The 447,490-nt window shown below is 40.1% G+C and overlaps 12 protein-coding genes and 2 long non-coding RNA genes across 33 annotated transcripts; 2 read left to right on the top strand and 12 right to left on the bottom strand.

The window, feature by feature from the left end:
• Nucleotides 1-1,860: 1,860 nt before the first annotated feature.
• On the bottom strand, nucleotides 1,861-61,502 carry pam (peptidylglycine alpha-amidating monooxygenase). 3 transcript variants are annotated; one of them, XM_051412269.1, is made up of 27 exons: nucleotides 61,265-61,502; nucleotides 58,646-58,804; nucleotides 58,432-58,562; nucleotides 55,589-55,712; nucleotides 54,690-54,747; nucleotides 53,939-54,026; nucleotides 52,466-52,557; nucleotides 51,937-52,020; nucleotides 50,248-50,296; nucleotides 49,975-50,042; nucleotides 48,477-48,557; nucleotides 48,315-48,391; nucleotides 45,699-45,802; nucleotides 36,753-36,946; nucleotides 36,538-36,594; nucleotides 28,291-28,560; nucleotides 20,996-21,125; nucleotides 20,021-20,137; nucleotides 19,786-19,858; nucleotides 19,066-19,276; nucleotides 17,127-17,330; nucleotides 16,928-17,043; nucleotides 15,796-15,892; nucleotides 15,588-15,638; nucleotides 9,983-10,231; nucleotides 9,590-9,649; nucleotides 1,861-6,843 (listed from the first exon to the last, which is right to left on the bottom strand). In XM_051412269.1, the coding sequence occupies exons 3-27, from the start codon at nucleotides 58,524-58,526 to the stop codon at nucleotides 6,665-6,667; spliced, it is 2,928 nt and encodes a 975-aa protein (XP_051268229.1). In that variant the 5' UTR covers nucleotides 58,527-58,562; nucleotides 58,646-58,804; nucleotides 61,265-61,502; the 3' UTR covers nucleotides 1,861-6,664. The 3 variants fall into 3 exon arrangements, with proteins under 3 accessions (XP_051268229.1, XP_051268230.1, XP_051268231.1); XM_051412270.1 differs by lacking the exon at nucleotides 58,646-58,804; XM_051412271.1 differs by lacking the exons at nucleotides 28,291-28,560; nucleotides 61,265-61,502 and having other exon boundaries at nucleotides 58,646-61,250.
• On the bottom strand, nucleotides 40,034-44,693 carry LOC127370395 (uncharacterized). The gene is made up of 2 exons (XR_007886226.1): nucleotides 41,224-44,693; nucleotides 40,034-41,097 (listed from the first exon to the last, which is right to left on the bottom strand). It is a non-coding gene; the product is annotated as an uncharacterized LOC127370395 (long non-coding RNA).
• Nucleotides 61,503-61,547: 45 nt separating the features above from the next.
• Nucleotides 61,548-68,098, top strand: pomk (protein O-mannose kinase). Of its 2 annotated transcripts, none has more exons than XM_051412362.1 (3): nucleotides 61,548-61,686; nucleotides 65,593-65,874; nucleotides 67,233-68,098. In XM_051412362.1, the coding sequence occupies exons 2-3, from the start codon at nucleotides 65,593-65,595 to the stop codon at nucleotides 68,001-68,003; spliced, it is 1,053 nt and encodes a 350-aa protein (XP_051268322.1). In that variant the 5' UTR covers nucleotides 61,548-61,686; the 3' UTR covers nucleotides 68,004-68,098. The 2 variants fall into 2 exon arrangements, with proteins under 2 accessions (XP_051268322.1, XP_051268323.1); XM_051412363.1 differs by lacking the exon at nucleotides 61,548-61,686 and adding an exon at nucleotides 63,984-65,406.
• Nucleotides 68,099-92,494: 24,396 nt separating this feature from the next.
• On the bottom strand, nucleotides 92,495-100,865 carry LOC127370320 (thyrotropin receptor-like). Its single transcript, XM_051412290.1, has 11 exons — nucleotides 100,702-100,865; nucleotides 100,555-100,626; nucleotides 99,404-99,478; nucleotides 98,242-98,316; nucleotides 98,013-98,087; nucleotides 97,832-97,909; nucleotides 96,913-96,981; nucleotides 96,544-96,621; nucleotides 96,157-96,345; nucleotides 93,976-95,044; nucleotides 92,495-93,898 (listed from the first exon to the last, which is right to left on the bottom strand). Exons 1-11 carry the CDS (start codon nucleotides 100,863-100,865, stop codon nucleotides 93,635-93,637), a joined length of 2,208 nt encoding a protein of 735 aa, XP_051268250.1. The 3' UTR covers nucleotides 92,495-93,634.
• A 2,595-nt stretch (nucleotides 100,866-103,460) lies between these two features.
• nrg1 (neuregulin 1) lies at nucleotides 103,461-159,393 on the bottom strand. 9 transcript variants are annotated; one of them, XR_007886196.1, is made up of 10 exons: nucleotides 158,990-159,393; nucleotides 157,889-158,889; nucleotides 153,802-153,940; nucleotides 148,646-148,713; nucleotides 140,648-140,750; nucleotides 139,027-139,180; nucleotides 138,815-138,936; nucleotides 133,799-133,978; nucleotides 133,535-133,709; nucleotides 114,894-114,955 (listed from the first exon to the last, which is right to left on the bottom strand). XR_007886196.1 is itself a non-coding variant. In XM_051412297.1 (9 exons), exons 2-8 carry the CDS (start codon nucleotides 158,586-158,588, stop codon nucleotides 114,763-114,765), a joined length of 1,479 nt encoding a protein of 492 aa, XP_051268257.1. In that variant the 5' UTR covers nucleotides 158,589-158,889; nucleotides 158,990-159,392; the 3' UTR covers nucleotides 105,558-105,697; nucleotide 114,762. The 9 variants fall into 9 exon arrangements, 7 of the variants coding, with proteins under 7 accessions (XP_051268251.1, XP_051268252.1, XP_051268254.1 ...); XM_051412297.1 differs by lacking the exons at nucleotides 133,535-133,709; nucleotides 133,799-133,978 and adding an exon at nucleotides 105,558-105,697 and having other exon boundaries at nucleotides 114,762-114,955; nucleotides 158,990-159,392; XM_051412296.1 differs by lacking the exons at nucleotides 133,535-133,709; nucleotides 133,799-133,978 and adding an exon at nucleotides 105,561-105,697 and having other exon boundaries at nucleotides 114,755-114,955; nucleotides 158,990-159,391.
• An 11,057-nt stretch (nucleotides 159,394-170,450) lies between these two features.
• On the bottom strand, nucleotides 170,451-197,744 carry slc38a9 (solute carrier family 38 member 9). The gene is made up of 15 exons (XM_051412310.1): nucleotides 197,428-197,744; nucleotides 194,864-194,993; nucleotides 191,469-191,598; nucleotides 190,098-190,216; nucleotides 189,935-189,998; nucleotides 189,657-189,750; nucleotides 179,306-179,476; nucleotides 178,356-178,415; nucleotides 177,432-177,641; nucleotides 176,405-176,512; nucleotides 175,774-175,880; nucleotides 175,322-175,435; nucleotides 173,968-174,116; nucleotides 173,130-173,219; nucleotides 170,451-171,976 (listed from the first exon to the last, which is right to left on the bottom strand). Exons 2-15 carry the CDS (start codon nucleotides 194,959-194,961, stop codon nucleotides 171,811-171,813), a joined length of 1,680 nt encoding a protein of 559 aa, XP_051268270.1. The 5' UTR covers nucleotides 194,962-194,993; nucleotides 197,428-197,744; the 3' UTR covers nucleotides 170,451-171,810.
• Nucleotides 197,745-205,117: 7,373 nt separating this feature from the next.
• purg (purine-rich element binding protein G) lies at nucleotides 205,118-216,731 on the bottom strand. The gene has a single exon (XM_051412365.1). The coding sequence runs from the start codon at nucleotides 216,422-216,424 to the stop codon at nucleotides 215,396-215,398; it is 1,029 nt and encodes a 342-aa protein (XP_051268325.1). The 5' UTR covers nucleotides 216,425-216,731; the 3' UTR covers nucleotides 205,118-215,395.
• A 3,724-nt stretch (nucleotides 216,732-220,455) lies between these two features.
• Nucleotides 220,456-264,908, bottom strand: LOC127370318 (interleukin-6 receptor subunit beta-like). 2 transcript variants are annotated; one of them, XM_051412285.1, is made up of 15 exons: nucleotides 264,744-264,908; nucleotides 264,147-264,228; nucleotides 260,886-261,033; nucleotides 259,685-259,836; nucleotides 250,024-250,178; nucleotides 249,353-249,512; nucleotides 249,105-249,184; nucleotides 243,806-244,070; nucleotides 243,487-243,678; nucleotides 232,119-232,220; nucleotides 231,155-231,301; nucleotides 230,899-231,039; nucleotides 229,737-229,833; nucleotides 229,271-229,352; nucleotides 220,456-224,646 (listed from the first exon to the last, which is right to left on the bottom strand). In XM_051412285.1, the coding sequence occupies exons 2-15, from the start codon at nucleotides 264,214-264,216 to the stop codon at nucleotides 224,065-224,067; spliced, it is 2,373 nt and encodes a 790-aa protein (XP_051268245.1). In that variant the 5' UTR covers nucleotides 264,217-264,228; nucleotides 264,744-264,908; the 3' UTR covers nucleotides 220,456-224,064. The 2 variants fall into 2 exon arrangements, with proteins under 2 accessions (XP_051268245.1, XP_051268246.1); XM_051412286.1 differs by lacking the exons at nucleotides 264,147-264,228; nucleotides 264,744-264,908 and adding an exon at nucleotides 260,155-260,290 and having other exon boundaries at nucleotides 260,886-261,031.
• On the top strand, nucleotides 245,757-301,609 carry LOC127370389 (uncharacterized). The gene is made up of 2 exons (XR_007886216.1): nucleotides 245,757-246,480; nucleotides 301,289-301,609. It is a non-coding gene; the product is annotated as an uncharacterized LOC127370389 (long non-coding RNA).
• On the bottom strand, nucleotides 274,419-311,228 carry il6st (interleukin 6 cytokine family signal transduce). 3 transcript variants are annotated; one of them, XM_051412278.1, is made up of 16 exons: nucleotides 311,079-311,228; nucleotides 310,506-310,587; nucleotides 307,532-307,843; nucleotides 307,074-307,221; nucleotides 289,839-289,990; nucleotides 287,701-287,855; nucleotides 286,801-286,960; nucleotides 286,258-286,337; nucleotides 284,677-284,941; nucleotides 284,035-284,202; nucleotides 283,206-283,307; nucleotides 281,984-282,130; nucleotides 281,722-281,862; nucleotides 279,463-279,559; nucleotides 279,007-279,088; nucleotides 274,419-276,276 (listed from the first exon to the last, which is right to left on the bottom strand). In XM_051412278.1, the coding sequence occupies exons 2-16, from the start codon at nucleotides 310,573-310,575 to the stop codon at nucleotides 275,653-275,655; spliced, it is 2,703 nt and encodes a 900-aa protein (XP_051268238.1). In that variant the 5' UTR covers nucleotides 310,576-310,587; nucleotides 311,079-311,228; the 3' UTR covers nucleotides 274,419-275,652. The 3 variants fall into 3 exon arrangements, with proteins under 3 accessions (XP_051268238.1, XP_051268237.1, XP_051268239.1); XM_051412277.1 differs by having other exon boundaries at nucleotides 310,948-311,210; XM_051412279.1 differs by lacking the exon at nucleotides 307,532-307,843 and having other exon boundaries at nucleotides 310,948-311,207.
• Nucleotides 311,229-314,624: 3,396 nt separating this feature from the next.
• On the bottom strand, nucleotides 314,625-337,555 carry tpm2 (tropomyosin 2 (beta)). Of its 4 annotated transcripts, none has more exons than XM_051412380.1 (9): nucleotides 337,292-337,555; nucleotides 332,511-332,636; nucleotides 328,390-328,523; nucleotides 327,697-327,814; nucleotides 326,818-326,888; nucleotides 326,032-326,107; nucleotides 322,104-322,166; nucleotides 321,928-321,997; nucleotides 314,625-316,298 (listed from the first exon to the last, which is right to left on the bottom strand). In XM_051412380.1, the coding sequence occupies exons 1-9, from the start codon at nucleotides 337,403-337,405 to the stop codon at nucleotides 316,216-316,218; spliced, it is 855 nt and encodes a 284-aa protein (XP_051268340.1). In that variant the 5' UTR covers nucleotides 337,406-337,555; the 3' UTR covers nucleotides 314,625-316,215. The 4 variants fall into 4 exon arrangements, with proteins under 4 accessions (XP_051268340.1, XP_051268338.1, XP_051268339.1 ...); XM_051412378.1 differs by lacking the exon at nucleotides 326,032-326,107 and adding an exon at nucleotides 323,174-323,249 and having other exon boundaries at nucleotides 337,292-337,552; XM_051412379.1 differs by lacking the exon at nucleotides 314,625-316,298 and adding an exon at nucleotides 318,147-318,524 and having other exon boundaries at nucleotides 337,292-337,553.
• A 3,183-nt stretch (nucleotides 337,556-340,738) lies between these two features.
• On the bottom strand, nucleotides 340,739-428,005 carry tln1 (talin 1). Its single transcript, XM_051412241.1, has 57 exons — nucleotides 427,837-428,005; nucleotides 410,675-410,748; nucleotides 407,288-407,450; nucleotides 405,973-406,070; nucleotides 405,028-405,157; nucleotides 404,672-404,824; nucleotides 403,720-403,862; nucleotides 394,875-395,002; nucleotides 394,677-394,737; nucleotides 394,325-394,429; nucleotides 393,508-393,663; nucleotides 392,417-392,518; nucleotides 391,782-391,858; nucleotides 391,127-391,307; nucleotides 390,094-390,207; nucleotides 389,877-389,985; nucleotides 389,408-389,616; nucleotides 389,231-389,329; nucleotides 387,146-387,313; nucleotides 386,708-387,002; nucleotides 386,054-386,220; nucleotides 385,735-385,863; nucleotides 385,532-385,645; nucleotides 385,143-385,256; nucleotides 383,347-383,481; nucleotides 383,087-383,215; nucleotides 382,819-382,921; nucleotides 381,484-381,692; nucleotides 381,015-381,134; nucleotides 380,256-380,453; nucleotides 379,427-379,566; nucleotides 379,248-379,341; nucleotides 378,953-379,042; nucleotides 378,111-378,233; nucleotides 377,722-377,865; nucleotides 377,432-377,593; nucleotides 376,796-376,936; nucleotides 376,422-376,603; nucleotides 375,161-375,293; nucleotides 373,936-374,037; nucleotides 373,593-373,763; nucleotides 369,064-369,312; nucleotides 367,307-367,426; nucleotides 367,032-367,178; nucleotides 366,600-366,766; nucleotides 364,637-364,820; nucleotides 363,487-363,612; nucleotides 362,704-362,820; nucleotides 362,259-362,444; nucleotides 358,421-358,528; nucleotides 354,967-355,072; nucleotides 351,518-351,642; nucleotides 351,151-351,276; nucleotides 349,915-349,977; nucleotides 349,650-349,832; nucleotides 344,198-344,323; nucleotides 340,739-342,242 (listed from the first exon to the last, which is right to left on the bottom strand). Exons 3-57 carry the CDS (start codon nucleotides 407,415-407,417, stop codon nucleotides 342,108-342,110), a joined length of 7,626 nt encoding a protein of 2,541 aa, XP_051268201.1. The 5' UTR covers nucleotides 407,418-407,450; nucleotides 410,675-410,748; nucleotides 427,837-428,005; the 3' UTR covers nucleotides 340,739-342,107.
• On the bottom strand, nucleotides 395,011-403,710 carry LOC127370323 (E3 SUMO-protein ligase ZBED1-like). The gene is made up of 2 exons (XM_051412298.1): nucleotides 398,399-403,710; nucleotides 395,011-397,917 (listed from the first exon to the last, which is right to left on the bottom strand). Exons 1-2 carry the CDS (start codon nucleotides 399,273-399,275, stop codon nucleotides 396,899-396,901), a joined length of 1,896 nt encoding a protein of 631 aa, XP_051268258.1. The 5' UTR covers nucleotides 399,276-403,710; the 3' UTR covers nucleotides 395,011-396,898.
• Nucleotides 428,006-432,274: 4,269 nt separating the features above from the next.
• On the bottom strand, nucleotides 432,275-445,666 carry hmgcs1 (3-hydroxy-3-methylglutaryl-CoA synthase 1 (soluble)). 3 transcript variants are annotated; one of them, XM_051412323.1, is made up of 10 exons: nucleotides 445,498-445,665; nucleotides 443,511-443,959; nucleotides 443,308-443,433; nucleotides 442,619-442,783; nucleotides 439,988-440,156; nucleotides 439,551-439,721; nucleotides 439,162-439,268; nucleotides 438,911-439,036; nucleotides 437,356-437,513; nucleotides 432,275-435,158 (listed from the first exon to the last, which is right to left on the bottom strand). In XM_051412323.1, the coding sequence occupies exons 2-10, from the start codon at nucleotides 443,956-443,958 to the stop codon at nucleotides 435,081-435,083; spliced, it is 1,548 nt and encodes a 515-aa protein (XP_051268283.1). In that variant the 5' UTR covers nucleotide 443,959; nucleotides 445,498-445,665; the 3' UTR covers nucleotides 432,275-435,080. The 3 variants fall into 3 exon arrangements, with proteins under 3 accessions (XP_051268283.1, XP_051268284.1, XP_051268285.1); XM_051412324.1 differs by lacking the exon at nucleotides 432,275-435,158 and adding an exon at nucleotides 437,029-437,277 and having other exon boundaries at nucleotides 445,498-445,666; XM_051412325.1 differs by lacking the exon at nucleotides 432,275-435,158 and adding an exon at nucleotides 437,029-437,274 and having other exon boundaries at nucleotides 445,498-445,666.
• Nucleotides 445,667-447,490: the final 1,824 nt, after the last annotated feature.

Raw genomic sequence — 447,490 nt, 5'->3', positions numbered from 1 at the left:
AATTTACACTATATAATAAGCACAATGTAGTTTACTGAGCTTGTAATAAACCATTTAAATTATTAAATGTATTTAAGTGGAAATTCTTGTCTGGGTTAGGCTTGGGCCCAAAACTGCTTCCATGGTTTGGGCTACTTGTGGTTCCTATAGTCTCAAAAAGTAGAACAGGAACCAGAGACTTTAGCTACCAAGCTCCTCTCCTGTGGAACCAGCTTCCAGTTGTGGTTCGGGAGGCAGACACCCTCACCACATTTAAGAGTAGGCTTAAGACATTCCTCTTTGATAAAGCTTATAGTTAGGGCTGGCTCAGGTGAGTCCTGAACCATCCCTTAGTTATGCTGCTCTAGGCCAAGACTATCAGGGGATTTCCCATGATGCAGTGAGCTCCTCTTTTCCCCTCTTTCTGCACACATTCATGTTCCATTAATGCACGTTACTAACTTCACTTCTTCCCCAGAGTTCTTGTGCTTTCTCGTCTCGCAAGTTCTCATGGATCCTGGTGGAACCTCCTGCCATGGTCCTGCTTGACTCCCATTACTAATATCACTGATATTATTGTTATTTTTATTATTACTACAGATACTATTATTACTATAATCACTGCTCATTGTCCCCCATCATTGTTGTCGTCGTCGTCATCGACGACATCATCTTCTTCATGGTCATCATTATCAGTCACTACTATTAGTAAATGGTAAATGGACCTGTACTTGTATAGCGCCTTTCTAGTCTTCCAACCACTCAAAGCGCTTTTACACTACGTGCCACATTCACCCTTTCACACACATTCACTCAGTGATGGCAAAGTCCATTGAACAGAAAATAACAATCATACACACTCACACACCAATGCACGGCATCAGGAGCAATTTGGGGTTCAGTATCTTGCTCAAGGCATGTGGCACCAGGAGCCGGGGATCGAACCCACAACCTTCTAATTAAGGAACGACCCGCTCTGCCTCCGAGCCACAGCCGCCCCGAGTTGTAGTAGTAGTTAGTGTAGTTGTTGCTACTGTTGTTGCTGTGCACCTTTGTCTCTGTCTCTCTCTCTCACCCCAACTGGTCGAGGCAGACGACCACCCACCTAGAGCGGAGGGATCTGTCCTAGGTTTCTGCCTCTTAAAAGGAAGTTTTTCCTTGCCGCCGTCGCCAAGTGCTTGCTCATGGTGGGAATTGCCGGGTCTCTGTAAATAATGTTATAAGGAGTTTGGTCTAGACCTGCTGTATTTGAAAAGTGTCCTGACTCCTAACTACAAAAAGTACAAGGAGGCATAGTATTGGTGCTTATGTTTAAGAGACTGTGATGTCTACATGACAATGAGTCTATGTGTATGTATTGTAATACCTGTTCTGAATTTATACAATCTTGCCACTGACCCATATTATAAGAAAACCAACATCTAAACTAATAAAACCTAAATTAAAACATAACATTTTAAAACAATAAAGCAGATAAGTGAATATCAATAATATGCAAACTGATTTACACCTAACAACATTTCCAACACTGTAAGACTGCACATCTAGAAACTGTAATCCTGACCTTATGCTATCTGGATCAGAATGATCCTATCTGAAAATTATTTGAAAAACTAGGAAAAAAACCTACAAAATCTCTTTTATCTGGAGTAGCAAACAAAGGGAACACACAATATGGCTAATTCTGATCTAACTTAAAGGTTTTGAAATACTGGGCCCTGGAGGACAAAGATCCAGATCCAAAACATCTTGAATAATGCCCAAAAAGCTAGAGGAGAAAGAGAGAGGATAGACACAGTTGTGCTTGTGGGACAGCAAATAAATCAGAGGGAAGAGTATTCTTGTTGGAAGGGCTGACAGTTAAGGCGGAAAGATTAGTCATTTTGATGCTCTGCAAACACTTTATTACACAAATAACATAGTTACTGAAAATAGTACTCTTGCAGCAAAACCAGAGTGTCACAATAAATATCAGATAGCCCACATGTGACTGCAACATCGGAAATGCAATTTCTATGGCATGCCATTAAGAAAATCATTCATTCAATAATTTACTACAACTGAGGATGTGGACAGAAACTGATGAAAAGAATCCAAGAATAGAGTAAATTTAAGAATAGGGAGTGAATGAATGATTAAGCAAAGGAAATGAAACTGAATATTCTGATCTGTTGCACCAGATTTCACAAACTAGCTTTTACTGACAACCTATGACCAGTGTTGTAGGTTTGAGTGAACACATTTCCTACCAGATTCTCAGCTTTCCACTAATTCTAGTCATAAATTACTAATTGATCAAATCAGATGTAATAATTTCCAATTCTAAAGTTACAGTAGGTAACTTTTATAAAAATAACTGCCATATTTTCTGACACTTTTACTATATCCTGACAGTAGTATGAGACAGATAATTTGAGAAACAATTTCCTCTGGCTACCCCCGGTGCTCCTAATGGCATTAGCTCATTTCCAGGAGACTCATGATCAATCTTCAAGCCACCAACCCAAAGCTTGTGTATTTGACAACCTGAGAATGAAACTCAACTATCGAATTTCTTTTTTGGCTCTGATTGGCTGTTTTCATTCAGCCTTGCTGGTTTCTTGCAAATACCATTAGGAGCAAAAGGAACCAGATCTTTTCTCAAATTACCTGTCATGTACTACTGCCAGCAAATATGACAAACACTTATTCTTTATACAACTTACCTACTGCAGCTTTAAGTAAAATCTCAAACAATGTCCTGTAAGAACAGAAATGATGAGCACGAAGTGAGGAATGTTAGGGAATTGAGGAATTATTGACATTTAATGTTGCTTTGATCTTGCTTATCCAGGTGCTAGGTTAGTTATACATTTTTCTCCAAAACTTAATGCTAGTGCTTTTATACTGTGTAGCTCCTGCCACTGTCTAATACGATACATGATACAGTTGCTTTTAATTTGTGGGTTGACCTTGTTTAACAGTGCATTGTGGCATTAAAAGTGTGATGGACTTGTGAACCTTGTGCACAGGTATAGCAGATAGATATACCTGTGCACAAAGTTGACAATCAACAAAAAAACAGAACTGGATTAGGCTGCTGAAACAGATCCATTCAAATGCAGAGATGCACTTGTGGATGGCCTAATGAATTAAAACATTTAAAAGGACCATAGCAACTATTTTGCATGTTTTAGCATGTTTGCTTCAAATTATAAACTTTAAATCATAGCTAACCAACAATACTGCTGAGTAGAAATTTGAATGTAGAAATTTGAATTAATTTTTTTTGCAGTTCCAGGTATCCATTGGTTTCCATTCATTTCCATATGATATGCCCCCCATAATCCAACACAGTGAACATAAAATATATATAACATGCAATTGTCAGTATTGTAGAGCTGAAGCAATCAGTCAAATAATCGATTTCAATTAAATTGAAATAAATTACTCATATTATTTTAGCTAAAATGATTCACTGGTTCCAACTTCTCAGATGTTAATATTTACAATTTTTTTTGTTAATTGTGATCATCATTAGTATCTTTGGGTTTGGACTATTGCTCTGACAAAAAAAACCATTAACCCAAACTGATCAAGTAGTCGAGTAACTGCAAGATTAATCAATGATAAAAATAACTGCTAGTTGCAGCCCTACAATATTAGGTGAAAAAGTGCAGACTTTTTAAATGTTAACTGCTCAAGTGAGGTTTGAGAGTACAGCAGTAAAATGAACAGTAAAATAGAGAGCAAAAATACAAAGTGTATATGATTTGTATGTTAGGAGCGGATGGGGTTCCTTTAAGTTACAACATGTAAGGTGTACGTAGCAACCGTTTCTCAATTCAAGCAGTTTCTTTTTATTGTTAGTGAGTTTGGTGCAATAACAGTTTCAGTGCTTGAGACTTGGCTGTTGGATTGGCATTGTGTATATATACACACACGCAGAAGCACACACACATAAAAATATACCTATATGTAATAATATCCATTTTCCATTGACCTGAAAGAGAAATCAATATAGTACAAGCTCTACTAGCAGCAGCTGTTTTTGTCATGATTTATAATGGCAGATGCTGAAGAAAAGCAAAACACAGATGTAAAAAGGCACAAAATTACAAGTGAAATGTTACTCATCTGAAACATGGACCAAATAAGTATGTTCAAATAATGATGTCTGTAGCTTTATCAAGTAAGGATGTAGTTTTCCATTAAAACTAAGCTGTATATACTGTATATAATATCAGTGCTGTTATACTATTCATTTTTAAAATTGAAAAATTTCAATAACTAATCCTGCTGAAATGAAATGTCATGAAGTCAGTCCAGTTCTGATTCAACAGACTCAAAATACCAAACAGCAAAACAACTCAAACCAACCACTTGACAGGTGGGTTTTTAGGGTCCTATTTTAATAGAGAAAGCACGGTGACCAACACAAAGCGGTAATTATGGCAAGACTGTGTGGGCGTCTCCAAGCTCACCTGCTGATTTGGTTCATGTATGTGCAGTTGGACAAAGTGCAAAACCCAATCACAATGCTGGTCCCATTGTTTTGAAACAAGTGAGGTATGATAACAATAGCTCAACCAATTGTGATTGCTCTCCCAGGAAATTATATTATTTACTTATTATAAACGGTCACATCATATTCTAAGAAATGCCTCCTACTAGCGCTACTTATGGCATTTGCAAGTCTCTACCAGGCCTGAATGAACAACCAATCAGAGCTGAGAAAGATAGAAAGACGCTTTGGGTTGGAAGCTAGAAGATAGGTGATCAGTGTCAGCACATGGCGACCTGGGAATGAGACGTGACAATCAACTAACTTTTTGGCTCTGATTGGTTGTTTTTTGCGTTCAGGCCTGGTGGATTCTTGCAAATTCCATTAGGGGCACTAGGAGGAGCCAGAGGAACCAGATTTTTTCACAGGTTATGAGTCTCATGTACTACTGTCAGGATATAGTGTAAGTTTCAGTAAATATGATAAGTTCATTTTCAAAAATTGTTGATGTATGTGGAGATCAAGATAAACATAGTGTTGTGGTGGCACTGTGCTATGGTACAGCACAATCAGAGGCAATAGCAACATATTTGTAATGTTGCTTTCAGATGGATGCAGGGATTTAATGGACTGAATGAGGTTTTCATACAGTATGAAGCAGCTATGCTTAACAGATACTGCCCATAGCAAAAGTGGTTTGGTCTTAATGTGGTTAAAATACCTGAAAGTAACACTTGATGGAACGTTGGTAAATCAATCATCTATAAACAAATATGGTTCATTATTCCCACATAGCAAAATTGCTCAGGCCCAGTGACAGCCAGTAGCCACATCTTGCCTTCGTCTTTCAGAAGTTTTTTTTTGCAATGGTTTACAAGTGTTGATTGTTCAGTGTTTACTGGCTAAATGTAATCATTTAACTATATGACTACACACGGACAAGAGGGGGCATGAAGGAATGAAATGAGAGGAGATCAGAAGAGGGGAGGAGAGGAGATTAGAGAGATTGTCGGAAAATTCTCATTTTAGTTTTGGCATGATGTGAAAAATAAAAATGGGTTTATAATACTATCAATTGGGCCGAATATGGCAAGTGTGTGTTCTGTAAATAATGTATTATATTAATGGAGTGGCTTAGTTAAGGTTTAGACAAAGCTGAAACTTGTCTGGTCCAACGTAGTTAGCTTAATATAGGAGATAAGTGGCTACCAGATCTGGCCCACATATGGACTGTAATTCCTGGGTCAAGTGTAAGTGGACTGTGTAGGCTGTCACTGAGCCAGACCAATTTTGCTATGTGTGAATAATGACCCATATTTATTTATAGATTTGATGTTGATTTACCAACATTCCATCCAGTTGCTTTCAGATATTTTAACCACAACTAAAAGTAGCTAAAGTATTTTTTTATGCCAAATGAAATGCATCAACTTGAGTTCAATTACGACATTCTCTCCCAGTTTTTAATTTGCTACTCCTAGAATACCAAGGACTCTCTCTGCATTTCCACCAGTTTGCACCTCTCCTCCCACTTGTGCAATGAGCAAACAGATGTGCAAAGTGAATGTCCTGGTCAGACAACACCAAACTGTGGAGCTTGACATGTGGGTTTTTAGGGTCCTATTTTAATGGAGAAAGCACGGTGACCAACACAAAACGGTAATTGTGGCAAGACTGTGTGGGCGTCTCCAAGCTCACCTGACACTAAGTGTCGTAAAAAAACAAGACGCTATGAGTACAAATGAATAACAAATGTCAACTGACTGTGAAATACTTGAAATTCCTGATCTAAATAAATCATTATTTGAAGTTGGGTTTCCTATGAAACCATGGAAACTGCATGAATAGGAGGTAAAATTTCCTCAGCCCATTGGTAGATTTGTTCTTGTGAATCTGATAGCAGGAACTTCAAACATTTGTCCTGGGGAGTGTGCTAATGATTTCACTAAATGCAATTTCAATGCATTTTCACAAAGTCTGATTTGGGAAAAACAAACCCTCTATGGTAATGTGTAACCAAGGCTGTATCAAGACCACGGGCAAATTAAATTAAGGTTAAATAAATGCTAGGTTATTCTATATACAGCACATTTTTAAATATATAAACAATAAGATTGGCAACTAACACAGCAGTTACACACATGATGAATAACATACATCTTGGCAATGTAAGCCGAAGGTTGGTGGCTGGTCCCAGAGCATCTAAGAGGAGGATTGAGGAGGCGGCAGAGCGGAGTACTCCTCGTTCTCGGAGTCGCTGCTGTCCTCGTCGTTCCTCTCCTGGTCACTACCTTCAGTACTCAGCTGGTCAAAGCCCTGACGACTGTAACCCTTATGGGTCGCAAAGAAGTTCCCCAGGTTCAGACTGCCCACTGTTTTACCTTGCCAGAGAGAAACACAGAGGGAAAAATAACGTGTCACTAACATCTTGTATAAGACAAATGTTTTCGTGTCAATGACGCTACAGTGGGTGATTAAAATTGCCCAGAAGATCATTGGTACTCAGCCACCAAGCATTATTGATATTGGTGAGGCGAAGCACACACCCCAGCCACAGCCTGTTCACCCTGCTGCCACCAGCATCAAAGCGTCTTTCCAGGAGGAGCCAAAGGAACCCGATTATCTGTCTCTTTTGTACTACTGTCACAAAATAGTGAAAATTTCAGCAAATATGACAAAAACATATTATAAAAGTTATTGCAGCTTTAATACATTTTTATTTAGTTTTACAAGTAGCACACACGGACATATATCTGAATTTCATTATACAAGCCTGCAGTGTACATTAATGCTTAAAAAGATATCAACCTGGCCATATAATAGTATTTACATTTGAAAATTCATATTGACCCTATGTAAAATTATGGTCCGTTTGAAAATTACTCCTATTTTGTGCAATGCTCAATGATCACATGAGGGGGTCATGTGATCCGTTCTGTGGATATACTGTGTCTCACTGAATGGTTTAGGTCCTATATTCTTATCAGATCTCCTGACCCTAGTGCACCTTGCTTCCTTTTTCACCAAATTAGCTCTGGTTCTTCGAACCGGTTCCGTTAAAGAACTTGGAGCCTTGGTGATATCTAGCGAACCAGCCTGCGTTTCCACCAGTTTTGAGTGGTACCATAGTAATTGGATGCATCAACACAACCTGTAGAATATGACACGCACACTTTCCCAAGGAAAACCTGCTATTGTTCAGGTTCCGAACCAATTTAGTTTTGGTAGAAATGCTCTGAATGGTTCAAAAATAGATGATTGAACCGGAATCGAGCCAGTTCCCTATTAGTGGAAAATAAGCGTGGAGAAAATGCCTTTTATAAGCTGCTTAAATGTGGAACAAACTGCCTGAAGAACTAAGACTTGCCTGAAGAACTAAGACCTGAAACAATCCTACCGTTGCTTTTAATTAATCTTTAATCAATGAAATTAGCTGGTTAATTGTTTTATTGTTTTTATTCTTGGTGCATATGTTTATGTTTGTAAAATCATTAGAGTAAAGTTCTCACTGAGGAAACAACACTCTCAAGATTATTTCACTTGTTTGCTTTTATCATTTGTTTCTTGTTTTGTTTCTGCTTTTGCCCAACTCTGTAAAGTGGTCTGGGTTGCCTTGGGTATAAAATGTGCTATTAGTGTGCGCATGCGCCTATCGTGCCTGTTGCAGTTGCTCCCATTTGATTAAGGGACCAGTGTGTAGGAGATTGGAACCAACCAATTTAAAATTTTCAAGTGATTATACACTAATGAAAATATACCTATGAATATTATATTCCATTTCTGCCAATAGACCCTGCTATATCTTACACACTGGACCTATAAAAAAATTAAACCACCCACCCCACTGGTGTAAGAATTATTCAGACCATAATAACTTCCAATAAAAGCAGGGTCCCAAATTGACGCAGGTCTCCTTTCTAAGCCTACTGTGACTACACATTTTGACAAATAAACGCAGGTCTCCAATAAAAGCCTGGTGTGGATTTATTAGAAATTATCTGAATGTATAAAACCTCTTTAAACCCACCAGGTCACCTGCTTGTGCAAGTTTTAAGACGTCTAGATTGCCTACACAAATATAAATGTTTAAACTTTTGTCAATATTGACATGCTTCACATTATTAGATCACTCCACAATTAAATCGTTCAGTTCATTTTACGGAAACTATAAGGATCAAAGTATAATTCATTCAGACTTACCAGCATGGTAAACAAGAGAAACAGTAAAAAAAAAAACTTGTTCATAAAGTCTGTACGGTCTCCCTTATTTTTATTCCCTTAGTCCGTAAGGGTCCAATCTAAAGAATCAAAGTTAATCCAAGAGAAACAGCACAGCAGAGAATATTTCCATCTGTGCTGTGCAAGAGTTTTGTGCTAAAAGAATTAAACGCCTGTCCCAAATAGATGTCTGTCCCCAATAAAGGCAGGGGGAGTTCAGTGATTAAAGCAAATAAACGTGCGGACTATTATATTAGTTTTATGGTAGTAGAATAGAGTAAAATTTCATTTAGAGGGCAGCTGTGGCTCAGAGGTGATTAATTATTCCACTAATCGGAAGGTTGGCGGTTTGATCCCCGGCTCCTCTCGCTGCATGTCGAAGTGTCCTTGAGCAAGACACTGACCCCCACATTGCTCCCGATGCTGTGCATCGGTGTATGAATGTGTATGAATGATTAGTTTCCATTCTGGTGAGCAGTTGGCACCTTGCGTTGCAGCCATCAGTGCATGAATGTGTGTGAATGGGGTGTACAGCGCACTGAGTGGTCGAAAGACTAGAAAGGCGCTATATAAGTACAGTCCATTTACCATTTAAAAGTAATACATACAGCTAACTTTAATTACATGACTTACTGTGTTTTGTTTGCACTATTTGTCATGGTATTGGATTTCTTCAGAATCGCTTTAAGTATTATCAGCAAATGCATACAAGTATCGAAGGCATTGACTTCATCTCACTCATTATGTTAAATGATCTTACAATATTCTGCATCTGTGTCAGAATCAGGTTATTAACAAGAGAGAGGGTGATGAGAATATTGGTCAGATCAAAGACAGGATACTATGGGTAAAAAGCTGAATATATATATTTTTTTTATGTCTAACACCTATGTAATGTTAATGACTTACCTCTTATTTTTCCCAAGATTCCTCCCACAGTGGTGGGTTCAGTTTTTACATCACATTGATCTGCAAACAAACAATATTCAACAATATTTAGCTGAAGGCTGACCAAATATCAAATCATCATATTGTAAACCTGTGCGACCATCTAGTACTGCAGCTGCTCCCTGAGCCTTCCATTCTGAACTAAAAGTCTGGTACCACTGTTGTTGGACATGACAAGATGGATTCTTGCCAGGTCCAACCACATGAGGAACAATCGGTCAATACTCACTGTACATATGGACCTGGGTGTCCTTTATCAAATCTAGGTGTACGGTCTATTTATTTCTGGTGTTCTTTCATATCAGCTTTGAACTTTCTTCAGTACACAGCCCATTGCCTTATTTTCATACATACTGTTTTTCCACCAGCAGATGAAGACTCCTATGGAGATAACCAGCAGCAGAGGGATGAGCAGCAGGGTGGTGATAATGGCCGGGAGTACACCCTGCTCTCTGTTTGGCCTTGCTGCACTTTTGTTCTTCTCCTTTTCTGCCTCTTCCTGTAGTTGAGGCTGTTCAGCCACAATTTGCTTCTCTTGGATGGCCGCTGTCTTCGTCATGTTGTGCTCCGGCCTCACCTTGGTTTGAACAATCGTCTCCATTTCTACACACAGAGAGAAAAGTAATAAGGTTTCCACATGATTTTTGGGGGGGTTTCTCACGGCCACATAACAGGTCTGCCCAAACCAAGAGAATAACTTAAAGCAGCATTTTCACAATGTGATTTATTTCGGTCTCTGCAGATAAAACCCCAATCTTGTTTTTTTTAAAGTCAAATATAAGAATACTTCTTTTGGCGTCTGACTTTCATAATTACACTGGAGTAACAGAAAGCTAAGAAAAGCAAAGCTAAGTTGGAACACTCAAAACTGGGAGGGCGTTCATGAAAATAAGAGGTTTAAGAAGCCAGTTTATTAACAGATGGACTTGTTGCTGAAAGTAGCTAACTGCCGGCAACAGTAAAGTTAGATGACGTTAGCTAGTTAGCTTGTGCAGCTAACATTATTAGCTAACTTAGCCCGGGGTGACAGGAGCCAAACCTGTCCAAAAAACCTACCTCGGCACTTTATTCCCTGTCGTCAAACTGTCCTCTGTCGACAAGTCCCTCCCTAGCTGCTGCAGTTTTTTTGTTTTTTTTTTTACTTTAATTTTTTCTTCAATCAATCAATAAAAACATGTACAAAAATACAAAGACACAAGGGGGGTAAACACTACTTTGTTTATTTTGTCCATCTTACAGTATATAGCTCCGTTTTAATTTGTAGACTGTAGGTAATTTGTTCCATTGATCGAATTTCTTCTACAATGTCCAGCCATTGGCTCAGTCCAGGTGGGTCAGTTCTCAGCCAACTTCTTGTAATGGCCTTCTTAGCCGCAAGAGATAGGATCTTGAACAGGTATATGTCTTCTTTATCTATTACATCGTCTGGTATCAGTTCTAGATATATATGCCGGGGATCATTAGAAATATTATATCCAAAAATTTCACCCATGGCTCTCAGAACCCCCTCCCAAAATGACCATATTTTCATACATGACCAAAATATATGAGAGAGGTTGGCACTCTCTTCCTCTCTCTTACTCTCTTCCTCTCTCTTTCTGCACTCATTCATGTCCCATTAATGCATGTTACTAACTCCACTTCTTCCCCGGAGTTCTTGTGCTTTCTCGTCTCGCAGGTTCTCATGGATCCTGGTGGAGCCTCCTGCCATGGTCCTGCTTGACTGCCATTGCCAATACTGTTGTTGCTGTGCACCTGTCTGTCTGTCTCTCGCTCCCTCTCTCTGCCTCTCTCTCTCTCTCTCTCTCTCTCACCCCAACTGGTCGAGACAGACGACCACCCACCTAGAGCCGGAGGATCTGTCCTAGGTTTCTGCCTTTTAACAGGCAGTTTTTCCTTGCCCTTGTCGCCAAGTGCTTGCTCATGGTGGTACTGTTGGGTCTCTGTAATTAATGTTAAAGAGTTCGGTCTAGACCTGCTCTATTTGAAAAGTGTCCTGAGATAACTTCTGTTATGAATTGGCGCTATACAAATAAAATTGAATTGAATTGAATTGAATTCAGTTGCCCACATTGTGTCCAACAGTATTGTTGTTGACCTAATTTTTTCTTTTTAATTTTTGGTGTAATAAAAAAACGTTAAATTTCTCCAACCAAACTCCCTCCATCTTTTAGAGCTTGTTGATGTATGTTGGGTCTTAAATATGGACTGCCAATCACTCACAGACAACTCAATGTTAAATTATTTTTCCCATTTCACTTTTATATACACTGTATCTCTTCCCTGTTGCTTCAATAAACCTTTGTACTGTTTGGTAAATGGTAAATGGTAAATGGACATGTACTTGTATAGCGCCTTTCTAGTCTTCCGACCACTCAAAGCGCTTTTACACTACGTGCCACATTCACCCTTTCACACACACACAGTGATGGCAAAGTCCATCGAACAGAAACTAACATTCATACACATTCACACACCGATGCATGGCATCGGGAGCAATTTGGGGTTCAGTATCTTGCTCAAGGATACTTCGACATGTGGCACCAGGAGCTGGGGGTCGAACCCACAACCTTCTGATTTAGGAACGACCCGCTCTGCCTCTGAGCCACAGCCGCCCATTTAGAAACAATTCTTGAAGGAATTTGCTTATACGCACCTGTCAGCACCTCAATCACATAATTCCCTTCCAATGAGATTTCCTTCTTAATTTCTGTCTCGCAAAAGTGTCTTAATTGAAGATATCTGTACAAATCTCCATTTTCCAATCCAAACTCATTTTTAAGTTGTCTAAATGATTTAAGATGATGCTTATCTACAAGTGTACATATAGCTGTTATTCCTTTGTCTCTCCACTTTTCAAAGGTCTTGTCTAACGTTCCTGGTCTGAACCTGGAGGTGTGAGAAGGCCAGATCAACAGCTTATAGTCTCCTGTTAACTTATATTTTTTAACCACATCATACCATATTTCAAATGTTTCTCCCATAATCGAATTTTCACCCTTAAGAAGATCCATATGATCTTTTCCACTTAACCTTGACTGCGGAGGGGCCCGACCCAGGCTCATCTCAATGTCCTTCCATCTGGCTTGATAACTCGAAAAGCACCAATATACTACCTATCTTAATTGTGCAGCATAGTAATATTCTCTAAAGCTTGGCAAAGCCAATCCTCCATTTTCTTTGTCTAGCTGAAGGGTCTTGAGTCTTATCCTAGGCCTGGCTCCCACCCAGATGAACCTGGAAATTAACTTATCCTGAGCTGAGAATTATGAATCTGGTACTCTAACTGGGAGCGATAGAAAAAGATAGAACAACCTAGGCAAGAGGTTCATCTGATCACCTCAATTCTTGAGCTGAAATACATTACTAGTGTTGACCATTTTGCCACATCTCTTTGAATTTTATCGTTTATTAGTTTGCAATTTGTCTCGTAAATTCTGTCAAATTCCTGAGTTATTATCACTCCTAGGTATTTTATTGACTTAGCATTCCAATTTAAATTATATCTCTTCCTGATTTCTTTATTTGGCTTGTAATTGAAAGTTAAAACCTGAGTTTTTGACATATTCAATTTGTAGCCCGACCTCAATCCATATTCTTCCATTATCTTTACTAATTCAGTAAACGTTGTATTCGGGTCTTGAAGGAAGGTAATTATATCGTCAGCAAATAGACCTATTTTGTGTTCATCTCTTGCTATCGTGAATCCTGTCAACTTGTCCTCTTGTCTAATTATTTGAGCAAGTGGCTCTATGAAAATCGCGAAGAGGGCGGGGCTAGCACAACAACCTTGTCGTGTCCCTCTGTACAATTTAAAAGTGTCTGTCAGGTGTCCATTGATTTTAACTCTGGCTGATGGGTGAGTATACAGTCCCTTTATACATTCAATGAATTTATCATTGAATCCCATCCTCTCTACTACTTTATACAAAAAATCCCAGCTGACCCTATCAAACACTTTTTCAGCGTCTAAGCTGATCAGGGCAGCGCTTATATGGTGTTTATTGACATGGTCTATAATATGAAGGGTGCGCCTGATGTTATCCTGTGTTTGGCGTCCTTTTACAAAGCCTGTCTGGTCTTCATGTTTTTCCCCTCTTTGGGAATGACAGAAATCACAGCATCCCTCCAGGATGGTGGGACTATAGCCTTCTCAAGTGTCCAATTAAATGATTCCAATAGTACCGGGGCAAGGACTTCTTTTAATTTTTTGTACCATTCTTTTGGATTGCCGTCGCTCCCAGGACTCTTATTAGTCGCCAGTCTACCTATGGCTTTATCCAATTTGTCTCTTGTAATAGGGGCAGTCAGATATCTATTTTGCTCTGAGCCTATTTAGGGGAGGTCCAGTGAAATCAGGAATTGTTTTATTTTCTCTTCGTCAACCTTCTCAGGCTGTGAATACAAGGTCTCCTAGTAGTTTTTAAAGATTTTATGAATTTCTTCTGGATTGTATTTTAATGTATTTGATAAAGGGTCCCTAATTTTATGAATTTAATTCGTTATTTGTTGCGTCCGAAGACGCCTCGCTAATATACGTGTTGGCCTTGGGCCTGATTCATAGAAGGTTTGCTTTTTGAATCTCAATTTATTTTCTATTTCATCATTAATTAAGTTTTCTATTTCTTTCCTTATATCTTTAATCTGATTCCCTATTGTGTCCGTATTGTCATTCTTGGGTTGTTGTTTCTCTAGTTTCTTCAATTCCTTCTCTAATTGATCATATTTTGATCTCCGGATTTTCCTTAGATGAGCTGTACTTGATATTAGCTTCCCTCTCATAACTGCTTTGACTGTGTCCCAGATAATAGTTGGGTCGACCTGGTCATCCTTATTATCATTTATACATTCACCAATTAGCTGCTGCTGTTTTTATAGGTCATATGTGAATATGAGGAAGCAATTACAGCTCTGATTTCAATTTCATGTGGACTTTAAAGACAAGGCCTGATTGTAAAGACTATGGAATAAACTACAAACTTATGGGCCTGTGACCAGGTAGTTAAACCATAAGACGTGTAAGAAACTCATTAAATTTACAGGCACAATCAAGGCACAGCCAACAGCTAAGGTCAACCTTAATGGTTTTACAAATATTTTTAGCATGACATATGAAAGTTAACTGAGAGTCTAAAATCATCCCCAAATCACTGATAAGCCATAACATTATGACCACTGACAGGTGAAGTGAATAACACTGCTCAGATTGCAGAAAAAGTTAATGCTGGTTCTGACAGAAAGGTGTCAGAACACAGTGCATCGGAGTTTGTTGTGTATGGGGCTGCATAACATTATGACCACCACCCTGTTGGCTGATTGGCTGATTAGAATTAAAGGTGAGCTCATTGAACATGTAACATTGTTCAATGAGCTCACATTTAATTCTAACATGGTGATCCATGTACAAAGACTGGGTCGTTGCTGCAGTGGCTATAAGTTTGAATCCGATCTGTGGCGCTTAGCCGTGTATCATCCCCTCTCTCTCTCACTCCCCCTATTCTGTTTATTTTCAGCTGTCTTATCCAATAAAGGATAGCTACAGGTTGTCTAGAAACATGTCAGTGACTGGTTTTGTTCTGGTGTTGTACTTGGGTCTGAGAAGTCTATTCAACAACTACAGTACAAACAACCGGCTATGCACTGCCTCAGTACAAAATTAGGACACTGAGTGAGACAAGTGTAATATTATTACATTATTACTGTATAGTGTATAATCTATTATACTATAATACAGTAAATATGTATTACTATATATTTTAAGATCTGAAAAATTATGCAATCCTTGACTCAAAACCGTGATATAATCCAGTTTTGTGATCTGTGGTACCTCTTGCCTTCATGTGCGTCACGTGCTGCAGGTGTGTGTTGCCTTGTGGTGTCAGCAAATATGAACGTCAGGAGCAACAGGCTCAGCATAACAAAAATACAGTCTGAAACAGTAAAAATCAATAACACTCACCTTCAAGTTCTTGAACCTCGATTCCTGCTTTCTTCACTGAGCGATGTAACTCTGGAACATTAAGATGAAAAAAAATTAAGGTATATTTAACAGCAAACTTAAATTACAGGTGGAAAATTCATCTACAAAGCCACAACAAAACACATTTCTGTATTCTGAATCAGAATTTCAGTTAAAGCACACACAAATTAAGATTATCATAGCTTACTCTCAGAGGTAAATTTGAAGACTGATTTGTTGCCTGCATCTCCAACAAAAACGCTGCCATCCCTGGTTGCAACTATGTCGTGAGGCATTTTAAAATCCTACAAATAAAGCAAGATACAGCTCAATGCAAAAGTACAGGCAAGAAATATGATTCTACACCATCATAAAAAACTGCTTTCCAATTAATTAGAATGGTCTGGGTACAGAACATGAAATTGGTAACTGGAATAAAGACAAGTCTACAAGCAATATACTGATGGACAGAGTGGATAAATTGTTGTGCAACCTTGATAATATGTCAGTGGATACAAAAACTGAGGAAGTGTGATAAAAAGTGTGAAGATTACATCCCCTAAAAAGTTCAAAAAGCAGAGAGAGATTCCAAAAAACACAAAGGCGGTGTGGTTTAATATCAAATACAAATAGGAGTTTACTAAACTAGAAATTCAGTAGGGTATCTTAACACTTAAAATCTGAAAAGCTGCTGAAATATTTCTTTGACAAGATCTTATGTTATCCCTGATGATTGGGTGATTGGTTTAATCTACCGATCTATAAGAAAAACTGTGACTACAGGGATTGAAATAATTAAAGAGGCTTCACACTTTTGAGCTGTTTGGGTGAAGCACAAACTTACTGAGAATGCAAGCTTATCTTATCAAGGTTCTGGATAATCATATCCTTAAGCAGAATGAATTACTCTACAACACAGGCCTTTGTTTGTTTTTGTTTTTTGGGGAGCTTTTATTGCCTTTATGATAGTGACAGCTGAAGACAGACAGGAAAGGGGGACGGAGAGAGAAGGGATGACACGCAGCAAAGGGCCGTAGGTTGGATTCGAACCCTGGGCCGCTGCAGCAAGGAGCCAGCCTCGGTACATGGGATGCCAGCTCTACCAACTGAGCTAACTGGGCGCCCCGCCTTTGTCACTTTTACTCCGAGTTCCCCATATGACTGTTTTGGTTGTGGGTCGCCACAAATGCATAACACTTTATGGCACTAGCCCATTTTTCCATTACAGCACACAGTTTACAACAGTTTTTTTCCTTCTATCTTAAACATTATTGTGGCCACAGCTCATAGGTTACCACATATGGATGAGTGACAAAGAGAGAGAGAGTATGTGTTTTTACCTTTTTTTCTGGGCTGAAGGTCTCCAAAATATCCTTGGTGGAATAATCTATTACAAAACCTTTGAGTGGAGCTGAGCGATATGGAGAGTCCCCATTTACTGCAAAGATCAAGCCATCTTCATGCACACACACAAAGATAATTGTTAAACACTTACGATTGCACACCGTAGAAGAGAATCAGCAAAGTTAGTACACTCACCTCCGGCAGGGCTGAAAGTGACTGCAAACACTTCCCCTCCAAACTCCTCTTTCTTTATTTCCTTGACAAACTCTCCAGTTGCCGCTATGAAGCACTGGATACGTCCGTTCTCCCTGTCAGCCACACAAACTTCCTGTCTGCCGGGAAGGAACACCAGGCTGTGGGGTATCAGGAACGGTATCCTCCTTCTCCTGTCTGACGAGCCTTCAGTCAGAAAAATAACATACGATGGCTGAATATGTGAACATTGTGTTTACTGGTGAATTGGTAGCAGTGATCTGAAACTGCCTGAATTATTGCTAACAACACAATAAAAAACGTAAATTTGGAGATGGAAATCAGCTTTGAGTAACAACACTGGAAATCACAAATTGGTCTAACTAAAATCCCAATTTATGGTAGTACTCTATTTAAGACGCTAAGTGAAAAAGTAGTAGTATTTTTTGATTTATAGCATGTGTAACCCAGATAACATAATGGCTTACTCTGTAATAGATAGTAGTTGTCCATCCTATTGTAAATGCACAGATACGATTCGATCTGTGACCTTTCTGTCAAGAACCCTGAGCCATTCCAATGCTGACTTTGTTTTTTGGTGCAGTCCCTTCCCTTTGTTATTCATTCATTCATTGCATGCACTGTAACCTGTTGCTAGAAGACGCAGAGATGGCCAAACAAAACTTGCCTCCTCAAACCTTGAAGAACTGGAACTGGAGCCTCGCACCTTTATTGAAGGAGTTTGTGTTGTGAATGAAATCTCACTTCAGGAATTGTGGAACAATATGCTATGCTAATGCTAAACAAACCATTTCAAATGACTTTATGGTTCAATATAGTGTCTTCACTATCAACAGTAATTATTACAACCGACAATGTGCCGCAGCAGGGGAATATGACGGACTTGCTGGTGAATACTGGTGAGCCATGATGGTTGCATGCAAATGGAGAGGAAAATGCTCATGATTTAACCCCACACCTGTTTGTCTAACCAGGTCAGGTTTCTCTGGAGCAACTAACTGGAAGGCGAGATAGAGGAAGGAACCCCCACAGGAACGCTAACTAGAAAGAAGAAACCGCCCCATTGTACCTTTTTGAACCTTTTTGTACCATAACTAGGGTTGCAAAGGGGGGGACATTTTCCGGTAAATTTCCAGAAACTTTCCGGAAACTTTTCATGGAAGTATAAGCTGGGGACTTCCAAAACATTCCAATTTGGAAACTTTCATGGGAATTAATGGAAATTATGGGAATTAATGGGAAATTATGGGAATTAATGGGAATTTAAGATTATCCTGCAAGATGTTTCCTTTCAACTACATGTAAGTTCCCTGTTATAGACTAACAGTATTATAACAAACAATATTAAAAATATCAAGTTTATTCCCATTAATTCCCGTTTATTCCCATGGAAAGTTTCCAACTTTGAAAATTCCCAGAATTTTGCAACCCTAACCATTACCCTAAAATGTTTCATGCCTTTTGGCTGGACACCAGCAGAGTGGGGTCAGTGCATTGACAGAATATATAATGGACAGAGTCAGTGAAGTGAAGCCAATGAAATTGTCACAGTGCATCCTATGTAATGGCAGCAGCAGAGGGAACTCCATTGGCTGCAATAAAAGACGAATAGCATACAGTCTTATGGAGAAATTAGCCTACTTCTCACTTGATTTATTTTCTCAGTAAACCGTTTTCAAATGACTTTATGGTCTCAGTTTCTAGTTTCAAATCTTCAAAAACAGACTGTACACAAGACAATGAAATAACAAGTGCTCTCCATTTTCATTGGTTGGCTTTATTGGAATTAAAACCGCGAATGTTTGTATTACGTAAAAAAAATATTTTACTTTATTTACATGCTATATGCTCATTGTCTAACAAGACCTGCTTTAAAAAAAAAATCAAGATTTGTGTGCGTGTGTGTGTGAAGGATTCCTACCTGCACCCCACTCAGTCAGGTATTTGCCATCAGCAGAGAATTTCAGTATCCTAGCATTGCAGTATCCATCAGACACAAAGATGTCCCCAGTCTCAGTGTCCACAGCCACATCAGTGGGCTGGCAGAAGTGGCTGTTGTCACTTCCTGGTGTGAAAGCCTCTCCCAGTGTCAGCAAGATTCTGTCTTTGCCATCACTGCTGACTTTTAATACCTGATGAGAACACAAAGGAGACACAACATTCTTCCTGTTGTATTATGGGTTGATGGATTTGACTTGTGTATTGAATCTCAATCTGTTCTGAGCATTGGACCTATTAATTACAAATGACTTAGAACAATTTAATGTTGTATATAAGTTATTTATAAATAATGATTATAAATAGAGATCTAGATGATTAGTCATCATTAACAGATAATCATCTAAAGTTGATTTTATAGAGCCAGTTATTATTAAAGGTTCACTGTGTAACAGAAGAAGAACAATCTGTTGGGAGAAATGGAATATAATATTCATAGGTATTTTTTCATTAGTGTAGGTGATATAGGAATCACTGTGTTATCTACAGACTTCATGTTGAAACGCCATGTTTTAACAGTAGCCCAGAACCAAACACTGGCTGTAGGGAGGGCCTTCGAGTTTTGCGACCAGTTAGACTTAGTTTATTCTTCACAGGTCATCAAATACAGAAGCCTCAGTTAGGTTGTGCCAGTGTAGCTTACCTGATGAAGAGCCACATCAGTGACCCAGTAATTATTCTCCTTGTCTGTAGTTATTCCATGAGGCAAGTAAAACCTGCAACATCAGTGAAATGCATCATTAAAAGACACTTGACTTTCACCTGTATTGCAGAATTGCAGGATGTATTGTTCACAGTAGAAGAAATACCCGGTTGTCTCTGTTCATACTCAGCACTCTCCTTTATAACAAACAAAACTAAAGCACACTATAACTTGCATGTTTCTGCCAGAAGCCTTCAGGATGTTGCCTTTGACTGGATCCACAACCAAAATAGTTGACTGCTGAATAGGACCAAGGAACATCTGCTGGTATCTAGCCTGGCTGTTAAAAGATCTGAAAAAACAAACAGAAATAGCTGATTTTTTTATATTTTTTTGCATCCTTGATTCCGTTCACATTTTTCCAACTATTCATACTTCTCTCTATAATTAATATGTTCAGTTGCCCATTTAAACCTTAACATGTTCCACATCTTCCATACACTATGGGCATTATTTAACTTTTAAACCCCTTTCATACTAATTACACTATTTCCTACCTATCCAACTCTTTTCCTTCATACCTTCACATTCCTTCAACAGCTTCTACATACAAATTGAAGCTATCAATTCAGATTTACGAGACAAACTTTTAAAAGCAATGCAGTTCAGCGTCAGTTTTTTCATTCACATTGCAATTTCTTTAGAAAATGCCATCTCTAGATTTGTTTGTTTGACAGGGAAAGTATAGTGATTTTTTAAATCAAATTCATTGAATCTACTTTTTGGTCATTCATGCTACATTGATAGAAACTTGCTGCTAACTGCTCTGCCACCCACTGACTGTCAGCTGACTGTCAGTAGTGGCCAAAGATAAGCTGAAGGTGGCAAACAGGCAACAGGAGTGAAAGAATAGTTCACTAATTACATGCTTTACTTAGCTCAATAGCAGAAACAATATGTGGATGAATTAGAGCAGGCCCTTTCATTCTGCAAAGAGTAGCCATTTTTCATCCGTATAGTTGCTCTAGCGGTGTGATTACAACTTTAAGATCATATCAGTTAAGTTTTGTTCATGTTCAACTGAAAGAGGTCTCCAGATAAACAAATTATATATTGTATACATAACACTACACATTAAGATGTTTCCATTTCAAGGACTGACAAAGGCCCAATATCAACAGAAAAGGATATGTCAGTGAAAGCGACTCACTCTGCCCCCCAGTGGTGGTCACCTCTGTGGAAAATGACCAAGTTAGAATCTGCATCGAGGGCAAGTCCTGACACCTGACCCAGTTGGAGAGAACTCTGAGGCCACACTGAGACTTGCTCCAAATGGTAGTCTACACCACAGAAACAGACAAACACATAGACAAAATCATGAGTTCAGGCATTCTCAACAAGGTGTCAAAGGTAATTACTTGCATTCTGTAACTGCTAATAAAAGAGGCTTCATATAGATCTGTATTCTTTCTGTTTTCTTAGAGTTGGTTAATTTTGTAATTTTTATTTTTACACATGCTACAACAGTGGGGTCTGTGGGACAAGCAATGAAAAAATAAAGACAATTGTAATGGTGGTGAGGAAATGTAGTCAGATATAGCAACATAGTGCTTTGTCAGGACACGGCAGTGTTTTTTTTACAGTACACAAACAATATAATACATGGAAGCACACAAACTGAAGAAATAAACACGAAACTTAATTTGTTAAAAAATTAATGAGAAATTTAGACTAGGTTCAGTGGCCCAAATCAGATTTTTTTACTCATATGTGACTCAGATAAGTTCTTTTCATGACCGTGTGATCAACACAAATCACATAATGAACCTGTGTACATCATTTTATGCAGTTTATAAAAATGTTTCACACATTGTCTGTGTGTTGGTGGTGTTGTCAAGATGTACAGGATGAAACAGACACAAACATATCAAGTGAAACAATCTTAAATCAAAAATATATATATATATATATATATATATATATATATAAAACATACAGCGGTGTAGGAAGGGCAAACTATCTGTATACAGGTCAGACAATAAAATACTTTGTATTGTATGTAAAGGGTGGCAACAGGAAGTGAAAGACTGCAAAAAATGATCAAAATGTCCAAATATTAAGATATATCTACAGTATATACAGTCTTATTAGACTTGCACGTTGCAAACCAGTTTATTTATTATAGTGTAATATCTGTGATTTAACTATTGAATTTAACTAGTCATGTTGTAGAGGGAAGAAGTTGGAACAGATTCCAGGATGTATTGGATCTGTAGTGATTTTGTTTTGCCAGACTCTGAAAGTCTACGAGTCCTGAATGTTAGACAGGCTGGCCCAAATCTTCTCTGCAATCCTGACTGTCGGTTGTAGTGTGTCCTGTTTGGTGGCTGATCCAAACCAGTAGTTTGCTTGGCCTTTTTGATAACTGGGAGGTTGGAAGTCCACTTTAATATCCATTATGAGGAGTTTAACAGATGGTTCCCTGAGGTGCATTAGCTGGTGTATAGCAGTGGTTATTTTTGACTAGATTGGTTAACAGATACACTGAGTCAATAGTCAGGAACGTGAATCTAGACGGACTGATCAGTCGGCTCCCGTCTCCCCGAGTCGGTCAAAAAAGTGCCTCCGAACACACCAAAGCGACGCCGACTGGAGTGTACGTTCTGCGCATGCGCGAGGCGTAATACGTCCCCATAACAGCAGGCGGCGCTAATCTGTGTTGTCGTCCAAAACAAATGATAACCGGAAATGATGGATCACTCTAGACCTAGTAAACACAGAGCACGCTGTCGTCAGTCATTGTTTTCATCAGAGTGTGTTGATAGTAGTCAAGAAGGATCGTTATTGTCATTACATGCTGAACGAAAAATACGATGGCTAATAATAACAAGATACTGGCGTTGGCGTAGTATGTTTACATCGTCACTTCTGGTTTGTGAACGCCGAATGCTGACTGATGACGGCACGGGACACACCGAACCAACTCGAGTCATGATGACTTCCGACGGCAGATAATCGGGTTGGTGTGTCCGGGCCTTTACACACTTCTCCGCGCTTCCATTAGAACAGTCACCCACGCAAAACCCCATAGAGACTGTGTCTGTCCCCTGACCGCCTAAATTAGTTAAAGAAATTAAAACAAGAGGAATTTAACATAAAAACCTAATAAAAATTAAAACAAACTCCACACTAGCACAAAATAAAAGAATGAAATATGGACTATATGGATAACATCATGTCTCTGTCCTCTAAAGCTGTTCTAGTGAATAAATTAATGTAATAATTAATGTTAAAGAGTTCGGTCTAGACCTGCTCTATTTGAAAAGTGTCCTGAGATAACTTCTGTTATGAATTGGCGCTATACAAATAAAATTGAATTGAATTGACTTAAATTAATATCAGATTACGACATTGATTTACTCTATCTTATTGAGACCTGGTTGTGCCACGAAGAGTATGTCAGCCTAAATTAATCCACCCCCCCAGTCATATTAATACTCACATTCCTGGAGGCACCAGCCGAGGAGGTGGAGTAGCAGCCATATATAATTCAAGCCTTTTAATTGATCCTAAACATAAACTAAATTATAATTCATTTGAAAGGCTTGTTCTTAGCCTTTCTCACCCACCTGGAAAACATTGCAGCCAGTTCTGTTGGTGACCATACTCTGATTTTTTAAAGTTTTTATCAAGTTTAGTCCTTAAATCAGATAAAGTAATTACTGTAGGTGAATATTCATGTGGATGTTGACAATGACAGCCTTAGTAATGCAGTAATCTCATTAATAGACTCAATTGGCTTCTGTCAGAGTGTAAATAAACCCACTCATTGTTTTAATCACACTCTTGAGTCCTGTCATAACTTTAGTCCCTCCCAAATTGATAATCTTGTTAATAGTGCTGCAGGCTCACTGCGAACAACATTAGATTCTATAAGCCACGTATCCCCATAACCCTCAGTAGCAACGACTTTATGAGCTTCTTTTATGATAAAATTATTACTATTAGAGACAAAATTAATAACCAAATGCCCTCAACAGGTATCGCTCTCTCCAAGATCAGGAACTTTAACAAATGTAAAATCAGATATATATTTAGATTGCTTTTGTGCTATCGATCTCCATCAACTAACTTCAATAATTTCTACATTGAAGCCATCAACCTGTTTGTTAGACCCCATCCCAACTAGGCTGCTTAAAGAAGTCGTACCCTAATTGGCACTTCTTTACTGGATATGATCAATCTTTCTTTATTGTCAGAATATGTGCCACAGTCCTTTACAGTAGCTATAATTAAACCCCTTCTTAAAAAGCCCACTCTTGAACCAGGGGTTTTAGCCAACTATAGATCGATTTCTAGCCTCCCCTTCCTTTCTAAGATTCTGGAAAAAGTAGTCGCCAAGCAGTTGTGTGACTTTCTACATATCAAGAGCTTATTTGAGGATTTTCAGTCAGGATTTAGAGTTCATCACAGCACAGAGACAGCACTGGACTTGAGCATCACATTGGCATTAAAGGAACCACACTAAGCTGGTTTAAGTCATACTAATGAGATCGTTCTCAGTTTGTAAACGTTAACGATGAATCTTCCATAAATACTTTTTTGCCTTAAATCTTACTACTTCTTTATTCCTTCTAAAATAGCACTGTGTTTATTGTTGTAAATAGACCGTCAGTGTTGGTAGTTAATTTTTTACTTTTTTAGCCGTAGTTGAACTTAAGTTTTTTAAATATAAACAATGTGTAGGAATGTGGACACAACAACCACCACACAACAAAACGCCGGAGGTTATTCACGTGAAAACTTCCTATCAGGATTTAGGTGTCGCATGCCCAAGGGAGATCCCAGTGGAGTTAAGGAGATGAAGGAGAGGAACCAGAGCAGGCATGTTGGTGAGGACCAAGAAGACAGAGAGGCGTTGGAGATACAAGCCATGTCTTCCCTTGGTTGTCATGGGAAACATACGCTCGCTGAACAACAAGATGGACGAGCTCTCAGGCCTGGTCAACGGACAGTGAGAGTATCGGGAGTGCAGCATATTATGTCTGACGGAGACATGGCTGAATGACATTACACCAGACTGTTAACTAGCCGGCATTTCACTAGTTCGGGCTGAGAGGAAGAAACAGAGTGGTAAAAAGTCGGGAGAAGGTCTTGCTGTCTTTGTGAACCCTAAATGGTGTAACCCTGGACATGTTATCAAGAAGGCAGAAATCTGCACGCCTGACATTGAACTGCTGGCCATAGGGTTAAGGCCATACTATCTGCCCTGTGAGTTTTGGGCCACTATTGTCGTCATTGTAGCGGCACACGCCTGTGACGTCATCCACTCCACTGTTGCAGACATCATCCCAGCGCATTCATCATAATAAACGGAGATTTTAACCATGCCAAAATCTCAAAGACCCTGACAAACTTTACCCAGTACATCACCTGTAACACTAAAGGGGAAAAGACCTTGGATCTGCTGTATGCCAATGAAAGGTATACAGCGCCACCGCCCTCCCCGCCCTCCCCCCTCTCTGCAAATCTGACCACTGCCTGATACATCTCAATCCTACATACAGGCCTGGTGTTAGGAGGAGACAGTCCATCACCACCAGGACTGTGCAGCAGTGGTCGGTGGAGGCAGAGTAGGCCTTGATGAAGTGTTACAGGACAACCGACTGGGAAGTGTTCCAGGAAGACTACGGAGACGACATCGAGGGTCTCACCCAGTGCCTCACAGACTACATTAGGTTCTGTGAGGACAGTGTTATCCCCACCAAGAGTATTCGCTGTTTCCTCAACAACAAGCCGAAGAAGATGGCTTTCATGGCAGGAGATGAGGATGCCAAGACAGACATTCAGAGGGAGTTGAGGAGGGCCAAAGACTGTTACAAGAACAAGATAGAAGGGAAGCTGCAGCAGATCAGCACAAGAGAGGTGTGGGGGTGGGAGATGAGGAGCATTACTGGCATGAAAAGGTCAGTAGGTTCAGTAGAAGGGACAAAGGGACGTGCCAACGAGCTAAACCTGTTCTTCAATAGGTTTGACTTAAAAACCCCCTCCACCTCCTCGGGTACCCCCATTCATACCCTGGCTACCCCACCCTCCTCCTCCACAGCCCGTATTCCCCATGATGACAGTAACACCCCCCCCCCTCATCTTCCCTAAACTCCCCTCCACTCCCTCCCCTTTCCCACTCCTCCTATCCTACTCCCCCTATCCTCTCCATTTTTCCACCCCACAAACCTCCACCTCCTCCCCCCACCTACCTCTCTCCACTACACCCATTCTCCCACCCCCTTGCACCCCCTCCCCTCCTCCCCCCTCTACCAATCACCTCACAGCTGGGGACTGTCACCCCCCAATCACTGCCACAACCAACCCCGTCATCACAAGATGCCAGGTGAGACGGCAGCTCACAAGGACCCGGATAAACAAGCCAGAGGTCCCAATGACTTCAACCCAAGAGTCCTTAAGGTGTGCGCAGAGAAACTGGCAGGAGTGTTCCAGCATCTGTTTGACCTCTCCCTGAGGTTGAAGAAGGTGCCAAAGATCTGGAAGACTTCCTGCTTAGTTCCTGTTCCCAAAGGTAGAGATGGTGGACACCTACAAGTTCCTGGGGGTGACACTCAACAACAAACTGGACTGGACGGATTACACTAAGGCCCTCTACAGGAAAGGACAGAGCAGGCTGTTCTTTCTGAGGAGGCTCAGGTCATTCAACGTGTGCACTCGGCTACCACAGATGTTCTACCAGTCTGTAGTGGCCAGTGTCCTCTTCTTTGCGGTGGTCTGTTGGTGGGGAGGCATCGGCACTGGGGGTGCCAACAAGCTTAGCAAGCTAGTGAGGAAGGCCAGCTTGGTGGTGGGGATGGAGCTGGACAGTGTGGAGGTTGTGACTGAGAAGAGGATGAGAGGGAAGCTGAAAGCCATCATGGACAACCCCTCTCATCCTCTCTACACTGAGCTCAGGCAGCTCAGGAGGACGTTCAGCCACAGACTGACCCAGCCCCGAGCCTCAAAGCGGTTTGGATGCTCGTTTGTACCATCAGCCATCAGACTCCACAACGCCACAGCACCCAGTACCTCCAACCCCCGCAGACAAAGACTGGTTTAAAACTCCTACCTACAAGGCACAAGCCTTTTGCACTATTTATATTTAATTTCCACTTTAGTAGTTTTAGTCAAGTTTAATTTTCTGCTTATATTTTGCACTCCACGTCCTACTTGAACAATGCATAGTGTATATAATTTAATTTATAGTTTTATATCTTCTAATATTAATAATATTAGTAATATGTTTATTGTGATATTCTTTGTTCTCTGTTTTTGCACTACTTTGCCCTATTGCTGCTGTGTCAACCTGAATTTCTCCTAAGGGGGATAAATAAAGGAAAGGAATAAATAAATAATATATACAGGAATATGCCAACAAAGGCAGAGAAGCAAAACAATGACCACAGACCATGGTAGGAGTACTGGTAGCTGGAGAGGTGCCAGTTTCACCTTCTGTGCACTGCTTGAGCAAGGCACCTAACCCCAAAACTGCTTCTGGGGCACTGCTAACGTGGCAGCCCATCACTCCACCATCTCTCTACATGTTTGCATGTTCACAAGCCCTGCATGTGTATGAGTGCATGTGCATTAATGAGATTTCAGCCTGTGTCTGTATAAAATAAAAAAGAGTGAAAAAAACATATCACCAATAGGGGATTAATAGAGTAAATCTTAAATTCAATACCATTATTGCAGAAACAATATTTAAAAATGTGAGTGGCTAGTTGTGTAACTATATCTCAATACATACAAATCAGATAAATGTATAAAAGGATTCCTAAATACATACTTACATTTGTGAATGTGGACAGGAATCTGCAAATGTGTGCCCATAATCAGATTCGGAGAACTTTGTATTTAGATTTGCAAGTGTATTGAGATTTGGAATGTGTAGACAAATCTGTAAGTGCAAACATACTGTACATACAAGTCTTTTTGCTCCAAGAGCTTGAAATACAGACAACTCATCAGTTAATTCAGGTGGGCCTCTCAGTTGACTGTCTTTTTACACACACACTTTTTGCTACACTTCTGTTGTGGCAGAGCTGTGGTGATTTGTGTGTGTAGAGATTTGTCTCTGTGCCTCTACGCCCACTTTTGTTTGAAAGCCTAGCTGGCATAGGACAGTTGCTTGGAAAATGGAAAATAAACACAAGACTGAAAATAACACTTTAAAAAAATGCCATGGGCGGCTGGGGTCCAATTTGAGTTACATATCCATGATGACAGCAAATAAAGAAATAAAGAGGAGACAGAAGTGAGGAGAAAACTGGATGCGACAGCCAAGGGGGAAAATAAATCGAGAAGCCAGTAAATCTCTGATTTAACAATAATGTGTATATACTATTCCATACATTATTATTATATTTAAACAACTTCATAAAAAACTGGACTACAAAAAGAAATAACGGGGATGTTTTCAGCATCAATGACAACAATAAAATAGCATCCAGGACCCACCTTGTCCTTCTGCTAGCAGCTTGCTTCTTGGCGGTTTGGCCATGGCCTCAAATTGATGGAATTTGTGGACTCTGTCCCTCACCAAAACAGGATCCTCCCTGGTTTGGAAGGCTAGTCTGGCACTGGAATAGCCCAGGTCATTCTTTAGCATTAAGCTGTCAATCTGAGCCACCCACTCAGCCTGGGCTCTGTTGTTGGGTTGGAAGTTATAATTGTGAACTATGTCCTTGCTCTGGCCTAGCAGCTTGGATATAAGAGAAAAAAGGTCACCTGCACAGACAGAGAAGGACAGGAAAGAGTGGAAATAAAGGACAAGGAGACTAGGCTAGAGTCTTGCTACACAGGGCAAATGTAGTGATGTTGTTACGAAGGCTGGTGAAATATTTCATTGGGACAGTGATAATGAAACAAAATACGATAAATATTTAAAGCCTACTGTGTAAAAGTATAGACACTAGCTAGCAGATAATTGGGCTGAGATGCTTTGTTGGCCACTGCATAAGCTGCTGTACATACAGTACAACCTATTGGAATATTGTAGACTGTTACTGGGACAGGGAATAATACACCTGAGCACTCTCATTGTTCCTAATGGTAAGGCTAGACGCTTTCTGAAGGAAGCCGTTTTGCGTTGCTTGTAAACATAGTCTAGTCCTTTCACTCACTACCTCTCAGTCCCATGCTCTATCTTATACATAAACCCTTTCGGACCGACACAGTCATGTCAAATGTCAATCTGTATGGATCACCGTGCGTCAGCCAACCCTGCTTCAGAATGCTCCTCCCGGGTCCTACCAGGGTTGGGAGGTATACCTGAAGCTCAACTTTTATCTGGTATTATTGGATGTAATTAAGGTTTATTAGGTAAATGTAAGAAACTACACTGCCAACAGGAGTCTGATATAGGGATGTCATGAGAACCGAGAGTTTGGTGCAGTACATGCCAAAGTAGGTTAAAGGCCATTTAAATCGGAGAGTTTGTTGACAAGTTTGGCTATCACCTGTGAACAGTTCGAATAAATATGTACATTGGTCCCAATGAGAAAAAAAAACATATGTAAGGGATATGCATCAAGATTGTTAGTCAATGTTACGAATGATTACTGACTCATATACGATCAGCCATAACATTATGACCACTGACAGCTGAAGTGAATAACACTGTTTATTTTGTTATCATGGCACCTGTCAGTGGGTGGGATATATTAAGCAGCAAGTGAACATTTTTCCCTCAAAGCTGATGTGTTAGAAGCAGGAAAAATGGGCAAGCAGAAAGATTTGAGCAACTTTGATTAGGGCCAAATTGTGATGGCCAGATGACTGGATGAGATCTCCAAAACTGCAGCTCTTGAGGGGTGTTCCCAGTCTGCAATGTTCAGTACCTATTAATAGTTGGCCAAGGAAGGAAAGACACGGGGCAACGGGGTCATCGATGCACGTGTCCAACAGACAAGCTACTGTCGCTCAAACTGCTAAAAAAGTTAGCAATTACACACAGTGCATTACCATTTGTATGGAACTACACAGCAGACAGGGGACTCTGATATAGTTATGTCAAATCAATACCAAAGTTCTGAAAACGTGACAGTACTTGTTTTTGTACAGTGCAACTCTTCCAGACCTGACGGGTCAAACATATATGCCCATATGTATTGTATGTATAGTCTGTAGACAATCTACCTCGACTCATCGAATAGGAAACAGTAAAACTTATTTCACATATGAACTCCGAACAACTTGTCAGATGTGCTTTCACATGTTGGAAATTCTCTGTTTGGATTAGGCAAGGTGGGTTGCACCTGCAGAGCGTGCAGGAGGAAGAGGAGGAGGGGAACTTATCCATAATAATAAGTCTCAAAATGTGGACTACTACAAACTATAACTATGACAGAAACGTCTGCTGTGACCTCAGTCTCCTGCCCTGCAGGAGAGACACTTTGTGATGTGCTGGGATTTTATAACTAAACTGAGCAGGACACACAAATCTGAAACCATTAGCTTCTATTCGATGGGCTTTGCCATCACTGTGTGAATGTGTGTGAATGAGTGAATGAGGCATGTAGTGTAAAACTGCTTTGAGTGGTCAGAAGACTAGAAAGGCGATATAAAAGTACAGTCCATTTACCATGGCCTATTTCTACTGTTTACCTCACAATGAAAGGTAAAATAGTTGACGCCATGACACTATCATAAATCACTGTGTAGTGTTTGACGCCTGATAAGCAAGATCTGTTACTCAAACTGGACTTCATCGTCTCACCTGAAGCAAAAGGCCCCCACCAACGCACCCTTGTGCGTTGATTTAATTGACCATTCTCGGTCTGACTGCCTGCTACTTCCCTACCCATCAATGTTAAAGGCCACAACTGAATAAAGCCTACAGAAATTCAATTCAATTATATTCAGTTCAATTATTTTTGTATTGTGCCAAATTATAGAGAAAGAAAGTGGACAGAGAGAGACAGAGATCCACAGCAGACATCTTTCATTGTGCATTTGCGTATGTGATGACAGATATTGTAGTCCTTTTAGTCTGCCATTATCTGACTTCTTATTCAGGAGTTCATTAGACTTGCTCTCCATCATTTTAAAGGTTTTCTTTACCACTGCTGCCAAGTGAGGATTTTTTAAGTTGCTACAACCTCAGAAATGGAAGCACTGGAAGGGGGACAACTGATTCCCCAACCTCACCATCACTATAACCATCAACAATAAAGCTCAATGAAAAATGTGTCAAGTCAAGTGCAACACGAACATGAGAAGGACGCTTATCCAGTAGCTCCGTACTGTCGTGTCGTGTTGGTTTTTTTTTTGTTTTTTTAATTCAAGTTTTTAATTAATTTTAAAAGGGTTGGTACAACACAACATAGAAACCTTCCAGGTGAGACATTTCAACAGCCACTACAATAAAATCCATTGACTGTAGAACAAGGAGACCCGCCCAAGAGAAGGTAAGGCACAGTTAGCAATCACTCCCAAAAGTTATTCAATAAACAGATTATTAAATAAGTAATAATATTAATAATTGTAGGAAAACAAACAAAAACAAACAATAACAGAGTGAGCTACAACCGCAATAATAGTGAAAATAATAACCTGAAGAATATGCAGATAAGTAAAAAAGAAAAAAAACAAATAAATAAATAAAGAAGGTAACATTTAGGGAGAGATAGACAGAACCACAGTTATGAGTCCGGGTTTTCGGCCAGAGATACATGATTCCAAAAAACCCCCATGTTGGTCCCTTAGTGTGGTTTCCGTCATTCCTCCTGATCAACATGGATTCGTAGGAGGCAGTTTTTATCATATAGTTAACCCATTCCTTCATTTCTGGGGGTTTGGCTGATTAATACCTGTGGATTATTTTGTATTGAGTAAATTTACTTCTGGACTCCCTGACAAATTTCCCAGTATGTGACAGAATGTTTAACCACTCCTCTTCATTCAACATACATCCCAAGTCCTTCTGCCACACTCCTCTTAAGCTGTCGCAGCTATTACTGAGTAGTTCATTAGTCAGTCTATAAAAGATAGAGGCCATAAGGTGTTCCGTTGGCAATCTGAGAAAGTCTGTGATGGGATTTCTCTTCTTACTGAGTCCCTTGTGCGAGACAGCTCCTAATTTGTAGATACTTCCAAAAGTGACCTTTCCCTGTGAGGGCGTATCTCCTAGTCAGATCTGTATATGACATGAAAACACAATTCTGATACAGGTCATCCACCCGACATATACCACTGAGGTGCCATTTTTTCCATTATATCTGTGTTTTCCCAATAACAATCGTTGGGTTATGCCATATAGATGAGTAAGGCTGTCTAAGATGAGGTATCTTTAACATCTTGTGTATTCTGGTCCAAACCTCTTTCGAATGAGACAGGATAGGGTTCATGGGTCCATGTTGAGACTGGGATAATCTATCTATAGGGGCAAATGGAGAACACATCTCACTTTCAATGCTAACCCAATCCAAATTACTGTCCTTGACCCAGTGTCGAAGGCCTTCTCAGCATCCAACGAGATGGCCAAGATTGGGTCCTGGTTTGAATGGTTCAGCCAAATCAGATGTAATAATCTTCTCATATGAACTGCAGAAGATCGGTTATTGGACTATCTAATAATTCCACATGTTCAGCAGATACTTTAGGTAGAGTAATATTAGAGAAAAGATTACTAATTTCCCTTCGATTTGAGCTGACCTGGGATGTGTATAATTCCCTATAAAATTGTTTTAGGACCTCATTTATTTCTTTACTAGATGACGAAGAAGTTATTTCCCTTCTTAATCACTGGTATCACGTTGAGGGAGTTCTGTTTTTAAGTTGCCTGCTAAGTAATTTGCTTGCTTTCTCGCCCTCTTCATAAAAAGTTGTTCTGAGCCTGAATGATGCATATTCAACATTTATTTTATAAATATCCTGTAGTTGGAATTTAAGTTTTCATATATCCTGGTATAACTTATCTGAAAAGTGTCGATAGTTCAGTTTCCAGTTTTCTAATTTGACATTCCAAATCCTTGATTTTGCTCCTATATTCTTTTTTCTGTTTTGATGCCTATCCCTATAATTTTGCCTCGGATAAAAGCTTTGGATGCCTCACATTCCATTGCCCTTGTGGCTGTGCTTCTTGACTTAAAATCAAAGTAGTATTTAAGATCCTCCCTCAGTGTCAGAGCAAAGGCTTCATCACATAACAGTGAGGTGTTTAGCCTCCATCTACCTTTTCTCTCTTTATCTGTGTTAATATCAACACCCAGCTGTATAGCTGCATGGTCCGACAGGGCCATCGCATTTATTGTACACTGTTACTGATTCTACAATATTTCTTGAAATTAAAAAGAAGTCTATCCTAGAATACGATTTCTGACAGTGGGAGAAGACGGTGTAAACCCTTTCTCTGGGATTTGCCAGTCACCAAATATCTACCAAGCCTAAGTCTTCACAGAGCATGTGTAGAGCAGCCCTGTCTCTCATAGTTATTGGCCCGCTGAATTTGCTCTTATCCATAAACACATCCATTACTTGATTAAAGTCTCCAGCTAGAATAATTTGGTCAGTTCCTTGACCAGAACGAAACTCAGATTTTTGTTTATTAGAATGCAAACCCTGTTCTCCTCTTGCTAGAGTAAGAGCTATGAAAGATGTGGCCCACCCATCCCCACTTCAGTTTGGCTGCCTCTTCTCCCCTAAAGTGAGTCTCTTGAATGAAAGCAATATCTGCTTTGTTATGTTTGAGGTATGTCAAAACCTTTCCTCTCTTTTTAGGATCCCCACAGCCCTTGATGTTCAACTTATACATCTAAGTTTTTAGCCATGTTTTATGTAGGAAATAAGAATGAGTAAACATAAATATTTATGGCAAGAAAAGCCTGGCTACATTGTGACCTGATATCACCAATGTCGCGCTTTAAAACTAGTGTCTCACATGTATTAATACCGAAAATTGTCTCCCTGTTAACTTCAGTCAGTACCACACCCTTATAGAAATATATGTCAAGGTAAAGCTGAACGCTTCTGAACTGGATACTTCTGAACATCTGAAGTAGTAACAAAAGGTAACACAAACTTAAATATGCCCCAGACAATATTAACAGAGGCACTTGGCTTCTGTTCCCTAGGAACAACTCAAAAATCAAAAGGTAGAGTTTTCCTCAATAAATTGTTCTGCCTCCTCCTCCTACGTCTGGGAACACTGACAATCTGAGGTTCTCCCACAATATACCACGGTTTTCTCTCGCCAAGGCAAGCACCTTCTCCCTCGCCGATTGTCGCAGGAATCTGATAAGCACCAGTCTGGGCAGCTGGTCCATAGCTGGCCTGGGAGCAGCCGTCAGGTGCGCTCTCTCCACCTCAAACTCCCTGTCCACATCGATGCCGAGCCCCTCACGCAAAGCTTTCTTCACACATGCCTCCATGGTGCCATTCGTTCCATACGTCTCCTTTAGTCCCACGTTGTTTCTCTTACAATGTTTTTCCAGCTCTTGTAAATAGGGTTGCAAAGGGGCGGAAATTTGCGGTAAATTTCTGGAAACTTTCCGGAAACTTCCCATGGAAAGATAAGCTGGGGAATTTTTGAAACATTCCAATTTGGAAACTTTCATGGGAATTAATGGCAAATTATGGGAATTAATGGGAATTTAGGAGAATTAACTGGAAAAGTTGGGTAATTCATACAAACTCCATCTTATACAAACATAAATATAAACATTTTGTTTTGTAATAAGCAGACAGGCATATATACGTTGGTCGTTTTAATGTCGATTTTAAATGCTCTTACACACTTGTTTACATTGCTGCTTTAATCTGGTCACCAATTTATGCATTGCACGGTGTTGCTGTGTGTGCAATACAATGTAAAGTTTTGTTTTCGAGCTGGTTTGCTAAATAGGCTAATGTAATAACACTAGCCTGCCACTGCCCCTGGTGGCTCGAGAAAAACGCCACAGCACTTGTTGAAATTGAAATAGGCGAAAATGGCAAAATATTTTTGAAATGTAAGACTTGCAATAACGAAATTACTTGAAATGTTAGTGTTTCTGTAGAAAAACATTATTATTTCACATTGAGCTTGTTTAGATGAGCCACAAGCAATAACAAGACAGCTGCTGCACTGGTGGCTTCCATGTTCATTCTGACTCGTAATGCCCAAAGACAAATGGAACGCTATAAGTGGTACAAGCCAGGCAATTATGTCACATTCTCGCGTCGAGCAACTCAGGCGGGGGATTTACAAGACAAATGGATAGCACCATAAGAAGTAGCCCAAACCATCAACCTTTAGCTTAACATATGATGGTAGCTAGCATGCTGCCTTTAATTTACTATGGCTATGGTTATGGTTATATGCGTACAATACAATTAACCCAAATACGTTAACAGCAATGGGTTATGTATTAACCCCCCGCCCCCAAAAAAAGAAAAAAAACTCCCATATTTTAAAAAATAAATGTTGGCAAGTATGTAGTAGCCTATGCTATAGGGAGGACATTCAACTGAAGTTGCATTAAATCAGGTTGTTTGAGCAAGATTATCCTGCAAGATGTTTCTTTTCAACTACATGTAAGTTCCCTGTTATAGACTAACAGTATTATAAAAAGCAATATTAACAATATCAAGTTTATTCCCATTAATTCCTGTTTATTCCTGTTAATTCCCGTTAATTCACGGTTATTCCCGTTAATTCCCATATATTCCCGTTAATTCCCATGGAAAGTTTGAAAAATATTCCCGGAATTTTGCAACCCTACTTGTAAACGATTCTGTAACATTTCCACCTTCTTGTCATGGCCGTCATTATCGCTCACAAACATGTCGGCTGTAGTGAAGTGTAGCAATCGTTTTAGCTATCTCAGCGAAAATGTTCTCCATGCTCTTTGGTTCAACATCCCGTATGTCCGACTCTAATGTGGGTGTCGTATCTTCCATTGTATAGCTGGGGCTCTTCCTGGTGGATATGCGGCCTGCCGCCTAACCTCCCTTGGAGTGCTTGGTCATAGAAGTCATTTTGATTCCAAAACTTCCACCGGGTGATTCCAATATGTGCAAAAATGCCAACCAAGTCTGATTTACAAAAGGAAAGTGGCAAATAATTGGGTATAAAACAGTTTGGTAGATAGGGCGGGGAGAGCTCGTCTAATGCACCGCCATCTTGCTTGACGTGCCCACAATAGATGTATTCTTTGATAATGTTGTCGAATTTAGCCTCTATGAAATGTTATTGACCTGGGCAGCTGTGGCTCAGAGTCAGAGCGGGTCGTTCCTTAATCGGAAGGTTGTGGGTTCGATCCCCAGCTCCTGGTGCCACATGTCGAAGTATCCTTGAGCAAGATACTGAACCCCAAATTGCTCCCGATGCCGTGCATCGGTGTGTGAATGTGTATGAATGTTAGTTTCTGTTCGATGGACTTTGCCATTACTGTGTGAAAGGGTGAATGTGGCAAGTAGTGTAAAAGCGCTTTGAGTGGTCGGAAGACTAGAAAGGCGCTATACAAGTACAGGTCCATTTACCATTACCTGTTTGTAGTAGTTTTTCACAGTAACAATTGCAATTGAAGGGCATGTGACATGTTTCATAGTGGTGAATACTGGAAAATTGGGCTCTCTCAAAAGCCATTTAGTAATTTGTACACTGACTATTTATTATGCATGATTATATTAAGTGTTGAGCTAAAATTATGTCAGAGGCTGAGACAAATATCAGACTTATTATCAAGTAAGAGTTTTTGTAGTGACAAAAAAAAACAAACTCACCCTGATCCAGAACCTTCTCTGCATTGTTTGTATTCAACAATCTGTTAAGTTGTTGATCTATGGGGGAAAACAAAGTTTAGTGACAGCTAAGTTCTTTTTGAAAAATGTAAATTCTGTAAGTCACATGAAGGAGGCATACTAAAATTGTCAAAAATAGTTTTGAATAACGTTGGGTAAGAGGTATTCAACATAAACAATATCTAATTCTTTTGTACCTGTTGTGTGTCCCATATGCGTCATAGAGTTCATATGACCCGGACTGACAGCAATGGGAACATTAGCCTCAGCTGGAATATCCTGAAACAGCTCATTGGAGCCGGTCTCCATGCAGTTCATGTAGGGTATGGCGTGTTTGCTGTCCATGTAGTACATTATATAGAAGTTGCACATTTCATCAGCAGAGGTACCACTGCAGACAAAACAGAAAAGTACCTGGGGTTATATACATCACTTACTATAGGCAACAAGGCAGATGATCTTTGCGTAAAGATTGAGGAGAGTTGCTATATCTGTATCATTGAGATCTTCTCCACAAACCGCCCAATATATTATCATCCTCTGGCTACTGCCCAGCTGATCAGTACATCAGTACATACCTTGGTCACAATTCTTTAACAATCAATTTAAGGGACGATCATCACAATATGTGCTTTTGTGTTTATGTTAAAAAAGGAATATTAACTCTAGTTACATGGCTACATGTATGCAGATCTCTGACCTTTAGACCGTGTTTAGATAGACATCAACACTGCATGAAACTATGTGCGACAAACTCTAACAACTTAGAAAAGATAGAAAACTCACCAAATGTCAAGAAAGGAAAGGAAAGGAAAAACTATTCTGAATTAAACAGAAAATATAACCGTACACCTTCTAAATTCAATTTTCTCTCTTATACAGAACTAAGACCTTTTTAAGCAATCTTAAAACACACTTCATTCAAACCCGACAGAGATAAAATAAAACTGACAAAACCGGCTTTATTAGTCTTTACACTGTTCCAACAATCACCAACTCTGCTGTCTAACAGTGTTAGATGTAAAAATATTCTGTCCCAACACTTTTGCTGCCTTTTTGATGTCCCCCGGGAGTGTAGTTTGATTTGCTTCACAGAGATATGGCTACACCAGGACATACCTGACCATAACGTCTCCATTCACATAGAGTAGATAGCAACACCGGGGCCCCGCAGGGAACTGTCCTTTCTCCCTTCCTCTTCACCCTCTACACCACAGACTTCATTTACCACACAGAGTCCAGTCATCAAGGCCAGTGACGACGTGTGAGTGGAGCTAGACTCTTTGACAGCAGTGTCAGAGAGGAGGATGCTGCCCAAGATTCATGCCATCTTCATGACTCAAGACTCTTTCCATCGGGATGCACCACAGAGCGGCACAGGAAGTGATTCCTGCCTGTGGCCATCAGACTCTTTAACTCCTCCTTCAGACTGTTGAAACTCTGAGTCAATCAGTCATTAAACTGGTGCTGTTAATGTGCAATAACTCGATTAAGGTGCAATACCAGGGTCAATGTGCAATTCACTTGATTATTATGTAATTCTTTGTAATTATCTATAATTCTGCAACTCCACAATCTTAAAACTCATTACTATTTATTCAAATTCTGTCAGCAATATTGTGAAATATGTTAGTAATAGTTTAACATCAGAAAATTGCAGGTCATCCAGGATTTTATGTCCTTAAGACATGTTTGTAATTTAGATAATTGATTAATTTCATTGGGCTTGATTGATAGATATAACTGCGTATCATCTGCATAACAGTGAAAGTTAATGGAGTGATTCCTAATAATGTTGCCTAAAGAGAGCATATATAAAGTAAATAGTATTGGTCCAAGTACAGAACCTTGTGGAACTCCATGACTAACTGTAGTATTTATTGAAGATTCATCGTTAACATGTACAAACTGCGAGCGATCTGATAAATATGACTTAAACCAGCTTAGTGCGGTTCCTTTAATGCCAATTTGATGCTCAAGTCTCTGTAAAAGAATATTATGGTCAATGGTGTCAAATGCAGCACTAAGATCTAATAATACTAGTACAGAGACCAGTCCATTGTCAGAAGCAGTCAGAAGGTCATTATTAACTTTAACCAGAGCTGTCTCTGTGCTATGATGAACTCTAAATCCTGACTAATAAACTATTGTTATGTAGAAAGTCACACAACTCTTTGGCGACTACTTTCTCCAGAATCTTAGAGAGGAAGGGGAGGTTAGAAATCGGTCTATAGTTGGCTAAAACCCCTGGGTCAAGAGTGGACTTTTTAAGAAGGGGTTTAATTACAGCTACTTTAAAGGACTGTGGTACATATCCTGATAATAAAGAAAGATTAATCATATCCAGTAAAGAAGTGCCAATTAAGGGAACAACTTCTTTAAGCAGCCTAGTTGGGATCGGGTCTAATAGACAGGTTGATGGCTTCGATGAAGAAATGATTGAAGTTAACTGATGAAGATCGATAGCAGAAAAACAGTCTAAATATATGTCTAAGTTTACATTGACAGAAGTCCCTGAACTTGGAGAGCCACTGATAACTGTTGATGGCAGTTGGTGATTAATTTTTTCTCTAATAGTAATAATTTTATTATAGAAGAAGCTCATGAAGTCATTGCTACTTAAGTTTATGGGGATATGTGGCTCAATAGAGCTGTGACTCTCTGTCAGCCTGGCTACAGTGCTGAAGAAGAACCTAGGGTTATTCTTATTTTCTTCTATTAGTGCTGAGTAATAGGCTCCTCTGGCATTACGGAGGGCCTTGTTGTTATCGTCATCATTATTAGTCACTTCTACCAGTATAGTTGTTGCTAATATTGTTTCTGTGCACATTTGTCTCTGTTGTTGTCCTTCTGTTATGGTCAGTAGTTGCTGGAGTTTCCTCCTCCCTCGTGTCCCTGTCTCTCTCTCGGTGTGTGTGGACTCCTCCCACTCTACCTGATTACCTGCTCACCTGTCTGACTGCTCAAACCTGCCAGCAGTCCTGCAGTATATACACCCTGGTTCTTCATCCACTCTCCGCCATATCGTTGTCTCTACATGCCTGGTAGTAACATTCTTGGCCAGCAAGAGAACTTTAAAATACGTGTTTTCCCGTTTATACTGACAAACTAAACCTTGTTTTTTCCCGTACCTCAGGATCATCATCTTCACTTCTACTTCCGGCGCCACAGAGAGTGGCAGCTCGACGCACAGCTCCCACAGCCCCTCTTATTTTTCCCTCTAAAGTAAGGCCATACTATCTGCCCTGTGAGTTTTTGGCCACCATTGTCATTGGCGGAGAGTGGATGAAGAACCAGGGTGTATATACTGCAGGACTGCTGGCAGGTTTGAGCAGTCAGACAGGTGAGCAGGTAATCAGGGAGAGTGAAAGGAGTCCACAGAGAGAGAGACAGGGACACCAGGGAGGAGGAAACTACTGACCATAACAGAAGGACAACGACAGAGACAAATGTGCACAGAAACAATAATAGCAACTGGTAACAGAATCAGAAATACTTTATTGATCCCTGGGGGGAAATTCGTTACAGTTGTTCTACTTACACAACGTTAAAGAAATAGTACTTATATACAAAATCGAACACAATATATAGAATAGAAATAACATATAGTAAAAAGTAAAAATAAAAATGGAAAATAGAAATATAGTAAGAGTATAGTAAATATAAATCTAAACATAAATGTAAACATATTTCACAACATTGCTGACAGAATTTAAATAAATAGTAATGAGTTTTAAGATTGTGGAGTTGCAGAATTATAGATAATTACAAAGAATTACATAATAATCAAGTGAATTGCACATTGACCACCTTAATCAAGATGACGTCACAGGCGTGCGCCGTGGCGGACCTGCAGACATTTCATCCCAGCGCATTCATCATAATAAACAGAGATTTGAATCATGCCAAAATCTAAAGGACCCTGACCAACTTTACCCAGTATGTCACCTGTAACACCAGAGGGGAAAATACCTTGGATCTGCTGTATGCCAATGTAAAGGAGGCATACAGCGCCACCCCCCCCCTCGGCAAATCTGACCACTGCCTGATACAGCTTATTCCTACATGCAGGCCTGCTGTTAGGAGGAGACAGTCCAACACCACCAAGACTGTGCAGCAGTGGTCAGGGGAAGTAGAGGAGCCCATGATAGAGTGTTATAGGACAACCAACAGGGAATTGTTCCAGGAAGACCACAGAGATGACATCGAGGGTCTCGCCAAGTGTGTCACAGACTACATCAGGTTCTGTGAGGACAGCATTATCCCCACCAAAAGGATTCGCTGTTTCCCAAACAACAAGCCATGGACCAAGAAAGACACTCAGAAGGAGCTGAGGAGGGCCAAAGACTGTTACAAGAACAGGATACATCAACGTGTGCACTCGGCTACTATGGATGTTCTACCAGTCTTTAGTGGCCAGTTTCCTCTTCTTTGTGGTGGTTTGTTGGGGAGGAGGCATCGGGACTAGGGGTGCCAACAAGCTGAGCAAGCTGGTGAGGAAGGCCAGCTCGGTGGTGGGGATGGAGATGGACAGTGTGGAGGCTGTAACGGAGAAGAGGATGAAAGGGAAGCTGAAAGCCATCATGGACAACCCCTCTCATCCTCTCTACACTGAGCTCAGGCAGCTCAGGAGCACTTTCAGCCACAGACAATATCTTATTCAACTACCTGCCCGCTCCTTCGTATCAGCCACACTGCCTCCATCTTCAGTTCCACTCTGCCTGGATCTCAGCCATAATCCTCTCAACACTGCCAGCAGGAGCTCCACATCACCGTTTCATCAGTTGGTTCTCAAAAAAAGCCTGTCTTTGGAAATCATAACCAACCGAGTTTGTGTTCTGCTTGTGGGTTCCTCTGTTTAACATAACACCTTCTCTCTTTTCCAGGTTTTCTAGGACACGTGGGAACCCCGTCACATGTGGTGGGAGTTTAGGTGGAAGTGTATGTTTATCAGTTTCTTTATTACACTGAAGCAGAAAGCATATTTTGCTGCTGGGGATGTTAAATGTTGGAGTATGGGTTTCATGAAGCCAATTACATGTCATGTAATAGGACATTTCTGGGAAGTCCACAAAACACTAAAAGGCATACTTAACACTGATCTACCTTTGTAGTTTTCCACAGTATTTTGTAGAAAGAGTTGATTTTCAGGCAAGGCGTCTCCATGAATGTTTAGTATCTTAATATCTGCTTGTAAATAGGGCTCACCAGGCACTATTTGCTTCCTGATTGTTCCATGCCTAGTAGACCCTTGCATTTTTTTCTAACACAGAGGTGTTTTCATCTGAAAGATTGGTTATACTGCTTTCCTCCCCCTTAAAGGTGGGGACAGTCATTCTGGAGAAAGATAGTTTGTTTGTTATGTTGGGTCTCATTCCCAGGTCGTCCGAGACACACATATGTAGTTTTTGTGCTCTCAAAGCCTCGGTATTTCACCTGTGAAGGAGACTCAACAATCAACTATTTTTCTCCAGAATGACTGACCCCACCTTTAAATGCATATGGTGTATACAGTATTTACAAAGTTGTGACACTGCATGAGTAATCAGACAGCAAGTGTTAAGAAACAAAGGTGTGTCATTGGAGAACAGCCACAGTGCCTGTCTTGCACACCTATAATGAAAGCCTGTAAACCATATTTCAATGGAAGCAAATCAGAGTCATTAATATTTTGAGCTTGGGAAATGATTGTACAGCTTGCAGTTGTATATCACATTTTATGTGCATGTGAAAAAATATGCATGCATGTATCTGAATGTGTGAATTTTCAAAGAAAAAAATGAGCAAATTCAAGTTGGTTAATGTGTGAAAGTTAAATATTTTGCGTTTTTTGATTAAAATTTGGCCAGGACAACTGAGCTAAATAGTCAATCAAAACGTTATCCACAGACCATCTAATCAGAATAAGTCAAACTGTACAAAAACTTTTTAACTTTATTCATTGATTTTAATAAAACTGGATCACATTTTCTGAGAAAGTATTTTCTGGTTCTTTCATAGCATTCTTTTCTTGTCTCACTATGGGGAATGCCTCCTGCGTGACCTCGTCAGAGCCCTAACTGGCTGGCACGAATGACGTCTATGTCAGGAGGGGATGGGACCCTCCTCCAATATAATAGGCTGACAGTGTCAATTGTCATTCAAAAACCTCTTCTCACTTCTCACAGAAGCGCATCGACAACCGTGCTATTGGGTGCTAAACTAAACTATCCAAAGGAATGGGTGCACCGGGCGCTTTATTCCCAGCTGTACAGTTGCTTGCTGGTTCACGAACAGTAGCAATACTCTTCACTGACTCGGGTTTAAAGTAGGGATACTTTTGCCCCAAAAAAGTAGCAATACTTTTGCCCCAAAAAAGTAGCAATACTTTTGCCCCAAAAAAGTAGCAATACTTCTGCTAATAAGGGTCACGCTAGCAATACCAGCAGGGAGCAATACCTTGTAACAGGTAGCATCAGCAGATGCAGATCACTAGCCAACCATGGCTACGGCTATTAACACCAGTGATGTCGGGAAAAGCTTGAAGCTTTGTCCCTGCAGCATTAAAATCTCTGGCTGGTACATTCCCCCTTTGTGCTTACCCCACGCCCAGACTACCCTAACCCATACTGATGAGTATATCCACTGCACTGCTTTCCCCTGTAAACTACTTCCCCGCCGGGTTAGCCTGTCGGGGGGAAGCAGCAACGCCGCAGGGAAAAGTGGACATCTCCGAGAGCTTGGACGCGACACCTGGATGGAAAGAATAGCCCTACAGTGAAAAACACCCCATCATGGGAGCCACCCTGAAGGATTGTGAGGGGATTGAGTCTCACGGCGTTCGCCAGATGCCCCCAATAGAGCCGCTGGTAGCGACCCACCTTCAACCAAAGGCCTCCCTCTCTTCCTCGGCTCCATCTCTCCCCTCAAAGACAGACCGAATCTGGGTTTTAAGATAAATGTGAAAAAAAGAGCACAATGACACATAACTGGGTAGCCTCTCTGGGCCTGAATCCACACCGTGATGGCCACCATCAGGTGAGGATTTCAGCAGACTGCTCTCAAGCACTTCGCCAGTGGAAAACCCAGGTTTTCCTGACTGAAGGTGTTACCATGGGAACCGTACTGGCAAGAAAGGTGATCACCCCAGACGCCTCTCTGATGGGCTGGGGTGCCACTCACGAGGGGAGAACAGTGAAGGGAAGATGGAACCTTTACAATGCAGCCTAGCTCTATGGGCTTGGTCCATGAGTGGTTCAACATGAATACAGTTGGACTCCCTCATAGTGTTATTAACACTATTCAGTGCTCCAGAGAGTCTTCGATTAGGATGTTATATGAGCATAAGGGGCATGTGTTTGAGAGCTAGTGTTCAGAGTCAGAAGCTGTCCATTGTCAGTGTTCTGTGGCAGCGATTCAGACCTTTTTACAGGACCTTATTGAGAAAGGTAGGGCCTTCTCAACCATCAAGGTGTACTTGGCAGCTATCTCTGCCTACAACATTGGCTTTGATGGGAAGTCAGTGGGCGATTCATGAAGGGTGCATGGCGTAAATTGCTTACATCTAGACCATTAGCCTCGTCATGGGCTCTAACCAGTGTACTAGACACTCTCTCCTGTCCCACTTTTGAACCACTGCAATAAGTAGTGTTGAGAATGTTGTCCCTGAAGACCGCCTTATTGCTAGCTTTAGCCTCGGCTAAGCATATAGGTGAGATCCATGCACTTTCTGTGCATCAGGAATGTAAAAAGTTTTCTCCAGGGAATGCTAATGTCAGTCTGAAACCTAACCCGGCCTTTATCCCAGAGGTTATGGGCTTGTGCTCCACTATAGACCTGGTTGCTTTTTATCCCCTGCCTTTCTCCTCTGAGAAGCACTGGCGTTTGCATACTCTGTGTCCAGTTTGTGCACTGCAAATTTATTTGGACAGGGCCCCAAGTTTCAGACAGGGTAACCAGTTATTTGTGTCTTGGGCAAAGACTCATGTGAGAAAGCCTGTGTCCAAACAGCGTCTTTCCCACTGGATAAGTGGGGGCTATTGCTCTGGCTTATGCCAGCAAGGGCCTAGAGCCTCCCGATGGTCTCCGTGCACATTCCACCAGGGGTCTAGCGAACTTGTTGTAATCCTTCTATTGAAGAGGGGTGTGCAGCTGCATGCTGGAACTCACCCCACACATTTGCTAGGTTTTATAGGTTGGATGTAATGGCTCCAGCTCTGGTACATTCAGTGTGGCTCCTCGCTTGTGAAGTGCCACAGGGGACAGTTGTCTTCTTTACAGGCAATCCGGGAGTCGTTATTCTTTTCCCCATAGTGAGACACAAATCGAATGCTATGAAAGAGAATGTAAGGTTATGAATATAACCCCTGGTGTCTCACCAGACCACCCTCCTTGCTATAGAAGCGAGGAAGAGCTGACCTTGTTTTGAATGACAAATGACACTAATCAACCTATTATACAGGAGATGGGTCCCATCCCCTCCTGACATAGACGTCATTAGTGCCAGCCACTTAGGGCAGGCGTAATGTTATTTGACCTTCTGACGAGGTCAAGCAGTAGGCGTTCCCCATAGTGAGACACACACTCAGAGAACCGGGGTTATATTCATAACCTGAAGTTTTCCCACTGATGTCTTCAGGGTGCTCTGCGTCAACTCTCTGTCAATGGGAAAACCCGGAACTATTTGGATATGATCCAGTTTTACCAAAATGAGTAAATTAAGTGTGTCAGCTCAGGTTTAAAAACAGGGTCAAAATTCATGCAAACAACAAAATATTTCTATAGCTATGAAACATAAAACATTTTTGCAAATGCAAACTATATCTGCATCACACAACTTGTCCAGAATATTTCTACAGCTGCAAAACTTTATGACATATTTACGAGCTCAAATTTGTAAGATTGTATTTATTTTACAAATTCCCACATTGAGATAAGTGCATGCATTTTCTTTCACGTGCACAGAAAATGTGATATACAACTGCAAGCTGTGAAATTATTTGTGAACATCATTTCACAATATAAAAATATGAATGATCCTTATTTCCTTCCATATATTTAAATACATAACACATAAAAATTAGAAGGTACTTTTGAGTTATAGATAATCTACAATACAGTTTAAATGGTGCATTAGGTGTATTGGGTTTTATAACAGAACTCACCCAATATAAGTCTTGGAGGTTCTGCCCTCACCAGTGAACATACATCTGGCTGCAATGGTGTCGCCATTCTTCACGTTCAACTCCTTGTTAGCAGGATAGAAAGCCTGGAGAGAAAACAGCAAACAGCACTCTACTTGAAAAATTGCTGTTATCAATACACATTCTTCGTCATAAATTCAGTCGTATTAGTCACAGTACACACCTTTACACACAATTATTGACTCCTCAGAAGAGTTGGGCAACCTGGACAAGATGATTAAAGAGACATGGGGCCCTATCTTTGTAAATCATGTTTCTGTTATCACTAATATATGTAAGAGGTTTAGAATGCTACACAATGTCGTGATTGGTTCATTCAAAGATCAATCCACTAATAAAATAGCTGTATAATGAGTATAATCCCAAAAAATCTACAGATCACAACACATTGAAGAATGGAAAGAAAATTTGGATATTGAAATATCTTCGGACATGGGCATTGGAGGCCTTTGTTAATAGTAGAGCAAGCCTTAATTATTATAAATATCTTTCTAATAAGTAAAAATATCTCACAAACATACTGTACAGTTGGAGCCTGAACTTTTTCTTGCCTTTTTTGGCATTGGCATCACACAAGACAAGTTCACAAACACTCAGAATGTCAGTAGAATATGCTAACTGGACCTTGAGCCATGCTCTTACAAATGGAAGCCTAAGAACTTATGGCTCTTAGAGACACGTAGTTCTTGAGGCATTGGTAAACTAGGAATGCGTGCCATGTTTATGAAGATATTTTTAACTTATTTTAATTACAATGAACAATACAATATGAGATAAACTACTGCATTTTGTTTTTATTGGGTTGGAGTTATTTGACACATTTATTTTCAAAATGCTAGTTTCGTCCTGACCAATAGTCCAAAACACTGATTCAAATTAAGGGTGTCGCGATATACCAGTATTGACAATAACAGTGATATTTAAAAAATGAAGTTGATATCATGTTATTAATACACATATAATACAATAATATTGTGTAAATAATCCAGTGCCTCTTAAATCTCTATTGTGTAGGATTTAGTGGCATCTAGCAGTACAGTTTCAGAATGCAACTCACTCGCTTCACCCTCCCTTTTTAAGCAAGGGAGAAACTACGGTTGCTGCAAAATGCACGAAAATGCAAACAGCACTATTCAGAGCCAGTGTTTGGTTTGTCCATTCTGTACTGTAGAAACATGGTGGTTCAACATCCAACTCCATGGAAGGTGTACGGAGCCCCTAAAGGGACATGGGAAAAAAAAAAAAAAGAAACGTTTCTAGTGCGCACTAGATCCCTATCTAGTTTAGATAGTATCCACTAGATACGGATCCCGTGTTGTGGCGAATCAATACATGGCTAATTTCAATATTCAAATGAGTATTAAATTAATTTGTCTGCAACTAAAAAATAAATGTAAATTAATCTGTAACCTTTTTTGTTACAGTCCGCATTTAAATGCCCTGTCCTGCAGCGGACATTTGTCCTCCTTTTGAGAAAATAACAAAAACGGTCCGCCTTTTGACACATTACCTTGTTAGTTTAATACTTATTGGCTTAAAATGTGTGTCAAAATAAGTAATTTCATTGGTTACATTTTCCTGTCGTGACCTATCAACACATGGCTAATTTTATATATATATTATACATATATTCAAATGAGCCATGTGTTGATTCGCCACAACACACGATCCGTATCTCATGCTCACAAGATAGAATCTAGTGCGCACTAGAAACGTTTCTTTTTTCTTTTTCCATGCCCCTTTAGGGGCTCCGTAAAGGTGACCAGCAGTGTCTGTAGGCTCACTCTAAGATGACGAAAACGATTTATAGGTGATTATATACAAATGAAAACACGCCTATAAATATTATATTCCATTTCTAACTAGATCCTCCTAAATGTTACATACTGGACCTTTAAATAATTTCTGTTTGTCTCTGACATTATCGTTCTCTTTGTTCACTTTTGTACAGTTATGGTTACAGACTCTCTTTCCACCTCCTAACTCTCGTATTTTGAGTGTAATTCATTTGTCAAAAAAGAGACTAAACACACAATAAAAGGTGAATTTGAATTGAAGCATTAATATTTGTTTTTAAAATGTTCCATAGATATTGCCATAACATAGGTATCATGAAGTCTTTTGGCCATGTTAGTTGTGTAGTGAAAATATGTTTTTGGGACAATCCTAACTCAAATTATAATGATGTAATACTGAAAATCATCACATTGGAAAAGTTGGAACCAGAGAAGTTTTGGCACACTGCTTGATAAATGGCTTAAATGGCTTATCAATTAGCAAAATTGTTGATAAAAGTGCTAGCAGCCAGTTAGCTTAGCTTAGCATAAAAAGAGAAACAGGGAGAAACAGGGAGAAACAACTAGCCTAGCTCTGTTCAAAGCTAACACTTTTCTGACTTCGGTTTTCTACAGATAAAAAAAACGAAATATAAAGCAGTAATTATCAAGCTTTAGAGGTGTCCCCAGGCCAGACACAAACCAGGGACATTAAAATTATGGGGCACGCACGCAGCCTTTAAGCATTCAGCTTCCGTGGCTCCCTAAAAATATTTTGTTGCCTTCTGGTGTGAAAATGTACCTGTGGTAGCTGAGGGGACTGTCTTCCAATCATGCTCCACTTCCCATCTCGGATCCTGTAGCCACTGACCACTTTACCTGTGACAGAAACACTCATTCAGACTGTGACTGATATGGATAAAACTAACATGACAAACTGCTCAGTTTAACTGGTATGACTCACCAAGGTGGTGTGTGTGGGTCCTGAAGGCAAACGGGTAGATGGGATATGAAGTGTAATCGCAGGCGATGTCTGCATTTGTAACTAAGGAAAAAAAATTGAGGAATGTCAAAGGAGATCCAATCTGTGATTACTTTTCTGGCCTCCCTATCCTGTCCAACAGCATCATTTAAATGTGGACTATGTAGACCAATTGTGGATTTGTTCTTTAGTTTTTTGCAGCTAGGGTACATTAACTGCCTTAACTAAACATTATTTTACAAAAATGAACACAAGTGTCAACACTGGGATATGACAACCCTTACATATTGTTGCTTTCATAGACAACAATATTTGTCAGTGTTTCGATGCACATCATCAAAACGGTGTTGGGTTCTGATAGGCAGTTCTAGTTTGATCGGGTTGACAGAAAATTCTTATTTGTCAAGCTCTGACCATTGACATATATAAAGATGGGAGACATAACAGCTCTCTAAAAGTGAAGCCAAAACAGCTTGATTGCCCCCTGGTGGTTGGTGGCAGCATAGGTTATAAATCCCACTGCCTCCACGTTAAAAGACGGGACATGGGCCAAACTAAGAAATCCAAGTACACGTCAAATATATTTTTCCCAAAGATGGTGTCTGGCATTTTAGGTAGTTTTTATCACACTGATGTATGATCAAGTGTTTCAAGCCATGATCAGGCAAAAAGATGGCACCGCCTGTAATCTGGGCTATTTTGGCTTCATTTTTGTACAGTCAGGGGAAGTGGAGTCTACAGCTGATATTTCACTGTATGAGTGCATTTCACATAGGAGATACATTTCATCCAGATTTCACATTTAATGCTACTCATTAGGCTACTACTCAGAATTGAAATGAATTCAGCCTTTGAAGCCAACAAAGCCTTCTTACAGGCATACATTTAAATTTGACTAACTTGCAAATATGAAAGCTGACCTAATTACTTTTGAAAAGGTAAATTAAATAAATAATGTTCATATTTTTTGTTACACCACAATTTTGTAGTAGCTTGCTGCTGTTGCAATGGGGTTAGTTTTTTACCCTTTCTATATGGCTTCATTTGGCAGACACACACCCCTCCAAAGGTTCAAAACACTGTCCATGTAATATTGAGGTTTTTTTTTAGAATAAATGCAAATGTCTATCAAAATACATGAAACACAATTTCCTCTGGTAAATCAAAGGTATCAATAAGAACAGTTTTCAGTTTTGCTTTTTATTGGCCACGATACAGAATGGTAGCACTATTGTGCAGATGAAAGTGTAACCAGATTTATTCCTTTAGTAAACAATAGGCATGGCAAATAAATAAGTAATAAAGGTAGTCCTCATTGCACAGGTATCATTATGCCCCAACAGAAGTGTCTCATAATAACAAAGTCTATATTATGAGTACATTTTCCTAATAACTGTAAAAACTGACAAAATGAAACCTATAAGAGGAAATAAATATAAGCTTTACAAATTCACATGTAGAAAAAATACATTAAACATACCTTTTTTTCCTGGAAGGATAACCGTATCCACAGACATGAGCAGGTAAATGCCAGCAATGAAGGGTTGCCTTTGAGGAGAGCCACAGTTAGAGGCTAGAAGGCTGTAATGTTTTGGTCAGACATTTCCTATCAATTATTCTCCCCTGGGAGAACATGCTACACTATGTGCCACTCTTTGTTCATACCCAACAAGCACCAATTTCACAAATCCCTCTCGTAAGATTTTTCATTTTAGCATTTGACAGAAAACTTAATGCTTAAGTTAATACTTACGGTTTTGACGTCATTCTTAAGGTAAGTCCTGAGCAATCTCTATGATGGTCTGCAGAAAAAAAACAACTTTTCTGAGCACTAACATCACCAAAGTTGACATTTCCATAAATCATATAAAGAGAAGTGGTATGTTATGGTATGTTAGAAACAGCTTTAAAAATGATACAGTACAATTCAAAAGCACAACAAAGTAAATCATAAAGAGACTTTAAGGTGGGCGGCTGTGGCTCAGAGGAAGAGCGGAAGGTTGTTGGTTCGATCCCCGGCTCCTGCCACATGTCGAAGTATCCTTGAGCAAGATACTGAACCCCTAATTGCTCTCAATGCTGTGCATCGGTGTGTGAATGTGTATGAATGTGTTAGTTTCTGTTCGCTGAGTGAATGTGTGTGAAAGGGTGAATGTGGCACGTAGTGTAAAAGTGCTTTGAGTGGTTGGAAGACTAGAAAGGCTAAACAAGTACAGGTCCATTTACCATTTACCAAGTTGAATTACCACCTCTCTGATGTGTGTATGTGATGCCCTTGTGCCCTTGTTAAAAAAACGATTATCACAATAATGGAAATTCACCACAATAAATGTATTTGAGTGTTTTTTTTATCACGATACGTGATAATATTGTATATTGTCCCATCCCTAGGTTCTTCGTTGTTGGGATTGTATCGTTTTACTTACTTATTATGAGATGATAAAATACGATCCAAGCAGGTCAGTTTAAGTGATACAACCAAAAGTTTTAAGACTTTTCACCTTAGCACCATAACACTGCACAGAAGTTTATAGTGTTTTTTAGTGCGTTAATTATAACAATATTGCATATTGTCCCATCCCTACAGTCCACAGCCATGCAAGTGGCCCTATGAAGTTGTACTTTAGGCATAGTGGTGCTTTGAGCTAAATGCCAACACATCTTAGTTTAGCGTGTTAGCATGCTAACACTTGCTAATTAGCACTAAACACAAAGCAAAGCTGAGGCCGCTTGGAATGTAATTTTTTCTTGTATTTGGTCATAAACTAAAGTATTAGACAAACCAAAGTGATAACGATTAATCCTGAGTAGGGCATGAAGGTGTGTAAAAACTTTCATGGCAATCCTTATGATGACACTAGACAAAAGAGGGTTATAACCAAAGTCAGAATCAGAATCACTTTTACTGGCCAGGTAAATGCACACATATAAGGAATTTCACTCCGGTTTTAGTCTCTATGTACAAACACAGACTATAATAAATAGCATGAATAAACAGGACAACAAGCTCAACAAAAAGTCATAAGGATTCATCCTCTGGGAAATGTGAACTAAACCAAAATTTGCACCTAACCATCTGGTAGATGTTGCAATATTTCATAGAATAAGTGAAAATTTCTGGTGGCACAAGAGGCTCAGTCAGGCAATCACCAAACTAGCATTCATCCTCCAAATCAGTATTTGAGTGCTTAGTTTTTTTTAAGGTCAGGTCGAAGAAGGATCATGCTGTGTTTCTCACATAGACTTTATTTTAGTTGCTTATTAAATAAAATTTAGCTGAGGGAAAATGTTACTAAGCAGTGAAAACTCTTGCTGTAGTAGTTGGATTATTATTTATACACACTATTTATCTTTCCAGCCGTTTACTGGATTTGATGTAATATAAATAATATCTTTGGAACATAAATGTACATAAATGTATGTAACTGCCATTAAAACTCACCTCTGAAAGCAGTGACATCTCCATAATGAATCTGCAGCACAAAGTAGGATGTTCCGGAATTTCTTCCAACTTTAAAACCAACATCTGAGAAGACCACAACAGATTAACGGAGGTTAGACAAAGAAATGAAACCAAAAGGAGAAATTCAACTGAGGGACAAAATATAGAGAGATGTTTAACTGTATATAAAAACCAACACTTGACCATTCATGATCTGTATTCACCTCATGCATTTTCAGTACTTTTTACTCAAGAAATAATCCTTTTAAAAACAGTAAGCAGTGATGTCTGTGGATTATACAGAGTAACAGGGACACTGCTTCTGGAAAGACATGCTATTTTTTAATAATATAAGCATCATAAAATAAATTTAATGTACCTCTATTGTATTGGTTAGGTGGCAAAAATCTCTAAAGATTTCAAAACCTGGACATTTGTGGCAAAACTCTCCACATGGCTAGGTAAAAGTTGAGGTCAGTAAATAAATTTTACTTTTAGTAATTGTAAACCAACCCTTTGAGAGACATACCTTTTGGTAATTTAGTGGGTGGTGCATTCCGAGCCCAGGCATACATAATGGAAGCTTCATCCTCACAAGTACCTTGTACACTGCCACAGTCCCTTAAGAGACAAATGACACAATCGATACCACTTTGTGTTTATAGATGATCAGATGGGGAAAAAAAGTGAATGGCACAGGTTGATGCAGAGCAATAAAACACCTAGTATGGTAAGGCAATTGCTGTAGTGTTTGGATGGAAAGAACATCTGAAGGCACCTACAATCAGGCAAAACATATTACTAGGGCTCTACCCGACTGAGTTTTGCCAGTGTAAAATTTTACTATTTGTTGTCCCTGTGGTAAAGTATCATGTTTTATCGTACCTCACATTTGAATGCCTTTCTTCGTCATTTGTGATGGTGAAAAAATCTGATTTCCACACAGTCAGAAAAAGTAAAAGTATGCTTCCTGCTCATAGTTCAGTTATAAAATCCCACAACCACCACAGAGTATCTTTCCTGTCAGGCTAAATCACAATGGATGGCAGTTGAGGAGGTTGGACCAGTGTCTGGTTCTAAAGTAGTTTAGAGACTTTACTGACTGTCAGCACCAGAGCAATCAGAGCAGCCACTGTCCAACTGTCCAGCGTCACGCTGCCCTCTGTTGACTATTACTCACTCTCGACTGATGATTCGAATCATCGACTTTTCAGGGGCAGCCTTAATTATTACTTGTCAATTCAATTCAATTCAATTCAAATGGCTTTATTGGCATGACGTAACACTGTACATATTGCTAAAGCAAGCGTTTGGAATTAAAAATTATAATAGTAACAATAAAGGAAAACAATATTTATAATAAATTAATTTAATCTATACTGTTGACAATACTGTAACTATGATTGACTCAATCACAATCACAGTCGCAATCAATCAATCAATCTCAGTCAATAAATAATTAATTACAATGAATGAATGAATCAATCAATCAGTTTGTGTTAACTAAAAATGTCATTAAAACAGTAGTAAAGTAACAGGCTACAGTAACTTGTCACTCTGTGAGGATTCGCAATCATCCAGGTCATGGTATATCCAGAAGGCCTTAGTCAAATGGCAACAGAGAGGTTCCACTACCAAACCAAGTTTGTAAACCAGGAGAAAACCAGAGGGGCACAATACAATAGATATTATTATTACACGGATATTTAAATTAGTATTACATTTTTGGCTTACAAGCTGTAACTTGTAAAACTAAAACTAAACTAATTATTACTCTAACCAGCTCTAAAATTGTGTGCACTACTAATATAGTTAAAAAACAATGTAATCGACCACAGCTGTACACTGCTGTATACATACAGACATACACACTGGTATTCGGGCCAGCCCTAAAAACCTTGTTGAAGCCTTTTGTATTTAAACTTTTTACTTTACCAATAAAATTTTAATTTCAGATTCAGACTCTGTAAACACTGAGCTGTGACCTGGCGTTGAGTATTACCAATAGCTGGTGGTGGAGACAGGGGTCTGGCAGCCAAACAGTAACATGTGATGGACTGTGTCCATACTGGCATGAGGTATGAAGTCCACTGTGGAAGAAAAGCACTGTGGTTACATTAATTAATATTTAATGAAACGCCTCAGGTACGCTGAATCAATTGTCACTGACCATTTCCATCTAAACTTGATTATGCCATCTAAGCTAATTCAAACACAAACTGTGGGCTGTATTACGTGCCCCTCAGATCAAGAACAGCAAATATTGCAGGGTGCTTAATACATTTTGCAGCCCTTTAGTGTGTAAACAGACTTTTTCTTTATTTATACACCACAGTGTCATCAAAGTCAGACCAAAGAAAGAGAGAAAGAAAATCACCAATTTAAGATTAAATTAAAGGAAGGCAGCAGTCACATCCCTAAACATGGTTAATAAATCCATATTGTCAAGTTATAATATGCAGATACTTGTCAAGAAATCTGTACACAACCAAAGGATCATAAATAATGTAGACACACAAACAAGCTACTTTTATTAGTACGCCTACTACTGCTGCTGCTATCACTTCTTCTTTCTTTTACCACTATTCTACATCTACTACCATCACTATGTCTACTAGAACTGTTTGTTACGTTTACTACTACTCTTACTTTGGCATCCTATCTAACAGCATACAGTTGACCCACATCATCTCTCAGAAAAGTACCATCTAGCCTGTGTTGTAACCAATGATTTTTAAAGAAGATATACTCACCAATATACGAATCTCGACTAGTTGGTACAGGAAATGCCATGCACAGGTAAGTGTCCGACTGAAACATTAAAGAACACAATTATGTTATTCATTACTGAAAAATAGAGTCAGTCATGTTTAGAGTAAAACATTATTTAAAATACAATATGTGTCCTGTTAATGCATGTGTAGTTCCTGGGCCATAGGTAAGTACTACCCCAGAACAGAACTTATTTTACACCATGAAGTCTAGCTGAGAAATATTTACTTTGGTGGAAATGTAGGTAAGGTTTCCGAATATCTCCATGAAAAGTTCTTGCATTATAAAAGATAACAAGAACCCACTTGATCAGTTTGATAAGACAATTATAGTTATACGAAAAACAGTAGGTACTAGGGATGTAATTATTTGGGGGTAAAAAAGCGATAAAGTCTTAAGTATTTAACTTTTATAAATTAAGTTATTTGCTAAAACTTTCGCTATATCCTGACAATAGTACATGAGACAGATAATTTGTGAAAAAAAAATCAGGCTCCTCCGATTTCTCCTAATTGACCTTTGCAAGAATCTACAGGCCTGAATGCAAACAACCAATGAGAGCTGAGAAAGATAGAAAGACACTTTGGGTTAGTGGCTTGATGATTGTTGATTTTCATTGTTTTGGATGGTTATTTGACACCTGGGAATGAGACTGAGCAATCAATCATCTTTGTTGGCTCTGATTAGTTGTTTTAGGGTTAGGGTATTTATTATTAACTAATTTGCTGCATATTGTATTAATAAACAAATTAATTGTTTGGTCTATTAAAAAAAAATTAGTAAAACAATATAGTAAAAAATGTCTATCACAGTCTAAAGCTGGAGATACTCTTGCTTTTTAACCCTGTCAAAGAAGTACATTTCAGAGAAACAGACTCACTCCAGCTGGGACAACACCAGGCATCCGAATATCCAAAGAGAAATTGTGTGGGTTTGTTAAGACCGGCTGCTGCCTGGTTCTAGACACACAGTCGCTGGGATCTGGCAAGACATTTTCCTGAGACCTAAGGGAGGAAGAAAGGAACAAAGTGGTTTACTTCATAATGTACAACAGTCATACTGCCTAGCTACCCTTCAACAAAACAACCCATTTACACAAAATTAATTAAAAATGATAATAATAATGATAGTAATAATAATGTTTTTTTTGCCTAGTAAGTCACAGCAGCTGCCTTAAAGGCATACTATGCAGTTTTCCGGTTTTGTCAAACAGCTACCCCTAGAGTCGCTGCGGAGTACTTGTATTTAACGTTAACTGTCGTAAATACCACTCACCAGAGCCGTCTCTATATACGGCTCTGCGTCTCTGCACACACGGCCTGATCCCCTCCTCCCTGTATACCGGTACGTGTTCAGAGATAGACTCCGAAGATGTCTACTGACCAGGTAACGTCTTCCATTGAGGCTGCTTCTTATGTCATTGATGTATGTCACGTCGCGCCGTAAAGCAATTCGTGATTCTCGAGAGATTAGGCGGGGCGCCATCTTCAGACTTGCATTGCTGGGTCTGCCAGCGGCATCCCTCCCCAGCGTTGCTATCGGTATGATTCACTATACTACGAGTTCGTTTACCATCGAAATGACTTCGAAGCTGTTATATTAAGGTGCAAATCTTGCATAGTATGCCTTTAAGCAGTGTTAAGACTCATTAGCACTCCACCATTATTCATGTCAATGAGCCCACAGGGTTGACCCAGTGGGGCTCCAGAGGGCTCCAGCATAGCAGGGGTTGTCCAGCAAGAAACTGGACCTAGCTCATTTTGTGCTGCAACGCAACACAATGTCTGCTGTGAGCAATCAGTTCAAACACAAGCTTTAATTAGATTGTGAGGGCAAAAAATTATGTAAGTAAATCTGGGGCCCAATGTACAGACCACACATTTGCCATTAAAAAAATTTCCAGTGTGTAACACTGATTGGCAAAATGGAATACTTTTAGCTAGTGCTGTCAAACGATTAAAATATTTAATCGCGATTAATCGCATTAATGTCATAGTTAACTCGCAATTAATCGCACATTTTTATCTATTCTAAATGTCCCTTGATTGTCCCATTATTTTTTCTCATTTTAATGCTCTTATCAACACGGAAAAGTGGATCGGCTTGCTTTGTGCAAATGTTTTTTTTATTGAAAACAACATTGGCATACTGTAGTGTTCAATTTCACACAAACATTCTCACGTGGAGCAAATAATCTCTCACACAATGTAACACTGACCCTGTCCATCAATAAAAGGATGAAAAAAATACTTTTTCACACAAACAGCCCCTTCAACAGCCCTTTCTAAGGGATCAAAACAGGGCGATACAAAATAAAATTACAACACATTGCACATGTAAGGTAAACTAGGACTCTGCCTATAGTGCAGTTAAACCATGGCCTAATACTTATTTGACGAGGGGGCGTGTGCTTGGCCATCAAGTGGTATTTCAGACTGGATGGCTGCGATGATAGCTAAGTTCACAACGACAAAACACACAAATCACTTTGGTCTTGTCAATGGAACCATTTGGCAACTTTTTAAAAGTAAACTTTCCATTCAGAATATTATTGGCATACATTTCGGCGTCTCGCGCTCGCCATCCACTCAAAACATAATGTCTCTTACTCTTGAACAAGTGTGTGCGGCGTGCCTGTTATTTTGTTTCCGTTCTAGCTTGATCCGGTGTGGTGTTGTAGTTTTTCTAACGTTACTAGTTGTTGCAACAGCATGTGAAAAAAAAGTGTGCTAGGTCAAAAAGAACGTTAATCTCGCAATAAAAAAATTGCCGCTGTTAAAATGGGTTTGCGTTAACGCCATTAATAATGCGTTTAACTGACAGCACTACTTTTCATGAGGAAACTCCGTACCACTGTCGTCAAACAGGCCACTCTGTCTGTGTTTTATGCACGCTATCGACAGGTAGCGGAGTTGAAGCAAAGCCGCATCAGAGAGAAAACCATAAAAAAATTATGCAGTTTCACCCAAATCACTGATATAGTTGTGTTTTTGTACAGTAATCAGAGGCCCAATCCCCAGAAATACTCTAACTAAGCCATGTTGCATGTTGTAGCTAGCTAACTAATTAATCTCTATCTATCAGAGTTGAAGATTGATTGATGGGTGAATGCCATAATATTTTTTGTTGAAATTGGTTGCTTATGCTTGCATAAGCACAGTCCATATATTGGTTAACAGGAAGATAAAATTCTATAATTTTTTGGCATAAATTGTTGAATAGGTGAACAATATGACCAGGGATATAATCTAAATGAGTAATTTTTTTTGGTGCCAATATGATAACTACTACTGATAATTACTAATAATGACACGCAGCAAAGGGCTGAAGGTTAGATTCGAAACTGTGGGCCACTGCAGCAAGGACTCAGCCTTGGTACGTACATTTTTGTATTCTAAAAAGAAGTTCATAACCTGTCTATGAAAACCTGATGGTAAGAAAGTTTAGAAATAGCTCTGACCTAACCAAATCGAACTGACATCACTTTTAACACAACAAAAACAGTTGTGATTATTCAAATGTTTTGTTTAAAGTTATAGTAAAGTTTCAAATAATTTAAATAAATTATTATTATCATTATTATTATTATTATTATTATTATTATTATTATTATTATTATGTATGTATTATGTCTGCCCCGGTAATTATCGTGCAGCCCTAGTTAAAAGGCTTTTTGAAAATTTAAGTACAATATGAACCTGAAAATTAGCTAAAAAATTTTACCTTTTGAACCCATACAGAGGGTTTTGTATTCCCAGGCAGTGGCTGTGGCAGATAAATGCTAGCCCCATCACACAGAACACAGGGACTCTCATCATGCATGTGGTTATCACCGCGTCTTGCTGTAGTTTGGCCTGCAAATGTGAAACAGAGGTGGTCAGCAATATGCTGTGGGTAAAGAGGTACAGTAAACTGCATGAGAGATCACCTGTAGCACCTGTTTTCCTTGTTTAGCTTGGTTGAGGAATCGGTATAGAGGAGGTGAAGATAGTATCCCTACTGGACCTCACTCCTTCAGCATGTCGAACTGCAATTTATGCCTAGACAGGTCCTCCCCGTGGGTAAGATTGCTCAAAAGTATGTCTGGAGCAACAATCTGAAAAAAGCACGAGTGTTAACCGACTGCCAAGGTGATGTAACACCTAACCCAGCACAGACAGTCAGCCCAGTAACACCGCAGGCTCAGATAATGCATTTTATTTATTTTGTAGGGATGGGAACAGATAATATTGTATTGAACCAACATTATTATTGAATCTGCTTATCAGTACGATTCTTTGTTGATTCCCTTATTGATTCCTGATCAATTGTGTCTGTCAGACTGTCAGAAAAACATGGCAGCATTGATAAAAGGTATTAATAATCTCAGTAGCGCACGATTCTGATGGATCGGACAATTTGAATTGGTTCTCAACTGGAACTGGTTCTTAATTACCATCCATTCACATGTTGTTGATAGGGTTGGTCCATTTCACTTAAGTCTAAGTTATATTGTTTTTCCAACTGGAGATTTTTATATAACACTCAATCTGAAAGCAAATATCACACTGCAACCTTTTCAAGAAGGTTGCTGCACAAATGAAAGAAGGAAGCTGTGTCTACCAGTGTAAACCTTTTCTACTTTTACTGCAGCTGCTCCAGCTTTTCCACTTTTACCACAGGAACAACTGACTGCAGTTTGAAAAGGCGAAAAATTATATTCAGAAGTAAGTATACACAGTTTTTCTGGCATGGGCCCTTTGTTTTAGTTTTTTTGTTAAGTTGAAATTTTTTTGGTGCCTTCCAAAATTACTTTTCCTTCAATTTTCTCTTATGGAAACAGTTTTTATCAAATTAGGAGTTATTTGGTCATCCTGAACCAACAGAACAGGGTTGAATTAGGTTGTGTAGCATAATGTGAGAAATGACTGCAGTAATGGGAGTCTTTCATCTTTTTGCAACAGCATGGACACACATCAGAATCTAAATAGCAGCTGGCTTGACTGAGTTTTTGCAAACAACTGATCACTTAACCACAGTGTGTTGCCACCATTGTTCCGTACTTGTTGTCAGGAATCATGTGTAATTAATAACCGAGGTGTTTGCCTGATGTTCAGGTAGCCAACTAGAAGCTGTCAATCAAAGGAGATTGCTGTGGGTGTGATCGTGTTGAAAATTACCCTTGTGTACACCCAAAATTGTCAAAAGGTCGGGTTGGTTCACACAAGTAGAAGTCAACTCAAAGGGCAGACTAATACCTGTGAACTTTCCATTCATTGTCTATGTAAGCAGCCGTGCAATGTATTTTGGTAGTGCCACGGTACGTATAATAGAAACTACAGTGCCGGCAAAAAACGCTAAAGCCCCTATCAGTGGAAACCATTTTTAGGCCCAACAAATACAGTCAGAACTGTTGTCTTGCTTTATTGTGATGAATAACTAAATAGCCAGTAATGCTCAGAGGTCACCAACTTTGTGAGGAGTAGGAGAAAAGAAATATCATTAGTAGTGTAAGCAATTACTGTTGGCAGGGAGTGATACGTAAGTAACAATATTACTTTTGAAAAGAGTAATGAGTAATGAGTGATAAATAAACATGTTTGAGTAACTAGCCCAACACTACTCTCAACCCACCTTGATGCTTCCAGGTTTGCATTGTGCAAGCTACTGTGTGACACATTTACCTTGAAACCCACAGGATGCTTATAAATGGCAAAGGAATAATAATTGAGACGTTGAGCTTGCTTGGTGACTCATTGCTGTTCACACAGTAAGGTGGAAGAAGAGGGAGAGGAGGGGTGTGAATGGGCAGTGCTGTGTTGACATCACAGGCCTCTGTGGAGGAAACTATGGAAACAGGGCTCATCCCACTCATGGACCACAGCACGTATTGAACCAGAAAACAAGATAGGGTTTAAGATTGAACATTTACACCTTTATGTACGTATACAGCCACCTAAACCCTAATATATAACCGCTTTCTTGTTCCAGCATTATGGTAACGTTAGACACGGTTGTTTCATTTTCGAAATAACCGCTGGCCAATGTCAATAACAGCAGAGATGTTACGTTAGCAAATACTGGGATTAGTTAGAAAATAAACATCTGCAGAGGTTTGGGTGGAAATAAACGTAAACGTAAACACAATATACTCAATTTCATGTTCAAAATGAATGATGCATTATAATTTTTTTTTTATCACGTATAGACACCATTACGAATAAACAGATGTCACGCCTGAACTAAACCGGAAGCGAAGAAAAAAAGCCATCTTTGCACTTAAGTTAGCTATTGGGGGTATAAATATAGCAGACCCCTTTATCTAAGCATGCTAACTGTAAAGATAAAAAGCAGCTGCAGTTTCGTTGTAACTTAGTCAGCTCCTTAAGTAGCTAAGGAGGGTAATTGTTTGTACATGAGCTAACATTAGCTATCTTGTGCGTTGGTGTGTGTTTTTACAGGTTAAATATCAAATTAGAGCTGTGGTCAGTTTGACAGAGGGTGTCTGACGGGTAGCTTACGTTAGCCTGCGACTTAGCCTCCTTTGTAGATAAAAAAAAAATAATGGTAACATTACCTGCTCGCTCCCGTTAGACGTCTTTCAGTCGACTGTATAGACGTGAAAAAACCTGTGGTGTACCATTGGTAAGAATCAGTAACAACCACACTTCCACTTCTTTTCAGAATAAAGTCTTCATCTTTACAAACTGTAAGGTTTGTGTGTTATTCAGAGGTCTCGAAGTGGGCGGTGATATTAATGTAAATATTCTCACAAATGGGGATGATACTGTGGCGCTTTTACTAAGTCAATAATTGAGTTGTGTAAATATGACGCTTTTATTCTGTAACCCTGACAGGAAGTTTTTCTTCTGGATCTGACTGGTGGAGTTCGTGCCATATGACATGTTGTATGCTATGCTATATCTTACTAGTACTGGACAGGTTGTTATTGTGTCTGCTGAATTGTGACAAACACCATGTGAACCCGTGTTGCGGCAGGTATGTTAGTAAATTACTCTAAATAATGATAACGTAGTTATTTATCTGTGTTGTTGTAACGTTACATAAACGGAAGGTAGCCTGCTATGCCTGCCTGTCTTTAACATAGAGTTACAGTGCTGGGAACTGGTCGTAAAACGTCAGACGCATCTTATCCACAATCGTCATACTACGTATGCTCCTACATCAGTGTGTGTTCTCTTTCACCATGCCTTTCAGACATCTGTGGTAGTTCTATTGTATAGTACCAGAGCCCGTCTACGGAGAGCCTGGCCACTCTCTATTAAGTCCCATTGTACAGAATTTTGGTTGCAGGTCCACTGGGGGCGATCGCCCATGATTGCACAATGAATGTGAGCAGATGGAGCTAGACGGCTAAATTTGTCTCTTTCACCTGATTGTCGTTGAGAAATCTCAGATTTGATTGTAGTTTTTGCAAGTTCAACATGGGTTATAGGCTGAAAGTTGAATGAAAGAGTACTTATGTCCTTTCGATTTCTTACAGGACGAGTTGTTGTTGCCCATAACACGCTAGCATTCTGCTAATGAACGCTGATTGGTCAGTGAAGGACTGATTACGACCAGAGATCCCGCTTGATGGCATCCGAAGCGGGACCAGAATGTTAAGGCGGATTTTTTTTTAACACAGCAACTTTTTTTTGTGTTGCTGGTACTTTTATCTGCCTATCGTTATGTCTATGTTGTCGATGCCTCGAGAGAAAAGGAAGTGCAGAGCGCGGAAGCAGTTGCCGTAAAGCAGTATCTCTGGCCGTACGATGTGTATGACGTCATTGACATTTTAAAAGACTTTTTAAAGCAAATAAGTGACTCTAAAAAATCTAACACCCAGCAATGTGTAATTTCTTTGCGTCCCCTTTTGAATGCAACATTCAAATTACTAGACAAAAAATGATATCCTGAGAAAAGTGGATTTTGAGGGTATAGCTCCATAGAGCTCCATTCATTCTGCACTCATCCTGTGAGCGCCCTCATATGGAACCAGAGGGGAACTGCAACAGTTCAGAAGCCGGAAGTATACCGAGAGTGGAACTTCTCTCCTTATTAGACATTCTCTGATAGTACTATTCACGAAGCCGCTGTGAACATTCGGGGCTTAGCCCAAACTGAAGGGGTCTAGGGGGATGCTGCCCTGGGCAGATTTTCACGGCTGCCATATGCAGTATCTTTTAAGCTAGTTGAGAGCACAGAATTACGGAAGCCCTAAAGGGCCATGTATTCATACATTTTAGTTCCTCCGTTTTCCCGTGATAACGAGTTAATTTTCTCGAGATAACAAAACTTTGTTTTCCCGTGATAACAAGTTAATTAATTTGAGATCTCGAGATAACGACTGTGATATGATAACTGCGGTCAAGCCAGCCGTTACTCCGATCTCCGTGGTCAAATCAGCCGCACTCACATTTACAGCGTATTCACTTCCGGTTTTCAAAATAAAGGTATTAAGAACAGTAAGCTATAATTCGAACCTACATTTAAAATAAAATATGTTACATTAAAGTGTTTTATGCGCCTATGATGAATAAAAAAATTATACTTAATATCAAGCATTTTTACTGCAACAATGTGGAGAAATGCCAAAACAAAAGTTCCATATTTGTATCTCCAAGTGGCTTTTCATATATTTGAGGTACTGCCCTGTGTATTTACACTGCCCAACGTGGATTTCATTTTCTTTCAAGATGTTGAATTACTTACTCTAAACTCCTTGAGAACAGTCCTCTTCCTTCTCTCCAAGGCAGTGGATAGCTACGTCTCTATGTACTTAAGTTGTATTGGGCTATTTAAGAAAAGGGGGGAAAAAAGTATTAAAGGAAAGTAACTGACCAGATATAATCTTAATTGTTGACTGTCAACAAATATAAGCCTAATAATTTCCATACCTGGAGAAGAGAAGAGAATGGCTAAACTAGGCTGCTAAATATGACTGGCCTTAACTATGTTTATTAGTACCACATATTCCATCAACTGTATTAACAGATGTAGCCTAACTTCCAGTCACAAATCCACAGCTGGTCAAATCACAATTGAGAATATGCCCAAATTCTTGCAAGAATTTATTTGCAAATAAAATTATACTCACTTCAAAAATGTCCTTTGTATATCGTATTTGCTAACACAGAGTCTCAACTGTCTGAATTTACCCAGGCATGTGATAGGTGGGTGGGTAGGGGAGGGGACTTGAAATGCTGAACTCAAGGTGGAGAAAAATTTATCAAGTAAATTTAATACAAGTTAATACAACTTGACTTTTGTTTTGAACCAATTAACGCAGAAATGTTAGTTTAAATTACTCACAATATTAAGTTGACGTAATTACCAACATTATTATATCAACACAACTCATAAAACATTTTTTGCAACTTAAAAGGTTGATCTAGATCAATATATTAGAAATTTTAACTTTCAACCATGCATTTAATTAAGTGGTGAGAATAGGGCCACGGCGTTACTTTTTAAAGTGCAGGAGGTATACCGGTTTGTTTGACCCCCAGCTGTATGTCGAGGTGTCCTTGAGCAAGAAGGCCAATTTGCACCACTTTTACATCGGTGAATGAATGTGTAAGAATTTTTCTGTTTGTGATCCATCACTGTGTGAATGGGTGAATGTGGCATGTAGTGTAAAAAGCTGTGAGTGGTCGGAAGATTAAAAAGGAGCTATACAAGTACGGACTATTTGCCATAACCACTGGCGGAAGATTACCCACTGACCTAGGATCAAAAAAACATTTCCTCAGTCTTCTTCACATTATTATGTTGATATGAATTATTATTTTAGATGAGAACATTAAAAGTTATTGAGCAATCACTATGATCTGTTGGTCAATATTTAGTTATCATTATGAAGATATATATTTATACATGGTAACATTCATTCATTCATTCAGAGATTCCGACTGTTAAAAGACCAATGGCACTAGAACACATGGCATTTAATTTGACATTTGTCATTAAATTGTTCATGCAGATAAACCTTCTTTTTAAGAAAATTTAGAAACTTAAGTCTCTTGCCGACCGAAAATCATTGGTAGTCTAATCATATTTGTTGGTAATGTTTAACAGAGTGCAAACATTGGAAACATTGTGGAGCAGGAACACACACACAATAAAACATACGTGCATGCTGGGAGGGTTAAAATGCACCTACCCCATGTGACTGCAATTAAATCTTTAGCATTCACCCAACCATATGAATGCAGATCATTGTTTTTAACAATTGCTGTACTTATTTTATTTCAATTTATGCTGCTAAACTGCACAGTGCGTATTGTTGTATATTGTATATACCTACTTTTAACTGCAATTTTTGTTGCACTTTGTCACATTTAGTTACTTGTTTCTTCTTTTCTACTTATGTTACCTGTAAGTGCTTACATTTTGTTGCATTTAGTTAATTGTTTGATTTATTTTATGTTAGCCTTTATTTTATTTTATTTTATGTTATTTTTACTTTAACCCTGTAGTACTTTACCACCTTTGTATTGAAACTGTTGCACAGTAATTTCCCTCGGGATAGATAAAGCTTCTTGAATCTGAATCTTGAATCTTGAACTCTCTACTGGGTGTCTGTGGCGCAGAGGCAGAGCGGGTCGTCCCCTAATTGGAAGGTTGTTGGTTCGATCCCTGGCTACTGATGCCGCATGTCGAGGTATCCTTGAGCAAGATACTGAACCCCAAAATGCTCTTGCATCTCGTGCATCGGTGGGTGAATGTGTATGAATGAGTTAGTTTCTGTTTGATGGGCTTGCCATCACTGAGTTCATGTGTGTGAAAGGGCAAATGTGGCAGGTAGTGTAAAAGCGCCATTACCATTTACTAATTTTGCCTTTATTTGAAAATATGATAAAATAACTTAATCCAGGATTAACAAACAGTTTTCCATTTCAGATGCAGAGCACCATGGGTCGGACCAATAGCAGTACTATCTCCCATAGCATTCCAGTGGTCGGGGTGTGCCTTGCTGCTTTGCTCCTCAGCAATGTCTTGATCTACCTGTATCTGGACTCTGTGTATCAGACTGATCAGCAGCCGGTGTCCTCTTATGTAGGCTGTGGGCCTCGACACTTTAAAATGACGACCATGAAAAACTGCACCCCCTGGCTCCAGTGTTCACAGATAAATTCTGAAGTTCACAAGCTGAAGCTGATTGGCCAGGGTGCCGTTAAGAAGGTAAATGGTCTTTTACACTGCATGTTGGCTTAGTTTATTGAGTGAACTGAATTATAGGTAGTGTATGGAATAAAAAAAAAGAACACCAACAGAAAGCCTCAAGTCATGTTAATTCCTCCTATTTTATGCTTGCAATGTAGGAGGGCAACACAGAATCCACATCCACATCCACGTTGGGCTGATACCTTCTCATTGGTCACACAGTCACTGGAATTACATTTATAAGGACAAAGGTGCTTCTTAATCTGGTGGTAGAAAACACATATGCAGACCTGATGTATTTTGAGGAATATATTGTTGTTACAAATAACATGGATACAAATGTGATATTTATACAAATTGATTTAAATACATAAAGGTTTTAGTTGTAAGCGTATGACTCCAGTCAGTGCTGCCTCTTCCCTGATGGCAGCAGGGTGAACAGGCTGTGGCTGGGGTGGGTGCTGTCTTTCAGTATCCTATGGGCTCTGCGCAGACACCTCACCTCACCAATATCACTGATGCTGGGAACCACCTTCATTTTTCCAACTTAGTTTTGAAATAAAGAACGAACAGTTCACATTTATATTGTTAAATTAGTGAATATGTTTTCTCTTTTTTTCAAATTGCAGTGTTGGCAGTCTCATACTACATGTGCTGTAAGACACTAGTAAGCACACGTAGCATGGGTTAGTAGTATAATGTGCATACTTTTATTATATTAATATTATAATATTATATGTGTGATACTACTGATATATTTATTTCTATTTCTTAATGTATTGTTAGATATTGTAATATGATTATTTTCTTTCTTTTTCTTAACGAACACATTTCTCCTCGGTAAAGTATTTCTGATTCTGATTAATCCATACTTGGCACTTGGCAAGACCATTCTTACTGGCTTTTCAAAAGAAATTTCAAACATAATGCAGGGACCAAATGTACAAACAGATTCTAACTGCTATGTACTTGTCATTTAAGAGAACTTCTCACATTCACCAATTTAGAAATCTCTCTTGGGTACAAATTTAATCCATATGTTCTAGAGCTGTCATACAAGTCTGAAGCCCACCAAAAATTGCCTTTGTGATGTGCCTCATGACTGGCAATTTACTGAGATGTTCAACGATGTTTCTTTTTGTTTGCTTGTTTTGTGGGCATATGATTTTTGGCATGACAACTTATAAAAATCAGTTTTAAACTCCCAATAGCTGCCTTGTGGTCACTGTTTAGAGGCTAATCTTATCAAATTGAAATTAGCAATTTATGACAAATTTGTTCAGTTTAGACAAAAGAATGCAATAATGTTGTTGTTTCAGACAATGTTGTGCTAACTCTAGCCTTACTGACCTCAGCATCCACTTTTCTTTCCTCAGGTCTATCTGGCAGAGTGGAGGAGACAGAAGGTGGCTCTATCCAAACTAGCCTCTCTGGATTACCTGGATGATTTTCTCCATGGACTGTCCATGCTAGAGGCCCTGCAGAGTCCCCTGGTGGTGCAGTTGGTGGGGTTTTGCCTCGAAGACAACACCCTGGTCACGGAACACCACCCACTTGGTTCACTGCTTAACTTGGATGCTGTTCTTGCACAGGAGCGGCACCAACAACACAACACGTGGCAGATCCGGCTGAGGTTGGCTACAGATTATGTCGCCATCCTCCATTACCTCCATAACAGCCCAGCTGGGCGGCGGGTTATGTGTGATTCCAACAGCCTGGAGAAAACTCTCTCTCAGTTTCTGCTGACTAGTGACTTTCATTTGGTAGTTAATGATGTGGATGCGCTGCCTGAGGTAGACCCATCCAGAGGTCTGTTTGTGAAATGTGGCCACCGGGAGCTCACAGGGGACTTTGTAGCCCCAGAGCAGCTGTGGCCATTAAGAAACCAAGGGAAGCCATTTTCAGACGATCTCATGCATGAGTATGATGAGAGGACAGATATCTGGAAGATCCCAGACGTGACATGGTTCCTAATGGGAAGGGTACCTGGAGGGGATTTAGTCCACTTCCATCTCTTTCAGATCCATGAGGAGTGTAAGAAGGAAGACCCTAAGCTCCGCCCTTCATCTCTGGATGTTTTGAAGGTATACAAATCAGTCTACAGCAACATGGTACGAGACAGTGCTGGCTTTAGAGACATGCTGTAGAATACATCTGACTCACAGACAATGAACATACAATAGAAATTCAAGCTTCAGTTTTATAGTTTTGTGCAGTATAATAAATGCTTCTCTGTTTGGAACCTTGTAGACTTGTTTTTTCTTTTTCTACAGTTTAGTGTTATTTAGTTACATTTACTTTTTTTTGTAAAACACATTTTAAAAGTGAAAGAGGATTAATGCTCTGCTAGTAACTTTAATTCAGACAGACTCGGTTTGGGACAATCTCTGGATAATCTAAATTGGTAAATTTTGCAAATGTACATTTGCAAAATCAACCACAAATTCTTATCCTTTAAGTAATTTCCCTTACAAAACATTTTCATAAATTTTAGATTTTTTACTAAAATATTACAAATTATGTTTTTATGATGATTTTACCTTGCAATCTTATGACTTCATTCTCAAAATATAAAATTTCTCATTAAAGGTCAAAGATGCTTGCAAATGCGCACTAACACTTGATAAGAAGAGAACAAGTTTCAGGCTTTCTATTGTTTGGTGGGAACAACAAAGATGATATAAAATTATGATATAAAAATGTACAGAAACTGTTAAAAAGGATGTTAGTAGTGCAAATATTGCCAGAATACTGCGCTTTCTTGTGGTAATTGAATGCTGATGTAGCCCTCCTATGAGATGACAATGCCAGCAGTGGCCCCAAGCCAATTTGGGTTTGAGACCCCTGCCACAAGTGGGCGCTGAGGTATCAAACCTTACATCAGCACAGTGGTTCTCAATTATTTTCTGTCATGTGAAATTTTTTCACACCCCCCCTGAATTGAAATACTACTGAGTACCTGATCATATTTATTTATTTATCTGTACAAACCACTGTACGAGTTGCTGGCACCAGCATTCTGCATACAATCACCTGATTATCAAAATAGATTAATAAAATGAGCTGAGATAACATCTGCAACAACTTAAAACAATTTCCATGTTCAGTTTATTTACTCAATTTGTAACATTTAAACAAGACTGCTTAGTCTGTGTGATTCTCAAAACAGAGAAAAAAGTGCAAATGATTCACTGGGATGTGCATTTTTTAGGCATAAAACACACACAGGTCTTTCCTCACTCCGACCGTATTCACCGCACCTCCTCCTCCGTTTTTCTTTTCACTCCTGTCAGAAACTTCTCCATCTCTCCTCCTCCGTCAGTCCCCCCTGCCTCTCACGCCCCCCCTGACACACCACCATTTGAGAAGTACTGCATCAGCATGATAAGAGCTACATAAAATGCCAGAAACCCTCTTTGGGAAAAATGTATTTGACATGAAATATGTTATTTTAGTTTGGCCCATGTCCCATCTGCTAACATGGAGGCAGCAGGCTTTATTTACTATACTGCAGTAAGCCACCAGGAGAGTAATAGAAATGTTTTGGCTTCACTTTTGAAGATTTGCCATGTCGTCTGTCTTTATGTATGTTGATGGTTGTGACCAAACGGCAACCTCCGTGGTTGTCAAATGAAGCCAATGCAGCAACTTCCTTCATTTTGAAATGCCCAACTTTACAATAGATGTTTACAACCTGGTACAAAAAAACTGTTTGCTCTCCATAGCTAATATCCTCGTTCATAACAACTGTACGAGGGTGGATTTTACATAACTAATCTGTTTAAATTGTACCAAGTCTTAAAATTATGTATAATTAATCATTCACTAAAAAAGTCTGTGAATGAATTGTTCTCAGTCCTTGCGTCCAAACCAGATGGGTCATTCACTGTCCCTGGCCCACCCGCTAGTCAATCGGCTGGTGTCCTGCCTCAACCTCTTCTGCCACATCCTCAGCCTTGTCCGTATCGCAGAGTGTCCAGTTGTAATTTGAAGGTTTCCATAGTCCAAGTCACACAGTTACGTTTCACCATGTCACTGATTTCTGGCTTAATGCCTTGGATGAAACTGTCTCTCCAGTGGGCCTCACAGGGGATATAGGATTGTTCCCCCCCATAGCCTCTGATCTATGTCCACTGTGTGTTTTGTGGACCTTTTGTGAGTCAGCTACATATTATGCCACAGTCTGTGTCAAGGTTCTGATAGAGTCACTGAATCCTGGATGGATTCTGTTGGTGGCGTCTGTTGTTGAGGCTGCTGCGGTTGCTCGTGGTGCTGGCTGGTCTTCTCATAGTGCCGGCTGCTGTCTTCTGAGTGGAGCCGAGTCCAGATCAGGATCTAGTTTGAGGCACTGAGACATAGAGGTGTTTAGTGATTCTGTCCCTAATGTTTACATATACATATACATGTACTAATATACTTTATTAGATAATATTCTATCCAATCTGCTCTGAGAACATTTCCTTTTTTCTTTATTTTTTTGTTCTTCCTTCCCTTCTCATTTAGTTTTTACATTTGTAATTGCTTTATGCTAAAGCTGTCCACTTTCTTTAAACCACATGTCAAGTTGGTCAGTACTTTGTTTATAGTATATATATATATATATATATATATAGTATAAACTGAATGTTAGCAGTCGACAGGAGTAATAACAATGGAGACTTTTTATCTTTTGATCTCTTGCTATTGGTTGAACTCATTTTCCCATTTTATCTCTTAAAAACAAATTCCCCAAAAGTGACAAAAGGAATCATGCCTTTGTTGTTCTCTCAAAGTGTTGTTGATTTCACAATTTTTCTTTAAATTTAGAATTTGTCCCTCTCCCAATTTACATGGACCTTGAAGCTGACTGTTACAGAAAAGACTTTTACAGATCCAATATTAATGTCCCTTTAATTTTCTTGAGAGAGAAAGAGTAAAAACTCTTTTCTTTTCCTTTTAATTTTCTGCAGTTAAATATTCACTCTTTCTTCTTTTTTTCACAATTCATTCACACACATATGCATGCAACTTCATGTATCAGATGAGACCCGGACTCAAGTCTCCTGGCTACGAATAATCTGTGCGTCACATTCAGGTCGGCCACTAGGAAGGCCACTAGGTGGCGCTACTTCTAAGCAAAGTTTGATAAGCTAATAACTCCCGCATCGTTTATCTCACATTCAAAAACCTTATATCCACGCGTTTGGTGAATGGAGCTGCATCTCCCGGTGTAGGCCACTTCTGCCTAGAATCTTTTTTTGCTAGATTGCGAAATGTCCAAAAACAACGTTTTCGTGTTCCATCCATGCCCTTTGGTCCGATTTGCACGGAACTTTGCACGTAGCATCTGGAGACCGTCCTGGCAAAAAAGTAATTTAAAGTATTTTGATATTTCAAAAAATAAGCACGTTATAAAATTAGCACTTCCTGTTGATTTTTCGTCAATAAAGGAAGTGGGGCATTTCTCCACATTGGTATGTCCGATTGACACCAACCTTGGGTCTATAGTTCCTTATGTCTCCATTAGGCCTTGTGCACAATTTCAGGCCATGGCCACAAGGTGGCGCTCTTTAAAATGAAGAAGTTTATATCTCTGGATCGGCAAGTGTGATTAAAATGAAACTTGGTACAATGATTGCCCATGGCTCCCTGAGGCTCACTTAAAAAGGAGAAAATACCACACCACTAGGTGGTGCTCTGGTGGCATTGTAAATCACTCTGCAGAGACCGTAATAGTTATGAATATGAAATTCACAGGACGCGCGTAGACTGGTGCCTGTAGCTCACACACCAAAAATCTTGTTTGTAGCGCCCCCTACAGTATTTCAACAAAGCAGCCCTGTCGCCACGTTTGACAATATGTATGAAACTCGGTAGGCACGTGTAACTTACCGAGACCTACAGAAAAGCCTCTTGGACCCATGCCCCAAAACCCACAGGAAGTCGGCTATTTTGATTTTAATTTTAACTCTTGGCGGCCATTTTGTTTGTCATTTTTACTTTTTTGCCTTGTATTTGAACGAATTCCTCCTAGGGAATTTATCGGATCTGCTTCAAAATTGGTCAGTACAGTCAAACAATGTTGCTGAATGAACGCCTTGCTATTTGTGACTGTCCGTGGTGTGCCGTCAACGTTGGCCATTTTGAATCTAATGTCAAGCTGTGATGCCATTTCTGGCATTTCAGGGCTTCAATTTTAACTAACTCCTCCTACGGGTTTTATCAGCTCGACTTCAAATTTGGTCAGTACAGTCACAAAATGTTGCTGAATGAACGCTGTGCTATTTGTGACTGTACGTTGAAGGGCGTGTCCGTGGCGTGCCATCAAAGTTGGCCATTTTGAATTCCGTGGTCTTATATTTGAATGAACGAACTACTGGGGAATTTATCAGATCTGCTTCAAAATTGGACAGTACATTCAAAAAATGTTGCTGAATAAAATTTGTGCCATTTGTGACTGTATGTCTATACAGAAGTTCATTTTAGGTCATAATTGACGATTTTGCTATTATTGTGAGTGTGATGATATGGCTTATTGTATGGAATTGTTGATGTAGAGTTAAGAATGTTAGTTAAAGTTGTTACAACATGTAATTCAGTTAAATGTGGTCTTACATGTAAATGCCAAAACAATCAGTAGGACACCACAGGGAATCGAACCCCATCCCAGTAAACCAGGAGTACCATTACTAGTGTCTTTTTGCTTTTTTGACAACACATGAAAGGTAAAGCAAAAACCGTATTAGCAACAGCATTTAAGTGTTTACAATTCAAATTATGCCATAGTTGCACTGCATTTTGGATATTCAATGTAGATAACTTTAATGAGTGCAGTTAAGTAGAAGTGTAGTTTAATAGAAATGATTATCAATACATGTTTTAGCTACAAATGCTGTTCCAATGCAGAAAGGAAACCCTTTTATGACATTTAACTTGCAGTAGAAGAACCTACAAAAACATGCATATTTTAATATTAAATGTTATCATGATAGATAGAAGCCAAACCAGCATGACCAAGAGCAAACAGCATGCAAGAACTTTTATTAATATCAATTATTTTATTTATATTAAGGTAATTCATAAAACTCATATTATGACATGCACATTATCAATTATTATGAGACAGAATTCACAACACATACACATTACTGCATGCACATTATAGAATTATACAAGATAATTCATAGAACAAACACCCATGACAACATGTATAATAGACTAAGACAATGCAATTCACATAATATACATTATATGACAATACAAGATATTTCATTGAACAATGCAATTACAATTGAATATTGAAAACTAAGAAAACACTATTCACAAATATACGTTATTATGTACACATAATATATATATATATATATTAATTTAAGATATTTTATAAAACACATTTTACAGTTATTCAAGTTGTCCCTGTTCATGATCCAAATGTGTAAATGAACATAGAATCCCTTCATGGTCACTGAAATATGTCGGCAAGACAACAGACTGTACATCATAATGTGTTGTTTTTACATACACATGATCAATTAATGTGCCTTTTTCTGTTGTAGCTCGTTTGAAAATTTGGATAAACCCTTTGTCAGTCATGAATTTGCAGATAGTTGATGATTTCAAAATGTTGTCATTGAAATCTCCCATGACAGCAATTGTGGTACTTTGGTGATTTAGCCAATCAAGTAATTTGCCAAGGTTTTCTTTAAACAAAGTTATGGTATAAGATGGTGGTCGATAAATAACTGCAATTAATATATTGTATGTAGTGCAGTGGTAAACTAAACATTCTAAATTTACATTTGGTACCTGGATAATACTGTATGCCAAATTCTCTGCACTATACATGCCAACTCCACCATGTTGTTGGTCTTGAATTTCTTTAAATAATGGGTTGCTGCTACTGTATGATAAACTCCTTGGATGATTGTGAAAAGCATAACCATCCATTTTTACAGTTTCCAATGAGGAAACTGCAGGCAGCCATGTTTCAATAACAGCAATACAGTTAAGCTGCAGATGCTGTGTACACAAAGCCAAATCTGTTACATGGTGATTCACTGATATGCAGATGATACGCCGTTATATCTATCGATCAAGCCCGATGAAATTAATCAATTATCTAAATTACAAACATGTCTTAAGGACATAAAATCCTGGATGAGCTGCAATTTTCTGATGTTAAACTCCGTGGTCTTATATTTGAATGAACGAACTACTGGGGAATTTATCAGATCTGCTTCAAAATTGGACAGTACATTCAAAAAATGTTGCTGAATAAAATTTGTGCCATTTGTGACTGTATGTCTATACAGAAGTTCATTTTAGGTCATAATTGACGATTTTGCTATTATTGTGAGTGTGATGATATGGCTTATTGTATGGAATTGTAACAAGTTGATGTAGAGTTAAGAATGTTAGTTAAAGTTGTTACAACATGTTATTCAGTTAAATGTGGTCTTACATGTAAATGCCAAAACAATCAGTAGGACACCACAGGGAATCGAACCCCATCCCAGTAAACCAGGAGTACCATTACTGATGTTAAACTCAGAAAAAAACGAAATTCTTGTTCTTGGCCCCAAAAACCTTAGAGACTCACTGTCTAAAGATATAGTTACTCTAGATGGCATTACCTTGGCCTCTAGCACCACTGTCAGGAATCTTGGAGTTATCTTTGATCAGGATTTGTCTTTTAACTCCCACATGAAGCAGACCTCTAGGACTTCCTTCTTTCATTTACGTAATATTACAAAAATTAGACACATACTATCACAGACAGATGCAGAAAAACTAATCCATGCATTTGTTACTTCAAGGCTGGATAACTGCAACTCTTTATTATCAGGTTGCCCCAATAAGTCCATTAAAACGCTCCAATTAATTCAGAACGCTGCAGCACGAGTACTGACAGGAACTAGAAAAAGAGATCACATCTCTCCTGTACTAGCTTCTCTGAACTGGCTCCCTGTAAAATATAGAATAGAATTTAAAATCCTCCTCCTCACCTATAAAGCTCTTCATGGTCAGGCCCCTTCATATCTTAAAGAGCTCATAGTACCCTATTACCCCTCTAGAACACAACGTTCTCTGAATGCTGGGCTACTTGTGGTTCCTATAGTCTCTAAAAGTAGAACAGGAGCCAGAGCCATCAGTTACCAAGCTCCTCTCCTGTGGAACCAGCTTCCATTTGTGGTTCGGGAGGCAGACACCCTCACCACATTTAAGAGTAGGCTTAAGACGTTCCTCTTTGATAAAGCTTATAGTTAGGGCTGAATCAGGTGAGTCCTGAACCATCCCTTAGTTATGCTGCTATAGACCTAGACTATTAGGGGATTTCCCATGGTGCACTGAGCTCCTCTCTTCCTCTCTCTTTCTGCACTCATTCATGTCCCATTAATGCATGTTACTAACTTCACTTCTTCCCCGGAGTTCTTGTGCTTTCTCGTCTCGCAGGTTCTTATCGATCCTGGTGGAGCCTCCTGCCATGGTCCTGCTAGATTGCCATTGCCAATACTGTTGTTGCTGTGCATCTGTCTGTCTGTCTGTCCATCTCTCTCTCTCTCTGTCTCTCGCTCTCTGTCTCTCTCTCGCTCTCTCTCTCTCTCTCTCTTTCACCCCAACTGGTCGAGGCAGACGACCACCCACCGAGAGCCGAAGGATCTGTCCTAGGTTTCTGCCTTTGAACAGGCAGTTTTTCCTTGCCCTTGTCGCCAAGTGCTTGCTCATGGTGGTACAGTTGGGTCTCTGTAAATAATGTTTTAAAGAGTTCGGTCTAGACCTACTCTATTTGAAAAGTGTCCTGAGATAACTTCTGTTATGAATTGGCGCTATACAAATTGAAATTGAGTCAAATTTTGCACATTCATCAAAAACACATTAAAATGTGATGTAGTAAAATAACAACCTGTATTATTTGTGACCAAAAAGTGAGGCATGGTTGCAATTTCATCCTTAATGTTATCTTTGTAATATATGGCTTTCTCGTTAAAATCCTGAATAACTGAACCAGACAAACCTCTAACTCGACCACATATGCTTGACCAGCTGCAAAGATTTTCTTTAGCGAAACTACGGCTTTATCTACAGTAAGTCCTTGGACTTTATGGACTGTACAAGCCCAGGCAAGCTTTAGCGAAAATTGCCGGCGCAATCCACCATGTTTAGTCACCCTTTCCTCTTCTGGTTCAATGCCAGTGGAACCCATTTCAACAGCGGACGCAAATGCAGAGCAATTCCTCCTTTTTGTTCCCACTTGATGATCATCAAAGTTAACATAAATCATCTTTGGGAACTTATCATCATTATCTGGATAAACTATATGTGTGATTGTGCCACACACACCGTTCACTAAACCATCATCGACATCCAGATTTTTTAACAGCATTACACGGGCATCTATTCCCAAAAGCAGGGTCTCATCCAGACACGTATTGTATGTTCTGGTATGATGTCCTTCCCTCAACACAAGCTTGCCTGTTCTCATACTATTTACAAAATCTTTTGCATCTATCTTAACATATTCAGGACAACTCTCGAATAACTGTTTAACGTTATGCTCATTTACTTGTCTGTTTGTAGGAAAAATGTGTAAAGCTGAGCTGACTTCACCAGTTTCACAATGCTTAAATAATTGTATATCTGAATCCAGCATGGGGGTCCCTTTTGAACGAGTTCTCACTCTGTTCAACAACTCTGCAACTACAACATCTTTTTGATGGACAACAGTTTTCAGTTCCGCAACCTGAAACTCAGTCCACAAGCCAATACTAACATCATCTAAATATAATGCTTTCCCTTTCACTGGAGGCAACTGATAAAAATCTCCAACTGCAATAATGCTAACATTTCCAAACGGGGAATAGTCACCAGACTGTTTAATTTGTCTTAAACGTCCATGGATGTAGGCCAATAGTTTATGATCAACCATGGAGATTTCATCAATTATCAAGATCTGCAAGGTACTATATTTAGCACGCAAAGAATTGAGCTTTTCCTCACCCAGTGGTGTGTAAGGCAAGTGTACATCTTTATTTCAAAGGTGGTTGCATCAAATTCACTTGAGCCCTGAATTGTGCATCTGATTTTTTCTAGCTTAAGAAACGCCATCACCTCACGGACCCAACGTGAGTGGGATGGAGGTGTGGTCGATTTCCAACCAAAAAGGATAAGTCAGCGGGCTAGTAATGTTGAGAATGCTATGAAGTCTGAATGATGTTTTGATAGCCCGCTGTTGCTAGGGGTAACCCCGAATACTGAGATAACTGGATCTGGCTCTATTTTTACAAATATAAGAGAATGTATTGAAAATCTCTGACCAGAATGTGTGTAGTTTTGAGCATGTCCAAAACATGTGCCCTAGAGTGGCAGGGGCCTGATGGCATCTGATGCAGTTTGGATCTGAGCCGGGGTATATCTGGGCCAGTCTGACTCCACAGAGGTGCAGGCGGTTGAGTATCTTGAATTGAACCAATCCGTGCCTAACACAAATTGATGATGTATGCACTCTTTTGATAGCTCTCAGGTTTCCTCAGAAAGCTCCATGCTCAAGTCTTCACCCCACCGTTCTTTCAGGTGGTAGAGAGTGTTACCTTCCATGTCCTATAAAATACTATATAACTGAGACACACAGCCTGGTATGTGGGGCTTAAGCTTCAGACATTCATCAAGTGGGCAGGCTGAAGGTTTGTGCGGGAATGATGGAAAATATGTACGAGTGAAATTGCGCATTTGAAGGTACCTGAAGAAGTGGGACTTTGGTAGGTTGTGCTCTTTCACAAACAGGTCAAAAGAGCCAAACAGTCCATTAATGAATAGGTCCTCTACACAATGAAGTCCCTTCCCAAAACAGGTCTGAAAAGCTGCATCTAACAAAGAGGGTCTAAAAAGGGGGTTGGCGATAAAAGGCATTGACACCAAAGCTTGCGTAAGGCCAAAGTACTTACGAAATTGGGTCCATATATGTAGAGTGCCTCTCACAATTGGATTGTCTGTATAGGCCCCCACTGCTAATGGTAATGGGCCACACAACATAGATGCTAAGGAGACTGGTGAACATGCCTGTTGTTCCATGAGAGACCAGTTTGGACCTTCCCCTTTCACAAAAGTACTGTACCAGACAGTGACTTTATGAATATTGGCTGCCCAATAATAATATAAAAAGTTTGGCAGCGCTTGACCGCCATTTGTTTTACGTTTCTCCAGGACAGACTTGCGTACACGTGGTATAGTCTTATTCCAAATGAATGTGCTAACATATTTATCTAGTTCTTTAAAATAAGACTTCGGCAAGAAAATGGGAACTGCCTGGAATAAGTATAGAAATTTTGGTAGAATAACCATCTTAACTGAGTTAATGCGACCGGCCAGAGATAATGGAAGCGTTGACCAGCGGTTGGTATCCTCCTTAGCTTGATCTATAGGTGGTCTAAAGTTAACTTTGAGAAGGTCTTTATAATGGCGTGTTACCTTGACTCCTAAATACGTTAGGGGGCCAGTTGTGACTCTGAATTCGCATGAATCAAAGGACATCGTCAATGCTTTTCTATTAATGGGGAATAGTACACTCTTTGTTAAATTGATTTTATAACCTGAGGCCAAACTAAATTGTGAGATTGTGTCCAAGCACTTTGGAATAGAGTTTTCAGGGTCTGATATAAATAGCAAAAGGTCGTCCGCATATAACGAGACTTGCCCCCCCGTTAATTCCCAATATTTCATTGTTTTGTCGCAGAGCTACAGCCAATGGCTCAATGGTGAGATTAAATAGAAGAGGGGACAACGGACAGCCTTGCCTCGTTCCCCTATTGAGGATGGAATACTCAGAATCGATATTATTGGTCCTAACTGATGCCTGTGGCATAGAGTACAGTGTTTGAATCCAAGAAGTAAAAGTCGGGCCAAATCCAAATTTGCTTAATGATTTAAAAAGGTGTCCATATTCGATTCGGTCAAAAGCTTTGTGTGCGTCCAGTGAAATTACTATCTCTGGAAGTTGGGGCGAGTGTTCAGAATATACTATATTAAAGAGACGGCGCAGGTTATGATATAACTACCTGCCCTTTATGAAACCTGTTTGGTCAGGGTGCACAATGGTTGGTAAGACGGATTCTAATGGTAGGGCAAGGATTTTTGTAAGTATTTTGTAATCACATGTAAGTAGGCTGATTGGTCGTTATGATCCGCACTTGATTGGGTCTTTATCTTTTTCGGTAGAACGGAAATAGAAGCCTTGGTCATAGATGTAGGGAGCTTTTTTTGTTTAAGCGATTCTGTGTAGACAGACCGTAGGCGTGGTGTCAATTTACTGGCAAAGGTCTTATAAAATTCAATGGGGTAACCATCTATTTTATTTTTCATTAGTTTAATTGCCTGGCCAATTTCAGCATCAGATATTGGCTCTTCTAGGCTGGACTTATCTTCGTCACTTTGGGTGAGCAAGTCCATATTTTCTACAAAATTGTTTGTAAGACAACTTTCCGAACTATATAAGGAGGAGTAAAAAATTTTAAACTGATCATTGATGTCTTTCGAGTCTGATTTGATGGTGCCATCAGTGGCTTATATTTCTGTAATATAATTGACAGCCAAAACTTGACGTAACTGATGAGAAAGCAGTCTACTCGCACGTTCTCGATGTTCATAGTGGCTCTGTCTTGATTTTAAAAATTTCTCTTCAGCCTGTTTAGAAGCAAGAAGATCGAACTCTGTCTGCAATGCAATCCTTTTCTTATGGAGGTCGGTCGATGGAGAGTCAGAGAGTTGCTGATCAACGTCATGAATAAGCGTGGTTAGTTCTGCGAAGCATTTCGACCTGCTTTTGTTCAGTCGAGATGTGTATTCTATTATCTGACCCCGCAAGTATACTTTTAGTGTTTCCCATAAGGTAAATATATTGGTATCTGGCAGCTGGTTAGTTTCAAGGAAAAAGTCAATCTGAGCCGAAATTAAGTCCACAAAGTCCTTTTCTGATAAAAGTGTAGGATTGAGACGCCAGTTGCGCCTTGTGGCTACTCTGGAGCCAGAGCTCCATAATGACTGGTGAGTGGTCAGAGATGACTATACTATCATATCTACACAATTTAACAAGTGGAAGCATGTTTTTGTCTATAAGGCAAAAATCAATCTTTAATACGTCTAATGTGCAGTAGAAAAAAAAGGAAAACTCCTTCAGTGTTGGATTTTTAAATCTCCAAAGATCTACCACTCCACTGGACTGGCAAAATGCCTTAATAATATGAGCAGATTTGGAGAGAGGGCCTACTGGGATTTTAGAGTGGTCAAGAGAGGGTTGCAGGACAGTATTGAAATCTCCTCCCAATATCAAGTGGTGTGTGCCTGACTCTGGGATGCAACTAAACAGTTGCTTATAGAACTCAGGGCTGTCCCAAATAGGGGCATAGATATTGACTAAAACCACTGGAAAATTATACAGCCTGCCCTGAACAATAACAAAGCGCCCATTTATATCAGCCACTACTTTTGAAGATACAAACTGCACATTTTTCCCTATTAAGATAGCTGTTCCTCGACTCTCGGAGTTAAATTTGGAATGAAAGACTTGTGATACACAACCTCTTTGTAATCTGGAAACATCTGACATGTGTAGATGTGTTTCCTGTAGGAATATTACCTCTGCCTTAAGTTTCATCAGGTGGGAAAATACTTTGCTTTGCTTTACGGGGTGGTTGAGTCCCCTCACATTCCAGCTTACAAATTTTGTTGATCTACTCAACCCATCTAGGAAGGCCATGGGAAAAGGGGACTAAATGATGTCCAGAAAGATTCACCTGGCAATAGGTCCACATCTCTAGCGCTGGGGAGAAGGGGGGTGGGAGAAAGAGAGAAAGACAAAGAGCAGAGCGAGACAAAAAAAACAATAACACAAAACACATAAAGAACCCCTAATGTAACATGTAACCCCAATTGCTGGCCTCTCCCCAACTGAGAGGCGGCACCCTCCCTCCCTCCTAAGCCATTATGAAGAAACCTGTTCAACATCTTACCTATCCGGGCTGAGGCCCCATAAGAACCTTATGTACCAACAATTTAGCTTAACAGCTGTAACATTTCAAGTCAAGGAGACCTGTTCAGTGTGTGCACATTAGTGTCTGTATTCATATCTATGAATGTGTGTGTGTGTGTGTGTGTGTGTGTGTGAGAGTGAAGAGAAGTTAACAATGTATGAATGTGCCTGAGTCTGTGCAACTGAAACAAAATAAAAAGTGCCTAGGTATTACAGTATGAAAGCTCACAAACTAGCCACTTATAAGCAGGTTGACCCCATGTCATATTACCCCATAAAACAATATTGGTGCATACATCAACTGGTGATCCCAAACAATCATTAATCAAGAAAACAATATCAGCAACAGTATTATGAACTAATTCAGTGTCACTGTTATCAGCCTTGGCATTCACAAGGGGTAAAGCGAACTGTACTGTATGACATAACATCCATATACCTGTTGGGGTCAGTTATGTGGGATTTTAAAAACAAACAAACAGAAAACTAGCTAACAGCAACCATGCTTACTGAAAAGGTTAAATGTCTCTACTATCAGCACCAGTGGCTTATATGAGAAGAAATACAACATGGCACTGTTTGTGCATTACCACTAACTTCACAAATAAAGTACTCTTTACTTAACAGCCAGACCTTCACTTACTACTTACTGTCCAGTTAGAACGACACTGCTTTTTTTTTTTTTAAACCTCTGATCGCCATGGCAATCTCAGCGTAGAGTGGCGAAAGTGTCTGATTTCTGTAGAAAATATGTGCCCGTTGAGAATGCTTTTACAAACGCTTCAGCTTTGGCTGGATCCGTGAAGCTTCTCTGCACTCCATCCCGTGTTGTAATCCTCAGCTTGGCTGGGTACCACATCCCGTGTTTTACAAGCTCATCTGAAAGTTGTTCAGTCTACTTACGCTCTTCCAAACACTCTAGACGCTCCTGTTCTTGCATCGACAATTGACTTAACTGAATGAAGCACTCCATCATTCAATCCCACATGATCATGACTATAGAATTGTTCAAACGTTTCGAAACCTGCCGGTTTCAGGTGCATATCTGTGTGAAACGGTAAAAACAACTGCATAATACTCTGATGAACAATTCTGGATTCTTGGTTTATGAAAAGTGCACATAAAGAACCATTGCAGGTTCCGAACGTGTTCTTTTCAAAATGAAGCCACAATTGTTATCTAGTTCTATCCTGTTAACAGACATCTGAGATTTGCTCAAAACACGATACCCAGAGGCAAATGTTGCCATATACATATCATTAAATCATTCTTGGCCTATTCTTATATCTGTCAACAGAACTTGTCATCCACATATCGTCCGTGGTAAGGTCATGTGATGATGCCTTTTGTTTTAACACAGATAAAGGCAAACTCATTTTAACAGCATGATCCCTGACTGGAACAAAAACAACTTGCCTAGAACACTCCTTCAGATGCATGCTAGTTAACCTGTAGACAGCCTCTTGTGCACACACATCTCGATTGTGTAAATACACACTTCCTAAATTTTTAAGTGCATCTTTAGCACTGCTATTTCCCTCTCTAGCTGCTTCCCTCTGTGCATTCCCTAATAATAATCCTATCTCACGCTCTGCTTTTGCAATGTAGGAAATATTGTACACTACACAAGCATACGCGTCCAACATATTGGATATCAATATTCGCATTCCAACATTTTAAAAGTGGTTTACTATATTGATTAATCCAAACCTCATTAGCTCATGCGTCTTCTTAACACAAATATTGTAGGCTTTCTCAAACCTCCTTTGATTTAGGTGTAAATAACAAAACAATTGCTCTACAGTCTCAAAACTGGCACTGTCATCTGAAAGGGCCATTTTAATTTTTGTTGTGATGTTCACTGCCATTGCTTTTTCTTCAGATTTTTTCTGTTCTAATCTGCCAATCGGCTTCTTCAATAGGCGGGCGAGATATAAAAGTTCTCGCAGACAGAGGCTTAGGAAAATTAAAACGACAAACAGTTCTATTTTTTTTGCATGTTTTAGAATGCCGTTTGGAATGCTTTTGCACAGATGAAACTATGTCCAATAGTGTCTCATCTTGTGCAGGTAATTCACATGTTACATAATTATCAGTAAATTGAATTACCCCTTCATCAGTATTTTTTATCAATTATTTGCGCATTTTCTATCCAAAACAGGCAGTGAACATGTGGTGAACCACGCTGCTGGAATTCAACCCTATAGAAGTAATGTATTATTTTGCCAATAGGGTTAGATGGAGACATCAAAACCTCTTTCAAAAAACAATACCAGCGAAAATCAAACATCCTCGCTGCAGAAACGGGATTACGCCGCAAAAGTTCACATCTATCTGCCCACTCCAGCTCTTCGCCATCTCTGTCCTACCTTCCTGTTTCAAAATGCTATTCAAAAGATTCTTCCACCGCATATCAGAACAAAACCACGTCGGGATCCCCAGCTGACGAACACAAGCTAACAAATCACGCTACACGCCGTGCCAATAAGAAGGGGTACCTCTAATAGGTTTGAGAAAGCGATACCCATCATCAAACTGTAACAACTGCTTAAACTGTTCCTCATCATTAAATACACTTGTGGTTATTTTTTTAAATTGCCCTCCTTTTCCCTTTCTTAATGCTATTGATACATTTGACACAACCTTTTCAACCTCGGACATGTACTGATCAAAGAAGATATAATCAACATTTTGTGCAAATCTACCATCAGCATGTAAAATACGGTTATTAAAATAACGGCCCAAAGTCAAGCGATGAGGTCTGGTGTCATGGTGTGTCGCAGATCCAGTCTGAAACAACACCGGGAAACATTTTGCTTCATTTGAATGATCAGACAACAACTTGACAGGAGTGTTGCCTTCTGCTGGAGCTAAATTTAATATGTTATCAAAATATTGATCAAGTGCTTCTTGACTAATGTCAACAGGCATAAGACAAGTGTCCTGAAACATACAATGTTATTGTCTGTCATGCAGAAGCTCATCTTCCTCAGCAGCAGCATTACTTTCATCATTACCATTACCATCTACTGCTGCACTATCCTGTTCTGCCACACTTTCTTGTTCCCTACAAAACTCATTTAACCACGCTTCATTAAAATCTACATCCTTATAATGTACATTAGTACGTTTCAAATACTGCAAAGCCTGTTTGACAGGTAAACTACAACCCAGCTGAATTCCCCTGCTCTCTACTACTACTTTTGAACTGGATAACAAATTACTTGGTGGAACTGGACATTTGTGGAAAACACAAACACCAGCTATCTGAAACGGTTTGGGAGGTTTAAATGCAGTTGGAAATAAAGACAAACCTGGCACATTGCAAGTCTCCTCTTGCAGGCAACACGTTTCAGTCGTTGCTCCACACTTGGTGTCTGATTAAAGGAAATCAAACACACTTTTAGAACAGATATAGGAGTGCTATAACAATTATTTGATTAAAATTAATGCATGGTGAACATTTTTGAATTTGAACTATGAACTATTTTGCAAATATCAGTGGGAAAAACACAAGTACAGTATGCAAATATTACCTTCTTGCCGTTCACCATTTCCATCCAGACATACGGGTCAGAGGGGGGAGACGAAGGGGGAGAATCCTTCACAATCACCCTTGGAGGGGTCCTTGGACGTGGTGATGATGTTCTGGGAGCATCCTGCGCCTTTGGTGCTGGCACCTCCAGTTGCTTGTAGGCAGCATCCCACAGCAACTTGGCAAGAATGCCCATGCCCTCCTCATCGCTCAAGTGAACCTGAAAATGTTAGAATAATACATTCACTAAAAATAAATAATACTATAAATTCAACTACAAATAAGTGTAAATGATCAACCTCCTTTGCACACAGTATATGCTACTTACGCTATCTCTGAACCACATATCCAGCTCACTGAAGGGGAAATGTTCAAACGTGGAGTAGTACGCAATACCTAATAATGAAAAATATATATAAATCATTAATATACTTACATACATCAACAAATTAAGAAAGCATAAATCTGTTTGTAATACATGAGAAAATATGATTCATTAAACATGTAACATAAACATCTATTTGAAACATACCTATTGACTACGCCACAGAATGAAAGTCCTGGCTCTCATGTGCTTCTACAGTTCTGGTGTAACAGTCAGACGCGAAACAAAGTCCACCACAAACACCTATAACACAATAACAGATCTTAAATACAAATCTAGTTGTGTTCAAAATGACATTCCATTTACATACATGTACGCTGTACTGCAACACCTCATTTACACGTTTTAATTACTGAACAAAAAATGTAATGTTACACAGAATAACAAAATAACTTACATTTTGCCAACGATCACGTGCACTGATCAAAAGCTTCCCAAACTCTTCTCCGGCCACTTCTGCTGGTACTACTGCTGGTCGTCAGGTTGTTGCCGGGGGCCAAAATGCACACTGCATCAGGTGTCCGTGGCAGTGTCGCGTGGATCAACTTGGTCCTCAGATGAGACGCGCTGGCCCCTGGGGTCAACATGATGCCAAAGGAAAGATTTCCCTTTGAAATCCTGACCGTTCCATCTGCAATGGGGCGCAGATGGGAATCCCCAATGATAAGGACGAACTGGAAAAATAGAAAAACTTATTTAGAAATCACGTTTTTACTCAGAACATTTGTTAACAAATTCTTAAACAATAAATTACCTTCTTATCAGCAGAATGAGCAGGAACAAACAGCTTGTGTGTCTTCCCAGACACAGACACTGGATACTGTTGCACACAAAGGTGTTTCCCTGTACCACGGCCTATTCACAGAAAGAAAAATATTACTCATCTAGATTACACAAATATTGACCTAATTTACAATTTAAAAAACTTCACTGTGCACATAGAAAAATGGAAAAAACCAACTGGCTACGTACGTGGAACAAACTCAGGACTTGGTGGCAGCAGCTCCACATCCGCTGGTCTGCCTCTCTCCTCGGCCTGAGAAATACGGTAGGATTTGCCACGTGGCATCTAAAAACATATAAACATAATAAGATTATAAACAGCTAATGAAACATATTTGCATCTTTACTACCACACTATGAGTAAAGTGAGCTGCCATGTGCAAACCATGATAAACAGAGTTGCTGTACACATTCACAGATTTGACACACAGATGCTAATAATAGCTGCTGTGATTGCTTGACAAAAGCCCTTCATGTTCACAGCACATTACACATTGTTTTCAACTACGAAGACAGTATTCACTTAGACAAAGAGAGCAGAACCAAAGTGGCCAGGTGTGAAACTGTGTATACATGACTTGTACAAGGTGTGATAGGGTGTGGCACTCAGACAGTGTACCTTTCATTCATACACAGATTACAATGTATTCACACACGATTATTGAAACAATGGGCTTTAGCTATGCTAATGGTTGTGTGTTTAACATTCATCATTACATTCAAAAGCAGAATGACTGAAACAACCATTGAAGCTACTAATAGTACTGTTGGTGACTTATCTTACTAACCTGCACAGTAGCACTTTACATTTACATTACACTTAATCTCTGTACTCTATTTCCTTCTACAAACTCCACATTACTCATTAGTTGTAAAGACAAAATATAATTCAAATGAAACATGTCCAGTTGTAGTTAATAATTATGGCAATGCCCATTAACTAATAATTAAGTGTATACTAATCATGTTTCTGATGGTACTGTGAGAATTTCATCCTAAAGTGCATTTATTATGGTAAGGGTTGCCATATATATATATATATATATATATAGAGAGAGAGAGAGAGAGAGAGAGAGAGAGAGACTATACACTATACAAGATATAGTTACACACATATTTATAAATAACTGCATTTTGCTCAGATTGTTAAACACAGTGTGCTGAGTACATACAATGCTAGTAACCAACATTATAGTAACAATATGACAAAAACTGCTGCTGTTTATTATTTAATACACAACAGTTAACATATAATCAACTACTGACAACAGTTTAGACCTCATTACAAGTTTAAATGGAATGATAAATGAAGAATGAGAAATAAACTCACCGTAAGTTGAATAAAGATCACATAGTTCCAATCCTTGAAAAGGATTGAAAGATCTCTCTCGCACTCTCTCTAAGCCTTGCAAATGCAAACACAGCTCCTCTCCTCTCTGTTCTGCAGAAAGCAAGACCAATTCCAAACTTCGAACAAGCCATTTATACCTTAGCGCCACACAGGTTGAATTCAGCCAATCACAACACAGGGATGGAAGGGGGCGGGGAATCAACACAAACACCTGGAAACACAACATGATAAACAGAAGTTGTGACAATGCTTGCAATCTTAACTTTACAACACAATCTCATTTCATAATGACTATAATTGTAACTTTAATACAATTTAGTAACTTACCAAATTACTCAAACACATTAATCACAAAGATAGACAGATTGCCTATTATCTATTGTCCTCCCTGCCTTTACTGAGAGCTGTTGTACAGTCTGATGGCCAGGGGGACAAAATACTTTTTGAGTCTGTTGGTGGAGCTGGATAGGGACAGCAGTCATAGAACACAACAACTAAAGTACAAAATACTTTAACATATGATGAAATTATCAGTTTACTGACACACCTATTTATTGTTATAAAGATACAATTCTTCAGAGATGTCTAAGTCAGTGTACACTGGTGTCACTATATACATTATCAATCTAATTAAAAATAAAAACACAAATTACTGAAATAGGTTCTTTATTAATTACATCTGTGCCAGTATCACAATACAAAGTGTCAGTGAAAGATCATACACACATAACACAAACACATAATTGTTAACTACAATTATAAATAACAATGTACTACAAATAATTACATAAACTCATTACACAGAGTCCTGTCACTTTTATAAGGTCATCTCCATCTCCCAAACTGATATTTGTACAGGAAATACACATTGACCAGTAAAACTACTTCCTATGGACTCATTATTTACTAATTTAAAATAATCTCCATTGATGCTGAAGCTTATTATCCATATGCATAATGTAGAAATCTGTAGGTTACTTTCCTTCTTCATGAAAGTCTGTGGTTAAGATAATCTTTCTCATACTAATCTTTCATGTACATTTATGATTACAAGTTGTGCTATTTGTGACTGTACGTTGAAGGGCGTGTCCGTGGCGTGCCATCAAAGTTGGCCATTTTGAATTCTGTGGTCATTTTTGGTGAATTCTTGCCTTCTATCTGAATGAAATTGAAGGATCTACTTTAAAATTGGACAGTGCAATCAAAAAATGTTGCTGACTAAATGCCGTGCAATTTGCAACTGTATGTTGAAGGGAGTGGAGTGCGAGGTCCCGCCCAACGCTGCTTGCAGCTTTAATTAGGGACTGAGCAAGCGACCGCTGGGAGGTCCCTATTGTAATTGGTCCATTTATTATTATTACGCTTAACCCTCTTTCACTGCATTTTTGACCCCCTTCACGTTAATTTTATTTGGCACATTTGTCGGGCCTGGTGCGATATCAGATATTCAATTCAATTCAATTCAATTCAATTCAATTCAATTCAATTTTATTTGTATAGCGCCAATTCATAACAGAAGTTATCTCAGGACACTTTTCAAATAGAGTAGGTCTAGACCGAACTCTTTAAAACATTATTTATAGAGACCCAACAGTACCACCATGAGCAAGCACTTGGCGACAAGGGCAAGGAAAGACTGCCTGTTAAAAGGCAGAAACCTAGGACAGATCCTTTGGCTCTAGGTGGGTGGTCGTCTGCCTCGACCAGTTGGGGTGAAAGAGAGAGAGAGCGAAAGAGAAAGAGAGAGAGAGAGAGAGACAGAGAGAGAGAGAGAGACAGACAGACAGACAGACAGACAGACAGACAGGTGCACAGCAACAACAGTATTGGCAATGGCAATCTAGCAGGACCATGGCAGGAAGCTCCACCAGGATCGATAAGAACCTGCGAGACGAGAAAGCACAAGAACTCCGGGAAAGAAGTGAAGTTAGTAACATGCATTAATGGGACATGAATGAGTGCAGAAAGAGAGAGGAAGAGAAGAGCTCAGTGCCCCATGGGAAATCCCCCGATAGTCTAGGCCTATAGCAGCATAACTAAGGGATGGTTCAGGACTCACCTGATCCAGCCCTAACTATAAGCTTTATCAAAGAGGAATGTCTTAAGCCTACTCTTGAATGTGGAGAGGGTGTCTGCCTCCCGAACCACAACTGGAAGCTGGTTCCACAGGAGAGGAGCTTGGTAACTGAAGGCTCTGGCTCTTCTACTCTCTCTTAAAACGACGTTTTTCCTTGCCATCGTCGCCAAGTGCTTGCTCATAGTGGGAACTATTGGGTCTCTGTAAATAATGCTATAAGGAGTTCGGTCTAGACCTGCTCTATTTGAAAAGTGTCCTGAGATAACTTGTGTTATGAATTGGCACTATACAAATAAAACTGAATTGAATTGAATTGAATTGTGATCCTTGGGTTTTTGGGGAATGGGATGATGGTGGAAGCTTTAAAGCAGGCTGGCACATGCTTCCTGCCCATGGTCCCCAGGCAATTTAGGAGGTTTTGCTTATCTCAGAAGCCTTGTGCTGTCTTGTGTTGGTGTGGGTAGGAACCTCCCCACCATCACCTTTTCAATGGCTGTACCCACCACGTGGACAGAATTAATGACAGTTGTGTGAACTAGGCAATTACTGAATGCTAGGCTGACCAGTGAGTTCCCATTCCCTATTTTATTTTAATCATCTTTCTTCTTTCTTTCAGTTGACATTTGCAAGGCAAGATGGAAGACTTTTTTCACAAACAGGAAGAAATATCTGCCACGTGGATCAGCAGAGGACACTTTAAAGGAGTGGAAATTACACTAAAATAATGTCCTTTCTTTAGCCCCAGTTGCAGCCAAGAAGGTCTGTATGAAATTTGAAACTAAAATTTGAATGAAACTGTCTTTACCAATGTGACAGCAGTACTGTTGAGCAGAACTGAAATTGTACTCCAAAAGTGATGGGATGTCATAAAATAAATTTGTGAGATGCAAATTGACATATGTCAATTGGCATAAATAAATCTGTGAAACAAATTTTAGTTTTTCCTTTGTTTTTATTTAGTTTAAAAAGCAACTTGAACTCGGTCCAAACATCCAGTGTGGAAGAAAGATCTGGTACCCCACAGTCTGTAACTGCTGGATCAGACAAACAGTCCTGAAGTTCCGTCTACAGGAGCTAGTTCCAAAACCACACATGACAGTGATATGACTCATCTATTTCATTAAACAGATGAGTCATATCACTTTGCACTCAGCGTTGTTTCCTATGTTACACAGATAGGATAAGTAAGGAGGGAACAAGCCAAGACAAGCATTTTAAACACCTTTCACAACCTTGAAAAAAGCTCAACTAAACAATTCAATTCAATTTTCAATTCAATTTTATTTGTATAGCGCCAATTCATAACAGAAGTTATCTCAGGACACTTTTCAAATAGAGCAGGTCTAGACCGAACTCTTTAAAACATTAATTACAGAGACCCAACAGTACCACCATGAGCAAACACTTGGCTACAAGGGCAAGGAAAAACTGCCTGTTAAAAGGCAGAAACCTAGGACAGATCCTCCGGCTCTAGGTGGGTGGTCGTCTGTCTCGACCAGTTGGGGTGAGAGAGAGAGAGAGAGAGAGAGAGCGAGAGACAGATAGACAGGTGCACAGCAACAACAGTTTTGGCAATAGCAATGTAGCAGGACCATGGCAGGAGGCTCCACCTGGATCGACAAGAACCTGCGAGACGAGAAAGCACAAGAACTCCGGGGAAGAAGTGAAGTTAGTAACATGCATTAATGGGACATGAATGAGTGCAGAAAGAGAGAGGAAGGGAGGAGCTCAGTGCACCATGGGAAATCCCCCGATAGTCTAGGCCTATAGCAGCATAACTAAGGGATGGTTCAGGACTCACCTGATCCAGCCCTAACTATAAGCTTTATCAAGGAGGAATGTCTTAAGCCTACTCTTGAATGTGGTTAGGGTGTCTGCCTCCCGAACCACAAATGGAAGCTGGTTCCACAGGAGAGGAGCTTGGTAACTGAAGGCTCTGGCTCCTGTTCTACTTTTAGAGACTATAGGAACCACAAGTAGCCCAGCATTCAGAGAACGTTGTGTTCTAGAGGGGTAATAGGGTACTATGAGCTCTTTAAGATATGAAGGGGCCTGACCATGAAGAGCTTTATAGGTGAGGAGGAGGATTTTAAATTCTATTCTACATTTTACAGGGAGCCAATGTAGAGAAGCTAGTACAGGAGAGATGTGATCTCTTTTTCTAGTTCCTGTCAGTACTCGCGCTGCAGCGTTCTGAATTAATTGGAGCGTTTTAATGGACTTATTGGGGCAACCTGATAATAAAGAGTTGCAGTAATCCAGCCTTGAAGTAACAAATGCATGGATTAGTTTTTCTGCATCTGTCTGTGATAGTATGTTTCTAATTTTTCTAATATTACGTAAATGAAAGAAGGCAGTCCTAGAGGTCTGCTTTATGTGGGAGTTAAATGACAAATCCTGATCAAAGATAACTCCAAACTACACACTACACACAAACTACTTTCCCCAAACAACATTCAGCAGGTTGGCAACCTATCCCCCCATTCAGGACACAGGACACTCCAGTCACACCTCCAGGTCATCAGGCTTTAAAGGGGAACTTGGCAACTCTAGCCATTTCTTCGCTGGTTTTCACTTTTGTCATTGCATGTTTTCTCAACGAGCTCCCCCTACAGCTCTGGGACGTATATTTCAAAACACTGTCATAAAAAAAACTCACTTGCGGCACCCTCCTCCCCCTTTCTACCGCTGCTGATGTGCATTTGTTGCCGGGCAACTTTTTCGTGTGGAGCAATGTCTACCAAGGTGGGTAATACATTCATTGTCGCTTGTTCTTATAGCCGGCATGGCTAACCGGTATTGAGAGGGGCGTGTGCATTTATGTGGAACTGCCGTAAAGCGGTTCGTGTTTCTCACTCGTTCTCGCTTCTCACAATACTTCCTATTTCCAACTTAACGGGACGGTAGTCCCAAAGTTGCAAGCTTGGTTTTCCACCTGGGGACACTAGGGGGAGCGGGGAAAGTCACCATTAACACCAGAACAGGCCATTTAACCATCCAAATGATTTCTAAACGGGTTTATTAAGTTGAAATAGTTGCCAAATTCCCCTTTAACATGAGTTCCGCTCTAAACACAGCTGTATTTCTAAGGTGCCGATTTGAATCCCTCAGGAGGGTCTGTTCTCTGCTCAACACATTGCTGACCATGAGAAAGGGGAAAAGGCATTTGTTTGTATCGCACTTCATTGATTGGTCTAGCGCATCACAATTGTGAAACATGTCATATCATAATTACATATAATTACCACAGGTCGTTCAGCTCTGTTTACCATACCTAAAAAAAACCGTAATATATAATAATTTATTTCTCCTTTCCTCTAAACTTCCCAATTGTAATTCCCTTGTTCCCCATTGGGTGATTTCATTCAAATGTACCTGCATTTAGGTACCACCTGTAAGTATTTATGTACTGATTCATCTTACAAAACTACAATGCAGCTCCTGTCAAAGTAATACCAATATTCTCAAGAGTACTGTAAAATGAACTACAGTAGTGCTACTGTCCATAGGTCTTATTGTATTTATTACAGAAAATTCCACTGTAAACACACCAGAAAATAAATTTGAACCTGAAGCTGAACAGTTTTCCTGCCCTTATCTCAAGCCTTTAAACATCAATATATTTACCATCAAAATGTACTGAAACAATATTGTATAATATATGGTGTACTTAATAATAGTCTAACTTTAAAAACTTTAACTATTTATACATACATATATAATATCTATCTATTTATTTGATGGCGCTAAAGGTCCAGTCTGTAGGATGTGGTTACATCTAGTGTTGCATGCAGTTTGCCAGTCCCTCACTTCACCCTCCCCTTTCAAACGCGAAGGAGAAGCGAAAACCACAAAAGCCCTTATCTGGAGCCACTGTTTGGTTTGTCCCTTCTGGGCTACTGTAGAAACTCTACCGCATGATTTCAGAAAGTTTCTGCTTAAGGGCATTAAGGGTGTTGCACTAGGTTGTACACACAAAAAATACCTACCTGACACTACCTGAAGTAGGCATGATTGTGGGAGTGCTTGATTGGAAAAGTTACAAAAATCATCAGCCAAGGGAGGACTTTTCAGACGTTGTTAACGTCAACAGCCTCTTTATATTTCCACTCATATTTCCCCTAGAGTTCCAGGAGCCCTTGCTTTGTACAGCAAACAATCACCTCTACCAGAAGTATCCAGGTATACTAATTCTGATGTAATTAACGGATCAAGAATACTCAGCAGCCTTGGTATGCTGTGTAATGGTTAGGGTCTGTGAATTGGTATTTACAAGGACCTTTAAAAATAAATACAATTAATGCTTTTTAAAGGTCCGGAGTGGAACATTTAACAGGATCTAATATTCATAGGTTTATTTTCATTAGTGTATAATCACCTTAAAATAAGAATTTGTGTTTTCTTTATCTCTTGAACTGCCATGTTTCTACAGTAGTTCAGAATAGACAAGTCATACACTGGCCCTTCTCTCTTGTTTTTCGTGAGTTTCACCATAGTACACCATTCTCCTACACACTTGGAAGGGAAAGCTGTATTAGGTTGGTTGCAATCTGCAACTTTACCACTAGATGCCATTAAATCCTACACACTGGTCCCTTATATTTACTACAGCATCTACTACAGCAAGAAAAAAATATTAATCAAATTTAAAGATACATTTTGGGGAATCTTGTAGCTTCGTGATTCTCGTACTTAAATGTTTTGGGATCTGGGGGCTGGACTGTGGGGCAGAGATTGTCTCTTTGTGTACGCGGGGAGTAATACTGGCTTCGAAAAAGGTAGGCTTGCTGCTGGCATAGCCCCATTCGGCTCAGCAACATCAGGATGTCTCGGTGAAAGGCCTTAGTCAGGATAGCATAAAAAAACGGGTGTGCACAGGAGTTGAGAGGATAGAAAAGCACCAGTAGTACCTGTGAAAAAAAACACAAGTCAGCCTTTATTTTAAACTGAAAAACAATCTGGATTAAAGTTCAAGAGGAAGTCACACCTTGGAATCTGTGACAGTCATCAATGGTTGGTGGAGAGCTGCAGACAAGCCATAGAAGCAAATGGGAGCCAGACACAGAAAGTTAGTGAAAATTAGAACAGCCATGCGTTTGGCCATGCTGGTATCACATCTGCTGGACTGGTGATTGGCATTGTGCACCATACTATAGATGTGGAAATAACATAAACACACCACAATAAAAGCAATGACATTAGCCATGAGGACAAAGACCACATAGCCCTGAGCAGCCGTTGTCTCAGTGTCCATAGGTAAGCAGATGCTCACTTTCTGGTAACTGCTCACACCGACCACTGGTAACAGTGCTAGGATCACACACAACAACCAGCCGACAAGCATCATCACAGCTGCATGGCGTAACCTAATTTTTCTGTCTGGCCTCATTGCGTAGAAGATGGCACGCCAGCGCTGAAGGCTGATTAAAGTTAATGTGTACACAGACAGCTCGCTGGCAAACACTGACAATGTCCCTGCTAAATTGCAGCCACTTCCTGTTTGCCAGGCTATTGCATAGTGGTAATAATGGGAGCGTGTGTAGAGGTCAACAGATGCAATGAGCAGTAAGTAAATCCCCATACAAAAGTCCGCAAACGCCAGGTGACCCATGAGAAAACGGGTAACAGACAACTTCTGCCGGCTCGTCAACAGGATGAACATCACCAGGAGGTTGGCTGAAATGGCTAACAGACTGACCAACCAGACCAACACCCTCAGGAAGCCTTGACTCATCACATCCTCACAGGGGTTCAGGGCATCAGGTAAGGGGGTGCACAAAAGTCCATCTGTATGAAGTTCATTACACAGTGCAAAGTCAAAACCTTCACTGAGGTGCTCTGTATGTAACTCCACATGAAACAAACCCTCATTTTGAGACAGCTGAGTTGGGCTGTGATCATTGTGATTTGTGCTGCCAGCCACCAAGACGCCAAAGTTGTCTTTTAGATGTTGGTAGATTTTGTGTCCCAGATACTTCTGAGAGAGTGCTACAGAGGATTCCTGCAGCTTTCCCAAAGCAGTCGGGGTCAGGTTGCAAACAACAGCCTCAGAGTGTCTTGAAAACAGACAATAAGGGTTATTAATCAGAGAATGAACTACAACATTTATTTAGATGCACACCATATAAAGTCTTATGGTGCATGGATCAAAAACACACATTGTCAATCACTTGTAATCACTTGTTACATTCAGACTGCAAGCCGTAACGCTTGATTCATATTTTTTGCTCAGATTTGATTTTTTTTGTTTGGCTGTTCACATTATTTTTTAAACGTGGCCCATATCAGATTCCAGTGTGAACATTTCATAGTCCCAAAGTGACCTGCATGACGACTGTCAGTCTAGAATTACATAAAAGTTTAATTCATTCTCATATGAATCCTCACACTGAGGTCACACTGCAGAAAATCTGACCTGAATCTGATTTGGACCACATATGAAATCAAAATTAAAAAGATCAGATTCCATGTGGATTTTGCTGTTAACACTGTGATGAAAAAATCTGATCTGAGTCACATATGAGCAAAAAGAATTGGGCCCACTTGGGCCTGCAGTTAATTTGCAAATATCAAGAGATAAACCATATAGGTAAACATAATCCAACAGAATAATTCAGGGAGGACTATGTACAAAAATAGAATTTAATTGTCAAAGGATGAACCAAATGAATAGAGAATAATGTTATGTTGAAAAGTAGCAGAATTTAATATAAGTGAACAATTATTTTTTAGCATACATTGAAAAACAGTGAAAACAGGCCGACATTACCTAAAAATCTTATTGTAGAAAAAATAATAACCTCAGCTCATAATAATCACAATATTTAAAGATCAGCAAGCACAAAAGTATCTGAAATGCATGAGCTCACTGACCTTCATTTGTACGGTCCCCTGGAAACGCTGCTGGCACCCTCTCTAGGCTATGTTTATATATAAGTCTATGGTTTCACAGTAACATGTTTAAATATAAAGTCATTACAATGCTGAAATAACTTATTCTGTTTTCAATGAATTGAAACCACTCTAGACTGGCCCAGCTTTTGTGAGTACCCAAATGCATACACTATTTGGTGTGCCTGAGGGTAGTTTGGTATGTAAAGGACAAATACATGACAAAGAAAGGAACAGTGGGAAAATATTTCTCAACACTTTCAATTCTCTTACTTACCCTCTCCATCTTTTCATCATTTTGAGACCACAGCAATGGCTTGGGAAGGTCAATTCAGCGCTCTGTAAATGGAGAAAGGCTCTAAAGGGGGGCAGCTCTTTGAGGGCCCAAGTGTTTTTAGCTTGGAGCTTTTCAATGGTCTCAATACCAATTGAAGGCAAAGAGCTAACTTTGGTTTCTGAAAGGTCTCTGGAAAGACAGACAAAGAGATACAAAGCTGAGGCTGGTCCTGTATGCCTCAACCTTAACATGTGACTCAGTTGCAGAATAAAGATATTATTTGATGTAAGAATATTATTTGATATAAGAAACAACAAAGTAAAGTTATTTTCTCAAGAATAACACTAATTCCTCTTTTAGCAAAGTCTGTACATTTCAGTTACTCACAAATGAGTTGGGCCACGAATCACGCCATGAAATGCAAATTCATCTATTCGCTCCAAATCCACATTCCTGTGAAGATACCTGAAGAATGGAAAATATATGAGGGGTCAGTGTGGCCAAAATTGATCTGTTTTTTATTTTTTTATTTCTGATAATCCTCCTCTACTAACATATATAAAATTCTATTTAACTTGACTACTTTATAAAAACATTTTGAGTAACAAAATGGTAATTCAATCTGCCAGCCAGCCAGGTTGTTAAAGGGACCACATAAAAACACAGGAGTCGTACGTAATATTTGTGAGTTCCATCATGTGTGCTATCACTTTAACACTCTTTTTAGTTTGACTACAGTGATTTGAAATGGCATACACTTCCTCCAGGCTGCTCCCATTGAAGGCATAATGCTCGATCTCTTTCACGCCATTGTTATGCAGCATGCTAAAAAAAAAAAAAAAAAAAGGGGGGGGTGAATGCTACAAGAAGTTAAAATAAATGAACACATTTAAAAACATTAATTATTACATTATAATGGCTCACCAGACTGAACCACATGAGGACTATCTAAGCAAGAGCCTTGGCCATACTTCTAACACATTAAAACAAGATCTACGAGAGCTCCTGCAGCCAATGTTGCAATACTATCCAGTTGTAGTGACTAGAGCACATGAACAAGAACAGGATCCACACACAATCCTCCCTAACCACCTCCCTCCTTGTGACTCCATACGTTATAGAGTTTGAAAAATACATGCTACCACAATCCAATTATGAAAACAATTAAGTTATATACAAACATAATTTCTAGGAGAAAGGGTTGCTTTAGCAGCACTTGTACAGGCTTGATAACAGCTACGTACTTTTCTGTCTTTCTTTTTTGGTTGTTTTTGCATATTCAAACTTTGAATAATTTTTAAATCTTTATTATTTCCTAATTTATTATTGCCAACTGGTCTGACAGTGCCTTGACTAAAAGTCTGTGCTGTTACCCTCCTGTCTGACATGGCTAATGCAAAAAAGGAAAAAAAGAAAAGTAAAAAGTAAATGAGACCTAGATTTCACAATATTATGCCTTGAAATTGTCACATCTTAATGTTGGTTTCAAAATATTAAAAAGTAATATAAATTGCAATCAGAATACTAGAGGAGCATATCATATTTATATAAAATTGTAAGAGAAATTGAACGAATACCTAAAACCACCATAGAATTGGAATTTCAGTGCCTTTGAGTCAGTGACATTAAGCCTGAAAATGACATTTGAGCCATTGTTCAACTAAATCTTACTTACATGGTCAGAGCATTCTCAGATATGCCAATGAAAGAATTAGCAGGTATAACTTGTATGAAGACATTCTCCACTATCTCCCTGTCAAAAAGGCGTGAACATGAAATATTTGACAGCAGTTAAAAATTCATACATTTTAGCAAACAAAGTTCATTGCAATTACGTATGTTTAAATGTTACATACAAAATAAAATCCTCTTGGCTGGACTGAATGTACTGGAGCCCAGGGAAGGAGGTTAGACCTGTGTTGGTGATCCCACTGTATTGAAACAAATTTCAGTCAGTGACTAGTTAATGCATTGCAGAAGAAATGTCAGGTACTATTTAAAGAACTTTAATACTGTTTTCTTGTGAAAATATGATATACTATGACACAATAAAACTATGTATAAGCAAATTAAAATTTGACTTACAGGTACTTTAAATTAGGCAGATCCTTAAATGCCTCTTGGTCAATGAATGACAGTGTTTTCATACCAGTTAGTTGTCTATTGGACACACCAGATACAGACACCACACACACACACACACACACACACACACACACACACACACACACACACACACACACACATACTACTTAATTCATCAGAAAAATATTCAAAATTGCTTAGTACAGTGTAGCTTTGCCTCTACATATAATGTTCTGACCAGTTATTTACTGTAAAATGTCCAACTACTTGTACATCTGTTGCAGTCTGTCTGCAGTATAGATAGATAAAATGACTTATTAGTGTCATAGGCATTATTTAGTCCCTCCAGGATTTTGCAGGCTTTTTTTGGGATTATTGCAGCCTAAACTTCCTGATTTCATAAAAAAAAATTGGTAAATGGTAATGGATGGTAAATGGACCTGCAATGGAGTCTTTCTAGTCTTCCGACCACTCAATGCGCTTTTACACTACGTGCCACATTAACCCTTTCACACACATTCACTCAGCGATGGCAAAGTCCATTGAACAGAAACTAACGCATTCATACACACTCACACACCGATGCACAGAATCGGGAGCAATTCAGGGTTTAGTGTCTTGCTCAAGGATACTTCGACATGTGGTGGCAGGAGCTGGGGATCCAACCATCAACCTTCCGATTAAAGGACCACCCGCTCTTCCTCTGAGCCACAGCCACCCATTGCAATGCAAATTGCTCGTTGTGATGTTTTATATATTTTTTGCAATTAAATTGTAGGAGAAAGAAAAAAACAGAAACAGTTTGTATAATTTGTTAAAAAATTGAAGGCAACTTGTTCCACTGAAAAGTTAGTGTTAGATGTCTGCATTGCACAAATGGTTTGCATCTTCAACACTAGTAGCAGCACTAGCAGGAAACTACTATGATTGGTCAGATTTGTAAAAAAAAAAAAAGAAAAGGGGGGTTTTGGAAAAAACTGCAGGGTTGTGCAGAATTCTCGGGACTTCCTGGAGGGACTGATTAATGCAAGTGTAGCACTACTACTACTACTGCAGTGCAGATGCAGCATGACTTCTACAAAGACTACACTATGTGTATTCATGGTGGCATAGATGCTTCATTTTAATCACAAACAAGTTGCTCTGCCCAAAGGTTGCATACATGTGGGTGACCCTGGACAGGTTGTGGAAAGAATGCCTCTCAAGAGATCTTAAAGTATCATCATCAGAGATGTATCTGAAAAAACACACAAACAAATGAAAACAACACCAACAACAATCTAGAGACTAATAATATATTTCAATTTTGAAGTTGAAATAGTTGTGCAGTTTTGCAGCTGAATGTGACTTTTTCTGACATTTGTACAAGTGAGGATTGTAAGTAAGAGAGGTTTAGGATTATAATGATGGTTAATTAATGGCCATTCATGCTCCATGCAAATATCACCAACAGTTCTAGCTGCAGCTTTATTTTGATGATCTGCAGTTCTCTCTCTTACATTGTCTGTGTCAATGTATCCAGAGGGGAGACCTGGGGTGGCCACCCCTAAAAATTTGATTGGCCACCCCATATGCCACCCCATTATCGTTAACTCTTCCACTGTAGAGGGAGAGAGAAAATACTAGTTTCATATGAAGCTAGATAACCAACAATGTTATACTAGCGTGTCGGGAAGGGGGCCAAATAATGCTCCAAAGTTTTGGAGACAAAGTCCAAAAATTTCGGTGATGGAAAAACTGTCATGGCTGTTGTCAAAGTTATCCCTTGACCTCTGACCACAAGATATTTTAATTTCACCTTGTGTATTTAAATATTTCTGCAGACTGTTACTGTCAGTATTGTTATTTCATAAATTAAGAATGACTGAAAAGCTGAGGGCACGAGTCAGTGGTCAGTGGCATCATATTCAGGATATTTGCTGGAAAATGAGTAACCATCTATTAACCATTACACAAATTTTCATAATCAGGCATGATTAAAAAGTCCTAAATGCAGGGGAAAACTGATCTTCATATTACGATACTGGGCTTGACACAAGTTATAATATAATAATATAAATTATCATGATCCACTGTTTTATCCTGAAGCATACAAAAATGCAAGAGGTAGCAGGGCCATTACAAAGTTTAAAGAGGCTGGAGGTATTCTGCCTTTGATCAGTAGTTGCAAGTAATAGTAATTTTGAATAATTTCTTTGCTAGTTTTTACTAGTTTTAATATTGTTCTTGGTAAGCGACATTCTCTGGTTTTGCCAGTTATGATTATTTGAAATTAAAAGGTTTGTGTTGGGAAAAAGAAAAAGAGAATCTTACATGTGAGAAACGTTGGCCAAGTTGGCAAATGCATTCTGAGGAACCGAAGAAAGTTTTGTCCCAACAAGCCACCTAAAACAGAAATACAGTTGGGACTATTGAAGAGTTACAAGCTGAAATCAGAGCTGAAAAAATGTGGCTACTTACACCTCCTGTGTGCTGGAATGGAAAACAGGCATGAGCTCAACTCCAAAGCATGACACGCTTTGGATGTCCCAGTCACACTGGCAGTGAATTGGACAATATTCCAGGTGGAGAGTGACTTCGACAGTACTGAAAATTAGAAAAAGGAGATTTAAATCAGTCTTCATTGTAAGAGTGGTGATTAAGTGGTGGAGACTCCCAGGTTACGCAGCACAGTGAAAGAAAGAGATGGGGCGGTCCTGGATTTCAGAGGTCTAGCAAGACTAGAAACTGGCACTTCTGGTTTAGACCTTCAAAATAAAAACCTAACTGGTTCATGTGTCGCCTTGTCTGATACAAATTATGTCAGCAGAAATGAAAACTCACGTGAAAATTGTGACATATGGATATTTCATATAATATTCAATGCATAACAGTAGAGAACAACTGATAAACTGTAGAATGAATCCAAACAGTGTACACTATAACTGCAGGAAATTCATGTTAAACAAGAGATTTTGATGAATTTTGAAAATAAATATATGGTTCTTTTGGTCAAATTCAGCGTTTTTGTTTTAACTTTTCTAATGCAGAACGAGACCGTTTAGCAGATGGAGAAAGCTCTGTGAATATAGCTTGTGTTCAGGTCTTCACCGTGCCCTTATCCTGTTTATATCTTAAATAATAACCCAAATTTAAAAATATAATAATTTAATTTATTATCAGCATTTTTTATAAAGCCAACTGCTTTCTCACACTCCTTAAAATCAAGAAACGCCTTGTGGCATTGACCTGACATGACCTGGGTTCTACATCTATAATATGCTATCTATGCATGCTGGCATGACTCTCTTGATATCTGATTATCATAACATAACTAAGAGTAAACAATCTTTTGTTTTCTCGTGATAACGGGTTGATTATCTTTGGATAACAAAGCTTGTTTTTTTCAAGATAACAAAAAAATGCTAGCACAACTGTTCTTGACTTCTGTACATCTAGATTACATTGCACATACGTTTTGAGAGTACCAATTTTCTATACAGGTACAGGACCATTTACCATTTCTTTCAAATGTATTATTTAGATATACAATATCATTGTTTCTGATGCAAAAATAAGAATAGGTTTAAACCTTATATATTTTTTATGTAATTCTCTTTTACTCATTTGAAAGCTGGATTAACTTTTAGAAAAATAATTTTTATTCATTTTCAAATATTTGCTCAAACTAACCACATCCTTGCATTTGCAAGAATGTACTGGGCTTTTGAATGAAAACAACCAATCAGAGCCGTGAAAGAGAGAAAGACTCTTTGGGTTGGTGGCGGTAGATTCCATTAAGAGCACTAGGAGGAGCCTGAGGAACCTGATCTGATAAAATGCAACACGTAAGAAATTGTCTTTATCATAACAGCTGCACAAGATTAGTTTTAATTGAATTCTTCAGTGGTAAGGCAGAAGAGCTGAAAGAATGTTTCTAACCAGAAATATTTTGACACTGTGAAGCACAAAATTCAGAACTCATTGAATATTTAATAAGAAACAACAGTGCGAATGGTGTATTTTAAGACAATCCTAAACCTAAAAGCAATGCATTGTGTGTTATGTTAAGCATACAAGGGACAAAATATGCAAGTAGTTATTTTCTATTTAATACTAATAACCATGTGGAAGAGATGGCTATAAATATTTAACATAATTTTTTGCTTGTTAAAATTTAAATGTATATATTATACAGTATTAAACCTTGTAATTATCAAGAATTACCAAATAAATAAAATTAATTTTAAAATACAGAATATGGCAACCATTAAAACACTAATTGTGGGCCAGCACATCACTGAGTGCATTTACATATGCATTAGTATCGCAGTCTTGAATCTTATTTTGATATTTATCTTGTTCAGGATATGACATTTGTATGGAACATGAGAAACCTGGTTATTTATATTCCTGTACACATGATTCTAACAGGTTTTTGATCCTCTGTGTGTGACATAATGTCTCACCATCTCAGCCACTATGGTCTGTACCAACAGAGAATGTTCAGAAACATGGATCAGGTGTTAACGCGCCACAGTACACTGGTTTATTTCGGAGTACTCCAGGAAGCACAGCCAGGTTTCTCAAAACAAGGATATTGTGTTTAAATGTGTAAAAAAACATAACCTTATCATAACCAGGATACTTGTGCCAATGTAAACGCACTACATCATTATACTTACTCATATGCTAGGCTGTCCACTTATTCTACATACATACATTTTTAGAAACTATGGTTTATTACAGAGCCAAAGAGTGGTTATTTTGACCTACCTTTCGTAAATCTGTTGATTCTAGAGCAGGGGTCAGGAACCTTTATTATCAGAGCCACTTTTGACTACTTGAGCCTTATAATGCTAATTTCACATCACAGATGAAGCATACAAGTAAGCCAGCAGCATTGGTGCTGAAAGCAAACAAATCTCTATTTTCCTCTAGAATTTTCTATTACTTTTTTTATTTGGGATCCATTATGGAGACTCAAGACTACTAGCCACGGCTAGAGACCATTTTCACAGCAGCCATTTTGACATGTAATAGTCGGGTAAACACAGGTGTTACAAATGATACTAATTAAGGTTCCATTCTATTTAGTTAGTTGGTTCCTTTCTGGTGAGCCAACCTCTGTTTACCCAACCATTTCATGTCACAATGACTGCTGTGAAAAAGGTCTCTTGAGGTTGTATATAGAGGAAAAGGCGCCAGGACGTGACGTATGACACATGTTGAGAAAATGGTAAAACGTTGTTGTTGTTTTTATTAATAGTGTAAGTGTAACGGCTACACATTTTTACAATGGAGAATGTAAAAATCACTTTAGGTCTACAACAATGAAAAGTTTTTGTTAAAGCCACAGGGAGACACTAGAGATGGGCTAAAGAGCCACAGGTTGCCTACCCCTGTTCAAGAGTCAAGAAGTAGTGACAGACTTTCGCAGATTTTCATAAACTTTGTTCATGTTAGTAGACATGAACAAGACATTTTTTTTAATTGCACACAAAGTGAAGCTACACAAGCTGGGGAGTTGAAAAAAAAAGCGAAATTGTAACATGTAGAATTTGAAAATAAGAGATATGACTGAACAAATTAAAGCAGTTAACCATCATGTATATATTTAGCAATTTCTTTAATCCCCAAAATACATTACTAAGGAACATATGTCTTGGATGTCTTCACAAAGGATAAAGTTAGGCAGTCCATTTTCATTCTATACATACTTTGTAGATATTCCAGCATTTAAAGATGCAATCAGTAATATCATACTAGTAATGGAAGGCATAAGTAATTGCTGGTCTTCGTGCTAGTAGTTATGTTTTTGGCGGCACCACCTTAAATGAGTCAGTTGCACTCAAAGTAAGAAATTAAACCTTATTTTCAACAAGATATTATTATGGGAAATGTAGGATTCAGTATTATATTTAGGTGTAAGCTATTTTAATTTTGACCATTATTTTTGTTCTGTTTTTCATCTGTCTCTTGTGAATCCCTAACTTATATAAAATACCCAATATAATTTATTTAAAAATCAAATCTAAAAATCTACCGCAATGTTAAGCATATTAGTTTTAATTAATAATTAGTAATAATTAGCAACACTAAAGAGCCAGACTTTACTGATTGCACCTTTATCTAACAGTTCTAGTATTCACCACCAGATTAGATGTTGACCAATAAAAACATTGATTGATTTCTAACATCTCACCTCTCATCAATTTCATGTAATAAGCTGATTAATCAGTTATTCATTAACATCAGTCCAGGTGTTCAGTAGTGTCTAATGTATTTCAGAAAAAAATCTCAATGAGACAGCCCATAATCATTACAAGGGACATCAGATAACCGATGAGGTCAAATGGCTGAAGAGGAAACCACAGAAATTGCTCATTATTCCATCACAGCATTTAAGGATGTAGCATGCACCTTGAACGCCTAAATTTCATAAATCAAACTGTTGTGTCAGTGGGCACTTCCAAAGACGTTAAAAGCAGCAAGTTTTTTTTAATCGTTAACTGGAAGATTAAGATGGTGAATATATGGCCCAGTATGCAATGTTGCAGTCCTCTTAAAGCATATCAAACAGAAAGGCACCATTGATATTTTTTCTGCATTGAAATATACTGTGAACCATTGCTACATACTAGTGTATGGCACTTTACCTACAAGACATGAACACATTTGTACACTTTTTATAAAACTCTTTATTAACTACATCACTAAAATAAAAGTTTCATTTTTCATTTACACAGCAAATCATTTATAGAAAATAAAGGTTTAATAGTGACTATTCTTTTTTACCTAAACATAAAGGATTCTCAGCAATTTCTTTTTACTTTACACAGCGACTGGATCCTGTTTGGTGGTATAACTGGATAAATTGACTTGCAGGTCATCATTTGGTGATGCTGGGTTAGTCCTGCTGCTGTACATAGCCCTGAGCAACAGGGCTGTAGTGCTATGTGTAGTAAGGAAGGGTGTGTGTTCCCCCTGAGGCTGCTCTGTTTTGCTCACTAACATGCTGTCACCACTGCACTCCACATTATGTGGCAAATGGCCATTTGCAACTCCTGCTCCTTTGGTGGCACAGTCGTTGATCTTATTGTTTGTATTAAGTAGCTTCTCAGGTGATGCTAAGAACAGCTGGCTGGCAGCTGTGGTGCCATGGTCACCTATGATTTGGTAGTTACCATTCTCCATAGAAAACAATGGGCTAGGTGGTAAGCTATGTGCCGCATGGCCACGGTTGTAGTGGGCAGAGGTCCTCTTCTTTTCATCTCGGCTCTTGTGTGGCTGACGTGTGTTTGACAACAACAGGGGGCACTCCTCCTCACCAGAAGGACTTAAAGCCACTGAGGGGACAGAGATGGCCAGGCTAGACAGGTGGGCTGACATCTCTGATGGAGGAGACCCTGGAGTTGCAAGAAAGGTCTGGGACAGCGGAGACAGCCGAATCAGGGTTGTCATCTCAGATACAAACCTATAACAGACACAATGTTTGAAAGATGTTCATGTGGAACATTAGAAATAAAACGTACACAACATTATGTGAGTGCGAGTTATTGGACATAATCCTGAGTCAAATACTCAACAAACTACAGGTTCAAATATATATACAGTGGGTACGGAAAGTATTCAGACCCCTTTACATTTTTCACTCTTTGTTTCAATGCAGCCTTTTGCTAAAATCAAAAAAGTTCATTTTATTTCTCATTAATGAACACTCAGCACCCCATCTTGACAGAAAAAAACAGAAATGTAGAAATTTTTGCAAATTTATTAAAAAAGAAAACCTGAAATATCACATGGTCATAAGTATTCAGACCCTTTGCTGTGACACTCATATTTAACTCACATGCTGTCCATTTCTTCTGATCCTCCTTGAGATGGTTCTGCTCCTTCATTGGAGTCTAGCTGTGTTTAATTAAACTGATTGGACTTGATTAGGAAAGGCACACACCTGTCTATATAAGACCTTACAGCTCACAGTGCATGTCAGAGCAAATGAGAATTTTAAAGGGGTCTGAATACTTTCCGTACCCACTGTATATATAGAATTGCCAAAATGAAAAAGCCCTGCATTGTCCATTGTAGGGCTGGGGACAAATGCAATTCAATTCAATTCAATTTTATTTGTATAGCGCCAATTCATAACAGAAGTTATCTCTGGACACTTTTCAAATAGAGCAGGTCTAGACTGAACTCTGTTTAACATGCAACAGTGCATGGATCCATTTTCTAACCCACTTACAATGTTCAAGGTCAGTGGGCTTGGAAACTATGATACGTTGGGTGAGACACAAAGCACAACCTGAGAAAAATTTTAATTTGTTTTATCACATGGCTAAGACACTTCAACTTCACTTCAACAATTTCCAGACCAGAGTTTTAGAATTTGTTTTCAGCAACACTGCACATTACACAGTCATAATATAATAAATAACACAGTGTTACTAGTTTTTTCATTCAAAAGTTAGGAGGAATGGAGGAGAGGAATTTCATAAGGAAAAAAAGGGGGGAAAATTCTTGAAATAGGGTGTTAGGGTGGTAGACAAGGGACAGACAATCCAAAGTTTTCATTTCACCAAAAGCTTAAAGGGTACCTATTCATAGATGATTTGATCTTCAAGCACTGTGAATTTCAGGTGGATTATGTGAACTGCAAATATTCTAATTCCTCACTTGGAAAACAGTGATGGACCATGGTTCTGGTGTACTCCGGCAACTGAACAAAATAGAATAGATCTCAGATGTTCTCAGATTTTATCCATCCATTCAAATGCTTCATAATGATTTTATGCTTCAGAAAGCATTGTTTATCCCATCACTAGCAGACTGAGGTACACTCAGCTATGTGTGAAGGACACCCAGAGGGACAGACTGTGCCTCTTACCTGTTGTGCCATTTTATTCTGTGGGCTGTACATTACTTGTGTGGAACCTTATGGGCAGACCTATTTCAGCTTGGGTGACCTGAATGTTATTAAAAGACAATATAGTAGCTGTGTATTGATAGAACTGGGTGTGTTCTAAGCCTTCAATGGGAGATATTAAAGTGGCAGATCACCACGATTTATTCAATTTTATTTGTCATCTCTAAAATTGGCTTCACTCTCAGTCAGAACCCATCTTTTTCTTTCTTTTCACATCTTTAATAAAATTAAAGCATTGTATTATAGAAGGGTTGGCTTTATAAGTATGGAGGATTAAAAGTGCCAAAATTAAATAAATAAATACACCATTAAATAATTACTTAAATGTGTCATTAATTTATTAAAATTGGAATTAAATACATAAATGTGTTATTAAATGTGTCATTAATTCATTAAAATACGGATTCATTTTATGTAAAAAAATATATAATTAAAGCTGCAAGCAGCATTGAACGGGACCTTGCAGCCGGCGTGTGTCGGGGTGTGCTGCGGCTGCGTCACGTGCTGTCGGGGGGTGTGCTGCGGCCGTGTCACATGCTGTCGGGGTGTGCTGCGGCCGCATTACGTGCGGCGTAACACGTCCGGCCCACAACATGAACATTTCACTTAAATCAGATCAAAATCGCCATGCAGCGCTTACTTCCTGTTGCCACTAGGTGGCGCTCTCATTATATCTGAATATTGTCATGAAGACGTGTTCAGGGCGGGACTCTTATCAAATATATGAAGTTTCATTGAGATCAGATAATGTACACTGAAGTTGTGAGGATGTGTTCAAGGTGGGACTATTACAGCTGGGCAGCTATGGCTCAGAGGCAGAGCGGGTCGTTCCTTGATCAGAAGGTTGTGGGTTCGATCCCCGGCCAGGATCCTGGTGCTACATGTCAAAGCATCCTTGAGCAAGATACTCCTGATGCCGTGCATCGGTGTGTGAATGTGTATGAAAGGGTGAATGTGGCACGTAGTGTAAAAGCGCTTTGAGTGGTCTGAGGACTAGAAAGGCGCTACAGGTCAGGTACAGGTCCATTTACCATTTACAGAATATGTGATGTTTACGTAATGGGCACACTGTTCGACGGAATGTCGTAAAGCACAACTTTTAATCATGAATGTCTTTAGATTGAGCTGATTAAATTTGAAGTTGATCCGATAAATTCCCTGGGAGGAGGAAGTCCTCCCAGGGAAGTCCTAAGGGACTGCTGAAAGAATTTCAGCTGGATCTGGTCAATCTGCTGGGAGATATATATAAAAGAAAAAAAATAAATTTTCTTTCACCACTAGTTGGCGCTCTCACTATTACTGAATATTATCACATAGGCATGTTCAAGGCGGGATTCTTATCAGACAAGTGAAGTTTGGAGCCTATTGGACAATGTACACTCAAGTTATAGTGAATTTGTGTTTTGTGGCGGTCAAAATTTCCAGCCACGCCACAGACACGGCCCCTCACCACATTGATCACATATCACCAACAAAGTGTTTTGCATTATATAAGTAAATTTCAGCTGGATCGGATCATCTTACTAGGAGTAGAAGTATAAAACGTGATACTTCCTGTTGCCACTAGGTGGCGCGCTCACTATTACTGAATATTATCACGTAGACGTGTTCAGGGCGGGACTCTTTTCAAACATATGAAGTTTCGTTGCAGTCAGATCATGTTAGCAGAAGTTATGACAAATCCCTCTTTTTATGGCGAAGGATCGAAATTGCATGCCGCGGGACGCCACGCCATGTCCATGGTGTTCTACGGAATAACGTAAATTGCACAACTTTTAATCGTGAATGTGTTTAGATGGCTGTGTCCAAGTGTGGAGTCGATTCGATAAATTCCCGAGGAGAAGTTCGTTCAAATACAATGTGTGCAAATTGCCAGAAATGACCGCTAAATCCAAAATGGCCGACTTCTTGTTGGGTTTGAGGTATGGGTCCAAGAGGCTTTTCTGCGTCTTTTATCACGATACACATGCGTACCGATTTTCCAACGTGTCGACCTTAAGCGTCTTGAGGGCTGATTCGGGGGGGCGGGGCTTAGCCATTTGGCGGCGCCCGTGTACAGGAACAATTGCATACCGGTATTTTCGCTACGTTTGAATTTTTTCCCTGACTTATATCTGAATATTGTCATGTAGATGTGTTCAGGTTATGGGCTTTCTGGGGGGCGTGGCTAAAACATTTTGCTTATTGTTAAGATTCACAAGATGTCATCGTCATCATCCTAAGGGAGTTCTGACAGGATTTTAGCTGGATCTGGTCAATCTCCTGGAAGATATACAGTAAAGTATAAAAATGACACTTCCTTTCACCCCTAGGTGGGTGGCGCTATCACTATTACTGTGGGACTGTTACAGAATATGTGAAGTTTAGTGGAGATCAGACATTGTACACAGTTAAGATATGAGTTATGAGTACTATCTACTTCATGGCGAATCGTCAAAATTCAATGCAACACCACAGGCACGCTGTTCAAGGTACAGTCACAAATAGCACAACTTTTAATCAGCAACATTTTTTCAAGGTACAGTCACAAATAGCACAACTTTTAATCAACAGCATATGTTGACTGTACTGACTAATTTTGAAGTAGATCTGATAAATTCTCTAGGAGGAGTTCGTTCAAATACAAGGCGAAAAATTCACCGAAAATGACCACGGAATTCAAAATGGCTGAATTTGATGCCACACCACGGACACGCCCTTCAACATACATGCACAAATAGCACAACTTTTGATCAGCAACATACTTTGACTGTACAGACCAATTTTGAAGCAGATCCGATAAATTAAAAAAACGTTACACGTGCCTACCGAGTTTCATACATATCAGTGAAACGTGGCGCCCGGGCTGCTTTTTTAAAATCCTGTAGGGGGCGCTACAAACACAACAAACACAACAAACACGCCATGGGCAAGCATCGTACCAAGTTTCATTTTAATCACAAGTGCCGTTGCAAAGATATAAACTTCTTCATTTTAAAGAGCGCCACCAAGTGGCGATGGCCTGAAATTATGCACGATGCCTAAGGAAGACATGGGGAACTATGGACCCAAGCTTGGTGTCAATTGGACATACCAATGTGGAGAAATTTTCCACTTCTTTTTTTGATGAAAAATTTACAGGAAGTACTAATTTTATAATGTGCTTATTTTTTGAAATATCAAAATTCTTTGAATTACTTTTTTATTAGGAGGGTCCCCAGATGCTACATGAAAAATGTTGTGGGAATCAGACAAAGCGTGTAGGAGGAACATGAAAAAGTAGTTTATGGACATTTCACGCTCTAGCAAAGAAAGATTATAGGCAGAAGTGGCTGTGGCCTATATGAGGAGATTCAGCTCCATTCACCGAACGCGTGGATACAAGGTTTTTGAATGTGCGATAAACGATGCAGAAGTTATTAGCCTAAACGCATTTTTTATGATAGTAGCGCCACCTAGTGGGCAACCCGAAAGCGACGCATAGAATATCCCCATTTTCACCAGGCCTGACAACTTTGCCAAATAAATGGTCAAAGGGGGCTAAAAATAATAATAGGTAAGAAGAAGAAGAAACATAGCAAATACAATAGGGACCTCCAGCGGGTGCTGGCTCGGTCCCTAATAATAGGTAAGAAGAATAAGAAACATAGCAAATACAATAGGGACCTCCAGCAGTCACTGGTTCGGTCCCTAATAATAGGTAAGAATAAGAAACGATGCAAAAACAATAGGGACCTCCAGCGGTCTCTGGCTCGGTCCCTAATAATAAGAAACGAAGCAAAAACAAAAGGGACCTCCAGCGGTCGCTGGCCCGGCCCCTAATAATTCCTTGCATTACACAATAGGGCTTTGCACTGGTCAGTCTCCACACTTGGACACAGCCATCTAAACACATTCACGATTAAAAGTTGTGCTATTTACGTTATTCCATCAAACACCGTGGACATGGCGTGGAGTCCCGTGGCGTACAATTTCGATCCCTTGCCATAAAAAGAGGGATTTGTCATAACTTCTGCATACATGATCCGACTGCAACGAAACTTCACATGTTTGATAAGAGTTCCGCCCTGAACATGTCTATGTGATAATATTCAGTAATAGTGAGAGCGCCACCTAGCGGCAACAGGAGGTATCACGTTTTATACTTTCATGTTCTACTCCTAACATGATGATCAGATCCAGCTAAAATTTACTCATGAAATGCAAAACACATTGTTGATGATATGTGATGACTGTGGTGAGGGGGCGTGTCTGTGGCGTGGCAGGAAATTTTGATGTACCGCCACAAAACACGAATTTGCTATAACTTGAGTGTACATTGTCCATTCGGCTCCAAACTTCACTTGTCTGATAAGAGTCCCGCCCTGAACATGCCTATGTGATAATATTCAGCAATAGTGAGAGCGCCACCTAGTGGTGAAAGGCAATGTATTTTTTTTCTTTTATGTGTATCTCCCAGCAGATTGACTAGATCCTTCTGAAATTCTTTCAGCAGTCCCTTAAGACAATGACGAAAACATGTCATGAATCTTAAAATTTTTTGTCAAACCATGTTGCTGTGGTGAAAATCAGCTTCTCTGTCAACATTTGAACACCTTTTGGGGGGCTACACATGCCCAAACATTCATGAAATTTTGCACAAAATTCAGTCGTGGCAAACGCTAAGGTATTGTCTTGGTCCCGCAGATGGACATGGCATAATGGATTGGCCACGCCCCCCCAGAATCAGCCCCCAAGGCACGTAAGACCGACATGTTACATCTCTGTAATTAATGTTAAAGAGTTCGGTCTAGACCTGCTCTATTTGAAAAGTGTCCTGAGATAACTTCTGTTATGAATTGGCGCTATACAAATAAAATTGAATTGAATTGAATTGAATTGAATGTATGAAAATTGGAAGGCATGTGTATCATGATGGAACAAGCAAAAAGCCTCTTGGACCAATAACCCAGGAAGTCGGCCATTTTGAATTTTGTGGTCATTTTTGCCATTTTTAGGGACCGAGCCAGCGTCCGCTGGACGTCCCTATTGTTTTTGCTAGTTTTTTCTTCTTCTTACCTATTATTATTTTTAGCCCCCTTTGACTGCATTTTTGCCCCCCTGAACATATACGAAAACTAAATTTTATTTGGCAAAGTTGTCAGGCCTGGTGAAAATGGGATATTCTATGCGTCGCTTTCGGATTGGCCACTAGGTGGCGCAGCTATCGTAAAAATGCGTTTAGGCTAATAACTTCTGCATAGTTTGTCGCACATTCAAAAACCTTGTATCCAAGCGTTCGGTGAATAGAGCTGAGCTTTGTCCGATTCGCACAAAAAATTTCACGTAGCATCTGGGGACGTCTTAATAAAAAACTAATTCAAAGAATTTTGATATTTCAAAAAATAAGCACGTTATAAACTTAGCACTTCCTGTAGATTTTTCGTCAAAAAAGGAAGTGGACCATTTCTCCACATTAGTATGTCCGATTGACACCAAGCTTGGGTTGATGGTTCCCCATGTCTTCCTTAGGCATCTTGCACAGTTTCAGGTCATCACCACTAGGTGGCGCTCTTTAAAATTAAGAAGTTTATATCTCTGCAACGGCACATGTGATTAAAACGAAAATTGGTACGATGCTTGCCCATGACTCCCTGAGCTTGCTAAAAAATGTGTCAACAATCCGCCACTAGGTGGCGCTCTGGTGGCATGGTAAATCACTGTGCGGAGACCGTAATAGTTATGAGTATGAAATTCACAGGGCACGTGTAGAGTGGAGCCTGTAGCTCACGTACAAAAAATCGTGTTTGCCGTGTTTGTAGCGCCCCCTAGAGGCTTTAGAAAAAGCAGCCCCGGCGCCACGTTTCACCGATATGTATGAAAGACAGTAGGCACGTTTAACGTGCCGAGACGTACATAAAAGCCTCTTTGACCCATACCCCAAATCCCACGGAAAGTTGGCCATTTAAATTTTTTTTTGTCATTTTCTGTGATTTTTTGTGTTGTATTTTAACAAACTCCTCCTAGGGAATCTACTTCAAAATTGGTCAGTGCAGTCAAAAAACATTGCTAATTAAAAGTTGTGCTATTTGTGAATGAACGTTGAAGGGCGTGTATGTGGCGTGCCGTCAAAGTTGGCCAGGTTGAATCAAATGTCAAACTGTGATGCCATTTCTGGCATTTTGCATTGATTTTCAGCATTTTTTTGCGTTGTATTTGAGCGAAATCCTCCTAGAGAATTTATCAGATCTGCTTCAAAATTACTCAGTACAGTCAACAGATGTCGTTGATTAAAAGTTGTGCTATTTGTGACTGTACATTGAAGGGCGTGTCCGTGGTCTGCCGTCAAAGTTGGCCATTTTGAATTTTGCAGCCATTTTCTGCAATTTTTTGCCTTGTATTTGAACAAACTCCTCCCAGGCAATTTAACGGACCAAAATCAAAATTGGTCAGTACAGTTAAAAAATGTTGCTGATTAAAAGTTTTGCTATTTGTGACTGTACCTTGAACAGCGTGTCCGTGGTGTTGCATTGTATTTCGACGATTCGCCATGAAATAGATCGTATTCTAATCTCCACTAAACTTTACATATTCTGTAACAGTCCCACCCTGTACATGTCCTCATAACTTCAGTGTACATGGTCCAATCCCAATGAAACTACATTTTTGATAAGAGTCCTGACCTGAACACATCTACACATCAAAGGGCGGCTGCGGCTTAGAAGCAGAGCAGGTCGTTCCTTAATCAGAAGGTTGTGGGTTCGATCCCCGGCTCCTGGTGCCACATGTCGAAGTATCCTTGAGCAAGATACTGAACCCCAAATTGCTCCCGATGCCGTGCATTGGTGTGTGAACGTGTATGAATGTTACCTTCTGTCCGATGGACTTTGCCATCACTGTGTGAATGTGTGTGAAAGGGTGAATGTGGCACGTAGTGTAAAAGAGTTTTGAGTGGTCAGAAGACTAGAAAGGCGCTATACAAGTACAGGTCCATTTACCATTTACATGACAATATTCAGTAATAGTGATAGCGCCACCCACCTAGTGGTGAAAGGAAGTGTCATTTTTATACTTTACTGTATATCTTCCAGCAGATTGACCAGATCCAGCTAAAATCCTGTCAGAACTCCCTTAGGATGATGACGATGACATCTTGTGAATCTTAACAATAAGCAAAATGTCTTATTCACGCCACCCCAGAAAGCCCATAACCCAAAGTCCTGCCCTGAACACGTCTACATGACAATATTCAGATGGCACCACCTATGTTCTACTCCTATCAGGTTGATCAGAACCAGCTCAAATGTGTTCAGAAAGTGCAAAACATATGGTTGATATATTTATTTATGATAAGAGTTACATGTAGAGCGCCACCTACTGCCAACCGGAAGCAAGCGCTGCGTGGCGATTTTGATCTGATTTACATGAAACTTTCATGTTGTGGTCCACACGTGTAACGACGGCACGTGACACGGCCGCAGCACGCCCCGAGTTGCGTGGAATGTGAGGTCCCACCCAACGCTGCTTGCAGCTTTAATTCTTATTGCATTTGTCTGTCATCTGAAAGTCTTTGTTGTCATTTTGCTGATTTAATGTGCTTCTTGGTTTTCTATTTGTGACGCAATGTAAAATTAATTCATCAATTACCTTGTACCTTAAGGCAAGTCCCTGTTGGAGTTGGGTGTGTCTCGGCACTTCTTTGAATGAGCACTTAAGTCTCTGGTGCCACCAGTGGCATTCAGACGACCCCGGCCGCCCTGTGTGGCACGTTGGCTATTCTCCGGCAATGACATCACCGAGACAGACTCAGTGTCAGACAGAACATTGTTGCTCCAGTCATTACTCCAGCTGCAGAGACAGGGAGGGGGTCGTTTATATGGAGACAGGTTTCAGACAGGCCTCTAGACCATGACATAAATATATTGTGGGTCAAATTTGTGTGTCTGAGGCTTTTCCTGCATTTCATTCCAGGTTGCTTATAGTCTGCATGATTTCAGTGTCTGATTTACTGATGCAGCTATATAAACAGCAACTGGAATTGCTTTCAAATTTGCAACTACATGTTAAGAGAATCAGAATTAAGCCTGCCAAAATGTAATAAAGTGGACCCAATAAAAAAGAGCATGGAGTTTAACTGTGACAGAACTAAAAGCCAGAGCTTGTTCATCCAGAGGCTGAAAATCATTTCATCTAATTTCCTCAGTTAAACAAAAATTCCATCTTCACCTTGTAGTCCAGCTGATAAATGTTGACGGTAGGGTTGTGGCTCGGTGACCTTCAGTCCCAACAGCCCTATGTTCCCATATTTCTAAGAATTTTTTTTTTCAGTGAAAATTAGGCCCTATGTTCCCACAGCCCTATATTTCTAGGACATTTTCAAAATTAGGTCTTGTGTTCCTACATTTCCCTTCAATTTAAGCCCTATCCTCCCACAAGAGTTTTAGGGTTAGGTTAGGGTCAGAAATGTGTGAACTGTGGGAACATAGGGCCTGATTTTGAAAACAGTCTTATAAATGTGGGAACATAGGGCTGTGGGAACATAGGCACGCTCCCGACTTTCCCCGTCCTAGCTAATGCTACTGCTACTGGAGAGCTTGGACAAACGACTCCCTATGTATTGGTCAGTGGAGGACATTTGTACAGCTACCACTACCCCTACCCATAACAGAAGGTAGCGTGTACTGTATATTCCAAAAGATGAATGTTATGCCCCACTAGTGTTTGGCTAACTAGCCCGCTAGCTAACATCGCAGCTAACAGTGTTAGCACCTGAAAGAAAACTTTTTAACATTAAAGACTCTACTTTGAACCTTTGCCATTGAACTGCACCCCTGCGCTTATATAGATATATGTTTATTTGAGCCCTTGCATGCCTGGTAACTTGTTGTTATGTGTGACAAAAAAGATCCCACCAAGCATCGGGCTAAAATTAATCCTACAGAGCATGTCCCCAGTGTAGCCTTGACCTCGACCGCACCCATGGGCACTGAGGGTTCACCACTCACTTTAGAATTGTTTATTAAGGCCCTCGAGGGAGTGAAACAAGACATACAGTATATGACACCCTGGGCTCAAAGATTGACTAATTGGTCTGAAATGACTCTGTTTAAAGAGGAGCTGAAATCATCCGTAGCTACAACAGTGGACCATAAAAGACCTTGAACTGTCTTCTACCACCTGCAGTGACGACTTAGCTAATCTCAGTGGTACAGTGAACTTACTCAAAGGTGAAATTAATATACTCAAAGCTAAATGTGATGACTTAGAGGGAAGATCAAGACTTAACAATGTGTGCCTGGTGGGTCTCCCAGAGGGTCTGGAAGGTCCACGTCCCAGAGAATTCATTTCTACACTTCTACAGGACCTGCTACATCTGGATGAGGCGACTCTACTTGACCGTGCCCACAGGTCACTTCAAAAGAGGCCCAGTGAAGGGGCCCCACCATGACCTATCGTCATCAGAGTTCACTATCTCTATATCAAAGACCAGATTCTGCGTTGAGCGGGGGAAGCCAGCCCTCTGCTACACCATGGCAAAAAACGATCAATCTTCCCCAATTTCTCCCCTTCTGTGGCCGAGAAATGCTTAGAGTTCATGGATGCTAAGCGTCGCCTGCACACCTGCCCAGGCATCAAATTTGGCCTCTACTATCCGGCTGAGCTGAGTATCCTCTGCCAGGTGGAGCTCTCCGTAAATTTACAGATCCTGCTCTCGCAATCGACTTTATTAACAAAGACTTGAGGAAGTCTGCTTCTCCAGGCCCAGACTGAGGGGATCAGCGACACAGTCACTTCAAAGAACATATTATTTCACTGTCATGGTTATACTGCATCCTTTTTGATTACTTACTAATTAACATTCCTAATGCCATGCAAAAAGTCAGTTCTTACTTAGCCACTTATTTAATTTGTATATGTCTTTATTAGTAGACTTTTGCAGTAAATGATTGCATTACATATTGGATTACTGTGCCTTTTTCTTTTTTTTCTTTTTTCTTTTCACTCATTACATATGTGACTTGAAAATTGCCACCTACTTGGCCTGTAATGCAGCCTTTGTTAGCCACTAGGTTTTCTATGTTTTGAAGAAGAGCCAAGGGGCTTGTAATGGACATTCCACCTTTCATAGCAAAGCCAGAGGTGCCGCCATTCTGATCCACAAATCCGTACCTTTTGTCTCTTCCAGTACTATCCTAGACCCTAATGGTAGATATGCTATTGTCACAAGACACATTCATAGTACCAAGTTGATTCCCACTAATATATATGCACCAAATTGGGATGATGCAAACTTTTTTCATAATCTGTTTGCTAGAATCCCTGATATGTCTTCACATCTGCTTGTGCTCGGGTGATTTTAATTGCTGGTTGGGGTTATTAGATTGGTCTTCCACTAAACCTACTACTCCTTCAAAATCTTCCAAAATTATTCTAAACTTTCTACAAGAATTCTCAGTCACCGATTCCTGGTGCTTCTTTAACCGCACAGGCACATTCGTACTTCTCACCTGTTCACCATACTTACACCCGCATTGACTATTTATTCTTAGACAATAGACTTATACCCATAGTTCGCTCATGTTCTTATAACTCCATCATCATAGCCGACCATTCCCCCCTGACCTTAGATAATGCAGTAGGTGGAGAGCTCAATTCCCGGGCTCCATGGTGCTTTAACACACGTTTGCTGTCCGACGACAAACTTGTCTCTTTTCTGAATGCTCAGATCGATCTTTTTATAGAAACAAATGAAACACCTAATGTCTCACCATCTCTTCTCTGGGAGACTTTTAAGGTCTATATTAGGGGACAAATTATGTCATACGTGAGCTATGAGAGGAAGCGACGAAAAAAGAAAGTATCTGATCTGATGACTCAAATATTACAATTGGATAATGTATATGCAACATCACCTTCCCCTAATGTGGATAAGGACCGCTTGTCTTTACAGGCGGAGTTTGACAATTTGTCATCAGCTCAAACTGAGGACATGCTACTAAAGTCACAATATAAATAAATACTACAGTTAGTTCCACAAGGTTCTGTACTTGGACCAATACTATTCACTTTATGTATGCTTCCCTTAGGCAACATTGTTAGGAATCACTCCATTAACTTTCATTGCTATGCAGATGATACGCAGTTATATCTATCGATCAAGCCCGATGAAAATAATCAATTATCTAAATTACAAACATGTCTCAAGGACATAAAATCCTGGATGAGCTGTAATTTTCTGATGTTAAACTCAGAAAAAAACAAAATTCTTACTACTTAGTACTTGGCACCAAAAACCTTAGAGACTCACTGTCTTAAGATATAGCTACTCTAGATGGCATTACCTTGGCCTCTAGCACCACTGTCAGGAATCTTGGAGTTATCTTTAATCAGGACTTTAATGTCATTTAATTCCCACATAAAGCGGACCTCTAGGACTGCCTTCTTTCATTTACGTAATATTAAAAAAATTAGACACATCCTATCACAGACAGATGCAGAAAAACTAATGCATTTGTTACTTCTAGGCTGGATTACTGCAACTCTTTATTATCAGGCTGCCTCAATAAGTCCATTAAGACGCTCCAATTAATCCAAAACGCTGCAGCATGAGTACTGACAGGAACTAGGAAAGGAGATCACATCTCTTCTGTACTAGCTTCTCTGCACTGGCTCCCTGTTAAATTTAGAATAGAATTTAAAATCCTCCTCCTCACCTACAAAGCTCTTCATGGTCAGGCCCCTTCATGTCTTAAAGAGCTTATAGTACGCTATTACCCCACTAGAACACCGGTTCTCTGAATGCAGGGCTAGTGGTGGTTCCTATAGTCTCAAAAAGTAGAACAGGAGCCAGAGCCTTCAGTTACCAAGCTCCTCTCCTCTGGAACCAGCTTCCAGTTGTGGTTCGGGAGGCAGACACCATCTCCACATTTAAGAGTAGGCTTAAGACGTTCCTCTTTGATGGCTGGATCAGGTGAGTCCTGAACCATCCCTTAGTTATGCTGCTATAGGCCTAGACTATCAGGGGATTACCCATGGTGCACTGAGCTCCTCTCTTCCTCTCTCTCTCTTTCTGCACTCATTCATGTCCCATTAATGCATGTTACTAACTTCACTTCTTCCCCCGGAGTTCTTATGCTTTCTCGTCTCGCAGGTTCTCATGGATCCTGGTGGAGCCTCCTCCATGCTAATATCACTGATATTATTGTTATTATTATTATTAATATTATTATTACTACAGTTACTATTATTACTATTGTCACTGCTCATTGTCCCCCACCGTTGGTGTTGTCGTCATCATCATCTTCTTTATGTTCATCATCATCAGTCACTACTATGAGTGTAGTTGTTGCTACTATTGTTGCTGTGCACTTGTCTGTCTGTCTCTCTCTCTCTCTCTCTCTGTCTGTCTCTCTCTCTGTCTCTCTCTCTCTCTCTCTCTCCCCCCAACTGGTCGAGGCAGACGACCACTCACCTCGAGCCGAAGGGTCTGTCCTAGGTTTCTGCCTCTTAAAAGGCAGTTTTCCCTTGCCCCCTGTGATGGCCACAGCCATGTAGTGATGGCAGTGCGACACTGAAGCTTCGATATGTGCTTCAAACCCTGAACTATAATTCCATAGAACCACTGCTTCAAAGCTTGCTTTGGTGCGAAAAGAATCACGTGACATAGGCCGTCTGAAGCAGCAACTGCTTCATTGCCTGAATGAATCACCTGACTGGTACACGGTCCAATCAGGCGATTCACTAGCACTGCCTCGTCTCGATTGTGTGTGTGTGTGTGTGTGTGTGTGTGTGTGTGTGAGAGAGAGAGAGTGTGTGTGTGAGAGTGCGTGCGTGCATGCATGAATGCCTGTATGTAATTAAAAGCCTCCTGTCCACCAACCAGCCTGCCTAATTCGACTGCAGCCTTAGTCGTTCAACATGCCCTCGTTCACTTGCCCTCGGCACTTGCCCTCGGGGGAATCCCCGCCGCCATCATAAGTGTCATTCCAATTGCTGTTACGTCATACCAAGGGCTGAGGGTAAGTGAAGGAGGGGAAGTGGAACTACTAATGAAACGCAGCCACTGTAACTGAAGCTTCGAGTAATGAACCAATTTTCGAAACAATTGGCTCAAGTGGTTCAGTGCTTCGCAAAAGCTTAATTTGCCCATCACTCCATCACTACAGCCATGGCCACACAGCCATCTTAAAAGTGTGGCGGAGGACTTCCGGTTTGACGATGTAGGGGGCGGACGTGTGGGGCATACCTCCGTACAATTTCGTGAAATTTTGTTAATTACATCATTCTTTCAAGTATATTTTCGGTGTAACTACCTATTTTAATGAACGTCGCGCTGAACCTGCATAAGAATGAGTAAACAATCTCGGAAAAGTCAGGTACAACAACAGACTCTCCCCTTCTCTGGTCGGGAAGCTAGCAACATGGCGTCAGGGCCTTCCCCTCTCACTTTGGAAATGCTAATCATCGAATAGGAAAAGCACTACTGCGGAGCTCACCGCCTCTTTGAACGCGGCCCTCGCCCCAATTAATTCAGCTCCTAAATCCATTGCCACAACTGTGGCTAAACACACTTCTACAATTTTGGAGATGGAAACGGCCCTCTCGACCCACTCGGATAACATCACTAGCCTGGAGCAAGACGTAGTGGAGCTACGCTCCAAGCTAACCTCTATAACGGAAGAGAACAGTGCTCTCCAGGCTGCCGTGGAGGACTTGGTGTCTCGCTCAAAGCGTCAGAATCTAAGAGTGATTGGACTTCCTGAAGACATTGAAGGTAACAACCCGAGACAATTCATGGCTGATTTATTCAAGGTAGTGGCTACAGAGGCACTATCAAACTCCACGCCTGAACTAGACCGTGCCCATCGTAGTCTCAGACCCAAATCTCGTCAAGGATCCCGCCCTGTGATAGTGCGCTTTCACCGCTACATCGATAAAGAGAGAGTGTTGCTTTGGGCAAAGGAACACCGCAATATGATTTATCGGGGTCATAACATCAAGTTTTACGAAGACTTCAGTGCTGCAGTGGCGAAGAGGCGAGCTGCTTTCAACCAGGTGAAATCCTTGCTTTTTAAGAAAGGGATACGATTCGGCATGATCTACCCTGCCCGGCTGCGCATCACTTTCAACGGTGTGACCCACATCTTCGACTCCCCGGAGCAAGCGGAGCTGTTTTAAGAGGAACGCATACGCGACTCATGAAAGAGGGAACGGGTTGAACGATCACCGATACATGTGAATTAACGATTCTCTTGGGACCATCATCTTTATTTATTTTATTATCTTATTATTTTTATTTTTTGCTGGACTTTCTCGAGGTAAGGCGCGACTACACTGTTGAAATGGACCACAGACTATACAGTACCACATATTACTCCATCCTATCTCCAGTAGGATGCGGACAGTAGTTAAATATCATGGCCAGCTGTTTTGCTTTATTCCGCCTGTGGCTTTTGTGTTTTGTTTATATATAAAATGTCTTGTCTGTTCAAGGAAACACACTCTTAATTCCCTGACATGTGGGTATTAAAATCCACCACTGTCTTTACTTTGTATGGGGCTTGAAGTCACCAGTCTATGGTCTGAAACAATTTATTTTAGTGTATTTCTTTATTTTATTTGTATTTTTACTTTTATTTTTTATTATTCACTTCGTAATTTTAAAGAGGGATTCTCTCCTATCTTTGCCTGCACATTTTAGCTGGAGGATTATATGTTCAGTCTGGTACAATTACTAGTCCTTCCTTTTCCCGCCTTTCAGTGTTACTCCAGATTGCTTTCATAAATAGGTGTTACAAACTTTTATATGGCGTATATTTTGGTTCTTCAGGAGGTAGAACCTACTGCATGGTAAACCGGTTGTGTATACTCCAGTCCTGCAACTCGTCTTGTTCCGTTACGACGAGCTTAGGAAGCAACTTGTTGGATGGCTTACAGTCTATACACTGGCCAGTGTGTTTTTGGGAGGTATGTGTGTTCTTTCTTTACTTACTGGGAGGTTTTTTGTGTTTCTTTCTTAAAGCTAACTTCATTTGGATGCTACCGTGATGCTCATCTGGTTCCTAACCAGGATGCTCATTTATTTCCTGCCATTCTTATTAATATCTTTGCATTTAATCATTCACAAGTGATTAATGGTTAGCCCAAGTATCTCCCAGAGAGGACTGAGTGGGTCTAGTATTCGGCTTGTGAGTTGGAACGTTCGCAGACTTGGGGACCTAATAAAGCGATCCAAAGTGTTTTCACACCTCAAGAGTCTTAACACTGACATTGCTTTCCTTCAGGAGTCCCATTTGCGTATAAATGATCATTGCAGAATGCGCAAACCATGGGTTGGGCAAATATTCCATTCAGCTTTCAATAGTAAATCCAGGGGCGCTGCTATTCTTTTTAATAAACGTATCCAGTTCTCCCCTGATCAGGTCATATCTGATCCCCATGGGCGTTATGTTATAGTAAGTGGCACATTATATCAGACTTCAGTTGTATTGGTTAATGTTTACGCCCCTAATTGGGACAACCCAAATTTTATGACTTCCCTTTTTTCCAAAATCCCCAACTTGGATACCCATCGTCTCATTTTAGGGGGGGATCTGAACCTTGTAATAGACCCCAAACTTGACTGATCCCATCCGAAAGTACTTATACCCTCTGCCATGTCGAAGACATTATCATCTATCACGAGCCAATTGGGCTGCATAGATGCTTGGCGCCTGCTCCACCCATTCTCAAAAGAATTTTCTTATTTCTCCAAAGTACACCAATCTTAGTCCCGCATCGACTATTTTTTTATAGATAGGGCTCTTCTACCTGTTGTGAAATCCACTGAATATTCTGCTATTGTTATTTCTGATCATGCTCCTCACATTTTAGATTTAGCACTCTCACCTATCACTACAAATCAGTGGAAGTTTAATACAGGGCAACTAGCTAAAGATGAGTTCTGTGATTATATTTAAAAAAAAATAGATGTTTTCCTTGAGAATAATAAGACTGAGGCCACATCGCCCTCTCTGTTGTGGGAAACATTAAAAGCGGTAATTAGGGGAGATATTATCTCATACAGCACACATCTGGCTAGGAAAAATAAACAAAAACAGCAAGAGCTTATTGATACTCATATTCCCCCAGTCCAGAATTATATGCTAAAAGGGTTAAATTACAATCTGATTATGACCTTCTCTCTACACATAAAGCAGAGTACCTTTTAAGACGGACCAAAGGGACTTACTATGAATATGGTGATAAAGCCAGCCGTCTCCTCGCCCTCCAACTTAAACGCCGGTCTGCCTCAAATTTCATATCACAAATTTATGACTCCTCTCGCTCTCTAACTGTCAGCCCAGCTGAAATAAATTCCACCTTCGCTTCCTATTATTCTAACCTGTATCAGTCCGAACCTCCTGAAAATAGGACCACAATGGATAATTTCCTGGATAACATTGATATACCTACCATAGATCCTCGTATTAAGAGGAGTTGGAAAAACCTATACAGTTGGAAGAATTAACTTCTTGTCTTAAATTAATACAAAATAACAAAGCTCCCGGGCCGGATGGATTTCCGGTTGACTTTTATAAAAAGTTCTCCCACCAACTTGCTCCTTTGTTATTAGACATGTTTAATGATTCACTGAAGCGGGGCTCTCTGCCGCCAACTTTAAATCAGGCTTTAATCTCGCTCATTCCTAAGAAAGACAAGAACTTAGATGAATGTAGCAGCTGGAGACCAATAGGTTTATTAAATTCAGACGTAAAACTTTTAGCCAAAGTACTAGCATGCCGCTTGGACCCTTGTCTACCAGATATAATTTCTTTGGATCAAACAGAGTTTGTTAGAGGTCGCCAACTATCATCTAACATTAGAAGACTTTTAAATATTGTACTATCTCCTAACACATCCCAAGCTGCTGAAATGGTTATATCTTTACATGCGGAGAAAGCCATCGATAGGGTTGAATGGGACTACTTGTTTTCTGTTTTGGGGAAATTTGGCTTTGGGTCTAAATTTATTTCATGGATACAACTTTTATACTCTGCCCCTTCTGCTTGTGTGACAACTAACTTTCAAAGGTCTGAATATTTCCCTCTATCAAGAGGGACCCGCCAAGGTTGCCCAATGTCCCCCTTGCTTTTTGCCATAGCAATAGAGCCTCTTTCCATTGCTCTCAAATCTTCTTCATGTTTCACTGGTATTTTCAGAGCTGGACTGGACCATCGGGTGTCTCTCTATGCTGATGACCTGTTGCTATATATCACGGACCCAGTTAGCTGTGTAGATAATATTTTACAAATCTTGACAACTTTCGGATCATTTTCAGGTTATAAATTAAACATCAGTAAAAGCGAGTGTTTTACGGTAAACATAACAGCTAAACAGATCTCAATATATTTCTCATTCTCTCCCCTCACTATATAAGAATAATTTTACAAAATTGGTAATGGAAATTAGGTCTGATCTGGCGCGCTGGGACTCCCTCCCTCTCTCTCTGATAGGCAGAATCAATTCTATTAAAATGAATATTCTTCCGAGATTTTTGTTTCTTTTCCAGTGTCTTCCAATTTTTTTATCTAAATCATTTATACATATGTTAGACAAAATGATCTCAAAATTTGTTTGGGCTGGTAAGAACCCAAGAGCGTGTCGAACAACACTCCAAAGAAGCAAATCAGATGGGGGCCTTGCACTGCCTAACTTATTATTTTACTATTGGGCTGCCAATCTTCAAAAAATCCATGCCTGGTGTAATTCTCCCAGTTTGGACTGGTGCATAATGGAAGATGCTTCTTGCCATCCCTCATCTCTTGCGGCTCTGGTTTGTGCCCCTCTAGCTTCTCGTTATCCTAGTTATATCAAAAACCCAATTGTACTTTCCTCTTTGAAAATTTGGAAACAATTCAGGCAAAATTTCAAACTTTCAACACCCATCCCATTAAGCCCTATTTGCAATAATCATTTCTTCCCCCCCTCCAATGCAGACACAGCTTTCACTTTGTGGAGAGAGAGAGGTCTGGTTCGTTTTTCAGATTTATATTCAAAGGGCTTATTTGCTACATTTAATGATCTCCGTGTTAAATATAATTTGCCCCAATCTCACACGTTTCGATATTTCCAAGCACGGAATTATGCTCGCACATACTTCTTTCCCCCAATCTCCAATGGGATCTCTTCTTACTGAGGTACTCTCTCTTCCAATGGCTCGTAGTAAGATTTCAGTATTATTTGACCTCATATCATCTTCGAACATGTCCTCCCTGGTGAGGGTCAGGGAGAGTTGGGAAAGGGAGCTTGGCTTTGATTTGACAGATGAGTGGTGGAGAGAGGCGCTGATCAGGGTCAATTCTACATCTTCTTGTGCTCGTCTCAGTTTAATCCAATTTAAGGTTCTCCACAAAATTCATTTCACAAAAAACAGACTTAGTAGGCTATTTCCAGGCACAAATGATATCTGTGATAGATGTGGTTTATCTCCAGCAGACCATGTTCATACGTTTTTTTCTTGTCCCAAACTAGTCCATTTCTGGTCATGTTTTTTTTAAATCGTTAAACAATGCCCTCAGTATCAAGTTGGAACACTGCCCACTGATATCCATCTTTGGGGTACCTCGTACTCCAACTAGTCTCACTAAGGAAAACTCTGATGTTGTTGCTTTTGCCTCGCTCATAGCCCGCAGACGTATTCTACTGCATTGGAAAAGCCCAAATGCTCCTCCTACTACTTCTTGGTTAAGTGATTTAATGTCCTTTCTGTCATTGGAAAAAGTTAAATACTCCCTAAGAGGCTCAGCAGCCAATTTTTATGAAAGATGGCAGCCTCTCATCACATATGTAAACACCCTCACCTCTTTGGACCCCAACTGAATCAATCTGATGCATCCAATTTTTTATTCTATCAAATTGTTTAGTGAACACACTGGGCATCCTCTATTTATTTGTCTATTGTTTTTACTTTTATTAGTATTGTCGATTTCTCTCTTTCACCTCCCTTTGTGTTTTGTTCTATTTTGTTTGTTTGTTCTTTGTATTTATGTACCTATTTGTTTTCACCAACTTGTTGACTACTTGTGCATTTTATTTTTGCATATTTGTTTGTTTATTTGTATATATATATATATATATATATATATATTTTTTTTTTTTTTCTTCTCTCCCTCTTTGTTCTTGGGGGATGTTCCTTTTCTGGTTCTTTGTTCTAATGTTCCATAGAACAGAAAAGGGTGGAAAAACGCTGTGGAATAACTATATATCTTGTATTGATGCTTGTGAAATGCTGGTCTCCAATAAAAAAAAGTATAAAAAAAAAAAAGTGTGGCGGATTCCATACCCTGGAGGGAATGCATGCAGTCTGCTGGGCCAAAGGGGTGGCGCCTTGAACAAGAGCCGCTTTACAGGGGAGGTGGCCAATTTGGACACTACCACTATTTGCTATGTCGGGGGGGTAGTTTTATTTTCTCCCAAAATATTTGACTTTTGATTTATATTATATTAAGTATATTTATTTGGTTAATGTTAATTAAGATTACATTTCTGTTGGAATAAGTGTTTGGTTGTTTTTTGTGTTATTTGTAGTTTATGTACAAGTGTTATTGTTAGTCTCCCCCTGTTTGTCAAACCTGGTCTGATCAGCCAGTATATAAGTCCCCTTTGTTTCTCTTATGGTAAGTCAGTTGTATTTTTGAGTTGGTTATTTTGTTGTAATGATTATTTTTTGGTAAAATAAAAACCCTTTTTGGAAATTCTCTTGTGACCCCTCTTGCCTAACTGCTTGGTCCCTCACATATGGTGGCAGTGGTTGGATCAGCCAGTTGAGGAGTACAAGGTTTTCTGTTTTTTTTCTTCCTTTTTTTTTTTTTCTCTGCCATTTTGTTTTTTTCCTTCATTTTGTGAAGCATGCGAGGAGGGAGATTGACAAGAGGCGGTCGGACAGAGAATAAGAAGACTGAGTCAACTCATACAGAGAGAGGACTGCGGGTGGACGGTGAGGACGCGATAGATGGTGAAGCACTAAAAGGAGCATCAAGCGCTGAGGATGAAGATGGCAGAGAGCCAACGCTGAGTGACCTGGCAGGGATCATCCGGTCATTTGCGGGTCAACAGGAGGCCCAGGAAGCAAAATTGAGAGAGGAAGCCAACCGCCAGGAGCACCAGTTCAAGGCACTACAACATCAGTTTCGCCTTCTGTAGCAAGAGGTAGAGGTTCACACATCTCCAGTCCCAGAGCCTGCTTCCACAGTGCCGGATCCCTCTGAGGACTATGATTTGAGTGAGAATCATCCAAAAGCCCAAGCCTCACCCTCTGCAGAGTCGATCCACCCTACCATGTCTTCAACAGGTCAGTCTCGATCCTTTCATGAGCCTAGACTTGAAAAACTAACAGAAAATGATGATGTTGAACATTTTCTAATTACCTTTGAGAGAATTGCGGTAGCATGTCGGTGGCCAAAAGTGGACTGGGTTTTTCGTCTCCTTCCATTGCTGACAGGTAAGGCCAGAGGAGCCTATGTGCATATGGATGCAGATGATGCACATGAATATGATAAAGTGAAAACAGCAATTCTAAAAAAATATGATATTAACCCTGAGACCGACAGGCAGAGGTTCAGATCCCTCCATGTGGAACCTGAGGAGAGCCCCAAGGAGCTGTATGTGAGGCTGAAAGAGCTGTATGTAAAATGGATCCAACCGCAAGGTAAAACACTTCATGAAATTAGTGAAGTCCTAATCATGGAACAATACTTGAGAATGCTGTCCCCTGAGCTTCAGGTTTGGGTAAAGGAGCATGGGCCGAAATCTGCTGCTGAAGCTGCCACACTTGCTGATGTGTTCGTGGCTGCCCCGGAAAAAGGCCAGCCATGGTGTAGTATGGGTGGGAAGGCTAGCAAGCAGGGCCACAGGCCCATACCCCCTCAGCGCCAACAGAGGTCGGCGTAGAGTGAGGGAGAACCAGTATGCACCACCCAGAGCTCCTAACAGAACACTACTTGTGTGGACAGGAAGGTCATATTAAACCAATGAGCCCAAAGAATCCAGTCAAGCTGACTCAGATGTGTTTTGTTCCACGCCAGAGTGTTAACCCTGAACCCAAAGAGACCACGAGAAAGGAAGCAGACTAACCCTAGTTTTATTTTCTCCCAAAATATTTGACTTTTGATTTATATTATATTAAGTATATTTATTTGGTTAATGTTAATTAAGATTACATTTCTGTTGGAATAAGTGTTTTTGGTTGTTTTTTTTGTTATTTGTAGTTTATGTACAAGTGTTATTGTTAGTCTCCCCCTGTTTGTCAAACCTGGTCTGATCAGCCAGTATATAAGTCCCCTTTGTTTCTCTTATGGTAGGTCAGTTGTATTTTTGAGTTGGTTATGTTCAGAGCTTAAGTTCGGTTTGTTTGTTTGACCTCTTTTAAGGGCCCGAACTTTATCTTTTATTTTGTTGTAATGATTATTTTTTGGTAAAATAAAAACCCTTTTTGAAAATTCTTTTGTGACTCCTCTTGCCTAACTGCTTGGTCTCTCACACCCCTGTCGCCAAGTACTTGCTCATGGTGGTACTGTTGGGTCTCTGTAAATGTTATAAGGAGTTCGGTCTAGACCTGCTCTATTTGAAAAGTGTCCTGAGATAACTTCTGTTATGAATTGGCGCTATACAAATAAAATTGAATAGAATTTAATTGAACCCTATGGTCTAATCATGGCATATCCATTGCCATCTTTGACTCCTTCCCGCAGATTATGGCTAAATATAAGATTCCCAAAAGTCACCTTTTCAGATATTTACAAATCCGTAGCTTTGTAAAGAATATTGGCTCCCATTTTCCCTCCCAACCAGCAACCCCAGCTATTGATATGTTGCTATTACCACCCCCGATATCAAAAGGTACCATTTCACATGGCTATGAAAAAATCCTCTCTCTCAGGAGTAGCCAACTTTCAGCTATCAAAGCACGATGGGAAGAGGACATAGGTGAAGAACTTAACCAGGACCTCTGGGAGCATATTTTTCTTAGCGTACACTCTTTGTCCCTGTGTTCCAAACATGCTTCATTGCCCCCCTTTTTTTTTTGGTCCTACACACAAATCACAAATGCACTGAAAATTATTATTATTTTTAAATGCTAATAAAAAGAGTTTGGAAAAAAAAAAAAACTAAAACTAATTGTTAAAGCAAAATCACAGTTGTTTTAGTGAACTTAAATTTGAGCAGTATTTTACCTGTTGGTGATAGAATTTGTTTCATTGACTTATTTTCTTTAAGTTGAATTAGTATCAATAAAAACAAAATAAGCGCCACTGTGCTATATGCTTCAGATTGTAAAATGTGTGTTCTTAGTTCAGTTTATAAATCATCATATGCCCAAGTATGCATCCAAGTAAGTCTTAATGACCCCCCAGAGTGTAAAGATTTGATGTAAGTTACATAAAAAACAAGTAGGCTAGCCCATCATCAGCTATTTTGACAGGTAATGTAATAATTTGCTTCAGTGGAAAAACATTCAACGTAAGCAGTAATATTAATATATAATATTATAGTATAAATAAGATGCATTTAAGTTAATCTTACTTCTTATTCTGAAAAATTCTGTTTTAAATAAGTTTGGAGAAATGCTGCATATGAGTGTAACATACTAGTTTTAAGTTCAATTAATTGAATGGAATTGGTACAGTTAACGTTAAAAAGTTATCTTAACAATAAATACTTTGTTACATGTACTCAGATCAAATATCTTCCATACTTAAATTGCTTGAGTTAATAAGCTAAAAATAGTTTAAGGCAATCGGTTTCCTCAAGAAGTTTAAAACTTTACCTAAAACTTTACTTTAATTTCTGGATGTAGATAATTGTTTATCCTTATAGATTATTTTATTCCTTGGTTAAACCTATTGAGTTATGCATCATCTGAAATCCTCAAGATATACAAGATCAGATCAAACTTTGAATATGCAGCAGCAGCCTGGACCACAGCCTCACAACATCAATTCAACACACTTCTAATCATCCACAACAGGGCAATAAGAATGGAATACGGACTCCCTCACTACAATCAAAAACCATTCAAGAGAGATGCATCATCCTCACAGAGAAATACATAAAGAGAGCAATTCACAACCAAGCAGTGCCACAGCTAATTCACAAAGCATGTTGAGCCCTCCGTCTCTACAATCCTCCAAAACAAACCTGTAGGTTTCCATCTAATGAAGCCATAGCTTCACACTCTATCATCCCTCTCATCCGTATCCAAATCCAGGAAAAATCCAGGAGAACACTTGTAAAGTTAAATTCTTTACTTTAAGTCAAAAAAGGTAACACAAAACAAAATCTTTTCTACTTACAAAATAATAAAAATCAATATACAGAAAAGGAGAGGTAGAGAAAGAGAGATAGGTCAAAAAACTGTGTGGCTCCACTCTCTCTGCCTGCCAGAATGGCTTAATTACCTCTCGGTAACGCCCCTAAACTCCCTTCACGGGGGATCATTAAAGGACCAAAATAAGTTTGAAAACATTCCAATCAATTACAAATGAAATTTACATACAGAATATATACAATAACCAAAGTAGTCCAGTGATTCCTGTCTCATGATACCGTCAGAAGTATGAATAGAAAACTAAACAAAACAAAACAAAAAGAACAAACACACACACACACTCACAAAAAAAAGAAGACCAGAGAGGAGAATCAAAACTTTAGTCAGTACAGAAAAAATATTTAAAAAAACATACAAATACATAGCAGCCTGTTTTATATGTTGGTCATTTAGGTCTCATCAAGTAAAGCCAAAAATGGCTTCCACGCTTTCTCATAATAGTTTGGTGCATTCCCTCTGCTAAGGTGAATCTGTTCCATCCTAGAAACACAAACCATTTTGTTGAGCCATCTCTTAAAGCAAGAAGATGATGGAGATTTCCAGTTAAGTAAAATCAATTTCTTGGCCGCTACCATGCCTGTTTTGAGAGCCTGCTTACAGTGGGAAGGGAGGGTCGATGTCCTTTCAGAGGAGCCAAAGATTGCCAGGTTACAGTCTGGTTGAATGTTTATTTTATATTGCTTAGAGAACCAATTAAATATGTCACTCCAAAAGTTGTCCAGTACTGGGCATTACCAGAATAAATGTGAAAGTGAACCTTCGGCTCCGCCACATCTATCACACATGGCAGACACTGATTCAAATATTCTATTAAGTTTAGTTTTGGAATAATGCAGTCTATGTATGACTTTAATTGGATTAACCGATATCTAGAGTTTACCGAACACTTCTGTATACCGGACAGGCCCTCCTCCCATAATTCATCTGACAGTGGAACTCGCAGTTCTTTTGCCCATGCCTCCCTGAGATGACTGGTACTTGCTGGTGTCTCAAAAGCAGTGATAAAGCGGGAAATCAAATGTTTGGAGTTTGGTTGTAAGAGAAGTGTATCATAAAAATTATAATTGTGTGGTCTATTTGGGAAATTAGAAATGTGTTCCCTAACAAAATGTCTCACCTGTAAATATCAATAAAAATGTGACTGAGGGAGGTGATATCTAGCCTGGAGCAGAGGGAAAGAAGCAAAATTGTTATCCATGTAAAAATCTGAAATGCAATGTAGGCCCCTCTCCCTCCAGTCCAAAAACACCCCATCCGTCAATCCTGGTTTGAACAAGTGATTGCCTGTTATTGGGGCATTTACCGAAACATTTGGTAATCCAAGGAATTTTCTTATTTGATTCAATATCTTCAAAGAATTACTAAGAACAAAATTGTAGCTAAATAACTTGAACAGAGCAACGCTGAGAGTGAGGTTTGTGACACAGACACGGATTCAATCTCTAGCCAGAGCGGAGAGGAACAGTCATCATAAGGAGGACCCCACTGCCAGAAAATCAGAGCCCTTGCATTTGCAGCCCAGTAATAATGCCTAAAAACAGGAAGGCCGAGACCCTCACTTTTTAAATTTTTCTGTAGATGGGCTTTAGAAATACGAGGGGGTTTATCTGCCCAGACAAATGACAGGACGGCTGAATCCAGTTGTTTAAAAAAAGATAATGGCAAATAAATAGGGAGGTTTTGAAAAAGATACAAGAACCTTGGAAGTGCAACCATTTCAACAGCATTGATGTGGCCGATCATTGACAGAGGTAGATCCTAATATTAGCTTTTAGTTTATCCATCATATCCAAAAAATTCAATTTCAGTAAAAGTTTGGGGTTTCTGGAGATCTTAAGGCCAAGATACGTAATGTGGGTAGTAACTAATTTAAAGAGCAAAGATTTCAAGAAAGTAGGACACATGTTTGTCAATGGCATGAACTCACATTTGTCCCAGTTAATTGAATACACTGACAATTTATTAAATGATTTTATATAATTCAGAAGGTTGGGAACTGAGAACACTGGGTCTGATAAACAGATCAATAAATCATCAGCATACAGATTAACAAGGCTTTCAACATTACCAAACTTTACCCCATGAATACCTGGGTGACCCCATATGCCTATTCCAAGTGGTTCCAAGGTAATATCAAAAAGAAGAGGAGAAAGAAGGTCGCCCTGCCTTTCACCACGCTTCAACTCAAAAGGTTCAATGAAATTTTCCCCAAATCCAAATTGTTCTAGTGTCTTCAGCATGTAAGGCCATTCAATCTGATCGAATGCCTTCTGGGCTTCAAGAGATAAAACCGCAGCCTGTGTATTCTTCCCATGCAATGAGTATGTTGTATTTAAAAGCAAACGGACATTACTAAAAGAAAACGGACCCGGGATAAATCCAGTCTGATTAGGGTGTACAACTGGGAAGCGTCTTATTTCTCATAGAATCGTTCACCATTCTCAGCATGAGTGGAACTATTTTGTCACGAAAGGATTTATAAAATTCACAGCCAAAGCCATCTGGACCAGGGGTCTCATTTATAACCGTTGCGTACGCACAAAACGGGGCTGAAAGTGGCGTACGTGACTTTCCATGCCAAGTTGTGATCTATAAAAAACAAACTTGACGGGAGAACGTGCGCAGCCCTAAGCAAACTCTGACCCATGCGTACGCATGGTTTGGAGGAAAAGGAGAATTGGTGACACAGACGGTGTGGTGGTGAACTGAAGTCAGACTGAAGAAATGTAGAGTGAGAAGAACGATTATGTTTTATCAATGCCCTTCATAAGTTTAATTTCAACCTGTATCATGCGTTAAATCTATGTAATCAGAATGATTTAAGTCAAATGCGTTATTTCTCAGTTATTTACTCCAGAAACATCTCCTTAGAATCAAAATGAATTCAAAATCAAAATTCTCTATATTTAATCCCGTCACTCCATACTGTTCACTCCCGGAGCGCAGGAGGAGGAGAGGATGGCGCGACTGCATGGAATAAAGCATCTGTCCAACATGTGTCTGTTAACACATAATCAAATGTCAATTAAATCCCAAATGTGGAAAACCAAGCCACATACTCTTCAGTCAAGTTGTTGACTGCATCTATTGTTTCCCTCTGTAGCTGCAGAACTGTGTCTGTGAGCACCCGACCGGCAGACTGACGCGTGGTGCTGGGGGTGGGGGCAGCCTGATGACCTGTGGCCGAGGGCCCCTCGCCGGCTTCATCGTCCTCCCCCCCACCGACCGTTGACTCTGGATGACGCACAAGCAAAATAGCTTGCACTATACATGATCAATAATAATAAAAAAAAAAATCTATAAAAAACAGAAATCAGCTTTACTTTGTTCTTCTGTGTTGTCAGTGTCTCCTTCCCTTTCGGACACGATGCCACTCACGCTTGCGGTACCAATTATGGATGCTACTTTTGTGTCAATTGGTGTTAGGTCAGGAGTACTGGGTCCCCCCCCCCAGTTGCAGTCACGCTCTGGCGGTGTGAGGACAGTCTCCGCTTTGCATCCACCTGTAATTAACGATCTTCACTGTACGATAAGTAACATTTGAGCAATAAATTATAAACGTGCTGTGCGTTAGGAAATGAAAATATGTACCTTTATGTCAGACCACTTCTTTTTTAATTCTGGGACTGTGCGCTCCGTGCCACTGACAGAGTTCACTGCTGCAGCAACATGTTGCCACTCACTCTACTTTTTGTTGTTAGTGATCCCAGTCCCGTGACCGCCGAATAAAACTACTTTTCGGGCCTCCACCTCACCCACAAGTGTCTCCACTTCAACCTCCGTGAAATTTTGCTTTTTTGCTTTTCTCAGTCCTTCTGCCATTGTTTCCGACAAGACATAATACTTGCATTTCAGTCTGTTCTATATGCAGATCGCATTCATGAGGTCGTTTGCATTGACCATTTATGGTTAAAAAGGGGCGTGTACAAGGTGGAACGTGAAGCTGATTCAGCTGCGCACACTTGTAGGCACTCTGTGATTTATAAAGCAAAGATTGCTTACAGATGTGCGTACGCAGAGTTTTATAAGTCTGAATATTTTTTGGAGCACACAAAACTTGGCTTTTGGGCATACGTACACTTTTAGTAACGATCCCACGCACAGTTTTATAAATGAGACCCCAGATGTTTTTCCAGAGGGGAAGGCTCGAATAGCATTCAAAAGGTCAGTTTTAGAAATTGGGGCCTCCATGTCATCTCTTGCTGCACTATCTAATTGGGGAACATTTAAATTGGCAAAAAAGTTACAGAAATCTGCTTCAGTGGCCTTTGCTTTACTAGAATACAGTTCCTTATAGAAGTCCCTGAAGCAAGCAATTATGACGTGCTGACGTGCTACGGTAAGTGTACTGACTCATTTCTGGTTTACTTCCTGCTCTGTGTACACTGTTTGTTGCTGTAGCTCTGTCCAGTGAACGCTAAATCTAAATTTGTTTTACTCGTTACAGCGGTCATTTTCCCACTTAACATTTAAATGTAGACTAGCTCTACCTAAAACACTCGGAGCTACTCCTTCTTTTAGCGACTTTTCGCTATTTTCAAAAGTTTTAACACACGCTAGCTTCATTAACATTAGCAGTTAGCAATGGCTTCTGCCTGACAACCCAGAGTTGGGACCAGGAAGCAGAGCTGCTGTCTTACACACTTCTCTGTGCTTCCATTAGAACAGTCACCCACCCAAAACCCCATAGAGACTGTGTCTGTCCTCTGACCACCTAAATTATTTAAAGAAATAAAACAAGAGGAGTTAAACATAAAAACCTAATAAAAATTAAAACCAACTTAGCACAAAATATGGACTGTTTAATATCAGGTCTCTGTCTTCCAAAGCTGTTTTAGTGAATGAATTAATATCAGATTATGATATTGATTTACTTTGTCTTACTGAGACCTGGTTGTCCCACGAGGAGTATGTTAGCCTGAATGAATCCACCCCCCCAGTCACATTAATACTCACATTCCTCGAGGCACTGGCCATATATGATTCGAGCGTTGTAATGCACCCTAAACCTAAACTAAATTATAATTAATTTGAAAGCCTTGTTCTTAGTCTTTCTCATCACCTTTCTCGCCAGTTTTGTTTGTTATAGTGTACCGCGCCCCTGGACCATACTCTGATTTTATATCTGAATTCTTCAATTAAAGCAAAAAGCTAGGAAATCTGAAAGGAAATGGCGCTCTTTCAAATTATCAGAATATCGCTCAATTTGGCATGATAATCTTAAAACCTATAGAAAGGCCCTCCGTAATGCCAGAGGAGCCTATTATTCAGCACTAATAGAAGAAAATAAGAACAACCCTAGGTTCCTCTTCAGCACTGTAGCCAGGCTGACAGAGAGTCACAGCTCTATTGAGCCACATATCCCCATAAACTTAAGTAGCAATGACTTCATGAGCTTCTTTTATAATACAATTATTATTATTAGAGAGAAGATTAATCACCAACTGCCATCAACAGGTATCACTGGCTCTCCAAGTTTAGGAACTTTAACTAATGTAAACTCAGATATATATTTAGACTGTTTTTCTGCTATCGATCTTCATCAGTTAACTTCAATAATTTCTACATTGAAGCCATCAACCTGTCTGTTAGACCCGATCCCAACTAGGCTGCTTAAAGAAACCGTACCCTTTATTGGCACTTCTTTACTGGATATGATTAATCTTTCTTTATTATCAGGATATGTACCACAGTTCTTTAAAGTAGCTGTAATTAAACCCCTTCTTAAAAAGCCCACTCTTGACCCAGGGGTTTTAGCCAATTATAGACCGATTTCTAACCTCCCCTTCCTCTCTAAGATTCTGGAGAAAGTAGTCGCCAAAGAGTTGTGTGACTTTCTACACAACAACAGGGTTTGAGGATTTTCAGTCAGGATTTACAGTTCATCACAGCACAGAGACAGCTCTGGTTAAAGTTAATAATGACCTTTTGATTGCTTCAGACAATGGACTTGTCTCTGTACTTGTATTATTAGCTCTTAGTGCTGCATTTGACACCATTGACCATGATATTCTTTTGCAGAGACTTGAGCATCAAATTGGCATTAAAGGAACTGCACTAAGCTGGTTTAAGTCATATTTATCAGATCGTTCGCAGTTTGTACATGTTAACTATGAATCTTCAATAAATACTACAGTTAGTCATGGAGTTCCACAAGGTTCTGTACTTGGACCAATACTATTTACTTTATATATGCTTCCTTTAGGCAAAATTATTAGGAATCACTCCATTAACTTTCATTGCTATGCAGATGATACACAGTTATATCTATCGATCAAGCCCGATGAAATTAATCAATTATCTAAATTACAAACATGTCTTAAGGACATAAAATCCTGGATGAGCTGCAATTTTCTGATGTTAAACTAAAAGAAAAAACTGAAATTCTTGTACTTGGCCCCAAAAACCTTAGAGACTCAGTGTCTAAAGATATAGTTACTCTAGAAGGCATTACCTTGGCCTCTAGCACCACTGTCAGGAATCTTGGAGTTATCTTTGATCAGGATTTGTCATTTACTTCCCACATAAAGCAAACCTCCAGGACTGCCTTCTTTCATTCACGTAATATTACAAAAATTAGACACATCCTATCACAGAAAAACATCCATGCATTTGTTACTTCTAGGGTGGATTACTGCAATTCTTTATTATCAGGTTGCCCCAATAAGTCCATTAAAACGCTCCAATTAATTTAAAACGCTGAAGCACGAGTACTGACAGGAACTAGAAAAAGAGATCACATCTCTCCTGTACTAGCTTCTCTGCACTGGCTCCCTGTAAAATTTAGAATAGAATTTAAAATTCTCCTCCACACCTATAAAGCTCTTCATGGTCAGGCCCCTTCATATCTTAAAGAGCTCATAGTACCCTATTACCCCACTAGAACACTACGTTCTCTGAATGCTGGGCTACTTGTGGTTCCTATAGTCTCTAAAAGTAGAACTGGAGCCAGAGCCTTCAGTTACCAAGCTCCTTTCCTGTGGAACCAGCTTCCAGTTGTGGTTCGGGAGGCAGACACCCTCACCACATTCAAGACTAGGCTTAAGACATTCCTCTTTGATAAAGCTTATAGTTAGGGTTGGCTCAGGTGAGTCCTGAACCATCCCTTAGTTATGCTGCTATAGGCCTAGACTACCGGGGGATTTCCCATGGTGCACTGAGCTCCTCCCTTCCTCTCTCGTTCTGCACTCATTCATGTCCCATTAATGCATGTTACTAACTTCACTTCTTCCTCGGAGTTCTTGTGCTTTCTTGTCTCGCAGGTTCTCATGGATCCTAGTCGAGCCTCCTGCCATGGTCCTGCCTGACTGCCTTTGCCAATATCACTGACATTAGTGTTATTATTATTATGAGTATTATTATAGCTACGGTTACTGTTGTTGCTGTTGTCACTGCTCATTGTCCCCCATTGTTGCTGTTGTCATGTTCATCATCATCAGTCACTACTATTAGTGTAGTTGTTGCTACTGCTGTTGCTGTGCGTCTGTCTGTCTGTCTGTCTGTCTGTCTCTCTCTCTCTCTCTCTCTCTCTCTCTCTCTCACCCCAACTGGTCAAGACAGACGACCACCCACCTAGAGCCGGGGTCTGTCCAAGGTTTCTACCTCTTAAAAGGAAGTTTTTCCTTGCCCCCGTCGCCAAGTGCTTGCACATGGTGCGAACTGTTGGGTCTCTGTAAATACTTTTATAAGGAGTATGGTCTAGACCTGCTCTATTTCAAATGTGTCCTGAGATAACTTCTGTTATGAATTGGCGCTATACAAATAAAATTGAATTGAACAGAATTTGAACATTTATTTAATTAAGGAGCAGTGGACCTTGAGACAATCCACTTAGTCAAATCGGCCGGACCAGTGGGTTGCTGTAGTCTCCCAGTTTGGACTTAAGGCTGCTCCTGGTTAATGTTTAGTCCGGACTAAATAGGACTCAGGCTGGCCAAACAATGGGAAATCAGAGACTGCTGTGCCCACATCTTTACAAAGACCTGCTCCATTAACATCCCGGATCCTCAACCGGCAGACCGTGTCCCAAGCCAACAGAGCTTTACATGAATGATGGACACTGTTTCTTTTTAAGTGAGGATGAAACCATATTATCATAACTATCTTGCTGCTGCTGTTTACATTTGTGTATGTAAATATATATATTTATTAATAAATATATATTGTATTGTATTTGTTTAATATGTTATAGTTACATTTATATTATAATAAATGTAACCATCTTTGTCTATGTGTGTTACGTGAAGGAACAGCAAACTTTAACTTCATTGTATAATGATAATAATGATAATGATAACTACATTTCCTTTATCCCTATTATATTTAAAGGTCTTGCTTACCTTTGGCTGGAGATGTGGGTGAATGTGGTTGCTTCATGCGCAGATAAGCCATAATTGCTTGTGGAGAAAGTTGTCTCTGTCTCCTTCTCAGCTGCATGCTGCATAATCATCCCATTACATTGCTATAAAAAGAGGAGCATAAAAACATTGGCAATTGACATATTCAACAGGTTTTGATGCCTTTTACTTGATACCAACAAGTAACAACATACATTGATAAGCTGCAAATCATGAAGAGGCAAGTTAGAAATCCGTCGTCCTCTGGCTGAGCTTGCCAGGTTTGGGCCAATACCAGCACTGGTATTGTTGTTCCTCTTATTCCTCAGGCTCTGCCTCAGACGGTCATGAAGTTTCTTCCTCTGCTTCCTGTTTGTGAAGAAGCAAACTAGATTGAGAAGCAGCCCAGATCACAACTGGACAATATATGTGAGGGGAAAGTTCCAAATGTACTTATACAGTAGTGATACAGTTACCCCAATTTCATCTAATGTTATTATGGCTTGACTGTATAAACGATAATTAATATTTTGAGGTCAGTACAAAAAACACAATTTTGTTATAGCATCCAATAGCACCACACAATCCCCAAACTTCTCTCAGCACATTTGGTTTTGCTGTATTTGTGATCATTGTTATGTGGATGATGTCCAGTTTTATGTATCACTCTTGTCTAGGGCGGCAATCTAATAGTTGACTAAACAGTTAGTTGATTTGAAGAGTCTTAGTCAAGCCACTTTTTATTTGTTGGATAGACGCAGAAAAACTAAAAAATCTGACTCTATTTAGGAGCTGTGCCTTGTCACTGGGACCAAAGTATCATTAGATTGTTGAAGCACGGACCATTTCTCTTGTAACACAGGGAGTCACTTACCGGTGCACTGCTGCATGTGCTAATTGTACTAGCTGCCAACTATTTAGCCAGTCCTATTAACTGACTCTACCAGATTTGGAGAGCGAAGGACGGGGGAGGTTTGTTGACACTACTCGTACAGGAGCTTTGGACTGAGCAGGTTTTCAGGACCCAGCAGGGAATACTGCCAGGTAGCGGGAGCTGAATGAGCATCAGAACCTGATCCGGGCAAGCAGGCAACAGAACCGGGTTTACAGCTCCAAGACTGACAGAGGCCAGTTTTACAGCGACTCTGACAACAAAGACACCACGGTTTCAGGCAGGGACAGGAGAGGAGCAAGTTTGTAGCAAGTTAATTTGTAAGTAACTGTTAATGTCATCATCCATCGTGTTAACACCTAGTCGACTAATGGCTTGAACTAAAGACTACTAGTCGACTAGGAACATCTTTACTCAGGGGCAGCCCCACTCTTGTCATGACTATTGTAACATCTTGTATCAATGTTTCAAGCCAAGAAGCAATTACAATTAGTTTAACAATATGCTGCACAATCACTAATTAAGACTTCCCATCCAGGTAAGACTCAAAAGTCATATTAGCCTAGTGCTAGCTTCACTATATGGACTTCCTGTTAGGCCTCTTAGGTGACCAGAGCAAAGTCTTAAATAAGCCATTGTTTCTGTTCAAGACTTAACTTTTGTTGTCCCGGCTTCCAGGTCATGGAGCAAACATTTTGTTCTTGGTCTTTTCTTTGGTATGTTCTTATTCTTTAATTTGGAACTGTGATGCTCTTGCTAACCCAACTTTTGTACTATGCAAAAAGAGTTTTACTTACTGTGCTTACATACTATTAATATTTTGAAACATAGCACATTATAAATTGAGCAGATGCTGGGACTTGGGGGCACTATTGGGCACTATAATAAAATCAGAAAGTGTACCTTAAAGTTAAAAATAAACATAAAAATGTGACATGAATTACTTTGTTTTGCAGTAGGCAACCACACACATGATTCCAACGACTAGGAGTGCAATGCAGATTCCTGTTATTGTTAAAATACGTTTCTGATACAGCTCCTCAGCTTCTGAAAAAGAGGACAGTCCATTCTTAGAACTTCAGGTCTACAACACACACAGGCAGACACATACTGCACAGACACAAAGACCCAAACAAGAAGAAAATGTTCTGTAATGAGGTTTTTACATTTTCAGTAATTAACAAATGTATCCTTGTATTAGAGGTCTGCCTTCACTTGAAATTGTTACAATCTAATCCACTGAGCAGGGAGACACAGTGGCCCTCATTCATTAAGCTTTCATAGTGGCCTAAACTGGTAATTATGACTGTCTGCGGTTACTTATTCTTTACTTCTAAATGGAGTCAGTCTGGCAGTCAAGTGTTTACATAAGTGATTAAAGTGGTGCTCTCGTCCCCACACTTCCCATAATGTGTCTTCACATCATCATAGTGATGTCATCAGGTCAAGAGACCATTAAACCCTGATGACATCAATACTGTATGAAATCTTAAGTGTTATTTTCTCAGACTTGACATTTCTTACTTTTCTTAGAAAATATTATACAACTGCTTTCAGTATGTTTGTTTATTGCAGGGATATTGTGCCAGTGTATATGCCAGCTTATAAGTAACAATCAGCTCATAAATGTCAATGATAAAGGTAATGTAGGAAAAGGAGTATTTTCATTTATTTATTACAACTCTTGAAAAGTTTAGGAGGATCCTGATTAAAAATGTTTAAATTGTGTCTTTATTTTGAAAAAAGATCATTAGCCAGTATCCTGTATCAGCTCTCCACCCTGGTTCCTGCTTGTCTTTATTGTCCTAAAAACCCTGAACGTCAACTTTCAGAGATGGCACCCTATTCAAACTAGCACTCATATCTCACATATGAAGGATACAGTGGTGGGTTCTGAACAAGTTAAGTAAGTGAACTAACGTGGGCAATGTTCTCACTCCCAGCTAATCATCTACTGCAGTTTGATCAGTGGCTCTCTGCTTCAAAATATGATGATGTAGGTACCCTACTGGAAGGCACAGGGCTCTACTGTCAAGTTATTAACAATAACTATGAAAAGTCTGCAACTTCCAGTCAAGTTACCAATGACAAATATGCAACATCTGATTAAGCTTTCAAAATAAAGCTTTGTAACATTGTGAAATGGTCCCAGTTTGGTTAGATTTAGGCACATAAACTACCTGCTTAGGATTAGGAAAAGATTGGCGGTTTCATAATGTAGTTGAAGTCATTTACATACAATACTTAAAATAAATTAACTTTTGGGTTCACACAGGACGCAAATAGCGTCCCCTTGGATAAAAGTCCTGTGTGTGTTTGAACTGTCCATCCACCACACCACCTCCATATGTGGACTTTCTCAGTGTTTATACTACGCCACCTGACTTTGACTGGAGTGACTAGAATAAGTATAGATATGCAGGCCTGCCAGGAATTATTATGAAGAATATCTGATCAACTTTACGCTTGGCAGGTGTATTGCTAAGGACCCAAGTAAGTGCAGTGTCGAGTATGAATTAGAGTAAGCAGTTTTCGAGCGCTGATAAACATCACTGGAAAGCTTTGTAGTTCCACACCCACAGTAATAGACATCACATACATAATGAGTTTAAACGACAACTACATTATACCCGGAGCCATCTCAATGCCGCTAGTTATACCTAATGAGGAGTCAGCTATTTTTAAGTATTGCTGCCTTTAATTGATAGTGATAGTTGACAGGAAAGGGGGGAGAGAGAGGAGGTGAGACACAGCAAAGGGTTTTCATTCCAGAATATTTAATGTAACAGTAATATTTCTATAATATAATATTTTAGATGTACTTAAGTTAATTTAGAGTTTGATTTTCTTTCAGCATCTCCTGCAAATTCTGTTGACGTTAGTCTATATCACATTTTCTATTGTGTATTTTGGCATTTTAAAACTTAAATAACTGTACATTTTGCTTTTATCACATGTCCCTCTCCCTTTGCTCTGTTATTTATTAATTTTATTAATAGCAAAAGTTTTAATACGCAGTTTCATTTGTATGTTGATTTTCTCTAACTGTATTTTAGCTGTTTGGATATTGTTCTTAACAAACCTTTTTGTATATACCAATGGTAATTTTGAAATAAAACAAGCAATACATATTGTGAATTTCACTTAAAAACCACAGTCTAAAATGCTTTTAGGCCTGAACCATGTAGCCCAGTTCTTGGTGGAGCGCTCAAATAATTAAATGCTTATATAATAAAGAGCAAAAAGCTTCATAAAGAAACAAGGAGACAGGATTTGTTGAATGTTTTGGTAATTAGTCTTGTCAGCCATCATGGGGAACCTGAAAAAACCAAGCAGGCTCCACGCCGTACACTTTAACCAGTCAACTGTTCTATAGTGCCGCTGTTTTTTAAGAATATTTTGCATTCCATTTTAATTAAATTGTCTCATTTAAAGGGAAACTAGATATTTATATGAATTATTATCAATGTGATTTAAATGTGCGAGATTTATCCAAAAGGCTAATTTTCATCTGTTTTCCCTGGGTAGGTTGGTATTACACATTTCAGTACATTTCTACATCTATTTTAGCACATATCAGATGACCCTGCCCTCAGTGCAGTGGAAGAGGCAGAACCGTCAGAGTTGCTATAAGGAAGAAGGGAGATAAGGAACCGTTAAAAACATACATCTGGTGGGGGTGGAAACAGGAAGGCAGGCGATAGATGGTGTGACATCACACTGTAGAACTTTTCTATATAAACTTGTATGACCATCTCAAATCTATATATATACATAGATATAGGACATAAACACACACATGCAAACTCTAGCATGAAAGTCAGACGCGCTACACAGCTATCCACTACCCTGACATCCCCACACTGACTTTCACTAGCACTGAAGCAGAGAGAGAAATTAACTTGCCATCAAGCTGTTAAGTATGCCAAAGCTACAGTTGAAACTATGAAATGTATAGGTAACAAGTATGCCAGGCTTTACAAAAACAAAGCTCCCACTTTCTGCACTAGATTTTCATAGTTTTGGCTAAAATTCTGTGTCACTTGAATAAGCTCCTTGGAGGTTTTATGGTGAGAAAGCCAAATGTTTCACCTGTAACTGTGCAACACTGAGAAGCAGGCATGGGTCAGTTGTCTAAACACTAATGACTGTTAATCATATATCAAACTAAATTTCAAACGGCAGTGTCTGAATGTGGAAATAAAGCAGATAAGATATAAGTAAAAAAAACAACGTAAAACAAGAAATTAAGAGCAATGACATTTCAAGTGCCTTAACACCTAGTTAATTACAAATTCAAAAAATTTAGTTTCCTGTACCTTTAAAATACTTGTCAAATCATTCCAATTACAACATCAATTACATTTTTTAAAACAATTTTTGTATTGTATGAAATACCTAAATTATCTGGATACATTATCTGGATACACTATTATACATTAAGACACTTCTACTGCAGTAATATGTTTTGATGCATGCACCTTAGTGTGCTGCCATGCCAGACAGTAAGTTAGGGCGATAGGGATACACTCAATAGTCAACACACTTAATTTTAGCATGCTATCACAATCACGCAACATTTCTAACACATACTATTTTAAAAAAAATTTTAAATTGTGAATTTATCTGTATTTATTTTGACTGTTTTGACTATAATAATAATACTTGTATAAAAATCGGATTCAAAAACAATTGCAGAGCAAAGACTATAATTTAACAGCAGACACTGCAAGATGTCACCTTACCAGAAAAACTCAAAGCAAAGGAGCACTGGAGAACCTCTTAGAGTGGAAAGCAAGGGGTAGATGGTTGATCATACAAGCTCTGACTTTAACATCAGAAACTGTTGTTCACACCCCACCTCTTACCAACAGTCAGTGTTGATTTCCATTAACAAGGAATCTTATAGTTTTTAAATTCAACCCATGATCACCAAGTTGTTTTTGTGCCTAAACCTAACTCTTAATGAAGCAATGGCAGTTTGTAAAGGTGAGGTTGTCCTAACAATATAAGCACCAGATCAGAAAATGTACTGTATGGATCATTTGGAGGTCAATGACGAACAAACTGTTTTGTAGTTTAGTTTGGAAGACTTTGGAAGAAAAATGGAAAAAAGAGTGAGGGCTTTGTTCAGCTATTTCTGCTCTCAGTCGCGGCATCGTTACCACACCCACATAATACAGTAATAGGAAGGCACCAAATGGTATTTGCACTTGTTTGTTTATGATGTTTATAATAATTATTGTGAGATCAAATAGCTCTGGGTGGTCATGAACAAGAGCTACATTTGGATCTGTGGGAACATACAGCATGGGTGAAAATCTGTTGAAACTGATCAGCTCATTATTTTGTGAAAATAAATATTATAAAAGTTGAAAACAATGACCTTTGTGCAAACTACCTCATGACATATTAACTCTATCAATTTTCATTGCAAAGCCCTACTTTTAGAATAAGAATATGACACACTGCATGTCATTCTGTCATTCTCTGCTATGTATAACACAACAAATACTGTAGCCTGGTCAGTGGTCCTTTGAACCCAATTATAATACTGAAGGTATTTCTCTCGTGACGTGCTGGGCTCTGCAGTCGAGTTAGCAATAATAAATAGGCAACGTCCAGTTATACTTTCAAAATAAAGCTTGTCTAGTTAACATTGTGAAATGGTTGCAGTTTTGCTTAGGTTTAGAATGTAAGATTGTAAGTTACGACATAGCTTAAGTTACTGAATAAAACGTAACTTATGTGATGAACCTGACTCTGATGGTGGGCATGTAAAGAAATGACGCTAAAAGTACACCTATAGCATATATATATATATATATATATATATTTATATTAGAGTTCATCACAGTACAAAGACAGCACTGGTTAAAGTATAATATAGTATAGTATAATAACAACCTTTGAATTGCTTCCGACAATGGACTTAGATCTTAGTGCTGCATTTGACACCATTGACCAACATATTCTATTACAGAGACTTGAGCATCTAATTGGCATTAAAGGAACCGCACTAAGCTGGTTCAAGTCCAATTTATCAGATCGTTCGGTCCGTGTATGTTTTGGTCATTCGATTTTCCTTACAGAAACGGGTATTAAAAAACAGAAAACGAGTGGTTATTTGATTTTCGTTTTAAAATACAAAATTAAAATTGAAATAATAGGCGTTTTTCTTTTTCATGGTCAAAAAGGGACGAGCACTGAAGTTCTTGTACTTGGCCCCAAACACCTGATGGTATTACCTTGGCCTCCAGCACCACCGTCAGGAATCTTGGAACATTACAAAAATTAGACACAGCCTGTCACAGACGGATGCATTTGTTACTTCTAGGCTGGATTACTGCAACTCCTTATTATCAGGCTGCCCCAATAGTCCATTAAGACGCTCCAATTAATTCAGAACGCTGCAGCACGAATACTGACAGGAACTAGGAAAAGAGATCACATTTCTCCTGCATTAGCTTCTCTGCACAGGCTCCCTGTAAAATTCAGAATAGAATTTAAAATCTGAATGCAGGGCAACTTGTGGTTCCTATGGTCTCTAAAAGTAGAACAGGAGCCAGAGCCTTCAGCTACCAAGCTCCTCTCCTGTGGAACCAGCTTCCAGTTTTGGTTCGGGAGGCAGACACCCTCTGCACATTTAAGAGTAGGCTTAAGACGTTCCTCTTTGATAAAGCTTATAGTTAGGGCTGGCTCAGGTGAGTCCTGAACCATGCCTTAGTTATGCTGCTATAGGCCTAAACTACTACATTTCCCATGAGGCACTGAGCTTTGTTCCTCTCCCTCTCTTTCTGCACACATGTCCCATTAATGCATGTTACTAACTTCCCTTCTTCCCTGGAGTTCTTGTGCTTTCTCGTCTCACAGGTTCTCGTGGATCCTGGTGGTTCCTCCTGCCATGGTTCTGCTTGACTCCCACTGCTAATATTACTGATATTATTGTTATTATTATTATTACTACAGTTACTATTATTACTATTATCATTGCTCATTGTCCCCATCGAGGTGGCTGTTGTCGTCATCGTCATCTTCTTCTTCATGTTCATCATCATCATCACCATCAGTCACTACTATTAGTGTAGTTGTTGCTACTGTTGTTGCTGTGCACCTTTGTCTCTGTGTCTGTCCTTCTGTCTTTACCTCTGTCTCTCTCTCTCTCTCTCTCTTTCTCTCATCCCAACTGATGGCCACCCACCTAGAGCCGGGGTCTGTCCGAGGGTCCTGCCTCTTAAAAGGAAGTTTTTCCTTGCCACCATCGCCAAGTGCTTGCTCATGGTGGGAACTGTTGGGTCTTTGTAAATAATTTTATAAGGAGTACGGTCTAGTCCTGCTCTATTTGAAAAGTGTCCTGAGATAACTTCTGTTATGAATTGGCGCTATACAAATAAAATTGAATTGAATTGAATATATATTTATATATATATATAAGTTTTGTGGCCACCAAAGTTTTTCCTTCATGTGATTTTGGAGAGGTATGTGCCTGCATGGGTGAAACTGTCAAATAATACCATACAACACTGCACATCTTCCAGCTTTTGGATATAGAATACATTTGACCTTGTGATTCCCATTGGCAACTGCTTTAAATGTGTTCTAATAGAAATAGAAAGAAATCAGGTCTTTCATATATATATATATAAGGTAGTCATACCTTAACAGGTAAATATAGAGCATAGAGACAAGCATAGAGACAAGAAAGACTGGAACACTGATAATTTACAAATCTCAGTTTGTAAATGCGCAAACTTTTGTCATTTGAAATAAATAATATGGAAATAAAATGTCTATAAATTCTACAATACCACATGCAGCTTTAACATACAAAATAATACAGAGAAACAAACATCAACATGCAAAAGCTTTGGGGCTGCATAGATCACAGATCTAAGGAGAAGAAAAACAGGTACATAGCACAATAACTGTTAACTGAGCATGCTACCAATCCGAGAACAGACAGAATAGGAAATAGACATACTGTAAAAGCTGGCCATTACATAGTTTTGGCAGCGATCACCAGTAAATTCATTTGGACACCTGAGAAGGAAAGAAAAGAAACAGACAAGAAGATGGAGGCAGTTAGTTTATGCAAGAATTTTGGAAAACCCACGACAGTCATCACTGGTGTTGGCATGAAGGGCCAGTTAGACCAAGATGTTGAGTCTGTGAGCCTGAGTTCTATTAATCACCTCAGACCTACATACACATTGTGTATGCAATTTAGGGAGATTATAAGAGACAGAAATTTGCATGTACATTCACAGCCACTCAGGACAAGCCTAGACTGTAATATAATCCTACATAAGGGGTGTCACCATGACCCTACCCAAATTGCAACATAGGTCCTGATGCATGGTAATCAAAAAGAGAATATAGCATTCCCAGTAATGGCTCTGTTTGTCCTGATGTGGCAACAGCCCAACCAGTGATCTCCTGGGTTTCATGTATGCAAGACCTTTTTTTTAACAACCGAGATTGAACTTGAAACATCAAAATCATTGCTGCTGAACCAAACACACAGTGGTCAGTCTAGCACTGGACCGTTGGGGAACAAGAGTGTCCTCCTGTGTGTTGGTTTCTGAAGGGTTGGAGGTGTGGCTGAATGGAAAGAGCAGTAGGTGTATGTCTTACCTCCAGACAAGACACATCACTTCAACTTGAGATGGAGGCAGTTCACTGCTCTGAATGGCATGGATGAGGTGTGATGAGATGTGAAGTACATGCAAATTTCAGTGCACTACTTTGCAGAGGAGAGTATGCTTAAAGGGCTCCATTTGAGCTCATAGAAATAGAGTTAGCAGATCAGAACAATGTCTAACCGATTCATATCCCTGTATATAAGGGAAACATGGATTTCTCTGCCATTTCTTGGAGAAAACATGACACGGGTGAAACACCAGCAATGACATGTGGGATTGAATACAGTTGTGTGCACATACGTTTTGGGTCTGAGACTTTCTTAAGCACAGCTTGTTCACATCGGTGCCCAGTGAATCCAGCCAAGCACCTGGTTGATGGGTAGAAAGGAAAAGAGATAAACAGCGCTGACTGTGTGAGTACACATGGACCAACACAAAGACATCCAGTGTACAAACATAGCATGATCCAGGATACAACAAAATCCTGAATTATGTTCACTAACAAAGTTTTTTTGAAAATCCAATTCCAATGGTTTTAAGTTTCTCACGTTCTAGAATATCTGCACATGGTATGTTTAAGGTAATGGGAAATCTGTGATTATTGATTCAACTTTACATGTTTTTGAACATGTGGATTTAAATTGTTCTGAACAATGTTGGAATCCACTGCCAGACAGTCTTGCAGGACCACCACAACATGGAAGTTGAGGGTCACATGGCTGACAGAGGTAATCAAACTAGCACTAATTGGCATTCTGTATTCTCCAATCTCCAAGTTTTACTCTAGCTACCTCATGGTCCCCATGGATCCTTACAAAGTCTTAAATGTAGTTTTTGATATTCAAGGTCTAAAAATGTATTAAAATGTCTGGAATACAGGAGGGGAAATTTGATCTTTGGGCTATTTTTTGTTCAGTTTTTATGTAAGTATTTTATATCCCACAAAAATAACCCTTGTTTGTGTGTTAAAAAAACCTTTCACCTTTCAGCAAAAATCCCCATTTAAAAAACCCTGTCATTTGTGTAATTTGTGTAAATCCGATGAGTTTTTTAAATTAGGAGGGGGCTAGGTTTCTTTGAGGACAGAGTCACAGGGAATGAGTTAAGGGGCTCTTAGCAGAATTTTGTTTAATTTTAGTTGACATCAGGACCAGCTGTGCAGAATATGCTAGAGCATTAATGGGTATAGTGGAGCAAAGTGTATATTCTTTTAAATTATGAAATAATGAAAAAAATAGTAATTTTTTTGTTTGGCTGCTGGGCCAGTAAAACTCTGAACTACTGGCAGAGGGGGCCAAACAATTGTGGACACCGACTGTAAATCACCATTTTAAAGCTGAGAATAAAAAAAAAATCTTCACGGGAGGGCATGCCCCATTACCTCCCCTAGTGGGTTTGTATCTTTGATACCTTTTTCACCCCAGATGAGTTTGCACTCGCTGCTTGGTAGGTGTTGTAGTACACTTTGTATGGCTATGAATATTTCCTTTATTCAAATTCAGTAAAACCTATGACAGTGCATGCTGCAGTCAGTTAGTCGATTCATTGGCAGGGGTGGTATTATTTCCAGAGCTCAATCCTACATTTACCAGTAAATGGCTATTTTCTGCGGCCATGATGCCAGAAATGGTAGGTTAGGTTTAAGAGACTGTGGGCCCCTATCTCAAACCCGGCACAAAGCAGCACACAGTGTGAAAGATTTAGTGGCATCTAGCTGTGAAGCTGCAAATAACTGAACCCTGCTTGTGTCTGTTATGTCTGGGAATGAGAAGAGATTATAAAGTGTGTGGTGTCAGGAATCCATCTTGTTTTGCAAGTTATATATGCGCTTGTGTCCAACAACAGTGGTTCAGACCAATCAGTGCCCTGGTTTGAGCTACAAATGTATGAGCTATGGGGGCAGGGTTTAATGCTAAGTGTGTGTGACAACACGTGTGGGAAGTGACTGTTCACTTCACGACAACAATCATGGCTCAGAGGTAGCGCGGGTTGTCCACTAATCGGAAGGTTGGTGGTTCGATCCCCGGCTCCTCCCGCTGCAGGTCCTAAGCAAGACACTGAACCCCGGAATTGCTATGAATGATTAGTTTCCATTCTGGTGAGTAGTTGGCACCTTGCATGGCAGCCCCTGCCATCAGTGCATTAATGTGTGTGGTGTGTACAGCGCATTGAATGGTCGAAAGACAGTCCATTTACCAAGGCTTTTCTTCATTGAAAAGATGTAGCTTCAGTAAGAGTTTGTTGATCTAATTGGTTGAAGTTCACCTGTGATAGACTGTGATAGACAGTGATAGACAGATGGTTCATCCAATCACCTACAGTATTTTTTTAAAGGGGACAACAGCAGTTCTGTCATTTTGTGGCTGATTAGATCCAGAGTTGTTTCCCTTTCCCAAAAGAAAGAGAAAATATGTTTTAAAGGGGAATTTGGCAACTATTTCAACTCAATAATAACTAATTTAGAAATCATTTGGATGGTTAAATGGCCTGTTCCGGTGTTAATGGTGACTTTCCCCGCTCCCCCTAGCATCCCCAGGCGGAAAACCAAGTTTGCAACTTTGGGACTACCGTCCCATTAAGTTGGAAATAGGAAGTATCCTGAGAAGCAAGAACGAGCGAGAAACACAAACTGCTTTACGGCAGTTCCACATAAACGCACACACCTCCCTCAATACCGGTTAGCCACGCAGGCTATAAGAACAAGCGACGATGAATGTATTACCCACCTCGGTAGACATTGCTCCACACGAAAAAGTTGCCCAGCAACAAATGCACATCAGCAGCAGTAGAAAGGGGGAGGAGGGTGCCGCAAGTGAGTTTTTTTTACGACAGTGTTTTGAAATATACGTCCCAGAGCTGTAGGGGGAGCTTGTTGAGAAAACATGCGACAACAAAAGTGAAAACCAGCGAAGAAATGGCTAGAGTTGCCAAGTTCCCCTTTAACGTCTCTGTTCGTCGTGAATATGATCTCATTATGTCACACACAGCAGTCTTCAGACAGATGAGCACCTGTTTGTGTACTCCAGAAGAATCCAAGGGGCTGCCCAGGCCAAACACCAGCTTACCTATCTGTTCTGCATGGTTCTCACGACAAAAACGTAGGTCTCAATGGGCATTCTTAGGAGGATTGTCTTCATCTACTCCTCAGCTCTCCTCAAAGAATCTGCTCATTTGCATGGTAGTCCTGTGATCCAAGGCAATCAGAGATCTGCCAATCCTCTTGGGATGTCTAAATGCAAAGCAGTTGCTTGAATGGTGGTGAGAATGGCCACTAACTTTAAGGACATACCTTACTTGAAACAACGCTCTCACCACCCTAAAGATTTTGGATTGGTTCTGCACTGCTCTTGCTGTTTTTGAACTTTGTTTCGACCCAGTTTTAGCAATGAGAGTTAGAGAGAAAGTCCTCATTCTCTATTGTGAGCCCACTTGCATGGTGGCTTTATGGACATATGACCCTTGCTCCTTGTCCTGAAATGTATTTGACTCACTGGAGTCAATGAGTCTCATGCAAGAACCACTTGTACTTGAACAGATTCAGTTTTATGTGGCATGTACAAGTAATTTAAGGGAATTTGTAGCATTCAACATTTCTCTTACATATGAATAACATTTAGTGGTCCAGACCTGTTGTCCGACTTGATCGACCTGAAAAACATCCAAATGAATTTGGAGATCATCATGGCTTACCCATTTATGGAGAGGTTTTGTTTTGATTTTATGATTGTATTTTCATATTTTGTCACAGACATTTCTACAATTCACTAAATGTTAAAAAGAGAGTTTCACTTTGACAGCTGATTCAGGATTTTTATGCAGGTTGCTGACTATCCATTGCATCCAACAGTGTTCCATCAGCTACTGTTGGCTATGATATTATCCTCTTTGATATCATCTCATGTTAATCATGGACCACTGTGCGTTAGATAGGAGTCTGACTCTTAAATTTAAATGTTTATGCATATTATATCAGTAGCTTAAGATGATCAGCTTAAAAGTATATTTGAGTTTCTTCAGTATTTGGAACAACTAACTCTTGAACAATAAGATGTAAGTTTCATATTTAAAAACATTTCATATCTTGTGTTGCTGAGCTCATTTTCACATTATGGCTACTAGGCTGACCACTCAGAAGTGTTTCTGCTTTCCCGACCAACAAAAAGTGGAAAACTGCATTTTCATTACTTGTAGTTTAGTGTTGACAGCTGAACCTAAATAGAACTGATAAGATACATTATTTCAAAGAATGAAGAAACGGTCAGCAGATTTGTTACTGAATACAGATTTGATAAAATGCTATCGAACATGAATCCTAACCACACATCGCTCAATACTGTTGGTGGTTTAGCCACTGATTAAAGTCTAAATCACTAATGAATAAACAGAAGTTATAAACCTATAAATTAGTCTGTTATAGGTCTTATGCAAGGGAATATATTCTGCACATGTATGAAAGGGGATACAGTTACTTGTATTAGGGTGAACAGTCGCTTTTGACTCTCCCAAAGAACTCAACTTCTATGAATTTTAGTTTTAACCATCAGATGCATGCATAAAAACAGCTACACATAATTGCAAGTTAGCTAATGTTTTGTTTTAACATTAGCTAACTTAAGATGTGACTATATATGTACCACTTTTCTACAGGGATGAGCCTTGCACATAACATATCTACATTAGTACAGGAAAGGAGAAAGTTGACTGAGGTTCTGACCGAGACTCAACTGTTATAAAAGGGGCGGGAAAGGTCATGATTAACCTTGATCTTGATGATATCTTGTTCAGTGAACAGTAGCTCAGAAGGGGCAAACCAAATGATGGCTCTAGATGGATGTGGATAGATGCTCGTGTTTCGCACCCGCAATGTATTTTCTCCATTGCGGTCAGAGGGGGAGGCTGAAGTGAGGAAGTTCTGATCTGCAACTATACCGCTAGATGCCACTAAATCCTACACACATTTGAATCCATAAATTTCACTGCTGGGCCTTGAGCTGCAGAAACACAGTGTCACATCTTTGTAGTAGTTTAAAAATCCTTTCATCAAGAATCTGGATGTATAAAAAAACACAACTGGTGTTTCTCACGAGTGACGTATCTTACTGACATTAAGAAATGTGCTGCATTGTTCTGCATTTCTACTCTATGTTCTTGTACAATAATAGATTGTTTCATATTTTTGATGTTTTCATTAATTCATGTTTACTCTATTTTTGATCATGTAGCTTCAACAATGTTTCCCTCTTTGGTTGCTCTGCTATATTAGTACTCTCCGTAAAGTAATTGGTAGCTTAGTTAAATATACTGTATTTTGAAAACAACTCCCCCAAACCTTTACACCAAAATTACATTCTGCTGGCATTCCTCAACATATAGAGGGTATAACTGCATTAAAACATTTTCATTCAGATGAAAACTTAATTCAAAGTCAGTATTATAACCCTCTGTCCATGTCATACCTGCAGAGAAACTTTGTGCTGCCTGGCATGATTTCAAGGGTGAAGCATTCCCCTCCATTAACACAGTAGTTCCTCTGGCTGTCACTGCAGCGCGTTACATGACTGGAGGTCTTGGCTGTAGTGGTGGTGCTGGTGGCAGCTGCAGAAGACAAAGTATAATTAGTACAGCAAGAAAACAACACTTGTACTTCAATAAATAAACTAACTTGTGAATGGAGTTTGGTGTGCAAGCTCTGCTTCAAGAGAAAATGCATTGCTCTGATTGTTTTTGTGAACTTTAAAACATTGCTATCAAAGCCACTATTGTTTATGATTTACTTTAGAAATATGAATCAGTGATCAGTGGATGCATTAGAAAAAGACCAAGCTGTAGCATCCATTGATCAATAGCCTAATATGGACAGTAAATATTTGGCACCAATTTAGCTCCAGTGTCTGCCCAATGCAATGGGGTGTCAGAAGTGCCACAGTTACTGCTGAGGGATTTCAGTAACACATTATCATCTTCCTTGTGCCTGATGGAGGGCAGAGAGGAATGCAGATTTCTCTGCTTAGTTTTCAGAAATAAAAATGTTCAAAACCATTAAAGCAGTAAGAGCTAGGGTTGTATTTGCAGAGCATTTGTGAAAGTGAAAAAAATTTGAGCAAAATGGTCTATATGTGAATCAAAAATGTACACATCTTGTTAAAAACCTCAACAAAATTCAACAAAATAAAAAAAAATCAATCAGTTGTAAACATGACAACAAAACATTTTAGCAGTTTACATCTAAATGTGATACACACTGATTACACATAGACTGTTGGCCTAAAAATGTTTTAACTGTGCTCGGTTGCCAGTATTATTAAAGTTTAATAAAGCTGTTTTAGATTTTATTAATTTAATTCTAACTTATCACTTCCTGTACATGTTTCACAATCAATACATTTTAATGGGAAGGCAGGCTCAAGCCTTCATTGTAAAAACACCACAAGTTTTGACAAGTATTAACAATGCTATCAAGGTTACTAACAAAAAGGTGCTTCAATGGAATTAATCTAAAAATAGTTTCTAACACTTCTTTGTCTGCCCCTCTTAGTCTTTAAAAATCTGTATTTTCTAACAAAGTATTTTAATGCGATGTAGAAAACAACAAGTGATATTACCGGTACTTTGCATGTAAACGACTACAATTTGTAGCTAGCTGAAATGGTTAAAGGAAGACATGCAGTAGCCTCCAATTTAATGTAGATTTAACTGTTTTGTATCTATCCTTATAAAGGACATACAGAGGGCAGATTGCCCACAGAGCTGTTTGTAAGGGTGTATCTGTACACCAGGTCTCTTCAGCTATCTCAAGGGAGAAAAATGTCAGGAGGGCTACTCTGTGAACTTGACAAACCTCCATATTAAACAGAATAGGGAAGCATGGTTTCAGAACATGTAATAATGTCTAGTCTCAATATACTTTTTACTTTAAAAACATATCAGTAATATATCTAAATATTTTGACACAGTGGAACCCAAGTACTTCCTTGAAAGTGTTCTGAAAACAAATATCTAAGATTAAGAAAGAGATTACAGAGCATGCTCTGTGTGAACCTCAGAAGCAGCTTTCAGGCTTTAGACAAGTAGAACATACTGGCAGAGAAAAGGGACAATAACCCAGGAGGGGTAACATTCAGTCACAGATGAATTAAAACAATGAATGTCTTCTGTCCTGCCCAAGTATAAAGTATACTGTAGTTCTTCTTTGTAATGTAAATTGTAAAGCCCAAAATCTTAAGGTGCATTATTTCAAAGAATAAAGGAATGGTCAGTGGATTTGTTACTGGATACAGGATTTAATAAAATACTATTGCATATTAATCCTAACCATACATCAATAAATTCTGTTGGTGGTTAAGCCATTGATTAAAGTCTTGACTGATAACATTTACAAAATCACTAATGAATAAACAGAAATTATAGACCTATAATTTCTCTGTTATGGGTCTTATGCAAGGGAATATATTTTGCGTGAGAGGGCACACAGTTACTTGTATTAGGGTGTTTCTGCAACCGTGTCCTTGTGCACATGCACAAACCAAACAAAATGGGGACACACTCATGAAAACAGCTCCATAGCACTACCAGTGGTAAAAAAAAAAACCCCACAGGGTACCTTTAATGAAGTATTTTAGGTGTGAAACCCTAATCATACCTTAACCAGTTTATTAACCATAACCATGAGATTTCCCTAAATTAACTATTAACAGTGGAGAAATGACTACTTCTCACTTGATTTATTAGCCCAGTAAACCATTTCCTAATGAGTTTATGGTCTCTATTTCTAGTGTCAAGTCTTCTTCCATACAGGATAATGTTCATTTTGTAAATTATTGTCCAATTTAGAGTAAAATAAAACAGTGTAGGCTTTAGGGCGTGGCTACCTTGTGATGAACAAGTCATTCTCCGTCCAGCACAACACATCAAACTCAGATCAAACTGTCAAACTAGGCAGTGCTGATCAAATTGCAACAGCTGGGAATGTATATGTAGTGGCTGGTGTGAAGATGAAACCATATTATTATCACTATCTTGTTGCTGTTATTTACATTCCCCAAGACACAAATCCAAAAGATGCACTGCAGAATTATTTTCTGGGTGTATACGTGTATGTATATATGTATATAAATAACTGAATATATTGGTTTATTTATTCTTATTATTCTTATCTATGTGCAAAGGAACTGCTGACTATGTTATAAAGAGTTCGGTCTAGACCTGCTCTATTTGAAAAGTGTCCTGAGATAACTTCTGTTATGAATTGGCGCTATACAAATAAAATTGAATTGAATTGAATTGAATTTCATTCCTTTATACAGCCTTGTGTTGTATAATGATGAATACATTTCCTTGAGAAATTTCATATTTCTTTCCTCAAATCTTTTCAGAAAGATATTTGAGTTTACTGTTTATCTGTAATTGTTTCTGGCTGTGGATGAGTCCGCTTCGCTTTCTGACACTTGAAACTCAAAATCCTTCTTTTTACACTTTGGTAACATTTTTGTCAATGGCACTTCCTTACAAATAGAGCAGAATAGATTGCCTTATGGAAATTTAATGGCTGTTGACTATGATAAAATCTCACAAACGCATACCTCCTGATGGATAGGTGGGATCCATCAGGTCAGCAATTTGCAAAGTTTGTCCAGTTAAGAGAATTTGGTGAATCTGAGAGAGCATTATATACCTTTATCGAGGCAATGGTTGGAACCTGACCCTCCACCCACCCCATCACCTTAGATTAGCTAGCCCACATACAGTCTAATAAATCATAATGATGTGACTACAACAGAAACATCATGGTGGTCCGCCTCTGGCAGACAGACAGTAATAGCGGGTTGTTTTTCCCAGTGGCAGAGGAATGGAGGGGGCATCAATTAGCCTCCAGCAGGCTCTGACCTTGAAATGGAGCACAGGCAGAAAACAGGAAGTCTCCCTGTAGCACAGCCTGGAGTTTCAGTTTGTGTCCCGCATCATTTATTGATTCTCAGTTTTTCATTCGCCTGGAAATATGCATCCACACATTTAGGAGATCTTCCATATTGTATACCGCCAGACATTCAAAATAACCATCATAAAGACATGAATTTATTGTAGTGTTCTAAAATCACTGTGGTATAATCTAACGGATCATTAATACTTAGAGAGAGTGAATGTTAGAAATTATACATTCTCTCACTGTATGGGTAGAGTAGAATAGAACAGTTGCACACCTATCTGTGTAGTAATATTTCAAGAGGCTTAGTCATGGGCCTCTATGCTACACTCTGCAAGTCACAACGTGTCTGTTTTCAGGCAAAGTCCTGAAAGCAGATATTTCCTGGCACAGTTGAAGGAACACAATGTTAACCAAATCAATGATAAAACAGAAAAAGACATTTGAATAATTTGTATCACAACACTTAGCTTGTCTTTACAATGATGAAAATTACAGTCCAAGGTTAAGCAGTACTGTATACCCTGTCCACGACGTTAGAGGCCAGTTTTGGAACAAAGGACATCCTGTTTAAAAGAGAACCCAATCCCAGCGTTTTCCCTGAACAAGTGTTTGGTACTTACAGATTGTTGGGATGATTATGTTGTTGAATTGCTGTGTTGTCTGAGGGCGAGGAGTCTGCTTTGGGATGGTGGGACGTTCGTTGTTGTATTTCAACGTAGAGGGATCAGACTGAGTCACTCGTGGGGACTGAGGCATGTACGGCCCTTGTGTGGATTTGTCTTCCATTATAACATCAGGAGGTCCAGGGGTAATGACGATGGCGGTGGTCAAGGAGACAGTAGACGGAGATGAATGAGGAATCGACACAGTTAGCCCCAAAGTGGGGTCAACTGATATGATAACTGGGTCCTGTCCAAAACGCTTAGCATCTAAATGTGTGGATGGTTCGTACTCAAAGATCTTATCCACAAAGACCCATTTGAGGCCAGCTGTGCAGAGGGCTAAGCTAAGCAGACAGGCCAGGATGGGCAGAATGCAGATTTTCTCAGAGTGCAAGCAATTGTTAATCTGTTCCATTTCTATGCACACACAGCAGGTCCCTGGCAAGGCCACAATTCCCAAAGCCCCTAAATGCTCTCCATCACCACCACCTTCCTCTGCAGCTCCCTCTGCACCCTCCTCCCCAATCTCACCAGCTGCCTCTGTCTCCTCTGGTTTCTCCTTGGGGACTTGTCCAGTATCAACAGTAGAACTGGTGGGGGAGGTTGATCCAGAAGGGGGAGCTGGCCCTGCAGAGAGGTCCCCCATTCCCTCAGTCATCCTTTCCAATTACTGGATGAAGGGTCTCAGAACACCTCTATTGACTATTAACTCAGAGCATTACACGGTGGCTGTCTGCCACCAGTCTCCTCAAGTATATTTTCCATCATAAAGCTGCAGAATCAGAGCTGGGATTTCAGAGGGAAGTAAAAAGAGTGAGAGTTTTTATAGTGAGTCGAACCTTGTTAACAGTCTGGGAGGTATGTAGACAGCCTTCTGCGCATGAGGGAAAGGAGTTCCTTACTCATGCTTTCTCACAGGAAACGCAACCATGAGTCTATAAATAGAATCGTCAAATTTGCTGCAGGAAAAAAACAAAAAAGATTGCCAGAGAATTAGATCCTTTAAATGTTCTGCATGGTCTTATGGTGAGTAATGGTGGAATAGTAGCGCTCACTCACCTGAGCACTTGAGCAGAAGAGGCGGTGTCGAAGTGACGGGCTAGCTGCAGCTGCAGTAGCTGTAGTGCAGAGGACAGGACGGTCAGGCACTGCAGTGGCAGGAGGGACATGCTGTCTTGTCTGTGGAGCTCCAAGTAGCTGAAAGGCTGAATCATCAGGGAGCGGCAGGTGCCCTTCCTCTCAGCGCAGCCACAGAAACAGATGAGTAAGGGGAAAGAGAGAGAAAGAGAGTCAGGGAGGAAAGGAGGAGGGGGGGTGCTGCAGTAGCACAGAAGGGCAGAGAAGACAGGATACTCCCCTTTTTCTTCTCTCACCCCTCCTCTCCCAATCTTTCCTCTCCAAGTGCTAAGCAGGGCCTCCTCCCTCTCTGCCTCTTTTCCTGTCTGGTGGTGCGTCCGTGCTCTCGTTGCAGGCTGCTACCAATCCCAACACAAAGCATCCAGCTAAGCAAGTTCCTACTTGATCCAATTAGAGCGCATGTCAGCGAATCACAGACAGGCAAACTGCTGTAACCACCCCCTCCAGAACCACTCCCCATTGATTATGCTGATACTAAAGGGTGTGTTTTCTGTCAAGGGGAAGGAGCCAAGGAAGTAGACATATGATCCACCCCAAGAGGATGCAGCCATTGTGTTCTACTCATCTGAAGTATCTGCCTTCATTAGTGTAATAACATAATAACACAGATTATAATGTCAATGTATAAACCAATGACACACACTTGTATATACATACACACACACACACACACACACACACACACATATATATATATATATATATATATATATATATATATATAGAGAGAGAGAGAGAGAGAGAGAGAGAGAGAGAGAGAGAGTGTGTGTTACTTTCAGCATTTATTTTGGTATCCAATTTGTCAGATATAATTCATTTTAAACTTAGGATATTGATCACAAAACCCACACTTCCTCTAACAGCATGCGAGTGTGACAGAAAGCCCCCAAACCGCCAATGAAACTATCAACTACCCAACCCCCAACCACGCAGCATAATAGGCTAGCAGGACAATCCAACATCTTCTTGAGGAGTGGAGCTTAAATAAGATGAAGACGGTCAGAAAGGTCAGGTCACCACCACACTGAACACTGACACTGCTGTGACCCTTTCCAATCCTTAGACCTTAATACCAGTAATGGTATCTGTGGGAGAGGACTTCCTGTCAGCCCCCTGAATTAGGGACCTTCATATTGATTCACTTCTCAGTATTCTCACCCTCTTTACATGGGACCAAAATATGACACAGGACATGAATAAATTAATAGGCATGATAAATTAAATGAATAAATAAAAATAAATATCGACAAAAAATAGGCAAATAGGTCAACTGGCAATAAATAAAGAACATTATATTTATGAATGACTTTATTCATTAATTAAAATCTATATATCCTCATTTATTTATGGGCTCTCCTGATTTTTCCTGGCTCACTAGTCTGGGTTGGGAAAAGGAAAAAAGTATATTTCCTAAAATACAAGAGTACTCCTCTCCCCATGGAAGTGAAGAGTCTCACAATTCTGTGTGCCACCATTGTTGTTCATCCCTGCAACCATCCTAGACTGAAAAGCCAATGACAGCCAGGAGAGACTATGATGATGAGGTTGTGTGACACCATCCTTTATTATCACACGTGGCAATAAATCTGAAAATAAATGTGTAAACAAATAATTGTGAAAATATATGTATAAATGAATTCAGGTGGAAATAAATATATAAAAAGAAATGTTTTTATTATATTATTGCCCATTGGTGTATTTATTTATACTTTGTTTTGGCAAATAGTTCATTCATTTATTCATTAAATTATTTATTTTCTGTGCCACCTCCAGCCGCCCATATCAAAGCACTTCTTTGTTTTGGTGGGTTACAAAGTGTAGAAATATGAAGGTGCATTCAGATACAAAATGAATCTAAATTTAGAGGCAGCATAAATATTGGATATATTTGGAAAATCAATATAAATAAAACAAATTGAGGCAAGATTAAAATCTATTCTATATTACTATTGTAGTAATCCTGAGGTATATGATGGCACATAAATGTACAGAAAGACTCCAGATTTTTTACCTTCAGAATAAAGTATCTGATTAAATGTAGTGAGGGGTGATTTGGGAATTTTTAGGTTGCACAACCAGAGTAACTGCATAACTGAAACATTACAAGATCACAATGTAATTTTGGCTGCACAACCAGAATAACTGCATGTTGCGCAATCGAAATTACATTGTGATCTTGTAATGTTTCACTTGTTAACTTTGAATCAGAACAAAAAATCTACATTCTCCTATGGCACAACATAATACTTCCTTTGGCAGATGTCTCTCTGACAGTGCTGTAGCTAAACTCAAGGAGGAGATTACATCAGAACGCTGCAGCACGAGTACTGACAGGAACTAGGAAAAGAGATCACATCTCTCCTGTATTAGCTTCTCTGCACTAGCTCCCTGTGAAATTTAGAATAGAATTTAAAATCCTCCTCCTCACCTACAAAGCTCTTCATGGTCAGGCCCCTTCTTATCTTAAAGAGCTCATAGTACCCTATTACCCCTCTAGAACACCGCATTTTCTGAATGCAGGGCTACTTGTGGTTCCTATAGTCTCTAAAAGTAGAACAGGAGCCAGATCCCACAGTTACCAAGCTCCTCTCCTGTGGAACCAGCTTCCAGTTTTGGTTTGGGAGGCAGACACCCTCTCCACATTTCAGAGTAGGCTTAAGACAGTTATGCTGCTATAGGCCTAGACTATCGGGGAATTTCCCATGATGCACTGAGCTCCTCTCTTCCTTGCTCTCTCTCTTTCTGCACTCATTCATGTCCCATTAATGCATGTCACTAACTTCACTTCACTTCAGTGACCGCTGGAGGTCCCTGTTGTATTTGCTACGTTTCTTATTATTAGGGACCAAGCCAGCGACCGCTGGAGGTCCCTATTGTATTTGCTATGTTTCTTATTATTAGGGACCGAGCACTAACAAGTGCAAGGACCCTATTGTTCCTCTAGGAATTATTATTATACCTCTGGGACTTCGACCGCATATTTGGCCCCCGCAACATGCTCAAAATGGCATGAAAATTTGCACAAAATTCAAACGTAGCTAAAATACCGATATGACATTGTCCCTTTGCACGGGCGCTGCCAAACGGCTAAGCCACGCCCCCCAGAATCAGCCCCCAAGACACGTAAGGCCCACATGTACGAAAATTGCAACGCATGTGTATCATGATGAAAGAAGCAGAAAAGCCTCTTGGACCCATGCCCCAAAACCCACAGGAAGTCTGCAATTTCAATTTTTAATTTTCATCATTGTGTGGTCATTTAGACTTTTTGGGCTTGTATTTGAACAAACTCCTCCTAGGGAATTTATCGGATCTGCTTCAAAATTGGTCAGTACAGTCAAAACATGGTGCTGAATGAACGCTGTTCAATTTGTAACTGTACGTTGAAGGGCATGTCCGTGGCGTGCCGTCAAAGTTGGTCATTTTTAAGTCCGTGAAATGGACCCAGCTGAAATGTACTTATAAAATGCAAAACACATTGTTGATGATATGTGATGACTGCGGTGAGGGGGCGTGTCTGTAGCGTGGCAGGAAATTTTGATGTACCGCTACAAAACACGAATTTGCTATAACTTGAGTGTACATTGTCCAATCGGCTCCAAACTTCACATGTCTGATAAGAGTCCCGCCCTGAACACGTCTATGTGATAATATTCAGTAAAAGTGAGAGCGCCACCTAGTGGTGAAAGGAAGTGTCATTTTTTATACTTCCATGTTCTACTCCTAGTAGGATGATCAGATCAAGCTGAAATCTAGTCAGAAAATGGAAAACATGTTCTTAATGATATTTCTTGATTGTGGTGAGTTTTTGTTACAGGGCGTGTCCGTGGCGTGGCGTCAAACTTTGATGTACCGCCAGAACACACAAAGTTGCTATAACTTACATTTGTCCAATCGGCTCCAAACTTCACGTCTGATAAGAGTCCCGCCCTGAACACATAGTGATAGCGCCACCTAGTGGCAACAGGAAGTAAGTGCTGCGTGGCAATTTTGAGCTGATTTACGTGAGATTTTCATGTCATGGTCCACACGTGTTACAACGGCACGTGACGCGGCCGCAGCACGCCCTGAGTTGCGTGGAGTGCGAGGTCCCATCCATCGCTGCTTGCAGCTTTAATTATTTTTAGCCCCCTTTGACTGCATTTTTGCCCCCCTGAACATATACGAAAAGTCAATGTTATTTGGCAAAGTTGTCAGGCCTGGTGAAAATGGGGATATTCTATGTGTCGCTTTCAGGTTGGCCACTAGGTGGTGCTACTATCATAAAAAATGCGTTTAGGCTAATAACTTCTGCATAGTTTGTCGCACATACAAAACCTTATATCCCCACGTTCGGTGAATGGAGCTGAGTTGCCCACTATGTATCAGCATTACGTGAGCTGGCTAGACTTTGTGATTTTGGGACTTTGGAGGATGGACTTATAGTTGACCAGATAATAGAGAAAACGTCATGTAACCAACTGAGGGAGAGACTTTTACTAGAGCCAGACTCCATGACACTAGCAGATGCTTTAGTAATTGGAAAGCAGCTGGAAATGGCCCTAATGGAGGCGCGCAAGTTCGGCCGCGCTGTGATCGAGCCTGTGACGTCATCACCACCGTCAGTTCAGCACACAGAGACTGCAGAGGCAGCTGACAGGGTGAGTGACAGTTTGGATGTACAGAGAGTAGACAGGGGGCCCAGGGAGAGTGGGCACAAGAGTTGTAGCAACTGTGGCTCCCCTAAACATGCAACCAGAGATCAGTCATGCCCTGCCCAGGGAAAACGTTGTCGTAACTGCAACAAGTTGAACCATTTTGCACGCTGCTGTCGCTCCTCCCCTGCTTGCCATGACACTGCTGCTGTCCCCATAAACACTGTACAGACCTCACAGCCTTCATTCAAGCTCTGCACATGCCGTGTGGGCACAGCTCTCATTCCGCTCCTCGTGGACACAGGGGCTAAAGTGTCAATCCTGAACAAATGCACATATGACCGCTTCTTCAGTCACATGCCTCTGGAAGCAGCGGCTAAACCCCTGTTAGGCTACGGCCATTTTCCCATCTCCACTCTGGGTGTTGCCTGCCTCCCCGTCAGATATGACCAACAATGTGCACCTGCCACCAAGTTCTGCATCACCCAGAGGGGAGCGAACATTATGGGCCTAGACTTGTTCCTTGCCCTGGGTTTTACTGTGAGTGATGCTAGGGGCCTGCATGTCCTGCAGGTCGCCACCTCCTGGCCTGACCGCTACCCACAACTGTTCAACGGGCTGGGCCGCATGACTGGATTTGTACACCAGCCTACTTTTGACCTGTCAGTCAGCCCTGTTATCCAGCCCCTACGGCGCATTCCCCTGGCTCTCCGTGACGCGGTGGAGGCCGAACTGCATCGCCTGGTGGAGGCGGACGTCATAGAGCCCGTCGATGCCTCGCCGTGGGTGTCAAACCTGGTGATAGCCAAGAGAAAGGGGGCGGACTGGGACTCTGTGTCGACCTCACAGATGTAAACAAAGCCATCATCCCTGATAAGTACCCCCTACCTACAGCTGAGGAGCTCACTAGCAATTTCCACGGCTCCACTGTCTTCAGTAAGATGGACTTACGCAACGGCTAACTGCAGGTCCCTCTGGCACCGGCCAGCATGGACCTCACAGCGTTTGTCACGCACGTGGGGGTTTTCAGATTTAAACGCATGGCGTTTGGACTTTCATCAGCCCCAAGCTGCTTTCAGAAGACAATGTCACTCATACTGGCTGGTATCCAGGGTGTCTCCATCTATCTGGATGACGTGGTGGTGCATGCGCCCTCCACCGCACTGCATGACGCTCGCCTGGAGCAGGTCTTTCAGCGTATCGAACAGCATGGGGTCACACTGAACTCTGAGAAGTGCATGTTCGGGGTTGAGGAGGTCGAGTTCCTGGGCTTCAGGCTCTCGAAGGAGGGCATCGCCCTGATTATGTCCCACACTGAGGCCATTCTGTCCCTGCCAGACCCGCAGTCGGCATACCAGCTGTCTTCCTTCCTGGGGATGGCCGCCTACTACCTCAGATTCATGCCACACTACTCTGACTCAACGGCCCCCCTGCGCCGGCTGTTCAGGAAGGATGTTACGTGGGACTGGACCCCGGCCTGCCACGAAGCCGTACGCATCATCAAACGGCAGCTCACGTCACCACCCACACTGACCCATTTCAGCCTGACCGTGCCCACCATGGTCACCTGCAACGCCTCCGGGGTGGCGCTGGGCGCTGTGCTCTCCCAGACTCAAGAGGGGGTGGAACGCCCGGTGGCTTTCGCCTCACGGGCTCTCACTCCAGCAGAGCAGAAGTATTCGGTGGGGGAGAGGGAGGCTCTGGCCTGCCTGTGGGCGTGCGAACGCTGGCATGTCTACCTATACGGAAGGCCTTTCACCATTCGCACAGACCACCAAGTGCTGACTACACTGCTGGCGACTCAAGGCTCGGGGCACAGGCCCATGAGACTGCTGCGGTGGGCTGACAGGCTGAACCAGTACAACTTCAGTCTGGAGTTTATGCCTGGGCAGGCCAACACGGTGGCCGACCTCCTGTCTAGAGCTGTTTCGGTGACGAAGGAGACAGGCGGGGTGCCGTCAGACAAAGAGAGCGACGATGACTGGGTCCACATCCTGCATAGGCCCCTCAGCCCAGTGGTCACCCTGGCGGAGCTGCAGCAGGCCTCAGCTGCTGATGAGGCCCTCACAACTCTCCGCACATACGTCCAGGACGGCTGGCCTGCCAGAGTGGATGACAGGCTGCTCCCCTACTACCGCTTCCACGACGAGCTCTCCTGCTGGGGGGCGGTGTGCCTAGCTCGCGGCCACCGTGCGGCCGTTCCAGAGATTCTCAGGTCCAGAGTACTACACATGGCGCATGAGGGGCACCTGGGGGTGGTCAAGGTGAAGCAGTGCTGTCGTGACACAGTGTGGTGGCCCCACATAGACTCTGATGTTGAGGAGCTGGTATGTAACTGCGCCTGCTGCCTCCTGAGTGGGAAAACTGGTCAGCCTGCCACAGCCCCTCTCACCCCAACCCCTTGGCCGTCCTCACCCTGGGAACATATTCAGGTCGATCTCTGTGGAGAACTTCACGGGGCACCTGCTCACGCTCGCTACCTGCTGGTTGTGCACGATCTTCATTCAAAGTGGCCAGAGGTTTTTCAACTGAGCTCCATCACTGCACACTCCATCATCGACCGCCTGGACAACCTGTTTGGGTGCTGGGGCCTCCCCAGTGTCGTCACAACGGATAATGGGGCCCAATTTGCTTCAGCGGAGTTCACAAAGTTTCTCACGATACGGTCCATCAAGCACATCAGGACAGCAGTGTATCACCCAGAGAGTAATGGGGGGGGTGGAAAGACTGAATAAAACTCTCAAAAATGGAATCCGAGCCTGTCTAGAGGAAGGGAAAATCTTCAGCGACGCACTCAACCAAACTCTCCTGACCATCCGGGCATCCAAGCATTCCACCACAGGAGAGTCACCTGCATTGCTCATGATTGGGCGCGAACTAAAGCAACCACTGGACCGCTTGAGAGCTGAGCCAGCTACTGCACGTGGGAGAGAAAGCAAAAGCTCAGGTGGAAGGTTCGCAGGCTCGGATAAAAGAGAGATTTGATGCCACGCACAGAGTGCAGACCCCCTCACTTTCTGCAGGGGATTGGGTCAGGATCAAACACCTCCACCGCCAAAATAAGCTGCAGTCATACTGGTCAGAGCCTCTGCGGGTGACTAAGCAGCTGGGGCCGCTTACAGACTGGAGAATGGGACTCGTTGGCACTCAAACCGCCTGCACAGAGTCACAGCCCCCTCAGCACCGGCATCACCTCCGTCCCCAGCAGCGGCTCTAGGTTGGCAGCCCAGGCCAAGAGCTAACCGGGTGGGGGGTATCTCACCAGCACCGCCTGACGCAGCTTCACGGCCAGCATGCCCTCAGAGAATGAGGGTTCCGCCCATCTGGCATGGGGACTATGTGACAGGGTGATAGTGACACTGGGGAATGTGGGCTGAATGTTATGTTTCAGTTTCCAGGGGGGTGGGGGGAAAATGTTATGTCTGAAATGTTCAGTATTGTGGCCTGTTGGTCTATATGTTATGCACCGCAAGTGACAGGTTACTGTGCCTTTAAGGCTTACAGCGGTGATGTACGGCAGTGTCGAAAATGTAAGGTGTGCGGCAGGTCAGTAAAAAATGCAACACGAACGGAGCTACATGGTGTGGTTATTGAGTCCTATACAAACATAATAGAATTAAACACTGATGGAATCTCCCCCTTAAATTTAGCTACAGCACTGTCAGATAGGAATCTGCTGTAGGAGGTTTTGCCCAATGGCTTATAATCTAGTAATATAAATTAAAAGTGATTAAATAATGGTCAGATAGAAAAGGATTTTTGTGGGGAAGACTATTAAATGTTCAATATCAATGCCATATGATAGAACGAGGTCAGGAGGGTGATTAAAACAATGAGTTGGTTCATTTACACTCTGACAGAAGCCAATAAAGTCTATTAATGAGATAAATCGTGCCATCGTTACACGTGCGGACCAAAGCATGAAATTTCACGTAAATCAGCTCAAAATCACCACGCAGCGCTTACTTCCTATTGCCAGTAGGTGGCGCTATCACTTTGTCTGAATATTGTCATGTACACGTGTTCAGGGGGGGACTGTTATCAAGCATTTGAAGTGTGGAGCCGATTGGACAATGTACACTGAAGTTATAGCGAATTCGTGTTTTGTGGCGGTCCATCAAATTTCCCGCCACCCCACAGACACACCCCCTCACCACAGTCAACACATATTATCAACAATGTGTTTTGCATTTCATAAGTAAATTTCAGCTGGATCTGATCATCCTGCAAAGAGTACAACATGAAAGTATAAAACGTGATACTTCCTGTTACCAGTATGTGGCGCTATCACTATGTCTGAATATTGTCATGTAGACGTGTTCAGGGTGGGACTGTTGTCAAACACGTGAAGTTTCATTGAGATTCGATCATGTACGCTGAAGTTATGAGGACGTGTTCAGGGTGGGACTGTACACTGAGTACTATCTGTTTGATGGCCAATCGGTGGAATTCGACACGTCGTCACAGGCACACGGTGAAACACACAGTCACAAATAGCACAACTTTTGATAACCGATGTGTGTAGATTGAAGTGATTCGATTTGAAGTCAATCTGATAAAATCTGTAGGAGGAGTTAGTTAAAACAGAAGCCATTAAATGCCAAAAATAGCATCACAGTTTGACATTCGATTCAACCTGGCCAACTTTCAGGGAAAGCCACGGACACGCCCTTTAACGTACAGTCACAAATAGCATCAGCACCATTTTTTGACTGTACTGACCAATTTTGAAGCAGATCCGATAAATTTCCTAGGAGGAGTTCGTTCAAATACAGCGTGAAAAATCACAGAAAATGACCAACAAAATCAAAATGGCTGACTTTGAGGGCACGCCACGGACACGCCCTTTAATGTACATGCACAAATAGCACAACTTTTAATCAGCACCATTATGTGACTGTACTGACAAATTTTGAAGCAGATCCGATAAATTCCCTAGGAGGAGTTCGTTCAAATACAACACGAAAAGTTTGCCGAAAGTGAAAATGAAAATCCAAATGGCCGACTTCCCGTGGGGTTTCGGGTATGGGTCCAAGAGGCTTTTTTGTACGTCCCGGCATGTTACACGTGCCTACCGAGTTTCGTACACATCGGTGAAACGTGGCGCCGGGGCTGCTGTTTTTTTATCCTGTAGGGGGCGCTACAAACATGACGAACACGATTTTTGGTATGTGAGCTTCAGGCACCACTCTACACGTGCCCTGTGAATTTCATATTCATAACTATTACGGTCTCCGTACAGTGATTTACCATGCCACCAGAGCGCCACCTAGTGGCGGATTGTTGACACATTTTTAAGTGAGCCTCAGGGAGCCATGGGGAAGCATCGTACCAAGTTTCATTTCAATCAAACTTGCCGTTATGGAGATATAAACTTCTTCATTTTAAAGAGCGCCACCTAGAGGCGATGGTCTGAAATTGTGCACGATGCCTAAGGAAGACATGGGGAACTAATGACCCAAGTTTGATGTCAATCGGACATACCAATGTGGAGAAATGGTCCACTTCCTTTTTTGACAAAAAATCTACAGGAAGTTGGAATTTTATAGCATTCTTACTTTTTGAAATTTCAAAAATTTTCAAATTACTCTTTTTGCAAGCGTGGTCCCCAGGTGCTAGGTGACAATTTTCGTGCGAATCGGACAAAGCGTGCAGGAGGAACACGAAAAAGTAGTTTAAGGACATTTCGCACTCTAACGAAAAAAAATTATAGGCGGAAGTGGGCGGGGCCTATATGGGGAGATTCAGCTCCATTCACCGGATGCGTGGATACAAGGTTTATGAATGTGCGACAAACTATGCAGAAGTTATTAGCCTAAACACAAGTTTTATGATAGTAGCCCCACCTAGTGGCCAACCCAAAAGCGACGCATAGAATATCCCCATTTTTACCAGGCCTGACAACTTTGCCAAATAAAATTGACTTTTCGTATATGTTCAGGGGGGCAAAAATGCAGTCGAAGGGGGCTAAAAATAATTAAAGCTGCAAGCAGCGTTGGGGCGGGACCTCGCACTCCACGCAACTTGGGGCGTGCTGCGGCCGCGTTGCGTGCCATCGTAACACGTGCGGACCAAGACGTGAAATTTCACGTAAATCAGCTCAAAATCGCCACGCAGCGCTTACTTCCTGTTGACAGTAGGTAGCGCTATCACTATGTCTTAATATTGTCATGTAGACAAGTTATGTGAGCTTCAGGTACTACTGTACACGTACCCTGTGAATTTCATATTCATAACTATTACGGTCTCTGCACAGTGATTTATCATGCCAAAAGAGCACCACCTATTTTTTTTGTCCTTTTTAAGGGAGCCTCAGGGAGCCATGGGGAAGCATCGTAACAAGTTTCATTTTAATCACACATACCGATATAACCGATATAAACTTCTACATTTTAAAGAGCGCCACCTAGTGGCGATGGCCTGAAATTGTGCACGATGCTTAAGGAAGACATGTGGAACTATGGACCCAAGTTTGGTGTCAATTGGACATACCAATGTGGAGAAATGGTCCACTTCCTTTTTTGACGAAAAATCCACAGGAAGTGCTAATTTTATAACGTGCTGGTTTTTTGAAATATCAAAATTCTGTTAATCACTTTTTTATTATGAGGGTCCTCAGATGCTACGTGAAAAATTTTGTGCGAATCAATCAATTTTGCCAAATAAAATTGACTTTTCGTATATGTTCAGGGGGGCAAAAATGCAGTCAAAGGGGGCTAAAAATAATAATAGGTAAGAAGAAGAAGAAATCAAGCAAAAACAATAGGGACCTTGCCGGTTGCTGGCTCGGTCCCTAATTATTATTTAATGATGAGTAAAAGCAAACAGGAAACTACAATTCTTACAGACTGAGATGGTTTATTTTCACACACATATTCCCTTTGTCTATCCTATCATTAGTAAAATATAACACATTGGACACATCATCTAGGAATCATGTAAACATGTCATACATGTAAATCAACACTTCATAAAAATTAAAAGACTGTGCCAAATGTTTCTTCAAAAAATATGCACACAACAATACATATACACAGGTTACATAATCACAAAGTTAGTAAATTCCCTGGTGAACTCAATGATCATAAAATTCAGCTGTGAAGCTTCTCATGTAACAAATTTTAACCTGCAGTAACTGATTTTTTGTTCACTTGGGGGAAGTGGAAACAATTCCAATTGTGAACACAACATCGACACATCATCACCTTTTAAGTTGATCTTGTCAGCAAACAGTTGCTTATTTACACGTTCAGGAGCAGCAGTAACGTTGGAGTGGTTTTTGTGTCACCTGATCAATCTAAGTTCAATATAAACTCAATTTTAGCTCAGTTTTTGGTCTCTACCAACTGGTGCTGAGGAAGTAGTGTACAACAGAGCTTTAGAGATGTTTCCCTGAAAACAACGCTATGAGAGCTGTGACAATGAACCAAACCAGTATAGCTGTGGGTCAGACAGCGAAACAATGAGCTAAAAACCACTATAAACCCCTGTAAAGCTAAGCGGAGCTACAGATTTAGTTGATATTTCCCTGCAAGGTAAAATTGGTGTTTGATTCACTGTTACAAAAAGTATTAATTGTAGAGTTAACTGTACTGTATGAATTTAAATAACAAGATGCTCCCCTGGTTGTCTTATAGCTCTCAATAGTGTCCCATATTCCAAATGTTCCTGAAATCTTGCTACATCTTGCTGATGTTATCAAAGACAGTTTCAGAACAGTTCACAGTGTGTCTATGCAAGCTGTCTGGGATCAGTCTAGGCAGGTATAAACAACAGTATCATCTGAGAAATTATTTATGAGGAAGATTTCATCCACTGGCTGGACTGCATGAAGAAAATAAAAAAATACTTTTATAAAAAGAAGACACTGGATTCATGTTGTTGCCCTGAAACCTCTACAAATCACAGGCCATCACTTGTACTACAGGAAGTGTGCGATATTTAATCTTATAACACAGACATTTAATCTGACTGGCTGAAGGCTGCCGTGGTTTATCTAAGCATTATTTTGGTGGCCATGACTTAAGTGCGGTTATGCACATTATTCTACATCTAATTTCAAATCACACCTTTTAATCTGGCTTCTGAACAGTTAAGAGTGTCTGACTCTCACATGAAGAACTGACCTAGCAGGTTGGCAATGCCGAGCAAGATCAGGCAAATGTGGAAGAGGGCTGATGGCCAGCGGAGCAACCCCTGCCTTCGTAGGGAGATCATATGGACCAAGGCAGGAAAGACAAACACTAAAGCCAAGCCACATGTTGCTCCAGAAAACCTGCAAGTGGAGACATTTAGAGTAAACATTTAGTAAGGGATCACAAGTCAACAATAAAATACAATGCAAACAATGCTAGCTCCCTCCTTCTTAACAAATAGAAACTGTACCAAAATAGAAAAATACTAAGTAGAGGGTTAGCAAAAACTAGCATATCCCGTAAATGATGCATTTCGGCATCAGAGGCTGGTTTGCGCTCAAACGCAGTCAAAGTAGATGGCCACTGTTTCTTTTGATGTGAAGATGAAACCATATTATCATCACTATGTTGTCGCTGCTGTTTACATTCCCTTTGATGCAAATTCAGAACATGCACTGCACAATTATTTCCTGGGTGTTTACGTGTTTGTATTCATATATGTATATAAATAAGATAAGATATACCTTTATTAATCCCCCGTAGGAGAAATTCAAATTACACACAGCTAAAGCATTCATACACATTCACACACCAATGCATCAAGAGCGATTCGGGAATGATTCTTGCTCAAAGATACTTCAACACGTGGCGGGAGGAGCCAAGGATCGAACCAACAACCTTCCCATTAGTGGACGACCTGCTCTGCCTCTGAAACACAGCCCTTGTGCAACCTTGTGTTGTATAATGACAAAATAAATGACCTTGTACCTTGTAGTGAAATGCTAGTAGTATTTTAAATGACTATTAAGGTTGTTTTCAGTTATGTTAGACTTGGCTATCTACATGCAACAGTATAGTCACTACTAGTGATAAACCGATCTGGTTAGTTAATTAATCAGGCCGATTATTTGGCATATTGAGATAATCAGCATCAGCCAAAGTCTGCGCTCACGAGGCCGATAAATAAAAATGTCTTCAGACACATCTGCAGACAGCCTTGTCAGTGACTGCTGTGGAACAATGTTAGCTCACCCCCTTGTGAGTTTTGGGAAGGTGGTGAAAAAATTTGTTTCGAGCCCTGTACTATAACTCTCATGCATCCTGCTGAGTTATACCTGAATTTCCTATATAATCGAATAGAATTACACATGACTTTTCTTTGTTTTGATATCCTCATTATAGGCTGAAAATAATAATCACTTTATTTTAGATGCCACTAAATCCTGCTTACTGGACAATTCATTATTACCAATCATATAGTAGAAATAGACAGGGCAATACATTTAAACATACCTTATGATGGATCCAATATTGGGATAAAACTTGGCCATCAGGACACCAGCTCCAACAATTAAGATGTTCAAAGCTAGAACATGGAAGAAACTGAAAAGAGACAACATGAAAACCTATGATATGCTGAAAGATTGCAGACTTACTACCCAAAAGACTGAAAACTATTAGAGTTCATCTTTAATCTTCATTCTTAATGCCAAAAAAAGCTGGTTTATGAATGCCAAATATAAAATTCATATTGCAAAGATTTATTGTTAATGTTATGTCATATACTTGTTTTACAGTCTACATGTATCTGAATTTTGTCATCATAATTTGTCTATACTGTGATTTTGTTGGTCTGTTCTGGACACTCTTCCTGAGGTACTCTCATTGATATTATGACTATTATTGGTAGGGCTGTATTAAATATATTTAAATCTGGAAGGTCCGGAGGGTGTTAAGCAAAAAGTACACGATTAAGACAAAGGAACATTACAATTTGAAATAAAAAATTAAGGTCCAGATGTACTAATATATTTATTATATACTAATAATTTGAGGGACTGCACTCACAAATTTCAAAGAGAAAATTGCATGGGCTTTCAAGTAAATCTGGAGAAGGCAGCCATGCATTAGGACACAGCTAGTGTCAGAGTACCTAAATGAAGACGTAGCAAAATTGCCACTTAGTCTGAATTTCAGGCTAGTAATATTTTACCAAATCTTTTTGTTTATTTTTGTTCAAATTAAAACACAATGTTGCACAAAATATCAATTATCAATATCAGTCTGCTGTGCAGGTCTGCTTCCACAGAAATAACAAAACAAGACCTTAAATGATAATATTCAGTGTTACCTGGGGTAATGATTGCCAAATATCTGGCCCATCATCTGGACCCGCACCAAGTATCCCAAAAGGGGGTAGACTGTGATCATCTGGAACAACAGGAAGGTCCGAGCCACAAACACCATCACATCACTGCTGGGGAAGTTATCTAAGAAGTTCTGCAGAAGGGAAGAAAGCAGAGGGGGCTTTGTTTCACAAATCTGTGTAGAAGCTACAGTATAAAATAATATTGACTGTAAAGCTATAGCTATATTGCTAACTGCTTTTGACCAGCAGTTTGTTGTTATTCTCCAATTCAGAATTTTGGAATATAATCTGTGTTTCTATGTGTATGTCTATGTAATGAATACTCAATACATACAAGTAAAAAAGAAGCATTTTAATATGTCAAATTGAGAAAATGGGAATGCATCTGAAGAACTTTGATTGAACTTGGATTTTAAGTCTTCCAAAATACTAAACTGCTCTTATCCCTCTTAGCTCAAACATGTTCTGTACTGCAAACATTTTTGTTTGTAAACAAGATTATAATTATTTATAATAATTGTAAAATGAAGTTGCTAAAGTAAATTTAATCCAGTTGTAATTAAATGTCAAATGATGGCAAGTCTTTTAGCTATTTTATCTTAAGTACTACTCCTGCTAAAGGGCCAGTGTGTAGGATTTAGTAGCATCTAGAAGTTTAGTTTCAGTCTGAAACTCGCTTGCTTCACCCTCCCCTTCAAAGCACAAAGGGAAAACTACAGTGGCAGCGAAAAGCGAACAGCCCTCTCTAGAGCCAGTGTTTGATTCAACATGGCAGCCAGACCCGCAGCATGTACAGATATATACTACTGTAATGACCACTAATGAAAACATACCTATGAATATTATATTCCATTTCTGACTAAATATCCTCCCAAATGCTGAACACTGGAAATAGGGATAATAATCTATCTAGTTTAAAGATTATAAATCAGACACTCTTATCAAGGTTATGAGTTTCAGACCACAATACCAAAATCCTATCTGGTAATACTAGGGCTTTCTTTGTACAAGGATGAACTGTGGAAAATGTCATGGCCATAACGTTTTTTTAATGCACAACCCAAAGTGTTAAGCATCAAACTTGGTGAACAGTAGTTGAAAGGACTTCGAAAATACTGTTTAGTGTTGCAAAATGTTCAAATGGCAGAAAATGTGTATAGAATACACAAAAATTAAAAAAAAATTAAAAAATGTTCAGGAAAAAATACTTATCTTTGGCCTATAAGGTAAAGTTATAGTTCAAGTTTATATGGCAAAAACATAAACACCTTGGAGACAGAGGTAGAAAATTGAATAAAAACACCACAAGATGAAAAAACTGAGGTGTAAATCTCACCGGTTCAATGCAGTCTTTGAAGAGAGGAGGTGCGGGAAAGGCAGCAAAGATCAAAACTCCCACATATAGATAGGTCAGTCCTACTAGAAGATAAGCCACAGAGAGGTCCCGCACCTGAAATCACCAAAACACCCCTTAGACTCAGCTCATCACTTATCACTTGTGCTTTCTGAGGTCAAAAAACTATTATGGGGAAATGAAGGGAGAGATTTGTCTCGACTAAATTTTGTCAACATTTTCTTTGAAGACTCTTTCCTCCCTGTTTCTTAAAAGGACATTAAAGCCACTGTCAACACTGATAAGGACTCACACAATTCCCTCAAAAAATAACAATAATAATTGAGATGGAACTGTGTTATCTGAACTAAATCAACAGAGACCAGATTAGTACAATGTTATGCATATGTTTGCAATATGTAAAGCTGTGCAGGAGCACTGGTGAAAAGGCTCACATTGTTCTCTTGGTGCTTGTTGCTCTTCATTAATGTGATGATGCAGTTGTGAATGAAGAAGGCCAAAGTGAGGACACCAGTCAGCTGAGGGAAGAGCAGTCTGAACTCTGAAAGAACACACAAGACGACATAAATGCTCTGTACCCACACTAACATCAATCTGCTGTATTATAATGATGGTAAAAGAGCAACTACTATATTAGGTTTAGATGCTTTAATGTTCAAATAACAGATATACAGTCTACTCTGATTAGTCAGCTCCCATCAGCCTGACAGGAGGAGTGTCACTTTTCACACCTTTTACATGCAAAGAATAATCAACAAAATGGCCTCTTTAATATCCAAATTTATTTCACAATCTTGATATATGATATACTAAAAATTCCAAAAAAACATTGATAATGGGTATTATGAATACTTATAAGGTCTGTTTTTGGCTCATCCACCAAATTCAATATCTAACCTAGGTCATCACATTGATGGATAAACCATACAAAACTACTGCCATAAAGCAGTTCAGCATATTTATCAGTGGCACTGTCTAAATTGGACTTATACACCTCACAGATGTTAATGGTCTTCTGCTGTGGAGAGATACATAGGGATGCATTCAAATCTGCAGGAAGTTTACCTGGAACATAGAACTGGGTTGTGTCAAACCAGTGGAACTCTAGATGGAACCCAAGGTGGACAGCTTTAACAGTGACCAGTGCAATCAGGTAGATCACTGATATGGTGCCTGGACAAGATGGAATGGTGAAACAGTAGATGGATGAATGCAGACACAATGCCTGTTCCAGAAAGCAAGTCTGACGTAAACCTGAACTCTGATTTGACAAACCCTGAGATTAAAAACCCAAGAATTTTTGGTTCCAGAACAGCTGATCAGAGTTAGTTGAGTTCATGTTCACTCTGAATATGAATATGAATATCTGAAATAATGATATTGCAGAGTTATTTAGTTTGTGCATATGACACTTAAGGAACTTGACTTACAGGAATGTACAGTAAATGCTTCAGTGCAAGGGGGTCTGGTTAGCAACAACAAAAGATTTTCTCAAAACTTCAGAACTTTTTATTGTGAGCTATTAATAACATTTAACATTTAATATTTTTAACAGGTTGCTGTTAAAAAAAAACAACTGAGATTTTGATCTCCTTCAGCCAGTGTAAACGTCAACTTACTGCACTTTTATATCGTCTGAATAAGAGAATGGAAAAAGAAGAGAAAGCTGCCAGCGAGCAGCTAAGGTTCACAGCGTACATCACCACAGTTAAAATAATCTCTGTTACTGGGACTGAAAACTAAGTTTCCCATCACATTCAGGGTTAACAAACAGAGTTCTCACTAAACCTGCTGTCTGGAACATACAACTTGTTTATAAGTCAGATGTTTCAGTCACAAATACAACACACTGGCAACTACCTGCAGCTTTAATCTTTAGCTAGGATTCAAAGACAATCAAAGATCTAAAGAATCATACCGATGTCCCCTCAGGTCACTGATGTTTCAAACAAACAAAATTCTGGTGGCACACTGGCTTGCTTTTTTTTTTTTTTTTTTTTTTTCAAGAAAGGCAATGTCCAAGCCTTTTGACTTTCCACAAACACTGCTACCCACTGCTGCTGTTCATATCATTGCTCTTGTTCTATCTTACCTAAGAAGGTGAACCTTGCAAAGAAGGAGGCTGAATGAAAGCAGAGCAGTGGCAGCAGCAGGATGATCAGGTAGAAGGGGATGGTGTTAGTTTTGCTCCACCAGTGTTCAAAAGAGCCGACATCAGAAGTATCATTTCCACTGTTATCGAGGTAATGTGTGCTGATGGTGAAGTTGCCTCCGGGGTCAGTGTTTGGGTATGGACAGATGACTGGTGAACAAATCAACAAAGCATCATCAACCAGAGGCAGTAGTAGTGTTGCATACCACCAACATGTGACCGATTTTATGGACAACACTGTTCAGGTTTTCCCTCTGATATCCTCTGGCTGCCATGACTTGCAGAGTTTCCTAATGGACAGAAAAGTAACTGCTGCTAAATGGAGTTGCTGTTAGCTAGTTAGCTTAGCCAAACTGCCCTAGATACCTGGGAATGGGTCCTCAAAGCACAGTCAATAAAGTTGAAGTTAAATTTGAAAGTTGTAAGTACAGCCTAACCGATGTGGGCTTTTTGAGACAAATACTGGTTTTAGAGGGAAAAAATATACAGATTACCAATACAGCAGGCGATACAGTGAATTTTTGAGTTGAGTGAAAATAGTCTTTTATTATGTGGATTGTGCACAGATTTTGCACCAATGTAACTATGCAAAGGTACTCAGAAGGCTGCTTTCTTAAACAAATAACTTTTTAAATTTATATTTCAGTTAGATATTCTTTCACATTATTTAATTTATACATCGTCTACCAATTGCCACAGTAAAGTAAATCACAGCATACTCTTGCTAGATTAACTTTACAGTGACACGAATATACTACAAGCATTTCATTCTGCATTATATACTAGAATGATATCAAAATCATATCGGCACACATCAAATAACATATACAACAATACTTCTGTCAGTGAGGTGAAGTGACTTACCTCTATCAGAGCCATTGGTTCCAAACTCTGAATCTGACATGTTGACATTGTAAGCATAGTCTGTAGACAGGAAAGAAACGCATCAGATCAAAGCATGAGCTTTTCTTGCATATTTAAGAGGTAGAGCCACTAATGATATACCATCTCTCTGCACAAAAACCATAAGCAGGTGTTCCTGATCTGTTATCTCAATACTACAATTTTACTTTCTCGGCAGAACCACCCATCCATACTCCTGGTATATGCTCTACAGAGTAAACATCACAGCACACAGCATTTGAAAGGTCAAGAGGTTGTCAATACTGATTGTGTAGTTACATTACTACATTACTACTACATTATTTTTAACAACAGCAAAAACCACCTCTTCTTTTACAGTCTTACAGCTTTTTTGAAAAGTCTTTTTTGTTAAACACTGTAAAAGTCTTAGGTCTTTTGATTTTTTTACTTGCTGTTTCCATCAACCTTTTCTGATACTTCAAAGTGCGCATAAAAATACATTGATGGAAACACAGCTAGTTGTGAGCACATCTCGAGGTAGACTTTGGAATTAAAGGACCATTGAGTGGGATTTAGTGGCATCTAGTGGTGAAGAGTCTAGTGTCAGATTGCAACTAACTGGACACTGCTCGGTTTTCAAGCATGTAGGAGAAACTGCTGTGGCTGTGGAACTTGCAAAAAATGTGAAAGGCCCTATCTAGAGCCAGTGTTGGGTTAGTCCATTCTGGGCTACTGTAGAAACAGTCAGGCAAGGCTGTTCAACATAGAGGACCCAGTAAGGTAACGAAAACACAACTATTCTTATTTCAGGTAATTACGAATGAAAACATACCTATGAATGTTATATTACATTTCTGACAATAGATCCTTCTAAAGGTTTCACACTTTTAAATGCTCATCTGGCTATTCCTTAAGGTCAACCCACATCAGACAAGAGCAGCGTGACTTACTGTGGATAAACTGTCCTGTGTTGAAGAGGAAATTGGACATGAGGACCCAGTAAACCACCATGGCTCCAATAAGTGACACCATCGAGAAGAACAAGCTGGACCACTGGCCAAACTTGCCGAAGTAGTACCTACAAACATCAGGGAATTCCCAGTCGGATGTGTCCACATAGGCTGAACAGAGCACAGACAATATCAGATCAGTTAATATTTGTTCTTTCATATAAAGTCAAACATATGGACATAAAAACATATGGGAATCATTTCAAAAGTGTGTTACTGAGAAACAAAGTTAAAATTCTGTCAAGTGACCCTTTTAATTCTGGGCCAATTTTGGATGACGTCAGCAGATATTGTATGTTGTTTTGCTCCTGTTGAATAATTATAAATTTGTTACAGCTCTGATTGCACCTCAGGCTGCTGTCTTTACCATAACAACAGCCTCTTAATGGATGGATGTTGTATTTAGTTATTTACTATACTATACCAAACTGATAGAGAACAAAACAAACTTGCTTAAGTGCAGCCATTACGCAACACTATTAGAGGATCTAAGGGGCAGTCAAAAGGGTGGCCGGGGTAGCTCTGGATCCCTCTGGAATCCAATTGGGCACCCCAGATGCCACCCCAGTTAACTGACAGGTCACTACATGTGTTTGGATAAAAACGGAAGAAGAAGCAAGCGCGTTGATGGCAGAGTAAACCTCAAGATTAATGGAACCTAATTTCAGGAAATACCTCATTCTCAAGTAAGTTTTAATGTAGTTTCCAGATGAATCATAGTTCATACTTTCATACTTTTGACAAGCTGACAAGCTAGAGGAGTAGATATTTTGTCCCCATTAGATCACCTGCACGAGTAGCGTAGCTGTTGTTGTGAAAGGCTATAAGCTAATGTTAGCTTGAAGCTATGTACCACTAGAATTGTTTTAAGGATAATGTGATGCCATTACGTAGCTTTCAGTAAATGTGGAGACCTTAAAGGCACACTATGCAAGATTTTTACCTTAATATAACAGCTTTGAAGTCATTTCGATGGTAAACAAACTCGTAGTATAGCAAAGGTGGAAAGGGACGCCGTTGGCAGAACCAGCAATGCAAATCTGAAAGGTGGCGCCCCGCAAACAAACGTTGCTACACGAGCAGATACCGGACTCCAGCGTCACCATGCCCGGCTTCCAGACGGTTCAAGCCGACAGGGACACCACCGCGACCGGCAAAAAGAAAGGAGGGGGACTTGCCGTGCTCATAAACAACAGGCGGTGTAACCCCGGGCACGTCTGTGTGAAAGAGCGTGTCTGCGGCCCGGACATCGAGCTCGTCGCCGTCGGACTTGTCCATATTATCTGCCATTTCCAGTGTTATCGCCATCACTGTCTATATTCCTCCGTCTGGGAAAGCAGAAGCAGCGTGTGACGTCATCCACACTGTGACTGCAGGACTACAAACGAAACACCCGGAGGCCTTCATCATCATCACAGGGGACTTCAACCACATTTCTCTCTCGTCCACACACCCAACCTTCCACCAGTTTGTCACATGCACCACCAGAGACAATAAGACCTTGGACCTGCTGTATGCAAATGTTCCTGTTTTTTATATCTGTACTAATTGTACAAGTGAATTTCCCCATTGTGAGATTAATAAAGTTATCTATCTATCTATCTATCCATCTATCCATCTATCTATCTATCTATCTACCTACCGGTATACAGGGGGAGGGGATCAGGCCGTGAGTACAGAGACACAGAGCCGTATAGAGAGACGGCTCTGGTGAGTGGTATTTACGACAGTTAACGTTAAATACAAGTACTCCGCAGTGACTCTAGGGGTAGCTGTTTGACAAAACCGGAAAACTGCATAGTATGCCTTTAAATCAACTCAGTTCAAACAAAATCAGCTCAAATCAATGAAATGCAATTTCATACCAGAATTTAAAATAAACTGTAATGAATGCTCTGAGACTATCTCTATGTCTATGAAACACGTTTGCTATTGTTAAGGTCTAAAACCAGGTACTTAGTGACGACTAGCCTAGATGATCCAGTTTTACTCGGCTAGTAGTTGATTTTTAGGGCTGGGTATCGTTAGAACCTCACGATTCGATCAAATTTTGATTCTGTAGGTCACAATTCGAGTCGATATCCATTCGTTATTGATTTAAATGCTTTGATATCGATTCAGTAATAAGTAGAATTAGAGCTGCAAGCAGCGTTGGGCATGACCACGCACTCCATGCAACTTGGGGCGTGCTGCAGCCGCGTCGCGTGCCGTCGTAACACGTGCGGACCACAACATGAAAATCTTCCGTTAATCAGCTCAAAATCGCCACGCAGCGCTTACTTCCTGTTCGCGGTAGGTGGCGCTATCACTATGTCTGAATATTGTCATGTACACGTGTTCAGGGCGGGACTGTTATCAAGCATTTGAAGTGTGGAGCCGATTGGACAATGTACACTCAAGTTATAGCGAATTCGTGTTTTGTGGCAGTCCATCAAAATTTCCTGCCACCCCACAGACACGCCCCCTCACCACAGTCAACACATATCATCAACAATGTGTTTTGCATTTTATAAGTAAATTTCAGCTGGATCTGATCATCCTGCGAGGAGTACAACATGAAAGTATAAAACGTGATACTTCCTGTTACCAGTATGTGGCACTATCACTATGTCTGAATATTGTCATGTAGACGTGTTCAGGGTGAGACTGTTATCAAACACCTGAAGTTTCACTGAGATTGGATCATGTACGCTGAAGTTATGAGGACGTGTTCAGGGTGGGACTGTACACTGAAGATATGAGTACTATCTGTTTGATGGCCAATCGGTGGAATTCGACACGTCGTCACGGGCACACAGTTAAACATACATCACAAATAGCACAACTTTTGATAACCAATGTGTGTAGATTGAAGTGATCGAATTTGAAGTCAATCTGATAAAATCTGTAGGAGGAGTTAGTTAAAACAGAAGCCCTTAAATGCCGGAAATAGCATCACAGTTTGACATTCGATTCAACCTGGCCAACTTTGAGGGAACGCCACGGACACGCCCTTTAATGTACATGCACAAATAGCACAACTTTTAATCAGCAACATACTTTGACTGTGCTCACAAATTTTGAAGCATATCCGATAAATTCCCTAGGAGGAGTTCATTCAAATACAACGTGAAAAGTTCGCCGAAAGTGAAAATGAAAATCAAAATGGCCGACTTCCTGCGGGGTTTCGGGTATGGGTCCAAGAGGCCTTTTTGTACGTCTCGGCATGTTACACGTGCCTACCAAGTTTCGTACATATCGATGAAACGTGGCGCCGGGGCTCCTTTTTTTTTATCCTGTAGGGGGAGCTACAAACACGAAGAACACGATTTTTGGTATGTGAGCTTCAGGCACCACTCTACACGTGCCCTGTGAATTTCATATTCATAACTATTACGGTCTCCACACAGGGATTTACGCTGCCACCAAAGCGCCACCTTGTGGCGTCATTTTTTTTCTTTTTTAAGTGAGCCTCAGGGAGCCATGGGCAATCATCGTACCCAGTTTCATTTTAATCACACGTACCGTTGTAGAGATATAAACCTCTTTATTTTAAGGAGCGCCACCTAGTGGCGATGACCTGAAATTGTGCACGATGCCTAAGAAATACATGATGAACTATGGACCCAAGTTTGGTGACAATCGGACATACCAATGTGGAGAAATGATCCACTTCCTTTTTTGACGAAAAATGTACAGGAAGTTTGAATTATATAGCGGGCTTATTTTTTGAAATTTCAAAAATGTTCAAATTAAAATTACCAGGGCGGTCCCCAGGTGCTAGGTGAAAAATTGTGTGCGAATCGGACAAAGCGTTTAGGAGGAACACGGAAAAGTAGTTTATGGACATTTCGCGCTCTAACGAAGAAAAATTATAGGCGGAAGTGGGCGGGGCCTATATGGGAAGATTCAGCTCCCTTCACCGAACGCGTGGATACATTTTTGAATGTGCGACAAACTATGCAGAAGTTATTAGCCTAAACGCATTTTTTACGATAGTAGCGCCACCTAGTGGCCAACCCAAAAGCGTCGCATAGAATATCAAATTTTTCACAAGGCCTGACCAAATTGAGTTTTCGTTTAGTTTATGTTCAAGGGGGCAAAAACGTAGTCAAAGGCGCTAAACATAATAAAAATAATAGGTAAGAAATCAAGCAAAAACAATAGGGACCTCCAGCGGTCGCTGGCTCGGTCCCTAATTACAGGCACTGGTTTAACACTGCTGCTACCTGCTTCGGTTGCCATGTTGTTGTTATGTGGTCGAGTACGGCCTCCGTCCGTACAAGGCAAATCACACAAAGGTGTTGCTCACCGCGCCCCCACTGGGCAGGGGCTTGCAATATATTTGCATTGCAATATATTTTTCCCCAATTCAGTATCGATTCATTAAATCCTCTGAATCGATACTGAATTGGGGAAAAATATATTGCAATGCATTGATGAATCGATATTTTACCCACCCCTATTGATTTTTAATGTAAGTTACAGCATGAGAAAGGGAAAAAATAGTTCAAGAGTCTGCCTAACACAATCTTGAGATGTAACCAGGTTTTCTTATTTTGTATAGGGTCACCAGAACCGAAGAATTATGCTGCTCTGAATCCATCCTAAGATAGTTTTGCACATGCTGGTGTTATTCAAAGATAATTTGCCACTTGGGGGTATGGTCATTGTTAGCCTAAACTTTGCACTATGTTCTACTTATTACTCAGAATAGGCCACTTGGTGCTATGGCCATGATTACTCTAAACTTTGCACTATGTTCTACTTATTACTCAGAATAGGCCACTTGGTGCTATGGCCATGATTACTGTAAACTTTGCACTATGTTCTACTTATTACTCAGAATAGGCCACTTGGTTCTATGGCCATGAGTTTTGTATAGGCACATACTGTGTAACACTTTTTGTGTAAATAAACTCTCCAAAGCATTTCACTCACTTGTCTTCTTTGTATAAAAATATTTCCACTTAGTGACACTGTGTGTGTGTGTGTGTGTGTGTGTGTGTGTGTGAGTGAGTGAGTCGAGACAGACGACCAACCACCTAGAGCCGGAGGATCTGTCCTATGTTTCTGCCTTTTAACAGGCAGTTTTTCCTTGCCCTTGTCGCCAAGTGCTTGCTCATGGTGGTACTGTTGGGTCTCTGTAATTAATGTTGAAGAGTTCGGTCTAGACCTGCTCTATTTGAAAAGTGTCCTGAGATAACTTCTGTTATGAATTGGCGCTATACAAATAAAATTGAATTGAATTGAATTGAGTGAGTGAGTGAGTGAGTGAGTGAGTGAGTGAGTGAGTGAGTGAGTGAGTGAGTGAGTGAGTGAGTGAGTGAGTGAGAGGTAGAGAGATGCATCTGGGTTATGAAAATGGTCTAAAAAAGGTTCATTTGGGGTTCATTTGGGACCAGGTTTGACTAACACAATAATTTCCTTTATTAGTGTATGGACCCTCTCATAAATCCTTGCTCACCCCCTGGCAACCCCTTGTATAAAATTTTAGCTCCGCCACCGGATGATGAGATTTCCAAGCTTCTCTGCTGAGGAACACTCAGAAAGACAGAAAGCATTGCCATCGGAATTTTAAAATTAAAAAAAATCAGGGAAAATTACTTCAGCTCCTACTACTTTGTTACTGTATTTGTAAAACACAGCTCACATGTGCTTATATGTTTCTGAAATGTATATGTGCTGGGGAGTGAGGAAAATCAAAAGAATTTTAGCTACAGTGAGATCAAATTATAAGAACTCTTGCGTCTGTCAGACTTGGTCAATGCGCATGGTGCTGTGAGGTATGGCTGGCAAGTACATGCTTAAGGGGCCACTCTTCTGTGGGAACAGACAAAAGACACTCATCAAAAATCTACTAGAGGTTATTCAGAAAAAATCTTCTTTTAATGAAAAAATAATTAGTAATTTGAAGTAGGAAAATATGTTATCAAAAAACAACACGACCTGCAAGCAGGTCCAAGAACCTGATGCAAATTTAAGCACACCTTTCTCTGGGTGCTCAAGTGGAAGGTTGTCATTGAATAAGGTAAAAACAGCTGTTTTAATATGTATGCGTTTGTACGCTTGGCCAAGGTGAGACTCCCAACTGCAGTGCATAGTACCAAGATCGGTTCCAGCCTCGGACAAGGGAGGAGTGCAAGGAGTGCAAGTCTGAGCTAAATATAATCTCTTTGTGTTGCCCCTCATTCACAAGTGTTGATGCATAGTATTATGTGCAGAAGGACATGTAATCTTAAGTGTAATAAATTAAATCAAATTAAGAAAATGTGAAGAGGGCGCCCGGTTAGCTCAGTCGGTAGGGCTGGCGACCCATATACAGAGTTGCTGCAGCGGCCTGGGTTCGAATCCGACCCTTTGCTGCGACTCATCCCCTCTCTCTCTACCCCCTTTTCCTGTCAATCTTCAGCTGTCTCTATCAAATAAAGGCATGAAAAGGACAAAAAAATAACTTTAAAAAAAAAGAGACAGTTAAGGAACAGACAGACATGTCTAAATGAATTACAAGCTGTGTGACAGCAATTAATCTATATATATATATATATATATATATATATATATATATATATATATTAGTGCTGTCAAACGATTAAAATATTTAATCGCGATTAATCGCATTAATGTTATAGTTAAGCAATTAATCACATTTTTATCTATTCTAAATGTCCCTTGATTTCTTTTTGTCCCATTATCTTTTCTCATTTTAATGCTCTTATCAACATGGAAAAGTGGATCGGCTTGCTTTGTGCAAATATTATTGGCATCCATTTCGGCGTCTCGCGCTCGCCATCCAATCAAAACGTAACGTCTACTACTCTTAAACAAGTATGTGCGGCGTGCCTGTTGTTTTGTTTCCGGTCTAGCTAGATCCGGTGTGGTGTTGTAGTTTTTCTAACGTTACTAGTTGTTGCAACAGCATGTGAAAAAAACTACAAAGTGTGCTAGGCCAAAAAGAACGTTAATCTCGCGATAAAAACAATGATGCTGTTAAAATGGGTTTGCGTTAACGCCATTAATAACGTGTTTAACTGACAGCACTAATATATATATATATATATATATATATATATATATATGAAAAATGATGTACTACAATTGACATCAGCACTAATGTTTTTGCAGGAGAGTTTAACTAAGTTTGTTGTCCATTTCTCTTTTTTTTGGTCAAGAATTTCCCCATTTGGGAGTAATAAAACAAATATTCTTCTTATGAACCGCCTCACTTTTTACTCAAGTACATTTAGGGAGAAAGATCAATACTTTCATGTTTTTTTGTTTCTTTGTTGGAGGCTGGCGGTCTGCTGCTCACAGTACTGTTGTGGCTCTGTTATCAGATTGCCAAGTCCCCTCATGTTATAAGATTTAGATCCGAACCCCCAGGACAGAACAGCTCTTGGCTGTGAGGTGATATTTGCATTGTGGCTGCATTTGGCATTGCTGGATCATGTGATTCAGACTGGTTAAAAAATACTTTTTCCCCCATACACAATTATTACACAGGAGGAATGGGTGTAAAACAATGTATTAAAACACTGCAGTTATGCCATAGACTGTATATGTATTTTTAGATGGACTTAGCAAGGTGTGACGCCACCTGGTGTTGTTTGAATCAGTTGATTATAACTGTGATTACTGAGATTAATAACTGAGAAAATTGATGGAACATATAAGCTACACTCACCTTAACTAACAAACAATTAGAATAATGTGCTAAATAGACTTCAGCACTAAAGTATTTGCTGCCCAACTAAGTTTTTTTGGATATGATTCTTGTCATGTTTCACTCTGAAGAGCATTTTGGGACAGAAATTAATACTTTTATGACATTATATTCAGTTACTCCGTAACACTACTTTTATTTGTCCACAGTTAACAGACAGTAGCATGTCTGTCTGCACTGTGTTTATATCCACAGGTTAAAAACTATATACAGCATAATGCATTAAAACATTCAAGGACCAGTGTGTAGGATTTTGTAGCATCAGCAGTGAAGTTGCAGATTGCAACTAACTGAACACCACTGGCGTCTATATTTGATGACCTGGGAATGAGAACAGGCTGTAAAGTATATTGGAGAAACTATAGTAAAACACAGAAGGCTCTATCTACAGCCAGTGTTTGATTTGTCCATTGTGGGCTACTATAGAAACATGGCAGTTCAACATGGAGGACTCCATGGAAGGCAACCCGGGTGTCTGTAGATAAAAATGGCTCATTCTAACATACGAAAACACAACAACAATTCCTATATTGATTGTACACTAATGAAAAACAAAGCAAATGCAATAGGGTTCCACCATTGGTGCTTTGACCCCTAATAATAAAAAAAAAAACATACAAAACCAACACCGTCAGACCGCAAAAAAGCAACAAGGACTAATTATATCCCCACTTAGCTGTTACTTTCACAAGCATCACTGTACTGTATAGCTGACAACAGTTGAATAACAGAATCTAAAGCAAAGCCTCATAGAAGAGCTTTGTAAAAGGTCACTGTTGCCACTAGGTGGCGCTATCACTATGTGTTCAGGGCGGGACTCTTATCAGACATGTTAAGTTTCGTTGCAGTCGGATCATGTATGCAGAAGTTATGACGAATCCCTCTTTTTATGGCGAAGGATCGAAATTGGATGCCACGGGACACCACGCCACGGGCAGGAAGTTTGACGAAAAAAACTGAAGAGCACAACTTTTAATGGTGAATGTGTTTAGATGGCTGTGTCCAAATCTGATGTCGGTCCAATAAATGCCCTAGGAGGAGTTCGTTCAACGTGTGCAAATCGCAACAAAATCCAAAATGGCCGACATCCTGTTGGGTTTGAGGTATGGGTCCAAGAGACTTTTTTGGTTCTTTTATCATGATACACATGCGTAGCAATTTTCATACATGTCAGTCATACATGTCTTGGGGGCTGACTCTGGGGGGCGTGGCTAAGCCATTTTGCGACGCCCATCCGCGGGACCAAGACAATACCTCGGCGTTCGGGACCACCGAATGCTGTGTAAAGTTTCATGAGTTTTCAGGCATGTTTAGTCCCCCCAAATTGTGATTTTTTTTTATTTTTGCCGCGTCGCCATGGCAACATGGTTCCATGCAGATTCTTAAGATTCATAATATGTGATCCTCATCCTCCTAAGGAACTTCTCACATAATTTCAGCTGGATCTGGTCAATATGCTTGAAGATATAAATAAAAGTACAAAAAATACATTTCCTTTCACCACTAGGTGGCGCTCTGACTATTACTGAATATTATCACATAGACATGTTCAGGGCGGGACTCTTATCACACATGTGAAGTTTCGTTGCAGTCAGATCATGTACGCAGAAGTTATTAATTAATGATCCCTCTTTCATGGCAAAGGTTTGAAATTGGATGCCACGGGACGCCACGCCACGGGCACAATGTTGGACGAAAAAAACTGACTGCACTGACCAATTTTGAAGTAGATCCAATAGAACCTGTAGGAGGAGTTAGTTAAAATAGAAGCCCTGAAATGCCAAAAATGACATCACAGTGTGACATTCGTTCAAAATGGCCAACTTTGACGGCACGCCACGGACACGCCCTTCAACGTACAGTCATAAATAGCACAACTTGTAATCAGCAACATTATTCAAGAGTACTGTCAAGTTTTGAAGCAGATCTGATAAATTCCATAGGAGTTTGTTTGTTCAAATACAAAACCACGGACTTAAAAATGGCCAAATTTGACGGCATGCCACGGACACGCCCTTCAACGTACAGTTACAAATTGAACAGCGTTCACTCAGCACCATGTTTTGACTGTACTGACCAATTTTGAAGCAGATCCGATAAATTCCCTAGGAGGAGTTCGTTCAAATACAAGCCCAAAAAGGCAAAATGACCACAAAATGATGAAAATTGAAATTGCAGACTTCCTGTGGGTTTTGAGGCTGCTTCTTTTATCATGATACACATGCATAGCAATTTTCATACATGTGGGCCTTACATGTCTCGGGGGCTGATTCTGGGGGGCGTGGCTTAGACGTTTGGCGGTGCCCGTGCACGGGGACAATGTCATATCGGTATTTTAGCTACGTTTGAATTTTGTGCAAATTTTCATGCCATTTTGAGCATGTTGCAGGGGCCAAATATGCGGCCGAAGTCCCAGAGGTATAATAATAATTCCTAGAGGAACAATAGGGTCCTTGCACTTTTTAGTGCTCGGTCCCTAATAATTCCTAGAGGAACAATAGGGTCTTGCACTTTCAGTGCTCGATCCCTAATAATTTATACGCAACATTAGCAGAATAATATATTCTAAACCAGTGTTTTGTTACTTACGTATTGCCTTTGGTGATTTGAGGACAACGTAACAACAGTAGAGCATCAGCAGGCCTGTGAAGATGAGGATGAGGATCCCCAGAGTGAAACCAGCCTGAAGGGATAAAGACAACACGGAGTATTACGTTTTCAGTTTTTGTTCTGTACGGCAAATTTAAAGTGCATCCATACTGCAATTTTGCATTTCAAGAACAACTGAGGTAAATACAAAACTAGTCATTTTAGATGTGGCTTTGAGGAAGCCAAGGACTTGAAGTACAGGGAATAAAGCAAATCACCTGCTTTATACCCCAAGGTATACTGAGTATGGATGTGCCCATCATTGTGTTCCATATGGCAAAACTGCGAGGAGATAAAAGTACGGTAATAATCATCGCAGACAGTTGTAAGAAAAGAACATTTAGCGCAGGTGGGTTACTGACTAATGATGACAGGGCTTACATGGTGATGATACTGGGGTTTTTGGAGGACTGGTCACTGCCTGTCACCTTGAAAGCTGTACCCAGTGGGCTGTAGATGTAGATCTCCTCTGGCCGGGGGATAACATGGTTTGGAGGACTCTGGAGGAAAAAACATCCAGATACTGAAGATGAAGCCTACACATACAGTAACATGAGCCTTTATGAAAAATAAAAAGGCATTATGTTCACATCATAGTTGTGCAATATTTAATATGTAACAGGGACAAGAAATCTTCTGGAACATATCACCTAACAAACTAAGCTATGGTACTCAACACTAGGGATGTACTTGTCTGGACTTCAAAACAATGTGTGGAAACATTGCCTGGAAATGTACTATTTCTCTATAACTTTCCAATCGGAGTTGACTAGGTAAATAACAGGCTGAACTAAACAGTCCCGTAAGCTTCAGACTAGTGAGAGGGCAGAAAGAGCCTGCACATTTGAAACTGAGAACAGCCCGCCAGGCTGTCTTAAGGCATTGTACATATCAGGAAAAAACTGTGATCCACAGCACAGTTTTAAGTAGCCCTGATGGAGATGCACTGTGTTGTCAGTGTATCAGTTCGTCAGAGAGACAATAAATCTAAATCAGCATCACTACACTGCTAAATGCCTCAGCTGTTAATCTGTCGGTATACCAAATTCAGTTTAAATTGTTGGGGTCACAATTTGACTCAAAATCAAGTCCTGATTCAAAACTTGATTCTCGATTCAGTACACAGGGTTTGCATATTGAATGAGTCATGTCATGCTGTTTCTTTCCCGGCAGACTGTAGAATCCAAAGACCAGCCAAATCCTTGCCTTCAATAAAGACTAGACTGGCTGAATTTCTTGCTGCTCTATTTTTAATAGGCTACTAATTCCAAGAGCAAACATTTGCAGTGATTGACTCGTCAGTAGCTTGACTGCTCTGGGAGAAGCCCGTAAGGGTGCAAAGTTTGCAAGGAGTGAAAAGAAAGTTGAAACTTTAACTCAAGATGGAAAAAAACTTTTTGGAAGATGTTAATTCAGAATTGTAGAATATTCTCACATTAATTGATTTTTTTCTCTACCCCTATAAATGTCGCTAAATAATACACACTGGTCTGTTCAGGACAAATGGCATTGCTGTGTGGTTGTAGCTGTGGCTATTTGATATACATAATGTATGATATACATGGTGTACATAGAATATAACAGAACTAAGATGTGGTTAATGCAACATACAAAAATAATCAACATATACTGACTGCAACATAAGCTAATTCATGGTGTGTGTCTAGATTATTTTGCTATTGTGTGACATGTATAGGTATGGGCCCTTCCTACCATGGTTGTAACAACTAACTAGTTAGTGATTGGACCTACTAGCAGCCTGTCAGATGAGCCTGTCAATCTGCTGTAGTAGTGGACTCTGCTGTTGAGGATGGCAGCCTCAGCAGAGACTCTCTCCTGCGGGTCATCTTCTACGATGTTTTTTGGCTCTACGTGAAAAGGCCTAGAAGAAGCAAACAAATGTCAAGTGATATCAAGCAATACTTAATCTCCAAACAATTTTCATAATGCTTTAAATATTTAAGTCACACAAATCGCCAAACATTCTCCGATTCCTTATGTGAAGATCTGCTGTCCTCTGTGTCATATAATTCTCAACAGAATATCTTTAGGTCTTGACAAAATAAGCAATCTGTCTGTGTCACCTTGGGCTTTGGCAACTAGTGATGGCTTTTTATAGACAAGCAATTGATAAAAAAGAAATAGAGAAATTTAACAATAAAGTAGTTAAATGCATACCTACGTTTGAATTATACAGAGCACAAATACAAAAACTATTTGTTTTGTTTTGAACATATATTCATTAAGAATTCATAAAGAAATAATTAATATGCTCTAAAACAAACATAGAAAGGGAGTGTTTGTAATGCTTTAAGTGCTAGAAAGCTAGTTGGCCACTGTGAAATACCTAACTGGATTAAAATTCACACAAACTTAATGCTAGGGTGGTGCCAAAGACACACAGACACACACAGACACACACAGACACACACACACACAGCAAACGTCTTAGTATTTGCTTGTCAAGTGAATTCCAGGAAGCCAAACTTGTAGAATGGGCCATGTTTATTATCTAGCAAACACTGTCAGAAAAGAAAAACTATCAGGGGGTCCAGGAGGTGCAGGGGGGTCCATTTCATACAGAGTCAATGTATTATGGAATTCTTGTGCAGTTCATAGACAAAGGTCTCCTCACAATAGACAAACATATGTTTTTGAATAAAGGGACACACCGGGGGTTTGATACAGAATTTGTGTTCAGCTCAGGGGTGCTAAGAGCCACCCCTGGGCATGGAGAGTATGCTGGAGATTACTATTATATAGTATTTAGTTTATTATAGTATTAATCTTTAACTCAGTTAAAGATTAACCGTTCGTACAAGACACTCTAAGAAGTAAAGCAAAAGCGCCGGCAACTCAGCTGGCTTCCTATTGGTTAGAGGATTTTGTATGTCAGACTGTAGGAAGATGTGCAGATGGATCCATCAACCCATGACCTCTGCTTCAGAGACTGTAGGGTTGATATCATTGGCCAACGATGCCATAAGGTTTGTGTCTACTTCCACAGATTCACTGATGTTGTCAGAGCTGGACTGCAATATTCTATCTCCAACATTACACAGCATATTGTCCAACACCTGACCTCTCATCACCACAGTTCTAGATAAGGAAGATGGCAGCTTGATCTGACTTGTAAAATGTTGGGAGAGAATCAGCCTTGTAACCCTCCTTCAGTGGAGAATTACAACATTTTTGTGTTTTTATCTCAACTTCCTCGCGAATATGTCTGTACGAGTGGTTCTAGCATGAGGCCCAGTGGTCCAGAGTCCTACCCTTTAATGAGACACAAAATGTGTTGATAAATCCCCAGTCATCACTAGGTCTGGGTTTCTGGTCTGGTGCAGGCACAGAACACCATGCAGCTCATTAAATGCTGCATCGGCATCTTGCCGCAGTAACATGCTTACAGCAAGGTGATGACCAGAGTGAATTCCCGGGGAAGGCAGCGTGGCGAGCAGGTGTGGGATAGAGTTTAAAGACACTTGAACCCCAGGAATTAATTAATAATTTACACCGGTTGTTGTTCATCAAAACACTCATCCGCACCATCCACACGGAAAACAGGATTCAGATGGTAGGTCAGTTCGGTCCAGCACCTTGGTGGGTAAGGCTAGGCCCATTCAGACAGAGCAATCCTCTATGTCCCAAAAAAAATCTGATCCATCCTGGATCCAGCACATAAGATACTGGGCAGTGGAGGACAGTGGGCTTGGGCTCTCAGCGTGAAGTAAGCTTGACTTCCACAATGTTTGTTCTTTCGTCTGCACTGAGACATACTCCCATTGTCATTGATGTTGCCATGGTGAACGTCTCACGTCTCCACAGGTGTGGATCAACACACAAAAATCTGGAAAATTGGTGAGCCAAATCCGGTGTTCCAGTGTGCCGTTATATTAAATTCTAAAAAATTCAAAAATAACTGGACAAAGGATCACAAACAAGCACTCTAAATACAAAAAGGCATAGTCCTTGCAGAGAAGATTATCTCTACCCATCTCCTTGTACAACAAATCTGTTTGAGATGGCACTATTCAGGGCAAAGAGGATGGTGGAACTGACATAAAAAAGAAAATCAAATAAGTAACAATGATATTAAGTGTTGAAAAACTAGCAATCACATAAAACAGCTGTCAGCCTCACTGTCTTTTAAAAAGGCACGTATAATAGCGAGAACCATCATCAGTAGGAAAAGTCAAATAATACTGAAAGCTGGACTAAGACTGTTGGTTTTGGTATGCACAAGCAATTTTGGTTGTAACTTATGTTCTTACTGAGGGTTATAACTTTATAACACAACAATGAATAAGCCACAACTAATAGGGCAAACACCATGGCACACAGTAATTTGTGACTATTTGTGAGTTTCTTACTCAGGCAATAGAACATTTGAAAATACTATTATTTAATATTAATATTTTGAGTGTTTTATTCAATTCAATTCAATTCAATTTTATTTGTATAGCGCCAATTCATAACAGAAGTTATCTCAGGACACTTTTCAAATAGAGCAGGTCTAGACCGAACTCCTTAACATTAATTACAGAGACCCAACAGTACCACCATGAGCAAGCACTTGGCGACAAGGGCAAGGAAAAACTGCCTGTTAAAAGGCAGAAACCTAGGACAGATCCTCCGGCTCTAGGTGGGTGGTCGTCTGTCTCGACCAGTTGGGGTGAGAGAGAGAGAGAGAGAGAGAGAGAGAGAGAGAGAGAGAGAGAGAGGCAGACAGACAGGTGCACAGCAACAACAGTATTGGCAATGGAAATCTAGCAGGAGTTTATGTCAGTTTAGTGTTTATACAACTATTCATAAGCTGTTTTTACTACATTGCAGATTTCAGTTAAAAATTGTTTATATTGATAATACAATATATGAAGGAATCATATATTGTATCATTTTGTGGGAAGAAAACCCTACAATAATCAAACCCTTACACTGAAATGTTCCTATACTCTATGTACTCCTGACAGTAGAATAAAAAAAAATGTTCAATTAAAATACTGTGGTATAGCGTAAAACCACCAGAATCTTAAATATATATGATACAAATTTTGGATCATACTGCCCAGCAGTAGGAAAAACTTATTCTCTGTCACAGAGCTGTTAAGTACTGCATATCAATTGTCCAGTGTTTCAGTGAAATCTACCTTTTAGCCTTGAAGTCCAGTGAGTCTGTAGAGCCTCTGTGTGAGTAGCTCTCTACAGGCTGCTCTGAGTTCAGGAGAGGCTTGCAGTCGTCCTCCATGATAGCTCTGACTCTCAACTCTCGTCACCTGACTGGGGGAAAATATGTCAAAAATCGAATCAGAGACATCACACAGCAACCATAAAACATTATTTGTGTAGTACAGCCGTTTACTTCAATCATGTGTTGTTCTACCTAGGTTCCAACTCACTTCAGCATGCAGTGAAAATTAACATTAAGATACTTGAAAACCGTAACAGTGAATATTGTGATTATAAGAGTCAAGCAAGTCTCTGAAAGATGATTTTCATACAGTCAGAACCAGATTTGGCCCAGGGAAAAAAATTTGAAGCTGGGCCCTGATTAACACCCATTCCTCGATGGAATAATACATGGCCCCAGGTTTGCTAGTGTGTAGAGACTTAAATTAAACACAAATCAATTTAGGAATACACACCATGTTAAGACCAATATCAGCTGAAATCATTATTGTAATAAACATAATTTTAACACAAATTCTAACGGTCAGATAATAGAGCAGAGGGGCCCTGAGAGTGGGGGTACAGGTAATCTAGCTTTGGTATATGTCAGAAACAAGTGGTTGCTTAAAATGGTCAAAACATCTTAAACACCATGCTAGTTTTTACTATTAATGTAAAGTACACAACTGCCTCAAGTGTGATCAATGTAAAATGCCAGTTTCAGTTTCAATTACCTCTTCCTTGGGGTCTAGTATAGCAAAATAACACATACATATTAAATATTGTTTTAATGTTGCTAAAATTATTCATCTTTGTTATTCACAGCCAATACTGATACACATTTTATAGTGTGGTTTTTCCCTTAGCCCATTACAGCTGAAACCAGACTCTAGAGATGTTTGGCACCACTACAACCTATAAAATGTATACAGTCAGGCAGTCCATTTAAAACATAAAGAAATTTGCTTCATTAATACACCAACTCCTCCCCATAATATAACAACCAAAATTGGAGGAAAAAAACCTTCTGTCTTTTGGCAAATTTAACCTTCCTTCCTTCTTCTATACAGCTATGTTCAGCAAAAAAGGCCTCAGCATTCCTACAGATCAAGCTTATACTGTTCACTTCTTCATCGTTCCTTAGTTAATACATTCCAAAGGTGCACCAGTGTTAGCCTGTTCCTCTTGGGGTTGTTGCTCTGCCACTTAGCATCTGACTAGCTTAGCTCTGTTGATCAGCAGAGACTGCACCAACAACACCAAAGACATGTGGCAGGCGATCCAGAACATCAGAGGCTACAAAAGCAGGAGCGCCCCCATCATGTGCGAGGCCACGCTACCAGATAAATTAAACACAATTTAAATTTCTCCATCTCCAAAGAATCAGCTGCTGACAGAAAATTCCTCCTGGCCCCGATAACATCACTGGCCATGTACTAAAAATATGCTAATCAGCTAGTGGATGTTAATACTTTTAACATATCACTGCCACAGAAGAGTGTTCCCCTGGTTCAAGACAACCACCCTGTACCTAAAAAGTCTGCAGTAACTGGTCCAAGCGACAACTGCACCGTGGCACTCAGTCCCATTCTGATAAAGAGCTTTGACAAACTGGTTCTCAAACACTCTAAATTCAGCACTCTCTGGGAGTACCACACTCTGTAACTGGATATTGTTCTTCCTCACAAACAGACCACGACTACTGAATTATTGTAATACTGACAGAAGATTGTAAAAAGTTACTAAAAATGTCATAAAATACTATAGAATATAGTATTATAGTATAAATATTGACTGTAAATATTCAATATTCACAGGGAATTAATTTTTATTTTTTTCAAATGCTTGTTTTACACAAACATTCATATTTGGGTTCATTGTACAGTTTCAGCCATCAATTGTTGTGTTTGTGTTGAATATAATATTAAATATCAATAAAAGATGTCACTGAGTCAGGGTCCTCAGTTTACTTAATGGCAGAAAAGGGGTCCCCTAAGAACAAAGGTTGGGAACCAAACACAGGTATTACAGACACAAGCTGTCCTCTTCCACATATCCTCTCTCACTTCAACTAGCAGTAAGCTGGGCCTGGCACCTGGAACAGCCACAGCTTCAGATAAGCTCGTACACACACAGACCCCGTGAGAACACAAAAAAAACCCTATAGAAAGTAACAAACCATGTCCGCTAAATAGCGTCTGTCAAACATCGTTTGAACCGGAGGCGTCCCACTCTGAGTGGAGCATATTTTAAAGGAAGTTACAATGTTAACAGTCACGTGAAACAGAGGCTGCGTCGTAAAGCGGGATTTCTGTTGAAATACAAAGTGCTGAGTGTGCGATACAGATTTAGCTAATTTAAGCAAAGGATGTATTCTGACCGGGTGGCGACTTTCTGTTCCCTTAATTTTACCTGAGCTAGGTTGTCGTGAAAAAGTAGACACAAACTAACTAGTAAAAACACACACTGACATTAGCTAACTCGGCCACAAGCTGTCATTATACCACAGTTACAATAAACGTTATAGCATAGTTAAAATCCGTACCAAAGTCTGCAATGAGGTGCTCCTTCCCACTGTCTTCAGCTCATCTCAGGTTTGCTGTGTCAGCAAATGTCAGAAGTTGGGCTAAAAGTCAAACGTCAGCTCACAGCGGCACCATGCTAACATAATGCTCCAAAAATAAATTAATATACAAATGACAGCTAGCTTTTACTGACGGCGGTACGACTGCAGAGGGAGTGAAATGATTAATTGAAAGTTTATTCCCTCCTAATGAGAGGCAAGCTGTGTCCGTCTTGTTGTTATTAGTCTTCTTCTGCTTTTCTGTCCTCTTCGCGTCTAGCTCCTCTTCTTCCTCTGTGGTTGGGTTCCATGAACATGAAGCTGCATTGCCGCCACCACCTGGCCTGAATTGTGTACTAAAAAAATACCATTACTATAATAGATAATCTAATGTCATTGAACACGCCGTAATAGAATAGATTTAAAAAAAAAAATTGACATGATAAACAGTGTTGGGCAGTAACCCATTACTAGTAATAATATTACTTTCCCCATTAACTAGTAGTGTAATAAATTACTAATAATTTTCATTACTCCCCCAAATTATTAGTTACTTCCTTACTTTTGTTGTCACCCCCTATTGATCTGAAATCCAACAATCCAATCACATCCTTGTATTCATTTTTGTAATTGTGGAGGAAATTAGTTTGGAAGGTGGAAATGTTTACATTCAGCATCTAGAAATCTTCCATTACTTTGATTTTAACAAAACTGGATATTCATCATCGTAAATCTGAATTTTGGGGACAACGGGCACCAATTACCAATTTTGTGGGAAGTAGCAGGAAAATAATTCAGATTTCCAACAATTCAAATTCAGTTTTATTTGTTAAAATCAAAGTAATGGAATATTTCCAGCCGTTGAATAGTTTTCATCTTTCAAAGTAGTTTCCTTCACAATTACCAAAATAAATCAAAGGATGTGATTGGACTGTTGGATTTCAGATCAGTTTAGGGTGACAACAAAAGTAATAATTTAAGTAATTATTTTTTGGAGGAGAAACAGTAATATTATTACTGAAATTCATTAGTAATTAGTTACACTACTAGTTATTGGGAAACGTAATATTATTACTCTAATACATGACATTTACAAACATTACAGCTCCATCCACTCCTTTTTTGATAACACTGACCTCCCAAAATTATCTAAAGATCAAGCCACCATATTAGATCAGCCCATAACCTCAGAAGAACTTCGAAAAGCTATCTTTTCCATGCCCAACAATAAGTGACCCTGTTCTGATGGTTACCCAATAGATAAATATATATATACACAATTAGCAACTCATATCACCGCTTTTTCACAGACTGGTCAATGAAATTATATCATCAGGATCCATTTCCACACACATGAACACAGCCCTTATTAACTACCCATCTGTATGTCTGCTAGGAGATCTTTCTACAGTTGAACCGCCACTGAAATACAAACAACCCACTCTGGTCGCCTTAACAATCGCTACATGTTCTGCACTTCACATTTTGCATTATTTATTTTTTCTTTTTTTCTTTGCTTTGTTGTATTTGTACAGTCACCATTGTAGCTTTTGTTCTTGCACAATAAAAAAAAATCCCAAAACACTGAGAGGGACATTTTACTGCACAGTAAGTACTTTTACTTTCATACTAGTACATTTTGACTAACCCTCCATGCCCACATATCATTTTGAGGAGATAAACAGTCTGTACAAGGTTTAATTCATCTGTTATATTATATTTTTTGTTTGTCGAAACTTTTTAAAACTGCAACTGTAAACTGTACTTAAGGTTCCCAAATTCCCAGAAACAAATAAAGAGGACATCATCTGTGTCCTCACTGGTAGCTACAGCCCTGTGTCAGGGTTTTACTGTAGCCTCTCAAACTGATAATACTGATCAAGAGACTGTTGATAAGACCTGCTTCAGGAGGTGAACTGGGGGTGGGGCTCAGAATCTTTTTTTTTACTAAAATTCCGGTTGTATGTAGATGAGTATTCAAACCTTAGTGTAATAAAGGAATTTACAGTTTACAAAATATAACATATTCAGATGATTACTCACTAATGGAAACATACCTATGAATATTATATTTCATTCATTTCTACCAATAGATTTTCGTAAATTTTACACACTGGACCTTTAAAAAGAATTTCACTTCATTCTTCCCATGTCTAAAGATGTTTTTGCATCCACAACCCCAACTGTTTGTTTTATGATCATACTTATCTAGGTTAAAGGTCCAGTGCGTAACATTTAAGAGTATGTAAATGGTATATAATATTCCCAGGTATGTTTTCATAAGTGTAAAATCACCTGAAAATAATAATTGTTGTGTTTTCTTTACTTCACTTTACTTTACTTTACTTTACTTTACTTTACTTTATTCCTTTATTAATCCCACAGCGGGGAAATTCCCTTGTCAAAGCAGCAATTACTTGAAATAAATAAATACAGATATAAAAAACTATGATAAAAACTAAACTATGGTATGGTTGTAATTTGAAAAAACAGAAACTACAACATTGATCGGGTGTTGTAGAGTCTGACAGCGGCAGGGATGAAAGACCTTCGGAACCTCTCCTTCTTACAACGTGGGTGTAACAGTCTGCTGCTGAAGGAGCTACTCAGGGACCCCACAGTGTCATGTAGGGGGTGAGAGGTGTTGTCCATGATGGACATGGACATCGTCCTTTCACCCACTTCCTCAATGGAGTCCAGAGGACAGTCCAGGACAGAGCTCGCTCTCCTGATCAGTTTATTGAGTCTCTTCCTGTCCCTGTCTGTACTGCCCCCTCTCCAGCAGACTACAGCATAGAAGATGGCTGAAGCAACCACAGAGTCATAAAAAGTCTTAAGGAGAGCCCTGCTTACTCCGAAGGACCTCAGTCTCCTCAGCAGGTGGAGGCGAATCTGGCCCTTCTTGTAGAGAGCATGGGTGTTGTCAGTCCAGTCCAGGTCGTTATGGAGGTGAACACCCAGGAATTTATAATTATCTACCACCTCAATGTCCAATCCTTGGATGTTCACTGGGGTAAAGTGGGATTAAATTTTTCAATTCAATTCAATTCAATTTTATTTGTATAGCGCCAATTCATAACAGAAGTTATCTCAGGACACTTCTCAAATAGAGCAGATCTAGACCGAACTCTTTATAACATTGTTTTCCTCCTGAAGTTAACAATCATCTCCTGCGTCTTGCTAGTGTTTAGCTGAAGCTGGTTGAACTCACACCAGCTGACAAAGTCCCTGATGACAGTCCTGTATTCCAGTTCGTTCCCCTCAGAAACACATCCAATAATGGCTGTGTCATCTGAGAACTTCTGGATATGGCAGAGCGTGGAATTGTGGGTAAAGTCTGAGGTGTAAAGGGTGAAGAGGAAGGTGCCCCATGTTGCAGAGCACAACGTCAGACACAGTGTTGGAGCCTCACATACTGCGGTCTGTTGGTGAGATAATCTATTGTCCATGCAGCCAGTTGTTGGTCCACTCCCACACTTTCCATCTTCACTCTGAGCAGTGACGGCTGGATAGTGTTGAAAGCAGTCAAAAAACATGACCCTTACCGTGCTCCCGCTGTCCTCTAGGCGTAGCAGGGATCTGTGCAGCAGGTAGATTACTGCGTCGTCCACCCCAATACCAGGGTGGTAAGCAAACTGCAGGGGGTCCAGCTATGTACCCACCAGGGGTCACAGGTGCCTCAGGATGATCCTCTCCATGGTCTTCATCAGGTGGGAGGTCAAGGCAACAGGTCTGAAGTGGCTAGCTTCCTTGGGGCGCAGTGTCTTTGGTAAAGGGACCACACAGGAGGTCTTCCACAGGGCTGGGACTTTCTCCAGACTCAGGCTCAGACTGAACAAGCGCATGAGCACACCTCAGAGCTGGTCTGCACAATCTTTAAGCAGTCTTGGGCTGATGCCGTTCGGTCCCAGGGCCTTCCTTGCCTTGATCTTCTTAAGTTGACACCTCACCTGATCAGCTGTTATGGAGAGGGGGGTGGAGGATGACTGGGGTGGGGGTATGGTGGGTGGTGAAAGTGTCAGGGGGAGTGAGAGGGAGGTGGTAAACTGGTGAGGGGTGGGGGGCGGGTGGACTGGTGGAGGTCAGGTGTTGAAGATGGCAGGCTGAGTAGTGGAGGGGCAGGGGGAGCTTGCCAGGGGAGTTGTGAAGTGGGAGCAGGGTGGGTGAGGGAGGGAGAGGAGGCAGAATCAAATCTGTTAAAAAACATATTAAGTTCATCTGCCCAGTCCTTATCCCCACTGGTTTGGTTTCTTCCCACTCCTTTGGCATTGTTCTGTTCCAGCCGCTTCTCCAGTTTCCTCCTGTAGCTGTCCTTTCCCTTCCTGATCTTTTGCCAGAGTTCCTTCTGGACTCTGCGCAGCTCCTCTTTGTCCCCCGATCTAAAGACCCTCTTCTTCTCATTCAGCAGGGCCTTAATCTCGGAATGAGGTGTATGCATCCTTGATGTTTGCATACAACAAGTCCAAAGTTTTATTGTACCTGGTGTGGCATTTCACCGGAGATGAGGAGGAGGGATTGGGGGTGCTGGATTTAAAGCTGGGAGACGACAGTGTGGATCTGATCTGTAGCTGCAGCAGCGATGGCCGAGGGAGGGATGTACACAGTTACAGCAATAACATGTGAAAACTCTCTCGGAAGGTAGTACGGCAGTATGCTAACCGCTAACAGCTCCAAGTCTCTGGTGCAGAGTTGCTCCTTAACACTGATGTTGGCTGGGTGGCACCATCTTTCATTCACAATCACAGCGATTCCTCCTCCTTTCCTTTCTTTCTTTTGCTTTCTTTCCTTTGCTTTCTTTCCTTTTCTTTACCTTAGAATGAGCCGTTTTTACCTACAGAGGGAGCTGGTCCTCTTCTACAGAGTCCGCCATGTTGAACTGCCATGTTTCTATGGTAGCCCAGAATGGACAAACCAAACACTGGCCCTTTTTGTCAAGTTTTTTTGCGGCCACTGTATTTTCTGATACACACTTAGAGGGCTGAGATGTATTCATGGGTGTTGGAGAATCTTACACACTGGCCAGACGAACAACAAATCATATTTTCAGTTGATTATATGCTAATGAAAACATCCCTGTGTACACTGGACCCAATAACACATTGGAGGCTCCAGCACACAAAACTTGAGATGCTAAAATAATAATAAAAATGAGAATAAAAGTGTACACACATACAAGAATATAAATATATATTTACTTTTGTCATATCTCATTACATATCTATTATTCAGTACAATAGAATGGTCCAGATGAATATTATACAGTACACTGTATCTACTTAGCCTTGAATTGCAGTGTGATAGCCAATTCATCAGATCATTGCAAATATCCACATCAGCTTGTATCACGTAACAATATGTATAGATACATACTCAATCAAAAGAGGGAGAGATACACTTATACTTAATAACTTTATGACTGTAGATGGCTTTTTATGAAGAGCAATCCACACATTTCCTTGCAGCAGAGAGTATGGGAGAGACAGTCCTGTGTGGTGCTCATTTTGAGTCTCATTGTCTGCAGAAAGCACAGCCTTGTCTTGTAATATTGTGCCATATTGTCATCAAATATGTCTTGCAGTTAAAAATATCAGTAATCAAACAAGTTACGTTAGAGGATAATACCAACCAAAATTATTTTCTACAACTTGACCATCCTTATTGTATAATAATGGCTTAGTAACTTTAATAAGGTCTTAATATCAATAATGCAGTTGTTAGTACAAACTTATAAACCTAAACTTATAAAAGAATGCCTTATTGAAAAGTAGTACTGTATTCTGTTTCGGATAAAGCAGGGTGTAAAAAAAAATCTAGGCAGGACAGAGGACTTTTTGGAGTCTCATGGTTTCAGATCCAGTTAGACTAATACGCTCCCTCAGTCTATATAGAGGAGAAACTACAATACACTGCACCATGACTGATGGTTTACTGTCATTTCCCTTCAGGAGTTCCTACACCCATTTTCATCCAGGCTTTGGGAGAAAGGAATTATGTAACTGAGTTATGTAATCCATTGCAGTTACAGAAAAAATATGTAATCAAATTACATTTCGTAAGTAAAGGGATTATTTACCAGGATTACAATTTTAAAATACAGTTTTTCTTTAAAAATACACTGAGCAGAGTACACACTTGATGCTAAGAATCTTTCTATTTTTTTCAGTTTTCATGTTCTTTTCTAAGATTACATTGTCTTATAGAGTACACTTGCATCAATACTTCTTATTGGCATTTATTTTTTCTTGATTTTATTTACATATTTGGTGTTGAGGTAATCCAAAAGTAATGGCAAGTAATCAAGTTACATTACTTGTGATACATTGATTAGGTTACTGACAATTTTTTTTAACAGGTGATTAGTAATTGAATCAGATCAATACATTTTTAAAGTAACCATCCCAGCATTGTTTCCATCCAGGCAGTGGACGTGGACACTCTGCAGGACTACAAATACCTGGGACTACATGTGGATAACAAGCAGGATTCTCCACTCTACTTTAGGTAATTCAGTGTCTGCAGTACCATGCTGAGGACATTCTACCGATCGGTGGTACCCATTGCTATTGTCTTTGCTGTCGTGTGCTAAGGCAGTATGATGAGGGCAGTCGACAGAAACACAATCAGAAAGCTCATCAGGAAGGCTGGTTCTTTCCTGGGGGTGGAGCTTCATTCTTTAGCATTAGGCCCCAAACACCTCAGAAACTCACTGTCTAAAGATGTAGTTACTCTAAATGGTATTAACTTGGCCTCCAGCACCACCATCAGGAATCTTGGAGTTATCTTTGATTAGGATATGGATACCCCCACATAAAACATACCTCTAGGACTGCCTTTTTTCACTTACTACTTCATGCATTTATTACTTCTAGGCTGGATTACTGCAACTCCTTATTATCAGGCTGCCCCAATAAATCCATTAAGACGCTCCAATTAATTCAGAACGCTACAGCATAAGTACTGACTAGAAAAAGAGATCATATTTCTCCTGTATTAGCTTCTCTGCATTGGCTCCCTGTAAAATTTAGAATAGAATTTAAAATCCTCCTCCTCACCTACAAAGCTCTTCATGGTCAGGCCCCTTCATATCTTAAAGAGCTCATAGTACCCTATTACCCCTCTAGAACACTGCGTTCTCTGAATGCTGGGCTACTTGTGGTTCCTATAGTCTCTAAAAGTAGGAATACAGGATATTGGAAGACGTCCATCTGGCATTTGGATAGCCTGTCGCATCGAGGTAAGATAATTATTCAAAATTATCTAAATTCTATAAATACTTGAATAATCTGTAAACTGTTCGCTCAAAGTATCTGAAATTATTATGATAGGCCTAATGTTTTCTTATCAAGGCTAGTTGCGTTTACAAGTGGTTGTCTTATAGCTATACGTTTTATGATTGCACGTGATTTTCTCTCACATTGTACACAGCCAAATGGACAGAAAAACGCTACCAAAAATTGCGGGCTCATCCGTACCGCCAATGTGATGCATTAACACAGAGTTTAAAATTATGTTTTTTCCTGAATAAGTGTGTGTTATGATTTCATGATCAAGTAGAAGCTTCCTTTAACATTGCACATCATGTTTTACATCTCAGCAAAAGCACACTGTTATGCATATATTATATATTGGTACTGGCTGGAGCCTTAAAATGGAAAACAAATGGAAGCACTGATAATGCTGTAAAACATTTAATGAACAACATAAAAAGAAAGATGATCAATACAACAAATAAACAAACACATTTTCTTTTTCAAAATTCTTCTCCATCAACAATCATCACAAAGTTTTCCAAACTCAAACAACTTTGACCATTCAAAGATTATATTGATGTTTGCTGTCCTATAACTCTGCTACATGACAAAATGATTTAAACACATTAACATCTGAAGAATTAAGAGTACAAAATGATGTCATTAGATTGTCTATAGATCTTTTAGACCTTTGTCACAACGGCAGTGTAACTGTAAATAGACATTTTTCTTATAAATAGAAACCACCTCATGACTGACTGTTTAAAGTTTGAGATACTGTTGGTTTACGTTGCCTTTATGACAATTTCCATATTTGATCATTCTTGCTCAGGGCCACAAACAGGCTCAGCCTGGTTTGTGTCGTGGCTGTGGAGGCTGGTAATGATGACATTTACAGTTAGACTTCACCGTTTGTGATCAGGTAGGATTTCTGCCACCTACTATGCATTCCACTTCTAGTCTTCAGTTGGAAATTCCCTGCCAACAGAGTGTAATACCTCCATGTGTTCCAGTGATGTAGCTCAGAAAAAAACAGGGGAGAACATGAACAACACTTCAACTTTCTTTGTCAGATTTAAAAAGCTCCTTCCCAACAAACTTGCACTAAACATATGTTTAGAGTGAAAGTAACACTGTGTGCTTGAGTTTCAGAGAATGCCGACATGTGGTTAGATTTCTGTATCATACACCAGAGTTGGAATAATAATTTGAAGGGCTGTTGCATGTTAAAAAATAGAAAGTTGGAATTTCCAAATTTCCGACATCTTTGGGAAGCAGCATTATTTGAGAACAGTACTAGGACATCAATTTTCTCTTTATTTCTTCGTTTGATAGTTCCTCTTTGCATGCATTCAGCTGGGGTCCATAAAAGCACCTTTATATAATGTAACATAGCACCATTTTTTCATATAGTTTTCCTATTATACTGGGACCCAACCATTGGCATGCATACACTCTAAAAACTTTATTTTCTTTGCAACATCGTTTTAAACGTTACAAGGCAAGTAATGAATATTCATACAGTACTTTACATGTAGAAGATGAACTAATACAGTACACATAAAGAAAGTGCTAGAGTACAAAACTTCCTTGTTTTTTGAAGTCTTACGCTACAGGACTATAGGACACACCAATGTATTACATTACATGTATCTAAATATACACCTTTTCACATTTTCATTATTCACTTCAGTTAATTTTTAAATGATTACCAAACATCGACATCTCTACATTTCCCATTCCAAAACTCTGATGCTGAACGGAAAGCAAAACAAAAACAGCAAACCAGAACATTTTCTTCAGTATGCATACATTCACATCACTCTACCTGCACAACCACGGATACACATACACTTTGTCAATGTGTCCCACCTCTTTACTTTGAATACTCATTATTCTGAAATGATAATTTTCACACTGGATATGATAATGCCATCCGAATGTATCGCAACAATCCCTATGAGAACTAGTTTTCTGTTGGTTTTCGACTTTTTATTATTTCTAATTGCTAAAACAAAGCACAATAATCAAAGATACACTAAAATGGTAAAGGTGCTTTAAGGTGTCAGGGTTGGAAACATTAGATCTTTGTTAACAGTCTAGATCTTTCAACAAGTTGTTCAAGTCCAACACCCTATAGCCCTCCTGCTGTAGGTCCCTGTTGATTGTCCACTGAAACTTAGATTTTGTTGTTGACAAACACTCAGTTACTGTTTATACTTTCCTGAGTGACAAGGAAGAGCAGCTGTGGTCAAAATGTGTCTGAATACACTGTTTCTTGTTGTGCCTTCATACTTCTGTGATGACTGTGACGCTAACTGAAGCACTGACATGGATCTAGCCACATGTTGGCAAAAATATAGACATTACTGAGCCTACAGATGGACAGCCGAGAAGTTGAGCTCATTGTTGACCTCGAAACAAAAATCTTAACTAGTTTAAGCATAAGCATAAGCATATATGTCGCTTTTTTAACCAGCTTCAAAATGGGGTTGGCTTCAAGTACATATCAAGTACAGGAAAGGAAGAAGTTGGCCGAGGTTCTGATCGAGGCTTGCTCAACTGTTATTTGGGCAAAAAGCAAAAAGGAGCAGGACTTAGGAAGGGACTATTATAGATATTTTTACACAATAATCTTTTATTTATTAATCTTGCCACTATTGGAATCCAATGTCACTGGAGTCAAGCTGAACACTGCTGTTATTCTCTGTCAGGGAGGATTCTACAACTTCATTTTAAGTTGGACGAGGGAGTTAAATACTATAATTCAAGATCACCAGTTTTCAGATCGATTTAGTTTCATTCATGTCAGTATATCCATAATTTCCGAATAATTTATGTTTCCTGGAAAGAACTATGTAATTTGGCAATAATTGTAGGGACATTTTATTGATTATTATTTGGACATAAAACTGAAGTTGAGCGCACCTGAGATGTTGCTAATAATCCACAGGAAAACTGTGTGCACAAAACTAAGAAAGTAAGAACAGAAGTTCAGATTTGAAGCAGTAAGTAAGGCTGTTAACTGTCACTGATATTCCTGGTGGCTATCTTCAGCGGTATGTAAGATATTTTCCCAAATTCTTTCAGATTCAACTCTCTATTTTCAAGACCTTTGAAATCATTTGACATAGGGTTGAGCTGCTCTGTCAAAACAACAGTGCTGGAAATCAATCAGTAATACGATAAAAAATTATTTGTTGGAGAATGGGATCAAAAAGCAAAGCACCAGTATGCTTCTTTAAGGGGAACAAAAAGCATAACAAAAAATAATATATTAAATACCCAATTTTTATTATGCAAATAAGAGACTAACATTGTTATATATACAGACAAAGCATTTGCATCATTATTTATGTATTTATTAAATTAGATTTTGTATTTTGTATTTGTTATTCTTTTAAATCAGGGTCACTAATTTTAGACAAGACACTCAGCTCTCTTAAGAATCTTTTTAGCTCTGCAGTGTGATATTATTTCCCAACAATAAGGAAAGTCCTCATGGGGGTTCCAGCACTGACATCCAATACATAATTTTGATTCTACAGAAAAGAAGCATACGGTACCAAAGGAGAAAACATAATGATGTAGAGCTGTAATAATTTTCCTTTTCATCCTAAAAAATGTTATATTGGTCTTAAAAAATGCTGTGAAATGAGCACAAAGCCATGACATGAAACATAAGAGAGTATTGGATTCACCAAGATGGAGATACTTTTGATAATATATGATACTAAAGTTGTAATTTTGTTTGCAAACCAAAAAATTCAATGAAAAGACATCTAACCTGTTTTATATAAGCTGCAATGTCCTGTTTGTGCAATCACTTTGAACTCAGTCAAATTGAGTTCAAACTAACTAGAACAAACAAGTAATTCATTCAAATGTATTTGAATGTAACCCACATAATCGAATGTCAAACTAGCACACATTGGCCTGTTCAGCTGCTACATTAGTCTTCAGCTGGTTTGGTGTCATAAATATCAGTTCACCACATTTTCCAAGACAACAGGGCTTGGATCAGACAGACAGTACATTTTATGAATACCCCTCATTGGACTACAAGGCAAATTCAAACAGATTATTGAAATGGACATTACAGTTTTTAAAGCTGCAGTAGATAACTACAGTTGAAATGAAAAACGCATTTTTAACCCTTTAAGATTACATCCCCAGCCATATTGCCTATTCCAAAAATCAAATCCAATTTTTTTTTTCTGTAACACAACTCTTACTATCTTGACATCCACCTATCAATCTTCAACTTTTAGTGACACAGAGCGAAGATTTATTTGTTAGCTAGCTAGCAACAGCATGGATTTCTGCCAGAGCTGACCCTTTCTGGGGGGCTGGGCCTCACTGATTACTGTACAAAAACACAACTGGTCGAGACAGACAGCCATATACCTAGTGCCTGTCTGAGGTTTCTGCCTCTTAAAAGGAATTTTTTCCTTGCCGCTGTCGCCAAGTTCTTGCTCATGGTGGGTAGTATTCGGTCTCTGTAAATAATTTCATAAGGACTATGGTCGAGACCTGCTCCATTTCAAAAATGAGATAACTTTATGAATTGGCGCTATACAAATAAACCTGCATTTAATTGAACTTCATCCCTGTACAAAAACAAAGCTTTAGCACAGCTTTTTTAGCAGTAATTTTGGTGAAACTGGATTTTATGGAAAAAAATATTGACATCCTCAGGCTGCTCTGCCACAACTCCTTCACAGGGGGACGTAACGGACATTCTGCGCTCCCTAGGTGCCTGTTTTTATAGGAAAAATGTAAAGCAAATATTGTATCCTGACAGTAGTGCATGAGACAACTATTTTTCATCCATTAGCAGCACTAGGAGGACCAGATTTTTTCTCAGATTATCTGTTTTTTTTACTGTCAGTATACAGTGTGTTTCAGCAAATAGCACAAAAAGTTAATTTTAAAAAGTTAACTACTGCAGCTTTAAATACAGTTACGTAGTTTGTGCTGTTGCCAAACAATTCTATACAAAAGATGTTCAACTCCAGACTGTCAATTCAGTGAAACCCCAATCATGATGTGTGTAACTGCAGCTCATCAGATTCTATAAGCAGGGATCCATGATTGTCACTTTACACCAAAGGCATGGATAGAAATGGTCCCTCTATGTCAACTGATTACAAAGCAGCAGAACAAAAGTGCAACCTTTATTTAAAGTGCTTTTTGGAGTGATATTTGGAATTCAACAGATGACATTATATCTTTTAAGGAATTTGTATTCCACATTCAAGAGAATAAATACCATAGCTTTGTCGTAATATCCCAGCTGAGGCAAGATTTCATCTTTGAGAAAATTTGCCTCTTGGGCCAAATTCACAAGCCATCAATGCTGAATCAAATCAATGTAAAGAACTGTGTATATATTGTAATTCCATTTCATTTTTTGAAATAAATTGTGCTTTGAATTATACTTCCTACACTGGTTTATATAACTTTAGCAATTTATATGAAAATAAAACAACTCATTGGATCATTAAAGTTCACGCCCTACACTAGACAACAGACACAAACCAAACCCAACTAGTCCTGCACACAAGGCATCACAAGAATGAATGCCACCAGTACAAATTTTTTTAACACAGATGTTTCTGCATTTTGTTTACCTCCTACACAAGACCAGTCATTTCATTGCACCTCAGCAATAAACTTAAAGCTGACCATAGTCAGTACGCCGTAGAGACACTGAGAGAAAGGGCCCGACTCAGTCACTTCTGTGGCTCGTACGTGGTTTGAAATGTGCATGTTTGACTTGCTTCTGTTCAGACATGGACTAGTCAGCAAGTGTTCTTGTTGCCACTGAGACTTAATAGGTCATCTGAAACATAACTATTGTTGCTAAGGTTACTTAGGTGCAGTTTAATACACCTTGCACGCTGATTTAGAATGGACTATATACTAAATGGACAAAACTATGTTTAAATTGTCTCAATATACACTTTTCATGGACATTGTTTGAATATACTGTCTAGAAGAAATGTTTTTACAGACTGTATGACATATATCAGTGTTTCCCAAATATTTTTTCTGGGGACCCACTTTTTTAAGAATAATAAACCGCGGTGACCCAATTCACAGTGAGAAGACCAAATTTGTGCATTTTTACTTAAAAATTACTTCAAAAGTTAAATACTTTTAAATAAGACCTAATGAATTAATTTAAGCGGAGTTACTGTAACAGGCTGTCCCATTGTTTTTATTTCCCCTCGTCAGTAAAACAATACACACATTTTAAATACTTAATAAATGATACAAAATAAGAGCATTTAGGTGAAGCAAAAATTCTGAAAATGAACATAAGACAAATGACATTTCTGCGACCCAGTCTCCTGGAATGAATGACATACATGTACTGTACCAAGTACAGTGTGTGTAAGGCTACATTGTAGAACCTGCCCTTTGAATGGCCATTCTGTGCCAGTGACTATATAGCTATAAAACTGCAGCAGGCAGCAGAGCACTGCGTTCTGAGATATGAGCTCAGAGACCTCCACACAGCTGAACTCTGTTTTACCGTCCAGTGTGTAATATTGAGGAGGAACTATTGGCAGAAAAGGAATATAATATTCATAGGTATGTTTTCATTAGTATATAATCACCTGAAAATAAGAATCGTTTTGTTTTTCTCTTTCTCTTCGTCTTTCTTAGAATAAGACATTTTTATTTACAGAAGGAGTCGATCCTCTTCTTCCAGAGTCCACCATGTTAATTTGTAATTAATGTTATACATCATCAATTGTGTTGATAAGTTGCAAGAGTTTTTTTTGTGACGTTGGAAGTTATTTATTCCGTGTTTTGAACAACAGTTGAGGTGGCCATAGTTAGAGACCAGCTTTGTTTGTGTTGGCCACACCCCTTGGAAAACTATATTTTAGATGCTATTACTGTCCATTAAATTATATGCTAATTACCAGAGATAAACTAACTGCATTGTTTATGGTTATTCTCAAATTATAATTTTTTATGTTTGTGGTATTTACCTATTATGCCTATAACTTTTTTGCATCAGAAAAAGGTTGGGAGCACTTGTTTTTGGTCACTTTAGTGTCCGATCTTACAGAAGACCTTGAATCACCTCATACTGATTCCAAGGTTTGGAATCAGCAGAGCACAACAGCTGTCAAAGTCTGAATCTGGCTCTTTGTCATTAGTGACAGCTCTTCTTTCATGCAGGTAACATACAGTATACGAAAAGCTCAATGTACGGCCATTCAAGCTCTAATGGAGAAACAGCACTCCATGGACTTTTAGGGACTCTGCCAAAAAGAACATACAAGACATAAACACTTAAAGACAACTTCATCACTTACTTATCAGTAGATAGTATGGAAAGGTAAAATACATGATTCTGCACGAGCCAGCACACAATTTATAGACCCGTTTTAGGAGGATTTTAAGCCCTTTCTATGCTGCCACTCATTTATCTACCCAGAGTACCAATGAGCACAGAGGTGTTCACTGACATCAAGGTAACATTTTCTACCTTCATCTATCTGTTTATGTATGTCATGTTGAAAATATGTAGATCTGAGCTGTCCTACATGGGATATGAAGAATTTCATATGACATACAGAAAATGTGTAAACACATTTCCATAGCACCACATATTTCAAAATCAGATTATCATTATCCTAAAACATTAAGCAGTGGATTTTGTAGCTAACGTAAGAAGTGATGTCTCATTTCAAATATAATCAGTGCGTAATGGTCTAATGGACATGGGCGGCTGTGGCGCAGAGGCAGCGCGGGTTGATCCCTAATCAGAAGGTTGCTGGTTCGATCCCTGGCTCCTGGTGCCACACGTCAAAGTATCCTTGTGCAAGATACTGAACCCCAAATTACTCCCAACTGGTGTGTGAATGTGGCACGTAGTTTGAAGACTAGAAAGGTGCTACACAAGTACAGGTCCATTTACCATGTAGCAAAATGATCTAAAATATAATTCTTCTTTTTAGGCATCACCATACAACTGGCACTAGGACTGTCTACATCAGTGGTTCAAAACCTGGCCTGGTTGTATCATTATCAGATAAATGATTAACAGGATAGAAAAGCAAAAAAATATATATTTCTGTCCTAATGCAGACTTTACTGAGAATGTGACCTCCTAATGTTGCCATGAAAACTATAAATGAATCTTAGAATTAAATTGTTCTTTGGTGAACAACTTGTAGAGTTTGTTTTGTTCTAAGTGGTCACAAGCCAAAACGTTAAGAAACCACAGCTCTTCTTCACAAAATGATAATTGTTATAAAGTGGTGAGCAAATGGAAAAATAGAGCCACGTTCTTCCTAGTTTGAGTGCAGAGCCAGTTTAGGTCTGTTCCTAGGCCCTCGTCTATGTTGGATGTGTTTCAGATAGAACAGAAACATTTCCATTCAGCAGTCTAGCTGTCTACACTGGCATAACTGTGACCAGGGCCATTATTTTTTTCTGCCAAACACCGCTGTGCCGCTAGTGAAGACATGCTGCATATGGTCATCTCTCATGTGCTTAGCAGAACACATGTAAAATACCTTTCCTTCAGCAAATAAAATGTCTAAATCTGAGCTGTTAGGCTATAATTGTCATATAGAATAAATAATGTAACTACAGTAAGAACAGCAAGATCTACATGTGTCTTTGCAGACAGTTGTCACAGTAACTTCTCTGTCTTCACTGGGTTTTTGGACGGTGACATCTTTTAACAGATATATTCATACAGTGATCTACTCCAGCTGCAAATGCCACAAGTTGATTCTTTTTCAATTGTTTGAGGCTTTATAACAGGTAATACATAAATTATTAGTATCTGAATTTGACTCAGCTCAATACAATACAAACACAGTCCTGCGTTTAACCACTACAACCTGATTGGTAACCCTCCCACTAACAATAGCACTATGGTAGAACACGAGGTGCTGGAAATGAAAGATAAAATACCAACTCTAATCTGAAGGCTCATCAAAAACTGGACCATCACATAGCACTTTCTGTCCTGGTGCTCCTTTGAGGCTGGACTTGACACCACTAGAAGTCTCATTTCTTCCCTCCTCTCAATCAGTACACTGCTACATTTTACACTCTGTTCTACCTGGTCTGGTCCCTTGCACGTATTTGATTTGCCAACAGCACTGCACTGCAGGAAGTGTTGTGTCATTGTAATGAATGAATGAGGAAGCCTGCATTCATTTTTGCCACAGAGTTATTGTGGATGTGAAAGCCTCACCTCTACATGGTAACATCTACTGTGTGTATACTCATCTTATTATTATTATTTATTATTATCACATTTGCTCAGCACATCCCGGTTACTGCACCTTGAATGCCTTTTCTCTCTCTGCAGTAGGTGCAGCCAGTATGTGTTCTTGCTTGGGGCTCAATGGCCAACAAATTCCACATGAGGTCTTCTAAGGAGTTGCAAGGGGTTTTTAATCTACATTTAATGCCAGTGCCTCTATATAAGCTACATAAACAGACCACCATTGAGAATATTGGCTTTTTCTATATAGTTATGCTTAATGTCTCCCACCAGGTCAGATTTGGTCAGATTCCCCTTAAAATCAATGAAACAAGACAGTGGAAACACAACCACTTTTGTCCACAGGGGCCGCCAGAATCAACACAAAAATACAGTTCCTTGTAGGGGCTTAAAATATAAATTAAATTACATAGATTTCATAATCTTCATAGTTTTATCATTTTATATATCTTAATATACACATAAAGTCAATTCATTGTTTCTAAGTCATTAGAGCCCGGCTGATATAATGTATTGGCCTATTGCAGACATAACTTCTCCTGTTGGTATCTGGGTTTCTGTTATGGGCTCACATGAAATTGTCCAGCATAAAATGCAGAAACAAATGGTTGTGGTAATATATGGTTGTCACTGCAAAGTCTCAATCAATTATGATTTTAATAAATACTGTGGTGAGCAGCACAGGTTAAGAGAGAAGAAGCAGCTCTCAGCAATGTCAACTACATTTGGTTGACAATGGTTATGTTCAATTTTTAACACGTTAAAGAATATTTAACTTAAACATTCTTTAATACAGTTATTTGTTTAAGAAAGCAGCCTTCACATTTGCAGACATTTACATAGAAAAGTTCTATTTTCATTCCAACTAAAAAATTCTCTATATTAGCCGCCATTACCGATTACCACCATATCGGTAATTGGTATTGATTAGTTGTAAATGACACGTTTGCGCATCATACAACTGTTAACTAATATGCTTTGGGGGCAAAATATTAAAGTAGTTTGATTAATCCTTGCTTGTGCCACTAGTGTCACCCTTCAATATCACTTTTAATAAAACAATTCATAGTGCACTCTCAAATATAAGAGGGTAATGGGGGAGGGGTGGGGGCCATAAAATTCTGCTCAGGGCCCCAAAATTGGCTTGCGCTGGCCCTGGCCAAGTGCCCAAAGTGCATAGCACTGAGAAATGGAAGGATTGGATAATGAATCGGACATTTTGTCATTGAACAGACATTGGGCTACAATGAATAAATCATTTCTTGGCAGGTTCAAATTTGTTGTTTACCAGCCCTTAGCAGATGAACCAAAAAGTGTGTAGGGACAGAACATGGCGGGGGTATTTAGGGGGCACTGTCCCGTCTGGACATTTTCTTCATGAACGGGATCCCTAGAATACATGCAAGAGCACAGACAGAGCCTACTGCCAAGGTCAGTCCTCCTGCTCCTCACTGTCCTGCCGAGCGTCTGTCCTCTTCTCTTTGTGACAGGAGAAAATCCGTCGCATCTCTTCCTCGTACCTGATGAAATTTTCTCCAAATCGAGCCCAGGCTTTTAGGGGAACTGTAATGGTGTTTCTATACGGCTGCCGCACTTCGCTAATTTTTAAAAAGATGCCATACCGGTTAGAGCCGACGTCAAAGTAAAACCTCTTGTTGTCCACCCGGAAGGATGCAGCTTCTGGAAGTTCAGGGTTGTCGTCGTGATTCCTGGATCCGACTCGGCCGCGGTCGTCGCTCTCTTCGTCGCCGTAGTCTTCGATCAGCTGTGACAGCGCGTCTCTGAACTCGATGAGCCCCTGGGCGGGCAGCACGATGGTCTGCTCGATGCCCTGGCCGTAGTAGCCCATTGTACCATGTCCTTTGCTGACAGTCTGTCGTATGCGGAGGAACCTGCCTCTCTGGTTCTCCTTCAGGTCAAGAAAGTACTTTCTGTTGTCTCTCTCGATGAACTCGCTCTTGAGAACGCGGTGTGCGTGGTCGTCGGACACCGCAGAGCCGGTGGGAGACAGCGCCGCGTGCTGCTCCTGCGCTCTCCTGCGGGAATCGTGCGCGCGGCCCTGGCCGTTGTTACTGTGCTCCTCGAGCTGCGGAGTCGCCAGGCCCCCCCGCAGTCCGATCCGGGCATAATAATCTATGAAGTCTCCCAGGCAGTAGCGTAGAGCGGGAGCCATGGACATAGACAGCGTCAGCTTGCTCTTCCTGATGTTATCATGCCGGCCTCTTCCGATCCATACCTCGGCTATTTTGAGGAAACGTCCGCGCACACTCTGCTTCACATCCAGGTAGAAGCGTTTCTTCTGGATGTCGACGCGTTTGGAGGCTAACTCCTGGATGTCATTGCCCTGCTGCTGTGATCCTGTCTGCACATATTGCTGAGTATATGCGGATCTCGGTAAAGAATCTGATGCAATCTTACCCCTGCCTCTTTCCATCCCTCTGCAACATCCATCAGCCATCATGATTTATATTCCACTGTTACACAGCACCGGACAAAGCGCTTTCCCCATCCCAGTGGGCAAATAATAGATGAATGTATAAGGCTTATTCATACAACTGACTGGAGCTACAAACAAGTTAGCGAGATGCCTCGAATGACCTAAAAATGGCAGCTAGTGTGGAGTCATCAGCTGATCGAGTTTCTGTGTCCCGAATAAAGGTCAAGCTAGACTATTTATCCATTTCCACTGCAAACTTCCATGCCGTTTTCCCTCACCTATTTGCCTTACAGCTTTTGCCGAGGGAGCCAGGGAAGCAGCCAACCTGAAATGGGAGGAGGCGTCCAATACTACATGAACCCGATGAACCCATCCACCCCCCTCCCCGTCCTGAGAATACCTCAGTTAAAGAGACACGATTTACTCTTTAGTGACTGTAGGGGCAGCTGTAGTTCTCACGCAGGATACACTGACTCCATCTGCATCAAGGTCCTCTGCAGCCATTCTTAACTGGAATATCGATTAATGAGAAATGATCAGATCATACATGCAGTCCTGGAGTTACTGAATAATGAGCTGATGGTAGAATTCAGGGCAGTAATTATAATGTGTATTGGGGGAAACACCTTCCATTTCTCAAAATACCACTATATATATTATATATATATATATATTGATATAAAAAATAAATTAATAAATGCTGTTGAATTAAATAAATTTAAAATAATAAAGCAATAAAATTGCAAATGACAAATTACCATTTCTACAATTCGTGTCAAACATTGTCATCAGTGCCTCATATTCACCAGATATTTACCTCCAGGTGTTTGCCACTCTGAAACTCCTGTAAAACAAGAAAGCCCCTATCTAGAGTCCATTCTGGGCCACTGTAGAAACGTGGTGGTTCAACATGACGGAGTCCATAGAAGAGGACCCGCTCCCTCTGCAGATAAAGACATCTCATTTTAAGGTAATGAAAACACAACCATTATTATTTTCAGGTGATTATACTCCTAATTATACACTGATTATACTGATTACTAATGATTACTTATTACTAATACACTAATTAATATTATATTAAATTTCCGCCATTAGATCCTACTAAATGTTACACACTGGACCTTTAAAGCACATTATCAACTGTACAATAATATCACTGTCTTGTTGGGGAGGCTTTTGTATAAATCAAAATTAAATTGTGTTTAGAAATGCATGTGACTGCTGAATCTGCTGCTGCCACCGCTGCTTTCAGGTACAGCTTCTGAGTCCCAGAAGAAGTGTCTGCAATTCACACCCAAAATCGGTTGTAGTTGAATACTGGGTTCAAGAGATATCAATCCAAACGAGATAATGGTCAAAAAAACACGCAGAAGAAGACTGAAGATAACAATGCTTGCAGCAATCACACAATTAGTGTAATTATTAGACAAAAACTGACCTCTACAGCACTAACCTATGTCCTGTTTCTACAATGGAGATCAAACAATTTATGAACACTTGATTTTTTCAGAAATAATGTTCATTGCTCAACATTTAAAGGATTTTTTGTTGTGGTTATTCCATGCTACTAGAACATTTTACAAAATAACCAATGCACTTCAATGAAACAACATTTTTTTGCAGAAAACCAATTATCAAAATTAGAGAACAGCAATGACTATAGCACGGAGAAAGATTATAGCAACATTTTCTGAAGGTTACAACAGTCAACAATTAGTATGAACTGTACAGGCCGTTGCTTTGCATGACTTCAGAACCTCTCCGACCACAGGACATCACTAGTCTCTCACACTGCTTTGGTATGATTTTGGTCCACTCTTGTTCCAGTCTCTTCCACAGTTCAGTGACTGTAGTGGGTTTCTTGGCCATAACTTTGTCGCCAAAGATTTTGTATTTTTTTCTATTGGGTTTAGATCAGGACTCTGGGCTGGCCATTTCGTTATTTCAGTGTTTTCAGTTTCAAGGAAGTGCTTTACCCGTTTTGCTGTGTGACGGGGGCATTGTCCTGCATGAAAATTGCTGGCTGATTGGGTGATGAAAGCAGGAAAGGGACCACATGTTGTCGAAGAAGGTTCTGATAGACATTTGTATTCACTCTGCCATGTAGCTGTATAAGAGGCCCAACTCCTACTGCAGAAAACATTTCCCAAACCATGACACTTCCTCCTCCACCTTTCACTGACCTTTTAACACCCTTTTGGTTTAGTCTTTCCCCAGTTTGAAAACAAACATAATGTTTCTCATCGTACCCAAATAAATTAAACTTGCTTCTCTGTCCACACAACATGCTCCACAGCAAAGGTTAGTCTAGCCTTTTGATTCTTTCTGCCAATGACCTGCAGGGTGGGCTTTCAGTCCAAATGCTCTTAAACATCGATACACTGTATGATGAGACAGATCCTTACCCTGTTCAGTGCTGAACTGGCGAGCAATTCTAGCTGCAGTGTTGAATCAACTGCCCACTGAGATTCTTTGCATTATCCTGTCCTCTCTTGCATTTGTCTTTTGTGGACGACCACCCTTCTTGGGGGACTTGAATGAGTTTGTGACATTGTAAAGATGCAATATTCTAGAAATCACAGATTTGGAACGACCAACTTCTCTTGCTATGGCTGATAGGGTCATCCCTTTGGCCTTCATCTGGACAACCTGCTGCCGAAGGGTTTCAGTCACTTTAGAACGGCTCACCATCTTGCAAAGTCAGTGAAAACTGGAAAGTTAGGCTGCCAGATAAATAGGGTTTGTCAGATCATTAAGGACATTAGCACCAGGTGCCAGATTATCTCCAATAACTGGAAGGTATCTGAAAGTGTTCTCTAATTTTGATGTGTTCTTTTTCAAATATCTCATTTAAGTTTTTTATACTGTGCTTCAGAGCATATGTAACTCGTGAAATATGCTTAAAATACTTTTAATCCTGTTTGGATAATTTCAAATAGGACTACGCAGTGACCTTGACATTTAGGAAATTGTAGATTGTTCTCTAATTTTGATCTCCAGTGTACAGCACAGAGCTCTGTCCTGACTTGGGTATTATTGTCAAATGGACTCAATCAATCTTTATTAACTGTATCTGAAAAACAATTATTTTCAAATTATTGGACTTGCTAAAACGTAGGAAATAATGTTAATATTAATATCATTATTGTTACTATTATATGATTCAAATAAACAATATATGTCCTGTATCTGTCCTGACCACTGTGACTTAGGTATTATTGTCAAATAGACTCAAGTAAATCTTTATTTACTGTCTCTGAGAGACAATTCCTGTTAAATTATTGGACAAATTTAGAAAATAAAGTTATTATTATTATTATTATTATTATTATTATTATTATATACTATTCGTTCGACTGTTCGACAAAATAAAGAGAAAAGGAGATAATGTCGGGACATACTGTATGCACACATTTTTGACAAAATGTTAAAAATTAATTTATCTGGTGCAAAATTGTCACACATTTTTACCTCATTTCATCACTTGAGACCGACAACAATGATAAATGAAAATGTAAAAAAAGAACATTTCATGTAATTCATATAATTTCCATATGATTTTTTTGTCACAGTCACAGGGTGCCACTGGAGAGATGCTAAAAAGAGCTCTAGGTGGCTCCAGAGCCACAAGTTGCCTACCCTACCCCTGGAAGTCCAGTGCGTAGGATTAAGTGGCATCTAGAGCTGCTGCAACTCACTCACTTCACCCTCCCTTTCCAAGCATGAGGGAGAAACTACAGTGGTTGTGAAACGCCCAAAATATGTCAAAGGCCCCATGTAGACCTAGTGTTGGTTTGTCCCTTCTGGGCTACTGTAGAAACATGGCGGTTCAACATGTTTTTAAAATAAATGGCATTAGAAAATAAGAAATATTTCAGTGGCAGCCATGATAAGAATCTTTCAAATTCTCTACATGTTAATAAAAAGGTGTCTCAGTGCTTCCTTTCTTATCTCCTATAGCAGAGAATACACTGGACCATCCTTTACATATTAAAAGAGATGTCACCCCAAAATTCCTTGCGGCAGCAACATTCAAAAATACACATTTAAAATTCAATTCAAATCAATTCAATTTTATTTGTATAGCGCCAATTCATAACAGAAGTTATCTCAGGACACTTTTCAAATAGAGCAGGTATAGACCGAACTCTTTATAACATCATTTACAGAGACCCAACAGTACCACCATGAGCAAGCACTTGGCGACAAGGGCAAGGAAAAACTGCCTGTTAAAAGGCAGAAACCTAGGACAGATCCTTCGGCTCTAGGTGGGTGGTCGTCTGTCTCGACCAGTTGGGGTGAGAGAGAGAGAGAGAGAGAGAGAGAGAGAGAGACAGACAGACAGGTGCACAGCAACAACAGTATTGGCAATGGCAATCTAGCAGGACCATGGCAGGAGGCTCCACCAGGATCGATAAGAACCTGCGAGACGAGAAAGCACAAGAACTCCGGGAAAGAAGTGAAGTTAGTAACATGCATAGATAGTCTAGGCCTATAGCAGCATAACTAAGGGATGGTTCAGGACTCACCTGATCCAGCCCTAACTATAAGCTTTATCAAAGAGGAATGTCTTAAGCCTACTCTTGAATGTGGTGAGGGTGTCTGCCTCCCGAACCACAACTGGGGTACTATGAGCTCTGCTCTGATAATTTGGAAGAGCGCCATTTCCTTTCAGATTTCCTAGCTATTTGCTTTAACTGGCAGGTTTGGTGGTTGTACAACAGTGCTAGTCTCCTATGTTTTAATAATTTCCTTTTTATAGGAGCGATAGAGTCTAATGTTGATCGTAGTGAGCCTGTAGCACTATCAACAAGATTATCAATTTCAGAGGGACTAAAGTTGTTATAGGACTCTGTTAAATTCAGACATGGCATTGAATTAAACACTGAAGGAATCTCCTCCTTAAATTTAGCTCCAGCACTGTCAGATAAACATCTGCTGTAGGAAGTTTTGCCTAATGGCTTACAATCTAATAGTATGAATTCAAAAGTTATTAAATAATGGTCAGATAGGAAAGGATTATGTGGGAAGACTATTAAATGTTCAATATCAATGCCATATGATAAAACAAGGTCAAGAGTGTGATTAAAACAATGAGTTGGTTTATTTACACTCTGACAGAAGCCAATTGAGTCTATTAATGATATAAATGCATTACTAAGGCTGTCATTGTTAACATCCACATGAATATTAAAATCACCTACAATAATTACTTTATCTGATTTAAGGACTAAACTTGATAAAAACTCGGAGAATTCAGATATAAAATCAGAGTACGGTCCAGGAGCGCGGTACACTATAACAAATAGAACTGGCTGCAGTGTTTTCCAGTTTGGGTGAGAAAGACTAAGAACAAGGCTTTCAAATGAATTATAATTAGGGACCAAGCCAGCGGTCCCTATTGTTTTTGCTCGATTTCTTCTTCTTACCTATTATTTTTAGCCCCCATTGACTGCATTTTTGCCCCCCTGAACATATACGAAAAGTCAATTTTATTTGGCAAAGTTGTCAGGCCTGGTGAAAATGGGGATATTCTATGTGTCGCTTTCGGGTTGGCCACTAGGTGGCGCTACTATCATAAAAAGTGTGTTTAGGCTAATAACTTCTGCATAGTTTGTCACACATTCATAAACCTTATATCCACGCGTTCAGTGAATGGAGCTGAATCTCCCCATATAGGCCCCGCCCACTTCCGCCTATAATTTTTTTTCGTTAGAGCGTGAAATGTCCAAAAGTTGGCCATAGTGAATTCCGTGCACATTTTCGGTGAATTTTTTGCCTTGTATTTGAACAAACTCCTCCTAGGGAATTTATCGGATCTGCTTCAAAATTGGTCAGTACAGTCATAAAATGGTGCTGATTAAAAGTTGTGCTATTTGAGACTGTACGTTGAACGGCGTGTCTGTGGCGTGAGGTCAAAGTTGGCCACTTTGAATTCTGTCGTCATACAAACTGATAGAAAAGTTGAGCTGTGACTGTACATTAAACCGCGTGCCAGTGACAACTAGTCCATTTCAGCAGATTCGCCATAAAATAGTACTCATGACTTCAGTGTGCAATGTCCAATCTCCAATAAACTTCATATATTCTGAAACAGTTTTGCCCTGAACACGTCCTCATAACTTCAGCATACGTGGTCCAGTCTCAATGAAACTTCGCGTCTTTGATAACACTCTCGCCTTGAACATGTCTACATGACAACATTCAGACATAGTGATAGCGCCACTTACTGCCAACAGGAAGTAAGCGCTGCATGGCGATCTTGAGCTGATTTACGTGAAATTACCGTGCCGGTGACGACTTGTTGAATTCAGCTGATTCGCCATAAAACAGCACTCATAACTTCAGTGTGCAATGTCCAATCTCCAATAAACTTCATATATTCTGTAACAGTCTCGCCCTGAACACGTCCTCATAACTTCAGCGTACGTGGTCCAATCTCAATGAAACGTGTGTTATAAGAGTCCCGCCCTGAACTTTTCTATATGACAATATTAAGACATAGTGATAGCGCCACCTACTGGCAACTGGAAGTAAGCACTGCGTGGCAGTTTTGAGCTGATTTACGTGAAATTTCATGTTTTGGTCCGCACGTGTAACAACGCGACGCGGCCGCAGCACGCCCCGAGTTGTGTGGAGTGCGAGGTCCCGCTCAACGCTGCTTGCAGCTTTAATTTTTATTAGATTTTTATGACAGATCAACTTCTAAGTTTTTGTCCTTTTTTCTTGTATGTTTTGAACTCTCAACAATACGTTAATCCCATAGGCGAACTCTCACTTAATGTGACACTACTGTTGCAAAATCTGTAAATATTTTTATTGTCCTTAAGTCACAGATACTGAAAATAATGATCAGGTTCAGAATGAGTTGTATTGTAGTTGTAGTTGTATGTGTGTATATCGCTGATAAACAACACAGTAAGAATGCAGGTACAAAGTATCTAAAGTCTGCTTTTTGTAGTCCATCTTCACAACGTTACATTACGTTAATCACATAGCGTAGTAAAGTGCAGTCGTATTCTCTCTGCACTGTGGTTGATAACAGACAAAAACATACTCTATACACCTTAAAAATAATGCTCAGGTAACATATTGTAACACACATTGCTCCCGATGCTGTGAATGTGTATGAATGAGTTAGTTTCCGTTCGATGGGCTTTGCCATCACTGTGTGAATGTGTGTGAAAGGGTGAATGTGGCATGTAGTGTAAAAGCACTTTGAGTGGTCAGAAGACTAGACAGGCGCTATACAAGTACAGGTCCATTTACCATTTTGTCCTGGAGCTGCCTGCTGTATAGCCCATCCATCTTGAAACTGTGCTTCATACTCTTGTCATGTTTAGAATGTCAGGAGACATTTTGAAATGCAACATGTGACATTTGCTAGCTCAAACTGTCCACATACATGTGGAGTATGTTTTGGGCATTAAGTTACAATAAAGATATGGCTGCATCAGTTTTCAGTAGTGCAAAGCTAGCAAACTACTGCTACAAGCTCTAATTCACATTGCACTTAACAGAGTACTCTCCCCCAGCATCCTCGACTATTTTAACTGGGTAAGCGCAAAAGACATACTGATACAGTCTTCAAAAAGACATTTGACATTAACAAAGGCACAGAATCATTCACATAGATGACACATCTTGGTCTGTCTGTGTTCTTACTGTGGCCTGTAGCCACCCAACTGAGGCATGTAGCTGGAGACTAGGGCCGCTGGCAGCCCGTCAGCTGACTGGCCGTCTGTCGGTGTCGTCTCCTCTTCCAGAGGACAGAAGTCCAGAGGCTCCAGTACTTGCTGCTCCATCTCCAGCTGGTTGAAGTCAGCAGGATCTGCGCTGTCTTCATTCCCTGCAGTGTGTGTGAAGCTGGGCTGTCGGGAGAAATGCTGGGACTGTCTGCTGCCCTCCTGCAGCAACATGTCCGGGTTCTCCTCAGAATCCAGCAGGGGCTGTGTCGACTCAGACCGTGAAAAAATATCCTGCTGTGGTTGAGAGCTCAAGGTTTGGATGGTACTGGCTGTGGTATCAGCCATGTCCCCACCCTCGTCACTGTCAGACACACTCTGGCAAGGTGAGGACATGCAGGAGGAGCCGCCAATGCCGCTGCTGTGCTCTTCAGACAGGTACTTGTCCTTCTTAAGAGGCAGACTGGCCTTGTCGTCCTCCGGCCAACATTTTCCATCACACACATCTACATCAAGCACACTGATGCCAGACAGACAGTTCTCCTTCGGTGTCTCTGTCTGTAGAGGAGGACAAGTTGGAAAGAAATGTTTAGTTATAATCAGACTACAAAGACTGGAAATTACATGTTTATTAGTTTTACAACCCAAAATACAACATTTGACACAATCCTTAGGGCTATACCTATTTCAAACAACCCACAACAATCTGGGTGGTTGTATTGACCAAGAAAAATGGATGCACTGAAAAATAGACCATTGTAAGTAACTGTAAATGATAATAATAAACTTTTCTCTGGGAATATCAAGGGTGCTTTGAAGTGAGCCCTAAATTCTCTAGGAGTTTTCCTGCTTCACTACTGTGTCAACTCAGTTCTGGTCGTACAGCAGCACTGTTGATGTGCTGATATATTTTACAGACAGAAACAGGAGATTAATTGGCATAAACACTAAGTTTACATGCACAAAATATTGCCGCTTTTGCCCTCATTCTGGAACAGACAATATTCCTACTGAGTTGTTATTATGGCAAATTTAAATGAAAATTCCACTAATATTCCGATTTGCATACACCTGCTAAGGAGTAACAAGGACTAATACAGGGTATATGCAGGAATCCTGAAGTTAATTTCAATACCTTTTTAAGACTTTTTTAAGACCTTCCAAAAAAACCTTAAGACCTCATCACCACTTCAAGCTGTCGTTAGCAGCAACACATCTTTAACTTACTAAACAGTTGTAATTTAAGTAGTTTGCAATTAAATCTATGGAGCACAAACATACAACAGAACTTAGATAAGATGAGAAGGAATAAAGCTTGAAAGAATAAATTAAACCAAAGGCAGGTATTTTAAAATACACAAAATACATAACAAGTAACACAGCTCTACAGCTCAACTATCAGCTATTCAAGGCAAACTTGCTGAAAACAACAATAACTTGGTGAAATTACAATATTACACCAATATCAAAACTCAGGACATGTGCCTCAGTTCGTGTGTATTGCCTTGCATCAATTTTTTTTTTTCATATACACATTGTAAATAGCTTACTGTGGAGTGCGGTAATTGAAGAGGCAGGAGACGGAGATGCTTCGAGTCAACCTAAACAACTGCACTCTAACCGAAACTCTAACAGTCAACCAACTGTCAACTGGAACTAACTGTCAATTAACTGTCAACTGGAACTAGTAACCGTTAACCTCTCACAGTATCTATTATGGGTCACCACATTACTTAAATAAATGCACATAAATGCATATTATGTACATAATATCAGACATATCAGGTTATCTCACTGTTTTTACATACTTTAATCAGTCAAAATATGCTATGCCTTCACATTTCACATGAAAAGCTTCAGACAAGCGCGTTCATTTATATCCATTAGCAATGCTAATTTGCCAGCTAGTTTTCTAGCTAGCCAGGTGATTCGCCAGTTAACTAGTTTACTAGCCAACAGGCTCTCAGTTAGTTGCTTTTCCAGCCGGTGTTTCAGTTTAACTGGTGACCGTGTTAACGGGTGACTTTCTCACATTTTAAGATACTTTATGAGAGGTTAATACGTCTTCTGAACACAATTGAACTTACATAAATGGTTAGATACTTAGATATTAAAGACAGATGAAAAATTATTAAACTATAAAGTCCTTTTTAGGAGAACGCCTACGTGAAAGTCATCAGTTAACACGGTCACCAGTTAAACCGAAACACCGGCTGGAAAAGCAACTAACTGTTGGCTAGTAAACTAGTTAACTGGCGAATCACCTGGCTAGCTAGAAAACTAGCTGGAAAATTAGCATTGCGAACTCTTTTTAGCCAATCCATAAACTCCGGCATATCCAGCCAGGAGTCAGCGAACTTAAGCGCTCGGTTTACTCGACGCAGACCAACTGTCGCGCAACAACGTGAGGTCACGGGAGCGCCGTGACTATATATACTTGCGCGTGGTGGTCGCGGCACTAGTTGCAGTCTTCTCCTGAACAGAGGTGTCGCTAGTGAGGAAAGGCTCTCGACTTTGCTATTTGTACGCACTAGAAGAAGAAAAAGTTTGTTTTTTTTGGTTTGTTTTTTCCAAATCGGTTGCAGAGGTTCTTCCAATTTTTCCGGCATATGGCCTTCTCTTTTCCAACCTGAACGTGCGCCGTCGCAGGTATGCGCACGGCCCTGAGGCTATCTGGCAGTCCGAGGCTGTGTCCGAAATCACTCAGTCACTCTGTATAGGGAGTAGCAGGGACTGATTTCGGACACAGCCCGAGCACTACACATCGTTGTTTGTAATAGTCGCAAGGAGGAAAATAGATTATACATTCATGGATACTTTTTGTCAAAGCTTGAATGTCAAGAAAATGTAATACTTCATAAAATCGCGATTAAGACTTTTTAAGGGCCTTAATTTTCCGACATTTGATTTATCAACTTTTAATACTTTTTAAGACCCCGCGGACATCCTGTTATAATAGGCTAGTAACAAACGATCAAGCTTAATAATGGATCGATAACATTATTGGCTGTCGGTGACTTTAAACTTGTTTTATGCTGTTTTAGTGTTGATTGTGTTTTTAAGCCTCCTAAAGCCTCAGAATATTATTATTCACTAAAAAATTTAATATCGGGAATTATCTGTATCTGGTTTTTATAACCGATGTTTGTTCCGTAGGCTTCAGCATTTCCGAGCCTGCATGAACGCAGCATAGGACGTTTACTGACACGCCCTAGATGACGTATAACAACAACAACTTCACGCTAGACTGGTTGGTTGCTAACCGTGGCTAACAAGCAAACAATTTAAAGCTGAATGATTTTAATATTAACACAAAATAAGTGCAATGCACCTTAAGGCCCGGACACACCAACCCAATTATCGGCCATCAGACGGTCGGGCGAGGTCGGTGACTCGATTCGGTTCGGTGTGTCCCATGCCGTCGTCAGTCGGCGTTCATTTAGTCCGATTCGACATGTAGAATCGGCCAGTGGCCGTCGGCCTCAATGACCAATCTGATTGGTGGAGTGCTAGCCCTTGACTAGCGAATCAGTGAGTGCACGAGAAAACCGGAAGTGACGATGGTAAACATACTACGCCAAAGCCAGTATCTTGTTATTATTAGCCATCGTATTTTCCGTTCAGCGAGTAATGACAATAACGGTCCTTCTTGACTACTATCAACACTCTCTGATGAAAACAATGATTGACCACAGCACGCTCTGTGTTTACTAGGTCTAGAGTGATCCGTCATTTCCGGTTTTCTTTTTTTTTGGGCGACAACACAGATTAGCGCCACCTGCTGTTATGGGGACGTATTACACCTTGCGCACGCGCAGAACGTACGCTCCAGTCGGCATCGGTTTGGTGTGTTCGGAGGCACTTTTTAGACCGACTCGGGGAGACGGGAGTCGACTGATCAGTCCGACTGCTTTTCTGCCGACGGTCGGCCGTCGGGTTGGTGTGTCCTGGCCTTTAAATATTTTACCCTGCTATGAGCTGTTCCTTAACCAAACTAACAATTGACTTAGAATTTAGATTAGCACTCCTTCAGGTGCATAATACAATTAAACACATTAACCAAAGCTAGTGCTTAGCTAGCGCTTAGCGCATAACTAGCGCTTAGCGCATAACTAGCGATTAGCGTTAGCACTCTTTTCAGTATCAATACAATGAAAGTTGAAGTTGTTCTCTTATTTTGCACAGACAATGTTTACATTTGGAAAGCCATGCATTTATGTATGCATCCAGTGGGGCATCTCAATAAAATTAGGCATAATGTGTTAATTCCACAATAGGAGATATGTTGTTACCTAACAGTTTTGGTGTAAAAAGCCTGCATATATCAGTATCGGGTGATATCGGTATCGGAAATTGAGAGTTGGACAATATCGGAAAATCGGATATCGGCAGAAAAGCCAATATCGAGCATTCCTAGTCATGTTTCTTTTTCTGGAGCAGCATCACTTTATACTGCATTAAGTTTATAGTATGGAAGCCCATTTAACTCGACGATCCTCGCCACTGTGTGTTACTACTGTATGTTACTACTGTATGTTACTATATTTGCTTGATAGACATGTCCTGATGGTAACAATATTGCTATGTGTGAAAATGAAATGGTTAAAACTGCAGGAATGAATTTGTTTGGCAACATTGTGTAACTTTGATTAGCACAGAAGCTACCAGGTAGAGAGCAGTCAGTGCATACTGGCCGATGAAGTTAACCTAAAAACAATGTGTGGATGTTTCCTACCAACCAATCGATAAGTTGAAGAGTAGGTAGAATTACAAATGACATAGATTTTCTTTGGTTGACTACACCCGTAGAGTTTTTCTTGCAAGTAACGGTACAGATTCAAAACACAACCAAATCAGGATCAAACATTAGACAAACACACAGCATTATGGGCTATTAGTTTACCACTGTGAAAAAAGTATTTTATTGGCACTTTTGGCACAGAATTTGTTTTTGTAAAGGACAATGTTCTAAAAATTGAGCAATGAGTATTCAGTACATAACAATGGTTTAGATTTTTTCAAAAGTTTTAAACTGATGGTATGCATTAAAATGTCTCCTCTCTGTGATAAGAGTTAAACCCTGCCCTGTACAGTAAGCCTAAAATAGATAACAGATGGTTCAATGGTTAAATACTGTACATGTTGGAACCCTCGTGTGCGGCGATGCAAAAGAGGACCTTACTTTCAGAGGATAATCAGGAGACCAGTTTCCAATGGTGCTCTCTCCAGGGTTTGGAATCCGAGGCCAGAAATTGTCCTCGATCCTGTAAGAAAGGAAACACTGAGGGTTATATACTGTATCACCTATATCAAGGCTAAAAATACCATACTACTATAAAATGTATAATAAGAACATTTTTAGTCCCAATGTATCTGAGCAGTGGGGTTTACTATGGACACTGTTCAATAGTTAAAACTGTGGACTGCCCTGTGGCTTAAGGCCGGGCATGCTCAAAATGAACTAGTTCATATGACCACGTCTGAGGGCTAAAGGGTGGTTATGAATGCCAAACTCGAAAACGAGTTGAAAACCTCCTGTCTTAGAGAGCAATGAGTCTAATGGGGACACTACGTTTCTCCTCAAAGACGTGGAGAGCTTCAAACCGTGCTCTGAGAACAACATGTTTACATGTTTAAGTGTAACTTACACATCTTTTTTGTTGATACAGAGCAGCATGGTGAGTAGGACAACAAACAGAAAGCTGAGGCACACTCCTACCACAATGCCCTCGATCTCTCCTGTTCCTGGGGGGAAACAAAGAGAATATTTATAGACGGTAACATTCTACCAAGATAGGTACTCAGTGATAATATAAACTGCAACCACATTAGCTCAACTGCTGTTCAGTTCCTGCCATAATGCATGTAAATAACAACAGCCAATCAACATGTGTGTGAGTTCAATCCGCATCACATCTGCTGTTGTTTGTCTCCCTGTGGATCCAGGCATTCACTGCATGTTTTATATCAGTGCTGGATTTCTTAAAGGAACAGTAGGTAATATATTAAATTACATGGTCAATTTGATACATATTTTTGTCTGAAGATGTTTGAGCACAAAGAAATTCAAAACTCAACCAGGGTTGGGCGCCCAGTTAGCTCAGTCAATAGAGCTGGCGACCCATGTACCGAGGCTGAGTCCTTGCTGCAGCTGCCCAGGGTTCAAATCCAGCTTGTGGCTCTTTGCTGTGTGTCATCCCCTCTCTCAATCAGGTTTGAGAAATGCCAATAAATGCATTTAAATTGGTGTTTAAAAAAAACATACAGTAAGACTTTAATGAGGTTGCATGTAAAATGTTGTGTCTCTTGTCACTTTTCAAGTTAAGGCCTTTACACACTGGGAATGTTTTTTTCAATTAATTCACACATCAATATATTTTTGCGGACCAAATGATTCTCATCACCTTGTAAAAGATGACAAAGGATTTCTGTAACCTGCCAGTCCCTGTCCTGCATGGTCCGTGGTAAGTGTGTGTATGGATTTTCTTATTTAATTGTGTCACAAATTTGCATCGCTGCCGGTATGAATGATGTGACATATTTGCAATTCAGTATGATGGCAAATTTTGTCACAGCCCTGGGGTTTAAAGGCCATTAGTGGGATATTTACAAAGGCTACAGATGTACATGAACCCAGTAACATGTCATGTGCAGTTCTGTGCATATCTGAAAAGGAAGAGAACACAGAAGTTTTCTCTGTTGAAATAAATACCACAGGTGGTCAAGATGGGTGTATGCATGATATTTTTTCTAATATCTGGAAGTACAAACTGACTTTGGGACATTTTTGAAACAGGAAAGGTTACTCACCATATTTCAGAGTAGTAAATGAGTGATTAAAGCCTCTCTTTGAGCCTCGGATGGTTGAAGCTATGACCCAAGTATCATACTTGGTGCTGCGTGACAGTGACTTCAGAGTGTATGAGGTGGTGTTAGCTGGCACTGTTATGTCTGCAAGTGAGCAAATCAGAGATCAGCACCTAAGACTGTCAGGAAAACCATCCCTGTAGTCCAACATTAAATAGAAAGCTGCAAATATTCAGGATACCACATGACAGCTACATACTGTGTGTTTTGGTCCCACTTGTGTAGAATATCGTGTAGTTTGTGATGAAGCCTCGTCGGCTGTGTTGGGGAATCTCGTTCCACACCAGCTCTGCCTCGTTACATCCTGGTTTACCTTTAAGTTTAACAGCTGGGCCTTTCAATGGAACTGCAAACACAACAGCAACATAATGTGTTCTACTCATACAACTATAGTTATATAGCAGTGCAGCTATAAAAGTGCAGTCCATTCACCATTTAACTGTGGCTTATCTGAATTCAAATATAGATCAGATGGCCTTCACATAATCAAACACCAAGGCTTTCGGGGGAAATAATGGCAATGGAGATGACATTTTGTTGTGTAAAACAAACAGACGTATGTATGAATAAATATTAGACAGGAGAACACAGAAACTAAACAACTAACAACAATAATAAACATTTAATTAAATATGACAGATCACAGAAAAAATATTTGGAATTTACCAGGTAGCACGCTCCATGCATTTATGGAAGATTTAAAATGCCTAAATGAAAACTAATCAAACAAAGTGAAATACAGTACACATAGCTATTTATATGATCTTTTTATGTATGCATTTACTGTGCCATACTAGTATAAAAAACATATGTTCAATGACATTAATTGAAATGTATGCCTTTAATAACATATTGCATTGTTTTTGGTTGTGACTTGATTTGTGCATTAAAATCACAACACAGAAAAACAAGGAGAGGTATATTGCATCATTTCAGGGTTGTCCAGCAGATGGCAACACACACTGGTCATGAAGACCTGGACGGCGTGTATTCAGTACTAGAAGGTTTACGTTGTCCTCTGCTGGACAGCCCTGAGCTGATGCAAAACAAATCTTTACTTTATCTGTGTTTTAAATTAAATTTTTACTTGCTTTTAATATTCACAATACCTAAAAATACAATGATTTACTTCTTATGAGTCACTGATAAGAATGTAATCTTACCTCCTTCCTCCAGAAAGGCTTCTTTACTCGCTGGCTTCCCAGTCACTCCAGAGTATAATGGATACACAGATACAGTGTAACTGACAAACTTCTCCAGGCTGCCTAGATTTGACATTGAGATCAAATTAAATGTTGTTTTAGAGCCTGTAGACACTCACAAAAATATGTTAAAAAATATAGTATGTATTTAGGTCCGTATCTAGTACGACACATCGAGTATAACACACCATTGGCTTCAAAAGTGGCTGTTTGTAAGTTAAACTTAAGAACAGCCGCTGTCAAGTTTTCAGTGGCCAAAACAGAATCCAAAAATCTAGGGCCAATATACAAACTATAAAAACTGAGCAAATATTTTCTCGTGATGGTGGCAGCAATATGTTGATTATTTATTTTTTCTCCATTTATAACCTTTATTGCCGGTTGCCATGGCGCTGCCGCGAGTGGCAGGCCTTTCAGCAGCTCCGAGTGTGCAGTGATCTTTTTTTACTATTTAGGGACCGAGCCAGCGACCGCGAGGAATGGAGCTGAATCTCCCTATATAAGCTACGCCCACTTCCGCCTGGATTTTTTTTTTCGTGTTCCATCCATGCCTTTTGTCCGATTAGCACGAAACTTTGCACATAGCATGTGGAGACCGTCCTGGCAAAAAAAGTAATTTAAAGTATTTTGATATTTCAAAGAATAAGCACGTTATAAAATTAGCACTTCCTGTTGATTTTTCTTCAAAAAAAGAAGTGGGATATTTCTCTACATTGGTATGTCCGATTGACATCAACTTAATGTCAATAGTTGGTAGGATGATTGCCCATGGCTCCCTGAGGCTCCCCTAAAAAGGAAAAACAAAATCACTCACATACCAAAAATCGTGTTTGTAGCGCCCCCTACAGGATTTTTAAAAAGCAGCCCCGGCGCCACGTTTCACCGATATGTAGGAAACTCGGTAGGCATGTGTAACGTGCCAAGACGTACAAAAAAGCCTCTTGGACCCACTCCCCAAAACCCACAGGAAGTCGACAATTTTCATTTGAATTTTCACTCTTGGCGGCCATTTTGTGGTCATTTTCACTTTTTGGGCTTGTACACTCCTGAACAAAATCTTAAGACCGCGGGAAAAATGACAAGTATTCGCATTTCGCGTTGGTGGAATATAACAAGAGTGTAAGTAGAGCTTCAAAATGCCAAAAGAAGAAACAGGAGCAAGAGACAAAACAATAGCATAGGCAATTTATTGAAAATTGCATTTAAATTCAAACAGGCTATTCATCAGCTGATCAGAGTTTAAGACCATAGCCCAAAAAAACCCCAAAACAGAACTAAAAGTGTCAAAAAAGGACTCAGTAGTGAGTAGCCCCACCATTGTTGTTGATCACTTCAAAAATTTGTTTATACATGCTTGATGCGAGTGTTTCCAGGAGGATGGTGGGAACGTTGCTCCATGTGGTGAAGATGGCTTCACGCAGGGCATCCACGGTCTGGAACTGACGTCCGTTTGTGTAAACTTCCCTTGCCATCCATCCCCAAACGTTCTCAATGGGATTTAGATCAGTGGGACACGCAGGATGGTCCAAAAGAGCAACGTTATTCTCCTGGAAGAAGTCCTTCGTCAGGCGGGCGTTGTGAACTGCAGCGTTGTCCTGTTGAAAGACCCACTCATCACCACACAGACGAGGGCCCTCAGTCAAGAGGGATGCCCGCTGCAACATCTCCACATAGCCAGCCGCAGTTTGACGTCCCTGCACAACCTGAAGCTCCATTGTTCCATTGAAGGAAAAAGCACCCCAGATCATGATGGAGCCTCCTCCACTGTGCCGCCTAGAAAACATCTCCAGTGGGGTCTCCTTGTCATGCTAATAACGTTGGAAGCAATCAGGACCGTCAAGGTAAACATTTTTCTCATCAGAGAATAAAACTTTCTTCCACCTTTCAATGTCCCATGTTTGGTGCTCCCTTGCAAAGTGCAAACAGGCAAGTTTGTGGTGTGGGAGGAGATGTGGCCTTTGAAGACGTTTTCTGTTCTTTAAGCCCTTCTGTCGTTGATGCCGTCTGATGGTTATTGCGCTACAGTCAGCATCAGTAAGGGCTTTAATTTGGGTCGAGGATCGGCCTGTGTCTTCACGGACAGCCCGTTGGATCCTCCTTGTGCAGCTCAACAATCCTGCCACGTTCAAAGACAGAAAGCCTTTTTGCCTTTGCCATCAGGTGGTCATGAAGTGTGAATGCCTGATAGAAAATGACAGGAAAACCAGATTTTTGCACAGATTTGGACTTTTTAAGGCTATGGTCTTAAACTTTTGATCAGCTGATGAACAACCTGTTTGAGTTTAAATGCAATTTTCAATAAACTGCCTCCTCTATTGTTTTGTCTCTTGCTCCTGTTTATTCTTATGGCATTTTGAAGCTCTACGTTATGTTCCACCAACGCGAAATGCAAATACTTGTAATTTTTCTCCCAGTCTTAAGATTTTGTTCAGAGTGTATTTGAAGGAACTCCTCCTAGGGAATTTATCGGAACTGCTTCAAAATTGGTCAGTACAGTCAAAAAACTTTGCTGACTGAATGCTGTGGTATTTGTGGCTTTACGTTGAAGGACGTGTCCGTGGCATGCCGTCAAAGTCGGCCACTGTGATGCCATTTCTGGCATTTCAGCGTTCTCTTTTAAATAACTCCTACTACAGGTTTTATCGGCCCGACTTCAAATTTGGTCAGTACAGTCAAAAAATGTTGCTGACTGAATGCCGTGCTTTTTGTGACTGTACGTTGAAGGGCGTGTCCGTGGCGTGCAAGCAAAGTTGGCCATTTTGAATTCCGTGGTCTTGTATTTGAATGAACGAACTCCTAGGGAATTTATCGGATCTGCTTCAAAACTGGACAGTACACTTGAAAAATGTTGCTGATTAATAGTTGTGCTTTTTCTGACTGTACGTTGAAGGGCGTGTCTGTGGCATGCCGTCAAAGTCGGCCACTATGATGCCATTTCCGGCATTTCAGGGCTCCTATTTTTCCTCCTTACTCCTACAGATTTTATCATATTGACTTCATATTCGATCACTACAATCTAGATGCATTGGTGATCATAAGTTAATCAAATATTTACTGTGCATAAAACTGTGTGTCCGTGGCGTGGTGCTGAATATCCACCTTTTGCAGTGAAGAGTCTCTCTATGAAAGCCTAAGTCTGTTGCAGTGTCTGAAACGTGTGACAACGTAGAGTGGTCTCCCTCAGCTTCTGGCGACGAGGGCTTGGGAGTTGGATGACGTGAAATTTTCATGTTGTTGTCCGAACGTGTTACGATGGCACGTGACGCGGCCGCAGCACACCCCGAGTTGTGTGGAGAGCGAGGTCCCGCCCAACGCTGCTTGTTATTGTTGTTTAGATATGGATGTTTATTTATTTAAAGTCCTGGGCCGGTGTAGTTACCCATTTACCTGACAAGGTGAGGAGACCCTATCGTGGCTGCAGAGCCGGCGCAAAGCTAAAGGCCAAGTGACTGGCCAGGAAGTGGCGATATACACCCTCGGTACCGTCGGTAATCATGGGAAATGTGAACTCACTGCTGAATAAGATCGACGAACTGGCTGCGCTGGTGAAAAATCTTAAAATCTACAGGGAGTGCAGTTTTCTGTGCTTCACTGAAACGTGGCTAACGGCTAACGTCCCGGACGTTATGTTGAGCTACCCGGCTTCAGCACAGTCAGGTCGGACAGAGACACTAAAGCCTGTGGGAAGCTGAAAGGAGGCAGACTAACTGTATACGTGAACACAAGGTGGTGTAACCCTGGGCATGTGAACATCAAGATTTCCATCTGCAACAGGGACGTCGAACTGCTTGCACTGGGGAAAGCTAAACACAATCTGATTCTGCTTCAGCCATACTACAAACCAAGAGTGAGCAGACAACCCACAACAATGCGCTCATTCAGGAAGTTGTCTTTTGAAGGCTCTAACAGACTGCTTTGGTAGTACAGACTGGGATGTACTGCAGGGTTCGCACTGTGAGGACGTTGAGGAGGCTGTTGACTTCACTACTGACTACATCAACTTCTGTATGGATGTTGTTGTTCCTGTAAGAACTGTGCGCTGCTATGCAAACAACAAGCCCTGGATTACGAGTCACGTCAAGGGCCTTCTTAACCAGAAGAAGAGGGCCTTTAAAGACGGTGATCAGCAGGAGCTTAGATGCATACAGAGGGAACTCAGAGTCCAGCTCAGGGAAGCAAAGGAGCAGTACAGAGGATAGCTGGAGCAGAAACTGCAGAACAACAGCATGAAGGAGGTGTGGGATGGGATAAAGACCATCACCGGCTGCAGCTCAAAGCTGGGGACCCACTTGGAGGGACACGCGGAGAGAGCGAACCTGACGAACCAGTTCTTCAGCAGGTTCGACCACCCCATCCCGTTCACACCTCAGGTCACCATAACTCCTTCTGCTGCTGTCTTTCTCTCGTGCTCGCTCCCCTCAGGAGCCGCAGAGGGGCTGGTTGTTGGAAAAGTGGATCGGCTTGCTTTGTGCAAATGTTGTTTTTATTGAAAAATCATCCATTGTCGCCTGGCTTTGATGAGGGGGCGGAGAATTCGCATCAGCTCTGTGTTTGGCCATCAAGTGGTATTTCAGACTGGACGTGCTGCGATGATAGCTCAGTTCACAACGACAACACACACAGATCACTTTGGTCTTGTTAATGGAACCATTTGGAAACTTTTTAAAAGTAATCTTTCCATTCAGAATATTATTGGCATCCATTTCGGCGTCTCGCGCTCGCCATCCACTCAAAACGTAACGTCTACTACTGTGTGCAGCTGTTCTTTTGTTTCCGGTCTAGATCCGGTGTGGCGTTGTAGTTTTTCAACGTTACTAGTTGTTGCAACAGCATGTGAAAAAAACTACAAAGTTAAACAAATGTTAACCTCGCGATAAAAAAATTGACGCCGTTAAAATGGGTTTGCGTTAACGCCGTTAATAACACATTTAACTGACAGCACTAATTCTGTCAATTATTCCATTGATTAATTGAGTAATCAAGAACTACTTTTGCTTAATTAAAGCAATAATAGAAATAGAGCAATAGAGAAAATGAGACAGTCTTTTACATTATTTTTTCAATTTCAAATTTGTATTAGTTCCAGAGTATCCTTTGGGATTTTTTTAGGCAGTGGAGGAAAGGCTTCTGTTGTACCCGCACTGTATTGAATGCATGCATGAATGGCATTTTAACTTATGATTTTATCAGTGGATAAACAATGATTTCTAGCTGCTAGCTAACTATCTTTTCACAGTGAAGCACTAATGTAATGTTGTTGTGCTAGGCTAGTTTTGTAACAGACACACTGTACAGAGTTTTTTTTTTCTCTTCTTGAAATTATCCCTTCATAATAAGTTCATTATTCAATTCAATTCAATTCAATTTTATTTGTATAGCGCCAATTCATAACAGACGTTATCTCAGGACACTTTTCAAATGGAGCAGGTCTAGACCAAACTCCTTATAACATTTACAGAGACCCAACAGTACCACCATGAACAAGCACTTGGCGACGGGGGCAAGGAAAAACGTCCTTTTAAGAGGCAGAAACCTAGGACAGACCCTTCGGCTCTAGGTTGGTGGTCGTCTGCCTCAACCAGTTGGGGTGAGAGAGAGAGAAGAGAGTGAGTGAGAGTGAGAGAGAGAGACAGAGACAGACAGTTGCACAGCAAGAACAGTAGCAACAACTACACTAATAGTCGTGACTGATGATGATGAACATGAAAAAGATGAGGATGACGACAACAGCAACGATGGGGGACAATGAGCAGTGCCAATAGTAATAATAGTAACTGTAGTAATAATAATATTAATATTAATTAAAGCTGCAAGCAGCATTGGGCGGGACCTCGTCATCAACCTGCTTCGGGGCCTGCGCGGTGGTCGCCCGCCACAGCCTTACCACGCCACGTCACCCCTCGCACAAGCCCTCATGGCCGGAAGCTGAGGGAGACCATTCCAAATTGTCACACGTTTCAGACACCGTGCAAAAGAATTCAGCGCCACGCTGCGGACACACCGTTTGACGCACAGTAAACATTTGATTAAGTTTTGATCACCAACATGTCTAGATTGCAGTGATCGAATTTGAAGTCAATCTGATAAAATCTGTAGGAGGAGTAAGTTAAAATAGAAGCGCTGAAATGCTGGAAATGGCATCACAGTTTGACATTCGATTCAACCTGGCCAAATTTGACGGCACGCCACAGACACGCCCTTCAATGTACAGTCACAAATAGCACAACTTTGAAATTGTGCACGATGACTAAGGAAGACATGGGGAACTATGGACCCAAGTTCGGTGTCAATCGGAGATGCCAATGTGGAAAAATGTCCACTTCCTTTTTTGGCGAAAGACTTACAGGAAGTCTTAATTTTATAACGTCTTTATTTTTTTAAATATCAAAATTCTTTAGACTACTTTTTTGTTAAGACAGTCCCCAGGTGCTACGTAAAAAATTATGTGCGAATCGGACAAAGCGTGTAGGAGGAACACCAAAAAGTAGTTTATGGACATTTCGCGCTCTAGCAAAAATGTAGGCAAAAGTGGGCAGGGCTTATGTGGGAAGATCCAGCTCCATTCACCGAACGCGTGGATGTAAGGTTTAATGTGCGACAAACTATGCAGAAGTTTTTAGCCTAAACACATTTTTTATGATAGTAGCGCCACCTAGTGGCCAAACCGAAAGCGACGCATAGAATATAAAATTTTTCGCCAGGCCTGACAACTTTGCCAAATAAAATGGACTTTTCGTATATGTTCAGGGGGGCAAAAACACAGTCGAATGCGCCAAAAAATAATAGGGAACTCGAGCAAATACAATAGGGACCTGCAGCGGTCGCTGGCTCGGTCCCTAATAATGAAGAAGAGAAGAAAAAAAAGAAAAGAAAAAGTGTCCCCCCCCCTATTGGAGGACACTTTTTCTTTGGTGGTGGGTACAAAAAAAACCCCTAAAGTGTAGTAATAGTTCTAGTTTACGACTGTTGGCTTACAATTTACTTTTTGGAATGGATGGAGGGGGGTGACTCTGATCAAATAAGTTCAACTCTCTTTCAAAATATCAGGTATTTCATGGAAATTACATAATCCAATATGGCCGCTGCCATATGACGTCATAATATGCAAATTAGATGGGGAAATTTACTCCCTTGATAAACTTTAGCTCATTCTCAATATTTGTCACTTTTACACTTTGTCTCTATCTCAAACCCCTTTCAAGCCAGAGCCTTCTGAAATTTAAATGTCAAAATCTAGTATTATTCAAAACCTGGCGCCTAAAGGGTTAATGGGACATGAATGAGTGCAATAGGAGAGAGAGAGGAAGAGAGGAGCTCAGTGCACCATGGGAAATCCCCCCATAGTCCAGGTCTATAGCAGCATAACTAACCTGATCCAGTCCTAACTATACGCTTTATCAAAGAGGAAAGTCTTAAGCCTACTCTTGAATGTCGAGAGGGTGTCTGCCTCCCGAACTAAAACTGGAAGCTGGTTCCACAGGAGAGGAGCTTGGTAACTGAAGGCTCTGGCACCTGTTTTACTTTTTGAGACTATAGGAACCACAAGTAGTGGTTAGTGCGCTTCCTTTAATGCCAATTTGATGCTCAAGTCTCTGTAAAAGAATATTATGGTCAATGGTGTCAAATGCAGCACTAAGATCTAATAATACAAGTACAAAGACAAGTCCATTGTCGGAAGCAATCAAAAGGTCATTATTAACTTAAACCAGAGCTGTCTATGTGCTTTGATGAACTCTAAATCCTGACTGAAAATCCTCAAATAAACTATTGTTATGTAGAAAGTCATGTAGAAAGTCACACAACTCAGCTACTTTAAAGGACTGTGGTACATATCCTGATAATAAAGAAAGATTAATCATATCCAGTAAAGAAGTGCCAATTAAGGGAACAACTTCTTTAAGCAGCCTAGTTGGGATCGGGTCTAATAGACAGGTTGATGGCTTCGATGACGAAATGATTGAAGTTAACTGATGAAGATCGATAGCAGAAAAACAGTCTAAATATATATCTAAGTTTACATTAGCAAAAGTCTCTGAACTTGGAGAGCCACTGATAACTGTTGATGGCAGTTGGTGATTAATTTTCTCTCTAACAGTAATAATTTTATTGTGGAAGAAGCTCATAAAGTCGTTGCTATAAGTTTATGGGGATATGTGGCTCAATAGAGCTGTGGCTCTCTGTCAGCCTGGCTACAGTGCTGAAGAGGAACCTAGGGTTACTCTTATTTTCTTCTATTAGTGCTGAGTAATAGGCTCCTCTGGCATTACGGAGGGCCTTTCTATAAGTTTTAAGATTATCTTGCCAAATTGAGCGATATTCTGATAATTTGGAAGAGCGCCATTTCCTTTCAGATTTCCTAGCTATTTGCTTTAACTGGCGGGTTTGGTGGTTATACCATGGTGCTAATCTCCTTTGTTTTAATAATTTCCTTTTTATAGGAGCGATAGAGTCTAATGTTGATCGTAGTGAGCCTGCAGCACTATCGACAAGATTATCAATTTCAGAGGGACTAAAATTGTTATAGGACTCCGTTAGTCCTATAACCCTATAACCCTAACCCTAATTTAGCTACAGAACTGTCAGATAGACATCTGCTGTAGGAAGTTTTGCCTAATGGCTTATAATCTAATAGTATGAATTCAAAAGTTATTAAATAATGGTCAGATAGGAAAGGATTATGTGGGAAGACTATTAAATGTTCAATATCAATGCCATATGATAAAACAAGGTCAAGAGTGTGATTAAAACAATGAGTTGGTTTATTTACACTCTGACAGAAGCCAATTGAGTCTATTAATGAGATAAATGCGTTACCAAGGCTGTCATTGTTAACATCCACATGAATATTAAAATCACCTACAATAATTACTTTATCTGATTTAAGGACTAAACTTGATAAAAACTCTGAGAATTCAGATATAAAATCAGAGTACGGTCCAGGAGCGCGGTACACTATAACAAATAGAACTGGCTGCAGTGTTTCCAGTTTGGTTGAGAAAGACTAAGAACAAGAACTAAGAATTTTCTAAGAATTTTCTGATGTTAAACTCAGAAAAAAAACTAAATTCTTGTACTTGGCCCCAAAAACCTTAGAGACTAACTGTAAAGATATAGTTACTCTAGATGGCATTACCTTGGCCTCTAGCACCACTGTCAGGAATCTTGGAGTTATCTTTGATCAGGATTTTTCATTTAATTCCCACATAAAGCAGACCTCCAGGACCGCCTTCTTTCATTTACGTAATATTACAAAAATTAGACACATCCTATCACAGACTGATGCAGAAAAACTAATCCATGCATTTGTTACTTCAAGGCTGGATTACTGCAACTCTTTATTATCAGGTTGCCCCAATAAGTCCATTAAAATGCTCCAATTAATTCAGAACGCCGCAGCACGAGTACTGACAGGAACTAGAAAAAGAGATCACATCTCTCCTGTACTAGCTTCTCTGCACTGGCTCCCTGTAAAATTTATAGAATAGAATTTAAAATCCTCCTCCTCACCTATAAAGCTCTTCATGGTCAGGCCCCTTCATATCTTAAAGAGCTCATAGTACCCTATTACCCCACTAGAACACTACGTTCTCTGAATGCTGGGCTACTTGTGGTTCCTATAGTCTCTAAAAGTAGAACAGGAGCCAGAGCCTTCAGTTACCAAGCTCCTCTCCTGTGGAACCAGCTTCCAGTTGTGGTTCGGGAGGCAGACACCCTCTCCACATTTAAGAGTAGGCTTAAGACATTCCTCTTTGATAAAGCTTATAGTTAGGGTTGGCTTAGGTGAGTCCTGAACCATCCCTTAGTTATGCTGCTATAGGCCTAGACTACCGGGGAATTTCCCATGGTGCACTGAGCTCCTCTCTTCCTCTTTCTGCACTCATTCATGTCCCACTAATGCATGTTACTAACTTCACTTCTTCCCCGGAGTTCTTGTGCTTTTTCGTCACGCAAGTTCTCATGGATCCTGGTGGAGCCTCCTGCCATGGTTCTGCTTGACTGCCATTGCCAATATCACTGATATCAGTGTTATTATTATTATAAGTATTATTATAGCTACGGTTACTGTTGTTGCTGTTGTCACTGCTCATTGTCCCCAATCGTTGCTGTTGTCATGTTCATCATCATCAGTCACTACTATTAGTGTAGTTGTTGCTACTGTTGTTGCTGTGCACCTGTCTGTCTGTCTGTTTCTCTGTCTGTCTATCTGTGTGTCTCTCTCTCTCTCTCTCTTTGTCTCTCTCTCTCAATTCAATTCAATTCAATTCAAAATGAGCTTTATTTGCATGAAAGTTTTTTTTGAAAACAAAACAACAGTGTTCAAATACAATACAATAAATCAAAGATATATACGTTATGAACATTATATTAGTTATATACAGTGTGTGTGTGTGTGTGTGTGTGTGTGTGTGTGTGTGTGTGTCTGTGTGTGTGTGTGCCTCGATCACTTACTGTCCCTCAGGTTGTGGCATGTTAATACATACTGGGCAGCAAGGTGTGCCCGCTCTCCTTCTCCGAGGAGTATTTTTAATTTGGAGAGGTCGTTCAGCTCTTTGAAATCTGGTATCAAAGAGCTGAACTTGTTCAAATAAATTAGTATTATTTAATTTTGTACATTGTAGGAGAAAGTGCATCTCTGTCTCAACCTCACCTGTCGAACAGTGACCACATTTTCTGTTTTCTTTTGGTTGCCATGATTTTTTGTGTCTTCCTGTTTCTATTGCCAGTTTGTGGTCACTGAGCATGTACTTGGTTAGGCTCTGTCTCTGCTTTCTATCTCTGACAGTAGAGAGATATTCTGCTAATTCATAATCCCTTTTAACGGCAAGATAACATTCCAATCTACTTTGGCTTTTAGTTGTTTCTTCCCAATGGTCCAGATAGCTTTCTTTACATTGTGCTATAATTTGCTTTACTCTGATTACTGTTTGTAGAGCAGTGTTGTTGTGAGGCTGGTCAGAGTGTGTCTCTCTCTCTCTCTCTCTCTCTCTCTCACCCTCTCACCCCACCTGATCGAGACAGACGACCACCCACCTAGAGCCGAAGGATCTGTCCTAGGTTTCTGCCTTTTAACAGGCAGTTTTCCCTTGCCCTTGTCGCCAAGTGCTTGCTCATGGTGGTACTGTTGGGTCTCTGTAAATAATGTTATAAGGAGTTCGGTCTAGACCTGCTCTATTTGAAAAGTGTCCTGAGATATGTTATGAATTGGCGCTATACAAATAAAATTGAAATTGAATTCAATACTTCATTCTCATTATATCCCTTTAATGGCATGTTGAAGTCATACTACGAACTCCACTCAGATATTTATTCTGTAGATTAAAGAGATTACCTTTGATGACAGTGTTGGTGGTACTTGCTTGTTCCCTCTGCCAGTCCATCTGACTACCACTGACCCAGTCTATCGGACTACCACTGACCCACTCCACCACATACTCTGACACAGGTCTGGCAGGGGGTTTCCATTCCAGACACAGCTGGCCCCCATTTCGCTGCACTTTCAGGTCTTTCACTGTAGGGAGCTCTGTAACACACACACAAAAAATACACTTGACATCACATTGTTGATGGAATGCTGCTTAAAGTCTAATTTCTCAACCGCCTAGACAAGATTTTATTTACTCAGGTGCCTTTTCACCATGAACACCTACCATTTGCTTTTTCAGTGATGACCAACGATGCCTCAGGAGATTTTCCCACAGAATTGACAGCAGTGACGTACACTTCCACGGATTTCTTGTCATCCAGGGAAATCTGTTTAAGAATAGTGATTTTCTGCTGGCTAGGGCTGGGGTCTGCCTTCGACCTGTTGACTGGGATACTCTCCAACTCCCCACTTCTTTTCTTGACTCTATCCATGTGGTCTTGAATCTTTATGTCAAATCTTATTATCCTCCCGTTGGAGAGCACAGGATCCTGGCAGGGCACAAGTCATACACTGTAAGTATAACATTACCAAGCCTTGTATAGAAAAACAACTGACTGCACAGCAAAAAGGTGTTTCCGGTAGAGTTAAGAAGACAAAGGCAAGGAACTAGAGCAGGCACGTTGGAGAGGAACAAGAAGACAGAAAGGTGATGTACAAGCCCTGTCTTCCCTTGGTTGTCACAGGGAATGTACGCTCGCTCTCGGCCCTGGTCAGCAGGCAGCGTGATTATCTGGAGTGCAGCATGTTATGCCTGACTGAGACATGGTTGTATGGGAATATACCAGACTGTTCAGTTGAACTAGGCAGGTTTTCGCTAGTTCAGGCAGATAGGAAGAAAAGCGGTAAGAAGTCGGGAGGAGGGCTTGCTGTCTTCAATGGTGTAACCCAGGACATGTCACAAATCTGCACGACCGATATTGCGAACTGCTGGCCATCGGGTTAAGGCCATACTATCTGCCCAAAGAGTTTTCAGCCAGTTTTGTTGTCACCGTTTACATTCCTTCATCGGCAGTAGCGGTGCACACCTGTGACATCATCCACTCCACTGTTGCAGACCTACAGACACGTTATCCCAGCGCATTTATCATAATAAATAAAAAGGACCCTGACCAACTTCACCCAGTATGTGACCTGAGACACAGGGGGGAAAAGACCTTGGATCTACTGTATGCCAATGTAAAGGAGGCATACAGCGCCACCGCCCTCTCATTAAATCTGACCACTGCCTGATTCAGCTTACTCCTACATACAGGCCTGCTGTTAGGAGGAGACAGTCTAATGCCACCAGGACTGTGCAACAGTGGTCGGTGGAGGCGATTTCTAGAATGAAAAGGTCAGTAGGTTCAGTGGAGGGGACAAAAGGGACGTGCCAACAGGTTTGACTCACAAACACCTCAACTTCACCCATTCACACCTTGGCTAGGACCACACTGAGGCCCTCTACAGGAAAGGACAGAGCAGGCTGTTCTTTCTGAGGAGGCTCAGGTCCTTCAACGTGTGCACTCGGCTACTACGGATGTTCTACCAGTCTGTAATGGCCAGTGTCATCTTCTTTGCTGTGGTGTGCTAGGGAGGAGGCATCGGGACTAGGGGTGCCAACAAGTTGAGCAAGCTGAAGAAGGCTAGCTGGTGGGGATGGAGCTTGTCAGTCTGAAGGCAGTGACTGAGAAGAAGGTGAGAAGGAAGCTGAAAGCCATCATGGACAGCCCCTCTCATCCTGAGGCAACTCAGGAGCATAGCCACAGACTGATCCAGCCCTGTGCCAGCGTTTTGGAGGCTCGTTTGCACCATACCTACGATGCACAAACTATTTGCCCAAACTATTTCTTTAAATTGCACATGTACAGTTTAGTTTTTTAGTTATACACTGCTCAGAATTTTTTGCACAACACTTTACTACATATTGCATTTAATATAGTGTATATATTTTTCATTATAGTCATATTTTCTATGATATCTTAGAATATTCCTATTTTGTGACTGTTATTGTCCTTGTACACTTTTGTACTTTTTTGCACTACATTCCCCTATGCTGGTGTGTCTGACTTTTTTCCATCTATGGGGATCAATACAGGATTTTATCTTATAAATTGTTATATTTTTTAAAATATCCATTTTATGCCATTGTGTGCTTTGTATTCAGCTATTTTAATGAAGCTAAAACTACTCTAAGGGATAAAGTTGGCCTTATCCACAACTGGAAATTGCTCATTCCTTTGTTCCACAGAACTCACTTACCCTCCAAATAAAAAAAAAACCAAACACATTTAATCAACACAGTGAGGGAAGTTCATGCTCAAACTAACTACATTTCTGATCTCTGACAGCTGCTTTATGTTGTTAAACCTTGTTAATCCCATTAAAAGAATAAGCCACCAAATGCAATGCATGTGTTATTTTATTAGACAATAAAGGCTGCAGACAACAACTAATTTTATTAGGATACATTTATTGTAGGACTCTTTAGGGAAATTTTTTAATGAAAGATCAAACAGTCTCTTCCTGTTCTAGGTTTGTTCTCTGTCTTTACTCTGAGCTGAGGAAATAAAAAGTACAGAGACTTGAAGCAGGGGGAGACTCCAAAGGTGTGAAAATACATCTCCCCATAATTCCAAAGCTGTCTGATCTGCACTTTGTAGATTTACATTGACATTTTTATGCGAAAGTGTTACATATAATGGCTTTATTTCCCAACTACACTGCGTTCTCTGAATGCAGGGCTACTTGTGGTTCCTATAGTCTCTAAAAGTAGAACAGGAGCCAGAGCCTTCAGTTACCAAGCTCCTCTCTTGTGGAATCAGCTTCCAGTTGTGGTTTGGGAGGCAGACACCATCTCAAATATAAGAATAGGCTTAAGACGTTCCTCTTTGATAAAGCTTATATTTAGGGCTGGATCAGGTGAGTCCTGAACCCTTAGTTATGCTGCTATAGGCCTGGACTATCGGGGGATTTCCCATGATCCACTGAGCTCCTCTCTTCCTCTCTCTCTTTCTGCACTCATTCATGTTCCATTAATGCATGTTACTAACTTCACTTCTTCCCCGGAGTTCTTGTGCTTTCTCGTCTCGCAGGTTCTCATGCAGGGCTCCAGAGTGTGACCAATTTGGTCGCACATGACGCACTGGTGCACCTGACGCTGCCCGGGTGAAAACATAAATTTATTTCGCAAGCGCATCACCTCTCTGTGTTCTCCTGTGACCGAACTCACACACTCATGGTAGGATCATGTCGTGTTCTAAACCAATAAGAGACAGAGTCTTTGCCTCTGATTGGCTGTGGTCCTGTTCTAAGTTGTGTGTGTTTAAAAATTGCAGAGACCCGGTCCTTCGGTGACAGCATCAGACTCGGAACCAGAGGAGGAGACAACCGAGTCTGGGATAGAGCCCGGCTCCAAGACCCAAATTAAAAAGGTCAAAATATATTCCTTCAGACAGGACTGGCTGAAACAATTTCCCTGGCTGAGGTACAACAAAGGACGTAACGCAATGCACTGCGTGTACTGTCAGTAGTGCGGTCAGAATATGGCCGGAAATAGTGCATTCGTGAGCGGGTCAACAACGTTTCGTATCGAACTTATATTTGGAAATGTTTTATTTTGCTTAGTGTTTTAGTTTGAAATGTTCAATTTCAGCTCAGTGAATCACTTTAAACACTTTATTTTTCTTTTTATATATAATTGTGCTTCAAATAAAGTTTAATAAATTTCTCTACACCTTATTTTTGTTTAAAAATCATTCACATTATATGAAAGTTATGGAGAGCGATAAAAAGGTGACCTTATTGCGTTAACGGCGACGCAATGAAAAATTTGGGTGCACCAAAATTTTGTGCTGGCGCACCAGTGCAGCCAGTGCAAAATGTTAGTCTGGAGCCCTGTCATGGTCCTGCTTGACTGCCATTGCTAATATCACTATTATTATAATTATTACTAAATGGTAAATGGACCTGTACTTGTATAGCGCCTTTCTAGTCTTCCGACTACTCAAAGCGCTTTTACACTACGTGCACACATTCACTCAGTGATGGCAAAGTCCATCAAACAGAAACTAACTCATTCATACACATTCACACACCGATGCACGGCATCAGGAGCAATTTGGGGTTCAAGGATACTTTGACATGTGGCACCAGGGGCTGGGGATCGAACCCACAACCTTCCGATTTAGGAACAACCCGCTCTGCCTCTGAGCCACAGCCGCGCTATTATTACTATTGTCACTGCTCATTGTCCCCCATCATTGTTGTCGTCGTTGTCATCATCTTCTTCATGTTGATCATCATCAGTCACTACTATTAGTGTAGTTGTTGCTACTGTTGTTGCGGTGCACCTGTCTGTCTCTCTCTCTCTCTCTCGCTCTCTCACCCCAACTGGTCGAGGCAGACGACCACCCACCTAGAGCCGAAGGATCTGTCCTAGGTTTCTGCCTCTTAAAAGGAAGTTTTTCCTTGCCCCCATCGCCAAGTGCTTGCTCATGGTGGTACTGTTGGGTCTCTGTAAATAATGTTATAAGGAGTTCGGTCTAGACCTGCTCTATTTGAAAAGTGTCCTGAGATAACTTACACTATACAAATAAAATGTAATTGAAATAAATTGAATTGAAAAATATACAGTAGGACATAGGAGGTCATTGAAAATCTTTTAGGGAAGATCAGTTAAAAAGTTTGGTTTAACGTTAACTGCTATCTGGCTATCAGGGAAGAACTAAACCATTGCTTGAGAACCCTGTACAGTAGCAGTACATGATTGACTGATAAGGATTAAGCATCTGAAATGAACCTTTTTTGGGGGGAGAAAAGAGATGCACTGTAGCATGTCTCCTGTCTGTGGTGAGCAATGGGTGGAACCTGTTTTGTACACCACAGCAACCTGGTGATTAAGGTGTGCATTATAGCGGCTGCACTGCAGGCAGTGTGTATCCAAGTCCATAATTTTTTCTGAACTGGTTTCCTAAGTATGCATATCCTTTTACTGCATTTCTGTACTCAATGCCCAACGATGAAACTGACAGTACATTGGATAATATCTCATCTTTTGAGACACATTTCTTCTTCTTTTTTCAAAATTTGTAAAATATTAACAGTAGGGATGTCCCGATCAAGGTAGTTGTTGCTGTCTGGAGGGAGTTTCACTCTCCAGTGTTTGTTACTTCAGTGCAGCTTTTACCTGATTACCTGTATTCTACTGACTGTTTATTTCTGTCGTCTCTGCATCTTTAGCAAGGATTAAATGAATTACTCTTTTTGGCTTTTTGTTCACAGGACTTTTGTTGCACTTGCAGTGGTTGAATGTGTTTGTGTCGGATATGTACCACTCAGAGAAGAGGGCTGCTTGTGCTCTCACACACAGATCAGAGTGGGATCGGATTAATAAAGCCCACCATAGCCAATGCCGATCAGTTAAAAAATGCCTTGATACCAATCGTATAGATCAGATCTTGACATCAAAACCATCTTCTCCTTCTCACCGAGCAGTTAGAAATTTTAAATACTATTATTTGTGTTAAATTGAGTGTGTTATTTACCTTACAAATAAACCACACTTGTCGTGCTGTGCTCTCATCCACAGTGATGATTTTCCATAAATCCGGTTTACTTCTTGGTCCTTGGCCAAAGAAAAGGAAAGAAAATTTTTTATTTTACCAAAAGAGCAAAAGGACAACATAACTCACAAATCTACAATTCAACATTAAAGTGGGTAGTTTTAGAGTATTTGGTGGTCAAATACTTTTACTTCGTGAAAGTAGTCTGAACTGGCAGCCATATAACTCACGGTCCTCTGGTGTTCTCTCAGTAGCATTGGTACTCCAGTTGCTCCAGTAACCACCTTCTAAAGCACTTTTGCAGCGCACCTGGGTGTCATAAACTGTGTCTGGCTGAAGGTTCTGTAGTCTCAAGCACTGTATACCTTTGGCAGTGTCCACAAGCGGTACCTAAAAGATATCAAACACATCTCTTTCATAGAAAAGACCAACAGCAGTAACAAAACTATGTACAACATGGAGGAAAGACACAAATAAACATTAAAGTTATCCTTAAAATTTCAGTCCAGGTTGATGTAGAGATCAGATCTCCCAAACCATCTTCTCCTTCTCACCAAGCAGTAAGACATTTTAAATATTATTATTTTAATTTTTAAATATTATTATTTGTGACACCTGTGATTACTAGTTGTAATACTCCAGATCCCATATTTAGTTGGAGCTGACACATGTATCAACCGGAGGTAGAAAGTCACTAAGTACACCTATGGTGTCAACTTTCATGGGAATCCATGAAACAGTCATTGAGATATTTCAGTAAAAATGTCTGCTGGAGGCACAAGAGGAGAAGTCAGGGGGGCTCATCCTCTGGGGAACAGAGGTCGACTTCTCTTTTTGATATGATGAACATGCACACTATGAGAAATTAACGAGTAGTCAAATGAGACACCAACATACTTACATAAGTCCAATTTTGAGATCCACTTGGGCAGAATCTGATTTCATATGTTAATTTCACATAAACTTCCTCAATAGGATGAGCCCAATTTATCAGAAGGGAGGTGGGAAAAGTCCTTTCTGAAATGACTCTGACATCTGATGGAGGGTTTGTTTTCACTGCAACAAAAGACACAACAAGCTAACAACACACGAGATGGCGATCATCAAACATCATTAATGCACTGGTGTCAGCACTGTGACTATGGTATATCAATAGTATGTAAGAGGTTGGGGACTTGAGTCACATGACTTGACTCGCAAATTTGAGGACTTGCTTGACTAACATTGATAAAAGACTCAAAACTGACTTGACTCGAGACTTGACATAAACTTGAGACAAATGACTTGAAAGGACTGGACTTTTATTTTTATTAAATAATTTAAGAAGAAGTTACGTTTTGATGAGTGCTTTCTATCGCAATGTGTGCAAACCTGCCAGCCTACTAGGTTGCAGTAGACCAGCAGAGACCTACATACAAAAGGAGCTATCTGGAAGGCAGCTAGTCCAACAATAAAATTTGGATAATTCAATTAAATTGTTCAATTCAATTTTATTTGTATAACGCCAATTCATAACAGAAGGTATCTCAGGACACTTTTCAAATAGAGCAGGTCTAGACCGAACTCCTTATAACATTATTTACAGAGACCCAACAGTACCACCATGTGCAAGCACTTGGCGACGGGGGCAAGGAAAAACTGCCTGTTAAGAGGCAGAAACCTAGGACAGACCCTTCGGCTCTAGGTGGGTGGTTGTCTGCCTCGACCAGTTGGGGTGAGAGAGAGAGAGAGAGAGAGAGAGAGAGAGAGAGAGAGAGAGAGAGACACAGAGACAGCAACAACTACACTAATAGAAGTGAACATGAAGAAGATGATGACGACGACAACAGCAACGATTGGGGACAATGAGCAGTGACAATAGTAATAATAGTAACTGTAGTAATAATGGTATTAATAATAATAATAACAATAATATCAGTGATATTAGCAATGGCAGTCAAGCAGGACCATGGCAGGAGGCTCCACCAGGATCCATGAGAACCTGCGAGCGGGAAAGCACAAGAACTCCAGGGAAGAAGTAAAGTTAGTAACATGCATTAATGGGACAGGAATGAGTGCAGAAAGAGAGAGAGGGAGGAAGAGAGGAGCTCAGTGCACCATGGGAAATCGCCCGATAGCAGCATAACTAAGGGATGGTTCAGGACTCACCTGATCCAGCCCTAACTATAAGCTTTATCAAAGAGGAACGTCTTAAGCCTACTCTTAAATGTGGAGAGGGTGTCTGCCTCCCAAACCACAACTTAATAATGTTGTCAATGACACTAGTAAGAATAGACAGTGGTATGCAAGGCCTGCAGCTCATAAATCAGTGACACTACCACCACAACATCCAACTTCATCCATCACTACACTACATCCACTAGAGACATATGGTCATAATATATCATGATGACTAGTCATATTAGTAAACTATCTGTTGTTTTCAGGTTGTGACAAGCAAGTAAAGTTTACACTTTATGGATTTATTTGCTGTTGAGTCTGTAGTTGAAGTGACTGTGGAAGAGGTATCCAGCTCTGTTGCATTGTAATGTTAGGCAGTAGTCAATAAGGTTTTCCACGGTGTTATTCCAAAACTGCCGCAGATCAGAGATAAATTGGCGCTCACTCCTGTAAGGAAAATCGTTATGTGTGAACTGGTCAATGACGTTTCATATCCTGATGAGTCGTAGTTTGGAGTCCAGACAGACTGACTGGGATTACATTATTTATGACTTCAAGACTCCAGATTACAAAACAGATACAGGCTAGACTAGGGAAGACCCCCAAAAGTGCTTTAGTCTTTGAGATACCCGTACCGGAGGTAGAACAAAGCACAACAATGATTTTTTATATTCTCCAAGGTCTCCCATATAAGAAATGGATTCTTGTATAAAAATATTTTACTGCAAAAGTGGTTAAATTGAGAGATATAGTGGCACACCCCAAATTTAAAGTCAGGCCGAATGGGAGACAATTGACCTTAACCCATGTAATTATGTAATGCAAGCTCTAATTGATCCCAAATGTGGTGTGGAAGTGGACAGGGGGCCCCTCTACATGTCTGAAAAGAGAATGTGAATATCTTGATGCACTGAGGAAATACAGTACTACAAACACAGACGTACAATAGGCAGAAGTATCAAATATGAGGGTCTATGTTGAATGTATACATTTACTTTAAGTTAGCTTTGGCTGGGAGTGTCCCAGACACAGGAACCAGGATTTGTTAAAAAGGTCTGACTGTGCTGAATCCAGCAATAAATGATATGTAACTGTAGCAAGTATGGTCAGTCATCGACATTAAGAAAGTAGAATAACAATATTTAACTTATACATTTCTTGACGTAAACAAATACAGGCTATTTTATTCAACTAATGTATAAGTTGTCAGTCCCCTTGAAATAATATTAGCACACCATTTTCAACAAAGCTATATATTGTCACTGTATTAAATATTCTAGTCATGTGATTGATTTCGCCTGCCTGGTAGAGAGTGATTGGATAAACTATTTGATCAACTATAAACTATTTGAGGAACTCTAAAATCCTAATTGGACCCATGTCCATACACCCCAATCTTCATAGATGTGTTCTTAAAATGTCCAAGTCCACTCTTAATGTGATGTGGCTGCATGCTAGCTAACTTTGTGTGTCTATTTTAGCTGCTTACAAATAAATCAGCATCCTTATATTAAAATCCATTACTGTGTACTTATCTTTCTATTAACTGAATTTAATTTGATTATCACAAGATTTGCATTTATATTTTAAACTGTATGGCCTAATTTACATGAGCTAATACAATTTGTTTTTAGCTAAATTAGCACAGTGTATGAGTTATTTGAGCTATAGTAATCATACTGTAGTAATTCATTAGCTGTTGTGTTTCCAGTCAAAATTGATTTGTTGTCTGAAGGATATTCCTCATAATGAATAGAACAGGACAGCCATAGTATAACCAATCTCATTAAATCAATTATTAAACACAAGCAGTTTTAATGTGATAATATCTGCACTTTTATATAGATATATATGGATAGTTTTACCATTAATTTCCCACGGCTTGGGGCAGTGGTTCCCAACCTTTTACCTACATTGAGTAAACTGATGACCCCGGACTGACATACTTTATGTATATTTCATTTTATATTTCAACAATAACAGTAGTGATACTGTTGAACACAATAACTGCAGGAAGTTTGGCTTAAAAAAACGAGAGATTTGGATTACTTTTGAGAAGATTTTCTGTGAATATTGATATAGTTTTCCTAATATTTTTATACAATTCTCTGTCTGTAATATGTATTTTTAACAGTGATACAGACTTAATAGGCTTCTTTTTGACAGATTCAGTGTTTTTTTTTTTTTTTTGGGGGGGCTTTATTGCCTTTAATTGATAGTGACACAGACTCTCTCTTGTATCAGAGAGTGAAGGCTCTGTGTTCAGCTCAAAGTTTACATTTTAAATAATATCAACTTCAAAAACAACTATACTATTTTTTTGACAGAAATAAATTAAATGCAGAGCTACTGGCCTACTGTGTATATTTAAAAAAAAAAAAGTTTTCTTACACCACTTAAAATCAAGAAAGTAGTGTGAAGCTTGGGCATCCCCTCGTGGGGCTTTTGGTGGGAACCACTGGCCTGGGGGAGGTTCTATTCTACTGTTAGAGTTTCTAATTGTGGAAACTATTAAAGGATTAATTTCATGTGCCTGAAGTTAAAACTTGTATGTTTTTCTCATTAACCAGTACTGGGATGATGGAGAGTGACCCACAGGCATTGGATCCAAAGCTCTGTATTATCTGTACCAAACCACTAGAACAAGACCCCTTTGTCAAGAATCCCAAGTTAGAAGAATACTAAATGTTGCAGAAGAGAGAGGAGATGATGTCCATAAAACATTTCCACAAAGAGAGGACATACTCTCCTTCAAAATAAAAGTGTCATGTCATGTATCATGCAGGGCAGGCTAGTCCAGTAAGACTAACATCAATGAACAGCAAGTTACTCCTGCTCAAAGAGAGAGCCTGTCCAAACCAGTCTTATCAAGAAGGCTAAGTGGAGAGGATGCAACATCTTTCAATATACAAAGGGATTGCTTGATTTGTGGTAAAGATAGTATCAGACCAGAATGTCTGACACCTATTACAACAGGTACAGGCAAGGGTACCAGAGACAAGGTCCTTAATGCTGCATCAGAAAGATCAGATGGAGTCATACATCATCGGTTACTTTTGCACCAAGATCTCTTTGCTTATGACGCAAGTAGTCTCTCACACTACATTTCTGCTAGAAACATAGCAGCTACCAGGTGCAAAAATGAAGCTGAAAAAGAGACCACTGTGTATGAAAAGGCCGTCATGGAGCTTCCTGAACACATTGACAAAACATTATTGTTATAAGACATGGAAGTAACAACTCTTAACTCTTTAACTGATAACTACACTGACATTCTGAGGACAATGTCTGAGGCCCAAGATGAGGCAAATGAACAGTACAAATCCTGGAAGTCGAAAGAAAGGCTACCTCAACATTACAATGACAGGCTGGTATTTGTTGAACGTTCTGGAAAAACAGACTTGGTGAGCTCTGGCAATATGTCCATTGGTTATGCATTGAGAGCAGCTGCCCAACTCAGAGAAGAAAATACAGATGATGACTGTGAGACAACACTTCCAAAGCAACATGACAGTATTTCTGATACCCAGATCTTACACAAGGCAGCAGAAATATTGAGGAGAAGTATGGAGAATGTCGAACATGAACATCAGTTCTATGTAAGCAGTGATCAGCTCTCTCGTCTCCAATGCAGCAAATATGTGCCTGACCTTCTGTTAGGGCTGGGCGATATGGACCGAAAGTCATATCCCGATATATTTAGGCTGAATATCAATATACGATATATTTCTGGCAAAGTGAGAGCAAATGTTCAGTCTCTCTCTCTCTCTCTGTCTCTTCTCTCTCTCTCTCTCACACACACACACACACACACACACACACACACACACACACACACGTTGTGTCCAGAAGTTAGGCTGCATTATAACTTTTAAATTAATATTTTCAGAAGGCAGTAAGGCTGTTACCACTCACCAAAACTGCTACCGTCATTACACAAGCAAGTACAATTACGTTATAACAACGTAACGTAAGTTAACGCTATTACTGAGCAGTCCATTAGGTTGACTCAGCAACAAGTGTCTGTAACGTTAGTAACAGGACGTTAATGGTATGATAAAGATTTGCTGCCTGTAAACAGAACAAGCAACCCATCCCAACTAAAACCACACTCAATATTAACGTGTTTTGCTAACATGAATCATGCCGAGCTTAACAAGCTAACGTTAGCCAACGTTAAGTTAGCTGTAACATCAGTTAATTACTCAGCAGTAAGCTAACCTAACAGTCTGACAACGTTACAGTCTAAGTTATGGATATGAACATAAACATTACGTTAGGTTATAGAAAGAGGAGGTGTGGTGGCGGGGGCCCGGGGAGCAGTGCAGAGAGCTCCGGGTCAGCAGCTTGCTTGGAGCAAGGATCACATTGCAAATTTGAACTATATCGATATATGCGACATGGTCTAATTCCATATCACATTTAAAAATATATCAATATATTTTTTATATCGATATATCGCCCAGCCCTACCATCTGTATGACTTTGTAAATTCGTGTGTTGATTCAAGAGCTCTTAGAAACCACCAAACGTGTTGAGGAACCATCTTTAAAAGAAAATCTTTTGTAATCACAATCTGCCAGTCTTATTGCACAGTGTCACCACATTCAAACACCAATAACACTGGGACTTGCAATTCTGATTCATCATGAGTTTGGAAGCAAGACACTAATCAATGAGCTCAGTGCAATGGGCCACTGTGCTTCTTATGATGGTAAATGGATGGTAAATGGACCTGTACTTGTATGGAGTCTTTCTAGTCTTCCGACCACTCAAAGCGCTTTTACACTATGTGCCACATTCACCCTTTCACACACATTCACTCAGTGATGGCAAAGCCATCAAACAGACACTAACGCATTCATCAAACAGAAACTAACGCATTCATGCACAGCGTCGGGAGCAATTTGGGGTTCAGTATCTTGCTCAAGGATACTTCGACATGTATGCAGGAGGAGCCAGGGATCGAACCAACAACCTTCTGATAAGGGTTGCCTCTGCACCACAGCCGCCCGATGATGGTAAATGGTAAATGGACCTGTACTTGTATAGAGTCTTTCTAGTCTTCCGACCACTCAAAGCGCTTTTACACTACGTGCCACATTCACCCTTTCACACACATTCACTCAGTGATGGCAAAGTCCATCGAACAGAAACTTACTCATTCATACACATTCACACACTGATGCTGGGCATCGGGAGCAATTTGGGGTTCAGCATCTTGCTCAGGGATACTTTCAACACGTGGCAGGAGGAGACGTGGATTGAACCAACAATCTTCCGATTAGGGGACAACCTGCTCTGCCTCTGAGCCACAGCCGCCCTGTTGGGGTGAGGTTAGACACTCTCTCTCTCTCTCTCACCCCAACTGGTCGAGGCAGACGACCACCCACCTAGAGCCGAAGGATCTGTCCTAGGTTTCTGCCTTTTAACAGGCAGTTTTTCCTTGCCCTTGTCGCCAAGTGCTTGCTCATGGTGGTACTGTTGGGTCTCTGTAAATAATGTTTTAAAGAGTTTGGTCTAGACCTACTCTATTTGAAAAGTGTCCTGAGATAACTTCTGTTATGAATTGGCGCTATACAAATAAAATTGAATTGAATTGAATTGAATTTCTCACATCAGTGGCAGCAGACCAGATGTCAAGGGCAGAAAGTGTCTACATCCCTAACGGTCTCTCCAATGTGTCTGAACATGGGATTGTTGATGCAGCCATTGACAACTTTGACCAAAACGAAGACACTCTGGATGGGAAGCACACAACTCATGCTATGGAAACTGTTGTGTACCGAAGAGGCCATGATTATAAGCAACTTCATATTTCAATTTTGATCACAGGTACATCAAACCTCCAAAGCGACAGGAACCACCTGAACTTTACAAACCTGAGATGCTGGAATCCAACAGTGCAGTCTCAATGACAGCAGACAGAAGAGATCTAGTGTGGAAGCTTGTCAGGAATGAGAATCAACAGAATGTCCCAGCATGGTCTGCATTCGATGCCTTCACATCAGATAATTCCTGTGCTGTAGCCAGTGTTCTCTACATGCCTTTCATTAGGGAATCACTTTCGGATCTGTCCACTTTATATACAGTTATGATACGGCTTGTAGCACTTGCTAAAGAACTAGGACAGCACCACATCCATGTGACTCCAGACCTTGCTATCTATAGCAAAGCACAACAGATCTTGGTGGAGCAAACTACCCTCTTTACAAGGAAAGGTAACAATGAGACTGGGAGGTATGCGCATTACCATGGCTTACCTGGCAAGCATGGGAAAGCTCTATGATGATGGCAGCCTCAATAACATACTGAGTCAGATGTGTGTGCTGAGGAAACAGCTCAACAAATTCTTCATGGCAAACAACTGGCAAGAGGTGTTAGGAGCATTAAACTAACCTCTGAAGCTTTGTTCAGGCTTTTCTGGAAAGCGATTCAGTCATGGCTTAAAAAGCAAGCCCAACATCCAATGACAAGAACACAAGAGCAGCTCCTGAGAGATCTGCAACATGCATTCCATGGTAATGACAAGACCAATGCGAAACAGCTTGTCAGTGTATTGGAGACTGACCTTACCACAATAAAAGTATCCAAATGTTCTCAGTTGAGGGAGTTAAACAATCAGCAAACTTTGCATACTGGTTGAAATTCCTGAAAGGGGCTGATCTGTTGCTTCGGATTCTTCGTTCTGAGCGTGAAGCTGACTTTGAACTCCACCTGAATTGCACGTGTGAAGTCATCCCTTGGTTCAGAGCTGCTGGAAGGGCAAACTATGTGCTCTTCCGATGGCTTCTTGCTGTTTCCAAGCAGAGGGAGGTGTCGATAGAAACTGTGATGTCTCATGAACTTGCTGCTGTCCCCTCATCATTGTTTAATGATGATGGAAGTATGAGGAAAATAACAAAGGCTGACTTTGCTAAGAAAATTGAGGCTTTAGTTGAGGAGATACAGAAACCGCCAAATTCAGAGGAACCATCTATGTACATCATTGATGGCATTACTCTTCTACAAGGTCTCCATGACTTTCAGACATTCAGTGACCTAGGTGAGAGCATCTGGAGAAAAACTGCAGCCTTAACAGGAAAGGAGTGCTTCAGCTGCGTGGCTATAGTCTTTGACAGATATGACCATTCGCCATCAATAAAAGACCTTGAAAGGAAACGCGGAGGCACAGTTCAGGTTAAGAGACCTACATATGTTATTACAGGAAGAGCAAATGTTCCTAACAACAGAAAATACCTGAAGTGCAGTGGGAACAAGGCTGCCCTGTGTAGCTTTGTCAACAACTACATAGTGGATACAGGACCTCAGAGAATCTCAGCAGAGAAGACCATTATTTTGGTATGAGGCTTTGAAAATGGTGAGGAGGTTAAGATGGTCAGCCAGTCAGGGGTTGAAAGCTTAGTAGACATATAGTAACCAGGAGGAGGCTGATACAAGATTGGTGTTACATGCAATACACCTTGCAAGGTCACATCCTCGTGTTATCATTAAATGCAATGACACAGATGTACTGGTATTGCTTGTCTACTATTCAAGCAAAGGAATGTTTGCTTCAACTCCTCCGACTGAAGATGCTTTCAAGCAATATGTTTTGAGAGCAATGTATCAGACAGCGGTGTGGCGTCATAGCCATCTTCCAAAGGTACTTCTCTGTAATCCCATTTGTCACAGAGGATAATGTGGATGAGTGACATTCTTCATACAACAAATAGAAAAAAAACGTTGTGTTGTATGAGTGTTATATGTTCATTCTTTAGTGTATTTTGTATTTTTAGTTTCTTGATTGTGGTCTGTGGACATGCTATTTAGCCCTTTCATGATATTGTTGGCACACGTCATACATTGATTCTAGAATTAATTGTTGTTATGGACACGTAAAAGAATTGTTAAAACGTGATATTTCTTAAAGGGAGTTTGGTGCAGGGAGCTTTTGGAGGAATTTAAACTGCTAGTGACACTGACTGATCCGGATAATTATCAGCTTATTCAGTGCTTTCGTCTCTAACTAGTTTCTAACTGCAGTATGCTGTAATTGGTTGCCCTTTCCTTTTTTTTAAACTACTTTCTTAATTAAACATGATGTCCTTGTTATTAATGGTGTTAGTATACTCCTGATGAAACATCGTCCCAGACAGACTCTGGGATTACTCCTTGTGAAAGATCTTGTAGTGTATGATCCCCTGTTGCAGTCACATAGTGTGCGAACCACAATGACTTCAAGACTCCAGATTACAAGACAGATAGTTGTGTAGTGTGAACAGAACAGATATCTGACCACTTTGACCATGATGTTTGACCAAGACTTTACTCCCACCACCACTGATGTATGCATGTTCTACACAACAAGTAGACATTAATATAGCAGTACTGTGCAAACCTTACTACAACATTTGACTTACCAAACCAGTTGGCCTCTTCTTTGAGATGCTCAGACTCTACTTTTCCCAGTGTGTTGTGCGCCTCTACCCAGATATCCAGCAGGGATGGATTGGGAAAAAGGCCCACAGACACTGTGGCACTCTTCTCAGGTGTCGACACATTATACATACCGCTGTGGACAAAAGATCGTATCACCATTTAGAAGAACTCAACAGCAAGGCCTAGACAATGATACTGATTTAAAGAATTTCACTTTCACATTTCATGATACTTTTATTTTATCTCTGTTAATGAAGAGCAAAAGTGATAGCTTTAAATAACACCATGGAAGAAAGGACTGGTGTCTGGTGTCTTGCTAATTGCCAGTTAGTTTGATCATTTATTGGATATGACATATACAGTTGTTGAGAAACACATCAGAATACAAAACATATGAAATGAAAAAAAGTGAAATGAAATCATTTGTAATACCAGATTTTACTTCAAATACCAGAATTATAATGTCACTGTTCCAGCCAATGGAAATGTTAATTTTAGTTTTCCCACTCGACACAAGACGTCTCCTACTTCTGGTGGATTCAGATTTCTACATCACTCTTGTAGACACTTGGACTGGACAAGGATGTCTTCCAAACGATTTGTGATTTTCAGTGAGCACAGAGAAACACAGAGACAACAGTCACATTTAGCTTTCTGGTGCTGCTACACTGCTGTTAGCAATTGACAAGCTAACTTAAGCTATCCATCAGTAGTAGCTGTAAGCATCTTTTCATTTACCACACAGAGTGAAAATGTATGTTCCATGTACCATATCTGCCTTAAATCACACAGTTATTGGTAAACTTGTTTTTAGGTATAGTTGCAGATCGAAAGTCCTATGACTCACTCTACCCTTCCAAGCATGAACTATGGTGGCTGCAAAACGAGCTGGGACAAAAATGGCCCTATCTAGAGCCAGTGTTTGATTTGTCTGTTCTGGGTTCCCATAGAAACATGGCAGTCCTAAATGTTACACATTGCACCTTTAAAAGTCAAAAACTACAAATGATAAGCCATAAAAAAGATTAAATTATAAAGTTTTCAATGCAAGCAATGAAACACTTTAACGTTAACAAAACATTCTTTCAACACCTTGAAGAGCCAGCTTGATTCCACCATGAAATGAACCAAAACAGAAATTAAATTTGGCTATGATGCAAACACATCTAACGGTGCACTTACCTAAGGAATCCAACATTCAGTGTGTATGTTGTATTGACATCTGTGGTTTGACGTCCTGCTGTTTCCCACACACAGCTGATATTTGGAGAGATGCGTTCTCCCTCCTGAACTGCTATGCAGGACAGATTCTGAGGTTTCCCCAGAGGATCTGAGATTGGGACAACAAAACAAAGACATCTTATTAACTTAATTTTTAAGATAATAAGATGTCTTTGTTTTGTTTAAAGATAACTTTTAATTAAAAATTAATTTTTTCAGACATAGGTATTTCAAGATTTTATAGATCAATCGGTGGAATTTCTCATCAAATGTTTTTCCTTTATTATCACTTCTTTACCAGATACAAAACTTTGGTCACACCACCCAGCACAAATTCAATGAAAGCCAAACGGTTTGCTGTCTTGGCCCTCCCCATTGACATCAGGAGAGCAGAGACTCACATCTTTCTCAAACTTTTCCCCCCAATTTGAAATATTTTAAAGGTCCCCCTGACCAGCACAAAACATGGGCACTTTACAGTTTATCAAACTGCAGTTGACGGTTTACAGCAGTTAATGATTGCCTTAAAAACAGGAATATAGAATACAAAATGTGATTTATCAGGAATTATGCATGACTGAAAATAAATGTGTGAAAAATTAATCACAGACATTAATGATTTCATTTTACTGATATTTTTTGTGTGCATTTTTCAATTACAATCTTCAAATTCTTTTCCAGTGTCATTGGTTTTTATTGTCACTGAAAACAGAAATGTTCTAAATATTGTCATTGTGAAACACATCAGAATACAAAAATAAATGAACACCAGATTTAGAAATACCAAAATTATAATGTCACTGTTACAGCCCAATACACTTTGTTATATGACTGAAAAAAGTGATAATTTTATTGTTGTAACGTGAAACTTTCCACATTATAATGTGATAACTTCATGGAGCCTTCTGTGTCCCTCCAGCTAGCGGTCGCTGGAGTTGAGCAAGGATGCCAGCAAACCGTACAAAGAAGCTGATAGGACCACGAATCCCTTTTACTAACCATACACACCAAAAACATAGCAAGCAAGCAACACAATACAGCAAAAGGGCACAACACAGCCACTGTTAATCCCCACTGTGTATTAGATAATCAGTAAAACAATATACAAAAACCCAAATAATCAATCATAATAACGGAGTCCTTTCTCCAACCCAAAAAAATTCTGTTCAAGATGAGTCCTTTCTCAACACAAAACCTGCAACTTTAACAGGAATTCAGCACCATGAACACCAAACAAGCTTTTCAAAAAGTGAGAACACTCAGAACCAAGCTATCCACAATAAACGTTGCGTAATTTTTCATTAAAATCTCATGGTGCTGAATGGGGTGGGTGCCCGTAGGTGTGTGACATTGGGAGGTGTGTCCTTAAAGTCTGCCATCTGTACCGCCCCATGCATCCTTCTTAGAGTACGCAGATGTCGTAGGGCGAGGATGAGAATGAACTGTGACTGTGGGGGGGGGATATGGGAGTAAACAGACCATGGGGAAAGTACTGAACTGGGATGTAAACTGAGTTATTTAGGGGATGGGTGTATTTTTCTGCACTATAGGCTATTGGGGGTGTGTGTGTTTTTCTTCCACAGGTGTGGCAAATCTCGAATCAAGGCTCCACTGTGGAGAAGCAGGGGTGATGAAGGAGATGCTGTGATGCACACTGAAGGTACCGACCGCACTGCAGGCTAAGACACTTTCAAGACCAAACTGCTGCTGTATGAACTGCTCAGCTCTCCAGACACGGAGGAGATCACCGCCTGGACACCTCCCCACCAACTTGAAAACACCCATTTCCCTGCGTAAGGGGAAGGCCCTTTTGAGACCCACAATTACACATGAGTGAGTTTAAATTCACAATAAAGCTGACCACTGATTGATTGTCAATTTGCCTCTCCCTGCCTTCTCTACTTGATCGACATTGGTCTTGGGTGAGGGGGAATGGCAGACAAGGAGGCGGGTGCTGACAGACTGCCTCAGGCCGAGCAGCGCACAGCGGGGCATGGTAGGAAGGCAGCCAAAGATCAGCCCAATGATTCAGGATTTGCCACACCTGTGGAACAGAAGCAACCAAGCAGCCAAAAAGAAACAAACACACCCTCAATAGCCTATAATGACAAAAAAATATACCCATTCCCATAGTAATTCAGTTCTCACTTAACAGCTGGACAAGCATGGAAGGCCCCATAGAGTTACCACTTTATAACAGTGGTTTATCGACAGGTTGGTCTTCAACATGCAACATTTCGTAAATGTCCTTGGGCAAGATACTGAACCCTGAATTGCTCCTGATGCTGTGCATCGGTGTGTTAATGTGTGTGAAAGGGCAAATGTGGCATGTAGTGTAAAAGCGCTTTGAGTGGTCTGAAGACTAGAAAGGCTACCATTTAACTACAAAGCACTTACAGGCAGTACAGTCACAGCCATCACACTGACATCAGTAAATAACATGACTGAAACAGTTATGCCTGATGATTGCATTGTGAAAAGTGATGCTGCACAACACGGGACATGGAAATGTATTTATCCTAGTAGCAGTGACTGAGAATTTAGTTATCACACATTATAGTTCCACTTTCTAAAATGCTCATTTTGAATGTTGTAACTTGCAGTGTATAAGCACAACAGTTAACAACGCCAATCTGATCTGCTCATTATTGTTTTTCTTGTAGTTTTGTTGTTGAACGAAGAAAATAATTTCCTCATACAAATGGAAAGTAGGCCACATGTTATATTTTTTGTGTTGAAATTAAATAATTAAGGGCATAAATGTATTATTGTGAAATTATTTAAACAAGACAGCTACAGCCTGTTTGATGTGTTAATTGTAATGTTATTCTTGGCTGCATCCATTTGAAAGTGAGACCAAAGCACTGCATGTAATTAAAAAAATGCCAAAATAAAATAAGTCAAGTTGAAAGTACAATCTGGGCTGTCCTTTTGCATCAGTGCTTCAATTGGTAGATCTTGCCCCCCACCAAGGATGGTCAAGGATCCTGGGCATAGAAAGGTTGGTGACTACTGCTTTATAACATGATACTGATCCGTTTTTCTTTTTCTGGTGTGTAAGTAATATGCTTCCATAGTTTTCCTGCTGTCACATCATGTCCAAATAACAGTGGGAAACTCTGCAGTTACATGAAGATTTGGTGTTTATATGTCAACTGAAAGAGAATAACGTTACTTAAGTTCCCAATACTGCCAGACGTTAATATGTAAAATGGTACTGACCTCCTGTAGAGGGTAGAGCAAAGATGAGGCAAGATAACACCAACAGCTGGACCTCTTTCGCAGACACCATGATGACAACTCGCTAGGAACATAGAAAAGACCATAATGTCAGAAAAGGTTCTTATAGATAGTAACGTTATGATTATGCATTATAGATACAACCTTACGAACTATGATGGCGTTACCTCACTTTACCATCCTTAAGATAATTAACGCTAGCTAGATAAGAATAATTATTTTAAGTTTGTAATATATATATATATATATATATATATATATATATATTATAAGGAGTTCGGTCTAGACCTGCTCTATTTGAAAAGTGTCCTGATATAACTTCTGTTATGAATTGGCGCTATACAAATAAAATTGAATTGAATTGAAATTACGTTAGCTAACGTAATAGTGGCTAACGTATCGTTAAGTTGTTAGCAAAAAGCAAACGTATGGCCAATAATGTAGCGTTAAACTGTACGTTAGGTAAAGTGCACATTGACTACTGTGCACTATTGCCACTGTGACTACAGTATGACTAAACTACTAACGCCATTTTGTTTCGCAACCAAAAGCAAGGGTTATTAACGTTACTTAACTTACCAAACTGGCGTCAATATTGGTTCTTGTGTAATGTTCGTTAGATCAATTCCATTCTTCTTTATGGCTAAAACCTAACAATGACCAAACAAGGTACAGATACATCCATGACACCTGAGGTAGAACCACCCGTTTCCCGTCAAGGGAAGGTTGTGTCGCAACATCTTGTGCGCTGCGCCGTACTTCCACATTTTCAAGTATGTCTCCACCTCCTGTTCACAAGTATGCGGATGCCTGTTGACTTCCCAAAAAATGACAAAAAATAATGATTGGGAAACATCAAAGCTCTCGTTGAGACAGGCTGCTTTTCAACGTTATTTAGAAAATAAAACCCACAAGCTGAAAAAGGAGGTAATGTCAATGTCTTTAACATAGGGAGGGCTTAATGTTTTTGACTCTCCTCATTTAATCATATTTACCAAAATTAAATAAAAGTTCTCTACATAGCATGTAGTATCCCAAACTTTCCATTTAAAAAAGTAGGTGGTTAATTTTTCATTAATGTGTCCTTATGCTGTCAGCAAACTCCTTTTCACTTTCATAGGCAATCTCTTCTGGTCCCTTCTATATAAGCACAACTATTGTCCTCACTAAATTATTTTTATGTATGTTGTGGTTTGATTTTTCTTGCCTCAATGCCCCTCAATTGATTTCTATCTGACTTCAATTTTTAGCTATCTGAGAGACCACAAACTCCCACTGAAGGCACCCACAATGGTGACACAGACTCACAGAAACCAAAGAGAATTGACAGTTTCACTCCATGTGCAAGATTTATTTGCATCACACAGGATACAAGCAAACCGAGTTGTCCCAGGATACAGTTGACTTGAACAAAGAAAATCACTAATGCCTGATAAACAGTAGTCATAACACATCTGATGCCCAACTCTCTCAGAGACAGCCTTGGTCTTTGGAATGTACTTAGCTCATAGCACAATGAAAAACAATTTTCCTAACAAGGGTGAGACAGCCAGAGTGTGAATACATGAAGACGAACATACATGAACATAAAACACTATACTGTAAGCCTGTAAAATTAAACATGGAATAACACAACATAATATAGTTTGCTTCATGTTCATAGAACCTTATCCCTGAATGCATTTTCCCACTACATGGAATAATGTCAATATAACATACAGAAAAATATTTTTTTTTTGGTTTAGCAATGACATTTTGCTTGTAAAATAACAATTTAACTGCGTATTTATGTAAAGACTTTATATGGTATTACGGTATTTAATGCACTGTCATCTGGCATTTTAGGTTAATCCCGCTGCTGCTCCAATATATATTGCATTGTTACTTTAACCAATAACAAGATTACTGTTATGGCATTTTCAGTCTTTTGACACTCCCTTATTGCAAGCATAAATGTGAAATCTAAAAGGACAGACCTAGCTTGTGATGGTAGAACAATGAATCGACTCTCACCTACAAATATGTGTTGCCAACAAAAAGTGCCTAGAACTATAATGGTGCAACACTAAAACATTTGTTTACTAAGTGTGTTTGTCACCAGACCGGGCCAGGAACTGCCCACTAGGTGTGGCTTAGATACGCCAAGCACACAGCACAACACAATAAAAGCACTTTTCAGGGCTATCTGTGGATAGATAGAAAAGATAGAACTTTTCAGTGACTGCCCGTTTAAGCACCAAGAGCTCCAGCTTAAATGAATGATAGTTTTGGTCATTCCTCTCAGTAGGCCGTAAACTGCGGCTTTCATAAGCAATTCACTTTCCTTACCATCTTGGACCTGGGAGAGAAGAGCCCCTTGACCCCTCCATACTGACATCTACATATACTTGGGAGGTTGCAATTAGCATAGAAAGAAGGAGAATAGATTATCACATCATCCAAATATATTAACAGGTAGTCAACACTTCACCTTGTCACCCCGAGCATCTTTGTGTTAGGTGTTGGAAGGTGGCAGGGGCATTCCACAGGCCAAAGGGCATCTGCCCAAAGAAGCCAATGTAGTGAAGGCCGTTTTTTCCCTGTCGCAGGGATCAACTTTGAACTGCCAGTATCCACTCACCAGTCCAGTGTGGAGTACCAGAGGGACTCTTTCAAATCGGTCAGGGACTCTTCTATCCTGGGAAGTGGGAAGGCATCCTTGTGGGTGACTGCATTTAGTCTGCGGTAATCTATGCAGAACTGGTAACTTCCAGCCTTCTTTACCAGCACAATTGGAGCCACCCATGGACCAGCACTCTCCCTAACTACTCCACCATCCAGCATCCCTTAAGGGGGGTCCACAGTTCTGGATACTAAAATGGTGGTATTGGCCACTACCAATTTGTATAGCACCTTTCTAGTCTTCTGATCACTCAAAGCGCCTTTATACTAAATGACACATTCGCCCTTTCACACACATTCACTCAGTGATTTACTCAGCTTTGTAGGTGAGGAGGAGGATTTTAAATTCTACTCTGAATTTTAAAGGGAGCCAGTGCAGAGAAGCTAGTACAGGAGAGATGTGATCTCTTTTACTAGTTCCTGTCAGTACTCGTGCTGCAGCGTTCTGAATCAATCGCAGTGTCTTAATGGACTTATTAGGTTAGCCTGCTAATAAGGAGCTGCAGTTATCCGGCCTAGAAGTAACAAATGCATGGACTAGTCTTCGGAGGTATTTGGGAATGTTGGGGAGTTTAACATCAGAAAATTGCAGGTCATCCAGGTTTTTATGTCCTTAAGGCATGCTTGTATGTTAATTGATGAAGATGCAGGTGATGATTGAATGCAGGAAAGCTGTCTAAATATAAATATGGGTTTACATGCATTGTGAACTGCTGTACAATGCAAGTACATAGTGGATACAGGACCATCAAAAAAAATTACTATATTACCTATACAGGATGAGGCTGATACGATATTGGTGTAGCTTTTATGGGAAGCGAAGACAACAGATTTAAAAAAAAGACCCACCTTACCTATTTACAAGAAATGTCTAACTTGATTATCAGAAAAAGCCTTGTCTGTGGAAAAATATGTCCTCCATCTGTACAGACAAAAGGAAAGGAATTCCATGTATGCATCTTCCAACTGAAGATGCTTTCAAGCAACATGTTTTGAGAAGATGGATCTATTGAGGCCACATAGTTCCATAAATCTGTTGCTCCACTAGAGCACAGAAACATCACACACCTTTACTGCCAGTCCGTTCTCACTCATAACCCATCAAATACAGCTGCTTAGTCAGTGGTCCTACACTTAATACTATGAAACTGTGGGTACCTGCTAGGATCTTTTCTGGAAGTTACCATCTTGCATATGTTTTGACAAGCTGTCGAAGTCAGGTGATGTAGTATAAAGAGCAATAAAGTCTGCATATAGAGGAGGTCGGGGTGGATGGATGGATGAATGATAATATCCCTTGTGATACCAAAAGTGAACACTGATATCTTTTGAATTACGTATTCTATGTAAATTAAATTAAGTAACATATTACCAGGCTTGAAGAGTAACAGATTACATGCAACAGAGTAATCAGAAGATTTAAAAATGGTAACTAAGGGTTTACAGTTACAGAAAAAAGAAATAATCAGATTACAGTAATATTTAGTAAAATGGGGATTATTAGCAGGATTACAGTTTTAAAATACATTTTAAAATAAAGAACGGCATCCTAACATGCACACCATTCTTCATAATCTCACAATACCAGTCTGGTCTTAAGTGGATGCAAGATATGGATTTTTTTTTTCAGCCTATAGGATAACTGATAAATACCTGCTTTTCATGGCCAATACTGATAAGATAACCAGTAACTTTACATTAATTTATCTACACACAATATCAAGTTCATTACCTGTATCAAGAATTTATCTTCCCCGAATAATTCACCTACATCCCTAATAGGATTACATTTTTAAAGTAACCTCTACCAACTCTGTGTATTACATCAGGTATCTAACATAACTTATGAGCTTTTGTTAAACTTAACCAAGTAATCTTTGAGCCTAAACCTTACCAGAGTGCAACCATTTCACAGCGTCAACCATGTAAGTTTTCTTTTTAAAGTACAACTGGACAATGTATATTTGCACATCCAAAAATAGGAGAGGCTATGGCTCAGAGGTAGAGCGGGTTATCCACTAATCAGAAGGTTGGCGGTTCCCAGCTCTTCTGGCAAATGGTAAATGGACCTGTACTTGTATAGTGCCTTTCTAGTCTTCCGACCACTCAAAGCGCTTTTACACTACACACACATTCACGCAGTGATGGCAAAGCCCATCGAACAGACGAACAAACTAACTTATTCATACACATTCACACACCAATGCACGGCATCGGGAGCAATTCAAGGTTCAATATCTTGCTCAAGGATACTTCGACATGTGGCACCAGGAGCTGGGGATCGAACCAACAACCTTCTAATTAAGGGACGACCCGCTCTGCCTGTGAGCCACAGCCGCCCTCAAAGTGTCTGTGAGCAAGATACTGAACCCTGTGGAACCAGCTTCCAGTTTTGGTTTGGGAGGCAGACAACCTAGAGTAGACTTCAAAATTCCTTTTTGATAAAGCTTATAGTTAGGGCTGGCTCAAGTGAGTCCTGAACCATCCCTTAGTTATGCTGCTATAGGCCTAGACTGCCGGGGGATTTCCCATGATGCACTGAGCTCCTCTCATCCTCTCTCCCTTTCTTTCTGCACTCATTCATGTCCCATTAATGCATGTTACTAACTTCACTTCTTCCCTGGAGTTTTTGTGCTTTCTCGTCTCGCAGGTTCTCATGCCAAGATAGACATTCGGAGGGAGCTGAGGAGAGAGTTGAGGAGGGCCAAAGACTGTTACAAGAACAAGATAGAGGGGAAGCTGCAACAGACCAGCACAAGAGAGGTGTGGGGGGATGAGGAGCATTAATTCAATTCAATTCAATTTTTTTTGTATAGCGCCAATTCATAACAGAAGTTATCTCAGGACACTTTTCACATAGAGCAGGTCTAGACCGAACTCCTTATAACATTATTTACAGAGACCCAACAGTCCCACCATGAGCAAACACTTGGTGATAAGGGCAAGGAAAAACTGCCTGTTAAAAGGCAGAAACCTAGGACAGATCCTTCAGCTCTAGGTGGGTGGTCGTCTGTCTCGACCAGTTGGGGTGAGGGAGAGAGAGATAGAGAGACAGAGAGAGAGACAGACAGACAGACAGACAGGTGCACAGCAACAACAGTAACAACAACTACACTAATAGCAGTGACTGATGATGATGAACATGACAACAGCAACGATGGGGGACAATGAGCAGTGACAACAGCAACAACAGTAACCGTAGCTATAATAATAATAACTAATATCAGTGATATAACCAATGGCAGTCAAGCAGGACCATAGCAGGAGGCTCCTCCAGGATCCATGAGAACCTGCGAGACAAGAAAGCACAAGAACTCCAGGGAAGAAGTGAAGTTAGTAACATGCATTAATGGGACATGAATGAGTGCAGAAAGAAAGGGAGAGAGGAGCTCAGTGCATCATTGGAAATCCCCAGATAGTCCAGGCCTATAGCAGCATAACTAAGGGATGGTTCAGGACTCACCTGATCCAGCCCTAACTATAAGCTTTATCAAAGAGGAATGTCTTAAGCCTACTCTTGAATGTGATGAGGGTGTCTTTTCATTACTGGCATGAAATGAAGAAGAAGAAGAAGAAGAAGAAGAAGAAGAAGAAGATATACTTTATTGATCCCCTAGGGGAAATTGTTTTCTTCACTCTTTTTGTTATACACACACACAGGCTGAAATGCACACTTCATGCACTTGTGGACATGCAAAGGGGAGAGAGGTGGTGGAGTGATGGGGCTGCAACATTAACAGTGCCCCATGAGCAGGTTTTGGGGTTAGGTTGCCTTGCTCAAGGGCACCTTGGCAGTGCACAGGAGGTGAAACTGGCTCCTCTTCAGCTACCAGTCCACACTCCATATTTTGACTTGAACCGGCGACCCTCCGGTTCCCAAGCCAAGTCCCTACACATTGAGCTACTGCCGCCCGTAATGGTCAGTAGGTTCAGTAGAAGGGACAAAAGGACGTGCCAACAAGCTAAACCTGTACTTCAATAGGTTTGACTTACAAACCCCCTCCACCTCCTCAGGTACGCCCTTTCACACCCTGGCTACCCCACCCTCCACAGCCCGTATTCCCCATGATGACAGTAACCCCACCCCCCTCACCTGCCCTAAACCCCCCTCCACTCTCTCCCCTTTCCCTTTCCCACTCCCCCTATCCTCTCCATTTTTCCACCCCACAAACCTCCCCCCACCTACCTCTCTCCACTACACCCACTCTCCCACCCCCTTGCACCCCCTCCCCTCCTCCCCCCTCTACCAATCACCTCACAGCTGGGGACTGTCACCCCCCAATCACTGCCACAACCAACCCCGTCATCACAAGATGCCAGGTGAGATGGCTGCTCACAAGGACCCGGATAAACAAGGCCAGAGGTCCTGACGACGTCACCCCCGAGAGTCCTTAAGGTGTGCGCAGAGCAACTGGCAGGAGTGTTCCAGCATCAGTTTGACCTCTCCCTGAGGTTGAACGTGTGCACTCGGCTACTACAGATGTTCTACCAGTCTGTAGTAGCCAGTGTCCTCTTGGCAGTGGTCTGTTGGGGGGGAGGCATCGGCACTGGGGGTGCCAACAAGCCTCCACAACGCCACAGCACCCAGTACCTCCAACCCCCGCAGACAAAGACTGGTTTAAAACTCCTACCTACAACGCACAACCCTTTTGCACTATTTATATTTAATTTCCACTTTAGTAGTTTAGTAGTTTTAGTTTTTTAGTTTTAGTCAAGTTTAATTTTCTGCTTACATTTTGCACTCCATATCCTACTTGAACAATGCATAGTGTATATACTTTAATTTATAGTTTTATATCTTCTAATATTAATAATATTAGATAGTATTTATTATTCAAATAGTATTTTATTGTGATAACTCTGTTTTTGCACTATTTTGCCCTATTGCTGCTGTGTCAACCTGAATTTCTTCTAAGGGGGATAAATAAAGGAATATCTTATCTTATGGATCCTGGTGGAGCCTCCTGCCATGATCCTGCTTGACTCCCACTGCTAATATTACTGATATTATTGTTGTTATTATTATTTTTAAAGTTACTATTATTACCCTTATTATTGTTCATCGTCCCCCATCGTTGTGGCTATTGTCGTCATCATCATCTTCTTCATGTTCATCATCAGTCATTTATATTAGTATAGTTGTTGCTACTGTTGTTGCTGTGCATCTTTGTCTCTGTCTCTGTCCTACCCCTCTACCCCCCTCTCTCCCTCTCTTTCTCTAACTGGTCGAGGCAGACAGCCACCCACCTAGAGTCTGTCCTAGGTTTCTGCCTCTTAAAGGAAGTTTTTCCTTGTCGCCTGTTGCCAAATGCTTGCTCATGGTGGAAACTGTTGGGTCTCTTCATACAGAGCAGGTCTAGACTCTACTCACTGATTTACAAGTGTCCAGAGATAACTTTTGTTATGAATTGGCACTATACAAATAAAACTGAATTGAATTTCATTTAACTTAATTGAACCCTAAATTGCTGTGCATCGGTGTTTGAATGTGAATGAGTATTAGTTTCCTTTTAATGACCTTCGCTTTGGCCATCATTGTGTGAATGTGGCATGTAGTATTAAAGCTCTTAGCTTTAGTAGTCCTTTTCAGTAGTTTTGAGTAGTCGGAAGACAAGAAAGGTGCTATATACAGTAAGTACAGTCCATTTACCATACCTACAGTGTCAATTATAAAGCATAGGGGCGCTGGTTAAGCTGCAGTATTTTACAAGTTGAAAGTGAGAACATGCTGATACTGCAGAGATGGACCTGCAGGGACCCAAGAAAATCCTAGTGCCTTTCAGTGGGATTGACCACTCGATGTGCTGTACACTACATGCCACACTCACCCCATTCGCACACATTCGTACACTGATGGCAGTGGCTGCCATGCAAGGTGCCAACTGCTCACCAGAACAGATACTAAGCAAAAGTGTCAAATATAATTAAGAGGTGGCAGTTTAGGGGAACAGTGGAGGTCAAAATGATAGATAGAAGAACAAGAAAACTCTCGCAGAGATCTGCTTGCATGCAGCTCAGAAAGGCAAATCAGAACCTCCATGTTAATGCAAAAAACCTGCAGGAAGAATTAACAGACTCAGGAGTTCCACTGTCCAGGGCTGCTTACACAAACAAAACCTTCATGGACCTTACCACATCATAAAATCCAATGTCAGAATGGAACAGAACCTGTACAGAATTCTGAGTGTTTTGGAAACAAGTGCTGTGGACTGATGAAGTTAAACTAGACCTATTTGGCAACAATCTAGAAAAGAACACCTTCCCAACTGCATTGGGGTGGGTTTATCATGTATGGGTGGAGAGAAGAATGAATTCCACTAAATACCAGCAAATTCTGGAAGCAAACATCACACCATCTGTAAAAAAGCTGAAGCTGAAAAGAAAACAGGATAATGATCCTAAACGTACCTCGAAAACCACTATGGACTACCTCAAGAGAGGCAAGGGGTTCACAATGAGCCCATACCTTTGCACATGTCACAGTGTTGCTTTTCATTTTTATTTAGTTTATGATAAAAAAAACTATGCATGCATGTTTGCTGCAAATATTAAATTGTACGTTCCATATCCTTGAAAGACTGTTTACATCTTTTCAATTAAAAAAATCACCAAAATATGTTATTTGTCCAACTGCAAAAACTTTTGCATACAACTGTATATCACTTTTTTATGTGTAAAGTTCCTTAGGGCACTTAAAACTTGGTCACCCTAGGGCACCACACTGTGTTAACCTGCCAGCTCCCTTAGCTACCTAGAGCTTAATTCTAAGGTAACAAAAACACAGCAGTTTTCAGGTGATTACAAACTAATGAAAAAATCCCTATGAATTTTATTCCATTTCTGTCAACTTACACTTACCCTCAGGGCTGTGTGATCAGCTGCCTACTATTCACGCTGTACACCCATGACTGCATCCCCTAGACATGGAGACAGCTCTGTTGTGAGGTCTGCAGATGACACCACCATCATCATTGGCCAGATTTCAAACATAGATGAGACTTCAAACAGAAATCAACAATATTGCAGAGTGCTGGACAGAAAACAATCTACTGCCCAACTGTTGATTTTAGGAAAAAAAAGAGGCAAAGACACAATCCCGTTTACACCGGTGGAGCAGGTGAACAGTTTTAGGTTCCTGGTAATCAACATCACAGATAACCTGTCATGATCATCACAACAAAGCACAGAAACGACTGTATTTCTTAAAGAAAATCAAGAAAGCAAAATTCCTGTGCCAGGTTCTTGTTAACTTTTATAGAGGAGCAATAGAAAGCAACCTGATCACAAACTGGCATCATGGGATGTGCACAATCCAGGACAGGAGGACTCTGGAGCAAGTAAATGAAAGCACCCAGAAGATCATTGGTACTCAGCTACCTACCCCAGCCACAGCCTGTTCATCAGTGCTAAAAGATCTCTTTCTGACATTGCTTGGGGTTATTATTAGTTACGAGTACATAAGCAGAGTATTGGGGCATTAAGTAGTTTAAGTAGGTCCTTTACTATAAAAACAAAAATCCAGCCAAATGGATGTTGTTAATCTGTAATAAATTGAATAAAGGAATTCTAACAAACCTGAAAGGAGGAGCGGTATTCTATATCTGCAAATGTTTATTTAATTTGTATAATGAAAATCATTTACAGTGTCAACAGATAATATGTGACCTCTTCAATGGTTCAGTGATAATAGGGTTTTGAGAAAAATTAACACTACAATCAGTCAGCAATTGTCTTTTATGTAACATTACACGTACTTTATCCCATGGATACTTTGTAAGTTTTTACCTTGATGTACATTTCCTTTTAAATGATTTAGTCCAGATGAACTCTGCAGTCCTTGAAACAATTCAGAGCAGTTAAGCAAGCCATTAAGATGTGTTGCTGCTGAGATTAGATCTGACTCAGATCACAGTGAGTGATTGATAACAATGCAAAGCCTCCTCCCAATAATTACTCTAAGTTGTATATCAGGAAAAATCATGTGTTTAATGTTAGTAGAAAGTGACATTATGTTCACATTGTCCGCAGTGACTGGGATAAGAGTCTTTGTAAGATGAGAAGAAGTGAAGAGATAATGCTTACTCTACAGACTGGGGTAAAAGGTGTGGACATTGTGGGAACAATGAACATTTACTCCACTGCCGGCTGAACACAATCATATTTGCTTCTAAAACTGAAATGATAAATGAAATAAACAGTTACAGCAGTAGAGTGATCTTTAAACCAAATGACTATATGTTACTACATTAGAATTTTCCATTTAAAGGCAGTTCCATTTTTTTTTATATTTGTTACTTGATTACTTTCATGTGCAGTGTATTTACTTCAGCTGAAAACATACTCTATGCACCTTAAAAGACAATGCCCAGGTAACATATTGTAACATATCTGTGGAGGTAAAGCACCAAGAGGGCTCTGTGGCAACAGACCACTCAAGCTTTGTCCTGGAGCTGCCTGCTGTATAGCCCATCCATCTTGAAACTGTGCTTCATACTCTTGTCATGTTTAGAATGTCAGGAGACATTTTGAAATGCAACATGTGACATTTGCTAGCTCAAACTGTCCACATACATGTGGAGTATGTTTTGGGCATTGAGTTACAATAAAGATATGGCTGCATCATTTTTCAGTAGTGCAAAGCTAGCAAACTACTGCTACAAGCTCTAATTCACATTGCACTTAACAGAGTACTCTCCCCCAGCATCCTCGACTATTTTAACTGGGTAAGCGCAAAAGACATACTGATACAGTCTTCAAAAAGACATTTGACATTAACAAAGGCACAGAATCATTCACATAGATGACACATCTTGGTCTGTCTGTGTTCTTACTGTGGCCTGTAGCCACCCAACTGAGGCATGTAGCTGGAGACTAGGGCCGCTGGCAGCCCGTCAGCTGACTGGCCGTCTGTCGGTGTCGTCTCCTCTTCCAGAGGACAGAAGTCCAGAGGCTCCAGTACTTGCTGCTCCATCTCCAGCTGGTTGAAGTCAGCAGGATCTGCGCTGTCTTCATTCCCTGCAGTGTGTGTGAAGCTGGGCTGTCGGGAGAAATGCTGGGACTGTCTGCTGCCCTCCTGCAGCAACATGTCCGGGTTCTCCTCAGAATCCAGCAGGGGCTGTGTCGACTCAGACCGTGAAAAAATAGCCTGCTGTGGTTGGAAGTTCGGGGTCTGGCCCTTGTAACCGTTGGAGGAGGCCACCACCGAGGAGTACTGGACAGTACTGGCTGTGGTATCAGCCATGTCCCCACCCTCGTCACTGTCAGACACACTCTGGCGAGGTGAGGACATGCAGGAGGAGCCGCCAATGCCGCTGCTGTGCTCTTCAGACAGGTACTTGTCCTTCTTAAGAGGCAGACTGGCCTTGTCGTCCTCCGACCCACATTTTCCATCACACACATCTACATCAAGCACGCTGATGCCAGACAGACAGTTCTCCTTCGGTGTCTCTGTCTGTAGAGGAGGACAAGTTGGAACGTTTAACACTACATTTTTGCCTGTGGACACTGTGTCAGATGTCATCATGGCAGTAAAACAGACAAATATGGACAGTGTTCATTCTTTTGGGCGTCCCAAATCACACACAACTAACTGTTGTACTGACCAAGATAAATGGATGCACTGACCTCCACATAAAATAAACTTCTCTTCTCTGGGAATATCAAGGGTGCTTTCAAGTGAGCTCTAAATCCTAAGGAGGCTCTAAGGTGTTTTCCGGCAGCCCTGTGAAGAGTATAACCAACAGGAATCTGCCTGACTACTCTGTCCACTCGGTTCTGGAGGACTGTTGGCTGTAGAGCAGCACTCTGCCACCTGATTAACCATCTAGCTGCATTTACACACATCTCACGTTCAAAAAATATTTGGCATGCTATATATTGTAAGAAATGTCACTTTTAGCGTAGCCAGGTCTCCAGTTTTAAACCAATTTTAATATTAGACAACCCGAGTAAATACAAAATGCAGTTTTTGAATGATGATTTCATTTATTCAGGGAAAAAAGCTATCCAAACCTACCTGGCCCTATGTGAAAAAGTAATTGCCCCCCCTTGTTAAATCATGAATTAACTGTGATTAACCAAATATTTTGGAAAGCTGAGTTCAATTTCACTAGCCACAACCAGGCCTGATTCCTGCCAGACATGTTAAATCAAGAAATCACTTAAATAGAACCTGTCTGACAAAGTGAAGTAGGCTAAAAGATCTAAAAAAGCAACACATACTGCCGCGATGTAACGAAATTTAAGAACAGATGAGAAAGAAAATAATTGAAGTCTATCAGTCTGGAAAGGGTTACAAAGCCATTTCTAAGGCTTTGGGAAACATGAGGTGAGTTGTTATCCGCAAATGGAGAAAACTTGGAACAGTGGTCAACCTTCCCACAGGTTGCCGGCCTACCAAAATTACTCCAAGAGTGCATTGACGTCTGATCCAGGAGGTCACAAAAGAACCCGGAACAACATCTAAAGTACTGCAGGCCTCACTTGCCTCAGTTGAGGTCAGTGTTTATGATTCAACAAAGAGACTGGGCAAAAATGTCATCCATGGCAGAGTTCCAAGGCGAAAACCACTGCTGACCAAAAAGAACACAAAGACTCGTCTCACAAAAACATTGTGATGATCCCCAAGACTTTTGGGAAAATATTCTGGACTGACGTAGTAGTGTGATGTTCTGGGGCTGCTTTGCTGCTTGTGGACCTGGACGACTTGCCATAATTAATGGAACCATGAATGCTGCTCTCTACCAGAAAATCCTGAAGGAGAATGTCCAACCATCAGTTTGTGACCTTAAGTTCAAGCACACTTGGGTTATGCAGCAGGACAATGATCCGAAACACACCAGCAGGTCCACCTCTGAATGGCTTAAAAAAAAGAAGGTTTTGGAGTGTCCTAGTCAAAGTTTGGACTTAAATCCGCCCTTAAACAGACTGTTCATTCTTCAAAACCTTCCAATGTGGCTGAATTAAAACAACTGCAAAGAAGAGTGGGCCAAAATTCCTCCATAGCGATGTGAAAGACGTATTGCCAGTTATCACAAACGCTTGATTGCAGTTGTTACTGCTGAGGGTGGTACAACCAGTTTTTAGGTTTAGGGTGCAATTACTTTTTCACATAGGGCCAGGTAGGTTTGGATAGCTTTTTTCCCTTAATAAATAATTATTTAAAAACTGCATTTTGTATTTACTCGGGTTATCTTTGTCTAATATTAAAATTAGTTTGATGATCTGAAACATTTAAGTGTGACAAATATGCAAAAAAATAAAGGGCAAATACTTTTTCACAGCACTGTATTCTTGCATGTATATATGTATATAAATAACTATTGTTTATTTTATAAAATGTTTTTGTTATTCTATTTTATGTGTAGTATAAAGGAACTACAAAGTTTAATTTTGTTGTACAACCTTGTGTTGTATAATGATAAATACATTTCCTTGATTCCTTGATAATTCAAAATGAACACTGACTGTGATGTCACCCCTAGGTTTCTGAAGAGCCTTTGGGGTGTGGTCAGCTCTGGCATCTTGGCTGTCCAGACGCCTGGCTCCAAAATCCAAAAATGGGAAAAGAGGTGGAGTGGCAGCGTGCTGAATGAAGCCTGGTTAAAGACAGCCCCCTATGACAGCACCTACCTGTCACTCAAAGTGGCCATGCCCTTAATTATGAATAACTTAGCCATAATATAATTGAAAGGGGTGAGTTATATAAAAAATCACCCCCTGTACAGTTATGAACGGGGACTGTCAACATGTTGATTTCAGCTGTAAAGTTTTTTTTTTATTTTTAAAAAGGGCCTTATGGAGATGTGTCCACTACATAGTCTTAGTATTAATATGCATAAGACTATCAATCCTGAAGTTAAAATTTATTTTTGATTATCCCTGATTTCATGAAGGCAACCCAGAGATTATGCAGCAGGACCACATGGACACTAAGTTAGAATTAATTAATTAATTAATTAACATAACATAACAACAACTTATCTCCTTCCGACCAGAAATGTGGGCTTTTATTTTGTGCCTTTGTCTCTACTTGCAGTTTTGCAAAGTGGTTGAGAGCAAACAGAAAGCGGTCAGCAAACCTTTTACTGGTTATACTCTTATTATATTCACTGACACACATTACATTAAATACTGTACATGTTGGAACCCTTGTGTGCGGCAATGCAAAAGAGGACCTTACTTTCAGAGGATAATCAGGAGACCAGTTTCCAATGGTGCTCTCTCCAGGGTTTGGAATCCGAGGCCAGAAATTGTCCTTGATCCTGTAAGAAAGGAAACACTGAGGGTTATATACTGTATCACCTATATCAAGGCTAAAAATACCATACTACTATAAAATGTGTAATAAGAACATTTTTAGTCCCAATGTATCTGAGCAGTGGGGTTTACTATGGACAGTGTTCAATAGTTACAACTGTGGACTGCCCTGTGGCTTAAGGCCGGGCATGCTCAAAATGAACTAGTTCATATGACCACGTCTGAGGGCTAAAGGGTTTACAGTGGTTATGAATGCCACACTCGAAAACGAGTTGAGAGCAATGAGTCTAATGGGGACACTACGTTTCTCCTCAAAGACGTGGAGAGCTTCAAACCGTGCTCTGAGAACAACATGTTTACATGTTTAAGTGTAACTTACACATCTTTTTTGTAGATACAGAGCAGCATGGTGAGTAGGACAACAAACAGAAAGCTGAGGCACACTCCTACCACAATGCCCTCGATCTCTCCTGTTCCTGGGGGGAAACAAAGAGAATATTTATAGACGGTAACATTCTACCAAGATAGATAGATAGATAGATAGATAGATAGATATACTTTATTGATCCCAAGCAGGGAACTTGCAGTGTAGCAGCAGCATTACACACAGTAACAACACAATGAAGTAAAGAGAACAACCTAGACATATCAAAAAAGCAATATAAAATGCAATATAAAAAATGTATAAAAATGTATAAATAAGCGGTACAATTGTAGTGCAAAGTAAAAATATAAGGTGCAGTGAACAGATTATGTAAAAACATATAAGGTGCTTGGAGACTGTATTGTTATGACCAGAGTTTTAGCTGTTACTGTACAGTGTGATGGCATGTGGCAGGAAAGATTTCCTGTATCTGTCCCTTCAACAGCGGAGCTGGAGCAGCCTGTGAGAGAAGGTGCTCCGCTGTCTGACCACTGTGTGATGGAGAGGGTGCTGATCATTGTCTGTGATGGATAACAGTTTATTCAGAATTCTCCACTCCACCACGGACTCAAAAGCCTTCTTGATGATTTTATCAAGTCTGTTGGTGTCGCTGGCTCTGATGCAGCTGCCCCAACACACAGCAGCAAAGAAAATGGCACTGGCAACAACAGACTGGTAGAAGATCTCCAACATCTTGCTCCACACGTTGAAGGATCTCAGCTTCCTCAGGAAATAGAGTCTGCTCATTCCCTTCTTGTACACAGCCTCGGTGTTAGATTTCCAATCCAGCCTGTTGCCGATCACGACTCCCAAGTATTTGTAGATAGGTACTCAGTGATAATATAAACTGCAACCACATTAGCTCAACTTCTGTTCAGTTCCTGCCATAATGCATGTAAATAACAATAGCCAATCAACGTGTGTGAGTTTAATCCGCATCACATCTGCTGTTGTTTATCTCCCTGTGGATCCAGGCATTCACTGCATGTTTTATATCAGTGCTGGATTTCTTAAAGGAACAGCAGGTAATATATTAAAGTACTAGGGATGTTCCTGGCGACAAATTTAAATCTGCCTTTGATTAAATTAATTTTTTTTTTTTTTACTTGTCTACAAGTATTTAAATGCTAAGAAAACAGTCTAAAATTGATCACAATTTAAAGTACATAAACGGCACACACTGCCAGGCTTCACAAGTTACTGTTATTTTCTTCAGTATGTCCTGTTAGACGCATTTCATGCTGTTCATTTCGATAAAGAGAGATGGCTCTCCTGGCTGCTGCTTGATCGTTGTGGGATAACCAGATACGATGCCCTTTGAATTTTTATTTCAGATTTTTGGATTAACTTTTTAACGACAAAATGTAGACGACGGCAACGGAGATGATGTGAAGTCACAGAGGTCAGAATATACAGCGAGGCTGACAGCAGTTATATGTATGATGTGATAGTTTGTAAGTGTTCAATGTCATCGTAACGTACCATACTCTGAATATTTTCTTTTCAAAGGCAGTTCCGCCATCCTCTTTCCACTGAATAGTGCTATATCTAACAGATTAGTTGTGTGAGGTTAGATGGTAGACCGTGAAATCAGCTGCTAGAATCACAAAGCAGACTGCAGGAACCAAATGTTATGACTATAATTTCTAAAATGGGACAAAGAGAACGCTGCTGTGGCTGCACCTAAATTAGTAAATTTACTTTTAGTATTTCTGGTGTTGACTACCGAGATTAATAACATGCAACTGACCAGTGGACTAATCACACACATCCCTATAAAAGTACAAGGTCAGTTTCGATACATGGCTTTAAATTGGCATTTAAAACAAACAAACAGTCATCATTTACAGAGGTTACTCGCAAAATGTTGTGTATCTGTAACTTTAGGCCCCTATGCACTAGGGGGTTTATTTTGGGCAATTAATTCACACATTCATATATAGTTGTTTTTGTCATGAGTACTTTCACACAGAGCATGCCTATTATGTACAGAAAAAGTCCCCCACCCCATAATATAATGACCTTTTTTCTCAAAACAGATGAAATGTTTAGATTTTTTTTAAAAAGGTTTTTCCAACCATGTTGAAGGTATCAATAAGCAGCATCAATATGCTGTCTGATATAAACTTTTACTGTGTGCTGCATTATACTGTTCTAATATCTGGAAGTACAAACTGACTTTGGGACATTTTTGAAACAGGAAAGGTTACTCACCATATTTCAGAGTAGTAAATGAGTGATTAAAGCCTCTCTTTGAGCCTCGGATGGTTGAAGCTATGACCCAAGTATCATACTTGGTGCTGCGTGACAGTGACTTCAGAGTGTATGAGGTGGTGTTAGCTGGCACTGTTATGTCTGCAAGTGAGCAAATCAGAGATCAGCACCTAAGACTGTCAGGAAAACCATCCCTGTAGTCCCACACTAAATAGAAAGCTGTAAATGCAAATATTCAGGATACCACATGACAGCTACATACTGTGTGTTTTGGTCCCACTTGTGTAGAATATCGTGTAGTTTGTGATGAAGCCTCGTCGGCTGTGTTGGGGAATCTCGTTCCACACCAGCTCTGCCTCGTTACATCCTGGTTTACCTTTAAGTTTAACAGCTGGGCCTATCAATGGAACTGCAAACACAACAGCAACATAATGTGTTCTACTCATACAACTATAGTTATATAGCAGTGCAGCTATAAAAGTGCAGTCCATTCACCATTTAACTGTGGCTTATCTGAATTCAAATATAGATCAGATGGCCTTCACATAATCAAACACCAAGGCTTTCGGGGGAAATAATGGCAATGGAGATGACATTTTGTTGTGTAAAACAAACAGACGTATGTATGAATAAATATTAGACAGGAGAACACAGAAACTAAACAACTAACAACAATAATAAACATTTAATTAAATATGACAGATCACAGAAAAAATATTTGGAATTTACCAGGTAGCACGCTCCATGCATTTATGGAAGATTTAAAATGCCTAAATGAAAACTAATCAAACAAAGTGAAATACAGTACACATAGCTATTTATATGATCTTTTTATGTATGCATTTACTGTGCCATACTAGTATAAAAAACATATGTTCAATGACATTAATTGAAATGTATGCCTTTAATAACATATTGCATTGTTTTTGGTTGTGACTTGATTTTTGCATTAAAATCACAACACAGAAAAACAAATAGAGGTATATTGCATCATTTCAGGGTTGTCCAGCAGATGGCAACACACACTGGTCATGAAGACCTGGACAGCGTGTACTCAGTACTAGAAGGTTTACGTTGTCCTCTGCTGGACAGCCCTGAGCTGATGCAAAACAAATCTTCACTTTGTCTGTGTTGTGATGTAATGTTAATTGTGGAATGAAAAATTCATGTCACAAAGAAAAACGATTAAAAGGCAAAATAACTGTTATTAAACATATGTTTTTCATTTAAATATGACACAGTAAATGCAACATAAAAAGGAATATTAAGGCTGTGATGAAAACATGCTTATGGATATTATATTTCATTTTTGCCTCCTAAATGTTACGCAATGGACCTTTAAATTTAATTCTTATAGAAAAAAATGAACATTTGGGACTGCAAAGTATTTTTATGATCCAATTTTTACTTGCTTTTAATATTCACAATACCTAAAAATACAATGATTTACTTCTTATGAGTCACTGATAAGAATGTAATCTTACCTCCTTCCTCCAGAAAGGCTTCTTTACTCGCTGGCTTCCCAGTCACTCCAGAGTATAATGGATACACAGATACAGTGTAACTGACAAACTTCTCCAGGCTGCCTAGATTTGACATTGAGATCAAATTAAATTTTAGTTTAGAGTGAAGCCTGTAGACACTCAAATACATGTAAAAATAAAAATCTAGTATGACACACCCAGTTGGCTTCAAAGGTGGTTTTGTGAAAGTTTGTAGTCTACAAACTTAAAAACAGCCGCTGTCAAGTTTTCACAGGGGCCCAAAAAAAATTCCCAAAATGAGCAAATATTTTCTTGCGATGGTGGCAGCAATATGCTGATTGTTTATTTTTCTCCATTTATAACCTTTATAAAACCTTTAACCTTCGTACACATTTTCAATTAAGCATGTGACAAAATCTAAAGAGAGAGACAAGTGTTATCTGTTACGTGGAGACGGTGGATATTTTATAAGTACGGACTAGTAAAGCATTTGGTACCACTATTGTGTCACTTTGGATTGTTTCCACAACTAAAATGTGAGTTGTGTTTTTTGAATACAGTAGTTTCTGAGTAAATGCTGGTTTTGCATTGTATACATGCTTCATCAACTGCTTCAGAGCTCATATTTTTCTGAAATGAACCCCAGAAATATGTGATTTATGACACACTTAAATAAATGACAGAGAATAAAATCAAATGACATATCGTCATAGTTACAGCCCTGCTTCATTCTCATAGAGGACAGATTTTGGGTGAAATATCCCTTTAATGGCATGTTAAAGTCATACTACCAACTCCACACAAATATTCTGTAGATTAAAGAGATTACCTTTGATGACAGTGTTTTTGGTACTTCCTTTTTCTCTCTGCCAGTCTATCCGACTACCACTGACCCACTCCACCACATACTCTGACACAGGTCTGGCAGGGGGTTTCCATTCCAGACACAGCTGGCCCCCATTTCGCTGCACTTTCAGGTCTTTCACTGTAGGGAGCTCTGTAACACACACACAAAAAATACACTTGACATCACATTGTTGATGGAATGCTGCTTAAAGTCTAATTTCTCAACAAGACGTCTATACAAGACTTTACTTACTCAGAATTTCTATCTCCCATTTACAAGAGTGAGGTCACCCACCTCTCCCCTCACAATCCTTAAAAAAACATATAAAAAAACCATAGCCCTATTTGAAAGATAAATTGAAATAGAGTACTGTGTCGTCTTGAAGTCCAAATATTGCTTCATCTCAACAATAACCTCTTCCACTGACAACTCAACAGACGTGTTACCACTAACAGAAGTCCTTACAGTAGTCAAGATGAGCCACCAAGGAGTGGCTATGATGGTAGCATATGACAGTGGTGTATAGTGTTGCAGCACATCCTCCATGCTAGTGTGTGAGTCTAGACTGAAAATAACACATTGGTTTAGACATTGCACATGTGCCTTTTCACCATGAACACCTACCATTTACTTTTTCAGTGATGACCAACGATGCCTCAGGAGATTTTCCCACAGAATTGACAGCAGTGACGTACACTTCCACGGATTTCTTGTCATCCAGGGAAATCTGTTTAAGAATAGTGATTTTCTGCTGGCTAGGGCTGGGGTCTGCCTTCGACCTGTTGACTGGGATACTCTCCAACTCCCCACTTCTATTCTTGACTCTATCCTTGTGGTCTTGAATCTTTATGTCAAATCTTATTATCCTCCCGTTGGAGAGCACAGGATCCTGGCAGGGCACAAGTCATACACTGTAAGTATAACATTACCAAGCCTTGTATAGAAAAACAACTGACTGCAAAGCAAAAAGGTGTTTCTTTAAAAAAAAAAAGGGGATACCTTATGTCAAAGAAACCCTTTGGATACATTTTAATATATTTTTAAATATCAACATTTTATTTCAGTCTGTGCTGTCGATTCAACTATTTTAATGATGATAAAACTACTCTATAGGATAAAGTTGGCCTTATTCACAACTAGAAATTGCTCATTCCTTTGTTCCACAGAACTCACTTACCCTCCAAATAAAAAACAAAACACATTCAATCAACACAGTGAGGGGAGTTTATGCTCAAACTCTGCAAACAACTAACTACATTTCTGATCTCTGACAGCCGCTTTATGTTGTTAATCCTTGTTAATCCCATTAAAAGAATAAGCCACCAAATGCAATGCATGTGTTATTTTATTAGACAATAAAGGCTGGCTGCAGACAACACTATTGTATTTTATTAGGATACATTTATTGTAGGTTTTAGACTCTTCAGGGAAATCTTTTAATAAAAAGATCAAATAACAGTCTCCTCCTGGCTATCAGGGAAGAACTAAAGAACTAAACCATTGCTTGAGAACCCTGTACAGTAGCAGTACATGATTGACTGATAACGATTTAGCATCTGAAATGAACCTTTGTTTGGGGGCAGAGCAGAGATGCACTGTAGCATGTCTCCTGGCTGTGGTGAGCAATGGGTGGAACCTGTTTTGTACACCGCAGCAACCTGGTGAATAAACTAAGTGTGCATTATAGCGGCTGCACTGCAGCTACCGGAACCCACTGCAGGCAGTGTGTATCCAAGTCCATAATTTTTTCTGAACTGGTTTCCTAAGTATGCATATCCTTTTACTGCATCTCTGTACTCAATGCCCAACCATGAAACTGATTTATTGATTAATTTTTCACTGGCATTGGTTTGTGTTTGTGTCAGATATGTGCCACTCAGAGAAGAGGGCTGCTTGTGCTCTCACACACAGATCAGAGTGGAGGAAAGAAGCGGCCAGAGTTGACGATGGCTGCACCAGTCCAAAGCTTCATGAATAAAACTAGCTGTGTGGCAGCTGATGTAAAACAAAAGATGGGATCGGATCAATAAAGGTCAGCATAGCCGATGCCGATCAGTTAAAAAAAGGCCTTGATCGGCGACCATTGTAGAAATCTGATAACGACATCCCAAATTAACTGTAAAATATAAACCATCTTCTCCTTTTCACCAAGCAGTTAGAAATTATCATTATTTTTATTTGTGTTAAATTGAGTGTGTTATTTACCTTACAAATAAACCACACTTGTCGTGCTGTGCTCTCATCCTCAGTGATGATTTTCCATAAATCCGGTTTACTTCTTGGTCCTAGGCCAAAGAAAAAGAAAAGTAAAGAAAATCTTTTACTTTACCAAAAGAGCAAAAGGACAACATAACTCACAAATCTACAATTCAACATTAAAGTGGGTAGATTCACAGTCTTTTTACCACTGTAATATTTTTGTTGTTGTTCTGGCGAGCATCAATTAGGTTACAGGAAACACAAACTGTGTTTGCAAGCCTGCAAGCACTGTGACAGTCAAGCCAAATACAGTGCTTTATTTGAACAATGCAAATGTTCTTTGGATGCAGCTAGCTTAACTTGATGTCAGTGCTGACTGGGTGCAAGGAGGGTCTCATAGATTTAAGACTCATTGCATCCATCAGGTATAATAAGTAAACAATTTATTAGTCAGAAGTAATTCCATTGTCTTTTAACAGGATGCTTTATTTGGTGGTCAAATACTTTTACTTCGTGAAAGTAGTCTGAACTGGCAGCCATATAACTCACGGTCCTCAGGTGTTCTCTCAGTAGCATTGGTACTCCAGTTGCTCCAGTAACCACGTTCTATAGCATTTTTGCAGCGCACCTGAGTGACATAAACTGTGTCTGGCTGAAGGTTCTGTAGTCTGAAGGACTGTATACCTTTGGCAGTGTCCACAAGCGGTACCTAAAAGATATCAAACACATCTCTTTTACAGAAAAGACCAACAGCAGACTGTTCGTTTGACCAGACATCCATATATACAAAATAACACAAAACTATGTACAACATGGAGGAAAGACACAAATAAAGATCAACATTAAAGTTATCCTATTCAGTCCAGGTTGATGTGCTGACACCTGTGATTACTAGTTGTAATACTCCAGATCCCATATTTAGTTGGAACTGACACATGTATCAACCACTGGAGGTAGAAAGTGCAACCACATCAGCTATTCTGTCAGAAATACAGCAGAGGAAGAACTATTCTACAGTGTTGCTAGCAGCTCTGCATTTGTACCTCTAGCTTAATCCTGGAAGCATAATGTTAGAATGCCAACTAGGGGTGCATTGATGGTGAAATTTTGGGCCGATACTGTGTTTAAAAAACAATTTGGTAATTGACGATGCCAAACAACGGTCTTTGTTACTATTAATTCCCCCTTTTGTGCCTGGGAAACAAAGAAATCTACAAAGATAAGACTCTCTGCCTTGTTGTAGCTCAGTCTATTTCTCTTCTCATCCAATATTTGAGACACAGAGCTGAACGGCTGCTCACTGTCCATGCTACTGCATGGAGCACATCCGTATTTGCATTTAATTTGTGCCAGTGCTGGAAAATGGAGGTATTATTTCTCAAATATTCAGGTGTGGACATAACTAGCACAACATATAAACATGTTCAAATGAGAAAGAAACATACTTACATAAGTCCAATTTTGAGATCCACTTGGGCAGAATCTGATTTCATATGTTAATTTCACATAAACTTCATCAATAGGATGAGCCCAATTTATCAGAAGGGAGGTGGGAAAAGTCCTTTCTGAAATGACTCTGACATCTGATGGAGGGTTTGTTTTCACTGCAACAAAAGACACAACAAGCTAACAACACACGAGATGGTGATCATCAAACATCATTAATGCACTGGAGTCAGCACTGTGACTATGGTATATCAATAGTATGTATGAGGTTGGGGACTTCGAGTCGCAAATTTGAGGACTTGAGACTTGCTTGACTAACATTGATGAAAGACTCAACACTGACTTAATATTCAATTCAATTCAATTCAATCCAATTCAATTAAGTTTTATTTGTATAGTGCCAGTTCATAACAGAAGTTATCTCAGGACACTTTTCAAATAGAGCAGGTCTACACCGAACTCCTTATAACATTATTTACAGAGACCCAACAACACACGACTTGGCTCTCTTTTTTTATATTATATTGTTTTTGGGGCTTTTCCCCTTTATTGGATTGGACAGCTGAAGAAAGACAGGAAAGAGGGTCGAGAGAGGGGATGGCAGCATAGGGCCACATGTGGGATTTGAACCCTGGGCCGCTGCGGTAAGACTCAGCTTTGTACTTTGTGTCACTTTGTACATGGGGCGCCAGCTCTACCAGGTGAGCTATCCAGGCGCCCCAGACTTGGCTTTTAACTGTTTATGAATAGCGGTTGAACAATATGTTTTTTTTTTTTTTTTTTAATGGCAAATGCAAATATTTAGAGAAAAGGGCAACAGATTGCCAATATATAATGCCAATAGCAAAACAAAGAACAGTAATGTTTAATTCTGTTCTATTCTATAGAAACTTCAGGCATATACATAAATGTGTCGCTCCACACTATAACGGAGTTATAGTACAGGGCTCAAAACCAACTTTTTCACCACCTTGCTAATATCGTTCCACAGCAGGAACGCTGACCAGGCTGCCTGCCGACGATTTCTTGTTTATTGGCCTTGGAAGCAAAGACATCAGCCGAAGCCAATTTATCTCAAAATGCCAATTAATAGATTTATCACGATCTATGAATTTTACCAGAAAGGCAACATCGTCGGCCATATAACGATTACAGGCTCTTCAGTTAACATGCTCACTATTGGTTACAAGTGTAATGTAACGTTCACATTTCTTGTCGTGACATGCCATTGTACCCCTTTCTCTGCTGCTTTAATCGCCTCTTTAATACACCATTCATCTGAATTGGGTCTCTGCTGTCTTACAATCAATGTGCTGCCAGTGTTGTTCCAGCTGTACATCCACTGGAGACATATGCTCATGATGTATCATGATCACTAGTCGTATTATGCAAAGTTCACACTACATGATTTTAGCCTGGATTTCTATGGAGGACTAAAAGTGCCAAAATTAAATAAATTAAATAAATACACCATTAAATAATTACTTAAATGTGTCATTAATTAATTAAAATTGGAATTAAATACATACATTTGTTATTAAATGTGTCATTAATTCATGAAAATACCGATTCATTTTATGTAAAAAACATATATAATTATTTCACTATTTAATTAATTATTTCATGGTCCTGTGTTGTAGTGCTTCATGAATTACTTTTATCTGTCAAATTAATTAATTATTAAAAGTGCCAATGTGAAACGCCACTGAGACAAAACAAAGTTTTCATCAAACATACCCACTCAAGTCTGAACTAAGGTGACAGAAAATAAGCAGTCTCAGATCCCAATATGATTAATCAACCAGTATCCTGACCCATTCATTCACTGCTCACTACTTTCTTAATTAAACTTGATGTCCTTGTTATTAATGGTGTTAGTATACTCCTGATGAAACATCGTCCCAGACAGACTCTGGGATTACTCCTTGTGAAAGATCTTGTAGTGTATGATCCCCTGTTGCAGTCACATAGTGTGCGAACCACAATGACTTCAAGACTCCAGATTACAAGACAGAAGTTTGACCAAGACTTTACTACCACCACTGATGTACCGGTATGCATGTTTTACACCAGACTAGATCAGAACAAGTAGACATTAATATAGCAGTACTGTGAAAACCTTACTACAACATTTGACTTACCAAACCAGTTGGCCTCTTCTTTGAGATGCTCAGACTCTACTTTTCCAAGTGTGTTGTGCGCCTCTACCCAGATATCCAGCGTTTCATGATTGGGAAAAAGGCCCACAGATACTGTGGCACTCTTCTCACGTGTCGACACATTATACATACCGCTGTGGACAAAAAAAAATCGTATCACCATTTAGAAGAACTCAACAGCAAGGCCTACACAATGGTGTTCTTCTGATTTAAAGAATTTCACATTCACATTTCATCATACTTCCTTTTATTGTATCTCTGTAGAACAAAAGTGATGGATGGCATGGAAGAAAAGAATGGTGTCTTAATTATTGTTGGGCAATTGGACTCATATATCAACCACTTTGCAAATGTAATGGTCTGCCTCCAAAGAATGACAGCTGCTGCTCAGCAACAGACACTTAGCAGCGCAGTACAAATATAACCAAAGATTGAGTGAGGGGAAAAACAGCTGTAGAGCCAGTGTATTTTCACATCTAACTACGGTGAATTAAGGGTTTATTTTGACTAGTTTGACAACAGGGAATACAGTTAAAAGGGGATTTGCAGAGGGTCCAAACAAGACTCAAACTCCACGGAAGATTAGGACACAGCAGGGCAGGGACAGGAGAGGCATGAAGCAGGTAGAGGAGCGAGGGAGGTCAGGGACATCAGAGAGGCAGCGACAGCGTAAAGCCAGAATATTTTCACACATTCTGTTAGATGTTTACACACCAGAGTTGGTGATTATTGGATTTGGACTGGCTTATGGGATACTATTAGAGTTTGATTTACGTAGCTGATAGGTAGTAGTTGATCATTTATTAGATATGACATATACAGTACTAAGTTGTTGCCTGTTTATATAGTGTCCAAGTGTAGCAGAGTAAAAAAATGACAAGACATTAAGTTATGTTTCTTAATTTCTATATTTATTCAGGGGGTGTGTGCCTGTTTGTCAAGAAGGAAAGTTTTTTTGATGGTCTGATAATTACGCTGTTTCTCAGCATCATAAAGGAAAGCTGGGGCAGTTTGGTGGCATACAGTTACAAAGCTTTCACAACAAAAGTTTGACACTGCATAAAGTAACAATACTCTCCTACTGGGACTTAAAGACAAAGAGAAAAATAGTCTACTTGGAACAATAAAGTATCTGATACCTTTCTTTCCACAATAAAACTCAAATTTTCACAATAAAATCCTTAAAAAGACATCTACTCCCTTCTACCACAATACAAATTCCAGAATCTATGAATATGTAAATGTTGTTCATTTAAATTCAAGATGTCTCCTACTTCACTGTAAAGTCCATTCTAAGTGTATGTGCACTTGTCTCTGTACTTGTCTTATTAGATCTTAGTGCTGCATTTGACACCATTGACCATGATATTCTTTTACAGAAACTTGAGCATCAAATTGGCATTAAAGGAACCGCACTAAGCTGGTTTAAGTCATACTTATCAGATCGTTCTCAGTTTGTACACGTTAACGATGAATCTTCCATAAATACTACAGTTAGTCATGGAGTTCCACAAGGTTCTGTACTTGGACCAATACTATTTACTTTATATATGCTCCCTTTTAGGCTAGGGGTGCACGATAATTATCGGGCCGATAACAGGAAATTATTACGTCATTCCGATAAGTCCGATATCATGACAAATAGCCCCGATAACATATATAATTTTATCAGCACGGCAGTGCCCCGCTCCCGCTATGAGACCTGAATGGTCTGCAGTGAATGCTGTGTTCAAGTGACGTTGGCATAATCAGAAAAACTCTTTCTGACTGAATTGAAGAATACCCCCTCATGTCGAAAAGAACTCATAATTCTCATAATTTTGGTAGTTGCTGACTTGAATTGACATCCACAGTATTTTTCCACATGTTACACATAAACAATAGAAACGTGAATTTAAAAAATTTCTATATATTTTAATTTTTTTTAACTTCTGGAATGCACTGTTTCAGTTTGTAATCCCGATGCATGTATTTGCATCAGTTCAAGGGGCCTTTATTTGTTTTTTGAGAGGCTTGCCAATATCTCCATTTAAAGAGTCAAAAGTGTTTCTGGGTTTGTTCATTGTATTAATGTCATGATCTTAGGTCATGATCATATATATGTATGTGTGTGTGTGTTATCGGTTATCGTTATGGGTTTCAAAGTTATCGTGCATCCCTACTTTAGGCAACATTATAAGAAAGCACTCCATTAACTTTCATTGCTATGCAGATGATATGCAGTTATATCCATCGATCAAGCCCGATGAAATTAATCAATTATCTAAATTATAAACATGTCTTAAGGACATAAAATCCTGGATGAGCTGCAATTTTCTGATGTTAAACTCGAAATTCTTCTACTTGGCCCCAAAAACCTTACAGACTCACTGTCTAAAGATATAATTACTCTAGATGGCATTACCTTGGCCTCTAGCACCACTGTCAGGAATCTTGGAGTTATCTTTGATCAGGATTTGTCTTTTAACTCCCACATAAAGCAGACCTCTAGGACTGCCTTCTTTCATTTACGTAATATTACAAAAATTAGACACATCCTGTCACAAACGGATGCAGAAAAACTAATCCATGCATTTGTTACTTCTAGGCTGGATTACTGCAACTCCTTATTATCAGGCTGTCCCAATAAGTTCAATAAGACGCTCCAATTAATTCAGAACGCTGCAGTACTGACAGGAACTAGAAAAAGAGATCACGTCTCTCCTGTACTAGCTTCTCTGCACTGGCTTCCTGTAAAATTTAGAATAGAATTTAAAATCCTCCTCCTCACCTACAAAGCTCTTCATGGTCAGGCCCCTTCATATCTTCCATTACCCCTCTAGAACACTGCATTCTCTAAAAGCAGGGCTACTTGTTATTGCCATTAATGCATGTTACTAACTTAAAAAAAAAAAGTTAACTTCTTCCCCAGAGTTCTTGTGCTTTCTCGTCTCACAGGTTCTCATGGATCCTGATGAAGCCTCCTGCCATGGTCTTGCTTGACTGCCATTGCTAATATCACTGATATTAGTGTTATTATTAGGGACCTCGCAAGCGACCGCTGGAGGTCCCTATTGTTTTTGCTATGTTTCTTCTTCTTCTTACCTATTATTTTTAGCCCCCATTGACTGCATTTTTGCCCCCCTAAACATATACGAAAAGTCAATTTTATTTGGCAAAGTGATCAGGCCTGGTGAAAATGGGGATATTACATGTGTCGCTTTCGGGTCTGCCACTAGGTGGCGCTACTATGATAAAAAATGCGTTTAGGCTAATAACTTCTGCATAGTTTGTCGCACATTCAAAAAACTTACATCCACGCATTCGGTGAATGGAGCTGAATCTCCCCATATAAGCCCCGCCCACTTCCGCATAGAATTTTTTTTTTTTCTAGAGCGCAAAATGTCCATAAACTACTTTTAAGTGTTCCTCCTACACGCTTTTTCCGATTCGCACAAAATTTTTCACCTACTACCTGGGGACCGCCCTGGCAAAAAGGCTAATTTGAACATTTTTGAAATTTAAAAAAATAAGCACGCTATAAAATTCCAACTTCCTGTAGATTTTTCGTCAAAAAAGGAAGTGGACCATTTCTGCACATTGGTATGTCCGATTGACACCAAACTTGGGTCCATAGTTCCACATGTCTTCCTTAAGCATCATGCACAATTTCAGGCCATTGCCACTAGGTGGCGCTCTTTAAAATGAAGAAGTTTATATCTCTACAACGGTATATGTGCTTAAGATGAAACTTGGTATGATGCTTCCCCCTGGCTCCCTGAGGCTCCCTTAAAAAGGAAAAACAAAATACGACACTAGGTGGCGCTCTTCTGGCATGGTAAATCACTGTGCGAATACTGTAATAGTTATTAATATGAAATTCACAGGGCACGTGTAGAGTGGTGCCTGAAGCTCACATACCAAAAATCGTGTTCGTCATGTGTGTAGCGCCCCCTACAGGATAAAAAAACAGAAGCCTCGGCGCCAAGTTTCACCGATATGTACGAAACTCGGTAGGCAGGTGTAACATGCCGGGACGTACAAAAAAGCCTCTTGGACCTATACCCCAAACCCCACAGGAAGTCGGCCATTTTGATTTTCATTTTCACTTTCGGCGAACTTTTCGCATTTTATTTGAACGAACTCCTCCTAGGGAATTTATCAGATCTGCTTCAAAATTTGTGAGTACAGTCAAAAAATGGTGCTGATTAAAAGTTGTGCTATTTGTGCATGTACGTTGAAGGGCGTGTCCGTGGCGTGGCATCAAAGTCAGCCATTTAGATTTTTTTGGTCATTTTCTGTGATTTTTCGCGTTGTATTTGAACGAACTCCTCCTAGGCAATTTATCGGATCTACTTCAAATTTAATCAGCGCAATCTAAAGCCATTCATGATTAAAAGTTGTGCTATTTACGACATTCCGTCAAATGGCGTGTCTGTGGCTTGCCATCAAAGTCAACCATTTTGCATTCTGTGCTCATTTTCTGTGATTTTTCGCCTTGTATTTGAACGAACTCCTCCTAGGGAATTTATCGGATCTACTTCAGATTTAATCAGAGCAATCTAAAGACATTCATGATTAAAAGTTGTGCTATTTACGACATTCCGTCAAACGGCGTGTCCGTGGCTTGGCATCAAACTCAGCCATTTTAAATTCTGTGCTCATTTTCTGTGATTTTTCGCCTTGTATTTGAACGAACTCCTCCTAGGGAATTTATCGGATCAACTTCAAATTTAATCAGCGCAATCTAAAGACATTCATGATGATGATTCAAGTTGTGCTATTTACGACATTCCGTCAAACGGCGTGCCCGTGGTGTTGCGTTGAATTTCGACCAGTCACCATAAACAGATAGTACTCCACTTCAGTGTACAGTCCCACCCTGAACACGTCCTCATAACTTCAGTGTACATGATCCAATCTCAATGAAACTTCACGTGTTTGATAACAGTCCCGCCCTGAACACGTCTACATGACAATATTCAGACATAGTGATAGCGCCACCTACTGGCAACAGGAAGTAAGCGCTGCATGGCGATTTTGTACTGCGTTACGTGAAATGACTGTGCCAGTGACGACTTGTCGAATTCAGCGGATTCGCCATGAAATGCCACTCATAACTTCAGTGTGCAATGTCCAATCTCCAGTGAACTTCATATATTCTGTAACAGTCTCGCCCTGAACACGTCCTCATAGGCATACGTGGTCCAATCTCAATTAAACTTCACGTGTGTTACAACAGTCCCGCCCTGAACTTGTCTACTTGACAATATTAAGACATAGTGATAGTGCCACCTTCCGGCAACAGATGGTAAGCGCTGCGTGGCGATTTTGAGCTGATTTACGTGAAATTTTCGTGTTGTGGCAGCGCACCCCGAATTGCGTGGAGTGCGAGGTCCCGCCCAACGCTGCTTGCAGCTTTAATTATTATTATTATTAGGGCCCGAGCACTAATCGTGCGAAGGCCCTATTGTAATTGAAGGAATTCTTTTTCTTTTTCCTCCTAAACAAACGCATATTTGGAGGCTTGCCCATGCTCAAAAACTCATGAAACGCGACGCACATGTCAGTTGTGGCGAAAAATTTTATATTATATGTGTCGCTTTCGGGTTGACCACTAGGTGGCGCTACTATCATGAAAAGTGCATTTAGGCTAATAACTTCTGCATAGTTTGTCGCACAATCAAAAACCTTATATCTACGCGTTCAGTGAATGGAGCTGAATCTCCCCATATAGGCCCCACCCACTTCCGCTTATAATTTTTTTTGTTAGAGCGCAAAATGTCCAAAATTACTTTTTCGTGTTCCTCCTATACGCTTTGTCCGATTCTCACGAAATTTTTCACGTAGCACCTGGGGACCGTCCGGGTAAAAAATTAACTTGAAGAATTTTCATATTTCAAAAAATAGGGACGTTATAAAATTAGCACTTCCTGTAAATGTCTCGTCAAAAAAGGAAGTGGACCATTTCTCCACACTGGTATGTCCGATGGACACCAAGCTTGGGTCCATAGTTCCCCATGTCTTCCTTAGGCATTGTGCACAATTTCATTGTATTTGAACAAACTCCTCCTAGGGAATTTATCGGATCTACTTCAAAATTTGTCAGTACAGTCAAAAAATGGTGCTGATTAAAAGTTGTGCTATTTGTGCATGTAGGTTGAAGAGCGTGTCTGTGGCGTGCCCTCAAAGTTGGCCATTTTGAATTCCGTGCTAATTTTTCGTGTTGTATTTGAACGAACTCCTCCTAGGGAATTTATCGGATCAACTTCAAATTTAATCAGCGCAATCTAAAGACCTTCATGATTAAAAGTTGTGCTATTTACGACATTCCGTTAACGGCGTGTCCGTGGCGTGGCATTAAAGTCAGCCATTTTGAATTCCGTGCTCATTTTCTGTGATTTTTCGCCTTGTATTTGAACGAACTTCTCCGAGGGAATTTATTGGATCAATTTCAAATTTAATCAGCGCAATCTAAAGACATTCATGATTAAAAGTTGTGCTATTTACGACATTCCGTTAACGGCGTGTCCGTGGCGTGGCATCAAAGTCAGCCATTTTGAATTCCAGCTCATTTTCTGTGATTTTTCGCCTTGAATTTGAACAAACTCCTCCTAGGGAATTTATTGGATCAATTTAAAATTTTTGGAGGTCCCTATTGTTTTTGCTTCATTTCTTCCTCCCTATTTTTAGGACTTTTGATTGCGTTTTTGCCCCCCTGAACATATACGAAAAGTCAACTTTATTTGGCAAAGTGGTCAGGCCTGGTGAAAAATTTTATATTCTATGCGTCGCTTTCGGGTCCACCACTAGGTGGCGCTACTATCATGAAAAGTGCGTTTAGGCTAATAACTCCCGCATCGTTTGTCACACATTCAAAAAACTTATTATTATTTATTATTATTATTTCTCCACATTAGTATGTCCGATTGACATCAAACTTGGGTCCTTAGTTCCCCATGTCTTCCTTAGGCATCGTGTACAATTTCAGGCCATCGCCTCTAGGTGGCGCTCTTTAAAATGAAGAAGATTATATCTCCATAACAGCACATGTGATTGAAATGAAACTTGGTACGATGCTTGCCCATGGCTCCCTGAGGCTCGCTAAAAAATTTGTCAACAATCCGCCACTAGGTGGCGCTCTGGTGGCATGGTAAATCACTGTGCAGAGACCATAATAGTTATGAATATGATAGTTATGATCAGACTGTTTGTCTGGTTGGACGTGCCACGGTAAGCGTACTGACTCACTTCCGGTTTACTTCCTGCTCTGTGTACACTGTTTGGTGCTGTAGCTCTGTCAGTGAACGCTAAATATAAATTAGTTTTACTTGTTACAGCGGTTATTTACCCGCTTAACATTTAAACGTAGACTAGTTCTACTTAAACACTTGGAGTTTCTCCCTCTTTTAGGGACTTTTCACTACTTTCAAAGTTTTTCATACACTCTAGTTTCATTAGCATTAGCAGTTAGCTATGGCTTCTCCCTCTCCCTCTCCTCTGTCCTGCTCAGTGTGTCAGATGTTCAGTTATTCCTCTGCCTCCTTTAAAGATAATGGTACCTGTATTAAATGTAGTTTATTTACTGCGCTGGAGGCGAGGCTTAGTGAGTTAGAGGAACGGCACCGCACCACTGAGATATCTTTAGCCGCTATAGTTAGCCAGCCCCCGGTAGCCGGTGCGGTCCGACCGAAGGTAGCTTCTGTTAGCTCTGTAGTTCCCCCGGTAGTTCCCGAGCAGCCGGGAAGACAGGGAGGCTGGGTGACTGAGCGAAGGAAGACTAGAACGGCGAAGCCCACAGGTCACCACCAACCGCTTCACGTTTCTAATACATTTTCCCCACTCAGCGTCACACCCGCTGAGGAACCAACTCTGGTTATTGGCAGCTCCATAGTCAGAAACGTGAAGTTAGCGAAGCCAGCGGCCATAGTTAAATGTATCCCTGGGGCCAGAGCGGGCGACATTGAATCAAATTTAAAACTGCTGGCTAAAGATAAACGTAAATACAGTAAGATTGTTATCCACGTCGGCGGTAACGACACCCGTTTACGCCAATCGGAGGTCACTAAGATTAATGTGGAGTCGGTGTGTAACTTTGCTAAGACAATGTCGGACACCGTAGTTTTCTCTGGACCCCTCCCCAATGTGACCAGTGATGACATGTATAGCCGCATGTCGTCATTCCACCGCTGGCTGTCGAGGTGGTGTCCAGCAAACGATGTGGGCTTCATTGATAACTGGAAGCCTTTTTGGGGAAAACCTGGTCTGATTAGGAGAGACGGCATCCATCCCACTTTGGATGGAGCGGCTCTCTTATCTAGGAATATGGCGAAGTTTATCTCTAAAACCTGACAGTCCAGAGTTAGGACCAGGAAGCAGAGCTGCTGTCTTACACACTTCTCTGCGCTTTCTTTAGAACAGTCACCCACCCAAAACCCCATAGAGACTGTGTCTGTCCCCCGACCACCTAAACTATTTAAAGAAATAAAAACAAGAGGAGTTCAACATAAAAATCTAATAAAAATTAAAACCAACTCCTCAGTAGCACAAAATAAGAGAATGAAATGTGGGCTGTTAAATATCAGGTCTCTGTCCTCTAAAGCTGTTTTAGTGAATGAATTAATATCAGATTATGATATTGATTTACTTTGTCTTACTGAGACCTGGTTGTCCCACGAGGAGTATGTTAGCCTAAATGAATCCACCCCCCCCAGTCATATTAATACTCACATTCCTCGAGGCACAGGCCGAGGAGGTGGAGTAGCAGCTATATATGATTCGAGCACTTTAATGGACCCTAAACCTAAACTAAATTATAATTCATTTGAAAGCCTTGTTCTTAGTCTTTCTCACCCAAACTGGAAAACACTGCAGCCAGTTCTATTTGTTATAGTGTACCGCGCTCCTGGACCGTACTCTGATTTTATATCTGAATTTTCAGAGTTTCTATCAAGCTTAGTCCTTAAATCAGATAAAGTAATTATTGTAGGTGATTTTAATATTCATGTGGATGTTGACAATGACAGCCTTAGTAATGCATTTATATCATTAATAGACTCAATTGGCTTCTGTCAGAGTGTAAATAAACCAACTCATTGTTTTAATCACACTCTTGACCTTGTTTTATCCTATGGCATTGATATTGAACATTTAATAGTCTTCCCACATAATCCTTTCCTATCTGACCATTATTTAGTAACTTTTGAATTCATACTATTAGATTATAAGCCATTAGGCAAAACTTCCTACAGCAGATGTCTATCTGACAGTGCTGTAGCTAAATTTAAGGAGGAGATTCCTTCAGTGTTTAATTCAATGCCATGTCTGAATTTAACAGAGTCCTATAACAACTTTAGTCCCTCTGAAATTGATAATCTTGTCGATAGTGCTACAGGCTCACTACGATCAACATTAGACTCTATCGCTCCTATAAAAAGGAAATTATTAAAACATAGGAGACTAGCACCTTGGTATAACCACCAAACCCGCCAGTTAAAGCAAATAGCTAGGAAATCTGAAAGGAAATGGCGCTCTTCCAAATTATCAGAATATCGCTCAAATTGGCAAGATGATCTTAAGATTTATAGAAAGGCCCTCCGTAATGCCAGAGGAGCCTATTACTCAGCACTAATAGAAGAAAATAAGAACAACCCTAGGTTCCTCTTCAGCACTGTAGCCAGGCTGACAGAGAGTCACAGCTCTATCGAGCCACATATCCCCATAAACTTAAGTAGCAATGACTTCATGAGCTTCTTCTATAATAAAATTATTACTATTAGAGAAAAAATTAATCACCAACTGCCATCAACAGTTATCAGTGGCTCTCCAAGTTCAGGGATTTCTGTCAATGTAAACTTAGATGTATATTTAGACTGTTTTTCTGCTATCGATCTTCATCAGTTAACTTCAATCATTTCTTCATCGAAGCCATCAACCTGTCTGTTAGACCCGATCCCAACTAGGCTGCTTAAAGAAGTTGTTCCCTTAATTGGCACTTCTTTACTGGATATGATTAATCTTTCTTTATTATCAGGATATGTACCACAGTCCTTTAAAGTAGCTGTAATTAAACCCCTTCTTAAAAAGTCCACTCTTGACCCAGGGGTTTTAGCCAACTATAGACCGATTTCTAACCTCCCGTTCCTCTCTAAGATTCTGGAGAAAGTAGTCGCCAAAGAGTTGTGTGACTTTCTACATAACAATAGTTTATTTGAGGATTTTCAGTCAGGATTTAGAGTTCATCATAGCACAGAGACAGCTCTGGTTAAAGTTAATAATGACCTTCTGACTGCTTCTGACAATGGACTTGTCTCTGTACTTGTATTATTAGATCTTAGTGCTGCATTTGACACCATTGACCATGATATTCTTTTACAGAGACTTGAGCATCAAATTGGCATTAAAGGAACTGCCCTAACCTGGTTTAAGTCATACTTATCAGATCGTTCTCAGTTTGTACATGTTAACGATGAATCCTCCATAAATACTAAAGTTAGTCATGGAGTTCCACAAGGTTCTGTACTTGGACCAATACTATTTACTTTATATATGCTCCCTTTAGGCAACATTATTAGGAATCACTCCATTAACTTTCACTGTTATGCAGATGATACGCAGTTATATCTATCAATCAAACCCAATGAAATTAATCAATTATCTAAATTACAAACATGTCTTAAGGACATAAAATCCTGGATGACCTGCAATTTTCTGATGTTAAACTCAGAAAAAAACGAAATTCTTGTTCTTGGCCCCAAAAACCTTAGAGACTCATTGTCTAAAGATATAGTCACTCTAGATGGCATTAACTTGGCCTCTAGCACCACTGTCAGGAATCTTGGAGTTATCTTTGATCAGGATTTGTCATTTAACTCCCACATAAAGCAGACCTCTAGGACTGCCTTCTTTCATTTACGTAATATTAGAAAAATTAGACACATACTATCACAGACAGATGCAGAAAAACTAATCCATGCATTTGTTACTTCAAGGCTGGATTACTGCAACTCTTTATTATCAGGTTGCCCCAATAAGTCCATTAAAACGCTCCAATTAATTCAGAACGCTGCAGCACGAGTACTGACAGGAACTAGAAAAAGAGATCACATCTCTCCTGTACTAGCTACTCTGCATTGGCTCCCTATAAAATGTAGAATTGAATTTAAAATCCTCCTCCTCACCTATAAAGCTCTTCATGGTCAGGCCCCTTCATATCTTAAAGAGCTCATAGTACCCTATTACCCCACTAGAACACTACGTTCTCTGAATGCTGGGCTACTTGTGGTTCCTATAGTCTCTAAAAGTAGAACAGGAGCCAGAGCCTTCAGTTACCAAGCTCCTCTCCTGTGGAACCAGCTTCCAGTTGTGGTTCGGGAGGCAGACACCCTCACCACATTCAAGAGTAGGCTTAAGACATTCCTCTTTGATAAAGCTTATAGTTAGGGCTGGATCAGGTGAGTCCTGAACCATCCCTTAGTTATGCTGCTATAGGCCTAGACTATCGGGGGATTTCCCATGGTGCACTGAGCTACTCTCTTCCTCTCTCTTTCTGCACTCATTCATGTCCCTTTAATGCATGTTACTAACTCCACTTCTTCCCCGGAGTTCTTGTGCTTTCTCGTCTCGCAGGTTCTCATGGATCCTGGTGGAGCCTCCTGCCATGGTCCTGCTTGACTGCCATTGCCAATACTGTTGTTGCTGTGCACCTGTCTGTCTGTCTGTCGCTCTCTCTCTCTCTCTCTCTCTCTCTCACCCCAACTGGTCGAGACAGACGACCACCCACCTAGAGCCGGAGGATCTGTCCTAGGTTTCTGCCTTTTAACAGGCAGTTTTTCCTTGCCCTTGTCGCCAAGTGCTTGCTCATGGTGGTACTGTTGGGTCTCTGTAATTAATGTTAAAGAGTTCGGTCTAGACCTGCTCTATTTGAAAAGTGTCCTGAGATAACTTCTGTTATGAATTGGCGCTATACAAATAAAATTGAATTGAATTGAATTGAATATGAAATTCGTGTAGAGTGGTGCCTGAAGCTCACATACCAAAAATCATGTGTTTGTAGCGCCCCCTACAGGATAAAAAAACAGCAGCCCCGGCGCCACGTTTCACCGATATGTACGAAACTCGGTAGGCACGTGTAACATGCCGGGACGTACAAAAAAGCCCCTTGGACCCATACCTGAAACCCCACAGGAAGTCGGCCATTTTGATTTTGATTTTCGGCTAACTTTTCGCGTTGTATTTGAACAAACTCCTCCCAGGGAATTTATCGGATCTGCTTCAAAATTGGTCAGTACAGTCAAAAAATGGTGCTGATTAAAAGTTGTGCTATTTGTGACTGTACGTTAAAGGGCGTGTCCATGGCTTTCCCTCAAAGTTGGCCAGGTTGAATCGAATGTCAAACTGTGATGCTATTTCCGGCATTTAAGGGCTTCTGTTTTAACTAACTCCTCCTACAGATTTTATCAGATTGACTTCAAATTTGATCACTTCAGTCTACACACATTGGTTATCAAAAGTTGTGCTATTTGTGACTGTATGTTTAACTGTGTGCCCGTGACGACGTGTCGAATTCCACCGATTGGCCATCAAACAGATAGTACTCATATCTTCAGTGTACAGTCCCACCCTGAACACGTCTACATGACAATATTCAGACATAGTGATAGCGCCACATACTGGTAACAGGAAGTATCACGTTTTATACTTTCATGTTCTACTCCTCGCAGGATGATCAGATCCAGCTGAAATTTACTTATAAAATGCAAAACACATTGTTGATGATATGTGTTGACTGTGGTGAGGGGGCGTGTCTGTGGGGTGGCGGGAAATTTTGATGGACCGCCACAAAACACGAATTCGCTATAACTTGAGTGTACATTCTCCAATCGGCTCCACACTTGATAACAGTCCCCCCCCGAACACGTGTACATGACAATATTCAGACATAGTGATAGCTTAATTATTATTATAATTGCTACGGTTACTGTTGTTGCTGTTGTCGCTGCTCGTTGTCCCCCATCGTTGCTGTCTTCTTCATCAATCACTACTATTAGTGTAGTTGTTGTTGCTGTGTCTCTCTCTCTCTCTCTCTCTCTCTCACACACACACACACACACCCCCCAACTGGTCGAGGCAGACAACCACCCACCTAGAGCCGAAGGATCTGTCCTAGGTTTCTGCCTCTTAAAAGGCAGTTGTTTTTTTTCTTGCCCCCGTCGCTAAGTGCTTGCTCATGGTGGTACTGTTGGGTCTCTGTAAATGTTATAAGGAGTTCAGTCTAGACCTGCTCTATTTGAAAAGTGTCCTGAGATAACTTCTGTTATGAATTGGCGCAATACAAATAAAACTGAATAGAATTGAATTGAATTGAAGGATTCAGATTTCTACATCACCCTTGTAGACACTTGTACTGGACAAGGATGTCTTCCAAACAATTTGTGATTTTCAGTGAGCACAGAGAAACACAGAGACAACAGTCACATTTAGCTTTCTGCTGCTGCTACATTGCTGTTAGCAATTGACAAGCTAACTTAAGCTATCCGTCAGTAGTAACTGTAAGCATCTTTCAGCTATTTACCACACAGAGTGAAAATGTATGTTCCATGTACCTTATCTGCCTTAAATCACACACTGAAAGCTTTGGTTATTGGTAAACTTGTTCCTAGTTTCACTGCTGTTTCTCATGTTAACATGTGTGAAAGTTCTATTCTTTCCCCCAAAAAAGGGCTTGGCCTTGAGCATGATGACATGTTTCTGGTCTGATGTCTAAACATCAATTAGGGTTAGGTTATGGAACTGTTAATAATAATAATAATAATAATAATAATTAAAGCTGCAAGCAGCGCTGAACGGGATCTTGCACCCGGCGCGCGTCAGCTCAAAATCGCCACGCAACACTTACTTCCTGTTGCCACTAGGTGGCGCTATCACTATGTGCTCAGGGCGGGACTCTTATCAGACATGTGAAGTTTCGTTGCAGTCGGATCATGTATGCAGAAGTTATGACAAATCCCTCTTTTTATGGCGTAGGATCGAAATTGGATGCCACGGGACACCACACCACGGGCAGGAAGTTTGACGAAAAAAACTGAAGAGCACAACTTTTAATGGTGAATGTGTTTAGATGGCTGTGTCCAAATCTGAAGTCGGTCCAATAAATTCCCTAAGGAGGAGTGCAAATCGCGACAAAATCCAAAATGGCCGACTTCCTGTTGGGTTTGAGGTATGGGTCCAAGAGACTTTTTTGCTTCTTTTATCATGATACACATGCGTAGCAATTTTCATACATGTCAGTCATACGTGTCTTGGGGGCTGACTCTGGGGGGCGTGGCTAAGCCATGTTGCGACGCCCATCCACGGGACCAAGACAACACCTCGGTGTTCGCCACCACCGAATTCTGTGCAAAGTTTTCAGGCATGTTTAGTCCCCCCAAAAGTGTGATTTTTTTTTTTTTTTGCCGCATCGCCATGGCAACATGGTTCCATGCAAATTCTTAAGATTCATAATATGTGATCCTCATCCTCCTAAGGAACTTCTCACATAATTTCAGCTGGATCTGGTCAATATGCTTTAAGATATAAATAAAAGTACAAAAAATACATTTCCTTTCACCACTAGGTGGCGCTCTCACTATTACTGAATATTATCACATAGAAGTGTTCAAGGTGGGACTCTTATCAGGCAAGTGAAGTTTGGAGCCGATTGGACTATGTACACTCAAGTTATAGCAAGAAAAATATCATCAACAACATGTTTTGCATTTCTTGACTAGATTTCAGCTTGATCTGATCATCCTACTAGGAGTAGAACATGAAAGTATAAAAAAATGACATTTCCTTTCACCACTAGGTGAGCTCTCACTTTTACTGAATATTATCACATAGACGTGTTCAGGGCGGGACTCTTATCAAACATGTGAAGTTTCATTGAGATCGGATCATGTACGCAGAAGTTATGAAGAAGCCCTCTTTCATGGCGAAGGTTTGAAATTGGATGCCACGGGACGCCACGCCACGGGCACAATGTTGGATGAAACAAACTGAGGAGCACAACTTTTAATGGTGAATGTGTTTGGATGGCTGTGTCCAAATCTGAAGTCGGTCCAATAAATGCCCTAGGAGGAGTTTGTCCAAATACAGCGTGTGTAAATCGCCAAAAATGGCCACAAAATCCAAAATGGCCGACTTCCTGTTGGGTTTGAGGTATGGGTCCTTGAGACTTTTCTGCTTCTTTTATCATCATACACATGCGTACCAATTTTCGTACATGTCGGCCTTACGTGTCTTGGCGTTTAAATTTGAAGTAGATCCGATAAATTCCCTAGGAGGAGTTCGTTCAAATACAAGGCGAAAAATCACAGAAAATTAGCACGGAATGCAAAATGGCTGACTTTGATGCCAAGCCACGGACACGTCGTTTCACGGAATGTCGTAAATAGCACAACTTTTAATCATGAATGTCTTTAGATTGCGCTGATTAAATTTGAAGTAGATCCGATAAATTCCCTAGGAGGAGTTCGTTCAAATACAACGCGAAAAATTACAGAAAATGACCAAAAAAATCTAAATGGCTGACTTTGATGCCACGCCACGGACTCGCCCTTCAACGTACATGCACAAATAGGACAACTTTTAATCAGGACCATTTTTTGAGTGTACTCACAAATTTTGAAGCATATGCGATAAATTCCCTAGGAGGAGTTCGTTCAAATACAACGCGAAAAGTTCGCCGAAAGTGAAACTTTAAATCAAAATGGCCGACTTCCTGTGGGGTTTCGGGTATGGGTCCAAGAGGCTTTTTTGTACATCATGTATGTTACATGTGCCTACCGAGCTTCGTACATATCGGTGAAACGTGGCGCCGGGGCTGCTGTTTTTTTTATCCTGTAGGGATAACACTATTTTTGGTATGTGAGCTTCAGGCACTACTGTACACGTGCCCTGTGAATTTCATATTAATAACTATTACGGTCTTCGCACAGTGATTTTTCATGCCAAAAAAGCGCCACCTAGTGGTGTATTTTTTTTGTCCTTTTTAAGTGAGCCTCAGGGAGCCATGGGGAAGCATCGTACCAAGTTTGATCTTAATCACACATACCGTTGTAGAGATATAAACTTCTTCATTTTTAAGAGCGCTACCTAGTGGTGATGGCCTGAAATTGTGCACGATGCTTAAGGAAGACATCTGGAACTATGCACCCAAGTTTGGTGTCAATTGGACATACCAATGTGGAGAAATGGTCCACTTCCTTTTTTGACAAAAAATCCACAGGAAGTGCTAATTTTATAACGTGCTGTTTTTTTGAAATATCAAAATTCTTTGAATTACTTTTTTTTATGAGGGTCCTCAGATGCCATGTGAAAAATTTTGTGCGCATCGGACAAAGCGCATGGCAGGAACACAAAAAAGTAATTTACGAACATTTCGTGCTCTAGAAAAAAAAATGTCTAGGCGAAAGTGGGCGGGGCTTACATTGTAAGATTCAGCTCTATTCACCGAACGCTTGGATACAAGGTTTTTGAATGTGCGACAAACTATGCAGAAGTTATTAGCCTAAACGCATTTTTTATGATAGTAGCGCCACCTAGTGGCCAACCCGAAAGCGACACATAGAATATCAAATTTTTTACCAGGCCTGACCATTTTGCCAAATAAAATTGACTTTTCGTATATATGTTCAGGGGGGCAAAATCGCAGTCAAAGGCGCTAAAAATAATAAGAAACATAGCAAATACAATAGGGACCTTGCCGGTCGCTGGCTCGGTCCCTAAAAATAATTCCTAGAGGAACAATAGGGTCTTGCACTGGTCAGTGCTCGATCCCTAATAATTCCTTAAGGAACAATAGGGTCTTGCACTTTCAGTGCTCGATCCCTAATAATTCCTTAAGGAACAATAAGGTCTTGCACTGGTCAGTGCTCGATCCCTAAAAATTCTAACAGGAACAATAGGGTCTTGCACTTGTCAGTGCTCGATCCCTAATAATATTTCCAAGGGTTACAATAGGGCCTTGCACTTGTTCGTGCTCGGTCCCTAATAATAATAATAATGTCTTATCTAGTTAGATTTTCAGTGTGACTTCAACAGAAAAGTGCCTTAGCTCCAACATTACGTTTAATGTCTAAGTGTTTTTGACAATTGTTCATTCTTTCAACTCCTTTAAGAGCCAGCTTGGTTCCACCATAAAATGTACCAAAACAGAGATGAAACTGTGCTATGATGCTAAAATAGCTGTGTACTCACATGTTGGATCTAACATTCAGTGTGTATGTTGTAGGGACAAATCCTGTTTGACGTCCTGCAGCTTCCCACACACACGTGATGTTTGGAGAGATGTACCTTTCCTCTTGAACTGCTATGCAGGACAGATTCTCGGGTTTCCCAGGACGATCTGCCATTGGGACAAACAACACACAGACATCTTTTAAACATTATTTTTTAAGATTATTTTTTTAATACAAAACTACCCTTTTATCAGACATTTAAAGATATGAGAGACAAGTATGAGGGTGGAATTTCTCATCAAATGTTTTTCCTGTATTTAAATATTTGATAACAATCTGTACCCACAACATCAGTAGGTCAAATTTAAAACAGGATGTAGGTCTGCAAGGATATTTACAGCAGACACAACTAATAGAAATAATGAACAAATAATCAAATTCAGCAATGGGTTTTAGGTTCTGATAACAAAAACTTACAGCCTTTCGTAAGGAAGATCCCGTGCATAAATCTGCCTTTGTTCAGGACAACATAGGCTGACACATTCTTGCAGCGGCACAATAACCATTCCCGTTTTTCACTGGTGATGGGGACAGTGACACTGAGAGCCGTTTTGTTGATCCTGGTGTACTGTTCTTTGGGTACAACAGTTCCAGATAATGTCCAGTAGAGGTCATCTGCTGTAACTTCATCTGTGTTGGTGATCATACATGTAGCTGCAAAGTCAGTCCCGATCTCTAGCACTGGAGATTGTGGGGAATCTGGGGATATCACCAAATGGCTGCCATTTTCTGAAAACCACCAAAACAATGTAATTAAATTTTCCGAATCAACATGCTGCTGTGACTGCTGAGCTAGCAAATAACACACAGCCTAAGCAATAACCCAAAAAGTAAGAGGTATATCAGCTGGCAAGTTTGATAAGATGTGACTGTATTCCACTTTTTGATCCAACATTTGACTCAGACCTTCAAGGTGGTACAGACACAAAACAGCCCACAACAAGCAGTTCATTACAGTGTCCTTTTTGATTCAACCTCGGGGGGGGGCTCAACAAGACCAAGCTGCTCCTCCTTTCAGGGAAGGCATCTTCCGTCCATATCCTCTCCATTAACATTGAGAACTCTGTTGTGTCCCCGGCTTGGACTGCAAGGACCTTGGGTGTGACACTGGATGACCAGCTGTCCTTCGCTGCCAACATTTTTGTGACCACCTGCTCCTACAGACTCATGCCCCACACCATCAGGAGGATAATCTGATCCTCACCCAGAAGGTAGGCAGGTACTTGTCCAGGCTCTTGTCACCCTGCACCTAGACTGCACCAACTCGCTTTTGGCTGATGCCATCCAACCTCTGCAGATAGAATCCTCCACCACTCCTCCACACCTTCACTCAAATTCCAATTCAAGACAATGATACTTGAATGGCTCAGTCTCCTCCCACATCCAGGAGATGATCAAACCATATACCCCAGCCAGTATACTGGTTTTAATTTCCTATATGATATGAATTGTACATATACCACAATACTGTTGCATAGCTGAAACAACTCTTCTCACTCATCTTGTGCAATGCTTTAATATTTTGTTTTGAAAAGGAAGCAATGTTGGTTTGCATATCTTTTCTATTTTTAGGTTTTGTTTTAACTACATTGCAGTTTGCACAATAAAACCCTTTAGTAATCAACACCTTCAGTAGATACATTATGACATTATATTGTTATCATTAATTGTAATGTGAATGACCTAACAATGTAAATGTTAATTAAAATGTTTTTATAATCTATGTACTCCTGACAGTAGAATAAGCCACTATAAACCTATGTTAAGGCTTAGTTATTCAAAATAAATCATACAATGAAACCATCACAATGTTAAAAAATAATGGGATACAAATCTTGAGTCATACCGACTAGCACTAAATTAAGAAAATCCAAACTGTTTGCTGTCCCGGCTCCCCACTGACATCAGGAGTGCGGGAACTCACATCTTTCGTCACAGACGGAAAACTCACCTGTTCAGACTGCATCTTGGCCCAATTGTAGCACTTGAAGCAGTTCAGCTTATTTGATGAAGTTGATGTACTCACATTACTTGTATCCACAAGATTAACTGCATTTATTGTAAGTCACATTGTGAACAAGCGTCCATTAAATCAGTTCTCAAATCTTTGAAATATTTTTTGCCCTGCCCTCTGTAAAACATTTTTGGTGGAATAAAAATGCCTATATAGGATGTACAATACACCGCTGGGCAATCAGTGTCTGATTTATTAAGAAACACACTTAAATGCTTAATTTAAAATGTTAAAGAATCCATCAATACATTCATGTAAACCAATTTTTTGTCATCATGCAGTAACATTAAGACGGCATTCTAGTTGCACTGAATGTTTTTATTAGATAAATTGCACTTACAATTAATAGTAAATAGTGAGAAACATTAGCTTGTGCTTCGCTGAGATTCTCAGTGGCAGGAGGAAACTGCACTTTACAGCTGATCAAACTGCAGTTGATGGTTTACAGCAGTTAATGATTGGAATATCGACAGTCAATTTTGAATACAAAATCTGGTTTATCAAACATATATTTACATTAATTTTATGAACTTACAGTATAATTATTTTAGAAATTATGCATGACTGACATTTAAAAACAAATGTCAAGTACCATCTGCAGAAGTACCCCCATTTGAGAAACACTGAGCTATATAAATGTAATGTTGCCAGCATACACAATGCCACAAAGTAATTGCCCTTGAAGCATAGGTTGGGAAATTCACTTTTTAAAATGGGAACATCTACCAGCCACTGACAGCTAAATGTTCAAATTCACCAGCCACTCAATAGCAAATCATTATTTTGTGTCCAACATCTACCAGCCACTTTTATGGGGCTAGAATAGACAGTGTTGAAGTTCTTGGCATATCGTTTTTATTTTTATGTTCTGTTTATATTACGTTGCAGTTTGCACAATAAAAAAAATTACATTCTGATTCCTTCATATACTGTATCATTTTGTGAGGCCAAGAATATCCCTTTAGTAATTAAAGCTTTCAGTATATACATGATTACATTCAAATGTTTTTATATTCTGTGTGCTCCTTATAGTTGAATAAACCACAATAAACCTATATAAAAGGCCCAGTCATGCAAAAGACAAACAAAGTGATATCCTATGACACGACCAAAATTAGAATTTATAATGTTACAGCCCCACATACTTTCATATATTAACAGTATTTGGCTGGTGCTTATTTCCCATCCTCCAGCCACTATTAACGCTATTAACGCTATTAGTTCCACCCGAGTTTTCCTGCTGTCACATCATGTCCAAATAACAGTGGGAAACTCTGCAGTTACATGAAGATTTGGTGTTTATATGTCAACTGAAAGAGAATAACGTTACTTAAGTTCCCAATACTGCCAGACGTTAATATGTAAAATGGTACTGACCTCCTGTAGAGGGTAGAGCAAAGATGAGGCAAGATAACACCAACAGCTGGACCTCTTTCGCAGACACCATGATGACAACTCGCTAGGAACATAGAAAAGACCATAATGTCAGAAAAGGTTCTTATAGATAGTAACGTTATGATTATGCATTATAGATACAACCTTACGAACTATGATGGCGTTACCTCACTTTACCATCCTTAAGATAATTAACGCTAGCTAGATAAGAATGTGTTAACGTTAGTTAACATTGACTAATGTAAGTTGTTAGACAAAAAGCAAATGTTAGCGTATGGCTAACAATATACCGTTAAATAGTAGTCACAGTTCTCAGAATTAAATATTTAGCTAGGTTAGCATTGAGAGTTCACATTGGCATCGCTGCTAACGCCATATTGTTTCCGCCTTCAAAAGCAAGGGTGATTAACGTTACTTAACTTACCTAACGTTAACTGGCGTCAATTTTGGTTCCTGTGTAATGTTCGTTAGATCAATTCCATTCTTTCTGTATGGCTAAACCTAACAATGACCAAACAAGTTAAAGAAATGATGGCTATTATTTTTGTCACGTACTTGCGAGTGATTCTGGAGTTGGACCACCCACTTCCCGTCAAGGGAAAGTTGTGTCGCAATATTTTGCCTTGCTGCGCGATATCTACACGATCTCACACCATATGGATGGACCCACGTCTTTTTTAGTGAGCATTTACCCCACCACTGACAGTTTAAGGATCTTCTTAAATGCTCAGCGAAAACATACTGTTTGTTGATTTGTCAGAGAAACTGCCTGTCAAACATGTGAGACAAATCGGAGATTTCTGGCGTTACATGCGCGTACCTCACTGTTGTTTTCCAGTATGTCTCCGCCCTCATGTTCACAAGAAAGCGCTTGCTCGTAAAGGTTCGTGAACCTCTTGGCATTGACTTTCCAAAACAAGACAACACATAAAACACCAAACCTCTTGTTGAGACGGTAAGTGATGTAAGTGATGTCCATGACTCTAACAGAGGGAGGGTTTAATGTTTTGGACTTTTCCTCATTTAATCATAATCCTAAAATTATTATATTATAATTAAAAAACCTAACAAAGATTAACTGAAACTATTAACTCATGTAAACTCTCATATTATGCCTGCTTAAATTGACCTCTTGTGTTTTGTTTCTTTTTGTATTTTATTTTATGTCTTTATAGTTTTGTCCTAAACCTGGATTATGGAACATAATTTATTGTAGTCCAAAAATGTTTGTTCAATAAAACTTATAAACAATAACAAGAACAAAACACACACTCTGTCAACATGCTGTGTAAAAGTTCAAAATGATTTAATATGGTACATGGCACTTAACTATTACTTTAAGGCAAGTTTAACCCTGCTCTGTGAAATACTCAATTACAATTTTGTGTTCAGATTATTCATCTGAACTGCTGCACTGTAGTTAAATGTGTTTTGCTCATTAGGCTTTTGAAATAAAAAATAAGTTCAGAAGTTGTCATCACAAATTCCAGTCAAAGATGTGTTTTTATTCTTGCTACTATAGTGTGATGTTACTTTACAGTGTGCAGAATCATGTATGTACAGAGTTTGTGAATGTTTTCACATTTATCTGCTTAAAGGTGGGGACTACAAGCATGATTTGTGACCTCACAAATATTTTGGAAATCAACCCTGGTCCAGTATGCAACTTCTGCAGTGTGATGTAGATGCATAGACTGAGAATGGACTTTACATCAGCACCAGCAGGAAAGCTTTACAAATGAAAACATTTGCATTGGTTACAGCATGATAGATGGGGGTTCATTTTCACCTTCCAATCAAATTCCCTCCATGATGGATTGTTAGTTCATGTCGTGCTTTTAAAGTTTCCTCCCATTTTTCATTCATTATTATAATATTTGTTTCCAAATCCCTTTTTTTTTTTTGGCATCGATATTGTTATCATTACATCCATGTTGTAGTGTTTTATAACTTTTAAAAATATATTTTTGCCTTAACTTTATAGGACAGCTGTAGATATAGTCTACATGAAATGGGGGAGAAAGAGGGGATGACATGCAGCAAAGGGCCATAGGTCTGACTTGAACCTGTGGTCGCTGCAGTAGCAGCCCTCCAACTTTGACCATTAAACATGCTGACCTTGAACCAAAATGGCATTGTTTATTCCAAGAAGAGAATACCCCTACCCTATCTCTTATTGGCATTTTAAGTTCCTCACTGAGAGTATTTTCCATCACTGCTTTATCTTTAGATTGTTAACTTCAATAGGCTACATACAGCATGAGCCAACCAAGCAAGTGTGGTGGAGAATGCTCCCCTAGTGTAGGAGGATAAGTCTCACTCGTGTCTGTGAATGCAGCCCCGTTCCTGACTCCTCCCCAGCCAACCTTCTCATCAGGTCAGGTTATATAAATGGTAAATGGATGGTAAATGGACCTGTACTTGTATAGCACCTTTTTAGTCTTCCGACCACTCAAAGCGCTTTTACACTACGTGCTGCATTCACCCTTTCACACACATTCACACAGTGATGGCAAAGTCCATCAAACAGAAACTAACTCATTCATACACATTCACACACCGATGCACAGCCTCAGGAGCAATTCGGGGTTCAGTATCTTGCTCAAGGATACTTTGACATGTGGTGGGAGGAGCCAGGGATCGAACCACAACCTTCCAATTAGTGGATGACCCACTCTTCCTCTGAGCCACCTGCTGGCTGATGCTCTCTCCTTTTGGCTCTTATCCTGTCTGCTGTGGTTGTTTGGTGCTCCAGTTTTGCCCCGCTGGTCCATTGTTGCCTTTCCCACCTGTTGAACCGGTCCTGTATGTTAGCGCCTCATACTAGAGGTGATTGACTACTGCTGTTTTGCTCCTTGTTTAGTTTGTTTGCTGATATATTCTGTTGACCAACTGGTTTGTCATTTGTTTTTACTATAATATTATAAACAAAGTGCAATTCGTCATTGGATTTCTTTATTGTTCCAGACATTGTTTTGCATTTATTCTCAGAGAGAGACTTGCTTCACAAATGAAGGAGTGGATGGCAACACAAGAAATGACCCAAATGCAGACCACCAGAGCTGAGGCAGCCACAGGACAGTGCTCACATTGTTTATCAAAATGCCTCTAAACCAACCCTTTTCCTTTTTTAATTTCATCTAGTCTTTTTTAGTGGCGCAGAAAGTTGTGATGCATTTATGGTGAAACAGCATAGTCAGGGTTAGGATTATCACCTTAGAAGGCACACTATAGGGTATTTTTGAGTATGTCTTTAAGGGAATCCAACCTTTGCTGTTTTTTTGAACACCAGTTCGACAGTGTTTTTTTAAAATGTATTTATTTGGGGGCTTTTATTGCCTTTAATCGATAGTTACAGCTGAAGAGTGTCAGGAAAGGGGGAAGAGAGAGTGGGACAACACACAACAGAGGGCCATGAGTCAGTCCAACCCGCTGCAGCAAGGACCCAGCCCTGGCATATGGGCGCCAGCTCCCCCAGATGAGATTTCCGGGTGACCCAGAATGTTTTTTTTTTTTTTTTACACAGGATTGTTTGATGCTTGATTACACTCAGATGGCTCCCTTTTGATACAAAACAACAATTTGGTATCAGTTCCTCTTTATGGTTCCCTTTGTCTCCTAACTGGAATATTTTACCTTCAAATACTTGCCCTCTTCTACTTCTTCTTTATTCTCTTAAAACAAAGCACATGTGTTTTCAATACTGCTTTCATGGACTGTCTCCTTATAGTCTGGTTTTTTTAATTTGGCACTTATTTGCGATCCTTGGATTGTAACTTTGCAGTCTCTTTTTGAGTTGTTTCATTCTTGTGTGTTTATGATGTGCTTCATATTCTTGCTTCAAATTATTGTCAGTGTATGTTTTGTGACCCTGGTAATTTATCCTGATATACTAAATCTGAATTTATAGTTTACTACTCATATACACACTTATGCAGTGGCAGCATAAACACTAAGGAATGTAATTGGTCAGATCCCTGAACCTAAATATGGAAGGGTGTGAATCACAAATCTAGCTCTAATTCACTGGAATTTGTCATTTATCCAAAGAGATTCACTCAAGCTTTACAATGAAATAATGTCACTTGCTTCCAGAAGACAGATGTTGTATGCATGTTTTAATCAACTATGACTTTTTTAAAAACCTCATTGTAAAAAGTAACTTCATTGAAGACATCTTGGAACTATATTATTTGAAGAAAGCATTTTTGTTTACAATATATAAAACCTTTATTCAGAATTAAGGTCAGTATTACAGCTCCCAGCACTTCAATTAAATCTGTAACATCAAATATCAGCCACACTCTTGTCTGCTAGTTTGTCAAATTGTTCAAATCATTCATCTTTCTAAAATGTAACTCAAAATAATGAGGTGTCATAATTTTATAACCTAAAAATAACACTAATAATAATGTAGCCAATAAATGGTTAATTTTACTACAAAAACTTGAATGTTACCCTAGAAAGTAAACAGACATTTTGAAGTCCCTCAAATTAAAAGACAAAATGTTTGCTTTCTAAAATGAGTGTTTTGATCTGAAACAGACATCATTTCCTCCCCACATTCATTCACACAGTCCATTTCAGTGAGACTTTAACATAGAGCCATTTGAACAACTAATGTTATTGTTTTTCTTCGGAGGACAGTCTTCTTGGAACACATCTTGGAAATTCATGTATCACACTATCAACCAAGGAAAAAAAACAGTGCATACTAGAAACTATGCTGTGTGAAGGAGAAAGGTTTCTTGTGTGCAAGTAGCAACTATCTTGCATGAGTTTCAGTATATCATTAGTTTTAAAAAGATACATAGTGCATGGGCTCTGTTACATTTAAGAATATATGCAATGTGAAAAGCTTCATCATGTTTGGTCAAACAAGAGAAACCTTTCTTGTAGAACAATTACTCTTGATAAACTGTCGCCAAGTGCTTGCTCATGGTGGTACTGTTGGGTCTCTGTAAATGTTATAAGGAGTTTGGTCTAGACCTGCTCTATTTGAAAAGTGTCCTGAGATAACGTCTGTTATGAATTGGCGCTATACAAATAAAATTGAATTGAATTGAATTGAAAAATTGATAGGAGTGTGACTCACGTGATCTGGTCGAGGTCTCAATCGAGTCTGAGGTCATTTGGTCCAAGTCTCAATTGAGTCCCAGATCATTAAACATTTTTTTATATTTAATATTTAAACTGAAAACATAAAATGAAAGCTAAAAAGTCATCTGAGTCATCATGTCTCAAGTCAAGTCACAACTATTCAACGTTCAAGTCGAGTCTCAAGTCATTTATATTCTGTCAAGTCAAGTTGCAAACCATCAAAACAGTGACTTGAGTTGACTCAAGTCACTGTCACAATGTCTCAAGCCCCCATCTCTGCTTTCTGGTGCATACAGGATAGTTACATGTGCATGCAAGAAACTTTTTATTGACGACAGGATCATTTCTGATGAACTACAAAGTTTCTAGTGCACACAAAATTACTTTTGTTATGAATCTGAAACGAGTTCTTGCTCATGTCATTTCAGGGGCACTATAGATTTACATCTGAACCAATCCTCACATTTACAACTGTTGATACTACATTAAGATTCCATTTGTAAGGGTTTATGCTGGGAGTTTCGGCGGGAGATTAAACCTTTTTTTTTGTCTTGCTCTATCCGTTGTTCTTCATGTAGCTCTGAAGAGGTCTCTATAGATTGTTGAGCTCCAAAAGGGTTTGGTCCAACACCTGGTGCATGTCCAAGTTCTCTTCTTTGGCTTGGGCCAGTTTCTCTGGAGGAGGAACCAAAGTCACAAGTGAGCTTCCAAAAAATGTTCTGTCTGTAACTGGAGATACAGAAGCCCTCTTGTTCTACAGAGTATTTATGCACAGTGTGTGCATTGTTGTTTTACCATAAAATGGCTTGCTAAGAAGTCAGACATAAAGCCGAAGATAACGTCTTTAAATCACTTGTTTTGACAAACAGTCCAACACAGAGTATTCAGAACCTTTATTCTCCATATAATTTGAGCTGTCTGTTTACCTGCATGTTCAGCTCACTTGCTGTGCACTAACTATAAGTATAGGCTGAATTACACTGAGAATATAATAGCCTATAATAAGTACCAGATTATATACAGTCCGTAGTTAAAGCTCCAGCGTGTAACATTTAGGAGGATCTATTGGCAGGAATTGACTACAATAATCGTAAATATGTTTTCATTACTATATAATCATCTGAATATAGGAAGTGATGGGTTTTTTTTTTTTTTTTTTGGAATGAGACTTTTATGAGGCGCCCAGATAGCTCACCTAGCCAGCCTAGCCCAGAAGCGACAAACCAAACACTGGCACTTAATGGTCACCGTAGTTTATCCTTCATGTTTGGAAAAGGAGGGTGAAGCGAGGGAGTTGCCGTCTGTAACTACACTGCTAGATGTCACTAAGGAAATTATGAACTATAGTGTTACCCAATTTTTTTCAGTTGATTCAGTCCACTTTCTTGTTAGAAATTGTCATTCTAACAATAGCAGAGCAGGTATAATGTTTACCATGTTTATCTAAATGTTCTATTTTGCTAATTAGCACTAAAGTACTTAAGTACTGGACAGTTTCTTATTAAGATGATGTGAGATATGGTCTCTTTGCTTCCATTCTTTAGTCAACACCAGTTCACCTACCTGGTGTGTCATTAACATGTGCCACAGGGTCCACCATTCTGTACGTCCACATGGTCTCACACAGTGAATGAGCCATCATAACAGAAACTGATATATCTGCACTTGTGTTAAATGCTCCGCTTTCTGTATAAAAGTAATGTGAATTACACCTCCTGTGTTTCAATAATTTTGATAGGGCAGTAAAAAGGAGCCTCCTCTACACCTAACCTGCTGTCGTGAAAACAGAAATGCGTATGAAAAAATTCCAACCACGAGTTGTGCTTTGTGAGTGACTTTATAAAACTTACTGCTGAAGTTAAAAGAGACACAGACTCAGGGAGCTAGAGAAACAGAAAGAGGTGGGGTGGGGCAAGCTGTGTGTGTGTGTGTGAGAGAGACACACAGACCAGAGTGCTGAAGGGAACAGCATGGTGAACAGATTATAGTTTGTGAGATAAGCAGTGAACAATAAGAAGACAATCTATTAGAAAAAGGACCACTGTTATGTTGTGTAAAGTTCAAATGTTTTATAATAAAAGGAGTGTTTGAAGTACATGGGATTTATTGTTTTGATTTTGGTATTGAATCGTGGGGGGGTGGGGGGTGGGGGGGCTGGGGGCTCTAGTAGTCAGCTCACGCTTTAAGCACAGAGAGGCCTGCGTCGAGTATACTGGACGCGTGCTGCAGGGCCTTGGGGCCCTAGTGGTGCTTTAGAAGGGACAAGGGCCAACTGAAATATATCCTTGAGAGTGACAATAATTGACCTATATATGTTGTCAACCTTGTATTTAAAAAAATTACATTAAATGCAGTTATAGATACTTCAAAAGGAGAGGTTACAAAGGCATGAAAACCTTCAAACTTCCTTATTTTCAACTACATATGTGCTAAAAAGCAATTATTTATTATTCATTCACTGCTTATGAATGTTGAATAGAGGAAGTAAACTGAAGAGAAAGAAGGCAAGACTAGAAGGAGACAGAAAGTCAAGAGAGCTTTAATACATTTATTACAGAGGGGGAGGGGGAAGCAGGTTTACATGAATACTTAAATAAAGAGAGGATATTAACTCAGTGAACGAGCAGACACACAACAGTGACTGAGTGAGCTGTAACTTAACCTTCTGTAAAAAGGCCGGTGCTGTGTAACACAGCTTACCGAGGGGTGGGTGGATTCTTCTAGCCCCTGATACCACTGTGGAATGAAACAAAACAACAGCAAGCAGGCGGAGACAGTTCAGACAGGAAGGAGCAGCAGACAGGAAGTGAGAGAGCAGCTACAGTGTAGTCATGTCGTTGAGGGCCAGGTCCAGCTCCTCACTGAGAGCCTTGCCCTTCAGCTTCTGAGCATACACTTCATCTGGAGGAGGACACACACACACACAGTGAGAGAGACGAGGGACAAAGCATAGAATGGAAATGGAGTGAGGTGACACCGAAAAGTACAACAAAGAGAAAATGGAAACATCACTGAAACCGGCAACCCTCAAACTGAATGACCAAGAATCACTGGTGTTAGTGTCACCACATCAGCTAGTTGCTACAGCTCACCAAACATGACTAAGCAACAAAGTTTCAACTTGAAGCTATAGACTGGGTTCAGATACACACACAATGAACACATCATGCAGTGTTATCAAGGAATACTGCACTCAACACCACCATATACAACACATGCCAGAGATTTATGAATTATTGGTGCACTTAGGTAAACCATTGGAAGTCATGTTAGAAGTCCGCACCTGGAAACACCCATGTACAGCTTGTGCTTTCATAAGTCTCTGACACGAAGACTTGGTCCAAGTCATTTTTTCATGGATAAGCCAAGCCAAGTCACTTTTTTTCCCCACAAGAGTGATTATTTTCCGGGAGATGGCAGCTGTTCAAATATATATATTAAATAATTAAATTAATATCATAAATGTTCGATGACTAGTCAACTAGGAAAATCTTTAGTGGGGTATAGCCCTACAAATTTCCTAACCCTAATAAAGTGTTTTTTGTTTTTTATTCAACTGATAACAGCTAATTATTGCAGCGTTACATTAGGCGTGAAAATTAAAAAATGCGAAACGTTGAACCGTAATGTTACAATGCCAACGTTTTATTCTGGTGACTGGGTTAATTAGTGATACCACACATTATCAACGTTAGCCAGCCAGGGATTGGGAGAGAACAGCTTGTCCAATCATGACGATGCCATTCCAAGTGTGCACTCGTATACCTGCTTACGGACACAGATTTATATTCAAGATTCAAATTAAAATCATAAAATGAACAAAGACAGTCTTTAACTTCCAAGTCGAGTCTGAAGTCATATGTTTTATTGTCAATTCAAGTTGCAAGTCACCAATACAGTGACAGTGAGTCCAGTCCAAGTCCACATATCTGCTGAAATGGATGTCTCAAGAAAGTCAGTAGCACAAGTGAACAAGTATTCAGAGTAAACGTAGCAATAACACAGTGTACAGTCCTACATTCAAATTTCTGCTTGTAAAAGTACAGAAGTATCTAAAGCACACATACTCATTCTGCAGAATGAGTGTCAGAGTGTTTTTTTCAACTGTCAACTGCCAAGTCAACTGAGCTGACACAGTGGAAGAAGTATTCAGACTTTACTTTTACTTAACAAAAGTAAAAAAAAAAAAAATGTATATTGTATACTCAATTATAGGTTAAAATTTAATCAAGTAAAAGTATGAGGAGCATATTATAGTTCAAAACTACCCATGCAGACAGAAAGGCACCACTCATAGTAGTATATTATTATATATTTGTGTTCTTATCAATGATACATTAACATGTGAGAAGCATTTTACTGTTAATGCAGACAGAACTATTTAACCTACTGTTGGGTAGTTTTATCTGCAGCCATATATTTTATAATTGATCATATGTTTTGCATGTAAAATATTCATCTGTAAATTAAAAAATGACAATACTGTAGCTGCTGTTTTCATATTTATGATCTTCTAAAGTCTAATGGCGCAGGCTAAACACAGATTATGATTGTAGTGTAATCTGCTTACACATGCCCCCTGCTGGCTATTGGCCATTTGGGTGTTTGCTGGATGATCCAGGGATCTGGAAGCTGATGTTTATCTGCACTTTAAATGTTTTTATGCTTTTTATTTTCTTAATCTTCTCTCAGTTCTTATTTTTCTCTGAAATGTAATATACTAATAAAGTTGTTCATGTAGCTGCTGGTTTGATCAAACCTGTACAGATGGCATGTGCAGTCCATGTGTATAAATGGTGGGCTAATGTTCACAAAACATCCATGTACAGCCTCACAGACATGGGCCTAAACAATGTTTACTTCATATGGATCATATGCAAATACCCAATGTGGTATAAAAACAGCTGCATTCATGTATAGTGCATTATGTGGGGTCTTCTACTAGACATAATATTTGCATATCCTTTCCACAATTGGGAACTTTTTCATGTCAACTTCCTTTCAATGTCAGCTTAGCCTATAGTTTTTTTTAACTAAAGTATGATGATACATCAGTGGTGTCAATATATCTAAGAAAGCCATCAATCCTCTGGATATCCTCAGTCCCTAGTTTGTGGTTATACAGTTTCATGCGGCTGTGATTATCCTGAAGTCACAGAAGCTCATTTTATATTAAAGAAAAAGCTCTCACTATAAAGGCAAGGCTACTATGAGACCTGACATCATCACCCATCAATACAATTGTGCTCATTGAATCCACAAACGTCTCAGCTTTCCAGTCATGCCCAATTTATGCAATGCCCATGCTGTTTATGGGCCACAGTATGTAGAAATACTCAAATACGTACATTTATACTGCATGCAAAATCTGCATGCTATTAGCATAAAGTGGGCCTGTCTGTCTCATGTTTCGTGGGTACCAATAAAACACATTTTCATTTAGATATCTTGAGGTCAGAGGTCAAGCGATCACTTTAAAAATAGCCATGCAAGTTTTTCCATCAGCAAACATTTAAATGGTACTTGTATCGCGTCTGTCTAGTCTTCCGACCACTCAAAGCGCTTTTACACTACGTGCCACATTCACCCTTTTACACACATTCACTCAGTGATGGCAAAGTCCATCGAACAGAAACTAACTCATTCATACACATTCACACAGCGATGCACAGCATCAGGAGCAATTTAGGGTTCAGTATCTTGCTCAAGGATACTTCGACATGTGGTGGGAGGAGCTGGGGATCGAACCAACAACCTTCTAATTAGTGGACGACCGGCTCTGCCTCTGAGCCACAGCCACCACCAAATTTACTCAAAATTGGAAAATGTACTTTCCTAACAAGCCATGTTGACATGGTACCAATGGATGCTTCTACTCTTCTACTTTCACCAGTATCTTCACTTTAGCTTTAAAACTAAGGCCACTATTGCCACTGAAAGATAGTAATATGCTGGGTACGTACACTCTCATCTCAGTATTACAATTCTGTCATTGGGTAAGTTGAACTGGTGACTGCTGTATATTTACACAGTAAGTACAAGTCAATTCTCAGGTCACATAACCAGACAAATAAACTGAACCAAATGACCAGAGTAAGAACTGATTGGTCCTTCCAATCATCAGTGGCTTCACCAGTAAATACTGTGCAGCCAATCAGCCGTTCTGTTCCAACAGCAGGTATGGAATTAGTGAAGCTGTTTGTTACTTTAGCTGTTTGAACATCATTCACTGCAGGATGGCAAGCAAACATGTTACTGGTGTCAGTGGAAGTACTGGCAGAGACAGCAGGTGAGTGTTGAATACCTTCCAAATCATCAATGGTTTTCTCCAGCTTGGCCACAGACCTCTCTGCAAACTCTGCACGGGTCTCAGCCTGGGACACAAAGCACAGCACAAATGTATTAATACTGTCTCTCTGTTCATTTAGTTCATATGGAGGAGACAGTAACAGCGTAACACAATGGTGAAAAACATCTTACCTCTTTCAGTTTATCAGTAAGAACTTTAATTTCTTCCTCGTATTTGTCCTCCTTTTGTGAGTACTGAAATCAACATACATAAAAACATAAAAAGGTATTAACAAAGCACAATTAAAACACATTCACAAATAGAGTATCAACTACTGAAAGGAGACAGACTCCATAAATGTAAAAACACATCTTTGCTCAATTACATTGGGAAATTATTTTAATATTTTTAAGTAAGTGGGTTAATTAACTTTTTTAAAAATGAATTAATACATTTACACCACAGTTTCACTGTATTTTCAGGATTCTAAACTATCTCTAACCATGTGGATAAATTATATTCTGTCCACTCCATGACAAAAAAGATGATTTACTTCAAACAAAGATGGCAACTGGAAAAGACCTTTTGGTCAATTTAAATTTTGGTTGATGTTGTACAAAAAAGAAAGAAATCTCCACTTCAGTAGCACTTACATACACCAAACCTTGCAGTGTTATTCCTATCTATATTGTGAAGGTTTTTACAGAGGGTTTTGTTATTTACAGCCTCATTTACATCACATTTTATCACTAAAAACATGGCTTTTTTTTATGGCTGCTGGCAGTATATTGTGATTTATGGAGTGATGAACAGACTTAACAATATTAACCAAACATTTGAACCTGGCTTTATCCAATGTTTAGATGTCTATAGGATGGTATGCAAAGCAAATTTTTAAGTAAATAATAACTCATTTGCATAATAAACATAATATGTAATACATAAAAAATAATAAAATAATAATAAAAACAAATAATACAAAATAATGCTGGGGGAGTTTCATGGTGATATCTACTAGTTAAACATTTGATCCTGTTCACCACCTTGACCGCTTTAATTCTATTTAATTCGAACCCTGGGCCGCTGCAGCAAGGACTCAGCCTCAGTACATGGGTCGCCAGCTCTACCAACTGAACTAACTGGGCGCCCGACTTTTGTAGTTAAAGTATATCTAAGACTACATTTTACAGTAGTATGGACATTATATATACAGTCAGACTGGCCAGTCCTGAGGCTGAACGTCCCTCAACTCCTACTGTACCTTCTCGGCCTGGGCCTCCAGTGACTTCAAGTTGTTGGTGACATTTTTCAACTCTTCCTCAAGGTCACCTGATTTACTGAGCAACGTAAGAATAAGGAAAAAAGCAAGAGAAGAAAAAGCAGTAATGTGAAAAGTAGGACAGCAGAAGAAATCACACCCTGACACTCATTATTTCTTACTCAGAGACAGAAGAAAGTAATCTGCTTCTATAGAAGGAAGAGAGAGAACAATGTTTTTAGCCAAATGCCAGGGTGTTTTTAAAGGGACAATGTTGGTAGGGGATAAAAGTAGTCATAAAACTAACCTGGATGGATACATTTTTGTTATTCTACACTTTTCTTATTGTCAACAAATCCCATGAATAGACCCAAACCAACAATGTGTGTGACTTCCCTACCCTGTCTGTGGCTCTCAGTTCTAAGCCAGATGGTTTCTACTGTACACTTAGCTCTTATCTAAGAACTTCAAATTAAGTTTTTCCTTTTTTCCCAGTAATTTTCTTAAACATCTGGTCATTGTGTTTTTTTTAGCAAACATTACTCAAACAGGAGGAAATTGTGCATTTTGGTGCTCTAGTGACTATTTGGGGCAGCAGGACAGCATATGTGGAATTAAATGTATTAAAATAAAGTACAAATCTGCGTCCATTACAGCACTTGCTATTAAAAAAACTTAGTTTTAGTTCTCACTAAAATCTCTAACAGTGTCCTCTGACTGTACAGCTGCCATATTTCAAGACAGGACTGAAAAAAATGCTGATACACTGATCTAGGTCACCTTCAATTATTACCATGTACTCAGAGCAATAAGATAACGAGCAGCATCAAGTGCATAATTGATGCTTTTTGCCTTAGAATATGCCTCACAGGCTACACACATGTAGCCACACATCATGTGGTGATTGGTGGGCCTATACACAGCCTGAAAGGAAACTCTCTGGTCATTATCATTCAGGTCTGGTGGATTCTTGTAAATTATCTATATGTAGATTATCTGTCTCATGTATTACTGTCAGGATACAGTGCAAGTTTCAACAAATATGCCAAAAAATCATTTTATTTACCTAATGGAGCTTTAAAGGTTTTTAAAAACCTAAGAATTATCTACCAGTGAAACTCAAAGTGATTTTAAGCTGGGGTAGCATTATGTAACTGTTCTGCCTTTGTCATTCCCACTCTGTGCCACATACTCCTGTTCTTGCACTATGTAACTTTACTCCAGGTCAGCAGTAAGTCACACACCACCAACTATGGGGCAAAAAATGTCTTATAATATATGGAGAAAATATTTTCTGGTTTTCCCACTGAGGTCCCCCCAGTTGCTTTTCCACAACTCTCTGTGATTTACAGAGTTTCATGATGGACCGTGAAGTGACTGAGCGTCTCAGCAGCTTCTGTGGACATGGCAATGGCAGAGGCAAAGAGAGAGGATATTGTAGAAAAAGCTAAGAGGAGAAAAAAAGAGAGAAGCCTCTAGACAAGAGTCCAAATTAAAGGCTGCAGACCTACTTTCTACTGGACTAGTCAGTAATATTGGCTGATGGCTATGTTTTGTGTTGTTGCACTTGTTTGGCTGTGTTAGCAAAGTTATCGACTTGCTAGTTTTTGATCTTAAGTAATGTTATCATAACAAATATACAGTTGTCCATATTTACCACAATGTAAAAATTAGCAATTTTATCCTAATCATCATCATCATCTGCTAGATTCATGTAACTAAATATAAATGCACAAAGTTGGAATTTTTATTCTTCACTGTGTCCCTGATTCCCAACCCTATATCAGTCACTACTATTGGAGTAGTCTGTCTGTCTGTCTGTCTGTCTGTCTGTCTGTCTGTCTGTCTGTCTCTGTCTCTCTCTCCCACTCCCTCTCTCTGTCTCTCTCACCCCAACTGGTCGAGGCAGACGACCACCCACCTAGAGCCGAAGGGTCTGTCCTAGGTTTCTGCCTCTTAACCTGTTAGACCCGACGGACCGGCGAGCGTTACAATGCTTTACTGCCTGTAAAAAGTTAATAAAACGCTGTGGTGTTTTTTTTTTTTTTCAAATGTTTCCAAAAGACGAGGCTTCAACTCTACCAAAACAACAGTCCAAGTGTATTTTTCTCAAACACAGTTTGTTTGGCAATAATTTAAACAATTAACTAAAAAAATAACAGCTCTGTGAATATAAGGGACAGTTGAAATGAAACGCAGCAGTACACATATATCCGCTCGCTCGACTCAGTCATGTTAGGTGTCAAATTAAACTAGAGAAGCTCATCTTTCTGCTGATACCAAGCAAAACATAATCCGACCTAACCAGCTCATGTCAGCCCTGTAGCAAAGACGCAGCAAAATTTAGCATTTTATCGTCAAAATGTAAAACTCTGTGTTTATGTCTCAATATTCCATCAAATAACAAAGCAATTGTCTTCAACTTTTTTACTTTGGGTATGTCTTTTTAGGCGTTTTTTCTGAAAATATGGCTAGGGCTTAAGAGGTTAAAAGGCAGTTTTTCCTTGCCCCCGTCGCCAAGTGCTTGCTCATGGTGGTACTGTTGGGTCTCTGTAAATAATGTAAAGTTCGGTCTAGACCTGCTCTATTTGAAAAGTGTCCTGAGATAACTTCTGTTATGAATTGGCGCTATACAAATAAAATTGAATTGAATTGAATTATGTCAGTTGCTTTTGGTCTTTTCATGGGATTTGTTGAGAAGAAAGACAATACAGAATGTGAGCAGACTTTAAGTACTGCTTGAACAGAGGGTGAGTGCAGGTTAGACAGAAAACAGAGAGAGGGGCTGAGAGCCTGCAGATCAGAGGAGCAGAAGGCAGCAGGTCAGGATTAGACCTCGGTGGAGTTCGTACAGTAAGTACCTCTTCCTCTCCGCACACCATGGACTTCAAATTCTGGTCCATTAGCCTGAGCTCCTCCTCTAGCTCCCTCACTCGCCTGCAGGGGTTAGTCCAGGAGTTCAAGGGTGAAGGGGGACAGTGGGGAGGGCAGCCATATAATAATATAACAAGTCCCATACAGGTGATGGTGGTGTATTCAGGCATTGCATGTCATAAAAACACACAGAAGGAGAACACAAAACACACATACAGATCTATGTGATTAGTGCATTTGTTATGTCCTACAGCTTGTGATTCATACATGGCTCTATGACACTAGAGTTCTAGTGCTGAAATGATTATGTGAATAATCCATTAGTCAATCAAAAGAAAATCAATCGACAAGAACTTTCATAATTGATTAATTGTTTAGGTCTTTTACAAAGCAAAAATGCCATAGGTTCTAGCGTCTCCAATGTAGGGTTTTCTCTATTCTGTAACATGGCAAACTGAGTATCTTTGAGTATTTGTCTCTTGGGAACTTGTGATTGGCATTTTCACAATGTACTGATATTTTAATTCCAAAATGATTAATCAATTTATTGAAAAAAGAATCAGTAGATTAATCGACAAGCCCATGCACACTTCCCAATATTATCAAAATCAATATCAAACAATCTTACTTAATAAGTAAGAAATTCATCAATAGTAAGTCAATATGTAAGATGACATGTTGTCATAGCAGTGATCACACGATCATGACAACATGAATAATGTACAGTGGCTCTTGTGTCGGTGTGAGTTTTCATGGTGCAGGTGTTGACTTACGCCTCAGCCACCTCAGCACGCTCCTCTGAGCGCTCCAGATCACCCTCCAGGATCACCAGTTTACGTGCAACCTGCAAACATTCAACACACACTGAACTGTCTCCTCCAAAACAACAGAATGATGATCTGCTCTTACTCTGGTAGAAAGAGCATCTGTCATCACATTGACTTTTAGCATGTATCCTCACTGACACTGACACTGTTTCCATTCTATCGTCCATACTATCCTAATTGACCCTTCCTACGTCCCGCCTCTTTCTCCTCCTCCAATGTTCCTTCAGTGCTCCATTGACAATTGAACGAGTCTCGGTCAGAACCTCGGTCAACATTCTCCTTTCCTGTATTAATTTTGAAGTTGAAAGATAAAAGCAACATAGTCACATCATCAATCTTTAGCTAGCTAGGTAGCTGGCTAGTTAGCTAGTTAGCTCTTTGCTACAAAGCAAACACTAGCTAGGTAATCTACAGTAATCATTAGGTAGCTAATTACAACTGATAGCAAATTCTAGCAAAACTAACGCACGATGTGTGTAAATAAATGTCGCTTTTATCTTTGAACCACTTAAAAAATGTGTCTTTTCACAGACGAGCCTAGCACACAGCATATCTAAGTACTGGAAAGTATGTAGTTGACCAAGGTTCCAAACGGTGCGAGGCTTAGGAAAGATCAATTGTGTATATTATGTGCTATATATGAGATATTAAAGTTCTTTCAGTATCCCTAATTTTCTTAATCTAAGTTACTTTTCCAATGTGAACACACTACAGAATTAGCATGCAATATTAGTTCGTACTAGTGGAGCATGGACACAGCTTCTGTTTTGTGTTGTATGTGTGTATGGTCATACAAAGACCATGAAAAACGGGTGATTCTCCCACCTCTTCATATTTGCGGTCGGCCTCCTCAGCAATGTGTTTGGCCTCCTTCAGCTGCATCTCCTGGATCTCCATTTTCTCCTCGTCTTTTGTTGCTCTGTTCTCTATAACCTTCATTCCTCTGAACGACAAGAGGAACAGACAACAATAAGCAGTCAGTGAGAAATGACATGTTTGGGGATCTTTAATTGGGCAACTGTGGCTCAGGTGGCTCAGAGGATCAGTGGTTTAATTCCCAGCACTCCCAGTCCAGTGGGATTGGACAGACAGGAAAGGTGGGGAGAGGGGATAACACGCAGCAAAGGGCTAGAGGTCGGATTTGAACCCATGGCCACTGCAGCAAGGACTCAGCCTTGGTACATGGGGTACCAGCTATACCAGATGAGGGCCCAAATGTCTTTAACTGGTGGCAAAATTAGTTTCATCCTGGGACCCCCTAGCAGTTTAACCCAGCCCTGCAGCTAGTTAGATGTTCAGTTGAACCATTCAGTCATTCAAGTGCTTTATTGTGTGCCTCCCAACATTAACAGCTGCTTTCATTAGGTACTGTTTTATCATAGTAATCCAAAGTTGGATCATTGGAAGGTAGTATACAACTGAACTAAAACAACTCACACAGAGAGGAGGTAATGGACATAACAGGACTTTTTTCGTTTCTCTGAAAGGTTTAAGATGAATTGACAAGAAGTATTTCACCTCTCGCTCTCATCTGCTGCTTTCTCAGCCTCTTCCAGCTTCTGCAGAGCGGTGGCCAGTCTCTCCTGAGCTCGGTCCAACTCCTCCTCCACCAGCTGGATACGCCTGTTTAGAGACGCCACTTCTGCCTCAGCCTGTAGGGACACACACACACACACAAACACACACGTACACATAATGTGAAGTCCCATTATAGCCATAATGACAATGATAACTGAGGCCTCTATAACAGCAGACAGAAAATAATCAATATTTAAATAAAATCAAATACTTACAACTCTTAAGGCATCCCAGTGATAAATATGGCTATATTCATACTGCAAGCATTTCTGCTCAATTCAGATTTAGTACTCTGACTGTTCACATTACATTTTCCAATGGCTGAGATGTGACACCAGTCCAGATCACCCTTCTGTACAGATCAAATCAGCGATATGATACCTGGGACTAGATCGACTAATTCCAGTGAAACTGAGATCACACCAGCTGATAGTGACTCATAGCTAAAACTAAAAGTACATTTCCTAAATCTTCACAGTCTAGAAATGATTTGGCCTTTTCAGTTTTGTGTCTGTGATGTTCCTAGTTGTCACAGTGATAAACAAGGACTAACATTTAGGGTAAACGTGGAAAAATTAGAACTGCATGATATGGTAACATCGTATAGCGATTATTTTGACAGATATTGCAATAGAATTCACAATTACCACAAGAATGATCACTGTTGCATAGTAAATTGAATTTTCATTTAGAAAACTATTAAAGTCATGATAAAGTGAATTTTTGGGGGGTCTGTACCAAATTTTATAACTGGACAACAAGATTTGAATGTCAGGGTATCTCTGCAGCAGAGTACTTCATTATAATCCTGTTTGTCACACATTTTACCTGCAGCTTTTGCAATTTGGTAATATTCGTAATACTGCAATTAATTCTGCAGCCCTAGGAAATATGTAACGTTATCACATTGAGACATTGCAGAGTTTACCTCAGCTCAGTTACATATCAGTCTCACAACTGGGTTTGAACGCAAACTAAGAATGAAGAATGAAGAAGAATGAAATATTCATCATGTCATAGACAAACGTGAGATGATTGCATTTAGGTTGACTGTAAGTCTAATTTCGTCTACAGTGTCATTGTATTTCTTCTAATAACTGATTCATTTTCATCTTTCGGAGCTGCAACCTATCGAGAGCGACTAGAAGTTGGTTGATGAATTCGCAGTTTCCGGTCTAGCGTTGTTCTGAGCGGTTCAGACCCATGGTTGGGACAGTTACCCTCTCCCTGGCCTGCCTCTCCATGTCCGCCTCCTCCTGCAGCACCTCCGCGCGCTCCTCCGCCTCGTACGCCGCGTGCTGCAGACTTTGGATTTTCCTCCTCACGGAGTCTATGGAAGTGAAAGTCGCCATGCTGTCAAGACCTCGCTTCTCCCAGGTGTCACGGTGTTTCCGTGGCAACGGAGTCAGCGGTGAGACAACGCACGATTTTTCCGGTTACAATTTCAAAATAAAGCGAGTATGAGTACGGCTCTTATTTTGAAATGACACGAAACTACGTTGTACGGACATTTTTTGGAGATAGTAAGTCAATATTTTGAGAAATGTTGTCATTATAATGACTTAGAGATTTTTTTTTCTGTATTGGTGGAAATGGGCTTCCATACACATTTATTTGGGAAGGTGCTTTTCAGATTTTTTTCCACAGACGTGTTCCTGAGTTTAAAAAATTTTTTGTGAACCTCTGGTCTGTACAAACTGCTGCGGGACCCTGACATGTTATTATCATGCACTTTTATCATATCATTAAATACTCCCATTTCTTTCAGTTTTTATCATGTCTGCACTGGCAGTGTGATGTCATTTGCAGAGGTGGGATACTTAAGTAGGTAAAGTATTTATACTTTACTGGATCATTAATTTTTCGGACAACTTTTCCCTTTACACGGCATCTGACTTCTTCAGTAAATCTCATCATATCTCCTGCTGCAAATGCACATGTAAAAATGTGTCTTTGAACAGAGCTAGATGTCTTGAAGCAAATATGTTGGAGTAAACACAATTACAGTGGTGGATCCTGTGAGCACTGGAAGCATAGACAAACGAATCAAATTCTTTTCCATCTTTGGTAACATCACAGTAACAGGAAGGTCTCACTCCTTTTAGGATAAATAAAGGGAGTCGTCACTCTTCCCTGCATCATTTTGATGTTTTGCACTATAATTGGTCATAAATGCTTTCACTCATAACACTCTAAACCTGCATAAATGTCATAACCATCCAGAATTACTGGCCCTGGTCTTAAAAGCACAGTATATGTAAACTTAGAAGCAACACATACTACTACTGTTAGACTGTCAGGGTAGACAGTTAAATGATGAGCTAAATGAACACTTACAGTGGTTGTTAGGAATGGTGTAACATCCCGCAGGTTGCTATGCACATAGTGAAGTTGAGGATTTTGGACATTTTAAGCACTGAATATAGGCTAGGTTACACCAACAAATTCCGTCAATCACATGGTAAGTTAGAAATATAAAGTTAGAGATGGTGTGCTTTAGGTAGAAGGTTAACCAGTGTGTAGGATTCAGTGGTAATTAACGCTCAAGTTACAGATTGTAAACATTTGAATACAGCTTGCCTTCCAAAGAGAGCAAGTGTTTGGGCTACTGTAGAAACATTGCGGTTCAGCATGGTAGACTCTGCAAAAGAGGACTCGCTCCCTAGATAAAAATGACTCATTCTACGGGAAATATTTATATATATTTATGCATATTTATATATGTATAAATATTTTATTCCATTTCTGCCAATATATCCTCCTAAATGTTACACAATGGACCTTTAAAGTGGCCCCCCAAGGATTTGAATTAGAGAAGCTAGTTGGAGTCATCCAAAGCCTGGAAAGAAGCTCTGCATGAGAAGAATAGGGTCCCTGAAATATTAACATACTGAAGAAAGAAGGCAAGAAAGTTGGTTTTCTAACTTGGAGTATGACTTTACTTTATCTGGACTTATAGCGGCTCTCAATTTTATGCAGAAGAATGCATCAATTGGCTGAATTTGAAAGCATTTTCATAATTTTGTTTTGTGTTTTAAGTGTAAAAGTACAAGATCTCCCAAATAATTGATTGAAGATTAGTTATTGTTTATTGTTATATTAAAATAACAAAACAAAACAAACACTGGCTCTAGGTAGGGGTGTTTTTTGCATGTCTTGCGGTCATTGTAGTTCCCTCTTCATGCTGGGAAAGGGTTGGGTGTAGCGATGGAATTGGGATCTTCAGCTACATCACTAGATGCCGCTAAATTCTACACACTGGCCCGTTGAGATTAATATTGGTGCATTACATACATTATGACATACAATGCTGTAGTATTTATTTTTTACTAACATTACTTTTATCTTAGTGCATTGTGTGCATTTCCCCAGGAAGCAACTCAAAGAGGTTCCAAAGTAGGAACCAACTCGAAGAGGTTCCACAGTAAGCCACATTCGTAGCAGCAGCATCTGTACAGGATGGAGCCAAGCAAGGACTCAAGAAACCAAATCCTCCATGCCAAGCTCTCCAGATTGGTTAAAATTGATGGCATTTCAAGTGCTGACAAGCTGATGATATGTTGTTAGAATCTGATACTGCACATGACAGATTTAATACTGCAGGGCGGCGAGACTGCCACCCAGCAGTAGCTAATGACGATGTTGTGGAGATTCAGCACAACCAGAATGGTTAAGATTTGTGGACATGTATGACATGTTAGAATGCAGTTATGGGAGTGTAAATTTTGACTGACAGTATCAAACTGAGGCCAGAGTTTTTAGACTGGATGTCTATCTGAAGTTTGACTATTACTTAGATCTAAGCCATAAAGTCAGCCCCTTGTCTGTGCATATTTTAAACACAGTAGGAGCTCAGACTGGTTTATAGCACTAGTAATGTCACTGATGGTCTAAATTTACAACTGTGCAGTAATTCAAGTTAAACATCCTAGTGCCTACAAACACCTGTTACTGTGTGAGGGATCAGATGTGACTGGACTGAGTACAATAGGTTAATGTGGTCTTAATATAGTTGCCTCTCTGCAGTAATGTGACCCTTGGCATCAGCTCCCTTCACTCACATCTGCTGCCTTTTTCTCTGCCTGTTCCAGCTTCTCCTGGGCATCCTTCAGCGACTCTGAGTATTTGTCCAGCTCATCCTCCACTCCTTTCAGCTTCTTCTGCAGGCCCAGCAGCTCCTCCTCTAGCTACAGACACCAACACACAGTACACATACACAGAAACATAGCAAATCATATAATTGGACAAATTGACACATACATTCATTATCTAATGCTAACTTTAGGAGAAATATATAGACACAAACAGAAAAGTGTATTAAATAAACACATAGAGCCCAACTGATTTGTTTTGTGTTCATTTCTAGAATTGGTTGACAATAGCCTATGATGAATGGTCACCCCATTCACACACATTCATACACTGATGGTAGTGGCTGCCATGCAAGGTGCTAACGACCCGTGGATGACCCGCTCTACCTCTGAACCACAGCCGCCCCTATGTGTTTCTTTATTTTATTTTATTATTTAACATGTTAAAGAAAATATTTAACTTTAACTTTAAAATGTTCTCTCAAAATATCATATCGCGATATTTTGTTTTGTGATATTTTATTGATTCTCAAAAACACTATCATATTGTTTTTATACTATGACAGTTTTCCTAAATCTAGATTTTTTTTAAATTGCAATATGTCGCCTTGCTGTATCACAATATATTGCAATACATTAAATTACTCCTGTTTTGTGACACATATTGTATCACCAGATTCTTATACACAACCCTACTCTTGACGCAAATATTTTTCACTTTTCGTTCTTCCACAAGGCAAGGATGGAGGCAGGAAGGCAACACATAAAAACATGGAGGAGAATAAATGAATACAGAAAGGGGTACCCCCAAACAGGAGAACACTGCGAGCAGCCAAGACAAAACAAGGAGCTTGTACCTAAAAGAGTGACTACTGCTGTTGCATGGACATGATTTGGGCATGAAAAGTATAACGCAGACCAGAAAACTGTACTTTGCGAATTATGCAGCAGACCAGTCCTAAAACATGTTAATTTTAGGGTGTACGCATAGGCTGTGTGCTGTGTATCGGTAATAATTTTGAGATAAGATATGTATCACGACATAGGGGTTCCGATTCAATATATTGCAATGTATTGCAATACTGTAAGCAAGGCAATATACTGCAATTTTTTTTAAATCCTGATTTAGAACAAACCACATGCATAAAATCTGAGTAGAAAGGTAAATTTCTTTATGCAACCATAACAGTGGGATTTGTATTCAACACAGTCCCTGTAACATCCAACATCATGACCCTCATTTTATGTTTACGTCACTGCGAACTAAGAGGTTTCAGTACTGAGCCTATGCATGCTCCCAAGATGATAAACCCTTCAAATATCATCTAACACGCAGACTGTAGAGCATTATCTTGGTCACAAGTAATTCAATTTTCAACGTAAGTATTTTGGTATCCAATGACTCAGCAAAGACTGTCAACAAGTTGCCATTTGCAACAACAGCTTCAAGGACTATAAAAAGCCAATTGTAAATGACAGTGGTGTGGCCCGACCACAATGTCCCCAGAACAAATGTCCTTTCTATATCACTTCTGACAGTCTCTCCTAGCCTGTAGCCATGTAAGGCCTCTCAGTCACAAATAGCCTGGACAGTCATGATCCTACAGTCGACATTGTAACAACTCCCAAACCACCAGCCTTGACACTCTTTCTGAGAGGAGCAACAATTCAAAGAAGGTGGGGGTCTTTAGAGGGATCACTAAAATAGACATACCAGTATTCAATGCTCTTATAAATAATTGTGCAGGCATTGTAATAGCTCCAAGTTGGGATCTTCTGGGGACAGATGCTATGTAGACAGTTGCTGAAAGAAGCATTCTATTCATTGTTTGCTGCCTGATCTTGTCAACAACATCATGGAGAGACAGGAGAGACTGCAGGAATATCGCTATGTTCCATTATCTGAAACAATAAATTGTGACTAATTTTTCAGTTCACAAATGGACTCTGTAGCTGGATTTGGCAGGGGGCAGCAATCTGAATTTGATTGACTTTGTTCATATGTTCCTTGATGTGTTCACCATCATCATGAGTCAGCAAGGGGGTGCTGTGCTTTGACAAATGAGATGTGATGTGTGACAAGAGTCTGATTTTATAAGGAGTTCGGTCTAGACCTGCTCTATTTGAAAAGTGTCCTGACATAACTTCTGTAATGAATTGGCGCTATACAAGTAAAATAAAATAAATTTGAAAATTGTCCCTCCAGGATTTAGATCAACACTAGATATCTGAGCTTGATGCCAACATAGATTTTAGAGTTAATAAAAATCTGATGATGATATATCAGCCAATATATATATATGTTTAAATCACACATAACATAAAGAAATGATTTATAAGGATCCCTTAAGTTTTGTACTTAGGGGCACCTTGGTAGTCCAGGGGATAAGGCGTGCAACATCTCAAAGTCCCAGTTCACAGCTGTCCAGGGACTGTCCAAAATGCCCACAAAATGAATGAAAAACAAAATTTGTTCTTAAAGAATAGTGACCAAGATATCCTCTGTGTGGAACAAATTTTCTGTGTAAAAATAAACAGTGCTCTCTGGTAGACAAATTATGTAATGGAGGCACTGTTTCTAATTACCTCAAAAATATCTTTGGAATTCCTAAACTGCAGCTTTTTTACATATTGGCAGATATAAGCAAACAGCTAAAATCAACCAATACATGCATATTGCTGAACTAGACTGCATCATTAGGAGGAGTGGCCCCCATTGTAGCAACCACTGGCTACCTGTGCATTTTTGAGAACATTCAGGTTTTGTTCATCACCTTTACAGCAAAACTATGGAGCTTTGGATGAAGACTGCCAACTAACTCTGGCCAGGAAGGCTTTAAGTGTATTCCCCAAAATGACAAACTATTGCTTTAAGGTTCCATACATTTAAGTTTCTACAACCACGTTTACTTCCAGAACAATGTTTGCATGAGAATGTGTGTCCAGTTGTTGTACTCCCAATGTCTCCACATTATGACCACATTGTCTCCTCTGCTCCACTACTATGAAGAAAATGCCCCAAACCGTGTTTCAAAGCAAGTTTTAGAATTTTAAGTTAGACGTCATATTCCTACACCCACTACAGAACAAAACTATTACAATAACATGAATAATCTGACTAAGACTAAAGGGTCAGTGACAGAAACCAGCCCTATTTTTTGCTGCCAATGAAAATTGAATCCAATTCTCTGATGCGTTCTTGCTCCTAAAATCTTAAGAGGTGTGTTATTTTATTGGCCACTCTTGCTACAAGTGACAACTGTGAGCTAATGGCAAAAGCACAATGAAGAACAGTCAACAAAATGACTCAGTGATATCAGTACACAGCAATATCTACGCTCAAACCAGACCAAGTAAGGGTGTAGTAGCAAAACTCTGAAGCCTTTAATTTCTTAAGAGTAGAGCCCAAGCATTATGGGATTTTTGAGACTGATACAGATTTTAGAAAGGAAAAATTCACAGATAACTGATATGGTGGCCAATATACTGAATTTGTGAGCTGGAATGAAAATTGAATAATGATATTTAAGTTAATTATTCTTTAACATGTTAAACAATTTTTTAAATCACTGAGGTTTTTTTTCCTGCATTATATATTGGAAAAAAACTGTCTTCATATATGCAGATACCAGTCTTTGATAGGCCAATATCAGACAGATGTATTGGCCATGAGTTCAAAATAAGAGGAAGAATGTACTTTGGTCTTACAAGAGTTCCACAGACTTGCACTAAGTCAGGGGTAGGCAACCTGTGGCTCTGGAGCCACATCTCCAGTGGCTCCCTGTGGCAATGACATTTTCATTTATCATTGTTGGAGGCCTAAAGTGATTACGTTCTCCAATTGTAAAAATGTGTAGCCATTACACACAGAATACAAAACTGTCTCTTTTGATAGTAAAGGTTGCTGACCCCTGCTGTAAGTGATTCTTCTCAGTTGTTAACCCCCCTGCGCCTCAGATGATGGTGCCAAGATCCTTACTAATGAAATCCATCACGCCTTGGAAGCTGCTTGAGGAAGTTAGGCTGTGGTTTTCTTTTCAGTCTCTGTGTAAAACACTTGACAAATCTGCTTTTATTATCTTGATTATCTTGTTTGAGTTCACTTTTACGTTGATAATCTTATTGCTTTAGTCATATTTGAAACATTGTTTTGCAAAGTTCTCCATTAAAAATTATGCATTTTATTTCACGAGCAGCGGTGCATCTAGAGGGGTGGAATGGGCCCCTAAAAATACCTGTCCAGCCCAGCGGCCACCCCAGTTTGGTGTCAAATACTGTCAATGATCTGTTGTGGCCACAATTTAGACTGATAGGCTTAAGTTCAATTAAAAAAGACATGTCTTTGGAAAATTGTCTGAAGATTTGGAAGTAAAACAATGTATTCATTTCTAATGCCCCCTTTAGATATTTCTGTTTGATGTTCAATGTTATTATGTGCCACAATGTTTTTGAAATAAGATCTCATCATTTGGGGGCTTTTCCAAGCAAATATTGATATGTGTGATTGTTTGCGATTAAATCAGCTTATATTTTTTTTACCCGTTAAAGTCTCCATGCCATGCTCTGGACACCAATGAATATTTCTCTAAATCCGCCCCTGTCCAAGAAATTTATAACCAAAAGAAATTCCCGATCTATAACTCATAAGAAAAAGACTGTGCAAATACACTGAGAACAATATTGTCTTTCATTTCAGGGGAGATGATTGAGCTGCTGTGTAAATATACTGCGGCTACCTCATATGTCTATACCTGTTTGCATTTGTCCTCTGCTCCCTTTTTGTCCCCCTCAGCCTGCTCTGCCCGGTCTATCGCATTCTCCTTATCCAGCTTCAGCATCTGCATCTTCTTCTTGATGGCTTCCATGTTTCTTCAGGTTGTGTTCTCGGCAGAGGGAGAAGGTAAGAGCTTTGGTTATCCGGACAGACAGAGGCACCGGTCTGTGAAGGTGGACAGGAGTGCGCGAGAGGTTAGTCTGAGCGGCTTGCCGACAGCTCGAGGATGGAATACCAGCTGCACGAGCCCCAGACTTTTTTTTTTCCCAGTGTGGATCCGCACGGGGAAGGTTGCCCATATTTAGGCAGCGAGAGCTGTCCATTCTGTGCGCGTGACGCCTGTCTCCGTTTTCATCGATTTCTTAACATTCGCACGTGCAGGTATAACAAAATGACACACCTCAGATCGTATCCAAGATATCTATGGAGAAAGCTTCACCCAGAGAAAACATTTACATTTCCTCCTAGAAAGTCTTGAAATCTTAATGATGCTAAGGAAATATATAAATCTTTTTAAAAGTAGCATACTATGTGAAAACACATACGTTATTTACACCATGAATGAAGCTGTAGCATGGAATGGAAATACTTAAGTAAGTAAAATGTGTTCTTAAGTACATAACTTAAAATAAAATATAAAGTTACATTCTTCATAAACCTTAATTAAATATGATTAGAAATAGAAAAATAAATGTCATATTCAAAGAACAAACTCTATATCATGAAATGTTAATTTGAAAATGTAAAAATGTAAAAAAGACTTAATTGAAGAGTCTGTCAAAGACAGAAAAGGTTGCATTTAAAGTCCCCCTCCAGTCAAAAATCTGTTTCTTGATTTTGTGACATGACAAGTAGTTTGAAAGTCAATCCTGGTGCAATATGCAACTTGTACAAGTGTGATGTAGAATCTTAAAGGGCACATACACTGAGAATCAACTTTACAGTGAAGTAGGAGGCATCTTGTGTCCAGCAGGAAATGGTAATAGGGGCCCAGCACCTTATCTTTGCACAAAGGCCCCAAAGGAGGTTAATTGGCCCTTTGTAAGTCCCCCCCCTTTGCTCTTTGCTCCAATAACAGATGAGCAAGCCAGTCAGAACCTCTGTCAAACACCTTTTTTCCTGTACTTGGATATGCTCTGTGCAGGATTAGTCTGTTCTGAAAAGACAACCAAATTTGAGGCCTTTTTTTGTTTTTTTGTAGCAATGGGGAATAAAGTGAGAAGGACTTTTTTTGTTTTTTTGTAGCAATGGGGAATAAAGTGAGAAGGACAGAGACAGAGACAATGGTGCACAGCAACAACAAAAGCAACAACTATACTAGTAGAAATGACTGATGACGATGACAACTCCAATTGCCACAACGATGGGCTACGATGAATAATAATATTATTAATAATAATTCTAATAATGCTAATAATAATAATAATATCAATAATATTGGCAGTGGGGGTCAAGCAGGATCATGGCAGCAGGCACCACCAGGATCCATGAGAACCTGAGAGACAAGAAAGCACAAACACTCCAGGGAAGAAGTGAAGTTAGTAACATACATAACTCGGAAGTTAGTCTAGGCCTATAGCAGCATAACTAAGGGATGGTTCAGGACTCACCTGATCCAGCCCTAACTATAAGCTTTATCAAAGAGGAACGTCTTAAGCCTACTCTTGAATGTGGAGAGGGTGTCTGCCTCCCGAACCACAACTGGAAGCTGGTTCCACAGGAGAGGAGCTTGGTAACTGAAGACTATAGGAACCACAAGTAGCCCAGCATTCAGAGAACGTAGTGTTCTAGAGGGGTAATAGGGTACTGTGAGCTCTTTAAGATATGAAGGGGCCTGACCATGAAGAGCTTTATAGGTGAGGAGGAGGATTTTAAATTCTATTCTGAATTTTACAGGGAGCCAGTGCAGAGAAGCTAATGCAGGAGAAATATGATCTTATTTCCTAGTTCCTGTCACTATTCGTGCTGCAGCGTTCTTTGTAGCATCTTTTGCAATGTTACGTAAGTGAAAAAAAAGGCAGTCCTAGAAGTTTGCTTTATGTAAATGGTCTTGTACTTGCTGTTCTCTCTCTGTCTCTGTCTCTGTCTGTCTCTCGCCCCAACTGGTCAAGGCAGACAGCCACCCACCTAGAGCTGGGGTCTGTCCGAGGTTTCTGCCTCTTAAAAGGAAGTTTTTCCTTGCCACCGTCGCCAAGTGCTTGCTCATGATAGGAAATGTTGGGTCTCTGTAAATAATTTTATAAGGAGTATAGGTCTATACATGCTCTATTTTGAAGAGTGTCCTGAGATAATTTCTGTTATGATTTGGCGCTATACAAATAAAATTGAATTGAATTGAATTGAATTGAATTCATGGCTCAATAGAGCTGTGACTCTGTCAGCCTGGCTACAGTGCTTACTTTCTTCTGTTAATGTTGAATTATAGGCTGCTCTAGCATTACAGAGGGCCTTTACATATGTTTTGAGGCTATCTTGCCTCCTATGTTTTATTATCTTCTTTTTTGGAGGGGCAATAAAGTTGAGTGTTGTTCGCAGTGAGCCTGTAGCACTATTAACAAGATGATCAATTTGGGAGGAACTAAGGTTATTATAGGAGTCCTCTGTTATATTCAGACATGGCATTGAATTAAAAACAGAATCTCCTCATTGAATTTAGCTACAGCACTGTCAGATAGACATCTGTTGTAGGATGTTTTTGCCTAATGGCTTGTAGTCTAGTAATAAGAATTCTAAAGTTATTAAATAAAAGACTGATAAAGGATTATGTGGGGAGACTTAAATGTTGAAGACTTAAACAATGCGTATTTACACTCTGACAGAAGCCAATTGAGTCTAATTAATGAGATAAACACATTGCTCAGGCTGTTATTATCAACATCCACATGAATATTAAAATGACCTACAATAATTACATTATCTGTTTCCAGGACTAAACTTGATAAAAAACTCTGAGAATTCAGACAGAAAATCAGCGTACGGTCCAGGAGCGCGGTACACTATAACAAATAGAACTGGCTGCAGTGTTTTCCAGATCGAGTGAGAAAGACTAAGAACAAGGCTTTCAAATGAGTTATAATTAGGGACCCCGCTGATATTCACTAAAACTTTAATATCATAATCCTGAATATAAATACATGTATAATTTTTTTTTTCATAAGGGATATGTAAATAATTTAGTTAAAAAACACCTTTTCGTGGTGTGACAGAACGATGATTAGAATAAAATGACAAAAATTATACATTTTTTAAAATAATTTCATCACAGCCACTATCAGGAAGTGTTTTTACACAGGATGGAGAAATAAAACACAGCAATATATTTCCATAAAATATAGTGAAAGAATGACACAGTTATACATGAGTGTAACTTGTGAACAGGGTAAGAAGAGTTAATGTCAAACTGTTAAAAAATGCATTTAAACACTTTCACAGAAAACTGGTTTTATTGAATATAAATCTCTCATACAGTGCCCATGAGGTGGTACAGCTGTACACCAGCATTACATGTATACCACGGTTAAGTCAAAATGTGACCAAAAGAAAAAAGGCTTTGTATGATTACAGTCATTTTTTTATATTAAGTATACTGTTCTAGTTTGTGTCATGTTTGTTTCTAAAAATAATATGTAAAAGAACAAGACATGTGTGGTGTAAGGGTGGATTTAAGTGATGTTCTGATAAATTACTGAAATGACTTAAGAATTAAGTGCACTTCGAGGGTAAATGGTTGGTATTACACAATTGAAAAATACGTTATAAAGGCACTTTATAAGCACCGATTTACTGAATCAAGAGTGAGTTAACATTAGGTTCTCGGTAATGAGAAATAAACTGAAATCTATGTAAGTAATACAGGAAAGCATTAGGAAGCCAAAAGTTTGTGTATATCTCAGTTTAGAATCACAGGATTGTACTATACTGGTGCAGATAACATGTTACTGGAGTAAGTCACTAGACACTGAGCACCCAAATACAGTCAATATGATGTCTTGATGTTAAATATATGGCTTCATAATTTGTACCCAAACAAGTCTTCCAATCCAGGCCTAAATACTGCAGCTGCTTACATCAAAATACTGACATAAAAAACTAAGTAACTTATTGCAAGACACCTTTCTAATACATTTAATAGCTCAATCTTTAAAAAAATAATGTTTTTCACTCTGATTTGTTCCATCGCAAAGTTCATTTTTCCTAAACTAAATTTAAAAACTGCAATATTTTATTTCATTGTCCTTATTTCAGATTTCAAACAGGATGATGTACTGAATATTATCACCATCATGCGACCGCAGACCTTTGAACTATCACTTACACATCACATCTTTCTGTCTCTAAACACACACACACACACACACACACACACACACACAAAAAAACATCTGCACAGATTATGCATAGTTTGCAAAAATTGTGCTTGCCTGGATATCTCTAAGGTCTAACAGTGAAGGCGAGCAGAATTTATTTGCAGGACAAAGGCACACAGCATGTACCAACAAAGACATGCAATCAGGATAAAAAAACTAAACTAAAAAAGAGCCCTATATATTGAAACGTATATGATCATAATAATCAAAAGAAGATATTTTAATGAGGACTTAAAGCATATATATTTCTGCATTATCAAAATTCATAATCATTGGCATCATTACGCTTTTGAATTTCTTCAATCTGCCTAATGTTACATTTCTAATGAAGCATAAAGCCTCCTTTCTCTACATGTAGCTGGGGGAAGGTCCTGAGCATTCCATGGATCACTGTTGTGTTACCGATACGTCGAGGCACACACACTTTCACTGTTCCTGGCCGTCCTCCCGCAGCTCGGAGGGGAGGAACTTGTACTGCTGCTGTCTGATCATGGCCAGCTTCTTCCTGGCCTCGTCAAGCTCCCTTTCTTTCCGTAGCATCTCCTCCTGAGCAGCGATGATCTGCAACAAAGCGCAGTCTGTCAGTACGACGAGGAAACAGCAGCTTCAATCACACACCCAATCAGTGCCAAAATAAAACTGACCATTCGCTAAACCCTCACCCTTACTATTAGCAGAAATAGTTTAGAAACCATTACTGGGTAGGTCTCCCAGGCTTTGGATTCCCTAACCTGCCATGTGGTTTGCATGGGGCTCTAATAAGAGAGACACTTGCAGTGTTACAACAAAAATGACATGGAATTTACTAATTACTAACAATTCATTGGATCACAGGAAAGTTTAATCTAACCTGAATACTTCTGGATTCCTTCAAAATCAAACATTGAAAAAAAATTGATGCAGGCACAAGAGTTCTACAATATTATTTTTAGTGCTGTCAGTTAAACACGTAATTAACGGCATTAGCGCAAACCCATTTTAACAGCGTCAATTTTTTTATTGCGAGATTAACGTTATTTTTGGCCTAGCACACTTTGTAGTTTGTTTCACATGCTGTTGCAACAACTAGTATCGTTAGAAAAACTACAACGCCACACCGGATCTAGCTAGACCGGAAACAAAACAACAGGCACGCCGCACACACTTGTTTAAGAGTAGTAGACGTTAGGTTTTGAGTGGATGGCGAGCGCGAGACGCCGAAATGGATGGATTCCTTGTTGTCTGAAAATGTCAACAGGCTTGTCTGTTTGAGTAACTGGCTCAAAGCAAAGAAGTAGTAGGCTTACCTTTTATTGGTAACCGTTACTGTTCATTCTTTCTGAAATAAGAGGCTGGGTTGATGCCTCTGGTGAATAAAGAGCAGTAGTCTGACTGCTATGTTCAAAGTACTATAGGCTGAGTCCTAGTTTACCTTACATGTGCACTTTGTAATTTTATTTTGTATCACCCTGTTTTGATCCCTTAGAAAAGGCTGTTGAAGGGGCTGTTTGTGTGACAAAGTATTTTTTTCACCCTTTTATTGATGGACAGTGTTACATTGTGTGAGAGATTATTTGCTCCAAGTCAGAATGTTGAAGGAAATTGAACACTACAATATATGCCAATGTTGTTTTCAATAAAAACAACATTTGCACAAAGCAAGCCGATCCACTTTTTTATGTTGATAAGAGCATTAAAATGAGAAACAATAATGGGACAAAAAGAAATCAAGGGACATTTAGAATAGATAAAAATGTGCGATTAATTGCGAGTTAACTATGACATTAATGCGATTAATCGCGATTAAATATTTTAATCGTTTGACAGCACTAATTATTTTTTCTTTTTAAACATCTCAAAACATTTTCAATGCAAATAAAATTGTATTTAGCATATTCCGTTGGTCTAAGACACACCAAATGTCTTCTCTAATTATTTATACATTTTTCAACGTTGAAAACCATTGTTGTTAGCCATCCACTGGAAGTCCCATGATGCCTTTAGCTGAGTCAATCCAAGATCAAATGCACCTTAAAGGGTCCTGACTATTGAATTCTGTGTTTGTAATGTCATGTTGTTAAATGTATGTATCTTTGTTTCTTGTCCTAATTGTTGTCCTAAATGAAGCTGCTGTGATGCAAAAAAAGCTTCAGACTTGATCTGACAATAAAGTCAAAAATCATCATCATCATGACCATTTCTGATCTCAAACACATTGCACAATGGAATAACATAATTGACCAAATTCCCTTATTATATCCATATCTATAGAGCCCACAGGGTTCATACAGCAATAGTTATCATGAAAAAAGTTTCATAATTACTTTTTAATCTTTGGCCTTGGGGGAAGATATCAAGTAATTTCAAGTCAAAAGTCTCAAGTCCAAGTGAAGTAGTCACTAGAAATTGAGTTGCAAGCAATTCTTTATGTTGTACCAAATTTGTGACTCGAGTTTGACTCGAGTCCACAGTCTGGTACGTACAGTATTTAGGTAGTTATACTTGTGCTCTCAGTGTGTTTGGGATCTTTGTCTCACCTGAGCAATACCTCCCACCATCTTGCTCTTGACCACCACAGCCTGGTCATCCTGAGCATCGAATGCTGCTTTCTGTGCTGCTTTCACCAGGTTATCAGAGGCTCTCTTCACAGCATTTCCAGCAGCCTGCAGAAACATACAATGACACAAGATGAAAAAATTAAGTTGAGTGTGAGAGTTTATTCTTAACACTGGAAACTGGCAAAAAATAAATAAAGTCCACACTAGCTTTTTCTGGAGGTTGTCAGGACTGAATGTTACAGAAAAGGTTAGTGTGTGGTCTTTTTTAAGTTACTTTCTCAAATGAAAAAAAAAAACAATAAAGGAAAAATAAAGTGAATTATAAAAAGCTTAACAGATGTCTTCTTCTGTTACAGTGGACCATGAGGGAATGTGGAAACAAAGTCATGCAGAGTTGAGGCAGCATACACAATAACTGTGACTCATGTGGACAGCAACTCCAGGAAAGGGAATGATAACTTCCACCAGTGACCCCCTCCCAGCTCAGTGCTGGAGCATAGCTGTAAAAGGCAACAAGGAGCAGCTACACTCAAAGCCAAACATTTGTCTCATTGGTCCACTCGGATCCAACAAAGAGGATTTTTCTCCTTTTGGGGCTCTGTGGTCTGAAATCAGACACTGAGCTGGCAGAGGACAGTATAGTCACACACAGTGAGTATGTAAGTGAATCCTCCTCTATCTTTGGTTGGAATGTTACTGTTAGTCTGGCCCTGACATACTGTACAACATAACACTGTTAAGACCTCTTCATCAGCTGTTCAGAGGCCAAACACTTAACTGGTTTAAAACCAAACTGGTTTAAAACTAAACTAACTGGAGGGCTGATGTTTAGCCAAAAAAAAGAGCATCTGATCAGCACTGCCTAGTTTGACAGTGAGTTTGGGGCGTTGAGCTGGACAGATTCACGGAGAATGACTTGCCAATCACAAGGTAGCCATGCCCAAAAGCGTACCCTGCTTTATCATCTATTTTACTCTAAATGGGAACATAAATTACTAAATGACCATTATGCTGTATGGAAGAAGACTGAGACTAGAGATTCAGACCAGAAACTGCTTACTGAGCTAATAAATCAAGTGAGAAGTAGGGTAATTTATCCATAAGTCTCAATACTATCAGACTTCTTTTTCGCAGTCAATGGAGCTGCTCCCTGCTGGCCATTAGAAAGAATATAGAAAGAAGCATTGGCCCCACTTCACACACCCGAAAAGCTCTGTCCACTAATTATTTACTTTCACTGGACAGTGACCTTTCACTCACACTGCAGCCCAACTACAGCAAGCACAAAGCTCGGGGGCCAAGCGTTGCTTTGTGGGATTGTTAGCCGAAAGTTGTGTTAATGCCATGGACACTACTTATTCTGTTCTGAAAAAGATGACAATGTCAGCCACCTGGTGGTAATTCCTAGTTGGGGATATGGTTAATTTCTGACAGCTATTGAATCTTCCACAGGTGTCAACCATTGGAATATAAAGATGGACAACATGACAGCTCCCGAAAAGTGATGCCAATACATCTTGAACGTCCCCTGGTGGCTGACTGCAGTATAGGTCATACTCCATCCCCTCCATGTTAGTTGTGGGGACATAGGCCAAACTAAATAGTCAAAGTATTCGTCAAATACATTGTTCAATGGTTTCTGTCATTTTTTAGTTCTTACTTCTCACCACACTGATGCATGTTTGAAATAGATATAATATGTATAACCATGTTTTCATTACAACTATACCACTACATGCCACTAAATTCTACACAATGGTCTTTCAAATAAATGTTAAATAAATAAATCTAGTGTGACAAAAAGGCTAGCAATTTGGATTACCAATTTTACCATGGTACCAAATAACTAACTCCATATATAAATATGTTCATGAATCAGTCACAGTCGGAACAGCAACCATTCCTCAGATATTCACACTCAACTGATGGACTGTACATTACTCAGCACTCTGAATAATTATAACCTTAAAAAGCACCATGGCAAAGAGTGAAGAGAGCAAATGCTGCTGGTGTAATCAAAGATCAGGGCTAATGTTTCCAGTTCTTGGTTCCATGGGTGGACTGGTGGATTGTTTCCAGAGCTCCTCTAGACATAAATGTATGGGAATTACTCTGGTGGCAGCTGCAGGCCCAGAAGAGGAGGAGATAAGCCACTGCTGATTGGATCAGAGAATATGAGATGGCCTGGGCAGGCTGATGTGCTCACAGCTAGCATACACACAGCCTTAAAGATAGTATTTTTGGGTGGATGGGGTGACAGGAGATACTTGTAGTTTCTGTTATGTCTTGGGACTGACCGCATCAATTACACATAAAGGTCACAACAACCCTTCTGTGCTACATTATTATTATCAGTGGGTTAGTGCTTTCAGTGCAATTTAAAGGTCCAGTGTTTAACATTTAGGAGGATCTATTGAGAAAATAAATTAAATATACTATATTGTGTGTAATCACCAGAAAATAAGAATGGTTGTTTTTTTGTTACCGTAGGATGAGATCCACAGAGGGAGTGGGTCCTCTTCTTTGGAGGCCACCATGTTGAACCGCCATGTTTCTACAGTAGCCCAGAATGGACAAACCAAATACTGGCTCTAGCTAAGGCCTGTCGCATTTTTTGCAAGTTATGCAGCCACCATAGTTTCTCCTAAACACTTGGGAGGCTGAGCTGTATTCAGTTGGAGATCCCACTAAATCCTACACATTGATCCTTTAAGAAGAAAAACCTATTTCTAATTTTACACATGAATGTAATCAGGGCTAACTTGTATTTATATATTATTTATATCAGAATGACGTAGCCATGCATCATACTCTGAAAACCATGCACACTGGAGGGGAAAACAATCGGTGTCACAATATGCAACCACGGGCTGGAACGCTGACAAAATGCCTTTCAGGATTCTTTACCCTTTTAAATGTGTACACTGCAGCTTTTAGACATTATTCTGTTCTTGATAGTGATTGAGTGAGTCACACTAGGGACTAAAAGTCAGGATATCCCAGCTTTTGTTGCTCTTATTTTTTTAATAAGTCTCTTGTGAGTCCCCCAACTTTATGGAAATGCAATACTAAATCTCTAGAGAAATACCCCATTAAAAATAATGAAATGCAGCAGTATGCAAAGGACACTCTTACCTGTGCTAAATATAGAGCACACTAATCCTTATGTAGCAGCTGTACAGATCATGAAGCTCACCTGAAACCCTAAACACTCAAACTGCAGCCTATTAATAGACTGTAACATACTGCCCTCCAACAATCTCAGCTGTTGCAGAATGACTAACGTCATTGTTCGCTCAGCAGGTACTGTAGGTCTGAATCATCAGTGCACATAAGGATCACACGTCTCACTATGCGTTGGCCAATATCAGATAACAGTCGGACTAGGCAGGATTAGAGTGTTAGGGAGCTAACTTTGGGACTAACCCTGGCTTTTCAGTCTTGAGGAAATGGCTCAAGACAAACTCTGTTCTCTCTGTTGCCATGGTAACTAATGCAGATTCGTCTTCGTCTACGCAGGGTCAAAAGCTGATGTGAAAGATGTCATTGATTCTGGCATGCACCAAACAATCAAATCCATAAGTCTCTAGCATGGTGTGTTTATGCTGTGAAAGCAAAGTTGACCAACCACAGTATTGGGGATGGGCATGAATACTTGAGTACTCGTTTAGATGTCGGTATTTGTTCAATGTATTGAGTACTCACATTTAGATGTGCACATACACAGAGGCGGATAACACTCACTGCTTTCAGTCACACATAACTGATCTAATGTTACAGGCAGAATGATGAGCAGGCATAAAAGTGATGTTTGGAAGTATTTGATAAAAGAAGACGAAATGAACGTGCAGTGCAAGCAATGTAACATTAACCATGTGTATCACTGAACACCAGCAGAGACTTATCACCTCATTTGCTAATGTTAGCAGTGTTAGAAAGAACCACTGTGATACTACCAGGGCAAAAATATTGAATTATTGCAACATCTTAATGTTGTGGGTATGATTTTTCTTCATGTTGGCTAATCTGTGGGAGTAGGATAACCTTGACCCCACCTGCATTTTGGCTTGCATTTTCATTTCGAAACATAATCTTATATTAGATCATTTTTGTGTGTGTCCTAAAATAAAACTTGAGAGTGCTTGAATATGGAAATTATTTAAATCAGGATTTCCACAGATACATCACAAGTTGAAAAAGAGTTGTACCAGCAAGAGTAGAAACCAGCTGTGTTGCATTTCAATTAGGGATGGGGCCGATCCGATCCAGTATCGGTATCGATACCAGCGTAATTCACATATCGGATTTTCCCGATCCAACCTGCGGAGATATCCGATATCCATGCTTTAAAGCGCTTTAACGTTGTCTGCTGAAATGACTCCACAGGTGATTCCTGCCGGCCAGTCTTCTAGCTGGCTGCAAACTGTGGAATGGATTTTCTGAACGGAGGCGCGGCTCAATGAGACACAGAGTTATGAGACACGCCTCCGCTCAGGAAATCCATTCTGCAGTTTGCAGCCAGCTAGCAGGATAGCATTGAGCAGCATTGTGGCTAGCCAACATGTCCGCTGTGTGGAAATACTTTACACTGGAAACACCGAAGAGCAAGACAGCAAAATGCAATGTTTGCAAAGCCGTGATTCAGAGACGCGGAAGCTCCCTCGCGTGTTACAACAGTACGAACGCAATTAAACATTTAATTGCACTTTTCTTATATTTCAAATATTTGACATTTTGGGAATTTAATAAATCAATCAATTTCAAAAATCAATTTGAAACCCTTACAGTTGCATATTTGTTTTCAGGATGGGATTTTTCCTGTTAACAGGATTTCCTGTTTTTCTGACTTCCTTTTATGACCTTATACTTACCTCAAGTTGCCTTTTGGGACATACATGCATACATACGTACATATCATACTTGCCTGTTGAGAGGAGTTTATTTCAGCCTCATATAAAATCAACAATAATGATAATAATAATATTAAAGCAAACACAGCTCTGGTATCGGAATAGTATCGGTATCGGCTGATATCCAAATTCAGGTATCGGGATCAGATCGGAAGTGAAAAAATGTGGATCGGTGCATCCCTAATTTCAATCATTTAATTTTTGTCAAAAGTCAGTCTGAAAACCAAGCACACTAGAACTAAAAGGCGACATGGGGTTATTCTTTCTTTGATGTGGAACAAATGAGCTGGACTGCAGGTATGAAAGTGACCTTAGACACCAATGAATGCTACCTCCTGTCTTCTGCCATTTTCAGCAGACTGAGCTCTCAGTTTCCTCCCTGACAGTTGCAGCTCTGTCCTTTATTTAGCAGAGACCTAAATAAAGTGTCCTGAAGTGCCAGAGTAACAGAACAGTACATTTGACAAACAGAAGTGGGTGTATGTGTGTGAATCCAATAGACATTAAAATGCAGTGCTGACCTGGAGCCTCTTCATGGTCTGGGAGTCCTGGTCAGCCTTGACCTTGCAGGCCACCAGCAGTTGAGCAGTGGAGGCCGCCACCTGTTTGGCTGATGAGATGAGCTTCTCTTCGCTGGCATGTCCCTGCACTGCAGAGTTAGCTGCCTCACACAGGTTGTTGGTTGCTGCGGCAACCATTCGAGCCTGAGGAATCAAAGGCATTGAAGATGTTTTACTAATCGCTTAAGAAATAATTCTTAAATATACCTTAACGAAAGAGACTTACAGCTGAAATAAGCCCCTGAGACCACTGTCCGTCATCCACTGCATTGGCTGGGATCGCTCCCACCTGAAAATACAAGAATCATAATGGTTTCACTATGAGCTCAAGGCTGTGTATCTAAAGCATTTATAGATATCAAAAACATTTAATGCACAAAGGTGTAGCAGGAAACAGGCTGCTGGCTTTTGGGCATAAGATTGGATGGGAAATTCAACTTAGGAGAAAAGTACTCCCAAAACCTCATGTAGGTGAAGCTGTCCTCTGTTTGGTTCATCCCTGAAGTGGAGGAAATGAAATTAGAATGGGGAGGACCCTGGATAAAAGGACTTTGACAAGATGGATAAGGACATATCTACATAGCAGTAGTGTTATTTTTTTCTCTTTATGCAAATTTGTGCACTTGATCAACCTCCAACCTTTTTTAATTGGTCAAAATCTACACGGCTGTCCTTAACGTCTCCCCTCCAGTCAGCCGTCAACATGGGCACATGGGAGAAGTTTGCCCACAGGGCTTTCTGCCAGAAACCATGTTGACGAGACACTAATTTACGAGCTTGAGATATCCAAGCTTAAGATATCCTCAAAAAGAACGAGGTTTGGAAGGAATCGAATTACAACTAAGTCAACTGTCCTCCAAGTGTAAAGAAACAAAGCAAACAGAAGATAGTTGCTGTGACACCACTCACTGTTTTTTGACAATATTTTAAGCTCCATCCACTGGAGTCCGCTCACCACTCTATGTATGTTTGGACACAGTGTAAGATAGTGGTTTCATTTTTAAACATCTTTTGAATTAGTTTTTCTCTCTAAGTAGTAACTGATTAATAATTCCTCAGGTTTTCTTCAAGGCCCTGAAAAACATTTGTGACGAGGTCCTACATGAACACAAAAGGTTTACCATTGTCCAGCTGTTGTACTGTACATTTGTCTCAAACCTTCGTTTTACATGGTTCAAGATGCTACATCTAAAGAAATGTCTGGGTGACCCAATTAGAAAAATACAGTTCTTTTGAAAACATTTCTTCACTATGTCTCTTGGGTTGGTATATGTTTGTTTAAGAAGGGTATACACCAAAACTGTACTAGTAGGTGTTATTGTATAAGCATGTTCTGGCTTTTTCTTAGAAACCTCATTTAACCATTTCAAACTGTGGAGGCTTTAAATGTTGCTGCAGTATTCATTATTTACTCAACAACTGGGCCTCAGAGTACTCATCCTTTCGGTGGATTCAGACATACCTTCCCTTGAGCCACCAGCTCCCTCTGTGCTGCTGAAGCAGCTTTGACAAGAGCACTGGTGGCAGCAGCGATAGACTTGGCTGCCTCTAGAATCTGCTCCTCAAAGTTCAAGCTCTCATCTGCCTCCTGTTTACAAGAGAGGGAAACCAACAGTCAATAAACACACTGTGTTACAGGGCTGTTATGATCTGTGGGGGACACACAAAAAAGGCCCACCCTTTAAAACAATATAGCATAGGAAAAACTGGTGTCCAGAACTACTTTGCTGATAGCCCAGAAGACATGCAGCACACATATTGTATTTGACCCTGTGGTGAGGTTAACAGGCTCAGTGTGAATGCTGCTGCTCCGTAAAAAGCCCTCTAACCTTGGGTTTGGTCCTGGGCCTCAGCTGCTCCAGTTTCTTGGCAGCTGCTTCAATAGCTGCTGCCGCTCCCAGCAGCTCGTTCTCTGCGATGACGGTGGGATCCTCGGGGTCCACCCACTCTGTGCCTACAACACACACAAACAATCTGTGCCTTCAAACATTTTAAACTCTTCCCCAGGATTTGTATTTGCTAAATATGGTACAATGGTAATGATAATATGGCTCTCCGTATCTTTTAGAATTTATTTTAAAGTTCTGCTGCTTATACAGAAAGGTTTTAACGGACTGAGACCACTTTATATCGCAAACTATCATTTTAAGTCACAATGTACACATTTAGATTGTCCTCGGCCAACCCTATTGTGATTGTACTGGTTTGTTATTATTTGTCTGCCACAAACGCTCAAATTCCTGTGAGCTGGAATGAGCTACAAACATTAAACTTATAATCTAATCAGTCAAATCGGCCAAAGGTTGCACAGTAACTAAGGCCCACAAATTCAACTTTGGAAAGGCCATGCTCCTAACACAATAGGTCTGATTTACTCGAAACTGGAAAAAGTCCAGCTCAATGCGCCTTACAAAGAAGCCTTCTGGTCCATAAAAGACCGCCATGATGGATTGTTTTTCTAATCGGCATAAACTGAAAACCAGTAACATTCAATAGAACTTTTGAGATTTTGGCTCGATCCTCACCAATTCTGGCATACAGCATGGCAGGACCCTTTGTCCAGTCATCATAAAACTTGGTAGATATCTTCAGGCTATGATTGGAAAGAGGTCTACCAAAGCATAATCATTTTGGTGTGCATGGACCATGGATCAAAATCTGAAGCACTGTATTGATTGGTGGAAGTGGGTGTGGCCTGTCACATTTTTGCTGATAACTTAAGATGCCTTTGAGCAATACTGATAAAACTTACTGGAGACACCCGAGGCCAACTCCTAGGTGTATCCACTGAGTTGGGTTTGAATTGGATAGATTGTAGGCTGTGATGATGAAACAAGTGTACGACTGGTCTCAGCCCTTCATTAAAAAGAACTGTTGAAGAGAATTTGCTCTGCATTGTGAGGCTTAACTTTTCTGGTGGGCGTAAGATTGATTGAAACCACACATCGTTGCGTCGCATGCATTAATTATGCTATATTATTACTATGGGATTTGTTGAAACTGTTTGAAAGTGTGTTCCAGTGACGGAAGAAGTAATATAATTGACATTCCTCACTAAGATGCATGGTTATCACAAATGAACACACATTTGAACACACATAGCTTAATCACAGTGTGTTGTATTTTGTAATAGCAAAGGTCAGACTGAATTATTTCACATAGCTTGGCCACTTCTTAACAATCAATATTTTAACAGTTTATTCATATTTGGTGCAATATATTTGCAAGGATTTCTAGGCATGGTATTCTTCATCTTTACACCCTCCAGTGTATCACAAACATTGTCTGTTGCATTAATATAATGGCACCAGAGGAGATAGGCAAGGATAGGTACTCATAGAAAATCCTGAAACACTTTGCACTCCAATGGTGCAGCATAAGAAGGGTTAGGTTCCAATAACCACATTCTGTTTTGGATCCTGTTTCAGGTTAAGATTCATGAAGCTCCACTAATGAACCTCTCCCCAAATTGTTTCTCTCCTTGTTTTTTTGTATAAACAATGTATTCTATCAGGATATTTTGTATGGAATTCATAGTGTGAAGGGGATGTGCAGGGATGGAACAATATACATTATTATCTTGGTGAGTTAGCATTATCAGGATAATTGTGAATATCCTCAAAAGTCCTATATTGATTTCCTGATTTATTTTGAATTGCCCCTAGGAGAGCCTCCATCTTTCCACTCATTCCAAAATCCCAAGCCTGTCAACATGGCTGAATGCTTGGCTTGCCCATTTTATACAACACAAAAGGGCCCTATCTTTTTAACAAAATGTAAGGCTAAGTGATTCCAGTATGTTTTTGAGAGTTTTAAGAGTTTTAAGCTTATTTTGATGATTTGATTATTGGGATAATATTGTGATATATATCGTGATCATCCACGATAATAGTGACATTCAATTTTCATGTTGTCCCATGCCTAGTGCAGTGCATATTTATTTATTGATATATGGTATATGGTAACTTGCCAAAAGGCCACATACATAAGTTGGCTTTTGTCTCGTTTATATACTCTCTGCATGTCAGTGTCTAAACTAAGCCAAAGATTGTTGGCTAGAAATAGAAGCAATACTTTCTAAACCCTGCCGGTCATTTTGTGGTTCAAGCCAATACAATAATTCCAAATAGGAACCTCAAGTATTTGGTATAAAAAAACGCTGCTATGTATCTAATATATATGAAAATACATTTTGTAGATTTCTGTCAACCATTGGGGATAGAGGCTAAATAAGAAAACCTCAAAATGGAGGCATCAGAAGGTGCTCTGATCAGATGCTGAACCACCTCAACTGGCTCCTTTCAAGACAGACAGACAGACAGACAGACAGACAGATAGACAGATAGACAGATAGATAGATAGATAGATAGATAGATAGATAGATAGATAGATAGATAGATAGATACTTTATTTATCCAGAGGGAAATTCAAGTGTGTTAAGTTAGTAAGATGACATTTCAGTGACTCAGATTCACATTCAATAGGTGAATTTCATGCTGGATTTGGATAGGATGAAATTCTATAATCCTGCACATCAATCACAGCCACTTTGGTCGTCCCTTTCTGCTATATGAAGTCCTGAAAGTACAGCCATGCAGGCAAGCATCAGGATTCAGTTGCAGCTCATGTCTCTTAAAGTGGAGCAGGGGGACATTAATCTGCGATTCAAAGCTCTGAGGGTGACTTCCCCTCCATTTGAGAGAAGACTCATTCATGGAATCGCCTTGAGTTCAATGTAATTTGTACTTCACTCTTAAGAGGGGGATCCCAGAACAGAGCTGTGTGAAACTGTAGAACTCTGAGGGGGATATTTACTAATCCTACTTCAAATTACTGTCAAGTCTCATTTGCATGAAGTGCTCTAAATAAGAGCTGATGCTGGGCTATTTAAGACACATCTTGTGCATCACTGAAAGGCAGTGTACATTGCTGTCTGCCTTTTTTATACTTCCACTGGAGGCACCAAGTCAGATTTCTAAGTTTTATACCAAGTGGCTTCAAAATTATCTATTGTAATTTCTTATCTGATATTGTACATCAGAATTATTTTTTAAATGTCATCAACATATTAATGAATTATGATTAAAGCTCACTACTGCAACAAATGTATGTAAAAGGATGGTCTTATCCCCACAACTACCCTGCTGTTAGACATATTTAGACAGATCAATAAAGACTGACGCAATGGAATGCAAACTGAGACGCAAAGAGACACCCTAAGGAATGTAGGTTTGTTCTACTTTTGTTGTGCCGTTGAAGAGATCAAAGGCTACGATACCTTTCATGGCCTCTGCAGCCTGGATGAGCTCAGTGACAGAGCCTGCCACCCGCTTGGAGTAACTGGCCAACTGTTGCTTCAAATCATGAGAGGGCTTCTGGATGATCTGTGGGTAAAAGGAAACAAAGCCACAACCTTTAATTAAACCTTTTTTTAAACCATTCACTTTCTATACTACTGGGGCTCACTTACAGAAATGTTCTTAGATTTATATTTACTTAAGATTATTTCTGACGGTGCGCTTAGGTTTGAATCATAAAAGATACAAAGCATAAAAAACCTTACTTATGCAGGTTCTAAGAAGCCCTTTTGTATATTATGCACACGTGATCTATAAATCTCAAATTAACTTAAAAGCAACAGCACCTGCTACAGCAATTTCCCCTTACATAATGCTTGAACAAATGAGGGTTTAGTCAGGAATAGTCATGGACCAAGGGACAGATGGTGAATTAACAGTGTTATGACTTATTTATTTAATTTGTCATATCGATCCACCAACCAGCAGTTATTTTAGTGAGAAATATACATTTTTGAAACGGTTGATTCCTTCTTCTCCCGGTAAGCACAGTTTATCAACGGAGTCTGGCTAGCTGAGGCAACAAATTGTTAAGTTTGTACAGAATACAGTTTCTTTATGGATTATATTGATGCTGAATTGACAAAAAGGCTGTTGACATATGACACCCTTCATCTTGAGATATGTGGTTTTGCAGACACATAAGGGATTGTTAATATCTTGTATTTCTTATAGGGAGTTTGGGGTAATATTTTCCCCACAGCTTTTCAAACTGCAATGTATGTTTATATTTTTTGACATTTTGTCACCACTACAGAAACACAGTATGATAAGATTGTCTCATTGCTGTTAGTTATTGGTTCGATAGGTGTGCTACTCTGGTATTGTGAATGGCGCTGATAAGATACAATGCAGATGCATAGTTTTTCAATCCACAGACAGTTTACGATGAAGAGGTACCCAGTAACAATTATGTATGACAAAATATTAACATTAGAATATGTGCCTTCATACATGAAGTGAAAATTTTAACTTTTTTTCACCTGGTCTTTATAAAAAATAGGTCATTCAAAATTATAAATAATAATCAATATCAACTGAAATAAATAATTTTATTATGATCGCGCAGCCCTACCTAAAAGTCATTGACTGTTGTATGTTAAACAGTTTGCCTAAATTCTTAATTCTATTAGTCTATTAGTTGGTTGTACAGTAGCTTTTTGTTATCCTATCAGAGTTTTGTTTTTTTATGTTTATTTTTTCATCATAAGTTACAGAGACTGTTACATCAAATGTATAATATAATATTCAGTGTTGGGTCAGATTACTTTGAAATGTAGCCAGTTACTGAATACAAATTACGTGGACATTTTTGTAATCAACACTTTTGGATTACTTCAAAATCGAAATTTGAAAATATTGCACCTTATACTAAGAAATGAACGCAGCCACAAAAATGTAATTCCACAAATATTCCTTTTTGTCTTTCAACATCTTACATTCAAAACAAATATGAATGTAAATACAATTTGTTTTACATATTCAGTTCAGTTTGTGTATAAGGTTATTGTTAATTTTATTTTAATGTTATTTTTTCTTGTTTTTTTGTACTAACCTCATTCCCGTATCAAGATCTATAAAGTCCAAAGTGTTCATACAGCTTTAGTTACCATGAATAAAAGTTTCATTATTTTTAAAATTGCATTGTATTTTATTTAAATTTTAAGTAAATCATGACAATGTAAACTTTAAACGTTAAAGTTAAGTTGGATTTGTTGGTGCTCAGTGTGTTTGGGTTTCAGTGTGTGTCCTTAGACTGTCCTAGGTGGACATGCAGTATTCAGGTTGGAGCAGTGTGTGACAGGTGCAGGGCATTAACAGGGCTCAACCCATACCCAGCTCAAGTTTATTCAGATGTGTTGTCATTAGAAGATAGAGGCAAGGACGTAACTGCACAGGAACGCATGCAGCAGGCCAAACTAATGCCACGGGCAAACACATCGACATACTGCACACCAACAAACTGTATTACCTGAGCTCCACTGCTGACACAATATTGGATGGTGGAAAAATATGGCATGTTTTGTATTACACAAACACAAACAATTCCATGCATCAATTCTAGAAAAGATTCATTCATCTGTGATTTTATCAAGTTTAAAAGGTAAGAAGTCTCACTGTGCAAGACATCAGCAAAGACCAAACCATGTCACTGAGCAACATGATCAGCAGGCAATGGTAGTACATCCAGTACTACCCTTCCCTACAGAGGTCAACAACCACAGAGACCGAGTGTGGACAAGCATCAGATGGCAGGATCACAGGCTCAGATCACAACTACACTGTATTCAAATCACACTTTTTCATGATGTTTAACACTTAATCACAGTGGATGGAATTCAGATAGTTTGACACTCAATAACATTAAATATATTTTAATATCAAAGTAAATCTAGTAGTTCAGCCAAGAAGGGACAAACCAGACACTGGTTCAAAATAGGGCCTTTCAAGTTTTTCAAGAAAGTAAAAAGCTTGAATGGTGACATCCTTTTTTCTGTATTTCTTTTCTTTCTTTTCATCTCTTCCTTCATGGGTGTGGTCCACTAGTTTTATCATATGTATAATTCCTTCATAAAACCTTTTCTGTAATTTATTTGTTTAATGGGCTCACACTGGGTTTGTATGTGTATTGGCTAAATGGATGTCATAAGACAGCAGTCTTTTTATTTCTCTCTGAGGACTAGATGGATTGTGATTGATATGGACTGATGGGACTATTGGCAAGTAACCCTTAACACAAAGCAAGTGCTATACATATTCTAATAATTTTGTTGTGGTGACCTGTCCAAAAATGAAGTTGAATAAAATAATCAAGCAACAACACCACTACACCCTAAATCCTACACACGGGTCCTTTAAGGGATATAATTCTCTGAAGATAATGTGATTTTGTACTTGAAAGGTATGTGCTGTTCAGTTATTTAAATTTTGTTCATTGTAAGTCTATCACTAAATTTGTGTGTGAAGTTCATGCTGTTCTTCCCACCTCCAAAATGATTATGACAAGATTATGTTAAAACATGTCCAGCGAAGCTTTCAACCAATGAAACCCCACACTTGTGCAGGTCAGGCGTACAGAGTACTCACCGGCTTACACCAACATCAGTGAGCCACAAGTTTAAAGGAACATTGACAGACAGAAGAGTGTTGGGAAAAGGAAAGAAAGGAGGTCATCAAACACGACAGGTGATATCAGACATATAGAGGAAAGGTTTAGAAGCATACAGCCATCATGCTGTAAACCCTTGCACTGCAAACGCAAATCGTATTTTTTATTTGTTACTATGAAGGAAATGATAGCCACAAGATTGGAAAAAAATATGTGCATGTGTGTGTGTGTGTGTATATTCGTGCATGTGGGTAATGATGTCTTACCACCAGTACATGCTCCAGCAATCCCAGATATCCAGCAGCACATTCATTGCCGTAGCGCAGGGCTCTCATCTGAACATCCTTGCTGACCTCAGGGTGGTAGGCCGCTTCCTAAAAGAGCAGACAGAAATCAACCACCAACAGTATAGGCAGTAAGCCATTTTGTATGTTAAAATGCTAATAATGGCTTAAAGAGGAAATAATTTGGTCTTCCATAAGAAATATTAGCGAACGGCATTTTTGATATGGACCAGTACATAGATTCACAACCTAACAACCTGACTGAATTTGTCCAAGGTAAATTTATACCAAACATGGGAGAGAAGTTAAAAAAATACTATTATTACTAAATACTAACACTATAAAACACTACAGTAATGTAAAATCCAGTTGGTGAGTGGGGCTATTAATCCAGAAACATCTATCTTAATATCTAAATGTTTCAATATTTCAAGTATTCAAAGACACAGTTAATTCTTTTTTTTTTTGTTTCTTAATAATATTTGATCACAAGTATTCAAGATCTAAAATTCACCTCTACACATATATTAAGACAAACACCGATCAGCCATATGATTCTGAGCACTGACAGGTGAAGTGAATAACACTGATTATCTGGTTATCATGGCTCCTGTCAGTGGGTGATATATTAGGCAGTAAGTGAACATTTCATCCTCAAGGTTGATGTGTTAGAAGCAGGAGAAATGGACAGCGTGAGGATTTGAGCGACTTTGACAAGGGCCACATTGTGATGGCTAGACGACTGGGTCAAAGGATCTCCAAAACTGCAGCTCTTGTGGGGTGTTCCTGGTCTGCAGTGGTCAGTACCTATCAAAAGTGGTCCAAGGAAGGAGACAGGGTCATGGCCCGGTTAAAGCTCATTGCTGCACGTTGGGAGTTAAGGCAGTGTAGTGTAAAAGTGCTTTGAGTGGTCGGAAGACTAGAAAGGCACTATACAAGTACAGGTAAATGGTAAATGGTAAATGGACCTGTACTTGTATAGTGCCTTTCTAGTCTTCTGACCACTCAAAGCGCTTTTACACTACGTGCCACATTAACCCTTTCATATGCATATACACATACACTTCAACCATGCTTCCCTGTCCTCTGCTCTCCCCACCTTCACCCAGTACGTGAAATGCCACACCAGGTACAATAAAACTGGATGCATACACCTCATCCCCCCCCCCATCACAACCTTGTCCATCTGATCACAGACTACACCCCTGTGGTGAATAAACAACCACCTGAGAAGAGGCATGTGAAGGAGTGGTCTGAGGAGAACAGTGCTAGGCTCAGAGACTGCTTGGAGACAACAGACTGGGAAGCACTCTGCAGCCCCCACGGAAAGGACACTGACAGTATGACCCACTGCATTACGGACTATATTAATTTCTGTGTGGAGAACACTGTGCCCTCCAAGTTGATAAGGTGTTTTCCCAACAACAAACCCTGGGTGACCTCCGAGATTAAGGCCCTGCTGAATGAGAAGAAGAGGGTCTTTAGATCGGGGGACAAAGAGGAGCTGCGCAGAGTCCAGAAGGAACTCTGGCAAAAGATCAGGAAGGGAAAGGACAGCTACAGGAGGAAACTGGAGAAGCGACTGGAACACAACAACGCCAGGGATGTCTGGAGAGGGCTACAGAACATCTCAGGCCATGGAAAAGGAGTGGGAAGAAACCAAACCAGTGGGGACAAGGACTGGGCAGATGAACTTAATATGTTTTTTAACAGATTTGATTCTGCCTCCTCTCCCTCCCTCACCCACCCTGCTCCCACTTCACATCTTCAACACCTGACCTCCACCAGTCTCCCCCCCCCACCAGTTCACCACCCCCCTCTCACTCTCCCTGACACTTTCACCTCCCACCATACCCCCACCCCAGACATCCTCCACCCCCCTCTCCATAACAGCTGATCAGGTGAGGTGTCAACTTAAGAAAATCAAGGCAAGGAAGGCCCCGGGGCCGGGACGGCATCAGCCCAAGACTGCTTAAAGATTGTGCAGACCAGCTCTGTGGTGTGCTCATGCGCTTGTTCAGTCTGAGCCTGAGTCTGGAGAAAGTCCCAGCCCTGTGGAAGACCTCCTGTGTGGTCCCGTTACCAAAGACACTGCGCCCCAAGGAAGCTAGCCACTTCAGACCTGTTGCCTTGACCTCCCACCTGATGAAGACCATGGAGAGGATCATCCAGTGACACCTGCGACCCCTGGTGGGTACACAGCTGGACCCCCTGCAGTTTGCTTACCAGCCTGGTATTGGGGTGGACGACGCAGTAATCTACCTGCTGCACAGATCCCTGCTACGCCTAGAGGACAGCGGGAGCACGGTAAGGGTCATCTTTTTTGACTGCTTTCAACACTATCCAGCCGTCACTGCTCAGAGTGAAGATGGAAAGTGTGGGAGTGGACCAACAACTGGCTGCATGGACAATAGATTATCTCACCAACAGACCGCAGTATGTGAGGCTCCAACACTGTGTCTGACGTTGTGTTTTGCAACACAGGTGCCCCTCAGGGTACGGTGCTCTCTTCCTTCCTCTTCACCCTTTACACTTTGGACTTTACCCACAACTCGTTTCTGAGGGGAACGAACTGGAATACAGGACTGTTATCAGGGACTTTGTCAGCTGGTGTGAGCTCAACCAGCTTCAGCTAAACACTAGTAAGACGAAGGAGATGATCGTTAACTTCAGTAGGAAAACATCCCACTTCATCCCGGTGAACATCCAGGGATTGGACATTGAGGTTGACTGACAACACCCATGCTCCCTACAAGAAGGGCCAGATTCGCCTCCACCTGCTGAGGAGACTGAGGTCCCGTAAGCAGGGCTTTTTATGACTCTGTGGTTGCTTCAGCCATCTTCTATGCTGTGGTCTGCTGGAGAGGGGGCAGTACGGACAGGGACAGGAAGAGACTCAATAAACTGATCAGGAGAGCGAGCTCTGTCCTGGACTGTCCTCTGGACTCCTTTGAGGAAGTGGGTGAAAGGACGATGTTAGTGAAGCTGACATCCATCATGGACAACACCTCTCACCCCCTACATGACACTGTGGGGTCCATGAGTAGCTCCTTCAGCAGCAGAATGTTACACCCACGTTGTAAGAAGGAGAGGTTCCGAAGGTCTTTCATCCCTGCCACTGTCAGACTCTACAACACCTGATCAATGTTGTAGTTTCTGTTTTTCAAATTACCACCATACCATAGCTTTACCACTTTACCATAGTTTTTTTTTATCTGTATTTATTTATTTGACAAAAATGCTGCTGTGACAAGGGAATTTCCCAACTGTGGGATCAATAAAGTAATACAAACAATACATTCACTCAGTGATGGCAAAGCCCATTGAACAGAAACTAACACATTCATACACATTCACACACCGATGCACAGCACCAAGGCTGGCCCATGTGGTTCGATCCAACAGACGAGCTACTGTAGCTCAAACAGTTAATGCTGGTTCTGATAGAAAGGTGTCAGAACACACAGTGTGTCACAGTTTGTTGGTATGGGGTTGTATCTGTGTATATACAAATAGTCTGCTTGGAACAATAATGTGGGTTTGATACATTTTTTTTTTAATCCTTAAAAATTCCTAAAATCTGATTTTTAAGGAGAACATAGAAACTTTCCACTTGCAGCAGATGAATGTGAAAACATAAGTGTCAAACTCTGATCTTCACTGTGCTGAATAATGTATGTGCAAACATCACACTGTTGGAACAAAAAGAAATGCTAGTTTTTGACTGGAGTGGGGCTTTAACTTATCCTTGATTTAGGCATGACGACGGGTTCTTTTAGTGTATCACTAGGCAGCAGTGTATCATGGACCTCCTGTGTACCTTGCAGGAGTGCAGCATGTCAGCGATAGCCCTTCTGCTGAGATTGGCCGTGGCAATGATGTCTTCCTGACGACAAGAGTTGCCAGCAGCCACTGCCTTTGCTGTTGCCATAGTGATTCCTTTAGTCATGCGGATGAACTCCTCTGGTGTAGTCGTCTTTGGTGGTGGGTCAGAACTGCTGAATACCTGTGTGGTAAAAGCAGGGGACTGTCAGTAAAATACTTAAAAAACTACTGTATATCAGTTCTTTCATTCAACAATCAAGTGAATTTTATGCTACAGGATCAGCATTCTAAATTAATCCTGCTTCTGATTTCAGTTGGTAATAGGCTACAGCATCTACTGGTTGGAGTAGTAAACAAACATTTATTCCAAATGTTGACCAATAAATTGACAGCAACACAACACAACACAACAGTTCCATTTAAAGAGTGTAATTACTCACAGCCAACTCCTGTTTGATGTGTTCAATCGTGGCCTCCAATGCTCTGGTCCCCTTTGTGGCTTCATCCTCCACTGCCTTCACTGTCTTCAGGAGGGATGTTACATTGGTCACCATCACCTACAACAGCCAGGACAGACAATGTGGTGACGGATTAGGCTGATGACAAGAAAGAAAAGCTCACTGATGCATGTTACAATGATAACAGAGATTCTATTTTCCACATACAGAGCAGTGACTTTACACAGCCAATGAGAAGTGCATTTAAAAGTTTGTGTCCACAGTTCAACAGATGACATCCTACTGAGAGATAGTACCCAGCGGTTGAAATGTTCACATACCATGTAGTTCAACAGTATGCAACATACAATATAAAGCGATCAGCCATAACATTATCTAGTGAATAACACTAAATATCTGGTTATCATGGCACCTGTCAGTGGGTGGGATATATCAGGCAGCAAGTGAACATTTTGTTGAACAAGTTGATAGTTGATAGTTGTAAGAAGCAGGAAAAATGGGCAGGATTTGAGCAACTTTGACAAGGGCCAAATTGTGAACTGCAGCTCTTCTAGGGTGTTCCTCGTCTGCTGCAGTGGTCAGTACCTTTATATGATATATATATATATATATAGATAATATCTTATCTTATCAAAAATTTTAGCTAAGATTGAGCCTCCAAAGAAGATTCTGGGCTAGAATGAGTGCCCCATTAAAGGTGTTGACATGCTCTAACCAAAGTGCTTCTCAGAGTGTCAAACAGGGTTAGAGGGTTCTGTATTTTACCTTAGCAGAGTTCTTAAGCTGCAGCATGCTGGGGTCATCATGCGGTTTGCCTGCAGCTGCCTTGGTAGTGCTGATGAGGTTGCCCAGAGCTTTGGCCACATCTTTCACTGCATTGATCAGGACCACCTGTAGAGGGCAGAACCGGTACTTTACAGTTTAATTTGATCATGTCATATAGGAAGTGATTGTACCCAGACACAAGTAGGAACTGCGTCCCAGTGCAGTGGCTGATAGGTGTGTTCTTCAGAGGACTGAAACACAGTCTATAGAATTTACCATAGCTAGCATAATAATAATGATGATAATAATTACAAAGTGCTTTGCATAGTTGAACCACGATTAAAATATGTCAGGACTGCAATGAGGCTATTAAAAACTGACAATTAAAATAATACAAAAATAAAATTGGATTAACACTATAACAATGGTTAAACAGATAAAACAGTCATTTTAAGAGATGTCACATTCAGCAGTTTACATTGTAAAACCAGGTCCATTTAGCTGAAACATTTATTTAAACTGATTACATCAAAACTTTAACACAAACTCAGTTAATTTAAAATGATTCTTGATTAAGCAGCTTTTACAAGTAATTTTAGGTGACACTAACTTAGTTTGTAAGTTACAGAAAGATTCCTAATTAATAACTTTTTACTAGGTATTTTGTTTTCACAGTAAAAATAAAAAGAATTTAATTAGTCTTGAGTCTTAAATGGTGATGTTATCAGTTTCAAATTTCCTTTTGAGTTAAATTAATTTATCTGGTTTTATAGTGTATAGTAAGTTTATAAGATAAAAAAAGAAACTGATGAAAACTGCCTTCTTTACTGGTTTTTACATGGGACATACTTTTGTGTATCAGATTTTTTGTTATTATGTATGATATGTCCGAGTGGCATCATGTAAACACAGAACGACAGGGGGGCAAGGATGGAGCCTTGGGAAACACCATAGGTCAGATACTTAATGGGTAAAGTATCCACTTTAATTCATGAAGGACAACTGTTGGCAGGACCGTACTGTATGTAGTAGCTGAAACTGTTCTAAATCCATATTTTGCCTTTCAACTACTTTTTCAGTGAATGAGTTTTAGACACACAGCTGACAAACATGCAACGTGTTTTCGGACAGTCAGTTCTGCTGTACATACCTGGGTTTCTGGGTCTTCAGAACCAAGGCTGGCAGCTCCCAGTTTGACCACATCAGCCAATTTAGTGATAGTGGACACTGAGGATTGGGCAGCCTGGGCCAGTTTTTCTTGACTGGCTCCAGCCCCAGATACCAGCAGCTTGGTGTCCTCCACCAGAGCCTTGGCTGTCTTCAGGATGCATTCTCTGCACACAGTGACATCACAAAGTTACCAGCTATTACTGAGGACCTTCAATAATGCACCCATGACTAGTGCAGATACAGTTGATAGTTAACACTTTTAAACAGGTAACGGTGCGTCACTACAGATAGTATTCTGTTGTCTCCACATCTACTCGTATATAACAACATTCAATAGTGAACCTTAATGATAGATAGCAAAATACAGGTTTTGGTTCTCATGTTGTGATGTGAGAACTTTGGCATGATTTAGTGGCATCTAGTGGTGAAGTTGCAGATTGTAACCATATAAATACAGGTCTGTCTACTGTAGGCTACTGTGGGCTACTATAGAAAACATGGCAGTTCAATGTGGCAGATTCCATAGAAGAGGTAGAACAAACACAGTTCATTCTAAGGTAATACAGAGACAGAATACAGAATACTATATTACATTTCTGCCAATATATCCTCCTTGATGTTACACACTGGCCCTTAAATCAAGTTACAGAACTTGCAAAAAACACCATGTTACAAATATCTCGACTACCACTTCCAAAGCAGTACTTAACTCAGCCAGCAGCACACAGTACAAACTGCTTTCAGCCCATCCTACTTTCCTGTTGACTCTACATTGGGTGCATTATTTTTGTGCATTGAATTGCTATTTATTTCATTTTCTTATTAGTTAGCTCCTCTCTTAATAAAATATTTTTATTTTCCTGTAACAGTCAACAACTCAAGTGTAATAAAGGAGTTGAATGGCTTTCTGGTCCTCAGTATGACAATGCAGGGATTTTTGTTTTTTATTACATTACTGGAACCAGCTACTAGAAATCATTTGTATGTGTATAACCCTCCTTCATTGCCTCCTTGTTCAGATTGTGTCTATATTACTGTGTAATTAGGGCTGTCAAATTTACCATGTGAATATGAAAAAAGGCTAGAGAAAGGGCCATCTATGGGGCATCATACAGAGACACATAAAAATTCTATAACAAAAACTAATATTTTATCTGTTAGTTCCACTGCTGAAAACTCTCATTTCATTTCCCTATCCTTTCTCCTGATGAGACACTTTCATTACGAGTCAAATAGCAATGTAAATATAACATTTGTAAATATCCCTTTGTTCCCTTGTCCCCATGTTCATCATCATCAGTCACTACTATTAGTGTAGTTGTTGCTACTCTCTCTCTCTCTCTCCCCCCCCTCTCTCTCTCCCCCCAACTGGTCGAGGCAGACGACCACCCACCTAGAGCCGAAGGATCTGTCCTAGGTTTCTGCCTTTTAACAGGCAGTTTTTCCTTGCCCCCGTTGCCAAGGTCTTGCTCATGGTGGTACTGTTGGGTCTCTGTAATTAATGTTTTAAAGAGTTCGGTCTAGACCTGCTCTATTTGAAAAGTGTCCTGAGATAACTTCCGTTATGAATTGGCGCTATACAAATAAAATTGAAATGAATTGAATTGAATTGTCATTTGTGTACATGACAGGACGGATTATAGAGATTTGTTGAGAAAGAAAGTAGACATATTAACACAAATATAACATACCTGACCATAGTTATTTCCAATATATTCAATTGTAACAATCCATACATATACAATAGATAAACTATTTTTATAACCATGGTCCTCCACCATACCTAAACCTTTAAATGACCAGCTACCCCAGTTATACTTTCCCTTGCTTCACCTGTTATATGAGATAATACTTGCAATAATCTAGTTTCCCTACAGGCATCAATAAGAGTTCTTTCTACTCTACTGATATCTTTTATAGAGAATCTTTGTAGCAATTTGTACCTGTGGTCAGCGAAGGTCTCTGCGTTCTCTCTGTTTAAAGTACCAGCAGTGGCAAACATGATGGTAGTGTCGAGGTCTGCGATGATTCCAGACACAGCGCTGGCTGCTGTGATGCAGGCCTGGGTGCCACGGTTACCTGCCTGCAGGGATGCTAACACATGGGAGACCTGCCAGAAGAAGACCAACATGTTATGAGTGGTAGTTACTATTTATATCTGCTAAAGATCAAAGTTATAAAAACATGTAAAAACAAAGCCACCAGTGCACCATTGGCCTAGTAGTCAAGATGCCAACCCTGTTGAAACTGTGCTAGGGACCTTTGTTGCATCTCTCGCTCCCTTGTTTCCTATCATCTCTTCATTATCGCAGTTTAATAAATAAAACGCTGAAAAAAAGTGGAAAAAAAAGTAGAGTCATCGGTTGTGGTCTGACCTTCTCAGAGACTTTGCGGGCGCTTTCAATGAGCTCTTTCTTGGTGAAGGAGTCGTTGGGGCTGCACTGCAGAGCTCCAGCTTTTGTCACCAGACCTGTGCAGCTGAAACCCAGCTCACCCACCTGCTTCTTAATGTGAGAACCAATCTGGAAACAAACGGAGACAAATCTGATTGACAGCATGAAAATGATGGAAAATGAGACATGGCAACTGGCATGGCCTGTTAAGTGTTTTTTAAAAGAGGGAATGCTGAGGTATGGCTGGTTTTATTTACTTCATCATTCTCTGCAGTCACAGCTGCATATTTGGCCTCATTTGCCAGGTTTCCAAACTCATTGGTCAGCTGGTTGGCCAGTCCTCCGAGGTCATCTGGGTTGGTGTTAGACTTAGTCACCTGGAGAGAGATGGGAATCATTAGTTGAGTAATAACAAGTGCATCTATTAGGTTTTCACCAGGTAGATTGTTTAAAAAAACCAACAGTACTGATAGAGATGACAACAAAAACAAATATTGCAGATGTATAGTTCATGCTAGTGAATTAGGCTAATTTATAAGGATAAAAGGATTTCACAGCTTGAAATAATTTTTTTTTTTACTAGTTTTCATGATTTATATTTGCAGTTTGCAGATTTTTCAGAGATTGTACTGATATTGTGCTGGTTTATGAAATTACATCAAAACTCACAACTTATCCACCTTTCATTTAAATAAACAAAACAAATTCAACTCCACTTCTGCAATTTAGGCCTCATTTCACAAATTTTATACATTACAATGTTAATATACTATATACATACAATGTAGAATTTGTCCATTTGTGGTTGTAAACTAACCTTTGGTTGAGCTACATAGAGCACAATTGAGGAGAATGAGCAACGTTGGTGAGAACAAAGCAATGAATCCAAGAAATAAAACACTATTTTGTTCTAAAGCACAAATAAACACGGCCACACTTGTTGTTGTGCGGAACCCTACGGGAAGTAAGTAAGTAAACTAAGTATAATATTGAAAAAATATCTATTATGTTATTTTGTTTTGTAATATTGTAACAATTTGCAAAAAACCTTGCATTTATTTTTTTGTTTTAACCCACAAGCACTTGATAGCAGTGTTGTAAATGCTCTCGGTCAAACAGACACTGACACACAAACTTGCAGCTCATTATGCATTCATGACACAGACAGGGAGCAGAGGAGAGACAGACACTGACCCTGACACTGTCACAGTGGGCACAGTGGGTACAGTGGGCCTGGAACTGTTATGGGGTGGAGCTTAGATTGCCACAAGTCATGGTGAAGTCAGATCCAAATCTGTCTGGGAGCGGGTCAGTTCTTACCCACAAGCGAATGTGTCTCGTCATGTTCGACAATTAAATTAATGTGGAGCAAATTTCTGTTGTGTCACAGGGGTGGGTGCCTAATTTGTGCCTAAAAGGACTGATCCTGATGCAGGTAACAAGGGCAGAACTTGCACACATACGCATTACATAAGCGAGATCAGGCCCTGGAACAGTTAAGCGGCAGAGATTGTGGGCGCTGCAGATATGCTACCAGCCGACTTTCAGTGCCTCCCAACTCACAGCTGGAATATACCCTCCTGTCAGTGCCAGGGATTGAACCAGACACCTATTGATTAGTGACCGTCCTCTTTTACCTCTCGACCACTCTGCCTCCCCATTTTTTAAATGGACTCTGCTGCAGCCACAATGGGCAGCTTTGGAGCCTGACCAGGGTTAGGAGACAGACACAGCAGGGGTAAGTTGCTGGCAGGCTACTACCTACGCAGGGGGAAGGGCTGGAGACTTCTCACAGATGACTTACCTCATTCTGATTAGGTGCTCCACCTTAAAGTGGTCTTAAACAGTACACTTTCTATGTTGAGATAGTGTAGAGTTTGTTTGAGTGGTACATGTTAAGTGATGTAATTTTGATAATAGGCTTTACTATTTAGCTCATTTTGTTAAAATATCTGACTTTGTTCTGGCCACCAGATCTATTTAGGCTTGTTGGATAATTATCAAAATGCCTTACCATCTCCTGCACAGTGACAGCTATGGCCTTGGCTGTCTTAACCATTGTAGTCTGGTAGTCCACGAACGTGCCGTCAGGTTCAAGTGCAGGTGTGTCTTCCATTTTATTGATGGAATCATTGATGGAGTCCACCATGCCACCCACTGCGCCTGCTGCACTGGCTGCCTCAGCCAGAGTGGCACCCAGGTCATCCACTGCTTCTTTCATCATCTGCACCGACTCCTCCAGGGCCTCCTGCATGTGTGCTGCCTGGAGAAAGGAAAACACATTTGACTTGGCAATGTTGGACTATTCAAACTGTTAAAACAACTCAGCACCACAATTAAATACAATCCAAAAAATGAAATTGAGCAAAATATGATAAAGAAGATAAGATTACAAACAGTAAAATAAACTAAATAGAATTATGCCAGACTCATAATATATGCAGTAATACTTGGCAGGTATTTATCTACGGTATACCGTTTATTTTTAGCTAAATGGAACTTATCACTATATATATCACCAAAAAACTTGTTTGTCAGGGTCATTTGAGTCCAAAGTGTCACCAATTATCTGTCCGACCAATTGTGGAATATTGTCATCAATTCTTGAATTATGCCAAAAACATATTTTGTGACACAGTCACAGTGACCTTTAAGCACCAAAATCAGTTCAAGTGGACACCGTGAAAATTTGAAGAATTTCCCTTAATGCATTCCTGAGTTGTAGACATAACATTCTGACAGGTGATGTGAATAACACTGATTATCTGGTTATATTGGCACCTGTCAGTGTGTGAAATATATGTTAGGCAGCAAGTGAACATTTCGTCCCCAAGTTAATTGAGTGTTAAAAGCAGGAAAAATGGACAGCGTGAGGATTTGAGTGACAAGGGCCACATTGTGATGGCTAGACGACTGGGTCAGAGCATCCCTAAAACTGCAGCTCTTATGGGGTGTTCCTGGTCTGCAGTGGTACCTATCAAAAGTGGGCCAAGGAAGGAAAAGCTGTGAAGTAAACCGGAGACAGGGTCAAGGCTCATTGATGTATGCGGGGAGTGAAGGCTGGCCCGTGTTGTCCGATCCAACAGACGAGCTACTGTAGCTCAAACTGCTGAAACAGTTAATGCTGGTTCTGATAGAAAGGTGTCAGAACACACAATGGATCACAGTTTGTTGGTATGGGGCTGCAGAACATTATGACTACCAGGGTGGCCCAGGTGGTCAGAATGTTACGGCTGGTGTATCACGTTCACAAGAATGGGACGGACGGATGAACAACCTAAAAACATAATGCCAGCCACAGCTGGCCCTGGCACAGACACATAATAAAACAAATAATAGGAGTGGAAGTGGAAATTTTAAACTTGATAACAGGGTTTCTGCAGGTTTCAACAGGTTACATTTTTGACTTTTTAGGACCATTATGAATGCAATTTAAGACATATTTTTATCTTACGTAAGATATTTAGGAAAATCTGAATTGGTTCCAAAGTGAGTTGGTTTTGTAATTTTTTTCCCAAAACACATTTAAAAGTGTTACTGAAAAATGCAAGTATTTATGCAAGTAACATTAACTTCAATAATCCAATCATTTTTAAAGATTTAATACTTAAAATATTTCTAGAAATTTTAAACACTAAAATTCAGATTATTGGATTTTAGACTTTTTAAAACACCGTAGACACCCTGCTTGCTCATGGGCACGTCAGCAGTGCATCCTTCCAGCGACCTGTCCACACTCGGTAACATGGTCCATGTTTTATAGACTTGCTGTTACATATGTATAGCTTGAACTATTACTAACTTCACATTGACAGTTCTTGACGTCAATTTATACTTTTCAGCTGATTCCTCCTAAGGTTCCTATTCCTATTCTCCCCCTTTTCCTCCCCCCTACAAGTTATTTCCCCACAGGGATTATTAAAGTATTTCTGATTCTGATTCTGATTCTGAAATCATACACAGTCAGCTGACAGCTCAGCTGCTTCACTTAAGCATCAAATTGGCAAAGATCATTCATGGCGCCTTATTTAAGCTGCTTTAGCCTGCCTATCTCTGCTGCTCCCTCTACAAGCTGTTTTGCACCCACCTCCACCCCAGCTCCTCCTTTTTATGTTGTATCTAATTAATCAATGTCATTTTCTGATTGCCATTGATGCTTGCTCTGTTCTGTACCCTGGGGGGTCTCTGCTGCCGCTCTCCTTGTCTTAAACCTTTACATGTATGCACATGGAAGGGCAGGGAGGTGTGCTCTCCCTGCCTTAAGGTTTTCTATGTAGGCACATGGAAGGGCAAGGAGGTCCCAGAACATTTTGACAAAAGTGGTCCTGACTGAAATGTATATAAGTTAAACATTTAAGCATCATATGATTTTTTTAAGCTTACAAGCTCAGAATCAGGACCTTAAGGATTCAGGCTGTGAAGTAGCTTCTCCTGTGTCTGAAGCTCATTTTTTAGCTCTAGCAGCTACAGTGTTGAATTGTTAACAGTATTATTTATACGGTTATATGGTTGGATATCATTAAGCTAACTTTCCCATTGTCAGATGTGACTTACCAGCCATATTACCATAAGTGGAGATTTATGTAAACATAACGCTATTTTTGAAAAATATTGAAGTATGTTAAGTGTAATGTCTTTTCTGACCATACGTGTATATGTGTATATTTTTCAATATGTTAGATGAGTTTGTTTCAACATTTCTCAGGCTGACTGGCTTAAGAATAATACATTGAAGAACTGGTCTCATTCTGAACAAACTACTGGTTCATTTTATTTTATTCTTTTGATGTAGAAACACGATTACTTTGTATTATGCTTGTTTGTATTATGGTACCAATTGCAATTTAAACTACGATAGCAATTAAAGCTGCAAGCAGCCTTGGGCGGGACCTTGCACTCCACGCAACTTGGGGCGTGCTGCGGCCGCGTCACATGCCGTCGTAACAAGTGCGGACCACTACATGAAAATTTCACGCAAATCAGCTCAAAATCGCCACACAGCGCTTACTTCCTGTTGCCAGTAGGTGCCACCATCACTATGTCTTAATATTGTCATGTAGACGTGTTCAGGGCGGACTCTTGTAAAACATGTGATGTTTAATTGAGATCGTCACTGGCACGCAGTTTGACGTACAGTCACAAATAGCTCAACTTTTAATCAGCACCATTTTTTGACTGTACTGACCAGTTTTGAAGTAGATCCGATAAATTCCCTAGGAGGAGTTCGTTCAAATACAAGGCGAAAAATTCACAGAAAATGAGCACGGAATTCAAAATGGCCAACTTTGACGGAAAGCCACGGACACGCCCTTCAACGTACAGTTACAAATAGCACAACTTTTCATCAGCAATGTTTTTTGACTGCACTGACCAATTTTAAAGTAGATCCGATAAATTCCCGTTCAAATACAACACGAAAAATCGAAAATGGCTGACTTTGATGCCACGCCACGGACACGCCCTTTAAGGTACATGCACAAATAGCACAACTTTTAATCAGCAACATACTGTACAGACCAATTTTGAAGCAGATCCGATGAATTCCCTAGGAGGAGTTCGTTCAAATACAACGCGAAAAGTTCGCAGAAAGTGAAAATTAAAATCAAAATGGCAGACTTCCCGTGGGGGTGTGGGGTATGGGTCCAAGAGGCTTTTTTGTACGTCTCTTTTCTACGTTACACATGCCTACCGAGTTTCGTACATATCGGTGAAACGTGGCGCCAGGGCTGCTTTTTAAAAATCCTCTAGGGGGCGCTACAAACACGCCAAACATGATTTTTGGTTTGTGAGCTACAGGCACCAGTCTACACGTGCCCTGTGAATTTCATATTCATAACTATTATGGTCTCCGCACAGTGATTTACCATGAAATAACCATTTGATATTTCAAAATTCTTTAGACTACTACTATTAGGTGCTACGTGACAAATTTTGTGCGAATCGGACAAAGCGTGTAGGAAGAACACCAAAAAGTCTTTTTTGGACATTTCGCGCTCTTGCAACAAAGATTGTAGGCGAAAGTGGGCGGGGCTTATGTGGGGAGATTCAACTCCATTCACCGAACGCGTGGATATAAGGTTTTTGAATGTGCGCCAAACTATGCAGAAGTTATTAGCCTAAACGGATTTTTTATGATAGTAGCGCCACCTAGTGGCCAAACCGAAAGCGTTGCATAGAATATAAAAAATTTTGCCAGGCCTGACAACGCTATAGGGAAATCGAGCAATTACAATAGGGACCTCCAGCGGTCGCTGGCTCGGTCCCTATTAATAGCTAAGAAGAAACATAGCAAATACAATAGGGACCTCCAGCGGTCGCTGGCTCGGTCCCTAATAATCACAACTCTGTTTTTATTTACTGTTTTGAGGAGCTTTCTGACAACTGAAGCTGCTATTATGGTTAGCAAACACTTTAGATAATAACTATAATGCAGTCTACACTGCACCGTATTACTGGCCCTGCGCTTTGTTACACAACCCCAGAAACCAGTGTCAAAATGAAAAGGTCAGGTTACTATAGCAGCTTCTGTGCCAGTGTCAGTACCTTGGGGTTTCCTCCAGCCTCCTTAGCAGTGTAGAGCATCTGCAGGGCTGACTCTGTCAGGGTTTTGGTCTGGTCTAAGACAGCCATCTGCTGTTGGCTGCTGAGGATCTTGGACGCTGTGCCAATGGCTGCCATGATCAGGGGCTCAAAGTAGCTGGCCATCTGAGATACCTGTTCAAGTGTGTGGAGTATAAATTATACACAAATTCAAAACAGATTCTGAAATAAAAGAAACATGTTAGATTAGAACAGGTTTAACCAATGTCAGTGTAGCTCTACTGCAGTCAGACATTAGATGGACCACATCTAGTCAACATTCATACAACACTCAGCTGTGTTTTACCTTGTGTCCCAGCTGGGAGGCCTCAGAGCGAGCAGCCACAGCTACAGGATCAATCAAATTACTGATCTCATGGACAGAGGCAGCCATCTGCTCATGGAGAGTCTGCAACATATACACACACATCAATTAATACACCTTAACTCACAGTAGTCTTACAGGCACAATTACATTATTCACTGCCTGAATACACTTCTTTAGTACCCGACTCAGAGTTTTGTCAGTCCAATCAGATTTGGTCGTTCAGCAGAAAGGTTCAACAATTAAACTCTGAAATCAGCAGTTTCTGTGGTGGAAACACAGCTACATGACTCTCTTGTTTTAGCCAACTGCTTTTGTACTTTTACTTGACTAGGTTAACAACACCAGGGCCCTGCAGGGAACTGTCCTCTCTACATTCCTCTTCACCTTTTACACCACGGACTTTAACTACCACACAGAGTCCAGTCATCTTCAGAAGTTTTCTGATGACTCTGCAGAGTTTAATTGACCCCCGTTTCCATCCAGGGGGTCAGTGTAGACACTGTGGAGGATTTTATGAGTCAGTGGTGGCCAGTGCTATCCTGTTCGCTGCTGGGGCAGCAGGTTGAGGGTAACAGATGCTTACAGACTCAATAACCTGATCCGCACCCAGTGACGTTGTGTGATTGGAGCTAGACTCTTTGACAGCAGTGTCAGGATACTGTCCAAGATTCATGTCATGTCATGATTCTGCAACTCCACAATCTTAAAACTCATTACTATTTATTTAAATTCTGTCAGCAATACTGTAGAATATGTTTAGATTTACATTTACTTTGTATATAGGCTCTTATTATTATCTTATTATATCTCTAAGGCTCTTATTATATTTCTATTTTCCATTTTTATTTTTACTTTTTCTATATATTGTGTTCGATGTTGTAAGTACTATTTCTTTAACGTTGTGTGAGTAGAACAACTGTAACAAATTTCCCCCTGGGGATCAATAAAGTATTTCTGATTCTGATTAAATGGTAATTTTCACTGGGTAACTACATATGTAACAAAATAATATTGATACTAGAGGAAATTCCATTTGCTGAAGAATGGTGTGGAACACCGAGAGCATTGGAGAAAGCTAGCAAGTGAACCTTCAGAACTTTCTGTGTACTTACTACTTAACACAGGAGGTTTCTGACTTTTTAACCTTTTTACAGAACAGAGCTGTCTCACAAGCATGTGTGTGTGTGTGTGTGTGTGAGTTTACCTCCATGGAGATGTCCTCTCGGGGGGTTAGCTGCTGACTTATGGCAGCCAGAGAGGCCTGATCAACCTCTCGGATGCAGCCATTCAGCACCTCAATAGCATCATCACATTCTCTCTGGCCAGGAGCCTTTTCTCTGCACACAGACAGGAGATGGATACAGTGATTAGTGGCTGTAATAAGCCATTACTCAAGCAGTTGGGCACTTTGAGACACCCACTTGGGACACAGCTGTTCCCAAATGTAAAATGAAATGTAAATGGCAGACTGTGTGAACCAATCAGGAATGTGCCTTTTTACTTGTAATTAATAGAGGCATAAATCACGAGTTTCATTACAATACAATATTATATTGATTCTTTGGACAACAATACGATATTTGCAGATATCACAAAGTCTCCCACAATATAATTTTGATTCAATTTGATTCGATACAGGGGGTTGTGATTGATATGAGACAATATCATATACGCCCATTAACACAATCAATTACATTTAAACTCACAAAACGCAACTAAAATAAGATGTGAAAGTGTTTTTGCTAATTCATCCAGACATTTATTGTCTCATAACAGCATTGTTTGCATATGGGATCTGCCTATATTTCCACTCAAAAAAAAGATGATGATATAAATTGGTGTTTCCGCTTCAATATATCAATCCAGATATATCAATCTTAGTATTTATTATATATTAGCAATAGCAACTAGGAGTTAATGGTGGGTTCACACCTTAAGGTCCACTTCTTGACATTGTTTAAATTTTCCAACTGGTCAGGTTAAAATAAAAACTCAAACGGTCCAGAATTTGGAAGGTGGAAATGTTGTTTGATGGCTCACCGAGGAGTGATAGTTAACATTTTTTATTTCATCATTATAGGAGTGATCTGATTTTATGATAGATGCGGCATGAGTAGTAGGAGGTGTGCAAGCTTTCGCCTGCAGCTCTTCCTCTAACAGCTCACTGTGGCTGCTTCTTCTTGTTCCATTATTCCCTGCAATATTTCAAACTTATCCGATGTTACGCCAGTTAAATGCTTTTTAATGTGGGTCAGGTCAATAGAGTGGGTTTCTCTCAGCACCCAGATCATCTTCCTGCATCCCTGCTAACAGAGCTAGAAAAGACACAATAAATGTGGTGCTGGAATGGGCTGTGCTAAATGTGGAAGTACCAATTAATCTATGTCAGTGTAGGAGATGAGCCCTGCATCCGTCATAGAAAGTGGGGGGCAGTAGTCAGTAGTAGTCGCAGCAGTAGAGTTTACCTCATGTTGGTGATAAGTTTCTTGATGGAGTCAGACACAGTCCTGGAGTGTCCAGCCAGCACTGACCATTTGGGGGGGTCTTTGGGGTTTACAGCCAGAGAGCGGGCAGTCTGGATCAGGCCGGTCGAGCTCTCAAGCATCATCTTTGCTGCAGCCACAATGGGCTCCATGGCTGCATGACCCTGAGGAAGGTAAGTGGAAATGAGCATAACAGTTTCTTAATGTAATTGGTGACCTCCAGGTATACACCCTTAATAGTGCTTCCTCTTACTGACCCAACTGAATTATTAAACATAAGAGCAGAGAGTTAAATATCATTGTCAGATGATGCTTTCAATGAATTTCTGATTGAACCTGTTTAGGTGAGGGCCTACCTCAGGGCTGATCTGAGCAGGAATGCTGGCGAACTCTGGGTTGGAGGCGAAGGCAGTCAGGTTGTCAACAGCTTCTATCAGAGGACCAGTGGCAGCCTTACACTTCTCTCTGTTCTCCTGGTTAAAGGCTCCATCCAAAGCCTGCACAGGGAACAGGGCATTGTATCCACGATTACACAGATTGTATCCATTGGTTCATTTGTTGGCTGGCATTGCAGCTGGCTGGCTAACCTTAGCTTGTTTGCTTGCTAATGTCATCACTAGCAAAAAATAGATGATGTAATGGTACATGGTACTTTCTACTAGCCGAGAGTGATGCGAGGCAGGGGCGTCCAACTAGGTAACTGTAGCTAAGCTAAGCTGGGGTTGTCCGGCTGGCTGTGTCTTGTGGGTCTGGTGTTGGTAGCTTCGTGGTGTTGGCTAAAGGGGTTGATTTCAAGTGTTCAGCCTAGTGTATGTCGCTGTGGCTAATGCCGAGGATGCTTGCTCGTGCCTACGAACTGTGTACAGACCACGAGCAACAGGATGTTGACTGCAGTTCACTTAGCTACTGGTATGACTATTAACAATTTTTTTTCTGAAAGGTGCATTTCGCCCTTAATTGATGATAAGTTTGAAAGGACCTGTACTTCAAACCTTTATGGACTTGACCAGGTTGGCAGTGGTGTTGGCCACCTCTTTGGCTGACTGGACAAACTGCCTCTTGGCAACAGGGTTTGGAGTTTTGGAGGAGGCCAGACGGCAGGCGTTACACAATGCAGAGGTGTGTTTCGCCACAATGGTGGCAGCAGAGAGCACCTGAGCAGAGAAACAGTGCACAGAGGTGAATTGAGGATGTTATCAACCACATTAAGACTAATCAAGACATAGAAAACTGATGATAAAACTGATCTTTAGTGTGATGTTGCAGAGAGGTCAGCACATACCTGAGATTGGGTGCAGGCTGGGTCCACCAGGTTCTGGCAGGCCATCTGAATTGACTGATTAGCCCGGGCAAACTGAGCGGGGTCCACAAGGCCTTTCTGACCTGCTGTACTGTTGGGGTCTGATACTCCCACCAGATAGGCAGCCTAGGGACATCAAATGGTAAATGGTAAATGGACTGTACTTGTATACACTGCATGCCTTGCTCTACATACATAGCCGCTGTGAACAACAGATCACTGATCAGTTACATTGTAAGCATTACAAAAGCATGTCTTACAAACACAACCAAAACACTCACTTTGCCAGCCTACTCAATATGTCTCTGGGTTGATGTCTCTAAATAGTCTCAGACCAATGCAATATTAAAGTAACATTCAGTAATTTTTACCTGTGCAGCTGCTTCAGTAAGACCACACAGGGCTTTGGAGCCAGCACTGACTGAATCACCAAACTCTGGTAGGTTGGAGTTCTTGGCATTGTGGGAGATGCCAGCCATGGACTCACCAAGGACCTGTCAACAGGACACCACAATTTCATATAAGTGGACAACCCGCTCTACCTCTGAGCCACAGCCGCCACCACTGAGCAAATGCAAACTCAACAGAAAAGTAATCACTGAATAATGCACAACCACAGATAACAGACTTAAAACGTAAGTTATGGGTATCAAACCTCAATACTGTATTGGTAATGACTGAATTGTGTCATAGCACACAGTATTTAAAATGGTAAATGGACCTGTACTTGTATAGCGCCTTTCTAGTCTTCCGACCACTCAAAGCGCTTTTACACTACGTGCCACATTTCACACACATTCACTCACTCAGTGATGGCAAAGCCATCAAACAGACACTAACATTCATACATTCATACACACCGGGAGCAATTTTGGGTTCAGTATCTTGCTCAAGGATACTTCGACATGTGGCACCAGGAGCCGGGGATCGAACCCAGAACCTCCCGATTAAGGAACGACCCGCTCTGCCTCTGAGCCACGTTATTAGAAAATAAAGGACTCATAAAATAAAGTGTTATGTAACTTCAGCATCTTCGGTACAGAAGGACAGCCCTTCCTCTTGAAAATAAATGTACATTGTAAGGAAGTGAAGCTGCGTCTATTGTAAGAGAAAGTAAACTGTTGTTGCTTTTCAACAACACACCTTTCACAAAGACAAAGAAAAACGGCATGGGAAATAAATGATGGGAAGGTAGAAAAGCTGTATGTTCTACCTTTGAGTTCTCCATGACACTGTCGATGCAGTCAAAGTACGACAGCTCAGTGACTGCTTCTGTTGGGTTCTCCAGCATCCCCTTCACCGACTGCACACAGAAGCAACATTCACATACTGTACCTACACACCTTCAGCTGAATGTCGCATTACAGTTTTATAATTTTCTTTATTATCAGTGATTTAAAAGTAATTTTCTCTGCTGACATGACAGGATCAATCATTGACTAAACCAGTCCCAATAAGCTGCCTGCTCAAGAAAAAAACATCATGTATGGTTGCATGATGGTTGTTACCTCCAGCTCTCTGAGAGCATTGTCACACTCCTTCTGACCTGGAGCCTGCTGAGTGCACATGGTGATGATCTGGTTGATACTGTCTGTAACTGCCCTGTGAACGCAAAGGTTCAGAGATGTAAAAGACAGTAAAGACAGCTAGGCGGTAAAAAAAAGAGAGCGAGGGACATGTTTGTTACCGAGCTGCAGCTGCTAGCTGGTTCTTGAGGTTGGGGGAGCTGGGATCGGTGGAAAGGGCTTTGGCTGCCAGCAGCAGCTTGCTGGATGACATGGAGATTGTTTTTAAGTTGGACACCACCTGTGTCTGATCTTCTTTAGACTAGAAGAGAGGAGGAGGAAGGTATGTAGAGAATTTAAGAAACTTTACAGTTATAACAACTGCTTACCCAAATAACTTGATTATGCCTCAAACTGACTCATGACCACTTATCCTGATAACATGGCATGTTCCTTCATTACCAATAACATACACTTTGACTAAATCCCTCATACACCGCCCTGCTGCCCCAAATATTCACTAGAGCACCAATCCGCTGCTGAAAGTAGTCCCCAAATCTCCTGTTTGAGTAATGTTTGCCAAAGACTACAGTGCCCAGCTGTTTTAAGAAATTACTGAGCCTTTCACCTAAATTAAACTATACATTTGTCAGCAGTTTATAAAGATTTACATCTTCAGTAAGAGCCTAAATTTTGATAGTTGAGAAAAAGACAACACTGAATATCTGTAAGCACATATACGGGCAAATATATACAAAACTGATCATGAAGTAGTGAGTTCATTCACTTGTCACCTAAATTCCTATTTATACAGGTTTTCTTTGATTTGTTTTGAAGCTGCTAAGGATAAGTTAGCTTTGATTTGATTTGATGCTGAGTGGATCAGAGGGGTCACTGCAGTTCTAGTTCAAAAGCAGTGTTTCACTTCTCCCTTTGGTTGAAAGTTGAAATCCTGTTTGATCTCCAGCCACAGCCAGCATCACTTATGTATGAGTATTCTCTCATACTGACCTGGGATGTTCCGGCCATGTCAACGCCAGCCTCTAGGAAGTTGCTGAAGTCCTGTCCAAACTTGCTGGTGGCCCTGGCCAGGTCCTGGGTAGTCCCTCTGGACGCCTGAACCACCTCGTTGGCTGACTGGTTCAGACCAGCCGCCACCTCGTTGAGCTGAGCCTGAACCTCCTGGAAGCTTCTTCCACTGGATGGGAACTACAGAGGAAAGAGGAGAAAAATGAGCAAAAAGCAACATGGCAGCATCTGAAAAATTGAAATAAAAACTTGCAAATTGTTCTCAGAAGTAATAATGCATGTTTGTATGAAACATACAGCCTTTCCATTTATGTTTTTAAAGAAATAATAAAGAAAAGATTTTCAAAATTTAGAAATTGTTTGCGCTGTTAATGATTCAGTCAATTTCTATACAAACTACTGTTACTATTATGAGTATGAATATTACTAGTCCATGTCTAAAGATGTCTTTTACAGTTGTGATAGAAATGTCAGTATGTGGAGGTTGAAAGCTATATATTTTTTTAAATTTTAACCATGTATGGAAATGAAATTCAAAGCAACTTTAGTTTTCTTTTTTTTGGCCACTTGGGGAAGCGGAACAAGATGAAAACACAACATCGACATGTCATCACCAATAAAAGTTGTTGTGTGTTAGCAAGAACAGTTGCGTATGTACACATTCTGCAGACTTGGAGCAACAACATTCACCCCAACTCTGTTGATAGATCAGAAACCCTAACCCATATCTATTTCACTTACAGAATCCGCTAGGAGTGTCTTGCTGGCTTCACCCACAGTGCGGATAGCATTGTCCACATCCCTTTGGCCAGGAAGACAGTTCACACACCTGTTCAGGGCCTGAGACACTGCCTTAGCCACCTACACACACAGACACACACAGACATACAGAGACACACACACACACACACACACACAATTACCCTAGTCAGTTACATTTCATGTCTCTGCAAATTCATTTTCATCATGACTAAGTCATTGTCTTATCACTAGCCAGCTAACAGTTTCATTTCACCAACCGTTCATGTGACTACTTGCCAAAACTAATCCTTTCATCTACAGCACAGGTTAGCTCATCAGCTAAACAGTAGTTAGCTTACCAGTTAGACACAGTACTCTATTTACTGTAGTACTACATGAAATATAATGGAACTATCAGTGAAGAAGAAACTAGTATCTTTCCCTCCCTGTCCCTCAGTCTGTGTCTGACCTGGGCCAGCCTCTGCTGACTCTCTGCATCGCCTGGCTTGGCAATGGCCCTCTTGGTTTCTTCGATCAGGTTGGCGGACTTATCCATGACGTCACCGGCACAATCCAGCATGGCGTTACGCGCTGATGAGTCGCCTGTGGTGGCAGCAACTCCTCTGGCAGCTGAGGCCAAAGACTTCAGAGCCTGGGCTACGTCTCTGGCTGCCATGCCTGGATCCAACAGGAAAGAGGAGAGGAACTTGATGAATACCACATGAATGCAAGCACTACTATGGTGACCGAAATTGATAAAAATGAACAACAAATAAATAAATAAAACACATTATGAAACAAATAACCATATGGATAAATCCTGACAAAACACATCATACAACACATTATTAAATCTCATAATTCATTCTGCTTCTAAAAGTTATGGCAGCAATTTGAGTCCAGAGATGGCTCATTCAGACCAAAGCAACAACCAATCACATATCCAGCACTGTTTACACTGCACAGCACTTTACATAAGTAAAAACAGACTTAAGACATTTTGAAATAAATGAATGAAAATAAAAAGTGACCTGAAATAAACTATTTGATAATTAGAAGTTTACAAAAATATATATGAACATAGTTATATTATGTATGTTGTCTGAATTTATTCATACAATTTCTTTGATTATGTACAACCTGGCACAAGCAGTCTGGTTTATTAAACAGGTGCTAAAAAATATTTTTTATTGTTACACTTTTAATTTCTAACATTTTGGTTGCAGTAGTTTATAGCTACCTTTACATATCAATTGCAACACCAAGTGGCTGCAAATGAACTTGAGGCTGGCTCCAAAAGTGGGCCAGTCTCCATAAGACCCCATATTAAAAAGGCCCAACTTTACAGCAAAATAAACATGTTTACAGGGTGAAACAAAAAGTGCTTTTGGTCTCTACAGCTAATTTCCCCGTTCATGACAACTGTACATTTAAATTATATAAAGGCTTAAAGTGATGCATAATTAAGGCCGTTGCTGGAGTGACTGGTGGGTGCCGTTACAGGCGGTTGTTTTCAGCACTCCACCGATTTGCTCAGTTTTGGATTCGCTGGGAGTCTGCGGAGTCTGGACTACCAAGATGGCGATGGCCAGAGCTGACCACACTGAGCTTAACAACAGCTCTTCGGACACCTATGGGTGACGTCACAGAGACTACGTCCATTTCTAATTATGCACTCTACAGTCAAAGCAAACTCAGACTGGTATATTGTAAACATTTCTGGATGTGACGTGATGATCAAAACAGAAGAGTGACATTTAATTCTCCGTTGTCTCTTGTCTAGGCATGTTAATGTTTAACCCACCTGTGTAGTTCTCATTCCCCTGGGTGGCCTCACTCAGCAGCTGGGCAATGGCTGAGCTCACGGCCTTGGTGCTGGTACCCAGATCCTGGGAGCATTTCTCAAGCTGAACACAGAAAAAACCCTGTTATTCATACTGTTCTATATACATTTCTTCAATGTGTCTATTTGGTAATCTGTAAAATGAGGCTTATTCTGCTGCCAGTGTCCATTTCATGATTTGGTGCAACCTGATAAGGAATAAAAATTGTGCTGTATGTGTGCGTTTCACCGTCTCTCCTGGCAGGGGTTTGAGTTTGCCCTCCTCAGCTGAACTCTTGGCCTCCTTCATGTCTTTCTCCAGATCTCTCACCATTGACAGAGCGTTGTCTATCTCCAATGGGCCGCACGCTTCCTGAGCCTGCACGGACACACACACACACATACACAATGTGTTGTTACAAGTAAAGGTAAGGTAAGGTTCTGTGACTGTGTTAGTGACTGTTGGTGAGTCATAAAGACAGTATAATAAAGAATGTTGATGGGTAGTACCTTCTGTGAGGCAGTGCGGAGCTCAGCCAAAGCACTGGCCAGGTTCTTAGCACACTGGCTAAGCTGCATGGCTGAAGCCTGGTCACTGATGGTGGGAACTGTGGCCTTGGAGGCTGTAACCATCTTAGCACCAGGCTGGTAGAGGAGAGGAAGAGACAGACTGGTAGCACTGGGTTTCATTTAAACAAGATTAACTCCACTATATGAGGGTGGATGCTTTAGCAAGAGAGCTAAACCAAGAATGGGTCTCAAACATCTTATATTTGGCCTAAATGTGGGATTACAGGTATAGTCAAAGAGTCATTAAAATCAAAAGGGGCTTAAATGGTAAATGGACTGTATTTGTATTGCGAGTTCCAACCACTCAAAGTGCTGTACACTACAGGCCACATTCACACCCAGTTGTGTTCATACAGATTCACACATCAATAGCATAGCATTGAGATCAATTTGGGGTTCAGTATCTTGCTCAAGACACTTTGTCATGCAACGGGAGGAGCCGGGGATCAAAGTGCCAGCCTTCGGATTAGTGGATGACCCGCTCTATCTCCAGAGCCACAGCCACCCCCAGCACCCTTGTGAACATCAAGTTTCTCTACATGATGAAAGTCAGGGGTGTCATCAAAAAAAATGTTTGACCATAACACTTTTGGGTCAAGGAACTCACAGAAGATGAACAACAGAATACTGAGAGCGAATTGGTGCAACCTGCTTTTACAGGTTGTGCATGGCCCTGACCTAACACAAACCCTTTTAAGGGCTAATAAGCCATGTCTGTATCTGTATATGGTTGCCATTTATGACCTGGGTTAACACTGTCTAGTTCTCACTTATTACTCAGTATATGATGCCCTGTTTATTCATTTAAGGTGTTTGGTAACTTTCAGCAACTGAGGAGACCAAATCTTTTAAACATGGAAGCATTATACATGTGGTAAACTCATTTTTAGGAGAGAAATTACAGCAAAAAAGGATTTGGGGTGGGAGGGGTGAAGTTTTGTGCTGTTGATATCAGACACCATTGTCCCTCTTTACAGAACACTACAAAACAAGCGGGAGCTCAAAGCTCCATGGTTTAGTTTCCTTTGACTTTTTGGCTCTTGACCCTCTGACCTTGTGACCCAGGTGAATTGGCTTCATTCACGCATTGTTCTTCACTGTATTCATTGAATTTGTTCATGGTTGCATTTATTCACAAATTTGATATGTTTAGCAGTTACTAGTTGTGTGGGTAGTTAATACATATTTATGGTTATGTGAGAGTATGAAGTATTACTGTACCTGAGTCAAGAACCTCCAGAATTGAGATGGAATTTAAATACTCTACAATATGATGTAATGTAACATCTAAATTGAATTTAATGGTAATCTAGCCATTGTTTCATATAGTTGACCATTTTCCCAAGCATGTTGTTGTTTATGATTTTTGAATGTGCCGTTTCAGGTGACTACCCAGATACTTATTTCAGTTAATTAAGGGACACCATAAAAATGAACTTGCAGAGACTTGAGGCTTGCTTGAGTTGGGCAATCCATCACGGTAGATATCATGTCTGCATTTTGACATTTCATCGTTGCATTATTGTTGTTTGGCAATGCAGTATCAGAACAGATCACATAACCTGTGTAACCACAAAACAGTATCTTAAAATACATATTTGTATACTACACTACTATACTGTTAGAAGTCTGCTGCCCTGTTACTGTACTACTATATACAGTTGTGCTCTATTGGAAAAATCGAAATGAGTTGCTGCTGTTGACTGAGTGAATGAAGCTGGTGGTGGAACAGTCACCTGCAGGAAGTTCTGGCTGGCACTGATGAGGGCAAGCTGAGCACTGGGGCTGTCAGGCTGAGACTGGCTGCCTCTGACTCCCTGAACCAGCTGAGGGATCTGCTCTGCCACCACCTGATGACACAACACACATATGACTATTAGCTCACATTAAAAAATGTCACAAGAAACAAAAACCAAAATAACCAAAACCGTCAGAATGCCATTTAATCCTTTGCTTTGTATTCTATGTTTTTGAATATGAACTGGATGACTTTTTGTCATCTGGACTTACAAACAAAAGATATGAAAGGGGAATATGTAGGGAGTGAGATACTTTGAAGACTGAAGGGCCGTCTGTGCAGTGTGCTGAGATGAACAGGATGAAGAAGGCAGTGAGTATGTTATACCTTGCAGCTCTGGACGAGCTGCTGCTGGGCAGCCTGGTTCCTGTTGGAGGAGGCAGCATGCTGGGCAGCAGCTATGGTCTGAGTGGCTGCTGCTGCTGCCTGTTTGGCTGCATTCTTTCGGGAAACAGACATGTATCAGCTTCAAACACTGCTTGCATATGAAAAGCAACAAATAAAAAAGACTTTCCTGTAGTTTGTTTTACCTCTAGCTTGTTGACCAGACGTTTCTTAATGGCATTCTGTGCAGCAGCATTGGTGGCCATGCGGAGGCCTTCAGCTGCCTCTCGCAACTTCTGCTGCTGCTCCTCACTGTCAGGGTTTGCTGCTGCACCCTGGGGTGAAACGCACACAGCTCATCATACATTAAATTAACAGTCTAACACTGAAATGAAGAAGCCTGTTCATTCAATCCAATCCAATCCAACTTTATTTGTTAAGCACTTTAAAACAACCAAAGTTGACCAAAGTGCTGTACAGGAGAGTGTTAAACAGACATAAGAAATAGAAAGACAAAAGGTAGACCTTGGCAGCCTCCACCATCTTTGCGGTGGCATCAGCCAGCAGCTTGGCGGCTGATAGCAGTTTGCGTGAGTTCTCCAGGTCTGACTCGCCCTCTGCATCCATCTTGATGGCGTTGACCAGATCAGACGTGGCTTGGGCAAGGATACGAGCCTGACGAACCATCTCACCTGGTGGGTTACACCAGAGGAAAAGGAAGAAAAAAGAACATTTCAAATCCAAATTGGAGACAGTTGAGCCTACATCTTTCTCAACGGGTGGACCATGTTCCGAGCCAACAGAGCGCAGGACAAGAGGAGTGTCTACAGTGATGATGCTTGGTGCTTAAACACAGTCAAACTGGATGGACACTATTTTTATGTGAAGATGAATCAATATTATCATCACTATCTTACGGCTGTTTACATTCTCCCAGATGCAAATTCAAAAAATGCAATGTAGAATGATTTTCTGGCTGTATACATGCATGTATGGATGTATATATAAATAATATAAAATAAATACAAACAAAATAAAACAATATTTAAAGTTATTTATATATGTCATTCTATTATAAATGCAATACATCCATGGTTCATCCTCTGCAGACCATGAATATCCACAACACATTTTATAGAAATCGAAAAAAACAACAACTAGTGTTAGCCTTTCACCTACCAGCATCTCCCATTGAGCTGAAGATGTTCTCTGTGACATCCAGAATGCGGTCTGTGGCTTCTCCGTGGCGTCCAATAGGATGGCCTCCACTGGCATATTGTTTGATATGTTGAAGCAGCTCATTGAGGGCCTGAGTGACACCTGTTGCAGCAACACCCACCTGTTTCAGGAGGCCCTCATCATTGGTGGCCCCCTGTGATGCCTCCACACAGCCTTCTACTGACTTGGCCACCAGTTTGCCTGCCTCAATGAGCTGCTCCTGGCACACTGGGGAGCTGATGGTTGGAGCCACCACCTTGACAAGTGATAAGATACATTCACATACAACAGGAAAGTTCTGAACTTCCTGCAACAAAACTGTTCTCTTCAGCCTTAAGATGGAAAATACTACGATCACTGTCCAGCTCTGAGTAGATGTCTCTCAGGTAGTCTACTCACCCTGGTGCAGGCCACCAGCTGAGATGTGGAGAGAGCACACTGAGTGGCTGCAGCGATGACGCGGTTCTGCTGTGCTGAGTCCTCTGTCTTCTGGGCCACATTTTTAGCTCTGAGCACCAGAGCTGCTGCAGCGTTAGCCACAGCCTTAGCCAGCTGCATCAGCATGTCCTGTCAACAGCAAACACACACAGCCGTTAGCATTACTGACCTCTCTTTGATCATGCATAAAGGAAGGACAGTGACTAATGAGAATGTGTTGTAAAACAAAATGATTGCTTGAAATTACATAGATTTATGAAATTACTCACAAAACATAATTTGAAAACAATAAATCCAGTGAAATGGCAGAGAAGTGAAGTAAGAAGGAAAAAGAAAAAGTCTTGCAAAGTTTCAGTCTTTTAAGTGTGTAATTTCACTTCAGACTGTTCCTTTGCTGAGCAGCCGTGAAGAGATAGTAAGATACTGGTAGTCATTTCCAACTAAAGACAAATTACCAACTGATTTGACCAACAAAGATCACTGCATGTCTTATGGGCTGTCCACACAAATAACAATAACTATAAGTATCAAAAGTTTGGAGTTTCCTGCCACAAAACCTGACTGAGGACATTGTTCTATATTGTCAGTCTTTCATGGTTTCAGGTTGTAGGTTGTCCTCTTTACAAATAGATGTTATTTTGTATGAAAGGATGGCAAAAAAGTAGTATTTTATACATTAAAAAGGAACAGGTTGTCCCAATAATGCCTCTAAAAATCTGAAACAGGTGTGTTGTTTTAGCAAAGCTATTCCTAAAACTTCAAAACAGAAACAGAAGTTCACAGCAGAAGGACAGCCCTTCACAGTGTAGTTGTGTGAAGGATGGTCACTTCATGGCCAGTATATAGAAAGGGAATGATTACAGCAACAATCAACTAAAAATGGGCATCTGAGTGTTGTATTAAGATGTTGATTAAGATAAACACTTTAACTTGAGGATAATTTATTTATGTAAATATGTTACACACAGAACTTTTTACAGTACAATCATCAGCATCAATCAATGCTATGAGACTGACTGATGTGATCTATTAGAATGCAGGTATACACAACAGCAACTCCAGACACTGGGGCCTGTTGAGACATACTGTATATGATACATTTTGTATGGGTGATTACAGATGATTCCCATTACCCCCGTCCCCACTGGGGACACATCTGATAGCAACTGGATTATGATTGATAGATTGAATTATAATTTTGCTGGAATGGATTACTTACTACCACCTTGCTGACTAACAATCAAATTGTTTTGATTGGCCTTTAAGAATGATGCGTTTGTCTTAAGGACACATTTGTTACCATCATTTGACAATAAGAGGACACCCTCCATCTGGCACCCCTGAAAGATCCTTTACCTAGACACTTTCGAATGTAGACACGAAACAAAGGAAACACAGGACACAGTTTTATAACACAGACAGAGACACTTGTCCTTATATGTTTTCTTATATTAACTTTCTCATTCTTTCAGGTATAAGAACTACCTGAGAATCTAGCTTCAGGGGAAAGTTCCTCAGGCAGTAATGTATATATTAGGAAGTTGTATTGTTAATGTTTATTTTACTTGACAATTGTTCATGTGCTCAATGTGGCACTTCAAAATCCATTTGAATAAATTAAATGGATGAAAAATAAGGGCTTTATTCATGCATACATTATGAATAGCTGTAGTTTATTTTATTCATTTCAAGCACTTTTCTTTAATATACTTCCATTACAAGAAAATTCTTGGTAGGTTAAGCTTAAAAGTCATCTTGGATAGCTCTTGAAAGTCAATTACAAATCAAGCCCTCCAGGAAGTTGCGAAGTTTCAGTCACAACAATTAATGCAAATTTGATCACTCACGGTGAATTTTGAGTATACCTCGCAATTTTGTCTAATCATCACAACTTCACTGTAAATCTAACCAGTTACATGACATACTTTCTCTACGTCACACATAAATTATATTCTTTGTAGTGCTACACAGCAATTATTAAGTACCATCAAAGCAATTGTGAAAATAAAAACAACACTACTTTAACCAAAGTTAAGATGGACATACCTGGAACTGTGGATCAGTGTCAGTCTCTCCAATGTGAGACAGCAACTCTCCACTGGCCTGGCCCACATTTCCTGCAGCTTGCAGCAGGTTCTGACGAGGCTAGAGACAAAAAATATTATAGACACAAAATAAAAAAACATGACATATTTACATCTCCCTTGCAGTTTGGCTGTGTACCTCGGTGTTTGCAGGCTGGGCGGTCTTCAGCATGTCAGAGACGGCACAGGCCAGGTTCTTGGCAGCTCCCAGCAGCTGTTGCCCATTTCCTCCTTCGTCATCCATGAGCGCTGCCAGTAGTTTAACTCCCTTCGACATCTCTGTCAGGTTGGAGGAGATTGTAGTAACAGCACAGCCCACCGCTGTGTAGTCTGTCTCTGCTGGGTCACCTGAGGGAGGATGAAAGGAAAACTTACATCACAGTGTGCATGTATGTGATTGGAAGGAAGCGAGAAAGGAATAAACAAAGAAAGAAGGAAGGAAGGAAGGAAGGAATAAAAAAGAAAGAAGGAAGGGAGGAAAGAAGGAAGGAAGGAAAAAACAAAGAAAGAAGGAAGGAATAAAGTAAGAAGGAAGGAAGGAAGGAATAAACTAAGAAAGAAAGAAGGAATAAAGAAAGGACAGACAGACAGAGACAGATAAACTCTACCTGCAGTGAGATTGACCATGGAGGCGGTGCCTGCTGTGATGGCATCCACCTGAGAATGAATCTCATGTTTGGATTCATCCATCTTGTTTTTGCGCCAGGCTTGGGATGCCTTGAACGAAGACAGAAAAATCCTCAGGTGACAAAGATCTACAATGGACTGCTCAATACTCATCAGCTCTCAAACAAATCCTCTTGGACTCAGAATAAAGGAACTCACAGCGTCTGTTCCCAGTGGGGGCAGGGTATCAAAGTCATCCAGAGAGGCCTGGGCAGCCTGGACAGCCTGCATACTAGAGTTGATGGTTCCAGTCAGGGCTTGCTGTGCTGAAGTCTGTGGACATAAAAAGGTACTGTCACTAATACGACCTATTGTGTTATAGTTAATAAAATATTTCTGTGCTCTCAATAACAATTATATACCAAATATTTTAAATATTTTGACCCTGTTCTATAACTTGCACTCAGCTGTTAGGATAAGTCAGGAGTTATTTTTCGACTTCCCCATTTGGTGCTCTAGTGAGTATTTGTGGCCTCAGGATGTGTGTAATTGTAATTTGTGGTAAAGAAGGGACACGTCAGCCAGTGCAGCAGGGTGGCTCACTGATGTGTTTTTAATAGTTTTTGGACAACAGTGGATACTTGTTAGTAGATGCATTTACTGTTGTTTTGGATCCGCACATCAGATTTTTTGATAGTGTGAAAAATGAAAAAAGAGCTCGATCTCACAATTCACAAACAAAACAAAATTCTTAACATTGTGACTTTACTTTCAGAATAGACTCAAGGCTCAGAGTTTGAACTTGATATAAATCTGAATTCATTCTAAACTTTATAACATTCATCCTTTTCCCATTCAGACCCAACCCTCCTCCATACTATTAGTATGTTAACATACAATCAGTAAAATATTCATTTTGTTACTGTAAAAAAATATATGTAAAAAGACTACTGGCCTGCACCTATAAATGTAATCTGCATTGTGCTTGTTAAATAAAACATGAAAACTATTGCCTTCAATATAAGATATTATATGACACAATTGTCTATTGTTTATGATATATAATCCACACAGGTTAGGTACTCGGCCCACGGCACTTTTCAAATGCATCATCGGTTTCATGACACATCTGTAAACTTGTTATATCCAAGTTCTTACGGGTACGAAACAGATACAGAACATTTCGATTACAGTTCATTTTGAGTCTCATTCTGCCAGTTAAAGCCTTTTGCGATGTTTGTCTTTGTTTTACCAGTGGAGGCATGTGTCCTCGGTGCATCTGTCCGCTGGTGATGTGCTGCTTGGCCTGAGGCATGGAGCCCATCTGGAAGCTCTCTGGGCCTCCAGCTCCTGAACGCATAATTGCTGGCAGTGCCACTGAGCCCGTCTCCACCTTGCCCACCTTGTTGAACTGCTGCTGCAGCACTGTGGACCTGGAGTGGAGTGATTAGAAAGAAAAAGAACAGGAAATGCAGAGGGAGTGTGTACGCGTTTTTACCAACTATCTCTCTGGAGTATAACAACTAGACAGTAGAGAGGCACTGTTTAGAGAAACTGACAAATATGTTTTAAATAGGGCTGCACGATATGGTAAAAAAAGTCATATTCTGATTATTTTTGACAGATATTGTAAAATATTATATTCATTTTCACTGAAAGAAAATAATAAAATCATGATGATGTGACATTTGTTGAACAAACAAACAAAGATTTGTAGACCACGGCATCCCAACAGCACTACAGTACTTCATTATAATGCTGTTTGTCACATAGTTTGCATATTGCACTTGTGATTTCGATAATATTTCTATTACCGGGCAGCCCTGATTTTAACCTACTACTATTTACTGGTTACCAAATGTTTGATATCTGTAAATGCTAAATACTATAGTATAAGCAGTACTTACTTTTTGGGTGACACAGAGTCTTCCAGCATGGTTGACTCTTCATCTCCCTCCAGGCCAAAGTGGTCTTTGCTCTTTTTCTGTTGAATGACAGTAATGACATCAGTGGTGACCACACTCGACCATACAAAATGTTATTTTAAAGGAATCCTAAGCTAACAAAGGTTGGCCATCAGACAGGCTAAAAAAGCTGTATGGTTAATTTAATCTCTTAATCTCAGATTTAATCTCTTATAACAAAATGCATATATTTAAAAAGAGGTCAATAAACACATTTAAGCAAAGTAGATTTAGAATTACAAACAAGAGAAGAGAAGTTGAATAAAGCATCCTTTCCTTGCTTACACAGTGCACAGGTTGATCAATATAACTTCTGTATGGGTTTACATGGACACTGTCACCTTGCTGTCTCTATGGCTGTTCACTTACTTGCCATTAAAATCAAAATACATCGCCTACATGCACTTAAAGCAACAGTTTCTCTATAATAAGGAATCCACCAATGTCACCTGCAGCAGATAAAGAATATCTAAAGGTAAAACAAAAAAATCTCAAAAAAACAAGTAAGTAGTATAACCTAAATTAAAACATTTTACCATTGTAATGTTTTAAGTCAGTCCCATATCAATGACTCTTACCTTTTTGAGGATGATGTCGATGTAACCGGCAATAAGCTGAGCTATCTGCTCTCCCTCAGTGGTCTGCACAGAGTAGTAACCATCCTGGTAGTCTCCAAAGTCCTGAAAGCAGAACAAAGAACAATCTTGGGTCAATAGATTAATATATGGAAAGGGGTTGGGGACTTAAGATGCTTATCATGACCAATAACATCCTTGTTCAGTCCAGTTGGGGACGTTTGTTGTTGATCTCTCTCCCTTAAAATAAATAAAAGTTATACATATATAAACACACACAATAGTTTGAAATTACATTGCATTGGGTTCTTCTCAGTTTCCTTGTTTCCCTTGCCTGCATCTCTTCCTCGTGTCTCGGCCCCTCCCATGTGAGACGCAAAGAAGAGAGGCAAAGAAAGGTTTATGTGAGACCGAAATCTAGGAAACGTCTTTTCCTTTGTCCCGTCATCTCAAGCGTCATTGGTTTCTGATGACGACATCTTGTAGCAGGATTACAGCCGGTTCAGTTGTCTGTAGCCTGCAGGTGTTAACAGCTCTGCATGTCTATACTATAAGGAGTGTTTGTACATATGTGTGATGTACTGTCCAAATGATAATGACACACAATTACAAGTCAAATGGCTGCATGGAATAGCATTTAGGAGTGTAAATCTATTGCTCATAGTTACTCGAATTTTCCAATCAAGTGAAAATGCTGAATTAAGGCATGTACACTATATTTTGGCAATGGATTGAGGTACAGTTGTACAGAATAGCTGATTCTTCTGAGAGCTGAATGAAGCCTGGGGGAGAGGCAGGTTACTACCTGAACAAATATTTCAACATATTGCTTAAAGACAAGCATTTTTAATCCTTGAGACATTTTGATTTATCTTTCAAATGTAGCTGGTAACATTTAGGTCTGAGTTCCTAACTACACCCCAATTTCTGACTTGGTTTTCATTTCCCAGTCAGAGAGAATCAAGGTGAGGGTTAGTGTACATTGCGGCATAAGGCGTCCTGGTAAGGGTTGAAGGGTTGAACTGAGAGTTCTAATACAGTTAGGAAGCAGCTCAGGGTCAATGATATGTTCTGTCTTTCCATGGAGAACTCACCAGGGTGAAGCTCTTGGGTGAGGCAGCCCAGCGTTTGATGTTTGTCAGGCTCCACTCCTGGATCACCTCCTTGGTCTTCTCGTCCACCCTCATCACACACTCCTTGGTGATACCCAGCAGACGAGGCACCAGCTTGTTCTTGCCCTTCATTTTCTCCTGCAGGATGTTTGAGGAAAAGTTAGAATGTCCTTACAGGAAATAAATCAGCAATGTTAATGCATTTGACTTTGTAATACAGCCAAGACGGAGGTCCAAACTCCTGGCCATTATGGAAAACCCCTCCCATCCCCTACATTATAGTGTGGCAGAGCAGAGAAGCTCCTTTAACAACAGACTATTACAGCTACATAGCACTAAGGAGCGCTATAGGATGTCAGATGTCTATTTTTGTTCATTTATTTATTTATCTATCTATTTTTCTAAAAGATGTTTACTAATTGTTTTTTTTATTCCTTGTTATTTATTTCATTTTCACTTTAAATGTGAACTGCTGTAACACCTTAATTCCCATTTCTCAATAAAGTACCTACCTACCTACCTACCTACCTACCCACCCACCCACCTACCCACCTACCTACCTACCTACCTACCTACCTACCCACCCACCTACCCACCTACCTACCTACCTACCTACCTGTCTGCAAAACACATCCACACCGTGCAAACGACAGATCCTATATTCCGTGGACTGAAGCCTGTGTATAATTAACTACAGGGTTCCTACAGAGTTTAGCATTAACAATCGGGTTTCCCCTTTCTTGGATAACGTGTCAGCAATCTGTCAAACTGAAATGTTGAGTGATACATTTGATCTCACCTTGACCAGAAAGAACGACACTCCGTAGGTTTTCAGAGACCTGGCCAGCTTCACATAGCTGACTTTGGCCTCGATCTCGGTCATGTTCTGACAGTTTTTGTGTGCCTGCAGAGACGAGACAAACAATCAGAGGAATACAGTATATAGACTTGCTTGTAGCATTAAGTAAGCAACCCCATCTTTCTTATATTTGTTGTATCTAATGATTTATTAACATTTGTGATGTTATATATGCGTTGTCTGCATAAAGACTGTTACATGGATGTGGTACAGATATACAGTGTGGCTAGATGAACAAATAATATATTTGTTCATCTAGCCACACTGTAGCTCAACACAGTCCACTCCTTACCTGGAAGATCTTTCTCTCTCCTTTGTTCTTGATGTACTCTTTTGGAAGGAACTCCTTTAAACTGAGGAGGAAACAGATCAACTAGAATCAAACAAGCCTCTGGACAATTTCAAAAAGACAAATCAAAACAGAAATGTCAAAGAAAAATCGGATGTGACCAAAAGAAAGAGTGAATATAAACATGAAGGCAGCGCTCACTCCAAAAATCCAGCCTTGTGTTTGGACTCGTTGTGGTCGCCAAACTGAATCTGACACTGATAGCCAGCAAACTCACAGGCCTTGTCAAAGGAGACTGGATGAGATCCATTCAGAATGTCATCACGGGCCTGTTCACACAGACACACAGACATCAATCTTCAGAATGTCATCCAACATCAATCCGGAGAAAACAGTATCAGTTTCAAAAACAACCTGAGCAGTACTACCATGGAGAATACTGCTGTTTTCAGCTGTTACATGGCTACTCCTTTCTGAAGAACATTTATTCCAAGGTTAAGAGAGATAGTGCCAGTTAGGGATGTCACAAGAACTGATACTTTGGTATCAAGTCAATGCCAAAAGTAAGAAAACTTGTTTGTTACTTGTTACTTGTTTTTCTACAGTACCGGGGAAGCATACACACGCCTACATGCATTCTAGTCTGCAGTCACTAGCACAGAAGAACAACACATTCAAGATGGCATCAAATGCAGCTGCAGCAACAGCTCCACCTGACTCGTCAAAAAGAAAACCAGTAAAACTGTTTTCACATATGAACTCAGAACAACGTCCTGAGAATCAGGTTGGGACAATGTCCGAGTTTGCCCCCTCACACATAAGGAAATTGTTTGTGTCAGACGGGTTATGTTGGAAATATTAGGCAAAAGGTCGCAGCAGCAGAGCGTGCTGGAGGAGGAGGACGACTTATGCTGACTGTTTTTGGCAGTGATATCAATATAAACCATTATAGCTGTGACAGAAAAAGAGGGCAGTGCAACTTAAAAGAGACGCTTAATGGTGTGCTGGGATTTTACAACTGAACTATGAGCGAGACGCAAAAACTATGTGGAAATCTGATGTTGTCACATCACAGGTGATGAATAAAGGCATTCAAACCTGAAGTAAAAAAAATTTGACTGATTTCTCTGGACAATCTGACCAGTGATGACATGTATAGCCGCATGTCGTCCTTTCACCGCTGATTGTCGAGGTGGTGTCCAGCAAACAATGTGGGCTTCATAGATAACTAGCGGACCTTCTAGGGAAAACCTGGTGTGAGGAGAGACGGCATCCATCCCACTTTGGACGGAGCAACTCTGTTATCTAGAAGTATAACAAAGCAGAAGTAAACCAGGAAGCAGAGCTGCTGTCTTACACACTTCTCTGCTCTTCCATTAGAACAGTCACCCACCCAAAACCCCATAGAGACTGTGTCTGTCCCCCGACCACCTAAATTATTTAAAGAAATAAAAACAAGAGGAGTTCAACATAAAAACCTAATAAATATGTAAACTAATTCTACAGTAGCACAAAATAAAATAATTAGTCCTATTAATACTCACATTCCTCGAGGCATCGGCCGAGGACGGGGAGTAGCAGCTAATATGATCAATTAAATTTGAAAGTTCTTAGTCTTTCTCACCCAAACTGGAAAACATTGCAGCCAGTTCTGTATGTTATAGTGTACCACGCTCCTGGCCCGTACTCTGATTTTCTGTCTGAATTCTCAGTGTTTTCATTAAGTTTAGTCCTCAAAACAATTTCAATTCAGTTCAGTTTTCTTTGTATAGCGCCAATTCATAACAGAAGTTATCTCAGGACACTTTTCAAATGGAGCAGGTCTAGACCAAACTCCTTATAACATTATTTACAGAGACTAGGGGTGGGCGATATGACCTAAAATTAATATCACGGTATTTTTCATCTTTTGAACGGTGGCGGTCTAATATCACGGTATTACTTTTTTTTTTGGTACGTTTTGGGAGGAGTAGCCTGTCCTGTCCCTTTATGTGAATAAAGTTAATATTTTTATAATAAAATAAGTAAATGGTAGGTATCCTTATCAAAAAGAGACATGGGAGAGTATTATGCATTCTCAACATATTTATTTAGCAAAAAACCTAAAGATCTTACTTAACAGTGTACAACAAAACAAAAATTAGCAGTGTAATAACACAAGATCAGTGTAATAATGTGTACTTTTCACAAAAACTAACTCTCTCTTCATCTGAACTCTGATGAAACTAGACATTCAAGTTCTTTGCCATGAACACCAGCCTGTCAACATTTTCTGGCTTCAGTGATGCCCTGGAGCTTGTTACAATATTGCCCCCTGTGCTGAATGCACGCTCGGAGGGTGAGCTTGTGGCTGGGATGCATAAGTATTTTTTTGCCAGACGGCTAATGCGGGGGAAGTGGGAACATTGGAGACGCCACCACTCCAGTGGATCAGAGTCACTGTCAGCCGTCACCATCAGCAGGTAGCCATCCAGCTCCATGTCAATTCCCTGCTGCTTTGGTGGTGCACTGCTACACTTTTTGAAGAAACTGCCCAAGCTGTTCTTGGGCTTTTTCAGTTGTGCAGGAGCAGTGCTAGTTTCCCTCTCGCTTTGGTCCTCTGTGGAAGACGCATCTGTGGCTGTCTTCTCCTCCAGTGCTTTGGTTTCTGTAGCTACTCTGCTCCTCACTTCCTCCAACTTTTCAGGTGACATGTAGGTGGTCTTAAACCGTGGGTCCAGGAATGTTGCCATGGTGAGCAGCTCGTCAGTGGCAGGATCTTTGTATTTTTCATTCAAATAATCCAGGACCCTCTTCTTGATGTCCTCGCACAGTCCTGCTTTGTCTTCTTCTGGCTTCAAAATGTTTGAATTGAGTAGATGGAGGACTGGCTTAACATAGGAGACACTAACATACTCCTCTCCTGACAGGGCATCTGTAAAATCTTGCAGAGGCTTCAGTGCTTTGGTTATGGCCTCCAACACCTCAATGTCTTGCCAGGTGGGTAGAAGGTGACGTGACTTTTGGTCTGCTGCCAGGACTTGAGTGATGGCCTTCTCCTGCTCCAACACCCTTTCCATCATTTTGACACAGGACCCCCACCTTGTTGGGGATTCTGTGACCAGCTTGTGGGGGGGCAGGTTCAGCTCTCTCTGTGCACTGGTCAGGGCCTTCTTCTTTTTCCAGCTGTAGGAGAATGTGCTGACCACTTTTTTGCACATACCTGTGGCCCGTGCAACTCGAGCATCATGTTGGACACTCCTCTCTGGGAAGTAAAAAGAACGAATAAAGATATTAGCATAAGTGGAAAAGTAGGTTATCATAGTTGAAAAACTAAATAAACCATTAACTGTAGAGCAGCATAAGTATTTATTGTATGGACACACTGAACATTAGGCTATTACAAATCTAATAGGCCTACATATTGTATGTATGTTGGTCAATATTTTGCACATGCCTGCACAAATAGTACAGCTTTTTCATTTTAAACACATATATATTGTACATATTTTTAATAATATTTTTCATATAATCTGATGATATTTGTATTTTATATTTATGGTTTTTTTTTTTACTTTCTGATCCGGTCCCAAGAGGAATCACGGCTAAACAATACTAACAATGAACAATACAATACTAATGTGGTGGCCTTAAATTAGTTTTTGTTTTATATTTTTAATACAAACAGAAAAGGACTTGACAAATTTTCTGAATATGAAATGTTAGGTTTAGATAGTGTAACTTACCAATAGCGTTGTGCAGTCTGTGTCCAAAACACGCGAGTCTCGTCCATTTATTGATTTCCAGAGCGCGCACCATGTTTGCACCGCTGTCGGTTGTCATGCTCACCAGACGCGCTTCATCCAAGCCCCAGGCAGAAAGTGCATCCTTCAGTCCTAACGCAATTATTGCTCCGGTGTGGTCTTCGGGGAAGAAGGCGGTCTGTAGGCATCTGCTGCGCAACTTCCAGTCATCGTCAATGAAGTGGATGGTGAGGCTAATGTATGGCTCAGTAGTCCGGCTGGACCATAAATCAGTAGTGGCCGAGTAGGCTTCAAGGTGGCGAATTTCGTTCATGACTCTGTCCCGTACCGCCGTGTACAGCTCTGGCAGACACTTCTGGCTAAAAAATTTCCAACCAGGCAGCTCGTATCTTGAGTCCAGAGTGTGAACCACATATCTGAAGCCATCTCTCTCTATGGTTTGAATGGGCACCATGTCCTTTGCGATATATAGCGCAATTGCCCTGGTAATATCTTTCCATTTCTTACTACTCTTGTCGTAAGGTGTAGCAGCAGTAAACGATGCCTGCAGTGAAAGCCGTGTAGTCTTGGGACGTGCTCCGCTGGTGCTGCCTGTCCCACTTGCGCTCGTTTTGGCCCGGGTTGCCTCGTCATATTCACAGGCGTGCATGTTTTTTAAATGATGAAACAGGTTGCTTGTGTTTCCACCTCTTGCTGTCACAACACGGCTGCAAACCTTGCATATTACTGAAGTTTGCTCCGTGTCGGATGATTTAAAACCGAACCAGTTCCAAATAACGGAGGTGCCTCCTCTTTTTGGAACGAGAGTTTCCTCTCCAGCGGCCTCGGTCTCTCCATCTGGTTCCGACACTCCACTCATCTCTTTTCAGATAATATAGGCTACAGGCCCGACCTTTCTTTGCGATGTTTCACCAGTCGTTTCTTTATCGATTACCCAGGTTAATTGCTTGTTACACTAATTTAATGGCCACTCCCTTTTTACCACCTGCAAAGCTGATACAAATATGTTTTACTTTTTTATTTGCAACAAGATATATAGTATATAAGGACGGGTATTCAGACCACAACTGAACGTTTGAAGAAAATGTAATGCCTTATTATTTAGAATTAGGCTATTATTGATGTAAATGCAGCCGTTCAAGGCGCACAATTGATTTATCACGGTATTGACGGTATTGCAAAATCCATGTCGTGGCGCAATGTCACACCGGTGATGACTATGACACCGGTGTACCGCCCACCCCTAACAGAGACCCAACAGTACCACCATGAGCAAGCACTTGGCGACAAGGAAAAACTTCCTTTTTAAATAGGCAGAAACCTAGGACAGACTCCTCTGCGACCCTAAGACCCCACTCCTAGAGTGCGATTAAAACAATGGGTGGGTTTATTTATAGTCTGACAGAAGCCAATTGAGTCTATTAATGAAATAAATGCATTACTAAAATGACTAAAATTTTCAACATCCGTATGAATATTAAAATCACCTACTTGATCTGTTTTTCTATATATATTTTCTTATCTTAAAGAGCTCATAGTACTCTATTACCCCTCTAGAACACTATGTTCTTTGAATGCAGGGCTACTTGTGGTTCCTATAGTCTCTAAAAGTAGAACAGGAGCCAGAGCCTTCAGTTACCAAGCTCCTCTCCTGTGGAACCAGCTTCCATTTGTGGTTCGGGAGGCAGACACCCTCACCACATTTAAGAGTAGGCTTAAGACGTTCCTTTTGATAAAGCTTATAGTTAGGGCTGGATCAGGTGAGTCCTGAACCATCCCTTAGTTATGCTGCTATAGGCCTAGACTACCGGGGGATTTCCCATGGTGCACTGAGCTCCTCTCTTCCTCTCTTTCTGCACTCATTCATGTCCCATTAATGCATGTTACTAATTTCACTTCTTCCCCGGAGTTCTTGTGCTTTTTCGTCTCGCAGGTTCTTATGGATCCTGGTGGAGCCTCCTGCCATGGTCCTGCTTGACTGCCATTGCCAATATCACTGATATTAGTGTTATTAGGGAACTCGCAAGCAACCGCTGGAGGTCCCTATTGTTTTTGCTTCGTTTCTTCTTCCCTATTTTTAGCACTTTGATTGTGTTTTTGCCCCCCTGAACATATACGAAAAGTCAATTTTATTTGGCAAAGTGGTCAGGCCTGGTGAAAAATGTGATATTCCATGCGTCGCTTTCGGGTCCGCCACTAGGTGGCGATACTATCATGAAAAGTGCGTTTAGGCTAATAACTCCCACATCGTTTGTCACACATTCCAAAAACGTATATCCACGCGTTCGGTGAATAGAGCTGAATCTCCCCATATAGGCCCCGCCCACTTCCGCCTATAATTTTTTTTCGTTAGAGCGTGAAATGTCCTTAAACTACTTTTTCATGTTCCTCCTACACGCTTTGTCCGATTTGCACAACATTTTTCACATAGCACCTGGGGACCGCCCTGGCAAAAAGAGTAATTTGAACATTTTTGAAATTTCAAAAAATAAGAACACTATAAAATTCTAACTTCCTGTAGATCTTTTGTCAAAAAAGGAAGTGGACCATTTCTCCACATTGGTATGTCCGATTGACATAAAACTCGGGTCCTTAGTTCCCCATGTCTTCCTTAGGCATCATGCACAATTTCAGGCCATCGCCTCTAGGTGGCGCTCTTTAAAATGAAGAAGTTTATATCTCCATAACAGCACGTGTGATTGAAATGAAATTTGGTACGATGCTTCCTGAGGCTCGCTAAAAAAATGTGTCAACAATCCACCACTAGGTGGCGCTCTGTTGGCATGGTAAATCACTGTGCGGAGACCGTAATAGTTATGAATATGAAATTCACAGGGCACGTGTAGAGTGGTGCCTGTAGCTCACATACCAAAAATCGTGTTTGTCGTGTTTGTAGCATTTGTAGTGCCCCCTACAGGATAAAGAAACAGCAGCCTCGGCGCAACGTTTCACCGATATGTAAGAAACTCAGTAGCCACATGTAACATGCCGGGACGTACAAAAAAGCCTCTTGGACCCATACCCGATACCCCACAGGAAGTCAGCCATTTTGATTTTCATTTTCACTTTCGGCAAACTTTTCTTGTTGTATTTGAACAAACTCCTCCAAGGGAATTTATCGGATCTGCTTAAAAATTTGTGAGTACAGTCAAAAAATTGTTCTGATTAAAAGTTGTGCTATTTGTGCATGTAGGTTGAAGGGCGTGTCCGTGGCGTGCCCTCAAAGTTGGCCATAGTGAATTCCGTGCACATTTTCGGGGGAATTTTTCACGTTGTATTTGAACGAACTCCTCCTAGGGAATTTATCGGATCTACTTTAAAATTGGTCAGTACAGTCAAAAAATGGTGCCGATTAAAAGTTGTGCTATTTGTGCATGTACATTAAAGGGCGTGTATACTTTCATGTTGTACTCCTTGCAGGATGATCAGATCCAGCTGAAATTTACTTATAAAATGCAAAACACATTGTTGATGATATGTGTTGACTGTGGTGAGGGGGCGTGTCTGTGGGGTGGCGGGAAATTTTGATGGACCGCCACAAAACACGAATTCGCTATAACTTAAGTGTACATTGTCCAATCGGCTCCACACTTCAAATGCTTGATAACAGTCCCCCCCTGAACATGTGTACATGACAATATTCAGACATAGTGATAGCACCACCTACTGGCAATAGGAAGTAAGCGCTGCGTGGCGATTTTGAGCTGAGTTACGTGAAATGACCGTGCCAGTGACGATTTGTCGAATTCAGCGGATTCGCCATAAAACAGCACTCATAACTTCAGTGTGCAATGTCCAATCTCCAGTAAACTTCATATATTCTGTAACAGTCTTGCCCTGAACTGGTCCTCATAACTTCAGCGTACGTGGTCCAATCTCACTGAAACTTCATGTGTGTTATAACAGTCCCGCCCTGAACTTGTCTACATGACAATATTAAGACATAGTGATAGCACCACCTACTAGCAACAGGAAGTAAGCGCGGCGTGGCGATTTTGAGCTGATTTACGTGAAATTTCATGTTTTGGTCCGCACGTGTAACGATGGCACGCAACGCGGCCGCAGCACGCCCCGAGTTGCATGGAGTGCGAGGTCCCGCCCAACGCTGCTTGCAGCTTTAATTATTATTATTATTATTATTACTATTACTTATTATTACTATTACTATCATTGCTCATTGTCCCCCATTGATGTGGCTGTTGTCATGGCGGGAACTGTTGGGTCTCTGTAAATCATTTTATAAAGACTTCTGTTATGAATTGCCGTTATACAAATAAAATTGAACTGAATTGAATTGAATATTGATTGGCAGATATAATATGTCTATATGAAAACCAAACCATCAACTAAAGCAGTGGTTCTCAACCTTTTAGATGTCTGCTTTAGGTCTAAAAGCAGAATAATAAATAGAAGTATATTCTCATATTGTTTTGTTTTTGTTTTTTACCCTTGAATTGGGTATGGAGACTCGTGGAATTCCACTGATATTGGTATGGACTACTAAATTTCTGGTATTGTGACATCCCTAGAGCCAGCACAAATGTTCTACTGAAATCAAACTGATCTTATGTATGAATAAACAAGCACACAAACAAAAAGAAGCATACAGCATGTGCAGCACCTAACACTGCAATATAAAACTCCACTGACAGTGTTTACAGAATTGTAAACACTGTCACTGTCAGTGGAGTTTTATGTTAAATGTAATTAGATTGCAGTGTTAGGTACATATAGAGTGCTGCGCGAATTATGTTTTTTAACCCAGAAGTTGGCATAATCTTTTTTCTTTCTATAGTGCTGAATTCCATTCATTCATGTATTCAGTTTTGTTAGGGTTATTGCAACTTAATTAAAGCTAACTGTCCGGTTATTCAACCCAGAACAGCCTTTAGGCCTATCTGGTGGACCTTGTCATGCAGTTGTGTTACATGTGCCCCCTTATGGAAACTTAAATTCACGTTTCTTGTCCTGGTACATATACTGTTTCATTGACTTTTATCATTGTGCCGCATGTCCATATATACCTGGCAGAACATGTATTAAAGCTGAAGTAGGTAACTTTTATAAAAAAATAACTTCTTGTAATTATTGTTGAAACTTTTTACTGTGTCATGACAGTAGTACATGAGAAAAAGATACTGCAGCTTTAATTGTGAATAAAGAACTGAACCTGGCAATTAGCATATATCAAATAAAAAACAACCAATGATTGATTAATGCTGATTAGTTTTGTTGTTTTTTTAAAAAACCCTTTGATGAATGGGAATAGAGATTTATCAGGTCTACCTGAGCAGTTTGTGTACCTGTACGTAGAGTAGGTTGAGCTGGACGGGGTCTCTGGAGTCCACGTTCTGGTCTGAGTAGAAGAACTTTCTCCTCAGGAGCAACATCTCTGTCTCCTCCACACCCTGTTCCCTCAACGTCCTGCCATGGTCCAACCAGTTCACTGTGGACAAACATCAACCAGATAAAGTCCCTGTACTCTCTGTTTGGAACTGACCCCCAACAGTTATTACTATATGTTAAATGGACTTGAACTTGTATAGCGCCTTTCTAGTCTTCTGACCACTCAAAGCGCCTTTACACTACATGACACATTCGCCTACATATACATTCATACAGTGATGGCAAGTCCATCAAACAGAAACTAACTTATTCATGCACATTCAGACACTGATGACACAGGAGCGATTCGGGGTTCAGTAACTTGCTCAAGGATACTTGGACATCAGGGGATCGAAACAACAACCTTCCGATTAGTGGACGACCTGCTCTAACTCTGAGGTAGTGCTTAATGACTAAGAATGGACTGTACTTACATAGTTTCTAATCTTCCAAACCAATCAAAGTACTTTTGAGTATAATATTACAGAGACTGTTTGATTTGCATATCAATATATCTTCTGGACTATTTTTTATTTTGCCGTCCATAGGCGAAGTGAACGTAAGAGATGTTTTATGGTACGTGTCACAGATGTGTTTTTGGACGCAAGGGGTCGCGCAGCTTCCCAGCACTGGACACTTGTCGGTCACACCTGATTGGACAAAAGAATTCTGCTCACATGGAAAGCACAGAAATGACGGATCCTGTGGACACATACCATTAGTCAGCTGTCTGTCACAGGTGGTGACTAGTCAGTTGTCAGCACAATATTACCAATATATTCACATCACCACATCCAACACAGATGGGTGATGCAGGACCACCAATGAAACCATGCCAATGTTGAGTGTGAGGGCTTATGTTTGTCATACACTCATCGTCTGTGTGGAGCTTCTGCTTCAGCTTCTCCATCTTCTTGTCGTCTCTCAGCAAAGTCTTGTCTCTTTTCAGGGTGCCAGTGGTCTCCTCCTTCTTCTCCTCACCAATGTCTCGCACCAGTGAGTACTCATCATAGTTTGTGATGCCTGACACACAAATACAATAAAGTTAGTTACTACAGTTACGTTCATTTCATATTGCTGTAAAAACAAATGCATGAGCTTTATTTTTTTTATGAAGCAATGTCAATTTAGTGATGTACAGATTGACATCAAAGCAGAAATCAGTCAACATTATATCATCCCCACATATCAGAGGTGAAGTGTGAGCTGTGCGTGACAGAGCTGACCTATTCTTGCACAGATGGTCATGAGCATGTCACTGACAATCTTGGAGTCGTCTACCATGACGGTCTTCACTGTGCCATCCAGCATGCGGATTTTCAGAGGCCTCTGCTTCTTCTTGTACTCCAGAGTGTCCTATAGGAGAGAGGAGACAGGTAGAGAGCTCTGTGTTACTACATGCCTGACACTTCGTTCAGCCTTGATTATTTATGATACTGCCTGTAACGTCCATCTTGACTCAACACTGTTCTTTTTCTCCCCCCCAGTCCACCAAAAAGTGGAGCACTTGTCTAAGAAACCCCATATGTCAGACTGGACATGTTTTCATGAGTTAATAGATGATCATGGAAAGGTCTCATAATTTTAAAATTGCCATATTTTGAAGACGTACAATTAAAATGTTTTTACAATTACCCATTTTTTGAAAAGTATTCCTGCTTGACTATAGCTACTTATAATCTGATTACATCATCCCAATTGCATGTAATCTCTTACTACCCAACCCTGGCTGGTTGTTGCACTTGTGTGATTAAAGCAGGGTTCTGCATGGGAGGGTAACATATGTCAACACCTTTATTATCATTATTCAATTATCACCACTAGGCTCCAAACAATGTTCCCCAGTGTTTCAAAATCTTTTTACTAATACACAAAGATATATTGGCCTGCACATTTTGATCCCATCACAATAGCCAATTAATTTTCAACAGTACCCAATATCTCACGGTCAGTCTGCAAAGCCCTAAAGTAAGGCTGTGGGCAGAGGTGTGGACTCAAGTCACATGACTTGGACTCCAGTCCGATTCGAGTCACAAATTTGTTGACTTGACAAAATTAAACCAATTAAAATAAAAGTGTACCCCTACAGACACTTTAAATCACACTGGGCACATTCTTTGTCATATCTGTAGCATTTAGCAGTGTGTAGAGTGCGTGCGAGAGTGACTCACTCCATTCCTCAACATGTAGTAGTCCAGGGCCTTTCCTGCCTCCAGCCAGATGCCTTTCTTTGGGTCTTCATCAGACAGAAACAGCCCATAGTCATTGGCTGCAGAAGGAAACAGAAATACTGAGTGAGTCACAGCAAGTGTGCATGTACGCCAAGAAACACACGTGGATATTCAGCCACTACGGAGATATTATTGTCTCAAGTGCTTGTGCGGGATGTGACTTTTAAATATGTGCACAAGATTCCCTGTCCATGTTAATCAGGTCAGTGGGTTACAATACATACATCTGCTCCAAATATATCAGGTTATACATTTCAAAGTGTGACCACTTTTCTCTTGAGTATAAGACAGGAGAACTGACTGGAGAGTAAAAACAAGCTGTTGATGTATTCAGAGATACTGGCTTAAACTCTTTGTCTTGCAGAATGACTTACAGGTTGAAACAAGCAATGCAGAGAGCTGCTTATAATCATAAGGCATAACTCTGCATGCATGCCAGCTGATGTATCTGTGGAGCAGAGGGCTAGTCTCAGTTTATAGAAATGTTTTCAACCGCAGAACTTCTGCAGAGCCTGTAATCATCTAGACAAAGGTAGCAAGGCCACAGTTCATCTGCTGTCAGACATTCTCCCCTCCATTCCACTCCATGGACCTGGGGTTGCTATACTGAAACTTCCACATGCTCACCACCTTTAGGAAATGATTGCATTTGACACTTCCTGGACAAGAAGACAATATGTGAAGTGATCCTGTTTGTGTGCTGAGTAGTTCTGTAAAGCTCATACGGTCCTAGATCAGGTCTCATTATTATCAACAAACGGTTGCAGAAACTTGGAGCTGTGTTTTACCGTTCTACAGCTCCCATCCTGCATTATCCTCTACTAGAATACAGTTTGAAAGGTTTTCTACAAAGACAATGAGTAACAAGGGCGCCCAGTTAGCTCAGTGGGTAGAGCTGGCGTCCCATGTACTGAGGCTGAGTCTTTGCTGCAGCAGCCCAGGGTTCGAGTCCGACCTGCAGCCCTTTGCTGCGTGTCATCTCCCCTCTCTGCCCCCCCTTTCCTGTCTACCTTCGGCTGTCTCTATCGATTAAAGGCAATAAAAAGCCCCAAAAGAATACTTTAAAAAAAAGACAATGAGTTACGTCTTTGTAGAAAACCCAAAACAATTAGTTGATTATCAAATAGTTGGCAATTTATTAGTTGACAACTAATCGATGAATCAATTGGTGCCTTATAACTCTTGTAGCCCTATCTGTGTGTGTGTGTGTGTGTGTGTGTGTGTGTGTGTGGAGGGAGAGAGAAAGATAACTTACGCTGGCCAAGCTGTGCCTCAGGAACTCTTTCCCTTATGATACGGCAGGCATCGTACACCATGGTGGAGGGCTCAAACTGCATGGTCTTCACCACATTCCCCACGCCGATCTTTAGTGACAGGGCCACCATGATTGCTGCTCTGCACCTCCACCCAACTCTCACCTGCATGACAGCCAATAAAGCAGTTAGTCAAGATAAGTCATATTTCATATTTGTACAGCCCAATATCACATACAGTGTATCAACAACTTCAACAGTTCCAACCCAATTTAAACTCTCCAAAGACCAGGAAAAACATGAATCCATTTTTCACACTCATAATGCCCATATCCATTCACTGTGCTGGCAGCTACAGTCACTCACGCTGAACAAGACGGGATGAACTGTTCACTCAATGCTTTAAAATTGATATTTTATCTTATTAGTGTAAACTTATACATGACGACTGGTAATGCATTTGAAGAGAAGTTTTGTGGGGTAGGCAGCACTAGCTGCAAACATGTTGGGAAATGCTGGCCCAGAGTCCATGTTTAAAATAACAATTTAGCTTATAGTGCACGTGTCGGCTCTGTATCGGCCAGTCTACAGCAGCCCTCCCTCTCTCTCAGTAGGACTACAAGTCTCTCCGAGTCCCTTAGATAGAGGAATTGTTAGACTCATCATGATGTCTCTGTCAACTGTTCCCTAGTCACACTAAGAAGACAACCTCTCCTCCACTGATGGAGGTTGTGCTCACTCCATCTGTACTAAGTGTTCTCCTCAGACACTGTGGACCAGCAGGTTGCCACAGTGTCTCTTTCCATATTATTCTGGGATTTTGTTTGTTCTGTCCAATAATCTCTGTATTTCTATTACATCATAATTTGTTTGGGTCTAATGTTCTGAGTGCTTGTATCCTGAAGCTGAGGGGGTCGTAGTGCTCAGCACCGGGATGCAGAGGGGACTCTTTTGTGGGTTCAGTTCCTTACAGCAGCTTTTGTAAGAGAAGGAGGGTGGGTCATTTGTTCGCCTATTTCTTATTTTCTCCTCTCTCAGACTCTCTTAAGGGCCTGTAAAAATGCTTCTAATGACTGCTCTATGTAGGTTTTATTACTTCTGGACAGTCAAGCTAGCCATTTCCCTATTTACCCAGTCTTTGTGCTAAGCTAAGCTAATTGGATGCTTCCAGTATCTAGCTTAGATTAGTGTTTTAGATTTAGAGGGTTTTTTTGTTTTAATATGTATATATATATATATATATATATATATATATATATATATATATATATATATATATTTTTTTTTTTTTTTTTTTTTTTTTTTTTTAAATATTAATGTCCCCGAAAATCTATTATCTTGGCCCTATGTTAACTGAAGTTCAGTAAAGGGAAGTGCATCACACCACAAGGGAACTTTATTTTTCTTACACTTCTCAGTATAGCCTGTTAAAATGAGGAACACCAGTTATATTTAACAGACAAAAAAAACAGATGACTATGAGAAACCCAGTTCACAAAGGAAACTACATGTTTATACAATCAGCAAAAAAACAGACTCCTGTAGTTGGTCAGTAAACAGATTCCCCTATAAGCCTCTATTCCATGTTGTAGCAGTGTGTTATAATTTAAGAGTACAGTGGTTAAATGTTGGCTGACCCCCAAACATCCATGATTTGTCAGAAGTGCCTATTTTGAAGCTTATGTTTTCTGTCAAAGCATTATATCATTGTACACAGAGCAACACAGGACAACAACACAGGAGGCTCTAACAAACTGTCTTAAAAAGGCCTAACTGGAGAGGGTGATGAAAATGGAGGGCAGAGCAGCATAACACACGCCTGTTCGGTCAGTCTGCTTGATGTGTACATATTATAAATATATAAAAGAGGAAAACCACTCCAAAGCTGATCCAGAGATACCCACCCACTGCCTCTCAACCAGAACACACTGTTCACAGTATCAAAAGCAGCACTGAGATCTGACACTACCAACAGAGAACTTTCTGTCATTGAAGACTCTGAGGAGAGCTGTTTCTGTTGAGTGCAACCAATGAAAGCCAGACTGAAACTTGTCAAGAATGTGCTCATCTAAGGCAGTTGTAAGCTGTTAGGAGCTACTTTTTTCGAAGACCTTGACATACAAGATAACTTAGAAATACGACTGTAGTAACAGCTTGTTTGAAATAAGCTGGAACATGAGCAGCATTATTGATCAAGGACCAATATAACCAATGACATTTTTCACCAAGAAGTAGGTACAATATCAAGAAGTCCAATATTCACTCTCCTTTTAGCTCTGGTTTGATCTCCAACGTCAGAGAAAATTTCTGGCTCTTAACCCTGTAAATTCTCCACTGTGTTCACCAGCTCATCACCAGCTTTGTCTGTCTGCTGTTTGGTTGAGGGTTGTGAGCTCTGTAGAGTTGGATAACAACAATTTTCTATGGGTACGTCACTACGAACAACAAATTTACTCTTTTTAAGTTGCAATTATTGCAACACTTGAGTGAGGAAATGTATGGGGATGATGTATGGGTAACAGGGACACTTTGAATAGGAGAGAGTAAGCAGATTTCTTTATAAAGCTGTTTGGAGATGGAGCATGAAAACAGCACGGCATGTGCTGGCATCAGAGCTCAGAGGGATTGAATGTCACAACACAGACGCCCTGACACCCACAGATTCATATCCTGCTGACACTCTATCACTGTCAGTTCCTCCCACTTTTTCTGGCTGCCTCCTTGATGACATGCGGATGTGGCTGGGGTGTGTAGCAGGGAGGGGATCAGATCTCAGATTACAGCTATCAACATGAATGCTGGGTACTGTAGTAACAGATAAAAATAAACCTAAAAGAAAAAAATTACGATGGAAAGCTGCTTTTTCCTGTCATATACTGATTGCATTCTGACAAAAACAATTCTAAACACCATAATGATTAAAGATTAACTTGCTCTAAAATCATTATTAGCTCAGCAAGGTCAGAACAAGCTGAGCCACAATGAGGAGTGAGATTTCTGCTGAGATATCAATGACTATAGTTTATTAAAGGGGATATACATGTTTTAAAACATGAATATAGCAGAAAACAGCTATTAACTATGAGAAGATATAGTGGAGTTATGGTGTCACCCTCCCTCTGCCTGTGTTACTATCGTTTTTATCATCTACGTCTGTGAATTAATGATTTATTTACCCCAAACCAGAGTTGGTGATTGTTGGGACAGTGGAAAGACTAAAGACTTGGTGAGTTTTATTTTGTTTCTATCCACTTTGAATGAAGTTTATTCGTAATATGTGACTCACTGTAGATCCTACATTGTTGAATCTCAGATCAACGGCTGATCATACTAACTTTGTTGTTGCTCACTTTCAATTCACTAATAAATAAGGAGAGTGAAGTAAATACCTGATGTAAACCAGAGTTTGAGTGACAGCCCTTCTGCCCAGTCAGATGATGAACTCTGAGTTTCTTCTCCCTGGCTGAAGAAAATGAAAGACAAGGACCAGGTTACAATCATTTTTATTCAGCAAACAGTTTTTACTCATATGACATACACCGATCAGCCATAACATTATGACGCCCAGGTACCCTGGTAGTCATAATGTTCTGCAGCCCCACACCAACAAACTGTGACACACTGTGTGTTCTGACACCTTTCTATCAGAACCAGCATTGACCTTTTCAGCAGTTTGAGCTACAGTAGCTCATCTGTTGGATCAGACCACACGGGGCAGCCTTCACTCCCCATGTGCATCAATAACCCTTGGCCACCCATTACCCTGTCCCCTGGTCACCGTTTTTCCTTCCTTGGACCACTTTTAGTAGATACTGACCACTGCAGACCAGGAACACCCCATAAGAGCTACAGGTTTGGAGATGCTCTGACCCAGTCGTCAACCATCACAATGTGGCCCTTGTCAAAGTCGCTCAAAAAAAAAAAAAAGCTGCCCATTTTTCCTGCTTCTAACGTATCTACTTTGAAGACAAAATGTACACTTGCTGCCTGCTATGTCCCACCCACTGCTCAGAATGTTTTGGTAAATGGTAAATGGACCTGTACTTGTATAGCGCCATTCTAGTCTTCCGACCACTCAAAGCGCTTTTACACTACGTGCCACATTCACCCTTTCACACACATTCACACAGTGACTCACACACACAGCATCGGGAGCAATTCGGGGTTTAGTATCTTGCTCAAGGATACTTTGACATGTGGCGGGAAGAGCCAGGGATCAAACCAACAACCTTCCAATTAGTGGACGACCCACTCTGCCTCTAAGCCACAGCCACACTTATGGCTGATCGGTTTATTTCATCTTCATAACCAACCAAGACACAATAACCCAACCCTCCCCACATTATTTGCAAAAGCTTGCGATTGTGACGTTTGCTAGGGCTGCCCAATTAATCGAAACATTATCAAAATCGCAATAGCGGCAATGTTTTAATAAATGTCAAATGTGTGAGAAAACAGCATTATAATGAAGAACTGTGTAGTTCTGCAGAGGTGACCTGGCCTACAAATGTCCTCCAGATTTATGATAACATGTTTGTTTGGTAAAGATACATCAATCACATTATATAATTGCAAAAAATGCTCTCTGTTCCTATAAAAACACTATAGGAGAACAACTTCGATATTGAAATGCAATGCAAGATTCTCCTTTGTCACTACCATGCTACAAGGTGCCAACTAACTAATTCCATTCACACACTCGCCTCTGCTACAGGTTTATTGGCTGATTGTGTTTCTCTGCAGCAGCATGTTTGAAGTTACGGCTTTTGGCAGCCACATGCACAGCTCTCAGGCTGCTGTCATTCAGCACAACATGCTGATACACATCAGTGCTTCAAAGGGGATGGGTGGGGGTATCTTCCTCTACTCTGGAATGACCGGGTTCTTGCGAGATCTCGCTCAGAAGATGTCATTTCCTGTTTTAACAAGCCCTTCAATGCCATAAAAGGGCATTTCAGCCATCTGTATATTATGATTCATCTGGGAGCAGTGGATCCAGTGTTCATATAGTGAATGGAAGGGCAGTTTGTTTGACTTAAGGAGAGATAAGAGGGGACTCATCTAAAGCTCATTCAAGCATTTATGTCACTACTACAAAAACCTCAGCATTCAAAAAGCTCCTGGTTGTCGAACACATATTATTAAAAGACATTTAGGAGAACATTCAGGAGCACAAAGCCAAGGTTACTTTGAGACAGAGATAATCCTGTTTCAAAACACAATGTCTGAAGAGTTCAGAAAAGGGACTGCGGTGGCTTCCCACTCCACCCTGACTGAAAGAAGAAGTGCTGAGTCACAACAGTAATTACTGCAGTTACTGAGAATCCACAGCAGCCAATCACAATCAGTTTGGCACGAAAACGATAGAAAACATTTGTTTAATAAAATGATAATAAGCATGCACACTGTAAAAACACCAACTTATATTATCTGGCATAAAGAAGGCTTACAAGCAGTTAAGACTAACAAATCAAAACTTGAAGTAAGCATTTTAGTTGTGGCAACAAACCAAGCCAGTATGGTCTTTTAATAAGAGTGTGTCATTGTAATTTTCTTTAAAAAGTTTTTAGTTGTGAAACCATTTCAGAATAATCCAATGCGTGTATTGACTGTGCTGTTCGTCACTTAACTCATCAAAGCAAGTTGTTCAGGAACATTATTAGCTTTCTAGCACAACTCCCAGCATGCAGAAAGTTAAGTTTGAGTTTCAATCAAATCTGAAACTGCTTCATTAGTGAAAAATAAACAACTCTTGATGATATAACAAAAACGCATCAAATACATCATTAACGACAGTAGACTTATGTCAGCCCAGTCTTGTACTATAAAGTGACAGCAGTCAACTGTCATCTTGAGGCCAAACATCCTTTCTATCTCCAGCAGTCAGATACTGCACATCTCAGCCCCTATCTCATGTCCTTCAGGCCTGCACCAACAACCAGAGGAACAATACAGCAGCTTATCTTATTATGCAAGAACAGCACATCTTACTTTCACAACTGCTCTCCAGGGATGATAAACACAGTATGTGATACAGAACATCCCCTGTGTACAGTCTCTATAACAAACATCAGCCAATGACTGAAGCTTGTAACTGTATGTTAAAAACAACCTGTTCAGTTCATTGTAAAACTGTAACTGTGGATGTAGCGGAGTTATCAATACTCCACAGGTCAGATGCATATGTGAACAATCCATTGCCACCAATGGCAGCTGGTAGGTTTACGCATCTGTTCTACCAAACCTCTTGGAAGGATAAACTGTAATAGTGATAATGATAAAATAATGAGACTTTATATCAGGAGGAAATCAACAATCTTGAGTGCTAGACAGAAAACAACCTGTTCAACAGCAGCAAAACCAAAGGAGCTGATTGATGATTTTAGTTAAAAAGGACACAAAGACACACACCCACTGTTTACATCAGTGGAACTGAGGTGGAACAGGTCAACAGTTTTATATTGCTGTAAATCAGCATCACAGAGAATCTGTCGTGATCATCTCACATCTCCCCCGGGTAACAAAGCACAGAAACGACTGTATTTCTTAAAGAAACTCAAGAAAGCAAAATTCCTGTGCCAGGTTCTTGTTAACTTTTACAGAAGAGTAATAGAAAGCAACCTGACTGGAAACATCACAAACTGGAATCATGGGATGTGCATAGACAGGAGGACTCTGGAGCGAGTAAATGAAAGCACCCAGAAGATCATCTCTTACCCCAACTGGTCGAGACAGGCGACAACCCACCTAGAGCCGGAGGAACTGTCCTAGGTTTCTGCCTTTTAACAGGCAGTTTTTCCTTGCCCTTGTCGCCAAGTGCTTGCTCATGGTGGTACTGTTGGGTCTCTGTAATTAATGTTAAAGAGTTCGGTCTAGACCTGCTCTATTTGAAAAGTGTCCTGAGATAACTTCTGTTATGAATTGGCGCTATACAAATAAAATTGAATTGAATTGAATTGAATTGAATCATTGGTACTCAGCTACCCACCCCAGCCACAGCCTGTTCATCCTTAGCTTGTGAAGTACAACATAAGGTATGCTCTGTAAGTATTACATAATAAAAACGGTTGAGTATCATTATTACTTTATTCGGTACAATTACTCACTTCAACAGAGGAAGGTGTTCAAAGACCTGGAGCAGCTGGAGAAACAGTTTTACTCTGCTCACTTTGTTCAAGCTGGATAACTAAACTACAATGATTATATTGAATATCTGTACAGAATACGACTATATAATAACTATAAATAACCGTCAAAGGAACATTAATAATAAACAGTATGGCAGCAATATGTCTAGTATGAAGAAATTTGTAAACAAATGACAAGACAAGTTGGCGCCAAAAAAAAAAAAAAACCCAGTCCTATTAAAAACAACATACAGCTCAACTGAATTTCACATACATTTAATTGAAATTTGTCCTCAGCATTTGACCCATTCCTATACACCAAGAGCAGTGGGCAGATGTGGGAGCAACTCGGGGAGCTGGGGAACTGAACCGCCAACCTTGCGGTTAGTTGGCGTCTCCCACTCTACCTACTGAGCCAACAACAACAGGGATTCATATAGAAACACTTGACATTTTAAATACTGATTAACCATTAGACTCATTGTAATATATCATAGGAACAGTCCCTGATGGAAAAGAGAAAAGATTACCTATTATTGGTTACAAAAAAGCTTGTCTTGACTCAAACCACCTACTCCACATTAATTTTCAATTCAATTCAATTTTATTTGTATAGCGCCAATTCATAACAGAAGTTATCTCAGGACACTTTTCAAATAGAGCAGGTCTAGACCGAACTCTTTAAAACATTATTTACAGAGACCCAACAGTACCACCATGAGCAAGCACTTGGCGACAAGGGCAAGGAAAAACTGCCTGTTAAAAGGCAGAAACCTAGGACAGATCCTCCGGCTCTAGGTGGGTGGTCGTCTGCCTCAACCAGTTGGGGTGAGAGAGAGAGAGAGAGAGAGAGAGAGAGAGAGAGAGAGAGAGAGAGAGAGAGAGAGAGAGAGAGAGAGAGAGAGATTAATGACAAGACAAGTTAATGAAAGTGTACTTAACAGAAAGAAATAGACAAAAACTCTGTGTTTATAAACCAATGGGCTCCTGTAACTGCTGACTTTGGATTGTGATAAGGTGTTGACTTATACCATTTTTACAACAGAGTGCATATATTCATTGGCACTTCTTTACTGGATATGATTAATCTTTCTTTATTATCAGGATATGTACCACAGTCCTTTAAAGTAGCTGTAATTAAACCCCTTCTTAAAAAGTCTACTCTTGACCCAGGGGTTTTAGCCAACTATAGACCGATTTCTAACCTCCCGTTCCTCTCTAAGATTCTGGAGAAAGTAGTCGCCAAAGAGTTGTGTGACTTTCTACATAACAATAGTTTATTTGAGGATTTTCAGTCAGGATTTAGAGTTCATCATAGCACAGAGACAGCTCTGGTTAAAGTTAATAATGACCTTCTGACTGCTTCTGACAATGGACTTGTCTCTGTACTTGTATTATTAGATCTTAGTGCTGCATTTGACACCATTGACCATGATATTCTTTTACAGAGACTTGAGCATCAAATTGGCATTAAAGGAACTGCCCTAACCTGGTTTAAGTCATACTTATCAGATCGTACTCAGTTTGTACATGTTAACGATGAATCCTCCATAAATACTAAAGTTAGTCATGGAGTTCCACAAGGTTCTGTACTTGGACCAATACTATTTACTTTATATATGCTCCCTTTAGGCAACATTATTAGGAATCACTCCATTAACTTTCACTGTTATGCAGATGATACGCAGTTATATCTATCAATCAAACCCAATGAAATTAATCAATTATCTAAATTACAAACATGTCTTAAGGACATAAAATCCTGGATGACCTGCAATTTTCTGATGTTAAACTCAGAAAAAACCGAAATTCTTGTTCTTGGCCCCAAAAACCTTAGAGACTCATTGTCTAAAGATATAGTCACTCTAGATGGCATTAACTTGGCCTCTAGCACCACTGTCAGGAATCTTGGAGTTCTCTTTGATCAGGATTTGTCATTTAACTCCCACATAAAGCAGACCTCTAGGACTGCCTTCTTTCATTTACGTAATATTAGAAAAATTAGACACATACTATCACAGACAGATGCAGAAAAACTAATCCATGCATTTGTTACTTCAAGGCTGGATTACTGCAACTCTTTATTATCAGGTTGCCCCAATAAGTCCATTAAAACGCTCCAATTAATTCAGAACGCTGCAGCACGAGTACTGACAGGAACTAGAAAAAGAGATCACATCTCTCCTGTACTAGCTACTCTGCATTGGCTCCCTATAAAATGTAGAATTGAATTTAAAATACTCCTCCTCACCTATAAAGCTCTTCATGGTCAGGCCCCTTCATATCTTAAAGAGCTCATAGTACCCTATTACCCCACTAGAACACTACGTTCTCTGAATGCTGGGCTACTTGTGGTTCCTATAGTCTCTAAAAGTAGAACAGGAGCCAGAGCCTTCAGTTACCAAGCTCCTCTCCTGTGGAACCGGCTTCCAGTTGTGGTTCGGGAGGCAGACACCCTCACCACTTTCAAGAGTAGGCTTAAGACATTCCTCTTTGATAAAGCTTATAGTTAGGGCTGGATCAGGTGAGTCCTGAACCATCCCTTAGTTATGCTGCTATAGGCCTAGACTATCGGGGGATTTCCCATGGTGCACTGAGCTACTCTCTTCCTCTCTCTTTCTGCACTCATTCATGTCCCTTTAATGCATGTTACTAACTCCACTTCTTCCCCGGAGTTCTTGTGCTTTCTCGTCTCGCAGGTTCTCATGGATCCTGGTGGAGCCTCCTGCCATGGTCCTGCTTGACTGCCATTGCCAATACTGTTGTTGCTGTGCACCTGTCTGTCTGTCTGTCGCTCTCTCTCTCTCTCTCTCTCTCTCTCTCTCTCTCTCTCTCACCCCAACTGGTCGAGACAGACGACCACCCACCTAGAGCCGGAGGATCTGTCCTAGGTTTCTGCCTTTTAACAGGCAGTTTTTCCTTGCCCTTGTCGCCAAGTGCTTGCTCATGGTGGTACTGTTGGGTCTCTGTAATTAATGTTAAAGAGTTCGGTCTAGACCTGCTCTATTTGAAAAGTGTCCTGAGATAACTTCTGTTATGAATTGGCGCTATACAAATAAAATTGAATTGAATTGAATTGAATTCAGGTTTTTTAAACATGGGTAAACCTGCTGAAAATAGTCTGATAGATTGACTTCTTTGCCATGGCCAATTTGTCTTTCTGTTTTCTTCTGATGTGTCACATTCAATGCTGTTGTATATCAAAATATGGTTTGTATTTCAATTGTTTACGTTTTATTTATTATTATTTTATTGATTATTTATGTTATTATTTATGATGAGAAGACATTTTTACTGTTAGAAGTAATTTGAAGAATATAAATAAAGATATTGCTGGGAAAACGAATTAAAAAATGTGCATTAGTGTTAACAGTAAAGCAGTGTAGCAGAAGTAAACCAAGCTGTGGTGAAAAAAGTTGAGTGCAAGTTCACAGCACTGCAGAGTACAGCTCTTCGCAACCAATGAGGTCTGCTGACTCTGTTCTCAGCCACACTCTGACATCCTGTGTGGTTGTAACAGTGTACTGCTGCAGCACAACAATACCAACACAGTCATTGCATACTATGCACCATGAGCAACCTAAGCACATAAAGCTGCGTTTTCTAAGTGCTGTTATATTTATTGAAACACTTTCAGCTCTGCTGTTGTATTTTGCACTATGTGCACTGCTGTCACAGTCAGTGACATATCAAGGCAAAAGCCATAGGAAGTGTTGCTGCTGTGGGCTCTGATAACTGTACAGACAGTTTAATAATACTTCTATTTGAAAGTCAGTCTTTTTTCAGCCTTTTCACAGATGTGTCGCAGCAGCACCCAAAGTACACACAGCTGCAGCTCTGACAAATAAGGCTCCATTTGATGAATGTAGGACAATGAGACAGCAGTGACAGTAGTCCTCATTACCTGGCACACTTAAAACCGAGCCATCTGTTAATGTTAAAATATGCAGCTGTGTCAGAACAACCTGATGGGGTCATCTATGTAGTAGAGTGGTCTAAAACAGTGGTTCTCATCTTGGGACCGACATTCCCCCATGGTCTTTGAGTCGCATCCCACTTTTATATATAATACATTATTTACATTTTCTTATCCATGAATTCTGGGTGGGTGCTGTCAGATCCGAATATCTTGCATATTTCTACACACAGCAACACATAAACATACACTGCCCAGATTGGAATCACACACACACAGAGCAGTCATATAGCCAGTATGGACAAATCAGGCGATTGGATTGTGTTCTGCCATTACTCCGGCAGCATGTCGTAGTAACTCTATTGGATTAACGATGTTAGGCAGTGGCCCCCAGTTATCATTCAAACATCACACCGTAGGAAGAAAAAGAAACACTGATTTCTGACTGGAGGGGGACTTTAAATACATGAGCTGGCACTATGTACTGACTGCATGAGAAGAGGTTGCCACCATTTGAATGTCAAATCAGCAGCACATCTGCATTTTAGCCACTAGAAAGTGCTAACTGTAGTGTTAGTGACAGCGGTGTACAGGGATCAGTTCCACTTTGGACTGAAACCTTTCAAAAACAGAACTGTTGTTGGGAAGTGGAACATGAGTGTTGTTGTTGTTACTGTTATATAGCAGTAATGCCAATACTGACATATGCCACCAAAACAACACATCCATACAGCATGCTGCAGCAATTTAAAAGGCCTGTGACACATTCTGAAGGTGTTGTTTCTTTTACTACGGTTATTGATGCAACTGAAAGTATAAGTATAATAATATTAAATAATATAATATTTTTTGGAACAAGAAAAGCAGTAACGGATCATTTAAAGTGACATAGCCTGCTTTATTTCACTCATACTTACCTTTGGTCCTTAAGAAATATCAAGATATGTACTTTATTAAGCTTTAATTTATTTTTTTATTTTTTTAATATACACACACACACACACACACACACACACACACACACACGTGGACATGCACAACAGGGAGAGAGATGGTGGAGTGATGGGCTCGCCACATTAGTGGCACCCATGAGCATGAGCAGATTCTTGGGGTTAGGTTGCCTTGCTCAAGGGAACCTCGGCAGTGCACAGGAGGTGAAGCTCCAGCTACCAGTCCACACTCCATATTGTGGTCTGTGGGACTTGAACCAGCCAAGTCCCTACACACTGAGCTACTGCCGTCCTCCAATTTTAGATTAATTATCAGAATAATTCACAAAACAAAGAAAATGACAGATTCAGTCAACGTAGTCGGTGAGATCTTCTAGCAGTTGTGCTCTACTCAATACCTCAATTGTATCACAACTACAGAGGGAAAACATATTCATGCTTGGAATTTGGATTTGTTAACTGTTTTGTTCAACCAACCCTCCAAAACCCAATATGAATGTCAACTTTCCACTATTTTCTGTCATTTTACAGGCCATATAATCAATTAATAATTGGCAGAGGCTGAAATAATGGTAAAAGCTTGTGTATTTTGAAATAACTCAAATCTAGGGATGGGCACGAGTACTTGAGTACTTGTTTGGTTATCAGTATTTGTTTAATGTATCAAGTACCTGCATTTAGATGCATTTAAAGCTTTTAGTCACACATCACTCATCTAATTTACAGGTAGAATGGTGAACAGGCAAAAAAGGTGGTGTTTGGAAGTAGTTCTACAATTAAACTCTCTATTTTACTCCTAGGGAGACCCAAGACCAGTAGTAATCTCTACTAAGGTTCCACAAAATATAGAGCAAAAGTCAGGACGTATCATATGACACAAATTTTAATTGACAAAATGTTAAACATTTTTCATTTGGTCTGTAATCTACACATTTTTACAATTGGAGGACATAAAAATCATTTTACAACCTACAACAATCATAAATGAGAATGAAAATGTTAAAAAACAAAATACTGTTATTCTATTCCATATCATTTTTGTCAAGTCCACAGGTTTTGATTGTTAGAGATATTAACATACTGCACCACTGCCCACTTCAGTCTAAATATATTTCTATTGGTTTCATATCTGTAAGACCTATAGGTGGAAATAGTATGTCCAAGAACTGAAGTAAACTACTTTTGAGTGTTTGAAATTTGCACAACTTTCCCCACACTATATTTCATAATGAAATATTAGACCTTTGGATATGGAGACCTTTTATATTTTGGTAGTACTACTTTTGCCTTTCTGCATCCTTTAAATTAGGTACTAGTACATACTTAGCAGGGCAACAAAAACCCCAAACTGTATATCTGCTCTGCCGCCTCCAGCCCTGCAGAAGAATTCAACTCTGCATTCCTTTGGAATACCAGCATCAGAACATAGAGAGGGGGAGAAGAAAGAAGAGAAGCTTTATTCAGCCTTATGTCACTGGCAGCCAACACAAGTACTAAATGCAGCCAATCCCAGCGGAATACTGGAATGTGAAGACGGAGAAATGGCAGAGGGAAGATAACATCTCATCTAAAATTTGAGACTCTAAGGAAGTCAACGAAAAACAAGGCTGTTTATATGATACACAGTATGTATGCAATTTCCTGTAACCATTTACAACACTGAAATGACTTTGGTTATTGTACTTTATATAGCTTTACTACCATTTCACTGTAAAACCAGATAAGTTAAAACATTTGATTTTGATTGATTGATTTAAAAAAATGTTGAAACTGATTACATTGAAAAATTATAGTAAAACCAGAGGTGGGTAGAGTAGCCAAAAATTGTACTCAAGTTAAAGTACTGTTACTTCAGAATAATATGACTCACGTAAAAGTAAAAAGTAGTCATCCAAATAATTACTTGAGTAAGAGTAAAAAAGTACTTGGGGAAAAAAGTATTCAATCAGACAGACAAAAATACAAAATAATCATCCTTAGGCAAATTATAATTCATCCAATCAATAAAATCAATTAAAATTAATTAATTACAAAATAGCTTAAATTAAAATAATCCAGGTAAATTCAAGTACTTAAAAAATAATAATAAATAAAAAATAAATAAGCACAAGTAACACAAATTTCCAAACCTTTATACTTTTTTACCAGGCTCTGCAGGCAGAACTAGAACAAGGCAGCCCATAATCTCTCATAAACTGTGTGTGTGTGTGTGTGTGTGTGTGTGTGACAAGACACCGCATAATGTAGCTGCTGTTTCGCACTTTTACTAAGGTAAACATGCTTTCAATATGAGGCCAGGGGTGTTTCTTCTCGTCTGTGTCTGCATTGCCGACGGTTGATTCTGACATTTTTGTTTGCTACGACTGTGACGCTAACCCGTCCCACCGCTGAGCTTGAGTATGGTCACGTGACGAGACTGCACAACTACGTTTGATTGGTGAAACACAGTCACGTGGTAGAGCGGAAGTCTCTCTCTCTGTCAAAATAAAACATTAAAATGAGGCGTAAGCGGGGGGGATAAAAACAATGATGTGTAGAATACCAAAGTAACGAGCTCATTGTAGCCTAATGTAGCGCAGTAAGAGTACAGTTTCTTCTTCACAAATATACTCAAGTAAAAGTAAAAAGTATAGTGATTTAAAACTAACGTTACTCCTAGAAGTATATTTTTTTCAAAAACTTACTCAAGTAAATGTAACGGAGTAAATGTAACTCGTTACTACCCACCTCTGAGTAAAACTAATTCAATTTCATAAATTTTTATTTAAACTGTAAAAACAAAATAACTAGTAATATGAACTAAATGACTTAATCAACAACTAACTTAATCAGGAATGTTTCTATAACCACTACTTCACAACTTATTCGGGAAAAAGCGATTCCATCTCCCGTCCTTTTTGTAAACGTCAAAAACCGAAGAGAAAGAAAGCAGTTAGAACTCATATTTAGTTTGATGATCAGAACACTTTCTGAGAGATGATGAATTTTTGCACATTTAATAATAAAAGGTCTGTTCTTTCCGGTCTTTGACTTATGACAATTCCAGTGTCTTTTCAGCAGAAGATGGCAATAATCTTCCCTGCTGTTGTAGAGCCTCCTCTCAGGATGCAGGGGGCCTGAATATGCTACAGAGGGTTACAGCAGAGAGCCAAACCCAGGGCAGACATGTCCATCAAACACTCGTAAAAGAGTGGAGGGGAGAGTGTCTCCAACTAAATTAATGTTCACACTACCTGCTGTGACTATGACCATACACACTCTTTTATCTCTTAATTAAACTGAGGACATTTACAGTGATGAACTGGTGCACATAGGTTCATCCCACACTAACTGCTTCCCAGAATCAGCTCATATTGCAACAGTCAATGCTCAAACTCATTTAAATGGACCAATTTAGTGGCACCTAGCGGTATAGTTGCAGACCACAACTCCTTTGCTTCACCCTCCCCGTCCAAGTGCAAAGCAGAAACTACTGTGGCTTCAAAACGCCCCCATCTAGAGTCAGTGTTTTGTTTGTTCCCTCTGGACTATTGTAGAAACATGGCTGTTCAACATGGCAGACTACACGGAAGGCTATCTACACCAGTGGACTTTCAGTCCTAGCGCAGAGTGGGTTTCCACCATCTTTAACAGAAGTGCCAGCCTGCAGAGAGACACCTTGCTGAGCAGGGTCAGACATCTAACATTGCCTTAGTCCCAAACCCTCCCCACTTCCCAAAATAGCATTTTGAAAAGTGATGTGGACATGTTCCCCTCATCCCCAGCACATTCTTAAGCCTCAGCCCTCTTTATTATATTGAACATACTTCTATCCACATTTATACATATTACAGTTAAATCAGCACACAGTTTGACGAATGACTGCTTGCGTACAGGACAGGCCATGTTGTACACAATGAGTGAATAGAATGTGTGAAGGATCGGTGGTAGTCCTCAGTGTTGACAGGAGAGACTTTCTCGGGCTGGTGTGTAAACAGCAGTTGAGCTCAGGAAACACCATGCCCTCTGCAGACCTTCAGAAACACATTCAGACTGTATATCTCTTGTGCTGACTGACTAGAAGTGGCTGCTCCACAGTTCCATGATACTAAGAAGTGGTTTGTATTGGTTTTTTGCCCTAAAAGACACCAATAAGTCATTACTGTAACACTGGAGCCTAGCATGTCTAATTTCTCCAAACAACCCTACTGCTTCATATAATCTTTAAATGCGAGGTGCTTTAAATGAGCTGCTTTTAGCTCTGGAGAGCTCTCATTGGTCTGACTGAACTCTCCAGGCATCTGACACAGGCTTGGGAATTGGCTCAAGTCTAAAACAAATAATTTCTTGTGCTGGAGGAGTGGCAGCACATGTTGTCTTGACCAAATATGGCTGAGTAAAAACACTATAGTCTGATCTCTGCTGTACACTGGAATGAAAAGCAGGTTTCCTTAACTGGTGTGAGAGTGGGCCATGACATAACACACTGACACCTTTCCAACAGAGCTTTTACTCTATAGCAGTCCGCTTAGTAAAACTATTCAGCCTCTAGGTCCAACTAAATGACTAATTCATTTCAGGCTGTACTGTACTGGGGCATGTGTGCAAGTGGTGAGTTTGCTACGTTGTAGAACCCAATCAATATGTTGGCCTATCTCAGACAGAACAGTATCTCATCCGATATGCGCCAATTTCTTCTGGTGTGTAATGCAAAAATGCTTGTAGTTTTTACATATACTGTTTTCTTTAATTCTTTCATTTTCTCAGTGTTCATTTATAGAAACGGTTGACAATGTAGCCTATATATTAAATTATAAAAACCCAATTCAGTCAGGCTCTACTTGTGACAGACCAAAGTTGTCTACCTTCATCCCTTTTTCCTCCCAGCAGCAACACAGGAAGTGAGATATAACAGGGACACCAAGCCAAACTAAGACCTTCCTCAACAAATGATGAGCAATGATTGGGCAGATTTAAGTTCATTGTTAATATTATTTAAAGCTGCAGTGTTTAACTTAATAAGCTACGGCTTCCACTATTTTTGTTGTTGTTTTGTTTCCTGTTTGTTTTTGGATGGTACTGGAACTTTTAGTCATAAACACTGGAGCATGAGCATTCTTGAGTAGGATGGCCAGGTGCAGAGTGAAGTGATAAGGACTATAGTATTACACTGGTTGTTTACTTACACCTATGTCACTAAATGTTCACACACTGTGCAAAGGATATAATGAAAAAGAGTATTATTTCTTCACACTGTGCAGCTGGTGAATGGATGTGTACCAGAGGGGAAGACTATGCTCTGCTGAGGCAAACAGTGGATCACATGGGCTCTGCCAACACAGGGGAACATTTAATAAAAAGAGAAACCTCAGCAATCGAACAATGACTACTTTCTTATGCAACTGCAGCTACGGATGAAGGAAATTACGTTTTTGCATTAATGGCAATATTAGCACTGAAACTATTAATCCATTAGTCAACAAAAATTTAATCAACAACCATTTTAACAATCTTTTAATCAATTAAGTCATTTATCACGCAAACACACACATAGCGCCAGCTTCTCCAATAAGAGGAATTTTGTTGTTTGTTGTTTGTCCAAAATCCAGAGGATGGTTGGCTTTAGCAGCGTATCAAACTATTCATTGATTATCAGAATAGTTGTTGATTGTTGATTTCAGTACTAAAACAGGCCAGGCAGGAGAGGGGTCAAGGGGGAGAGGAGCAAGAGGGACGTCAGGCATCAGAGAGGCAGCAACAGTGCGTAGAGACAGAATATTTTTACATCTAACTCAGTTAGACGCTTAGACACCAGAGGTGGTGATTGTTGGAACAATGGAAAGCATAACCGAGACAGTTTTGGTGATTTTGTTTCTTTTAAGTTTGAATAAGGGTTGTGAAGGTGTAAGGTTGTTCTTTTCTGTTTCATGAGGACAGTAGGTGTTTTATATATTTCCTTTCTTGAAATTTTATGAGTTTATTTTGCTTATTAAAGCGAAGAGAGCTTGTTGCACAGCACACAATATCAGCAATTGGTGGCTAGTTGGAATTTCAACATTTTGCCCAGCCCTACAGTGTAGGTTACAGTGTGAAAATGAAATCAGGAAAAAGACAGTGTTGACTTCATGTTCACTGTCAGCACAAAGCTAATTAGAAATACAACGCTGCAGTAATTAAAGCCTGAAATTCACACTATTAAACAAAAACATCTTGACTAAAAGAAGAGATCGCAAGACCTGAATACCTGAGACAGCTCAAGAACTTCAATAACTGATCAAATAAATAAATAGTGAGACAAACAATATATGCTAAGATCAGCAGACATTAAACATGACAGACATTAAAGCTGCAATAGATAACAAAAAAATATCTTTTGGTCATATTTACTGATACTTTCACTATATCCTGACAGTACTAATTGTTGAGTCTCATCCCCAGTTGTAAAATACTGAAGCTGGGGATGAGACTCAACAATTAGTACAACCTTCACTCAATAATGAACCATCTTTCGTTTTTGTTCAGGCCCACTGGATTCTTGCAAATGCCCATTAGGAGCACTAGGAGAAGCCAGAAGAACCTGATTTTCCACAGATTATCTGTCTCATGTACTGCTGTCAGGATACAGTGAAAGTTTGACCACAAATATTTTTATGAAGTTACCTACTGCAGCTTTAATGATTATAGTTTAAACACCTGAAAGACTTGACCAGGACCTTTATTTAGACATCTAGATCATCTCCATCTATTACACTGAAACAGCTCTATTACAGTGTAATGGGGAAAGTGGACATGCATGTATGACTGCTGCGACATTTAAAATCATAGTGTTGGATTGGGCCAAAATTCTATCTGTGAAAGTGTCCATACATTGCATGCAGTAAGTCAATGCGTGCCCTGCATTAGGCCTCACAGAATTCACCCATGCCAGGCTCATAGAATTTTTGGCATGTTTTCAAAAACAGGGGCGGATCTAGAAAATAGAAAGAAATATTCATGAGTGGCCAGAGGGTGGCATGGAGACTTTAAGGGGTGGCAGGAGTCAAGCAATCACATATATCAATACGTGCTTGGAAAAGCTTGTATATGCCCGTAAATGTTAGGTCTATCACCTAGTCTAAAATGTGGCCATAACAGATCATTAAATTATGTGTGTTCATTTCAGTTTTTTAGCATGTTATTTTTAAAATTAATGTAAATTAATATTTGCATTTGACTCTAAACTAGGGTGGACAGGCAGTTTTTAGGGGTGGCCAAGACTGCCAACCCTCTTGATCCACTCCTGTTCAAACACAAACCTGCCTTACAGCCTATTACTGACAGCAGTTTATGGCTTAAAGTAAACATGTCTCTATGCAAATTCCTCCACTCTGTCACACACCACATCCCAACAGTGTAAGAATTTACACCCAGAGGCTATGTTTTCTTCCTTGCTGGTCTGGTAACTGCAAACACGCACAGCGCTCCGCTTTGTTAAATCAGAAGTGAAGGGATCAAAGGCCATGTCTCAGTTAGTAGCCTGTACACCAGTGTTTTTTATACCACACTGAAGACCACGGGGGTCCCCACCACAACGAGGAAAATAATATTTTAACTTGTATCTTCAAACCTAAAAATAGAAAAATACTCTGGATGGGACGGGATACCCCATGATAAAATCCTCCTGGTCTGTGGTGTAATGTTAATCTATTGTGGGGATCCTTCACATGAAAAATAACCCCTGCTGTAGACCAGTGGTTCCGAACATGTGGGTCAGGACCCCCACTAGGGGTCACCCAAGCTTCACAAGGGGTCAAAAGGTCTTCTTGATTTTAAGGATGTAAAAAAAACTTATAAAAATATACACAGTAGAATAGCATAAAAATATTAGGAAAACAGTATTCACAGGAAATAATCTGCTCAAAATGAATCAAACTTCCCGTAGCTACTGTGTTCACTGTTTTGGTTCATTGTACAGTTTATCATATAATTGAAAATATCCATAAAACACTTTACAGTTTTCAGTTTAGTCAATGAAAGAAAGGGTCCCGGGAGAAGGTTGGAGACCAGTGCTGCAGACTACACTGAGCTTTCTGAAGCTGAATGAGAGTCAGTAAGAGTCGGTGCGAGTTAGAGGTGGGGTCTCTAGACAGTAAGTTCTTTAGAATGCGGAACTTTGACAGAGCAACAAGATTTCTCAACGCCCAAGTGACAAAACACACACACACACACACACACACACACACACACACACACCTCATTAAATACCAGCCGCCCTAATTTATTGTACAGAAACTTGAACACAGGGCATGTTTGTCGGTGGGGCAGTGATACAGCCCACAGGATACAGAGCTGGGTCTGTGGGTAACTCTTGCGTCTGTGTGGCGCTTGTTTAACGGTCGTCGTTTGCTGTATTGTCGCCACCGTTATTACTGACTACCGGGCTTTCACACACACGGCGGTTTCTGCTCCCACACACTAGCAGGCCTCTGTCTGCGGACTTTAAGGAAGTTTTCTTGCTTCCACATCAAGTCTGCGCTGACGTCAAGGAGCTCTCGGTAGAATGGCGGAAAGTTTTCAAAGTTAGAAACATTCAGTCTGACCTGAGCGCGTGAATCCACTCCGCCGGCGGCCCCTCGGACTGTAGACAACGGACTCGTTAACGGTATTTCAATTATTTCCCCGGTAGAAGGCAAATCCTTAGCAAGGGGAAAGGCCAGACAACGACTTTTTCTTAGTTCCCCTCCCTATCCGCTCAGCAGTAAACTCCACCCTGGCTCGCCGCGTCGCCCTGCAGCTGGGCGGTGTCGCACTTCAGCGGAGGTTTAAGTGCTGCGTGTTCAGTCAACTTGTGGCACTAATCCAGCAGTCAATTGTTCCTTAAGGGACCTCTTTTCTATTATTTATTAAACTGATGACCCCTGACTCAGTCACATATTTTATAAATATATCCTATTCTATTCAAAACTGTACAATGAACCCAAATAGTGAACTCCAAGAAGCCTGCATTATAGGGCTGATTTGGATTACTTTGTATACAATTCTCTCTGTATTATGTATTTTTTAAAATAATTTTTTACAATTATAGCTACATACTTAATAGCCTTCTTTTGTGACAAATTCAATGTTTTGTCATCCCTGATGCTTGGCCATTGTTAAACAGTTTACAGGTAAAGAGACAGAGACAGACAAAGGTGCACAACAACTACTATACTAATAGAAATGACTGATGATGATGATGATGGTGACGATGACAACAGCCACAACGATGGGGGATGGTGGACAATAATAGCCTACTAGTAACTATAATAATAATAATACTAATAATAATAACAATAATATCAGTGATATTAGCAATGGCAGTCAAGCAGGACCATGGCAGGAGGCTCCACCAGGATCCATGAGAACCTGCGAAACAAGAAAGCACAAGAACCCAAGGGAAGAAGTGAAGTTAGTAACATGCATTAATGGGACATGAATGAGTGCAGAAAGAGAGAGAGAGAGGAAGAGAGGAGCTCTGTGCATCATGGGAAATCCCCCGATAGTCCATGCCTATAGCAGCATAACTAAGGGATGGTTCAGGACTCACCTGATCCAGCCCTAACTATAAGCTTTATCAAAGAGGAATGTCTTAAGCCTACTCTTAAATGTGGTGAGGGTGTCTGCCTCCTGAACCACAACTGGAAGCTGGTTCCACAGGAGAGGAGCTTGGTAACTGAAGGCTCTGGCTCCTGTTCTACTTTTAGAGACTATAGGAACCACAAGTAGCCCAGCATTCAGAGAACGTAGTGTTCTAGTGGGGTAATAGAAGATATGAAGGGGCCTGACCACGAAGAGCTTTTTAGGTGAGGAGGAGGATTTTAAATTCTATTCTACATTTTACAGGGAGCCAGTGCAGAGTAGCTAGTACAGGAGAGATATGATCTCTTTTCCTAGTTCCTGTCAGTACTCGTGCTGCAGCGTTCTGAATTAATTGTAGCATCCTTATGGATTTATTGAGGCAACCTGATAGAATAGAATAGATACAATTGATCCAAGGACAGAACCTTGTGGAACTCCATGACTAACTTGGAGATAAACTAGTGTTTATGGAGGATTCATCGTTAACATGTACAAACTAGGAGCCTGGTTAGCTCAGTCGGTAGAGCTGGCGGCCTGAGTCCTTGCTGCAGCGGCCCAGGGCTCCATTCCGACCTGCAGCCCTTTGCTGTGTGTCATCCCCCCTCTCTTGGCCCCCACCTCTCCTCCACCGACACACTGAGCATCGGCTCCCCACAGGGCTGTGTGCTGAGCCCCCTACTGTACTGCCTCTACAGCAACGACTGCAGTTTGGCCCACAATGACAATCTCATCATCAAGTTTGCAGATGAAAATACAGTGGTCGGACTCATCTCTAAGGGTGATGAGGCAGCCTACAGAGAAGAGGTCCTGAAGTTGGCAGCCTGGTGTTCAGAGAATAACCTCGCTCTGAACACCAAGAAAACCAGAGAGATCATCGTCGACTTCAGGAAGCACAACACCGACCCAGCCCCCCTTTACATCAACGGCGAGTGTGTGGAGAGGGTCCACACCTTCAGGTTTCTCTGCGTCCTCATCTCCGCCGACATCTCCTGGACAGAGAATATCACGGCAGTCTCCAAGGAAGCTCAGCAGCGGCTACTCTTCTTGAGAGTCCTCAGGAAGTACAAACTAAACTCCAACCTGCTGCTGACCTTCTACCACTCATCCATCGAGAGCCTGCTGACGTACTGTATCACAGTAACGGCAGCTGCACCATTGCAGACAGGGAGAGGCTCCAGAGAGTTGTAAAGGCAGCACAGAGGATCATTGGCTGCCCTCTCCCCTCCCTGATGGACATTTACACCTTCCGCTGCCTCAACGGAGCTATAACCATCACCAAAGACAGCTCCCACCCTGGCTTTGACCTGTTTGAACTGTTGCCCTCAGGGAGGCACTACAGGTGCATTAGGACTAGAACAAATAGATTCAAGAACAGCTTCTTCCCAAAAGCAATAACCACCCTGAACTCTCACATGCACTGCTCTTAGTCCAACCACCCCAACCCCCGGACTCTTTTCAATCACTATTAAACACTGTTAGTTACTGTGCAATACCATTCAATGTGCAATATTCCACACCATAATGGGCAATATATATAATATATAATGTGCAATATATATATATCTTACACTGTATATAGCACCGTATTTATTTGCAAATGTACACACTCCTCAGGCCTGCACACCCTACCTCCCTTTGTTGTAATTATTACTTCATGTCCTGTGTTTATATTGTATATATCTTGGAAATGTACACACTCCTCAGGACTGCACACCCTACCTCCCTTTTTTGTATTTTTGTATTATCTCTTCATGTCCTATGTTTATATTGTATATACTTTGATAATTGTACTGTTTTTTTTGCACTGCCATTGGAGTTGGCTATTTAATCTCATCGTACATGTGTACAGTGACAATAAAGGCATTCTATTCTATTCTCTCTGCCCCCCTTTCCTGTTTGTCTTCAGCTGTCACTATCATAAAGGCAATACAAGCCCCCAAAAATACTTTAAAAAAAAACAAAACATGTACAAACTGAGAAGGATCTGATAAATAGGACTTAAACCAGTTTAGTGTGGTTCCTTTAATGCCAGTTAGATGGATCTGAGGTGAGGTATTGTGTTATTTCTTTCACAGGTAGAATACTCCCTGGGTTCTTAGTACATGTTCTTAATAAACAGCCAGTTATGCCAGTTAACCCACACTGACTGTTGTGGCCTCTAAACTAAAGCGCCTGTGTCTCATGAACAAGCCTCATATCCACAAACAAATTGTGTATGAATGAATTGCTCAGTTGGGTTTTACTGTTTTCCTTCTTGTCATTCTCAAAACCCCTTGATGTTGTGTACCTTTCCACTATTGATTGTGGTATCCTCTTAGCATTGTACACTAATCAATAAAGAGTTGTTGGCTAATCCCTCAGTAGTTAGTCTCCGATCTCATAAATGTGCAACATTTGTCAGTAAAAACCACAACAACAACAACAAAAAACAAGGCTGGCCTTCAATACCTCCTCATCAGAAACCGTAACCAGACCACAGATACAGCACAGAAATAGAACCAGCTTCTTAAAACATGTTTTAGCTGCTTAACAGTGAATGTGCTGCTGACTGAAAATGGACTGCTGCTATCAGTCACTGAAAAATATGCCCATAAACCCATGCTGCCATCATGTGGTACAGCTCAGGCATAGGGACTAATGTCTATAGTGGATTATCTATAGGTGCCTCTAGGCTGTCCACTCCTTTTTACTTGAAAAGTTTACAAACTTTTTTTTGTAAACAGCTCTTGTCAATCAGATTTATTTGTCTTTTTAATTTAGCCTTTCTGGGGCCCCCAGTCAGCACTTGATTTGTGTCACTCTGACAGAGAGGTTATCCAAATTAGATTAACAAAAGTGTACTACTACATCTATAGAAAGAAAAGCACCTCTAAAAATAACAAGGAAGTGATGTAAACACAAACATTCTGCAAAGAGAACAGGTTTTTTCTTACACAGGTTTAAATAGAAGTGATATTCCTACCTGAAAGCTAAGATGTAGCAGTCCACCCTGATGTCTTCAGCTGTATAGCTTTTTATAATCCTCATCGTCATCTGTCATCATCTATCAACTGTTCACTGAGGTTCTTTAATGGTTAGCTTAATTGGGAAAAAGTCTGTAGCTCTGCATTCATGATGATGGGGCTGCTGTGGCTCAGGAGGTAGAGTGGGTCGTCCACTAATCGGCTAATCTTTGACTCTTCTGGGGTCATAGTAAACCATTTCCTCCTAAATGGCAAGTCCCTAGCTAAGGGATTCCTTTTAAACGGATAGTTAAGGTTTTATGAGGTAGTTATCCATAGTCAGTGTGTTACCTACAATAGAGTATACCAGCATGGAAGCTAAGCGATGTACTGCTGTGGACAGGAGCAGCAACAAAACGCAGGGACAACAATAAAAGTTGATTTTGGCTGCACAATGAATAAATCATACACACAGCACTTTTGTTGAATGACCATTTAATCTGAATCTACACATTTACACAAACTGGATAGAATTAATATGAGACATCCATTCATCCATATCTACATAGCATAAATAATCTTTAACTTTGTATTGTACATTACCATCAACAGTGGTAAAGATCATGTGAGCTCTGAGACCCTACAAACATACACAACACAGATGTAATGTTACTCTCACAGAGACCTTGTGTGCATTTGTGAAACTGGTTAGCAAGGCCTGACTACAGAGGAACCAACTCTGACTGTACAATTAAAAAGAATATCTGTACATTATTAGAAGAGCTTTGTCTGTTTACACTTCATACATGCTTATTGTAAGGCTTCTTAAGAACGTAGTCAGCTTGACATCAACTGTCCCGACTCCTCCAATCCCTGTGTGCAAGTCTATGAGCCAGTCCAGCCATCAGCAGGACCACACCAACAATGACGCTTTCTGCCTGAGCTCGGTCTGCTTCGACATTTGGTTTCTTGTTGCTGACGCGGCTATTGTCAAATCAATATTAAAACAGGAAAAACAAAAAAAATGCTGACATAAGACATACATCTGTTCAGTTATGTTTGTTGCATTTAAATGTCCTGACCTATAACTTGAACAAAGCCCTTTGACATTAAGGCTTTAGTATGAATTAATACACTTGAAACTTGAAACTGATGAGGAAAGACACTGGAACACTGCAGCTCACATTCACAGCAGCTGTTTCACTGATTGATATAAATGTGCAGCAGTTTGGTGTAATGAGGAGAGACGACATTCAAACTGTAGCAATCACTGCCTCAACTCTTGCATAATGGTCCGTAATTAATTGTCTGATATAGTGTAGAGTATGTTTTCCTGTAGAATATTACAGCTTCAGGGGCTGCTTTAGAGCTTTTTTTAATGAGGCAGAGCAAACGCCGCTCAGTGCATCTGCTCCCTGGTCCCTCAGCTATCCATCATCTCATCTGCATTCAGTTTAGTGTCTTTAGAGTGAAAACTGGAGCAAAGTCATATTATGTTTGTAGGACAGGTGAGGAACCTTTGATCTGGCAATTTCTACAGGAATTAATCACACAGACTTTTAACATGACACTGCTCATATTTAAACTTTAAACTGGTCCACCTCTCTAAAGCTAATGTAGTCTAATCAAACAGTCTCTGCAATAAATCTACCTCCTTCAAGGTTCTATGGTTTTGTTTGTGAGAGGTGGTGGTTAGTCGTTGTTAGTTTAGAAAAGTCTAAAGCCACACACCAGGTGTGTTCTAATGCCGAGCAACATTACAATAAGAAAAGCTGCAGTCCAACTACTGCAGTCCATAATGTTGTGATGACAACATTTTTCAAATAACTTAGTGGGTATTTTTCTCTTCCTCCATTATGTTGTACCATTTCAGTACATGTTACTGTACTGTACATGTGGTTGCAGTGAAAGACAAAGACGCTACATGTGACATTGCAAAGTGGTTTGGAAAGAATTTGGGCTGTAACTGATAATTAAATGCATTCGGATAAATCATCTAGTCTGCAAAAACATCTAAAAAACATTGTCAAAATGTCCAGCTCCAGTTCCCATAGTCCAAGGTTACATCTTCAAACATTTTATTCTGTTTGAGCGTAGTAAAGAAGTAGTAAAGTATTCGGTTTATATTTAAAAAGCAGACTGAGAAGCTGAAAACAGAGAATGTTGGCATTTCTGCTTAATGTATTGGTTACACAATGAATCCCTCCACAAACATTTTCTGACAATCAACTTTTGATTAATCGAATCATTATTTCATCATCACAAAAAAATAAATACAAGTATTACAAAGTATGTTGTAACATATGCTGCAGTATATCTTCTCAAGCTGTTTTTTTTATGAATTTTAAAAACAAACAGAGCTGATGACTTAGGAAATAAACCTGACATAGAACAGCAGCAGCTACTCACTGTGTCACATTTCTCAATGACATTTCATGGCAATAAAAGGCAAAAACTAATAGAACATTGGTGTTACCCAGAATAGCTTCACTTGAACATGTATGGAAGAGAACCGTGTTCTGTTTGAGGATCACCACCAAGTATGAGACAGCTGACATCTTCTGTGAGGATGAACATTTCTTACATGTTGACTACATTAGCTCAGCTACAGCAGTCAACCAGTTTAAACCCCACCCACTGTCACATGATGAACTGTAGAAAAATGACCTTGTCACTGAGGTATTGAACACAAACAGAAAAGTGGGGGTCTGATTTCCCCCTCACGCTGGGTTGCTGTGGCGGCAGCAGCAGCAGCAGCAGCAGCACTATTTTGCACTATATACATTAACACAGTTCAGGCCAACTTCCCCATGTTCTTCTAATCAGCAGGAGGTCTGAGGCCAAATGAATGATGTCCATTTCCTCTTCCTGTCACTGGCTGCCAGCTGCCAGGAGGAAGTCTGCTTGTTTAACTTGCTTTGAGGAAATGTCTGCCTGTACTCCTCCCAAATATACAACTGTCAATTTTGCACAAATGCAAAAGGGAAATGTGTAGAAAAAAAATGATTGCTAAAACAAATTTATTGTTATCAAAATAGACTCAAATGTGGAATTTACTGTCCAACACTACATGTGGACAATAGGGGGATGATGGGAAAGATGCAGGCAGTGTAGGAGTGTCTACAGCTGTCCACAGGCCTCCACTGCTTCACCCTAATTAAGTTTAACGTATAATGATTCTAGAGGCGACACTGTTGTCTCCTGCTAGCCTTCTGACCTCTAGCGTTGTCCAGTTATTACAAACTGTTGGACCTCGATAACTCTCAGAGGTAAGCAGAGTGCTGTCAGTTGCTGACGGCAGCGTCAGGGCTGGCGGTGGCTGTAGGGATGCGAGGCATCTTCTTGGCGGGACTGGGGATATGCTGGAGGAGGAAAACAGGCTGTAAACATCATGAATGAACTGTTGGTTTATAAAGCACTCAATGGTACAGGGACAAAATACACTTCTCATCTGCTGCTCTATTGTAAACTATCCGGACCTCTCAACTTGTCAAGCAGGGCTAAAGAGTTTTTTGTTTACGACTGCAATTTGTTAAATTACATTTGTTCATATCTTGCACACTGTAATATTCATTTTCCTGTTCTATTCTATTTTAGCTTATATTTTCTTTTTCAAATAGAAAATGTACAATATTTGACATTCATCTTTAATATTTTCCTTTGGTTACTATAGAAAGTTACAACAAGATATTTCATGTAACTATGAGCCAAGAATTTAAAATGCATCAATGTATGATGTTGTTTTAAACAGTGCTGTCAGTTTAACGCGTTATTAAAGGCGTTAGCGCAAACCCATTTTAACGGCGTCAATTTTTTTATTGCGAGATTAACGTTCTTTTTGGCCTAGCACACTTTGTAGTTTGTTTCACATGCTGTTGCAACAACTAGTATCGTTAGAAAAACTACAACGCCACACCGGATCTAGCTAGACCGGAAACAAAACAACAGGCACGCCGCACACACTTGTTTAAGAGTAGTAGACGTTAGGTTTTGAGTGGATGGCGAGCGCGAGACGCCGAAATGGATGGATTCCTTGTTGTCTGAAAATGTCAACAGGCTTGTCTGTTTGAGTAACTGGCTCAAAGCAAAGAAGTAGTAGGCTTACCTTTTATTGGTAACCGTTACTGTTCATTCTTTCTGAAATAAGAGGCTGGGTTGAGCCTCTGGTGAATAAAGAGCAGTAGTCTGACTGCTATGTTCAAAGCAAACTTGAGAAAAGTATTAAGCCATGGTTTAACTGCACTATAGGCTGAGTCCTAGTTTACCTTACATGTGCACTTTGTAATTTTATTTTGTATCACCCTGTTTTGATCCCTTAGAAAGGGCTGTTGAAGGGGCTGTTTGTGTGACAAAGTATTTTTTTCACCCTTTTAATGATGGACAGTGTTACATTGTGTGAGAGATTATTTGCTCCAAGTCAGAATGTTGAAGGAAATTGAACACTACATTATATGCCAATGTTGTTTTTATTGAAAACAACATTTGCACAAAGCAAGCCGATCCACTTTTTTTATGTTGATAAGAGCATTAAAATGAGAAAAAATAATGGGACAAAAAGAAATCAAGGGACATTTAGAATAGATAAAAATGTGCAATTAATTGCGAGTTAACTATGACATTAATGCGATTAATCGCGATTCAATATTTTAAATTGTTTGACAGCACTAGTTTTAAAGGATCATTCTGGTTGACAGGGTTTCTGAAAACTTTTAAGACCATTATGAATGCAACTTAAAACCTATTGTATAATAGGTTTTAAGTAAACCCATACTGACAAAAATTAGTATGAAAGATATGAAGGAAAATTGGTATTCATTCCATGTCAGTTTTTTGTTGTTGTTTCAGCATGACCAATACTAATTATTCTTAAAAGGAATTTAAAGCGAGACTGAAAAATGCAAGTTTATACAATTTATATTAACTTTATTAATCCTGGCATTAATAGCTTTCAAAATCCTATTTATGACATTTTAAGGCCTAAAATTCAGATGATTGAATTTTAGACTTCAAGACTTTTTAGGAACCCGGGAGTCTATCACAACTGGGTGAATAAAATGTTGCTATCACTGACAGAAAGGCAAAACTACAAATATAAGACCAGTAAGAAGATGAATTATCCTGGACTGGACACACTTCTTCACATGTAAATGGTAAATGGACCTGTACTTGTATAGCGCCTTTCTAGTCTTCCGACCACTCAAAGCGCTTTTACACTATGTGCCACATTCACCCTTTCACACACATTCACTCAGTGATGGCAAAGTTCATCAAGCAGAAACTAACATTCATACTCATTCACACACCGATGCACGGCATCGGGAGCAATTTGGGGTTCAGTATCTTGCTCAAGGATACTTTGACATGTGGCACCAGGAGCTGGGGATCGAACCCACAACCTTCCGATTTAGGAACGACCCGCTCTGCCTCTGAGCCACAGCCGCCCCCTTACATGTACACCCATTCATCAGTTTCTTCCACCTGCTGGTCAAATACTGCATTTAGATTCCTGTGATCTACATTAATGTTCAAAGTAGGGGCCTGTGTTTATTCATCCCATACCTCAGTGGCACCACTGGAGCGAACAAGTTCTGGTTCTGCTGGCAGGTCATCGTCCAGAGGTCTTCGGGCATATTCCCTGCGGTGTTTGTCATCCACCCGTGTCAGGTACCACGTCCCTGGGAACAGATCCTCCACTGAGCCTCGAGGGATGTAGGGAGCTGTACAATACACAGATTGGAAAAAAATCATCATAGTGAAAGCAAGCAGTAAGTCAGTGAGTGCAGGCACCATCTCAAGGCTCCTGTGGTCAGAGTTTGGGCCAGTACACAGTGTTCTTACTGGAAAAGTGCACTTTTTTTCTGGCTAATGACAAGAATTTTATTGCAAGGTGAAGTTAACCTCAGCTCTTATATTACTGACAAAACACAGATCTCCTGCACAACTACAAAACAAGTGCTCAAAAAAGCACATCAGTGACCCCACGTGTCTTTATGACCTCTCTGAGCTAATGCCATCAGAAATATGTTTGAGCTTGTCTCTATGTAAAACAAACGGAAATGTGTAAAAGAGAAGTCAGTTTACTTTGTGTTCCGACTGACTAATGCATTTGCACTTTCTGACTAAATGTGCCCTCATGCTGTTTGACAACGTTGCAATGGACTCTACCATTAATCCATGTGACTTTAAAACTTGCATGTAGACTGAACATTTTGTTTTTGTGGGGTTTTTTGTTTGACAACCAGCCTTAAATTTCCCCTTAGGGGATGAATACAGTATTTAGAATGAACCCTTCATAAGACCTGCCCCATTTCACTCTGTGAAACTTCCTCCTTTCCTGTACTTAGATATGCTATGTGCTAGGCTTGTCTATGTTGAAAAGACACATTTTGAAGATTGTTAGAAGTAAAAACGTTAACTAATGTTTGCAGCTAGGCAGCTAATCTACATCAATTGTAGCTTTCTAGTAACATCTCAAAGCTAAAGTTGGCAAAATGCTAGCAAACTAGCTAGTTAATTTACATAAGTCATTAGCTAACTTTTTTTTGGCCTTTTGTTGGCTTTATTGATAGTGACAGCTGTAGATAGACAGGAAAGGTGGGTGGAGAGAGAGGGGATGACACGCAGCAAAGGGCCAGAGGTCGGATTCATACCCGGGCCGCTGCAGCAACGCAGTATATGGGTCGCCAGCTCTACCGACTGAGCTAACCAGGCGCCCAGTCGTTAGCTAACTTAAGATGTGTCTATATAGCAACATACACATAGACAGTCACAGCTCATGTTAGCAAAATGTTATGATGACGTAAATAAGCTATTGTTAATATTAGTTGGCTGTCACTATGTAGTCACATCTGAAGATAGCCAGCATATCTAAGTACCGGAAAGTAGAAAGCTGACCGAGGTTCTGACAGTACAGCCTGAAAGTAGCCCCTAAAAGTTAAATATTCAATAGTCAGTTCTTCCCCAGTATATTGGATCAACAGTCCAATAGTGATGTAATTGTGACTACTCAAAAAACTTCCATGGGTACAGAAAGCATAAGCACCCACTGCACCCATTGTTTTTAGCTTCACTTCCAGACAGACTTGTGCGAGCAGCAGGGACAACAGAATCATACCTAAATGGTGTGTCTCCTCTCTCAGCTTCATGTTCTCAGAGAAGACAGCAGGCAAAACCTTCTTCCTCGAGTCCAGTCTGGCCTTCAGGTCACTCAGGCTCGACACAAGTTTGTCCAGACTGGATCCTGAAACAAACGGTCAACAAATCACAAGGAAGAACATACAACCATTTGTTTCTACAATTTGATCATGACTATACATTCTATTTTCATCCATATCACACAACTGAACTGAACTCTGGCTGACCTACCAGGTGTATGGTCCTGTGTGACTCTGAGAGAATACAGAGTGGCAGCAAATCCTGAACCATATGAGAAAACGCCAATCCTCTGTCCTGCTATCTGCAAAGGTGTTTGTCTGTAACACAGAGGCAGCAGAGATTCTCTTTTTGTTTAATCAGTCATGCCCAAAATAGAATTTTGAGATGGTTTGTTTCCCATGTTGTTTATCTGAGTTGTTTTAAGTTTGTTTTAGGTTGGTATTGACAAATTCCCGGAGGGACGGTATTTTACCGTTTCTTGTGAGCATGATTGCAAGTAGGTTACAGTCATATTTCCTGAAACTTTCACTATATCCTGCAGCTTTAAATATAGCAGATGAATGAATGAAATACAGACAGAAGTCAGAACTGAGACATACTGTGCAATAAGTGAGGCCAGGCAGCCGTAGACAGAGGGGGTGTACATGTTTCCATTCTCGTTGGAAATCAGCAGGGAGCTCTTGGTCTTCCTCTCAAACAGATCTGCACTGGCCTTCATGAAGGCCTTCTCCACATCCCGGTCAAAGTAAGTCTCTTCTGGCTTTACATCTCTGCAATACACACACAGACACACAGACACACACACACACACACACAATTAACAACAGAATAACCACTTGTGTTGTCATAGTCAGAGTCTCGACTCTGACTTGGCACACAAACCCAGAGTGGCAGGATTTTTTATTTCCATTAAAACAGGTCTAAAACAGGGCTCTGCCATGTGATGGTCGCGAGAGCTAAGGATTGACTGCAGAGCGGGAGCGGCGTTACGAGTTGGGTATGTTTCTGCTGTCCAACTATTCTAGTTCGAGAGTACCTGAAGACGTCCAAGCCAGTGAAGGGTCCCGTCACAGTGTTTGGGCTGGGGTGGCTCAGAAAATCATTCAGCATAAGTCTAGCCAATGACTTCTGCACCAGCTTGCAGTATGGAGAATGGAAGACGAGATAGCCAAAGTCATCCAGGCTGAAACGCTTCTCTGAACCCTCTGTCAAGAAAAAGAAGAATGATTAGACCACCTAAGCCTGGAGAAAACACTGTGACTTTCCATTTCATTAGCACAGTTGAAAAGAACAGTGAGAACAGTTTTTACACAAATACCACTTGGCCTTGCTGTCCTTTATCTAAATACAACTGTCATCTTCAATTCAATTCAATTTCATTTGTATAGCGCCAAATTATAACAGAAGTTATCTCAGGACACCTTTCAAATAGAGCAGGTCTAGACCGAACTCCTTATAACATTATTTACAGAGACCCAACAGTACCACCATGAGCAAACACTTGGCGACGGCGGCAAGGAAAAACCTCCTGTTAAAAGGCAGAAACCTAGGAAAGACTCTAGGTGGGTGGCCATCTGCCTCGACCAGTTTGGGTGCGAGAGAAAGAGAGAGAGAGAGAGAGAAAATGGGGTAAAGACAGAAGGACACAGACACTCTCTCACAAAGGTGCACAGCAACAACAGTAGCAACAACTACACTAATACCAGTGACTGATATGATAAGGACGACGACAACAATGATGGGGGACAATGAGCAGTGATTATAGTAATAATAGCATCAGTAGTAATAACAATAATATCAGTGATATTAGCAATGGCAGTCAAGCAGGACCATGGCAGGAGGCTCCACCAGGATCCATGAGAACCTGCGAGAGGATCTTGTTGCACCTTTCCTCCCACCTCTGCAACATACACACTGCGCTAGGAACAAAAACACCACCATGACAAAGCTGATTTCAAGGTCAAGAACACATCACCTCGTCAAAGACCTGATGTGCTGTGTCTTTGCAGGGTCGTGGATACACAGCCCATTACAGTGTTTCCTCTATGTTGATTTTGGAGCGACGGCCCGCCGCTGTTAAGTTTCTGCCACCACGGTATCAGAAATGGGGCAGACGCACAATGTAGTCACCGTTGCCTTTTAAATGATCCTGCCGACATAATGCACCCCTGCTGGCTGCCGCTCACATTGCAATTTAACAACAAGTAGAACTATTCAGAGGTTATTGGGACTGTCCAGTTTAACTCCACATACTGTTGTGTTGATGCAGCTTATTGTCAAAACGTTCGCTTGCTTCCAAGTCAACTATTAAACTAACAGCTCTACCAAAAACGTCACCGCGGTGGGTCCGTTTTAATTGGACAACGTTCAACTTGTCAGTTCTCAGCTCAACGTCCTGATATCAAACCTCTGAAAACATTAAAACGGTAAATATATTTGTGTTTCATACGTAAAACGTTTGCCGGCTGGACGGGACGGGGACGAGACGGGACGGGACGGTGTGTTCGGACGGGCCTGCCCCCACTGGTAAAAAAAATCCTAGAGGAAACACTGCTATTATATCAAGGCCGGAGAGTAGAACTGGAAAAGTTTATAATGTGTCTTTAATAGCCTCATCTTTTCAAATATTTTAGACGTTGACACATCAGGTTAAAGGCTGAGCTCATTAAACCATTTCATGGTCACTGAACTTAGGTAAACTTCTTAGCACGGCAAGCAGGTAATGTCCTAAACCCTCTTAACTAATTAGGCCATTATCCGACCAGTCCCTCCACTACACTCCCCTCCACATGCATGATGCGACAGCACCTTTCCAACAGAAAGGTATTCCAACTATTAAATAAAACAGGCAGGGCTTGAAATATAGGATGTGTCGTGGTCCAACAGACAATAAAAATAGCACCTGGGACAATTCTAGGACAGTAGGGAAACTTACAAATTATAAATGTAATTATTATGTTTATCCACATGGAATATATATATCGTTTAATGGTTAGGGAAAATGTGCAGTGGCATCGGCACAAGGGCCAAGGTCTCTCTCTTGTGTTCTCTGTGTTCCTTTAGCTTGAAAGTAAATAGTTAGTTTTAACTTATCCCTCCCTTTGTACTTTTTTAACTTAAAACATACACCAATCAGCCATATCATTATGACTACCTGGGTCCCCTGGTGGTCTCCTAAGTTAAGTTTATATCTTAAATAATTTAAAGGTAGTTTTTTTCTTCACAAAAATGAATAAAATGCTTAGATATAGGCCTGCTGTGTACATTTCTAAATAAGTTTTCTTACACCTTGTGGTCTTGCGAACCCCTGTGAAGCTTTAGTAAATGGTAAATGGACCTGTACTTGTATAGCGCCTTTCTAGTCTTCCGACCACTCAAAGCTTTTACACTACGTGCCACATTCACCCTTTCACACACATTCACTCAGTGATGGCAAAGTCCATCGAACAGAAACATTCATATACATTCACACACCAATGCACAGCATCAGGAGCAATTTGGGGTTCAGTATCTTGCTCAAGGATACTTTGACACGTGGCACAAGGAGCCGGGGATCGAACCCACAACCTTTCGATTAAGGAACGACCCACTCTGCCTCTGAGCCACAGCCAACACTTTGGAACATCTGAGGAGAAGTCTATAGTGATGATAGACCATTTTGACCCACCTCTTTGCCACTGTGCGTGGATCTTGTTGCGATACACAGAGTAGCAGTGATCCAAGGCACTCAGGTAGCACTCTATCGACAGCTTGCCGTCGACCACAGGGTACTCGGACATCAGGTCTGGCTTGTAGAAGTCATATGCATGCTGCATGTGGGTTCCTCGCAGACCTGCACCACACAGCCACAACAGTTATCAACATCACTCTCACACTCAATTCAGCTTTTTCCATACATACATACATGTATGACTGCACTATCTACACTAAGCTGGCTGAATTTCAAACACATCTTTTCATATCTGTTTAATGCCCTTATACAAGTATTGTTCTTAACAAACTTCCCCACAGTGACCGAGCTAGTTTCTGGTATCTGGATGTAGACCTAATAAACGCATATAATAACTTATTTAAGAGTGCACATTGTAAAAAACGCTCTATGGTGAAAAGAAATAAAATAATCACAGAAGAAAACAGAGAGCCTGGCTCTTAAACAGAGGTTACTTCCAAGTGTTAATATTCATCTCAGTTCTGAATGGCCGAGAAGATTAAATCAAACCATGACATGGTACAAAGATTAAGTAATCAGTAACTCTGATGATGGGATCAGCGAGATAACAGGGGAGTCTTGTCAAAAAGTCATTGAAGAGTGTTGCCTGACAACTTGAGCACAACAAACACAAACACTGAACTGACCTCGCTCGAAGGCCAGAGGAGCATTGGGCCCGACCAGCATGGCGACAGCACCAGCACCCCCTGTAGGCCGGGCACTTCCTGTTGCATACACAGCGATGTCCCCTGCTACTACCAAAGCGTAACGGCCTGCACAGAGGAAACCTGAGTGATCATCATATACACAAACACAAGTTATATACATTAACACAAGTTTGTTCACTCACCATCCCAAGAGCTGGACTCCACCCAGTTGACAGCATTAAAGAGTGCAGCTGTGCCGCCATAGCAGGCGTTTGTTGTGTCAATGCCTTCCACATCTGTATTTCCAGAGTCTTCAAACAGCTGCATGATGACAGTCTTGACAGACTTGGACTTGTCAATGATGGTCTCAGTGCCAACCTCCAGTCGACCCACACTGTCATAGGACAGACCATTCCTCTCCATCAGCCTCTGGACCACCGTCAGGCACAAAGAGTTGATGTCCTCACGGTCTGAGCAGAAGCCCATACGAGCCTGGCCTAGGCCAACAGTGTATTTACCTGCTGACACGCCGTCAAACTGCTCCAGCTCGGCCTGATCAACATACTGGGACGGGAAGTACAGTTCCATGGCAATGATACCCACATCTTTGGGCCATGGTCCCAAACAACTGATTGAGGCTGATCCAGGCATCCTGGACACATTGAGAAGGGGTTTCATGTTCAACATTTATTAATTTGATAAACATGTTGGAGTACTGCAACACTGAAACGTCTACAGTAATTAAGCTGGTGCCTGCATAGCCACCACTACTCAAAGCTACACATATACGCATATCAACTGTAATAACATTATTAAGTAACGGGAAGGTCAAAGTGCACCTTAATGACTCTGCTTGAAGAATATTAGCCACTATTTACAGTGATCAGTTACACCCACATAGAACAACAACTACGTTAGAAGAATATCAAAAAGGAGAGTGCCATGAACACTCCTGTACAGTTTTGGATCTTCTATCCTTATCTTTATTTATTTATATTTTACATATATAATATTCTTTATTTTTGTGTGATTTGTATGCACCAATGCACCAAGACAAATTCCGTGAACGTGTAAAAACTTACTTGGCAATAAACCCAATTCTGATTCTTAAAATATATATTTTTCTTCCACTGGACATGTTTTTAGATAACTCCTCAGTAAACTAGAACCAAGCTAAGAACACTGGAGATTAGATTAAAAATGATACGTTAGGTAACATAAGACTTTGTTTCGTTGTTCCACTGTTAGCTTAGAGATCTTACAGCTAACATTATTTAGCTAATGTAAGGTTAGCGTAGTTATCTGAGAAGGTTACAGAGAATTTGCACCAATTAGCATGTTAGCTAGGATTGTTGCACTAGCACTATGACACTTTATTTATTGCGGTGCCTTTTGCTTTACTAACCAAACTAACGAAACGCCAGGCTTGTTGTACATACCACAGGCTAACAATAAAGACAGCAAACAGTATGCAAATTGGCTAACGCTAGCTAGCTAATTAAAATGTATAAGTAGGACATTTTCATAACTAACGTTAGCTAACGTTAGATTAATGTGGCATTTGTTAGGTCTAAAGGTTGACAGCTATGTTAGCAGTTACCTAAATTAGCTACATAAAGCTTATGCTTGTTTTTAATGATTTAATAACAGTGTAGTAATATTACAACACCAGCAGATATGGATAGAGGACAGCAGAACTAGGTGAAAGGGCAACGGGATTTCCTGGAACTTAAGTCGTTTATGTCCGGCCGGTACTGAAATCTGTACATAAGTTAACCCGTTAGACTCTGTGGTACTTGTTACGTATATAACAATGGTTTGAAACACCCTATAGCGGGGTAAAACCCATATTAAAGACACTGACTTTGACAGGTCATAATACTGAGTGACAGCATGATTTCGGACAGCTAGAGTTACATTTCTATCCGGACAAAATAGCGGACGGACTCGCTTCCTATCCAACTCATGGGTCTAAAATGTACCGACAGCAGCACGATTGAACGTTAGCTCAATTGCTTGTTGTGGCATTTGTATACCAGCCGTGTAAGCAATGTGCTAGCTAACTTTAAGTGAGTAACTTAGCCCTGAACACATTTCTCATTATCCTAAAATTAGACACAAACAGCCCAGATGACAGGCATCCGACGGAAGAAACATATGAAGCAGCAGGCTGTACATGAAGCCTCTCACCTGTGTGTGAAGTTAACCCCAGCGATGGTAAGAGTAAGTACTCCGTTGTTATTTGTATTCAGCCTACCAGCCTTTGCCAGTCCGGTAGAAGTGTATTTATATACGACGATGAAGAAGCAGCGTACACCCTGCACTACAGCACCTGGCTTCCCGTCCAATCACAGCTCACAGGCGACATGCGGCGCTACCAAGTCCCGCAGGTTTACGGCCAATCAGAGATTAGGAATCACAACCACGCGCCAGAGCCGTACCAGCGGTCCAATGGGGTGATATGAACGATGTCTGGTGAGGGAAAAGCAACCAATCAGAGCGGGAGAGTAATTCCTGGCGCGGTAGACACAACAGAGGGCAGCACTGCGTGACCATGGCAACAGGCATCCATTCATACAGTCAGTGGGTTTGCTGTCCTGCCTTTTAGAGCCTATAATTTTAATAATTTATAAAAATGATTTGTAATTAATTTCATAATGATCAGTGGTCAGGTACTAATAATCCAAGCACGTTATTCCAAAGAAATGTAATGAGACATTTAAAACACATCAACAACCTTTTGTAGTATAATTCCCGAGTTATTTCAGTTCTTCTCATCTGTGAAAGTTCATGCAAAGCTTTTGTGTCCTTATCTGATGAGAGCCTTGTTTTTTAAAAATTACTAAATTAAAGCATGGATGTCTTTTTGTATATATTGTGTTTGTTGTTGTCTTTATTTTATCTTTATTTAAAATTTTCTCAGGCCTACATATTTCCTGCCAAATTGGATTATTAAATAACAAAACGCTGTTCACAGTAAGTTTGAGTACCTGAAAATACTTAAGTACAGAACTTGTGTAAATTATTTTGTATTATGAAAAAATAACTCACTAAGACATTCTGACAGTTTTCTCTACAGTAGTCACACTTTGTAGTTAAATTTGTCTTGATTTAGCTGACTTTGACCTTATGACCATATCCATCAAATTCACATTGCACACATAAGATAACAGATGATAACAAATAAAATAAACAAAAGTACACATAGCGCTTGTTTCATACATTATACTCAGTGTTTATTCTTATTTAGTGTTGTTTCTCAGCAAACATGTAACCTTTAATTTGCTGAAGGTTATTTTTAACAACTTTTATATAACTGTGGGGTAAATTATACATTTCATACACATAATCGTGATTTATTGCACATGCTTTTGTAATCTTGGTTAATTCCTATTGTGATTGATTGAATATAATGTAATAATGTTTATTTCCGATTAAGTTTAACTATTCAGATTATTGTAATTGTAACCTTTACTCGAGTGAACTTTAGTGCTACTTTGAAATAAAAATATACATTTGGATGGTCATAAAGTAAGCTTGAAATGCTTGAAACACAGGTGGCTCATTTGCTCAACAGTCAAGGTCAGGACAGATAGTGACACAGCCCTGAATAGGCTAGAGGGATGAGATAAGACCCTTTGAGGTATAAAAAGGGTGAATGATATCTCTTTGTGTGCACATTATGAAATATACTTTGTTTTGTAAGAGATTTTAGTCTTGTTCCTCTGTTGAGTTGAATTGCAGAACTGCCACAATAATAAAACACTGTAAAAAATGTCTGTAGTTTCGATGGTGAAAAACTGTCAAACCATGACAGTAAAATACCGCAAACTTGAAATAGGTTAAAGTTTCTGTAGCAGTAAAACACTGTGAACTCTTATGGCAAAAACCTTTAATTATACATTTATACGGATTAAAGTATTTTTTTTATATTACAGACTGTAAATTGCACAGAAAATCACTGTCATTTTCATTTGGTAAAATGATATGCATTAAAACCAAAAATGAACACTACTAAGATCCTTTTACTGTAATATTAGAATATGTTCTAATGTATTTATTACGGTGAAGTTCTTTTTGCAGAGAACCTCTAGGGCACATCTCCTGAACGTTCATAGACAGTTATATTTGTAAAGCTGAAAAAAGTTAAACATTTAATTTCAGTTCATATAGTACAAAGGTT

The sequence above is a fragment of the Dicentrarchus labrax genome, unplaced genomic scaffold (assembly GCF_905237075.1).
Source record: "Dicentrarchus labrax unplaced genomic scaffold, dlabrax2021, whole genome shotgun sequence".
Taxonomy (NCBI): domain Eukaryota; kingdom Metazoa; phylum Chordata; class Actinopteri; family Moronidae; genus Dicentrarchus; species Dicentrarchus labrax.
The sequence above is the reverse complement of the archived record's forward strand: the minus strand, read 5'-3'. Positions and strand labels throughout refer to the sequence as shown.

Bases quoted from the DNA above. Each gene is read 5' to 3' on its own strand.
- pam (XM_051412269.1), bottom strand. From the start codon at position 58,526: ATGATGAGAGTCCCTGTGTTCTGTGTGATGGGGCTAGCATTTATCTGC. The intron at 55,713-58,431 runs GTAAAATTTTTT...TTCCTCCCTTAG, and splicing joins CCTCTGTATGGGTTCAAAAG to GTCTCAGGAAAATGTCTTGC. The intron at 20,138-20,995 runs GTGAGTCGCTTT...TTGTTTTTTCAG, and splicing joins GACCACCACTGGGGGGCAGA to ATCTTTTAACAGCCAGGCTA.
- pomk (XM_051412362.1), top strand. From the start codon at position 65,593: ATGCAGAGCACCATGGGTCGGACCAATAGCAGTACTATCTCCCATAGC. The intron at 65,875-67,232 runs GTAAATGGTCTT...TTCTTTCCTCAG, and splicing joins GCCAGGGTGCCGTTAAGAAG to GTCTATCTGGCAGAGTGGAG.
- LOC127370320 (XM_051412290.1), bottom strand. From the start codon at position 100,865: ATGAAGACTGATTTAAATCTCCTTTTTCTAATTTTCAGTACTGTCGAA. The intron at 100,627-100,701 runs GTAAGTAGCCAC...TTTCTGTTTTAG, and splicing joins CATTCCAGCACACAGGAGGT to GTGGCTTGTTGGGACAAAAC. The intron at 98,088-98,241 runs GTAAGTCAAATT...GTTTCAATACAG, and splicing joins CTGCCTAATTTAAAGTACCT to TGGGATCACCAACACAGGTC.
- nrg1 (XM_051412291.1), bottom strand. From the start codon at position 158,588: ATGACTGAGGGAATGGGGGACCTCTCTGCAGGGCCAGCTCCCCCTTCT. The intron at 140,751-148,645 runs GTATGTGCACAC...CCTCTTTTTCAG, and splicing joins GAAAGTCTCAGACCCAAAAC to AAGCTGAGGAGCTGTATCAG. The intron at 139,181-140,647 runs GTAATTCATGTC...CTTCACAAACAG, and splicing joins GTTGCCTACTGCAAAACAAA to GAAGCAGAGGAAGAAACTTC.
- slc38a9 (XM_051412310.1), bottom strand. From the start codon at position 194,961: ATGGAGGACGACTGCAAGCCTCTCCTGAACTCAGAGCAGCCTGTAGAG. The intron at 176,513-177,431 runs GTAAGATAGAAC...CATCTTGTCCAG, and splicing joins TGCAAGGTTCACCTTCTTAG to GCACCATATCAGTGATCTAC. The intron at 174,117-175,321 runs GTGAGATTTACA...TCCCTTCTGCAG, and splicing joins TCAAAGACTGCATTGAACCG to AACTTCTTAGATAACTTCCC.
- purg (XM_051412365.1), bottom strand. From the start codon at position 216,424: ATGATGGCTGATGGATGTTGCAGAGGGATGGAAAGAGGCAGGGGTAAG.
- LOC127370318 (XM_051412285.1), bottom strand. From the start codon at position 264,216: ATGGTGTCTGCGAAAGAGGTCCAGCTGTTGGTGTTATCTTGCCTCATC. The intron at 249,513-250,023 runs GTAAGTATGTTG...GATATCTTTTAG, and splicing joins GATCTCAAAATTGGACTTAT to GTACCGCTTGTGGACACTGC. The intron at 229,834-230,898 runs GTGAGTAACCTT...GTTTCCCCCCAG, and splicing joins ATTTACTACTCTGAAATATG to GAACAGGAGAGATCGAGGGC.
- il6st (XM_051412278.1), bottom strand. From the start codon at position 310,575: ATGGTGTCTGCGAAAGAGGTCCAGCTGTTGGTGTTATCTTGCCTCATC. The intron at 284,942-286,257 runs GTAAATAACACA...GTGCCCTGCCAG, and splicing joins AAGTGTGGTTTATTTGTAAG to GATCCTGTGCTCTCCAACGG. The intron at 279,560-281,721 runs GTGAGTAACCTT...GTTTCCCCCCAG, and splicing joins ATTTACTACTCTGAAATATG to GAACAGGAGAGATCGAGGGC.
- tpm2 (XM_051412380.1), bottom strand. From the start codon at position 337,405: ATGGAAGCCATCAAGAAGAAGATGCAGATGCTGAAGCTGGATAAGGAG. The intron at 332,637-337,291 runs GTATAGACATAT...TGGTGTCTGTAG, and splicing joins CAGAGGACAAATGCAAACAG to CTAGAGGAGGAGCTGCTGGG. The intron at 326,889-327,696 runs GTGGGAGAATCA...GAATGTTTGCAG, and splicing joins CCGACCGCAAATATGAAGAG to GTTGCACGTAAACTGGTGAT.
- LOC127370323 (XM_051412298.1), bottom strand. From the start codon at position 399,275: ATGAGTGGAGTGTCGGAACCAGATGGAGAGACCGAGGCCGCTGGAGAG. The intron at 397,918-398,398 runs GTAAGTTACACT...TTTACTTCCCAG, and splicing joins CAGACTGCACAACGCTATTG to AGAGGAGTGTCCAACATGAT.
- tln1 (XM_051412241.1), bottom strand. From the start codon at position 407,417: ATGGTGGCCCTGTCACTAAAGATCGGCGTGGGGAATGTGGTGAAGACC. The intron at 395,003-403,719 runs GTACACAAACTG...CTGTGTGAACAG, and splicing joins TCAACCTACTCTACGTACAG to GCCCGTGATGACATTCTGAA. The intron at 367,179-367,306 runs GTAAATAAAACC...GTTTGTTTCCAG, and splicing joins TGACTGCAGAGAATGATGAA to ATTGGTTCTCACATTAAGAA.
- hmgcs1 (XM_051412323.1), bottom strand. From the start codon at position 443,958: ATGCCTGGATCAGCCTCAATCAGTTGTTTGGGACCATGGCCCAAAGAT. The intron at 439,722-439,987 runs GTACTCTCGAAC...TGTGTATTGCAG, and splicing joins ACTGGCTTGGACGTCTTCAG to AGATGTAAAGCCAGAAGAGA. The intron at 437,514-438,910 runs GTATGATTCTGT...TGTATTGTACAG, and splicing joins AGAGGAGACACACCATTTAG to CTCCCTACATCCCTCGAGGC.